We start from the raw sequence: 576,716 nt of genomic DNA, 5'->3' as shown, positions 1-576,716 counted from the left end.
GCCTGGCTAATTTTTGTATTTTTAGTAGAGTTGGCGTTTCACCATGTTGGCCAGGCTGGTCTCAAACTCCTGACCTCAGGTGATCCACCTGCCTCAGCCTCCCAAAGTGCTGGGATTACAGGCGTGAGCCACCGTGCCCAGCCCAATGCTTTCTAACTAAGCTCCTCTCTACCCTAAACACAAAAGACCCTAATAGTTAGGCAGGAATATCATCGCCCCTATTCAGCACAAAGAAGTTACAGAAAATGGATCTTTGTCCCTCTGCAGCCCTTAGGATTAAGGGTTCTCTTATAAAAGGAAGGTGGGAAATGTCAGAGGCGTTGAAACCAGAGCAACTCCATCTTGAAAAGGGGCTGGGTAAAATAAGGCTGAGACCTACTGGGTGGCATTCTCAGACAGTTAAGGCATTCTGATTCATAGGATGAGATAGGAGGTCAGCACAAAATACAGGTCATAATGACCTTGCTGATAAAACAAGTTACAGTAAAGAAGCCAGCTAAAACCCACCGAAACCAAGATGGTACCAAGAGTGACCTCTGGTCATCCTCACTGCTACACTCCCACCAGTGCCATGACAACTTACAAATGCCACGACAACGTCAGAAAGTTATTATATATGGTCTAAAAATGAGAGGCATGAATAATACACCCCTTGTTTAGCATATCAAAAAATAGCCATAAAAATGGGCAACCAGCAGCCCTTGGGGCTGCTGTCTATGGAGTAGCCATTCTTTCACTCCTTCACTTTCTTTTTTTTTTTTTTTTTTTTTTTTTTGAGACGGAGTCTCGCTCTCTCACCCAGGCTGGAGTTCAGTGGCGCGATCTCGGCTCGCTGCAAGCTCCGCCTCCCGGGTTCAGGCCATTCTCCTGCCTCAGCCTCTCCGAGTAGCTGGGACTACAGGCGCCCGCCACCACACCCGGCTAATTTTTTGTATTCTTAGTAGAGACAGGGTTTCACCGTGGTCTCGATCTCCTGACCTCATGATCCGCCCGCCTCGGCCTCCCAAAGTGCTGGGATTACAAGCGTGAGCCACCGCGCCCGGCCTCCTTTACTTTCTTAATAAATTGCTGTCACTTTAATTTACAGACTCACCCTGAGGTCTTTCTTGCACAAGACCCAAGAACCCTCTCTTGGAGTCAGGATCAGGACCCCTTTCCAGTAACAAAAGTAGATTAGAGATTATCAGAGGTTGGGGAGTTATTGCTTAATAATTAGAGTTTATTTTGGGCATGTTGAAGTTTCAGAAGTAAATAGTGGTGGTGGCTGCTCAACGTTGTGAATATCATTCATTAATACCACTAAGCTATAAACTTAAAGCCAAGATGGCAAATTTTATGTTATATGTACTTTACCACAATTTGTAAATGAATAATGAACTAGCCAAAATATATTGAAATGGGTGAATTGTATTGCATGTGAATTATATCTTGACATAGTTGTTAGGGACAAAAAGGGCATTCACAATTTCAACCTTGCTGAAAAGACACAATTCTGCAGTGCTAGTAAGAAGAGTTAGGACACGGGATAAGATTGACATGTAATTATTAGTAAGTGTATGCAAGCTTAAAATCCAAAAAATAATAAAGGAAATGCAAAGCCAGTAATTGAGGACAGAGCCACTAGTCTCCTAGTTTTCATGTTTTGCTATTCAATACTTGCTACGAGAAAGACTATTTGGCTAACTTCCTAGAACTTGTAACATTGTCAGTGCCCAGCTGCCTTAATATTCCAGGGAGCATTGCTGAGACTGTTTTGGCTTTTGCATGATGAGTAATTATAATGCTATAAGAGAGGCAAGCCTGAGTCCTGGGATTACCCCTTTACCTCTATTTAGGTTTATCTATTCCATTCCAGTAATAATTACTCACTACTATTTTAAAAAAGAAAACAGGCTTTTTGACATCAGCTGTTGCTATTCTATACATTATCTTCTTTCTGCAAGGGAAGGTATCCTTATCTCCACTCTGGATCTGAGCCTAAAATCTGGCCACCTTTTCTTGATTCATGCTGATAGTGAACCTGAGGAAGGGGGCTCTTTCAACACTAGCAAGTGGCAACAGCAAAATGGCAGCTCTGATGAAGACAGAGAATGGAGACCATTGGCAGTTAGTTTTAAGAAAGTGAGTTTCTAGATTCTCAGCTTCTGTCTATGCTTTTTCTTAAAAGAGATCTTCTATCATGCTAGCTCTCAGATGTTACCCAGTCCTACTCTTCCAGCTCCCCGTTTATATCCAAGCTCCTGCTACTGATATACCCCCACTATGGTGCATTGCTTATGGGAGGAGAAACCTCCAGGGCTCCAGGAAGGATACATTTCTAAATATCAGTGCTGGCCAATGAGGAAGTGGATGACTCTGATGATGGAGTAATGCATCTTTTGCAAGTTAGATGTTTCCCAATTCTTTGCTTTCAACAAAATTGACAGAGAGCTGAAAAAGCTGACATACCAAATTTCACCAAAAATCAACTTTTGATAATCAGTAACTATGTGGGTTTTGGCATATACTTCAGAAAGAGTTCAAATAATTGAATGAAATCACTATAATAAAACCCCTTCTATTCCATTCTACCTATTTATGCTACAAGGAGTCAAATAAAAACAAATCCATACTTAGATAAAGAAAGGCTTTTTTCAAAAAGACTTATGTAAGGGGGTGGCAGGGGAAAAGCTATTGTGAAAGATACTCCACCAGAGCAAACAAGGTTAGAAGGAACAGAGCACGGGGGAAATGGAATCAGAGCGTGGCACACGGGAGAATTGTTCTTTGCAGTCAGCCAGTTCTGGAAGGGTCATTAAGGAGATTGTTCCACATTCCAATGCTTGTTTAAACTCAACGGTAGGCCAAAGTTCAGGGGCCTCAGGGGAAAAGAGAAGCCTAACTAGAGTTTGGTCAAGTCAGATTAGCAGGTATTTTGTCCAGACTGGTCAGAGCAAACAGTTCATCTAATCATTTATGAGATAAAATAATGGGAATTTGGAGAGCCTGTTTTGTCTTTGTCTTAGGTAAACAAGGGAGTCATCATCCATTGGTCTTATCTAAATCATATAGGGAAGGGTGGATTTTTGCAGTAAGCCATTTCCAGGACCACAAAAGAGTGGAGGATTTTTAAACTATTGCTATTTTCCAAGAGTATGATGCTCAGGTAAAGTTCAACATTGCCAACGTTTTGTTTGTTTGTTTGTTTGTTTGTTTTTTGAGACGGAGTTTCGCTCTGTCGCCCAGGCTGGAGTGCAATGGTGCGATCTCAGCTCACAGCAACCTCCGCCTCCCAGGTTCAAGTGATTCTCCTGCCTCAGGCTCCCGAGTAGATAGGATTACAGGCGTCTGCCACCACGCCCAGCTAATTTTTTGTATTTTTAGTAGAGATGGAGTTTCACCATGTTGGCCAGGCTGCTCTCAAACTCCTGACCTCAGGTGATTCACCCGCCTCGACCTCCCAAAGTGCTAGGATTACAGGCGTGAGCCACCGCGCCTGGCCCCATTGCCAAAGGTTTACATGGATTTGATGCTGAACCCTGTGCATTTTATTAAAAAGTCATGAGCATCCATACGACATTCATTTCACTAAAATAAGTATTTCCAGTAATGTTTTACTTCCATATTGGAGTACCCACTAACTCAGCTATTAGTGTTAAGTTCAGGAATGACAGAAGTACTCATTAGATACAATTTGTTTCCATAATATAGATGCTCATTCCATGCAAACTGCTTCAATATGCAGAATCCACAATTACATTTTTGGCATCCTGATCATTTTATCTAAGGATCCAAGATCACCAGGATTTCTTAAGCAGTTGCTGTTATTTTTCAACAAAATTACTCAGCTTCTTTATACTGTAATGCTGGTCCTCTGTAATGCCTTGCATGCCCCTATTGGGATCTTGACTAGTTTGATTAAGGAGTGATCTCAGTGGGATGGCAGTGTGATTTAACTATGTTGTCCCTCCCTGTCCCTCACAGGTTCTAGGGCAGCTATGAAGATCAGATTTTGCTAGGCTTAGAGCTCTTGGCTTTTCCTTTCCCTTCTCTTTGTCAATGCTTTCATTTCCAACAAAGCCATAAGAAACGAACACGGGATAGTATTTCTAGCTTTTCCCTGCTCCGCTTGCTTCTCTTTGTTCAACCCATTTAACCAGTTCTTAGTGAATCAGATCAATGTTTTTTTAAATTTCACTGATAAGAGCAGTTCTTGGATGGAGCCATATCAAACAACATGACGGTTGAGCAATCTTTCGGCATCGAAATTATTTCTTCCCTGTTCATCTTCTTACAACATAAGGGTTTTTGCCTCTACGGGGTCAGAGGTCTTCGTATCAGTTGCCACTTTATTTTTAATTTATTTTTTCTTTTTCATCACTCCCAAAGCACCGGAATCAATCGCCACTTTTGATACAAATCTGGATTGACGGAAAGACTAACGAAACAACGCAGTTTCTTTTTTCTTTTTTTTTGAGATGGAGTTTCACTCTTGTTGCCCAGGCTGGAGCTCAATGGTGCAAACTCAGCTCACTGCAACCTCCACCTCCCAGGTTCAAGCAATTCTCCTGCCTCAGTCTCCCAAGTAGCTAGGATTACAGGTGCCCGCCACCATGCCTGGCTTGTATTTTTAGTAGAGACAGGGTTTTGCCATGTTGCCCAGGCTGGTCTCGATCTCCTGACCTCAGGTGATCCACCAACCTCAGCCTCCCAAAGTGCTGGGATTACAGGCATGAGCCACTGTGCCCAGACGAAGACAACACAGTTTCAATACCAGTTTACTTATCTTATTCAAAGGATTCGGGACAGGTAGCTCAGCATGCAAGCAAGCACTGCTTTGAGCAAAAGGCCTTGCAATATCCTAGGCACAGCTTCCAAGACTTGTCATTTCATGGGTCATGCTCAGTTACAAGGGATGAAGGTAAAGCGAGATGGACCACCTTGGCACTGGGAAGCTCTTCAACTATCTGCTCTTTGACTTTTATAACTTATTAGTCATATCGTTCTTCAGGGTGTGTATAACTTAATAAATAACTTCTTTTTTTTTTTGAGACAGAGTCTCACTCTGTTGCCCAGGCTAGAGTGCAATGGCCTGATCTTGGCTCACTGCAAGCTCCGCCTCCCGAGTTCAAGTGATTCTCCTGCCTCAGCCTCCTGAGTAGCTGGGATTACAGGCACATGCCATCATGCCCGGCTAATTTTTGTATTTTTAGTAGAGATGGGGTTTCACCATGTTGGTCAGGCTGGTCTCAAACTCCTGACCTCATGATCCGCCCGCCTTGGCCTCCCACAATGCTGGGATTACAGGCATGAGCCACTGCGCACAGCTGTTCCTGTGATTTTTTTTAACGAAAATTTATTAGTTTTTCCTTTGAGTGAAAAAACTGGCGATATTTGAATAATGGCTGAAGAATAGTATTGTATGAATGTTAATTTCCCGGTTATGATCACTGTACTGTGATTGTGTAAGATGTTAACACCAGGGAATGCTGTGTAAAAGATATACAGGAACTCTGTACTATTTTGGAAACACTGTAGTAAGTCTAAAATTATTTCAAAACAAAAAGTTTAAAGGACATGCCCCAGTTAGCTGCTGGTCCAAAGAACTGAGGAAACATGTTGAGCAGTCCTGAACCCAAGTAGAAGCCTGGAGCCACGCTCAGGCAACCTATAGCCTAAGGCAAGGTTGCTCCAGCCCATGGAAAGATCCATGGACTTGGTGTAAGTCTGAGACATAAGGAGGTGTGTTATGAAGCATTATTGTGGTAATCACTGACTGTTTTAGTCCATTCTCACACTGCTATAAAGAACTGCCTGAGACTTGGTAGTTTAAAGGAAAGGGGTTTAATCAACTCACAGTTCCGCAGGGCTGGGGAAGCCTCAGGAAACTTATCATCACAGTGGAAGGGGAAGCAAAACCTTCCTTCTTCACATGGCAGCAGTAAGGAGAAGTGCTGAGCAAAAGCGGGCAAAGCCCCTTATAAAGCCATCAGATCTCATGAGAACTCACTATCATGGGAACAGCACGGGGGAAACCGCCCCCATGATTCAATTACCTCCCACAGGGTCCCTCCCACGACATGCAGGGATTATGGGAACTACAATACAAGATGAAATTTGGGTGGGGACACAGCCAAACCATATCACTGATGAATATAATAGAGTTGAAATATCTTGTCTTTAATGTGTATGTGCACATATGTCTGTATGCCCATGTATTTTAATCCAGCACCTCTTTTTTTTTTTTTTTTGAGACGGAGTCTTTCTCTGTCCCCCAGGCTGGAGTGCGGTGGCGCGATCTCGGCTCACCGCAACCTCCACCTCCTGGGTTCATGCCATTCTCCTGCCTCAGCCTCCCGAGTAGCTGGGACCACAGGCACCCGCCAACACGCCCGGCTAATTTTTTTGTATTTTTTAGTAGAGACGGGGTTTCACCGTGTTAGCCAGGATGGTCTCGATCTCCTGACCTCGTGATCCACCCGCCTCGGCCTCCCAAAGTGCTGGGATTACAGGCTTGAGCCACCGCGCCCGGCCGCACCTCTTTATTCATGCATTAGAGTGACAGTCAGAGGTCCTCCATAATTGATGAGTTTTCCTTTGAGAATGAAATAAGAGAGATTTGATAACTCAATTAATTCATAAACACCACCTTAACTAAGTGATCAGAGTTAGTATCACCAGTAATGAGATATATCAACATAATGTAGACCCTTACATAATGAATGCACCAAGAAAGGGGCAACATACCTGCTGTGGAATTCTTGCCAAAAATGCATAACCTCAGTCTAATTATAAGAAAATATCAGACAAACCAAATTCAGCTACTCTCTGTAAAATAACTAATCAGCAGTCCTCAAAAGTGTTAAGGTCATGAAAGACAGACTGAGGAACTGTCACAGATTGGAATAGACTAAGAAGGCATGATGGCTTAGAGAAATGTAGGATCCTGGATTAGACCTTGGACCAAAGAAAGAACGTTAGTGGGAAAACTGGCAATATTTGAATAATGGCTGAAGAACAGTATTTAGCAATGTTAATTTCCCGGTTTTGATCATTGTACTAGGTTGCATAAAGTGTTAACACTAGAGGAAGCTGGGTAAAAGGTACTACAGGACCTCTACTATTTTGGAAACTCTGAGGTAAGTCTAAAATTATTTCAAAATGAAAAGTTTTAAAAAACATCAGGAATGAGACCATTTATCTTTAGAGTAATACATTTTAAGGAATCTTTAGGGTTTCCATTTAGGATAATATTTGCCAGACCTCATGAAATTAAATCAAAATCTCTGAGGTGGGAGTGAGGCATCAGTATTTTTTTAAAGCCCTTTAGGCGATCCCAATTGCAGCCAAGTTTAATAACAAGTAGTATAGACAATAACCATCAAATGAACACCAGTGTACCCACCACCTAGTTTAAGAAATACCCAGTTTTGTTTGTTTGCTGCGATGTCAAGGCAAGAAATATCTAGTTTTTTTTTTTTTTTTTTTTTTGAGATGGAGTCTCACTCTGTCGCCCAGGCTGGAGTGCAGTGGCGCGATCTCGGCTCACTGCAAGCTCTGCCTCCCGGGTTCACGCCATTCTCCTGCCTCAGCCTCTCTGAGTAGCTGGGACTACAGGCGCCCGCCACCACGCCCAGCTAATTTTTTTTGTATTTTTAGTAGAGACGGGGTTTCACCGTGGTCTCGATCTCCTGACCTCGTGATCCGCCCGCCTCAGCCTCCCAAAGTGCTGGGATTACAAGCGTGAGCCACCGCGCCCGGCCGAAATGTCTAGTTTTAAGAAATATGCAGTAGACTCTTCCCTGATCCTGCCTGCAAATTTCTCCAACCTGATTTTAGTTTTCCTCATTCTCTAATCAAGTTTAATTTAATTTAATCATAGTTTAATCAAATACGCATGTATCCTTAAAACATATAGTTTTAAACATACATTTTTATTTTTACATGTTTAACTTAATATGAATGAAACCACATTATAAATATATTTTTGGCAGCTAGCTTTTTTCTTACTCAACATTATGTCAGTGAAATGTATAGATTTTAATTCATGTAGCTGTAGTTTATTTTCATTGCTTTCAGTATTTTATTATATTGTTATATCAGGATTTATTTGTCCATTCTAATTGAGAACATAAGGGCTGTTTCTAGTTTTTTGTTATGATACATAATATAGCTTTGAACATTCTTGTTTGCCTCGCTGTGCCCACATGTAAGAGTTTCTCCTGAGCACATGCCCAGTAAATGGAATTTCTGAGTCATAGGGCACATCCATTTCAGGTTTTCTAGATAATGCCAAATTGCTTTCCAAAATCAATACACCAATTTGGAGTCCCATCAGCCGTGTGTAAGGTTGCTTATTGCTCCACATCCTTGCCATCTTTTGATTGTATCAAACTTAAGTCCTTTTTTTTTTTGTTTTGCAATATGGTGGGTATAAAATTATCTCATTATGGTTTGAATTTGCCTTTCCCTGTTAAGTAGTGAGACTGTGCTTCTGTTCGTGTTTCTGTGGGTTGTAGACTCACGAAATTTATGTATGTGCTTTTCTTCCATTTTTCTCACGGGTTGTTTGGTATTTCTTTTTTTTAATTTTTTTTTGAGACAGAATCTCGATGCACTGCCCAGGCTGGAGTGCAGGGGTGATCTCGGCTCACTGCAACCTCCACCTCCTGGGCTCAAATGATTCTCGTGCCTTAGACTCCTGAGTATCTGGGATTACAGGCACATACCACCACCACGCCTGGCTAATTTTTGTATTTTTTTAGTAGAGACAGGGTTTCACCATCTTGGCCAGGCTGGTCTCCCACCCTTGACCCCAAATGATCTGCCCACCTCAGCCTCCCAAAGTGCTGGGATTACAGGTGTGAGCCACTGTGCCCAGCTGAGTTGTTTGGTATTTCTTACTTACTTGTAGAAGTTAGTTATATTTTTCTCAGTTATAATTCTTTGTCAATTATGTGCCAAATATCTTCTCCCAGTCTGTAGCTTATATTTTCATTTTCATTGTGGTATCTTTTGAAGACCAGAAGTTCTTAATTTTAATATAATAGAATTTATCAATCTTTCCCTTTATATGATTTTCTTCTTTTTCCTGTTTTAAATGATGGACTATTAGAACTTGGAACTATATTATTTTAAATATTATGCAGTGGCTCATGCTTGTAATCCCAGCACTTTGGGAGGCCGAGGCGGGCGGATCACGAGGTCAGGAGATCGAGACCACGGTGAAACCCCGTCTCTATTAAAAATACAAAAAATTGGTCGGGCGCGGTGGCTCACGCCTGTAATCCCAGCACTTTGGGAGGCCGAGGCGGGCGGATCACGAGGTCAGGAGATCGAAACCATCCTGGCTGAGATGGTGAAACCCCGTCTCTACTAAAAATACAAAAAATTAGCCGGGCGAGGTGGCGGGCGCCTGCAGTCCCAGCTACGCGGGAGGCTGAGGCAGGAGAATGGCGTGAACCCCAGGGGGCGGAGCCTGCAGTGAGCCGAGATCCTGCCACTGCACTGCAGACTGGGCAACAGCGAGACTCTGTCTCAAAAAAAAAAAAAAAAAAAAAAAAAAAAATACAAAAAATTAGCTGGGTGTGGTGGCGGGCGCCTGTAGTCCTAGCTACTCGGAGAGGCTGAGGCAGGAGAATGGCGTGAACCCGGGAGGCAGAGCTTGCAGTGAGCCGAGATCGCACCACTGCACTCCAGCCTGGGTGACAGAGCAAGACTCTGTCTCAAAAAAAAAAAAAAAAAAAAAAAATATATATATATATACACACTACGATAAATACATAAGAATATGTAATACAAAAACGTGAAACAACTGGTATATATATTGGACAAGAAAAGATAAAATGATCCCTTTCAGCTGATTATAAGATTTATGCGGCTGGGCGCTGTGGTTCATGCCTGTAATCCCAGCACGTTGGGAGGCTGAGGCGGGCGGATCATGAGGTCAGGAGTTCCAGACCATCCTGGCTAACACGGTGAAACCCCATCTCTACTAAAAATACAAAAAATTAGCCGGGCTTGGTAGTGGGTGCCTGTAGTACCAGCAACTCAGGAGGCTGAGGCAGGAGAATGGCGTGAACCTGGGAGGCGGAGCTTGCAGTGAGCCGAGATCGTGCCACTGCACTCCAGCCTGGGAAAAAAAAAAAGATTAATGCCTGTAAATCCCAAGGACTCTGATTTGAAAGAAAAAAAAAAACAACTACTTGAATCAATAAAAGTAGTGATATGGTAGTTGTATTCAAGATAAAAATACAGACCAGATGCAGTGGCTCACGCCTATAATCCCAACACTTTTAGAGGCCAAGGTGGGAGGACTGCTTGAGTCCAGAAGTTCAAGACCTGCCTGGGAACCATACCGAGACCTGGTCTCTACAAAAAATAAAAAATTAGCTGGGTGTGGTGGTGCATGGCTGTAGTCCCAGCTACTCAGGAGGCTGAGGTGAGAGGATCCCTTGAGCCCAGAAGGTCAAGGATGCAGATTGTGCAGTATTGACCATTCCTTCTAGTGTCCCATTTCCTAGCCCTGTCTTAGATACTCCTATCTCTGGGAGAATTTTGCTTGAAGGTATGTCTGTTGAAGAGAACTCTTAATGCTAGGTCTTTTATTTCATTTCATTTTATTTTATTTTATTTATTTATTTATTTTTTGAGACGGAGTCTCGCTCTTTCCCCCAGGCCGGACTGCAGTGGCACTATCTCGGCTCACTGCAAGCTCCGCCTCCCAGCTTCACGCCACTCTCCTGCCTCAGCCTCCCGAGTAGCTGGGACTACAGGTGCCCGCCACTGCGCCCGGCTGATTATTTGTATTTTTAGTAGAGACGGGGTTTCACCGTGTTAGCCAGGATGGTCTCGATCTCCTGACCTTGTGATCTGCCTGCCTCGGCCTCCCAAAGTGCTGGGATTACAGACACGAGCCACCATGCCCGGCCTATTTTATTTTATTTATTTTTTTGAGACGGAGTCTCGCTCTGTCGCCCAGGCTGGAGGGCACAATCTCGGCTCACTGCAAGCTCTGCCTCCCGGGTTCACGCCATTCTCCTGCCTCAGCCTCCCAAGTAACTGGGACTACAGGCACCCACCACCATGCCTGGCTAATTTTTGTATTTTTGGTAGAGACGGGGTTTCACTGTGTTGGCCAGGAAGGTCTCGACTTCCTGACCTCGTGATCTGCCTGCCTCGGCCTCCCAAAGTGTTGGGATTACAGGCGTGAGCCACTGCGCCTGGCCATTTTTTTTTTTTTTTTTTTTTTTTTTTATGAGACAAAGTCTCATTGTGTTGCCCAGGCTGGAGTGCAGTGATGTGAACTCGGCTCACTGCAACCTCCTCCTCCTGGGATCAAGTGGTTCTGCCTCAGCCTCCTGAGTAGCTAGAATTATAGGCATGTGCTACCACACCCAGATAACTTTTTTATTTTTAGTAGAGACAGGGTTTCACCATGTTGGCCAGGCTGGTCTCAAACTTCTGACCTCAAGTAATCCTCCCGCCTTGGCCTCTCAAAGTGCTGAGATTACAGGTGTGAGCCACCAGGCCCAACCAATGCTAGGTCTTTGCAGTGGGTCTCATATCATTCCACATACACTGAGGTACACTTGTTGCCAGAGACCAAAAACTATTTTCTGAGCACCCTTTCACCCGCAGCGCCCACTTGGCTGGGTCTATTTCCAATCCTTTTAGTCTCTGGGGCTGATGGAATGATGATGGGAGGGTAGGGCAAGAGAAACAAGAAGAGCTAGCCAAGAAGATAGAAAATAATGATTTTCAAACTATGTCCCAGGGATAGTGATAATGTGGAGATGTGCTATGAACAACACTGCTCTATAATCTATTTCAAAAAGTTTTTGTTATTTGTTTATTTTTTTTGAGACAGGTTCTGTCAGGAAGGCTGGAGTGCAGTGGCACGATCTCAGCTCACTGCCACCTCCACTTCCGGGTTCCCTCGACCCTCCGGCCACAGTGAAGCAGTGTCATTTGCCTGGGAAAATACCTAAAGTTCATTGTCTCATACCAAGGAAATCAAAGACACGGACACACAAGAGATGAGTTTAAGAGCAGAGGCTTCATAGGTAAAAGAAAGAGAAAAGAGAATAGCTCCCTCTCCTGCAGAGAGAGGGGTGCCTGAGTGGGTCTTCCAGTCCCATGGTGAGGTGCACAGGTTTTTATAGACTGGCTTGAGGAGGCGGTGTCTGATTTACATAGGGCCCAAAGATTGGTTGGACCAGGTGTGACGTTTACACAGCTCACGAAGAAGCTGGCCACCCCACCTTAATCTTTTATTATGCAAATGGGTTTTCTACCTGGCCAGAGCCCTGTTGCCTGTTCCTTACTGGACATGTGGTTGATGAAGAAAGGGAAGATGGAGCTGCCATGTTGAACATGCCTAGCCCCCAGGTAGCCTTTTCCTATTGTCACAGCTGCCGGCATTCACCCGTGCAGGCTTCCAGCTTGCTTATCTATGTCTGCAGCTCAATTTTACAGGCTGACTTTTTCAAAAAGAAATGATTTGGGGACTGCTTTTCATTAAAAGGAAAACCTTACTGAGGACTTTCTTACCCTCACTATCTGCCTAAATCATTTCTTTTTAACTCCTATATCAATAGCCTCCCAAGTAGCTGGGACTATACATGTGCACCACGACACTCAGCTAATATTTGTATTTTTTTGTAGAGACAGGGCTTCACCATGCTGCACAGGCTGGTCTTGGAACTCCTGAGCTCAAAGTGGTCTGCCTGCCTCGGCCTTCGAAAGTGCTGGGATTACAGGCATGAGACACCATGCCTGGCCTTCGAAAAGTTAATCCAAAAAAATATATACATATATCCCAGAAGGAGAAGCAGAAGGGTCAGATAGGTGAGAACCAGTTCTTTGAATATCAGAAAAAGCAGGAAGAGATAATATGTCAAGTATGGAGTGATCAATACTCTCAAATGCCATAAGAGGATTTGTGAGCAATGAGAAAGCCATGGGATTTGTTAATTAGAATGTCATTGTGAGGCTCAACTGATGAATCTCAGTAGGGTGGTGAATGTAGAGGCTAGACTACGGGAGGTTATGGGGCAGGGAGGTTGAGAGAAGGAAAATCATATTTTATACTGCTCCTGAGACGTTTAATGAAGGAAACAAAGGAAACAAAAAAGCAACTTAAAGGGTAAGTCCCACAAATGAATTCTTCAAGTGAATTGAAGAGTAGCAAAACACGCCACTCCAAACACGCCACTTGGCATATTGAGTATTCTGAGATGAAGACAGTGAAAGGAAGGGAAATGGGAGATTTCCCTGATTCCCCTTGCAGGACGTGCAACAGAAGTGTAGCTCACCTGTTCAGTTGCCTCACTGCTCAATCCCCTTGTGAGACAGACAGCATGCAGACACGCAGGTGCAGAGGCTGGGGTGAGCGCTCTGGGGTCTGGCCCGGCCGTAGTGTCTAGGAGTGGATGCCTGCAGCCCCAGTGTTACAAAGCTTTCAGCTTGGCCGCGCGAAGACAGCTTGAATGTTAACCAGCTTAATGGACCCTTTGCCTTTTCACAAGGGCAGAGGGCCAACACGATAGCTTGCTGTATCCCAAGCTCTTGTTTGGCGTCCTGGAAAAATCGGGTCACACACGGACTCAAAGGATGAATGCGAGGTTTTATTGAGTGGTGGAGGTGGCTTTCAGAGGGATGGATGGAGAGCCAGCCAGTGGGTGGATGGAGTGGGAAGGTGATCTTCCCCTGGAGTCAGGCCGCCCAGCGGTGGAGTCCTCTCCTACCACCCTCGGCTGAACTCCTCTTGGCATCCAGACGTCTCTCCTCTTCTCTCTTTCCCTGCTGTGCTGTTCCACCGTCCGTCTGCTGCTCCCCTCCTCTACTCACCTGCTGCTCTGCTGTGGAGCTTGGGGTTTGCGGTTTATATGGTGGCAGGATACAGGGTGTGGAGGGCTAAAAGGCAACCTCTTTGTTTTGAAAACAGGAATGCCTGTCCTCATTTAGGGCCGCAGGTCTTCAGGCTTGAGGGTGGGGTCTTTGCTGGGGATCTACCCTCTTCTACCCAGTATTTCCCTGTCTCCTATCTGCATCAGAAGCAGATGCAGATACAAGAAAACTTCTCTGCCTGTCCTCTATATTTGCCTAAATGTAGGACATAATCTTTTGTTTGTTTGTTTTTGGACCCAGGGTCTCGCACTATCACCAGGCTGGAGTGCAGTGGTGTAAACATGGCTCCCTGCAGCCTCAACCTCCTGGGCTCAAGCAATCCTCCTGCCTCTGTCTCCCAAAGTGCTAGGATTACAGGCATGAGCCATCGTGCCAGCCAGGACGCAGTCTTGCTCTGTCGCCCAGGATGGAGTGCAGTGGCGTGATCTCGGCTCACTGCAAGCTCTGCCTCCTGGGTTCACACCATTCTCCTGCCTCAGCCTCCCAAGTAGCTGAGACTACAGGCGCCCGCCTCCACTCCCAGCTAATTTTGTTTTTGTATTTTTAGTAGAGACGGGGTTTCACTGTGTTAACCAGGATGCTCTCGATCTCCTGACCTTGTGATCCACCGACCTCGGCCTCCCAAAGTGCTGGAATTACAGGTGTGAGCCACCACGCCTGGTTCACCAGGACAAAAATTTTTAAAGGTGTCTGCCCTTCCCTTTCTACCAGGAAGGACCAAAGTTAATCACCGGAGACAACTGTAGATTCTTATCAGCCCAGAGATGACACCAGAAGAATCTACATTTCAAACTTCATTAACTAGCTCTTATCATCTATTAGTTCCCCCATTTAAACATATTTACTTTCCCACAATTTATCACCCTAGAAACTTAAAGTCGTTTTCCTTTGTATTATCATCTCTCTACAAATGTTCTTTCTTATGAAGCTAGAAAAAACCGAGGCATGGTTTAAACGTCAAATAATTTATCTGAGCCAAATGTGAGTGACTGCAGTCTACAAACACTTCTAGGTTACCTTGAGAAGTGCTCCAGAAATCAAAAAAGAGACTCGGGCTTTAAAAGAAAAAAGGATGAATCAGGAAAGGGGCGACTAGAAAAGTTGTTTTTAGCTAGGTCTGGGGCTTTGGGGAGGTGGGTTTCCCATTTGCGAAATGGAACTTTAAAAGTCCAAGGCACCTAACATTTCCAAGCTCCTCTAAATCTTCCAGGAAGCACAGGAGATGCAGGGCAGGTGGGAGCATTCTCATCCTGCAGATAAACAGGCCTGGGGCCAGCTGGGAGGTTGGAAAGGCAGGCACTAGAGTACCAGGTACTGGGTGAGTGAAAGCACAGTGTGACCTGGTAAGGGAAGGGGAGGCGAGAGCGAAGCGGTTGCTGTCTCTCCGGTTGCTCCTTCACTAACCACCTCAGCCCAGGGCCTGGAAAGAAAACTTAACGACTTCCACAGGCTGAGACTGGATGCTGGAAGTGGACAGTGGCTCACACACCTTCTCGAAGTCAAGTGGCTCCTCCCCTGCCCACCAGATGCCAAGAGGGCCTGTTAGGCCAAGACCTCCGGTGACAGCTACAAGAGAAGGAAGAAACTCCAAGGTTCAGCTTGCTTTATAAGTGACGTTGCAGGCTGGGCTGCGGTGGGGGCAGGATGAAGATTCAGGCTGTACCTTTCAAGGGAACAAGGGCTTGGGATCCGCACGGGCCTCCCACACTGTCAGATGTCAACTCCATCAGTACCGAAACACAATGGGAGATGAGGCAGGGCGGGGGTGAGAACGTGGGGAGAGGGTAGGGAGGCGGTGGGAAAAAGGGGAAGGAAGAGAGGTGAGGAAAGGCAAGGAGGAAAGGGAAGGGAAAAGAAAGTTGTTTTTCAACTATTATGATCAGTGTGATCGTATCTAAAGCAGTCTTGGAGTCAGGAGATAGGCTGTAATTGTTTAAAAGGTGGCCTGCGCCTGGGGACTTCCCAGCTCAGCAGGAAGCAGTCACAGATGTTTTGGCAGTTGTTTAGCCAGGAAGTTCTCTGCTTAAGACATGCACGGGGTGGCTGGGCGCCATGACTCACGCCTGTAATCCAATGTAAACATGGCACTTTGGGAGGCAGAGGCAGGGGGATTGCTTGAGCCCAGGAGTTCTAAACCAGCCTGGGCAACGTAGTAGGACTTTGTCTCTATAAATAAATAATTAATTAAAAAAATGTTTTTAAAAAGACAGGCCTGAGGTCCAAACTGAAATGGCCTCCCGACTCCATTTTACGTGCTTTGACTAACCCATCACTGTTTCCCTTCATCATTTTGTTAAGATGCTGGACAAGCCCCAGTTCTAGCCACCCTTTTTAGTTACTCATCACTGAATGCTCCCATGTGTATACAGGCGGCACATGTTAATAAAGGCTTTTTCAGCTGGACGCGGTGGCTCATGCCTGTAATCCCAGCACTTTGTGAGGCCAAGGCGGGCAGATCATGAGGCCAGGAGATTGAGACCATCCTGGCTAAAACGGTGAAACCCCGTCTCTACTAAAAATACAACAAAAATTAGCCGGGCGTGGTGGCGGGAGCCTGTAGTCCCAGCCACTCAGGAGGCTGAGGCAGGAGAATGGCGTGAACCTGGGGGGAGTGGAGCTTGCAGTGAGCCGAGATGGGGCCACTGCACTGCACTCCAGCCTGAGTGACAGAGCAAGACTCCATCTCAAAAAATAAATAAATAAATAAATAAATAAATAAATAAATAAATAAATAAAAATAAACTTTTTCTTGGCCGGGCACGGTGGCTCACGCCTGTAATCCCAACACTTTGGGAGGCCGAGGCAGGCGGATCACCTGAGGTTGGGAGTTCGAGACCAGCCTGACCAACATGGAGAAACCCCATCTCTACTAAAAATACAAAATTAGCCGGGCGTGGTGACGCATGCCTGTAATCCCAGCTACTCGGGAGGCTGAGGCAAGAGAATCATTTGAACCCGAGAGGCGGAGGTTGCGGTGAGCCGAGATCGCACCATTGCACTCCAGCCTGAACAACAAGAGCGAAACTCCGTCTCAAAAAATAATAATAATAATAAAAATAAATAAAATAAAATAAAAAACTTTTTATCTTGTTAATCTGTCTTTTGTCAATATAATTTACAGGGCCCAGCCTGTAAATCTAAGATGAGTAGAAGGAAAAATAATTTTTCCCCTCCTGGGCATAACACTCTTGGGCACGTGAGCCTTGGCTCCTTTACCACATATCTGGGCAGCCAGTGTGGTGGTGGTGAGTGGCAGTGGAGAGACTCCAGGAAGCAGCCATTTCCCTATTCTGGGTGCTTCCTGTTTCTGTCTAATGCTACACATAGTCCATGGTTTCAGTACATTGTATGTGTTTGATTGCCAATCCCTGTAATTACATCCTACCTAAAATATGCATTTTTGTTCCCGGAACAAAGCCGGGTCCGGCTGCATTTTCTTAAGGCCCAATAACGAGAAGCAGACAGACTAGGAAAGAAGGGAATTTATTGCTGTAACCAGATATAGGCAGAAGGCTGGAGATAATTCCACTAGGCCAACTCAAAGTGTTACAATTGTCTTAGTGTTTATATAGGTTGGGGTTATGTGCCTATGTGCAGTGTAGCATTCGCCTAAGTCTACTGGTAACTAATTTTGTTTCAACTAGAAGGTCAGAGGCAAAAATGCTTTCTAAGTCGGATTAAGCTGTGAGGGGTCCAGTACCTTCAAGGCCTGTCTACTGTGGTACCAGAGTGATTATTTCTATCTTACCTGCTTTACAGCTTGGTCTGGAGAGCTGCCTTAGACTCTCCAATGAATCTATTCAAACAGCTGCCTCTGTTACCTTGACTGTCTCAGATTTCGTTGACCTGAGACGGGTCCTGGCACTAGGAATCAAACACTGTCTCTATTATTTTGGTTTGCTCCAAGTTAGGGAGAAGCCCACGAGAGGCTCCTACTGACCATATGTTTCATTTCTAGCTTCACTGTCTGGGCGCCAATTTCCCTAGGTTTAACTATTTGCTCAATGTTAAGGCAGCTCTGGGGAAATTCGTCTGTGTAAGTGGGGTGCTATGCAGGCCTGTCTGTGTGACTGTCATGCAGGGCTGGCTGTGTGATCGTCAGGGAGAATCGGCCGGCCACATTCTCAATATCTTTCTCCTCTTCTGGAGAAAATAACCACTCAGTCTTTAGTGTCAGCTCACCCTTCAGGGTTTGACACCTGGAGCAACAGTCAAGGAAGCTGAAAAGAGGACCTTCCTTTCTAGGTGTTAACTTTAGCCAGTGTGGTAGGTGGTCCAGAAAGATGGCCACTGCTAATTCCTTTCCTCCCTGAATGTGCATACTGTTGCAGCCCTTAGAGGCGGAGTCGGTTTCCTTCCCTTGAATTCCGTCTGGTTTTGTGACTTCCCTTGACTAATAAATAGAATGAGGTGGAAGTTAAAGGGAATCACAACCCACCCTATGGTACAATGATTCTTTTAAGACATTCAAGTTGTAGATGCAGAAAGAAGCCTCTTCTGAGCTTCCCTTATCTGATTATAGGCAGGGCCTGTGGAGAATGAAGCTGCCATAAATCCCCTCTCTCGGGGAGCTTCCAGCCAGGAAGGAGCCTGACTGTTAGCACCTGGGTGAGAAATTGCATAAACAAACATTATCATAAACTGTAATACCTGTCTCACTGGTTTCCCTAAAAGCCCATTTGTACTTCCCACAGAAGCTCTAGCTTTCCCGCTCCTTCTCCCCATTCAATTGTTGTTGTAATATACCCTTACCCCTAGCTGTTCAGCAAGCTGCTTCTTTCTAATGCTGTCACATGTATGAATATAAAGCATGTTTTTTTTCCCTCTAGTTAATCTGTCTAATGTCAGGAAATTTGCAGGCTCGCTTCCTACCCCCACCACCTGAACTTAAGTTAGTAATGGAAAGGTTTTATTCCCAATATAGTTGTGTTTTATGTGCCTGTTCTAGGCTTAACTTTTCAGGGGCCTGGAAGCTTCCATTTTTGTTTCAGGAGGCTAGACGCTATGCTGTAAAGAAGCTCAGCCAAGACAACTAAAAAAGAAGAGACTACATGGAGAGAGAAAGGCCACATGGAGGACCACTGGGGCTCTACGCATGTGAGTGAAGCCTTTTTGGACTTTCGAGCCAGCCAACTAATAAGAAATTAAACCAACACTGTGGAGTGGCAAACAAAAGAAAATGCATTTTAATCTGGGTCTCAGAAATTGCAATTTGGGAGACACAGATCCAGCAAATAGGAAAATCATGTTCCATCTTGGTGAGATTAGGCAGAGGCTTAGACGGACTACTGTGAGTTTACACATCTGGAAGTTTTTAGCACAGTTCATAATGGATGATGGCTGGTTAACAATTTAGTACGTCTTTGATGATCAATCTAGTTCAGCATAGCTGTCTCTTGTCGGTAAAAAAAAAAAAAAAAAAAAAGCCAATCTCTGCAAAATATTTAAAGAGGTTTATTCTGAGCCCATATGAGTGACCATGGCCCACGGAACAGTCTAAAAGAGGTCCTGAGAAAGTGTGGTTGAATTACAGCTCGGTTGTATACATTGTAGGGAGACAGAAGTTATAGGCAAAGACAGATCAATACATCTAAGGTATACATTGGTTTGGCCAGGAAAGGAGGGACATCTCAAGGAAGGTCCATTACAGGTCATAGGTGGATTCAAAGATTTTCTGATTTGGGATTGGTCAAAAGAGTTAACGCTAAAGACTTAAAGTCAGGCCGGGTGCAGTGGCTCACGCCTGTAATCCCAGCACTTTGGGAGGCTGAGGCGGACAGATCACAAGGTCAGGAGATTGAGACCATCCTGGCTAACACGGTGAAACCCGTCTCTACTAACTAAAAATACAAAAAAAAAAAAAAAAAATTAGCCAGGTGTAGTGGTGGGCACCTGTAGTCCCAGCTACTCGGGAGGCTGAGGCAGGAGAATGGCATGAACCCAGGAGGCGGAGCTTGCAGTGAACCGAGATTGCACCACTGCACTCCAGCCTGGGTGACAGAGCAAGACTCCGTCTCAAAAAAAAAAAAGAAAAGAAAAAAGAAAAGACAAAGTCAGTAGAAAGAAATGCTTGGGTTGAGATAAGGGGGATGGGCTGTGGTTCTTGTTATATAGATGAAGCCTCCAGATAGCAGGTTTCAGAAAGAATAGATGGTAAACGTCTCTTTTGGAATTTAATAGGTGTCAGACTCTTAGTTAATCTCTGCTAGATCTGGGAAAAGCCTAGCTGCATTAATAAAGATCCTCTACAGATGTAAAATTTCTTCCTCAAAAGATAGCTTTTCAGGACCATTTCAAAATATGCCGAAGAAATATATTTTGGGGTAAAATATTTTAATATTTTTCAAGGTCTGTTATCTGTCATGTGATATTATACCAGTTGGAATTTGACATCTTATTACCAAAGAGTCTGTTTTGTCAGTCTTATGATCTCTATTTTAAAGTTAATGCTGGTCTGTTATACCTAAACTTTAAAAGGGAGAGAGTAGAATGAGGTACGTCCAACCCTTCCTTCCCATCATGGCCCGGAATTTAGTTTTTCAGCTTGCTCTGGGGTCCCCTCGGCCTAGACAGCCGTCTGTTCCATTGGTTGGGGGCTTAGGATATAATTTTTGGTTTACATTCTTCAGGTTGATGATCAGGCAAAGCATAAACAGTTCAAATCAAATGCAGCTGGTTTTACAGTTTGGCCCAGTTACAGTCAAATTTCATCTGGGGGTCCAGCTCTTCATGCCTTCTCAACTCAACTGTTCGATACCTCCAACATAACCATCTCCATTGTGGATTTTCTTGTCAGAAGCCCAGCCCATCGTCTCACTGAAGCTACCCTAGTGAGTGACCATGGCTGTCACCACATGAACTAAAGGAACCATCCAGCCAAGCCCTGTCTAGTGTCCAGACCTACAGAAACAGGAGCAGTTTGGAATGGTTTATTATCTAGCAATAGATAACTGAAGTAGCTACAAAGATAACTTTACCATGATTTCCAGGCAAAGTGCTCTCTCCTCAGAATTTGTAAGATTCTTCCAAAGAGCAGCTGTAGAGCTTGTAAGTATCCAATCCAAACAGATGGGAGAAAAGATAAAGCTCTTGACAAGTTGCTGTGGAAAATACCAGTTCATGTTATCTCTGCCTTCCCAGGAACTTGCAAATGAACCAGCCCTCAAATGTGGCTCTGGATATGACAAACCATCCCAGATGGACCCCTAAAGGTCACTGATAGCTTTGTATCTTTCGAAACCACATAAATCTTAGAATCTACAGTTTAGGTTTTTTTGTTTTTTTGTTTGTTTGTTTTAGACAGAGTTTTGCTCTTGTTGCCCAGGCTGGAGTACAATGGCGTGATCTCGGCTCACTGCAAGCTCTGCCTCCTGGGTTCAAGTGATTCTCCTGCCTCAACCTTCCAAGTAGCTGGGATTACAGGCACGTGCCACCAGTCCCAGCTAATTTTTTTGTATTTTTAGTAGAGACAGGGTTTCACCATGTTGGCCAGGCTGGTCTCAAACTCCTGACCTCAGATGATCCACCTGCCTTGGCCTCCCAAAGTGCTGGGATTACAGATGTGAGCCACTGCTCTTGGCCCAGTTTAGGGTTTATAGTGTGCCAAACCAAGAGATCCCTTCCAGTTCTGCTTATCTTAATGTAAAAGGACATTAAATATAAATAATATAAATTATATAATTAATGACAATTAAAATTATTTATAAGTTAATTTTTTTTTTTTTGAGACTGAGTTTCACTCTATCACCCAGGCTGGAGTGCAGTGGCGTGATCTCGGCTCACTGTAACCTCTGCCTCCTGGGTTCAAGCGATTCTCCTGCCTCAGCCTCCCGAGTAGCTGAGGTTACAGGCGAGCGCCACCATGCCCAACTAATTTTTGCATTTTTAGTAGAGGCTGGGTTTCACCATGTTGGCCAGGCTGGTCTTGAACCCCCGACCTTAGGTGATTCACCCACCTCGGCCTCCCAAAGTGCTGGGATTACAGGCGTGCGCCACTGCGCCCAGCCTGCTAATTGGTTTTTTAACTGAAGAAATAATCTATGAAGAATCAAACATAAAAAGGTATAAGACAAAAAGAAAAAGTCAAACGGTGTCAAAGAATGGTGTCCCAGACTCCGAAGTAGGAATCCTTGCAGAAATTTTCCATGTTTGTACAATAACCATCATAAACACTGAACATTTACTACATGTCAAGTACTCTCCTTAACACTTTATATGCATTAATTCAGCAGAAAGCAAACTTTTATGTAAAAGTTACATAGCAAATATTTTAGGCTTTGTGGAGCATTTGGTCTCCGTTGCAACTACTCAACACTTTGTTGTAGTATGAAAGCAGCTATGGGGAGTATGTAAACTAACGGATGCAGCTATCTTCCAATAAAACTTTATTTATAAAAACAAGCTACAGTGCCAGGCACAGTGGCTCACGCTAGTAATCCTAGCACTTTGGGAGGCCGAGGCAGGCAGATCACGAGGTCAGGAGATCAAGACCATCCTGGCCAACATGGTGAAATCCCGTCTCTACTAAAAATACAAAAATTAGCTGGGCATGGTGGCGTGTGCCTGAAGTCCCAGCTACTTGGGAGGCTGAGGCAGGAAAATCACGAATGGAGTGAGCTGAGATTGGGCCACTGCACTCCAGCCTGGTGACAGTGCGAGACTCCATCTCAAAAAAAACAAACAAGCAACAGCCAGATTTGGCCTGTGGCTATGAGTTTGCCAACTCCTGAATTATACTCATGTAATAGTCAAAAGAACCTTATGAGGATTATTATCATAACACCATTTCACAGAACCAGGGATAGATACAGAAACAGAGAACTCGAGTAAATTGCCCAACAAGTTATCAAGTAGTGAAACTGAGATGTAATCCCAGGCTGTCTATCTCCAGAGTGCTTTTTAGACACTATTTTTTAAAGCACGTATGTATGCATGTATGTCTTTAAACTTTTTATTTTATTTATTTATTTTTTGAGATAGGGTCTCACTCTGTTGCCCCAGCTAGAGTACAGTGGCATGAACACGGCACACTGCAACCTCGACCTCCCAGACTCAAGCGATCCTCCTCTCTCAGCCTCCCAAGTAGCTAAGACCACAAGCATGCACCACCATGCCTGGCTAATTTTTTAAATTTTGTAGAGCCAGGTCTTCCCATGTTGCCCAGGCTGGTCTTGAACTCCTGGTGAGAGGTGAAGCTAGCTGGACTTCCTGGGTTGAGTGGGGATTTGGAGAACTTTTCTGTCTAGCTAGAGGATTGTAAATGCACCAATCAGCGCTCTGTAAAATGGACCAATCAGCAGGACGTGGGCGGGGCCAAATAAGGGAATAAAAGCTGGCCACCCCCCAGCCAGCAGCGGCAACCCACTCAGGTCACCTTGCATGCTGTGGAAGCTTTTTTCTTTTGCTCTACAATAAATCTTGCTGCTGCTCACTGTTTGGGTCCGCACCACCTTTAAGAGCTGTAACTCCAAGAAGGTCCGCGGCTTCATTCTTGAAGTCAGCAAGACCACGAACTCACCAGAAGGAAGAAACTCTGGACATATCTGAAGGAACAAGCTCCTGACATACCATCTTTAAGAGCTGTAACACTCACCGCGAAGGTCCGCAGCTTCATTCTTGAAATCAGTGAGACCAAGAACCCACCAGAAGGAACCAATTCTGGACACACTGGCATCAAGTCATCTGCTCACCTTGGCCTCCCTAAGTGCTGGGATTATAGATGTGTGCCACTGTGCCTGGCTGTGTTGTTTTGTTTTGTTTGTTGTTGTTTTTTTCTTTGAGATGGAGTCTCGCTCTGTCACCCAGGCTGTAGTACAGTGGCGCAATCTCAGCCCCCTGCAACCTCTGCCTCCTGGGTTGAAGCGATTCTCCTGCCTCAGCCTCCCGAGTAGCTGGGACTACAGGCTCGTGCCACCACGCCTGGCTAATTTTTTGTATTTTTAGTAGAGACAGGGTTTCACCATGTTAGCCTGGATGGTCTCAGTCTCCTCACCTCCTTACCTCAAGATCTGCCCACCTCGGCCTCCCAAATTGCTGGGATTACAGGCACGAGCCACCACGCCCGGCCTATGTGTATTTTTTTTAAAAACGCATACTGTACATGCTGTTTGGCATCTTGCTTTTCTCACTTAACAGTATCTTGCCTATCTTTCCACATATATAAATCTACCTCGTTCCTTTAATTTGCTGTACAGTATTCCATTGTATGAATCACCAATCAATAAATATCTAGATTGTTTCTATGCATTTGCCCTTAAAAACAATGCTTCACTGAGTATCCTTGTGCTGAGGTATTTGCATGCAGATGCTCACATAGCTAAGAATGAAGGAAAAATTATTATAAATAAAATGGTTGGACTGGGTAAGATGGCTCACACCTGTAATCCCCACACTTTGGGAAGCTGAAACGGGAGGATCACTTGTGGCTAGAAGTTCAAGGCCAGCCTAGACAACAAAGTGAGACCTCATCTGTACAAAAAATAAATAAAATTAGATCAGGCGCAGTGGCTCACGCCTGTAATCCCAGCACTTTGGGAGGCCGAGGTGAGCGGATCACAAGGTCAGGAGATTGGATTGAGACCGTCCTGGCTAACACAGTGAAACTTTGTCTCTACTTAAAAAAATACAAAAAAATTAGCCGGGCATGGTGGCGGGCGCTTGTAGTCCCAGCTACTTGGGAGGCTGAGTTAGGAGTATGGTGTGAACCCGGGAGGCGGAGCTTGCAGTGAGCCGAGATCACGCCACTGCACTCCAGTCTGGGTGACAGATGTGAGAGCGAGACTCCGTCTCAAAAAAAAAAAAAAATACAAAATTAGCCGGGCATGGTGGCACAGACCTGTAATCCCAGCTACTCGGGAGGCTGAGGCAGGAGAATCATTTGAACCCAGTAGGCGGTGGTTGTGGTGAGCCAAGATGGCACCATTACACTCCAGCCTGGGCAACAAGAATGAAACTGTGTCCCCAACTCAAAAAAAAAAAGATCAGCAACAACATAAAACCACCAAGGGCTAGAAGGACAAATTGAGGAGCCAGTGTGACCAGAGACTAGAAGCTGGGTGGGAAGGACTGTCCTGCCTGGTGGGAGCTGCGTGTTAGGGGGACAGATGCAGGCGCTGCTGGTAAGACCCCCAGAGATGCAGAAAGGGGAAAGAAACATGCTGGTTGGCCGGGCGCGGTGGCTCACGCTTGTAATCCCAGCACTTTGGGAGGCCGAGGCGAGCGGATCACGAGGTCAGGAGATCGAGACCACGGTGAAACCCCGTCTCTACTAAAAATACAAAAAAATAAGCCGGGCGTGGTGGCGGGCGCCTGTAGCCCCAGCTACTCGGGAGGCTGAGGCAGGAGAATGGCGTGAACCCGGGAGGCGGATCTTGCAGTGAGCCGAGATTGCGCCACTGCACTCCAGCCTGGGGCGAGACTCTATCTCCAAAAAAAAAAAAGAAACATGCTGGCTCTCCCATTCAATTATTCACCCTTCAGTCTCCTGCCAGCACTTTTCATTGGCTGATTCTAAATGAAAGCCAGTTGGCAAAGGGGCTTAGGAACTGTAGTTTGCAGGGCTCAGCCTCTGTGGGACAGAGCAGAGCAGAAGGGTAGGGAATGGGTCGGAAAGCAAACAGGAAATGACTGATGTAAAGACTATTGTGTTTTACATCTTGAAATACTATGCAGCCATAAGAAAGAACGAGTTCATGTCCCTTGCAGGGACATGAATGAAGCTGGAAACCATCATTCTCAGCGAACTAACACAGGAACGGAAAACTAAACACCGCATATTCTCACTCCTAAGTGGGAGTTGAACAATGAGAACGCAAGGACACAGGGAGGGGAACCTCACACACTGGAGCCTGTCAGGGGGTGGGGGGCAAGGGGAAGGAGAGCATTAGGACAAATACCTAATGCATGGGGAGCTTAAAACCTAGACGATGGGTTGTTGTGTGCAGCAAACCACCATGGCACATGTGTACCTATGTAACAAACCTGCACGTTCAGCACATGTATCCCAGAACTTAAAGTATAAAAAAACAAAAAATGCCAGATTGCCCACCAATGCAGCTACAAAGATTTATAGCTCCAAGTATGTCTATTTTCCAGCAAATTCCCCAGCACCATGGAGATTTATACGTCTAAGTTAAAATGGTTTTCTGCTGTTTTAATTTGCATTTCCTTAATTAGGAATGCAGTTGAATATCTTCTCATTTGTTTATATGCCATATTTATTTTGTTTAGTATTTAATGCATGCTATTTAATATTTATTTTTCTTTTAACAGTAGTTTATATCTATTGCCAATTTTCTTTTTAAACAAATTTTTTTCCCAAATTCAAACGAGTGTCAGTAGAATGCCAATTTTACTATTAAGTTGTTGGACTTATTACTTGTAAGAAATATATGTGCCAATCTTAAGTGTTGCAAATATTTTTCCCCAGAATGCTCTTTTTTTTTAACATTTTAGTCACATGTTTTACTATGCTGTTTTTAATTTTTATGTAGCCAAACATAAATCTTTTTCTTCTTCTATATCCTCTGGATTAAAGATTTTGTCTTTTGCTTAAAAAGGAGTTTTCCTCAAGATTATACAAATATTGGAATGGAAGAATATTTTTAAATTTTCTTCCGTGTTTTCTCTGCTCTAGACAAAGACTAGCCCTTTGGGTCTCTTTATTCTCCCAGGTTAAAAGCTGTTTGGTTTGAGAATATTCTCTTGTACATCCTGCATTCTGTCCTCATTAATCTCCAAAGGAATTTCTTAATTAACGAAAGAAACCCTTTTCCTCTCATCTGAGATATATAATGTAGTTAACTTGGAAACTCTGACAAGCCTCCTCTTCTATCTCTGAGCATCTCCTCTGCCTTGTCAACTCTTGTAGGCTATCAATTAGTCTAAGTTTCTATTCTAGGATGTGAACTGTAATGAAGAAGGCCTTGAATTAAAAGGGAGTTGGAGACAATATTGAAATATGACTAGAGGCTCAGTTCTCCAATATATGCAAAAGTTTTCTTCTCTGCAGTAGAGATGGTGCCTACAATGATTTCACAATTCTAGCCGGTACTATGAGGTTCATAAAAACATGGTCCACAAATGCAGGAACCATGTGCGTTTTGTGTTTAACTGTTGTATTCCTGGCATTTCGTATGGTGCATGGTACAGCAATGATCCTCAAAAAATATTTACTGATTTGAAGATTCTTTAAGTCAGAATGATTTGTATCTTCTCTAACATATCTGGATCCTAAGGGGTGATGCCAACAAGAGTCCTGGAGAAAAGTGTTTCTGTTACAACATGGCATGGTTAGGTCTTGAAGTATATACATTTGCTTCTATTTGCTGTATACCTTCGTGCTGTGCTCTCTTAATTATCCCCCAAAAGCTCCTTTCCCGCCTTCCCCAGGCCACAATGTTGCAGAAAAAAAGTTCAAGAATTGCTAACTTGACTGTGACTTGAAATGATTAAAATGCATGCTTACAAACCAGTTTCTTAAACCAGTTTCTTAATTCACAAAGACTAGATAAAATTACAGCTGGGAATAGGGAGGATACAGAAGAACAGGCAGCTTGATTGCAGAGGAAAGTGAAAGGAAATAGAGACTTGAAGGAAGAAGAAAGGAGAAAAAGATCTTCCATCATGAAGGCTGAATGATAGGGGAATTTTTTCACACACCCCTATAAACAAACACACAAGTTGAGGACAATCCACATCCCACCTTTGTAGACATTTAAAGTCACCCTACCTTGATGAGGGGGAACTCAAGATGCCTTGGGTTGCAAATGGCCCAACTGTCTGATAGAACTGATATTTGTGGTTTCTTTTGAATAAAATAAAGAAACTGAAAGAAAACTTACCCTCCCAGTCTTTTTTTTTTTTTTTTTTTTTGAGACGGAGTCTCGCTCTGTCGCCCAGGCTGGAGTGCAGTGGCGCGATCTCGGCTCACTGCAAGCTCCGCCTCCCGGGTTCACGCCATTCTCCCGCCTCAGCCTCTCCGAGTAGCTGGGACTACAGGCGCTCGCCACCACGCCCGGCTAATTTTTTGTATTTTTAGTAGAGACGGGGTTTCACCGTGGTCTCAATCTCCTGACCTCGTGATCCGCCTGCCTCGGCCTCCCAAAGTGCTGGGATTACAAGCGTGAGCCACCGTGCCTGGCTGACCCTCCCAGTCTTAAAACTTGAGAAAGTTACATTTGTCTTAATCTGAGTTCCTTCCTCATGAAGCCAACCATCAGGCCTCCCAGATATTATCAAGGAACTGAAACTTTCCAGATCACTGCATCTGGACAATGAGGAGCCAGACCCCTCACCCATCATGATTGCCTAAGCAACCACTTGCTTCTTGTTGACCAACTCCTCCCCTTTACCCCTCCCTAATTCTTGTTTTCCCAAAAATGGTTACATTTCTGTTATACAAACCCTTAATTTTAATCAGTCAGGGAGATGGATTTGGGACTGATCTAGAACTCATCTCCCATCTCCTCAGCTGCAGCACCCAACTAAAGCCTTCTTCCCTGGCAATACCCATTGTCTCAGTGATCAAGCAGCAGTACCTAGACAGAACCCCTGGCATTTTGGTAACAGTGTGAATAAATGGATGTGCAAGGAAAACCTCTTCATCTTAAATAAAGGGCAGATGAACACTAAGCCTTAGGTTGGTGCCAATGAACACACGTTGGATTGTTTCCACTTTTCGACTATTATGAATAATGCTGTTATGAACATTGTATACAAGTAGAGGAGTCTAAAGGCCCAAGGAAACAAGAATGATGCATGAATCTGTTATGAACAGCCTGCCCTGCCACTCTGAAAGATACTCATCCCTGGAAGAGCCTGGAGGACGTCCTCTATACCCAGGCATTACAGATGCAATAGTAAGGAGACTTGAGCATTCTTTTTTTTTGTTTGTTTGAGATGGAGTCTTGCTCTGTCGCCCAGGCTGGAGGGCAGTGGCGTGATCTCGGCTCACTGCAAGCTCCACCTCCCAGGTTCACGCCTTTCTCCTGCCTCAGCCTCCTGAGTAGCTGGGACTACAGGCGACCACCACCTCACCCGGCTAATTTTTTGTATTTTTAGTAGAGACGGGGTTTCACCGTGTTAGCCAGGATGGTCTCGATCTCCTGACCTCATGATCCACCCGCCTCGGCCTCCCAAAGTGCTGGGATTACAGGCATGAGACACCGCGCCCGGCTGGAGACTTGAGCATTCTTATAAAACTCTGTTATAGCTGTTCTTTGCTGGCAGGAGATGGTGGCAAAGGATGTTGCCATGGAATTGAATTTCCTAATCTCAGCTGGAATAAAGGATCCAGGAGTGGTAGAGGCCAGTGGCAATCCTTAGCTTGCAGTGATGAGGTGTCTTAGTCAGTTTGGGTTTAGTCAGTCAGAATACCGTAGACAGGTAAAACAACAAACATTTATTGCTCAAGTTCTGGAGACCGGAAGTCCTGAGATTAGGGTGCCAGCATGCCTGGTTCACAGATGGCTGTCTTCTCACATGGCAAAGAGCGTGAGATCTCCTCTCTTTCTCTTCTCTAAGGACACTAATCCTATAGCAGGAGCTCCACCCTTATGAGCTCATCTATACCTAATTATTTCCCAAAGACCCCAATTCCTAATACCATCCCATTGGGGGTTAGGGTTTCAACTTACGGATTTTGGGGGAACACAAATTGCATAACACAAGGTGAGTACAATTACCAGAGTAACCCACAGGGATGAAGTGTGTATGATCAGAGGGTATGACCTCTTGGGATATGTAACATCTTGGAATCAGTCATAAGACTGTAGGAATTAAATACAAGGGCAGCCCAAAGTACTTCTTAACATATCCAGGCAATGATTCTAGGTCTAGTGGGCAGAAACCTAGTTTAAGTCACTGCAGTGGGAATTCACACACTTTTAGCCAGTTTCTCAAACTAAGCTAGTTCACAGACTTGGAGCCCCAAAGCACACTGCAATGTGGCCACAAGTGTGTTTTGTGGATCTTCAGTAAAACATTCCCCAGAGACAAGTAGGGCCATTTCCCAGTGTGACTATAAACTGGAGAAAGGTAAATATTTTTTTTTGTTGGGGAGGTTAATTGATTTTGGCTCTGAACTGATGCTAATCCATGGAGACACAAAATAAAGTAAGATGAAATGAAACAAACGCAACAACAACAACAACAAATCCAGCATAGTCCACCACTCAGAGTAGAAGTTTACAGAACCCAGGTGATGGATGGAACCTTGAGCAGAGTCAGTTTCCCAGTGTGTCCAATGGCATGATGGAGCCATTCAGTGGTTACTTCCCCAGTCTCAGAACGAATGGTGGGAAAAGGTATATTTAGCACCTGTTCTTTGATTGATGGAGTGAGGGAGGGCTATTACATTAAGAACACTCAAGTGAAAGCCTCTGAAAATCCTCAGATCACCAAAATAGTCTTCCCAAAGTAATTCTGCAATCTGGGGGAAATTCAGTGGCGGCAGTTGTGCAATGGTGAGTGTACGTAATGCCACTGAATGTTACACTTAAAAACGGTTAAAAAAGGCCGGGTGCGGTGGCTCACGCCTGTAATCCCAGCACTTTGGGAGGCTGAGGCGGGCAGATCACAAGGTCAGGAGATCGAGACCATCCTGGCTAACACAGTGAAACCCCATCTCTATTAAAAATACAAAAAATTAGCCGGGCGTGGTGGCGGGCACCTGTAGTCCCAGCTACTTGGGAGGCTGAGGCAGGAGAATGGTGTGAACTGGGGAGGCGGAGCTTGCAGAGAGCCGAGATTGCGCCACTGCACTCCAGCATGGGTGACAAAGCAAGACTCTCAAAAAAAAAAAAAAGTTAAAATGATACATTTTATGTAATATATACTTTGTCACAATAAAAAAGTAAATGATCATCAACAGCTCTATTGTTTTAACTTGTACATATCATGTTTCTTTCATTTTAAAGTAGAAACAGTAGATATTTAAAATCGAAAGATAATTTCAAACATTGCTCGTCATTGAATTCAAGAAGAAAACTTTGAAAAAGAAAAACCACACAAAATTTTAAAAATAATAAGGCCAGGCACGGTGGTTCACGCCTGTAATCCTAGCACTTTGGGAGGCCGAGGCAGGTGGATCACCTGAGGTCAAGAGTTCGAGACCAACCTGGCCAACACAGCGAAACCCGGTCTCTAGTAAAAATACGAAAATTAGCCAGGCATGGTGGTGCACACCTGTAATCTCAGCTACTCAGGAGGCTGAGGTGGGAAAATTGCTTGAAACCGGGAGGCGGAAGTTGCGGTGAGCAGAGATTGTGACACTGAACTCTAGCCTGGGTGACAGAGAAAGACTCCCCCTAGAAAAAAAAATAAATAAATAAATAAGTAAAATAAATAAATAATAAAGTGTACTCCATATGTATTCAATTTATTTTATTTTATTTTTGTTTGTATGAACATAAACATACAATACAAATTTAAAATATATAAGTAATTAATTGTGGAAAATGGGATCTATCATGAGGATAAAGCAAAGTTATGCAACAAGATGAAGCAACAAAAAGTGATTTTTGAGGAAGATTGCAAATTATCTTAAGTAATTTTGAAAGTTCACAATTTCCTGAGCTTTAAAAGCATTAACAGGAAGCATGAAGAACAAGGATGTGGTTAGGTGTCTACTGGTTTGTCAGAAAGACATGTAACACGAAAACCGCTGACACTAAGAGATAGGTAGCAGCTTTAATACTTTACCAGCCTTGTATTTCTTCACATTCTTATTTCAGAGATAGCTTGAAAATAGTCCAAAAGGAAGATAATTCCAAATTCCTGAGGATTTTCACCAAGTGTTGAGTGTATTATATAAAGTGGTAACAGAGGATTATGTGGGTGCATAACCCAGTGGCAACGAATTCCATTTTGGCTGTGAACTACTGAACAGATTCACTGAATGTGTTCATTTGCTGAACAAATCTTATTTCAGCAAATGACAAAATAAGATTTGTTCAGCACATCTCATGTAAGTGCTCACATAGCAGGGGCTCTGTGGTCAGACACTGGGCACTTCTCTTGGTGTTATCACCTTAAGCTGTGTGCCTTGGGGAAAGTTACTCAATTTCTCATTCCCTCCATTTCCTTGTGCACAAAATGGCAGAAAACAAAGGTGTTGTGATGATTAAATGAGACACTGTATACAATATTCTTAGTACAATGCCCAGCACATGGTGAGCCTTCATGAAATGCTATCTACTAATCCTACGTGCAATGCACTGTGGAGAGGGCTAAAAGTGACATGTGCGGCACGAGTTGCAGTTTAATCCAGTGCTCCACTTACTCTAAGATTCAGGTGTGTGTTGCACTAATTGGACTGTGGCCAGGTGTCAGAGGAAAATAAGAACCTCCCGAAAATGTCTTCCCTTATTCTAGAGGAAGACAGAGTTAAGAAGAAAAGCTTTAGCTCGAGCAAAGGGCATTAGAGTTAGAATGGAGGGAAAAAATATCTACTAAACAGAATATTCTACTGGCCACAGTCTCTGACCTTCTGGCAATTAAAATTTTAAAGTTAAAGATTACTTACAATTGGCTGGGTGTGGTGGCTTACGCCTGTAATCCCAGCACTTTGGGAGGCCAAGGTGGGCAGATCACAAGGTCTAGGGTTCAAGACCAGCCTGACCAACATGCAGAAACCCCGTCTCTACTAAAAATACAAAAAAAATTAGCCGGGGGTCGTGGCACGCACTTGTAATCCCAGCTACTCAGGAGGCTGAGGAAGGAGGAGAATTGCTTGAACCCGGGAGGCGGAAGTTGCAGTGAGCAGAGATCAAGCCACTGCACTCCAGCCTGGGCAACAGAGGGAGAAAAAAAAAAGAAAAACAACTCTAGGGGAATAGAAATACCTGATTTCTTGTCATTGAGACACTCACACTGTTAAAGGAATATTGCCTTTTTTTCTTTTTCTTTTTTTATTATATAAATAGAGATGCATCTCACTATGTTGCCCAGGCTGGTCTCAAATTCTGGGACTCAAGTGATCCTCCCACCTCAGCCTCACAAAGTGTTGGGATTACTGGCATGAGCCATTGTGCCTGACCCATTTTTGTTTTGTTTTGAGACAGAATCTTGCTTTGTCACCCAGGCTGGAGTGTAGTGGCGTGATCTCAGCTCACTGCAACCTCTGCCTCCTGGGTCCAAGCAATCCTCCTGCCTCAGCCTCCCAGGTAGCTGGGACTACAGATGCCTGCCACCACATCTGGTTAATTTTTTGTATTTTTGGTAGAGATGGCATTTCACCATATTGCCCAGGCTGGTCTTGAACTCCTGACCTCAGGTGATCCACCTGCCTCAGCCTCCCAAAGCGCTGGGATTACAGGCATGAGCCACCGTGCCTGGCCCTGTCTGGCCTTTTTGCTGCTTTTTATGGCTTATTGAAATAGCTTGTATTAGTCCTTTCTCATACTACTATAAGAACACATCTAAAACTGGGTAATTTATAAAGGAAAGAAGTTTAACTGACTCACAGTTCAGCATGGCTGAGGAGGCCTTAGGAAACTGACGGTCATGGTGGAAAGGGAAGCAAACATGTTCTTCTTCACAGGGCGGCAGGAAGGAAAATGAGAGTCAAGTGAAGCGGCAAGCTCCTTATAAACTATCAAATCTCGTGAGAACTTACTATCACAACAATAGCATGGGAGAAACTGCCACCATGATTCAATTACATCCCACCAGGTCCCTTACACGACAGGTGGGGACTATGGGAACTAAAATTCAAGATGAGAATTTGGGTGGGGACACAGCCAAACCCTATAATTCTGCCCCGGCCCCTCCCAAATCTCCTGTCTTCACATTTCTTTTTTCTTTCTTTTTTTTTTTTTTTGAGATGAGTCTCACCCTGTCACCAGGCTGGATTGCAGTGGCACAATCTTGGCTCACTGCAACCTCCACCTCCTGGGTTCAAGCCATTCTCCTGCCTCAGCCTCCCGAGTAACTGGGACTACAGGCACATGCCACCACACCCAGCTAATTATTGTATTTTTAGTAGAGACAGGGTTTCACCATGTTGGCCAGGCTGGTCTCGAACTCCTGATCTCAGGTGATATGCCCACCTCAGCCTCCCGAATGTTGGGATTACAAGCATGAGCCACACCGCATTGTTGCAGGAAGTCAGGGACCCCAAACGGAGGGACCGCCTGAAGCCATGGCAGAAGAACATGGATTGTGAAGATTTTATGGACATTTATTAGTTCCCCAAATGAATACTTTTGCAATTTCTTACACCTGTCTTTACTGCAATCTCTGAACATAAATTGTAAAGATTTCATGGACACTTATCACTTCCCCAATCAATACCCTTGTGATTTCCTATGCCTGTCTTTAATCTCTTAATCCTGTCAGTTGAGGAGGATGTATTACAGGACCCTATAATAATTGTGTTAACTACAAAAATTGTACAGCATGTGTTTGAGCAATATGAAATGTGGGCACCCTGAAAAAAGAACAGGATAACAGCAATTGTTCAGGGAATAAGACAGATAACCTTAAACTCTGACCGCCGGTGAGCCAGGCAGAACAGAGCCATATTTCTCTTCTTTCAAAAGCAAATGGGAGAAATATGGCTGAATTCTTTTTCTCAGCATGGAACGTCCCTGAGAAAGAGAATGCGCACCTAGGGGTAGGTCTCTGAACTGGCCCCCCCGGGGCATACCTGTCTCTTATGGCGAGATTGCAGAGGTGAAATAAACTCCAGTCTCCCATAGCATTCCCAGGCTTATTAGGAAGAGGAAATTCCCACCTAATAAATTTTGGTCCGACTGGTTGATCTCAAAGCCCTGTCTCCTAATAAGATGTTATCAATGACAGTGGTGCCCGAAACTTCATTAGCAATTTTAATTTCGCCTCCGTCCTGTGGTCCTGTGATCTCGCCCTACCTCCACTTGCCTTGCGATATTCTATCATCCTAAGTACTTGATGTCTGTCACCCACACCTATTCACACACTCCCTCCCCTTTTGAAAATCCCCAATAAAAACTTGCTGGTTTTTGTGGCTTGTGGGGCATCACGGATCCTACCAATGTGTGATGTGTCCCCCGGACGCCCAGCTTTAAAATTTCTCTCTTTTGTACTCTGTCCTTTTATTTCTCAAGCCAGCCGACACTTAGGAAAATAGAAAAGAACCTACGTGATTATTGGGGCAGGTCCCCCGATACCACACCTGGCTGATGATAAACCTTTGAAAGCTAAAAAGCAAAGAGATGATTGCAGACTAACTCAGAAGAACTGAGAAAGCTGAATTATGTGGCAAAAGTAGAGAAAAATTGAAAACAGTAGTGATTATATTGTAGAATCACAAACAGACCCGGATCTTCTACCTGCTTTCATGCTGCTGGATGACTGTTTCTCCCTAATTTCAGCAGAAGTTGGAGTCTGTGGACTGGGAAACATCAAGTACAGCTGAGGGCTTTGGTACCAAACAAAAATGGAGGTTTACACAATCACATGCTTGCTGATTGCTAAGCCCCCGCCTCCTGCCCCATAGCCTTCATCAATCATTTAGTGCCCAAACCATGTCAGCCAGATCTTTACCCTCTAGGAAGGGGATTGTCACACCTTTCTCTCAGGAATCAAAGCAGCCCAAGAGGAAAGAAGAGAAACTGATAAGATTACCCAACAAATAAATGGCCCTACAGTAAACTCAGAAATACAAGAGCTCTTCGTATACTCCAAACTTCGAATCAGCTTTAGTCCTTCACTCTTCATCGTAAGAAACCAAAAATTACCAGAACTTTAAAGTAAGCCTCTATCATGCAACACAAAGAGAACACAAGCAGAGAAAGCACCTTGGAGAAAGAGAATACTATGTGGATGAAAGAAAACTAACTCATGTTCAGTCAAAGCTTCTCATAAAAGACCAGGCACGGGCTGGGTGCAGTGGCTCACTCCTCTAATTCCAGCACTTTGGGAGGCCAAGGGAGGTGGATCACGAGGTCAAGAGATTGAGACCATCCTGGCTAACATGGTAAAACCCCATCTCTACTAAAAATACAAAAATTAGCTGGGCATGATGGCGGGCACCTGTAGTCCCAGCTACTCAGGAGGCTGAGGCAGGAGAATTGCTTGAATTCAGGACGTGGAGGTTGCAGTGAGCCGAGGTCGCGCCAGTGCACTCCAGCCTGGGTGACAGAGCGAGACTCCATCTCAAAAAAATAAATAAAAGACCAGGCCTGGTGGCTTAACCTGTAATCCCAGCACTTTGGGAGGCTGAGGCGGGCAGATCACTTGAGATCAGGAGTTTGAGATCAGCCTGGCCAACATAGTGAAACCCCGTCGGAATGAGATTCTGTCTCAAAAAAAGAGAAAGCGTCTCATAAAAGAGCAGCAAAGAAATCTGTTATGGTTAAAACATAGAACAAACAAATAACAAACAACAATAACTAAGGAAGCTTAGTTTATTAGAAATGTGCGAGGCAAGGGAGATAGTGAGCAAATGAAGTCAGTCAAATGGATGCCGATTAGCTTTAACATTTGAGTTTTATAAAGTTTCACTGGGGAGGGGTTAGCCAAAGGATGCTTTTAGGGCGGGGATAACAAAAGTGGGGGGAGGGGCAGGAAGGAAGGGTAGAGTTAGGGCAGGAAAGAATTGGTCAAAAGTTGCAAAGCTGAGTCACTGACTGTGTTGATAGGCTAGGCAAGGCTGGCTGTGAAAAAGTCTGTGGTTTTATGTTTCCTGAACACCTGGGTCCAAGCTGAGCTGTTGCTGACATAGTTTATCTGTCTTGCAAATTGTGGTTTCTGTGCTGTTTTTCAAGTTGTGGTTTCTGTAGTTTTCCATTTCTCAGTCTTGAGAAAGATAAGAAAAGATACTGCATTCTGCAAACAAGAACAAGATGTTATTTTGTAAAAAGAGGAACATTCAGAGAACAAAGAAGAAATTTTAGACGTTAAAGACATGGTAAGAAATGAACATTTTAATGAAGAATTGAAAGATAAAATTGAGGAAATTACACAGAAAGCATGGCAAAAAGACAAGGAGCTAGGAAATGAGAGAAAAAAGGTAAGAACATTTATGAAATCTATGAAGTTCAGCAGCCAAATAATAGAATTTCCAGGAAGAGTAAAACAGAGGGGAAGAAATCAACAATGAAATAGTTCAGGCCGGGCGTGGTGGCTCACGCCTGAAATCCTAGCACTTTGGGAGGCCAAGGTGGGCGGATTGCCTGAGCTCAGGAGTTCAAGACCAGCCTGGGCAACGCGGTGAAACCCCGTCTCTACTAAAATACAAAAAATTAGCTGGGTGTGGTGGCATGCACCTGTTGTCCCAGCTACTTGGGAGGCTGAGGCAGAAGAATCACTTGAACCCGGGAGGCGGAGGTTGCAGTGAGCTGAGATTGGGCCGCTGCACTCCAGCCTGGGCAACAGGGCGAGACTCCATCTCCAAAAAAAAAAAAATAGTTCAAGAAACACACTCAGAATAGAAGGATCAAATTGAAAGTGTCCATCATAATAGATGAAAATTGTTCTGCACTAAAGCATAAGATTGTGAAATGTAAAATATCTAGGACAAACAGGAGATTCTCAGGCTTCCAGAAGGGGTAGGAGGGTGGCACAAAAAGGTGGTGGGGAAGTCAGAATTGCTTTGGATTTCTCAGCAGCAACACAGGAATAAGAAAAGGAAGAAACTAAAAGAGGAAGGTATGGCTTTCTTTTCCTCCGGGACACAGAAGGTCGTCCTTCCTACCTACTGGCTGCCCTCGGGGGCAACCCCTTGCCCAGCACCAAGGACATCAAGAAGATCCTGTCCAATGTAAGCAATAAGGCCAATGGCAACCAGGGCAGCAAGATCATCAGTGAGCTGGATGGAAAAAACATTAAAGGCATCATTGCCCAGGGTACTGGCAAGTTGCCAGTGTGCTCTCCCACAGGGCTGTGGCCGTCTCTGCTGCCCCAGCTCTGTAGCTCCTGCTGCTGGCCCTGCCCCTACTACAAAGGAGAAGAAACATGAGAAGGAGGAGTCCCAAGAGTCAAATGATGACATGTGATTTGACTTCCTGCTCCCCTGCCAATTCCCCTGGAAAGAAAGAAAGAAGGGAGGGAGGGAGGGAAGGAGGGAGGGGAAGGGGAGTGGGGGAGGGGAGGGGAGGGAAAGGGAAGGGAAGGGAATAGAGGAAACAGGAGAGACGCAAAGTGGTGGTGAAGGAAAATCACAGGATCAAAAACAGCAAATGTAGAAAGCAACTGATCCAGACTGGGAGAGGCGTAACTCAAAAGACAGGCATGTTGGGGATTTGTTTTCCACCATTTAAAAAGATAAAGCCATTCTTAGCCCATGGGTCATACAAAAACAGGCTGCAGGTCAGTTTTCTGACCCCTGATCTAGTGAATAAAAAAGAAACAGGATGAACTGACACTAATTTCTGGAAAGAAGGAAGGAAGGAGGGAAGGAGGCAGAAAAGGAAAAAAAAGAAGAAAGGGGTCAGGCATGGTGTCTCACCCTTGTAATCCCAGCACTTTGAAAGGCCAAGGCGGGTTCATCACGTGAGGTCAGGAGTTTGAGACCAGCCTGGGTAACATGGTGAAACCCTGTCTCTACTAAAAATACAAAAATTAGCCGGGAGTGGTAGTGCACCCCTGTAGTCCCAACTACTCAGGAGGCTGAGGCAGGAGAAACACTTGAACCCAGGAGTCAGAGGTTGCAGTGAGCCTGGATGGTACCACTGCATTCCAGCCTGGGTGACAGCAAGACTCCGTCTCAAAAAAAAAAAAAAAAGAAGTAAGAGGTAAGGAAAGAACAAAGGAAGGAAGAAAAGGAAGGAAGGAAGCGAGAAGGAAAGAAAAAGAAAGAGAAAGAAAGGAAGAAAGAAAGAGGCTAGGTAGAAGGTGTGACCCTGGTATTGATAAAGAGATAGGGGAGTGGTCATACGTCATACTGTAAGGAAAATTCCTGGGTGAGCCCACAGAAACGACAGGTTAATCCAAATTATAAACTGAGGAATCTCATTGTGAAGCCTTTGCATAAATCCAGGATACCTAGTTATCCAAGAGTCTCCCTGGCCAGATTGCAAAAGCTTTCGCTGCTCTGGGTCTTCCTCATTGTAGTCCCTGTCATCAGGGTTTCCACAGCACTCAGCTCATTCTCCAAGCTTTGACTGCAGTATTCTTCAGGATACATCATCAATCATCTTCCCTCTGCCTTGACATGCTGCTTGGCACTGTGACCCTTGACACAATGTTAAGTGCCTTGACACATGCTGCTACTCCCCAAATAAGACTTACTTCAAGTAAATATACATTAGATATCTGCAGGAAAAATGAAGAAGAGTAAGACAGCAACCATTCCTTCCCTTCAAGAACAAGGATTTTTCTCCATATAACAAGAATGTGATTGCAAATTAGCTTCACAAAAGAGTAATTTGGCAGAGCTCTAATCTCCGCTGGCCTCTCCAAAAAACCACAAATAAAATAGCCTTTGATATAGACAATAAATTGTAAATATCAGTAGAAGCTTCCTTAGAAGCTATCTTGATGATAGACACTGACTTTTTTGTTTATTTTTATTTATGTTATTTCCATTGCATTATGTGACAAAATATTTCACATTAATCTAACCATCAGTCTGCTTTCTATCACTATATACAATATTTGCCTTTTCTAAAATTTTATAAATGTGGAATGATATAGTGTAATCTTTTGTGTCTGGCTCCTTGTATTTAGCATAATGCTTTTTTATTTTTTTTTTGAGACAATCCTGCTCTGTCACCTAGGCTGGAGTGCACTGGTGTGATCTTGGCTCACTGCAACCTCTGCCTCCTAGGTTCAAGTGGTTCTCATGCCTCTGCCTCCAGAGTAGCTGGGATTACAGGCGCCCACCACCACACCTGGCTAATTTTTGTATTTTCGGTAAAGACAGGCTTTCACCATGTTGGCCAGGCTGGTCACAAACTCCTGACCTCAAGTGATCCACCCCACTCGGCCTCCCAAAGTGCTGGGATTACAGGTGTGAGCCACCACACCCAACTCTTTTCAGCATAATGCTTTTGAGATTCATACATGTTGTGTGTGTATTGGTAGGTTTTTTGTTTGTTTGTTTCTATTTTGTTTTGGCTCACAAACAGAAAAATCTAAAGTAGCTCTTTTTGGTAAGTAGCTTTGCATTGTATGGATGTAAAACAGTTTATCCATTCACCAGTTGGTTGTTTCCAGCTGGGAGATACATACTACGAGAAAAACTCCAGTGAACAGTTGCATACACGTCTTTGTGTGGACATGTTTTCATTTCTTTTGGGGAAGTATATAACAGTTGGATTGCTGGGCCGTGTGGTAACTCTGTCTTTCACATAATCAGAAACCACCAAACTCTTTTCAAAGTATTTATACCACGATGGTTTGTGTCCCTCCAAAACTCATGTTGGAATTTAATTACCATGGTGACTCTACTAAGAGGTGGGACCAGGCTAGGCATGGTGGCTCACGTCTGTAATCCCAGAACTTTAGGAGGCCAACGCGAGAGGATTGCTTGAGGACAGGAGTTCAAGACCAGCCTGGTCAATGTAGTAAGACCCCATCTCTACAAAACATTTACAAATGTGGCCGGGCGCAGTGGCTCACGCTTGTAATCCCAGCACTTTGGGAGGCCGAGGCAGGCGGATCATGAGGTCAGGAGATCGAGACCATGGTGAAACCCCGTCTCTACTAAAAATACAAAAAATTAGCCGGGCGTGGTGGCGGGCGCCTGTAGTCCCAGCTACTCGGAGAGGCTGAGGCAGGAGAATGGCGTGAACCCGAGAGGCGGAGCTTGCAGTGAGCCGAGATTGCGCCACTGCACTCCAACCTGGGCGACAGAGCAAGACTCCGTCTCAAAAAAAAAAAAAAAAAATTAGACAGACATGGTGGCACACACCTGTGGTCCTAGCTACTCAGGAGGCTGAGGTGGGAGGATACCTTGAGCTCAGGAGGTCAAGGCTGCAGTGAGCCATGATCATGCCATTGCACTCCAGCCTGGGCAACAGAGCAAGATCTTGACTCTTAAAAAAAAAAAAAAGGAGGTGAGAATTTTAAGAGACAGCCCTCAAGCCTTCATGAATGGATTAATCTTTTCATGAATTAACAGATTAGTGGGGTTATAGTGGAAGGGAATAAGTTATCTCAAGAGTGGGTTTGTGATAAAAGCCAGCCTTTCACTCTTCTTGTCCTGTGATGCCTTCACATGTTATGACACAGCAAGAAGGCCCCTGCAGTTGTGACTCCTTGTCCTTGAATCCAAGCACTTGCCAGTTTCCAGAACTTTATGAATTACATTTCTGCTGGATGAGGTGGCTCACGCCGGTAATCCCAGCACTTTGGGAGACCAAGGCAGGTGGATCACTTGAGGTCAGGAGTTCAAGACCAGCCTAGCCAAATGGTGAAACCCTGTCTCTACTAAAAATACAAAATTTAGCTGCGCGTGGTGGTGCCTGTAATCCCACCTACTTGGGAGGCTGAAGCAGGAGAATCCCTTGAACCCGGGAGGTGGAGGTTACAGTGAACCGAGATTGCGCCGCTGCACTCCAGCCTGGGTGACAGAGTGAGACCCCTTCTTAAAAAAAAAAAAAAAAAAAAAAGAGCCAGTCGCAGTGGCTCACGCCTGTAATCCCAACACTTTGGGAGGCCGAGGCGGGAGGATCACGAGGTCAGGAGATCGAGACCATCCTGGCTAACATGGTGAAACCCTGTCTCTATTAAAAATACAAAAAATTAGCCCAGCAGGGTGGTGGGCGCCTGTTGTCCCAGCTACTTTGGAGGCTGAGGCAGGAGAATGGCGTGAACCCAGGAGGTGGAGCTTGCGGTGAGCTGAGATCCCACCACTGCACTCCAGCTTGGGCAACAGAGCAAGACTCTCTCAAAAAAAAAAAAAAAATAGAAATACACAGAGCCCTTCCTTCCTTCCTTCCTTCCTTCCTTTCTTTCTTTCTTTCCCTCTCTGGCGCAGGCTACAATCTACTCGGCTTGCTGCTGCCCGCACCGCCGACTGCCTGGGACTGCCGGCGCCCACCACCGCTGCCTGCCTTTTCTCCTTTGGATGCAGGCACGCGTTCGCCATCTTGGCCACGCTGGTCGCCAGCTCCTGACGCCGAGTGCTCTGCCCGCCTCAGCCTCCCAAGGTACTGGGACTACAGACGGAGTCTCGCTCACCCAGTGCTCGGTGTTGCCCGGGCTGGAGTGCGGTGGCGTGGTCTGGCCTCGCGGCAGCCTCTACCCCCCGGCCGCCTGCCTTCGCCTGCCAGGGTGCTGGGATTGCAGCCCCTGCCCGGCCGCCGCCCCATCTGGAAGGTGGGGAGCGCCTCTGCCCGGCCGCCCCGGCTGGGAGGTGAGGAGCACCTCTGCCTGGCCACCCCGTATGGGAAGTGAGGAGCGCCTCTGCCCGACCGCCCCGTCTGGGAAGTGAGGAGCGTCTCTGCCCGGCCACCCACCGTCTGGGAAGTGAGGAGCGCCTCTGCCCGGCCACCCACCGTCTGGGAAGTGAGGAGCGCCTCTGCCCGGCCACCCACCGTCTGGGAAGTGAGGAGCGCCTCTGCCCGGCCACCCACCGTCTGGGAAGTGAGGAGCGCCTCTGCCCGGCCACCCACCGTCTGGGAAGTGAGGAGCGCCTCTGCCCGGCCACCCACCGTCTGGGAAGTGAGGAGCGCCTCTGCCCGGCCGCCCCGTCTGGGAAGTGAGGAGCGCCTCTGCCCGGCCGCCCCGTCTGGGAAGTGAGCAGCGCCTCTGCCCGGCCACCCCGTCCGGGAAGAAGTGAGGAGCGCCTCTGCCCGGCCGCCCCGGCCGGGAAGAAGTGAGGAGCGCCTGCCCGGCCGCCCCGTCTGGGAAGTGAGGAGCGCCTCTGCCCGGCCGCCCCGTCCGGGAAGAAATGAGGAGCGCCTCTGCCCGGGCGCCCCGTCCGGGAAGAAGTGAGGAGCGCCTCTGCCCGGCCGCCCCGTCCGGGAAGAAGTGGGGAGCGCCTCTGCCCGGCCGCCCCGTCTGGGAAGTGGGGAGCGCCTCTGCCCGGCCGCCCAGTCCGGGAAGAAATGAGGAGCGCCTCTGCCCGGTCGCCCCATCCGGGAAGAAGTGAGGAGTGCCTCTGCCCGGCCGCCCCATCCGGGAAGAAGTGAGGAGTGCCTCTGCCCGGCCACCCACCGTCTGGGAAGTGAGGAGCGCCTCTGCCCGGCCACCCACCGTCTGGGAAGTGAGGAGCACCTCTGCCCGGCCACCCACCGTCTGGGAAGTGAGGAGCGCCTCTGCCCAGCCGCCCCGTCTGGGAAGTGAGGAGCGCCTCTGCCCAGCCACCCATCGTCTGGGAAGTGAGGAGCGCCTCTGCCCGGCCTCCCATCGTCTGGGAGGTGAGGAGCGCCTCTGCCCGGCCGCCCCGTCCGGGAGGAAGTGAGGAGCGCCTCTGCCCGGCCCCCCCGTCCGGGAAGAAGTGAGGAGCGCCTCTGCCCGGCTGCCCTGTCCGGGAAGAAGTGAGGAGTGCCTCTGCCCGGCCGCCCCGTCTGGGAAGTGAGGAGCGCCTCTGGCCGGCCGCCCCGTCCGGGAAGAAATGAGGAGCGCCTCTGCCCGGGCGCCCCATCTGGGAAGAAGTGAGGAGCGCCTCTGCCCGGCCGCCCCATCCGGGAAGAAGTGAGGAGCGCCTCTGCCCGGCCACCCATCGTCTGGGAAGTGAGGAGCGCCTCTGCCCGGCCACCCACCGTCTGGGAAGTGAGGAGCACCTCTGCCCGGCCGCCCCGTCCGGGAAGAAGTGAGGAGCGCCTCTGCCCGGCCGCCCCGTCCGGGAAGAAATGAGGAGCGCCTCTGCCCGGGCGCCCCATCCGGGAAGAAGTGAGGAGCGCCTCTGCCCGGCCGCCCCATCCGGGAAGAAGTGAGGAGCGCCTCTGCCCGGCCACCCATCGTCTGGGAAGTGAGGAGCGCCTCTGCCCGGCCACCCACCGTCTGGGAAGTGAGGAGCGCCTCTGCCCGGCCGCCCCGTCTGGGAGGTGAGGAGCGCCTCTGCCCGGCCACCCATCGTCTGGGAGGTGAGGAGCGCCTCTGCCCGGCCACCCATCGTCTGGGAGGTGAGGAGCGCCTCTGCCCGGCTACCCATCGTCTGGGAGGTGAGGAGCGCCTCTGCCCGGCCGCCCATCGTCTGGGAAGTGAGGAGCGCCTCTGCCCGGCCACCTATCGTCTGGGAAGAAGTGAGGAGCGTCTCTGCCTGGCCGCCCCGTCTGGGAAGTGAGGAGTCCCTCTGCCCGGCCGCCCCGTGTCTGGGTAGAAGTGAGGAGCTCCTCTGCCTGGCCGCTCCGTCTGGGAGGTCTACCATGGAGGCCAGAAGCAATGTGGGGGCTGGACGTGGTGGCTCACGCCTGTGGTCCCGGCACTCTGGGGGGCGAGGCGGGTTGATCACTTCGGGCTAGGAGTTCGAGACCAGTCTGGCCAACTTGGCGAAACATGAAGAATACAACAGACAAACCAACCAACCAACTCAATGACAACAAAACAGGTCTACCCTGGAGTCGTACTCTAATTTTTTCTATTTTCCTCCCTTTCTGATTCTTTATCCCACTCTCTTTTTCTTCCTCTTCCTTCTCCCTCTTCTTTGTCAAATAGAGGATTGAGTTATTATCACTGATCCATATAAAGTCCCTCTCTCATCTATTTTAACTCCCACCCCCCATTTCTATTCCCCGACTTCCCATGTGCAACCTTCCTAATATGTTTGATACGCATCTTTTTGTTTGTATGTATTTCTAGAAAATGTTTATTGTTTTTGTATGCAAAAAAAATTAATAAAAAAAAGAAATACACAGAGCCACTATGACAGCAGTAAGTGAGACAAGAATGTAAGACAGTTACACACCCTTATTACTTTATAATTCAATCATTAAAACATGGCGGTATATGATATTGTAATTCACAGTTACTGCACCCTTATTACTTTATAATTCAATCATTAAAACATGGCGGTATATGATATTGTAATTCACAGTTACTGCACCTTCTTACTTTATAATTCAATCATTAAAACATGGCGGTATATGATATTGTAATTCACAGTTACTGCACCCTTATTACTTTATAATTCAATCATTAAAACATGGCGGTATATGATATTGTAATTCACAGTTACTGCACCCTTATTACTTTATAATTCAATCATTAAAACATGGCGGTATATGATATTGTAATTCACAGTTACTGCACCCTTATTACTTTATAATTCAATCATTAAAACATGGCGGTATATGATATTGTAATTCACAGTTACTGCACCTTATTACTTTATAATTCAATCATTAAAACATGGCGGTATATGATATTGTAATTCACAGTTACTGTACCTTCTTACTTTATAATTCAATCATTAAAACATGGCGGTATATGATATTGTAATTCACAGTTACTGCACCTTCTTACTTTATAATTCAATCATTAAAACATGGCGGTATATGATATTGTAATTCACAGTTACTGCACCTTCTTACTTTATAATTCAATCATTAAAACATGGCGGTATATGATATTGTAATTCACAGTTACTGCACCTTCTTACTTTATAATTCAATCATTAAACATGGCGGTATATGATATTGTAATTCACAGTTACTGCACCCTTCTTACTTTATAATTCAATCATTAAAACATGGCGGTATATGATATTGTAATTCACAGTTACTGCACCTTCTTACTTTATAATTCAATCATTAAAACATGGCGGTATATGATATTGTAATTCACAGTTACTGCACCTTCTTACTTTATAATTCAATCATTAAAACATGGCGGTATATGATATTGTAATTCACAGTTACTGCACCTTCTTACTTTATAATTCAATCATTAAAACATGGCGGTATATGATATTGTAATTCACAGTTACTGCACCTTATTACTGTATAATTCAATCATTAAAACATGGCGGTATATGATATTGTAATTCAGTTACTGCACCTTCTTACTGTATAATTCAATCATTAAAACATGGCGGTATATGATATTGTAATTCAGTTACTGCACCTTCTTACTTTATAATTCAATCATTAAAACATGGCGGTATATGATATTGTAATTCACAGTTACTGCACCTTCTTACTTTATAATTCAATCATTAAAACATGGCGGTATATGATATTGTAATTCACAGTTACTGCACCTTCTTACTTTATAATTCAATCATTAAAACATGGCGGTATATGATATTGTAATTCACAGTTACTGCACCTTCTTACTTTATAATTCAATCATTAAAACATGGCGGTATATGATATTGTAATTCACAGTTACTGCACCTTCTTACTTTATAATTCAATCATTAAAACATGGCGGTATATGATATTGTAATTCACAGTTACTGCACCTTCTTACTTTATAATTCAATCATTAAAACATGGCGGTATATGATATTGTAATTCACAGTTACTGCACCTTCTTACTTTATAATTCAATCATTAAAACATGGCGGTATATGATATTGTAATTCACAGTTACTGCACCTTATTACTGTATAATTCAATCATTAAAACATGGCGGTATATGATATTGTAATTCACAGTTACTGCACCTTCTTACTGTATAATTCAATCATTAAAACATGGCGGTATATGATATTGTAATTCACAGTTACTGCACCTTCTTACTGTATAATTCAATCATTAAAACATGGCGGTATATGATATTGTAATTCACAGTTACTGCACCTTCTTACTTTATAATTCAATCATTAAAACATGGCGGTATATGATATTGTAATTCACAGTTACTGCACCTTCTTACTTTATAATTCAATCATTAAAACATGGCGGTATATGATATTGTAATTCACAGTTACTGCACCTTCTTACTTTATAATTCAATCATTAAAACATGGCGGTATATGATATTGTAATTCACAGTTACTGCACCTTCTTACTTTATAATTCAATCATTAAAACATGGCGGTATATGATATTGTAATTCACAGTTACTGCACCTTCTTACTTTATAATTCAATCATTAAAACATGGCGGTATATGATATTGTAATTCACAGTTACTGCACCTTCTTACTTTATAATTCAATCATTAAAACATGGCGGTATATGATATTGTAATTCACAGTTACTGCACCTTATTACTGTATAATTCAATCATTAAAACATGGCGGTATATGATATTGTAATTCAGTTACTGCACCTTCTTACTGTATAATTCAATCATTAAAACATGGCGGTATATGATATTGTAATTCAGTTACTGCACCTTCTTACTTTATAATTCAATCATTAAAACATGGCGGTATATGATATTGTAATTCACAGTTACTGCACCTTCTTACTTTATAATTCAATCATTAAAACATGGCGGTATATGATATTGTAATTCACAGTTACTGCACCTTCTTACTTTATAATTCAATCATTAAAACATGGCGGTATATGATATTGTAATTCACAGTTACTGCACCTTCTTACTTTATAATTCAATCATTAAAACATGGCGGTATATGATATTGTAATTCACAGTTACTGCACCTTCTTACTTTATAATTCAATCATTAAAACATGGCGGTATATGATATTGTAATTCACAGTTACTGCACCTTCTTACTTTATAATTCAATCATTAAAACATGGCGGTATATGATATTGTAATTCACAGTTACTGCACCTTCTTACTTTATAATTCAATCATTAAAACATGGCGGTATATGATATTGTAATTCACAGTTACTGCACCTTATTACTGTATAATTCAATCATTAAAACATGGCGGTATATGATATTGTAATTCACAGTTACTGCACCTTCTTACTGTATAATTCAATCATTAAAACATGGCGGTATATGATATTGTAATTCACAGTTACTGCACCTTCTTACTGTATAATTCAATCATTAAAACATGGCGGTATATGATATTGTAATTCACAGTTACTGCACCTTCTTACTTTATAATTCAATCATTAAAACATGGCGGTATATGATATTGTAATTCACAGTTACTGCACCTTCTTACTTTATAATTCAATCATTAAAACATGGCGGTATATGATATTGTAATTCACAGTTACTGCACCTTCTTACTTTATAATTCAATCATTAAAACATGGCGGTATATCATATTGTAATTCACAGTTACTGCACCTTCTTACTTTATAATTCAATCATTAAAACATGGCGGTATATGATATTGTAATTCACAGTTACTGCACCTTCTTACTTTATAATTCAATCATTAAAACATGGCGGTATATGATATTGTAATTCACAGTTACTGCACCTTCTTACTTTATAATTCAATCATTAAAACATGGCGGTATATGATATTGTAATTCACAGTTACTGCACCTTCTTACTTTATAATTCAATCATTAAAACATGGCGGTATATGATATTGTAATTCACAGTTACTGCACCTTCTTACTTTATAATTCAATCATTAAAACATGGCGGTATATGATATTGTAATTCACAGTTACTGCACCTTCTTACTTTATAATTCAATCATTAAAACATGGCGGTATATGATATTGTAATTCACAGTTACTGCACCTTCTTACTTTATAATTCAATCATTAAAACATGGCGGTATATGATATTGTAATTCACAGTTACTGCACCTTCTTACTTTATAATTCAATCATTAAAACATGGCGGTATATGATATTGTAATTCACAGTTACTGCACCTTATTACTTTATAATTCAATCATTAAAACATGGCGGTATATGATATTGTAATTCACAGTTACTGCACCCTTATTACTTTATAATTCAATCATTAAAACATGGCGGTATATGATACTGTAATTCACATCTGATAACTAGTGAGGTTGGGTTTTTTAAATGTTTATTAGACTTTTTCAAGTTCTTACCTGAATTGTCTCTTTTATTCTTCCCCCGCCCCCCCCCCCACAAATAGGACTTTTTCTTTGTCACTATTAGAAGTCTAAACTTTAAACAAGATTCTTGGACTGACAGCTCATAGCCATCAGCTCATTCAACTTTACCACCTGTTTTGTCCCCAGTGGTTTTTCCAGAACTACCTTCACCATGAAGTTCTGTGAGTTTTCCTAATTCAAACTTGGGCTTCTTCTGCATTTTTACTTTTCTAATGAAGACATCATGAAAAGCATAAATAGATTGGCAAGCCTTTTCTATGACTTTTCCAATGCTGTTTGGAATCAATTTACTGACTACTTCTTTCAAGTCATTTTGTCTGCACCTCTCAGGTCATGATTTCCATCATCTTCTTCCAGATCTGGTCGACCTGTTGGTGCTGAGCGTAAGAGGTCTTCCATATCTGATTGTTGCATTTTTTTTAGTAAAACCAACACAGAACAGACGAAGCAAGTAACCACGGGAAGTCTTGACATCGACATGAGCTTCAATCATGGTCTGCCATTTTTTGACCATGGAACACATTTTGTCATGGGTAAGATTCATGCCATGAAAGTTAGTTCAGCAGTTTTTGCCCTGAACATCTTCAGTAATCAGCTTGAATTTTCTAAATGTAACTTCCTCATTTGGCAAATCAGCAAGACTCACTTAAAACACACAACCCTTGAGACCATCTGATGCAATTTTGATTCCTTGGGTCCTGGTGACTAGCATCTTTCCAATATTTATTTATTTACATTTATTTATTTATTTTTTGAGATGGAGTCACTCTGTCGCCCAGGCTGGAGTGCAGTGGCATGATCTTGGCTCACTGCAACCTCTACCTCCTGAGTTCAAGCTATTCTCCTGCCTCAACCTCCCGAGTAGCTGGGACTATAGGCACCCACCACCACGCCCAGCTAATTTCTGTATTTTTAGTAGAGATGGGGTTTTACTGTATTGGCCAGGCTGGTCTCGAACTCCTTACCTCAGGTGATCTGCCTGCCTCGGCCTCCCAAAGTGCTGGGATTACAGGCATGAGCCACTGTGCCCAGCCCCAATATTTCCATTTTTTTTTCTTTTTTTCTTTTTTTTTTTTGAGACGGAGTCTTGCTCTGTTGCCCAGGCTGGAGTACAGTGGCGTAATTTCGGCTCACTGCAACCTCCGCCTCCCAGGTTCAAGCAGTTCTCCTGCCTCAGCCTCCTGAGTAGCTGGGATTACAGGCGTGCGCCACCAAGCCCAGTTAATTTTTGTATTTTCAGTAGAGACGGGATTTCACCATGTTGGTCAGGCTGGTCTCAAGCTCCCGACCTCATGATCTGCCCACCTTGGCCTCCCAAAGTGCTGGGATTATAGGCGTGAGCCACCGTGCCCGGCCCCCAGTGTTATATTGAACATAGTAGGTGCTTTTACATCACACCAATCTTTCTTAGGAAATGGATCAACCACTTTCTTCTTGGCTCCCTTTCTGCCACCTTTGGTACTTGTTCTTGCCAACCACTATGGTGCTGCTCAGACAGCCAAAAGGGCGCTTTCATTCTTTTTATCATCTCTCATTAGCATGGTTGTCAAAGAAAAATAAGAATAGAGGCCATTGATAAGATACACCCCAAGGCCAATCAGCCATAACCAAGTAACCAAACTTTAAGTCATCCCTATTCCCCCTAAAGGCTAGCTCTAATCATAAAACACAAAACATAAGCTTTACATTCTTATCAGCATGAATCAGTAAAATTAAATCAATCAGCTCGAGACAAATCAGCTTGAACTTACAGAAATATTCATGCATAACAGCCAATCCTGAAAAAGGTCAAAATATTCTTCCTTTATGCTCTATAAACTGCTGTAATTCCCATAAAATGGGCTTCTTACCACTTGGTTTGACATCTCCAGGATCTTGTTCTATACCTGACCTGACTTTATTTTTGACATAGCCAAATTTTGTTCAAAAGGCTTCTCCCTTCTTCTTTTTCTTTCTTTCCTCCATATGTACCTTCTTGTTCCCCCTCACTCCCCATCTCTCTCTGTCTCTTTCTCCTTATTTATTTATTTTTCTCTCTCTCTCATGGGAGAAGGGATAAAAATAAAACTATTGAGATAAAATATTTTTCAAGGCTTTAAGTTGGCATCATTTATTTCAATAAACTCTTACTAGCATTAATCTTTTTTTAAAAAAGAAAAAGGTATCTCAGTATTTCAATCTGCATTTCTATGATTACTTGAAAGATTGAACATTTCCTCATTTTTCAAGACATTTGCATTTCCTCCTTTGTGAACTATTGTCTCACGCCCTTTGCACATGTATCTAATGACATCTTTGCTTATTTTTATCTGCCTCTGTCAGAGGAGGCATCTACCTCTCAATGTCTGAAATTAAAAGGATAAATATTATGACTTACTTATTAAAGGAAAACTATATTCATCAGGCACAGTACCCTTAAGGAAAACAAACTGCTGATCTTACGAGGTTTGGGGGAAGCATTTGTCTAGGGATTGTTGACAGAGCAGGAGCATCACCATCTTGGACAAACACTGCCATTTTAAGTTCCCCTTGATTAAAAAACACCTAAATCCAGCCCCAAAAACATCAGCCTAATGGCTGATGTCAGTATGACCATAAACCACAAATGACACCTCCAACCAGAAACATTCCAACCCAAGATAAACCCCCCTCCCACCAGAAACATCCCAAACCCACAATAAAACTCTCCTCCACCCAGAAACATTCCAAACCTGTGATAAGCTCCCCACTCCCTAAACCCTTAAATACCCTTAGTCCATAAGAGAGAAGGCTCCTGACCTAAACTGGCCAGAAGCCCCCCTCAGGTTTACTCTCCAAACTAAACCTGTCTTTGACTGTTGAGCCGTTTTTCATGTTTCTTTCTTCTTTTTTCAACTCTTAACATTTGGTGCCAAAATCTTGGACGGGTGTTGGGGTAGAGGCTCTCTTGCAACCCAAGAAGCACTGGGCAATGGCAGCTCGTCCCAGGCTAACTCCTGGATCCTGAGCGTCTCTGGCCATCCGCTTTGTCTTTTCTCTCTCTTTACTTTTCAAGCAATTTGCGTGAGGAGGACAACTAATCTGAAGGGGACTGTGAGGCTTGCGCTGGGGCTGCTCCCCAGTGGGTTCTCAAAACCCTCAGGTTTCAGGGATCCACCTCCAACCACCTGCAATGGGTATTTCATTCTCTAACCCTTGTCCCCTCTTCCTCCCTCTTCCTTCCTCTTCTCTCTCTCTCTGTTCCTCACACGGCTCCAGTCTGGGAGGCCCTCTGCTGATTCCAACCAGAACATCCAACATCGGACACTAATCCAGCCAACTGATAAGATTTGCCTTCCCTGGCTTCCTCGCAGTATCCCGGAAAGTCAGGTCTGCCATTCCAGTGCATAGAGGACCAGTGGGACTAAGCTGGAAGAAATCTTGGGGATGCTCAGTCTCCTCAGCTTTACTCTTCTCTTTGTAAAGAGGATTCTGGGTCTCTGTCTTTTGTCTGGGGATGCCTAGAACAAAAACAGACACCCTTGGCTTCCTCTTACCAGTCCACATGATGCCAAACAATCTCACATTCCTACGCCCTCCCCACGGGGGTGTCTCCTTCACAACCTCGCCAAAATTGGCTTACAGGGGGACCTAAAGCCAAAACGTTTAGTTTTTTATTGCAACACAGCCTGACCCCAGAACAAATTAGATAATGAGAGCCGACAGCCCCAAAACAGCACTTTTGACTTTCAAATTCTCAGGGACCTTGACACCTTTATCACCAGGAATGGCAAATGGCAAGAGGTTCCCTACACTCAGGCTTTCTTCTACCTTAAATCCCAACCCTCCCTATGTCAAGCTTGCAACCCTCACAAAATCCTTCTTCTTTTTTTTTTTTGAGACGGAGTCTCACTCTCTTGCCCAGGCCAGAGTGCAGTGGCGTGTTCTCGGTTCACTGCAAACTCCGTCTCCCAGGTTCACGCCATTCTCCTGCCTCAGCCTCCCGAGTAGCTGGGACTACAGGTGCCGGCCACCACGCCTGGCTAATTTTTTTGTATTTTTAGTAGAGACACGGTTTCACAGTGTTAGCCAGGATGGTCTCGATCTCCTGACCTTGTGATCTGCCTGCCTTGGCCTCCCAAAGTGCTGGGATTACAGGTGTGAGCCACCGCGCCCAGCCGAAATCCTTCTTCTTGATGAAAACTCTCCCTGGCTCTCTCCTTTCTCTGAAACCCCTTCCTCCAAAACCCCTTTTGATCCTGCAGATGAACCCCCTCTGTACTCTCAACCTCCTGCATCTGTCCAAATGCAGGATCTGTCCAAACCCTCCACTCCTTTGGACCCTCCTGCCCCAAGCTTTAACCCCAAACTCCGCCCCTCCTCCTTCTCCACCCATTACCCATTCAAAAACTGCTCCAACCAGTCAAACCACATCGGCCATTCTCCCTCTCCAGGAAGTGGCTGGGGCTGAAGGCATTGCTCATGTTCATGTCCGTGTCTCCATGTCTGACTTGTCATAGATCGAACAGCACCTGGATCTTTCTCTGAAAATCCATCTCATTATTGCAGGGAATTCATGAACACAGCTCAATCCTTTAATTTAACTTGGCATGACATTTATATCATTCTAACCTCCACTCTCATTCCTGATGAGAAAAGCACATCCGGCGTTCAGCTGAAACACATGCAGATGAACTCCATCATCAAGCTCTTATACAAAATCCAGTGGCCAATGATGCAGTCCCCTGTAGAGACCCAGATTGGACTTACCAACATGGAGACAATGGCATCAGGTGAAGAGACCACATGATTACCTGTCTTCTCGTAGGCATGGACAAAAATGCCCATAAGGCAGTTAATGATGAAAAACTCAGAGAAATTACACAAGAGCGCCAGGAAAATCCTTCCCTTATCGTGCCTCACTGAAGCTATGCTAAAATATACCAATTTGGACCCAGAATCTAGAGAAGGTCAAACTTTTCTCCACCTCCAATTTGTTTCCCAATCTGCCCCAGCTATCCAGAAAAAATTACAAAAATTAGAGGAGGGTCCCCAGACACCCCAGCAGGACCTCCTAAATGTGGCCTTCTGTATTTTTAACAACAAAGATGAGGAACACAAATCGAAAAAGAAACATCTCCATTTAAAATACCAGATGCTCACCTCTGCTGTCCAAAAGTCAGTTACACCTAAAGCTCCCTAATAACCCAAAGGAAAACTCCCTCACCTGTTTCCAATGTGGCAACCCTGGACACTGGGCAAAGGCTCGTCCTAACCCCTGGCCTCCCACCAAACCGTGCCCAACTTGTGGTCTTTGGGGACACTGGAAGATGGACTGCCCCCAATGGGAACACCTTCCCTATTCAGGTGTGGCTCATAATGAAGTTCACCGACCATCACAGGAGGAAATCTCTTCACTGTTGGTGCTGACAGCTGATGACTGAGGGTGCCTGGGTTCCTTCACCTTCATGTCTAGTGAGCTTACAGAACCCAGGGTAATTAGGAAGGTATCTGGTAAGATTATTACCTTTCTTTTGGATACTCGGACAAGTCTCTCTGTATTAACTGAATATTAAGGCCCATTAGAATATTCATCCATTTCTGTTGTTGGCATGAAGGGCATACAAGAAACCCCATACAACACACCGCCTCTATACTACTCATTTCAGGGAGTCACCCTCACTCACTCTTTCTCGGTCATTCCTCATTGTCCCACTCCTTTATTAGGAAGGGACATCCTACACAAACTAGGAGGAATCATTCATTTATCAACCCTACACCAAAGCCACCCTTATTTATTATTATATCAAGAACAGAACCCCTCCTCAGACACTCCACATCAAACAGACTTAAATCCCAAATTCCTCAGCCATGTAAATTCCGTAGTATGGAACACCAACTCCCCCATTGCAGCTACCCATCATTCTGCAATTCAAATTTCACTGAAGGATCCTAAGCACTATATAGTGGTCCCACAATATCCCCTCAACTCTAAGGGATTATGGGGACTCAAGCCCATTGTCTCCCGAGTTTTGGCTGCCAGTATTTTAATCCCCACCCATTCTCCCCACAATACTCATATTCTCCCTTAAAAAAACAGATGGCTCCTACAGACTGGTTCCGGATTTGTGACAAATCAATTCCACTATTATTCCTGTTTGTCCTGTTGTCCCAAACTCCTACACCCTAGTGTCACGAATTCCTCCCAACACTAGCCATTTCCCTGTATTTGACCTCAAAGACACCTTTTTTACTATCCCTCTACATCCCTCCTCTCAAAACCTTTTTGGTTTCACTTGGACTCACCCTGACACAGGCTATTCCCAACAACTCACCTGGACTGTCCTCCTTCAGGGGTTTAGGGCAGCCCTCACTATTTTGGTCAAGTACTTCAATTGGACCTCTCCCAACTACCTCTACAACCTACCATTTTGCTTTAGTATGTTGACGATTTACTTCTTTGCAGCCTGTCTCTAGAACATTGTATTCAAAACACCCCCAGGATTTTTAATTTTTTGGCTGAATGTAGGCACCAGGTATCCAAAACGAAGGCCCAATTAACTTCTCCAAAAGTTTTATACCTAGGATTACTCATAACTACAAATACCCAAGAAATTCTGCTGACATGAAAGCAAGCCATTCAACAAATTCCATTTCCTAAAACAAAAAGGGACTTACTTCTTTCCACGGATTAGTGGGATATTTCTGATTATGGGCAACAAATTTTGCCATTATCACTAAATCTCTTTGTGAACACACAAAAGGAAATCCTTTTTTTTTTTTTTTTTTTTTAAGATGTAGTCTCGCTCTGTCACCCAGGATGGAGTGCAGTGGCACGATCTCGGCTCACTGCAAGTTCCACCTCCTGGGTTCATGCCATTCTCCTGCCTCAGCCTCCAGAGTAGCTGGGACTACAGGTGCCTGCCACCACGCCTGGCTAATTTTTTGTGTGTGCATTTTTAGTAGAGATGGGGTTTCACTGTGTTAGCCAGGATGGTCTCAATCTCCTGACCTCATGATCCACCCGCCTTAGCCTCCCAAAGTGCTGGGATTACAGGCATAAGCCACTGTGCCCGGCCCTACAAAAGGAAATCTTGATCAACTACTCACTCCCAACCCAGACCTTTATCATGTTTTCTCTCACCTAAAACGTGCCTTATTACAGGCCCTCGCTTTAGGCCTTCCAAATCCCTAAGACCTTTTCACCTATATTTACACAGTTCTCATAATCAGGCCCTTGGACTGTTAGCCTAACCCATGGGAGATTCCCTCCAACTAGTGGCATATTTTTTAAAACAACTAGACCCCATTTACAAAAGCTGACCCCTTTGCTTAAAAATTTTGGCCACAGCTTCTTTAATTATCCCTGAGGCACAAAAACTCACATTCTACAAACCCCTCTAGGTATTTTCTTCTCACAGTCTACAAGATATGCTCAGCCATAAGACGCTCACTTCCATCTCATCCTCTCACATGCAAGCCCTACATTCAACCCTCCTTCAACCTCTATTTCTCATTTTTTTTTTTTTTTTGAAATGGAGTCTTGCTCTGTCGCCCAGCCTGGAGTACAGTGGCGCGATCTCGGCTCACTGCAAGCTCCGCCTCCTGGGTTCACACCGTTCTCCTGCCTCAGCCTCTCCGAATAGCTGGGACTACAGGCGCCCACCACCATGCTTGGCTAATTTTTTGCATTTTTAGTAGAGACGGGGTTTCACCGTGTTAGCCAGGATGGTCTCCATCTCCTGACCTCGTGATCCGCCCACCTCAGCCTCCCAAAGTGCTGGGATTACAGGTGTGAGTCACTGCCCCTGGCCTCATTTCCCCACTTCTACATACCATCTGCCATTTCATTTGGGAATATGCTGACGAATACCTGACACGACCCATCACCGACTCCTTTAATCGCTTCCTACAGCCAGGAGACTGGGTTCTGGTAAAAGATCCCAGTCTTCCCCTCAATCCTCCCCTCACACTTAAACGGAATGGGTCTTACCCAATCATCTTTACTACACCCACTGAAGCAGGAAAAAAAAAAGTTTCTTGTACTAGGCTAACTCACTCTGAGGCTCAGCGATAGGCAGGGCTCTGGCAGGGCTTTGATAGCCCTATCTGCAGAACCAGGGCCCTCAAGGAATGGGCCCCAGAGCCTCTCCCTCCCATCTTGGAGCAGGGGTGAGAAAAACAAGTTTTTCTCCTCTTTCAGCTTCCCCTTCCCCCTTACCATTCTCATAATTATTTTGCAAAGTTTTGTAAGTTCCTGTTTTTCCTTCTGTATAAGGTCACAAGATATGTTTAAATTGCACAATCTGTCACTGTTTCACAAACTGCCTTTGTTCTGCTTCTGTAAGCCTGCTTGCCCGCCCTACAGATTTTGCACCATCAAACTGGCGAACCCTTTTCACATGCATGTATAGCCAACCCTCTTTTGGATGCATGTATAAAAGTCAAGCTCTGTCTTTGTTCGGGGCTCAGCCTTTGGATGTTAATCTGTGGGCCGGTACACACCCAGTAAATCCTCCTGTCCCACCCATTGGTCTCTCCTGTCCCTTGATTCCTGCAACACCACATGAGCAAAACCCCAGGGACTCCCCAACTGGTTTCATTATACCTCTCTCAAGAAAACAGACTTCTTGCTGGGCACGGTGGCTCACGCCTGTAATCCCAGCACTTTGGGAGGCCGAGGCAGGTGGATCACAAGGTCAGGAGATCGAGACCACGGTGAAACCTCGTCTCTACTAAAAATACAAAAAATTAGCCGGGCGTGGTGGCGGGCGCCTGTAGTCCCAGCTACTCGGAGAGGCTGAGGCAGGAGAATGGCGTGAACCCGGGAGGCGGAGCTTTCAGTGAGCCGAGATTGCGCCACTGCACTCCAGCCTGGGCGACAGAGTGAGACTCCGTCTCAAAAAAAAAAAAAAAAATTAGCTGGGCATGGTGGCACATGTCTGTAACCTCAGCTACTCAGGAGGCTGAGGCAGGAAAACTGCTTGAACTGGAACTGGGGAGGCAGAGGTTGCAGTGAGCTGAGATTGAGCCACTGCACTCCAGCCTGGGCTACAGAGTGAGACTCTGTCTCAAAAAAAAAAAAAGAAAAAAGAAAAGAAAAGAGAAAGAAAAAGAAAAACTAGCTGGGTGTGGTGGTGCATGCCTGTAGTCCCAGCTACTTCGGAGGTTGAGGTGAGAGGATCATCTGAGCCCAGGAGGCAGAGGTTGCAGTAAGCCAAGATTATGCCACTGCACTCCAGCCTGGGTAACAGAGCAAGACCCTGTCTCAAAAAAAAAAAAAAAAAAAGATATAAATGAACACCTGGATAAATGGAGAGACAGTCTCTGGATGAGAGGACTCAGCATAAAATTAAAAATTAAAAACAGGAAAATCTCTTTCAATTCATTTATGCATTCTGTGAAATTCAAAGGAATTCTTAACAGCATTTAGGCATACACACATATACTATAGATAGATAGATAGATAGATAGATGATAGATAGATATATAGATAGATGATAGATAGATAATAGATAGAGTGAAAAGAAATCCAAAATGGAGATGCTTATGTCAGAGGTCTCTAAAAAAGGAGCCAAGAGGGCATAAGGTGTTGGACCCCAGTCACGTACACACCCAGAAGGAATTTGACCTCTTTGAACTGAGCCAAATTTAAAACGTCTCTAAGAAGCAGCTGCATTTGATTTGAACTATTTACACCAGGTCTAATCACCAACCTCCTGAGGAGACAGCTGTGCTGAATTAAGCTGATTATTGCCTAGAGACATATAAGCTGTCAATCAACCATTGTCAATCATGGATTGTGCTAAAATTTTCAGCTTGTGTAAACTTGCAAGGAACCTTTATAAGCCCCGCCCAGTCTTGTCTGAATGGAACAGATTTGTGTCTCCTAAATTGCAAGTCATGAAAGACCCCAATTAAAATACCTTCTTTTTTTTTTTTTTTTTTTTTTTTTGAGACAGGGTCTCTTGCTCTGTCACCTAGGCTGGAGTACAGTGACACAATCTTGGCTCATTTTAACCTCCACCTCCCAGGCTCAAGTGATCCTCCCACCTCAGCCTCCCATGCTGGGACTACAAGCATGTGCCACCATGCCCAGCTAATTTTATTTTTTGTGGAAACATTGTCTTATTATGTTGCCCAGGCTGGTCTCTAACTCCTGGGTTCAAGTGATCCTCCCACCTAAGCCTCCCAAAGTATTGAAATTACAGGCATGAGCCATCATGCTGGGCCAAAATATCTCCTCTTTTGTTTGCTTATCCACAGCATTGGTTTTATTTCTTATTAGTTTATATTACATGGTGTCAGAAGTGGGATACAGAGCAGTTCCCTCTTGATCTCTGGTGCCACCATGGACCCAATCAAAGGTACCTGCAGGACCCTTTTGCAATCCATTGATCTTGACAGCCCTGGAATTTATTGGGTGAGTCCTCTTGTGTTCTAAACCTCCTGACGTGGCTCAGATTCAGGACTTTTTTCAGGTGTTTTCTGTTGCCAGCTTTAATTACAAGGATGGCTTCATTGTTTTGGGGAGTGTCTCAAATAAGAACCTATGAGGGAAAGAAAAAAATTATATTTTCTTCTCTACAATTTGGCAACTCAGTTGGGACAAATAGAGACACTCCACTCACTCCAAGACCTATGAGTGGAATCCTGGGAGAACTTGCAGAAGCCAGTAGAAATAGGTAGGATTTTTTACGAAAGTCAGCTTCTCCCAGACTTCTTTTTTTTTGAAACAGAGTTTCGCCCTGCTGCCCAGGCTGTAGTGCATGGCGTGATCTCGGCTCACTGCAACCTCTGCCTCCTGGGTTACAGTGATTCTCCTGCCTCAGCCTCCCGAGTAGCTGGGATTAGAGGTGCCTGCCACCACACCCAGCTAATTTTTGTATTTTTAGTAGAGACGGGGTTTCACCATGCCGGCCAGGCTGGTCTCAAGCTCCTGACCTCGTGATCCACCTGCCTCGGCCTCCCAAAGTACTGGGATTATAGGCGTGAGCCACTGCGTCCAACCAGCTTCTCCCAGACTTCTATCTGTGGTACCTGGTCAAGACAGGAAGGTAAAAAATTTCCCTGTTTCTTCTTTTCCAGGTTCAGATTGGCAGGAAAAAAAAATTACAAATAAAGAAAAAACAATTAGTTTTTTGAATTGTGACTCTTGTGAATCAGCTTCAGGTACTGTTGGTTATTGTTCTTTAGTTTCCAAAGATGGTCTTTATTTTCCCTTATCGCTCTCTTTTTGTAGGGCTTGTCATAAGGAGGAAAAATCGTAAGATTCTCCTTTCATCCTGCTTAATTTCTTGAGAAGCTTGGCTTTGTCACCAGCAAATTTATTCTCCAGTCTCTACCACCTCAGAGAGCATACATTGTTGGGCTTATGTCAGATGGCCAGCTGTGAGTCCAGCCAGGGATCTGAAATGTCTGTTTTTTCAAATGTGTCATCTCTCAGGGAAATTTGTCTTAATTGTCTCAACTTTCATTGCCTTGATAATAATGAGGGTCTTTACTTTCTTAGGCTATCTTTGGAAGAAACTTCAGATCTTGAGGGGAACTGCATACTTGTACCCTCTTCAGGCATAATTTATGCATCTGATTATACACCATAAAAAGGCTTACAGGTTTTGAGTCCCAGTTAGAGGTATACCTTTGGAAATTTATTTTGTTTTGTTTTGTTTGAGACAAACTGCAGAGATTGCAGTGGCACAATTACAGCTCACTGTAGTCTCGACATCCCAGGCTCAAGTGATTCTCCCACCTCAGCCTCCCAAGTAGCTGAGACTTATACAGGCATGTGCCACCATGCCTGGCTAATTTTTTAAAAAAAATTTTTGTAGAGATGGCGTTCTCACTGTATTCCCCATACCGGTCTCAGACTCCTGGACTCAAGTGATCCTCCAGCCTTGGCCTCCCAAAGTGCTAGGACTATAGGCATGAACCAATGCACCTGGCCAACCTTTGGAAATTTGGACTGTTACTGCTAAAACTTTTTTTTCTGGAGAGTTCTCCTTTAATAACCGCAGAAAATTCTTTAAATGTTCAAATTGCCTGCTCAACTTTGCTGCAGGATTTACTAGTCACTCCAGCATTTTCCAGGCCTTTCTCAGTCCTTTGGAGATGTAAACCTTACCATGTTTTTGAAATGTTAGCATTTAGGGAATTAGCTAAGCAGCATTCCAGCTGAGATTGGATTTGAAACAGAGCTAAAGTTCTCCGGACCAACCAAAAAATTCCTTTCCTCAGGGGATATCTTTAGCTCAGGAGAGAAACATTTATAAGAATTCGTTTGGTTAATTGTTTGGAATTTTTGGTGTGACTCTTGAGGTTTTGGGGTGCCCATTTGTAATTCTTTCCACCCCCATGGGCAGCTTTTGTTTTCCTCTTTTAGTGACTGTCTCTTCTCATCGTCTATCTGCAGGGCATTCACGGGAAGGTCTGCCTTTGTGCGGCTGAAAAGCTGAGGCCACAGAGAATATGGTGAACAAATGTGGGGTTGCACCCCAATTGTTGCTAGGGAAACTTTCTCTAAGCTGTCCTTGGGAGGGGTCTGGATCTTGTAAGGGCTGCTAACTTTTGCTCCCTCTTTGGGAAACTTGATTAAAGCCAAGTTTTAATGAAGGGCTTGGTTTAAAAGGGCTTCTTGGTTTGGGTCACCTGTGTGTTTATTTGTGTTGGTTTTCTCACTTGTTCAGGTATGCCTTTGATTTTAAACATCGGTTTATATTTTAAATATAAAATATTTATATATTTTATATTTAAATTTATGAAATTTATAAATTTATGAAAACTTTTTGTTCCTTTGTTTGTTCTGCCTTCTCTCCTGAGCTAAATGGAACCACATACTCAACAAGTTTATTAAAACATTTCAAAGACAACAGCTTTAAACAGTGATTATTCTAGTGCTGGGCATGGTGGCTCACGCCTGTAATCTCAGCACTTTGGGAGGCCGAGGCGAGCGGATCACTTGAGGCCTGGTGTTTGAGACTAGCCTGGCCAATATAGTGCAATCCTGTCTCTACTAAAAGCACAAAAATTACCCAGGCATGGTGGCACGCACCTGTAGTCCCAGCTATTCAGGAGGCTGAGACACAAGAATCACTTGAGCCCTGGGAGGCGGAAGTTGCAGTCATCCGAGATCGAGCCACTGCCCTCCAGCCTGGGTGACAGAGATGTCTTGGGAAAAACAAATAAATAAATAAAATCGTGATTATTCTAAACCTCTAATAGGCAAACATACCCCCACCCCTGCAAAAACAAAAAAACAACAAAAACAAAAAGCTTCTTCTTGGTGCAAATTTCAGAAATGAAACCAAGAAATAGGAATGTTTGCTATTTGTCCATCTAAAACCTGGTCAAAAGATTTTTTTTAAGAGCTCTACAGTCAAAATCGACTTTTGACTTTTTAGAGCATAAGAATCCCTTGAACTTGGGAGGCAGAGGTTGCCGTGAGCCGAGATCGTGCCACTGCACTCCAGCCTGGGTGACAGAGTGAAACTCTGTCTCAAATAACCAAACAAACAGAGCCAAAAGTATATAAGCTTAAACTCAAATTTAGTAATTAATGTCTTAGTATTATATCTTATTTGGAAATGACCTAGATATTCAATGACTATCCATAATTTAATTTAGCTTAGCAAAATTCTAAGGGTAACCATTTTTTATTACTATATGTTAGGTAAATATCATAAAAGTAAGAAACTTAAAGTTAAATACGTGCATGTTTTGCTGACAACTCAGGAGACCTAGTTGTTTCTATTAAACCAACAATATTAAACTAGCCTTGTCTACCAAAAGATTTACTAAAGTCACATAAACTTAAAAAATATTTCAGCTTATTTATTTATGAGCACTCATTTATTTTTAAGTTAATTTGGTACCATGTAGACAATACACAAACATATGTATAGACATATAAATACATGTAGATACAACATTTATCATACACATGTATGTGTCCATTCGGCTTTGTTTCTTTCTTTGGGACATGGTCTCGCTGTGTTGCCCAGGATGGCCTCAAACTCCTGAGCTCAAATGATCTTTCTGCCTCAGCCTCCTGAGTAGCTGGGATTATAGGCATGTGCCACTATGCCCAACTCACATGTATGTATCCAAAAGCCAAAAGGATCAAGGTTAAATATGAAAAAGAGTAAAGAGTAAGACCTGAGAGGAACCTGTCCACCCACAACTCTTGGGGCTCTACAAGGAAAACAGTGGTCCTCCCACCCCCAGAAAAGGAGTCTGTGGCCTTCAAGGGTCCTCAAGGAGATCCAGGACTGTTATAAGTCTTCATTACCAGCTGGGCTCAGTGGCTCATGCCTGTAATCCCAGCACTTTGGGAGGCGGAGGTGAGAGTATCGCTTGAGGCCAGGAGTTCGAGACCAGCCTAGGGAACACAGTGAGACCCTCTTTCTACAAACAATTAACAAAAATTCAATAATATTAAACAAAAATAATAAAACATAAAAAGAAGTCTTTGTTAGTTGCCCTCATGCGGTAGCAAAGGTGGCAAGAGGAAGGAGGAACATAAATGGAAGAACAAGTCTTAAAGGAGCCAGTTTGAGGTCTTGTTCCCAAAAGGCCAAAGAAATTTTACATTATCCTTGGCAAAATTAGTGTCAACAAGAAAAGAAGCAGAGAGGTGGAGCACCTATAGTTAGCTGGAGTTTAAGAAGAGAGGAATTCAGGCTGGGTGAGATGGCCCACACTCTGGCAGAACAAGGTAGGAGGATTGCTTGAGGCCAGGAATTCAAGACCAGCATGGGCAACGTAGTGAGACGAAGTCTCTATAAATACATAATTTTTTGATTAGCCAGCATGGCAGCATGTACTTATAATCCCAGCTATCTGGAGGCTGAGGCAGGAGGATCCCTTGAGCCCCAGAGTTCGAGGCTGTAGTGAACTATGATTGCACCACTGTACTCCAGCCTGGGTGATAGAGTGAGACCCTCTCTCTCAAAAAAAAAAAAAAAAAAATTGTATGTATTATATATGTATAAATACATAGCCTAAATATCAACTTTTACTTAAACTATACAGGAGGTATTTCATTGTCAAATAAGAAATAACATTTTACCTTCTTGAAGTTGTATTTGTATAAATGCATTTTTAATATGTGTTCCAAAATTGTATAAAATTTCTAAAAAGATCTGATATGTCTTGGTATGTGTTATCAGTCATAATTCTGATTATTGTGCTAAATTGTTGACACCACAGAAATAACCACACTTCCTTATCAGTTCCATCATTAACCATGACTGTTCTCTTTGGTCATCCACAGGCAATTGTTATTTTACCTTGATTGTTTTTTTTTTTTTTTTTTTTTTTTGAGGCTGAATCTCACTCTGTCGCCCAGGCTGGAGTGCAGTGGCATTTTTTTTTTTTGAGGCTGAATCTCACTCTGTCGCCCAGGCTGGAGTGCAGTGGCATGATCTCGGCTGACTGCAAGCTCCACCTCCCAGGTTCATGCCATTCTCCTGCCTCAGCCTCCCAAGTAGCTGGGATTACAGGTGCATGCCACCACGCCCGGCTAATTTTTTGTATTTTTAGTAGAGACTGGCTTCCACCATTTGGACCAGGCTGGTCTTAAACTCCTGACCTCGTGATCCACCCACCTTGGCCTCCCAAAGTGCTGGGACTACAGGCGTGAGCCACTGCGCCCGGCCTACCTTGATCTTGATTCTCCTCAAAAGGTGGTTTATAATCAGCTACAGTCTAAAATTTGCTTTTTTTTTTTTTTCTTTGGAGACAGGGTCTCACTCTGTCACCACCCAGGCTGGAATGCAGTGGTGTGATCATAGCTCACTGCAGCCATGACCTCCTGGGCTCAGGTGATCCTCCCACCTCAGCCTCCCAAGGAACTAGGACCACAGACTCATGCCACCATGGCTGGCTAATTTTTTTTTTATTTTTTTTGTAGAAATGAGGTCTCACTATGTTGTTCAGGCTGCTCTGGAACTCCTTGGCTCAAGTGATCTGCCCACCGTGACCTTGCAAAGTACTAAGATTACAGGCATAAAACACGACATGCAGCCCCAAATTTGCTGCTTCTTCAAGGAAATTCATGAAAAAAACCATAATAAGTATTCTTGAATATAGATTTTTTATAATTTTTGAGATCACACCATTGGACTAGGTAAAAACTTCCAGAACTCTAATGAGTAAACTGAAGTGTTCATGAAGATTCCTAATCTGACATCAAGAAAAACAAGAATTAATTACATGGGACCAACCCTGGAGTCATACTTTAATTTTCCTCCCTTTCTGATCCTTTATCCCACTTTCTTTTTCTTCCTCTTCCTGCTCCTTCTTCTTTGTCAAATAGAGGATTGAGTTATTATCATTGATCCATACAAAGTCCCTCTCTCATTTATTTTCTTTAATTCCCACCCCCCATTTCTATTCCCTGTCTTCCCATGTGCAACCTTCCTAATATGTTTGATATGCATCTTTTTGTTTTTATGTATTTTTAGAAAATGTTTGTTTTGTGTGCAAAAAAAAATTAATAAAAAAAATTACATGGGACTCAACTGATGAAGAATTGAAATTTTTTATGAGTTCTTTTTATCTGAAGCATTCCACATTCTTTATATTTTGTTTTTCAGAGTTAAGGAAAATTTTAGTCTTCTTTAAGCTATTTATAGCTTAGATCAATTGGGTAAAGTAGACTTTCGTGAGCGGAATTGAAACATGTGCATTTCTGTCTACCTGGTCCCTTCAGAATTTGGAAACCATTTGTGATTAATCTTCTTTTATGGCAATATAGTCATTTGCATAAGTTCAATAACAATTTGCTGTCTTTGTAGGAAGAGACATTAGACCCAGCAAAACTCCTTAGAATCCTTAGCATGTGAAGGATTAGATAATAGAAGAGCTTCAGATTATTTACTCACTGCTCAAGGAGGAGTCTGCTATATCCAACACCTCTTCTTCTGCCTGGGTAAATAAAAAATTCAAGGCTGGGTGCTGTGGCTCACACTTCTAATCCCAGCACTTTGGGAGGCCAAGGCAGGCAGGAGTTCAAGACCAGCCTGGGCAACATGGTGAAACTCCATCCCTAATAAAACTACAAAAATTAGCCAGGTGTGGTGGTGCACACCTGTAGTCCCACCTACTAGGGGGTGCTGAGGTTGAAGGATCACTTGAGCCTGGGATGTTGAGGCTGCAGTGAGCTGAGATCCCACCACTGCACTCCAGCCTGGTGACAACATGATAGCCTGTCTCAAAAAATAAAATAATAATAATAAAAAAATTCAGGTAGTACTGGAAACCTCCAAGATTCCAAGATTAGTCAGATCCTTAAAAGGTATACCTTCTGGTAGTCTTTTTAATTGGGTTAATCTTGAATTTTCTGATCTTTTTTGTTGGCTCCCTACAGTTATTGGAAATATTTTAAGATCTGGGTTCCAACTTATCCTGTTATTCTTGTTTGTGATCCTAGTCATGTTTATCCTCGTTAAACTATATTGTTGTTAAATGGCTTTGAAGTAGTCTTGTTGCCTGAGGTATTACCTGGAGCTCTTTGTCTCATGACCAAGAAGAATAAGGAATGAGGACACCAAGGGTGAGTTTAGAGCAAAAGTTTAATAAGTGAAAGAGGAAAGCTCTCCACTGCAGAGAGGGGACCTGAGAGGGTTGCCATTTCACAATTGAGTACAAAGGCTGTTATGAGGAACCCAAAGGAACCAGATGGGTCTGGGCATTTCATTTGCATAACTGAAATTGCGTAAGTTGCAAATTTCTGGTAGCTCCACCCCATACCCCTAGTGTGCTGGCTGTCTGGTGGTTGTCTTTAGAAAAGGCACCACTTAGAAAATGGCATGATGGCGTAAAGGACCAATTGGAGCCTTGGCTCACAACCAGCCTAGTGTTGGAGTGATGATTCATAGAGGTTTGGCTCACAGTCCAAAGTATGCCCAAAAAAGGAAAGGAATGTACTCACCACAGCCCACCATCTACATGCCCATAAAAGGAAAAGAAACTATTTCCTGGAGGCTGCTGCTTACACAAAGAACAAAGGTGCTTCTATGGTGAGCCTTGCTTCCTTATCTGTGCAGCTATGGGCATATCCTAGGCAAGCTGCCTGTGCTAGCTCCCTTATCTGTATCTGTAGCCTGAGTTTTCAGGTTGTTCCTTTGTTTGAAAGAATTCTACTGAGCACCTGCCCTAACTGCCTTCCTAGCTGGTTCTTTCTTTTCTCCTCTCTCAGCTTGATACCACACTGTTGCTGTCAATGAAACTAAAATTATGGTGGCTTAACACATGGAACTGACAGATTAGGCCTACAATCATGAATCCTACCCTATCCACATATGTGCACCACAATTGGGGCCCACATCCTCAACTCCTCCTTGTTGCTCAAATTTGGACTATTCCATTTGACACAGATCATCCACTATCATTACCATGACTCCCTCCTCCATGGTACATGACTTCCTGGGACAAATCTATTCCAGAACCAAAGGGCTTACTGAAATAATGGATCTTGGTGGTTTCTAAGGAAAGATTTAAATCAAAAGGGGGAAATCTGAAAAGAAATTCAAAATGGAGATGATTATGTCAGAGGTCTCTAAAAAGGAGCCAGGAGGGCATAAGGAGTTGGATCCCCATCACCCATATACTCAGATGAAATTTGACATGTTCAAATTGGACCAAATCACAAACATCCTAAAGAAGCAGCTGAATTTGATGTGAACGCTTTACACTGGGCCTGATCACAAATCTCCTGAGAAGACAGCTGTGCCAAATTAGGTTGTTCATCACCAAGAGACATCTAAGCTGTCAATCAGCCATTGTCAATCATACACTGTGCTAAAATTTTCCACTTGTATAAACTTGCCAGGAACCTTTATAAGCCCCTGCCCAGCCTTGTCTGGATGGAATATGATTTAGCTGCTTGCTCGATTTGTGTCTCTCAAATTGCAATTTATAGAAGATCTCAATTAAAATAACTTCTCTGATATGCTTGTTGGTTTTACTTATTAGCTGCCCATAGGTAAAAAATGGACATGCACAAAAATCGATTCTATATTTATCTAGGATGAATTATTCAATAAATAGTATTGTGACAACTGAGTAGCCAGCTGGAAAACGAGAGTTGAACTCCTACAGCTTACCTTCCATCACAGTTAATTCTAGGTGGCTCAAAGATGTAAACATTTTGCAAAGTTGTAAATCCATAATGAAAACCAGGAAAAGATGTACATCCTCTTCCCAAGCATGCCAAAGTCTTAAGCAGGCATTACATAAAATAGGAATTACAAATAGCAAATAAACAGTTAAAGCTGTTATCCCCCATAGTGAAGAGGAAAGCCACAAAGTTATCTGTGTTATCCACCAGAATGACTGAGTTTATTTTATTTATTTATTTAATTTTTATTTTATTTTATTTTTTTGAGACAGAGTCTCACTCTGTCGCCCAGGCTGGAGTGCAGCGGCGTGACCTCAGCTCACTGCAAGCTCTACCTCCCAGGTTCACGCCATTCTCCTGCCTCAGCCTCCTGAGTAGCTGGGACTACAAGCGCCTGCCACCACGCCTGGCTAATTTTTTGTGTTTTTAGTAGCTGGGATTACAAGTGCCCATTACCATGCCTGGCTAAGTTTTTTTTTTTTTTTGAGACAGAGTTTTGCTCGTGTTGCCTTGGCTGGAGTACAATGGCATGATCTCAGCTCACTGCAACCTCTGCAAAATACAAAAATTAGCTGGGTATGGTGGCATGCACCTGTAGTCCCAGCTACTCGGGAGGCTGACGCAGGAGAATCACTTGAACCTGGGAGGCAGAGGTTGCAATAAGCCAAGATCGCACCACTGCACTCCAGCCTGGCAACAGAGTGAGACTCCGTCTCAAAAAATATATATATATATTTTTTTTTCAAGAATGTCTATTTTACCTTTGCAAAAGCCAAAAGACAGAAACAACTCAGATATAGAATATCCATATAGTGATACCCAAGAAGCTGGAATATTAGTTGCCTCTGGAGAAGCAAACTGGATGGCTGAGATGCAGAATTGGGAGTGTGATTAATTTCTCCTTTTATTCTTTTGACCACGCCTAGATTCTACCAGTTAAAAATAATATAAATTATTAATAAAAACATGAAGAGTTGATTAACATACATCACATATTTTGAGTACAGGAGTAAATATGGGAGACATGCTATCCCAGATATCAAAATATAAAGCCATCAAAACATTGTTGGCCAGGCGTGGTGGCACATGCCTACAATACCAGCACTTTGGGAGGTTGGGGGAGGAGGTTGGCTTGAGCCCAGGATTGTGAGACCAGCCGGGGCAACATAGTGAGACTCTGTCTCAAAAAAAGAAGAAAAAATAACATTGTCATATTAAAGCAGTGACAAATTGGCCACTGAAAAAGAATAAGGTCCAGAAATAGACTCAAGTGCATGAATATACTATATAGCAACCTAAAGTTTCCTTTCAAATTGTGGGGAAAGATGAACTATTCAACAGGTGCTGTTTTGTTTGTTTTCAAGAAAAATAAAAGTCCTTACATCATATCAAATAATAAATACTTTTGGTGGCAGGGCAGGGGGAATTTAAAAATTTTAAGGCAAATAAAGGTATAAAGCTAACAGAAAAAAAATTTTAGAAAATGCTTTCATAACTTCCAAGTGAGAAGGTATGTGTGTATAAATATATACCTTAAATATGTGTACTCTATGTATATTTAAAGAAAATGTATACCAATTCTGTAAAGAGGTAAATGATTATTGCTTGATTTTTTTTTTTTTTTTTTTGAGATGGAGTCTCACTCTGTCACCCAGGCTATATAGTACAGTGGTGCGATCTCAGCTCACTGCAAACTCCGCCTCCCGGGTTCATGCCATTCTCCTGCCTCAACCTCCCGAGTAGCTGGGACTACAGGCGCCTGCCACCACGCCCAGCTAATTTTTTGCATTTTTAGTAGAGACAGGGTTTCACTGTGTTAGCCAGGATGGTCTTGATCTCCTGACCTCGTGATCCACCTGCCTTGGCCTCCCAAAGTGCTGGGATTACAGGCGTGAGCCACCACACCCAGCCAATTTCTTGATTTTTGATACCATGCCAGATCATTTTCCAAGTCCACTTGCCCGAATGTCACACTCGTAAGAAATGATCAGTATCCATATGGGATTGGTTCTAGGATCCACCCTCGGATACCAAAGTCCACGGATGCTTAAGTCTCTTATATAAAATGACACATTATTTGCATATGACCTACTCACATCCTCCTATACACTTTAAATCATTTCTAGATTACTTATAATACATAATACAATGTAAATGCTATGTAAATAGCTGTAATTCTGTATTGTTTAGGGATTAGTGACAAGAAAAAATAGTCTGTACATGTTCAGTACAGAAGCAATCTTTTTTTTTTTTTTTAAGAGACAGGGTCAGGCCTGTATACAGGTGGCGCATGTTAATAAACTGTTTCGGCCAGGCACAGTGGCTCATGCCTGTAAGCCCAGCACTTTGGGAGGCCGAGGTGGGCAGATCACGAGGTCAGGAGATGGAGACCATCCTGGCTAACACAGTGAAACCCCGTCTCTACTACAAATACAAAAAATTAGCCGGGCGTGGTGGCGGGCGCTTGTAGTCTCAGCTACTCTGGAGGCTGAGGCAGGAGAATGGCGTGAACCCGGGAGGCGGAGCTTGCGGTGAGCCGAGATCGCGCCACTGTACTCCAGCCCAGGCGACAATGCGAGACTCCGTCTCAAAAAAAAAAAAAGACAGGGTCTCAGTCTGTTGCCCAGGCTGAGTGCAGTGGCACAATCATAGCTCACTGCAGCCTCAAACTCCTGGGCTCAAGCAATCCTCCCACCTCAGCCTTCTGAGTAGCTGGAACTACAGGTCCACACCACTGTGCTGGGCCTCTTTTTTTGTTTTGTTTTGTTTTTGTTTTTCTTTGAGACAGAGTTTTGCTCTTGTTGCCCAGGCAGAAGTGCAGTGGCACGATCTCGGCTCACTGCAGCCTCTGCCTCCCAGGTTCAAGTGATTCTTCTGCCTCAGCCTCCCGAGTAGCTGGGACTACAGGCAAGTGCCACCACGCCCGACTAATTTTTGTATTTTCAGTAGGGACAGGGTTTCTCCATGTTGGTAAGACTGGTCTCGAACTCCCGACCTCAGGTGATCTGCCTGCCTCAGCCTCCCAAAGTGCTGGGATCACAGGCATGAGCCACCGTGCCTAGCCTGTTTTTTATTTTTTGAGACAGGGTCTTGCTCTGTCACCCAGGCTGGAGTGCAGTGGCATGATCCCGGCTCACTGCAGCCTTGACTGCTCAGGCTCAAGCAACCCTCCCGCCACAACCTCCCAAGTAGCTGTGTCCCACAGGCACACACCACAGTGCCTGGCTAATTTTTTTATTTTCTGTAGACATGGAGTCTCCCCATGTCACTCAGGCTGGTCTCAATCTCCTGGGCTCATATGATCCTCCCCCATCTTGTTCTCCCAAAGTTCTGGGATCACGGGCGTGAGCCACCGCCCCCAACTGCTTTTTTTAAAATATTTTGATCTGCAGTTGGTTGAATCCTCAAATGTAAAACCCACAAATATGGAGAGCCGATGAGAACCAACATCTGACGAAGGTACAGAAAAACTGCTGCACTACTGCTCTATAAGATTAGAAATTAATCTGTAAACAGTGATAAATTGTTAGGATGCTTTTGCCACCTGATACAGACATTAATTCCAAATGTTCCAGGTCTTTATTGCCCTGAGAAAATTAAGCAATCCTATAACTAATTTAGCAAATTTGTGTAAGGATTTTGCCTTTCAATATGATTGTATGTTGAAAGACAAAGGTCTGGAAAGATATGCACAAAATAAAATTAAACAGTGGTTATTTCTGGGGAGGAAAGTAGGAAATTGAATTTTTGCAACTTTTTGTACTTTTGTATTTTTCAGAAGTTCTTGTTTTTAAAATGTCAACGTAAAAGCACACACACAATAAATGTCTCCATGAACTCTTTGTTCACAACTAGAGAAATGGTTTAGTAAAATATATACTTCTTTTCCTTGGAAACATATTCAATCATTAAAATTATGTTTCTAAGGATTACATCATAACATGTAATTAAAGAAAGGGAAAACTATGCACAGAAAAGTTATAGGGGGAAAAACACCGATGCATTAATGATATTGATAATATTTTATTTTTTAAGTGTTCTTATTATTATCTAATGAGAATGTAACATTTTTGTAATAAGGAAAATGTTAGTAAAAACAAAACACAGCATGTTTCACCATGCCCTGACTCTTCTTTGAGGATATGTGATACAATAGATTGGCCTTTTGTGACTTTTACAAAAAGTTGTAGTTTTTGTTCCCTCCACACTTAAGAACTTTATTTCACATCATGAATATCTGACTTCTGGCTTTTTTTTTTTTTTTTTTTTTAACGTAAGCAAGCTAACATTTAAAACTGTGATTAAATAAAAGAGTATCTTTCAAGGTTTGGCTAAGAAGATCTAACATTTCCATGCTGTGCTGTTAATCAAAGGAACTTCTTCAGCTAGTTTTGTTTTGTTTTGTTTTGTTTTGAGACAGAGTTTTGCTCTTGTTGCCCAGGCTGGAGTGCAGTGGCAGGATCTCAGCTCACTGCAACCTCTGCCTCCTGGGTTCAGGCTATTCTCCTGCCTCAGCCTCCTGAGTAGCTGGGATTACAGGCGTGCACCACCACACTGGGCTAATTTCTGTATTTTTAGTAGAGACGGAGTTTCACCATGTTGGTCAGGCTGGTTCCTTTTTAACTGAAACACGTCAGAGAGGAAAAATTTTCCTCAACCCTCTTATGTTTCGTAACTGAGGGCCTGCAAATTAAACTAATAAAAGACATAGTAACAGGAGAAAAGGCACACCATTTTTATTAATATTTGCATGCAAAAGAGTTCTCAGGAAAGAAGTAGTTAGACTTGTGGTTTTATGTACCTTTTCAACAAAGGAAAGAGGGTTTGGGCTTCAAGGAACAAATTGTGGGGCACTGAGTAGAAAACATGGGGGAATTAATGGAACATAAGGGCTATTTTAGAAAGATCTGTTTATGCAAATTCATCTTGGTGTTAATTCCCATCTTTGGTAAAAATCACTCTTCTCTCCCTGGTACTGGGTGGGTGGGGAGGCACCTTCCTCAATGGGAAATTTATGCCCTGCTTTTGGGCTCTGTCACCCAGGCTGGAGTGCAGTGACATGATCACAGCTCACAGCAGCTTCGACCTCCAGGGTTCAAGCTATCCTCCTGCCTTAGCCTCCTGAGTAGCTGGGACCACAGGCTGGCACCACCACACTCAGATAATTAAAAAAAAAAAAAAATTTTAGTGGAGATGTTCCCGAACCGAACCGGCCCTGGCTGTATGTTCTCACAGCCCAATAATGGGATGCAGATGGACTAGGAAAGAAGGGAGTTTATTTCTGTAACTGGATACAGGGAGAAGATCAGAGATTATTCGCCAGACCGACTCAAGATATTACAGTTCTCCCCATGCTCATATATGTTTGGACTACATGCCTACATGCAGTGTCACATTTGCCTAAGTTTATCGGTAATTAATTTTGCTTCAACTAGAAGGTCAGAGGCCAAAAATGCCCTCCAAATCTACCTAATCCGTGAGGGTCCTAGCACCAGGGTGATTAAGAAATGTCTCCTAAATTGACTTAAGGAGGATCCTGGCACCAGAGTGATTCCTTCTATTTTATCTTACCTACGGTTTGGTCCTAAGAGTTGCTCCAGACCCTCCTCCTTAAAATAAATCTATTCAAGGACTGTCTGTGTTACCTTGACTCGCCCCAGATGTCAACCCGAGAAGATCCTGGTACAAGGAATGTAAGGCTGTCTCCATTATCTTGACGTGCTCCAGGTTTTGGGAGAAGCCTGTGCAAGGCACTTACTGAACATGTGTTTCATTTCTGGTTCTGACGTCCGGGCGTTGATTCTCCCTAGACTTAATTGTTAGCCCAATGTTAAGGCAGGCGCTGTGGGAGTTCTTCCATGTAACCGGAGTGCTATGGAGCCCTGTCTGTGTGACTGTCAGGGAGAATTGTCCTGCCACAGATATGAGGTCTCGCTATGTTGCCCAGGTTGGTCTCGAGCTCCTGGGCTCAAGTGATCCTCCTGCCTTGGCCTCCCAAAGTGCTCAGATTACAAACATGAGCCACCGCTCCCAGCCACCTGCATCTCCTGATTCTCAATTACCTTCAGCTCAAAATTTTCCTATGACAATGTGTCATATTTTGGGGTGGCATATTCAGATCCCCTTCAAACAAAGATGAATGAAGTCAAAACACCTATGGGGTAAAAATTCCTCATTCTGAAGGCACCAGGTAAAGATTATGCTCTTTGGAGAGACAAGATGAAAACTGCCATTGCAAAATTATAACTGAGAAAATTATGACAGTAAAAGAGATCTGAGCTAACCAACTCCATCTTGCTTCAAGCTGTCCAAGTTGACTCCTGGGTGTACGTAGAACTAACTCAGGGAGGAGCTCAATTTATAGTCTAACTTTCCCCAAACAAACTTCCTTCCTGCCTGGGGACTAGACTGCCTTTGTAGCACTAAAAAATTCGCCACAAGATCAGAAATTATGGTTTAGGAGTTGTGCAGCTGGAGGCTACAAGATTCTGACTGTCCTCAAATTTCTCCTGGGGATGACATCACTATTGTAAAACCTTAAGATTAGTGCTTGAGACATTTTGCAGACTGTACACTTGATGGATCAGCTGGCACTACCCAGGTTGATAAACTGGCTCATTTAATCTTGTGGCCCCCACCTAGGACCTGACTCAAGCAAAAGGACAGCTTTGACTCCCTGTGATTTCATCTCTGACCCAACCAACCAGCACTCCCAACCTACAGGCTTCCCTACCCACCAATTTATCTGTAAAAACTCTGATCACCATGAGGTCAGGAGTTCAAGACCAGCCTGGCCAATATGGTGAAACTCCATCTCTACTAAAAATACAAAAATCAGCCATGCATGGTGGAGCACACCTGTAGTCCCAGCTACTCGGGAGGCTGAGTCAGAAGAATTGCTTGAACCTGGGAGGCGGAGATTGCAGTGAGCCGAGATCGTGCCGCTGAACTTCAGCCTGAGCAACAAAGTGAGACTCCATCTCAAAAAAAAACCAAAAAACAAAAAACAAAACTCTGATCACCAAATACTCGAATGCTTGGGGAGACTGATTTGAGTAATAATAAAACTCTGATTTCCCACACAGCCAGGTCTTCATGAATAATTCTTTCTCAGGCTGGGTGCCGTGGCTCATGCCTGTAATCCCACCACTTTGGGAGGCCGACACAGGTGGATCGCTTGAGCGTAGGAGCCTGGGCAACACGGCGGAACCCCGCCGTGTATTTTGTACTAAAAATACAAAAATTAGTGGGGTGTGGTGCTGTGCACCTGTGGTCCCAGCTACTTGGGAGGCTTACATGAGAGGATCACTTGAAGCTGGGAGACAGAGGTTGGAATGAGTTGAGATCATGCCACTGCACTCCAGCCTGGGCAACAGTGAGACCCTGTCCATCTAGGCAGCGAGCAAGGTGAACCCATTGGGTGGTTATAAGATGGCACAGAGTTTATAAGTAGAAATTCTCTTGACCACACAGCTTTCCACAGTCTAGCAATGTGCCCTTGGGAAAATGTATTCATCTCTTTGAGCTCAATGTCTTCACCTGTACAACGGTGTTCTGGTGAAGATCAAGTGAGATAAGGCACACTTAGCAAAATGCCTGGCACATGGCACAAAATTTTGTATTCCTCTTCAGATGTTAATTTCATAAGTATATAGACTCCTACTATCAGTCAGAGTTTGACCAGAGAAACAGAAACACTATGAGTAACACAGTACGGTTTATGATAGAGATGATAGAGGATTTATCACAGGGATTAGGGTATAGACAGTTGTGGGAGCTGTTGGAGAAGTCTGCACAGGGCTGTCGCCTTGGGCTGTGGGTTGTGTAGGGTCTGAAGTCACCCAGGCTGGCCGTCAGGAAGGCTGGATGTAAAGTAGGGAAGAGCAAGACTTGGAATCCCTATGGGTAGACTAGAAATCACAAGGACAAGCAATGACACTGGGCGACCTGCAGGAGAAGCTGTTGCCCTCCGCCACAGAACCACCCAATCACCTGGCCCAGGACTAAGAAAAGTGGAAGGAGGAGATACGGTAGGAGCTTAAGGGGCTGTGGATACTATCGCGTAGGGAAAACTCTCCCTAACCGTGTTTTTTCTCTACTGTCACACCACAACAATCAACACAGAAGACTTCTGTGGCCATGTGTGCGTGTGGATTTTTTTCTTCCCACATACCAAGCTATGAAGAGCATGTGGGTGCCCTCTAATTCTGATGCGATCTACCCAGAGATAGTGTCAGATGCTACAGGTTGAGAGCTCAGTACCCAAGACTGCCCCCCCCCCGACACACCAGTCACAAGCCTGCGCCTCTGGAACTTCTGACTGGCTTCAAGTCGAGGTTCCCATGACCCCCTCTTTGGGTTCAGTTAATTTGCTGGAGTGGCTCACAGAACTCAGGGAAACACTTACTGATGTTTACCTGTTTATTATAGGGGATATTGCAAAGGATATAGATGAAGAGATGTGTAGGATGAGGTTTGGGGGAAGGGGCATGGAGCTTCCACACCCTCCCTAGGTGCACCACCCTCCAGGAACGTCCGCGTGTTTGCTATACGGAAGCTCCCTAAATCCAGTCCTCTTGGACTTTTTGTTCGCTTTGTTTTGTTTTGTTTTGTTTTGTTTTGTTTTGTTTTGTTGAGATGGAGTCTCACTCTGTTGCACAGGCTGGAGTGCAGTGGCATGATCTCGGCTTGCTGCAGCCTTCGTTTCCGGGGTTCAAGTGATTCTCCTGCCTCAGCCTCCCAAGTACCTGGGATTACAGGCACGCACCACGACATCTGGCTAATTTTTGTATCTGTAGTAGAGACAGGGTCTCACCATGTTGGCCAGGCTGGTCTCCAATTCCTGACCTCAAATTATCCACCTGCCTCGGCTTCCCAAAGTGCTGGGATTACAGGCATGAGCCGCTGCGCCCAGCTCCTCTTGGGTTTTTATGGAAGCTTCATGATGTCAGCATTTCTTCCCCCAGGGTGTACAAGGGTCTTAAGACCCACAATCAGGAAGGAGGGAAACATTAGTGTCCTGCCTTGGGACAGGTGAAAGGAGGGCAGGAGAAGCTCGGAGGGCAGGAGAAGCTCGGAGGGCAGGAGAAGCTCAGAGGCCCACCTCCGAGGTCTGACACATCCCACATTATAACAAGACTGTACCAAGGCAGGGACCATGGATGAAAACCAACATACATCATAATGCCACCCTGCCCCACCCCAGCAAGGCCAGCTAGGGAATCAGCAACAATAACGCCTCACTGCAATAACGCCTGCCACTATAGCCTTACTTTCAGCACAAAGAAAATGGCAGATGCTTCACTTGTGGCTTCTAAAACTTGTTCACGTTTCTTCTGTAGTCTACTGCAACCCAGAATCATTCAGGGAAGGAAGCTAGGACACTTAGTTTGAATTTAGCTAAGTCGACAGAATACAAAGCCATCACACTTTTGTATTACTTATAACCCTGGCTACTTTAGTCTGAAACTAAAATCTTGGAGGCAAAAAACACACAGCATAACATTCAGACTTTTTAAGTCTAGGACTTTTATTTTGAAATTCGGGTACTGCTTTTTTTTTTTTTTTTTTTTTTTTGAGGCAGAGTCTTGCTCTGTCGCCCAGTCTGGAGCGCAGTGGCACCATCTCTGCTCACTGCAAGCTCCGCCTCCCGGGTTCACGCCGTTCTCCTGCCTCAGCCTCCCAAGTAGCTGGGACCACAGGTGCCCGCCACCACGCCCGGCTAGTTTTTTGTATTTTTTTAGTAGAGACAGGGTTTCACCGTGTTAGCCAGGATGGTCTCGATCTCCTGACCTCGTGATCTGCCCACCCCGGCCTCCCAAAGTGCTGGGATTACAGGCGTGCACCACCGCACCCGGCCCGAAATTCCGGGACTTCTAACAGCAAAGCCAGTTACCATCTCATTTCTGTGAGATGAACTCATAGTGAAGGAGTGAAGAATGTGCCACTCCAAAATCTGCTGAATCAGTATACTGATTGTTTCAAGCTGAAGACACTTGAGAAACTGTAGTTGCAGAAAGGACGAGCTAGCCAGGCATGGCGGCACATGCCTGTACCACAGCCACTCGGAAGGTCGAGGTGGAAGGATCACTTGAGTGCAGGAGTTTGAGGTCGCAGTGAGCCGTGATCGTGCCACTGCACTCCAGCCTCGGCAAAAGAGTGAGACGCTGTCAAGAAGAAAGGAAAGAAAGGGCCAGGTGCGGTGGCTTATGCCTCTATTCCTAGCACTTTGGGAGGCCAAGGCGGGTGGATCATTTTTGAGGTCAGGAGTTCAAGACCAACCTGGGCAACACAGTGAAACCCCATCTCTACAAAAAATACAAAAATTAGCTGGGTGTGGCGGCATGCACTGTGGTCCCAGCTACTCGGGAGGCTGAGGTGGGAGGACTGCTTGAACCCGGGAGGCAGGGAGACAGAGGTTCCAGTGAGTCAAGACCATGCCATGCTGCTGCACTCCAGCCTGGGAGACACAGCAAGATCCTGAGTCAAAAAAAAAGAAAGAAAGTGAGAGAGAAAGAAAAAAAGAAAGAGGTAGCTGACCTGTCCTTTCCTACCTGTTATAATCCATAAAAATTCCTTTGAGGAGGATGCTTCTTTGTACCAGGGTGAGAAAACCACCCCTATCTCCAGAGACCGGGAACTGATGCTCCAACATGCCTGTATAAATAAACTTACTAAACTAACCCTTATCTTCCACTAGCTTTACACGTCTCCATAAATCTCTTAGTGACTGCCCTGGAATTTACTACTCCAGCCCATATCCCTTTGTCTTGTCATTTCTTCACAAATTTGTCATTCTTTATCTGAAAAGTAAAAAATCTTCCCACTTTTGTCATTTCTTTGAGTCTTCACTCTCTTGTGAGGGTCCCCATGTACATGCAAAAATTAATAAAACATGTATGCTCTTCTCTTTTTGATGTCTTGTGTCAATTTGATTTCTGGACCCTACTTAAGGAAGTCCTACTTAAGAACTAAGATGAGTAGAGGTGACTTTTAGGCTCTCCTACAATAGTTCAGAAAAATAACAAGTGTGGTGGTGGTGCCGGTAGTCCTAGCTACTTGGGATGCTGAGGTGAGGAATCACTTGAACCCGGGAGTTTGAAGTTGCAGGGGAGCTATGATTGCACCACTGCACTCCAGCCTGGGCAACAGAGCAAGACTCTGACTCTTAAATTTAAAAAAAAATTATTTTTGCTTCAAAACGTAATTTTGAATGAATTATATATCACACTAAGTAGAAATTTGTTCAAATAAAAACTATCAAACTCTTGTGCAGATTTGGCCTGAGGGATGGCTGGATCTGAGCAAATCTCAGTGGGTTGTGACAGTGTGTGCAGCTTGATAGTTTCCTTGTTTGATTCTCACATAGCGCCCACCCACAGACAGCGTTTTTTTTTTAAAGATGGAGTTGCGCTCTCGTCACCCTGCCGGGTTCAAGCGATTCTCCTGCCTCAGCCTCTGACTAGCTGGGATTATAGGCATGAGCCACCACACCCAGCCAATTTTTGTATTCTTAGTAGAGACGGGGTTTCACCATGTTGGCCAGGATGGTCTCGCTCTCCTAACCTCGTGATTCACCCACCTCAGCCTCCCAAAGTGCTGGGATTACAGGTGTGAGCCACTGCGCCCGGCCAACAGAGTAGTTTCTTGATGGCCAGGGGTGCTGTCTTTATTTGGAACTGGCTGGAAACCCTGTTGCTCATCATCTGAAGCTTGATGGTCTCTAGGCGAGAGAAAATGAATTTGGTTAAAAGATTTAATGAGAATTTCAGGGGTGGATACCTATGCTGTCAGGGATATTCGTTATAGGAATGAATTAAAACATTCTGTTGGCCGGGTGCAGTGGCTTATGCCTGTAATTCTAGCACTTTGGGAGGCCGAGGGGGGCGGATCATGAGGTCAGGAGATCGAGACCATCCTGGCTAACCCGGTGAAACCCTTTCTCTACTAAAAATACAAAAAATTAGCTGGGCTTGGTGGCGGGCGCCTGTAGTCCCAGCTACTCGGGAGGTTGAGGCAGGAGAATGGCGTGAACCCGGGAGGCAGAGCTTGCAGTGAGCCGAGATCGTACCATTGCACTCCAGCCTGGGTGACAGAGCAAGACTCCGTCTCAAAAACAAAACAAAACAAAACAAAACAAAACAAAACAAAAACAACATTTTGTTTAGGCCGGGAGCGGTGGCTCACGCCTGTAATCCCAACACTTTGGGAGGCCGAGGCAGGTGGATCACAAGGTCAAGAGATCAAGACCATCCTAGCCAACATGGTGAAACCCTGTCTCTACTAAAAATACAAAAATTAGCTGGGCATGGTGGTGCGTGCCTGTAGTCCCAGGTACTCAGAGGCTGAGGCAGGAGAATCACTTGAACCCAGGAGGTGGAGGTTGCAGTGAGTGGAGATCACGTCTCTGCGCCCCAGCCTGGTGACAGAGCAAGACTCCTTCTCAAAAAAAAAAAAAAAAATTTGTTTTAAATTGTTTAATTATTACAAAGGAAGTGATTCCAACTGTTTGAAAGATGGAAATTAATCTGCAAAAAATATAAAAACATGGCTACTGTTATCCAGACTACAGTAATGATGCAACAAAACACCAAGGAAAATTGGTAGGCTTCTTCTCTTTTGGCTGCCTTCTAAACAGGTACTTCAGGGCTTCCACCGGTTCACAGTGTAGTGGATGATGGGAAATTCAGGTTCCAGGTCTGGGGCTTCAGGTATCGCAGACTTGATCCTTGAAAGATGTATTGAACGATCTAATCCCAGTCCTTTGACCACAGAAGGTGTGGCCATTACCACTGAAAATGGTCCCTTCCATTTGGGTTGCAATTGTTGAGCAGGTGATCCCTCCTTGCATGTTTCAACAAGTGCCTTATCCTGGCTTGATTTTCGGTTACTGGTTAGTTCCCAGTATGGGGAGCCTTTGAGTTCCAATCTTTTGTAAAGCCTGCTGAAATTGACCTAGGTTAGCTAGGTATTTTACTAAACTGGCTGTTTCTGAATCAGTAATTAGATCATTCGTTAAGAATGGCCTTCCGTATAACATTTCGTATGAGCTTATATTAATTTCTGCTCTAGGGGTATTACAGGTCCTTAAGAGGACTATGGGCAGTAGGCTGACCAAAGTTTCTAATATTTCCTGACATAGCTTAGATAACACTCATTTTAGAGTTTGGTTAGCCCCTTCTACTTTCCTGGAGGATTGAGGCCTCCATGCTGAATGTAAATAGTATTTGATTCTATGATGGCTAATATTGAGTGTCAACTCGATTGAAGGATGCAAAGTATTGCTCCTTGGTGTTATCTGTGATGATGTTGCCAAAGGAGATTAACATTCCAGTCAATGAACTGGGAAAGGCAGACCCACCCTCCATCTGGGTAGGCAAAATCTAATCAGCTGCCAGTGCAGCCAGAATAAAAGCAGCCAGAAGAATGTGGAGGGATTAGACTGGCTTAGCCTCCCAGCCTACATCTTTCTACCATGCTGGATGCTTCCTGCCCTTGAACATCAGACTCCAAGTTCTTCAGCTTTGAGACTCATACTGGCTGCCTTGCTTCTCGACTTGCAGACGGCCTATTGTGAGACCTCACCCTGTGATTGTGTGAGTCAATACTCCTTAATAAACTCCCTTTTATATATACATCTATCCTATTAGTTCTGTTCCTCTAGAGAACCTTGACTAATACAGATTTTGAGAGCCTTAGCAACACTGTGAGCTATTTGGGAGATAAAGGTCAGGCCATTATCACTCTGGAGACTCTTAGGTAACCTAAACTTAGGGATTTTTTTTTTAAGAGAACCTTTAGGCCGGGCGAGGTGGCTCACACCTGTAATCCCAGCACTTCGGGAGGCCAAGGGGGGCAGATCACCTGAGGTAAGGAGTTTGAGACCAGCCTGACCAACATGGAGACACCCTGTCTCTACTAAAAAATATAAAATTAGCCAGGCATGGTGGCTCATGCCTGTAATCCCAACACTGTGGGAGGCCGAGGCAGGCAGGTCACCAGATGTCAGGAGATCGAGACCAATTTGACCAACATGGTGAAACCCCATCTCTACTAAAAAAGTACAAAAATTAGCTGGGTGTGGTGGCACACACCTATAATCCCAGCTACTCAGGAGGCTGAGGCAGGAGAATGGCTTGAACCCGGGAGGCGGAGACTGCAGTCAGCTAAGATCATGCCACTGTACTTCGGCCTGGTGACAAAGCGAGACTCCATCTAGAAAAAAAACCAAAAAACCTTTATCTTCTACAAGCTGGCATATGGGTGAAGTCTAATTGCCAGTCTTCCCCTGGGTAAGTTCCTCCCCTCTGGACTAGTTCTATTAGGGGAGGCATTTTGTGTCCCAGGTTATTAAGTGCACCCAGCGAGCAGACTTGACCGACCTGCTAAGTTAGGCCCAACGAAGAGCCTGTTAACCATGGCGAGGGTGGCATCTCTCCCCATATGGAAGGAGTCAAGCAGGGTTTTTACAATTCTCCACTGGGCTGTTTGAGGGAGATATGCTTTTGATCCCATATACCACCAGGATCCTTGCTTTTGTCCCCCCCTCCGTTATTAACTCTACAGTGTGTATTCAGGTTCTATTGGGGAATCGTAGAAAGGAAGTAGTGCTAGGATCTGTTGGGATTGCACCCTGAGGGCTTCAGCTTTTGCTTCTCTATCAGCCTTTCTGTTCCTTTGTGCCATAGGAGTTAAGTCCCTTTGATGTCCCCTACAATGGATTATAGCTACGGCCTTTGGCAGGTGTATTGTTGCTAATAACTGAATAATTTCAAGCCCATGCTTTATAGGGCAGTGTTTGCTGGTTGGTAGTAGTCCTCTTCCTTTCCAGATTGTAGCAAGAGCATGAACCACAAGGAATGCATATTTAGAATCTGTATCGATGTTAAGATTTTTCCTTTGTCCCAGCATTAATGCTCCAGTAAGAGCAATGATTTCAGCCTTTTGTGCAGATGTGCCAGGGGGCAGTGGCTGGGCTTCAGTGATGGTATTGTGATTTACTATTGCATATCCAGCTCTGCGCTCCCCATTTGACAAAAACCTACTGCCATCTATGAACCAGTCACCCTCAGAATCTGGAAGAGGCTGATCTCTTTTTTTTTAAGACGGAGTCTCACTCTGTTGCCAGGCTTGAGTGCAGTGGCGTGATCTTGGCTCACTGCAACCTCCGACTCCCTGGTTCAAGCGATTCTCCTGCCTCGGCCTCCCGAGTAGCTGGGATTACAGGCACCCACCACCATGCCCAGCTCACTTTTGTATTTTTAGTAGAGATGGGGTTTCACCATGTTGTCCAGGCTGGTCTCGAACTCCTGACCTCAGGTGATCCACTCACCTCTACCTCCCAAAGTGCTGGGATTACAGGTGTGAGCCACTGTGCCTGGCTGTGTCCCTTTATCTCTAAGACTGACTTTACCGGATTGGGGGTTAGAACTTCCAGCAGTTGGCCCAGGTTGATTTTAGTGGCTTCCTCCACTAACATAGCAGTGGCTGCTATTGCCCGCAGGCAACTTGGCCATCGCGAGGCCACTCCATTCAACTTCTTTGAAAAGTAGGCAGTTGTAGGCAGTTGGGCCTGGGCGTGGTGGCTCACACCTGTAATCCCAGCACTTTGGGAGACTGAAGCAGGCAGATCACAAGGTCAGGAGTTCAAGACCAGCCTGGCCAACATAGTGAAACTCTGTCTCTACTAAAAATACAAAAAAATTAGCCAGGCAAGGTGGTGGGCGCCTGTAATCCTAGCTACTCAGGAGGCTGAGGCAGGAGAATTGCTTGAACCTGGTAGGTGGAGGTTGCAGTGAGCTGAGATTGTGCCACTACACACCAGCCCCTGCAACAGTGCGAGACTCCGTCTCAAAAAAAGAAAAGAAAAGAAAAGAAAAGAAAAGAAAAGAAAAGAAAAGAAAAGAAAAGAAGTAGGTGGTTGGTCTGGGTTCTGATCCTAATTTCTGGGCTAGTACTCCCACAGCTATGGCCCTCTTCTCTGCTACATACAAGGAGAAGGGCTTAGTTAGGTCTGGGATGCCGAGAGCGAGAGCCTGGGTAAGGGCCTGTTTTAGCTTGGTAAAGGCTTCTCTCATTTCTGGGGCCCATTCCATTAGCTCATTTTCAGACCCCCTTGTTGCTTCACATAGAGGCTTTGCTATGAGCCCAAAATTTGGTACCCATATTCTGCAAAACCCAGCCATTCCCCAAAAAGAATGAAGCTGCTTCTTGGTGTTGGAGGCAGGGCTCAAACCACATATGGCTTGTGCTCATTCTGGGGATATTTGCTAGGCTCCAGGTGTTAAGACATATCCAAAATATTGGAACCATCGGAGGGTAATCTAAGCCATCTTTGAATCCCGTCTTCCAGGAAATTCAAAGTGTGTATAGTATTTTGGTCAGAAGCCACCCAGGTTGGATACACACAAGAAGGTCATCCGTATACTAGAGCATACTCCCATTCTCCAATTGCAGATCCCTCAGATCCCTCTCTAAGGCTCAGGCAAAGAAATGGGGACTATCCCGGAAGCCCTGAGGGAGCACCATCCAAGTGTATTATTTTTCTCTGGTACTAGGATTTTCCCATTCAAAAGCAAAAAGGTATTGGGACTCTGGGGGCAGAGGAATGGAGAAGAAAGCATCTTTTAGGTCTAGGACTGAAAACTATTTTGCATCCCCTGCCACCTGAGCCAAGAGGGTATATATGGATCCACCACCAATGGATGGCCAGGGATAACGGCCTCATTAATTATTCTGAGATCCCGTACTAGCCGGTATTCCCTCAAAGCCTTTAGAACAGGTAAGATGGGGATATTGCAGGGAGAATTTGAAGGGTTTTCGGAGCCCATCGGTAAGTAATATCTCAGCTCTGGATATCTCAACTATTTTAACCATGAAGCCTTTTCTTGCCTCCGGCTTAATTGGTTTCTTACTTTTGTTTTTGTTTTTGAGACGGAGTCTCACTCTGTTGCCCAAGCTGGAGTGCAGTGGCACAATCTCGGCCCACTGCAACCTTCACCTCCTGGGTTCAAGCGATTCTCATGCCTCAGCCTCCTGAGTAGCTGGGATTACAGGCATGTGCCACCATGCCCAGCTAATTTTTGTATTTTTAGTACAGACAGGGTTTCACCATGTTGGCCAAGCTGGTCTCAAACTCCTGACCTCAGGTGATCCACTTACCTCGGCCTCCCAAAGTGCTGGGATTACAGGCGTGATCCACTGCGCCCAGCCTGCTTGCTGTTTTATTTTGCTCCCTTTTTCCTTCCACCAGGTCACGATTGTTATAAACCATAAAGGTGGTATCAAGAAGCTGATTTTGATTAGTTTGTGGCCCCATCTGTAGTTTTTGGAGCTTATGTCTAATGGCTGGGGCAGACTGGCTAATGAAATGCTGTGCCATTCGTATTTTGCCTTTGGGAGAAGAAGGGTCCAGATTAGTGTATTTGTTAAAAGCTTCCTCCAGCCTGCCATGAAACATGGGTGAATTTTCCTCCTTTCCCTGTGTAACCTCCCTTACTTTATCATCATTTACTGCTTTAGTTTTTCCCTTTCTCATTCCTCCAAGGAGAGCCTAAAGACATTTAGCCCTGTTGTTAATTCCCATGGGTGCGTTATAGTCCCAGATAGGATCAGTAGTAGGGACTGTGTCTGGTCCTGGGTGATTGCCCTGAGGGTTTCGGGCAAATAAATTATCTGCTTCCCGGCGGGCAGCCTCAAGGACGCTTTCCTTTTCAAAGGGGGTGTAACAGATTGCTAGAATGAATTGAGCATCCCTCCATGAGAGACCAAAGGCTAAGGTCAAAGTCTGGAGCCCATCTATGAATTTCCTGGGATTCTCAGAATAGCTTCCTCACTTTCCCTTACATTATTGTATATTAGTTATAGAGAAGGGGACTTGCACTAGGACTGGCCCCTTGGCTCCTGCTACTTCCTAAGGGGTAGCAGGGCTGGAGGGAGAGTTGAATGTGCTGTTCCCCTCCGAGTGTGAGGAGGACTGAGTAGGGTCCCCAGTGTTTGGGTTTTAGCCTCAGGAACACTTGGCAAGGGGCTATATGGAGGCAGTTGCTGTTCACCCTGAGAGGCAGGTGGCCCTTGTAAAAGGGGGTCATCTATAATATCTAGTTCTGCCTTTGGACTTCCCTTCGGGGGAATTATTAGGTTCTGGTATAGGTCCATGAAGGCCTATACATATGGGATTTCTGACCATTTGCCCTGCCTTTTAAAAAATAGGTCTAATTGCAGGATGGTGTCATAATTAAGGTTACTATTGGCCACCCATTGTTCCAGGCTGGGCAGCTTATAATGGGGACAAAGAGTATTGCAGAAACAAAAATCATACGTTTTCTCTTTAGATTGTCAGGGTCAAATTGATTTCAATCCTAGAGGATGCAGCCAAGTGGGGAATCAGGTGGAATCAATGGAGAGTTGCCCACAGTGGTCTGGAAAAGAGAAGAGAACTTTGAAAAGTTGAGGGCTCATTAGGTAACTGAAATTTTAGCTGGGGCATCCCCCTGGAAAAATTCTGGCCTGATTGGGGTTCCCAGGGGGCATACCCCTTAAGGGCCCCATCTTAGCCTGTCAGATGGCACTAAACTCACATGGGTGCCAGCACCACTTTGGAATGGTTCCCTCCACCACTGATGGCCCACTATGAGCTTTCCCTCTTGTCCTCGGATGAAGGCCTTGACTTCTAGAATTAATTTGTAGTCAAACCTTTGGATTTTTTTTCCTATCCCACTTAAAACAATTCTTCAACTCTCTACATTTAGGCAAGATTAAATTGTATATAAATTCCCTTTTATGAATCCACCCCCATGACTCACACAGACCATCTACAACATGCCCAAGCCCTCTGACTTGTCCTTAGCCAGTCGAGTAGGGAAGGAAAGAATTCAGCATAAGGAAAGAAGGTTTAAGTCACCTGAAACATGTATGAGTTAGCCCTGGATAAGCTTCCACTGCCAGTTACATCACACACAGGGATCAGGGACTATAACCAGAAAAGACAGAAAAGAGTCCTTCCCCGTTCCAGGCAAGGCAGCCATCCCCATTCACTCCTTGGCCTTCAGGTAACACCAGAGACTGGCCCCAGCCAGTTGCCTTCAATTACCAACAGTCTACTAGAAAATGGCGACTGAAAGACCGAAAAAGTAAAGGACTTGGTCTCAAGCCAGTTGGTGGCAGTCAGGCGCTTCCACATGGAAACCTTTCAGTTTCACTGGAGAGTGGCCCTGGCCAGAAACATGCTGTTGCCTCCATGCTTAGGTGCTGTCCACCAAGGATCCCAAATTGGAAAGGAAGAGAGAAAGAGAAAGAGTAAAAAGAGAAAAATAAATCCCAAACTTTGGGCTTACCTCCTGGCTGGCTCACCAAAATATGTTACCAGTTGAGGGTAGTTGTCCCAGTTCTTGGCATTTTAAACAAAGAATTGGACAAACACATGAAGCGAGAAAGTGAAAGCAGGGATTTATTTTAAATGAAAGTACACTCCCCAGGGTTGGAGTGATCTCCAGCAAGTGGTTCAGAGTATCGGTTACAGAATTTTCTGGGGTTTAAATACCCTCGAGGTTTCCCGTTGGTTCTATGCAAATGAAGTAGTGGCCAAGAACCAGTCTGATTGGATGCATCCAATTAGTTTATTTGGGACAAAAACTCAGGTGTGTCAACTAGTTTTGATTATAGAAAGGGGGAGCCAGTATAGACAAATTCAGAATCCATTGTCTACAATATCATGAGTCCATGAAATTCTCTAAATTATGTTCCGGTAATTGGCCAGGTAAAATCATAAAGAGTGTCCTTTCTCTGAAGGAAAAGAGACTTCCCCTTTTGCATGATGATGTCGTGATCAAGATAATTCACTTTAGTCTGATAAAACTGGATTTATGGCCGGGCACAGTGGCTCACACCTGTAATCCCAGCACTTTGGGAGGTCAAGGCAGGTAGATCATGAGGTCAGGAGTTCAAGACCAGCCTGGCCAAGTTGGTGAAACCCCATCTCTACTAAAAATACGAAAATTAGCCAGCTGCAGTCACAGGCGACTGTAATCCCAGCTACTTGGGAGGCTGAGGCAGGAGAATCACTTGAGCTCAGGATGTGGAGGTTGCAGTGAGCCGAGATCACGCCACCGCACTCCAGCCTGGGCGACAGAGTGAGAATCCATCTCAAAAACAAAACAAAACAAAACAAAACTGGGTTTATCCTTTGAGAAGTTATGTCCCTAACTAATTCTTCAAGATTTGGCTGGGCACCGTGGCTCACACCTGTAATCCCTGCACTTTGGGTGGCCGAGGCAGGAGGACAGCTTGAGCCCAGGAGTTTGAGACCAGACTGGGCAACATGGCGTAATCCTGTCTCTTAAAAATATATATAAAAAATAAAAATTCTTCAAGATCTTCTATCTGGAGAGCATAAGAGAAGATCCATTAATTATATAAGAGTTTCATCATCTCTGAATTCTGTAAGGAGATGAACTCATGGATAGAGATTACAGTATCCATCCTATAAAATATTTTTTCTTTTTTTGAGATGGAGTCTTGCTCTGTCGCCCAGGTTGGAGTGCCGTGGCATGATCTTGGCTCACTGCAACCTCTGCCTCCCGGGTTCAAGCGATTCTTCTGCCTCAGCCTCCTGAGTAGCTGAGACTACAGGCATGTGCCACCACGCCCTGTTAATTTTTGTATTTTTAATAGAGATGGGGTTTCACCATATTGGCCAGGCTAGTCTTGAACTCCTGACCTTGTGATCCGCCTATTTTGGCCTCCCAAAGTGCTGGGATTACAGGCGTGAGCCACTGCACCAGGCCTCCATCCTATAAATTCTTAAAATAATCCTAAATTTTTCAATGAATTTTCCTCTTTACGTAGGAGGATTTAGAAGGTTCTTAACTAGATTATGCAAACCTGAACTTGACCAAGGTTTAAAACGATAAGCTTAGCTAAGTTGGTTATCATCATCACTTAAGTGTAAGGCATCACGAAGGGATATTGTCCAGTGAAAGGGGGGTGTTTAGGAAGGAGCAATGGAGGAAAGCAAAGAGGACCTAAGGAAGACACAGCAGGAAGGGAATGAGTAGAAGAAAGGTGTTACGGGAAGTCAGGGACCCCGAACGGAGGGACTTGCTGGAGCCGCGGCAGAGGAACATAAATTGTGAAGATTTCCTCTTAATATGGACATTTATCAGTTCTGCTCTTTTTTTTTTTGAGACGGAGTCTCACTCTGCCGCCCAGGCTGGAGTGCAGTGGCGCGATCTCGGCTCACTGCAAGCTCCGCCTCCCGGGTTCATGCCATTCTCCTGCCTCAGCCTCCCAAGTAGCTGGGACTACAGGCGCCCGCCACCACGCCCGGCTAATTTTTTTGTATTTTTGGTAGAGACAGGGTTTCACCGTGGTCTCGAGCTCCTGACCTCGTGATCCGCCCGCCCCGGCCTCCCAAAGTGCTGGGATTACAAGCGTGAGCCACCGCGCCCAGCCAGACATTTATCAGTTCTGAAACAATACTTTTATAATTTCTTATGCCTGTCTTTAATCTCTTAATCCTGTTATCTTCGTAAGCTGAGGATGTACGTCACCTCAAGACCACTGTGACAATTGTGTTAACTGTACAAATTGATTGTAAAACGTGTGTTTGAACAATACGAAATCAGTGCACTTTGAAAAAGAACAGAATAATAGCGATTTTTATGGAACAAGGGAAGACAACCATAAGGTCTGACTGCCTGCGGGGTCGGGCAAAAAGAGTCATATTTTTCTTCTTGCAGAGGGCCTACAAATGGACGTGCAAGTAGGAAACATATCGCTAAATTCTTTTCCTAACAAGGAATATTAATATTAATAACCTGGGAAAAGAATGCATCCCTGGGGGGAGGTCTATGAATGGCCACTCTGGGAATGTCTGTCTTGTGCAGTTGAGATAAGGACTGAGATAAGCCCTCGTCTCCTGCAGAACCCTTAGGCTTACTAGGGTTGGGAAAACTCAGCGCTAGTAAATTTGTGGTCAGACTGGTTCTTTGCTCTCAAACTCTGTTTTCTGTTGTTTAAGACTTTTTTTTTTTTTTTTTGAGACGGAGTCTCACTGTTGCCCAGGCTGGAGTGCAGTGGCGTGATCTCGGCTCACTGCAGGCTCCGCCCCCTGGGGTTCACGCCATTCTCCTGCCTCAGCCTCCCGCGTAGCTGGGATTACAAGCGCCCACCACCTCGCCCGGCTAATTTTTTGTATTTTTAGTAGAGACGGGGTTTCACCGTGTTAGCCAGGATGGTCTCGATCTCCTGACCTCGTGATCTGCCCACCTGTTTAAGATGTTTTATCGCTGTCAGCTTTCACCTCAGAGGAGGCCAAGGTGCAACTTTCTTTAGTCGTCCCAAATCCAGGTTCATCCAACACCAGCTGCCTCCACTATGCCGCCGAAGTTCAGCCCTAACGAGATCAAAATCATATATCTGAGGTGCACCGGAGGTGAAGTCAGTGCCACTTCTGCGCTGGCCCCCAAGATCGGCCCCCTGGTCTGTCTCCAAAAAAGGTTGGTGATGACATTGCCAAGGCAACAGGTGACTGGAAGGGCCTGAGGGTTACAGTGAAACTGACCATTCAGAACAGACAGGCCCAGATTGAGGTGGTGGCTTCTGCCTCTGCCCTGATCATCAAAGCCCTCAAGGAAGCACCAAGAGACAGAAAGAAACAGAAAAACATTAAACACAGTAGGAATATAACTTTTGATGAGATCGTCAACATTGCTTGACAGATGCAGCACTGATCCTTAGCCAGAGAACTCTCTGGAACCATTAAAGAGATACTGGGGACTGCCCAGTCTGTGGGCTGTAATGTCAATGGCCACCACTCTCATGACATCATAGATGACATCAACAGTGGTGCTGTGGAATGCCCAGCCAGTTAAGCACAAAGGAAAATATTTCAATAAAGGATCATTTGCCAACTAGAAAAAAAAAAAAAAATGTTTATCAAGACAATACGTGCACCGCTGAACATAGACCCTTATCAATGGTTCTACTTTTGCCCTTTGCCCTGTGATCTTTGTTGGACCCTAATCAGTGGTTCTGCTTTTGCCCTTTGCCCTGTTCCCTCAGAAGCATGTGATCTTTCTTACACTCTTATCAGCGGTTCTGCTTTTTGCTCTTTGAAGCATGTGATCTTTGTACCTACTCTCTGTTCTTACACCCTCTCCCCTTTTGAAACCCTTAATAAAAACTTGTTGGTCTGAGACTCAGGCGGGCATCACAGTCCTACCGATATGTGATGTCACCCCTGGCAGCCCAGCTATAAAATTCCTCTCTTTGTACTGTCTCTCTTTATTTCTCAGCCGGCTAACACTTATGGAAAATAGAAAGAACCTACACTGAAATATTGGAGGCAGGCTCCCCCAATAGAAAGGCAGGAAGAAGTTGAGGGCCAGGGGTCTAGGATGGAAGTTAATCCCGGGTTAGGCAAGAGACAGAGAAGAGATTTAAAGGTTGGCTTTTAGGTCCTCTACATTTTTATTGGCCTTTTCTAATAAGTCCTTAATAGAAGCTATTTTAGAATTTTCCTTTGAGAGGGCTCTTCCTGGTCATTTAAAAATGCTAACTATTGAATATCTGGGAACGTTTAACCATTGATTGTAAGGTGCCAAAAATGGATTATCTTATTCACATCCAAAGTTCACCAGAACAGACACTAAAGTTCTAGAATGTCCTTAGTAAGATTCTGCCACAGGATCCAATATTTAATTCTATTTACCCCACAACATTGAGCTCATATTCAAATAAAAAGAACAAAGAAGAAATAAATACACAGGCCCCAAAAATCTCTTGGAACTATGAGCCCAGGTCATCTGTGAGAACCTTGAGTAGTAAAAACAAATCATATTCAGAGGCTTATACCAAGGACAACAAAGATAACAAAGGCTTATGTGGAGCTGGGCATAGTGGTCCACACCTGTAATCCCAGCACTTTGGGAGGGCAGATCACCTGAGGCCAGGAGTTCAAGGCCAGCCTGACCAATATGGTGAGACCCTGTCTCTACTAAAAATGCAACAATTAGCCAGGTGTGGTTGCCCGGACCTGTAGTCCCAGCTACTCAGGAAGCTGAGGCAGGAGAATGGCTTGAACCTGGGAGGCAGAGGCTGTAGTGAGCTGAGACTGTGCCAGTGCACTCCAGCCGGGACAACAGAGTCAGACTCCATCTCAAAAAAAAAACAAAAAGGCTTAAGTGGGCGAGGCACAGTAGCTCACACCTGTAATCATGGCACTTTTAGAGGCTGAGGTGGGTGGATCACTTAAGCCCAGAAGTTCAAGACCAATCTGGGCAACATGGTAAAACCACATCTCTACAAAAAAATACAAAAATTAGCCAGGTGTGCTAGCACACACCTGTGGTCCCAGCTACCCTGGAGGATGAGGTGGGAGAATCTCTTGGGCCTGGGAGGTTGAGGCTGCAGTGAGCCATAATTTTACCACTGCACTCCAGCCTGGCAACAGAGTGAGAACTCATCTCAATAAAAAAGAAAAAAAAAAAAGGCTGAGGTGATGATTCAAAGTTGTGAGATGGTTGGAAGCAGGGCTCATTCCTCTGAGCAGTCCCTGTGACTTGTAAAGGAGAAATAAAAACATCTTAGGACCCCCTAAACTTGTTATGCAAAGGGAAAGTTAGGCCTAGAGACTGGGTCATGCAGCACTGCTATCCTTTTCCCAAATAGATAGCTATTACTTTACAACCTGGTGTCAAAGCATCACACATTACCCAGACCCTCACAGAAAGGTAGAAGGCCTGATACCATCTCCAGATGACGGCCCTCATAAATTTTTCCCAAGTAAACTCTTTGCTGGCCTCAAAACCTTTCAAGATGTACATCCTCCCATAAAACAACGACATGTCCATCGTAACTTTAGGTCTACCTAAAGTCTAGCTCCGAAAACTAAAGTTTGCTAGAGTCATACTGATAATGTCAATTACAAGCTTATTTTCCCAGGAGCAGAACAAATCATTCCTCCACCTACCCTGAGACGTTTGCATAATTGATTCTTCCTCTACTCCCTTTTTCTCTGAATTCTGTAAAATATAATCACCTTATCTGTATAAAATGTAGATTTACTGAGCTCTAATTAATTAATAGTCCCACAAAAGTGTAACTATTTGCCTCACCACCCTACCCCCTCCTTCCCACATGCCTTCTCCCCTTTAAAGAAATGTATAAATACTGTATTAGTCCATTTTCACACTGCTATAAAGAACTGCCTGAGACTGGGTACTTTACAAAGAGAAGAGATTTAATTGACTCACAGTTCCACATGGCTGGGGAAGCAAGCACCTTCTTCATAAGGTGGCAGGAAGAAGTGCTGAGCAAAGGGGGAAAAGTCCCTTATAAAACCATCAAATCTCAAGATAGCTCACTCAGTATCATGAGAACAGCATGGGGGAAACGACCCCCATAATCTAATTACCTCCATCTGGTCTCTCTCTTGACACATGGGGATTATAGGGATTATAATTGAAGATGAGATTTGGGTGGGGAAATGGAGCCTAACCACATCTTACACATTTGATTTTTTAAAATATTTGATAACTTTCATTTTGAATTAATTTCCTTTGTAATCTCATATATTTTATTTTATGCCTTCAAAAGATTATTCTGGCCAGGCATGGTGGCTCACGCCTGTAATCCCAGCACTTTAAGAGACTGAGACGGGTGGATCACTTGAGGTCAGGAGTTTCTGACCAGCCTGGCCAACATGGAGAAACCCTGTCTGTAATTAGCGGGGCATGGTGGCCCATGCCTATAATCCCAGCTACTCAGGGAGGCTGAGGCATGAGAATCGCTTGAACCTGGGAGGCAGGGGTTGTCGCTGAGATCGTGCCACTGCACTCCAGCCTGGGCGACAGAGCAAGACTGTCTAAAAAAAAAAAAAAAAAAAAAAAAAAGATTATTCTAAGAAGGTGTCCATGGGCTCTACCAAACTACCAAAGAGGTTTATGGTCAAAAAAACAGAGAAGAGTTCCTGCCCTCAGGAGTTATTTCTTTCTTTTTTTTTTGCATGGTTGAAATTAGGTTACTGCCATTTCTACATTCCAATCCAAGTAAATGTAAGAAGAGTTTCACGGTAAGCCATTCCCTTAGGCAGAAGTTGCATATAACATTCCTGCTTATATGTCATTGTGAGAACTGAAACTTGACAACATCTGGCTGCAAGAGAGACTTGGGGGAATATAATCTCGACTTACATTCCAAGTGACTACATACAAACTGACTTTGTACCCAGCGAACTATTACTAACAAGAAGGGGAAACAAACAAAAAAGAAGGGGAGGCCTGGCATGGTGGCTCATGCCTGTAATCCCAGAACTTTGGGAGGCTGAGGCAAGCAGATCACTTGAGGTCAGGAATTCTAGACCAGCCTGGACAACATGGTGAAACCCCATCTCTACTAAAAATACAAAAATTAGCCAGGTGTAGTGGTGCAGTCCTGTAATCCCTGCTACTTGGGAGGCTGAGACAGGACAATCACTTGAAGAAGGGAGGTGGAGGTTGTAGTGAGCCAAGATCATGCCACTGCATTCCAGCCTAGATGACAGAGTGAGGCTCCATCTGAAACAAAAAAAAAAAAGGAAGATGAAGGGGAAACAGATTATAGGGAGCAATCAAGAAAAGAAAAAGAACTAATGACCTCATTTACAACTTAAATTAGTAATAGGCATTTTTTTTTTTTTGCAAACCAACATAATTCTTACTATAGATATGTTAATGATGTCATTAAAACATTTTCTAAAACATATTTTATAAGTTTAAGAGTTAATAAGCCTTGGCCAGTTGCGGTGGCTCACACCTGTAATCCCAGCACTTTGGGAGGCCAACGCAGGTGGATCACAAGGTCAGCAGTTCAAGACAAGCCTGGCCAAGATGGTGAAACCCCATCTCTTCTAAAAAGACAAAAAATTCGCCGGGGCTGGTGGCGGGTGCCTGTAATCCCAGCTACTCGGGAGGCTGAGGCAGAGAATTGCTTAAACCTGGGAGGTGGAGGTTGCAGTGAGCCGAGATTTTGCCACTGCACTCCAGCCTGGGAGACAGAGCAAGAATCGGTCTCAAAAAAAAAAAAAAAAAAGACTTAACAAGCCTTAAGGCTAAGTACTACGCTCATGAAAGATTCAGACAGCATCTAAGAGAGCCTTTGTTTTTGAATGCTGGGAAACACAGGGAGAGGATCCCCTAACTTATGAAAGGGAGCATACATAGTATGGAGCAATCTAATCTATGAGGGGAATCTTTCCCAAGCCTGACCAGTTGACAAGGCTTTCTGGCACACTAGGTTGTAACTCTCTTAAAGAGAAGACAGTGTAAAGCTTGGCTCTTGAGTAAAGAAACTTTCAGGTCCATGAAATTGCATTCTCTCTTTGCAAGTTTCTTACTGGTGACCATTTAAGACTACTCTATTAATGAATATCACTTGTACTTTAAGACTGTGCAAAGATCAAACACTTTTGGAAAAATCAGACAACCTTTACTTACCTAGCAGAGAGAGGATAAAATTAGCACAAGAAGAGACAAGGATACATGGCAGAGAGATCAGCCACTTTATCCCAAATAGAGTTGTAGCTTCCCAGACATTAAATCCTATTGGACACTAAACCCTCCTTAGGCTGTATAGGAGTGGGGTCCCGGTAACAAAAGTCCCTCTGCTTGGGTTTATTTTTGCTTGCTGACCTGCATGGCTAGGTGCTAGAAAATCCCTTATCTGAGCCAAGTGTGTCCAGCTATGTTCCAGGAACTGCTCCTAGTGAGGTGTATGTACTAATTCATGTAACTATCTCAAAAATTCAATGAGGTAAGTATTATTGTTATCCCCATTTTTCAGATGAGCAAAAGAAGCAAAAAAATGCAGTGATTTTCCCACAAAGTTGTATCACTAGGGAACTGCAGAACCAAGATTCAAACCTCGGGGCATACTTAGGAGCACTGAACGGGTTTGAGCCAAAGAGCCACCAGAGGGCGGGAGCCGGGTCCTGAACCAACAATAGACGGAGACGTGCTAGACACGGTGAAGGTGCTGGGGTATAAGGGACCATTGCTGGAGGAGCAAGCCCTTATGAAGGCAGCAGAGTGGACTATATGTAGGAGCATATACCGTATAGGATTATATATATAGGCTTTTATACAGGGAGAAGGTGGTATACACTGTAAAGGAATAGATATATAAACTATATATATTCCTATACAGGATATGGTTAGGCTTTCAAATAAAATCATTATGCAAGTTGGAAGAAAGTATGACTTCTGCTGGAAAAGATGATCTAGAGAGCTTCCAGCTTGAGGTAAATGATTTTTTTAAAAGAAATGGTATGTCCATATTCTGTACTCATATCAGGACATACTAAAGATCATTTTAAAAAAGGAGGACTGGCTGGGTACAATGGCTCACACCTGTAATCCCAGCACTTTGGGAGACGAAGGTGGACGGATTGCTTGAGTCCAGGAGTTCAAGACCAGCCTGGGCAACATGGTGAACCCCATCTCTACAAAAAATACAAAAATTAGCTGGGTGTAGTGGTGCATGCCTGTTGTTCCAGCTACTTGGGGGCCTGAGGTGGAAGAATTGCTTAAGTCCAGGAGGTCAAGCCCACAGTAAGCCGAGATCACGCCACTGTAAATAAAAAAATATAAAAAGGACTGTTTGAAACTCCTACTATTTTTAAGTACAGAACTTGAAGCTTCACAGATATTACAGAACAAGAAACATTAAAATTCTCAATTAGATAAAAATAATGAAATTTATCAGGAAGATCAAGTTCTGTGTGCTAACCTTGGTGTACCCAAGTAAACAACTTCTGACATTCTGGTTATGCTAAACCAAGTGGAATCAAAGGTGAAAGACAGGCAGGGTGCAGTGGCTCATGCCTATAATCCCAGCACTTTGTGAGGCGGAGACGGGAGAGCTCTTGAGCCCAGGAGTTGGAGACCAATTTGGGCAACATAGCAAGATCCCATCTTATTTCAAATTTTTAAAAATCGTTAATTTTTTAATTAAAATTAAAGAAAACCACTCTGCTGAAAATTAATTTAAATTTGAAACAGGCAGAACTACCGGAAAGAGTCAATGATGCTCTTTCCTGTGAACATGAGGGCCTCCAGAGAATGTTATGAAACGATTAGATGCGGAGTATAGTCCGTTGGATGGTGTTATACAGCCAAGGTAAGAACAGATGACACAACAAGAATTTACCAGCCTAAGTGTTATGTTTTGTCACCCAAGACAGCGATTGTAATGGCGCATCTACTTGCTGCTTATGATGATCTATCCAAGATCATTAGGACAAGCAGTGGAGCCATTAATAAGGTGCTGATGGGAAGGGTGCCAGACAGGGGAGGCTGGCCAAATGAAATTGAACCACCACCCTCTGAAATGCCCCCTTGGCAAAAGAGACAAGAAGGCAGTGGCGGAAGGGGTGGTTGAGGTAGTGGTCGTGGAGGTAGAGGTGGTAGTAGAAGAGGCTGTGGGGGTGGAGGTGGAAGAGGTGGCTGGGTTGGAGGAGGATGGGAATGTGGTCGGGGAGAGGGAGGAGGGCAGTGAGGAGGAGGTGGGATGGAGGTGGTAAAGGAGGTTTCCAAGGCAGAGGAGATAGTGGGAGGGGAGATTATGGCGGAAAAGATTATGGAGATCCATATGGAGGAGGTGGTGATGGTGGTGGATATAGGAGATATTGAAGACTACAAAAATTAAAAACCAAAACCAACAAACCTCAAGCGCAAAGGAATAGTCTGCCCTCTTATATCACGAGCACTAAGTAACCACCTCTACCCTTTCTCATCCCTTACTCATTCAGACAAGATTTCCTTGTTTACTTCCTCCTATAAAAACCCTAAGTCTATTTCATTTTCTTTGAAAAGATTCCTCTGCATTAATGGATGTTGTCCTTACTGCAATAGCGTGAAAAAAAAAAAGCCTCCTTATGCAGCTTAGCAATTTTCCAGGCTTGATACCAGTGACTCCACCTTGGGCTATTGACTCCATGCTGAGCTGCTGCTAAACTTTGAGGCCCATGAAGAAAGTGTGAAAAATATTTCCTTCGCAAACAACTGTTATAAATAAAGTTTCGGTGTTGCAAAAGAAATAGCACTCGAATATAAATTTTCTTTTTAATTCTCAGCAAGGCAATGTACTTTTTTTTTTTTTTTTTTTTTGAGATGGAGTCTCGCTCTATCGCCCAGGCTGGAGTGCAGTGGCGCAATCTCGGCTCATTGCAAGCTCTGCCTCCTGGGTTCATGCCATTCTCCTGCCTCAGCCTCCCGAGTAGCTGGGACTACAGGCACCTGCCACCATGCCCAGCTACTTTTTTGTATTTTTTAGTGTTAGCCATGATGGTTTTCATCTCCTGACCTCATGATCCACCTGCCTCGGCCTCCCAAAGTGCTGGGATTACAGGCGTGAGCCACCGCGCCCGGCGGCAATGTACTTCTATAGACGGGTGTGCCATCACAGATGGAGCAATGGTGAGCGCACACCTGGGCAAGGGAGGGGAAGGGGTTCTTATTCCTGACCCACATGGCCCCTGCTGCTGTGTCATTCCCCTGTTGGCTGGGGTTAGACCGCACAGGCTAAACTAATTCTGATTGGCTAATTTAAAGAGAGTGATGGGGTGAGCAGTTTGGCAGGAAAAATGGTTAAGGCAGGGCAGGAAATCGGAATGAGTCAGGGTGGAGCAGGTAATCAGAATGAGTCAGGGTGGAGCAGGTAATTAATAGGAATAAGTCAGGGTGGAGCAGGTAATTAATAGGAATGAGTCAGGGTGGAGCAGTAATTAATAGGAATGAGTCAGGGTGGAGCAGGTAATTAATAGGAATGAGTCAGGGTGGAGCAGGTAATTAATAGGAATGAGTCAGGGTGGAGCAGTAATTAATAGGAATGGGTCAGGGTGGAGCAGGTGATTGAAATGAGTCAGGGTGGAGCAGGTGATCGGAATGAGTCAGGGTGGAGCAGGTAATTAATAGGAATGAGTTGGGCCGGGCGCGGTGGCTCACGCTTGTAATCCCAGCACTTTGGGAGGCCGAGGCGGGCGGATCACGAGGTCAGGAGATCGAGACCACGGTGAAACCCCGTCTCTACTAAAAATACAAAAAATTAGCTGGGCGTGGTGGCGGGCGCCTGTAGTCCCAGCTACTCGGAGAGGCTGAGGCAGGAGAATGGCGTGAACCTGGGTGGCGGAGCTTGCAGTGAGCCGAGACTGCGCCACTGCACTCCAGCCTGGGCGACAGAGCGAGACTCCGTCTCAAAAAAAAAAAAAAAAATAGGAATGAGTCAGGGTGGAGCAGGTAATTAATAGGAATGAGTCAGGGTGGAGCAGGTAATTAATAGGAATGAGTCAGGGTGGAGCAGGTAATTAATAGGAATGAGTCAGGGTGGAGCAGGTAATTAATAGGAATGAGTTAGGGTGGAGCAGTAATTAATAGGAATGAGTCAGGGTGGAGCAGGTGATTGGAATGAGTCAGGGTGGAGCAGGTGATCGAAAAAGGTTGCTTCACGAGGAACTTAAGTTTAAAAGTAGAAGGCAAATAATTGACCATACTGACATATTGATTCTTTGAAGAGAAATTTAGAACTCATATCTAACACAACGGTTTTCTCAACAACACACAACCCAAGAAAGCTGGTCTCAATATTATTATTATTATTTTTTTTCCAAGACAGGTTCTTACTCTGTCACCCAGGCTGGAGTTCAGTGGCTCAATCTTGGCTCACTGCAACTTCTGCCTCCCAAGCTCAAGTGATCCCTCCATCTCAGCCTCCCAAGTAGCTGGGACTACAGGCGCATGCCACCATTCCTGGCTAACTTTTTTTTTTGTATATTTTTTGTAGAGATGGGGTTCACCATGTTGGCCAGGCTAGTCTCGAACTCCTGGCCTCAAGTGATCCTCCTCAAAGTGCTGAGATTACAAGCATAAGCCACCATGACTGATCCCCAATCTTTTTTTGTTTGTTTTGTTTCATGAGACAAACTCTCTCTGTGGCCCACGCTGGAGTACAGTGGTGTAATCTCGGCTCACTGCAACCTCTGCTTCCTGGGTTTAAGCCATTCTCCCGCCTCAGCCTCCCGAGTAGCTGGGAATTACAGGTGCCCACCACCACGCCTGACTAATTTTTATATTTTTAGTAGAAACAAGGTTTCACCACGTTGGCCAGGTTGGTCTCAAACTCCTGATTTCAAGTGATTCACCCACCTCAGCCTCCCAAACTGTCAGCCCTCTGAGCCCAAGCTAAGCCATCATATCCCCTGTGACCTGCATGTATACATCCAGATGGCCTAAAGCAACTGAAGACCCACAAAAGAAGTGAAAATAGCCTTAACTGATGACATTCCACCATTGTGATTTGTTTCTACCCCTCCCTAACAGATCAATGTACTTTGTAATCTCCCCCACCCTTAAGAAGGTTCTTTGTAATCTCCCCCACCCTTGAGAAGGTTCTTTGTAATCTCCTCACCCTTGAGACTGTACTTTGTGAGATCCACCCTCTGCCCGCAAAACATTGCTCCGAGGAGCCTATAACAAATCCTATAAGAATTAAAGATAATCCCACCACCCTTTGCTGACTCTCTTTTCGGACTCAGCCCGCCTGCACCCAGGTGAAATAAACAGTCTTGTTGCTCGCGCAAAGCTCGTTTGGTGATCTCTTCACACGGACGCGCATGACACAAAGTGCTGGGATTACAGGCCTGAGCCACCACGCCTGGCCACCCCCAATCTTTAAGAATATTCTGGCCGGGCGCGGTGGCTCACTCCTGTAATCCCAGCACTTTGGGAGGCTAAGGCGGGCGGATCAAGAGGTCAGGAGATCGAGACCATCCTGGCTAACATGATGAAACTCCGTCTCTACTAAAATACAAAAAATTAGCCGGGCGTGGTAGGGGGCGCCTGTAGTCCCAGCTACTTGGGAGACTGAGGCAGGAGAATGGCATGAACCCGGGAGGCGGAGCTTGCAGTGAGCCGAGATCATGCCACTGCACACCAGCCTGGGCGACAAAGCATGACTCCGTCCCCCCCCCAAAAAAAAAATTCTGTATATAGTTTTTTTTGTTTTGTTTCTGAAAGACGCAAACGCACCCTTCTGGTAATGATTAAAGACTTCTTCATTTAATTCACCAATGAAATAATCTGACAATTTATGTAACAAATAAATTCCTATAAACATAAGCTCCCTTGCCCCTCTCCAGCGGCACAATCTCTGATTTGCTATCCTGGTTGCAACCTTCATTACTGAGTAAACGCTTATGTAAACCTTAATAATGAGATTCGGGCAAAATGATTAAATATTGGTTTATCTGAGTGCAAAATTTGAGGATGGCGACCTGGTAGGACACAAACTCCAAAAGATGGGTGTCAGTGCTTCGAAAGGGAGAAGTTTGAGGGTCGTTTATACAGGCAGGGTCTGGGAAGCTTAACAGGATGTCAACATTTTCCATAGACGGTTAACGCATAGCAATTTGATTGGTTCTAGGCAGCATTTCTTTTTGGGAAGGGTCTATTTAACATTCCACATTAAGGATGTAATAATAGTCAAGCGGTCATTTATCTTATTCAAGGCGTATTTTTTTTTTTTTTTTTTTTTTTTTTTTTTTTGAGACGGAGTCTCGCTCTGTCGCCCAGGCTGGAGTGCAGTGGCGCAATCTCGGCTCACTGCAAGCTCCGCCTCCCGGGTTCACGCCATTCTCCTGCCTCAGCCTCTCCGAGTAGCTGGGACTACAGGCGCCCGTCAAGGCGTATTTTATCTCAGATACCATCTGGTCTGAGCTGGGAACAAGAAAATAAGGGAGTTAATCTATAACAAAAGGTCGGCAATTAAGAGGTCGTGCTTCGTGATCTGGTCTCCAAAGTCAACTTTCCTCAGGGACTTTCAGAATCCCCAAATAGACTATCCACTTTCTTTCACACTTATTTGCCTCTAACCTGTTGATTTCTTTTTTTTTTTTTTTTCTGGTTTTTAAGGGTTAACAATCTCTTGGGTGCACTCTGACTTCCATGCGCTTTACAGAAAAAACTGGTCCTGAGGCCAGCAGCAGCAGCAGTGGGTCTCAGGAACCTGTTAGAAATGCACATTTTTCAGCCCCACCCCAAACCTACTGACTCAGCAGTTTTGCTGGTGGTTCTCCATCTCTCTTTAACATGCCCTCTGGGTGCCGCGGATGCACGTTGAAGGTGGAAGATCGCTGCAGGAGATTTCCGCGTCGGGCAGATGAAAGCGCTCTGCAAGCCCCGCTGCAATCTGCGGGCCGGGGCCGCGGCTTCTCGGGTGGCACTAGGACCGCGGCGGCGCCGCCCTCGCAGCCACCGCCTCGGGCGTGAGGCGGGGCCTAGTTGTTCCTGGATCCTGGGCTTGGCTCCTCGACCCGCCCCTGGAGGCGGACCCCACTTGACTTAAACTCTGGGGCCCGGGAGGCCGCCGGCTTTTTCTCTGCTTGCCGGGGTGGTCCTCTTCGCTGTGTCGGTGAGTGTGAGGCGAGCACCCCGAGGTTCCCTCCGCCTTCCGGGGTCCGGGCGGGGCGGGGGCCGGGAGCCAGAGGCGGTTGCGGCCCGGGCTGGCGCGCGGCGCCGAGCGCTTTTGTTCTGCCGCAAGGACGTGGTCGCGGGCGGCCCCAGAACCCGGGCCTCGGGCCCCGCCGGAGCTGGGCCGGGCCGCCGCGCTCGCTTGTGCCTGCCGCACCGGGGACCGGCGCTGGGCCTCCGCGGACGCCGAGCCTTCCCGGAGGGCGGGCCTCGCTGGCTGTTTTCCCTCATGGGCCGGCTCTGCGCGGTGGAGGTCGCGAGGGGCGAAGGCTGGGACGCATTTTGTTGAACTGCGAGGCGCGGCTGGTCAGGCGGCTGGGTATGAAGCTGCTCATGTCTTTAAGGCTTTCCCGTCGCTGGAGTGAAAAGATAAATCTTTTTTTTTTGCTATTTCCCGAGCGTTCTGCTCCCCGGCCGTCTTAAGCCGAAGCCTCCTGGAACAGAATGGCTGTACTGGCATCTGTCTCCAAGGGGTCCGCGAACGCTTCTGCGCCGGCGACGCTTTCTGCTCCTCAGCGATGGTTCCTTGAGGCGTTTTTCAATGCACAGACGCATACCCATCTTAGGTGTTCTCGAGGGGCACGGACTCCCTAAGCAGACGTCCTTAGGGTCCTGAGTTTAGCAACAAACTTTCGGGGAATCATCTCCGTGGAAACAATTTATTCGTAGTACATCGAGTGCATACTGTGTCTTAATATAAGGATGTGTGTAAGCTTGAGGCGCATTTTCATTTGGTGGCGGGCGGGTGCGTTTCAGTAGGCGGGCCGCGGAGCTTGTTTGGGGATTGTATTTTTCTGCTAAATGTGTTAGCTTTAGTCATGTTTCATTCACTGTTAATATGCATGCATGTTAAGGTTTTAGGTTTTTTCCCCCGTGCAGTCGGATTTTTTTTCTATTTAATATTAACCCAATAAAGAGAAGTGCAGAGATACAGTATTACTGTTTTGCAATGATACTACAATAGCGGACCTAGAGGAGCGCCCAGAAATTCTAACTTAAGTGAATGGTATTTTCAGGCCAGACCTAGTTTCTATTTCTGTTACTTAGGACACTTAATAAGAATTCAGTAAACTTAGCATGCTTTCAGTGCAGCCTTAAAAGAAAACAGTTTTGCACAGCAATGCCATATCTAGTAAACATATTAGCGTGTGCTCTTTTATTATAAAATGTTTCTTGCTGTCCCTAGGACCAAAGAAGTAAATACGGTGTGGAGGGGGATTGACGTGTTTGGAGGGAAATGGGAACATACACGATAATTAAAGAGTAAAGTTGTGCTTAACGGTAAGTATATCACCTCTAAGAAACCCGCCCTGATTTAACCAGGCAGTTACTCACACTCAACTATGGAGTAATTTACCTATTACCGAATAAAATTACTGGCTCAGTGAACCAACATTGGTTAAAAATTAAACTGCGGGACACAATGGATTTGACGACAAAGCTTGAGAAGAAATGTTTTTGGCATAGTACTGAAAAATCAGTTGTTAGTCTTAGCAAAATAAGGAAAGAGGTCTGTGGTAAGGTAATTGTGGTGGAAGTTACTTGGGCAGACGTCTGCTTTTGTCTGTGCTGTGTTTATTTGATTGTTTTTATTATATTTTATCACTGTTGGTGGCACATAGGGGAATGTGGCACAGAGCACCACTCTGGAAGGATGCTTCCTGTGCAGCCAAAGTGATCATGTCCAGGGCTTTCATCTGTAACCACAAAGTGTGTTAGGAAGTCTCACCTGATGGTTAAAACCATGGTCCCTGTAACCACACTGCTTTGGTTCAGATCTTGGCTGTAGCACTCAGTCAACCCTGGAAAATAAACCTCTGCCTGTTTTCTCATCTATAAAATGGGGACAAGCACTAATGTCATAGGATTGTTATGGTAGAGTTACATGAGTTTCATGCTTATCACAGTTAAACGGCTCCTGATGCATGGTAAGTGCCCAATAAATGTTAGCTATTGTCATGTTAGAGGAAATAGATTTTGTGGCCTGGGACATGTAATGCTGTCTTAGCAGAAATTCAGCTGGTTCATTTAAGCTTTAAATTTATGAGCTTTTTGTTGGTTAAATCCATCACCGTAGATCCTCTTAGATTCTCTTTTTTTGTAGGTCTTGTTTTGTTAGGAAGTACCCGTCACTACTGGTCCACATCTGGATTCACCTGCAGGCTTGTTTGAAATAAAAAATGCCTCCACTAAATTCCTAGGCAGGACAAACTTGCCCCAAAGCTTTGTTCTTCTACGTTATCTCTGATTGTACAGGAATCTCTCTTCCCTCCTAGATTATCAGTGTCTTCGATATAGTTGGAGCTCAAATGCTTAGGAAATTGATTTAATGTTGCTTAAAACGTATTTGTAGGCCAGGTGTGGTGGCTCACGCCTATAATGCCAGCACTTTTAAGAGGCTGGGGCAGGCAGATCACTCGAGACCAGCCCTGGCCTCAAGTTGGCCAACATGGCGAAATCCCTTCTCTACTAATAAGACAAAAATTAGTCAGGCATGGTGGCACATGCCTGTAATCCTAGCTACTCAAGTGGCTGAACCTGGGAGGCGGAGGTTGCAGTGACCTGAGGTCACCCCATTGCACTGCAGTCTGGGTAACAGAGCAAGACTCTGTCTTTTAAAAAAAAAAAAAAAAGGCATTTATGAAGGTGAATTTCAAGAATCTAATCAGGCCTCCCTCCCTCCCCCATTAGAGGCACACTCTATTATATAAAAGAGACAGGGAATGTATTCATTTTGAGGTAAGTCCAGGAGAAAAGTTGACTAACCCTGGCTATGGATACGCAAGTTAACATTCACTTTGGAAGAAGATTGTGAAGAATCTTGGACCTTGAGGAATTCTAAATGCTTTGTTGGGTGGCAACTATGCAATACTTATACTATTCCTAATACCTTAAGTGTACTTGTAAGTGAAGAACAAAGTTGGAGGCTGTTGAGGTAAATATCTTAAGTGAGATTGGAATTATACATTTTATGCTCCTGGTTTTCATGATCGCAAAGATTTAATGACAGTAACTTAGATTCTCTTGATGTATCAGATTACAAGGTTTCATTTGTAAATAAAGTGATTAAAATGACAAAGTGTATTACAAGAAATTGTATTGTCCAGTTAAGTTTTAAGAAACAGAAACCATAAGGAGATTATTATTTTTCTAGCCCCAAAGGAGAATTCATTAGATGACATACTTTTAAAGTTCATGGATCAGGGCCGGGCGTGGTGGCTAACGCCTGTAATCCCAGCACTTTGGGAGGCCAAGGTGGGCAGATCACCTGAGGTCAGGAGTTGGAGACCAGCCTGGCCAACATGGTGAAACTCCATCCCTACTAAAAATACAAAAAATTAGCCAGGCATGGTGGCACATGCCTGAAATCCCAGCTACCCGGGAGGCAGAGGTTGCAGTGAGCCAAGATCACGCCACTGTACCCTAGTTCGGGTGACAGAGTGAGACTCTGTCTCAGAAATAAAGTCCATGCGCTGGTTGCAGTGGCTCACGCCTGTAATCCCAGCACTTTGGGAGGCCAAGGAAGGTGGATCATGAGGTCAGGAAATCGAGACTACCCTGGCTAACCAAGTGAAACCCCAAAATTAGCCAGGTGTGGTGGCATTCGCCTGTAGTCCCAGCTAACGCAGGAGGCTGAGACAGAACTGCTCGAGCCCAGGAGGGGAGGTTGCAGTGAGCTGAGATCACACCACTGCACTCCAGCCTGGGCGACAGAGCGAGACTCTCAAAAAAGAAAAAGTTCATGGAGCGCAACCTTTGGGTTTTGATGGATCCAGGATCTAAATCCGAAAGAGAGTTTTAAAGATTTGGGACACTGTATGTTTGAGCTCTGCTGTCCTCTGCTTTGGTTCTCAGGCAGACCATCCCTCCATTGGGCAGCCCTGACATCTCCAGATGCAAGCAGCTTCAAGTTGTTCAGAGCATGCCTTTTGTAACTGTAGTTAGAGATAAAATTCATAAGCCATTTCTTCACCCATTTACACCCAGTGTACAGTTTCAGTGGTTTTTAGTATATTCAGAGTTGTGCACCCATCACCACTATCAATTTAAGAACATTTTATTACCCCCAAAATATCTCCATACTCAATAGTGGTAACTCTCCATTTTCTCCAACGCACCTTTCCCTAGGTAACCATTAATCTACTTCTGTAGGTTTGCGTATTTTGAACATTTCATATAATTGAAGTCATAATATTTTTCATCCAGCGTGTTTTCAAGGCTCATTTATGTTAACACATGTATGTTACTTCATTCGTTTTTATTACCAGATATGCCATTGTATGGATATGCCACTTTTGCTTATTCTTCCATCAGTTAAGACCTTTGACATGTTTTCACTCTTTGACTACTGTGAATAGTGCAGCTATGATCATTCTTAGTGTTTATGTAGACGTGTGTTTTTATTTCTTTTGGGTAAATACCTAGGAGTGGAATTCCTTGGTTATGATAACTGTTTAACATTTTGAGGAACTGCCAGGCCATTATCCAAAGTAGATTTACCACTTTATTTTTTATTTAACTTTTGTTTTATGTTTGGGGGTACGCATGTAGGTTTATTATATAGGTAAAGTTGTGTCATGGAGGTTTGTGGAACAGATTATTTCATCACCCAGGTATTAAGCCTAGTACCCAACTGGTTGTTTTTTTTTTTGAATCCTCTCTCTCCTCCCACCCTTTGCCCGCCTATAGGCCCCAGTGTGTTGATCCCCTCTGCGTGTCCATGTGTTCTCATCATTTAGCTCCCACTTATGTGTGAAAGCATGCAATATTTGGTTTCCTGTGTTAGTTTGCTAAGGATAATGTCCTCCAGCTCCAAGCTCCTACAAAGGACACAATCTCATTCTTTTTTTATGGCTGCATAGTATTCCCTAGTGTATGTGTACTGTTTTCTTTATGCAGTTTACCACTGATGGGCATTTAGGTTGATTCTGGGTCTTTGCTATTGTGAATAGACATGCACCATTTTATATAGCAATGTTTGAGAGTCCTAGTTGGTCTACATCCATAGACTTATAGCCATAGAAGTGAGCCTGAAGTGGTAGCTCACTGTGGTTGTGATTTGCATTTCCCTGATGATAGTGATGTTAAGCATCTTTTTATGTGCATATTGATTTCTTTGGAGAAGTATCTATTCAAAACTTTTGGCCTTAAATTTGTGTTGTCTTTGGATTGTCAAGTTGTACGTTTTTAAGATATCCTGGATTCTGATCGTTCCTTACTAGGGACCATAAATGTGAGGGTTTACTCCTGGGTTCTAGGTTCTGTTCCATTGATCAATGCCTGTCCTGCGTCAGTACTATATGGTCTTGTTTATTGTAGTTTTGTTGTTTTGTTTTTTTTTTGTTTTTTGTTTTTAAAACTGAATCTCACTGTGTTGCCCACGATGGAGTGTGGTGGTGTGATCTTGGCTCACTGTAACCTCCACTTCCGATTCTTCTGTCTCAGCCTCCAAAGTAGCTAGGATTACAGGCACTTGCCACCACACCACGCTAATTTTTGTATTTTTGGTAGAGGTGAGGTTTCACCATGTTGGCCAGGCTGGTCTCGAACTTCTGACCTCAAGTGATCAGCGTGCCTCTGCCTCCCAAAGTGCTGGAATTACAGGCGTGAGCCACTGTTCCCTGCCGGCTACTCCCTTTTCAACCCCTCCTTTTTCTGTGTCAAAGTTGCTGAGTGGCAGTCAGAAAATGAAAGTACCTCCGATTGGTCCCCTCCCACAACCAATCAGGCTAGTGGCTGGCCACTACTTCATTTACATAAAGTGAATCAATGGTGAACCTCGAGAGAGTATTTAAACCGCAGAAAATTCTGTAACTTGTCTGTCCTGAGCCACTGCTGCCCCGCTCCCACCCTGTGGAGTGTACTCTCCTTTAAAATAAGTCTCTGCTTTGGCTGCCTTGCTTGTGTGGTTTGTTCAATTCTTTGTTCAAGACACCAAGAACCTGGACAACTACCCTCAACTGCATGGTTTAGAGGAACTCCTCTGTTCCACTGAAGGCATTTTGTCTATCTCCTGTGGCAGAAAATTGACTTACCCATAATAGGAGCAACGAAGAAGTGATACTTCTGGCCAACATGGTGAAACGCCATCTCTACTAAAAATACAAAAATTAGCTGGGCATGGTGGCGTGTGCCTGAAATCCCAGCTAATGGGGAGGCTGAGGCAGGAGAATCGCTTAAACTCAGGAGGTGGAGGTTGCAGTGAGCCCAGATCACGCCACTGCACTCTAGCCTGGTGACAGAGCAAGACTTCGTCTCAAAAAAAAAAAAAAAAAAAAGAAGTGATACTTCAAATACGGCTTTTATTTCAACACAGTATTGTCTTAATATGGTTTGTACCCGCCTGCCACACACTGATGCGTCATGTGTGCTTGGGGGTGCATGTCGGCGCTTTTCAGATATTTAAGATCACCAGACCTCTAGTACACAGCGCGTCCAATCTTTTGGCTTCCCTAGGCCACTTTGGAAGAAGAATTGTCTTGGGCCGCACATAAAATACACTAACAATAGATAATGAGCTTTAAAAAAAAAATGCAAAAAAAATCTCATAATGTTTTAAGAATGTTTATGAATTTGTTTTGGGCCTCATTCAAAGCCGTCTTGGGCTGCATGCTGCCCATGGGCCGCGGATTGGACAAGCTTGATTCAGTAGCTGTTTCCTTGAGGTGGATATCCAGAGGGCTCCAAAATGAATTACTTGGCAGAATTCTGGTAGGGTAACTGGCTTCCGCTTCATGTGTTCTCTTGTTGTCTTTAATTCCCATTTTAGAGAATAATACAAATAGAAAACATGATCTAAATTTGTCTCTGGCATCTCTGCTCTGAAGGCACAACAGACTGGTGTCAATATTGTAGCCTGAATAATGATACTCTGTTGCATTGGTCTGAACTTCCTGCTGGCCAGTCAAGATGTACGTGATTGCCAGCACTTCATGCTGTACCTGTGTTAATGAGTCAGAAAAAGTAGAGCAATTTATTTCTCCCTTTTTTAGGGAGAAAGCCCTGTGGCTCTCACTGGTGAAGCTTGGTAGTTGGGATATATTTAGCTGGCTTGGCTCAGCATGGGGAACACTGTGGTATGTCCTCCACAATAGGTGTGATCATCCTGCTGGGAATCACAATTGCAGGCACTTTTTAATCCAGTGCTGCCTAAGACAAGGTACAATGGATTCGGATATCTGATTGGATGGCCTGTGGTTCTGAATAGAGTTTGTACCTGGATGCATGAAAGATGGGAAGGCAGACTTGTAGGTGAACAGCTTCACCATGGTGCCCTGATGACTTGCTTTTCTCATTAGACCATGGAGGCAAAGCTTAGGCTTAATCACAGGCTGACCCATATTCTGGCAGGACACCCTGCAGGTCCTCCAAGAATAAAGTGAGGGAAAAGCAGCCCAGTGAGAAACAGTCACAAAGCTGTTTCTCATCTGCCTCCTTGGTTTCAATTGAGCATAGGACTTCACCACCTTGGGGGGTATACTTGCTGGCTATAAAGTGGCCACAGTTTGGTGTTCTCATCTGGCTTGGTGTCATCCTGTGGGGCTAGGGATACTGATCTTGATTTTGCTGTTGGACTTAGTAATATATGAATCCATTTGGCCTTTTGCTGACCCCTTACAGAAGCGTAGAGAACTGTTCTGCCCCTTCTACCCACTGTGCTGCAAGAGGGAGGATTGCGAGTCTTTGTTAATTTGTTGTGACATTTAAATGAGATAAAGTATATAAAGCATTCGACATAGTTCTTTACAGATTTTCAAATGTTAGTTGTTTATAGTAGTACAGATGTACCTCAGCTTATGATGGAGTTACATTTCGATAACCCATATTAGTAGAAAATGTAAGTCAAAAGTGGGGTTTTATAGACATGATGGGATGGGAAAACACAACATCCAAAAAACTTAGCTAACACAGTACACCATTGATTGTTTTTTGTTTTTTTTTAACGTGCCATGGGAGGGGCAGCCCTGCACGCCCTCCCCCCACCCCACAACAGCAGCCTGCCTCCGCAGGGGGGATTTTTTGTTTTTTCGTTGATTGGTAATGCTCATGATCACGTGGCTGACTGGGTGCTATGGCTTGCTGCCACCACCCAGTGTGGAAGAATATCATACTGCCTATCACAGGCCCGGGAAAGGATCAAAATTCAAAGTACAATTTCTGCTGAATGCCTATATCACTTTTGCATCATTGTAAAGTCAAAATTATTAAGTCATACCATTGTATTGTGGTCCAGGACCATCTGGGCTTAGAAAAATAGATTCTAGAAAGCCTATTTAAGGACTGATAGGCTAATTTTTTCTGTGATTAAGGAGACAGAAAGCCAGAGCTAGTACAGGTTGAATAAATTGTGTTACATTTGGAATTCCTGAAAAGTGGCTTTTTACACTGAATTGTTAGTATTGGTGGTTTTGTTAACTTTCTAGAGGTATCTCTAATTTTTCTAATGCTTATTTTGCAAATCAGGTTTTCAATGAAAAATAGACTTTACTCAATTTAACCATATCAGTGGATACTCTTCAAATAAACTTTCCTTTGTGGAACATAAGAAGTGGAACTTATAAAGCCATAAGGGAAATTTTCAATTTAAAATACCAGAGCGAATTTACATATTTTAGGTATGAGAACAGTATTTTAATGTATATTATTTATTTCTTAAGTCCTATGTCTTTTAGGTACTGAAATGCTTACAGATGAAATCATGCTGTGTCTGTGGTTGGCATAGATAGAAAAGGAAACAGAAGTGGTCAGGTCTTTTTCCCATCTAAGTTTACATTAGGACTTCTCTTTAATGTGGTGTTCAGATAATGTTGGTTTATTCAGCAAATGCTGAAACCTGCTAGACGTTATCTAGATGCATGTGCCTTTTGGGTTGGCCTGAAAGACTTTTCTATGCCTGTTGTATTGGCTGTTCATAGTACTTTGATTCACTCTAATGATGTTCCACTTACCTTTAATAAATTGCCAACCCACTTTTCTTTCCCTTTTTTGAGACAGATCTTGCCGTGTCATCCAGGCTGGAGTACAGTGGCACTACCGTAGCCCACTGCACTCTCGACTTGCCGTGCTCAACGATCCTTCCACCTCAGCCTCCCAAGTAGCTGGGACTATAGGCATGCACCACCACACCTAGCTAATGTTTCGATTTTTATTTTTATTTTTTTGTAGAGACTGGGTCTTACTGTGTTGCCCATGCTGGTTTTGAACTGCTGGACTCTGCCTCAGCCTCTCAGCATGCTGAGATTATAGGTGTGAGCCACCACACCTGGCCAGTGGTAACCCCTGCGTATAAAACAATTCTTAGGCTGAGGTGGGTGGATAGCTTGAGCTCAGGAGTTCAAGACCAGCCTAGGCAACATGGCGAAACCTCATCTCTACAGAACATTAAAAAAAATTAGCCGCACGGTGGCATTCACCTGTAGTCCCAGCTGCTTGGGAAGCTATGGTGAGAGAATTGCTTGAGCCCAGGAGGTGGAGTTGCAGTGATTGTGCCACTACACTCTAGCCTGGGTGGCATAGTGAGACCCTGTCTCAAAAAAAAAAACCAAATTCTTGCTGTGGCTCAGTTTATACTTCCATATTCTATTTCTTGCTGTTTTATCTGACCTACAGCAGACCTGGCCACCATGCCATATTCACAATATTAGGTTCATTTTCTGGTTTGTTTGGTTTTCTTTTGTTTTTGAGACAGAGTCTTGCTCTGTCGCACAGTCTGGAGTGCAGTGGCATGATTCCCGCTCACCACAGCCTCAACCTCCTGGGTTCATCCAATGCCTCAGCCCCCCAAGTAGCTGAGAATACAGGTGTGTGCTACCACAATGCTGCCCAGGCTAGTCTCGAACTTCTGAGCTCAAGTGATCTGCCTGCCTTGGCCTCCCAAAGTTCTGGGATTACAGGTGTGAGCCACTGTGCCCAGCCTAGGTCTATTTTCTTATAGTTGTTTCTATTCATGTGTATGTGTGCTTGCGCATGTGTGTTTAACATGGATAGTAATATGGTTATTTCCTATAGGTATAATTTTAGATTATTTTTTGCTTTATAATTTTCTGTAGTAAGCCCAATTTACAAATAAAGGAAGCTGCTGGGTTGACAACTTTTCAATTATTTGCATTGTGTGGATATAGAATATTTGTAAAATTTCACAGATATTGTTCATCTTAGTGAGATCTTTAATATGAAAATCCACATCCATAATTATCTTTATGCTTTCTTGCAGCTGTTTACTTCTAATTATTTCCTGATTTACAAATTAATTTTTGCAATTCACAACTTCAAGAATACTTGGACTATTGGATTCAATCCATAGTAATCTGCAAAAGAAGAGAAGCAGAATTATACCTAGAAGTCTACTAATGGACAGTTAGTCACCCACCTACATGTTGAGGTACTCTGGGCCTTTTTCTTTCACCCTCACTGGAAGGGAATGTGGGTGGGAATTTAAGACATCTACTTCCTTGTTGATTTTCCACCTATTTGTTCTATTCATTATTGAAAGTAGGGAATTGAAGTCGTCCATTCTTATTGGTGAATTGTGGTTTTTGCTTCTTGTATTTTGATGCTCTCTTAGGTATTAATAACCTACAGATCACATTTGACAGTTTTAAATAAACAAGCTTCCAGATTAACTTGCTTTGGGGAGGTCTTGTGATACAAGGTGGTGACATCCTGTCCTTGAGTAAAGAATCTTACACATTCCTCAAATTGATACACTGATGAATACCTAACCTAACACTCAAAAGGGTGCTGCTATATTTGTAAATCAAGTTTTATTGATGTAAGTTTTTTTGCACATAGACATTTTAGCCTATATGTTGCAATCAGTAGCCAACGATTATAACCTCAATATTGTATCCTCCAACGAAAAACGACAGTTTGAGTATTAGGAGTCCCCCTCCCTTCTCCTAAAAAAGCCTTCCAACTTGTAGCAGACTCCAGAACACTTCGAACTCTGGTATGTCTTCCCAGACTGATCCTCACATTTGGCCTCCAGTAAACCTTTATCAGATTATTTCTACCTCAAGAACCTTCGTTTTAGACACAACAGTGCATATATGTTTGTAATTGTTACCTTGATGGGTTGATCCTTTTATCATTATAAAATGCATCTCTTTATCAGCATTTTTTGTCTTAGTCTGTTTTGTCTGATACTAGTATAGGCATTCCAGCTTTCTTTTTTTGAGACGGAGTTTCACTCTTGTTGCCCAGGCTGGAGTGCAGTGGCACAATCTCAGCTCACTGCAGCCTCCGCCTCCCGGGTTCAAGTGATTCTCCTGCCTCAGCCTCCCAAGTAGCAGGGATTACAGGCGTGTACCACTATACCCGGCTAATTTTTCGTATTTAGTGGAGACAGGGTTTCACCAGGTTGGTCAGGCTGGTTTCGAATTCCTGATCTCAGGTAATCCACCGACCTCGGCCTCCCAAAGTTCTGGGATTATAGGTGTGAGCCACTGTGCCTGGCCTGCCTTCCAGCTTTCTTGTAGCTATTTGTGTGATATTTTTTCATCATTTTACTTTCAGTCTGTGTTTTTGGATCTAAGGTATATCTCTTGGAAACAATAACATATAGTTGGATAGTTTTTAAAATCCAGACTGACGTTCTCTGTCTTTTGGATTGTGATACTATGAAATATATCTCTGGTCTTTATCCCTGTTTCCAGGCATACACTCCTAAAATTCATGCAGTCTCCAAAGTGATAAATGTCTTTTTTGTGTGCTAATGAGTTGACTTATGGCTGGCATCCCCTAGTTTCCGAGTGGAGGGCTGGTCCCCTGAAAGACCAAGGCCTGATTAAAGGGTTGGGACTTTTCAGCCCTACCCCTAATTCCTGGTACCAATGGTCTATCTCAGTCCATTTTCTGTTACTTATAGCAGAATATAGCAGAAACAGGGGCCTTTATGAAGAAAAGGAATTCATTTCTTACACCTTTGAAGGTGCGCCTAGTTCAGAGGGAGGGGGTGAGGTTAAGTTGATCACCAATAGCCAATGGTTTAATTAATCAGACCTGTGCAATAAAGCCTCCATAAAACCGGAAAGGATAGAGTTTGGAAGGCTTTTCAGATTGCTGAGCAGGTGGAGGTTCCTAGAGGGTGGTGCACCCAGGGAGGGCGTGGAAATGCTGTGCCCCTTCTCATGTGACCTTGCCTTCTACATCTCTTGATCTGAATCCTTGGTAATGTACTTTATAATAAACCGATAAGGTGTTTCCCTGAGTTCTGTGAGCTGCTCTAACACGTCAAACCAAAGGAGCGGGTCATGGGAATCCCAGTTTACAGCTGGTCGGTCAGAAGCACAGGTAAAATAACCTGGGGCTTGGTGTTGGCATCAGAAGTGGGGGCAGTCTCGGCCGGGCGCAGTGGCTCACGCCTGTAATCCCAGCACTTTGGGGAGGCTGAAGTGGGTGGATCACGAGGTCAGGAGATCGAGACCATCCTGGCTAACACGGTGAAACCCTGTCTCTACTAAAAATTCAAAAAATTAGCCAGGCGTGGTGGTGGGCACCTGTAGTTCCAGCTACTTGGGAGGCTGAGGCAGGAGAATGGCGTGAACCTGGGCGGCAGAGCTCACAGTGAGCCAAGATGGCGCCACGGCACTCCAGCCTGGGCAACAGAGTGAGACTCCGTCTCAAAAAAAAAAAAAAAAAAAGTGGGGGCAGTCTTGTGGGACTGAGCCCTAACCTGATGAGATCTGACGCTATCTTCATATAGATAGTCTTGGAATTAAAATGAATTAGAGGACACCTACCTGGTGTGTACACTGCAGAACTGATTGCTTGTTATGTGGGGTGAGACACCCACACATCTGGTGTCAGAAGTGTGAGAAAGTTTATTCCTATATTCTCAGAATTGTTTATATAAAAATGTTATTTTTTATATAATTAAATTTACCTCTAATGTTTTACTTTTTGTTTTTATGTCTCATGTCTTTTTATTCCTTTCTTATTCCTTAGTGGGGTTTTTTAAGAGATGAGATCACTCTCTGTTGCCCAGGCTGGAGTGCAGTGTACAGTCATAGCGCATTACAGCCTCAAACATCTGCACTCAAGCAGTCCTCCCATCTCTGCCTCCTGAGTATCTGGGACTGCATCCACACATGACCTTGTCTGGCTACACTTGGAGTTTCTTCTGCATCTGCCACTCTACTGCCACCCTAAGTCGTAATCCCTGTGTTGTTCAAGGGTCGATTGTATTTTCCTTTCACAGTCTATTTGTGTAGCTAGTAGGCAATCTTCCGAAAACTTCAACTTCAATTTAGGTCGTTCCGGAGTGCTTTTCGAGTTTTCAGTTTTCTTCTATGCCAGTAAAGGGGAGGGATGGAGAAACAAAAACCCCAAATTAACATAAAGATAGTTTCCCTTCCTTTTTTTTTTGAGACGGAGTCTCGCTCTGTTGCCCAGGTTGGAGTGCAGTGGCGCAATCTCGGCTCACTGCAAGCTCCGCCTCCCGGGTTCACGCCATTCTCCAGCCTCAGCCTCTCCAAGTAGCTGGGACTACAGGCGCCCGCCACCACGCCCGGCTAATTTTTTTGTATTTTTAGTAGAGATGGGGTTTCACCGTGGTCTCGATCTCCTGACCTCGTGATCCGCCCGCCTCGGCCTCCTAGAGTGCTGGGGTTATAAGCGTGAGCCACCGCGCCCGGCCAGTTTCCCTTCCTACCCATATACTCTGTATTAGTTTGCTAGGGCTGTGTTTGAGATAGGAAAACTGAAACTTCACACAACTGACCGCTTCACCTCTGGTCACCAAAATGTATTTGGATTTCTTCCCATCTGCAAACTGTTTTCCAGCTGACAACAACTGGGTATCCTACAATTCAGTTACATGTTGGCATCATCTACCTGGAGAAAGCATCAGATCCCACAGGTTGAGGACTCAGTCCCACGAGACTGCCCCTGACTTTGCCATTCCTGGGTCGCGACCTGTACTTTTGACCAACCTGTTATAAAGGGGATTGTCAAGACGCCCTCCGTGGATTTGATTAATTTGCTAGAGCTCACAGAACTCAGGGAAGCAGTTTACTTATTATAAAGGCTATTAGATGAAGAGCCAGGTGGAAGAGATGCTTGGGGGATGCATATGTGAATGCTTCCATGCCCTCTCCAGGTGCCCCGCCCTACGATCACCTCTGTGCTACCAGACACTCCTGTTACTCAGGAGATTACAAAGGTCTCAGGAGCTCTGTGTCAGGAACTGGGTTCAAAGACCACGTATTAGTGCAAAAGATTGTATACCCCAATCTACAAGAGTTTTAGGTGCCCCGTGTCCGGAATCATGGGCAGAGACCAAGTATGTATTTCTTGTCGTGGGCCACTATGACAGTAATGCCACAGACTGGGTGGAGAAATTTATTTTTCCCAGTTCTGGAGGCCAGAGGTCCAGGGTCAATATGTTTGATTTCTGTTCTCTTGAAGCTTCTCTCTCAGTGGCATGCAGGTGACTGTCTTCTTGCTGTGTCCTAACGTGGTCCTTCCTCTGTGGGCCAACATCGCTGGTGTCCCTCTTCATATGGGGGATGCTGGTCGGATTAGAGCCCCACTCTAATGACCTCACTTAACTAATTACCTCCTTAAAGGCCCTATCTCCAAATACACTGAGGCTCAGGGCTTTCATTTATGAATTTTGGGGAGGGTACAATTCAGTTCATGAGACTCCTCCAAGTTGACGTAAAAGCCAGGGGACAGTGAGGGGGACGGGCAGTTATTAATTCTCCTTAGAAGTGCTGCTTCTAAGGAGGGGGACGGGGCATCATTAATTCTCTTTAGAAGTGCTGCTTTTCTTCTGTCAGTGAACACTGTGACCCGTTGTGCTTCCGACCTTGTGGACTAGTCAAAGTAGTGAGGAACAGAGTCCTAACGCATGAGAGTGGTAACATGAGTGTCAGCATATGGTGGCTGCCTTTTTTTTTTTTTTTTTTTTTTAACAGATAGACTTTATTTTCTAGAGGAGTTTTAGGTTTAAAGAAAATTGAGGTCAGGCATGGTGGTTCACGCCTGTAATCCCAGCACTTTAGGAGGCCAAGGCAGGCGGATCACAAGGTCAGGAGTTCAAGACCAGCCTGGCCAACATGGTGAAACCCCGTCTCTACTAAAAATACAAAAATTAGCCTGGCATGGTGGCAGGACTCTGTAATCCCAGCTACTCAGGAGGCTGAGGCAGGAGAATCGCTTGAACCCAGGAGACAGAGGTTGCAGTGAGCCGAGATTGCACCACTGCACTCCAGCCTGGGTGACAGAGCGAGACTCCATCTCAAAAAAAAAAAAAAAAGAAAATCATAAGAGAATATATTTACTATTCATTAAGTGGAAATGTATCATCATAAAGGTCTTTATCCTCATCACATTTATCTTGACTAGGTGGAGGAGGAGGAAGAGAAGGGGTTGGTCTTGCTGTCTCCAGGGTAGCATAAACAAAAGAAAATCCACGTATAAGTGGACCCACGCACTTCAAAGCCACGTTCAAGGATCAACTGTAGTGTCTCTCATATAGTGTTTAAGTTTCATGCTTATTTTTTATTGAGTTGTCTACATTTTTCTTTTTATGTAATTCCCTATATAGGCTGGATATGAGCTCTTTGCTATGTGTTGCAAATGTAATCTTCTAGATAGTGACTTTACTTTTTCACTTCCTTAATGGTGTTTTTTGATAAACTGGTGATTAATTTTGATGCAGTCCATTTTATGGACCTTTTTTCTTATTGTTCATTGTGCCCTGTTATAGAAACCTTCCCCTATCCCGAGGGCGTAAAGATATTCTCATGTTTTTTTGAGATGGAGTTTCACTTTTGTTGCCCAGGCTTGAGTGCGGTGGCACGAAGTCGGCTCACTGCAACCTCAGCCTCACGAGTAGTTGGGGTTACAGGTGTGTGCCACCACATTCAGCTAATTTTTGCATTTTTAGTAGAGATGGGGGCTTCACCATGTTGGTCAGGTTGGTCTCAAACTTCTGACCTCAGGTGATCTGCCCGCCTTGGCCTCCCAAAGTGCTGGGATTTACAGGCGTGAGCCACCATGCCTGGCCTGTTTCTGGAATCTTTAAAATGATAATCTACCTGGGATTGATTTGTTTGTATATGTCTTGGTATGTAATTGGATAAGGCTTATTTTCATTCGTGGCATGTAGATAACCAGTTGACCTAGCTTCAGGTATTGAAAAGAACTTTTTCATAACTTTGTCATAAAACAAGTGTCTGTATATAAAAGTGTATGTATGTCTTCGTTATTCACACTTGTTTTGCATTTCCATGGAAAGTTTATAATCAAGCTTGTTACACCAAAAAATCCACTGGGATTTTTACTGGGGTTGTATTGACTCTTAATTATTTTTTCTTTCTAATTCTTTTTTTTTTTTTTTTTTTTTGACAAGATCTCATTCTGCTGCCCAGGCTGGAGTGCAAATGGTGCAATCTCAGCTCACTGCAACTTCCACCTCCCAGGCTCAAGTAATCCTCCCACCTCAGCCTTCCAAGTAGCTGGGACAACAGGTGGGCACACCTGGTTAATTTTTTTTTTTTTTTTTGGTAGAGACAGGGTTTCACCATGTTGTTCAGGCTGGTCTTGAACTCCTGACCTCAAGCAGTTGCCCACTCAGCCTCCCAAAGTGCTGGGATTACAGGCAAGAGCCACTGCACTTGACCTGAATTTTAAGATCATTGGCATCTTTAATGCTGTCTTCAAATATTTAAACATGGCATATCTTTACACTCAGCTGTTTGTTAGAGATGTGACACATCCTTCATTTTCTAAGTATTTTTTAAATGGTATTTTAAAAACTGCTGATAATATTCTTGCATATTGACCTTATTTTGGGGCATTGTAATAAACAGTAAAACAGGAAGATCTCTACCTAGTTTTGGATTTTCTGTGTAACATCTGATATTCAGTTTTGTGTTTTCCTCTCTGCTTACACTCCTGATACTTTTTACTTTATACCAGCTAGGATCTCCAGTAAAATGATGAATAGGAGTGATAGTGGCATCTTCTATGTTACTATTTAATTGTTTCAGCTACCATTTATCAAAAGATGGAAACATCTTTATAGTAGGTATTTGGTTTTTTTTTTCTTTTTCTTTTTTTTTTTTTTTGAGACAGGCTCTTGCTCTGTGGCCAGGCTGGAGTGAGTGTAGTGGCGCAATCACAGCTCACTGCAACGTCCACCTCCCGATTCTCCTGCCTCAGCCTCCCAAGTAACTGGGACTACAGGTGCCTGCCACCACACCCAGCTAATTTTTTTTTTTTGTATATTTAGTAGAGGCAGGGTTTCACTGTGTTGGCCAAGGTGGTCTCCGTCTCCTGACCTCGTGATTCCCCCGGCCTCAGCCTCCCAAAGTGCTGGGATTACAGGATTACAGGTGTGAGCCACTGCACCTGGGAGTATTTGATTTTGTCAGAAATTCTTACCTTAGATTTTTGAAATGATCTCATGTTTTTTTTTTTTTTGAAACGGAGTCTAGCTCTGTCACCCAGGCTGGAGTGCAGTGGCGCCATCTCGGCCGCTCTGCCTCCCGGGGTTCACACCATTCTCCTGTCTCAGCCTCCCGAGTAGCTGGGACTACAGGCGCCTGCCACCACACCCAGCTAATTTTTTGTATTTTTAGTAGAGACGGGGTTTCATTGTGTTAGCCGGGATGGTCTCGATCTCCTGACCTCATGATCCGCCATCCTCAGCCTCCCAAAGTGCTGGGATTACAGGTGTGAGGCACCGCACCCGGCCCCACAGTACTTCTGACACCAGATGTGTGGGAATTTTTTCCCAACTGACCAATTCTCTCGACATACCAACTGGGTGGCTTGTGATTCGATTCAATTCCGACACTGTCTACCTGACGTTACCATCAGAACCCACGAGTTAAAGGGCTCTGTCCTACAAGACTGCCCCCACTTGAAGCCAGTCACAAGTCCAGGCTTGTACTTCTGACCAACTGGCTATAAAGCAAACAAGGTATGCCTTCTCTGAGGTCACTAACTTCCCAGCACTTCAGTGTGTTCTGTTCACCAGCCCAGAAGCTCGGCTCATCCCATCTCAATGTTCAAGAGTTTTGTTTTTTTTTAAAAAAAAACAGTCTTACTCTGTCACCCAGGCTGGAGTGGAGGGGTGCCACCATGGCTCACTGCAGCCTCAACCCCCAGGCTCAGATGATCCTCCCCACACTGCCTTCTGTTTTCCGAGTAGGTGGCTGGGATTACGGGCATGCGCCACCATGACAAGCTAATTTTTTTTTTTTTTTTTTTTTTTAATTTTCAGCAGAGACAGGGTTTCACTATGTTTCCCAGGCTGGTCTTGAACTCCTGGGCTCAAGAGATCCTCCTGCCTCAGCCTCATGGACTGCTGGGATTACAGGCATGAGCCACCGCACCCAGCCAAGAGTTTTTATAGAGTCCAATCTCCAGCTCCCCCCACCACTTTATGGAGGTCAGTGGTTCGAACTAAAACTTCCAACCCTCTAATACTTGGTTTTCCTGGTGACCACCAGCTTTATCCTGACGGTATCTAGGGGCCCCCACTTTAAGTCACCTAAGTAGCATTGACTCAGGTATGTGCAAACAGTTCATTATGAATAACAAAAGTTATTTATGAATTAGTGTTTGCTTATGCCAGAAATTTTCTTTTCCTTTTTTTTTTTTTTTTTTTTTTTTTTTTGAAAGAGTCTTCACTCTGTCACCCAGACTAGAGTGCAGTGGTGTGATCTCGGCTTACTGTATTCTCCGCCTCCCAGGTTCAAGTGATTCTTGTGCATCAGCCTCCTGAGAGCTGGGATTACAGGTGTACACCATCACACCCAGCTATTTTTGGTATTTTTAGTAAAGATGGGGTTTGGCATGTTTGCCAGGCTGGTCTCAAACTCTTGGCCTCAGGTGATCCACCTGCCTCTGCCTCCCAAAGTGCTAGGATTACAGGCATGAGCCACCGCACCCGGTCTTACGTCAGAAATTTACTGAGTTCGTTAAGGTAACCTTGAATAGCCCTGGGGAGTTTAGACTTTGCGAATGAACAATGAGAATGTTTTTAACCGTATGTTTGTACTTTTTTTGTTTTTTTTTTTTTTTTTGAGACGGAGTCTCGCTCTTTCACCCAGGCTGGAGCGCAGTGGCGCGATCTCGGCTCACTGCAGGCTCCGCCCCCCAGGGTTCACGCCATTCTCCTGCCTCAGCCTCCCGCGTAGCTGGGACTACAGGCGCCTGCCACTTCGCCTGGCTAATTTTTTGTATTTTTAGTAGAGATGGGGTTTCACCGTGTTAGCCAGGATGGTCTCGATCTCCTGACCTCGTGATCCGCCCGCCTCGGCCTTCCAAAGTGCTGGGATTACAGGCGTGAGCCACCGCACCCGGCCTGAACTTTTTTTTTTTAATTCTCATTGTCATGTTAGCTTTTTAAAAAAAATGCAGTTAGCATGGATTACTTAGAAGAGAGTCTGTTAAAAATAACTAAAAACAGAAGGTGATTGGCATTTAAACGTAACAAAAAGCTAGTTGTCATTGTGTGGAATGAATTTCTGTTAAATACTTTAGAAATTTCATTGACACTTGCCTTATTTATTGTTGTATCCTCTATTGCTCCTATTCTTCCCAAATTAAAGATGAGGCTGCTCTGAAGATTCAGTAATTAGGATGGACAGTCAGCTACTAATTTTCTTAGATATTCTATTTAGGCAAAACAGCATTTTAATAAAATATCTTTATTTCTTACAGATTCCAGACATTCAGACAACTGACTTGTAACTGACTTATAACTGACTTGTAATACACTGCTACTATATCAAACCGACAATGAATTGGAATGAAAAACCAAAGAGTGCTACATTACCACCACTGTATCCTAAAAGCCAGCCACCCTTTTTGCATCAGTCTTTAATAAACCAAATTACCACAACATCTCAGAGTTCTTTCAGCTATCCTGGAAGTAACCAAGAAGCATGCATGTATCCCGGTAATTCAAATCCAATTTCACAGCCACTGCTGAATATCCAAAATTATCCTCAACAAATCTCTGTTTCTGATATACATAATGGGACAGTTGTGGCCTCACACACTTCAGTAGAAAGAATAACATATGCAAATGTTAATGGACCCAAACAACTAACTCACAATTTGCAAATGTCTTCAGGAGTTACACAAAATGTATGGTTGAATTCACCAGTGAGGAATCCTGTGCATTCTCATATAGGGGCAACTGTATCTCATCCAACTGATTTTGGAACTAATGTACCCCATATGCCGGCACTACAGAGTCAACTGGTAACATCAGATACCTATTCTATGCAAATGCAGATGATCCCTTCTAATTCTACACGACTTCCTGTAGCTTACCAAGGAAATCAGGGACTTAACCAGTCTTTTTCAGAGCAACAGGTTGATTGGACACAACAGTGTGTATCTAAGGGACTGACTTATCCAGATTACAGACCACCTCCAAAGCTATACCGTTACTCACCACAAAGCTTTTTACCAGATTCTACCATTCAAAAACAAAACTTCACACCACGTACATCATTACAAGTTAAAAATAGTCAGCTTCCAAATTATGTACTAACTTTACCGTCAAAGCAGACTGCAGCTGTACCATCACAGCAGTATGCCACGCAAACTGACAAAAGACCTCCTCCTTCTTACAACTGTAGATATGGAAGCCAGCCTTTGCAAAGTACTCAGCATGTTACTAAACACCTGTCTATGGAAGTTCCTCAGAGTCGAGAAATGCTGTCATCTGAAATAAGGACCAGCTTTCAACAGCAATGGCAAAACCCTAATGAAAATGTCAGCACAATTGGAAATTTCACTAACTTGAAAGTAAATAACAGCAGCAAACAGCCTTTTAGTGGTCCCATTAGATCTTCTGTGGATGGTGTTCAGACTCTTGCTCAAACTAATGAAGAGAAAATAATGGATTCTTGTAATCCAACTTCAAATCAAGTACTGGACACAAGTGTCACAAAAGAAAAGCTAATAAGGGATATTAAAACATTAGTAGAAATAAAACAGAAGTTTTCAGAACTTGCAAGGAAAATTAAAATCAATAAAGATCTTCTGATGGCAGCAGGTTGTATTAAAATGACTAATACTTCTTATAGTGAACCAGCTCAGAATTCTAAATTGTCTCTAAAACAAACTGCCAAAATCCAGTCTGGACCCCAGATAACTCCAGTAACGCCAGAGAATGCAGAGAGACAACCACCAACAGTAGTGGAATCTGCAGAAACAAATAAGACTCAGTGTATGTTGAATTCTGACATTCAGGAAGTCAATTGCAGGAGGTTTAACCAAGTTGATTCTGTTTTACCAAGTCCTGTCTATTCTGAAAAGCGGCCAATGCCAGACCCGTCTCATGATGTGAAAGTTCTCACTTCAAAGACATCAGCTGTTGAGATGACCCAGGCAGTTTTGAATACTCAGCTTTCATCAGAAAATGTTACCAAAGTTGAGCAAAATTCACCAGCAGTTTGTGAAACAATTTCTGTTCCCAAGTCCATGTCCACTGAGGAATATAAATCAAAAATTCAAAATGAAAATATGCTGCTTCTTGCTTTGCTTTCACAGGCACGTAAGACTCAGAAGACAGTATTAAAAGATGCTAATCAAACTATTCAGGATTCTAAACCAGACAGTTGTGAAATGAATCCAAATACCCAAATGACTGGTAACCAACTGAATTTGAAGAACACGGAAACTCCAAGTACTTCTAATGTAAGTGGCAAGGTTTTGGACAACTCCTTTTGCAGTGGACAGGAATCCTCAACAAAAGGAATGCCTGCTAAAAGTGACAGTAGCTGTTCCATGGAAGTGCTAGCAACCTGTCTTTCTCTGTGGAAAAAGCAACCTTTAGAAACTGCAAAAGAACAGGAGTGTGATAAACTCAGAACAAACACAACAGCAGTTGGAATTTCAAAGCCTGCTAACATCCACGTTAAGAGTCCTTGTTCAGTTGTGGGAAATTCAAATTCTCAGAATAAAATAAGTAATCCCTCACAGCAGACAGCTTTGTCGATGGTAATGCACAATTATGAGTCTTCAGGTATGAGTATAACAAAGGGAACAGAACTTCAGATTGCTGTAGTGTCACCGTTAGTTCTGTCAGAGGTCAAAACATTGTCTGTCAAAGGAATAACACCTGCAGCGTTACCTGAAATAGTGTATCCCGTTATTAAAGAAGGCAGTGTTTGTAGTTTACAAAATCAATTGCCAGAAAATGCAAAGGCAACTGCTGCTTTCAAAGTTGATGTTAATGGACCAGTAGCAAGTACAGCAGCATCAACCAAGATTTTTCCACTAACTCAGAAAGAAAAGCAGAATGAGTCAACTAATGGTAATTCAGAAGTCACACCTAATGTCAATCAAGGAAAGCATAACAAATCAGAGTCAGCTATCCATTCTATGAGTGATCAGCAAACCTTACAGGAATCAAGGAATAGTACTGTTGTGAGTAGTGATATATTACAGATTGGCAATATTTGTTCTCTGGTTGAAGGTGATACCTCTTACAATTCCCAAATAGCAAAGATATTCAGCTCTCTTCCTTTGAAAATGGTTGAGCCACAGAAACCTTCTCTACCCAATCAGCAAGGGGTTGGCAGCAGAGAACCAGAAAAACAATTAGATAATACCAGTGAAAATAAAGACTTTGGTTTTCCAAAAGATAAACCTGTACAGTGCACAGATGTTTCACATAAAATATGTGATCAGTCAAAGTCAGAGCCACCCTCAGAGTCCTCTTTGAACAATCTTGAAACAAACAGAGTTATTCTAGAGAAAAGTAGTGTGGAGCATGCCACTGAAAAAAGCACAGCTAACGATACATGCTCGTCAGCTGCTATTCAGGAGGACATTTACCCTCAGGAAATAGATGCATCCAGCAACTATACTCCCCAAGATCCTGCAAGAAATGAAGTCCACAGTGATAAGGCACCTGTCTTATACCTACATGACCAGCTGTCAGAACTTTTAAAAGAGTTTCCTTATGGCATTGAGGCTGTGAATACACGTGAAGGTTCTGTGGGCCAGCAAACTACATACCATACCTCAGAAGATCAAACTGCTGATAAAACCAGTTCTGACTCCAAAGACCCAGCAGATCAAATACAAATCACAATATTAAGCTCAGAGCAAATGAAAGAAATATTTCCTGAACAGGATGATCAACCCTATGTAGTAGACAAGTTGGCAGAACCTCAGAAAGAAGAGCCCATCACAGAAGTAGTTAGCCAGTGTGACCTGCAGACACCTGCAGGAGGAGAAAGTCGTGATTCTGTGATACCGGACTCTGAGAAAGACGATATCCACTGCTGTGCATTGGGCTGGCTCTCCATGGTTTACGAAGGAGTACCCCAGTGTCAGTGTAATTCCATCAAGAACTCAACTTCAGAGGAAGAGAAACAAAAAGAGCAGTGTTCTCCTTTGGAGACCAACAGTTGTAAACAAGGAGAGAGAACCTCTGATGGAGATGTCACTATTGTTCAGTTTAAGAGCCTTCTAAACAATCCAAAGACGACTCCAACTCCTCCAGATGGGAGAAGTCATTTTCCTGAATTACAAGACGACAACAGAAAAGATACATCCAAAACAAAACATAAAAGCTTACCAAGGACAGAACAAGAATTAACTGCTAGTCAGCTTTCATCCAAATGTGATAAACTAAATCCCTTGCAAAATCACAAAAGAAAAAAACTGAGGTTTCACGAGGTAACCTTTCACTCCAGTAATAAAATGACGGCATCTTACGAACAAGCTTCTCAGGAAACCCGACAGAAGAAACATATAACACACAACTCACGTCCACTAAAAGCAAAAACAGCTTTTTTGCCAAATAAAGATGGGTATAAGAAGCATAGTTCTTTGGGACAGTCATTATCACCAGAAAAGATAAAATTGAAACTCAAATCAGTTAGCTTCAAACAAAAACGAAAGTTAGACCAAGGGAACGGATTAGATATGGAAGTAAAGAAGAAGAAACATGATAAACAAGAACAGAAAGGAAGTGTGGGAGCTACATTCAAATTAGGTGACTCTTTGTCAAACCCAAATGAAAGAGACGTTGTTAAAGAAAAGATGGTATCAAATACTAAGTCTGTAGACACGAAAGCGAGTTCATCTAAATTTAGTAGAATTCTGACTCCTAAGGAGTATTTACAAAGGCAGAAGCATAAAGAAGCTCTGAGTAATAAAGCATCGAAGAAAATCTGTGTGAAAAATGTGCCGTGTGATTCTGAACACACGAGACCAAGTAAACTTGCCGCGCAGGTCGGAAGTTGTGGGAAATCAAATGAGAAGCACAGCAGCGGCGTGCAGGCCTCTAAAGAATCATTAAATGGCTTGACAAGCCATGGTAAAAACCTCAAAATCCACCATTCTCAGGAGTCTAAAACATACAACATTCTAAGGAATGTTAAAGAAAAAGTTGGTGGGAAGCAGCCTGACAAAATATGGATTGATAAGACTGAATTAGACAAGAAATTAACCAATATAAGCAACGAAGCTGAATTCAGCCAAATGCCTCCCCAAGTAAAGGATCAAAAGAAATTATATCTGAATAGAGTTGCGTTTAAATGCACTGAACGTGAAAGCATTTGTCTCACCAAATTAGAAAATTCACCCAGGAAGCTTCATAAAGATAAGAGACAGGAAAGTAAACATAAGACCTTTTTACCCGTGAAAGGTAACACAGAAAAATCAAACATGCTGGAGTTTAAATTATGTCCAGATATCTTACTAAAGAACACAAACTCTGTGGAAGAACGGAAGGATGTAAAGCCTCCTCCCAGGAAGGAGCAAGCCCCTGTGCAAGGTCCAGTATGATTTTCTTGGTGGTGTCTACAACATGATAAAGAGTCGTAGGTCAATATTTGGGCTAGCACCTCTCATGCTGTCTGGGCTGCTGGGAAAGACTTTAATGTGTCATGCCACTACCTAGTATTTGTTTTGCCTGGTAAACCAATGTTTCATTGGGCAATATTTGTTTTGTGTTTATTGCCGCCTTGTTGTAAATTGTAGAAAATTGGTAGTCATGACGAGCTATATAAACCTTGCCAGATAGAAATATTTCAGTTAGTACCAAGAAGGCTGTACTGTGAAAAACATTCCACATTCCTTATGGGAATGTCAGAAAAGTGTCAAGTGGCTGGTAATGTAGTCTTGGTTTTGTTAATTCTCCTTTGGACTTGTAATTTGAAAGCCCTGTGAACTTGAAATTTTGTTCTGAATGTTAGAGGATAAGTAATGATTAATACTGAAGTCTTTGTTCATATGGAAATGGGTCAACTAATTGTCCTCTTTGAAACGGTTGATGACTGTTATCACTATAGATAAAATGCTAACATCTAGCCTACTCATAAGATAGAAGAACCATGAAAGCAGTATTGTCCAGTGTTAATAATTTAAAATCTTTAAAGCCAAGCTGGCAGCTATGAATATTAGGTAGCTTAATGGTAGACTTCTCAATGTAGTGCAGGAAGGAAGGAGAAAATTGATAACTAGTTATTTGTGGTACCAAGGGAACATTTAGAAGTAGTGGATATTATATGTAAAGCATTGTGCTGAGAAACTCAGATTGGAAAACTAAAGGATTTGAATGGAAATTGAAGTCTTTGCTTTTCTGACTCTATTTGTTGGGGTTCATAAAACAGTAGCATAAACATGATACGTTTTCCTGGAAAAGAAGATAGGGATATATTCATTTTGTCAAAAATTGGTGATTTCGGTAGGTTCTTTCATTTGGATCCTTAGAATTTGAGGTGGGGATATAATCGGAACATTGGAAGTGGGTGGGGGCAATGTAATTTTCTATCTCGTGTCCTTTAATATCTGGAGATGTATTAACCTCTTCAGCTCATGTGAGGGGAACATAATTACATAGTAAACTCATTTTTTAATTGAGGTAAGCATTTCAAATAGGAGAAATCATTTTTCCAGTCCTTTTTTTAGAGTTGTGTTACATGTGGTTATATCTAGTGCCTTCCAAAATCTATTTTCAGCTTACATGATTTTCCTTTGTTATAGTACTAAAGGAGATGATTAGCAATATCTAGAGTTCTGAAAATGAATATTTAAATAGTTTCAGGAATAAAAAGTACAAAAGAAGACTGGTTAAAATGTGTTGCTACAAAGAAAAGGACACAGAAAGACAGCCAAGAGAAAGGTAAAGTCATCTTTTTAAATCTTGATTCACTTATCTCCCTATCTGGTATATGGAAATTGGATTATGGTTATGATATGATTGTAAAGTATGATTTTATCCATGTTCTTTTTTTTTTTTTTTTCAGTCATTCAGTATTTGTGTTTGAGTGGTAGGAGGACATTTTTGTGTTGTGCTGTGGAATGAAAAGCTGAGATTTATTTTCTTTTAATAGGAAAATAATTCTTATCACAATGAGCTAAGAGGTTTGCATATTTTACCTGTATAGGACTAGACAGCAAATACTTTAGGTTTTCTGGGTCATAAGGTGTCTGTCCTGACTACTCAGCTCTGACTGTGTTTCAGGGAAATGGCTGTAGATAATATGTAGATGAGTATCAGCTGTGTTCTGATTAACTATTTATTTATTTATTTTGAGACAGAATCTCACTCTGTCACCCAGGCTGGAGTGCAGTGGCATGATCTTGGCTCACTGCAACCTCTGCCTCCCAGGTTCAAGCGATTCTCTCCCTCAGCTTCCCAAGTAGCTGGGACTGCAGGTGCGTACCACCACGCCCAGCTAATTTTTGTATTTTTGGTAGAGGCAGGGTTTCACCATATTGGCTAGGCCGGTCTCAAACTCCTGACATCAGGTAATCCATCTGCCTCAGCCTCCCAGAGTGCCGGGATTACAGACATGAGACACCGCGCCTGGCCTCTAATTAAACTTCATCTACCAAAATAGGCAGCAGACTGGACTTAGTTTGCCAGACCCTGGATTCAATTATTTACATGTTAATTTGGTTAATCTTCAATACAATTTAGGCAAGGATATTTCCATTTTATAGATGAAAGGTTACATCATTTGACTTAAGTTTCATTGCTAGTGACTGAATTAGGGACTTGAATCTGGTCCCCTCTTTTTAAAGTCCATTAAGTGTGGTTGAGGTATAGTCAGCCCTCCGTATCTGCGTGTTCTGTATCTGGATTCAAACAACTGTGGATCAAAAATACTTGGGAAAAAAAATTAATACAACCATAAAAATAGAAACTTAAAAGACAATATAGTATAACAACTGTTTACATAGCATTTACATTGTATTAGGTATTAAAAGTAATCTAGAAATGATTTAAGGTATGTGTGGGGGGTATGCTTTAGGTTATATAAAAATACTATGCCATTTTACATAAGGAACTTAAGGATCTCCAGATTTTGGTATCTATTTGGGTGGATGCTGCAGAGGTGTCCTGGAATCAGTCCCTCTTCAATATCCAGGGATGACTGTATTTTAATAATGAGACCGGTCCTAGCTGTGTTATTTGCTGGGAAGGGATTTGGGCTGAGGACCAACTAGAAAAAGTAGAGCTTTGAGTATTTGATTTTTTTTTTTTTTTTTGGAGATGGCATCTTGCTCTGTCTCCCAGGCTGGAGTACAGTGGCACGATCTCAGCTTGCTGCAACCTCTGCATCCCAGGTTCAAGCATTTCTTCTGCCTCAGCCTCCTGAGTAGCTGGGACTACAAGTGCACTACCATGCCTGGCTAATTTTTGTATTTTTAGTAGAGACTGGGTTTCTCTCACTGTGTTGGCCAGGCTGGTCTCAAACTCCTGACCTCAGGATCCACCTGCCTCGGCCTCCCAAAATGCTGCGATTACAAGCATGAGTCACCGTGTCCACCTGAATATAGGATTTAATTAGTGGAGTGAAAGTACCTTGTTTTTAGGGTTTGGCTTTGAGAACTAAAAGCTAGAGCTCAAGAGTTTTGTCTTAGTTTTGGTTCATTAAATAGGCAAAGAGGGGGCCGGGCGCGGTGGTTCACACCTGTAATCCCAGCACTTTGGGAGGCCGAGGCAGGCGGATCCTGAGGTCAGGAGATGGAGACCATCCTGGCTAACACGGTGAAACGCTGTCTCTACTAAAAATACAAAAAATCAGCCGAGCATGGTGGCGGGCACCTGTATGTAGGCAAGAGAATGGCGTGAACCCAGGAGGCGGAGCTTGCAGCGAGCCGATATGTCGCCACTGCACTCCAGCCTGGGTGACAGAGCGAGACTCTGTCTCAAAAAAAAAAATAAGCAAAGAGGGGTTCAGAGCCTTAAAAAGGGAGAGCAGCAGAATCTCACCAAGAGAAACAATAAGAAGCACATTTTATAAAAGGAATTGACAATGGTTGTGAAGAGAGCTTCAAACAAATACATAGAAGCAGGCATGTAAAAATTGAGTAAAGGCTGGGCGAGGTGGCTCATGCCTGTAATACCAGCACTTTGGGAGGCCGAGGCAGGCAGATTGCCTGAGGTCAGAAGTTCAAGACCAGCCTGGCCAACATGAAACCCCGGCCCTACTAAAAATATAAAAATTAGCCAGGTGTGGTGGCACACGCCTGTAATACCAGCTATTCAGGAGGCTGAGACAGGAGAATCACTTGAACCCGTGAGGCGGAGGTTCCAGTGAGCTGAGATCGGACCACTGCACTCCAGCTTGGGCGACAGAGCGAAACTCCGTCTCAAAAAAAAAGTCAGTTAGCATTGAAACATGCATATGGGAAAAACTTGCATCAGTGAAGAAATGTACTCTTAATCAGAACAGGCCAAGTAACCTAAAGAGGAGGGAATGGAGAGCAGTGAGAGGCCTGACAGTGGGAAAACAATGCCTCTCGGGTTGGAAGGCAGAAAGCCAAAAATGCAAAAGATACAAATGGGCACGAAGATTGGGGTAAGAAAAAGGCTTCTTGGAAACAGGAGAGACATGATTATTATCTCAAAGAGAAAGCGAGAGGCATGTTTGGAATCTGAAGCTGAAAACACTCAAAAGACAGATACACAGATTGACCAGAGAGGCTCAGAGATAAGCATGAGTTGAATGACATGTGCAGACAGCACAGCAGGATGAGCAATGCACGGTGAATGTGAGGCTGAAGTACTCAGAATCGTGATGAAAGAAAAACACAAACCAGGTGCGCTAAGGCAAAGCTGGCTGAGACAATCCAGGAGACAAGTCATACAGCTTTGTCATAGCACGACAAGACGCAAATAGGTGAGACCTAAGGGAGAAGAAAAAAAATCTCAGGTGCTGCTACATGGGCATTTTTATTTACTTACTTTTATTTATTTATTTAATTTTTTTTTTAGACAGTGTCGCTGTGTTGCCCAGGCTGGAGTGCAGTGGTGCCATCTAGGCTCACTGCAACCTCTGGTTCCTGGGTTCGAGCGATTCTCCTGCCTCGGCCTCAGCCTCCTGAGTAGCGTGAACCACCACACCTGGCTGATTTTTGTCTTTTTAGTAGAGACAGTTTCACCATGTTGTCCAGGCTGATCTTGAACTCCGACCTCAGTGATCCACCCACCTCAGCCTGCCAAAGTGCTGGGATTACAGGCGTGAGCCACTGCGCCCGGCCCCATGGGCATTTGTAATGCCCATTAGGGGCGAGTGAAGCTGGCTCTGGAGAAGGGATCTCTGGGAAATAGTGAATTATATACCTTAGACAAAGAGGCTGGAGAACCGTGAACCAACTATGAAGTGAGAGAAAAATGCCACGAACTCCCAATCCGCTCTAAAGAAACATACATCTGCCCTGGTGTGGGGCCCATGTGCGTCATCCCAGCACTTGGGAGGTCAAGGCCAGAGGATGGCTTGAGCCCAGGAGTTTGAGACCAGCTTGGACAACATCAGGAGACCCCATCTTTACAGATAACTTTTTAAAAAATTAGCCGGGCATAGTGGTGCACACCTGTGGTCCCAGCTGCTTGGCAGACTGAGGAAGGAGGATCACCTGAGCCCAGGAGTTGAGGCTTCAATAAGCCCTGATGCAGCACTGCACGCCAGCCTGGGCAACAGAGCCAAGACCCTGTCTCAAAAAAAAAAAAACCCCACAGGAGAAACAGATGTCTAAATTCGGTAGCAAAGTTTGCAGCAAACTTGAAGTCCTAAGTTAGGGTAAAGAGATGAAGAGGAAATGACAAGAATTTCTTGGAAAGCAACTTAGAGACTCATTTTGGGCTTCAGTGTTACTAATTCTGAAAGAAAGTAAACAAGAAAGTGGAAGACTTTGCAGCAGATCTAAAGAACTAACAGGACAGAATACTCCACCCACTCAGGTAGAAAAAGACAAAACAGGACCCCATTATTCAGAAGGAAATAGCTGCAGCAGGAATGAAATGTACAGATAGTCCCCGACTTACAGTGGTTTGACTTAGGATTTCTTGACTATGATGGTATGAAAGTGATAACACATTCAGTAGAAAGTGTATTTTGCATACCCATACAGCAATTCTGGTTTTTTTGTTTGTTTGTTCGTTTGTTTTTTGAGACGGAGTCTCGCTCTGTCACCCAGGCTGGAGGGCAGTGGTGTGATCTCAGCTCACTGCAAGCCCCACCTCCTCCTGGGTTCACTGCATTCTCCTGCCTCAGCCTCCCGAGTAGCTGGGACTGCAGGTGTCTGCCACCATGCCCGGCTAATTTTTTGTATTTTTAGTAGAGACAGGGTTTCACCGTGTTGGCCAGGATGGTCTCCATCTCCTGACCTCGTGATCCTCCTGCCTCAGCCTCCCAAAGTGCTGGGATTACAGGCGTGAGCCACCGCGCCTGGCCGGCAATTCTGTTTTTCATTTTCACGATTCATTTGTTACTCATTTTCATTTCACTGTAGTATTAAATAAATCACGAGACATTGAACTTTATTTATTTATTTATTTATTTTTTTGCAAAATGGGCTTTGTGTTAGATTTTGCTGAACTACAGGCTAATGTAAGTGTTCTGAGCGTGTTTATGGTGGGCTAGGCTAGGCTATGATGTTTAGTAGGTTACATGTATTAAATATATTTTCAACTTGGTTTTTGTTTTTTGTTTTGTTTTGTTTTGTTTTTTGAGACAATCTCACTCTGTCACCCAGGCTGGAGTGCAGTTGTGCGATACTGGCTCACTGCAACCTCTGCCCAGCTAATTTTTGTATTTTTAGTAAAAACAGGGTTTCGCCATGTTGGCCACGCTGGTCTTGAACTGGCTTCATGTGATCTGCCTGCCTTGGCCTCCCAGAGTGCAGGGATTACAGGCGTGAACCACCATACCCAACCAGCCTCAATATATTTTCAATAGGTGATGGGTCATTATGAAAAAAGGACACTGAAGCTAATGTAACACTGAAATGGTCTAAAGAAACAGGAAACTATAGACATGTTTTAGAATATCTAATGCATGGCAAGACCAAAATATGAAACCTATCCTTTTCATGTACTGTTTGGGGACTGACTCATATTTGTACTCTTTGTATTGCTAATTTACATAGCTGTTTAAAAGGTCACATTCATACTAATGATATGCAGCGATACCTTTTATTGAGCCAAGAGTAAGGTAGAACAGCCCAGGGCAATGAGGATGGGGCAAGGAGGTAGGAGTAGAAAAAACAGCCCCCAAAAGAAAGGCAAGATGTCACGTGTATATAACTTGCAATTCTGTAAGTGAAGAGCTGTGGTTCTGAAACTTCTGCTTAACTCCTTGCCTTAATTTTGTATCCCTCCAATATATATTTTCCCTCTGAATTTTGATTATATATTGATCACAGCTAACATTGAGAAATAAAGTAAGTAAAATTTTTATTTCCCTTAGATAATGTTAATTCAAGACTCTCGAAGAGAAGCTTCAGTGCAGATGGATTTGAGATGCTACAAAACCCAGTAAAAGATTCAAAAGAAATGTTTCAAACCTACAAACAGATGTACCTGGAGAAGAGAAGCAGAAGCCTTGGTAGCAGTCCTGTAAAATAATTACAAGACGTGGTGTTGTAATTGCCACTGGGAAATTTCTTTCCTTTTCTGTTGAAAGTATTTCGCTGAAGCTAATGAGAAATGCCATGATAAAGATTTCTCAGAGCTTGGTTCCCACTTTCATTGTGTTTCATTGAAAGTGCTTAATTAAAATGGCTTGAGAACTTTGGGTAGCCATGTGTAAGAAATGGATGGTATTCACCGTGGAAACATAAGGTATTTGAATTTCTACTTTATTGAACCAGGTTTACCATTATTTTTAAAGGAGTGCTTATACAAATCAATTTGAAATTCTACCCATCTTGAGGGAGGACTGTTCCTCAGTTAAGGACTTGTTTATTTAAATGGGACTGTAAATATGTTTTGATTTCTAAGCTATATTAGCAAAATTTATTTTTCAGAAATGCCCACTGTGATGTGAATGTCAAAATATATTCTTAAGTGTTTTATAACTAATTGTAAACTTTTTTTCAGAAGTCTTATTTTATACTTGTGAAACTGAACACAATTTTGGGACAACGTTTAAACATTACTTTTCGTACTTGAAATAAACATTTATTTTTTAAAAAACTAATTTGAAACCTTCACAGCTCAGTTTCTTTTTGGTTTCCTACCTTTAAAAGGACACATTTTGGAAAGTGCTTTCAAAAGCTGAAATGCGAGGTGGCTCACACCTGTAATCACAGCACTTTGGGGAGGCCGAGGTGGGCGGATCACAAGGTCAGGAGATGGAGACCATCCCAGCTAACACGGTGAAACCCTGTCTCTACTTAAAAAAAATACAAAAAATTGGCCGGGCGCGGTGGCTCGTGCCTGTAATCCCAGCACTTTGGGAGGCCAAGGTGGGCGGATCACGAGGTCAGGAGATCAAGACCATCCTGGCTAACACAGTGAAACCCCATCTCTACTAAAAATACAAAAAATTAGCCGGGCGTAGTGGTGTGCGCCTGTAGTCCCAGCTACTCGGGAGGCTGAGGCAGGAGAATGGCATGAACCTGGGAGGCGGAGCTTGCACTGCGCCGAGATTGCGCCACTGTACTCCAGCCTGGGCGACAGAGCCAGACTCCGTCTCAAAAAAAAAAAAAAAAAAAAAAAAAAAAATACAAAAAATTACCAGGACAAGGGTGGCAGGCGCCTGTAGTCCCAGCTACTCGGGATGCTAAGGCAAGAGAATGGCGTGAACCCGGGAGGCAGAGCTTGCAGTGCGCCGAGATCGTGCCACTACACTCCAGCCTGGGCGACAGAGCCAGACTCCTTCTCAAAAAAAAAAAAAAAAAAAAAGCCGAAATGTCACAGCAGCTGTGACAGTAGGTGTTTTTAGATTGTGTTCACATGAGAACACAAAATAGGTTCGGGAAATTTCAAGAAACTGGAAGGCAAGATATAACTATTTCTTTTTTTTTTTTTTTTTTTTTTTTTTTGAGACGGAGTCTCGCTCTGTCGCCCAGGCTGGAGTGCAGTGGCGCGATCTCGGCTCACTGCAAGCTCCGCCTCCCGGGTTCACGCCATTCTCATGCCTCAGCCTCTCCGAGTAGCTGGGACTACAGGCGCCCGCCACCACGCCTGGCTAATTTTTTGTATTTTTAGTAGAGACGGGGTTTCACCGTGGTCTCGATCTCCTGACCTCGTGATCCGCCCGCCTCGGCCTCCCAAAGTGCTGGGATTACAAGCGTGAGCCACCGCGCCCGGCGATATAACTATTTCTAGTTTTACTTTATGACTACTAGAAGAGGGGTTGGAGTTTTTGTTTTGAGACAGGGTCTCACTCTGTCACAAAGGCTGGAGTACTGTGGTGTGATCAAGGTTCACTGCAATCACTGCTCCTGGGTTTAAATCTTCCCACCTCTGCCTCTTGAGTAGCTGTGACTACAGTGTGCTAACACACCTGGCTAATTTTAAAAAAAATTATTTAATTTGCTAATCATCTTTGTATTCTTCTAGTGTGCTGCCAAAGTGAGCACATAATTTTGTTTTTTTTGTTTTTGTTTGTTAATGTTTGGGGAGTTTTTGTGGTTTTTTTGTTTGTTCTTTGAGACGTAGTCTCGCCCTGTCACCCAGGCTGGAGTGCAATTGCGCAATCTGGGCTCACTGCAACCTCCGCCTCCCGGGTTCAAGCGATTCTCCTGCCTCAGCCTCCAAAGTAGCTGGGATTACAGGCGCCCGCCACCACGCCCAGCTAATTTTTGTAGTTTTAGTAGAGTTGGGGTTTCGCCATGTTGGTCAGGCTGATCTCGAAACTCCTGACCTCAGGTGATCCACCCGCCCCAGCTTCCCAAAGTGCTGGGATTACAAGCATGAGCTACTGCGCCCAGCCTGTTTGTTTTTTGTTGTTTTTTTTTTTGTTTTGAGACGGAGTCTCACTCTGTCGCCAAGGCTGGAGTGCAGTGATGCCATCTTGGCTCATTGCAACCTCCCGAGTTCAAGGATTCTCCTGCCTTAGCCTGCCGAGTAGCTAGGATCACAGATGCCCGCCACCACGCCCAGCTAATTTTTGTATTTTTAGTAGAGACGGGGTTTCACCATGTTGGTCGTCAGGATGGTCTTGAACTCCTGACCTCGTGATCTGCCTGCCTCAGCCTCCCAGAGTGCTGGGATTACGGACGTGAGCCATCTGGCCCAGCCCTGAGCATATAATTTAAAAATATATGGATTTTTGGAGACATGAAATTCTACCATGTTATCCAGACTGGTCTTGAACTCCTGGGCTCAAGTAATCCTTTGGCCTAGACCTCCCAAAGTCCTGGGATTACAGATGTGAGCTACCACGCCCAGAGCATGTTGGTTATTTTTATAATATCTTAATGCTATATATATATATATATATATATATGTAAAATTTTCATTTGAAAACTATGTACAAGGTAGACCAGTGGATTTTAATGAAACATTGCAATTTCTTGTGCTTTTAGCTTTCATATTACAACCAACCTTTAGGAAGCAACGACGGTCCTCCGTCATTTAATGACAGAGATATGTTCTGAGAAATACATCTCTAGGTGACTTTTTTTTTTTTTTTTTTAGATGGAGTCTCATTTTTTTGCCCAGGCTGGAGTGCAGTAGCACGATCTCCACTCACTACAACTTCCGCCTCCTGGGCTCAAGCTATTCTCCTGCCTCAGCCTCCCAAGTAGCTGCGATTAACAGGTCTGCTCCACCACGCCCAGCTAATTTTTGTATTTTAACTAAAGATAGTTTCACCATGTTGGCCAGGCTGGTCTCGAACTCCTGACCTCAGGTGATCCACCTATCTCGGCCTCCCAATGTGCTGGGATTACAGGTGTGGGCCACTGCGTCGGGCCATTAATTTTAATTTTTTTTATTCATTTCAAGACAGGGTTAGGAAACTGCTGATTTTGTATTTCTGGTAGAGACAGGGTTTTGCCGTGTTTCCCAAAATAGTCTCAAACTCATGGGCTGAAGCAATCCTCCCGCCTGGGCCTCCCACGATAGAGGGCTGGGATTACAGGTGTGAGCCACTGTGCCCAGCCGCCAAATGTCTAGCTTTTTAACTCGTAATAACATAGCTTAAAACACAAGCACACTGTAGAGCTGTACAAGTTTTTTTTGTTTTATTTTGTTTTTGTTTTTTGTTTTTTTTTTTGAGACAGAGCCTTGCTCTGTCGCCCAGGCTGGAGTGTACTGGCGTGATCCTTGGCTCACTGTAACCTCCACCTCCTTGGTTCAAGTGATTCTCCTGTCTCAGCCTCCTGAGTAGTTGGGGTTACAGGCACCTGCCACCACGCCCAGCTAATTTTTGTATTTTTAGTAGAGATGGGGTTTTACCATGTTGGCCAGGCTGGTCTCGAACTCCTGACCTCAGGTGGTCTGCCCGCCTCGGCCTCCCAGTGCTGGGATTACAGGTGTGAGCCACCACACCCAGCCTTTTCAAAATTTTCTTTATACTTTTTGTATAAGCTCTTTTTTATGAAAAAAATTTTTTTTTTTTTTTACTTTTTTTCAAATTGAAAACTAAAACGACTGGGCACAGTGGCTCACAAGGTCAGGAGATGACTGGACACAGTGCCTCATGCCTGTAATCCTAGCACTTTGGGAGGCCAGGGTAAGCAGATTGCTTGAGTCCAAGAGCTCAAGGCCAGTACAACGTGCTGAAACTCGTTCTCTACCAAAAGTACAAAAATTAGCCAGGTTTGGTGGTGTGCACCTGTAATGCCAGCTACTTGGGAGGCTGAGGTGGGAGGATTACTTCAGCCCTGTTCCCTCCCGCCCCCCAAAAAAACACAGAACCAGAAAAACATTAACCTTGGCTTGCATGTAGTCAGGGTCATCAGCATCACTCGTCTTCCACCTCTACATCTTGCCCCATTGGAAGGTCACCAAGGGCAGTAACACACATGGAGCTGTCATCTGTGATAACAATGCCTTCTGGAACACCTGAAGGACCTGGCTGAGCTGTTTTATAGTTTTTGTTTTGTTTTGTTTTGTTTTTTTTGAGACGGAGCCCCACTTTGTCGCACGGGCTGGAGTGTGGTGGCGCAATCTTGGCTCATCGCAACCTATGCCTCCCAGGTTCAGGCAATTCTCCTGCCTCAGCCTCCCGAGTAGCTGGGACAGCAGGTGTGAGCCACCGCACCCAAGCCTATTTTTTCATTTATTTAAATTTAAAAATATTTTTTAGTTTTTTAAAAAGTAGGAAGCTGGACACAGTGGCTCATGCCTGTAATCCCAACAGTTTGAGAGGCCGAGGCAGGCGAATCACGAGGTCAGGAAATTGAGACCATCCTGGCCAACATGGTGAAACCCCATCTCTACTAAAAGTACAAAAAAGTAGCTGGGCAAGGTGGCGGGCGCCTGTAGTCCCAGCTACTCGGGAGGCTGAGGCAGGAGGATGGCTTGAACTCAGCAGGCCAGGCAGAGGTTGCAGCGAGCTGAGATCACACCACTGCACTCCAGCCTGGCAACAGAGTGAGACTCCGTCTCAAAAAAAAAAAATAAGCAGGAATACATTAACATGCATAAAAAGCATAACATACTAAACACAAACCAGTAACAGTCATTTATCATTGCCAAGTATTATGTACTATATATATTTTTAAGTCAGATTTGTAAAAATGTAAAACTGCCAATCTTTTCTCGTTCTCCTGGTAAGTATTTTTCTTTTTTTTTTTTTTTGCCAGAGTCTCGCTGTCGCCCAGGCTGGAGTGCAGTGGCGCGATCTCAGCTCACTGCAGGCTCCGCCCCCCGGGGTTCACGCCATTCTCCTGCCTCAGCCTCCCAAGTAGCTGGGACTACAGGCGCCCGCCACCTTGCCCAGCTAAATTTTTGTATTTTTAGTAGAGATGGGGTTTCACTGTGTTAGCCAGGATGGTCTCGATCTCCTGACCTCGTGATCCGCTCAGCTCGGCCTCCCAAAATGCTGGGATTACAGGCGTCAGCCACCACGCCCGGCCAAGTATTTTTCATAAACATTTATTTGGCTGGGTGCAGTGGCTCATGCCTGTAATCCCAACACTTTAGGAGGCCGAGGTGGGCGGATCACCTAAGGTCAGAGGTTTGAGACTAGCCTGGCCAAAATGGTGAAGCCTTGTCCCTACTAAAAATATAAAAATTGGTGGGCTCGGTGGCTCATGCCTGTAATCCCAGCACTTTGGAAGGCCAAGGCTGGTGAATCGCGAGGTCAGGAGTTTGAGACCAGCCTGGCCAACATGGTGAAACCCCGTCTCTACTAAAAATACAAAAATTAGCTGGGCATAGTGGCTCGGGCCTGTAGTCCCAGCTACTCAGGAGGCGGAGGTTGCAGTGAGCCAAGATCAAGCCACTGCACTCCAGCCTGGGCAACAGAGTGAGACTGTCTCAAAAAAACAAAAATACAAAAGTTAACTGGGTGTGGTGGCCCATTCCTGTAGTCTCAGCTCCTCAGGAGTCTGAGGCAGAGGTTGTAGTGAGCCGAGACTGCATGGCACTCACTGCACTCCAGCCTGGGAAACAGCGAGACTCATTCTCAAAAAAACAAAATTATATAAATGTAATGGGTTCATCGTTTTAAAATGAAGTATCTTCAAAATTTGTTTCAAGTTCTCATGGAATCGATACTGATAAATATATCTTGCTATTCTTCAGTGTTTAAGGTTGTAAAAATAAGTACTTTTTTGGAGATAGGGTCTCTCTCACCCGGGCTGGGGTGCAGTGGTGTGATCTCGGCTCACTGCAACCCCTGCCTCCTGGGCTTGGACAGTCCTCCCACTCTAGCCACACAAGTAGCTGGGACCACAGGCCTGTGCCACAGGCCTGCTATTTTTTGAATTTTGGGAGTTTTTTTTGTAGATAATAGGGTTTCGCCATGTTGCCCAGGATGGTGAACTCCTAAGCTCAAGCAATCCGCCCACCTCAGCCTCTCAAAGTGTTGGGATTACAGGCATGAGCCGCTATGCCCAGTCCCAAAGTCAGTCTGTAACCTAATCTCTGAAATGACGTGTCAATTTTGCTACTTTCTATTTGCTAGAAGTGAGTCACAGAATTCCAGCCCATACTCAAGAGGGTTACCTAAGGGCATAAATATTAGGAAATGTGCTTTTTAAAAGTTTCCGGAGGCTGGGTGGCGTGACTCACGCCTGTAACCCGAGCACTTTGGGAGACTGAGGTGGGTAGATCACCTGAGGTCAGGAGTTGGAGACCAGCCTGGCCAACATGGCAAAACCTCGTGTCTACTGAAAATAAAAAAATTAGCCAGGCACGGTGGCTCAATCCCAGCACTTTGGGAGGCTGAGACAGGCGGATCATGAGGTCAGAAGATGGAGACCATCCTGGCTCATATGGTGAAACCCCGTCTCTACTAAAAAACTTAAAAAAAAAAAAAATTTAGCCAGGTGTGGTGGTGGGCGCCTGTAGCCCCAGCTACTCGGGAGGCTGAGGCAGGAGAATGGTACGAACCTGGGAGGCAGAGCTTGCAGTGAGCAGAGATCGCGCCACTGCCCTCCAGTCTGGGCGACAGAGCGAGACTCCATCTTAATAGCCAGGCACGGGGGTGCATGTCTGTAATCCTAGCTGCTTGGGAGGCTGAAGCAGGAGACTCACTTGAATCCGGGAAGCGGAGGCTGCGGTGAGCCGAGATCATGTCCCTGCACTCAATCCAACCTGGGCAATACAGCAAGACACGGTCTAAAAAATTAACAGGCCAGGCATGGTGGCTCATGCCTGTAATCCCAGCACTTTGGGAGGCTGAGGCGGGCAGATCACCTGAGGTCAGGAGTTCAAGACCAGCCTGGCCAACATGGTGAAACCCCGTCTCTATTAAAAATACAAAAATTAGCCAGGAGTGGTAGTGGGCGCCTGTAATCCCAGCTACCCAAGAGGCTGAGGCAGGAGAATTGCTTGAACCTGGGAGGTGGAAGTTGCTGTAAGCTGAGATCGCACCACTGCACTCCAGCCTGGTTGACAGAGTGAGACTCCATCTCAAAAAAAAAAAAAAAAAAAAAAAAAAACATATATATATAAAGAGAGAGAGAGGCAGGTGCAGTGGATCACACCTGTAATCCCAGCACTTTGGGAGGCTGAGGCGGGTGGATTGTCAAGAGTTCAGGAGTTCGAGACCAGCCTGGCCAACATGGAGAAACGGCATCTCTACTGAAAATACAAAAATTAGCTGGACTTGGTGGAATGAGCCTGTAATCCCAGCTAGTGGGGAGGCTGAGGCAGGAGAATCACTTGAACCTGGGAGGTGGAGGTTGCAGTGAGCCAAGCACCCCATTGCACTCCAGCCTAGAGTGAAACTCCGTTTCCAAAAAAAAAAAAAAAGATAAGTATAATTTAACCCAATATATTTAAAACATGTAATTTTTTTAAATTATTCATAAAATATTTTGAATTTTTTTATATTGAGGATGAGTTCTGGTATGTATTACACAGGTACATCCTAATTTAGATTAGCATTTCAAATGCTCAGTAACCATTCATCCATGGCTAGTAGCAATTAAATTGGACAGCACACGCCAGGCATGGTGGCTCATGCCTGTAATCCCAGCACTTTGGGAGGCCAAGGTGGGCAGATCACTTGTCAGGAGTTTGAGACCAGCCTGGCCAACATAGTGAAACCTGTCTCTACTAAAAATACAAATACTAAAGATAGAAAATTACTAAAGATAGAAAAATTAGCCAGGTGTGTGGCACATGCCTGTAATCCCAGCTAGTTGGAGGCTGAGGCAGGAGAATCACTTGAACCCAGGAGGTGGAGGTTGCGGTGAGCCAAAATCACGCCACTGCACTCCAGCCTGAGCAATAGAGCGAGACTCCATCTCAAAAAAAAAAAAAAAAAAGAAGGACAACACAGGCTAGCACATGAAAGTTGCTCGTTTTTTAATATTTTACTTTTTAAAAAAAAAAAAAACACCAAACTTTTGTTTTCAATTCACACGTAATTGTTCTTTTTTTTTTTCTTTCTTTTTTTTGAGACGGACTCCTGCTCTTGTCGCCCAGGCTGGAGTGCAGTGGTGCAATCTTGGCTCACTGCAACCTCTGCCTCCGGAGTTCAAGCTGTTGTTCTGTTTCAGCCTCCTAAGTAGCTGGGATTACAGGCACGAGCCACCACGCCCAGCTAATTTTTGTACTTTCAGTAGAGACGAGGTTTTGCCGTGTTGATGAGGTTGGTTTCAAACTTCTGACCTCAGATGATCCACCCACCTCAGCCTCCCACAGTGCTGGGATTACAGGCATGGCCACCACTCCCGGCCTTATTTTTGTTTTTTGAAACAGTCTTGTCCTGTTGCCCAGGCTGGAGTGCAGTGGCGCTCCAGGTGAGAAGTGATCCCACCTCAGCCTCCCAAGTAGCTGAGACTACAGGCACACATCACCACACCTGGCTAATTTTTAATTTTTCTTTTGTAGACAGATCTCACTGTGTTGCCCAGGCTGGTCTCAAACTCCTAACCGCAATCAGTCCTCCCTCCTTGGTCTCTCAAAGTGTTGGGATTACAGGTGTTGTTTTTAGTTTTTTCAGGAACCTCCATACTGTTGTCCATAATGGTTGTACTAATTTTCATTCCCGCCAACAGTGTATGTAAGAGTTCTCCTTTCTCTGTGTCCTTGTCAACATTTTTCTTTGTCTTTTTGATAATCGCCGTTCTGAGAGTTGCTAATTTTTTGAGCATTTGTCAAGTGCTATGCCAATTTATTGCTTGATCCTCGGTATATAGTTATTTAATACACACAAACCTGACATGCAGGTATCTTCATCCCCAATGTTAAAAAGAAAACTATTTGTTTTATTCACCATTGTCTACCCAATTCCTGTCTTGTTTTCTTAGTGAATATTTATTTTATAAGTAAATGAATGACTATTGAGGAATGAACATTTGGGCTTAAAAATGTTAAATAACTTGTCCAGGTGCGAGACAGAACCAGGATTCAAACCCACTCTGACCAACTCTGCGCTCTCATGCATTGCCTCCTCTATGGACAGATGGGCGAGCTGATAAGTTAATAAGTAGCACATTAATAAGGACTTTAAGCCCTACCAAAAACCTAATCCATCATTATTGCTATATGAAGCAGTTAGTATATAACTAAATAGCACAAAATGTACAAAAGTGATTGGGGATATTAGGGAAATAAGCATTAATAGACTGTTGTGATATTATGGTATCTGACCAAAAAAGAATTAATTGATATTGCAGCCAACCTGGTTATATCCTGCCACCAGGAACGGATGAGAATAATAGCTTTTGAGTTGCTTATCCTGCAATATCGTATAGCCCTTCTATGAGCAAATTTTGGGGTGTGATTAAAAGTGAGGTGGAGGCTGGGCGCAGTGGCTCACACCTGTAATCCCAGCACTTTGGGAGGCCAAGACAGGTGGATCACAAGGTCAGGAGATTGAGACCATCCTGGCTAACACGGTGAAACCCCGTCTCCACTAAAAATACAAAAAAATTAGCCAGGCGTGGTGGCAGGCGCCTGTAGTCCCAGCTACTCGGGAGGCTGAGGCAGGAGAATGGTGTGAACTCGGGAGGCAGAGCTAGCAGTGAGCTGAGATCGCACCACTGCACTCCAGCCTGGGCAAGAGAGTGAGACTCCGTCTCAAAAAAAAAAAAAAAGTGAAGTGGAAATCCGACCAGGTGCGGTGGTGGCTCACGCCTATAATCCCAACACTTTGTGAGGCCAAGGCGGGCAGATCACTTGAGGTCTGAAGTCTGGAGTTCGAGACCAGCCTGGCCAACATGGTGAACCCCGTTTCTACTAAAAATATAGTAGCTGGGCCTGGTGATGGGTGCCTGTCTACTCAGGAGGCTGGGGTTCATTCACATTAATAGCTCTACAAACCAGCATAGTGCAGGCCGGAAAAAGCTAACATTAAACAACTGGCAGAACATGCATGGGGAATGTCCTGTCTGGTTTGATGGGCCTTTAGGAACCTTGTGCCTTAGGTATTCAGGGGAATATCACTGGGCTATTCCTCCCACCCGGAGTTTGTATGGCAAAACTGTCGGATAGTTTTGTATCTGCACTGTCGTTAACACTGTGACTGCTGGGCACGTGACTACTGCAGAACTAAATTAGTTTTATTTTATTTTTTGTAGACAGAGTCTTGCTCTGTTGCCCAGGCTAGAGTGCAGTGGCGTGCTCTCAGCTGACTGCAACTTCCGCCTCCCAGATTCAAGCGATTCCCCTGCCTTGGCCTCCCAAGTAGCTGGGATTACAGGTGTACGCCACCACGCCCATCAACTTTTTGAATTTTTAGTAGAGACCGGGTTTCACCATGTTGGTCAGGCTGGGTGGTCTTGAACTCCTGGCCTCAAGTGATCCACCCACCTCGGCCTCCCAAAGTGCTAGGATTAGAGGCATGAGCCACCATGCCCAGCCTTAGTTTTAATTAGTTTAAACTTAAATAGCTACCTCTGGCTGTTTGGCTATGGGTACCTTATTGGCTAGCACAGTCTTATAGGATGGATGAATAATTTCCATAAATGTATATCTCTGGTTTAGGCGTGGTGGCTCACACCTGTAATCCCAGCACTTTGGGAGGCTGAGGCAGGCAGATCACTTGAGGTCAGGAGTTGGAGACCAGCCTGGCCAAATGGTGAAACCTCGTCTCTACTGAAAATACAAAATAATTAGCAAGGCGTAGTGGCATGTGCCTTTAATCCTAGCTACTAGGGAGGCTGAGGCGGAGAATGGCTTGAACTCAGGAGGCGGAGCTTGCAGTGAGCTGAGATCAATGCCATTGCACTCCAGCCTGGACGACAGAGTGAGACTCCATCTCAAAAAAATAAAAATGTGTATCTCTGTCGTTGGGATTCCTATAAGCTTGTGCCTAGACAGGATAGTTATTTTATCTTTAAGACCCTATTAAAGCCTGCCTGAGGTCTTATCTGCATTCCCCTGTGAGCTGACTCAGCAGCTGGTTGCCTTGTATTCTCCTGATTATGAATCTTTCAACCTCTAGGACATGGACGATTAACGTTTAGTATACTTGGCTGTAGCTACTTTAAGCTTAGATATCTGCCTTCGAATAGTCTAACTTTTTTTAAATAAAATATAAATGTCTAGTGATCCTTTTGTTGTTGTTGTTGTTTTTATTTTTTGGAGACACGGTCTTGCTCTGCCACCCAGACTCGAGTGCAATGGTCACAGCTCACTGCAGCCTTGACCTTCTGGGCTCAAGTGATCCTCCCACCTCAGCCTCCCGAGTAGCTGGGACTGCAGGCGTGCGCCACCATCCTTGGATAATTTTCTATTTTTTGGAGAAATGAGGTCTCCCTGTGTTGCCCAGTCTGGTCAGGCCCAAGCAGTCCTCCCATGTCAGCTTCCCAAAATGCTGGATTACAAGCATAAGCCACCATGCCTGGCCGTATCCTGCTTTCTGTTATAATAGAGTGGATTTTGTCATCTTGATGGCCCACACAACATTGGTCCATTTCTTTGATGATATTATGCTAATTGGACCTGACAAGCAGAAAATAATAAACAACCTACAAGACTTAATAAAACACATGCATGACGGGATGGGAAGGAAATCTTGAATAAAAATTCATGACTGATCACATCCGTGAAGTTTTTGGGGTCTGATTGTAGTCTTGTGTATATTGTACCATCTACCACAAAGAAAGAGGAATGTTTGATGAGCCTGTGTGAAGTTTGGAGGGAACATACACCATCCATGGACGTGCCACCCTAAGCAATTTATCAGGTAACTCACAGATCTAATTTCTTTCTTTTTTTTGAGATGGAGTCTCGCTCTCTCACCCAGGCTGGAGTGCAGTGGCCCGATCTCAGCTCACTGCAAGCTCCACCTCCCGGGTTCGCACCATTCTCCTGCCTTGGCCTCCCGAGTAGCTGGGACTACAGGCGCCCGCCGCCACCACGCCCAGCTAATTTTTTGTATTTTTTAGCAGAGACGGGGTTTCACCATGTTAGCCAGGATGGTCTCGATCTCCTGAGTTAGTGATCTGCCCACCTCGGCCTCCCAAAGTGCTGGGATTACAGGTATGAGCCACCGCGCCCGGCCCACACAGCTCTCATTTTATGTGAGGCCTCAAGCAAGCAAAGGCTCCACAGCAGGACCAGGCTGTGGTGCATGCTGCCCTGCCCCTTGGGCCTAATGGCCCAGCAGGCCCAATGGTACAGGGAATTTCTACTGCGTATGAAACCTCTTGCTTTTAGGAGAATCCTAGTAAACCCCCATGACCATGTCCTCTTTTCTGACAAGTACATTCCATTTGAACACAAATTGTAAAACCTGAACTGTTCATGAATTTGATGTTACCTGATTCCAAAAACCATAAAATTTGATTCATGCAGCAGCATTTCACTGTTAAATGAAAATAGTATATATGAGACTAGCCCAAGCAGTTCCTGAGGACACAATTAAAACATACAAGCGGCCGGGCGCGGTGGCTCACGCCTGTAATCCCAGCACTTTGGGAGGCTGAGGTGGGCAGATCACAAGGTCAGGAGATCAAGACCATCCTGCCTAACACGGTGAAACCCCGTCTCCACTAAAACTACAAAAAAATTAGCCGGGCGTGGTGGCGGGCACCTGTAGTCCCAGCTACTCGGGAGGCTGAGGCAGGAGAATGGCATGAACCTGGGAGGCGGAGCTTGCAGTGAGCCGAGATCGTGCCACTGCACTCCAGCCTGGGTGACGGAGCAAGACTCTGTCTCAAAAAAAAAAACATACAAGCAAGTAGCTTGCTTGGGTTCCATGACACCTCTTCCTTCTGCTTCTCTGGCTTTCCCTCAGTCCACACGTAAGGCTTCATGAGAGTTAACTGAAGACAAGAATGGAGGGTCCTGGTTTATGAATTGATCTGCACAGTATGCTGACTCCAGCCAGAGGTATTACATAGCCTCACTTAGAGATGACCCTAAGAGACAGTGATAAAGCCAACCGCATATCTTGCTACCAGAAGCACATGAGAGTAATTCTTTCAAGAGGCTTTAAAATCCCAGCTACTCAGGAGGGTGAAGTGGGAGGATCCCTTGAGCATAGGAGCTTGAGACCAGCCTGGACAACATAGTAGGACACTGCCTCCATAAAAAATTAAACAAATAAATAGCTTTTGAGTTATCTATACTGTGATATAATACACCACAGCCTTTACAAGAGCAAATTCTGGGGCATGATTAAATGAAAAGCAAAGATAGTACTTCATAGCATCTGCAAACTGGCATAGTGCAGACAGGCAAAAAGCAATGGTAAATAACTACTGGAACATACGTAGAAAATGCCATTTGGCATCTACTGCAGAGTAGGCTGTCAATCAGATGGGTAGGATAGCTAGTCCTATGGAGGTCAGCCCTTTTCCCCAGCCACCCTGGTACTTAATAGGCCCATTTATAAAGTGCCATGGCAACAGGAAAGGAGGTCTGCATGGACTTCTCACTGAGGCTTCTCTGCCCATGCACCAAGAGGCAAGGCCGTGCTGGGCCCCTGTTGATCACACCATTCTCCAGGGAACCAATGAGCCTCTTGGTGGTAGATTGATACATTGGACCCTTTCTATACAGAAGGAGAAGCAATTTGTGCCTTTGGGAATAGAAACATATTCCAAATATGAATTTGCCTGCCAGAAATGGCCCTGCTGGCACTAAGCAGAAGGCCTATTGCTGTGATATTCCATACAAATCACTAAGCAACCTGTCTACAGTGAAGGACACAATGAGAGAGAATTACACTGATACGATTTACTAGCACTGCCATAAGCCCCAACGACCCAGAAGCATCTGACTTGACAAAATGGCAGAATGCCTGCTAACAGCTTAGTTACTACATTAGCAAGAGAAAATTACCCTACGGGATTAGAAGGCTGTCTTACAGAATGAATATATGACTTAAGCCAGTAGCTAGTATTTGGTGACATCTCCTGCGTAGCCAAATACTACATGAACCAAAGAACCAAGGGGTGGAGGTTTGGAATGGCCCCTTTCCCTGTTTCCCTTTTTATTTTAATTGGTTTATCTATTTGAGAAGGAGTTGCTGTGTTACCCAGGCTGGAGTGCAGTGATTTGAGCACAGCTTGCTGCAACCTCAACCTCCCAGGCTTAAGTGACCCTCCCACCTCAGCCTCCCGAGTAGCTGGGACTACAAACATGTGCCACCACCCCCAGCTTATTTTTGTGGTTTTAGTAGTGAAGGAGTCTCACTGTGTTGCCCAGGCTGGTCTCCTACTCTTGGGTTCAAGTAATCCACCTGCCTTGGCCTCCCAAAGTGCTCGGATTACAGGTGTGTGCCACTGCACCCAGCCAACATTTTCCCTTTTTAAAGAAAAGAATTGAAATATAATTCAGACATACATATAAAGCATACAATTCAGTGATTTTTTTAGTATATTTATTTATTTTTATTTATTTATTTTTTTGAGACAGAGTCTCGCTCCGTCGCCCAGGCTGGAGTGCAGTGGCACGATTCGGCTCACTGCAAGCTCCGCCTCCCGGATTCACACCATTCTCCCGCCTCAGCCTCCCCAGTAACTGGGACTACAGACGCCCGCCACCACGCCCGGCTAATTTTTCTGTATTTTTAGTAGAGACAGGGTTTCACTGTGTTAGCCAGGATGGTCTCGATCTCCTGACCTCAGCTGATCCTCCCACCTTGGCCTCCCAAAGTGCTGGGATTACAGGCGTGAGCCACCGCGCCCGGCCTAGTATATTTATAAAGTTATACAACCATCAACACTGTCTAATTTCAGCAGATTTTCATATTCTCCAAAAGAAACTCCATATCCGTTAGCAGTTCACTCTCCATTCACACCACCCCACCCCTAGCACCTGACAACCACTAAGCTACTTTCTGTCTCTATCGATTTACATATTCTGGACATTTTATATTAATAAAATAATGTAATATGTGACCTTTTGCATCTGGCTCTTTTCATTTAGCATGATGTTTTCAAGGCTTATCTGTGTTGTAGCATGTATCAATATTCCATTCCTTTTGTCCGGGCATGGTGGCTAACGCCTGTAATCCCAGCACTTTGGGAGGCCGAGGTGGGAGGATCAGCTGAGGTCAGGAGTTCGAGACCAGCCTGGCCAGCATGGTGAAACCCTGTCTCTACTAAAAATACACAATTAGCCAGGCATGGTGGCACATGCATGTAATCCCAGCTGCTCAGGAGGCTGAGGCAGGAGAATCACTTGAACTCGGGAGGTAGAGGTTGCAGTGAGCCGAGATAGCGCCATTGCACTCCAGCCTGGCGACAGAGTGAGACTCCCTCTCAAAAAAAAGAAAAAAATACAATAACTTCTTCCTTTGCTATGCTGAGGTCCTCCTGATGGGCAAGTTTTAACACACATTTTTAGGAGGCTTAGCTGCAACTACATTTAATTAGAATGACTTGGAGAAGTCCCACTTTTCTGGCCTTCTCATACCAGATGAAATTCCAAAGGCCGGCCTGGGCGCAGTGGCTCACGCCTGTAATCCCAGCACTTTCGGAGGCCAAGGTGGTTGGATCACCTAAGGTCAGGAGCTCGAGACCAGCCTGGTCAACATGGTAAAACCCCATCTCTACTAAAAATACAAAAAATTAGCCGGGTGTGGTGGCACGTGCCTATAATCCCAGCTACTTGGGAGGCTGAGACAGGAGAATTACTTGAACCTGGGAGGCGGAGGTTGCAGTGAGCCAAGATCGCGCCATTGCACTCCAGCCTGGGCAACAAAGCAAGACTCCGTCTAAAAAACAAAACAAAAAAATTCCAAAAGCTCCTGTGGGCAGAAGGATTCTTCCCCAGCTGCTGACCTGCTGTCTTAACCACTGCCCTCCAGTTGCCGCATGCCTGTTGATGATAAGAGTGCCCTGGCACATGATCAGTAAGCACCTTCAGGAGGCTGGTGAGGCTTATCGGTCTCAGCCTGCTGCTGCCACGACCCCCTGGACTAGGCCTCAGGCAACCGGAATTTAAGCTTCTGCAACATCTAGAAGTGTAAGTTCTCTTCCTTCAGTTTCTTCACCTATAAAAAAAACGAGTTTCACTCTAAAATTTTTAAAGTTTGTTGTATCATCTAATTCCAAAGGGATTAGGCATTCAGAAGATGACGTGGAAAGTTCAAAAGAAATTAAAAATCATCCAAAATCCCATCCATCAGCAGTAACAGTGATTAATATCTGGCTGTATTTCAAATACCTTGTGTCTAGGGCCCCTTCCAGAGCTCTAAGTTTCTTCTTATGGATGCAGTGGACATTTGTGTAAGTTTACTTCACTTCAGTTACACTGGCCTTTTTTGCAGCCCTCAAATGTTCTCCCTCTTTTTTTTTTTTTTTTTGTGATGGAGTCTCACTCTGTCACCACGCTGGAGTGCAATGGCGTGATCTCAGCTCACTGCAACCTCTGCCTCCCGGGTTCAAGCCATTCTCCTGCCTCAGCCTCCTGAGTAGCTGGGACTACATGCGCCCGCCACCACGCCCGGCTAATTTTTTTTTGTATTTTTAGTAGAGGCGGGGTTTCACCGTGTTAGCCAGGATGGTCTCGATCTCCTGACCTTGTGATCCCCCGCCTCGTCCTCCCAAAGTGCTGGGATTAAGGCGTGAGCCACCACACCCGGCCGGAACTTTGCTTTTTTTTTTTTTTTTTTTTTCCAAGTGGCTACTTTTATTTATTTGACAAAAACAAGCCCCAGAGCTGCGAAGGGGCTGCCTTCTCTGTGGAGACAGTGCTTGATCCTGGAGAGCAGCCATGTTGAAAAAAAGATGTTTTGAGCCCTAAAATAATGAGAAAACAGGACAGAGAGAGGTGTTCTGAGCCAGTTCCAGGTTTTGCCAACTGTTGCAAGAACTCTAGAATCTTTATGGTAGTAAAATGCCAGAAAGAAAAGTCTGCATTGAAAGAACGTCTAACCACTTACTATAATCCAACCTTTTAGCAAGAATGCAAAATGGAGGCCGGGCGCGGTGGCTCACGCTTGTAATCCCAGCACTTTGGGAGGCCGAGGCGGGCGGATCACGAGGTCAGGAGATCGAGACCACGGTGAAACCCCGTCTCTACTAAAAATACAAAAAAAAATTAGCCGGGTGTGGTGGCGGGCGCCTGTAGTCCCAGCTACTCAGAGAGGCTGAGGCAGGAGAATGGCGTGAACCCAGGAGGCGGAGCTTGCAGTGAGCCGAGATTGCGCCACTGCACTCCAGCCTGGGTGACAGAGCGAGACTCCGTCTCAAAAAAAAAAAAAGAATGCAAAATGGAATACATGAAGAAGAGGGAAGAATCCAGAAAAACTGGAATTCCTACAAAGAAAAGGCTGTAGAAACGTCCCACAAGCAAGTAAGCAAACAGATGACACTCAGGACCTCTCATATTCACGGAAGTCATTTATAGTATAAATCCCCTTAAATAATGGACGCAGGAGGCCGGGCGGGGTGGCTCACTCCTGTAATCCCAGCACTTTGGGAGGCCAAGGCGGGGGGATCACAAGGTCAGGAGATCGAGACCATCCTGGCTAACACGGTGAAACCTCCGTCTCTACTAAAAATACAAAAAGAATTAGCCGGGCGTGGTGGCGGGCGCCTGTATTCCCAGGTACTCGGGAGGCTGAGGCAGGAGAATGGCGTGAACCCAGGAGGAGGAGCTTGCAGTGAGCCGAGATCGCGCCACTGCACTCCAGCCTGGGCGAGAGAGCGAGACTCCATCTAAAAAAAAAATAATAATGGACTCAGGATAAGAATGTGTGTTTCGTTTATTTTAATTATGGAAATACTAATTTTATCTGAAATAAATAACTCCTTATTTAAAAAAATGTATAAAGCATTGCCTTACGTGCTTTACAAATAGGAAATGATTTTTGTCCTCATAATAACCGTCTGAGGTAGGTACTATTATTATTCCTCTTTAACAGATGAAGAACTGTAGGCACAGAGAGGTAAACCCCATTGTCCAAGGTTACGCAGAGCTTGTACTTTTTTTTTTTTTTTTTGAGACAGAGTCTTGCTCTGTTGCCCAGGCTGGAGTGCAGTGGTGTGATCTCGGCTCACTGCAACCTCTGCCTCCCGGGTTCAAGCGATTCTTCTGCCTCAGCCTCCCGAGTACCTGGGATTACAGACATGCGCCACCATACCCGGCTAATTTTTGTATTTTTTTTAGTAGAGACGGGGTTTCACCATGTTAGCTAGGCTGGTCTCAAACTCCCGACCTCAGATGATCCGCCTGCCTCGGCTTCCCAAAATGCTGCAATTACAGGCGTGAACCACTGTGCCTGGCCCAGTGCTTGTACTTTTTTTTTTTTTTTTTTTTTTTTTTGAGACGGAGTCTCGCTCTGTCGCCCAGGCTGGAGTGCAGTGGCGCAATCTCGGCTCACTGCAAGCTCCGCCTCCCGGGTTCACGCCATTCTCCTGCCTCAGCCTCTCCGAGTAGCTGGGACTACAGGCGCCCGCCACCACGCCTGGCTAATTTTTTGTATTTGTAGTAGAGACGGGGTTTCACCGTGGTCTCGATCTCCTGACCTCGTGATCCGCCCGCCTCGGCCTCCCAAAGTGCTGGAATTACAAGCGTGAGCCACCGCGCCCGGCAAGTGCTTGTACTTTTGACCATATTCTACACTATACAGAATAGTGCCTGGCACATAGTAGGTACTTAATAAGTGCTAGTTGGATAAAAAAGTGTTTTGTGTGATCTTCCTTTGACCAAGTTCTAGCTAGTGTTTGATTTCAAGGCAGACATTGCATCTTTGAATTCTAGATATCAGTGACTAACACAAGGTTTGACCACTAGCTAGTAGGAAGGTCGGGATGTAATCACTGCTCTCTGAGTTGACTTGACTTTTTTTTTTTTTTTTTGAGAAGGAGTCTTTCTCCGTCACCCAGACTGGAGTGCAGTGGTGCCATCTCAGTTCACTGCAACCTTCACATCCTGGGTTTAAGTGATTCTTATGCCTCAGCCTCCCGAATAGCTGGGATTACAGACATGCACCACCATGCCCAGCTAATTTTTGTGTTTTTATTAGAGATGAGGTTTCGCCATGTTGTCCAGGCTGGTCTTGAACTCCTGGCCTCAAGTGATCCGCCCACCTCAGCCTCCCAAAGTGCTGGGATTACAGGCGTGAGCCGCCGCGCCTGGCCTGCTCTTTAACTTTAACTCCCAGTGTATTCCTTGAGTTCTGCTGAAGTCTGGAGCACAGACCATTGTGGAGGTGGCAACTTTCTAATGCATTAATTAGATTGAAAGATTTGAAAGAAAAAGTTTACATTTTTTTTCCTGGGATTACATCAAATTAAATAGCCTCTGCACAACAAAGGAAACAGTCAACAAAATGAAAAGGCAACCTGTGGAATAGGAGAAATATTTACAATCTGTATATCTGATAAAGGGTTAATATCTCAAATACTTTTTCTTTTTTTTCTTTATTTTTCTTTTATGTCCACTTCCAAGCTCAAATATCTCAAATATTATGTAAGAAACTCACATAGGTCAATGGCAGAAAACCAAATAACCCAACTGACAAATGGGCAAAGACCTGAATAGAACTTTTACCAAAGAAGATATACAAATGGCCAACGGGTGTATGAAAAGGTGCTCAACGTCATTAATTATCAGGGAAATGCAGATCAAAACTACAATGAGGTATCACCTCGTACCTGTTAGGATGGCTATTATAAAAAAGGCAGCGGCCAGGTGCGGTGGCTCAGGCCTGTGGTCTTAGCACTTTGGGAGGCCGAGGTGGGCGGATCACCGGAGGTCGGGAATTCAAGACCAGCCTGACCAACATGGAGAAACCCTGTCTCTATTAAAAATACAAAATTAGCCGGGTATGGTGGCACATGCCTGTAATCCCAGCTACTAGGGAGGCTGAGGCAGGAGAATCACTTGAACCTGGGAGGCGGAGGTTGTGGTGAGCCGAGATCGTGCCGTTGCACTCCAACCCGGGCAACAAGAGCGAAACTCCGTCTCAAAAAAAAAAAAAAAAGTAACTGTGTGATGTAAAGAACATATCAATTAGTTTGGTTGTGGTAATCATTTCACAATGTGTACCAAATTATGATGTTGTACAGCTTAAATATATATAATTGTTCTGCCGGGCGCGGTGGCTCACGCTTGTAATCCCAGCACTTTGGGAGGCCGAGAAGGGCGGATCACGAGGTCAGGAGATCGAGACCACGGTGAAACCCCGTCTCTACCAAAAATACAAAAAATTAGCCGGGCGTGGTGGCGGGCGCCTGTAGTCCCAGCTACTCGGAGAGGCTGAGGCAGGAGAATGGCGTGAACCCGGGAGGCGGAGCTTGCAGTGAGCCGAGATCGCGCCACTGCACTCCAGCCTGGGTGACAGAGCAAGACTCCGTCTCAAAAAAAAAAAAAAAAAAAAAAAAAATATATATATATATATAATTGTTCTCAATTATGCCTTAATACACCTGGGAAAAATTTTTCCTGAAGGTTTATGAATTTAAAATGAAAACACACAGGAGGCCGGGTGTGGTGGCTTACACCTATAATCCTAGCACTTTGGGAGGCCAAGGTGGGAGGATTGTTTGAGGCCCAGAGTTCAACCAACCTGTCAAATATTGGGAGACCCCATCTTTATTATTTATTTATTTATTTTTATTTTTTTTATGAGACAGAGTCTTGCTGTGTCGCCCAGGCTGAGTGGCACGATCTCAGCTCACTGCAACTTCTGCCTCCCAGGTTCAAGCGATTCTCCTGCCTCAGCCTCCTGAGTAGCTGGGACTACAGGTGCCCGCCTCCACGCCTGGCTAATTTTTTGTATTTTTAGTAGAGACAGGGTTTCACCGTGTTAGCCAGGATGGTCTCAATCTCATGACCTCGTGATCTGCCCGCCTCGGCCTCCCAAAAGTGCTAGGATTACGGGTGTAAGCCACCACACCCGGCCTCCTGTGTGTTTTCATTTTAAATTCATAAACCTTCAGGAAAAATTTTTCCCAGGTGTATTAAGGCATAATTGAGAACAATTATATATATTTAAGCTGTATAACATCATAATTTGGTACACGTTGTGAAATGATTACCACAACCAAACTACTTGATGTGTTCTTTACATCACACAGTTACTTTTTTTTTGTTTTTTTTGAGACGGAGTTTCACTCTTATTGCCCAGAATGGAGTGCAATGGCGTGATCTCGGCTCACTGCAATCCCTGCCTCCCGGGTTCATGCAATTCTCCTGCCTCAGCCTCCCAAGTAGTTCGGATTACAGGCACATGCCACCACGCCTGGCTAATTTTGTATTTTTATTAGAGACAGGGTTTCACAATGTTGGTCAGGATGGGCTCAAACTCCTGACTTCAGGTGATCCACCCATCTCGGCCTCCCAAAGTGTTGGGATTACAGGCATGAGCCACCACCCCCGGCCCTGTATTTTTTATAATTAATAAAATAAAATGAAACAAACAGGAGTATATGTTAGAACAGAATGCAAATCTGCACAAAAAATTTAAGATAAAACTGGAGCATATAAAGACATGTTTTAGCCAAGCATGGTGGCTCACACTTATAATCCCAGCACTTTGGGAGGCTGAGGTGGGAGGATTGCTTGAACCCAGGTGTTCCAGACTAGCCTGGGCAACATAGTGAGACGCCCCCCTACCCCCCATCTCTATTTTTTAAAAATAATTTTAAGGCCAGGGGCAGTGGCTCACGCCTGTAATCCCAGCACTTTGGGAGGCCGAGGCAGGCAGATCACGAGGTCAGGAGCTCCAGACTACCCTGGCCAACATGGTGAAACCCTGTCTCTACTAAAATACAAAAAATTAGCCAGGCGTAGTGGTGCGCGCCTGTAGTCCCAGCTACTCAGGAGGCTGAAGCAGGAGACTCGCTTGAACCCGGGAGGCGGAGACTGAGCCAAGATCGCGCCGCTGAACTCCAGCCTGGCAGCAGAGCGAGACTCAGTTTCAAAAAAAAAAAAAAAAAGAGATGTTTTGCCTGGAGTGCACCCTATAATGGTCAAGAGGGAAGCACATTCACTCTCTAAGAAGTAAGGCCCTAAGGAGAAGGCACTTCACTGTGAAAGCTGGAAGATGGGATCTTACAGCAGAGGAGCAGAAGGAAGAAAGAGCAAATAACCTGGGCCACAGAAAGCCAAGAGTTTTGGCTGTCGCAGTCCACGGTATTATCTTGTTCCTAGGATTAGCTTGCTCCTAGTTCCACAACATCAACAATGGAGATGAAAATGTAAACACCCAACCAAATATTTGCACCTTTTGGATGATTTCCCATTTCTAGAAAATGAAAAATACTTGGTTGTTTACACTCCCCATCCATTTATCTGTTCCCTTCCTTCCAATTTTTTGCTAAGACAGTGGGACACCCTGGCTGGAGAGCAATATTCAGTTTATAGCTTGATTTTGTTTACCCCTGAGGCCAAGGACAATTTTATCTATGTTTTTAAAGGCAGAAGATAGAAATAAAATCTAAATAACTTGTCCTTGAGCCTGACCTAAAGCTTAGGCAGAGGAACAGTATTCGGGGGTAAGGAGCCTGGAGAGGGTGGAGTAAGTTTATTCAAATTAATAAATGCTAAATCAGAATTATTTTAAAAATTTAGGCAGATGATTACTCACTCTCCCTGTCTTTGGAATGTTTTAGAGAGGTATTAATGAACAATCTTATTAGCACAGACCAGGACTATTCTTGATTTAATTGCATAAAATTGAAAAGAATTTAAAGATACTTTCTCATGTGATTTCATGCCTTTTCCTTACACTGATGTCCACGTGTTGTGAAACATATAATACAATTCTCGCAACAAGCCTGTATTATAATCCTATTTTAGATGAAGACACTGAGACCAAGAAGGGTTATATAATTTGCCCAGGCCAGGCGCGGTGGCTCATGCCTGTAATCCTAGCACTTTGGGAGGCTGAAAAGGGTGGATCACTTGAGGCCAGGGGTTTGAGACTAGCCTGGGCAACATGATGAAACTCTGTCTCTACTAAAAATACAAAATAAACAAATTAGCTGGGCATGATGGCCCGCACCTGTAACCCCAGTTACTCAGGAGGCTGAGGCAGGAGAATCACTTGAACCTGGGAGGTGGAGGTTGCAGTGAGCAGAGATCACATCACTGTACTCCAGCGTGGGCAACAGAGCAAGACTCTGGCCACCCCACCCCACCCCACCCCCAATAAAAAAAAAATCAAAAATCAAAAAAGAGATAAAAATAATACATAAAATAATTTGCCTGAAGACACATGGATGACAAGTGCCAGAGTCAGATTATAAACACAGGCAAGAAGATAACACTGCCTCACACTGCTGTTTAGTGTATTTTGAAGTTATGAGTAAGAAAGGATGTCTCATATGCTTCATTAACTTTTTTTTTTTTTTTTTTGAGACAGAGTCTCGCTCTGTCACCCAAGCTGGAATACAATGGTGCGATCTCGGCTCACTGCAACCTCCGCTTCCCGGGTTCAAGCGATTCCCCTGCCTCAGCTTCCCGAGTAGCTGGGACTACAGGCGCCTGCCACCATGGCCAGCTAATTTTTTGTATTTTTGGTAGAGATGGGGTTTCACCCTATTAGCCAGGATGGTCTTGATCTCCTGACCTCGTGATCTGCCTGCCTCATCCTCCCAAAGTGCTGGGATTACAGGCGTGAGCCACTGTGCCCGGCCTTCATTAACTTTTTACTCACTCTTCAGCAATCATACATTGATGAAGGAACTGAAAAGGGGGTAAGAAGGTTGTGTGAAAGGAAAATAAATCTTGGCGTCCCAAAATCACTAAGCTAAAAGGAAAAAAAAAAAAAGTCAAGCTGGGAACTGCTTAGGGCAAACCTGCCTCCCATTCTATTCAAAGTCATCCCTCTGTTCACAGAGATAAATGTGTATCTGATTGCCTCCTTTGGAGAGGCTAGTCAGAAACTCAAAAGAATGCGAACATCTGTCTCTTATCTACCTATGACCTGGAAGCCCCCTTCCCTCTTCCTGTTGTCCCAGTTTTCCTTCTAGTTGTCCCACCTTTCCAGATGGAACCAATGTTCATCTACATATGTTGATTGACGTCTCCTGTCTCCCTAAAATGTATAAAACCAGGTTGTGCTCTGACCACCTTGGGCATATGTCATCAAGACCTCCTGGCTGTGCACCTGTAATCCCAGCACTTTGGGAGGCCCAGATGGGCAGATCGCTTGAGGCTAGAAGTTCCAGAACGGCCTGGCCAACATGATGAAACCCTGTCTCTACTAAAAATACAAAAATTAGCCCAGCATGATGGCTCGCGTCTGTAATCCCAGCTACTCAGGAGGTTGAAGCAGGAGAATCGCTTGAACTCAGAAGGAGTTCAAGTGGAGCTTGCAGTGAGCTGAGATCACGCCACTGCACTCCACCCTGGGTGACAGAGTGAGACTCCTTCTCAAACCAAAACAAACCTTCTGAGGCTGTGTCATGGACACAGGACCTTAACTTCCTAAATTGACTGAGACCTGTCTCAGATTTGGGGGTTCCCAGTTCTAATTCCATATGCTTCCATTCTGAAGTCTCCCTAAAAAATGTTTCTTCTCGTTTGAAGATGGCTTTTGATTATTTTATTTTTCTCACTCGGAAGACAACTTACTCTTGATGTTAAAAACATCTTACTCGGCCAGACACGGTGGCTCACGCCTGTAATCCCAGCACGTTGAGAGGCTGAGGTGGGTGGATCACCTGAGGTCAGGAGTTCGAGACAAGCCTGGCCAACATAGTGAAATCCCATCTCTACTAAAAATACAACAATTAGCTGGGCATGGTGGCACGCGCCTGTAGACCCAGCTACGAGGCAGGCTGAGGCAGGAGAATTGCTTGAACCCGGGAGGCAGAGGTTGCGGTGAGCTGAGATTGCTCCATTTCACTCCAGCCTGGGCAACAAGAAAACTCAAAAAAAAAAAAAAAAACTTACTCATCTTGTAGGGGAGGGAAAGAACCCTTTTTCCTCTGCCCTTCTAGGGGTGGGGGCTGCAAATTAAGCTGAAAAAAAACCAGACTGACATGTAAATATGTGGAAACTCAGTGATAAACAATGCCATCAAAGGAGTGGTTAGAATTTGGGTTTAACAAAAGAACAAGAAATTTGTAAAGAAGTGAGGAGACAAAGGTGAAGGTTTCAGGCTTCCAGGGGTAGCAAACTGGGAAGAGACAAACGGAAGATCAGGGTTGTTTTAGTAAGGTTTCTTATGCAGATTCTTCTCAGTCTTCCGGACAGAGTCCAGAGTTTTCGCCAGTGATTATGAATCTAAGTCTGTTTTTAAGCAAATGAAAGAAAGAGTAGGGCTTGCCTGCCTGCTTGCCTGCCTTTCTTTCTTCCTTTTTTTCTGTCTCTTTCTTCCTTTCTTTCTTTCCTTCTTTTTTTCTTCCTTCCTTGCTTCCCTCCCCCCCTCCCTCCCTTTCTTCCCTCCTTCCTTCCTTTCTTCCCTCCTTCCTTCCTTTCTTCCCTCCTTCCTTCCTTTCTTCCCTCCTTCCTTCCTTCTTTCCTTCCTTCCTTCCTTCCCTCCCTCCCTCCTTCCTTCCTTCCTTCTCTCTTTCTCTCTTTTTTTTGCATCTGCTGTTCCTGAATCATCTTCAGCTCAAAACAGTCTTTATTTGGGGGTGGCATATTCTGATCCCCTACAATATAATTTAACAGAAACTGTATAATCAGAGAACTGTATAATCAGAACCATTTCTTCTGGACAGTATTATAAACTAACTGCAGAAAATAAAAACAGAAAAAAATTATTTCATTTTGTTATGAACATTCAGAATATAGTGTTCTAGCAGGGATTACATCCATGAGCAAATCAATAAATAATTTGGAGCTGTGATAAAAATGTCTCTCTTCCTCAAAAAAAAAAAAAAAAGGTTAAGAATTAAAAGGCAGGCCAGGGATGGGCCGCAGCTCATGCCTGTAATCTCAGCACTTTGGAAGGCCGAGGTGAGAGGATCACTTGAACCCAGGAGTTCGGGATCAGCCTGGGCAAAATTGTGAGACCCTGTCTCTTCTAAAAATATATATTGTAGGCCGGGCACGGTGGCTCATGCCTGTAATCCCAGCACTTTGGGAGGCTGAGGCGTGTGGATCACCTGAGGTAAGGAGTTCGAGACCAGCCTGACCAATGTGGAGAAACCCCGACTCTACTAAAAATACAAAAATTAGCCGGGCGTGGTGGCTTGCACCTTTAATTCCAGCTACTTAGGAGACTGAGGCGGGAGAATCGCTTGAACCTGGGAGGCAGAAGTTACAGTGAGCCAAGATCGTGGCATTGTACTCCAGCCTGGGCAACAGAGTGAGACTCCATCTCAAAAACAAAAACAAAAACAAGACACACACACACACACACACATACTAAATAAAAGAAAAAAGAATTGAAAGGCAATCTCCATCTCACATAGAGGACTGGGCCTTGATGTATAAAGAACATGAAGAACAATGCACATGTCCATCAGCTGGTGAGCAAATAAACAAAAGGTGGAAAATGTACGCTTTGGAATATTATTCAACAATGAAAAGAAATGAAGTACTTATACAACCTGGGCGAACCTTGAAAACATTAATTATGGGAAATGAAAAAAGCAGTCACAAAGTGTTACATATTGTCTGATTCCATTTATATGAAATGCCCAGAATAGGCAAATCTATAGACCCAGAAAGTAGATTTGTGGTTTCCTAGTGCTTAGGGCAGGGAGGGTTGGTGGAAGGATTGGGAGTGACAACCAAAGAGTACATGGTTTCTTTTGGAGATGATAAAAATAGTCTAAAATTGACTGTGATGATGGATGCACAATTCTATGAATACACTAAAAACCATGAATTGTATGCTTTAAATGGACGAATTGAATGATTGTGAATCCTATCTCAATAAAGCTGTTAAAAAAAGGTTTTATGGGCTGGGCGGGGTGGCTCACACCTGTAATCCCAGCACTTTTGAGAGGCCGAGGCGGGCGGATCACGAGGTCAGGAGATCGAGACCATCCTTGCTAACACGGTGAAACCCTGTCTCTATGAAATACAAAAAATTAGCCGGGCGTGGTGGCGGGCACCTGTAGTCCTAGCTACTCGGGAGGCTGAGGCAGGAGAATGGCGTGAACCCGGGACGCGGAGCTTGCAGTGAGCCAAGATTGCGCTACTGCACTCCAGCCTGGGCGACAGAGCAAGACTCCGTCTCAAAAAAAAAAAAAAAGTGTTATGGGCTGGGCTCGGTGGCTCACATCTGTAATCCCAGCACTTTTGGAGGCTGAGGTGGGAAGATTGCTTGAGCCCAGAAGTTTAAGACCAAACAAAACAACAACGACAACAACAACAACAAAACCAAAACCAAAGCCAGACCCAGTGGTGCCCAAGTGCCTGTAGTCTCAGTGACTTGGGAGGCTGAGGTGGGAAGATCACTTGAGCTCAGGAGATGGAAGCTGCAGTAAGCTGTGAGGGCACCACTGCACTTCAGCCTGGATGACACAGCGAGATCCTGTCTCCAAGAAAAAAAGTTTCGTATAATTTAGGTAATTGTTAGTAAGAGTGAAATGACACTTGTTGGTGTTAACTATCAAATCCGAAGGAAGATCAGAAAATTAAACTGTTGATCAAGTAAAGCTGAGTTTATTTAGATTCACTGCAGCAAGGGAGAATACCACCTTAACAGAATCTTAGTTTTGTCTCAGAAGAGGGAACTGTGTCTGCACACACACACACTTAAACGTAGGCTAAAAAACTGTGACTAGGCCGGGCATGATGGCTCACGTCTGTAATCCCAGCACTTTAGGAGGCTGAGGCAGGTGGATCATGAGGTCAGGAGTTCGAGACCATCCTGGCTAATATGGTGAAACCCCGTCTGCACTAAAAATATGAAAACTTAGCCGAGCGTGGTGGTGGGCATCTGTAGTCCCAGCTACTCGGGAGGCTGAGGCAGGAGAATCGCTTGAACCTGGGAGGCGGAGGCTTCAGTGAGCTGAGATTGTGCCACTGCACTCCAGCCTGGGCAACAGAGCGAGACTCTGTCTCAAAAAAAAAGGAAAAACTGTGACTAATTCTTGTATATACGACTGGGGCAAAGGAAGTTTCTCCCTTGCCTTTGGGGGGTTTGCTGAAAAATCACCTAACAATAAGGCAGATTAATGAGAGGAAAAGCATACAAATTTACTTGACCATGCATACGGAGAAAACCAGTGTGATTGTTCAATATCCCAATAGGACCCAAACAATTATTATTATTTTTAATTTTTTGAGACAGAGTCTCACTCTCTTGGCCAGGTTGGAGTACAGTGGCACAATCCCAGCTCACCACAACCTCCACCTCCCAGGTTTAAGCAATTCTCCTGCCTCAGCCTCCAGAGTAGCTGGGATTACAGGCACCCGACACCGCACCCAGCTAATTTTTATATTTTTAGTAGAGATAGGGTTTCACCATGTTGGCCAGGCTGGTCTCAAACGCCTGACCTCGAGTGATCTGCCCACCTGGGCCTCCCAAAGTGCTGGGATTACAGGCATTAGCCTCAGCACCTGGCCCCAAACACTTATACAACCTCTTTTCAGAGGGGTGGGGGAGATGGGGAATATAGGTAATTCAGTACAGGGGCATTAAGTGATGATTTAGGTGAATAAATGGATGGGGGAACACAGATTGACTTGCAAATAGTTTTCTTTGGAAGTTGAATGAACCTGAGAGACAGACATTATTTTGCAAAAGGTTGGGCCAGCTCTGGTTACATTCCTCATCTTCTTTCCTGCAATAGATAATGAGATAACAGGGAAGGGAAGAAAAAGCAATTGTTCTCTTGGGGGTTCTGGGCCTTTATGTAGATAGGGGAAAAATCTCTTCCAAGGCTTGATAATCTCTAAGAGTTTTTATTTTATTTATTTATTTATTTATTTATTTATTTATTTATTTATTTATTTTCAGACAGGGTCTCACTCTGTTTGTTGCCCAGGCTGGAGTGTAGTGGCTCCCTGGAGGCTCATTGCAGCCTCCACCTCCTGGATCAAAGGATCCTCCCTCGTCAGCTTCCCGAGCAGCTGGGATTACAGGTGCACATCACCATGCTCGGCTAATTTTTGTATTTTTTTGGAGAGACGGCATTTCATCAAGTTTCCCAGGATAGTCTTGAACTCCTGGGCTCAAGCAATCTGCCTGCCTTGGCCTCCCAAAGTGCTGGGATTACAGGCATGAGCCACCAGGCCCACATTATTTATTTATTTAATTATTTATTTTTATTTTTTGAGACAGAGTTTTGCTCTTCTCACCCAGGCTGGAGTGCAATGACAGGGTCTCTGCTCACTGCAAACTCCGCCTCCTGAGTTCAAGCGATTCTCCTGCCTCAGCTTCCCGAGTAGCTGGGATTACAGGTGCCCACCACCACACCCAGCTAATTTTTGTATTTTTAATAGAGACAGGGTTTCTCCATGTTGGCCAGGCTGGTGTTGAACTCCTGACCTTAGGTGATCTGCCTGCCTTGGCCTCCCAAAGTGCTGGAATTACAGGCATGAGCCACCGTGCCTGGCCACCAGGCTCAGTTTCTAAGAATTTTTTGTTTGTTTGTTTGTTTGTTTTGAGACAGGGTTTCACTTCTGTCACCCAGGCTGGAGTGCAGTGGCCCGATCTTGGCTCACTGCAACCTCTGCCTCTCAGGCTCAAGCGATTCTCCTACCTTAGCCTCCCAAGTAGCTGGGACTACAGGCGCACGCCACCGCACACAGCTAATTTTTGTATTTGTATTTTTATTTTATTTTATTCTATTCTAGTTCTATTTTATTTTATATTTTTCTGAGATGGAGTCTCGCTGTGTCACCCAGGCTGATCTCGGCTCACTGCAAGCTCTGCCTCCCAGGTTCATGCCATTCTCCTGCCTCAGCCTCCTGAGTAGCTGGGACAACAGGCGCCCACCACCACACTCGGCTATTTTTTTGTATTTTTAGTAGAGACGGGGTTTCACCATGTTAGCCAGGATGGTCTCCATCTCCTGACCTCGTAATCTGCCCGCCTCAGCCTCCCAAAGTACTGGGATTACAGGCGTGAGTCACTGTGCCCGGCCTTTTGTATTTTTAGTAGAGATGAGGTTTCACCATGTTGGCCAGACTGGTCTTGAACTCCTGACCTCAAGTGATCTTCCCACCTTGGCCTCCCAAAGTACTGGGATTACAGGCATGAGCCACACCATTCACAGAAGAGTGTTTAATTCAAAATACTCATTATACAAGGGAGCCATATTTTGGGGTGAAATTTCCTTTTCTCCTTCAATACAATAATGAAAAGAAGGAATACTGTTGTTACTTTTATGGTTTGGTCAATTTACATTTTCAGTGGGTTACTGTGTAATTCAATAAAATTATTAATCCTTAAAATACATTTGTTGGCTGGACGCTGTGGCTTATACCTGTAATCCCAGCACTCTGAGAGGCCGAGGCAGGTGGATCACCTGAGGTCGGGAGTTTGAGACCAGCCTGGCCAACATAAAGTGAAACCCCATCTCTACTAAAAGTACAAAATTAGCCGGGCTCAGTGACGTGGACCTATAGTCCCAGCTACTCGGGAGGCTGAGGCAGAAGAATCGCTTGAACCTCCTGAAAAGCGGAGGTTGCAGTGAGCCAGGATGATGCCACTGCAATTCAGCGAGGGCCAGAGCGAGACAACGTCTCAATAAAAAAAAAAAAAAAAAAAAGAGTCAACTGTATTAGGTATTATAAGTAATCCAGAGAGGATTTAAAGTATATAGAAGGATGTGCATAGGTTATATGCAAATACTACACCATTTTATATAAGGGATTTGCGCACTCACAGATTTTGGTATTCAACTAGGTGGTGGAACCAATCTCCCACAGATGCGTAGGGAACGACAATGTTCTGGTTTTCTTATAGTTCACACATCTATCTTCCCGTTTGTTCAACTCAAAAATTATTAGACTTCTTTTGTGTACCTACCTCTGTGTTAGGAGCAGGGCGTACAGCAGCAAATAAGATAATGTCCCTGGTTTTAGATAAGTTAAAATTTAGCAGGAAAAACAGGTATTATATTTTACAAATTAAATCTCATTATATTTTAAGCATATTTTAACAAGAAAAAATTCTCTGTGAATTCCATTGTAAGGTTTTACATATAAAACTCTCCTTCTTAAGCCTCTAAATTTTTTTTTTTTTTTTTTGAGACGGAGTCTTGCTGTGTCGCCCAGGCTGGAGTGCAGTGGCGCGATCTCAGCTCACTGCAACCTCCGTCCCTCCAGGTTTAAGCAATTTTCTGCCTCAGCCTCTGGAGTAGCTGGGATTACAGGTGTGTGCCACCAGGCCTGGCTAATTTTTTGTATTTTTAGTAGAGACAGGGTTTCACCATCTTGGCCAGGCTGGTCTTGAACTCCTGACCTCGTGATCCACCCACCTCGGCCTCCCAAAGTGCTGGGATTACAGGCGTGAGCCACCGCACCTGGCCTTAAGTCTCTAAATTTTTTAAAAATGCATTTAATACTAAGGTCTCAAAATAAACAGTTTTCTAGACATTTAAATAAAAAACCCGTTTAATTAATTATATCCTGGGGAAAAAAAGGGTTACTTGCTGAACAAAATGAAATTTACTTATAGGAAATAGCACTATAGGAAAGTAGACAGCATTTTTCAGGAGTTGTCCATGAATATATCTTTTTTCTTTGTAATTTAAAAAAATACAAAAAAGTACATAGAATAATAAAACACACCTGTTGGAGAAATGGAACTAAAAACAAAATCTCCAAACCAATAAGTCTTTCCATAAAGATAGTAGAAAAATAATTTTATTATTGAATAAGCATTAAATCAAAACGTGATATTCACCACAGGCAATCCACTAAGAGATTACAAAACAGAATGTAATCTGTTTTGTAAAAGTCTCCCTTTTATGTAGCTAAGCAGACACAACCCTTAACAGAGATGTTCTTGAGATAAGCCGCAAGTCCTAAGTACGCCAACCTGACAGCACTATTTCTAACAAATAATTCATTCTAAATTCACCTGGTAATTGAGGGTGATTGTCTGTGGTAATTGGTAAAGTTACCTGAAAGGGGTCCTGATTCGGACCCCAAGAAAGGGTTCTTAGCTCTCGAACAAGAAAGAATTCGGGATGAGTCCATAGGGTAAAGTGAAAGCAAGTTTATTAAGAAAGTAGGCCAGGCGTGGTGGCTTATGCCTCTAATCTCACTACTTTGGGAGGCCAAGGCCAGTGGATATGAGGTCAGGAGTTCGAGGCCAGCCTGACCAACATGGTGAAACCCCGTCTCTATTAAAATACAAAGATTGGCCCAGCCTGATGGTGCGTGCCTGTAATCCCAGCTAATCAGGAGGCTGAGGCAGGAGAATCGCTTGAACCGGAAAGGCAGAGGTTGCAGCGAGCCGAGATCGCACCATTGCACTCCAGCCATGGCAATAGGGTGAGACTCCGCCTCAAAACAAAACAAAACAAAAGAAAGTAAAGTAATAAAGAATGGCTACCCCATAGGCAGAGCAGTAGCATGGGCCACTCAGCCACTTAAACTTATTGTTACTTCTTGGTTATCTGGTAAACCAGAAGTGGATTATTCATGAGTTTTCTGGGAAAGGGGTGGGTAATTCCCAGAACTGAGGGTTCCTCCCCTTCCTGATGTTGCCATAGCATCTGTCAACTGTCATGGAGCCAGTGTGGCTGTCTTTTGGCATATGCTAATATATTATAATTAGTGTATAGTGAGCAATGAGGATGCCCTGAGGTCACTCTCATTGCCCTCTTGGTTTTGGTAGGTTTTAGCCGGCTTCTTCACTGCAACCTCTTTTATCAACAGCCTGTTCTATGATTTGTATCTTGTGCCGACCTCCTATCTCATCCTGTGATTAAGAATGCCTTAACCTCCTGGGAATGCATCCCAGTAGGTCTCAGCCTCATTTTACTTAGCTCCTATTCAAGATGGAGTCACTCTGGTTCAAACGCCTCTGACAGTGTTACGGAAAGGAAAAATAAACTTCTCCTATCTCTATGGGGTTTGTTTGTTGTTGTTTGTGTTTGGTTTTTTGTTTTGTTTTTGTTTTTGAGACAGGGTCTCACTCTCACTCAGGCTGGAGTACAGTGATGATTATAGCTCACTGCAGCCTTGACCTCCTGAGTTCAAGTAATCCTTTCATCTCAGCATCCCAAGTAGTTAGGACTACAGGGGCACATCACCATGCCCAGCTAATTTTGTATTTTTTATTTTTGTAGAGATGAGGTCTTGCTATGTTGCCCAGGCTAGTCTTGAACTCCTGAATGCAAGTGATCCTCCTGCTTTGGCCTCCCAAAATACTGGGATTATAGCTGTGAGTCATTGCGCCAGGCCAACTTCTCATATCTTTGTGAGAGGAGGTAGTTTGGCAATTTGGAGCAACGCTCCCACAAATGTTAGGCTCCTGCCTCCCACAGGAACTGGTGTTGTAGGAGTTATTAAGAAATTATTTTAGGCAGATAGAGAAGAAAAGCGGTCCTTGGAAAGTTTTCGGGTTTTTGTTTTGTTTTGTTTTGTTTTTTGTTTTGTTTTGTTTTGTTTTTTTTTTGAGACAGAATCTCGCTCTGTCGCCCAGGCTGGAGTGCAGTGGCGCGATCTCGGTTCATTGCAAGCTCTGCCTCCTGGGTTCACGCCATTCTCCTGCCTCAGCCTCCCCAGTAGCTGGGACTACAGGCGCCCGCCACCGCGCCCGGCTAATTTTTTGTATTTTTTAGTAGAGACGGGGTTTCACCGTGTTAGCCAGGGTGGTCTTGATCTCCTGACCTCCTGATCCGCCCGCTTGGGCCTCCCAAAGTGTTGGGATTACAGGCGTGAGCAACGGCACCCAGCCGGGAAGTTTTCTTTAAAGCATCTTGGGAAAAGTTTCTTGTATAGCCCCGGCTCTTAGAGCGGCTGGCAACCTTTGACATGTCAATACAAGCCACTAGAAACTAGGTCCACCCAAACATGGTGATTCTCCTGCCCTCTTGCCCTTTCCCCACCTGTTCCTGGCAACATGGCCGCCCCCACGTATCCCCACGTGTGTTAGAACATCGCGGTGCCCCGCTTTTGCATATTAAAAGGCTATGGTGGGAGGGCCAGCTTTTTCGCGGATATGTGAATGACATGCCTAGTCCAACCAATCCGCTGAGCCCTATGCAAATCAGACACCGCCTCCTCCAGCCTCTGCGTGTATATATCTAGCTGGTATCTGTGGCAGGTGGGGGTTCCCCTCTCTCAGCTTTGGAGCCCCCCCGCTCTGTCTCTTTACAGGGGCGCTTGTTCCTCCTCCCTTTCTTCTTGTCTCTTGCCCATTAAGCTCTCAAACTCTCCACTCCTTAAAACCACTCCATGTGTGTCTGTGTCGTTTTATCTAAACTGGCACGAGGACCAAGAACCCTGGTGTTCCTCCACTCATCGGGGCTGTATCACTGGTAGATAGGAGCACTATCATTTTTAATGCTTATATTTCAAAGAGATCTCAAGTCCTTGAGAAAGACATTCCTGGGTTCTACAAATTTACAAGAGGCTTTAGAAAGATTTATATACATCTGGGGCTGGGCGCATTGGCTCATGCCTGTAATCCCAGCACTTTGGGAGACCGAGGCGGTTGGATCACGACGTTAGGAGATCAAGACCATCTTGGCCAATGTGGTGAAACCCCTTCTCTACTAAAATACAAAAAATTAGCCGAGTGTGGTGGCGCGTGCCTGTAATCCCAGCTACGTGGGAGGCTGAGGCAAGGGAATCGCTTGAACCCAGGAGGCGGAGGTCGCAGTGAGCTGAGATAGCGCCACTGCACTCCAGCCTGGCAACAGAGAAAGACTCCATCTCAAAAAAAAAAAAAAGAAAGAAAAGAAAAGAAAAGACAGATTTATATACATCTCACGGGGGCAGAGAGAATTTACAATGACAAATCCTCTAAAGAAAATGGTTTAAGGGGAAGAATAGTCTTTTCTCTAATTTTTTCTTTTTGCTTTTGTTTGTTTAGAGACAGGATTTTGCTATTGTAAACCAAAAACTATCTGAGACAGGTCTTAATCAGCTTAGTTTATTTTGCCAAGGTTAAGGATGTGCCTGTGACACAGCTTCAGGAGGTCCTCACGACATGTGCCCAAGGTGGTCATAGTAAAACTTGCTTGTGTACATTTTAGGGAGACATGAGACATTAATCAACACGTGTAAGATGTGCATTGGTTTGTTCTGGTAAGGCGGGCCAACTTGAGGCAAAGGCTTCCAGGTCCCACATGGCTAAGAGACAAAAGGTTGCATTTCTTTTGAATCCTTGATCATCTTTCCACTGAATACACAATTTAGGCTGGCTCAGTGAATCTGCGTTTTTACATAAACAATAGGGCAGGGGAAACAATCAGATATGCATTTGTCTCAGGTGAGCCTCAGAGGGATGACTGAGTTCTGTCTGTCCCTTGGCCACAAGGAATTTCCCTCTGGGCAAATTGTGAGGGAGGTCTGCAGCTTTTTTTTGAGACGGACTCTTGCTCATTCACCAGGCTGGAGTGCAGTGGCGCCATCTCGGATCACTGCAACCTCTGCATCCCAGGTTCAATCGATTCTCCTGCCTCAGCCTCCTGAATAACTGGGATTACAGGCACGCACCACCACGCCCAGCTAATTTTTGTATTTTTAGTGGAGACAGGGTTTCACCATGTTGGCCAGGATGGTCTCGATCTCTTGACCTCGTGATCCACTTGCCTTGGCCTCCCAAAGTGCTGGAATTACAGGCTTGAGCCACCGTGCCCAGCGATATGTAGCTTTTTATTTTTTTAATTAATTAATTTATTTTTTTGAGATGGAGCCTTGCTCTGTTGCCCAGGCTGGAGTGCAGTGGTGCGATCTCAACACTTTGGGAGGGCGAGATGAGTATATCACTTGAGCTCAAGAGTTCAAGACCAGCCTGGGCAACATGTCTAAACCCCATCTCTACAAAAAAATATAAAAATTAGCTGGACATAGTGGTACCCGCCTGTAGTCCCAGCTACTCGGGAGGCTGAGGTGGGAGGATCAGTTGAGCCAGGGAGGCGGAGGTTGCAATGAGCTGAGATTGCATCACTGCACTCCAGCCTGTGTGACAGAGTGAGACCCTGTCTCAAAAAAAAAAAAAAAAAAAAACTTAAAATCTTTTTTTAAATTCTCTCGATTTCAATCTCGCTTACTTCTTTCAAAGCCACCACTGTCTGAACTTGGTGCCCTTCCTTCTGATTATAGTTTTCGTTGTTGTTACTGTGTTTTGTTTACTTTTACAATTTTGGAATATGAAAATATCTTTCTTTTGTAATGACAAACATGGAATACAAATAATATTACAACTTCTTTTTTTGCCCATCCTGGATTAAAAAGGAAATAATAGATGAAATGCCTTGCAAAAAATATTTTGGGGTCTAAAATGTGCTTTGCCCAGGATCTTGCCTTGTAATGATAAAGAAGCTTGACTCTCTCTTAGTGATCCAAACAAAGGAATGTGGTCAACTGTATGATCAAGGTTCAGTGACGTCCTGAGTCTCATGAAAATCTGTCCTCCCCAAGCCTCTGTGCTTCAGAAGCTGGAAAGTCGTTCTACCCTTGGGCACAAGGTACGTGTGCAGTAGCAATAAATAGCACCAGGAGGAATAGGAGCAACAAGTGTTACTGGTAGAGGGTCTTGACTACGAGTTGTCCAGGTCCTTGGCATTTTGAACAAAGAATTGAACAAAACACACGAAGTAGCAGAGGAATGAAATGCAGGAATGAAGCAATGAAAGCAGGAATTCATTAAAGCAAGAAAGCACTTCACAGGGTGGGAGTGGGCCCGAGCAAGCAGCTCAAGGGTGCAGTTACAAAGCTTTCTGGGCTTTAAGTACCTCATTTGAGGTTCTTATCTAGATGAAGGATTTGGTCTGTGGCAAATTAAAGACTGAGGTGAACTGGCGCCCTGTGCAGATAAGGGACGGTCCCTGCTTCGCCAGGGCCAATCCAAGGAACTCTCCTTTTCCGTCCCAGCACTTTGGGAGCCTGAGGCAGGTGATCACTTGAGCTCAGGAATTTGAGACCAGCCTGGCTAACATGGTGAAAACCTGTCTCTACTGATGCTTTTGCCATTATTCCATCTGCAACGAGCACCCTTTCTGCAGAAAGTAAAGTTTGCCTTGCTAAGAGAATTAAATTTATGTTTGAGTGCTATTTCTTTGTAGCACCGGGGAACAAGCATTCTATTTCTAAATAAACGTTTTTACATATAAGAAATGGTGGTCCATACAGGGATACATTTTCTTCTGGGGTGGTCTCTAGTCCTCTCTCATGAGGGGGTGCCCCACTGCCTCATCGTGGTGGCCTCAGGGGTAGTAAGGAATCGAGACCCATCTGGTGTGATGAATAGACCCAGACTCTCAGCAAGGCGGAAGAAACTGGCCAGCAATCTGGAGTAAATGATCCTCACATATGACGTGGACCAGGCGACCTCGCGCATGAGCCAAGAAAGCAAACAAACCAGAGAAGCCGCACACCAGCATGAGCCCGGAAACCACATCCTCATCAAAAGATAGAAAGAAGAAAAACTCGAGCCAGCTTAAGAAGGACCCTACCTTGTGCTGCTAACCACTGAGACTGCCGTTCGCACAGCAGAAAAGGATAGACACATCATACCCAAGTCAAAAAAGCGTCATCACCATCAAAGTCAAAGACCATTGTTCCAGGGTCAAGCCCTACCAAGTTAAAGCGAAGAAAACTTAATCTATCTATCTATCTATCTATCTATCTATCTATCTATCTATCTATCTATCATCTATCTATCTATCATCTATCTATCTATCATCTATCTATCATCTATCTATCTTTTCTTTTTCTTTTCTTTCCTTTAACTGCTCCCCATCTTATTAATGTAACTAAATCGAACTCACCTCAAATTATTACTTTTAATGCCTGTTTAGTTATCACTCCTCTCATACCAGATGACAAAACCAAAGTCTTTGTAGTAAAAGTAAAAAAATCTAAAGCAAACCACAGCAATTAAAACAAGATATCAAGATGTAAATGACTAGCTAAAATAGATTGAATATTCTGTCTGCACTCTAAATAAAAGCAATTGTTATGCTTGTCCACACAGTAAGCTAGACGTCCAAGTTATCCGCTTTCCACTCAGTCCTCTAATCGACAAGGCATGGGCTGCCTGGTAGCTCCTTTTCTTTTTTTTTCCTGTTTTTCTTTTTTTTTTTCTGAGACGGAGTCTTGCTCTGTCCCCCAGGCTGGAGTGCAGTGGCACGATCTCGGCTCACTACAAGCTCCGCCTCCCGGGTTCAAGCCATTCTCTTGCCTCAGCCTCCCAAGTAGCTGAGACTACAGGCGCGCACCACCACGCCCAGCTAATTTTTTTTTTTTTTTGGTATTTTTAGTAGAGACAGGGTTTCACCGTGTTAGCCAGGATGGTCTCGATCTCGATCTCCTGACCTCGTGATCCACCTGTCTCGGCCTCCCAAAGTGCTGGGATTATAGGCGTGAGCCACTGCGCCCGGCCGGTATCAAAATCCTGCAGTCTAACATAGTAAACTGTGCCAAACTCTCTCTACTATTTCTTAAAGTGCAGTACCCTGCGGGTTAGCCCCCCAAGGGCCATTCAGCCTCCATCTTCCAAGACCAATTTTACCTCGTGTCTCCAACGATAAAAGGAAAATTTAGCGTACCTTGAAGACTTAACAAGATGCAGCGAGGTCAGGCACTTCCAAAAGTGACATCAGTCAACCCTTATTCATCCCCAAGCGGATGCATAGTAATATTGTAAAAACCTTTACTAGACACTCTGCCAAATAATTAGAGCAGTACTTCTGCTCTAGTTCAATTAGCTAACCCTTTTACCCTGGCATTTCATCAATCAGAAAAAGAGAAATTATGACATAAGCAAATAAGAGAAGCCTCAAAAGAAGCAGCCCCTTATAGCTATTTTGATTCCCATGTCTATTCAGATGCAATTAGGGTTCCTCACAGAATACCAAATAAATTTAAAATCAGAGATCAAATAGCTGCAAAGTTTAAGTCAATGTCGTTTTAGTGAGTAACAATTAATAAAAATGTAGATTAAATAAACTACATTTATTACTACCAGCAGCAATTTATTAACTATTCCAAAGGTGCTGTTAAAGAAATAGCTGAACAATTAAAATCCGCTAGTCAAATAGCCTGAGAAAATAAGATAACTTTAAATATAATATTAACAAAGAAAGGTAGTGTTTATATTATAATCAAAACTCAGTGTTGCAACTTTATTCCAAACGATGCTGCTTCCAATGAGAGCATAACAAGAACCCTCCAAGGACTTACTGCCTTATTAAATAAGTTAGCAAAAAATTCCAGCATTAACGACTCTAATTTCAAATTAGCTTGAGAAATAGTTCAGCCAATAGAAAGAGACCGTGGCCTCAGTCCTGGCTTCTCTAGCAACTGTAATAAGTATACTTCTCCTCATTAGATGTTACGTTATGCTACACCATACATCTAAAAGCTAATCAAAACAACTAAGCCAAGACATATTTTTAAAAAACAGTTTGAAGAAGAAAACTATAAAAACAAGAAAAGGAAATCGTAGAAAGTAAAAAGTTCCTCTTCAAAGTTTCCCTTCTTGTGAAAGAATAAATCGTAAGTGTTAGAAATAGTAGTTTCTTTTAAAGACTAACTGTATGCTAGACATGCTCACAGGCACGTAATACATTCTATGTCCTTGTACTTTAACCAAGATATCTGTGCTAGATACGCTCACAGGCCTGTCCCAGCTTGTAGCCTATGCCCCTTCCTTATTTAAGAATGTTATTACTTTTCTAAGTCCTTTCATAAGCAATTTCCTCTTTTCCTTTGTCTTTCTATTGCCTTTGCCTATTTAGAAAAGTTTTAAACTGTTAGCCAATCGGGTTTTAGTTTAGATTGTGAGGTCTGGCTCTAGCCAATGGAGACAGGAAACAGTAGCAGGGACAAACTGCGTAAAGGATAAAAATGACTTCCCTCCATTGTTCAGGTGTGCTCTTGCCATTATTCCATCTGTGGTAAATACTTTACTTTCTGCAGAAAGTAAAGATTGCCTTGCTAAGAGAATTAAATTTATGTTCGAGTGCTATTTCTTTGTAGCACCAAGGAACAAAGCATTCTATTTCTAAATAAACATTTTTTACATATAACAAACAAAAACCTGTCTCTACTAAAAATACAAAAAAATTAGCAGGACGTGGTGGCACACACCTGTAATCCCAGCTACTCAGGAGGCTGAGGCAGGAGAATCATTTGAACCTGGGAGGCTGGAGGTTGCAGCAAGCCAAGATTGTGCCACTGCACTCCAGCCTGGGTGACAGAGTGAGACTTCGTCTAAAAAAAAAAAAAAAGATAAAAATGTGTTATTTGTAAATTAGCTGGGTGCAGTGGCGTGGGCCTGTAATCCCAGCTATTCATGGGGCTGAGGTGGGAGAATCTCTTGAGCCAAGGAGGCGGAGGTTGCAGTGAGCCCACATCATGCCACTGCACTCCAGCCTGGGTGATGGGAGTAAAACCCGGTCTTAAAAATAAGTAGGCCGGGCTCTGTGGCTCACACCTATAATCCCAGCACTTTGGGAGGCCGAGGTAGGTGGATCATTTGAGGTCAGGAGTTTGAGACCAGCCTGGACAACATGGTGAAACCCTGTGTCTACTAAAAAAAATACAAAATTAGCTGGGCATGGTGGTGAGCGCCTGTAATCCCAGCTACTTGGGAGGCTTAGGCAGGAGAATTGCTAGAGCCTGAGAGACAGAGGTCGTGGTGAGCTGAGATAGCACCACTGCCCTCCAGTCTGGGTGAGAGAGTGAGAGACCCTGTAGGAAAGAAAGGAAGGAGGGAAGGAGGGAAGGAAGGAAGGAGGGAGGGAAAGAAGAAAAGAAAGAAAGAGAGCGGGAGGGAGGAAGGGAGGAAGGAAGGAAGGAAGGGAAGGGAAAGGAAAGAAAGGAAGAAGGGAAAGGAAGAAAGGGAAAGAAAGGAAGGAAAAGGGAAGAGGAAAGAAAGAGAAAGAAAGAAGAAAGAGAGAGAAAGGAAGGAAGAAAGAGAAGAAAGGAAGGAAGGAAAGAAGGGAGAGAAAGAGGGAGGGAGGAAGGAAGAAAGGAAGAAAGGAAAGGAAGAAAGAGAAAGAGGGAAAGAAGGAAGGAAAAGAAAGGGAAGAAAGGAAGGAAAGAAAGGAAAGAAAGAGGCCCCGTGCGCAGCCTCACACCTATAATCCTAGCACTTTGGGAGGTCGAGGTGGGTGGATCACTTGAGGTCAGGAATTTGAGACCAGCCTGGCCAAGATGGTGAAACCCCATCTCTACTAAAAAAAAAAATGTAGCTGTGCATGGTGGCAGATGCCTGTAATTCCAGCTACTCAGGAGGCTGAGGCAGGAGAATCACTTGAACCCAGGAGGGAGAGGTTGCTGTGAGCCAAGATAACACCACCACACTGCAGCCCGGGCTACAGAGTGAAACTCTGTCTCAAAAATAAATAAATAATGGTATTTATTGCTGTTATTTTTGAAGTTAATTAAAGGTATTTTAAGCTGGGTGTGGTGGTTCACACCTATAATCCCAGCACTTTGGGAGGCCAAGGTGGGTAGATTTCTTGAGGCCAGGAGTTCAAGACCAGCCTGGGCAACATCGTGAGCCCTCATCTCTACTAAAGATAAAATAATCAGCCGGGTGTGGTGTCGTGAGCTTGTAGTCCTAACTGCTCAGGAGGCTGAGGTGGGAGGATCACTTGTGCCTAAGAAGTGGAAGTTGCAGTGAGTCGTAATCTCATCACTGCACTCCAGCCTGGGTGACAGAGCCAATAAATAGGCCAAGCAGGGTGGCTCACGCCTATAATCCCAGCACTTTAGGAGGCCAAGGCGAGCGGATCACCTGAGGTCAGGAGTTCGAGACCCGCCTGGGCAGCATGTTGAAACCCTGTCTCTACTAAAAAAAAAAAATGCAAAAATTAGATGGGTGTGGTGGCACATGTCTGTAATTCCAGCTACTTGGGAGGCTGAGGCAGGAGAATCACTTGAACCCGGGAGGCGGAGGCTGCAGTGAACTGAGATTGTGCCATTGCACTCCAGCCTGGGCAACAAGAGCAAAGCTCTGTCTCAAAAACAAACAAACAAACATTTGCTTTTTTGTTTTTAATATTACTGTTTTACTAATGGCAAAATACTCCCCCATTTACCACGAATGATAGATTTTCTGTCACGTTTTCCTCCATTCCATGTAAAGCCATTTGTCTCCTCCATCAAATTATTTTACTGCTAATTCTGCCTTTAATCATTTGCCTTGTAATCTTTTACCTCTAGTTTTGTATGAATTCAAAAGCCTTAAATAATTGCACGGAGTGATACAACTTATTTATTATTAGAAAATGCTTGTTAATGAACCACATGCAGTCATTTTTGAAATTGTAAATGGCATTAACAATTTTTCTTCTTTTCTTTTTTTTACTTCTTTTTAAAATAACTTGGGTACTCTCTTTTCCTTATTCTTGCCAAGCACACATATTGGTGAAAACCTATGCAGGAAGTGGCAATTTGGTCTCCTCTTCCTCCTGTAGTTGTTAGTTATTTGAATAAGGTGATTTGAGTTATTTCTAATTCTGGCTGTATTCTCTTGGGTTCCCACAGACATACACCCTGAGAAAGGATTTGAAAGCAAGTATTAATAATTCACTGGGAGGTGATTTCAGGAAACACTGGTGGAGGAATGGCGACGTGAGATAAGGATGGAAGGCAAAGGCAGTTAAGAAAAGGGTGAGATATCAATCCAGCTGCCACTGTGAGCAACTGTAGCTGCATCTTGCTGCAGAACCCTGGGAATCACTGTAGAGAGCATGACCCAGTTACCCACAGGATGAGTGAGGGAGCTGGTTCTGAACTGCTGGGGGAGTATTACAGTTCAGGCTGCCAGAGCAAACCTTGTCATGGAAATCAGCCAGGCATACACTACAGAGTCAGGAGTAGGGATGGAGGCACTGACGATGGCAGCCACAAACACAGTGCAAAATTTTCATCATCAACTCTATGTTTTATATGCTTTGAAAGATTTAGATAACTGGCATCAACTTATTTATTAGAGAAGAGTTGAAGAGTGAGACCATTTAGGAGGCTTGAGATAGTCCAGGTGGCAGCTTAGACTTGATTGCATGGAAAAAAGGCCACCTACAGGAGAACAAATAAAGGCTATCTATTCAGAGCTTGCTATATAGCAAGAGAGACAGCCATCATCATGTGCATTTGGTAAAAACTCAAAGTCAAGCAGAGGACTGCGAAAACTTCATAGTGGAAAAAGCAAAAAGTTTCAGGTCTACCCTGATTGGAGGCTGCCGACCTGGGGAAGCTGTAGGCAGCTTACTAGAAGTGGCGCATCCTATGGGATTGGTTAGGGGTGCATATTTGGCTTTCTCTTGTTGGTCCTAAATTGGAAGCTGGGACAGAAATGAGAGAAGCTGGCAGTTATTTGAGACAGGGTCTCACTCTGTTACCCTGGCTGGAGTTGCGGTGGCACGATCATGGTTCACTGCATCCTCAGCCTCCTGGGCTCAAGCAGTCCTCCCACCTCAACCTCCCAAGTTCCTGGGACCACAGGCATGTGCCACCAAGCCTGGCTACTTTTATTTTTAATTTTTTGTAGAGATGAGATCTCACTGTGTTGCCCAGGCTGGTCTCAAACTCCTGGGGTCAAGAAATCCTCCTGCCTCAGCCCCTAAAGTGCTGGGATTATAGTCATGAGCCCCGTGACAGGCAAAGCTGGCAGCTATCAGGGCATACTTGAAACCTTCTCTTTTTCCACTGTAAAAATTTCCCACTCCTCTGCCTGCCTTTGAGTCTTTGCCAAAACACAAGTGACTGTGACTGACGCTCTTGCTGTAGCAGGCTCTGGATAAATAGCCTTTGCTTGTTCTCATTCGGTTGGTCTTTGTTTATGTCCGCAGATCAAACCATTTTTACTTGCATCTTCTTGCACCTGTCATATACTTGCTTTGTGCCAGTCGTATGAAACTTCTCACTTTCCTTCAAATCAGCTTGCCACTCCCTAGAATGTGCGAGGTGCTCATGTTGCTCATGCTGTATGTGTCCTCTATCTAGAAAACCCTTTTACTGCTTCTCCGGCCGATGGAAAAAATCCTACTCGCTTTACTCCAAAGCCCAGCTCAAGTATCACCTCATCTGTGAAGCATTTCCTAACTCTTCCAGGGAGAATTAGTTGAGCCCTACTTCTGAGATCCTATTACACTTTACTCATGCTGGTAGCAGGACCCTGTTGCAGTCATAGCTTTCAGGCAGTGTCTGCATCACCTGAGGAAATGTCAACTCCTTTAGGGTAGGGGGCCTTCATATTGCTCTTGACTCTTAGAAGATGCTCGGTAAATGTTTGTGAAATGAAGTGGAATAAAATCCTTACTCTCAAAACTCATTTTTGCTATATTCTATACAACCAAAGGTAAATGGGAAGATTGGTGGAAGTTTTCCTTGGACCAGCAAACCTTTCCCTTGTCCCATTTTAAAAAAAACATAAAAAACATAAACCGAAGTGGGCAGATCATGAGGTCAGGAGATCGAGACCATCCTGGCTAACATGGTGAAACCCCATCTCTACTAAAAATACAAAAAAATTTAGCCGGGCGTGGTGGTGGGTGCCTGTAGTCCCAGCTACTCAGGAGGCTGAGGCAAGAGAATGGCATGAACCCGGGGGCAGAGCTTGCGGTGAGCAGAGATGCGCCACTGCACTCCAGCTGGGCGACAGAGCGAGACTGGGTCTCAAAAAAAAAAAAAAAAAAAAAAAAAAAAAAAAAAAAAGCGTAAAAAGGGTATTGTTAATAGTGTTATCGAAATTAGCTGGGATGGGTTTGGTAGACTTGCGCTTTCCACTTCTAGCTTCTATCATGGTCTCATTTAGTGGTGTGTGAGGCACTTGTGCTGTGAGCTCTCTCTCTGTCCCTCTCACTCTATTTTTTAGAGACAGGGTTTCACTATATTGCCAAGGCTAGCCTTGAGCTCCTGGGCTGAAGTGATCTTCCTGCCTTAGCCTCCCAAGTACCTGGGACTACAGGCATGCGGCACTGTGCCAGGTTCAGGTTCATTTCAAATGGAAAAGACAATCTTTCTTCCTCTTCCCAATCCTTGCCAGACTTCATTTAACTAATAGCTTCCTTTGCAAGGACTGCAGGCGGAGGTAGAGTGCTTGCTGTTACATGAAGTGTTCTCCAATGCTGGTGGCTTGGGACAATGAACTCATGCAGATCTCAGGCGATGGCAGGAGACGTACTGGATGCTCCTGATCAGTTGGTGCATCTGTATATGAAATACAGGAGGAAACAGGCCGGGCAGTCCTGCCCGCTGTACAGAGAAAGTGGTAGACACAGCAGGGGAATTTAAAATCACCTCTAACCATCTCAGTTCTTAAGTGGCATCTTTAGCTGGGCCTAGGAATTAAATTGACACAAGGCAGATTAACAGAAGAAAAGCACACAAGTTTTATTAATTTTTACCTGTACACAGGGACCCTCACAAGAGAGCGAACACCTGAGGAAACGGCCAAAGCAGAAAGCTTTTCTACTTTTTAGATAAAGAATGATAAATCTGTGAAGAAAGGACTGGACGAAGGGATCCAGGCTGGGGACAGTAAATCCTAGGGGAATCACTAGGAGATTTATAGGGGGTTGTAAACCTAGTGGAAGATAAAGATTTATTAAGTAAGTTTATCTGTACAAGTCCATCTCAGCGGCAGTTCCTAGTCCCTGGAGATAAGGGTTATTTTCTTGCCCTGGTACCGGAAAGGCCTCCTCCTCAAAGGAATTTTTATGGCTTGCTACATGTAGGAAGGGACAGGTCAGAGAGCCCTTTCTGCAATTACAGTCTCTCAAGTACTTTCAGCTTGAAATAATCAGTACATCACATCAGCCAATTTTGGGGTGACTCATCCTTAACTCCTGCAACACTTTCGCTTTAGTGGCTTTATCATCATATATTGTATAAATATATATGTATTGTATACATCTATAACCATTTATTTATTATGCTTACATTAATATTTTTCCCATAGACTCTCTCAGCAATAATAAGTTTTTTTTTGTTTTTTGTTTTGTTTTGTTTTTCCATTTCACCATCATATTTATTAATGGAACTCAGCATTACAACTGTTCATGAATACGTTTAACTCCCACAACTGTTAAGCTGATGCCACGATCTACTTGACAAATCCCAGTTACTCGGTCTCCTCTTTTATGCCGAGGCAGTTAACCTTCATGCTGTTGTGGTTATTCCACCACTAAAACACCGGTGAGTTAGAATTTAATTGGAGAGGGGGTTTTTTCCTCCTCATGTTTTTCAATATTGCTAGTGAAGCACTTTATCGGATACATTTTTGGGTTGCTACACTGATGATCTATTTTTAAAAACAGTCTCTTTAGTTATTAATTCAAACTTGCACTTCATATCAAAAATGTCACTGCCACATGGCTGATGGATAAATACTTCATTGCTTGGAGCAGAGCTAAATAAATAGTCACAGCTTTCCCTTGCCCTGTTTTATAACCCACTGTAACTATAACTATCTCTCCATATATATATATATATATATATATATATTTTTTTTTTTTTTTTGGGACGGAGTCTCCCTCTGTCGCCCAGGCTGGAGTGCAGTGGCGCAATCTCGGCTCACTGCAAGCTTCGCCTCCCGGGTTCACACCATTCTCCTGCCTCAGCCTCTCCGAGTAGCCGGGACTACAGGCGCCCGCCACCACGCCCGGCTAATTTTTTTTTGTATTTTTAGTAGAGACGGGGTTTCACCGTGGTCTCGATCTCCTGACCTCGTGATCTGCCCGCCTCGGCCTCCCAAAGTGCTGGGATTACAAGCGTGAGCCACCGCGCCCGGCCTCTCCATATATTTATTTCATTGCTGCGAAAATTGATGTTTGTTGATTCAAAGTATAGTTAGGGCTCATCTCTAGGGTCAACTGAAAAGGTCTTTGTGTTTGGAGAATCAAATTATTATTATTTTTTTTTTATATATGCTTTTATTTTTCCGTGATTACAAACACAACTGAATATCAAATGCACAAAGTAAGAATTATACGGGGAAAAAAAATCAGATGTGTTCATATATATATCACCTTTTCAAGGCTATTTCCATCCAGAATAACCTTGGTTTGCCAGGGCCAATAGAAAGAAGTCACAAAATCGCCTTTAGTCAAATTCGTGTGTTTGCTTTCTTCTATAATTCCAATACCTCCACCATCAATGGCTTGAGATAGCTGCCAAGGTGTTATATAATCAGTGCCAGTGTCTTCATTCATTCTACAACGAAGGCTGTCACTTCACCCTTGGAAGGTTGCACAGCAGCCAGGCAGAGGCGCTCCTCACTTCCCAGATGGGGCGGCCGGGCAGAGACGCTCCCCACATCCCAGACGGGGCGGCCGGGCAGAGGCTGTAATCTTAGCACTTTGGGAGGCCAAGGCAGGCGGCTGGGAGGTGGAGGTTGTAGCGAGCCGAGACCACGCCACTGCACTCCAGCCTGGGCAACAGAGGGAGAACGTCTCAAAAAAAAGGAGAGAGGAGAGTGGGGGGGGGGAGGGGAGGCAGAAAGAGAGAGGGAAAGAGAGAGGGAGAGAGAGCTTTTTTTTTGTTTTTGTTTTGAGAGGGAGTCTTGCTCTGTCACCCAAACTGGAGTGCAGCAGCATGATCTCAGCTCACTGCAACCTCTGTCTAGCGGGTTCAAGCGACTCTCCTACCTCAGCCTCCCAAGTAGCTGGGACTACAAGCGCCCGCCACCATGCCCAGATAATTTTTTGTATTTTTAGTAGTGACGGGGTTTCATCATGTTGGCCAGACTGGTCTAGAACTCCTGACCTCCGGTGATCCGCCTGCCTCGGCCTCCCAAAGTGCTGGGTTTACAGGCGTGAGCCAACCTGCCTGGCCGTAAGAATAAGTTTTTTTAAGTTGGGTTTTTTTTTTGCCTTTTTATACGGTTTTTATTTATTTATTTTGGTATTTTTTTTTCCTTTCTTTTTCTTTTCTTTTTTTTTTTTTTTTTTGAGACAGGGTCGTGCTCTGTTGCCCAGGCTGGAGTGCAGTGGTGCAATCACAGCTCACTGCAGCCTCTACATCCTGAGCTCAAGTGATCCTCCTACTTCAGCTTCCTGCATAGCTGGGACCACAGGTCGTCACAACCATGCCCAGCTAACTTTTATTTTTTGTAGAGACGAGGTCTTACTTTGTTGCCCAGGCTGGTCTCAAACTCCTGAGCTCAAGCGATCGTCCAGCCTCAGCCTCCCAAACTGCTGGGATTACAGGTGTGAGCCACTGTGCCCAGACACAAAAGTTCTTAAAGAAGGAAAAATTAGGCTGGGCACGGTAGCTCATGCTTGTAATCCCAGCACTTTGGGAGTCCGAGGCAGGCAGATCACAAGGTCAGGAGTTTGAGACCACCCTGGCCAATATGGTGAAACCCCAACTCTACTAAAACCAAAAAAAAAAAAAAAAAAATTAGCCAGGCACGGTGGTGCATGCCTGTAATCCCAGCTACTTGGGAGGCTGAGGCAGGAGAGTCACTTGAACCTAGGAGGTGGAGGTAGCAGTGAGCCAAGATCACACCACTGCACTCCAGCCTGGGCAACAGAGTGAGACTCTGTCTCAAAAAAATAATAAAAATAAAATAAAAATAAAATTAGCTGGGTGTGGTGGCCTGTGCCTGTAGTCCCAGCTACGCAGGGGGCTGAGGCAGAGAATTGCTTGAACCCGGGAGGCAGAGGTTGCAGCAGCTGAGATTGTGCCACTGCACTCTAGCCTGGGTGACAGAGCGAGACTCCATCTCAAAAAAAAAAAAAAAAAAAAAAGGGAGAAAAAGAAAAATCTGAACTTTGAGTTTCTCAAGGAAGCTAATGATGCATGTATAAATTGCACAAAATATTTATCAACATTTACCATCCCCAGTGAAGGCTGTAGTAATATCATTGACTACATGAAAAACAGAAGACCCAAATTTGCTGAAGAAGAATCAATGTCTACTTCAAATGTTAGTAATTCTTTTAAGCAGGTCGTGCCTGAAAATGACAAGGTAACATATGCAGATGCAGAGGTGAATTTCCTTGTCACTCTGTGAACTACACATCCCATTTAGAGCAAATGACAGCCTTTTTAAGTTAATTTTGCTCACTTTTTTTTTTTTTTTTTAGATGGAGTCTCGCGCTCTGTCGCACAGGCCAGAATGCAGTGGTGCAATCTTGGCTCGCTGCAACCTCCTCCTCCCAGGTTCGAGCAATTTTTCTGCCTCAGCCTCCCGAGTTACTGGGACTACAGGTGCCTGTCATCATGCCGGGCTAATTTTTGTATTTTTAGTAGAGACGGGGTTTCACCATCTTGGCCAGGCTGGTCTCAAACTCCTGACCTCAAGTGATCCACCTGCCGTGGCCTCCCAAAGCGCTGGGATTGCAGGCATGAGCCACCGCGCCTGGCCAAGAAAATTCTTAAGTTTCAAACCACTTGTGGTTTTGTTTTCTTTTTGGATGTTTTAGTTAACTATAGATAAAATATCCACAAGGTGTCCGTAAGCTACAGATATGAAAATGTCCTGCTCAGAACACCCCTGGGAGTCCCCATCCCCAAACTCCACTTACGCAACTGATTAGTGAAATCCAAGTAGACTCAGCATCTCTCCCAAGATACTTTGACTCCAGGTAAATTCAGGACGAATGGAGAGGAATGGCAGCTTCACTCACCATCACAAGGTGCTGCACTCCAGAGTAAGACTGAATGAAAACATTCCACACCTAAGTGCCACTCACACACTCTGTGTCCGGGGCGTGGAATAGCCAGGGGAACCTTGGTCTGAAAATACGAAGAGCTCGTTTTTTCCTCTTAATCTATCGCTAGTATAACAATACTGATTTGAGATCATTATTGCTATATTACCTCAAGCCAATCATTAATGTCAATGGCATTAACTTTTTCTCATTTGTAAAAATGATAAAACTTGGTTTAAGGTGTTCTCTGTAGTCCCTTGAAATTACTTTTGTTTGTTCATATCTATTTATAAAAACAAGCTGATGTAGCATTTTTTGTTTTGTTTTGTTTTTGAGATAAGATCTCGCTGTCACCTAGGCTGGAGTGCAGTGACACGATCTCAGCTCACTACAGCCTCGACCTCCTGGGCTCAAGCAATCCTCCCACCTCAGCTTCCTGAATCGCTGGGGCTATAGACGTATGCCATCATGCCCAGCTAATCTTCGTTTTTTTGTTTGTTTGTTTTTTGTTTTTTGAGATGGAGTCTCACTCTGTCGCCCAGGCTGGTGTGCAGTGGCGTGATCTCAGCTCACTGCAACCTCCACCTCCCGGGTTCACGCCCTTCTCCTGGCTCGGCCTCCCAAGTAGCTGGGACTGCAGGTGCCCGCCACCACCCCCAGCTAATTTTTTGTACTTTTAGTAGAGACGGGGTTTCACCGTGTTAGCCAGGATGGTCTCGATCTCCTGACCTCGTGATCCGCCCACCTCGGCCTCCCAAAGCGCTGGGATTACAGGCGTGAGCCACTGCACCTGGCCTAATTTTTCGTATTTTTTTGTAGAGATAGGGTTTCGCCATGTTGCCCAGGCTGGTCTCAAACCCTGAGCTCAAGCGATTGGCTTGTCCTCCCAAAGTGCTGATTACAGGCGTGAGCCACTGCACCTGGCCATGTTTTTTCTTTATGCATACTTACCCTCTTTATTTCTTACTGGCTTACCTAAAATATGTGAAGAGGCTGCTTGCCAGGAGGTGAGAGAAACTGGAGGAGAGTGGTCATGCAAAGAGTTTTGGATTTCTTTTTTTTTTTTGAGACGGAGTCTTGATCTGTCACTCAGGCTGGAATGCAGTGAGTGGTGCAATCTTGGCTCACTGCAACTTCTGCCTCCCAGGTTCAAGTGATTCTCCTGTCTCAGCCTCCCAAGTAGCTGGGATTACAGACATGCACCACCGCACCTGGCTAATTTTTGTATTTTTAGTAGAGACGGGGTTTAGCCATATTGACTAGGCTGGTCTCGAACTCCTGACTTTAAGTCATCTGATCGCCTTGGCATCTCAAAGTGCTGGGATTACAGGTGTGAGCCACTGCACCTGCCTGAGTTTTGGGTTTCAAATGCCAAACTTGGGACAGCTGAAGACTCCTCAGGTGATATGGACTACCAATAATACCAACTGTTAGGTAAATTGTGGGGATGGAACTAAGATCTCAAAGCCTGACCTGTAGCAGTGTAAGACATTTAACATCAACTGACTTCTTTCTTCCTTCCCTTCAGGTAACTATTAGGGATTTCCTAGGCCAGTTCTCAAAGAAACAGACCTTACGTTTTGACCCAGGACACAGACACACATACGTGACTGCATTAATACTTAGCCTTACACCATTGCACTGTTTTCTTTTCTTTCTTTCTTTCTTTTTTTTTTTTTTTTTTTTTTTGAGATGGAGTTTTGCTCTTGTTACCCAGGCTGGAGTGCAATGGCGCCATCTCGGCTCACTGCAACCTCCTCTTCCCGGGTTCAGGCAATTCTCCTGCTTCAGCCTTCTGAGTAGCTGGGATTACAGGCATGTGCCACCACACCCAGCTAATTTTGTATTTTTAGTAGAGACAGAGTTTCTCCATGCTGGTCTCAAACTCCCGACCTCAGGTGATCCGCCCACCTAAGCCTCCCAAAGTGCTGGGATTACAGACGTGAGCCCCCACGCCTGGCTGTTTTCTTTTCTTTTCTTTGTTTAGAGATAGGGTCTCACTCTGTCACCCAGGCTGGAGTGTAGTGGTAAAATCATAGCTCACGGCAACCTCGAACTCCTGAGCTCGAGAAACCCTCTCTCCTCAGCCTTCCAAGTAGCTAGGACCACAGGTGCACACCACCACACCAAGCTACTTTCACATACTTTTATAGAGACAGAGTCTCAGTATGTTGCCCAGGCCAGTTTCGACCCCCCCGGGCTCAAACAATTCTCCCACCTTGGCCCTCAAAATGTTGGGGTTTCAGGCATGAGCCACTGCACCCAGCCTTGTTATTTTCTGTTCTATTTTTTGTTTGCTTATCATTCTTGGCTTCCAACAGCAATTTTTACAAACTGTTTTGGGGTAGAGGGAGTATGGCTAACAGCTGTCTTTTCCTTAAATCTGCGCTGTGGATCTTAGAACCAGATGCCTGTTATTCACTCCCAGGCCTCCTAGGCAACCCGCCAGTGAGATGGTCCCGCTGTTAGTCTTTGAGTTGATGGCCAGTCAGCCCTGGGTCTTAGTGGGTGGGAATAGAAGTGGGGGATGCAGGGAGAAAGCTCATTAAACAAGGCCTTGCCCTAGGATTCAGAATGCAGTGTGTCTACATTGAATCAACTTGTCAGAGAGGTTGTTCTTTAAAAAGAAGTTTGGGTCTGTCATTTAAAAAAAATTAAACAATTTAGAAATGTAGTCCTCTCCTGCTTAACATCAGTGATCTATTACTGAAAATTGGTTGTTCTGCATGAAAATGCTAACCTTCAGCCTATTTCTTATTTTATTTTAAACAGAAAAATTATACTATGTCAACCCCAAACCCTCAATCAATTTCTTAAAAGGTTAACTAAAGCATGGTAAGGTACCTAAATATAATTCTTATAAAACAAAACATCTGGTCAGTTGTGAAATGTTTAAAACATTGCTTCTTGATCACCAAATAATTAATATGGTCAATAACAGATAGGGGCTTTTGTGCAGTAGAAGTTTCAAGACCGAGACAAGTTCATGTTTCCCTTTAGGCAGGCTTCCTCCTGAGGGAGGCCCCTGACCTCCCTCTTCTTAGAGCATTTGCTTTAGAAAACATGTAAATTTTCTCTCTGATACTTCGAGATGCCAGTGTTTTTTGTTTTTTTTTTGTCCTTTGACTTTTAGTCGATGTATAATCTTTAAAAAAGCTTTGTCAGTTTTACAACCCAGGAAAGTCTTTTTCCAAGACCTGGGAACTATTTCTTTGAAATGCAATCAGCAGGACATAGCATCCTTATCTCTGTTTCTGTGTGAGGGCAGCAGGAGCCTGACTCCAAACTGCCTTGCTCCAAGTTTCAGGATATTGTGCTGTGAGTTACAAAACTAATTCTTTTTTTTTTTTTTGAGATGGAGTCTCGCTCTGTCGCCCAGGCTGGAGTGCAGTGGTGCAGTCTCGGCTCACTGCGAGCTCTGCCTCCCGGGTTCACCCCATTCTCCTGCCTCAGCCTCTCGGAGTAGCTGGGACTACAGGCGCCCGCCACCACGCCCGGCTAATTTTTTGTATTTTTTGGTAGAGACGGGGTTTCACCGTAGTCTCGATCTCCTGACCTCGTGATCCGCCCGCCTCGGCCTCCCAAAGTGCTGGGATTACAAGCGTGAGCCACCGCGCCCGGCCACAAAACTAATTCTTGTCACAAAGGTAAGAGATGTTTATTTCTCCTTTTTGTTGATTTTTGAACAATTGGAATTTATTTCTCACAGTTCTGAAGCCTGCGTGTCTGACAGCAGGGTCCCAGGACAGTCAGGTTCCGGTGAGCACGCTCTTCCAGTGGCAGATGCCCACTTCGGGTGGTATCTCCCATGGAGGAGAGCAGAGGCTATAATTCCTCTGGAGAAAGCCAACTAGCAAATACACAATGGAATTTTATTTAGCCTTTCAAAAAAAGGAATTTCTGCCATTCGCGACAACAGAGATGAACCTGGAGAACTATGCTAAATGAAAAAAAGCCAGGCAGGGAAGGACACATACTGCAGGATCTCACGTATATGTGGAATCTAAAACAATCAAGCTCATTGAAGTAGAGAATAAAATGGTGGTTGCCAGGGGCTGGGAGCGAGGAAATGGGGAAATGGCGGTCAATGGGTACAATGTTTCAGTTAGACGGGAGGAATATTTTTTTGAGATCTATTGCACAGTATGAGAACTATAGTTAATAATAATGTACTGTATATTCCAAAATTGCTAAGTGAATACATTTCAAATGCTCTTCCTACCAAAACAATGATGAGTATTGGCTGGACATGGTGGCTCACACCTGTTATCCCAGAGTTTTGCGATGCCAAGGCAGGCAGATCACATGAGGCCAGGAGTGCAAGGCCAGCCTAGGCAACATAGTGAGACCCTGTCTCTGTAGGAAATAAAAAAATTAGCCAGACACGGTGGTGTGTGCCTGTAGTCTTAGCTACTCACGAGGCTGAGGTGGGAGGATGGCTTGAACCCAGGAGTTCGAAATTACAGTAAGCTATAATGGTGCCACTGTACTCCAGTCTGGGCAACAGAGTGAAAACTTGTCTCTCTAAAAAAAAAAAAGGAAAAAAAAAAAAGATGAGTATTGAGGTAATTGGTATGTTAATTAGCTTGATTTAATAATTTCACATTGTATACATATATTATAACCTCACTCTGTACCCCATAAAGACATCAAATTATAAAAAGCCAATGGCAAACACCAATGGCCTGTGACTTCCCTTATGTCCTTCAGTACTAATTCACCCAGTCCTTTGAAACCTAACCCTTCTGGGCCGGGCGCGGTGGCTCATGCCTGTAATCCCAGCACTTTGGGAGGCTGAGGCAGGCAGATCACGAGGTCAGGAGATCGAGGTCAACCTGGCTAACACAGTGAAACCCCGTCTCTACTAAAAATACAAAAAATTAGCTGGGCGTGGTGGTGGGCGCCTGTAGTCCCAGCTACTCTGGAGGCAGAGGCAGGAGAATCGCTTGAACCCGGGAGGCAGAGGTTGCACTGAGCCAAGATTATGCCACTGCACTCCAGCCTGGGTGACAGAGCAAGACTCCGCCTCCAAAAAACAAAAAAAAAACCCTATCCCTTCTGATGAGCAGTTTAGTTCAGCCTTAGTTCTGGCCTCCCCTCCTCCTGCAGTTTAACTTTGCCTAAAGTTTCAACGTTGTTCAGTGCAATTTTTGCTTTGACACCACCAGTGGTCCTGTGTTGCACCCCTTTTGTTTTGTTTTGTTCCATTTTTGTCTTTTGGTTTATTTGGTAGAGACGGGGTCTTGCTTTGTTGTCCAGGCTGGTCTTGAACTCCTGGCTTCAAGGGCTCCTCCTGCCTCAGCCTCCCATGGTGCTGGGATTATAGGCATGAGCCACAGCACCTGGCCTATTGCACCCCTTTTGTTGTTGTTGTTTGTTGTTTTTTGGTTTTGAGACAGTGCCTTGTTCTGTTGCCCAGGCGGAGCACAGTGGCATGATCGTGGCTCACTGCAGCCACTACCTCCTGGCTCAATCAATCCTCCAGCTTCAGCCTCCTGAGTAGCTGCGACTACAGGCGTGTACCACCATGCCTGGCTAGATTTTTGGATTTTTTGTAGAGACAGGGTTTCACCTTTTCCTAGGTTGGTCTTGAACTCTTGGGCTCAAGCCATCCAACTGCCTCAGCCTCCCAAAGTGCTGGGATTACAGGCGTGAACCACTGCCCCAAGCCTGTTTTGTTTTTTGTTTTTTGAGACAGGGTGTTACTCTGTCACCCAGGCTTGAGGGCAGTAGTGTGATCACGGCTCACTGCAGCTTTGACCTCCCAGGCTCCAGTGATCCTCCCACCTCAGCCTTCTGAGTCGCTGCACCACACACATGCTCCACCATACCCAGCTAATTTTTTTTTTTTTTTTTTTTTTGAGACAGAGTCTTGCCCTGTCACCCAGGCTGGAGTGCAGCCGCACAATCTCGGCTCACTGCAACCTCCGCCTCCCGGGCTCAAGCGATTCTCTTGCCTCAGCCTCCAGCGTAGCTGGGACTACAGGTGCAGGCCACCATGCCCTGATAATTATTTTTATTTTTATTTTTATTTCTAGTTTTTGAGACAGAGTCTCACTCTGTCACCCAGGCTGGAGTGTAGTGGCACGATCTTAGCTCACTGCAACCTCCCCCTCCTGGGTTCAAGAAATTCTCCTGTCTCAGCCTTCTGAGTAACTGGGAATACAGGTGCCCACCACCACGCCTGGATAATTTTTGTATTTTTAGTACAGATGGGGTTTCACCATGTTGGTCAGGCTGGTCTTGAACTCCTGACATCAGGTGATCCACCTGCCTCGGCCTCCCAAAATGCTAGGATTATAGGCATGAGCCACCACTCCTAGCCAGTTTTTTGTATTTTTAGTAAAGACAGAGTTTCACCACGTTGGCCAGGCTGGTTGTGAACTTCTGACCTCAGGTAATCCACCCACCTTGGCCTCCCAAAGTGCTGGGATTACAGACGTGAGCCACTGCACCCAGCCTTAATTTTTGTATTTTTTGTAGAGACAGGGTCTCACTATGTTGCTCAGGCTGATTTCAAACACCTGGGTTCAAGTGATCCTCTGGCCTCAGCCTCCCAAAATGCTGGGATTACAGGCATGAGCCACTGCGCCCAGCCCCTTTTGTTGATAGCTCCACAATTTTCCAAAACGTTCACAGGGACACTATATTAGTTTTCTAGAGCTGCCATAACAAAGCACCACAAACTGGGTGGGTTAAAAAAACAGAAATGTATTATCTCACAGTTCTGGAAGTCAGAAGTCCAAAATCAAGGTCTTGGCAGGGCCATGCTGTTTCTGAAGGCCCAGGGAAGAGTCTGTTCCGTGCCTTACTTTTAGCTTCTGATGTTGCCAATAAACACTTGTTGATACAGCACTTTAATCACTGTCTCCATTGCCTCATGGCATTCTTCCTGGGTCTGTCTCTGTGTCTCTTCTCTGCTTCTCATAAGGACAGCAGTCATATTGGATTGAGTCCATACTACTTAATATACTTTGAATATTTGTCCCCTCCAAATCTCAAATTGAAATGTGACCCCCAGTGTTGGAATTGGGGCCTAGTTGGAGATGTTGGGGTCACAGGGACAGATCCTTCATGAATGGCTTGATGCCCTCCCTACAGTAATGAATGGGTTCTTGCTCTATTAGTTAATGTGCAATCTGATTGTTAAAATCTCTCACCATGTAACACACTGGCTCGCCTTGCCTTCCATCACGATTGGAAGCTTCCTAAGGCTTCCGCAGAAGCAGACACTGGCACCTTGCTTCTGTTAGAAATAAGAGCTCAGAGTTGTAAAGAAAATGAGCACTCGAACACAAGATTTCTCAGCAAGGCAAATTTTCTTCTGCAGAAGGGTGCAGCTTGCGCCAGTCACAATTGCAAGAGCACACCGAGTGGGGTAGGAGAGGGGTTGTTATCTCTAATGAAGTTCCTAGCACTTCTGTGTCCTTTCCCCATTGACTGGGGTTGGACCTCACAATCTAAGCTTACTCGATTGGCTAAGGTTTAAAATTGAATAAGGTCTATTAGGCGGGAAGGAAGAGAGTCCATTACTAGGTGGGAAGGCATATCTGGACTTGTCTGGGTGCAGCAAAGGCAGGAAGGTTGTTTACAGAACAGGTAGCTAGGAGACAAGGAAGTACAAGGAAGTTGGTTTTAAGAAACAAAGGATAGGGAACGAAAGCTTTTTGAAGAGGAATTTATCATCTCTGACACTTCTTGTACAGTCTGCAGAACCGTGAGGCAATTAAACTTTTCTTTTGTAAATTACCCAGCCTCAGGTATTCCTTTATACAATGCAAAATGGACCAATACAGTACTCAAGTATGACCTCGTCCTAACTTAAATCTTAATTACATCTGCAAAGACTTTTTCCAAGTAAGGTCACACTCACAGGTACCAGGGGTTAGGACTTCAACACATCTTTTGGGGCAGATACAATGCAATCCTCAACAGACTCTGAAGAAATAGCAATAATACTTAGAATAAAAGGCCTTTCTTGCATTTCATTTTTTAAAAAAATATTGTATTATGTATAGGATGTAAAACTTTTGTGATTTTTCTATAGAATTGTTAGCTAGAAATGTTATATTGAGAGATACATATGTTCTATGAAGTTTGAGTTTGTTTTTTTTTTTTTTTTTTTTTTTTTGAGACGGAGTCTCGCTCTGTCGCCCAGGCTGGAGTGCAGTGGCGCAATCTCGGCTCACTGCAAGCTCCGCCTCCCGGGTTCGTGCCATTCTCCTGCCTCAGCCTCTCCGAGTAGCTGGGACTACAGGCGCCCGCCACCATGCCCGGCTAATTTTTTTGTATTTTTAGTGGAGACGGGGTTTCACCGTGGTCTCGATCTCCTGACCTCGTGATCCGCCCGCCTCGGCCTCCCAAAGTGCTGGGATTACAAGCGTGAGCCACCGCGCCCGGCCGAAGTTTGAGTTTTAAAAATGAAGAGAAGGCTGGGCATGGTGGCTCATGCCTGTAATCCTAGCATTTTAGGAAGCCAAGGCAGACAGTTTGCTTGAGCCCAGGAGTTCAAGACCAGCCTGGGCAACATAGCGAAATCCTATCTCTACAAAAAATAAACATTTAGCTGGGGCTGGGCATGGTGGCTCATGACTGTAATCCTAGCACTTTGGGAGGCCAATGCAGGCAGATCACCTGAGGTCAGGAGTTCAAGACCAACCTGGCCAACATGGCAAAACCCTGTCTCTACTAAAAATATAAAAATTAACTGTGTGTGGTGGTGTGCACCTGTAATCCCAGCTACTTGGGAGGCTGAGGTAGGAGAATCACTTGAGCCCGGGAGGCAGAGGCTGCAACGAGCCGAGATTGGGTCACTGCACTCCAGCCTGGGAGACAGAGCGAGACTCCATCTCAATAATAATAATAATAAAACTAGCTGGGTGTGGTGGCCCGTGCCTGTAGTCTCAGCTCCTCAGGAGACTGAGGTGGGAGGATCATTTGAGCTTGGGAGGTTGAGGCTGCAGTGAGCCATGATTGAGCCACTGCACTCTGCACTTCAGCCTGGGCAATATAGCAAGACTGTCTCAAAAAAAAAAAAAAAAAAAAAGAGATTTCTCTTTTAGGGGAGAAGGTTTACCTGGGAGGCATTGTGCAGGGTGAGCAGTAATCTGTCTGGAGGACACACTTGGGTTTGGTGAAGGTGACACTTCTTCAAAGAGAAAACTAGGGTTGTGTCAAAGACAAAATGCAGAGAAGTAAGCAGATTGATTAAAGAACACTTGAGAGGCAAAGATCAGAGGATCTCAGCAGGGTGCTTTTGCCCTAGACTTATATAGAGAGGAGTAAACAAGCTGAAGTGGGGTGATCTGCAGTTGGGGTTGTTTTGTATGCAGAACTGTCTGTCACTTAGCTGAACAGGAAATTTTATTCTCAGGGAAACAAATTGTTCTAATCTTAGCTAGTCAACTACAGCAAAGAGTGGGAAGTTGGAGGATTTGTGTTTGGCCTTGTTTCAGATGAACAAGGGAGCCAACCCCGAGAAACGTGGGGTCACAAGGGAGTGGACAGTGAGTTATACCTATGTCCTATGCAGAAGGATGGTTCTCTGAGCAAGTCTTCTCCAAGAACACAAAAGAATGGGGGATTTTGAAAAACAAAAGGTGGTGGAGGATGGGGGTTGCACGGGGTTCAGGTTGGGGGTGGGGGGGTACTGGGGGTGTGGGGTGCTTTATCATTGCTGCTTTCTTTTCTTTTTAAATAAATACATTTTCTTTCTGTCTTTTTTATTTTTTTATTTTTTTTTGAGATGGAGTCTCGCTCTGTTGCCCGGGCTGGCGTGCAGTGGCACAATCTCAGCTCACTGCAAGCTCCGCCTCCTGGGTTCACACCATTCTCCTGCCTCAGCCTCCCAAGCAGCTGGGACTACAGGTGCCTGCCACCATGCCCGGCTAAATTTTTTTGTATTTTTAGTAGAGACGGGGTTTCATCGTGTTAGCCAGGATGGTCTCGATCTCCTGACCTCGTGATCTGCCCACCTCGGCCTCCCAAAGTGCTGGGATTACAGGTGTGAGCCACCGTGCCCGGCCTCTTTCTGTCTTTATTTTATTTTACTTAAATTTTTTTGATTTTGTTTTTGTTTTGTTTTGAGACGGAGTTTTTTTTTGCTCTTGTTGCCAGGCTGGAGTGTAATGATGCGATCTCGGCTCACTGCAACCTTCGCCTCCCGGGTTCAGGCACTTCTCCTGCCTCAGCCTCCTGAGTAGCTGGGATTATAGGGCACGCGCCACCACACCCAACTAATTTTGTATTTTTTTAAGTACAGATGGGGTTTCTCCAGGTTGGTCAGGCTGGTCTCGAACTCCTGACCTCAGGCAATCTGCCTGCCTTGGCCTCCCAAAGTTTTGGGATTACAGGCATGAGCCACTGCACCCGGCCAAAAAAAATTTTTTTTTTTTTTTTTGAGACAAAGCCTCACTTTGTTGCCAAAGCTGCGATCTCGGCTTACTGCAACCTCCACCTCCCTGGTGCGATCTCAGCTTACTGCAACCTCCACCTCCCTGGTTCAAGCAATTCTCCTGCCTCAGCCTCCTGAGTAGCTGGGACTACAGGCACGTGCCACCAGGCTCGGCTAATTTTTGTTTGTTTTTAGTAGAGACGGGGTTTCACTATGTGGGCCAGGCTGGTCTTGAACTCCTGGCCTCAAGCGATCCACCTGCCTCGGCCTCCCAAAGTGCTGGGGTTACAGGCATGAGCCACAGCACCTGGCCAAAAGACTTTTTTTGAGACAGAGTCTTGCTCTGTTGCTCAGGCTGGAGTGTAGTGGTGCCATCTCAGCTCACTGCAACCTCTGCCCCCTGGGTTCAAGCAATTCTCCTGCCTCAGCCTCCCAAGTAGCTGGAATTACAGGCGCCAACCACCAAGCCAGGCTAATTTATTTTATTTTATTTTATTGTTTCAGTAGAGACAGGGTTTCACCGTGTTGGCCAGGCTGGTCTCAAACTCCTGACCTCGTGATCCACCTGCCTTGGCCTCCCAAAGTGTGGGGATTACAGGCGTGAGCCACCATGCCTGCCTGATTATCACTGCTTTCCAGAGGAGCAGGATCTCAGATAAAGGTCAACACTGCTCAGTGGTCAGGAGGAAGGGAAGAAAGACCTATGTGTCACTGAGCAGAGACTGTAATTCCTGCCTTCAGTTAGTCCCAGTTACTCTTAGAAGTGGTTTATTTATCTTTGCAAAATGGATCTCACAGTCATGGGGTGCCGCTGCCACCAGGTGGCAGGGCCCACTTAGTGACTGCCAAACTTCAGACTTGAAAGGGTATCCTTTTGTCAGACTCCAGTGGGCTGTGCAAGAAATCGGGGAAAGTGCAAGTGAAGCCTCTGGGATGCAGGAAGACCACGTCAGAGTCCCTAGTCCATTTTATTTTTATATAAAAAAGCAAGAATTTAAACTTTACTGACATTGATTTTACAGTGTGCACTGGATTCGTCACTGTGAATCTATGTCACCGTTATGTGTCACCTCCTCGGGGAAGAACAGAAGCGTCACGTTGTGGTGAGTTTCCTCCCTGAACCCCTTCAGAGTGCAGCATATTACAGGTTAGGAGTGCCTGGTTAAAGGCAGATGGAATGATCTAGTTTCAGCTAAACCTATCTTTACACAACAGATAAGTGGCTTTAAAAGACTCCTACAGAGAAACTGCTGGTTTTCAAGATAACTCTAATAGTGCATGTGCCGGCAAACAAGGAGCTGTTTGACAACACTGACATCTATTCCTACAGGCGTAGAAGCCCTTTGTCTACTATTTGACAAGAAAAGATAATAAAAATCTAACATAGTTTATTAGAAGTTGGTCAAAACATTCAAAATTACCAAGACTGCTTGAAATACGGATTTATATTATTGTTACTATGAGTCTCACCCTCATTGTTGTGTATGAAGAGGTTTCATGAAATATCTGTTCTGGTTATTACAGTCATGTAGCCACCAAGATTTGAAATAAACTAAACTTAGAACCAGTTCTTGGCCGGGCGCAGTGGGTCACGCCTGTAATCCCAGCAGTTTGGGAGGCCGAGGCAGGCGGATCACCTGAGGTCAGGAGTTCAAGACCAGCCTGGCCAACATGGTGAAACCCTGTCTCTACTAAAAATACAAAAATTAGCTGAGCCTGGTGGCGTGCGCCTGTAATACCAGCAATTTGGGAGGCAGAGGCCGGAGAATAGCTTCAACCTGGGAGGCAGGGGTTGCAGTGAGCCGAGGTCATGCCACTGAACTCCAGCCTGGGCAACAGAGTAAGACTGTTTCAAAGCAACAACAACAACAACAACGAAAACCAGTTATTTACATCAAGGGTCCCCAAACCCTGTTAGAAAAGGGGCCACACAGCAGGAGGTGAGTGGTGGGCGAGTGAGCATTACTGCCTGAGTTCCGCCTCCTGTCAGATCAGCGGTGGCATTAGATTCTCATAGGGGCATGCACCCTATTGTGAACTGTGCATGTGAAGGATCTTGGTTGCACACTCCTCATGAGAATCTAATGCCTGATGATCTGAGGTGAACAGTTTCATCCTGAAACTATCCCCACCCCACCACCAGTCCATGGAAAAGCCGTCTTCCACGAAACCGGTCCCTGGTGCCAAATAGGTTGGAGACCACTGCTTCATGTCACTATTTCATAGTGTTGAACCAGGCTTTCAAAATTAGGGAAATGCAGAACGTACAACCACTGGTCCTCTTCCCATGATAGTGGGAAAGACCTGGGTCTAGAGTCTATGTTTCTGTACTTATGAGACATGTTAAAGTATAGTTTTCAAGAAGGTAACAGTGTGGCTCTCTGGCAAATATGCAACGAAATGTGTCAAAGATTTTACTTAGCTCGCCAATTAATGAGGGAACCAGTAAAGATGCAGTGACCAATTCAAAGAGCATTTGAGAAACAACAATATTTCCAGAACAAGACGTGAGTGTGATGGTTAATTTTAGGTGTCAGTTTGACTGGATTAAGGAATACCTAGACACTTGGTAAAGCATTGTTTCTGGGTGTGTCTGTGAAGATGTTTCCAGAGGAGACTACCGTATGAATTTGAGTGGGCTAAGTGGGGAACATTCCCCTCAATGTGTGTGGGCACCGTCCAACTTGCTGGGGGCCCAGAGAGAACAAGAACAGAAAGGGAGAATGTGTCCATCTGTCTGCCAGAGCTGGGATGCACTGTTCCTCTTCTGTCCTTGGACCACAGTTCCAGGCTCCCGGGCCTTTGGATTGTAGGACTTACATCAGCCGCCCCTAGGGTTCTCAGGCATTTGGCCTCAGATTGAGAGTTATACCATCAGTTTCCCCGGTTCCGAGGCTTTCGCACTTGGGCTGAACCACACTGCTGGCATCCCAAGGTCTCCAGCTCGCAGATGGCCTGTGATGGAACTTCTCAGCCTCCATAATTGTGAGAGCCAATCCCCTAATAAATCCTTTTTCCTATATCTATATTTATATCTACATCATCTATCTGATCTATAGCTATCATGTCCCATTGATTCTGTCTCTCTGGAGAACCCTAAGATAGTGAATTAAATGTTAATGTCCAACAAGCCACAAATCGGGAGTTACAGTCATGCACTGAATAACAACATTTTGATTGATGGCAGACTATATATATGACAGCGGTTCTGTAAGCTTATAATGGAGCTAAAACATTCCTATTGCCTAGTGACACTGTGGCTATTCTAACGTCATAGCATACTGGATTACTGGTGTGTTTGTGGTGATGCTGGTGTAAATCAAACCTGCTGTGCTGCCAGTCATATGAAAGTACAGCATGCACAGTTACGTACAGTCCATAATACTTTATAATGATAATAAAAGACTATGTTACTGGTACTATGTACTTACTCTATTCTTTGTTATTTTAGAGTATACTCCTACTTATTAAAAAAAAAAAGTTAACTGCAAAACAGCCTCCAGCAGGTCCTTTAGGAGGTGTTCCAGAAGGCATTGTTATCATAGAAAATGACAGCTCCATGCATGTTACTGTCCCTGAACCTTCGAGTGGGACAAGACGGGGAGGTGGAAGACAGTGATATTGATGATCCCGACTATAAATAGGCCTAGACTAATGTGTATGTTTGCATCTTAGTTTCGAACAAAAAAAAGTTTAAAAAATAAAAAAAGCTTATAGATTAAGGATATAAAGAAAGGAAATGTTTTTGTATCACTGTACAATGTGTTTGTGGGTTTTTTTTTTTTGAGACAGAGTCTCGCTCTGTCACCCAAGCTGAGGTACAGTGGCATGATCTCGGCTCACTGCAACCTCCACCTCCTGGGTTCAAGCGATTCTCCTGCCTCAGCCTCCTGAGTAGCTGGGATTACATGTGTGTGCCACCACACCCTGCTAATTTTTGTATTTTTAGTAGAGATGGGGTTTCACCATGCTGGCCAGGCTGGTCTCGAACTCCTGAGCTTGTGATCCGCCCACCTCGCCCTCCCAAAGTGCTGGGATTACAGGTGTGAGCCACCGCGCCCGGCCAATGTGTTTGTGTTTTCAGCTAAGTGTTATTACAAACGAGTCAAAAGCTTTAAAAAATTTTAAAGTTTATAAAGTGAAAAAGCTACAGTAAGCTAAGATTTATTATTTAAGAAAATGTTTTCCAGTCTGGGCAACATAGTGAGACCCTGTGTCTACAAAAATTACAAAAAGTTAGCTGCGTGTGTTGGCTGATGTCAGTGGTCCCAGCTACTTGGGAGGCTGAGGCAAGAGGATTGCTTGAGCCCAGGAGGTCGAGGCTGCAGTGAGCCATGATCACACTACTGCACTCCAGCCCGGGAGACAGAGTGAGACCTCATATCAAAAAATTAAAAAAAGTTTAAAAATAAATGTCCCACCTGAGCAACATGGTGAAATCTCGTCTCTACAAAAAATTTAAAAACTAGCCGGGCATGGTGGCAGGTGCCTGTGGTCCCAGCTATTCGGGAGGCTGAGGTGGGAGGATCTCTTGAGCCCAGGGAGGTCGAGGCTGCAGTGAGCTGTGATCGCACCACTGCATTCCAGCCAGGTGAGAGAGCTAGGCCCTGTCTCAAAAATAAAATAAAATAAAATAATCCATCCATACATAAATAATAAATGCAGCATAGCCTAAGCGTCCAGTGGTTATAATCTACAGTAGTGCATCATAATGTTGTAGGCTTTCACATTCAATCACCAGTCAGTGACTCACCCAGACAACCTCCAGTGCTGCAAACTCCATTCATAGTAAGTGCCTGATAAACTACAGGGCACTTTTGGGCAGTTGACTTTAAAGTAAACAGGCTTCTAAATTAACTGCCTGGGGGAGGGCTTGTGATTCATGCAAACATCCTGTCCCAGAGTAAAGATTCCTATTGTAAGTTCCTCAAATTGTCAAGTACTGATGAACGCACAACCTCCTGACACTGAAGAGGACTCTGACTCACTTTTGAATCAAATGTCGATATTTTAGCCTTTATATTGCAGTCTGTAGCCAATGATTGTAACCTCTGTGTTGTACCCTCCAATGAAAAGGATGGTTGTGCTGTCAGGAGTCCTCCCTTCTTCTAAACTTTCCCATAAAAGCCTTCCAACTTGTAGCGGACTCCACGACACTCCCAACTTTGTTAGCGTGTCTTCCCAGGTCAACCATACACATACCCTAGGTGCATGGTAGGCTAGACCACCCAGATTTGTGTAAGTGTGGCAGGCCAGTTCTCCCTGACAATCACACAGACAGGCCTGCGTAGCACTCCAGTGACACAGACAGATTTCCCCAGAGCTGCCTTAACATTGAGCAAATAGTTAAACCTAGCAAAATCGGCGCCCAGACAGTGAAGCTAGAAATGAAACATATGGTCAGTAGGAGCCTCGCGTGGGCTTCCCCCTAACTTGGAGCAAACCAAAATAATAGAGACAGTCTTTCATTCCTAGTGCCAGGACCCGTCTCAGGTCAACGAAATCTGAGACAGTCAAGGTAACAGGCAGCTGTTTGAATCGATTCATTGGAGAGTCTAAGGCAGCTCTCCAGACCAAGCTGTAAAGCAGGTAAGATAGAAATAATCACTCTGGTACCACAGTAGACAGGCCTTGAAGGTACTGGGGCCCTTTTAATCAGACTTAGCAAGCATTAGTTTGCCTCTGACCTTCTAGTTGAAACAAAATTAGTTACCAGTAGACTTAGGTGAATGCTACACTGCATGTAGGCATATAATCCCAACCTATATAATCACGAAGACAATTGCAACACTTTGAGTTGGTCTTGTGGAATTACTCCAGCCTGCTCCCTGTATCTGGGTACAGCAATAAATTCCCTTCTTTCCTCATTTTTCTGCTTCTTGTTATCGGGCCTTGAGAAAACATAGCCGGACTTGGCTTGGTTCCGTGAACGTAAGTACACTCTATGATATTCACACCATTTGGCTTCCAATAAACCGTTTTTTTTTTTTTTTTTGGAGACAGAGTCTTGCTCTGTTCCCAGGCTGGAGTGCAGTGGCGCCATCTCAGCTCACAGCAACCTGCGCCTTCTGGGCTCAAGTGATTTCTCGTGCCTCAGCCTCCTGAGTAGCTGGGATTACAGGCATGCACCACCATGCCCAGCCAATTTTTTTTTTTTTTTTTTGAGATGGAGTCTTGCACCTGTCGCACAGGCTGGAGTGCAGTGGCACCATCTCGGCTCCTGGCAACCTCCACCTCCTGGGCTCAAGAGATTCTCCTTCCTTAGCCTTCCGAGTAGTTGGGATTATATGCTGCGCCATCATGCCCAGCTAATTTTTGTATTTTTAGTAGAGACAGTTTTCACCATCTTGCCCAGGCTGGTCTCGGACTCCTGACCTCATGATCTGCCTGCCTCGGCCTCCCAAAGTGCTGGGATTACAGGCATGAGCCACCGCGCCCAGCCAATTTTTATATTTTTAATAGAGACAGGTTTTGCCATTTGGCTAGGCTGGTCTTGAACTCCTGACCTCAAGTGATCTGCCCACCTCTGCCTCCCAAATTGCTGAGATTACAGTTGTGGGCCACTGTACCTGGCCCCAATAAACCTTTATCAAATTATTTGTGCCCCAACAGCCTTAATTTTGGTCAACATGTCCTATACAGGTGTACCATTTTTTATCTTTTATACCGTATTTTTACCGTACCTTCTTATGTTTAGATACACAATTACTTACCATTGTGTTACAATTGCCTACAGTATTTAGTATACTAACACACTGTACGGGTTTGTAGCCTAGGAGCAATTTGCTATTCTATATAGCCTAAGTATATAGTAGGCTGTATCATCTAGGTTTGTGTAAACACATTCTATAAGGTTTGCACAAGGACAAAATCACCTCACTCATTTCTCCCCGCTGTTAAGCAATGTGTGACCTGTATCTGTCCCACCAACAGAAGTTATCTGCATTTCTTCCTGACAAAAATCTTCAAGTTAACAAGTAATTTCACGAATTCTGGGACCCTTAATCAATAGTAAATAATGGGATAAACTTTATGTTACTATGATCCTCTGGCTGAATCCAGCCCACTTTTGTAAAACTTTTGTAAATAAAGTTTTCCTGGAGCCCAGCCTATTTCTTCCTTTGCTTATTGTCCATGACTGCTTTTGTGTCACAGTGGCAGTCCTGAGTACACACAGCAAGATCCTAAAGTCCACAGATTTAGACTTGAGTTCTCAACATGGAAATCCTAAAGATCACAGTAGAGACAGGGTTTCTACTTGACTTAGAGCCTGAGAAATTTACTATGTGAACCTTTACCTGTTGGGCAAAGCCTGAGGGTCATGACCAACTCAGCATTCCACTGGAGGCTATATGATAAAACAGCAAACTGTTTATCATGAATGCAGGATGTGGGGAAGCTCACATCTGTGCCTGCCACCAGAAGGTATGCTGAGGGCAATCACTCCCTGGCACCGTGCTCCTTGAGGTTATCTTTTTTTTTTTTTTTTTGAGACGGAGTCTTGCTCTGTCACCCAGGCTGGAGTGCAGTGGCGCAATCTCGGCTCACTGCAAGCTCCGCCTCCTGGGTTCACACCATTCTCCTGTCTCAGCCTCTCCGAGTAGCTGAGACTACAGGCGCCCACCATCATGCCCGGCTAATTTTTTGTATTTTTAGTAGAGATGGGGTTTCACCATGTTAGCCAGGATGGTCTCGATCTCCTGACCTTGTGATCCGCCCACCTCAGCCTCCCAAAGTGCTGGGATTACAGGCGTGAGCCACCGCACCCGGCCTCCTTGAGGTTATCTACTGGAATATCTGGAGCCTACTGTTCAAAGAAAGCAGTTATGCAGGCCTGCACTAAGTGAAACAGCTGACTGACAACCACCCCTTCCTCATTATTTCCTTTACTCAATAAATACAAAGGGCTATAGAAGCTCAGGGCCCTTGTTCACTAGAAGCAAGAAGCCCCCTGACGCCTCTTCCAAATATACTCTTTTGTCTTTGACTTTATTCCCGCATTCGTCCTCCTTTGTTCAGTCCACCAGGGTCCATGGCAAAGTGGAGCCTGAGGGTTGTGACCAACTTTTACAAATAAAGTTCGTTGGCCCTCACTCTAGACAACCCTATGATGACCTTTGCCACCGCATGAGAGTGAAATTGTCATGTGACCCAGAGCAGCTCCATCTTGAATAGGGGCTGGGTAAAATGAGGCTGAGGCCTACTGAGCTGCATTCCCAGATGGTTAAGGCATTCTGAGTCACAAGATGAGGTAGGAGGTTGGCACAAAATACAGGTCTTAAAGACCTTACTGATAAAACAGGCTTCAGTAAACATGCCAGCTAAAACCCAACAAAACCAAGATGGCAACAAGAGTGTCCTCTGATTGTCCTCACTGCTACACTCCCTCCAGCGCCATGACAGTTTACAAATGCCATGGCAACGTCAGGAAGTTACCCTATGTGGTCTAAAAAGGGGAAACATGAATAATCCACCCCTGGTTTAGCATATCATCAAGAAATAACTATAAAAATGGGCAACCAGCAGCCCTCGGGGCTGCTCGGTTCATGAAGTAGCCATTCTTTTATTCCTTTACTTTCCTAATAAACTTGCTGTCACCATTCTCTACTGACTTGCCCTGAATTCTTTCTTATGTGAGATCCAAGAACCCTCTCTTGGGATCTGGATCAGGACTCCTTTCCTGTAACAAAAGCGTGTGCTATTTAGCTTTTCGCCTTATTTCCAAGTTTTGGATACTTTTTCTGACCAACACTTGAGAACCTTTAATATATAGTTTTTCTGTTTCCATTGTCTTCAGTTAGGCCTTTTGGTTCCAATTCTCTAAGTTTTAATTCAACCAGTGTTTACTGAACACATACTATGTACCAGAAGCTACTGCAATGAATAGAACCTAGCCCTCACCTTCACATTTTGTGAGGAACTCAAATGTGTGACTGTGAAGGGTTCTTCTTTTAGAGGAGAATTCTTTTTTTTTTGAGACGGAGTCTCACTCTGTCGCCCAGGCTGGAGTGCAGTGGCACGATCTCGGCTCACTGCAAGCTCCATCTCCTGGGTTCACGCCATTCTCCTGCCTCAGCCTCCCGAGTAGCTGGGACTACAGGCGCCTGCTACTGTGATCCTCCCACCTTGGCCTCCCAAAGTGCCGGGGATTACAGGCGTGAGCCACCGCGCCCGGCCAAGAGGAGAACTCTAAGTCCAATCTAAGGAAGATATCCTAGGTATGTGAAGACTGAAGGCAGGGGAGAAAGAGAAATGAGACATGTTAATAGTTGCTAGAGGGAAACGTGAATTTGTTTTGGGGACTCTTTGGTTTTAAGAAAATCACTTTGGCCGGACACGGTGGCTCACACCTGTAATCCCAGCACTTTGAGAGGCTGAGGTGGGTGGATCATGAGGTCAGGAGTTCGAGACCAGCCTGACCAACATGGTGAAACCCTGTCTCTACTAAAAATACAAAAAAATTAGCCAAGCGTGGTGGCGTGTCCCCGTAATCCCAGCTACTCAGGGAGGCTGAGGCAGGAGAATCACTTGAACCCGGGAGGCAGAGGTTGCAGTGGGCCGAGATGGTGCCATTGCACTCCAGTCTGGGTGACAGAGGGAGACTCTTTCTCCAAAAAAAAAAAAAAAAAAAGAAAAGAAAAGAAACGAAAATCACTTCAATAGGTCTTTTGATTGTGAAAAAGTGAAGGCAAAGTCCTACTTTAAAAAGGAGACGTTTCAAGTGAGGACTCAGCTCTGATTTTTTTTTTTTTTTTTTTTGCCCAAATTCCTATTTAAGAGGTCTGGAGAGTCACGCCCTACAAACTATAAATTCTCATCAGATGGGTTTTATTTAACCTTATATATCGTGATTTACTTTCCAATCTGACTCAGGCATAACATTACGTGACAAAGAAGAAAATCAAAATATTTTATCCCAAAACATGTTTCTTTGCCATATTTTGAAATGGCCCTGCAAGCCATCCTTTGTGGGGGAAGCTTTGCATGTGTAAAGAATCTCTATTAACATAGCTAGATCTTTTCCTTCCAGGCCCTCTCAATCCTGAAGAGATTAACTAAGAGTCCAGCACCTTTTAAAGGTCTGAATAGGAAACATTTGCCATCTATTGTCTCTAAGGGCAGCCACTGTGAAACTTCAAAAGAACCTCCATCTCCGTAATCTTTTTTCTTAACCCGAACGTTTCCTTGCTGTTAATCCCAGGTCTTTTTAAATATTTATTTATTTATTTATTTATTTTTGAGACGGAGTCTCACTCTGTTGCTCAGGCTGGAGTGCACTGGCGTGATCTTGGCTCACTGCAACCTCCGCCCCCTCGAGTTTAAGTGATTCTCCTGCCTCAGCCTCCCGAGTAGTTGGTATTACAGGCGCCTGCCCCGTGCCTGGCTAATTTTTGTATTTTTAGTAGAGACAGGGTTTCACCATCTCGGCCAGGATGGTCTTGAACTCCTTTTTTTTTTTTTTTTTTTTTGAGACGGAGTCTCACTCTGTCGCCCAGGCTAGAGTGCAATGGCGCGATCTCGGCTCACTGCAAGCTCCGCCTCCCAAGTTCACGCCATTCTCCTGCCTCAGCCTCCCAAGCAGCTGGGACTACAGGCGCCCACCACCACGCCCAGCTAATTTTTTGTATTTTTAGTAGAGACGGGGTTTCACCATGTTAGCCAGGATGGTCTCGATCTCCTGACCTTGTGATCCGCCCACCTCGGCCTCCCAAAGTGCTGGGATTACAGGCTTGAGCCACCGCACCCGGCCTGGTCTTGAACTCCTGACCTTGTGATCCACCCGCCTTGGCCTCCCAAAGTGCTGGAATTACAGGCGTGAGCCACCGCGCCCGGCCAATCCCAGGTCTTTAGACAAACTCAACCAACTGTAAACCAGAAAATGTTTAAATTTACCTATAGCCTGGAAGCCCCCTACCCCCACCTTGCTTTGAATTGTCCCGCCTTTCTGGATGAAACCAATATATTTCTCAAATGTTATGTGACTGATGTCTCATGCCCTCCCTGAAATGTATAAACCCAAGCTGCACCCCAACCGCCTTGGGCACATGTTCTCAAGACCTCCTGAAGCTGTGTCACAGACCATGGTCACTCATATTTGGCTCAAAATAAATCTCTTAGAATATTTTACAGAGTTTGACTCTTTTCGTTGACACAAGCAATAGGAAGGTAAACTGTTCTGCTCAGGATCATAAAACCTTGTCTTTTTTTTTTTTTTTTGGAGACGAAGTCTTGCTCTGTCACCCAGGCTGGAGTGCAGTGGCGTGATCTCTGCTCACTGCAATCTCTGCCTCCTGGTTTCAAGTGATTCTCCTGCCTCAGCCTCCTGAGTAGCTGGGATTACAGGTGTGCACCACCACACCCAGCTAATTTTTATATTTTTAGTAGAGACAGGGTTTCACCATGTTGGCCAGGCTGGTCTCAAACTCCGGACCTCAGGCAATCTGCCCACCTCGGCCTCCCAAAGTGTTGGGATTACAGGTGTGAGCCACCACGCCTGGCCAAAACCTTGTCTTTTTATTGTGCCTCGTTTCAGTAATAAATATGTTGTAAGACACTTTTCACTATACAACTACTTATACAAAAATCAATAAAATGCTTCAGTCGAAGCACACAGGAGTGGTAAAAGAAAAATATATTAAAAATAATATATACAGTCGGCACACCATATGGATTAACTGTGGATGAAAAATATTTGAGAAAATAACAATAGAACAATAAAAATGATACAAATAAACAATACAGCATAACAATGATTTACACAGCATTTTCACTGTATTAGGTGTTAACAGTAATCTAGAGATGATTTAAAGCAGGGGTGTCCAATCTTTCGGCTTCCCTGGGCCTCATTGGAAGAAAAATAATTGTCTTGGGTCACACATAAAATATACTAACACTAACGATAGCTGATAAGCTAAATATACATATATATAGCAAAAAAATTCATAATGTTTTAAGACAGTTTACGAATTTTTGTTGGGCCGCATTCAAAGCTGTCTTGGGCTGTGGGTTGGACAAGCTTGATTTAAAGGACACAGGAAGATGTGTGTAAGTCATATACAAATACTATAGCATTTTATATAAGGGACTTGAGCATTTACAAATTTTTGGTATCCTTAGTGGCCCTGGGACCCCCTGTTCGATGCTGAGAGATAACAGTCACATTACTTGGGTATGATAACACCAGAAGGCATAATGAATAGTGAGATGCTTGGGCCTCTATGTTGAGGACAAAGCTCTGATTTTTTTTTTTTTTTTTGCCCAAATTCCTATCTAAGGAGTCTGGGGAGTCATGTCCTACAAATCATCAATTCTCATCAGATGGGTTTTATTTAATCCTGTATATTGAGACTTACTTTCCAATCTGACTCTGGCCATAGCAAGGAAGAAAATAAAAATATTTTACCCCAAAACATGTTTCTCTGCCATATCTTGAAATGGCCCTGCAAAGCCATCCCTTGTAGGAAAAATCCACGTTCCATAGAGAATCCCCTTTCCCCCTTTTTTTGCCTTCCTTCCTTTCCAGATCCAGGAGATTATCAGCTAAGAGCCAAACACCCTTTTAGGTCCAATAAGAAACATTTTGCAACCTGCTCTCCCTGAAGTCAGCTATCTGAGAGCTTCCTCCGCACAACAAAACTTGGTACCCACAATCCTTTATCTTAACCTGAACATTTCATTTCTATTGATCCCAGGTCTTCAGATAAACTCAATCGTCAACCAGAAAATGTTTAAATTTACCTGTGAAGCCTCCTGCTTTGAGTTGTCTTGCCTTTTGGAACCAAACCAATGTTACTTCTTAAATGTGTTTGATTGATGTCTCATGTCTCCCTAAAATGTATAAACCCAAGCTGTGCCCCAACCACCTTGGGCACATGTTCTCAGGACCTCCTGAAGGCTGTGTCACCGGCCATGGTCACTCATATTTGGCTCAGAATAAATCTCTTAAAATGTTTTACCGGCCAGGCACGGTGGTTCACGCCTGTAATCCCAGCACTTTGGGAGGCTGAGGCGGGTGGATCACGAGGTCAGGAGATCGAGACCATCCTGGCTAACATGGTGAAACCCTGTCTCTACTAAAAATACAAAAAATTAGCCGGGCGTGGTGGCGGGCGCCTGTAGTCCCAGCTACTCGGGAGGCTGAGTCAGGAGAATGGCGTGAACTCGGGAGGTGGAGTTTGCAGTGAGCCAAGATCGTGCTACTGCACTCCAGCCTGGGCGATAGAGTGAGACTCCTCTCAAAAAAAAAAAAAATGTTTTACAGAGTTTGACTCTTTTAGTCAACACTGTTAAATACTGAAAAAGGGATGGATATAGAAACAGTTATGGTGTATCACCGACTAAAATACCAAAATTAGGCTTTCCTTCAGAGACATCATTTTCCAAAATGGTGAGTAAATAAAATCCTGAGCCAAGAAAAGTACAGTATTTCCTAGATTTGCAAATCTACAGTGATTGAATTCCTGGAAAATTCAGTGTCTAGTAAAACTATGCAAAAATATTTTGTTAACATGTAAAAGTTAGGCCGGGTGCGGTGGCTCATGCCTGTAATCCCAGCACTTTGGGAGGCCGAGGCGGGTGGATCATGAGGTCAGGAGTTCAAGACCAGCCTGGCCAAGATGGTGAAACCCCGTCTCTACTAAAAATATAAAAATTAGCCAAACATGGTGGCGGGTGCCTGTAGTCCCAGCTCCTCGGGAAACTGAGGCAGAGAATTGCTTGAACCCGGGAGGCGGAGGTTGCAGTGAGCCGAGATCGCGCCATTACACTCCAGCCTGGGCGACAGAGCGAGACTCCGTCTCGGAAAAAAAAAAGAAAAGTAAAAGTTAGGTTTAAGCTCAGATAATTATAAACAGGTTTTTAACCTTCATAAATGAGTGGAGGGACACTAAAAGTTCATCTGGGCTGGGGAACAATTTTGCTTTTGGAGGCTGTTCTACACGTTGTTTAGTGTCGCTGGCCTCAGCCGTGCCCCTGCAAATCCCGCCAGCCCTCTAAATCATTGGTGCAGACGTCAAAAAATGTCCAAATTGCCCTCTAGAGGGTAGTACTAGCACTGTAGAGAGTCACCGAACCAAAAAGCTCTGCTGCGGCCTAAACCCGCCTTGCTTCTTGGGGCGGGATATGGCAGCATTATTCTGTGGTCTGGGCTGCCTGGGGGTGGGGAGAAGTGGTAGGAACAAAGACATTATTTTCCTCTCACCAGCCCCTTGGAAAAGGCTGGAATGCTGGAGATTTTACAAACACAATCGCTATGGTGACACCTGACACCTTTTTTGTGTATTTTAAGTCTTCTAATCAATTTGGGATAGAAAACTGGAGTCAAAAACTCTTCCCTACAAAAATAATGGAATATTTCTATCTATGTATCTATCTATCTGTCTATCATCTATCTATCTGTCATCTATCTATCTATCTATCTATATCAGTATGTGTGTGTATATATGTATATACACGGCTGTATATTTGATGTATTCCTACACAATTATGATGTCATTGTTGGTACTGTAGAAAAAGTGGGGGCAATCTAAATGTCCATGAACAGGAGAGTAGATTTTTTATTTATTATTTATTATTATTTTTGAGACAGAAAAATATGTCACCTAGGCTGGATTGCAGTTGCATGATCTCGGCTCGCTGCAACCTCTGCCTCCCAAGTTCAAGCAATTCTCTTGCCTCAGCCTCCCAAGTAGCTGGGATTACACACTGGGCTAATTTTTGCATTTTTTGTAGAGACAAGGTTTCACCATATTGCCTAGACTGGTCTCAAGCTCCTGGCCTCAAGTGATCTGCCTGCCTCGGCCTCCCAAAATGCTGAGATTACAGGAGTGAGCCACCGCGTCCGGTTACTTTTCAACTATATGTATACATATATTTATTTATTGTGATGGAGTCTTGCTCTTGTCTCCCAGGCTGGAGTGCAGTGGTGCCATCTTGGCTCACTGCAACATCCTCCTCCCAGGTTCAAGCGATTCTCTTGCCTCAGCCTCCTGTGTAGCTGTCACCACACCTGGCTAATTTTTGTATTTTTAGTAGAGACAGGATTTCACCATGTTGGCCAGGCTGGTCTTTTTTTTTTTTTTTTGAGACAGAGTCTCGCTGTCGCCCAGGCTGGAGTGCAGTGGCGCGATCTCGGCTCACTGCAAGCTCCACCTCTCAGGTTCACGCCATTCTCCTGCCTCAGCCTCCCCAGCAGCTAGGACTACAGGCGCCCGCCACCACGCCCGGCTGATTTTTTGTATTTTTAGTAGAGACAGGGTTTCACCGTGTGAGTCAGGATGGTCTCGATCTCCTGACCTCGTGATCCACCAGCCTCAGCCTCCCAAAGTGCTGGGATTACAGGCGTGAGCCACCCACGGCGCCCGGCTATTACAGCATTTTCTAGACTAGTTCAATCTGCAACGTCCTTGCACTGACCAGGGCTCCATTTCCTTTACCAGAGGGCTATGACGGAAATGATGTGGAGTTCACCTGGCTGAAAGGGAACAGCCCTGTGCCTGGGCCGGAAACCCTGTGGCTTGCTTAGTAGACCATACAATGGTATTTCACCCTGGACACCAGATTGCAGCAGTAGTCAGGTAACTCATGTGACAATTTTAAAAAAAATTTTTACTATTGTTTTCGTAGATATTCCTAGGCCAGTTCTAAGAGTTTGTTTCTTGGGAGATTAGTGCTGGAGGCCAGAAGTCTGAGATGAAGGTTGGTTTTTTCTGAGGCCTCTCTCCTTGGCTTGGAAACAGCTGTTTTCTTGTGTCTTCACATGGTCTTTTGCTCTGTACCTGTCCAAATTTCCTCTTCTTATAAGGACATCAGTTGTATAGGATTAGGGTTTTTCCCTCATTTTAACTTAGTTACCTCTTTTTTTTTTTTTTTTTTTTTGCGACAGAGTCTTGCTCTCTGTCGCCCAGGCTGGAGTGCAGTGGTGCGATCTCGGCTCACTGCAAGCTCCGCCTCCCGGGTTCACGCCATTCTCCTGCCTCAGCCTCTCCGAGTAGCTGGGACTACAGGCGTCCACCACCATGCCTGGCTAATTTTTTTTTTGTATTTTTAGTAGAGACGGGGTTTCACCGTGGTCTCGATCTCCTGACCTCGTGATCCGCCCGCCTCGGCCTCCCAAAGTGCTGGGATTACAAGCGTGAGCCACCGCACCCGGCCAACTTAGTTACCTCTTTAAAGGCCCTATCTCCAAACACAGTCACATTCTGAGGTACTGAGGGTCAGAGCTTCAGCACATGAATCTTGGGCAAGGATTGGTAACAATACAATTCAGCCCATAACACCAGATCTGACTCCTCTCACTAGCCTCCTCAAGGAGTGAGGGATTACTGTGTGTCCTTTTCAAATTCAAATTAAACAAGCTTTTGCCCTGTCAGCCAATTCTGGGAAGCCAAGTTTGGTTTGGGCAGCCAGTCAGGTTTTTTTTTTATTACTAAGTTGTAAGAGTTTTTTTTTATTTTTTTTTTTTTTTAAGATGGAGTCTTGCTCTGTCACCCAGGCTGGAGTGCAGTGGTGCAATCTTGGCTGTCTGCATCCTTTGCCTCCTAGGCTCAAGCCATTCTCCCACCTCGGCCTCCAGAGTAGCTGGGACGACAGGCACGTGCCACCATGCCCAGCTAATTTTTTTTGTATTTTTGGTAGAGATGGGGTTTCATCATGTTGGCCAGGCTGGTCTTGAACTCCTGAACTCAAGTGATCCACTTGCCTCAGCCTCCTAAAGTGCTGGGATTACAGGCGTAAGCCACTGCGCCTGGCCAGTTGTGAGAGTTTTGTATGTATTCTGACTACCAGTCCTCTGTCAGATATATGTATTATGATGATTTCTCCCAGCCTGTGGCTTGCCTTTTAATTTTCTTAATTTTGTCTTTCAAAGTGCAGAAGTTTTGCATTTTGATAAAAATGCAACTTACCAATTATTTCTTTTATGGTTTCTGCTTTTTTATGTCCTAAGATATCTTTAACTATGGCAAGGTTGTAAAGATTTTTTTCCCTATGTTGCATGGTTTTAGCAATTATCTTTAGGTCTATGATCCACGTGGAGTTAATTTTTGTGTGTGGTGTGAGGTATGGATTAAGTTTTATCTTTTTCCAATATAGATATGCAGAATTTAGGCTAGGTATGGTAGCTGACACCTGTAATCTCAGCACTTTGGGAGGCCACAGCAGTTAATTGCTTGACCTCAGGAGTTCGAGACTAACCTGGGCAACATGGTGAAACCCTGTCTCTACCAAAAATACAAAAAAATTATCTGGGTGTTGTAGTATGCATCTGTAGTCTCAGCTACTTGGGAGGCTGAGGTGGGAGGATCGTTTGAGCCCAGGAGGCAGAGGTTGTAGTGAGCCAAGATGGTGCCACTGCACTCCAGTCTGCGTGACAGAGCCAAACCCTGTCTCATTTAAAAAAAAAAAAAAAAAAGAGAGAGAAAAGAAAAGGAAAAAAAAGATATGCAGTTGTTCCTGCACCATTTGTTGAAAAGACTGGAATGTTGATTTTAATGATGCATGTTAATTCTCCACCACCTTGGGAAATGGTGTTGGCTGAAAGTTACATGTGCCCTGATAACATATGCTTTAACAGAGTACCTGCTGAATGGAATGAGAAAGTGGTGGTTTGCATGAGTAACTTTGCATTTCTAACTGTTTTTCAGTGCCTCCATTCATATTTGTAAGTGAGGTCATTGGGTTAGCAAGGCAAGCAATCAGTGGCAGGAAAGCATTTTCAGGCACATAGTAGGTAACTCAGGTAAAGAGTGAAGCCCTTCCAAATTATTTAAAAAATTACAAAAAACAAACAAAAGAGTGAAGTCCTGGACACAGCTGTTAGAAATCTAGACAGTTGGCTAGGCATAGTGGCTCACACCTGTAATCCTAGCACTTTGGGAGGCCGAGGCAGGTGGATCACTTGAGGTCAGGAGTTCGAGACCAGCCTGGCCAACATAGTGAAAGCCCCGTCTCTACTAAAAATGAAAAATTAGATGGGCACGGTGGCGGGTGCCTATAATCCCAGCTACTGGGGAGGCTGAGGCAGAAGAATCAGTTGAAGCCGAGAGACGTAGGTTGCCGTGAGCTCAGATTGCGCCACTGCACTCGAGCCTGGGCGACAAGAGCAAGACTTTGTATCAAAAAGAAAAAAAAAATGTAGACAGTTGCATGACAGTTCTAGTATTAATAACATTTATCATCAGTGCTCTTGTTCTTGATGTATACTGATCACCAGGTGATGTCCACTGTTTACCAGAGGAATATCAGACTCTGGAAACATAACTGATAAGAAGCAAAGGAGAGGGGGCGGGTGATTTGTGGAGGATGCTCCAGCTGCCTTTCCCTGTTCTAGAGTAAGGGTAGCTCTAGATGCAGCCCTTGCCCTACATGAAAGGGTGGGAACACTCCCTGAGAGGCAGGGGTGCTGGTTTCCTGAAGCTGTCATGGTCTCCGTGTTGGTGGTTATGCCTCTTTAGAGGTCTCCTGGAGGAGTGTCCTCATTGAAACTTTCCTTTTAGGCCATCAGGCCTTGGAGACAGGCATGGCATTTTACACATCTTTAATCCCTACATGAGACTCACATTTCTTCTTAGGTCAGGGGATGCTGAAGCCTTGGTAAGCTGTAGCCTTAGTCAATAGTTATTTTTTTCCCCCACAATTATTCAGGGGGAACCAATGAACTCCATGAGGGTGGGGATTACATCTGTCTACTGTTGTATCTCCAGCACTTAGAATGGTGGTTGGCACCTAAAGGATGCTCAAGTTGTTGAAGGAATTAATATTCCCTCTCTCAACAGCTGAGTGTCATAGCTTGGCTCTAGCCCTGCACAGTCAAGGAAAAATAAATCTGACTGGATTGGGACCTCCAGCATCTGGGAGGGATTTGGAGCTGGTCTGCTGAAATGAGCTTAGGGAAAAGTTCAAAAGTACTTTCCCTCTTCTTCCTTCCTCACTCCGCAATTTATGTGTCCAGTTTGATTGAATGGGATTCTTCTTAGGTGCCTACTAGGATGTGAGTCTCACCATTAACCTAGCCCATTTGGTGATGAACCAGATTTTCTGCATAGCTCCTTTTAGCCTTCTCTTTTCTTCCCAGTGGAGTGGCCTCAGTGCCCAGAAGCCACAGCTTTGTCCTGTGTCCTGGCTATCCCTGAATCCACAATGGTACCACAATTTTGACAGCAAGTTTCGCCAGTACCCATAAACTCCTGTGCTGAGGTTCCTCTCTATCAGAATGGATTCCTTAGCTTTGGACTTTTAAATTTTAAGATACTCTTTTCACTTTGGGCATTGCGTCTATTACCAGTATGTTTTCTTAGTCCCAGCTTGTCTGTTCTAGGCTTACTTCCGTCTCCCTGCTAGCTCACTGTTTAATTCCCAGCAGATCTGGAGGCTGGGGCTACATATGGTTTTGAGAAAGGCTCCTCTGCTTGGCACTTCACAAGGACTTCTAGTGATGAGTGGCAAAAAGCGTGACTCTGTTGCTTCAATTTACTCTTATCTGTTCACCTTTTTGGAGTGGGAGTCTGTCATGACTTTCCCTTTCTAAACCACAAAGCTAACATAATATTTCACTTTATTTATTTATTTTTAATTAAAAAAAAATTTTTTTTTTGAGACGGAGTCTCGCTTTGCTGCCCGTACTGGAGTGCAGTGGCACAATCTTGGCTCACTGCAGCTTCAACCTCCTAGGCTCAAGCCATCTGCCAACCTCATCCTCCCAAGTAGCTGGGACCACAGGCACACGCCACTACACCTGACTAATTTTTGTATTTGTTGTAGAGATGGGGTTTTCCCATGTTGCCCAGCCTGGTCTCGAACACCTGAGCTCAAGCAATCTGCTAGCCTTGGCCTCCCAAAGTGCTGAGATTACAGGCATGAGCCGCTGCACCTGGCCTAACATGGCATTTTAAAAAATCGTAGTGTTCCTGTGATCTTATTCCCTTGACTAATAATTTATTTAGACTGGATACATGATCCAGTCTGGCAAATGAGATGGAAGTGGAGCTGACTTGAGAGGGATTCCTTTCCCAAAAAACACACAAAAGCGCCAGAGAAAAAAGCTCTTTCCCCCTCCCCCTTTTCACCAGCTTGAACTGGGGGGCATTCCTGGAGCAGCAGGAGCGGCTCCTTCGAAACCTTGAGATGGCACACATGAGGACAAATGCCAATATGCCAAGCACAGCACAGTGGGAAGAAATCTGAATCCCTGATGGCATCATTTTGCAGTTGAACTGATGCCAGCAACAATCCACCTCTGAACTTATGTTGTGAGAAAAATTACCTATTATTTGTTTAAGCCTGAAGTTGTGTTTTCTTTTATTTGCAAAAGCATGCATTTCTTTTTTTTTTTTTTGAGACAGAGTCTCACTCTATCACCCAGGCTGGAGTGCAATGGCACGATCTCGGCTCACTGCAACCTCTGCCTCCTGGATTCAAGTGATTCACCTCCCTCAGCCTCCCAAGTAGAAAAGCATGCCTTTCTAACTTGTAGTTAATTTTCTTCTTTTAACACATCAGTCTTGTCTTATTTCTAGGCTTTATCTCATACGACATTTACTGTGTCCTCACATGCACATACTCCTGGCTCCAACCTCTCTCAGAATTTTATTTTTCCTTGTGTCCTAGCTTTCAGCTGTATACTTGTTCTAGCCCACCGCTGGATGTTCAGCTGCACTTTTCTCTAAAAGATTTGGTACTCCGCTCCAACAAAACATCGTATTTTTAAAATATAGGAAGTGATGATATATGGAGGACCTACTATGTGTCAGGCACCATACCACATGTGTTACAGACATTACCTCATTCAATCTTCACAATCAGCCCAGTGTAGTAGGTACCAGCCTCCTCCTCTAGCATCCTTTGATAGCAGAGGAAACATAAGCACGGTAACATTAGAGAGCTTGCATAAGGCCTCTCAGCCAGCAATTAGTAGAGCCAGTTTTCATGTCCGGGTCTATTGGATTCCCCAAAATGCTCTTGCAATTCAGGGAGCAGGCTTGTGTTTGTCAGGGTTCTCAATTCCAAGCAAAGTAATGCAATCTAGCTAATTTAAGCAGAGAGGGATTTGTCTTAGTCCATTCTGTGCTGCTATAACAGAATACCATAGACTGGGTCACTTACAAGGAGCAGAAATCTATTCTCTCACAGTTCTGGAGCCTAGGACATTCAAGATCAAGGTATCAATGGTTGAGTCTCTGGTTCCATGATTCTGCCTTGTCGCTGCATCCTCCAGAGAAGAGGAACGCTGAGTCCTCACGTGGCAGAAGTGCAGGAGAGAGAGAACACACTCCCGCAAGCCTGTTTTATGGCAAAGTTCATCCATTCACGGGGGCAGAGCCCTCAGGATTTAACCACCTGCGATTAGGCCCCACCTCCCAACACTGCTGCATTGGGGATTGAGTTTCAACATGAATTTTGGAGGGGACAAAAACATTCAAACCATGGCATTCCACCCCCCACCCCCCCCAAAATATCCTTCTCACATGCAAAATACATTCATTCCATGCCAGTAGCCCCAATGTCTTAACTTGTTTCATCATCTACTCAAAAGTCCAGAGTCTCATGTTACACAGATATGGTTGAGACTCAAGGCATGATTTAACCTGAGGCAAATTCCCCTCTAGCTCATACCTGTGAAATTAAACAAGTCACATGTTTCCAAAATACAATGGAGACAGGCATGGGATAGACACTCTTCTTCCAAAAGTGAGAAATAGGAAAGAAGAAAGGGATAACAAGTCCCAAGTAAAAGCCCAAAACCCAACGGGACCAACAGCATTAGATTTTAAGGCCTGAGAGCCATCTTCTTTGACTCCATGTCAGACCATCTGGACACAACGGGTGAGGGTTGGACTCTCAAAGCTCCTGGTGGCCCTACGCCCATGGCTTTGCTGGGTGCAGCTGTCATGGGTTGGAGTCTTGTGTCTGTGGCGCTCCCAGGCTAGTGTTGCATGCTAATGGCTCTACAGTTCTGATGTCCTAGGAGTGGCCCTGACCCACGGCTATACTAAGCATTGCCCTATTTGGGTATCTTTGCAGTGACGCCCAATCCCACAGTTCCACTGGGCGAGGGGATTTAGAAAACAGAGTTCCTAGTTTTCCAGTATCCAGAGTGTGGGATGGAAAGGGAGATTCCCGCTAAGGCCTCCTTGAGGAAGGCTCTTACTTTACAGAAGAGCTTCCCATTCAGTTGCTACTGTAAGGCAGAGAGTTTAGATTGCAATTCAGCAGCATCTCCAAAAAACTGGTAGTGCTAGAATGGCTTTGAGGTGGAATTTTGGAAATGAGGACCACGATGAATGAATGATGCCTTCTGTGAAATGAGAAGGGGGAAATGGTGACTCCTTGCCATGGTTAAGCTGTTGTCCTTAACATTTCTTTTAGGTAGCACAGTGTATAAGCTTACATGAAAATATTCATGGCCGGGTGCGGTGGCTCACACCTGTAATCCCAGCACTTTGGGAGGCCGAGGCAGGTGGATCACAAGGTCAGGAGTTCAAGACCAGTCTGGCCAACATAGTGAAACCCCTCTCTAGTAAAAATACAAAAATTAACAGGAAGTGGTGGCAGGCGCCTGTAATCCTAGTTACTTGGGAGGCTGAGGCAGGAGAATTGCTTGAATCCGGGAGGCAGAGGTTGCAGTGAGCCGAGATTGTGCCACTGGACTCCAGCCTGGGTGACAGAGTGAGACTCCGTCCCAAAAAAAAAAAAGAAATTCACAAACATTAAAAACATAAGATGGTGATCTATTTCAAGTACTTTATTATTAGTATTATTATTTTACCTATTCTAAGTTTACTTCTGGAGGAATATGGCCAAATGAAACTTTCCTTGTCTTTTTTTTTTTTTTTCCAGCGACAGGGTCTTTCTCTGTGGCCCAGGCTGGAGTACAGTGGTGTGATTACAGCTCACTGCAGCCTGGCCCTCCCAGGCTCAGGTGATCCTTTCATTTCAGCCTCCTGACTAGCTGGGGCTGTAGGCATACACCACCACGCTCGCTAATTGTTTATCTTTATTTTGTTGCAGAGACAGAGTCTCCCTTTGTTGCCCAGGCTTGTTGCAAACTCCTGGGTTCAAGCGATCTTCCGGCCTCAGCCTCCCGGTGTCAGGATTACTGGCATGAGCCATGGCACTTGGCCTCCTTCTCTTTCTACTTGAGTGTATGAAAAACACTCAACCTGTGGGACATCTCCTCTATGTTGCTGTGATCTTATAAGAGATGTTAAATAAAGGGATTTCTAACTGGTTATGAGAAGTCTTATTGAACTGAAAGGATGGGGAAATGCTTTCAAACAGTTACCAAATTCCGCACCTTAGTAATGGGCATATTTTAACACCTTAAGAAAAACCCCGTAAGTTTCTTAGTTGATTATTCTGTGCTAAACTGTTAGATTTTTTTTCCCTTAAGGTCAGTGTTCATTATTTTAGTACCACCAGCTAAGATGACAGTTTGTCCCATAGGCTGTCAAGGACATTGACAAGTAACAAGGATATTGCTTTTCTTGAAAGGTCCTGGAGAGCTTTTCACCCCCACTCACCAGGTACTGACAGCAGAGAATGTCAATCCACTGGCAGGGAGTCTCCGAGTGGCAGACAGAAGGTTTCCTGCTGTTGCCAGAAACCAAATACCAGAGTGAAGTCCTCTCTGAATTCCACACCCACCCTGTTCATTCATTTTCAGAGCCTGTTTTTCCTTTGACAACACTTCTCAGAGAGAACTATGACAAGTATACAAATGAACTGTCTATCTCTATTTCGCAGTACAGCAATGTCTCCTCTCTGAAATCTTCAAACATAGCAGATTCTAGTCCATTTTCTTGATGTATTCGTTAGTAGCTACACTGGAGGTTACTGAATCCAATTTTCATGAGTGAATGTCCCCAAAGATGACATGTGCCTCTCTTTGCAAAATTGCCTGGTTTTCATAAACTTGACTATGAAGTTACTTTAAACGGAATCATGCTTTTCTTGTTAACATCATCTTATAGGGATTTCATGCTCATAAAAAAAAAAAAGCATCTCAACAGGTAAGTTAAAACACTCACGAGGATGCAGAAAATTAAGAAAAACTTTAAAGGAAAAAGGGAACACCAGTAATAAAAATTTTAGCACATTTCAGCTAACACTGACACCAAATTCAGTGTTTGCTTTGGACTAAAATAATGTTATTTGTTTTTGTTTTTGTTTTTTTTTTGAGACGGAGTCTCGCTCTGTCGCCCAGGCTGGAGTGCAGTGGTGCAATCTCGGCTCACTGCAAGCTCCGCCTCCCGGGTTCACGCCATTCTCCTGCCTCAGCCTCCCGAGTAGCTGGGACTACAGGCGCCCGCCACCACGCCCAGCTAATTTTTTGTATTTTTAGTAGAGACGGGGTTTCACCGTGGTCTCGATCTCCTGACCTCGTGATCCACCCTCCTTGGCCTCCCAAAGTGCTGGGATTACAGGCGTGAGCCACCACACCCGGCCTAAAATAATGTTATTTGAATATCAGAGGCCTAGTTAGTAGGCAACCCTTTAAAAATCTTAGGTCTATTGCCTTTAGCTGTTTGCTGAAAAGGAGTTTTTTGTTTGTTTGTTTTGTTTTGGCTGTTTGTTCATCAATTTGGCTTATTTTGTTAAAGATTTCTGGCCGGGCGCGGTGGCTCATGTCTGTAACTCCAGCACTTTGGGAGGCCGAGGCAGGCGGATCATGAGGTCAGGAGATCAATACCATTCTGGCTAACACAGAGAAACCCCGTCTCTACTAAAAATACAAAAATTAGCCGGGTGTGGTGGCGGGCATCTGTAGTCCCAGCTGCTGGGGAGGCTGAGGCAGGAGAATGGCGTGAACCCGGGAGGCAGAGCTTGCAGTGAGCTGAGATTGCGCCACTGCACTCCAGCCTGGGCGACAGAGCGAGATTCTGTCTCAAAAAAAAAAAAAAAAAAAAGATTTCTGTCCATCCTATACACCCCACAACTTTCAGATATTTCAGAATACCTGATAGATAAAATGCTCAACCAGTATCTTTTCTGAGTTTTTTGCCATTGTTGGTAAGTCTGGGACTGAATCTTTTTTTTTTTTTTTGAGACGGAGTCTCGCTCTGTCGCCCAGGCTGGAGTGCAGTGGCGCGATCTTGGCTCACTGCAAGCTCTGCCTCCCGGGTTCACGCCATTCTCCTGCCTCAGCCTCTCCGAGTAGCTGGGACTACAGGCGCCCGCCACCACGCCTGGCTAACTTTTTTTGTATTTTTAGTAGAGACGGGGTTTCACCGTGGTCTCGATTTCCTGACCTCGTGATCCACCCGCCCCGGCCTCCCAAAGTGCTGGGATTACAAGCGTGAGCCACCGCGCCTGGCCCTTTTTTTTTTTTTAAATCTTTTTTGAGACAGGGTCTCATTCTGTCACCCAGGCTGGAGTGCAGTGGTGCCAACATGGCTCACTGTAGTCTTGACCTTCCATGCTCAGGCAATCCTCCTGTCTCAGCCTCCCAAATAGCTGGGACTACAGGCGCATCCCACCACACTGGCTATTTTTTTGTATCTTTTTCAGTAGAGATGAAGTTTTGCCATGTTGCCCAAGCTGGTCTTGAACTCCTGGGCTCAAGAGATCCACCTGCTTCAGCTTCCCAAAGTGGTATGATTACAGGCATGAGCCACTGCGCCTGGCCTCTACGCTTATGTTGAGAAGCCCCAATCTGAGCTCAGAGATGACCTCTGGTTAAAGTGAGGGACTTGGTTTATGTCTTTTTTTTTTTTGAGATGGAGTCTTGCTCTGTCACTCAGGCTGGAGTACAGTGGCTCAATCTCGGCTTATTGCAACCTCTGCTTCCCGGGTTCGAGAGATTCTCCTGCCTCAGCTTCCCCAAGTAGCTGGGATTACAGGTGCCCACCACCACACCCGGCTAATTTTTGTATTTTCAGTAGAGATGGGGTTTCACCATGTTGGCCAGGCTGGTCTCGAACTCCTGACCTCAAACGATCTGCCCATCTCAGCCTTCCAGTGCTGGGATTATAGGCATGAGCCACTGCACCTGGCCAGGGCTTGGTTTATATCTAACACTGTAGAAGAGGCCCCAGGAAGAGCAGAGAACTCTATAAAAGCCAAACTTGGGTTTGGATTCTGGCTCTTCTGGTTATATATCTTAACTTTATGAGCACCAATTTTGTCATCTCTAAAATAAGGATAATGCTTCAAAGTTGTGTAATGTGAAGTCGAAAAATATTGAGGCCGGGTGTGGTGGTGCACTCCTGTAGTCCCAGTGACTCAGGAGGCTGAGGAAGGAGGATTGATTGAGCCCAGGAGTTTGAGGCTGCAATGAGCTATGATTGCACTACTGCATTCTAGCCTGGGCCGACAGAGAGATACCCTGTCTCTAAAAAAGCAAAACTAAAAAAACCTACAAAAATATTTAATATGTACAGTTTCTAATATACACTAGATCTCTTTTCCAATTTCCTAAGAAACAATGCTCAGTACTTGTGGTGGTTGCCTAAAGTTGTAGAGGTGAAAACTTTGTTTTGATTTCCATTTAGGTCTCGTTTTTTTTTTTTTTCCAAATTTTTTTAAAATAGAGACAGAGTCTCACTTTGTTGCCCAGGCTGGTCTCAAACTCCTGGGCTCAAGTGATCCTCCCACCGTGGTCTCTCAAAGTGTTGGCAGTACAGGCATGAACCACTGTGCCTGGCTAACTCTTGTTTTTATAAACATTTTATGTCAAGATTTACACTTACAATGAATCTTATTATCCCACTGTATTTCTTTTCTTGTGGTGATCCCCAAAACAACAACAAAATCCTGCCCAGTCTCTACATATTTTTGACCAATTTATTTTATTTTTTTTGAGATGGAGTCTCGCTCTGTTGCCCAGGCTGGAGTGCAGTGGCGTGATCTCGGCTCACTGCAAGCTCTGCCTCCTGAGTTCATACCATTCTCCTGCCTCAGCCTCCTGGGGTTCACGCCATTCTCCTGCCTCAGCCTCCTGAGTAGCTGGGACTACAGGCGTCCGCCACCATGCCCGGCTAATTTTTTGTATTTTTAGTAGAGACGGGGTTTCACCGTGTTAGCCATGATGGTCTTGATCTCCTGACCTCGTGATCCACCTGCCTCGGCCTCCCAAAGTGCTGGGATTACAGGTGTGAGTCACCACGCCCAGCCATTTTTGACCAAATATTATAGGTTCTTTAAGATATACTACAAACACTAAGCAATTTGCTGTGTTTTTAAATGTTACTCTTTTTTTCTACATAAAATGTTGAAATTCATCAAAATTTGGCCGGATGTGGTGGCTCACACCTGTAATCCCAGCGCTTTGGGAGGCTGAGGTGGGCGGATCACGAGGTCAGAAGATCGAGACGATTCTGGCTAACATGGTGAAACCCCGTCTCTATTAAAAATACCAAAAAAATTAGCCGGGTGTGGTGGCAGCGTGCGCCTGTAATCCCTGCTACTCAGGAGGCTGAGGCAGGAGAATGGCCTGAACCCGGGAGGTGGAGCTTTCAGTGAGCCAAGATAGCGCCATTGCACTCCAGCCTGGGTGACAGAGCAAGACTCTGTCTCAAAAAAAAAAAAAGAAATTCATCAAAATTCTAACACTTAAAATGTTTCCATGACTATCATTATATCCCAACTTTGTTTTTGGTCTGGATAGAAGCCACAGTGATGACTCAGTTCATTCCATGAGCCTTGACTATTTTGCTAAAATAGACAACAGCTGAGCCATATTTATGTCCTAATCTAATGAACCAACAGTGCAAAAAATAACGCTTTAAATCTGCTTCCTTTTTTGAGAAAGAAATTCACTTAAAATACAATTTCCTTTTATATTCCTCCAAAGCCTGAGCTGTATGATTTTTTTTTTGTGTGTGCTTCCTAAAAAACTTCATCTCTAGAGGTAAATGCTGAGTTTTGAAAAAGTTTAGAGTTTTTGCTAAATAGACTGAAGACCTGCTTTCAAATCTAGAGTTTGATGATTGAAACAAAGTTCACCAGGCGTGGTGGCTCACACCTGTAATCCTAGCACTTTGGGAGGCTGAGAAAAGAGAATCATTTGAGCCGCCCAGGAATTCGAGACCAGCCTGGGGAACATAGTAATACCCTGTATCTACCAAAAAAATAAACAAAATTAGCCAGGTGTGATGGCACATGAGGTTGGAGGATCACTTGAGCCTAGGAGGTCAAGGCTGCAGTGAGCAATGATCATGCCACTGCACTCCAGCTTGGGCGATAGAGACCCTGTCTCAAAAACAAAACAAAACAAAAGACAAGGTTAACTTTTTCATCATCTGTAAAGTGGAGATGACTTCAATGTCACATTCCTGGGTTTATGTTTGCATAACTGAAGAGCTAAGAGCAGAAAGAAGGAGCTCTTCAAGTTTGGAAGGAACGGAGGATGAGAATTCCTTCTTAAGCTGGTGCAGAATACTGATCTGCTCCCAGATAATACCCTGGAGGTGGCAGTGTTTCAGTGGGGACAGTGGTGGTTAGCTGTACACTGTGCCCAGAGTGCTATGCTGTGGAACTGCAGGGAGGCCCCAGACCCACAGACACTTTCTGGACATCCTTTATCCTCTACCCAACAGGTGTAGCTGGTGGGGATGGGCTGAGTCGGGGAGGAGGCTTCTGAAGAGCAGCTAATTCTTGCCTTTTGCTTGATTGTGGTCTAAGGACATGGAAGGACAGTGATCTGATGATGGAACACCGCATAAGGTATTTGTTGATGCATTTTTTCTTAATACTAGGTGTTTTGAGATAATACCACTTGCTCTGTCTCTTAATATTCTCCGTGTAGATTGGACATGTTGCCTGTTGATGACAGCCATTGGGCCTCATTTCTTGACTGGGTGAAGCTAAATTATCAAAGGTCCCAAGCATGAAGATTTTGGCCTGTTTCTACTTCTCTGTCTTCCCAGTCCAATGAAGGTGGCCACTAGGGTTATGTGTCGGCTCTGTAGTACCAAGCTTGCCCTCACGCGAGCTGTTCTGAGGATAGGAATAGTAGACTGGAGGATAGGGAGTTAGCACCATCATTGGGTCTTTCATACAAAGCTTCATCTTTCAAACTACCATTTATTAGTAATAAAAGCAATATTTGAACCTCCATTTCCCATATTCCTTTGGATTATTTTTCTTTTTTTCTTTGCAGTTGCAAAATTTAATAGAGTGAAAACAGAGCTCCCACAAAATGGGAGGGGACCCAAAGGAGGTTGCCGCTCCCTGCTCGAATGTCTGGGTTTATATCCCAATCATTGTCCCTCCCCCTGTGCTCTCAGGCGATAAATGATTTGGCTATTTCCTTTGGATTATTTTTCAATGGGCCCTGAACCCAGGTGGGAAGAGAGGTACTATTTTTTTTTATTTTTTTTTTTGAGACGGAGTCTTGCTCTGTTGCCCAGGCTGGAGTGCAGTGGCACGATCTCGGCTCACTGCAAGCTCCGCCTCCCGGGCTTATGTGAGAGGCTCTATGTAGAGGCCCCTCTCAAAGACTTGATCAAGAGCCACCAGGTGGAATAGTCAACACTACCAAAATACCACAACTTTTACACAAAGGAGGAAGAGTGAAATGAATATTGAACATAATTGTTAACTGACATAACATCATTTGAACTTGCCTAAATGTTAGGGTTTTTTTATTATTATTATTTTGTTTTTTATTTTTATTTTTTTGAGATGGAGTCTCGCTCTGTCACCCAGGCTAGAGTGGAGTGGCGCGATCTCGGCTCACTGCAACCTCCGCCTCCTGGGTTCACGCCATTCTCCTGCCTCAGCCTCCCGAATAGCTGGGACTACGGGCACCCGTCACCATGCCCGGCTAATTTTTTATATTTTTAGTAGGGACGGGGTTTCACTGTGTTAGCCAGGATGGTCTCAATCTCCTGACCTCATAATCTGCCCACCTCGGCCTCCCAATGTGTTGGGATTACAGGCGTAGGCCACCATGCCCAGCGCCTATTTTTATTTTTTTTGAGACAAAGTCTCACTCTGTTGCCCAGGCTGGAGTGCAGTGGTGTGATCTTGGCGCACTGCAATCTCCGGCTCCCAGGTTCAAGCGATTCTCCTGCTTCAGCTTCCCGAGTAGCTGGGACTACAGGTGTGTGCCACCACACCCAGCTAATTTTTGTATTTTTAGTAGAGACAGGGTTTCACTATGTTGGCCAGGCTGGTCTCAAACTTCTGACCTCAGGTGATCTGCCTGCCTCGGCCTCCCAAAGTGCTGGGATTACAGGCATGAGCCACCGTGCCCGGTGAGGTTATTTTTTTGATCGATAATGCATATTGCCTTTAGTTAGAAGTGGGTCACAGTTAGCTACTCCCCACCCCTGACTACCCGGTTATAGTGAAAGCAAGGTTTAGACAAAATTAGGCCACCCGTATATATGTGTATAGAGCATGCACTTATCAGCAAGCAAGCACACAACAGTTCGTACAACCTGCTCATTTTTTTTTTTTTTGAGATGGAGTCTTTCTCTGTCACCCAAGCTGTAGTACAGTGGCGCGATCTCGGCTCACTGCAACCTCTGCCTCCCGGGTTCAAGTGATTCTCCTACCTCAGCCTCCTGAGTAGCTGGGACTAGAGGTGCATGCCACCATGCCCAGCTAATTTTTGTATTTTTAGTAGAGACGAGGTTTCACCATGTTGGTCAGGCTGATCTTGAACTCTTGGCTTCAGGTGATCCACCCTCCTCGGCCTCCTGAGTGCTGGAGTTACAGGTGTGAGCCATCGCGCCCAGCCTTTTTTTTTTTTTTCTTGAGACGGAGTTTGGCTCTGTTGCCAGGCTGGAGTGCAGTGGCACAATCTCAGCTCACTGTAACCTCTGCCTCCCGTGTTCAAGCGATTTTCCTGCCTCAGCCTCCCGAGTAGCTGGGACTACAGGTGCCTACCACCATACCAGGCTAATTTTTGTATTTTTAGTAGAGATGGGATTTCACCATATTGGCCAGGCTGGTCTTGAACTCCTGACCTTGTGATCTGCCTGACTTGGCCTCCCAAAGTGCTGTGATTACAGGTGTGAGCCACCGCGCCTGGCCTACCACTACCAATTTTAACACTGGAAACTCATTTCTAACATAATGATGCTAACTTAATTTTATTTTATTTTATTTTTTTGAGACAGGGCCTTGCTCTGTCGCCCCGGCTGGAGTGCAGTGGCATGATCACAGCTCATGCAGCCTCAGCCCTCTAGGCTCCAGCAATCTTCCCATCTCAGCTTCCTGAGTAGCTGGGACTACAGGCATGCACCACCATTTCTGGCTAATTTTTTAGTTTTTTGTAGAGACAGGGTCTCCCTGTGTTGCCAGGCTAGTCACGAACACCTGGGCTCAGTGATCCCTCTTCTCGGCCTCCAAAAGTGCTGGGATTACAGGTGTGAGCCACTGCTGCTGGCCCATGCTAACTTTAAAAGTCTCAGGTGCTCATTAAAGAGAAAGCACTTGTAGCTGCCCCAAGGCTGGGCTTTCTGATTAGCATGCTGGGCAGCTTCCTGACGGTAGAGGGGAGTCCCTCAGAAGGACATTTGACCCACTCACACCTGCATATTGCAAAACATACAGCTTCTGCAATGGTAAATGGCTGGCTCAACAGCTTTGCAGTCCCAGTTATAACGGCTCATCACCTTTTACATGCCCGTATACAGAGGAGAAACACAATAACAAGTTTCTTATTTCCGTTAAGTATTTGAACTCCAATGTGAAGAAGGTGTAACATTTATAAAACAACTACATATTTTTTATTCATGATTTGATCATCTATTTTGTTATTCTTTTTGCCTTCCCTTTCAATGTTTGAACGTGTTCCTTATTACAAGTTCAGTTGAATGATTTGGGATTGACCTATTTCCCCTCTCCTGCTCCCATCTTTTGTAATTTTTCCTAAGGCCAACTGGTGGCCATAGTTCAATTTCCCACTGTAGGCTAGGTTGACTCTTATCATTACTATGAGATGATCCACCTTATTACTATAAGGCGATCTGCCTGCCTCGGCCTCCCAAAGTGCTGGGATTACAGGCATGAGCCACTGAGCCCAGTCAGGTTATTTTTTTGATCCATAACGCATATTGCCTTTAGGTAGAAGTGGGTCACAGCTGGCTATAGTCAGTTACTATGACTGTCATTCCACAGGATCCTCCTAACTCAACTTATTCTGTGTCCTGTTTTTTCAAAAAAATCACAGAATTTTGCACAGGCTTTGAACATGTTAACCCATGTCTTCAAAAATGAATGAATCTACAAGAACCCAAGCCATGCACTGGCGAGCTCAATGAAGACATACGAAAATCATTCCCTTTGATCTCAAACATGTTCCATTAGAGATTGTTTGCACCTGGCCGGGCGCCATGGCTCACGCCTGTAATCCCAGCACTTTGGGAGGCCAACGTGGGCGGATCATCTGAGGTCAGGAGTTCGAGATCAGCCTGACCAACATGGTGAAACCCCATCTCTACTAAAAATACAAAATTAGCCAGGTGTGGTGGTGCATGCCTGTAATCCCAGCTACTCGGGAAGCTGAGGAAGGAGAAATGCTTGAATCCGGGAGGTGAAGGTTGTAGTGCACTGAGATCATGCCATTGCACTCCAGCCTGGACAAGAAGAGTGAGACTCCCCCTCAAAAAAAAAAAAAAGAGAGAGAGAGATTGTTTGCACCTACAGTGTTCATTTTCAGCCTCCATCCAGAAGAGCCAAGTATGATGTGGACCTAATATTATGAAGTAAATAGCTTTAAACATGGTTTGGTGGATTAATAATGGAGCCGTCACTTGGCATCCGTCATCCCAGGCTGTATATATATTTTGAAAGGTTGCTACGAGAGCATTCTCTTTAGGGCAAAAGGTCAAAGTAAGTGTAGCTTGACACAGACACCTTCCTGGTGACCCGAGTTCCTTCTGCCCACCTCCCTTGTTTTCCATGAGGAGTCCTTCTGAGCTCATACCCCTGGTCTTATGGAAGGAAGTGGCTTTGAGTGCACCTCTACCTGTCTATACTCAGCCAGAGCTGAAGGGTGGAACAGGTGTATCATGGAGAATATTTTCCAGGTAACAAGATGGGTAATAAATGCATCAGTCTTGCCTTAGTCACATGTGAGATGGAGCCAGACTCACTCACTTACCTCATCAGAATTCGGCCCATCACATTCATGTAAACAATTAAAACGGGCCAGGATTTCTTCAGTTTTGTCTTGGGGGTGAGTCATAGCATCTCTGGTCCTGAGGTGAAAAAGTGATTTTTAAAAATTAGTTGGTTATGTTGTGATCTGAGTTATCCCTCATCCCACCCTGTCCACATTGTTCAACCAGATTTCTTCCCCTGGGGCCCTGCGTGTTCAGCTTCACGATATCCTCTCATAGTCTGGAAAGCCTGTCCCTCATGTCCTTGCCATTTCATGTTTTGTGTAGCAATTGCTTCAGTTGTCCATTCCAATTTTTCAGTTGTACTAAATGCTTCAGGAGTGATGTTTAGAAACATGAAAAAAAAAATCACCAACTATGTTTTTTTCACGTGGCTTATTTGCATTGCATATGCCTTAAAATGCATTCACTAGCTTGTTGCTTTATAAGTTGGAGGTCCGTTTTGGAGGCAGTCCAGGGTTTCTAGTCTTTCTGTGCTTTTGCGCTCTTGGTGTGACTGAGGGCAGAGAAGGCTTAAACCAGAATCATTGTCAAAACCAATTAAGAAAAGCCTCCAAAGTCTCCCAATGCAATGGAAAAAGCCCGATGGAACTGACATGCCAGTTATGCCCCAGGCTACACCCTCACAGGATGTGGCCACTGACCAAAGGGAATTGTTCCCGTTGTGTCTTTATTGAGCTCACAGTGCATGGCTTGGCTCCTGCCGATCTGCTCATTCTGAGGACCTGGGCTGCCACCTTCAAAGTCTGTGGAGTTTATTGTTCTAGGCACCAGCACTCTCTCTTTGGGCTGTGACTGGTCGACAGCGATGTGACCAAACCATTCTCGAATCATGCTAGCAGGCCTTTATGTGAGCAGTGTGAGTAGGGCCTACCTGAAAGAGCTGATAGAGCTGCTGACGGCACTAAATGACACAATGTGTATATAGTTCTTAGCACAGAGCCTGGAACACCAGAGGTGTTCAGTAAGTGATCTGTGATTATCTTAGAACACACATCCCCACTTCACAACTTGGTTCCAGTATCACCTGTTCTGTGAAACCTCCCTGACAACACTCACTAGCAGAGGTAATGAAAAATCATCGGAGTTGCTCATACTTTTCACCTTACAAAGATCTTTCACCTCCATCATCTCACTTGATTTCTGTGACTGCCCTGTGAAGTTAGTATTATTATTATTCTCATGTGACAGATGGTGAAACCGAAGCCCAGTGGGGTTAAGTGACTTTACCATGGCCACATGGGACATGAATCTAAGTCTTGTGACTACTAGTCCACTGTTTTATCCATTATAGCATTTTGGTAGAGAACATGACTTATAATTCGTAGACACTCAGTGAGGATAGGAGGAAGTAGTAGAAAGTGGAGTGAGAGAGGAGCACCTGGCCTAGGAAAGACAGTTCACAGTTGACAAACGTCGTTTATCAGCTGTAAGGCCTCACGTAAGGTGTATAATTTCTCTGTGCCTTCATTTCCTCACCATGAAATGGGAATAATAATAATAACAATATTTTATTATTACCCTTAGTATCCTGGGGCCTGGGGGTGTTGTAAGGGGTAAATCTATCTATCTATCTATCCAAATCATGTTTTTGTGTTTTTATTTTTTGTTGTTGTTTTTTTTTTTGAGACAGGGTCTTGCTCTGTCATCCAGGCTGGAGTGCAGTCACACAATCTCAGCTCACTGCAGTCTCAACCTCCTGGGCTCAAATGATCCTCCCACCTCAGCCTCCCAAGTAGCTGGGATTACAGGTGCGTGCCACCATGTCTGGGTAACTTTTAAATTTTTCTACAGATGGAGTTTCTGCTATGTTGCTCAGGCTGGTCTTGAACTCCTGGGCTCAAATGATCCTCCTGCCTCAGCCTCCCAAAGTGCTGAGATTACAGGTGTAAGCCACCATGCCCCGCTGTTATTTTTGTTTTAAGTTAAAGAAAAGCACAATGGAATCAACCTTCAAGTTTGTTTACCAAATTAAAACCAAGAGTTTGTAACTGCGTTCTCCTCAGTTACCCAAAAACTCTAGCAGCACATTAAAGAAGTTGTATATAAGGCTTGTGTTGCTCTGGCTAGCACGTGATCATGGGCTGCCCACAGTATATTTTGGTACTCAGTATCCTCATGAAAATAGGCCGAGATACCCAGGGTCCTTATTAGGAGAAATCAGAATACTATTATGGCATGTGCTTTGCACTTATTAAATTTTTTTTAAAAAGAACAGGCTGGGTGCAGTGGCTCAAGCCTGTAACCCTAGCACTTTGGGAGGCCAAGGCAGGGGGATTGCTTGATCCCAGGAGTTTGAGACCAGCCTGGGCAACATAGTGAGACCTCGTCACTACAAAAAATAAAAAATTAGCTCGGCGTGCTGGCTCATACCTGTAGCCCCAGCTACTTGGGAGACTGAGGTGGGAAAATTGCTTGAGCCTGGGAGGTTGAGGCTGCAACGTGTTGTAATCGCACCACTGCACTCCAGCCTGGGTGACAGAGCAAGACTCTGACTCAAAAACAAATAAATAAAATAAAATAAAATGCAAATAAAAAGAACAGAAAAAGCAAAAATGTCAAAAAAGAGAATGAAGAAGTTGAGCTGGGTGTGCAAAACAGTGCCAAACCACCTAACTTCCCTCCACCAGCAATGAGAGAAAGCATTTTTAAACTGAAATGATTTTAGTAGCTATACCGATTGGTTTGACTTGGTTTAATAAAAATGATCTGTGCAAGCTGGTTCCGTGCCCATAGCATCAGCTGGGGTTCCATGGCAACAAAAATAATTACTCATCTACAAACAGTCTTTGCAACAGCTAAGGGTTTGATTAGCATCTTAAAATTACTTTGTGATTCAAGGAATTTTATTTCCTACTTAAAGAACAAAACAATGTTGATTTTTTTCTGGAATTGGTCATATTTTAAAAGGACAAGAGGAGACGGATTATGGGGATGTTCTTCTCTAAACTGTGTTTAGATTTTAGAACTGTGCATCCATTCTCAGCTAATCAGATGACAGCTCACTCTGTAGGACTCACATGCTGGCCTGATCATTTATGTGTTCTTGGTCACCCTTTTTCTGTTTCTGCCTGTGAATCTTACTCCTTTCAAGCCCCTGTACTCTGACTTCCTCTCAGCAGATGACTGGAGACAGAAAAAAAGAGTCCATCATCTTTTTTAAATAGATTAAAGGAAATACAAAGGCCTCAATGGAAAAATTGCAAAAGATGGAAAGAGAGAGAAGAAATAGAAATAATAAATAAATAAATGTAGTGGTTTAAGTCATTAGTTACCAATAAAATGTACGTTGGAAGGACAATAAGATGATACCCCTTTTTTACCTGTCAAATTGGCAAAGAGTCTTTTTTTTTTTTTTTTTCTCCATCTGTCGCCCAGGCTGGAGTGCAGTGGCGCAATCTCGGCTCACTGCAAGCTCCGCTTCCTGGGTTAACGCCATTCTCCCGCCTCAGCCTCCCGAGTAGCTGGGACTACGGGCGCCCACCACCTCGGCTGGCTAATTTTTTTGTATTTTTAGTAAAGACAGGGTTTCACCGTGTTAGCCAGGATGGTCTCGATCTCCTGACCTCGTGATCTGCCCGCCTCAGCCTTCCAAAGGGCTGGGATTACAGGCGTGAGCCACCGCGCCCGTCCCAAATTGGCAAAGAGTTTTGAAAGTAATAGCATTCAGCATTGATAAAGGCATAGGAAAGCTGGAGCTCTTTTCCATTCCAATTGATACATAAACTAGTTCACAGCCTTCAAAACATTCACACTCTTGGACCTAGTACTAACTCTACTTGGAGTGCATTCTATACAAGGTTAAACTCCAATAATAGGAGAATGATTACAATGACTTCTTTTTAATTATTTTAAAATTTCTTTTAGGCGCTTAACCACAAGCTAGCCACACATCTGAGGTCCTCACATGTATTTTGTCATTTAATCCTCATCAGAACTCTATGAAGCAAATACTGTATTTCCTTTTTATGGAGGAGGAAACTGAGGTACAGAAATAACGGAGGGACAGTGGCTCTAATGCCGGAGGCAGGCTCTGAACCAGTATGCTCAACTGCCTAGTTTCAGAAGAGGCTTAAGGCAGCAGGCGGAGCTGTATAAAATGCAAGATAATCTCAAGTATTCTGTAGGAGAGAGAAAAACAATGGCAAAGACAGACATAAAACAGAGCCAGGAATGAGGCCAAAAGTATATATCATTTGACCTATACACTTGCTAAGAGGACCACAAATTTGACTAGAAGCTTTCTAGCAGCCTGTGGATAAAAGGAAATCTGATCAGTCATACAATTTACAGTATCCATAAGATAAAAGCAGACCAATTACTCAGAAGAAGCCAACGATTCTAGGTAGTAAGACCAGACATAGATTCATTCTGCAGAACACAAAAGGTAACACTGTGTGAGCTAATGGATGATGAGCTCAACAGCATCCTTGTTTAGACATGATGACCACTGATATGGTTTGGCTGTGTCCCCACCCAAATCTCATATTGAATTGTAGTTTCCATAATCCCCACGTGTCATGGGAGGGACCCGGTGAGAAGTAACTGAATCATGGGGGCAGTTACCTCCATGCTGTTCTCTCGATAGTGAGTTCTCGTGAGATTTGATAGTTTTATAAGGGGCTTTCTCCTTTTGCTCTGCACTTATCCTTGCTGCCACCATGTGAAGAAGGACATATATTGTAAGTTTCCTGAGGCCTCCCCAGCCATGCTGAACTGTGAGTCAGTTAAACCCCTTTCCTTTATAAATTACCCAGTCTCAGGTATGTCTTTATTAGCAGCGTGAGCACAGACGAATACAATCACTTCCACTGGGTTGAGTCTTCTAGCTTTTCTCTTAGGGCTTATGGCCCAACATCAAAACATGGTAACAAGCAACCAGGATATGGCTCAGGCACCCAGGTCCCTACTGCTTGGGGGATTGTAGGGTACCTGAGAGTGAGTGGACTGACAGTCTTTGATAGATGCTATGAGAAATGAGAGACTGAGATTGTGCTTTTCAACAAATATGTAGAATTCATCTTTTCTATTTTGTAAGCCCCCCCCCTTTTTTTTTTGAGACAGGGTGTTGCTCTCAGGCTGGGGTGTGGTGGTGTTATCTTGGCTCACTGTAGCCTCAATCTTCCCAGGCCTAGGTGATCCTCCTACTTCAGCATCTTGGATAGCTGAGACTACAGGCATGTTCCATCACACCTGGCTAATTGTGTATTTTTTGTAGAGATGGGGTTTTGCCATGTTGCTTCAGCTGGTCTCAAACTCCTGGGCTCAAGCCATCTGCCTGCCTTGTCCTCCCAAAACACTGGGACTACAGGCGTGAGCCACTGTGCCCAGCCTATTTTGTCAGTCTTTTATGCATTAAAGACCATTATATTAGAGACAGGAATGGTGAAAAATATTGTAATATGAAATGATCAATTATACAGCTGTTAAACATGATGTTTAGGATGTCTTTTGGTAATATGAAAATGTTCTCAAACTATAGTATTAAATAAAGCAGGATACAAAACTATATGTGATATGTAATCTCAAGAATGTTTAAAATATATATGGAGCTGCAGTGAGCTGAGATGTGCCACTGCACTCCAGCCTGGGTGACAGCAAGACTGTCTCAAAAAAAAATTTATACATATATATACATATATATGGAGCAAGGTCTGAATCTTTAGTTTTTCTTGATATAGAAACTTATTTTTTTCTTTTGTTTACTGAATAGAAAGATGAAAGACAATTTCTGGATGGGTTGGAATATCTTAGAAAGAGGCATCAGTTGGGGCCGGGCGCAGTGGCTCACCCTTGTAATCCCAGCGCTTTGGGAGGCCGAGGCGGGCGGATCACGAGGTCAGGAGATCGAGACCACGGTGAAACCCCGTCTCTACTAAAAACACAAAAAATTAGCCGGGCGTGGTGGCGGGCGCCTGTAGTCCCAGCTACTCGGAGAGGCTGAGGCAGGAGAATGGCGTGAACCCGGGAGGCGGAGCTTGCAGTGAGCTGAGATTGTGCCACTGCACTCCAGCCTGGGCGACAGAGCGAGACTCTGTCTCAAAAAAAAAAAAAAAGAAAGAGGCATCAGTTTTCAGTTACTAATTGCTTGGGTTCTAGGTATGACCGACCATCAAACCAAGGGGAAAGAAGAAGAAAACAGTTTTGATTTGATTTGATTAGGAAGCAGGCATGTATATGATGAGGCATAAAGACCATGTGGGGGAAAAAACTGGGGAGAAACATAGCAATGTGAAGTATTTCCAGAGGGGCCTTTAGAAACCTTAAAGCTAATCTCTGAAGTTGTCCATGCGAGAGAGAGCCCAGAGCTAGGAGATTTCTGTCCCCAGGAGAGGTTTGGGAGCTGACTCCTCATTCCCTGTCAGACAGGCCTTCACCTGAATGGCAACCTGCCCATTACCACCACCCCAGGGTCTACCCCAATCTCTTCTCACAGAGATATGGAGAGGGCCTTGCTCCTTTCTGAACTTGCATTAAACTGACAATTGCCTCACCACAAGACTCTCTTGGGTTCCTCATTCATTACCTTGTTTAAGCATCCTCTGTAACCATGCCCTAGGACATCAGTATGACAAAATAGGGCTGGTAAGGGGAAGCTCTTTATATTTAAGGGGAAGAGGCTGAACTAACAAGCTTGAGATTATTTTAATAGCATGCACACACACACACACACACGTACACACAAAATACTGCAAGAACTACACCTTCTTCAAGAATCTCACCTTACCCTTTTCCCTACTGCTCCTTAAATATGGGTATTGCCTCAGATTCCTTCTCAGTCCTTCTTCCTTTTCATTCTAGATCCTCTCCTTGGGCTATTTCAACTTCCATACAAATTCTCATATGCATTAAATCTCAAATATCCATTATAAGTCTCCTTAAATTACAGTCTAAGGACATCCAGAACAGAGTTTCCATGTCTAGTTTCTCATCCACAAGCTTTTTATCTTTGTCTTTGTGTTTGTTTTTTATTCCGGAACTCCTTGACAAATATTATTCCATCATCAGAAGGAAGGTCCTGGGAAAAAGAAAGACATGAGCACTTGTGCTAGGTATTTTACAGGCATGTCTTCATTTAATCTTCATAACCTCTCTGTGAAGTAGGCATAATTGTTCCTTATTAGCAAATGAGGAAACCAAGACTTTGAGCAGGTAATTTATGTAAGATCAAATAGCTTGGAAGAGTAGGATGACTAAATTTTAAAGTCAGGTCTGTCTATTCTTCTAAGAAAAGGAGATTGATGCTTTCCTGTTAGGGAATCAACTTCTTATTCCCAGGCTGTGGAATACTCTGCTAACCAGGAAATAGCCAATTCTTCCTTCAGGACGTGTTATGAGATACATGAATTGTTTTCTAAGTCACAGTAGCTTTTTTTTGCTTTTTTTTTTTTTGAGATGGAGTCTTGCTCTGTCACCCAGGCTGGAGTACAGTGGCTCGATCTTGGCTCACTGCAACCTCCACCTCCTGGGTTCAAGCGATTCTCCTGCCTCAGCCTCCCAAGTAGCTGGGACTACAGGCACGCACTACCATGCCCAGCTAATTTTTGTATTTTTAGTAGAAACAGGGTTTCACCATGTTGGCCAGGCTGGTCTCAAACTCCTGACCTCAGGTGATCTGCACTCCTCAGCCTCCCAAAGCGCTGGGATTACAGGTGTGAACCACTGCGCCCGCCCTTTTTTTTTTTTTTTTTTTTGAGATGGAGTTTCGCTCTGTCACCCAGGCTAGAATCTAAGGCGTGAGCTCAGCTCACTGCAACCTCCGCCTCCCAGGTTCAAGCAATTCTCCTGCCTCAGCCTCCCGAGTAGCTGGGATTACAGATGTACACCACCAGGGCCAGCTACTTTTTGTATTTTTAGTAGAGACAGGGTTTCACCATGTTGGCCAGGCTGGTCTCAAACTGCTGACCTCAAGTGATCTGCCCATTTTGGCCTCCCAAAGTGCTGGGATTACAGGCGTGAGCCACTGTGCCCGGCCACAATAGCGTTTTTACCTAAGTTTTACTTTAGAATCCTGAGTAAAAGCTGTGACCTTCTAGTTTCATCTATTCTCTGACATTCCCTGAAACCTCAGCCTGTGTGGCAAGTTCTATTACAGGATTCACATTTCTCGATTTCAAAATTACTACACAGCAATGGGAAACAAGACATTGTGGTAACGCCATAAAGAGTGTGATGGTTTGAATGTTTGTGTCCCTTCCAGAATTCATGTTGGAAGTTATTCCCCAGTGCAGCAGTTTAAGAGGTGAGGCCTTTAGGGGATGATTCAGGCATGCGGGTTCTGCCCTCATGGATGGGATTAGTGCTTTATAAAAGGGACATGGGGAACTAGGCTGAGCCACTTTTTTTTTTTTTTTCACTTCTGCTCTTCCACCATGGAAGACACAGCAGGAAGGTACCACTTTGGAAGCAGAGAGCAGCCCTTGCCAGACACCAACTCTGCTGGCACCTTGATCTTGTACTTCCCAGCCTCTAGAACTAAGCGGAAATACATTTCGGCTCTTTATTAATGACCCAGTCTCATGCATTTTGTTATAGATGTCTGAATGGACTAAGACAGATGGACATGTAGACCAATAGAATAGATTTGAAAGTCTAGAAATAAACCCATATGTCTATGGTCAAGTGACTTTTGACCAGGGTATCAAAACCATTCAGTGGGGAAAGAATAGCCTTTCGACAAATGATGCTGGGACAACAGGATAGCCACCCACAAAGGATGACATTGAACCCCCACCTCACACAATTTAAAGAAATTAATTCAGAATGAACCAGAAACCTAAATGTAAGAGCTGAAACTAAAAAATTTAAAAAATAAAACAGGTCTAAATCTTCTCAACCTCAGAGTTGGCAATGATATGGCACTAAAAGCACAAACGAAAGAAAAAATAAATCGGACTTCATCAAAATTAAAAACTTTCATTTTTTAAAGGACCACTTTATTTATTTACTTATTTTTTTGAGACAGAATCTCACCCTGTCGCCCAGGCTGTAGTGCAGTGGTGCGATCTCCGCTCCAGGTTCAAGCGATTCTCCTGCCTCAGCCTCCCAAGTAGCTGGGATTACAGGCATGCATCATCACATCTGGCTAATTTTTGTATTTTTGTAGAGACAGGGTTTCATCATGTTGGCCAGGCTCATCTCCAACTCCTGGCCTCAAGTGATCCGCCCGCCTCAGCCTCCCAAAGTTCTGGGATTACAGGCATGAGCCACTGCGCCTGGCTAAAGGACCATTTAAAAATGTAAAAGGACAATCCCCTGGATGAGAGAAAATCGTTCCAAATCAAATATCTGATAAGGGGCTTGTATCTAGAATATACAAAGAACCCATACATTCAATAATAAAATGACAACTAACTCAAACAATAGACAAAGGATCTGGACAGGGATTTTGCCAACAAAGATGAACAAATGGCCAAGAAACACATAAAAAAGTGCTCAACATCATTAGCCATCATGGAACTGCAAATCAAAATTGCAACAAAATATGCTACTTTACATCTACTAAGGTGGCTGGACTCAAAAATTCAGATGATACCATGGTTGTCAAGGATACGGAGAAATCAGACCCCTTGTACACTGGTGTTAGGAATGTAAAATGGTTCAGCCACGTTGGAGAACAATCCAGAAGTCCTTCCAAACGTGAAACTGAGTTAACACATGACTTAGCAATTCCACTTCCAGGTATGCCCAAAAGAAATGAAAACATATGTCCACAACAAAAGTTGTACACGATGTTTATAACATATTATTCATAATAGCCAAAAGGTGGAAACAACCCAAGTGCCCATAAACTGATGAACGGATACAAAGGTGGTATATCTAACAATGCAATATTATTCAGCCATAAAAAGGTAAGCCGTGGCCAGGCACGGTGGCTCACACCTGTAATCCCAGCACTTTGGGAAGCCGAGGTGGGTGGATCACCTGAGGTCGGGAGTTCGGGGCCAGCCTGACCACCATGGAGAAACTCCGTCTCTACTAAAAATACAAAAAATTAGCCAGGCATTGGCAGGGTGCGGTGGCTCATGCCTGTAATCCCAGCACTTTGGGAGGCCAAGGCGGCCGGATCACGAGGTCAGGAGATCGAGACCATCCTGGCTAACATGGTGAAACCCCGTCTCTACTAAAAATACAAAAAAAGTTAGCCAGGCATGGTGGCGGGTGCACACCTGTAGTCCCAGCTACTTGGGAGGCTGAGGCGGGAGAATGGTGTGAACCTGGGAGGCGGAGCTTACAGTGAGCCGAGATCGCGCCACTGCACTCCAACCTGGGTGACAGAGTGAGACTCCGTCTCAAAAAAAAAAAAAAAAAAAAAAAAAATTAGCCGGGCCTGGTGGCGCATGCCTGTAATCCCAGCTATTCAGTAGGCTGAGGTAGGAGAATTGCTTGAACCTGGGACGGGGAGGTTGCGGTGAGCTGAGATCACGCCATTGCACTCCATGCAGCCTGGGCAACAATAGCGAAACTCCGTCTCAAAAAAAAAAAAAAAAAAGGAAAGTAGTATGATACATGCTACAACATAGATATATTTTGAAAACATTATGTTAAGAAAGAAGCCAGTCACAAAAGACTACATACTATGTGATTTTATTTATATGAAATATCAAGATTTGGGAAAGCTATAGGCACAGAAAATAGTTTAGGAGTTCCTTAGGACTGGGGTAACGGGGTGGAGGATGGGGATGGGATAGGAGGATGACAGCTAAAGGGTACAGGTGATTAAAGTGGACAAGGGCAGCCACTGAGAGAGCTGGTATCTAAGCAGCTTGGAGATGAAGTCCTGGCCCCAGAAGGCACTGGTGTGGAAGCCACACATCTCCCTTGAGGGTGCATCTGGAGGTCTCAGTATGTGAAGTGCTCTTGAAGGGAAGATTTCCCACCAGCCATTCACAGCAGAGCACCCCAGTACCTCACAGATCCACCCTCTCATTGTGTGTTATCCTTGCCATCATTTCTGGGGACAGGGAGTTGTCTGATAAGACTGTCTCCACATCTAAATTTTTTGAGATGGAGTATTGCTCTGCTGCCCAGGCTGGAGTGCAGTGGCACGATCTTGGCTCACTGCAACCACCGCCTCCCAGGTTCAAGCAATTCTCCTGCCTCAGCCCACCGAGTAGCTGGGACTACAGGTGTGCATCATCACACCTGGATAATTTTTGTATTTTTAGTAGAGACAGGGTTTCGCCATATTGGCCAGGCTCATCTCAAACTCTTGACCTCAGATGATCTGCATGCCTTGGCCTCCCAAAGTTCTGGGATTGCAGGCACGAGCCACAGCGCCCAGCACACATCTTAAATTTCTATTCATGCTGTAATCCACTATAACCTGGTATCTGCCTTCTCTGTTCCACACAAATGAATCTTATCAAGAGCACCCACCTCCATGTTGCCAAATCCAGTGACATTTTGTGTCCTTATAGTACTTGGCTGTGACCCCTTGTTGGCACTGACTTGGTCCTTATTCCCTCGCTCCTCATACACACTTCTCTTTTGTTACCTTTCAAATGTTTCTCTCCTGATTTTCCCCCCACCCAGTCCCTCTCAACTCTCTTTGCTGGCTTTTCCTCTCCAACTCAACCTTTAATAGGGATACTTCAGGGCTAGATCCTAGACCGCTTTCTCTTCTTTATTTACATCTTTCCCTAGATAATCCCATCTGTTTTCCATGGGTTTCAATGCCCTCTATCACTAATGATTTTCAAAGCAAAGTCATCACACCTCCTAAGAAGCCTCTTCTTAATTTTTGTCTTATATCAAATTATTGACTTAATATTTCTATTCAAATATCTCAAAAGTGGCAGGGCACGGTGGCTTCCGCCTGTAATCCCAGCACTTTGGGAGGCCAAGGCAGGCGGATCACCTGAGGTCAGGAGTTCAAGACCAGCCTGGCCATCATGGCAAAACCACATCTCTATTAAGAATACAAAAATTAGCCGGGTGTCATGGCACATGCCTGTAGTCCTAGCTACTTGGGAGGCTGAGGAAGGAGAATCGCTTGAACCCGGGAGGTGAAGGCTGTAGTGAGCCGAGATCACGCCACTGCCCTCCAGCCTGGGCAACAGAGGAAGACTCCATCTCAAAAAAACAAAACAAAATAAAAAACCCCACAAATGTTTCAAAAGTGTCTTAAGCCTAATATGTTCAAAATATAACTCTTGATTTCTTAAAATTTTTCCATCTAACTAAATGGCAGCCTGTCTTCCCAAGCCAGAAAATTAGAATTTATTTAGGATTCCTTTTTTCTCCCTATCCCACATTCAATCTTCAACAAGGTCTTAAGAATTCTACCCTCCCATTCTACTCCTTCCTCAATATAAATCCATGCACTTCTTTCCCAGCTGCTATCACTTCAGTCTAGGCCATGATTTTCTTTTTCCTGGACAACTGCAACAGCTTCCTAACTAGGGACCCTACTTCTATCTTTTGATATCTTCCAAATTTTTGTGTGTGCAGTAGAAAAATTTTAATTAAAAAAATTTTTTTTTTGTAGAGACGGGGTTTCACCATGTGGTCCCGGTTGGTCTTGAACTCCTGGAATCAAGCAATCAGCCTGCCTCGGCCTCCCAAAGTGCTCTGGGATTATAGGCGTGAGCCACTACGTCCAGCCGACGTTGTTAAAATACAAATAGAACTATTTCATTTCCTGACTAAAGAATCATCAAAGGCCTCCCCTGAGAATAAAACCCAAATTCTTCATTCTGACTTGCAAGGCAAGTATAATCCCCACCTATCTCTCTGATGTTGCCTGACTTCTTGATATAGTCTTAGACCATTTCCCTTGAGCTTATTAATCCTCAGGCTCTTTGATTTTTTTTTTTTTTTGATTTGTTTTTGAGACAGGGTCTTGCTGTGTCACCCAGGCTGGAGTGCAGTGGCACGATCATGGCTCACTGTAGCCTTGACCGCGAGGCCCATGGGATTGTCCCACCTCAGCCTCCCAAGTAGCTGGGACTACAGGTATGCACCACCATGCTCAATCGATTAAAATTTTATTTTTTTTTAGTAGAAATGGAGTCTTGGTATGTTGCCCAGGCTGGTCTCGAACTCCTGAGCTCACATAATCCTCCTACCTTGGCTTCTCAGAGTGCTAGGATTACAGGCATGAGCCACACATGTTCGAGACCAGCCCAGCCAGCACCCAGCAGCCTCTCTGATTTTTATTCTTTGCACTCAACAAGCTCTTTTCTGCCTTTGGCTTTTACACATGTAATATCCTTTTCCTGAAAAGCTTCTCCCCCACATTTTGTATATCCAACTCCTTTTAGTTCCTCATAGATAATAAAACGAATACCACTTCTTCAGAGAGATCTCCACTGATTATCGTTTTTTTCTTCTTTCTACTAAATTTTATCCTTGTTTTTCTTTTAAAACTTTTAAAAAGCACATATAAAATGCTTATTAGGTGTGTGATACTATTCTATTCACAACAATCTCATAATTAGATTATATTATTATCTCCTTTTTAGATATGAGGCAACTGAGAAACACACAGCTAGTAAGTGGCAAAGTTGGATATGACCAAAGTAGACTAGCTTGTGCTTTTTTTGTTGTTTTTTTTTCTTTTTTTTTCTTTTTTTTTTGAGACGGAGTCTCGCTCTGTCACCTGGGCTGGAGTGCAGTGGCCGATCTCCGCTCACTCTAACCTCCAACTCCTGAATTCAAGTGATTCTCCTGCCTCAGCCTCCCAGGTAGCTGGGATTACAGGTGCCCACCACCACACCCAGCTAATTTTTGTATTTTTAGTAGAGACGGGGTTTCACTATGTTGGCTGGGCTGGTCTCGAACTCCTGACCTCAGATGATCTGCCCACCTCAGCCTCCCAAAGTGCTGGGATTACAGGTGTGAGCCACCCTGCCCAGCCTTTTTTTTTTTCTTTTGGTAAGTCTTGCTTTGTCACCAGGCTAGAGCACAGTGGCACAATCAGTTCATTGCAGCCTTAATCTCTTGGGTTCAAGCCATCATCCTGCCTCAGCTTCCTAAGTATTGGGGACCACAGGCATGTACTACCATGCCCAGCTAGTATTTTTTAGTTTTTCTGTAGCCATGAAGTCTCGCTATGTTGCCCAGGTTGGTCTTGAATTCCTGGCCTCAAGTGACCCTCCTGCCTCAGCCTCCCAAAGTGCTAGGATTACCAGTATGAGCCACCACACCCAGCCTAGGAATGCTTTAAGAAATTTTTTTCCATATACCTGTCATTTATATATATGCAATACATACAGCATATACGAAAAAAGAGGGAAATGTAACTATGCAGTACTGGAACAGCATGGTGTATAGGAAAATAAATTTGGCTGGGCATGGTGGCTCACATCTCTAATCCCAGAACTTTGGGAGGCTGGGGTGGGAGGATCGCTTGATCCCAGGAGTTCGAGACCAGCCTGGGCAACATAGACAGACCCCGTCTCTACAAAAATTTAAAAATTAGCTGAGTGTGGTGGCATTCATCTGTAGTCCCAGCTACTCAGGAGGCTGAGGTGGGAGGATCGCTTGAGTCCAGGAGGTTGAGGTTGCAGGGAGTCATGATCACGCCACTCCACTCCAGCCTAAGTGATGGAGACCCTGTCTCAGAAGAGAAAGAAAAAAAACAAGAAAATAAGTTTATCTTCTTTATGTTAAATACCAACATTTAAGGATCAAAGTTCAACTAAGCAACATCTTAAAGTGTCAGAGTGTGCAAGACATGCCTGAAATCAGACAAAAGTGACAAGTGACAAAAGTGTATCAATCAGAAAAGTGGGGCAGGTTAGAGCATAGGGGCTGGACCACAATGGAAATTTAGCAAAAACAAAAGTCACAGAGGCAAACTGTGTTCTTAGTTTGATCCAAAGGAGAGGGAAATGCAGGCAATCTAGTCCAAGTCTTATGATCCCTTTGGAAGGCCTATGCTTACAGTTTGTGGAGTGAGGAAAGGCCAGAGGCTTCCTGGGAAGGCAGGTTAGCTACCTGCAATTGCAGGTTCCATCTCTTTTCTCTTTAGCAGTTCATCATCATTCATCAACGTGTGAGAGGTCAGATGCCATAGGAGCACACAGGAGGGGCTTCCCACCTGGAGTGCGAGATAAGGAAAGATAGGTCGGATGTTGTAGTCATTAGCATCCGCCTCTCCACAAGGCTGGAATTTATGGTGGCTGCACATTTGGAGTGTTTTCTCCTTTTATTTATTTATTTTTAGATCAGACAGTCACAAGAGAATATTCTTTTGTTTTATTTTTAGATCAGACAATCACATGAGAATATTCTGTTGTGATCGCTGGAGTTTAGAAGGAACTTTGTCTGGTTTGTGAAGCAATGGGAAACACATCCAGACAGCCTGTTAGTGGAAACTTTGGAAGGGCACTGTCATATGCTTTTCCTCCCACGCCATCAACAAGTGTCTTTTTTTTTTTTTTTTTTGAGATGGAGTCTCTGTTGCCCAGGCTGGAGTACAGTGGCGCCATCTGTACCCTCCACCTCCTGGGTTCAAGCAATTCTCCTGCCTCAGCCTACCAAGTAGCTGGGATCACAGGTGTGCACCACCATGCCTGGCTAATTTTTGTATTTTTAGTAGAGATGGGATTTCACCATGTGGGCCAGGCTAGTCTTGAACTCCTGACCTCAAATGATCCATCCACTTCGGCCTCTCAAAGTGCTGGGATTATAGGTGTGAGCCACTGCGCCCGGTCAACAATCGTCTTTTTTTTTTTTTTTTTTTTTACCAGGTACACAATGGTGGGAGAGTTCAGTCCTGCTTTCTAACTTAGAAAACGCATGTGTGTTGAACACCCGGTCACTGAGAAACACCTCTGGAATAGGTGCCATGCAGAAGGAGAGAGGGAAGGAACTGGAAAGACCCACTGATCTGTGGGTCTCACAGCCTCCCGTTACACAGAAATTGCTTCTTTTCTCTCCCGTTGCGTTCTTCTTCTTGATTCTCGACCCTTCTCCACTCCTTCATTTCTTCCACTCTTACTTTGCTTTCACCTCCTTTTGTAACCATTCATCATCACTCTTCATATAGATTAATGTGATTATTTTACAAGCATGTAATATTTAGTTGCTGGGTTTGTATGAGTAATGAGTGAACCTGAAGCCAACATACTGATCCCGTTGCTCCCGAGTTAAGATTCCAGAGTTGCCTGACTTTGGACAAATCACCCCATCTCCCTTTGCCTTTCACCCCCTGTAAACTGAGGATAATGGCTCCTACCTGAAAGCATTGCTAGGATTGGAGAGAACGCATGCTACATAGTTAGAAGAAGGCTTGGTATGGGTCTCAGGAACTCTTAGCTCTTGTTGTTTAAAAAATGCTTTTTGTAGGGCATCGTCGGTATCTTATACAGGGAATTCCAAGCAGTTTTCCTTTATTGAAGACACAGAGTAAGGTGCTTTGATGGAAACTATTGAGGCAAGATATACAGTACGTAGCTAGAGGCTTCCTGGGTGCATGTATTACGGAGATATTTTTTTTCTGAGTGGATAGCGTTCTTGTGATACGCTGGGCGAGGGCAAGCAATATGTAGCGGACTGTCCTGTGAGGATGGTAAGGTTATTTGGTGAGAGTGTCAGCTGGCCCAGGCCAGACTCGGGAGAGACAGGGAGAGAGGGGGACGGCGGAGGAGGGCGCCTTGGGGTGCGTCTTGAAGGCTTTGGGAAACCCAGCGGTCTTTTGGGGGCAGGTGGCCCAAAAAGCCTTCTGCGCGCCCAGGGGACGAGGAGGCTGCGCGGGCCGCGACCGCGATAGTTTTGTTTGCTTTTCTCGGGAGAAATCGTTCCCGGCAGTTTCCTGAGCTTGGGCCCTCGACGTAGCAGAAGAGCCCGGGCGCCCACGCTGCTCTCGGGGTCTTCTGCTGCCACCGGGACAAAGCCCTGGGAGGAGCTCCCGCCCCGCGAGCCGGACAGGGCCGAGGACCCCCCGCCGCTTCCCAGGCCCGGACCCGTCGCCCGCGCCTCCTCCTGGCGCGCCTCACGGTGCAGCGGGCGGTGGCCCCGCGCGCCCGGCGGGAGGCGCCTCGGGACGTTTCCGTCTGGTCCTTCCCTCCGCCCCCCGCGCTGACTCCATCCGCTCCCCGCCCCCTGCTCGGAGCCGCCGCCACGCGGGAAGGGAGGGAGCCGGCCCCGAGACTGCATCATTCCGCACCGGCTGCTGCAGGGCCAGAGGGAGCAGGTGGAACGGGCGAGCCGCGAGCCGGAGCGCGCCAGACCCAGGGCGAGACTGCAGTGACGCGGCCCGGGAGACATGGCGGCCGGGCGTCTCTGAATAAGCAGAATCCGGAGCCCCTCGCCGCCCCCGGCCGCCGCAGCCCGGGCCATGCCGCACGACTGCTGAGCGCACGCCCGGGCCGGCCCCGAGGACACATGCGGCGGCCTTTGCCGCCTCGCCCCTGACCCTCTGCCCTGCTCTCCGTGTTGCATTGCTCGTGGGTTTCTCGGGCGGTGTAGCTGCGGCTGCCACCAGAGCCGGCGGGGCGTCGCGCTGCTCATTCATCCGGCCGCACTTTCCTTTCCATTTCCACCCATCTCTTCCCATTAGCTTCTCCCTTTCCCCGCCAGCTTTGCATCCATCTCCCCCACCTCGTCACCCCCTCCTGCCTCCATCCACCGGGGCTATGGCCGCAGAAGAGGTATTGCAGACGGTGGACCATTATAAGACTGAGATAGAGCGGCTGACCAAGGAGCTCACGGAGACCACCCACGAGAAGATCCAGGCTGCCGAGTACGGGCTGGTGGTGCTGGAGGAGAAGCTGACCCTCAAACAGCAGTATGATGAGCTGGAGGCTGAGTACGACAGCCTCAAACAGGAGCTGGAGCAGCTCAAAGAGGTGAGTTGCCTGTCACCTCTCCCTTTCCTGGCCCTCACTCTCCCCACCCGTAAGGCCCACTCATCATGATCAAGAAGTCATAAAGGAGGTGATTGAAAGGACTGTTTCTTCTTCTAGGGCCTTTGTTGGTAAGAGGAGATTGAAAGAGTCCATTGTTTCCTCCCCCAAGAGAAAAATTGCCAAAGAAATGAATATATAAGCTGGAATTTGGGAGGCAATGGCTGTTTGGCCTGCGGGGGAGGGAGATTGGTAAGAGTCGTCAAGTCTCAGCACTCTAAGACGACATTCAAGTGGGTTGGAATGTATAAATCAAACTTCTCAAAACCGCTGTTATCTCAAACCCAGGTTTCAGCGACAATTTCATAGTCCACAAAAGTGATGAGGTTTGTGCCTGAGGACCCACAATTTCAGGATGTAGACTGTGTGGCACCTCAGCTTTCCTCTGGCTGTAACCACTCCTTGGTGAGAGAGGGAACTCCTCACCAATCCCGTTTGACAAAGGCTAGGCAGTCTTCATTCTGCTTGCTGTAGTCATTCTTGTCATTGGGCTGCAGGAGAAAAACAACTTTGCTGGGTGATCCCACTGCCTTGATTTCACCTCGGAGCGAGGCTGGGCCATGCCCAAGTCTTAGGAGGTCACTGTGACTAGAAAAAATTGAACTCACCTACAAATAGTCTGAAAGAGTGGTGTATATCAAATACGTGGGTAGTGTTGCGTTTCAAATGAGGCTCTTCTGGTTGAAATGATATATTTATAAAACCAGAATATCCCAAATGGGTGATGTGTAATGTCTCTTTAGTTTTTTGGTATTTGGCCTCTTTTAAAGCCTGTCCGATGTATGGGAGAAAACAATGAACGTGCTTTGATTTCCTATCAGGCACTCTTAAGAACATACATATTGTTTAAGTAACTCGGTCTTTTTTATCTGATTCTTGAGGCACTATGGGTAACAAGTAACCACTTATAAATTTAAATGTAATATACACTCCTTTTCTGTGTGTCAAGTCCTTATTTTTAGGTGCATATTGACATTTAAATGTTAATCATTGTTTGGCATATAATATCAAAAATCTATTTCTTATGAGTTTGGTTTTTCTTGGGAGGGGTCTTATTTTATGCTGTTACAGTTGAAAGATGTGATTTATGACATACTAAATCAACTTGCCTGACAATTTACTATGTAATATGGTAAGCATTTATACTTTTAGACATGTCTTATTTTTATTTGGATGCCTGTTTACCAAAAAATAAATGTACTACCTATGATTAAAAATCCCGACTAGGAATCTAATTTTTGTGTGTGTCAGGCTGTAAATTTCTAGTTCATATTTTACTTACCATGTACCTGTCTGTTCTTAACAGCAGCTGGACTTGTTTATATTTTCCAACTTAGATTAGGCTGACATGTTTAAATGCAGTGATGCTAAACCTTGTGAAGTGAGGAAGCAGGATGATGACTGTCATTCTCAGAGGTGTTTTGATATTGTCTATACCTATCAACACTGCTTTGCCAAGAAAGGGAAGTGCAAACCAGAAAGTGGTAAGCCATCACCTTCTTGATAAAGGAGATGGACTTAATTTAATGAAATGTACCTGTTACTGACTTTCCTGCTTGATTTAAACAATCCTTCTAGGGATATTTCTGTCATTGCACTTACCTTGCGTAGCAAACTTTAATGCAATTGTGTTCTGCCCTTGCTACACCATGAGGTTTGCATCCCAAGTCTTTAACACAAAAGCTAGCACGCGCTGGGCATGAAATATTTTATGAAAGAATCAGTTTGTACTAGAAGAAGGCACACTTTTATCAAGCGTTCACTAGTCAGTATTGATTAGTGTTAGAGAAATACTAAGAAAATTAGGATGTATAGGAAGTGACAGATGTTAATAAAACTACCTGTATTAGTTTCACCAGCAGTAATGAGAAAAATGTGAAAAAAATGTTTTGTAGGAATAATGTAACTGTGGTTTCTTAATACAGAATAATGCAAATACCAACTAAAGTTTTTTCTATCAATATTTTAATGTATATTTTGTTCTGTCTAGCAGGAGGTTAACAAAAATTTATCAGCATTATTTTTACTAAACGATTCTTGTTCATATATTTATTTTCAGTTGCATTTAGCATAAGTGAAATTCAAGATTCCTAAAAAGCTGGTTTATACAATTATATAAAAATGTATTTTAGGTAATAAAATAATTATTATAGTTGATTATTTGATAGTGAGGCCTATTATTTTTATTCTTTAAACACGGAATATACTTTAGTTGGAAATATAACTTAAATGAGTTAAATCGATTTCAAGTAATATTTCTTGTATGAAAAGTAAATCCACAATAATTGTGCGAACTGAGGTGTTCTAACAGTGATATAGAAGTCAGTTTTGAAAAATATATTTTGTGTTTTGACTTTTCAAAAGGAAGTTTTGCTCATTATCAGGTATATATAGTGAATGATGTTGCATTATATCTATAAAGCCAAGGATAAAATCAATCTCTGGCTTATTTCTAGGATCTTTGAACAAATATGACTTATTTAAAAATAATTGAACCAGTGTATGGGAATGTCAACAGAAAACTACTGTATTAAGTCCAAATTGGACATTAGTAATTTGCAGTGTAGCAACATGGCTCAGTCTCTGCAGGTCATTTTGTTTTCCAGAGTCGGTACCCACCAACGTTGCTAGCTTCCTTCCCAGGCTAGGTACTGCTGTGACAATAATGCAGGTCGGCAGTGTTGCCTAAAGATGTGCAAAATCAAGAAGATGAAATCATTAAATTTTTTTCCTAGTTATTTCTTCTCTCAACTCGATTGTTTTTTGACCTGGCCTGATGTTGTTTAGTGCTCTGCATGAGCTACTGTAATTCAGCTCACAAAAGAACACACTTGAAAGAAAAGCACTAACGATTTGAGAAAAGGATGACTTCTGACATCATCCGAATGTTCTCCTTCTCATGATTCTTTGGACAGCTGGACAGAGCAGTATGTCCACTAGAATACTTGAGTCTGGTTTTGTGATTTCCCAAGTAACACTTGCTCTTCAGTGACCTGAGTGAGGGTCATCCATGCCCAGTTATGTTCAGAGCCTGGCTGATTATATGTTTGGGATATACGTAAATCAGCACTATGCACCTGTCACCCAGGCCAGAATAGTGTTTGAAGAAGAGTCATAGCCCCAAAATAACCTGAAAACTAAAAATATACATATATAAAAATACCTGGGATCTTAAACTTGAGTTTTTTTTTTTTGAACTTAAAAATGGTTGAAATTTAAAATGTTGTAAAGTTGAAAAACAGCCCCTTTAGAAAGGAATGATTCAGCATTACTGGTGGCATTTTAGAAAGGAAATGTATCTGTGAGACAGCTTTAGAAAAGTTTTGCAGCTTGGATACCGTAAACTATGCACTAATGAGCTTCAACCCATCTTCTTGCTCATTTTGTCAACCCTCACACCAAGGATAGTTACCAGCTGCTGAAGAAGCACTTTCTGGACATTGGGCAGCTTTTCCTTTTGGAGCCAACTCTGTGCTTTTTCAGGGTTATAGTTAAATCATTCAACACAAAAATATGTACTTACACAGTTTTAGAGCTTATCACATTGGTGACCTGATGAATGCCACTTAAATTACCTAGATTCATCTTTAAGCAGAATTGTTTTCCCTTCAGATGCTTAGAAAGATTGTTAGTTTCTTTTATATCTTTAAGTTCTAAATCACGAAATCAGATGGCAAGAAAAACCCCAGATTTCTTTTCCAATCTATGAATAAACATAAAGAGAAAGTTAATACTTACTTGATCTACCTGAACTATGATTTTTAACTTCTCTCATTGTTTTTATTATTTTATTTTATTTTGAGATGGAGTCTCGCACTTTCACCCAGGCTGGAGTTCAGTGGTGCGATCTTGGCTCACTGCAAGCTCCGCCTCCTGGGTTCACGCCATTCTCCTGCCTCAGCCTCCCGAGTAGCTGAGACTACAGGCATCTGCCACCACACCCAGCTAATTTTTTGTATTTTTAGTAGAGACGGGCTTTCACCTTGTTAGCCAGGGTGGTCTCGATGTTTTTAAAGAAAAAATATTTACATTTATCATCAAATTAATCTTAAAATCTAAAATACATTAAGATATGCTTTTGGAAACTGTTTACAAACAATCTCAACAAACAAACATCATCACTTTCAATCACATCTCTTTTTTTCTGGACCCAGTTGCTCTAACTTGCAGTATCTCTTCTTTTTTTTTTTATTTTTTTTATTTTTTTGAGGTGGAGTTTCACTCTTGTTGCCCAGGCTGGAGTGCAATGGTGTGATCTCGGCTCACCACAACTTCTGCCTCTTAGGTTCAAGTGATTCTCCTGCTTCAGCCTCCCGAGGAGCTAGGATTACAGGCGTGCGCCACCACACCTGGCCAATTTCATATTTTTAGTAGAGACAGGGTTTCTCCATGTTGGTGAGGTTGGTCTTGAACTCCCGACCTCAGGTGATCCGCCTGCCTCAGCCTCCCAAAGTGCTGGGATTACAGGCATGAGCCCCCACGCCCGACCCCTTCTGTTTATTTCAAATCAAGATTTCGTCTCTGGCGAAGTTATTTCTCAGATATAACTTAGCAAGAATTTATCATCTTTTATCACATTCCCCATGTTTATGTGAACATGTATGACAGCGATGGTTTGAAGATTTCTTCAGAACTTTTTGCTTGCAAATATTTTGCCCTATCATCCCCTTAAATATACTTGTACCCATGGATATTGCTTTCCAAATTTGAAAATACGGTAATTAATTACTTGCATGTTGAAATATACATAAAGGACTTGCCCACACATAAGATTCCACCTGTAATTATGGCTTTGAGGAGAGGAGGGCATGAAGGGCTGCATAGTCTTAGTATTAAATAATTCATTATGCTGAAGGAGAATGCATGTAAAGTCAAGTGGCAGGAGATGCAATTGTGAAAGGGCCATGGCCACATTTTGTCTTGGGGATGTGGAACCATTGAAAATAAATGAAACAGTCACTGTGTTTAATCTTACCAGTCTTCAAAACAATTCAGAGGGCTTACTGCTCATTTTTACTGATAAGAAGATAATAAAAATAATAAAGCATTGACTTAGGTACATGGCTCCATTTAGAACTAGGTTCTTTACAAGCGTTGCCTCTAATTCATGCAGCAATCCTTACTCAAGGTAGGTGTTTCTTGCATTATACAGAAGACGAAACTGGGTCTTAGAGAGGTTTAGGTCTCTTCCCAGGGCCACAAAACTAAGTGATGAAACTTGGAAGAAGCCCACTTTTTTTTTCACTGCATCATACTACCTTAGAATGTGAAACATCTCTGCCAAGTCTACAAGTGCAGTATAGAAGGTTATGGTGATGGTCGTAGTGGGTGGATTGAGGCTCTGTGGTGGGACAGACAGTGGCAGTAGGGATCGTGGGGAGGGGGCACATCTGAGAGCTATTTGGGAGGTAGGGTGGAACAGGCATTAGATGTTACTATATGTGGAAAGTAAGGAAGACAGTGGAGTTGAGAATCTTCTCAGGCTGGATAGGAGGTGGTTCTATTTACAAAGGAAGGTATTATGGGGCAGAGCAGTTTTAGAGGGTGAAATTGATGCTCAAATTACATGAGTTTCAGTTGTTTTTGACACAGGGTCTCTCTCTGTTACCCATGCTGGAGTGCAGTGGTGCTGTCACAGCTCACTGCAACCTCAACCATCCTGGCTCAAGTGATCCTCCCACCTCAGCCTCCGGGGGAGCTGGGACTCCAGACCCATGCCACCATGCCTGGCTAATTTTTTTTTTTTTTTTTGAGACTGAGTCTCCCTCTGTTTCCCCAGCTGGAGTGCAGTGGCATGATCTCAGCTCACTGCAACCTTTGCCTCCTGGGTTCAAGCGATTCTCCCGCCTCAGCCTCCCAAGTAACTGGGACTACAGGAGCATACCACCACGCTTGGGTAATTTTTTTTTTTTTTTTCTTTGAGCTGGAATCTCACTCTATCACCCAGGCTGGAGTGCAGTGGCCTGATCTCAGCTCACTGCAACCTCCGCCTCCCAGGTTCAAGTGATTCTCCTGCCTCAGCCTCCTGAGTAGCTGGGACTACAGGTGCCTGCCACCATGCCTGAATAATTTTTTTTTTTTCCAAGACAGAATCTCGCTCTGTCGCCTAGGCTGGAGTGCAGTGGCGCAATCTCGGCTTACTGCAAACTCTGCCTCCCGCGTTGAAGTGATTCTCCTGCCTCAGCCACCTGTAGCTGTGATTACAGGCGTTCGCCACCATGCCTGGCTAGTTTTTGTATTTTTTTTAGTAGAGACGGGGTTTCACCACGTTGGCCAGAGTGGTCTCGATCTGACCTCGTGATCCACCCACCTCGGCCTCCGAAAGTGCTGGGATTATAGGCGTGAGCCCCCGCGCCCAGCCTAATTTTTGTACTTTTAGTAGAGAGAGGATTTCAAACATGTTGCCCAGTCTGGTCTCAAATTCCTGAGCCCGAGCGATCTGCCTGCCTCGCCCTCGTAAAGTGTGGGGATTACAGGTGTGAGCCATCGTGCCCAGCCACGTAAGTCCTTTTAATTCATGTTTTCTTTGCTGGGGAAGCATACATTGCGTGATAGATTCAGATACTGAACTTTCTTTTTTTTTCTTTTTTTGAGATGGGGTCTCATTTTGTCACCCAGGCTGGAGTGCAGTGGTGTGATCATGGCTTACTGCAGCCTTGACCTCCTGGGCTCAAGCAATCCTCATGCCTCAGCCCCCAAGTAGCTGGGACTACAGGTGCACACCGCCACGCCTGACTAATTTTTGTATTTTTTTTTGTAGACACTGGGTTTTGCCATGTGAGCCAGGTTGGTCTAGAACTCTTGAGCTAAAACAATCTGCCTGTTTTGGCCTCCCAAAGTGCTAGGATTACAGGCTAACTTTCAATTTAATTAAAAAAATTAATTTGTGCAATTGGTCGTTATTTTATAGAAGCCTAATTTCTAGAATATGGGATATAAACAATTTAATAATGTTTTCACCAGTTAGTTTGATTGCTTTCTAAATTAGGAAAAATGAAAACAAATAAACGATGGACAAAAAAGCTGACTGGGGACAGTGAGGTCTAAGAAGGCAGCCTAAGTGGAAAATTAGCCCTTACTCACCCTTTAGGGTTATGGGGGCTGGGAGCAACAGTCCTCACTGCTCACTGACTAATCTTTATTAATCTTATTTAATCTTTATTGAAGATGCATTAGCATTTTTAATTTAAGTGGGTTTTTTTCCTCTTTTCTTTTGGTGGGGGGTGTGGGCGGTGGGGGAGTCTCAATATGTTGACCAGGCTGGTCTTGAACTCCTGGCCTCAAGCGATTCTCCCTCCTCAGCCTCCCAAAGTGCTGGGATTACAGGCATGAGCCATTGCACCCAGCCTTTTCTATTTTTCATTTCAAGAGTTTACTTTTTAAGAATTACAATTGTGTAATTATGACAGTTTTTATTGCAGTACTCCAAGCTAGAGAAAAGCATATATAAGTTAATAGTTTTCCCTTCTTCTCCCACAGTTCTGTCTCTGTTGTTAACACTTTGCTGAGTATTCTCTGTACTTGTTTTTAAATGTCTTTAAACATATAGGCAGGGTTTTTGTGTGTGTGGTGTTTTTTTGTTTTTTTTTTTTTGCTGTTTTTCTTCCTTTGTTTTTATAAAAACAGGATCTTGCAGCCTGGTGTTTTAAATTTAGTAGTGTGTCCTTTCAAAAGGCAGGTATTTATGAGACAAAGCTGCATTTTTAAAGCACTGGTGAAGTGTGAAGGAAATGAGACCGATTAGGGAAGAAAACCAGAGAAGCTTAGAGTTTGGGTGACCCTGGGGATGTGGGAAGGTGGTGTAAATGGTACCCTGAGGGTAGCACGTATGGTACGTGAAAGGAACAGGTGTAGGTTTGTGTAAAAGAAACTGATGGAATTTGGATGCCCCATAGCAGACCCATGTAATGATACCAGGGGAAAAGATGGACAGTTTTGTGGGTAAATTAGCAGTGATTTTGATTCCTTGTCTTGTTGGCTGCTGATGGAGATATGTGTATCAGCATAATACCTGGCTGGTTTCCATGGCCAGCAAGAGCCAGTCCTGCAGTGTGACCACATCCTGTCCATTCTGGGTCTTGGTGGCAAGCCAGGATGATTCAGGCAGTTGGGCTTTATTATGTTATCCCTTCTTTGCCCTCTGCAAGCTGAGTTTTGAAATAGTTAGGATCTTATACAACATCTGAGATTCAGCATGCTGTGCAGGAGGTGGGGAGAAAAGGGTACAAAGGAGGAAAATGTTCAGTGAAGGTGTTATTACAGTGGAGGGGAATATGAAAGTGGAAATTGATACCTTTTTCTCTTGGGATTTAATTATGTCTATAAAATTAAGGTGTTGCAATACATAATCTCTAGGATTTTTTTTTTTTTTTTTTTTTACCAGCTCTAAATCTCTGAGATGGCTGTGTTTTAGAGCTACATGTTCTGCTTATTTACTGCCTGTCTTTTACATTTCAAATTCATTCAATATTTTTCCAAAGTACAGAATAGTTTTGCTTAGTTGCAGTAATTTTCACCTTGACTTCAGGGATTTTCCATCAACTGTATTACGTATTTTTTCCTTTGTTTTTCCACTGTGGTCACTCAGTTCTAGCCAAGATAATCCACCTTATTTTAGCACTTGTGCTATGTCTCTCTCTCTCTCTCTCTCTCTCTCTATATATATATATATATATGTGTATACATATATGTGTGTATATATACATATACACATATGTGTGTGTGTGTGTGTGTGTGTGTATATATATATATAATTTTGAGATGAAGTCTCACTCTGTCGCCCTGACTGAAGTGCAGTGGTGTGATTACGGCCCACTGCAGCCTTGACCTCACAGATTCAAGTGATCCTCCCACCTCAGCCTCCAGAGTAGCTGGGACCACGGGTGCACACCACCATGCTGGCTATTTTTTTTTAACCTGATTTTGTTTTTACTGGAGGCTCAGGTGGCCCAACTAAATTTTAGAAGTTATTATTTGCAGAGATGAGGTTTTGTTATGTTGCTCAGGCTGGTCTCGAACTTCTGGGCTCAAGTGATTCTCCCACTTCAGCCTCCCAAAGCGTTGGGATTGTAGGTGTGAACTACTGTGCCTGGCCTTCTACATTTTTTTTTAGCACTTCATAGTTCCCTTTTTCTTTGAACACTTGGTCCAAACTCACTTTTCTTCTTGATTCATATTTTCTGATCTCACCTATTATGTTATAGAACTGATATGTTAGGTTTGTTTTCGTTGATGCATTTGTACTTGGCTTCAGAGAGCAGAACAAGGCCCTGTGAGTCACTGGGAGCCAGATTTTGGATCAAAATAAATCACTTTCTGACAAGGATAGTTGTCTAGTAATGGAATGAGGCAGCCTTCTTAGGAAGTAATGAATTCCCTGTCACCAAAAGGGAGAAGCTAGTGAGCCACTTGCTGAGAATACTCTATGGGGAGTTGTCCTTAGGAAGGGGTATATCTAGAATGATCTCTAAGGTTCCTTCTTATTCGGATTTCTTTGATTTTATCATTCCAGGTGTTCCAAATAATTTGATAAGTTTATGTTTTTTCTACTTTTCCCACCACCAGAGCACAGCGTTTCCAACATGGTTAAATTGTTCTGCTTTAGTGTTTGGCATTTCACACTATTTGATGACTGTAAACATTTGGGATGTTTTCAGAATGTCTCAAAACTTTATTTTGATTTATGTTTTGCTTTATTTTCAGAAGGAAACTAATGGGTAATATAAAGCTTTAAGATGAGTGTATCTCTAAATTTGGAGAGCTTTCAGTGAAACTGTACATTTTGAAGCTACGTGGTTGCATTGAGGGAGGTCTGCAGCCTCCAGAATCTTCCTTTTCACGCACACATGGGCACATGTACATGTGCATGATTTTATATTTTGTCATTTACGCTTAGTCATATATATATATATATATATGACCGTATTTCGCTCTTGTTGTCCAGGCTGGAGTGCAATGGCACGATCTCAGCTCATCGCAACCTCCACCTCCCGGTTTCAAGCAATTCTCCTGCCCCAGGCTCCCGAGTAGCTGGGATTACAGGCATGCACCACCACGCCCAGCTAATTTTGTATTTTTAGTAGAGACAGGGTTTCTCCATGTTGGTCAAGCTGGTCGCGAACTCCTGACCTCAGGTGATCTGCTTGCCTCGGCCTCCCAAAGTGCTGGGATTACAGGCGTGAGCCATCGCACCGGTCCGCTTAGTCCAATATTTTATTTTATTTTATTTATTCATTTTTTTTGAGATGGAGTCTCACTCTGTTGCCCAGGCTGGAGTGCAGTGGTGCGAACTCGGCTCACTGCAAGCTCCGCTTCCCTGGGTTCACGCCATTCTCCTGTCTCAGCCTCCCAAGTAGCTGGGATTACAGGTGCCCGCCACCACGCCTGGCTAATTTTTGTATTTTTAGTGCAGATGGGGTTTCACTGTGTTAGCCAGGATGGTCTCGATCTCCTGACCTCGTGATCCACCCTCCTCGGCCTCCCAAAGTGCTGGGATTACAGGTGTGAGCTACCGCGCCTGGCCTAGTCCGATATTTTATAATCTGCATTGTCAGCTAGTCAGGCCCCAGAATCTGTGGGTTCAGCATCATTGGATTCTGCATCCTTGGATTGAAAATATTTGGAAAAAAATTGCATCTGTACTAAACGTATACAGGCTTTTTTTGGTCATTGTTCCCTGAATAATTCAGCATAACAGCTACTTACATAGCATTTACATCATATTAGGTATTATAAGTAATCTAGAGATGATTTAATGTATACTGGAGGATGTGTGTAGGTTACATGCAAATACTACACTATTTTATATCAGAGACTTGAGCATCTGTGGATTTTGGTATCTGCAGGGGGTCCTGGAACCCCCACACCCTCACCCAGACTGAGGGATGACTCTATTTACATTATATGCCACTCTGATATTTTCTTTTTGCTTTAGATTGCCCATTACCTCTTCATCTGTTTCATTTATTCATTCGAAAATTTGTATTGAGTGGCTACTGTGTCAGGCATGGTGCCACTTGCTGGAGATACAGCGTTGAACAAGACAGACCCGATGGAGCTGCCTGGGTGGAGCTTATGTTTCAGACTGGGAAGAGAGTCAATGAACATCCACACATATTTCAGTTGTGAGAGGTGCCATAAGGGAAGAGACAGCCTGGCTGGGGATAGCGTGATCAGGCAGTCTTCCCCAGGAGGTGAGACTTGAGCCCAGACCTGAATGATGACAAGGAGCCAGTCATGTGGAGACTGGGGAATGTGATTTTTAAGAAGAGGACAAGTGCCAAGATCTGCAAACTCTGTTATAGTTGTTAGGGGAAGTGATGGGTTACCATGCTCTGTAAAAATGACCATTCATATTTGAAATATGACCATTCTGTAACACAGTGTGTTGCCTACTGGATTTTCCTAATGAGGTATTGGGTCTCAACATTGGAAATGTCTGAGCAGAGCCTGGATATCTCCCTGAGGTCTTCTCTGAGAAGAGGTGGGTGGGAACCAGTGACTTTCAATACAGACTGTATGTTAGAATCACCTGGGTGATTTATAAAACTACTGCTGCCTGGACCCCACTCCGGGAGAGTTAAATGACTCGTTGGAAGTGGAGCCTGGCTTCAGCATGTGAATCCCACTTCCCTTAGAGATGCAGCCAGGGTAAAGAACCCCTCTTCTATATTTCCAACTTGAGGACTAGATGACCCCATGGGCGTAGAAGTGCTTAGTAAGAAAATCTGGTTCCAGGTGCAGTGGCTCATGCCTGTAATCCCAGCACTTAGGGAGACCAAGGCGGATATATCATATGAGGCCAGGAGTTTGAGACCAGCCTGACCAACATGGCGAAACCCCATCTCTATTAAAAATACAGAATTAGCTGGGCACGCTGGCATGCGCCTGTAGTCCCGGCTACTCGGGAGACTGAGGCATGAGAATCGCTTGAACTCAGGAGGTGGAGATTGCGGTGAGCTGAGATCGTACCACTTCACTCCAGCTTGGGTGACAGAACAAGACTCTGTCTCAAAACAAAACAAAACAAAAAACTGGGAAGTTATGAGCTAATACATAAACCTTCATTGTACAGACTTAAAATTTGTTGTTTCTATCTACTTTCTGAAAATGAAAATATAAATCATTCCCGAAAACAGAAAATATCAAAAACTTAACTGCATTAGACAGAGATATATGTTAAATTTGAGTGCATTTAATTTTTTATTCTTGAGTACTGTTTAAAATGTCTTTTAAAAGTTCTCTTATTGTGTCTATTTATTTTATTGTTTGCAGTTTTTGTGCCAACTTTACACATTTGTAAATAGAATATTTAAAAAGAATTTTTTTTGAGGGATTGATCTCTAACTTCTCGGTGACTTATAGTTGTTCTTTTGGTTGTACATCTTTACTGTTTTCCAACATTTTAAGGAGAAAAAGCACTGCTCTACAATGTAATATTTAACTGCTGTGTTTCTATCTTTAAATTTAGAATTGAAAATGAGAACCTGTTTACATTTATGGGAGCAATAGCAATAATGTGTACAATAACAGTAGCAATTTCCTTAAGAATGTTTTGTTGCAGTTTGGCGTGGGTCTGTAATAGAAGGTTCGGAATGATGGGTCTTTGTTTTTCTCTTGCATACTGCAGAGTAATGTGGAATCAAATACCACTATTGAAGAGCTCTTAGTCATCAGTTTTTGAAACTGAAAGAGGTTTATGTTGTAAGAAGGATGGGCCCTGTTGATAAGCCTCCCTGATTGCTACTTTCTAGATGGTTTTAGGAGATATTTTGAAGTTGACCTTGTGTGAGGTTACTGGATGGAAACAGCAAGAGTTTAATCTTGTACATGACTTCTTTTGTTGAGCTGGAGATACTATTATCTTGCAGATTATCTCTTTGGCACGCACCACAATTTTTTTTTGTCTTTTAAATCACAAACTGGCTTTCTTTCTGCTAAGGTTGGTGTGCTTAGATTCTTTAAGCTCCAAATCTCAAGAAAATATAGGAAGGAAAATCAACCATTAGAGAGCAAGAGAGAAAAAAAAAAGAAAAAATATAATGTGCTCCAAACCGATTATAAATAGCTTTTGAATTGTTGGCTCCATAGATTTTTTTTTTTTTTTTGAGACGGAGTCTCGCCCAGTTGCCCAGGCTGGAGTACAGTGGCGTGATCTCAGCTCACTGCAACCACTGCCTCCTGGGTTCAAGTGATTCTCCTGCCTCAGCCTCCCGAGTAGCTGGGGTTACAGGCGTGCGCCACCATGCCTGGCTAAGTTTTTGTATCTTTAGTAGAGACGGGGTTTCACCATGTTGGCCATGCTGGTCTCGAACCTCTGACCTCTTGATCCACCTGTCTCAGCCTCCTATAGTGCTGGGATTACAGGCGTGAGCCACAGCACCTGGCGTCCATAGATAATTTTTAAAAATTCATACCAGATCTTAATTAATGTTGGCATTAAAAACTAATGGTGGCTCATGCTTGTAATCCCAGCATTTTGGGAGGCCAAGGCGGGTGGATCACTTGAGGTCAGGAGTTCAAGACCAGCCTGGCCAACATGGTGAAACCCCCTCTCTACTAAAAATACAAAAATTAGCTGGATGTGATGGTGTGTGCCTGTAATCCCAGCTACTTGGGAGGCTGAGGCAGGAGAATCTCTTGAACCTGGGAGGCGGAGGTTGCAGTGAGCTGAGATCACTCCATTGCACTCCAGCCTGGGCGAGAGTCTTGTTCTGTCTCCAAAAAAAAAATAAAAATAGATAAAAATAAAAACGCTGAGGTGGGAGGATGGCTTGAGCCCAGGAGGCAGAGACTGCAGACAGCCAAGATCGCAACACTGCACTCCAGCCTGGGTGACAGAACAAGACTCCATCTCAAACAAACAAACAAACAAACAAACAAAAACTAACTACGGTTAATGATATAGTGATGTGAACAACAGAAGATCTCAGTTTGTCAATTGTTTTTTTTTTTTTGAGACAGGGTCTCACTCTCTTGCCCAGGCTGGAGTGCAATGGTGCAATCTCGGCTCACTGCAGCCTTGACTTGCCAGGCCCAAGTGATCCTCCTGCCTCAGCCTCCTGAGTGGCTGGGACTACAGGTGTGAGTCACCACGCCCAGCTAATTTTTTTGTATTTTTTAGTAGAGACGGGGTTTCACCGTGGTCTCGATCTCCTGACCTTGTGATCCGCCCGCCTTGGCCTCCCAAAGTGCTGGGATTATAAGCGTGAGCCACCGCGCCCGGCCACAAGTGCTATTTTTCATTGTGGCATAATAAGTAATATATTTTTGTGAATCACGTTGAAGTTCTTGGGACAATACAAGCAATTATTTGCTAAAATTTAGACCAGGGTCTCAAAACAACAATTACATTTTTAGATAATTGTCACAGTAAGTCTTTTCAGAAAAAAGCAACGAAGAAAGCTCTAGACCAATGAGATTTTGGTCATCATTAATCAATGCCAAGTGAAAAAATCTTAAGATGTATTTAAATTTGTGATGCCAGTGTGATTCAGAAATTTGAAAAATGAATTTCAAAATAATGCTGTGAGCAGATAGGTCATTGTGTAAACATAACTAATGGTTCATTCATTCATTCCTACAATAATGATTCAGTGTCAGATTTGGGCGTTGAGAATACAGCAGAGAACAAACACAACAGAAGGTCCATATTCATGGAGCCTACATTTTGTGGGGGAAGAGAGATGATAAACAAAATGAATGAGTAAAGTAGATAGCACATTAGATCGTCCAAAATGCTATGGGGGGAAAAAACCCTGGGAATAGGGAGATGGCGTGAAGTGGAAGAAGGTTATGATTTTCAATAGAGTGATCAGAGAAAGCCTCATTGAGAAGACACACTAAGGAGGTCATGTGGCTGGAGGGCACTGAGTTAGGGGGTGAATAGTAGGTGAGACCAGAGGGGACCACATGATGTAGCAGCTTCTAGATTATCAGGACTTTGGCTTTTGCTCTGAGTGAGATGGGAAACTTTTGGAGAGCTTTGAGCAAAAAAGTCACAATGTTCTGCACTTTTTCCCTCATTGAGATAACCTCTGCATACATTCAAGCATGACTAAGACCCCCTTGAGGGAAAAGAAGTTTTCATTAACTCAGTATCCCATGAGGTATTTGGCATTCTCTTCCTTCCCACCATAGCAGGTGTTTAATAGATGGTTATGGTATTGCACTGATTTAGACTGGGAAAAAAATAAAGATGAAGTTATTAAGACAGCCAGTTGTGGTCGGGCACAGTGGCTCACACCGGTAATCCCAGCAGTTTGGGAGGCTGAGGCGGGCGGATCACCTGAGGTCAGGAGTTCAAGACCAGCCTGGCCAACATGGTGAAACCCCATCTCTATTAAAAATACAAAAAATAAGCCAGGCGTGGTGGCAGGTGCCTGTAATCCCAGCTACCTGGGGGCTGAGCCAGGAGAATCGCTTGAACCTGGGAGACAGAGGTTGCAGTGAGCCGAGATTGCGCCACTGCACTCCATCCTGGGCGACAGAGCAAGACTCCATCTGAAAAGAAAAAAAAGACAGCCAGTTATTTGAAAAGAGGTTGGAGTAGACCACTTGTTTTAAAAATAACCATTTGTTTGCCTAGATTAAACCCATTTACTCAAAAGACACTGTGCTGACTTGCCTGGTTCCTTGTACCTGAATCTTTACCTAAGTGTCTTGTACTCTCTGTCCTTTATTCTCCATAATGCGAGCCGTCCAGTAGACCCTAGCCAAAGGAGACATAAAGACAGTCTCAACATTGTATTACTGGTTCTGTGCTACAGTTGTCATTCAGGTTCCTGAGAAAATGGAATGAATGTCTGTTATTCATTTATTTATTAAATCTTTAGAGAGCATCATCTATATGTCAGGTATTATGCAGGCTATACAAAAATTAGGAAGACGTGATCTTTATTTTTAAGTTACTTATTTGTTGTTGGAGGCAACAGAGATAAATGAATTGTGATATTTTACTGGAAAGAATATGGGTTTTTGAGTTAAGAACAGACTGTGTTTGAAATCCCTTTAGCAGCTATGTGACCTTAGGCCAATATTTGAAATGATGTGAACGTTGGTTTCCTCCTCAGTAAAATGGAGAACGATAATAACTGTAAGGGTAAAGAAAAATGCATGTGAAGGATGTAATACAGTACCTGACACATGACAAGCACTTGATAAATGATGGATGTGATGGTGACAATAATAGTAGTAATAATAAAATAATAATGTGTTGGCTGTGCTTGATAGGAGTGGAGGGTAGCAAACTCAACTTGAATCAGAGTAATCTCCCCGATCAGGCAACATTTGAGGGGGCTTTGAAGAATGAGTAGGGATTTTCCAGGGAGAGAAGAGGGGCAAAGTCATTCAGGAAGATGAAACAGCCTGTAGGGGAGGGAAGGCTGGAGAGAGTGCTTCTTGTCAGTGTCTGCGTTGTTGCAGTAGGGAGGTAGATGGAATGCGGTGAGAGGGGAGGTGAGCCTGGAGAGATGGTTTCGGGCCAGATGGGGAAAGCCGTGTGATGGGGCTTGTCAGTTTCTCCCGGCCAAGGCTTCAGCATAGCTGACTGTAACAAAGTCGGGAAGGCCTTGCTTTTGAGAGCCAGACCAGGAGTACCTCTGACTAACAAGGGGTCTGGGAGGATCTGCTGCTCCCATGCCCTCCTTCGTGTGTTTTAGAGTCTGTTTGAACCTTCTGGGCTCCTGTGAATTAGGGAGTGACAGCTCCTCAGTCTAACTCCTATTGTGACCAGGTTGCCTAATTGGCCCTTTGGTTTGGGCGCCCACTGTCCTTCCGCGTGGTTGGATAGATGCTGCTCCCAATGTCCCTGATCTCTTACAGACCCCTCTGATTCTTCACTCTTGGCTTTGAGAGCCCCTGATTACTGCAGTCTTGACTGAGCTTCTAATGGTTGATCAGACCCTTGAACGTTGAGCTCTTTCCATACTAGACTTGAATATTCTCCTGCCCATTTGATTTGTTAATTAGGATTCATTGGCTGTTTCTTTGCTCTTGTCTTTTCTCACTGTTCCTGCTGGTTCAAGTTTAACCTCCATTTTCTTTCTCCTCTGGGAAGTTGCCCTCGTGCCTCTTGAACAGGGTCAAGAGCACTTAGGCTCAAATTTACACTGTATGTCATGAGAAAAGCATTGAAAGTTTCAAAGCAGGAGAGTGACATAATTAGCTTTATGTTTTAAAACGGATTTTTGACTTTAGATTCTGGCAATACAGTGGTCCTGTGGTCTAAGACCTCTGACTAACATTCCTGCTGGCAACAATTAAAAATGCTGAGTGCAATAGAAAACTAGCCCTTAAATGGAATGAATGAGTCAACTACTTGGTAAGGATGCTCAGAGGCTGAAACTGAATTAAAGCAGGAACTCTTAAAAGTAAGCAGTGTGTTGGCTAGGCGCAGTGGCTCAGCTTGTAATCCCAACACTTTGGGAGACCGAGGCAGGTGGATCACTTGAGCTCAGGAGTTTGAGACCTGCCGGGGCAACATGGCAAGACCCTGTCTCTAAAAAAAAAAAAAAAATGCCAAAATTAGGCAGACATGGTGGCATACACCTGTAGTCCCAGCTGCTTGGGAGCCTGAGGTGGGAGAATCGCTTGAGCCCAGGAGTTGGAGTTTGCAGTTAGCTGAGATTGTGTCACAGCACTCTAGCCTGGGCAATAGAGCAAGACTCCATCTCAAAAAAAAAAAAAAAAGTAAGCAATGCATCAAATCTGACTTTTGCCTTGAATGCAATCAGTATTGGTTCAATACTGAGCATTAGTTTTCCGGCCACTTAGAGTAGAGGAAATAGGCGATAAAGCCTTGAATCTCCCCAGATTTCGGCTCCAGAGGACCCTACAACCATTGTGGGGGGAACTGGATGTGGTGGGAAAAATTGTATGCCTCTTCTCAGACTTCATACCCCACCAATGGGCTCTCACCACGGTTTGCAGACTGTTCACACCGAGTGTGTGTGTAGAAAGGATGACATCTTAAGACTAGAGTGAGAGTGAACGCAGGTTGGTCATGCCTGCAGCTCTCTTTGAAGACACTTGCTATCATGGCGGGCTAGAAATCACCATAGATAGTATTATTAAAAAAAAAAGGAGCCGGCCGAGCCTGGTGGCTCACACCTGTAATCTTAGCATTTTGGGAGGCCAAGGCAGGTGGATCACTTGAGGCCAGGAATTTGAGATCAGCCTGGCCAACATAGTGAAACCTTGTTTCTACTAAAAATACAAAAATTAGCTTGGCATGGTGATGCCAGCCTGTAATTCCAGCTACTTGGGAGGCTGAGGCAGGAGAAGCGCTTGAACCTGGGAGGTGAAGGTTGCAGTGAGCCGAGATCACACCACTGCACTCCAGCCTGGGCGACAGAGAGAGACTGTTTAAAAAAAAGAAGACCCTGCAGAAAATAAAATTGCAAAGATATAAATATACAAGGAACAGGCACCAGGCACCTTTGGCTCCACATCCTTGTCATCACTTCGTACCTTGTGGCTTTAGTTTGCATTTTTGTGGCTGCTTGTGGGGTCATGCCTCTTCAGTATTTATAAGCATTTATGACTATCCTGCACTGAAATGCATTTCATGTCTTTGCTCATTTACCATTGGATTGTTTATATTTTTCTCATTGATTTTTAAGAGTGTACACTTATACTCACATTCTGAATACTAAGTCTTTTTGGTTATTTAGATATGTTGGAAATATCTTTTCCTAGTCCATGGGTTGTCTTTTTACTCTTTCTGTGGTGTCCTTTGACGAAGAGAAGTTTATCATTTTAATTTAGTTGATTTATCACTTTTTTTGTGTTTCTAGGTTGTGTTTTTCTATTCTTAAGAAATCCTTTCCATGAAGTCATAAAAACATGCACCTATATTGTCTTCTGAATATCTTATGGTTTTACTTTTATATTTAAATCTTTAATTCTCCCTGGAATTGATTTTTGCATTTGGTGTGAGGTAGAAATCTAATTTAAATTTTTTCCCGTGATTCTACCCCACCCCCCAATAAAATTAGCCAATGATCTCAGTACCACAGGTTACTGAACAGTCGATCTTTCTTGCACTAATTTCAATGGCTGCTTTGTGATAAATCAAGTTTTTATATATGCATGGGTCTATTTTTCGACTATTCTGTTACATTGGTTTGTTGGTCTATTCTTGTGTGAATGCCACACTGTCTTATTCTTACCATTTTAATATAAGTTCTTGGTAGCTGATGGAATAATTCTTCTTGTTTTGTTCTTCCCCAGGAGTCACTGGCTTTGGAAACCTTCCTTGCTGTCATAGGCTCTTTGCTTTGGAAAGCTCTCAACATGTACAAGGAAGTGGCAAATGTGAACAAAGGCAGATCACACTGTTTATTTCCGTTTCCCCGATAAGCCTTAAGGGGGAGGATGTCGAGGGTCTGGTTGTGGTTGTCTTAGACTTTGTGCATGTTTTTATAAGCAAAGCAGACAAGCTCCAGCAAGGGAACTCATTTGTCTAATTAGATGTTGCTAGAAATCTTATCGGGGCTGTGATCTAATTTTTTTTTTTTTTTTTTGAGACAGACTCTTGCTCTGTCACCCAGGCTGAAGTGCAGTGGCGCGATCTCGGTTCACTGCAGCCTCTGCCTCCGAGGTTCCAGCGATTCTCCTGCCTCAGGAGATTCTCCTTGGTAGCTGGGATTACAGGTGCGCGCCGCCACGCCCGGCTAATTTTTGTATTTTTAGTAGAGACGGGGTTTCACCATGTTGGCCAGGCTGGTCTCAAACTCCTGACCTCAGGTGATCTGCCCGCCTCCACCTCCCAAAGTGTTGGGATTACAGGTGTGAGCCACCGCACCTGGCCTGATCTAATTCTTAAGAAGTCACTTTGGAAAAAAACATTATTTAAGGGCTTTTCATAAATTATTCAAAAAGGTACAAGTTCTAATCTAACAGTGCTATTTGTGATTTTTGAGCAAGCATATGCGTATTTCCACTTAAGCGTCTGAAATATCGCCTATAGCGTTGTACAAATTATTACCTTGGTTATTTTCCTCTTATCTCAGTCACTGGAAAAATAAATGCCTGTACTAATTCTCTATATACTTAAATGGTCTCTTTAGGTATAAATAACCTCATAATCACATAAAAGTTAAAGTTTTAATGGAAAAGGCTCAGATGAAATATTACCTAAGTAGGAATTAATTGCTTTTTATCACTTTACATTATTTCATTTTTAGTATTATGAAAAATATAATTGTTCCTTTTCTTTAAAAAAATCCAGCATAATTTGTGCTCATTTTTAAACCAATAATTTTTCCCATATGTTTATAGTTTATATTTTCAAGCCAAAATACTTGAGTTTTTTTCCTGTCATAATATTATCAATATGAGAAATGTATTGTTACTTTAGAATCTTTTAAAACTTCTTTTTATTCCTTTTTTTGTTTTTTAAGACAGGGTATTGTTTTGTTGCCCAGGCTGGAATGCAAGGGCACGATCTTGGCTTACTGTAGCCTCAACCTCCCAGGCTTAAGCAACCCTCCCACATCAGCCATACAAGTAGCAGGGACTACAGACATGCACCACCATGTCCAACTAATTTTTTTTTTTTTGAGATAGAATCTCACTCTGTTGCCCAGGCTGGAGTGCAGTGGCATGACCTTGGCTCACTGCAACCTCTGCCTGCCAGATTCAAGAGATTCTCCTGCCTCAGCCTCCCGAGTAGCTGGGATTATGCACCATTGTGCCTGGCTAATTTTTGTATTTTTACAGAGATGGGGTTTCACCATGTTGTCCAGGCTGGTCTCAAACTGCTGACCTCAGGTGATCCGCCCGCCTCAGCTCCCCAAAGTGCTGGGGTTAGAGGCCCAACTAATTTTTTAAAAATTTTTTGTAGGGTGGGCGTGGTGGCTCACGCCTGTAATCCCAGCACTTTGGGAGGCCAGGCAGACGGATCACCTGAGGTCAGGAGTTGGAGACCAGCCTGGCCTCCCAAAAAGCTAATTAATAAAAAAAATTAGCCAGGCATGGTGGCACGTGCCTATAGTCCCAGCTACTTGGGAGGCTGAGGCAGGACAATTGCTTGAACCCAGGAGGCGGAGGTTGCAGTGGGCTGAGATGGCGCGACTATACTCCAGCCTGGGCGACAGAGTGAGATTCCATCTCAAAAAAAAAAAAAATTCTGCAAACACAAGGTGTCACTATGTTTCCCAGGCTGGCCTCAAACTCTGGGCTCAACCGATCTTCCCACCTCAGCCTCCCACAGTCCTGGGGTTATAGGCATGAGCCACCGCACCTGGCCTAAAACTCTTTCTTCAACATTAAAAAATAAGACTTTCCCAGTCTCTTTCTTAACCCTGTACCCTCTTCTTTCTCATTTTCTTTTATCCCCTCCCTTCATTAACTTTACATTGCAATACCAAGGACTTAATGGTTTGTTGAAAAATGAATTCTACTCAGTAGAAAATTCCTGAGAATATTTATTAAATGTCACTGGGAGGAAATTTTCCTAAGCAAGATACAAAACTTAGAATCAAAAGGGAGGACTGACTTATTTGGTTTTGGAAATGAAAAAGAACAATTTAAGAAATAGTGCGATGTGGATGACTTACAAACAATTATTATTCCTAAAATATAGTTACGATGAGTTTATTGAAAACAACATAATACAATAGGAAAAAAGAACAAAGACCAACTAGACAAACAGAGAGGATTTGCAGGTAAATCGGTAAATGTGAAGAGATGTTCAATCTGAGTAGTCAGTGAATGTAATGTAAGTTTACTTTTTTCCCATTGATTTACAAAAATTTTAAATATGATAATATACAGTGACAAATTTTTTTTTTTTTTTTTTTTTGAGATAGAATCTTGCTCTGTCGCCCAGGCTGGAGTGCACTGGGCGATCTCGGCTCACTGCAAGCTCCGCCTCCGGGGTTCATACCATTCTACTGCCTCAGCCTCCCGAGTAGCTGGGACTACAGGTGCCCGCCACCACGCCCGGCTAATTTTTTGTGTTTTTAGTAGAGACGGGATTTCACTGTGGTCTCGATCTCCTGACCTCGTGATCTACCTGCCTTGGCCTCCCAAAGTGCTGGGATTACAGGCGTGAGCCACCGCGCCTGGCCCAAAATATTTATTTATTTATTTATTTTTATTTTTTTTGAGACGGAGTCTTGCTCTGTCGCCCAGGCTGGAGTGCAGTGGCGCGATCTCGGTTCACTGCAAGCTCCGCCTCCCGGGTTCACGCCATTCTCCTGCCTCAGCCTCTCCGAGTAGCTGGGACTACAGGCGCCTGCCACCACGCCCGGCTAATTTTTTTTTTGTATTTTTAGTAGAGACGGGGTTTCACCGTGGTCTCGATCTCCTGACCTCGTGATCCGCCCGCCTCGGCCTCCCAAAGTGCTGGGATTACAAGCGTGAGCCACCGCGCCCGGCCGAAAAATTTTTAAATAATGATAATGTACAGTGCCGGAAAGTGTGTGGAGGTAGAAGTGTGAATTGCTGTGAACTTTGAGAACGTGGATTGGCATTAAGATCTAAAATGCATACAATGCTTGGGCCCAACAGTCTCACAGAAGCCATAGGTGATTGTATGTCAGTTCCCAAATACCACTCGTTAGAGAGAAGCACTGTTTAACATCTAGTATCTCATTTAGACCCTGTTTGAGAACAGATCATATGTGTGTGGAATATAAAAGTAATCAAAGTATGCTCATTCTTTTTTATGCCCATTCTTTTTTTAACATATCTTTCCAGGCTTCTACATAGTTAAATAAATAATGCTCCTTGACATTTATGTATTTATTTATTTAGATGGAGTCTATTTCTGTCGCCCAGGTTGGAGTGCAGTGGCGTGATCTCAGCTCACTGCAACCTCTGCCTCTCGGGTTCAAGCAATTCTCCTGCCTTAGCCTCTCAAGCTGGGACTACAGGCATGCACCACCATTCCTGGCTAATTTTTGTATTTTTAGTAGAGACGGGGTTTCATCATGTTGGCCAGGCTGATCTCGAATTCCTGACCTCAGGTGATCTGCCCGCCTCGGCCTCCCAAAGTGCTGGGATTACAGGTGTGAGCCACCATGCCAGGCTGCTCCAAGACATTTAAATAAAATCATATTTTAAAATTGAGATGTAAGCCTATACATGCCCCTTATCACTTACCTCTAATTCACTTCTAGACCTGGTTTGAACTTTGGATTTAGTGTTTTCAAAGTGTGATTTTTTAAAAACAATTATTTTTCTGTTGCTGTATGTTTCAGCTCTTCTTGGTCTTGAAAAGATGTCTGAGCCTTTTTGACAAAAGGTGGTGCTCATTTTCTATTTCGGTGGCTCCAGTAAAGGGAGCCGCTCTCTCATCGGATGGTTACTGCCCCCAGAAGTGGTCCTACCATAGCTTTACTGGTCGGTTAGCCAGAATTTACACATTTACTGTGAGGCGTACAAAAATACTGTGTTCATAAAAAGTCCTCCTTCACACTTTGTGAAACAGTTGCGTGGTGATTTGGGATATTTTAAGTTTACCATCACCTCTCTGTCCTCTGCAAAAATAAAAATTGTGGAATGTAAAACAACTCTGTTGCACAAAAAGGGGAACTTGGTGTAGGAAAAAATAACTAGAAATGATAACTACGTGACACTGTACTCCCAAATTGAAGATTTAAAAAAATTCCTGATAGTAAATAAGAAAAATTATGTAGACATTTATCCATTGCATACCTGATGACTGAACACTTGTTATACCCCAGCCATTGTTAGGTGCCAGGGTACAAAGTTCCTGCCCTCAGTGGGTTGACACACTTGTGGGGGAGAAAAGCAACAAAAGCTTAAGCAAGTAAATACATAATTTTACAGGGTGATATGTGCTAAAAAGTAAATAAAGCAAGGTGGAGGAATAACAAGACTGGCGGGGGTGCTGGTTGGGATGGCTACTTGAGAAATGAGGGCCAGGCATGGTCTTTCAGAGGAGATGACGTTGGAGCTGAATCCCAAGTGGTCAGAAGGAGCAAGGTGGGAAAATATTTCAGTTCCTGGGTCAAAAGTAACAGTAAGTGTAAAGATCTTGAGATGGGGTCTGGGCACTGTGGCTCACACCTGTAATCCCAGCTCTTTGGGAGGCCGAGGTGGGCAGATCATGAGGTCAGGAGTTCGAGACCAGCTTGACCAATGTGGTGAAAACCTGTCTCTACTGAAAATACAAACATTAACTGGGCGTGGTAGCAGGCGATTGTAATCCCAGCTACTCAGGAGGCTGAGGCAGGAGAATTGCTTGAACCCAGGAGGCGGAGGTTGCAGTGAACCGAGATCGTGCCACTGTGCTGCAGCCTAGGCGACAGAGCAAGACTGTCTCAAAAAACAAAAAAAAAAGATCTTGAGATGGGAATGAAACTGGGTTTTTGTGAAAATGGCAAATGGCATTTTGGGTACTGCAGGCCTTTGCGGTGCGGCACTGTGCTGTGCACTGTGGGACTGTGTGGCTCAATGCAGGATGGTTAGCATCCCTAGGCACTGTCATTACAAAAACATAGTCGCACATTCTAGACACCCGCTGCCTGCCCCAACGCCAAGGGGGCAGTACTGCCTTCAACCAGGACTCCGAAAGACTCCAGTGTGGCAGTTGTTGGGGAGGGGGAATGTGAGAGGAGCAGTGGAGAGGGAGTCAGCAAGCAGGTTCTCTGAGCCCTGGCGAGAAGTCTGGATTTTATTTTTAAGCCGCCTGAGTGATGTGATTTCATACATGTTTTTAAAAGATCACTCTGGTTATTCCTTGCAGACAGTGGAAGACTGAGCCAAGTTAGGAGGCCATTGTAGTAGTTCAGGTAAGAGATGATGGTGGCTTGGCCTGAGTGAGAATCTACTTGAGGGTAAGAAGTGATCTAGTTCAGGGTATATGTTGAAAGATTTGCTAATTAATTAAATATGGGATGCAAAAGAAGGTGGAGAAATCAGGATGGCTCCTAGGTTTCTTATAAGGAGCTAGGAAGAATGTAAAGAAATCATATAATAAGGAGATATAAAATGAAGGAATAAAATAATATTTCACACTTAAATTCAGGAGACAAATATTGCTTATTTGAATTTGAAAATTCTTATGGATACCAATATTGATACTTTGTCTGAAAAATAATTTTAAGATGAGTCTCCTGGCCAGGCGCGGTGGCTCATGCCTGTAATCCCAGCACTTTGGGAGGCTGAGACAGGTGGATCACCTGAGATCAAGAGTTTGAGACCAGCCCGACCAACATGGTGAAACCCCATCTCTACTAAAAATGCAAAGATTAGCCGGGTATGGTGGTGCACACCTGTAATCCCAGCTACTCGGGAGGTTGAGGCACAAGAATCACTTGAACCTGGGAGGTAGAGGTTACAGTGAGCCAAGATCGTGCCACTGCAAGCCAGCCTGGGTGACAGAGCAAGACTCCATCTGGGAAAAAAAAAAAAAAAGATGAGTCTGCCAAAATGTTTCTCATTTGGAAGGGATTCATGACTTTGCCAGAAAAACAAGCAGCATTCTATAGTTATAATGCTCTATGATGTAATTTACTGGACCTAAGTTGGCTACCTTTCATGATGCATATTAAGTGTGGAGCCATATTTCTTAGTTTCTGTTATAAAGCTAAACTGTTAAGTCATTTTTATTCCTATAAAGTCAAACAAACTAGCCACGGATACTTTTTAACCTTCTGTGAAACCAACTTTATCCAGTTACTGAAATGGATGCCAGTACCTTTTTCTTTGAGATGGAGTCTTGCTCTGTCCCCCAGGCTGGAATGCAGTGGCGCAATCTCTGCTCACTGCAACCTCCGCCTCCCGGGTTCACGCCATTCTTCTGCCTCAGCCTCCTGAGTAGCTGGGACTACAGGCGCCCGCCACCACGCCCGGCTAATTTTTGTATTTTTAGTAGAGACAGGGTTTCACTGTGTTGACCAGGATGGTCTCGATCTCCTGACCTGGTGATCCGCCTGCCTCGGCCTCCCAATGTGCTGGGATTACAGGCGTGAGCCACTGTGCCCGGCCGGATGCCAGTACTTTTTAAACCAAAGTTAAAATAATTATTTATAGGAAGCAGTTGTGCACTGTAGATGAGGAACATGGAGACTGGGGCATAAATATATTCTTGAGCTAGAATTAAAGTAAAACATGTGACTGGTGTAAATAACAGCTCTCCCTGTGCCCTACCGTGGAACGTGGTAAGCCTTTGTTAACTCACTCGCACTGCTAGATCATACTATGGTCCCCGAGGGCCAGGGAGGCAAGTGTGCTAGTCCAAGTGAAAAGCTGATATGATCTTTGTATGAACAGAAACACTGTTTGTAATGTGATGATAATGTTGGCTTCTTGCTCCTGGAATATTGTATTCTAGGTAAAGTGGTCCAGAGACCAATGGGTGGCAGATACAGGGATACAGAGCTCAACTTAATATAAAAAAAGACCTTCTCTAATGACTAAGAGCAGAGTGAAAATGAGCAGGCCATCTGAGGAGAGAGAGAGTGGCCTGTTGGCTCATCTTGATGGTTAAGCAGAGCCAAAAAGCTACTTGGAAGGGATGTCAAGGAAGTGAGTCAGGTGTTTTCAGCACCGCGACCCTGTCATCGTGTGCCTCTCTCCTTAGTACCTCAGAATTAGAATAAAGTCTTGATAACAGTAGTGGCACCAGTCCTGTGGTTTGTTTTGCGACGACTGTGGTTGTTAAACTTTCTAAGTGAAACACCACAGGGAGCAATGCCGACAAGCCTGGCCACCTTTGGTCTACAGCAGATATTGCAAGCTGGTGGGTATCCTGTGGCCACAGTCAGGCCTGGTGATTGATAAACATTTTGATTTAGGGAGCTGCTTTTTTCAAGAAACAGAATCATATAAACTGGATTTCAGGCCAGTCTCAAAAAACTGGAAGATTTCACAGAGGCTTGGGCCCACATTTCTGTGTGGCATCAGAGGGCTAGAGCTGAATGAGTCCTCCTCTCCTCTCTTCTCTCCCCCTCCCATCCCCTCCCATCCCCTCCATTCCCCTCCCCTCCCCTTCCCCTCTCCCCTCCTTTTTTTTTTTTTTTTTTTTGAGATGGAGTCTCACTGTGTCACCCAGGCTGGAGTGCAGTGGTGTGGTCTCAGCTCATTGCAACTTCCATCTCCCAGGTTCAAGCCATTCTCCTGCCTCAGCCTCCTGAGTAGCTGGGATTACAAGTGCATGCCACCATGCCCGGCTAATTTTGTATTTTTAGTAGAGATGGGCTTTCACAATGTTGGCCAGGCTGGTCTTGAACTTGTGACCTCAGGTGATCTGCCGGCCTCGGCCTCCCAAAGTACTGGGATTACAGGCATGAGCCACCATGCCTGGCTTTTTTTTTTTTTTTTTTTTTTGAGACAGGGTCTTGCTCTGTCACCTAGGCTGGAGTGCAGTGAGACGAACACAGCTCACTGCAGCCTAGACCTCCTGGGTTTAAGTGATCCTTACATCTCAGCCTGCCGAGTACCTGGGACTACAGGTGTGCATCACCACACCTGACTAATTTTTAAATTTTTTGTAGAGACAACACTTCACTATATTGGCTGGCCTGGTCTCAAATTCCTGGCCTCAAGCGATCTTCTGCCTTGACCTCCCAAAGTGCTGGGATTACAGGCATGAACAGTGCACCTTCACCTTTCTTTTAGAAAGAGCGTGAATCTCTAATTCACCAGAGTCCCCACCATTCCATCTCATCCGAGTTATCTCACAGTCTCTGTTCTTCCCTCATTTACATCATGTGTCACTTACCTCTTGACATGTGAGTTTTGACTTTTGATCGAGATGTTGACACTCCCCTTCTAGGAAAGGAAAATAAAGGGGGAAGGAAGGTGGAGAGGGACAAAGGAGAGGCGTGAAGGAGGATGATAGTGCAGGACTTGCATTCTCAGTTCTGCCTCTTAAATCTTGGGGCCTATTTCTTCATCTAACAGTATAGGACTGATGTTTATTTTTGTATTAGATCATATATATAGGAGTACCTGGCATATAACTTTGTCCAAAGTACACATTCTTTAGCTGGTGCTCCTCTGTGTTCCCCTGTAAAGACTGAGGCAACTATAGTGTTCCACTGTTCTGTGATTATTGATTTTCAGGTCTGTTTTCTCCACCAGATTATGTGTGTCTTACTCAACTTTGTATCACCAAGCACCTACGTGGTATTTTTTCTTTTTTGAAGGTAGGGACCATGGCTTCCTCTTTCTTTACTGGACGCTGTATAGATGTCATGCAGGTCTGAACGTCACACTGTTAAATAATTACTTAACAACTGACCAGGACTAAGGCTCTGGTCTAGAGCTCCAAACCAGAAGCAAAAAGGAATGGTGTTGGGCCGGGGCGTTTTCCTCTAACATTACCCAAACCCAGTAAACGAGGATCGTAAGCCCCTTCATGGGCCAAATGCAGGGCTGGGGCCCTTCGCTAACCCTTTAGTGCCTCTGGCTGCATCACTGTCAGAGTAAGGTAACCAGTAAGGGGCTGCAGGGAACAGCCAGCCAGGTCCAGACATGGACAAACATAATTGGAAGGAAGACAGGAAATGGACAGGTCCTGTCCAGTGTAGATAAAATGACAGCAGCTAAGGCAGGTTGAGGGGCAGAGGAGGGGCTGGGGGATCGGTATCGTAGCAATGCAGGAGTCCTGTCCTGAGTGGCTGCTCAGGGTATTGACATGCCATTTTGATAATTACTGAATTAATGAGTGAATTTTGAGAGTAGGGGGAGAGAGAATAACTGGGCATCCCCTTCTGTAGATCCTCAGTCTTCTAGTCTCATCTCTCTAGAAGGATATTCACCCATACTCACCTGGTCCAGTTTGTGCCAGAGTTGAACATTCTTAAGAAATTAAGAAGGTGATTCTTTGCCAACCATATTCCAGTTCTTTATTTAGGAGCTATATTATCAGCTTTGCTTATGGCTCCAGAAGTGGCCATGAATACCTGGAGCTAAAACACTATTTTGGTTAGCATGACTCTAGTTTTCACTGAATAGTTAGTATTTTTAAGTTAGGGTTTTTTTTGTTGTTGTTTTTGTTTTTGTTTTGTTTGAGACAATGTCTCGCTCTGTTGCCCAGACTGGATTGCAGTGGTGTGATTTTGGCTCACTGCAGCCTACACTGCCTGGGTTCAAGAAATTCTTGTGCCCCAGCCACCTGAGTAGCTGGGATTTCACAGGCATGCACCACCACACCTGGCTGATTTTTGTATTTTTAGTAGAGACAGGGTTTCGCCGTGTTTGCCAGGCTGGTCCTGAACTCCTGGCCTCAAGTGATCAGCCCGCCTTGGCCTTTCAAAGTGCTGGGATTACAGGCATGAGCCACCGCACCTGGCCTAAAGTTAATTGTTTTTATAAGCAAATTATTTTGCTTTTGTGACCCAAAGCAGTACTCTCAGATACTTAGTGTAGCAATTTATTACTCAGATATATAACTTTTTACAAAGAGAATCATAGCAGAAAAGAGCAAGGTAACGTGTTGTAGGGCGTATGTTCTGAAGGAGCGCCTGACCTTATCTTCTGACATCATGTAAAGATTTTGGCATTTAGTGTCATCATGTGCAACCATTGTTACTTTTTGCTACTGTATCATAATAATACTTGGTCGTATCAGTTTGATGAAATGCCTCCTTTGTATGGTTCCCAGCAGCATGGCTGTAGAAAGTATTCTCAAATTTATCAGGAGACCCAAGTTTTAATTCAGATTCCCTTTGTAAAAAGGCCTCCAGTAATGGAGGCCAAATATAAAAACTTTTTTTTTTTTTTTTTTTGAGACAGAGTCTCCTTCTGTCTCCTAGGCTGGAGTGCAGTGGCGCAATCTCAGATCACTACAACCTCCGCCTCCCAGGTTCAAGCGATTCTTCTGCCTCAGCCTCCCAAGTAGCTGGGATTACAGGCACGCCTCACCATGCCTGGTTATTTTTTGTGTTTTTAGTAGAGACAGGGTTTTGCTATGTTGGCCAAGCTGGTCTCGGACTCCGGAGCTTAGGCAATCCGACTGCCTTTGGCCTCTCAGAGTGCTGAGATTACAGGCGTGAGCCACTGTGCCTGGCCAAATATATAAAGTTTAAAAATAGCTTGTTGTGTTCATTGCCTACCACATACTGGGTATTGTGCTAGATATTTAGTATGCCAGATAGCATATGCCTCATTAGCCTATGAAGTAGAGGCTTTTATTATTACTTCCACTGACATAGATGAGAAAATTGCAGCACAGATAAATTAATTTGTCTAGTGATGGAACCAAAATCTCAGTCAGGCGGTGTGACTTCAAAACTTGTATTGATAGAAGTTCTCCAAGTGCTTTAAATATATTAACTCATTCAGACTTACCAAGCTGTGCATTTTTAGTTTATAGAGTTGATATCAGTATTAAACAGGAATATGTATGTGTATGTATTTATACATGTATGCAGATGGTCCCTGACTTAACGATGGTTCATCTTAATGATTTTTTGACTTTATAATGGTATGAAAGTGCCACGCTTTCAATAGAAACCGTATTTTGGGTGCCCACCCATCTATTCTGTTCTTCACTTTCAGTACACCAGTCAACAAATTACATGAACTATTCAACACTTTATTTTAAATAGGCTTTGTGTTAGGTGATTTTGCCCAAATATAGGCTAATGTAAGTGTTTTGGGCATGTTTAAGGTAGGTGAGGCTAAGTAAGCTATATTTGATAGGTTAGGCATATTAAATGTATTTTTGCCTTATGATATTTTTCAAACTATGATGGGTTTATTAGGACATAATCTCATCATCAGTTGAGGAGCATCTGTATATGTATGTGTATAGATAGATATAATTAGATATCTATATATAATAGATTCTATGCTATGGAAATTGTAAGTTTGTTCTGAGTTGCTTTGGTGGCATTATTGTACATTCTTAGATAAGATTGAAGAATTTTGTGATTTTGATTAATTTATATCCTTCAAAGTGACCAGGAAGGTAGAGTTTGCATGCAGAAAATTTGCGTGTATATTAATTCCATAAATAATAAGTTTGTAGTTAAATTTCCATTTTGTTTAAACATTTTTACAAGATAGAGTTTGCTCAGTGCTGTTATTTAGCAGCTGTGTGTATGACTTCATAATCTGGGGGGCTGTCTGTTTTGTGTTCTAAGCCACGTGGCTGCTGTGGTGACTGCTTTAGAAACTTTCAATTACCTTTGCTGTGAAACAGGTTTCAGTGCATCATCCCTGTGTATGAGGCCAGGTTTCTCACGTGGACTCACTCTGTTTCTGTAAATTTGTCTCTGAGAATTTTCAAGGCAGTGCTTTCATGGCCTCTCCTCTAATTTTGTGTGTGTGTATGTTTGTGTATGTCTGTGTGTGATGATGAAAAGTCAAAAGCCCTAAAATTAGAGTTTAATCCATGTCCCTAAACTAGATAAGCTGCTTTAGACCTTTTCCTTATCCCTTACACGTCGCTCAGTAAATACTTGCTGATTGACTTTCAAATTCAGATTACTTTTACGCTAGCATACGGTGGGCACAAAGGGTTTTTTTGTTTGTTTGTTTTTTTGAGATGGAGTCTCGCTCTGTCGCCAGGCTGGAGCGCAGTGGTGCAATCTCGGCTCACTGCAACCTCCTCCTTCTGGGTTCGTGCCTCAGCCTCCCAAGTAGCTGGGACTGCAGACAAGCGCCACCACACCCAGCTAATTTTTGTATTTTTAGTAGAGACGGGGTTTCACCATGTTGGCCAGGCTGGTCTCAAACTCCTGACCTCGCGATCCGCCTGCCTCAGACTCCCAAAGCGCTGGGATTACAGGCGTGAGCCACGGCGCCTGGCCTGGGCACAGAGTTAAAAAAAATACTGGTAACAGAAAACCTGCTGGCGTGTTTCAGTTTTCAGAGTCTTCTATAAGGTCTTACACCAGCCGAGAAGCAGCAGAACCATCTGTCCGTGTACCGAGGACGGATCTCAGCAGCTCTCTGTTCAGTGGCTCCTGCGTTTGTAGTGGATTCCCTTGCTGTGCTGTAATTAAGTCAGCCGGCGGGAGTTCCTGTATTGAGGGGCCTCTCCCTGCTGGAGAAGTACCACTGCCTTTGTGTTACCTGCCATGTTATTGTGGAGTGGATAATTTTTTTTTCCTGCATGGGTCTTGATTTAACAGCAGGATCCTCTGGGCTTCTTCCAAGAAGCACCACATTTCCCTGAAAATAAATGGCAGATGAATTATTTCTTGAGATTATGAAAGTCTATTAGATGAAAGCTTGCCTTTTTCTCATGTTCAAAACAATGCTAAATGCTTATAATTATACTCCCAATGAATTACTTCTTTCACTGGCTTCCTTGGCAAAGGTGGATTTTTTTTTCCATGGCAGAGAAATTTTATAAAAAATGGAATATTTTAGAAATGCCTAAATGTCAAGAATACAACATCTTGTTTTTTTTTGTTGTTGTTGTTTTGTTTGTTTGTTTTTTGAGACGGAGTCTCGCTCTGTCGCCCAGGCTGGTGTGCAGTGGCGCGATCTCAGCTCAATGCCACCTCCACCTCCCGGATTCAAGCACTTCTCTGCCTCAGCCTCCCGAGTAGCCTCCCCTGAAGGAAGTGCCATAGTGTGGAAGGATCTTTTATTTTCTGCGCGCACCATATCGGATTCTGTGTTTACAGGAACTATGTCTGCAGACAAAAAGCAAAATGTTGGGTTTTAGTTTCTTCAGGTGAATAAAATGTTACTTGCATCTCCTCATTCTCACAGTGTTCGTATTACATACTTCGTGTGCGTAGTTTTGGCATTTAAGGAAGCAGAGCTAAAAAAAACAAAGGACAATAACTGCATCAACAGCATGTTATACACCAGAGGAAATGCGGCCACTCAGATTCTGTGATGGGAAACCCGGATTTTTTGGTTGTACTTGAAATCTTCCGTAGAACGTACATGTTTGCATGACCCAGAAAGGAAAACACATCGGAGGACTTTGCACTAGTTCCATTCTAATTCTGTAAAATTCTCACAAATTCAGGCATCCGTTAACCCTTCGAGGGCATACAAGTTCAGAGCCATGTTTTCTGTTTTGTGTCTTTCCCTTTGACGGAGCTGTTACCTTTTCTGAGCCCTTGGCTTGCTTTCTGTGAACATAAGGCGCTCCATCTGCCGCTTTAAAGTGAAGATTTATGATTCAAACAAGACAGCGTTTCGATGTTGCACTCCTGTCTTATTAGATATCAACTTAAAGTTAAGAAAATGGAATTATTCAAGACCTTGTTATCCAGTTTATAGCTTATTCAGAATTTATATTTCTGATTTATTTTTTTTGTTCTGATGACTGCCTGTGACTAATTTGTGTTTTTGTTATTAAGCTAAGATTGTATGACAAATCTGGCAAAAACAAAATTCTATATTTCTAATGCCCCATGAGAAATCTGATTTAGAGGCCCTTCCTTTGGACACACTTTTGTTTTTTTTTTGAGTGGAGTCTTGCTCTGTCGCCCAGGCTGGAGTGCAGTGGTGCAATCTCGGCTCCCTCCACCTCCTGGGTTCAAGCAATTCTCCTGCCTCAGCCTCCCGAGTAGCTCGGAGTACAGGCACCCGCCACTATGCCCAGCTAATTTTTCTATTTTTAGTAGAGGTGGGGTTTCACCATGTTGGCCAGGCTGGTCTCAAACCCCTAACCTCAAATGATCCATCTGCCTCAGCCTCCCGAAGTGCTGGGATTACAGGCGTGAGCCACTGCGCCTGGCCTGGACACCCATTTTGAATAGCACTTACCACAGATTCCCGAAGCCAGTGGTTTTCTAGCCTTTTTATTCCCCGTTCGTTGTAAGCTTCTTGAGTCTTGGTGATTGTTGTTTCATTTGTTTTTGTTTCTCCCCAGAGCCTAGCACATAGTAGGTGACGAACAAATGTTTATCGAATGTATGGGCTCAATCATAGTGTAATTTTTTCAGAAAGGTATAAATCTTATCAATGTTTTACATTTTGCTGAACGAAACAGGAGAGAGCAGATTCTTTTCAAATAGGGAGGAAAAATTAGGGAGAGAAAAGAAGGATTGACTGAAACTCTATTGAAATATGTCAACATAAAAGTCTATTGATAGCCTGGCGTGATGGCTCACGCCTGTAATCCCAGCACTTTAGGAGGCCAAGGTGGGCGGATCACTTGAGGTCAGGAGTTCGAGGCCAGCCTGGCCAACATGGTGAAACCCCTCTCTACTAAAAATACAAAAATTAGCTGGGCGTGGTGGCAGGTGCCTGTACTCCAAGCTACTCGGGAGGCTGAGGCAGGAGAATCGCTTGAACCTGGGAGGCAGAGGTTGCAGTGAGCTGAGATCGCGCCACTGCACTTCCAGCCTGGGCAAAAGAGCGAGACTGTCTAAAAATAAAAAAAACAAAAAAACCCTATCTATCTATCTGTCTGTCTGTCTGTCTGTCTGTCTATCTATCTATCATCTGTCTATCTAGATAAAAATAGCAGTCAACTAATTTTTCAAATTAAAAATGCTTTATTGTTATTATAGCATGATTGTTTTTCTATAAAAAAGGCATATTACAACAGCCTTCGCCTCACATCTGACTCAGCATTCTTATAAAGCGATCTCACACCGTATTTGAGGGCTTCATTAGTTTTCTAAGCCTTAAAAAAAATTTCATCATTAAGATTATTCTCTCATGAAGCACCCAAAATATAGACAGCCTTTCTTATTTTCTTTTCTTCAATTGTTGACAGTCTAATGCTGCCAGATCTTTATCTGTCAGGGACTTTTGATGTTGTTGGAGCCATCTCTTGTGGACTTTATGAAAACTCGCATGCAGCACAATTTAAAACTTCCTTGTGCATTCAATTTGCATTGCCTTTGCTGTGTTCACAGTGGCACTCCATGAGGCTTAACTGTGGAGACCCTGATGCTACAAGCTGTTAAATAGTTCTCTCTTCTTAACCTATTCCCCTATCCTGCTTTTCTTTTCTTCATAGCACTTATTACCTCCTGATTATATTTTTTGTTTGCCTTTTGTCTATCACCTGTCATTCTTTTACCAGACCATCTAGACTTATATATCTGTATAATCTTTCTGAAGAACATCCTGTGGGAAATATACCATATATACAGAAAAAGTGCACAAACATGAATATACAGTTTAACAAATAATATAAACCTGCTATGCATGCAGCCACCACCCAGATGAAGGAAATAGAGTATCATAAGCACTGCACAATCTCCATTTGTGCCCTTATCTATTGTAGCTTTCTCTGTCCCAGACAACCATTGTCCACAACTTGTCGTAATAATTTACTTAATTTTCTTTTATGGTTTTATCACACATAATTTAGTTTTTGTCTGCTTTTTGAACTTTACATGAATGGAATAATATTTCATATATTATTAAATGCTTTTTCTTTCATTTAACATTTGTGTGTGTGTGTGAGATTCTCCAGGTTGTTGTACACAGTGCTAGTTATTTCATTTTGTTATGGTATAGTATCCCATTGTGTGATTGTACCACAGTTTGTACATTTTTTAGTTGATGGGTTTTGACTTGCTTTCATTGTTTGGGCTATTATGAATAGTGCTGCTCTGCACCTGTTGTACGTACAGCCTGGTGAACATGTTTGCGAGTTTCTATGAGCGTGATCACTGTGGTGTGGAATTGCCAATCTTCAACCTGCCTATATTTTTCAAAGCGATCATACCAAGTTATTTACCTTCCAGCAGTGTATGAGAATTCTCTATTCTCGCCATCATTGGATATTGTCAGATTTTAACATTTGGCTGAACTGATGGGTGTATAATGGTATCCTATGGTACTTATAATTTGCATTTCCCTAGTTACTAATAAGGGTGAGCAATTTTTCATATTTTTATTTCGATTTCCTAATTTATGAAATGCCTGTTCAAGTCTTCAGCCATTTCAAATATTATTTGTCTTTTCAAAATGATCTATAGGAGTTCTTTGTATAATATATATTCTGGCCCCTAGTCCTTTATTCTTTGTATGTGTTGCAAATATCTTCATCTATGCAGTTTACTCTTTTTGTGGTGTCCTTTGATAAAATTCTCAATTTAATGTAGTGAATGTAATTGAATTTATTAATTTTTCTCTTTGTTATGTATTTTTGTGTCTTTAAGAAATTTTTCCCTATATAGGGAAGAAGGACAAAAATTGTCTTTCATAATTAGTTCTTTAACCCTTCATAACTTTAAGAGCATATAAATTATTGTGACCATCTTTGAATCTACAGTAGTTGAATTGCATATATAGAGGCTTGAGTTCTTAAATTATTCTTTCCAGGGTGAATGTTAGCATATCACAATAGGACAGTAGGGACAGTGGCTTTTTCGCTAGTGAAATCTGAGGTTTTTCCTTTTCTGTTCATGAAAAATGTTTCTGCTTAAATTGTAATGAGGCATAAATCCACACTGGGTACGAATGTCAAAGATTATGGTTTAAACCAGCAAAATATGCCTTCTTAGATATAAGAAACATTTTGTCAAATAGCCCCTGGCATCATCTGGGCTAAATGAAGAATCACCAGGACATGTGATACAGTGAAACTATTCCACTTACAGTAACAGCACTTAGTAATTGCTTTCATTAATCCAGGCAGGTTAATATTCTATCTACTTGCATAACAATGTCAAAAAATCTATTATCTACTGAAACCTTTTATATAGCAAGTTAAGCTCCTATTTCTTTCATAAAGATTGAGATTCAAATATTAATCCAAACTACTCAGAATCACTTTCTCTTCCTTATTTTTCTGATACCCCCACTGGAGAGTGACTGAGCAGTGCATTATCTGTCACCTCAGAGCTCAGAGTGCCCCTCTTTTCTATTCAAATACAAAGCCATTCATTTACTTTGATGGACAAATAGCCGTGGCATTAGTATGGGTGGGGGCAAGTGCTGTTGTCTCTTATCTAGGAAAGAGTTGGTTCTTTTCTGATGATTGAATAATATACTTAGGTATAGAAAGAGACCTGAGTGTCTTGAAAGCAACATTCTTTCATTTTTGTCAATGTTTTAATCAACACCCCTATGCATATATTATCTTTGCATATTTTAGCACTTTGTGTTAGACCTCTACATGTTGTGGTCTTCGCTTCTGATAAGGGACAGAATAAAGAGGAAGAAAGAAGTAAAAGAGCCATAATGTTAAGTACATCCATTCCATGCCCATAGCCATACATCACGGAAGTCACAAGGAAGGCTCTCTGACACAAGATAATGATGTGGATGTGACACAACATGGTAGAGGAAAAGGCCACAGACAGGTGCAGAGTAGGAAGGATGAAAGAATTCACTGTGGCTGTCAAAATCCTATGTTCATGTTCCCAAATCCTATTTCTTTTTTCTTTTGACTTGTGATGTATTGACTGTCAATTAGTTATCAGGTACTATGTTCAGCCCAGTTATTGCATAAGAGATCCTGAAACTCTTTAAGTAGCTCCTGGACTTGGAAGAGGAAAGGAAGGAGGAGACACTAAAATAATTATAATATGTTACTATTATACATGACAATATGCGGAATGCATTTGGAACATAGAGAGCCAGTAACTTTACACAGAGATAGCAGTTTTTGAGCTGAATTTTAGAGGACCAAGTTGATAGAATTTGATGATCAGGTGAGGGGTTAGGGAGAGGAAGTTTTTCAGTTTATTTTAAGGCTGGAGTGAGTATTTTTTCTATAAATGCAGGATTTTAAGGAAAAGGACAAAGTGCCAGAAGACAGCAGATTTCTATTTTCTGTATATTTGTACATCATGACAATACATTTATAGATACACTCATTCTTGTACATAAATAATTCATATAATGTTTGTCTTTATCAGTCTGAATTGTCAGCTTTGGTCATAGGGAATTGGAACCAAGTGTTTACTGAGCATCTACTGTATGTGAGGCACTGTATTAGGTGCTGGGCCTGCAGTGATGAGCAAAACAGGGATGGGTCCAGCTCTTATAGAACTTAGAGTTGAGTGGGAAAAACAGAATTAATCAAATTTCCATATTTATAATTAGAAATGACATATACATATGAACAAAGGCCCTCTCAGAACCCAATTATTCTTCCCTTTCACTCTTCTTCCTAATCATACTACCAGCGTAAGTTGACAGTTATTTATCAGGCATATTTAGCAGCCAGCCTTACAGTTTTCTCTTGCACATTGTTAACAATTACTGTCACACGGTCACTGTTGCATATTAGCCAATAGTGCCTCACATTCACTGTGGCTTCCAAAGCTTGGGCTTGGGGAAGCAGGTGGATGGTGATATCCTGAGCTCAGATAGAGATCACGGGAGAAGAGATTTGAGATGTTTTAAAAAAGTGTTTTGAGCAGATGAAGTTAAAGAGTTAAAGGGAACTGTGGTCAAGTGGAGGTGCTGGGTAGGCAGGTGCAAATACACTTCTGAATCTCAGGATGACTAATGAAAAGCAAGAAAACGAACAACAAGGAACTATTAATGTGTGTTATGCTGTGCTTATGCATTTTGTCTGGTTTCAAATCATTGTATTTAAGTAGTTCTTAAAGTCACAGGAGTGAATGAGATTAAGTAGAGGAAGAAGGAAAAGAGGTACAGATGGAGACCTGGGGAGTGCCAGGCCTCAGAGCAGGCAGAGGAAGGGCACGCAGTGACAGAGCCCACGAAGTGTGGCCAGAGAGCAGTGATAAGGAGGATTAGTGTGGCACATGGAAACCAGCATGGAAGCTTTCTTATTTCTTCTTCTCCTTCTGCTTCTCTTTCTCCCTTCCTCCCCTCCTCGCTTCCTCCTTCCCTCCCTCCCTTCCTCCCTTCCTTCCTCCCTCCCTCCCTCCCTCCCTTCCTCCCTTCCTCCTTTCCTCCCTCCCTCCCTCCCTTCCTCCCTTCCTCCTTTCCTCCCTTCCTTCCTCCTTTCCTACCTTCCTTCCTCCCTTCCTCCCTCCCTCCCTTCCTCCCTTCCTCCCTCCCTCCCTCCCTCCCTCCCTCCCTCCCTTCCTTCCTCCCTTCCTCCCTTCCTCCCTCCCTCCCTTCCTCCCTTCCTCCCTTCCTCCCTCCCTCCCTCCCTCCCTCCCTCCCTCCCTTCCTCCCTCCCTCCCTCCCTTCCTCCCTCCCTCCCTCCCTTCCTCCCTTCCTCCCTTCCTCCCTCCCTCCCTCCCTTCCTCCCTCCCTCCCTCCCTTCCTCCCTCCCTCCCTCCCTCCCTTCCTCCCTCCCTCCCTTCCTCCCTCCCTCCCTCCCTCCCTCCCTCCCTTCCTCCCTCCTCCCTCCCTCCCTCCCTCCCTCCCTCCCTCCCTCCCTTCCTCCCTCCCTCCCTCCCTCCCTTCCTCCCTCCCTTCCTCCCTTCCTCCCTCCCTCCCTCCCTCCCTTCCTCCCTTCCTCCCTCCCTCCCTTCCTCCCTTCCTCCCTCCCTTCCTCCCTCCCTCCCTTCCTCCCTTCCTCCCTCCCTTCCTCCCTTCCTCCCTCCCTCCCTCCCTCCCTTCCTCCCTTCCTCCCTCCCTCCCTTCCTCCCTTCCTCCCTCCCTTCCTCCCTCCCTCCCTTCCTCCCTTCCTCCCTCCCTTCCTCCCTCCCTCCCTCCCTCCCTCCCTTCCTCCCTTCCTCCCTCCCTCCCTCCCTTCCTCCCTTCCTCCCTCCCTTCCTCCCTTCCTCCCTCCCTCCCTCCCTCCCTTCCTCCCTCCCTCCCTCCCTCCCTTCCTCCCTCCCTCCCTTCCTCCCTCCCTCCCTTCCTCCCTTCCTCCCTTCCTCCCTTCCTTCCTCCCTTCCTTCCTCCCTCCCTCCCTCCCTCCCTTCCTCCCTTCCTCCTTTCCTCCCTCCCTCCCTCCCTTCCTCCCTCCCTCCTTTCCTCCCTTTCTTCCTCCTTTCCTCCCTTCCTTCCTCCTTTCCTCCCTTCCTCCCTTCCTCCCTTCCTCCCTTCCTTCCTCCCTCCCTCCTTCCCTTCCTCCCTTCCTCCCTCCCTCCCTCCCTCCCTTCCTCCCTCCCTCCCTTCCTCCCTTCCTCCCTTCCTTCCTCCCTCCCTCCCTCCCTCCCTTCCTCCCTTCCTCCTTTCCTCCCTCCCTCCCTCCCTTCCTCCCTTCCTCCCTTCCTCCTTTCCTCCCTCCCTCCCTCCCTTCCTCCCTTCCTCCCTTCCTTCCTCCTTTCCTCCCTTCCTCCCTCCCTCCCTCCCTCCCTCCCTCCCTCCCTCCCTTCCTCCCTTCCTCCCTTCCTCCCTCCCTCCCTCCCTTCCTCCCTCCTTCCCTCCCTTCCTCCCTTCCTCCCTTCCTCCCTCCCTTCCTCCCTTCCTCCCTCCCTTCCTCCCTTCCTCCCTTCCTCCCTCCCTCCCTCCCTCCCTTCCTCCCTCCCTCCCTTCCTCCCTTCCTCCCTTCCTCCCTTCCTCCCTCCCTCCTTTCCTCCCTCCCTCCCTCCCTCCCCTCCTCCCTCCCTCCCTCCCTCGCTTCCTTGCTTCCTCGCTTCCTCCCTCCCTCCCTCCCTTCCTCCCTTCCTCGCTTCCTCCCTCCCTCCCTCCCTCCTTTCCTCCCTTCCTCCCTCCCTTCCTCCCTCCCTCCCTCCCTCCTCCCTTCCTCCCTTCCCCCTTCCTCCATTCCTTCCTTCCTTCCTCCCTCCCTCCCTTCCTCCCTTCCTTCCTCCCTCCCTCCCTCCCTTCCTCCCTTCCTCACTCCCTCCCTTCCTTCCTTCCTCCCTTCCTTCCTCCCTTCCTTCCTCCCTTCCTTCCTCCCTTCCTTCCTTCCTTCCTCCCTTCCTTCCTTCCTTCCCCTCCTCCTCCTCCTTCTCCTTCCTCTTCTTCTTTCTCCTCCTCCTCTTCTTCTTTCTCTTCTTCTTCCTTCTCCCTCCTTCCTCCTTCTTCTTCCTTCTTTTTCTTTTTTGAGACAGTCTTACTCTCTCACCCAGGCTGGAATGTAGTGGTGTGATCAGAGCTCACTGCAGCCTCGACTTCCCCAGGCTCAGGTGATCCTCTCACCTCAGCCTCCCGAGGAGCTAAGACCACAGGTGTGAGCCACCATGCCCAGCTAATGTTTTAATTTTTGTAGAGATGGGACCTCCCTATGTTGCCCAGGCTAATCTTGAACTCGAGTGATCCTCCTGCCTCAGCTTCCCAAAGTGCTGCGATTACATATATGAGCCACTGTGCCCGGCTGTGGGAAGCTTTCAAGAACAAGAGAGACCAATGTTGCCAGACAGGCCAAGTAATATTAGGACCGGAAAGCAGCTAGATTGAGAGACTCACAGGAACAAGGACAGAGAATTCTGAATTCTAAAATCCACAACGCTCATTTCACTGAAAGGTCGTTCAGGTAGTGGGGGCGGATTTTTTTCCCTTAGCCGTCATTTTGGATATTTGATTAATTATCAGACCATTATATTTCCTTCTTCTTGTTAGTTACAATTTACTAAGAAGAATTTTTATGCTATTTAAAGTTAAATGATCTGTGATTATAAAATCATTCATTACTTACCTCAACTGCTCCCTTAATTTTTTAAAAACATCTTCAAGGCTCCTCTCTTCAGAGTTTTTATGTTGATAATTTTAAAAAATCTTTTTCAAGTTTTCTGGAAACATGAATAAGTACACAATAATTTAGTTAATGTGGGCAGTAAATACACAGTCGTGATAGTGAAATGTCTTCTATGAACTAGAAACTAAGAAATAAAATAGACACTTAAAGGTCAGAGTAGAGAAGGAAACTCAAAGAGACAGAATGGTTCCAGGGCAGCCTAACTGTACAGTACTCTTAAGAAAAGTATTCGTATCTATATCTCTAGTGCAGTAGGCCAGGTGCTGGCACACGCCTAAAATTGTAGCACTTTGGGAGGCTGAAGTGGGAGGATTGCTTGAGCCTAGGTGTTTGAGGCCAGCCCTAGAAATATAGGGAGACACCCCCATCTCTACAAAAAATAAGAAAAATTAGTCAGATGTGGTGTTGCACACCTGTGGTCCCAGCTGCTTGGGAGGCTGAGGTGGGAGGATCACTTGAGTCTGGGAGGTTGAGGCTGCAGTGAGCCGTGATGACACCATCGCACTCCAGCCTGGATGACAGAGCGAGACTCCGTCTCCAAAAAAAAAAAAAAAAAAAGAATCTGAGAAGCAGATACTGGCCATATTCACTGAGGTGCTAAGCACGGGTGGGCACCCTGCCTGGCTCTGTAGTGGTCATTTCTGACAGGCCTGTGTTGTGGAGACAGACACACCGTGTTTTCAGGGCCTGATGCAGTTACATTCGAATTAGGCAGATCTCATACTGATTCTGATTCCATGTTCCCCACAACAGGCGCCCGGTAAACTGGCTTTCTGGAGAGTCTGCCTTTGAGCAGAGAATGTGATTTTCCCACTGTCCTTCTCTGACCTCTCAGCAGTTATACAATTCTTATTGTAAAATAAAGGTCTATTCTGGTTTTGTGCATCAGTCTCCTGTGGGTTTAATTCACATGCAAGAGCGTCCTTGAGCCTGAATGAGCCTGGAATGGAATACAGTTTCCCAGCCCATGAATCATGACCTGAATCATGTCAAATTCACCAAGTTATGTTCCCTTTTAAGGTCACTTGGCAGACAGGCAGGTAGGAGCTTTCCTGGTGAACCCTCCCTGTATGACCATGCAGCTTTCCACTGGGAACTTTTACAGGTTGCTGCTATTTTTATAAAAAATCATAGAATATAATGTTGCCGGGGACAGTGGCTCATGTCTGTAATCCCAGCAGTTTAGGAGGCTGAGGTGGGAGAATCACTTGAGGTCAGGAGTTTGAGACCAGCCTGGGCAACATGGTGAAACCCTGTCTCTACTAAAAATACAAAAATTAGCTGGACGTGGTGGTGCACACCTGTAGTCCCAGCTCCTCAGGAGGCTGAGGCGCAAGAATCACTTGAACCCAGGAGGTAGAGGTTGCAGTGAGCCGAGATCACGTCACTGTACTCCACCCTGGGTGACGAAGTGAGGCTCTGTCTCCAAAAAAAAAAAGGGTTCTGTAATTGTAAAAATGTGACATAGGCATTCTCTAATGTGCAATGAATGGTCATTTTTAAGCATTTCATACATTGTTCCTGTACTGCACTGGGCCTCCTTGTGCTGAACTACATGGGGGCCATTTTCATACAATCTCATCCTCTGAATAAGGAACCATGATGCTTCTAAACACATACTAAATATAGATCTTGGGTAATGTTGGACCCACTGCTGGTCATCGATGAAAAGATTTTCCCTGTGATGGTGGAGGGGGTCCACTATGAATGATAGCATTAATTGTGCTGTATGTTCTTGCATCATTGGTACATAATAATTCATAAACTTCATAAGTTATTAATATACAAGTTACAGAATTTAATAATTTAACCCACCTTTGATATGTTTTCATATACATTATGGGGAAACCATATTTTTTTGAAGTCAAGAAATGTATATTGCTTCATGTTGCAAAATTTGTATGCTTTGTCATAGAAGCATTGCCAGAAAATGATCTGAAAGGTAGAACAATAAAGTTACGTTATAGATGCCTTAGGTGAACCAAGAGAAAAATTAGTGTCAGAGTTAAAAAGATGCAAGTCAGGAATTAAAGCAAAACATTGACCCTATCTGACTTAGGAGAATTCTGGTCATGTGATCCTAAGAAGAGAGAGTAACTGACAGTTCTGGAGACTGGGAAGTCCAAATCAAGGCATCAGCAGATTCAGTGTCTGGTGGGAGCTTGCTGTCTGCTTCACAGATGGTGCCTTCTTATGGCATCCTCACATGGTGAAGGGGAACAAACAGTCCCTCAAGGCTTTTTTGTAAGGGCACTAATCCCATTCATGAGGGCAGAGCCCCTACTTGTAATACTATTGTATTCGTTCGTTCTCACGCTGCTAATAAAGACATACCCCCCAAGACTGGGTAATTTATTTAATGGACTTGCAGTTCCAGGTGGCTGCGGAGGCCTCCCAGTCATGGCAGAAGGTGAAGGAATACCAAAGGCACGTCTTACATGGCAGCAGGCAAGAGGGTGTGTGCAGGAGAACTCCCCTTTATAAAACCATCAGATCTCATGAGGCTTACTCACTATCATGAGAATGGCATGGGAAAGACCTGTCCCCATGATTCAATCACCATCCACCGGGTCCCTCCTACAACACGTGGGAACTGTGGGAGCTACAGTTCAAGATGAGATTTGAGTGGGGACACAGCCAAACTATCATACTCTTAATACTATCACATTGGATTTTAGGTTCCAACATACAAATTTTGGGGGGACATGAACATCTGGACAGTAGCAATGCTGGTCCATTATTTTGGTCTGTATGAAGGTTTTATCTAGGCAGGGAAAAGCATATGTTTTCTCCTTGACCTTGAAAATTTAGCTTGGGCTTTCTTTGTACAAACATGAAGATCCTAGGAGAAGCCCAATCAATTTTAGAGAGACAAGTGGATGAAGATAGGGATTAAAAGAATTGGGCTTGGCTGAGCAGAGAGACTGATGATCTGAAAGGACACCTAGGTAAAATGTTTCTTTTTAGCTTTACAAATGCACTGCTTGTTAACATCTATGAATTCATGTACTTGCTTTTCCATGCTATAGATGGGTAATTTCCAGGGCTGCTGTGTGGCACAAGTTTGGGGAGGAGGGATGGAAATGGTACCCTTAAAGTTATGCAGTGCAGACCTGCACAACCTGACACAGGGGCCTTGGGTCAGTCCATGATAGTGGTGAGTGTATGATACTCTGATATCTTAAAAAAAAAAATACATAAGAATATGTAGGCTCTTGTTCAAAGATATTGCAGAGACAAGAACCCCTTCCATAGGTAAAGAAAGCACATGAGACTCATGGCAAATTCATTGACTCTTCTGTCCAAGCATTTTCTTGTCATTTTCATTATAGCCCTTCCTTGTAATCTTAACATTAATGGTACCATGCTTCTCAGCAATTTTGGTAAATCTTTGTATTTCAGCAAATACTTGAAAAAAATGTAGGATCCACTGGCTTGTATCTTCTGTGTAGGCATCAAAACAGATGGTGGTGGGGTTGTTGGGAAGATGGTAGCAGACAGGGTTGCTTAAAAATATGACTTCCTTGATATCCAAGAATACTGAGATTTATATGATTAGAAATTTCTATACAAAGCTGGAAACAGTGGAGCATGTTCCCACATAGAAGCACAGGTTCCCAGCTCCCCCAGAGGCCCTCATACAGAGCTGCAGCTGCCTGTGATGGAGCCTGCACACATTCTTCCAGTAGACAGTCACTTTCCTTCTTTCTTGGCAGTCTTGTGCCCTGACAGCCCTTCTTTTTTTTTTTTTTTTTTGAGACGGAGTCTTGCTCTGTCGCCCAGGCTGGAGTGCAGTGGCGCGATCTCGGCTCACTGCAAGCTCCGCCTCCCGGGTTCACGCCATTCTCCTGCCTCAGCCTCTCCGAGTAGCTGGGACTACAGGCGCCCGCCACCACGCCCGGCTAATTTTTTGTATTTTTTTTAGTAGAGACGGGGTTTCACCGTGGTCTCGATCTCCTGACCTTGTGATCCGCCCGCCTCGGCCTCCCAAAGTGCTGGGATTACAAGCGTGAGCCACCGCGCCCGGCCCCTGACAGCCCTTCTGATGGCTCTGGAGCCTCTGCTGCGTGCCTTCCTACTCACCAGGTGCAACTTGTTAATTACTTGTATGCAATATGACCATTGGATTATGGTACAGCTTTGGCTAAATCACTTACATTTTTCATTCGTATTAATTTGGAGACATGCACATGCCAACCCAAATACAATAAATGGCACAATATTTATTGCAAGCACTAAATAGATACATCGAAGGTTATGTTCTCAGGCATCCCTAGCTTATAAGTGTACATTATGTTGATTTCATATTGGGTGATGACCAAACACACTTGGTCAAATCCTCCCTCTGGGAGTTGGAGAGACATAGACGGAAAGGAACAGAAATGCCAGTTGTGACAACAGGGACAGCAGAAGGAAGAGGAGCAGGGACTGAGAGCCACTGAGTCAGAGTACACTGAGGCATACGAGCAATACCTGAGTGGAGTCTGTGGTTGGAGGGCATCCCTACCTCTGCCTGCACATCTGCTTCTTTCTTCCCTACCCCCAGTTTCCCTTTTTCTCCTTCCCTGTGGCCATAGTGGAAGATGGAGGCTTCACAGTTCCCGAGACTAGATGTCTTCAGTTCAAGCAGTCAGCAGAGACTTGTTTTTTTTTTTTGTTGTTGTTTTTTGTTTTTGTTTTTTGAGACAGAGTCTCGCTGTGTCTCCCAGGCTGGAGTGTAGTGGCGCAATCTCAGCTCACTGCAACCTCTGCCTCCTGGGTTCACGCGATTCTCCTGCCTCAGCCTCCTGAGTAGCGGGGACTACAGGCACCTGCTACCATGCCTGGCTAATTTTTGTATTTTTAGTAGAGATGGGGTTTCGCCATGTTGCCCAGGCTGGTCTTGAACTCCTGACCTCAGGTGATCCACCTGCCTCGGCCTCCCAAAGTGCTGGGATTACAGGCAGAGACTAGTTTTTTTAACTTTTTTTTTTTTTTAAACAGTCTTACTCTGTCACATAGGCTGGTGTGCAGTGGCATGATCATAGCTCACTTTAACCTTGAACTCCTGGGCTCAAGTGACCCTCTCGTCTTAGCCTCCCAAGTACCTAGGGCTACAGGTGCATGCCACCATGCTCAGCTAATTTTCTTGCCATGATGCTGAGGCTAGTCTTGAACTCCTGGCCTCAAGTGATCCTCCTGCCTCAGCTTCCCAAAGTGTTGGGATTACAGGCGTGAGCCAGTGCACCTGGCTGAGACCCGTATTTTCAAATTTCAATTCTAGCTGCCAGGGATAGAGAAATTGATTGGCCCACCAAGGACCAGGTGTTTGCTTCTGGTCCATTCTGCTATAACCAGGGAGACATTTGTATATATAAACTTGGCTGCTGAGGCCCAACCCTGAAAACATAGAGATTTGAGCAACATTAGAATAAATTCTTTTATTTATGGAATTATTTCTATAGGCATATGTCATAACCTTTTATTTTCTTTTTAAGAAATCAAGTCTACTTAATATAATAATAATACAGTCAAAGAAGTACACAGCCATATATGGCTGGATTTGATTTCTTATCTAATACCTGGATCTGAGAAAAGATTGTTCAGTTACATTCCAGAAGCTTCAGTAGCAAAACTGCTCTTTTTTCCCCCAACTTTTACTTTATATTCAGAGGGTACATGTGCAGGTTTTTTACTGAGGTGTATCGTGTCATGCTGAGGTTTTGGGTACGAATGATCCCATCACCCAGATACTGAGCATAGTACGCAGTAGTTTTTCAACCCTTGCTCTCCTCTCTCCCTCTCACCTCTAGGCATCCCTAGTGCCTAGTATTGCCATCGTTATGTCCATAAGTTCCTGATGTGTAGCTCCCATTTGTAAGTGAGAACATACGGTATTTGTTTCTCTTTTCCTGCATTTCTTTGCTTAGAATAATGGCCTCCAGCTGCATCTATGTTGCTGCAAAGGACATGATTTTGATTTTTTATGGCTGCATAGTATTCCATGGTGTTTATGTACCACATTTTCTTTATCCAAGCCACTGTCGATGGGAACCTAAATTGATTCTGTGTCTTTGCTATTGTGAATAGTGCTGCGATAAACATGTGAGTACCCTTGTCTTTGGTGTTAATAGAGTGGTTTGTTTTCTTATGGATATATACCTGAAACTATTCTTGTTAAGTGAGTCAGCAAGGCCCACCTGGCAGAAGAGGAAACCCAAGAACATTAAATCAGTTAAGGTGGAGGCCAAGGCGGGTGGATCACTGGAGCTCATGAATTCAAGACCAGCTTGGGCAACATGGCGAAAGTTCATCTCTACAAAAAATACAAAATTAGCCGGGCATGATGGTGTGCACCTGTAGTCACAGCTACTCAGGAGGCTGAGGTGGGAGGCTGGCTTGGGCCTGGGAGGCAGAGGTTGCAGTGAGCCAAGATTGTGCCTCTGCACTCCAGCCTGGGTGATAGAGCCAGACCTTGTATATATATGTGTGTATATATGATGTTTGTTAGCCCTCCAGTGCTTGAAATCAGGGGTTGAAATCAAGGCTAACCAATTCTGGTCTGGTCACCATCACTGAATACTTGGGGTAGCCATGTGAACATTGTTTATTATTGTATACTCCTGGGAGAGTCCCAGGGACGAGCTTTTATAAAGTTGCAGACGGGAAGGGGACTCTCACTTTGGAGGGAATTAAGCATGTCACCCAGTTGCCTAACAGGTTTTTGCTGTGCAGGCAATAAACAAAAGACTCGCCCAACTCTAAGATGTTTTTGATGGACTTCTCTAAGTTCGTTGTGATAAAGTCAATATTATTATTTTTCCAGTGCTCAATATTTTGGGCCTAACCCTTTTTTTATTACTTTATGTATATGTTCTGGACTCCGTAGTCTCTCTGGAGTGACCAGAAAATCTTGAAAAATAAAAGGTGAGGTCTATTGGAGAGCTGTTCCTGGATGATTCTGATACGTGCTCTTGGTTAAGAATCACTGCTCTGGTTTTCTTCGCAGTCCCTCTTACTCACCACTGTTAGATCAGTTCTTTAAACACCACTTAAACTCCCCCTTTTGTCAGCAGCCTCCTCTTGACAGTCAAGCTCCTTAGTCTGGCATGTAGCACTCACCATTACTTGGTGTGAGTCCTGAATTCTGAGCAGCCAGTGTCTCCTCATCTGTCACATTTGTACTCATTTTTATGACTTTGCAGGTCTTGCTGAAAATTCTTCCTTAACTTGCCTTAAGAACCACCTTTTCCACCAAGCATTCCCCATGAATGTAGCTCGTGGTGTTCCTTCCTTCCCAAATTCCTGTTCTCTTACCTCTACTGCTTATAACCCAATACTTGATTATACATTGTCTTGTATAAATGAAGTCTTTTCTATCAAAGTAGATGTTTATTTTCTTAGGAGGAGGAATGTCTTTGGTATCCTGTACAAAATCTAGCATAGCCTGGTACCCAAAGTCACCTTAATCATACACTAAATGGTATCTTTATTGATGGGTTGTCAATAAGCCTCCTGCTTTATCCTATGTCCAATTAAAATGATCCCTCGTCAGGTTTTCCTCTGATTCAAACATTTTACCCCACACTATTTCTGCAATTAGGCAGAAAAATAAGCATCTGTGAAGTCAACCTTTTTGCTTTTTTTACTCTGAAATGCTGCTTCTTTTTTTAGTAAGTTGCGGTTTTAAAAAAATCCAGTTATTTGAATGACATTTATTATTTTTTCAGTTAATAAACGTATTTTAAGTTTTTAAATCCATAGTGTAGATAAGGCCCTAGAAGCAAGTGTAGACTTCGTCCACAGCTGTACTCCATCGGCCACTGACAGTCTCATTGCATTATTTCAACGGCACAAGCAATCATTTACACTTGTTATTACCCAGGGGCATTTCAAACTGTTACTGAAATGCATCCATCCCTGGAGTAACCATCTGTGAATGGTAATGCCATAAGGTAGAGAGACTAAATCTAATTGATATGCAAAAAGGAGAATTTCAGCTGTCCAGCTATGGAGATTCAAATTCAACCTTTAGTAGGCTGAGGACTTCAGCTAAATTTTTAAAATCATGATATCTAGTTCAGGCACTCATCTTTTAGGTTTCTCATAGATTAAAGTACAGCCGTCTTCATGGAACTAAGAACATCTCAAAGTCAAAAATACACGTTTATTGTAAAACAAAACGCTACAGAGAAAGGAAACTTCTTGTAAAATACAAAGAGATCGCTTTTGTTGCTATATAATAACAAAGCAGCGTAGCTTTCCTTGGTTTTTACACTTGTTTCTGCCTCAAAATGCCTGAGAGAAAAAAAGGGAAAATAAGAAAATGCTTTCAGATTTCAGTTGCATTAAAACATAAAACAAATTGGGAGCAACATTTGTTAAGATATTAAGATATAGTCATTTACATTAAGCGGTTTTATAAAAGTGATTTATAATCTTTTAAAGTCTCCCCCTTTCTTATGACACGTAACCCTAAAAGAGTCATTTAAATTAGCTGTCAGGCAAGATATACCAGGCCTTTCCAGTGATCCCAGCCCACCTGAAAATATCTAGCAATTCTGCAGACCAGAACATACTTCTGGAAAGATGTTGCATGGTGATTTATAGGTCTGTGTGGACACATAACACCTTTACAATGGAGTGAGGTCTCGAAATAGCCCTGCCGTTGCTGCCCATTGAGAGATAGGTATTCTCCTGAGGTATTCCCCAACAGCTGGAAATGACGTAGCAGCTCTTGTCAGTCTGTGACAGAAGTCGATTATCAGACATTTGTAAAGAGACAACAGCAGAATCAGGCTTTTTTGCAATAAAATTGCACATTTAAATATGATTGCTCCTGCAGCGTTTCATATGCAGTGTCAAGGCACGCTGCAGTTCAGGCAGCAGGCAAGCAGCTCTGTTTGAATGGCGGGACAAACATACCTCTGTGTGTGAGGTGCCTGCACTTGTCTTGCTTTGTCAGGGAGGACACAATGCCACTTTCTCTGCTTCTCAGCATAGCGCAATTCCAGCTCCCGGGATGAATTAATAAAGAGATATAGCCGAGGGCAGTCTTAGTTGGGGGCTCAGGTTCCCAGCTGTCACATTACTGAAATCTCAGGATGTGCTTACAGTAATTGAAGGAAAGCACGTGAGTGTTCTGTTGACTCAGAGTGAGGCACTCTCTGGGAGATCACCGTGAACAGCATTTTGGGAGCAACCTAGATCATTGCCCCTAAAATTCTGACATTTGCTTTTTGGTCTTCTGGGCTCCAGGTACTTATTACTCTTTCCTGAAGAGCTGTTAACTGGCTGTCAAGTTTACATTTTGAAATAGTGCCATGATGGCATCCCTATGCTTGGTATTATTTACCCCACGGAGATGTGTGTATTGCAGAACACTCATGTTTAGATCAGCCAAGAGAACTGCTTGGAACAATCCTAGAAGCAGTCAAAGCTACATTTTATGTTCTTCATATATTATTTGAAAATTACTAGTGGTCAAGAAACATTCCAGCTGTTTGAATTCTCCTCTCCAAACAGGAAAATTCTGTAAAATTGTTTTTCATATATATATGTATAACACACAGACATTTTATAACACACACATACACATATAAGCATATACTAAATGAATTAGTAAATATACAACACTTTGAACTGTTGCCTGGGATATAATTACTGGCAAATATGTGCTCGTTATTATTTTTCTAAATCAAAGGTCTGGTTTTCATCGGCTTAAAAAATAATAAAATTGGATGTTAATGGTACAAGTTTTGAAAATATTTGATATTGATTCAGGAGATGAAACTGTCTAGAAATCACTCTTGTCTATTATAATTATTTTAAGTCCAGAGTCTTATTTTCAGAGATAAGTACTTGATCCCTACTTTTGTGTGTCAATTTGAATTTCATTTTTTAATGCATGTCTTTTAATACTACCCTTTATTATAGATGCAGACGTTAATGAAGAATCCAGTCCCATTTGTACAAATGCCAAGGAGTTTCCCGTCTATTGAAGGGGTGAAATGTTAGTAGGGCAAATGAAGGTGTATTGTTATGGTTACTTTTGGATACTTTGTATTCACAAATTTTCGGACACATTCCTAAAGATTGTGGGGGGGCTGGAGCAAGCAGGCAAACAGAGGCCACACACTCTATGTGTAAACAGTAAAAGTGATCAATCAAGGGTGCTCTCCAGCCTTTCTGCTTCTTCTGGAAGCTACCAAGATTCCTAGGTGCCCAAGGATACCTGTCGGGTGGTTGCAGGGGCCACCTGACCCCAGATCTCCTTGCCACCATTTCCTTCATCCTCTCAGCATGACAGCTGGTTTCCTACTTTTCCTCTTCTTCCCCCTTTTTTCTGTCTTCGGCCAAAGCTTAGTGAATTTTACCTTAGAGATTTTACTTTTAACCTATTCCCATATTTTAAATGTTTCCACGTATTCACTGCAGTGTGCAGGTTGGAGGTGGTAACACAGTTTCTTGGTTAAGGTGTGGTCTTTGCAATTTGACTGCCTGTTTAGGTCCTGGCTCCCCACTGCTAGCTGTGAGACCTTGGGCAAATTACTTAACTTGTCTGTGGCTCAGTTTCCAGATGTAAAATGAAATTTTTAAAAAAGCAACACCTTTAAGTTTTCTTAAGAATTAAATGAGGCTGGGCTCAGTGGCTCACACCTGTAATCCTAGCACTTTGGGAGGCTGACACAGGGTGATCATTTGAGCCTAGGAGGTTTTTTTTCTTTTTCTTTTCTTTTTTTTTTGGGGGGGGAGGGGTTAGAGTTTCACTCTTGTTGCCCAGGCTGGAGCGCAGTAGTGCAATCTTGGCTCACTGCAACCTCGGCCTCCCGGGTTCAAGCGATTCTCCTGCCTCAGCCTCCCGAGTAGCGGGGATTACAGGCGCCCCACCACCATGCCCGGATGATTTTTGTATTTTTTAAGTAGAGACGGGGTTTCGCTATGTTGGCCAGGCTGGTCTTGAACTTCTGATCTCAGGTGATCTGCCCACCTTGCCCTCCCAAAGTGCTGGGATTACAGGTGTGAGCCACCGTGCATGGCCCAAGCCCAGGAATTGAGATCAGCCTGGGCAATACAATGAGACCCTGCCTATATAAAAAAGAAAAATTAAAAATTTTAAAATAAAAAAAATTAAGTGAGTTAATATGTGGAAAGAATACCTCTGGTATATAGGAAACACTCAACAAATATTAGCTATTCTTTTTCTTTTCTTTTTTTTTTTTTTTTGAGATGGAGTCTCACCTTGTCGCCCAGGCTGGAGTGCCGTGGCGAGATCTCGGCTCACTGCAAGCTCCGCCTCCCGGGTTCACACCATTCTCCTGCCTCAGCCTCCTGAGTAGCTGGGACTACAGGTGCCTGCCACCACGCCTGGCTAATTTTTTTGTATTTTTAGTAGAGACGGGGTTTCACCGTGTTAGCCAGGATGGTCTCGATCTCCTGACCTCGTGATCCACACGCCTCGGCCTCCCAAAGTGCTGGGATTACAGGCGTGAGCCACCGCACCCAGCCTAGCTATTCTTTTTCTTGGAACTCTGAAGGTGGCAGACTTGGTCCCTGTTCCTGTGTGGAGAGAAGCCCATGTACTTTATTTGTGGACAGTCATCTGTGGTTCTCGTGAATGGCTTTGCTTCCTTCTTGTGTGGCTTTCACACTTATGCAGAGCTTTGTTAGAGCCTCTGCAGCATCCTGCAGTGTGAAGTTTACATTCCCACCTCTCCACCTCCATTGGTTTGTGAGCCCTTCAAAGGCAGAAATTGTGTTCTTTGGTTTTGTTTTCCTAGGGCCTTGCGCAGTGCTTGCCACTCTTGATTAAGCATGCTTAAGAAATGCTTGTTGAGTGAGTGCGTGAAAGGGGGGCCAATAACTTGTGTGGTTATTTGTATGCCATCAAACTTTTTTTTTTGAGATGGAGTCTCGCTCTGTCGCCCAGGCTGGAATGCAGTGGCACCATCTTGGCGCACTGCAACGTCCGCTTCCCAGGTTCAGGCAATACTCCTGCCTCAGCCTCCCGAGTAGCTGGAATTACAGTCGCGTACCACCGTGTCCAGCTAATTTTTGTATTTTTAGTAGAGACGGGGTTTCATCACGTTGGCTAGGCTGGTCTTGAACTTCTGACATCAGGTGATCCACCCACCTCGGCCTCCCAAAGTGCTGATTTACAGGCATGAGCCACCGTGCCTGGCTCATCAAACATGTTTGATTTATCAGTTTCCTAGCATATAAACTAGCTGCCAAGATGTGTATTTTTTTGAGAAGCCATGTGGAGAGAGTAAGGGACACAGAATCTGCTCTTCAGGCATGCTGACAGCAAAAAGTGACTAGTAGTAGGCCATGAGGGATGGAAGAGAGAAATACTGTAAAAAGCATAGTGGTCTGGGGCTATTTAAGGGAGACGCAATAACACACTGCACATCCCAGGACCCCTTTCAGGCATCACTATAATATCATGGTATAAGAACTGTGTCCTCTGAGTCCTGTTCAGCTTCAGCCACTACTATCCTTTTTCTATTAATGCAGCACCAACCACTTGGTCCCAAAGGAGCGTTCTGGCGAGAAATGTGCAGAGAGAATCAGTTCGCCAGCAGGTGCGATTCTGGAATTGTTTGGCTGCCAGAGACCTGGTATTTGGTGTGTCTGTCATTACTGGGTGTTTGTGTCCCCAAGCCAGAGTCATCATGTTGACCATCCTCCTGAACTGGGGCTCTGGTTGGATTCTCACCTGTTTACCTGGTGCCTTAACGTTCTTCTCTGCTTATCTTGCCATACCCTTCCTGGAGAGGAAAGAAAACAGTTTCTACCTGTAGTTTGGGTTCTCCTTCAAGAGAAATTACAAAATTGCCTGCCTTGGACCCAGAGTTTTCCTTGTTTAGGATGGTTTGGGCCTGACAACCTGAGGTTTGAATCCAGTCTCCACCATTTCCTAGTTAATATTCACTCTCAGCCAATATTTAACTCTCTAAGCCTCAAATTTCTCACCCACAAAATAGGGATAATAATATCCTGTTGTTGTGCCCTTAGATAACGCATATGGCATCTAACACATACTTAGCATGTGGTTTAGTCTGGCACATACTTAGTATTCAGCAAATGGTAGCTGCTACCCCTCCCACGGCCACGTCCCAGCTACTGGAATAGCACACTCCGGATATTGTTCACTTCTGGAACCAAGCCCACCTTTGCCAGGCAGCCTTGGCTAATCCCTTAGAGATGTCCCCACAGCAAGGGAATCTCTCCTAGCATGCCTTCCATGGCCTATTTTGACAAGATGTTTATAATTCTCCAGGTTGTTAAGAAAAGGTTTTATCTTTAAAATGTAAAGCCATCGTTAGCTAAGCTAGCTTAAAAATTCTATTGTATACTTGAGAAATATTTCCACAAATATGGCTAAAATCAATGTAACCACTCTGAGAGGCAATGTTTATTTATCTTGAAATGGAAGTGCCTCACTTTTTTTTTTTTAATGGAGCCTCAATACAGTCTGAAAACCAGGTGGAAAGTGTTTTTCAGTATCAAGTGTGGTAAATAAGAGCTAACTGACTCAAATTACTTTTATTCCTTACCATCTGACATGAAAATCTGAATCATCTTGAAATACAGTGGTGCCCCTTAAAATTGCTTTTCTGTCTTACATTCATTCATTCTTGCAGCAATTTAGGGTTTATTGTATACAAGGTAGTAAGGTGGGTAGAGATTCCTGTTTGTGACTGCTGAAACATTGTTTATTAAGTTTCAGGTATCATGCACACATATACAGATACACACATGTGTTTTGTTTTTTCCCCTCTTATTAAAAATTAACACATGAAGGTAGATAATATTTCAGTTGTACTTAAGCGCTATCTAACTTTGCTTTATGTGCAGCAAGACTATGATATAACCTTGTGAATATCTAACTTCATTAAAAACACATTTATACAGAATAGGTTAACTCTGTGGCTCTCTGAGCAGTATCTTAACCTTTAGTCTGGAAGCCTTAATGACACACTAATATCTAATATTGCCTATAACTTCTTCAGATCCGGAAAGAAAAGTGATACAAATGTCATTATGTCTTGAGACTCACCTAAATGCAATCTTTAACATGACTTACTGAGCCCCCAACATGGTAAAAGATCTTAGCCTGAAAACACTCCTTGTCGAATCATTGCCCATCATAGTGCTGAGTAGTAATCTCTCCAGGCTGAAAAATGGCATGCCGTGTAACAAATAAAAGGGAGCTGACACTAGAAAGAACATTAGTGAAATCAATATGATTCAACCAGAGACACAGACTCCATTAATGGAATGTCAGTATGACCAATTATTTCCACAGCACTGACATCATGATTGTATTTTTTTCTTCATCTTTAGGAGAGAACAGTTTTACTTACCGTAATTGTTGAATTATAGCCGTTGGCCGAGAAAGTCTTGGATGTTTTACATTGTCATCGTTACCAGTTTCAATTTGTCTTTATTTGTTATCTAAACTCCTTATCATAACTTACCATAGTTTGAAGGTTAAGATCAATAAACTGGACCAAACATTCAGTGAATTGTGAATTCTAGAAATTCCTGATGGTATCCACTGCCCAGGGAATAAGATGTAATGGAAGCAGGCAGAACTTGAAGAGCGATCAGAAATTGTAAATATAATCAGAATTGAATTCGTATAGTTATTTTGTTAATTTCTGCTTCCTCCACTAGATTGCAAGCTTCTTAAGTGCAGGGAAGTGTGTATTTTACTTGTCATTGCATTTGTCATTCTATGCCATGTCTATCACCTGGCATAGAAGGCACTGGATGAATATTTTTTGAATAATTTTCTAACTTTTCATGAATTTTCGTTCAATTTTCTCATATTGGGAAGCTGCCAGTTTTAGAGTTATACCAACATTGCCATAATAAAAAAAAAAAGCTGCCAAGATCAGGAAACTGCAGATACTTTCGCAGGTTCCAGAACCAGCAAAGGAATGCCCCTTACCATACCCTTCAGCACCCATGAAGTAAGGGAATGGACACTGCAACTTCTGGTAGCACCATCACAGAGAAGGGAAGTGCCTTCATGACCAGGCTTGATGGCAGCAACAGCCATCCCTCAGTCTCACATCCCCCTTGTAATCCCACAGGCATGTGTCTGATTGGTGGATTCTAAACCACCCTCAGAAATGTAGCTGCAAAGGAGTCTGAAATGTGCAGGTTTTAATATTCCAGCCTCTGCTGGAAAGAAGGCTCACAGAAAGAAGTTGGAATGGATGTTGAGTGCCAATCTACTGTATCTATTCTACTTCCTTAAAGCTTACATTCCATTAACAGTCTTTGGAAGAATGTAATATAGGCAAAGATTTTTCAGTGCCAAAAAATAACTGACATGGATAAGTGACATGGGGCAGTGATTAAGTATGGGCTTCAGAGTGATGCTGTCTGAAGTCATCCTCTTCCACCTCTATGGGAATCCATTTCCATATCTATAAAATGGGCATCATCTTTCGTCAAAATATGGCTCTGAGGAATAAATAAGAAAAACAGTATGATATGCCTAGCAGAGTGCCTGGCTAATGGTAATTCATCAATAGAGGTTAGCTATTATACTTCCAATCCTTATTCTTCAAATTTTTGTTTTCCTGGCAGGAAACGGAGATTCTTTAATTAAAAATTAAAATTTGAGGTTGAGTACGGTGGCTCATGCCTGTAAACCCAGCATTTTGGCAGGCTGAGGCAGGAGGATCGCTTGAATTCAGGAGTTTGAGACCAGCCTGGGCAACATAGCAAGACCTTGCTCTACTAAAAACAAACAAAGAAATTAGCCAGGCGTGGTGATATGTGCCTGTGGTCCCGGCTACTCAGGAGGCTGAGGCAGGAGGATTGCTTGAGTTCGGGAGGTGGAGGCTGCAGTGAGCTATGATTGTGCCATTGCACTCCAGACTGGGAGACAAAGTGAGACTCTGTCTTAAAAAAATAAAAAATAAAACATTTGAAATTTTATAATTTTAAATTATGGTTTTAACATATTTAGTTGAAAAGGACTCTTCCAAAGCCTCATGAATATCTCTTACACATGTGGAATGATAACGCAGGGGGTCTTGAGTTCTGAGGATTGTTCCAGTATTTCTACTTGCTTTTTATTAGCTCCACACCTAAACAACCCCAAATTGAGAATGATTTTCATTATAATAGATTTTCATATAACATTTTATTGTTTAATTCTTCCTGCCTTTTCATTAATTTATGCAGCATTTGAGGGTTTATTATGTACTAAGTACTGAGGTAGATAGGTACTTCTGTTTTATTTGAATGATATAAATTCTTACTTCTTTAATAATATTTTTATTATAAGACTAATACATGTTTATTGTGGAGAATTTGACAATAAACAAGTGTATAGAGAATAACATTAAATCACCTATAATCATACTCTACGGGGCTGTTGGTAACAAAGCGGCATTTTCGTCTACTGTTTTTCCTGCATGTCCTTACTTTTTAGGAAGACATTATATATTCAGTTTGGTATCCTGCTTGTTCACTCAAGCCTGTATTATGAGCATGTTTCTGTGCCATTAAATATTCTTGGAAAACATTTTAATGGCTTGATAGTCTTTTATTATATAAAATATAAAAATATAAAAATTGCTGTTTCCCGTTTTCCAGTATTGTAGTCATGTCTTTGGAACATAGATTCTGCTGCTCACCAAATATTCCATGTGGCCCTTTCTATTTCCTACCTTCCTGTTTTGTTGAGTTAGAATCATGAGACTGGTATGAGTCAGTGGCCCATGAACAGAATCCACTAGTACCACTCCCAGGCCAATGCTCAGAACCCAAGACCTCTGCATTATCGTTTCACATGTGTAAGAGATGTTCATGAAGCTTTGGGCTAGTCGTTTTCAACTAAATATGCTAAAGCCAAAATTAAAAACTATGAAATTTCAAATTTTATTTTTTTATTTTCTTTTTTTTAAGACAGAGTCTCACTTTGTCTTCCACGCTGGAGTGCAGCAGCACAATCATAGCTCACTGCAGCCTCCATCTCTTGTGGGTTTCCTTTCTTCCCTTCTTCTCTTAGTGAAACGAACTTGGAAGTGGCATATGGCAGATGTCACAGCTATAAGTTGGAGGAGGAACTGCCAATCTACTTTCAACTTTACCTGAGCGAGAAATAGACTGATGTTGAGTTAAATCATTGAGACTTATGGATTTGTCTATTATAGCAGCTTGTGTTAATTATCCTGATAATGTATAGAATGTATCTTGTTTACCAATGGTATTGATTTTTTTTTATGTATTTATTTATTTTTTTTTTTGAGACGGAGTCTCGCTCTGTCGCCCAGGCTGGAGTGCAGTGGCGCAATCTCGGCTCACTGCAAGCTCCGCCTCCCGGGTTCACACCATTCTCCTGCCTCAGCCTCCGGAGTAGCTGGGACTACGGGCACCCGCCACCGCGCCCGACTAATTTTTTGTATTTTTAGTGGAGACGGGGTTTCACCGTGTTAGCCAGGATGGTCTCGATCTCCTGACCTCGTGATCTGCCCACCTCGGCCTCCCAAAGTGCTGGGATTAAAGGCGTGAGCCACCGCCCCTGGCCCCTTTGATTTATTGTTATATTTTTTAAGGAGTCTTTGCAGTTTTAATGGCCATGCTATTATGCCCCAATTCTCATTAGTGCACTTAAAAATCAGTTCTTTTCACCCTGTAAACAGAAAATAAATCAGAATATATGGTTCGAAAGTGAAAGACTAAGGAAAGTTTACTACCATGCAATCCTATCTTTGTCTCTTTTCTCTTTTTTATTGGCGTCAAACTATTCAGTATTTTAGACTGCAAAATTTCCACTGCATGGAGGAAAGTAAATGGATTGGGATTATTTCCTGCAGGTAAATGAAACTTTATGGTATTTGTTATAGAGGCAATTAGGGTACTTGGAGAAAGCCAGATATAACCTGTCCCTCCGTATCTTTTCCTTAGTTGTGAGAGTCAAAGGGGCACATTACAGTCTGGATTCAGAAACCCCTTTCAACAGCACGTAGATAGTTAAAGAGAAAGATTGTTCTTCAAGGGCCTCTAAGGACAAAAGTGAATCCATTAACACTGTAGGAAGCAGTGTGACTACTGGAAGAAAGACATTCAGGAGGTAAAATGGATTTTAGAAGGTCACAGGAGCCAATTGTCAGTGTTTGTACTCTTCATCAAAATTATTTTTAATGAGCTCCCTGACAACTGCGCATCCTGACAGCACGGGTGAAGTGGCTCATCTGGGGTCATGCCCATGCCTGACACTGCCCTAATTAGCTGACACTGCTCTGCTTTGCTGAAGCACAGGGAGGTCTCTCGAGAAAGATCCAGAAGGGACCATGATAAATCGGGCAAAGTATTCCTTGAGAGCCTGAAGTTCACATGAGAGCTCAGAGGAACTACAATAAAGATGGATTAGGAAAATGGAATATTAGGAGGGGAAAGACTAGAGTTACTAGAAGAGATATTTGAAAAGAGATTCCAGGATTTACTGGACAGGTTTGTTTAAAAGTATTTGAGTTGGCCGGGCGCAGTGGCTCATGCCTGTAATCCCAGCACTTTGGGAGGCCGAGGTGGGCGGATCACAAGGTCAGGAGATCGAAACCACGGTGAAACCCTGTCTCTACTAAAAAATACAAAAAAATTAGCTGAGCGTGGTGGCGGGCGCCTGTAGTCCCAGCTACTCGGAGAGGCTGAGGCAGGAGAATGGCGTGAACCCAGGAGGCAGAGCTTGCAGTGAGCCGAGATCGAGCCACTGCACTCCAGCCTGGGTGACAGAGCGAGACTCCGTCTCAAAAACAAAACAAAACAAAAGAAAAATTAGCTGGGCGTGGTGGCATGTGTCTATAGTCCCAGCTACTCGGGAGGCTGAGGCAGGAGAACTGCTTGAACCAGGGAGTCGGAGGTTGCAGTGAGCTGAGATCGCGCCACTGTACTACAGCCTGGTGACAGAGCCAGACTCTCTCTTAAAAAAAAAAAAAAATTATTTGAGTTGATGCTCTGTCAAAACTTATTTATCAAGAGGATTTGGTTTGAGGCAACCAAACCTTGCCTCAAACTCGTGTCCAACTCAGCAGGTTTGAAGATGTGCAAGGATTCATCTGTTCAAAAGCAAAACACGATAAAACAATGCAGAACACCTCAAAACCATAGAGAAGTACCTGTGGAACTGTTCAGGAGTCCCAAAGGGGCTCATTCTAAGTGGAAAATTATTGTTACTCTTTATTGAGTTGTTTCTGTGAATTATGAAAAAGGCCTATCTCAGTGAGCAGACCATGTTGATCATACTGTGAAGCAGAGATTGTAGAGATTTTATTAAACTGCCATACTTCTCAGTCCAGAGCTGTTTTACTCCTTCTTCCCGGGACATTTGGCAATGTCTGGAGACATTTATTTATTTATTTATTTATTTATTTATTTATTTATTTATTTTTTTGGAGCCAGAGTCTCGTTCTGTCACCCAGGCTGGAGTGCAGTGGCGCAATCTCGGCTCACTGCAGCCTCCGCTTCCTGGGTTCAAGCGATTCTCCTGCCTTAGTCTCCCGAGTAGCTGGGATTACAGGTGCCTGCCACCATGCCTGGCTAATTTTTGTATTTTTAGTAAAGACGGGGTTTCACCACGTTGGTCAGGCTGGTCTCGAACTCCTGACCTCAGGTGATCCACCTGCCTCCGCCACCCAAAGTGCTGGGATTACAGGTGTGAGCCACTGCGCCAGGCTATCTGGAGACATCTTTGATTGTCACAACTGGGGGGATGCTTCTGGCATCTAGTGGGTAGAAGCCAGAGGTGCTGCTAACCATCTTACTGCACAGGACAGCCAACAGGAAAGAATCATCCAGCCTCAAATGTCAGTAGTGCCCAGGCTAAGAAAGCTTGAGTTAAAGCAAACCTGATAACCTGTATTTAAATGAATAAAAGGGATAAGACTAGGGGAGAATAAAGCTGTCCACATTTGTAAGCCTCTACCAAGCACAGTGCCTGATGTGGGATTATAGACAGGCGCCTGTCTCGCTGAGAGAGTCATAGCATCAGTAATCCTTGTGCCATATGTAGTCCCAGATTGGAATCCTTGACTGAAGGCAAGTTGTCAATCTCTCTAAGCCTCAGTTACAAAAAAGAAGACATAATAGTGGCTCTTGCCTTATAGGTTTTTGTGAAAATTGAATAAGAAAACATCAGTAAGGATGTGGCATGGTGCCTGACAATCTTTAGATGCCCAATAAGTGATAGCTAGTATCAACATAGAAATAAAATTGAAAAGATACACAATGTTTGCATTGGTTATCCTTGGGTAATGGGTTTTAACTTTGTTTCCTAGATTTAAAATTTTTCCACCATAACATGTATTGCCTTTATAATAAGAACATAATTAACTTGTTTTAAGTCGATTCAGGAAGCTTCTGATTCTATATTATAAATTCTAAATGTTCTCTTCTATTTTCCAGAGTCAAGTTTAGATTATCTAGATCATGAAATAATCAGATATTTTCAGCTATTACCTAACTCATGAGTGTGTGGAATGCTGTGGCTTTCTGTTATTAGAATGAAATGAAAATGAAAAATAAAATGCTTATCAATATTCTGAGAAAGCAAAAGCAATGATGCGTTTATAATAGACTGGTTGATAGGATTTGTTTTTGCTGAACTTATTCATACATATTTGTGTTTTCTTTAGACTTTAAAATTGTTTCTTTTTCTATGAGCACATAGCAATAACTGGGAAGTGGCTGAGAATCTTTTTTTTTTTTTAAATTTTTGAGACGGAGTATCTCTCCGTCACCCAGCATGGAGTGCAGTGGTGAGATCTCAGCTCACTGCAACCTGTGCCTCCTGGGTTCAAGTGATTCTCTTGCCTCCCAAGTAGTTGGGACTACAGGTGCACGCCACCATGCCTGGCTAATTGTTGTGTTTTTGGTTGAAATGGGGCTTCACCATGTTGGTCAGGCTGGTCTCAAACTCCTGACCTCAGGTGATCTCCCCACCTTGGCCTCCCAAAATGCTGAGATTACAGGCGTGACCTACCGCGCCTGGCCTATCATCCTTATTTGACAGGGATTTCCCTATTGCTGGGTGCTATGTGATTGAGGGAAACCCAGAAACAGCTTTGTGTTGTGGTTAACGGCACAGATTCTGGAGCCAGGCTTCCTTGTACCAAATCTCAGCCCTACCACTAACTAGCTTTTAGACTTTGGTGAAGCTTCTTAACTGCCTTGTGATTACTTTCCTCATCTTTGAAAAAGGAATAATGTCCTCAATAGGTAACATGAAGGTTAAAGGAGATGGCGTATGTGTGTGTGTATGTGTGTGTGTGTTTGTATACTTGTGTATCTCACCCCTAAACAAAGCCTGGCTCATAGTAGGCCCTATATAAGTGCTTGCTACTATTATTGAAAGTTGGATATATTTTTAAATTTCTATTTTTCAATCTTTTGCAAAGAAGGAGCACTACTCATAATAACCAAAACTAGAAGGGAATAACCTTGCAAAGAAGGAAAACACAACTTTGATAAAGGTAATTTTGGTAGACATTCTCTAACATGTGAACTGCTTGTGTAAACTGGGAAATACCAGAGTGCTCTAAATTAATTAGTTCTATATTTGTTCAATTACATTGGATTGTGTTCTGTGCTTTTATTTTGTTTTGTTTCTTGTTTTCTACTCACATGGTGAGACTTGGCTTGGGTGAGTCATTTCTTTGAAGAGCCTCAGTTCAAACTAAGGGGCAAAGGCAGATGAGGGTCCAGGGCAAGGTGTGGAAGCCAACTGCTCAGTGGTTTCAACCCGGGCTTCATGGGAAAAGGATGGGAGGGTGGGGTGGGGTGTCCTTGAGATTGAGGTGAGAACAGTTGCCTGAGAACAGGAACCAGAAAGTCCTAACAGTGGTCGATCACTGATAACATTTGTGCTGAAAACATTTCAGGCCCAAACTGCCTCAGCCATGCTGAGCAAGGCAGGAACTTGGGATGTGAACCACTCTCTTAATCGGGTCCACTGTGGATCCAAAATTGACCCCTGAGGGCCACGTGCGGTGGCTCACTCCTGTAATCCCAGCACTTTGGGAGGCCAAGGTGGGTGGATGATCTGACGTCAGGAGTTCGAGTCCATCCTGGCCAACATGGTGAAACCCTGATAATACAAAAAATTAGCCGGGTGTTTGTGGCAGGTGCCTGTAATGCCAGCTACTCGGGAGGCTGAGGCAGGAGAATCGCTTGTACCCGGCAGGCGGAGGTTGCATTGAGCCGAGATCACGCGATTGCACAAGAGCGAAACTTCATCTCAAACAAACAAACAAACAAACCCAAAATTGACCATTGAGAAAAACCCTTGCTTTGTGCCCATCTGTTTTGAGGAGATGGGACAGCCTTGCCCTGCGTGGATCCTGCTCGGGAGCTTTAGTTTCTGTAGTAGAAGGTGGGCTCCGTGATTAACTCTGCAGAGTTTCAGGATCTGGGTTCAGTGAGCACTCAGGCTCTGATGGGGAATTGTACCTGGAACGGTTAATTATCTCGTAAAAAGATCAATGGAAAAATTATTTTCAAGAAAAATAATAGATAAAATTTACCTACTCTGATACTTAGCACAATAAATATTTATTGAACTGTTGAATCTTTTCTAGGTATTTGAAGTTTTATTTTCAGGCTAGTGGCTTTTGAATTCTGCCACAGGAGAATTCAATTCTCCTTCTGAGGCCTTCTGAGGAGGGGAGAGAGTGAAAGGAGGGGAAGAAGCAGCTTGGCCTGGACCCATTTTTTCCATTAATTTTTTTTTTTTTCTTAGTAGAGACGAGCTCTCTACTATGTTGCCCAGGCTGGTCTCAGACTCCTGGGCTCAAGCGTTCCTCCTGCCTCTGCCTCTCAAAGTGCTGGGATTACAGGCATGAGCCACTGTGCCCAGCCTAGACCCATTTTATATGTATACTAGACTTTTCTAGAAGGTTCTCTTTGAAGAAAAGTTTTCTCTGCTAACCACACTTTGAAAAATTATTTCTGTAGGAAAATGATATATTATCCTTGGATCACCTAGGTCGCCAGACAGCTTTCATTAGAAAGTTCTACCCATGTGGCTTTAGCTTCCAAAGATACACTTCCTTTTTTTGAGACAGAGTCTCACTGTGTTGCCCAGGCTGGTCTTGAACTCCTGGGCTCAAGTGATCCTCCTGACTCGGCCTCAGCCTCCCAAAGTGCTGGGATTACAGGCATGAGCCACTGCGCCTGGCCCCCAAGATACACTTTCACCAAACTGTGTTTCAAAGTTATGCTTGTAAATTGTATTTAAAGTTCATATAAGAACAGGCTTAGCTGTGACACTGTAGAGGCGAGAATGTGGAATTGACATGGGTCCTTTTCACACTTGTTCCCCACACAGGGCCCACATGAAACCTGTCCCTGAGTTTAATCCTAAGAAAAACCTTGTTTCACTAGCAAATAATTCCCTTCTCTGAGAAGGCAAATTAATTATTTTATTTCCAACTTTCTCTTAGGCATCCTGAAATTCAGAGCTCAGTTTCATGCTCTGAAAAAGAAAAAATAACTGCTAGAGTCACAGAAATGGTATTGACTTTTTGGATTGGAATATTTGTTTTCTCTGTTCCTTACCTATTTCCTGCTATTTTTCTTACTTCCTTTCCATTTTATTTTGTATGTCTCTTTGTAAGCTGCCTTAAATGTTTTTTGGAATGAGGCAGGATATACATTCAATAAATAAAATATGTCTAAGCCTCTTATGAACAAAACCTTCTTGGGCCGGAGCCTAAACATCACTTATATAAAAAGACCTGATTCTCCACCTTCTCCAAGAATATTATTTAGTCATTTCTCTGCATTGTACTCAACTCTTTAAAGGTTATAGAATTGTAGTTAGCGTATTAGAAGGTTCGTGGATCTAGATTCTATGTCCTCAGCAGGTGAAGTCTTTTTTACACAATGCCACTGTACAGATTGTAGAGTTCTTGGGCTGGCATAATTTTGTGTGACCAAAATTTGGCAAAGGGTCTTATCAGTTTGAGGAGAGATTAGTGGCGCATTGAATTTCAGAGTTTGAAATGACATTAGAGATTATCTGGTCCAGTGATTCTCAACCAGGGAGACATTTGGTTATTTCCGGAGATATTTTTGGTCACAACTGAGGTGGGTGCTACTGGCTTCTAGGGATGGAGGTCAGGAATGCTGCCAAGAAGCCCACAGTGCACAGGACGGCACCCACACCAGCACGTCACTACTGCCGAGGATGAGAAGCCCTGATCTAGCCAATCCTGTCATTTTTCAGACTCCAAGGAGTTTAAGGGACCTGACCTTCAGATATAAGATTTAATATTTAATTGCCCAAATTCATTCTTAAAATATAGAGAAAAAATGATGAGAAATTTCCCTTTGAAACTGAGAACAAGACAAAGATGTCTATTATGATAGACCATTCTTAGAAGTTTACTGCTTCTCCTGGGGATGCCTCTCAATAGAGAAATTCTACATTCCCGCCTGTTGAAAGCAGACATGGCTACTTGACTTGTTTGGGTCTGTGAAGTGTGAACAGAGGCGACATACGTCACGTTCAGGCGGGAGACTTAGTAACACATGCCTGGTGTCCCATGCCCTTTTCCCTCTGCCAGTGTTCCAGGGAGTGGCAGGACTGCCAGCCTGGGTCTTGGAGTTGCAGCTGTGGGACCTGGAAATAAAGCTTTGCTGTTGTTTTACAAATGGAATCACATTGTAAATTAGGATCCTGGGGAGCGGGGCACTAGGTATTCTTATGCAGAGCTAGATGGTGATGCTTTCCTTCCCTTATCACTTCAAGTCTGCCGACACAGCCTTCAGGGCGTTCTTCTTCTGTGATTCCTCAGTTGGGGCACCTTGTCTGGAGTATACAGTAAGGCTATGCCACAGTCCTGCTATGACTGAGATGGCAAAATGGGTGCTTTTCTTTTTTGGTGGTTTGTGTATTTATGTTTTAAAAATTATAAACTAGGCTAGGCACAGTAGCTCACACCTATAATCTCAGCACTTTGGGAGGCCGAGGCAGATGGATCACTTGAGGTCAGGAGCTGGAGACCAGTCTGGCCAACATGGTGAAACCTGGTCTCTACTAAAAATATAAAAATTAGCTGGGCATGGTGGCGTGCACCTGTAGTCCCAGCTACTTGGGAGGCTGAGGCAGGAGAATTGCTTGAACCCAGGAGGTGGAGGTTGCCCTGAGCTAAGATCATGCCACTGCACTCCAGCCTGGGTAATGTAGCAAGACTTCGTCTCAAAAAAAAAAAATATATATATACACACACACACACACACACACATATATATACTAAAACTGCTGACATTGAGCATTATACAGTAAGACAGATTTTCCTTCCTTGTTTCTTTGCATCAGTTTTCTCTGCCTGTCCCTCCCTTCCTTTTATGTTTGCTTCTACTCAGGACTGGGCACGAATGCACACATTGCTGTCTGGTTTGTATCTATGTGGTAAGTCTAGAATGACCAAAAGAGGAGGGAATCAGTGCTAGTGAAGGATATAAGTTGTGGTTAACTGGAGTTCCCAAGTAGCTGGATCTTTTGTGACAGGGACTGGCTAGTTTGGTTTTATACCAGATACTAGTTATATAGAGATGAAAAGACAAGATTCCTTCACTCAAAGGAACCTTACCTTAGAGTCCTGCGGGGAAGTTGATTTGCAAGCAAGCTGCTTTGCCCCCTTACTCCAAACTCACGCTTGAATCTCTGATCTTAACACTTTGATGGTGAAGAAAAAGCCCTCCAGAGGAAAGGTAGTAAGAGATCCAGAATCTAGAGCCTTTCTCAAGGCTTCAGGTAGATCTGGTTGAATTCAGCTTGTTCTCTCTTGCCCCCTGTTCTCTATCGGCCATTCCCACAGCTTTAGGTGTTTTAAAGGAGTGGAAAGCTCCCAAGACTCAGGCCCTTATGTCACTCCTGACATGCACTTATAGGGGATTCCAGAGTGTTTAGTCCTCCAGGGTTTTTATGAATGGTCAGTGTTACTCTCAGAAGATGCTGACCTGGGTAGGTCAGGTCGTTCATCCATTCATTTGTGTGCTTACCATGTGCCAGGCACGGTTCCAGAACTGGGGATCCACTGCTAAATAAGACTGATAAGGTCTTTGCTCTTAAGGTGCTTCCATGCTAGACATTAATTATATTAATCTTGACTCCAGTTTATGCCCTAGGCCAAGCTATCCTCTATTCTCTTTCTTATCTTTAGGCATTTTTCAGTTGTTAAACCAGCATCACCAGGTTGACACCATAACCCAACTAATACCAACAATATAAAGTGCCTGAGTTCACCACCCCACTCAGCTCCCAGCTGACTGCCCCGGAGTCCCGCTGTGTTCAGGCAGAGGCAGAGTTTTTTTTGTTGTTTTTTTGGATACAGCATCTCACTCTGTCGCCAGGCTGGAGTGCAGTGGCACGATCGTGGATCACTGCAACCTCCACCTCCCGGGTTCAAGCAATTCTCCTGCCTCAGCCTCCTGAGTAGCTGGGACTAAGGCTCACCACCACCCCTGGCTAAATTTTTTTTTTTTTTTTTGTATTTTAATAAGAGACGGGGTTTCACCATGTTGCCCAGGCTGGTCTCAAACTCCTGAGCCCAGGCAATCCGCCCGCCTCAGCCTCCCAAAGTGCTGGGGTTACAGGCCTAAGCCACCGCGCCCGGCCCAGGCAGAGTTTTAATTGACCACCAACCATTGTGTGACTCCTGGAGACTTTGACCTGGATTCCTGAAAGGGATGCCTTGCTGACCTGATTGGATAACTCAGTATTCATTGCTGAGTAGCTGAGGTAAGCGTGATGTTCACTTATTTCTCAGCTATCTATGAGAGCTGTAGCTTACATTGTGATCATTCTGGTAAATGTTCTCTAAAAAAGAAAACGAAAAAATAACGGCTAGAGTCATGTTCACCTAGTTTTAACATCTTTAGAGTTTTGCTTCTTCTCAGTTCAGTAACTCAGAGACAGAAAAAAACACCCAAAGACGGCAATTCTTCACTCTAAACCCAATATTCTTCAACTTTCTAGAAATTATTAGCCACTTACTTGACTTTGATTTTCATCTCTGAAAAAGTATTCAGACTTATATATAGTTGCCAAATGTGTTCATCAAACACTTCTCTAAGAAATTTGTGTATTTTTGGAATTCAGTCAACATTTTTTGGATAAATGAATGTGAACGCTTTAGGAATTGCTTATTCCACAGATGACCTCTTACCAAGATTTCCAGAAACTATTTTCATATTGAAACAAAAACAAAACAACACACCACTCTTCTTCCCACAGCGCTCTGAGACAGCCTTTACATAATGACCTTGAACATATTGTAATCTTGTTTATGATAGAAATGAAAAGCCATCATCGCACTTCTGTTTTGGAGAGTTCACTGTTTTCCCTATGAATTCATAGGAGTTCTTTGTCTATTATAAATATTATCACTTTGTCTTGAAAATAGCTTTCCCTTCTGTACTCTTTCTCTGTGGGCTTTATGTATCTTTTGTCATAAAATGTATGATGTCTACAGAGTCAGATGTATCTATTTTTTCCTTTTTAGTGTCTTTATTTTTTGTTTAACACAAAAACATCTGCCAGTTGGTAAGTTATAGAAATATTCTTAAATTTCTTCTTAAGTTTTAATATTGTATTTTTCAATTAAAGTGTAATTCACTGAGCCAGGCGTGGTGACATATACCTGTAGTCCCAACCACCTGGGAGGCCGAGGTGGGAGGATTGCTTGACCCCAGGAGTTTGAGGCTGTAGTGTACAATGTTCACACTACTGCACTCCAGCCTGGGCCACAGAGCAAGACCCTGTCTCCAAAAAAAAAGAGAAAAAGGTTTAATCCATTGGATTACTCTTTATTTGTTTTCTTCCAGTTAAACATCCATTGTGTCAACATAATCAAACTATCTTGCCCTATGAAGTGAGTTGCTATCTCTTGTCTATATTCACATCTTTTCCCAGATTTTCTGTTCTGTTCCCACTGATGTATTTACAGGCCAGTATCATAATGTGTGAAAGCATTGTCTTCAGTGGAAATTTTAAAATAGTAATTACTCCTTTCATTTTTTTTTTTTCATCATTTTCTTGGTTATTTCCACATCTTTACTTTTCAATAAATGTATTTTTAAATCACTTAAATCATTCAGATCTGAAACCTCATTGGCAGTCTAATTGGAGTGAATCTTCTGATTCACAAGCCTGAAATGTATGTATTTTCATTTATTCAAACCTTCTTTTAGTATTTTAAATATGTGTTTTGTTGTCTTTTTCATGTAGGATCTATACCTTTTCTAAATGTTTTATAGTTTCTTGTAAATATAATTTTAAAATTCCCATTCTATCTGGTTATTGTTACTATGACACAAAGCTATTGATTTTTTCCTCCTTATTTTCTAGCATTTATTATTTGCAAGCATTTATTAGTTGACCTTTTGCGGTCTGTTTTCTCTTTTGAATGTGTAAGCACAAGGTAGATCATGTTTATCTTGTTTACTAGTTTATCCCCAGCATTCTGGCAGGACAAATGAATGAATGCATGAATGGATATCCAAAAAAGCGTTTGAGAGGAGATTCAACAATCTACACTACTTTCCCTTTTCTTCTTTTTGTCTTGTGTTTCTAACACATACTAAGCTTTTTTTTTTTTTTTTTTTTTTCCGAAATGGGGTTTTGCTCTGTCACCCAGGCTGGAGTGCAGTGTCATGATCTAGGCTGACTGCAACCTCTGCCTCCCGGGTTCAAACGATTTTCCTGCCTCAGCCTCCCAAGTAGCTGGGATTACAGGTGCACACCACCAAGCCCAGCTAATTTTTGTATTTTTAGTAGAGACGGGATTTCACCACGTTGGCCAGGCTGCTGTCCAACTGCTGGCCTCAGGTGATCCACCCGCCTCGGCCTCCCCAAAGTGCTGAGACGACAGGCATGAGCCACCAATCCCAGCCCATTCTAAGCTTTTAACATCCTTAGATTACTGTTCCAAATAAGTTAGGAAGGTCCCCCAATTTTTTCCTTAACTTTTTAAAAGCAACTTTATTGAAATATATTTTATATATCATAAAAATCACCTATTTCAAGATGATTTTAGTATTCAATAATTTTTAGTAGCTTTACTAAGTGATGCAACTGTAATGTAACGATAAATATTCAGGTTTAGAACATTTTCATCCTCCTAATAGGATCTCTCATGTCCATTTATAGTTAATCCCTGTTCGCACCTTTACCCCTATTCACAAGCAGTCGTTAATTTACTTCTTGTTTCAATGGATTTGCCTGTTCTGGACATCTCATATAAATGAGATGGTACCATATGTGAACTTTTGTGTCTGACTGCTTTCGCTTAGCATAATGTTTTCAAGGTTCATCTATGTTGTCGCCTGTGTCAGGATTCTCTTCCTCTGTTGCTGAATAATATTCCCTTGTATGCATGTACTACATTTTGTGTATCTCTTCATTAGTTTTTGGACCTGTAGGTTGTTTCTACTTTTTGGTTATTGTGAGTAATGCTCCAGTGAACTTCACATGTAAGTCTCTGTGTGGACATGTGTTTTCATTTCTTTTCAGTAGATACCTAGGAGTGGAATTGGTGGTTCATTTTATGGTTTTTGAGAAATTGTCAAACTATTTTCCAAAGTGGCCATACCATTTTATATTTCTAGCAGTAATGTATGAGGGTTCCTATTCCTCCTTTCTTAACATTTTTCTCCCAGTTTTTTGATGTATGATTGAGGTATCATTTACATTGAGGTATAACTTACATATGATAAAATGCTAAGATCTGAAGTGTACAGTTCAATTATTTTTGGACACATGTATACATGCATGTATACAACCACTGCGTCAATCAAGATATGAAACATTTCCATCACTCTAGAAAGTCCCTTGTTCCTTGCCCTCAGATTTTGATTTCTGTCATTCTATCATACTGTTTTGATTTCTATCATTGTAGATTAGTGTTTATTCCAGAATTTCATACAAATCAAATCGTACAGTATGTACTCTTTTGTGTTGTCTTCTTTCACTTATTGTAAGGGTTTTGAGTTTCATCAGTGTTATTATGTTTATCTCAGTTGTTTGTTCCTTTTTATTGCTGAGAGCACTCCATTGTATGAATGTCCCACATTTTTGTTTATCCAGTTACCTGTTGATGGACATTTGAGTCATTTTTCATTTATAGTTATTAGGAACAGAGGTACTATTAAACATTTATATACCAGTCTTTTTGTGGACATGATTTCATTTTTCTTGGGTGAATTCCCAAGAGTGTAATTGCTGGGTCATAGGGTAGTTATATGTTACTTACTGTTTTTTATCTAGTATTAAGTCACTTTACAAAATTCTTTAAGAATTACAGTTTTTTGGCTGGGCACGGTGGCTCACGCCTGTAATCCCAGCACTTTGGGAGGCTGAGGCGGGTGCATCCCTTGAGGCCAAGAGTTCAAGACCAGCCTGGCCAACATGGTGAAACCCCGTCTCTACTAGAAATACAAAAATTAGCCAGGCGTGGTGGTGTGCACCTGTAATCCGAGCTACTTGGGAGGCTGAGGCATGAGAATCTCTTGAACCTGGGAGATGGAGATTGCAGTGAGCCGAGATCACACCATGGCACTCCAGCCTGGGCAACAGAGCTAGACTCAGTTAAAAAAAAAAAGAATTACAGTTTCTAAAGTATCGTGTCTTTGATTTTCTAAATTATTATACAATTTGCTGATAGGTATAATTTTGAGTTAGATCTTTATCTGTTGATCTGGAGGAGTTTCTGGGACTTTTTTTTTTTTTTTAACGAAGCACACAAGTTGCCCAGAAATGTATATAGTATAATCCAAATTTTGTAAGACAAACAATAACATGTATGTATATGTTCGCAATTCTATAGGCAAAGGAAAAGATGTGAAAGATGTTCACTGGCGTGCTAACCATGGTTTCGTGGCTGGAGTGGTGGAGGTGGTTAAGGGGAGGTGTAGAGGGTTGAGTTTACAAGAAAAGGAAACAAGCATAAAGAAAACACATTATTAAAGCTAAAATGATTTAGTAGAGTATAAATATTTATATAAAATACTTATTGCAAAAACTTCTTAATGATAAAAATATTGGAACCAGCATAAAGATGAGCTTACCAAAGTTATTTGCAGCTGTTAAAAATAGTGATATACATGTGTTTAGAATGTATATTAAATTCAAATTCAGATTGCAAAGCAGTATGCATCGTATGGCCCTGACTATTTTGTGCTAATATGATTGTGATTATGGGCATTTTTGTTTACTTTTTAAAATCTTATGGGGGAAAAAAGCAGGAGAGTTATTTCTAGAAGTATGAATCACTGAAACACAGTAATATTCCTTAAATTATACTTTTCTTGGGATAGCTGTAATTGTATAAGATTTAGTCAAATCTTTAATTTGATGGTCGGCTGATTGAGGGTAGGGATCCCTCAAGATTCTATGTGTCACCGTCAGAGCTCAGAATAATTCTGACTCATTCATAACATGAAGAGATCACCATTGAACACAGTCCATAGGAAAGTAAGACACAGCATTAAAGAGCTCCAGGTATGAGTGTTAAAGAAGAGCAGGTCCTAGTCAGAGTATTCTCCACTTGACATCAACCAATTCTCCACTTGATTGGCCTGGAGAGTACTTTGACAGGGCCTGCTCTTCACTAACAGGCTCGGTGCCTACCTTTTGCAGCCGAACAGGCTCGGCCCCAGTTCTTGCTGGGACTTAAGCTACAGTTTCAGGGAAAAGGCAGAAAGCCAAGATAGGGCAGGAATGGGATGAAAGGGGACTGGCCTGTTGGCTAGGTCAGCAAATTTGTCTGTGATTTACAGCACTAAGCTCAGGATTTGACTTGGTTAGAATTTGATTGCCTTTCATTTGATTCAAGTTGGAGCCGCTGCTCCGGGCTATTCTATCTAGTGGATGGACCATAGAAGCAGGGATCTCATGACTTAGCAATATTAAAACCTCAGGCAGCTGGCTCGTTGGTCTGAGCAGCCTCTAAATTTGTACAAAAGCCCGGCGGCTGGCTGGGTTGGTAAAAATGGCAGCTGTCCTGCACGGTGATATTGGGAGTTACTCTGCACTGCTGCAGGCTGTCCTGGTGCACTGCAGGCTGGGCATCATTTCGTGGTGGAGGACGTCACTCAGTTTTGCGTGAGGTTCTTGCATCACATTTGTATTTAAGGAGTTCACACCTCATTTTAGGGAAAACATCTCTTCCTTGCTTAAAACAGCATTGCACTTTTAACAGAGCAGCCACCTTTTTCCACATACGATACGACAGGTTTTGGACATACGGAGTATTAATCAAAAAGAGCACTATATATTTCATAGTTCTTTAAAGACCGTTGACATGTAAATCAATGTGGAAGAAGATATCGTTTAAGAGGGGCTATGGCACATGGTGGAAGGAATGCTGCTTGGCATTTATCCGTGTGAAGTAATCTGCCTGTGCATCTCAAGAAACAGCAGGCCCCGCCGCAAGTGATGAAGCAATTCTGTGGAGAAACCTATTTACACCAGTTTCCGGATGCCATTCCACCAGAAATAATTCCAAGCATATACTTATATTTTAAGTAAATGATAAAATCAATTTCCAGATGAAGTGTATATTACAAAGGAGAAACTTGGTATTATTATGTATTAATCCCTATTAAGTAAAGTTGAACCTGACATCAAAATATTGATCCCTTCTTAAAATAGACAAAAACACTTGGAGTTAAATTGTTTTTCTTCCTATTTGTGCTAGCCGGTGCTTAAAGTCTAATGATGTGATAATTGAATAGTGAGGGAATCTAAATCTCTACTTTCTTGATTCCCAGTGTGCTAACTTTACTAAAATTCTGGGAATAAGCAAAATATTTTTCACAGCAATAATAAGGATTTTTAAAAATTATGTGATGATTGTGTATTAGACTGAAGTAATTAATACCTTTGTCACAGGGACCGGGTGCAATGGCTCATGCCTGTTATCTTAGCACTTTGGGAGGCCGAGACAGGCAGATCACTTGAGGTCAGGAGTTTGAGACCAACCTGGACAGCATGGTGAAGGCTCATCTTACTAAAAGTGCAAAAATTAGCTGGGCATGGTGGTAGGCACCTGTAATCCCAGCTCTTCAGGAGGCTGAGGCAGGAGAATTTCTTGAACCCAGGAGGCAAAGGTTGCAGTGAGCCGACATTGCGCCGCTGCACTCCAGCCTGGGCAACAAAGCAAGACACCCTCTCAAAAAAAAAAAAAAAAAAAAAAACTGGCATGAGACGAAAGAGGATTTAAGGGGGAGGATCTCCCCTCGCACTAGGTAAAGAAGCAAAGGCCTTGAATTTCTTTTTTAGACTTTCATTTTCTCCCTTTATGAAGTGGCAAAGCCAGTTAAGTATACATGTGGCCTTCTATGTCCCTGAGCTTCTGGGTCCAATCATCAGCTCTGCTACTCCTCTTAAAGAATCCAGAGGATTTCCTGCCTGGACCTTGAAGTCACCTCCCTGCTACGTATTTCCCAGCTCTGGTTTTCCACCTCCTCAGGATGAATGTCTTCTTGAATGTTCCCTGGAAGAGTCTCAGCTGCACTTAACCTTCCATCAAAAGGGGGACTCAGAGGCCTTAAAATAGGCATCAGATACACATTCTATTTAGGATTCTGGGATTAGGCCTATTTTTTGGTGTTTCCTGTGGTCAAATTTTTAATTTCTCAACTTTATCGGATTTCCAAAGATACCCTTCCTTGGCCGTCTTCATTGATTTCTTCAAAGGACTTCCTCGGCAAAGTTACCCTAGTCTTAACTGGAAGAGCATGGCTCCCTTAAAGAGCCTAAAATAAGCCTTTTCCTTTAGTAACTCCCAGCTCTGGTCTTGCCAAGTTCCATTTTTCTCCTAACTTCTCCTTTCCTAATCCTCACTCACTAATACAAAAATGTTCTCCTGCCTTCCAGAACATCACACTTTGTAAACATTTTGTTAATGATAAAAGCTAGCATTTCTTGAATACTGGTTTTGTAACATAGATTATCTCATTTAACCCTATGATGGTGTTATTCATTAAGGAGCATTTGCTTTCTTAGGTCTGCAACATCAGTCACCCCTCGCCCATCTGTATCCCAGCTTTTAACAGTTTGTTACTGCTCTTTCCTATCATATTCTCTGGTGGGCACCAATTTTTTTTTTTTTTAATTCTATTGTATCTTTAGAGGAGTTTTAGGGGAGAGTAAAAATAAATATATTTTTCAATCCATCTTTACCCAGAAATTGAAATATTACTTTTTATAGTGGAACCAGAAATTAAGAATGTTTTTGGCATTTGGAGACATGTATAAAAATACTAAAGAGGTGCTTATTAAAAAAATTCCACTTTTGGCCGGGCAGAGTGGCTCACACCTGTAACCCCAGCAGTTTGGGAGGCCAAGTGGGGTGGATCACTTGAGGTCAGGAGTTCGAGACCAGCCTGCCCAACATGGTGAAACCCTGTCTCTACTAAAAATACAAAAATTAGCTGGGAGTGGTGGCATGCGCCTGTAATCCTAGCCACTGGGGAGGCTGAGGCGGGAGAATCGCTTGAACCTGGGAGGCGGAGGTTGCAGTGAGCAGAGATCACCCCACTGCACTCCAGCCTGGGCAACAGAGTGAGACTCTGTCTCAAAAACAAAAAATTTAGGCCGGGCGCAGTGGCTCACGCTTGTAATCCCAGCACTTTGGGAGGCCGAGGCGGGTGGATCACGAGGTCAGGAGATCGAGACCATGGTGAAACCCCGTCTCTACTAAAAATACAAAAAATTAGCCGGGCGTGGTGGCGGGCGCCTGTAGTCCCAGCTACTCGGAGAGGCTGAGGCAGGAGAATGGCGTCAACCCGGGAGGCGGAGCTTGCAGTGAGCCGAGATCGCGCCACTGCACTCTAGCCTGGGTGACAGAGCGAGACTCCGTCTCAAAAAAAAAAAAAAAAAATTTTACTTTTTACTATAAATTTGTCATATTTAATGCCATGGTGTATTATAGTTCTGGCTACAAAATGAAAACAATTTATTTTTAAACTTGTTTTTTTTCTCTAATTAACATTTGAAATCATTAAAAGTTAGTATCAGGAGCCTCTCATTTTATGCATATAAATGCAATAAAACAGCTGGTTATCTTACGCTCTATATGAAGGGTAATATTTTAAGTGCATTTTCAAATTCAGCTAAGCTAGTTATTCTATCAGAAAATATCATTTTTTCCCTCACTGGCTTTTGAAACATAACTAGATTTTCTGAGCAACTGTTGCTTATAATTGGAATTTGCTTATTATAATTTTAACAGAGAAAAACACTGACCTATGTAATTTTAGTGCAATTAAATTTTTCTCCTTATGCCTATGTGTACCTCATCAATTCAGCAAAAGCAAAACCTGATCTAGAAGTCCCTGTGCAGCAGATTGCAGGGAAAGAATTAGTCAGCTGATTTGTCTAGGCCGTAAAACCGTGGTGTCTAGCAGAATTGTGATAGTGATTGCTCTAAGATGCATTCTGTTTACAAAGACGAATGTTGCAGCTGCTTTTAATTAGCCGTTAGAAATGAAAAACTGTCGGGGTATGCTTGTTAGATCTACCTGAATTTATTCCATTGCAAATAAAGCAGAATTTAAAGAATATCAATGTAAAACAGGAAACTGCTCATTGTAAACCAAGTTCAGAAAGGTAGTGGTAAATATCTGAATATATCCTTTTGGTTTTATGGGAAGCAGAAAAACCTGATTTCCTATGGCACAGACCATTGCATTCTGTATTGTATTGTTTTTTTCTTTCTTTCTTCCTTTCTTCCTTTCTCCCTTCCCTTTCCTTCCCTTCCCTTCCCTTCCCTTCCCTTCCCTTCCCTTCCCTTCCCTTCCCTTCCCTTCCCTTCCCTCTTCCCTTCCCTTCCTTTCCCTCTTCCCTTCCCTTCCTTTCCCTCTTCCCTTCTCTCTTCCCTTCTCTCTTCCCTTCCCTTCCCTTCCCTCCTCCCTTCCCTGTTCCCTTCCCTCTTCCCTTCCCTTCCCTCCCCTTCCCTTCCCTTTCTTCTTGCTCTGTTGCCCAAGCTGGAGTACAGTGGTGCAATCTCAGCTCACTGCAACCTCCACCTCCCAGGTCCAGGCAATTCTCCTGCCTCAGCCTCCCTAGTAGCTGGGATTACAAGTGGGCGACACCATGCCCAGGTAATTTTTGTATTTTTAGTAGAGATGGGCTTTCACCATGTTGGCCAGGCTGGTCTTGAACTCCTGACCTCAAGTGATCTGCCCACCTTGGTGTCCCAAAGTACTGGAGATATAGGCATGAGCCACCATGCCCTGCTGTTTTCTACATTTCTTTTATATGTAAGTTTCTGTCCTGAGCAGATGACTCACTTCCAGAGAAAAGGATCTTTGCATTCCCTGCTGTCTGGCATTGTGCATAATAAATATATACTGGCAAATACATAATGGTAGTATTTTTATTTATAAAAGTATGAGAAATTGCTTTGAGAAAATCAAAGGGTTAGAAATAAAAGAAAATTAAAAGCATTGTTACAATTTATCATGAAATTTGGTGAATATTACAGAGCTTTGTCCACTGGGTTAGAAAATTTGTGGTTTTTTTCTTTTTTTTTTTTTTTAGAGAGATAGTGTCTTGCTCTGTTGACAAGGCTGGAATGCAGTGGTGTGATCACAGATCATTGCAGCCTTGACCTTCTAGACTCGAGCAATCCTTCCACCTCAGCCTCCAGATTAGCTGAAACTATAGGTGTGCACCAGTGCACTCAGCTCATTGTTTTATTTTTTAAATGTTTTGTAGAGGCGGAGTCTTGCTTTGTTGCCCAGGCTGGTCTCAAACTCCTGGCCTCAAGTGATCCTCCCTTCTCGGCCTCCCAAATCCTGGGATTGCAGGCGTGAGCCACCACACCTGGTCTTAGGTTTCTTAATTTTATTTCTCTGTGTTTCTACAGGCTTTTAGGCCATTTTACTAATAGTTACTTTATTTTTTTTTTTGAGACGGAGTCTTGCTCTGTCGCCCAGGCTGGAGTGCAGTGGCACGATCTCAGCTCACTGCAAGCGACGTCTCCCAGGTTCGTGCCATTCTCCTGCCTCGGCCTCCCGAGCAGCTGGGACTACAGGCACCCGCCACCACGCCTGGCTAATTTTTTTGTATTTTTAGTAGAGACGGGGTTTCACCGTGTTAGCAAGGATGGTCTCGATCTCCTCACCTTGTGATCCGCCCGCCTCGGCCTCCCAAAGAGCTGGGATTACAGGCTACTTTTTTTTTTTTTTTTTTTTTTTTTTTAGTTTTTTTGAGACAGAGTCTTGCTCTGTCACCAGGCTGGAGTGCAGTGGCGCGATCTTGGCTGATTGCAACCACTGGTTCAAGCGATTCTCCTGCCTCAGCCTCCCTAGTAGCTGAGATTACAGGCACGCGCGCCACCACACCCAGCTAATTTTTGTATTTTTAGTAGAAACGGGGTTTTACCATGTTGGCCAGGCTGGTCTTGAACTCCTGACCATGTGATCTGCCCACCTCGGCCTCCCAAAGTGCTGACATTACAGGCGTGAGCCACTGTTCCCAGCCTACTAATAGCTTTTAAAAGGGAATATTGATTTTCATAGTTGTATGGCAGACACAGCTGACACCACTAACTAACTTAAGCATACTCTGAGAATGCCCTTGCATGGCAGATGCACCTGACGCAAAATTTAAGCATAACCTGAGGATGAACCTGTAGCCTAAGAAGAATGTGTATTCAGAGTTCCCAGCTAATAAATCCAGGAGGGCCGATTGGGAGAGTCATTCCTTATCTGTGAGTAACATCTGAACCCTCAGCCCATCCTGTGGAACACAGGCCATGTAGGGGATTGAGGCCCTTTGTTTTGGGTTAGATAGAGGTTGCTGGGGGGAGGGTGCTAAGCAAGAATGCTGTATAAACTGCATGCTTTTTACAACCAGTTGCCATTGTCTGGTCCAGCCCATCACCACTGGACCACCCTGTATGTAAATCTTCTCAATAAACCCTGTCGCATTTACTGGCTCCAAGCCTTTCAAACATGGCGCCATCCGTATTGTAGCCATTAGAGCCCGGCATGGCAGTGATCAGGACTGTTGAAGAAGGCTGCGAATTTAGGGTACTGTGAAGTGTTTAATATTTATCATGGTATCTAATTAGTGTCTCTCAAGGAAAAAACATATTTGTTGATTTGATTTCATGCCAACACTGATGTTTTTTGCTACTCTATGGCCTTGAACAGTCAGGCACTGACTGTAACCAAAAGGATGTATGGGAAATAATTGTTTTCTTTTTTGAGATGGAATCTTGCTCTGTCGCCAGGCTGGAGTGCAGTGGCGCGATCTTGGCTCACTGCAACCTCCACCTCCTGGGTTCAAGCGATTCTCCTGCCTCAGTCTCCCGAGTAGCTGGGATTACAGACGCATGCCACCACGCCTGGCTAATTTTTGTATTTTTATTAGAGATGGGGTTTCACCATGTTGGCCAGGCTGGTCTTGAACTCCTGACCTCGTGATCCACCCACCTTGGCCTCCCGAAGTGCTGGGAGTACAGGTGTGAGCCACCGCGCCTGGCCAAAATAATTGTTTTCTATCCTTAGTGAAGACCTAATGAGAATTTGCTTAGAATAACAGCAAAGGAACTTAAAGTCTTCAGAAAAGCAAAGTGAGGATGGTAGGAATCCTTTTGCCTGAAACTTTGGAAAAAGGTGGATGAATTACAACTAAGTCATCTTTTAGCTTTGCTTTCTTGATCTTCCTTCAAAGTTTATGATACCTAAATTCTCTTTAACTCATAAAATGTGTTTTATGGTTCAATAGAAAAGCTATAAGCACATGACAAAATTAGTTGTTAGTAGCTATATGCCTACAGAACCAATTTTGTGGTTTTCAATATGATATGTTCAATTCCAGAAGGTGTTTTATAAATCAGTTGGTAGGAACCTGTTTTATGTGTATGCTGTGCCCAGATGGATGTTTCTTCACCCTTTTATGTACCTGGGCCAATAGTACCAGAAACCAAGGGAGCATAACCACCCCACAAGAACTCCACCCCTGCCACAGCCTTCACTATTTGGTAGGGGAAGCAGAGACAATGCCATCTTCAAGCCACTGGTAGAGCCCCTTTCACATGACCTGGGAGGTAATTTCACAAGCAAAGAAGTCTAAAGGAAAAATCGTACCTAACTTAAATTATTGCTTTTATCATATTCTCTACCACTCACAGGAATGTTTTATTATTAATCACAAATCATAAGCAATTTATACTCTTGATTATTTCGAAAGAGCCACATCCACTGCTAAGGTTTTGAAACCTTATTAGTCAGCTTAGGCTAAGTTATGCTGTGGTAACAAACCCCAAAATTTCAAGGGCTTACAACAATAAAGGTTTGTCTTTCATGCTGTACATTCATTGCAGGCAACTAAGACACTATTCCATGTCACTGTCATTCTGAGATATGGGCTGAAGGAACATCCCCTCCCTGAGGCTTTGCTAGTGTTTCAGTAGACAGAAAAAGAACGCAATGGGAACACACACAATGGTTCTTAAAGCTTCAGCTTCAAAGCAGCACATGTCATGGCACTCACACTTTACAAAGCAAGTCAGACGGCTGCTCTGGGGACCTGCAGTTCTGCAGGAGAGGGGCTCCCAAATCAGACAGCCACTCCTAGCATCAATGACGCAGGGATCTATAGTCCTTTTATGCTGAGGGGTGGTGAATCCACCACAGTTAACAAAATCTCGAGACTTGCCATAAACAAATTCTCATCTGTTTGTGTGATGAGGTCCAGATGATGGCCCACTTCAGTAGCAAAGACAGTGCACTGTGCTCACCACGCCATTTCATCTTCTCCCTGGGGTGACAGGAAGATGGCCTTCTCAACCCCTTTGCATCTGTGTGGGGCCAGGGGACTAAACACCGCCAATTGATTATATGAGGAGGAATGATGTGTGGCACTTCCAGACCTAGCTCACAAACATGTGGCAAAATCCACTCTCCCCCAACTCCTTGAGCCTGTCTCTCCAAATCACTGCATAGAGGCAGTGTTTCCAGGAGAACCTCGCCTGGCCAGAAACATCTGCTTTGAACGTGGTTAGAACAAATGAAACTTTTTTGTATTAAAACACTTGAGATTCTGTGGCTCTTCGTTACTGTGTTACCTTACCCTGACCTTGCTTTGTGGTTTATTTAATGATGCACATTTACTAGAGTGATGTACATTCAATAGTGAGGTGGCCACATACAACATACCCCTAAAACATTGCTGAAAGTACACAGCCATTTCTACTGTAAAAATGTAAGTATACAAGTGAAGAACTGATTTTGAATTTTGTTTTAATTAATTTAAATTTAAGTGGTCACATGTGGCTAGTGGCCACCGTATTGGACCACAGAACCTTAAGCAGTAGGAAGCTTTTTGCTATGTGATGTATTATAAATCTTTCCACGATCTCAGCAATCTAAACATAAAACCAACATGTCTAAATTTCACACTTTCTAGATGATGAAGAGTCATAAAATGAACGGAAAGTCTTTATATGGTGTTTCAGGGGGACAGTTGTGACATTGGAGTGCTGGTCAAAGTTCTTTATTATTTTTTATTTGTTTTCAAATATGGAGTGCAGAAAGCCAAATGGTGGAATGGACATTTTTGCCAAAGTATAATTGTGGTCTTTAACGATGTAAAATAAAATACCATATTCATTTCTGAATTTTTTTCATCGTGAAGTGTGTGAGATGTGACTTGACAACTTTGCAAATGTCGTGCCTCTGCTTAAATCTTTGCATTATATTTATGGAAATGTTTGAGATCCTGGAAACCATTTAGAGGTGTTATAAAATACTTTTATTTCTTGAGGTCCAAAAGACTTCAAAATAGGAGCTGAGTGATATAATGGAAAGAACACTGGATGAGGAGCCAGAATATCTGGGTTATGTTGCCTGCTGTCTCACTAACTGGCTCAGTGAATTTGGGCAGGTTATTTGAACTCTCTGGGTCTCGGTTTCTTCTATGGTGAGTTTATGGGCTTAGATTAATCACCCACCTCTAAAATTCCAGATCTTTTCTTTTTTCTGACTTTAGGTCAGGTCTTTTCTTCTTAATCATTTGTTATTCACACAAGGAATGTGAAGTATTAAAACTGAGCCCACGCATGTTAATATAACTTAACTCTTTGTTCCAGGAAATGCATGCCCAGGAAGATAAGACAGTAAATTAATAAATAAATTCACTGTTTGCTTAGGAAAGCCTTGCAAATCAATTTGTCAGGACAAACAGTTTGCTCATCTGGGCAAACAGTTGTCTTATTAAAACAATATATTGCTCACCTGGGCAAACAGCTTAACAAGTTTGTGAAAGAATGTCACTATGCATTGTGGTTTTGAAAATGAATCTATGGGCTGGGCGCGGTGGCTCACGTCTGTAATCCCAGCACTGTGGGAGGCTGAGGCGGGCAGATCACAAGGTCAGGAGTTCGAGACCAGCCTGACCAACATGGTGAAACCCCATCTATACTAAAAATACAAAAATTATTTGGGCGTGGTGGCGCGCTCCTATAATCCCAGCTACTCAGGAGGCTGAGGCAAGAAAATCGCTTGAACCTGGGAGGCGGAGGTTGCAGTGAGCCAAGATGGTGCCACTGCACTCCAGCCTGGGCAACAGAGCGAGACTCCATAACAAAAAAAAAAAAAAGAAAATGAATCTATGGAAATAGTAGACACTGGGGACTCCAAAAGAAGGGCAAAGATGTAAGAACTATCTATTGGGTACTATGTTTATTATTTGGGTAAGGAATTCAGTAGAAACCCAAACCTCCGCATCACACAATATATCCATCTAACAAACCTGCACATGTACCCCTGAATCTAAATTTTGTTGTTGTTGTTGTTTGAGAGGAGTCTCGCTCTGTCACGCAGGCTGGAATCTACTATAAATGTATTTTTTTTTTTTTAGACGGAGTCTCTGTTGCCCAGGCTGGAGTGCAATGGCATGATCTCTGCTCACTGCAACCTCCACCTCCTGGGTTCAAGCGATTCTCCCACCTCAGCCTCCTGAATAGCTGGGATTACAGTAACCTGCCATCATGCCTGGCTAATTTTTGTATTTTTGTAGAGACGGGGTTTCACCATGTAGGCTGGGCTGGTCTTGAACTCCTGACCTCAGGTGATCCGCCCACCTCGGCCTCCAAAAGTGCTGGGATTACAGTCATGAGCCACTGCGCCCGGCCAACTGTAAATGCAATTTTATTTACTATTTAACTGGGAGTAAAATATCTTAGTATGTAAGTCTAGGTATTTTTCCAACTAGCACGAGACTCTAGATAGTTTATATATTGGTGAGATTAATTACAAGATTAGTGAGCACATCATAGACATTGAGTTAATTATGACAAGGTGAATGAACAAAACCAATTTTCTGTGTCAAACGTAGTTTACAACTTTATGTAAACATTTATCATATACATTGTAAGAAATTCAGTTTTCTGTAACAAAATACATAGTCTTAAGTTTACAGTTCAAAACCCATAGAGGTTCCCTGACAATACTTGCCAACATTTAAGAGCTACTTATTAGTTTGACGAGAGACAGAGTATGTGCACATTTAAACTTAAGGCAGGAATTTGTGTCTGTTGGCCTAAGTGTTCTTTGTTCACTGGGCTCTGAAGACCATCAAATAAAAGTACTTCTTAACTTAGTGTTTTTGGCACTGAGTCTTGAATTCTTTTTTTTTTTTTTGAGACAGAGTCTCACTCTGTTGCCCAGGATGCAATGGTGCAATCTCGACTCACTGCAACCTCCACCTCTGGGGCTCAAGTGATTCTCCTGCCTCAGCCTCCCGAGTAGCTGGGACTACAGGCGCCCGCCACCACGCCAGGCTAATTTTTGTATTTGTAGTAGAGACGGGGTTTCACCATGTTTCCCAGGTTGGTCTCCAACTCCTGACCTCAAGTTATCTGCTCACCTCTGCCTCAGATAAAGAGTGGCCAAATGGATTAAAAGAAAACCCAAGATGTAACAATATTCGTGTGTACAAGCAATTCACTTTAGACTTAAGGACGTACATAGGCAGAAAGTAAAGGGATGGAAGAAAATATTCCATGCAAATAGTGATCAAAAGAGAGCAGGAGTGGCTTTATTTATATCAGACTAAATAGACTTTCAGTCAAAATCTGTCACAGAAGACAAAGAAGATCACTATATAATGGTAAAGAGGTCAGTTCATCAAGAGGATATAACAATTATAAATATACGTGCACCCAACATTGAAGCATCTAAATACATAAAGCACATATTAACAGAGCTGAAGGGAAAAAATAGACAGCAATATAACCATAGCAGGATGCCTCAGTACCCCTTTCAACAGTGGGTAGATTATCCAGACAGAAAATCAATGAGGAAACAGTGGCCTGAATAACATTATAGACCAAGTGGCCCTAACAGACATACACAGAGCGTCTCATCCAATAGCAGCAGAATACACGTTCTTCTCAAGGACACCTGGAACATTCACAAGGGCTAGATTATATGTTGGGCCACAGAACAAGACTTAACAAATTTAAGAAGATTGGAATCATCTCCAGTACCTTTTCTGATCATAATAACATTAGAAATTAATAACAGGAATTATGAAAAATTGACATATGTAGACATTAAGCACACACTCCTGAACAACTACTTGGTTGAAGAAGAAATCAAAAGAGAGATGAGGAAGTATCTTGAGGCAAATGAAAATGAATCCACAACATACCAAACGTTACAGGATGCAGCAAAAGCAATTCTAAGAGGGAATTTTAGAGGGATAAAGGCCTACATTCAGAAGAAAGATCTAAAATAACCCAATTTCACACCCCAAGGAACTAGAAAAAGAAGAACAAACCAAGCCCAAAGTCAGCAGAAGGAAGGAGACAAAGATTGGAGCAAAAAGAGGCTAAGGAGACAGTAGAAAAGATCAACAAAACTGAGATTTGTTTTTTGAAGAGAAACAAAATTGACAAACCTTTATCTAGCTTTACCAAGAAAAAAAGAGAGAACTCGAATGAATGAAATTATAACTGAAAGAAGAGATACAGGCATACCTTGGTTTATTGCACTTTACTTTATTGTACTTTGCAGACACTGCATTTTTTACAAATTGAAGGTTTGTGGCAACCCTGCATGGAGCAAGTCTGTTGGCAACATGTTTCCAGCATGTGCTCACTCTGTGTCTCTGTGTCCCGTTTTGGTAATTCACACAATATTTCAAAGTTTTTCATTATTATGTATATAATATATATATAATATCTAATATTATATATAATATATAACATATATATTATATGTTATATATTATATGTTATACACAATATGTGTTATATATTGTATATTATATATTATGATATTATGATATCACAATGCTGATTGTGATCAGTGATCTTTGATGTTACAGTAGTAATTGCTTTGGGGCATCACAGACTGTCCCCATGTAAGAAGGTGAATTTAATCAATAGATATCATGTGGGCTCTGACTACTACAGTGTGGGCTATGCTACTGCTCTGACTGGCCTTTCCCTCTCATTGGGCCTTCCTATTCCCTGAGACACAACGGTATTGAGATTAAACCAATTAATAACCCTATAATGGCCTCTAATTGTTCAAGTGAAAGGAAGAGTTAAACATCTCTCACTTTAAATCAAAATGTAGAAATGGTTAAGCTTAGTGAAGAAGGCATATCGAAAGCCCAGATAGGCCTATGGTGTCAAACAGTCAAGTTGTGAAGGCCAAGAAACGTTCTTGAAGGAAATTAAAAGTGCTGTTCCAGTGAACACACAAAAGATAAAGCAGGCCGGGCGCGGTGGCTCACGCCTGTAATCCCAGCACTTTGGGAGGCCGAGGCGGGCAGATCACGAGGTCAGGAGATCGAGACCATCCTGGCTAACACGGTGAAACCCTGTTTCTACTAAAAATACCAAAAAAAAAAAAGTAGCCAGGCATGGTGGCACGCGCCTGTAGTCCCAGCTACTTGGGAGGCTGAGGCGGGAGAATTGCTTGAACCCAGGAGGCGGAGGTTGCAGTGAGCTAAGATTGTGCCGTTGCACTCCAGCCTGGGTGACAGAGTGAGACTCTGTTAAATAAATAAATAAACAAACAAATAAATAAATAAATAAAGCAAGACAGCCTATTACTGATATACAGAAAGCTTCAGTCTTCTGGATAGAAGATCAAACCAACCACAGCATTCTGTTAAGCCAAAGCTTAATCCAGAGCAAGGTCTTTCTTCAGTTCTATGAAGACTGAGAGAGGCAGTGCTATGGAAGCAGAGTTTGATACTAACAGAGACTGGTTCATGAGATTTAAGGAAAGAAGCCATTTCCATTACATAAAATTGCAAATAAGCAGCAAATGCTGATGTAGGGGCTGCAGCAAGTTATCCAGAAGATCTAGCTAAGATTATTGGTAAAGGTGGATGATTTTGAGGGGTTCAAGACTTCAGTGGAGGAAGGAACTGCAGATGTGGTGGAAACAGCAAGAGAGCTAGAATTAGAAGTGAAGCCTGAAGATGTGACTGAATTGCTGCAATCTGAGGATAAAATGTGAATGAATGAGTACTTGTTTCTTAGGGATGAACATCTTTCTTAAAGATGGAATCTACTCCTGGTGACGATGCTGTGGACATTGTTGAAGTGACAATAAAAGATGTAGAATATTTCACAAACTTAGTTGATAACCAGTGGTAGAATTTGAGAGGATTGACTCCAATTTTGAAAAAAGTTCTACTGTGGGTAAAATGCTGCCAGACAGTATTGCCTACTACAGAGAAATCTTTCCCGAAAGGAACAGTCGATCCATGCATTAAACTTGTCTTATTTTAAGAAATTGCCACAGCCACCCCAACCTTCAACAACCACCAACCTGATCAGTCAGCAGGCATCAGGAATGAGACAAGACCTCCTACCAGCAAAAAAGATAGTGACTCACTGAAGACTTAGATGATCATTATCATTTTTTAGCAATAAAGTATTTTTAAGGTATGTGCATTGTTCTTTTAGACATAATATACTAGACTACAATATAGTGTCAATATAGCTTTCATATGCACTGGGAAACCAAAAAATAGATATGACTTCTTTTATTGTGGTGTTTGCTCTGTTGTGGTGGTTCGGAACTAGGCCTGCAATGTCTCAGAGGTATACCTGTATTATAGCTAATACCAAATAAATAGCATCATAAGAGACTACTGTGAATAATTATATGCCTAGAAATGGGATAACCTGGAAGAAATGGATCAATTCCTAGAAACATACAACCTACAAAGATTGAATCATAAAAAACTAGAAAATATAAACGACCAAATAAGTAAGGAGATTAAATCAGTAATCAAAAACCTCCAGCAAAGAAAAACCCCAAACTAGATGGCTTCTTTGGTGAGTTCTACTATGCGTTTAAATAAGAATTAACACCAATCCTTCTCAAATTCTTCCAAGAAATTCGAGAGGAAGGAACACTTCCAAATTCATTTTATGAGGCCAGCAACACCCTCGTACCAAAGCCAGATAAGTACACTACAAGAAAATTCCAGATCAGTATCACTGATGAACATAGATGCAAAAGTTCTCAACAAAATACCGGTGAACCTAATTCAACAGCACACTAAAAACATCATACACCATAATCAATGAAATGTATCTCTGAGATGCAAGGATGGTTCAAATATATGCAGATTAGTAAATGTGATATACCACAACAGGATGAGGGATAAAAATCATATGATCATCTCAATAGTTGCAGAAAAGTATTTGACAAAATTCAACATCCTTTCATGATTAAAAACTATTAACAAATCAGATACGGAAAGAATATACCTCAACATAATAAAGGCCATATATGACAAACTCACAACTAACATCCTACTCAATGGTGAAAAGCTAAAAGCTTTTCCTTTAAAACCAAGAACAAGAGAAGGATGCCCACACTCACCAATTCTGTTATACATAGTACTAGAAGCCCTAGCTAGAGCAATTATGCAAGAAAAAGAAACAAAAGACATCCAAATTAGGGAGAAGCTAAATAGTCTCTGTTTGCAGATGTCATGATCTTATATATCAAAGAACCCTAAAGATTCCACAGTTAGAACTAATAAATGAATTCAGTAAAGTTGCAGGATACAAAATTAACATACAAGTATTAGTTGCATTTCTGTATACTGACGACTAACCAGAAATTAAGAAAACAATCCTATTTACAATAGCATCAAAAAGAATAAAATAGGCCAGGCACGGTGGCTCATGCCTGTAATCCCAACACTTTGGGAGGCCGAAGGGGGGTGGATCACATGAGGTTGGGATTTTGAGACCAGCCTGACCAACATGGAGAAACCCCATCTCTACTAAAAATACAAAAAATTAGCCGGGCATGGTGGCGCATGCCTGTAATCCCAGCTACTCGGGAGGCTGAGGTAGGAGAATTGCTTGAACCGGGAGGTGGAGGTTGCGGTGAGCTGAGATCATGCCATTGCACTCCCACCTGGGCAACAAGAGCAAAACTCCATCTCAAAAAATAAAATAAAATAAAATAAAATAAATAAAATAAAATAAAAAACTTAGGAACACCAAGGAGGTGAAAGATCTGTACATTGAAAACTGTAAAATATTAAAGAAATTGAAGGCTGGGTGGAAGGATTGCCTGATTCCAGGAGTTTGAGGCTGCAGTAAGTCATGATTGTGCCACTGCACTGCAGCCTGTGTGACAGAGTGAGACCAAAAAAAAAAAAAAAATTGAAGACAGAAATAAATGGAAAGGTATCCTCTCTGTTCAAAGAGTGGAATAATTAATACTGCTAAAATGTCCATACTACTGAAAGCAATATACAGATTCAATGCAACGCCTATCAAAATTTTAATGGCATTTTTCACAGATATCAGAAAAACAATCCTAATATTTGTATGGAATCGCAAAAGACCCCAAGTAACCAAAGCAATCTTGAGAAAGAAGGACAAAGCTGGAGGAACCACTTCCTGGTTTCAAACTACTTCCTGGTTTCAAACTACATTACAAAGCTCTAGTAATTAAAACAGTATGGAACTGGCCTAAAAACGGCCACTAGGGCCACTGGAACAGAATAGAAAGACTAGAAATAAACCCAAACATATATGGTCATCTAATCTTTGACAAGGGTGCCAAGAATACACAATGGGGAAAAGATCATCTCTTCAATAAATAGTGTTGGAAAAACTGGATATCTATATGCAAAAGATTGAAATTGGACCCTTGATTTACAGCATATACAACAATTAACTTCAAGTGAATTAAAGACTTAATCAAATGTGAGATCTGAAATCATAAAACTCTTGGAAGAAAACATCAGCGAAAAGCTCGACCTTGGTCTTGGCAATGATTTTTTTGGAAATGACAACAAAAGCACAGGCAACAAATGCAAAAATAATGAAATGGGACTATGTTAAACTAAAAAAACTTCTGTACAACAAAGGAAACAATCAACAAAATTAAAAGACAGCCTAAAGAATGGGACAAAATATTTGTAAGCCATATGTTTGATAAGGAGTTAATATCAAAATATATGAGGAATTCACATAAAGGATTTCACATAACTCATTAGCAAGAAAACATAAAGCCCAATTAAAAAATGGACAAAGGACTTGAATGGACATTTTTCCAAAGAAGACATACAAATGGCTGACAGACATGTGAAAAGTTGCCCAAGATTACTAATCATGAGAGAAATGCAAGTCAAAACCACCATGAGATATCACCTTGCACCTGTTATCATGGCTTTATCAAAATGACAAGAGATAATAAGTGTCGGTGAGGATGTGGAGAAAAGAGAATCTTTGTATATTGTTGGTGGAAATATCAATTGGTACAGGAATTATCAAAAAACAGTATGGAGGTTCTTCAAAAAGTTAAAAATAGAGCTACCATATGATCCAGCCATCCCACTTCTGGGATGAAATAAAATCTGTGTCTTGAAGAGACATCTGCACCCCATGTTCATAGCAGCACTATTCACAATAGCCAAGATGGGGGAACGACCTAAGTATCTGTCAGCCAATGAATGAATAAAGAAAACGTGGTGTGTATACACAATGGAATACTATTTAGCCATAAAGAAGGAAATCCTGCCATTTGCAAAAACAGGAATGAACCTGGAGGACATGATGGTAAGTAAAATAAGCCAAACACAGCAAGACAAATACTGTTTTGTCTTACTTGTATGTGGAATCTAAAAAGTTGAACTCTTAGTAGCAGAGTAGAATGGTGGTTGCCAGGGGCTGGGAGGTGAGGGATTAGGGGAGATATTAGTCAAAGTATACAGAATTTTAGTTTTAAGATGAATAAGTTCAGTGGATCTAATGTTCAACATGGTGAATATAGTTTACAATACTGTGTTTACTTGAAATTAGATAAGAAGATAGATTTTAAGTGTCATCACTGCAACCACACACAGATGATAACTCTGGGTGGTGATGGATATGTTAGTTAATTTGATTGTGGTAGTCAGTACACACTGTGTATGTATATCAAATCATCATGTTGTACCCCTTGAATATGTACAACTTTTCTTTGTTAAATAAGTACTTTAAAATTTTACAAAAGACATTTACAAGCCACACTTACTCATCTTGGGAAAAGCCATCAGTCATTCAAAGCAAAGCATCCTTTCCTTTTCAAGATTTTACTTTTTTGTTTTTTGAGACAGTCTCAGGCTAGAATGCAGTGGCATGATCTCAGCTCACTACAACCTCTGCCTCCCAGGTTCAAGAGATTCTTATGCCTCAGCCTCTGGAGTAGCTGGGATTACAGGCATGCTTCACCATGCCCAACTGACTTTTGTATTTTTGGTAGAGACGGGGTTTCACCATGTTGGCCAGGCTGGTCTCGAACTCCTGACCTCAGGTGATCTGCCCACCTTGGCCTCCCAAAGTGCTGGGATTACAGGCTTAAGCCACTGCGCCTGGCCTCAAGATTTTACTTATATTTTAAATGTCTACATCTTGAATTTCAATTCTTATTCTACCTAGAAGCTAAAAGCATTGGCAGGGTTATGAGTTGGGGTGGAAATATTTGGGCCTGTGGAAGATAAATTCATATTGTTTGAAGAAAATAATCTGCTTATGATTATCAATTTATTATAATCCGGCCCAAAGAAGGAAACCGAAAGTCTTAATATTTTCTTAGTGATAAAGTGGAGGAAGTAACTGACAAAGTAATTTTGGCTCTTTACCAGGGATGCTTCATACAAAGGAGGGAAAACAGTTTCCTTGACAACTAATTAATATGTATAGCTTAAGGCTATCACTGTATTCTACAAGAAATAGATTACATTTCTGAGGTCTGCACAACTGAAGATAACTTATTATAAACTAGCTAGGAGATTTTTATGATGATATGATACAGATCAGCAATAAGTAAGACAGAAAGGGGGCTTCCCCCAGCAAGAGTTAGGATTTATAGTCCCAGTATGCCCGAGTTTTGTATATTGTGAACTTTGCTAACCTTCACCTTTATCAACAAGCTGTGAGTGACTCTCCAGCACAAAGCTTTGAGTATCAAGCATGCATATATTAAAAAAAAAAACTGCCAGGCACCGTGGCTCATGCCTGTAATCCCAACATTTTGGGAGGCCAAGGTGGGCGGATCACCTGAAGTGGGGAGTTCGAGACCAGCCTGACCAACATGGAGAAACCTCGTCTCTAATAAAAATACAAAATTAGCTGGGTGTGGTGGCGCATGCCTGTAATCCCAGCTACTCGGGAGGCTGAGGCAGGAGAATCGCTTGAACCTGGGAGGCAGAGGTTGCGGTGGGCTGAGATCGTGCCATTGCACTCCAGCCTGGGCAACAAGAGCAAAACTCCGTCTGAAAAAAGAAAAAAAAAATTATACTGAATGATTTGGGGGAGAGCACCAAATACCCTTAAAGTTTTTACGGCACAGACTTCTTAGTAAATCTTATGAGGGGATGATTATGGGAATAATATGTATATATATATATGTATATATTCCAAAAATATTGGCAAAAATAATGAAGAACCTGAAAGTCCTCCGTGGTCAGAGTTAAGGTCAGGGTCAGGGATGAATGTTGCATTAGCTGGCGATAAAAAGCAGCCGTTGTACAGTTTGACAGGCCTGTGTGAATATCCTGCTTTGTAGCTGAGTGTTCTTGCTTGTTAATCTGCTTCCCCTACCCCCACTCTTTTTTTTTTTTTAATCTGGTGGTTGAGAGGCGCTTCCAAGCCTACCTATTTTATTTACCACTTCCTCGTTAGTTTTTTGGGCTTCTTAAAATGGTCCTCCGCTCTTATGGCTTCTGGCTGTTTGTACACAAGATCTGTCCACCTCTCTCCTCCTGCCATCAAGGGTGTTTCTAAACCTATCATCCTCAACCTGAAGCTCCTTCCACATCCTTCTTGCCAGTTCACTATCCACTATCAGTCATTTCCTGAGACTGACATCACAAAAGAGTCATTAGGTTTAAGCCCTGGTTTCAGCAATTACTGGACCTGTTGTGATTCTAGACAGGGTTCTTAACTTTTAATTTTCCATGACCTTTTTTCCCTTTGACATCCCAGTCCAAGCTGTCAACTTTTGCATTTACTGCTCATTTCTACCTTTAATATTCCATTTTCCCCTGTTAATAGTATATGCTGTGAAACCCAGGAGAAGTCAGCATTACTATGGTCTTGGGTAGAACTGAGAGAGATAAAGACATGAATTTGAGGCTATGGGGGGATGAGTTGCAGAGAGGCATAAATACGAGGCAGAAAATAAGTTACGAGTGAGAATACAACTTATTAATAGCTTTTGTAAATTTCTGGCAAAAAAATATTGAGGATAATTAGAGTTGAAAAATTATATAAGACATCACTTAGGATTAGGATTCAATCACCTTTTATAGAAAACTCAAATAAGAGTTGCTTAAGCATGAAAGAAGTTCAGAGGTAAGTAGCTCAGGGCTTGTACGGCAACTCCATGGTCACAGGTGAAAGGGGCCGGGCGGAGACCAAACTACACCAGTCGCGGTCAAGAGATCTTTATCGGAGGTATCGAGCGGCACCACGCAAGGAGAAGGAAGAGGAGAGAGAGAGGGCTGCTGGTGTGCTGGGTTTTATATCCCTTGGGCCTATGTGGATTGGGCTAGGGGTGGGCCCAAGGGAAGGCGGGAGATGCTTCTTTCTGATTGGCCCTCCTTTGGTGGGTTCAGACAGTGCCTGGTCAAGGAGGGGAGAAGAACCCGGAACCGGCCCCATCTTAAGGTACGGTGCCATTTTTAAGTTACCCCATGTTACCTAACAACAGGGGGCCCAGGTTCCTTCTCACATTGTTTTCTCCCATCCTTGGTGCTGGCTTATATGCCAAATGTCTCCTCATGACCACAAGATGCTCCTGGTGTTCCCAGACCAAACTGAGGGTTGGGCTGCTATTTCTCGTGGCCCAATAACAAGATGCAGATGAACTGGGGAGGAAGAGAGTTTTTATTTCTGCAACTGATTATAGGGGGACGGCCTGGAAATTATCACCAGACCAACTCAAAATTACAGTTTTCCAGAGCTTATATACCTTCTAAGCTATATGTCTACGTGTAAGTGTGCATTCATTTAAAGACATAAGTGATTAACTTCTTTTAATCTATAACTAAGGTCTGAGTCCTGAAGACCTTCCTCTGGAGCCTCTACTTAATCTAAGTGGGTCCAGGTGCTGGGGTGATTACCTTTATCATGTCTCCTGCTAAATCACAGAGGTTTGGGGAGTTCCTTCAGACCTCGAATAAACTTGTTTGTGGAGGTCTGGGGAGTTTCTTCAGACCCACAATAAAACTCGTTTAATACTAAATGGGTCCTGTTAAGAATTCCTTTGTTATTTTGTTATGCTTTAAGGCCCAGGAAAGGCCTAGGCAAAACTCTTGGTGGGCTTTTGTTACATTCCAGCCATTGTATAAGGGCAATGGCTTTTTTGGCTTTTAATATTTAACTTAACCCCTCAGTCGGTGCTGAAACAGTTGTTATGGAGGCCTGCGTTAGTGAGAGCTGGCCTGCCACACTGGTGCTCCAGCTGTTGTGTCCACGTTCCAAGATGGAAGAAAGTATAATGGCAAAAGTACCCATCTCTCAGCTGAATCAGTTTGCTTTAAAGGGCTTCCCTGGCTTCCATCCACTTAACTTCTGCTTACACTTCCTTGAACACCTCCAGAAACCAAGGAGGTTGGGAAAGCTTTAGGCTGAGGACGTTATCACTCCAAATAACACATTTTTAAGTCAGGAAGTGGTAAGAGTGGATATTGTGTAGGCAGCTCACAGTCCCTTCCACTGTAGCCGACCAGGACAGAGATAACTGGATGATGGTTTTGCTCTAGTTGAGCCTAAACAAGCTCGTGGCTCCCTCTCCTTAAACTTTTACATTTTATTTCTCTAAGTTCAGAGCAAAGGTTTCATATTATTTTATGAATGTTTCTTAACAAGCTCATCGTTTCTGGTGTCTTGCTGCAATTCTGCAGTAGATAGTATGGTATATTTGGTGGACAGATTCAGGGCCACCAGGCTTTGAATAGCAGCGGTGCTACTTAGAAGCTGAGAGGTTATGAACCTTGTATGCAACCACAGGGAATAATGTTCTTATATATAATGATTGTACTGAACCTTATATGCAACAGTGAATAATGTTCTTATATATAATGATTGTACTGAACCTTATATGCAACAGTGAATAATGTTCTTATATATAATGATTGTACTGAACCTTATATGCAACATAGGGAATAATGTTATTATATATAATGATTGTACTGAACCTTATATGCAACAGTGAATAATGTTCTTATATATAATGATTGTACTGAACCTTATATGCAACAGTGAATTATGTTATTATATATAATGATTGTACTGAACCTTATATGCAACAGTGAATAATGTTATTATATATAATGATTGTACTGAACCTTATATGCAACATAGGGAATAATGTTATTATATATAATGATTGTACTGAACCTTATATGCAACATAGGGAATAATGTTATTATAAATAATGATTTTCAGACTGAGGCAGTTTTCTAAAATTCAAGTGAAAGATCACATTACTTTCCATGAGGACCAGAAGGCACATTCAAAATATACGGTTGATTCACTTTGTTAACCAATAAGAATATAAGTGTCCAAATACAGAACAAAGGAAATAATATGTCCAAGAAACATTTTTCTTTGCTTAATACTAAAAGCCTCTTGATCTGTTTCCTGTATCCTAGTCACAACTGAATTTTAAGAAAGTCGAGGTCATGTTGGTAACTCCATATCAATACTGCAAGATCAGGAATTGTCCCTCATTACTTTCATCTTGGCTTTCAAAAGAGCCTACTGTAATTTTTCTTCTGAAATAATATGAAATAACTTTTTTCCTGAAAGAAAATCTCCTTTCTATGGTTCTTTCTTCTGAAACAAGGCTTTCCTTCTCTGAGCTTCCAGCTAGAATAATTTCCTCTGAGATACTCTTATCTAGGAGGATTGTAGTGTGGTCACAATGCCTCAGCTGATTTCAGTGAATTTTCTTGATTGGAATCAAATGAATGTCTTAACAAGTTGTCCTTTAAAAGGATAGACGTGCTTTTATACAAAACTGGCATTTAAATGAAACCACTAGACTTCTTCATACAATGTAATGAAGCCTTGGTATTCCAGTGATTTTGGCACCTTAATGCATAGGCACTCAATAAATACTGGAGGGAAGGAGGATGGTGGAAAGAAAGAAAGGGGGAGCAGGGAAAATTAGGGGGGAATTATTTTTTCTTCCTGGGGATAGGTTTCATTTTTAATTGGGAAATGTAATGTGAAATGTGAAATTACTTTCAAACTTGAGGACCCAGAATATAACTTATGATGATTTAAGTTTTCTTCCTTTTATTTACATTTTAATGATAAAGATACTCATTGGCCAAGACCCAGAAAAAAAGTTTAAATAAAAATTTACATTTTAATGATAAAGACATTCATTGGCCAAGACCCAGAAAAAATAGTTTACGTATATTTTATACATATTTGTTTAAAAAAAAACACAATCTATGGAAAATCTGGAGAATTTATTTCTGGTTATAATAGTCAGAAAATGTGTGCCTTTAAGTTTTACTTCTGAATAGACATATTCTGCTAAGCAAGCAATCTCCTCTTAGCTTGCTTGCTGAGCGCATATACTTTCTGTATGCTGATTCTTAAAGTCTCTGCATTTGGTTGGTGGCTTTAATAATGAGAGACTAGCTTTTAACACAGCCAGAAGAAGCTGATGTAAACCACCAGAAATAACACTGATCATATATAATACTTATGGAACAGTGGTTGCCCACCATTTTTGAACCCAAAATTTCCTGACATTTATCACTGTGCCAACAAAAAGAAAAACTAGGAACCTGGGGAGGACTTAGAGAGAGGAAGCATGGGCAGCTGCCAGCCTCGGCAGATGGCGTCTGTTTAGTTGAGCCAGGTTCACCAGGAAAGACGATCAGATCCTAGTTTGAGACCCAAAACCTGGTGAGTAAGAACAAGTGTTCAGGACTTCAAGGGGCCCAGTAGGCAATTGTGGGAAAAAAATCTGGAGGTCCTGAACTTGCCCAAATTATAGGGGTAGGTGAGAAAAGGTAATCCAAGGGGTAATATTTTTTTCTGCTTTTTGGTAGTATCTATATTTTCTTTAACAATTATATATATTACTTATAGGAAAAAAACTCTAGGTTTTATATATTCCTGACTACACTTCATCAATATGTATTTGCTTCTTTTATACAAAGTAACATTGTTTTCATTTATAGATTGCCATTAGGATACCTTAGTAATGATGTCCAGTTACGATTCAGATATTTCAAAGTTTATTGTTTATTTATTATTATTTTGGAGGCAGGGTCTTCCTGTGTTGCCCAGGCTTGGGTACAGTGGTGTGATCCTGGCTCACTGCAGCCTCAACCTTCAAGGCTCAAGCAGTCCTCCCATCTCAGCCTCCCAAGTAGCTGGAACTACAGGTGTGCACCACCATGCCTGGCTAATTTTTGCATTTTTTGTAGAGCCGGGGTCTCGCCATGTTGCCCAGGCTGGTTTTGAACTCCTGGGCTCAAGAGATCTGCCCCCCTCAGCCTCCCCAGATGCTGGGGTTACAGGTGTGAGCCACCACACCAGGCCCAAAGTTAAAATAACTTAATGAATAAGATTTGGATGATGTCAGGTACCCCTTTTTTCTCAGGGGAACTGGCTCCTACTTAGATATCTTATGACCATTAGTGGGACATTATAAGATAGCGTAGAAACAGAAACACTCATGTCATTGTGATTTATGGCTAAGTTGGCACTCGACGTCAGTGGGATGGGGGGGTAATACAGTAAATGGTGCACGGGAAATTGATTATTCATTCAGAAAATAATTGAAATGGATCTGTACTTCATTTCATACACAAAAATCAATTTCAGGGAGATTAAGGGACTTAAATTATAAAAGGCAAAACTTTGAAACTTTTGGAAATAGTATAGGAGAATAGCTTTACGACCTTGGAGGAGGGAAGGATTTACAAATAGTGTTAGCTATAAGGCAAAGGTTTGGTCACTGAGCCATCTTAAAATCAAGGAAATTACTTCATCAAAAGACATCGCTAAAAGAGTAGGAGAGAAAACCCACACACTGGGAGGAAATATGTGCCATACGTATGTGTGGCAGGCACACCTGAGGCCTACCCTGAGAATGACCCTGTGGTCTAAGAAGAATGTGTGTTTGGAGTTCCGAGCTGAGGAACCTGGGAGTGGCCAACCTGGAGATTGATTCCTTGTATGAGGAACATCTGAACCCCCGGCCCATTTTGGATTAAAGGAGGGTTGCCAGGTGAAGGTTGCAGGAGGGGAGCTAAGTAAAAATGCTATATAAGCTGCATATTTTTTAGAAATGGTAGTGGTTCGTCCATCCAGCCTGCCACCACTGGACCGCTGCGTACGTAAGTCCCCTCGAGAAGCCCCGTATCTCATTCGCCAGCTCTCGGCCTCTTCCTCGGCCTCTCGAACCTGGTGCTATCCCTATGCAACTCAATAGGGGTCTGGCACAATAACATGTAACTAACAAATAATTAGGAAACAGAAACTTGTCTTTTAGAATGTGGGACTTCTCTTCATCAAAAGCACTGTAAAATGAGTTAAGAAACAACCCATAAATACTCGAGGAAGATACTTGCCATACATGTAACTGATAAATTAATAAAGGAAAAAGGTACTGTGGAGAAAAATGAACAAAAGCCTTGAATAGAAACTACACAGAAGTGGAAATGTGAAGTTGGGCGTGGTGGCTCACACCTGTAATCCCAACATTTTGGGAGGCCTAGACAGGTGGATTGTGTGAGCCCAGGAGTTTGAGGCCAGCCTGGGCAACGTGGTAAAACCCCATCTCTACAAAAAATACATAAATTAGCTGGGTGTGGTGGCAGACATCTGTGGTCCCAGCTACTTGGGAGGCTGAGGTGGGAGGATTGCCTGAGCCTGGGAGGTGGAGGTTGCAATGAGCTGGGATCGTGCCACTGCACTCTAGCCTGGGCAACAGAGGAGACCCTGTCAAAAAAAAAAAAAAAAAAAAGTGAAAATGTGACTGGTCAATAAAAATGTGAAACTACTTAACTTCATTAGTAATCAGGGAAATGCAAATGAGAAGCACCAGGTGATACTGTTTCACACTCTCAGGGGCGGCCAAAATTTTTAAGTCTTAAAAAACAACCATAACGATGTAGAGTCACAAACAGGAATCCTTGGACACTGCTGGTGGCAGTTGAATTAGTACAGCCACTTTGGAGAACTCTGCAGTCTTGTCAGGAAGAGTTGAAGCTGTGTGTAATCTATAACACTGCCCACACCGCACAGCAATGCTTCTCAAGCCTGGCATAAAATATTAGCATCCCAAAATGAGCATGTCGGAAATACGTACACCTGGCCCTTACCCCAGCCCTGTGATTCTCAAATGGTATGCCAAGATGCCCTGGGGAAGCACAGCAAACTCACAGAAGACGATGGGATATCTTAAATGTTCAAGGGGAACACAGTGATACTTGGCATCTGTTGAACACAGTGTGAATTACTAGCTCAAGACAGTTCATTTCAGTCTCAATGTTACCCCACGCATCATCCCTTTCTATTGTGCGAAGCTGGAAGTGGTTGCTGTTAACAAAAAGCAGATATCATGAAAATCAATATGGAAGAGGAAATAAGGGCAGTAGAGCCCAATATGATTCCAAAGTTTAAGAAGTTGTATAGTGCCCAACGAGTGCACACATTCCATTAATAAGTAATTGAGGTTATTTAAGAATGAAATAAAACTTTTTTCTTTGGTATTTTCGTACAGATTTTTCAAACAGCTACTGCATTGTTAGGACAAAAAGACTTGTTAACTTTTTTGGACCTAACTACTTAAATGGAATTGTTAGGAATTTGTTCTAGGGGTGCCTAGAACCCTGAAAAAATTGAGCCACTTAGTAGTGTCCCTTGAACCAAGAATATTTGAGAATCTCTTTCCCAAATTAGTTAACTCAGAATGGAGATGGAATCTCTATGTCTTTGTTTTTAAAAAGCTCCCCAAGTGATTCTAATGGGTTCATAAGGTTGAGAGCCACTGCTTGAGAAACTCTTGCGCGTGTGACTTAGGATAATGCTACTCAAATTGTACCTGGGGGCCAGTGCTGGTTTGCAAATTATTTCCTACAGCTCTGCAGCAAGTTTATATGAATCATACTTTCAGTGAATAATGGTACAGTTTTTGTAATCTTTTGTCTTCTGATTAAATTTACTGAAATATAATTTTATGTCAAATTTTTATAATGGAAAAATTGAGGCTTGTATTTTGTGCTTTTTTCTCATATTTTTCTAATATTTATGACTTTACAGCTTTGTTGGTGTATAATTGATCAATTTGCACTCTTTAAATATGTGCAATATATTATATGTCAATTTTGACATATGTATATACTTGCGAAATCATCAACACAACCAAGATAATGAACATATCCATCACTGTCTGAAATACTTTCTCGTCCCTGTGTAATCTCTCCCATTTGGCCCTCCACATCCCTTCGTGATCCTCCACTCCTGTCCCCTCCCCAGTGTAACCACTCATCTGCCTATTGTCGCTATAGATTAGTTTGCATTATCTAGCATTTCATGTAAATGGAATTTTACTGAATGTACTCTCGCCTTTGTCTGGCTTCTTTTACTTAGCATAATGTTTTGCCATTCAGCCATGTTGTCGGATATGTCAGTAGTTTACTCCTTTTTATTGCCGATTAGTATTCCGTTGTATGGATATGCCACGACTTGTTTTTTTATTCACCAATTGATGGATATTTGAAATGTTTGCATTTTGGCTGCTATGAACGTTTGTGTGTAAATCTTTATGTGATCACATGCTTTCATTTGTCTTGGATAAATAAATACCTAGGAGTGGAATGGTTGGATCGCATGGTAGGAATATGCATATAGTAATTTATTTTTATTGTATTTCACAAATAAAAAGCATTAGCCCACATGGATTAGAAATAAAACTCTCCCAGGCCGGGAGCAGCGGCTCACGCCTGTAATCCCAGCACTTTGGGAGGCTAAGGCGGGCTGATCACCTGATGTCAGGAGTTCAAGGCCAGCCTGGCCAACAAGGTGAAACCCCATATCCACTAAAAATACAAAAATTAGCTGGGTGTGATGGTGCATGCCTGTAATCTCAGCTACTCAGGAGGCTGAGGTAGGAGAATCACTTGAACCTGGGAGGTGGAGGTTGCAGTGAGCCGAGATCACGCCACTGCACTCCAGCCTGGGAGACAGAGCAAGACTCCATCTCAAAAGAAAGAAAGAAAGAAAGAAAACTATTCCTTCAGCAAATGTATTTTGAAAAGTACTAGCCTAAGTTAAATGCCCAAGAGTGTTCACAGCTACATTGTTTATAAGCAAAAGACTGGAAACAATCCAATCATCTACTGTCAGGAGAAGGGATTATTAACATGAAGTATCTATCCAGTAGACTATAACAATGAAAGCTACATTAATGCAGCTGCAGTTTATCTACTACATTAGCGCAGCTGCAGCTACATTAATTAGAATGAATAAACGGAATTTAAAGTTGAGTTCCAAAAGCTAATTGCAAAAGAGTGCATGTGGAAGGATTCCATCATGTGAATTTTACAAACAGTATTTTACTACCATATTAAACAGCATTTTATTTACAGAAACATACATATATGGTAAACTACAAAGAAAATGGTGATACAAAATGCAGGATAGTGTTTACTTGGGGAGTGGCCAAAGGTACAATGAGAGAGATAGGACCAAGGAAGGACAGAGAGAAGGCTTTGAGGCTAATGGGTCTTGGTCCCTTTCTTAAACTATAGGAATTCATTTTAATGTTACATTTTGTGCTTATATTTTGTCATAATTTTTTTGTGTATATTCAATATGTAACCACAAAATACAAAAAAATCTCTTTGAACAGTTGACAAGGGAGTTTATTAAGCATATAGAGGTACCAATTACAAACCATCAGGGTTAGAAAAAAATCCAGGCTTTAAGTAAATATATATCTAAATAATAGGCTATTGAGTATTATCTTAGAAAAACCTGGGGTATTACACCAGGTTATCATAGAATATTTAGTTAAGAAGTATAGAAAATATGATATGCTATTTATTTGAATGATACTCGGTAGGCATGTAATGTGATGATTAAATCAGTTAAGAATATGTGATAGATTTCTTTTTTAAAAAAATCTCATTTAAAATGCATGTCTTTTGTTTTTATGATTATTGAAAAATTGTTTTCAGAATACAAAATGAGAATCAAAAATTGGTAATTAGATATTCTGTGTTTCCCAAATGGATGGAATTTATGATTGGGTGGAGTTAGGTTAAAAGCTAGAAAAACTGAAGAAGTTAAGAAAGAATTGAAAATTCCCATTAAGAGAAAAAAAAGGCTGCATCCTTTGCTAATATAAACCATAAGAGCCTATGCCTCGAGAAATTTCTCTGTGTTTGTCTTTGTACATTTTTAATGACTTAATAGGAAAAAAGATTCATCAGGACTCCTTTCCTAGCAGGAGGTTTGGTGTTTCACAAATGAGTAGGTTGCTGCTCTCATTATGAGGTGAACGGCCACCTGAGTCTTGGATAAGTCCAAGGAAAACCTTTACACCAGAGGAAGCAACAGCTTGCCAGTGTTCAATCTGAGACTTTCCAAGGTCAGAAGAGAAGAGGATTGGTATTGATATTTAATAAGCATTTACTGTGTCCAAGGCATTTTGGTACGAATTTTATATCTCTTATCTGATATCCTTGCCTTTTAGGACTAGGCTGTTCTTACCTTTAAGGTAGATGTTATCATTCTGATTTTACACGAGGTAACTGAAACATAGAACTTAAAAACCTTGCCAAAGATTTCAGAGGAGGCAGATTTAAACCCAGATGCATTTGCATTAAACCCCAATGGATTTGATTCCAAAGCACGTCGTCTTTCTGCTAATAATAGCCGACAGTCATCGAGTCCTTACTACATTTGTACCAAGGTCTGTTCCAACTGATACACAGATTCTCTCTTTTAAGCCTCGTGGCAGTATGAGAAAGAAGCTATTATTATCCCCATTTTACGGATGACAAAATGGAGTCACAGAATGTTATGTAATTTGCCCAATGTCACACAGTAAGTGGCAGAGTTGGTCCAGCTCAGGAGCCCCACACTCTTAACCTCTTTTGGCCTTTTGTGAGTACATCTGCCCTTTCAAGAATCAGGCTTTGAGTCTGTCAGGGAGGCCTCATGTCTCCTGTTAACCTTTGAGCCATATGCATCACGGAAAGTGATTTCTCCTGGTGGGGACTTCTGGGTTGCCTGGGGTCCTGTGAGCTCTGCTTTTCTAATTGAATCTACTCTCCAAGACTCTTTGCTGCTGGAATATGCAGCAGTAGTTTGAGAGACACTTCTCAGTCAGTTCTAACACGTTTAGCTAGGTTCTTCCTATTTTTTGTGCTTCATCAGATCATTTGGGCTCAGTGTTTTCTTTCTTTTTTTTTTTTTGAGACAGTATCTCACTTTGTTGCCCAGGCTGCAGTGCGGTGGTGCAATCTCAGCTCACTGCAACCTCTGCCTCCTGGGTGCAAGCGATTCTCCTGCGATTCTCTTGCCTTAGCCTTCAGAGTAGCTGGGATTACAAGCACCCGCCATCACACCCGGCTAATTTTTGTATTTTTAATAGAGATGGGGTTTCTCTGTTGGCCAGGTGGACCTTAGGTGATCCACCCGTCTCAGCCTCCCAAACTGCTGGGATTACAGACATGAGCCACCGCGCCCAGTCTGGGTTCAGTGTTTTTCAATGGAATAAGGATGAATCATTAGAAGAGCTTTCATACCTCTTAAACTGTCAAATTCCATGCCTTAATAAAGATTTTTATAAAGACTTCATTTAAAACAGTACTTAAGCATCATTTTAACCATTTGATGTGATTATAACTCATATGCTTTCTACTCCAAAAATATTTGAAGTAGAAGAAACCAATACAATGGGATAAACACAAAAAAATGCAGAACAATGTAGAGAAAACAGAGATAATTATACCAAAACCTTAAGGTATTTTCGTTATTGCTGTTGAGCATTTAATGCTGAATTTCCTGGCAGCTGAGGCAACAGAAAGGTAATTGGTCAGATAATTATTGTTATATGTTCAAATAAAGTAAACTAGTTCATTGGGGAGGATAGGGTACCATGTCAGGCCACTAGCCAACCCTTTTCTTCCTACAAGTTAAATTATGTCTGAATATCCTCTGGAGCACTCAGATCTTAAAATACTTTAGAAGAGACTGTAAAGAACTGCCAGCGATTGTCTTTAAAGAGGCATCATGGCAGTGCTGTAATTCTTGCTTAGCAACGCTCACATCTAAGCTTTCTTCTCTGGGGGAAAGGCCAGGTTCTAGGTCACTCCCTCACTTTGTTCCAGTCTCTGCCCAAAGGTCACCTCTTCCCTGACTGCCCTTTCTATATGAGGTTCCCACTGAACGCATCTGGGTTGCCGTCTATCCCTGTCCAACATCGTAGTCCCTAGCCATATGTGACAATTAAAATTAATTAAATGACATAAATAAAAAATTCAGCACTTTGGTCATACCAGCCACATTTCAAAAGCTCAGTAGCCACGTGTGGCTAATAGTTACCATATTGGACAACACAGATACATCATCGCAGAAAGTTCCATTGGGCACTGCTAGCCTATGCTCTTATCTTGCCTTCCATTTTCTTCTTAGAACTTTTTCAACACTATGCCATGCCATGCACCTATTGATTTGTTTATGTTCCACTATAATACATGATCTAGATCACAGAGTTTTTTGTTTTCCCAGAACATAGCTGAATCCTCAGTGCCTAAAGCAGTGCCTGACATAGTACGGTGCTTTGTAAATACTTGCTGAGTGAATGAACAACAAATGAATGAATGAATTTTAGTATTATTTTGCAGTTTCAAATCAAAAGTATTTTGTCTAATGTCCTTGGGTGACCTAGTACACGTTGTGCCACAGTTTTTAAGATGAAAGAATGAAAATTCTGTGACCAAAGAGAACATTTTAAAGATAAAGTGATATTAAATATACTAGTCAAACTTTTATTTCTTTTATCTTTTATATTATGAAGAATAATGGGTATGAAATTTCTGTTTATCAGTTAACATATCATCGTGAATATGAACACAAAACATCAGTTTTCTTTGCATTAAGAAGTCATGTAAGTAGAAGGAGAAAACAAAGTACTTATTACATAGCTAACTGGACTTACAGTCACATCTAATTTAAAGAAAATTTGCTCCATGCACTGGAATATACTAAAAGTGATATTGTGCAATTATAGCTACAGACATGACAAGAAATCATAATACATTCTAAAAGTATATAGAAAAATGTCAGTTTACTTCAACTTATTTTAAACAAAAATTACCCATGAAATGATTGCAGTACCTAAAAGAAATTTGCAATCTGAACAAAATATAACTAGAAGCACAACTACCCTACATCTCCTATAAATACAGATTGAAGCTAGTTTTGTGATTTCAGCCAACGATGCAGCTTCAGTAACCTTGAAAAACGTTGTTTCCTTTCTGTTGGGCCTGGCTTTTGTCAGGAGATAAGTCGGGAGGTGATGGAGGAAGGAGGTACCTGGTGGAGCCAGACAAGTCTGGTAAATCAACTTTAACAAGTAGCCAGATGATAGATGTCAGTCGGGTGTCATGCCCAGTTCTAGTTGCTGACAATTAGGAATTAGATTAAAATAGGAGTGTTTTCTCCTTCACCCTCCCTTTCTTAAAAGCAGCCATTTTCTGAGGTGTTAGTTCTTAGTTCTCAGTGGATTTGCAAATGCAGATAATGAGGCACCTCTAGCCTGGGCAGGATTGGTGTTATTTTGCTATTTCAAGTAAAAAACATGATGGTTAGTGTCCTTGGATAACCTCATACACTTCCATTGTTTTTCAAATCAGGTCCAGTGAAGGGTCAAGTTCTTCATAAATATCATGGCTAATTTTGGAAACCCATATGTTCAGTTAAGGTTTCTGAACTGGAATAAATATGAATGGAGGATTTATCAACATTTGGATGTTTGCAATTTCAATTCTTGATTCTTTTTTGAAAATCTATTCTGGGTCTATATCTGAAATGTTTATCTCATTTGGTGCTAGATCCAGAGTACAATTTTTGAAAACTTTAAATCAAGGGTAGAACAATAAATTCACTTGCTCTTAAGACTTTAGGGGTTGTTTTAGCTGCCAAGAGAGCATTGCCTGTGTGCTGCGAAAAACACAAGAGCCACAGAATGGCCAAAGTATTGCTTTTACTCAGGCAGAGTGAAGAAAAGGGCCCCGTGACAGACATTTCCAGTTTCCTGTACATAGAAATGGGGAAACAGTTGTGGGAAAAAAAAAAAAAAAAGCCAGCTGGGGTTCTTGACACACAGTTCATGCTAATTTTAAATTGTACTAATACTTGACTGTATAGTGAGGGGTCCTTCGCAGGATGATGATCTGTTGAAGACTCAGCAGGCCACTGTGGGGAGAGGGAGAGAGCCTGTGAGAACCTTCCCCTCCAGAGGCCTTTTAATGGATACTGAATTCAGAATTGACCTCACAGAATCGGATCATTACTGATGCAGGAGCAAAGTCAACATCATCTGCAAAGATAATTTCTCATCTATTCATGAGTACCTGTGCTTATCACCACATCTGGAAATCTGACTACTCAAATAAGAATTTCTGTCGAGAGACTGAACAAGCCAGGCACCAGGAATATTTTACTCTGTAGGTACAGATGGACATCGATACTGGAGTATTTCTGTCTCATTGATGCTTAGGGACCATCTTTTGATTTTGATCCATATCAAGATTCTAAGGTAGTTTAACTAAGACATGGGTTTTCAATGTTTTTTTGTTTTTGTTTTTGTTTTAATTTCTGTTTCTGTGAGTGTAACTTAGGGAGGAGTACCAGCTTGTTTTTTATAAGTTGTTTCTTACAATGATTAACACATACCTTTTCTGCCTTAAAGTTTATTACAAATGTGAAACTAAGTTTCACAGGTTAATTCCAGCCTAATCTTTTCATAGATGATAGCATAGTCCAGAAGCAATATGCTGTGACATTTTATTTTATTTTATTTTTGAGACAGAGTCTCCCTCTGTTGCCCAGGCTGGAGTGCAGTGGCACAATCTCAGCTCACTGCAACCTCCGTCTCTCAGGTTCAAGTGTTTCTTTTTTTTTTTTTTTTTTTTTTTTTGAGACAGAGTCTCGCTCTGTCGCCCAGGCTGGAGTGCAGTGGCTCAATCTCGGCTCACTGCAAGCTCTGCCTCCCGGGTTCACGCCATTCTCCTGCCTCAGCCTCTCCGAGTAGCTGGGACTACAGGCGCCCGCCACCACGCCCGGCTAATTTTTTGTATTTTTAGTAGAGACGGGGTTTCACCGTGGTCTCGATCTCCTGACCTCGTGATCCGCCCGCCTCGGCCTCCCAAAGTGCTGGGATTACAAGCGTGAGCCACCGCGCCCGGCCGGGTTCAAGTGTTTCTCCTGCCTCAGCCTCCTGTGTAGCTGGGTCCACAGGCACACACCACCATGCCTGGCTAATTTTTGTATTTTTAGTAGAGACAGGGTTTTGCCATGTTGGCCAGGCTGGTCTCGAACTCCTGACCTCAGATGATCTGTCTCCCACCTCTGTCTCCCAAAGAGCTGGGATTACAGACGTGAGCCACCGCGAACAGCCCCCAGTGTATTATATGAGAGGGTACATGATGTCAGTATGTCTCATTGCTGTTGATCTAAGTTTTGGTCACTTAGATAATGTGGTGTCTACCAGGTTTCTCCACTGCAAAGTTACTGTTTTTCCCATTAGAATTGATAAGTACTTTGGGGGGAGATGCTTTAAGACTCTGCAAACATCCTGTTTCTCATCATACTTTTGCCCATTAATTTTAGATTCTGTTGATGATTCTTACCTGTAACAATTATTAGTGTTTGCTAAATGATGATACATTTTATTTCCATCATTCCTTCTGTATTATTATAATTCTACTGTAAGGAAGAGCTGTTCTTTCTTCTGCCATTTATTCATTTATTATGTTAATGTGGATATATAATTAGTTACTATAATTTTTTTCTCGAAATATCTCAGATTTGGCCATTGGAAGCCCCTTCAGACAGGCTCCTGTCTCCTTTTGACATATCCCCATCATCTTTTAAATGCATTTTGTAACTCTGGCATCACAAGATTATTTTTTTGCTCCAGCCCTAGAATCAGTAACTTCTCCAAAGACCCTAGTTCTTTTTACTGGAGACTGGTATTTAGAAACAAAATCTGGGTGCTGGATATGCTCATTGCTACTGGTATATCATTGCTTCTAGGCCCTCTCAGCTTACAGTGCTAGGAAATAATGTGTCTGTATATAGACATATGTGAACACGTTTCTCTCTCCCTCTCTCTCCATATCCATATACCTATGAATATCTACCTATTAAAAACAATAAGTTTATCTACTTATTGATACTTCCACTTACAACTCAATACCACTAGTTTCCTTTTAGATCTCTTTTTCCGTGGCTTTTTCTCCAACAGTTAGAAACCTGGCATTCATTATCTACAATATATTTACTTATTTGCTCAACCCTAGTATATATGTAAAGAAGTTTCAGAACTGTGATTCCCATAATCTCTATGAGAAACAAGTTTACCAACAAGACTATATAGCCTCCGGGTACAGTCCTTTTTGTCTTTAGTCTTAAGGTATATAATAAAAGTACTGGTTTCCAAAATTAGGTTAGATATTTTCTTTCTTACCTCTTTCGTGGTGGCTGTTGTTTTTCGCTTGTAATACAGCTAGGTTCTTTCGTTACTGTTTGTGTTCCATTTTAGGTTCCCCCAACTCTGAGAGGTTGGTTTTAATTATTCTTTATTTGGGGGATGTGAAACATGACGATAGTTCTTAGAGTCAGAACTCTGTGAAAAGGGGCCGGGCACGGTGGCTCATGCCTGTAATCCCAGCACTTTGGAAGGCCGAGGCGGTTGGATCACTTGAGGTCAGGAGTTTGAGACCAGCCTGGCCAACATGGTGAAACCCCTTCTCTACTAAAAGGACAAAAATTAGCTGGGCGTGGTGGTGGGTGTCTGTAATCCCAGCTACATGGGAGGCTGAAGTAGGGGAACTGCTTGAACCCAGGAGGCGGAGGTTGCAGTGAGCCGAGATCGTACCACCGCATTCTATCCTGGGTGGCAAGCTAGACTCCGTCTCAAAAAGAAAAAAGAACTGTGTGAAAAGGCATTTCAGAAAAGTGTCATTCTACCTCATGTCTTCTGTCACATTTCAGTCTCCCATTTTTGCCACCCACCCTGTAAGTAACCAGTTTAGTTTCTACTTTTTCTCCTGTATTTCTTTTTGCACAAATAAACAGACACATATATGTTTTCTTATACAGAGATGATATTCAGTGTCTTTTTTTTGTGGTACTGGGCAATTTAAATGCTGTTTGGTAATTTTAATTCTTAAGGATACTGTTTATAATTGGTCTGTCCTTACTGCCAATGTATTAGAAAGTACATTAAATGATCGTTTTCTTTTTTGTAAAATATTTGTGGGATTTTTTTAAAAATGAAGGTGACATGAATTTTGATGGGCTTATTAACACTGAGCTATTTCTTGATAAGAGTTGTCTAAAAAAATGAGAACATATGCCAGGCGCAGTGGCTTATGCCTGTAATCCCAGCACTTTGGGAGGCCGAGGTGGGCGGATCACAAGGTCAGGAGATCGAGACCATCCCGGCTAACAGGGTGAAACCCCGTCTCTACTAAAAATACAAAAAAAATTAGCCGGGCGTGGCGGCGGGCGCCTGTAGTCCCAGCTACTCGGGAGGCTGAGGCAGGAGAATGGCATGAACCCGGGAGGCGGAGCTTGCAGTGAGCCGAGATTGCGCCACTGCACTCCAGCCTGGGCGACAGAGCGAGACTCCGTCTCAAAAAAAAAAAAAAAAAAAAAAGAACATAAAGCAAGTAACAATGTTTTTCAAGTTTTCTCTAATGCATTACATCTTTTTTCGCAAGATATTTTAAAATTTTATTTTTCCTTATTAAGTGAATTGAATTATTTCAAGCATCAGTGAGAACTGCTAGACTGTTATATTTCGGGGGTCTTGCAGAGTAGCTTTTCTTACACATATAAGCAGAAGAAAACATTTTCCCAAGTCTTAAAAGAGGGCTATGATGCATTTCATTGTGCACTCCTTTTCTTCCCACATACTCTGCAGGCATTTGGGCAGTCCTTCTCCATCCACCGGAAGGTTGCTGAAGATGGAGAGACTCGGGAGGAAACACTTCTGCAGGAGTCGGCATCGAAGGAGGCTTACTATCTGGGGAAGATCCTGGAGATGCAGAACGAGCTGAAGCAGAGCCGGGCTGTGGTCACTAATGTACAGGCAGAAAATGAGAGGCTCAGTGCGGTCGTGCAGGATCTGAAGGAGGTAAATAAACAAATTCCCTATGAGAGATATGTGAGAGGGAGAAATAAAGTTCTCTCCACAGCAGAGAGGAATAACACTTTTGCTTTAATCAGAGGAGCTGTATTGAGCGCGAAACTAATAATACTGAGCTAGCAACTTTTATTTTTTAGTGAAGTGATAGCTAGCTTGTTCTGAGATGAGCTTTTCTCTCTTTTATTGTTTCTTGAGAATTAAGTTTTGTATGTACTGCAGACTTGGGAATTGGCCTTACTGTTTCTGCAAAGGTATTTTAAAAATACAGTGACCTTAGCACTTCCTCCCTGCACCTGGTTTAATACAATGTGGAGAAGAACGGTTGGCTGTAATGCTCTGTATCAGCCCCAATTCCAGCTGACGGTGGTGTTGGCTCAGGACACCGCTCACAGGGAATGACAGCCTAGGCGAGTGTCCTAAGAAGTCTTTGAGTCTGGTGATGCAGATCCCCAAACGATTTTTCTGGTTATAGAGAAGGCAGCAAATTATGGCTGGTATGAATTAGGTCAGGGAGTCTCTCTTGCTGTGTGAGTGTTGAGCATCCACCAAACTCACTATTCCTTATTAGCTTTTGCAAGGCAGCATCACCTGCCGTATCATTTTCAAACTGGCAGAGTCATCCTTTAGTGGAGGGGTGATGTCGGAAACAGAGATAGCCAAAAGTAGCTTCATCCGTCAAACCCCTGTAAGAACATTTTTGGAAGCTATATTCAGTCATTCACTCCGTGTTTTGATATGAAAGCTATGGAAGAGACGCAGACGTCCTCTAACTCCTACACCAATGCAGTGATGATTGACAGGTCCAAAACCAAATGGGCTCACTAGTTGAGCATTTTAGTGGTAGAAATATGTAGGATGAAAATATTCTTCCATGTTGTAAAATATAAGAGAAGCAATCCACATTTGAAATAAGTGACATATTACAAATAAGGCTTCACTATTATAAGATATAAGTTGTCTAGAATTTATTGGAATTTTCTAGGTAATTTACATTCACACATGTCCATATTACAATGAACTAAATGAATACTGACAGCAAGGTTTCTGGTTTACTTATTTCATTATCTTTGGATATGCCCAAATATAGCAATATGACTTGTGAAGACAGAGAAAGGATCTAATCAAGTGGAAGTCAGTGTTGAGTACTAAGAAGAAGATGAGACAGTTTTCAGGATACCAGGACCTCCTCATTTCCCTGCAATGTGAACAACTGTTAAAAACACAGCTACTCTCTGGTTCCTTCTTTCTGAGACAGGGTGTCACTCTGTTGCCCAATCTGGGGTGCAGTGGCACAATCCAGCATCCACTGCAGAAGTGGACAGAGGGTCGTGTGGAGCCAAAGCCCACCATTCTGGATTAAGCAAGTCACCAAACATTTGCAGGGAGCAACCTCATTAGCCATGAGCAGCAGGGTCATGTGCCAGTTGGCAGAGAGGGTGTGGCATGGGCAACGTGAGGACCGTGTGCACACTCATGCAGGTGGTTTATGGAGAAGAATGTGACCAATGAGTCGAGTATTCTTGGTGGCCAGTTGGATGGATCCTCTGAAAGCTGCAATCCCCATTGTGTGTAGCAGCTGCAGCTGAGCCAAGAACAGCCAAGGTTGAGGATGGGGCAGGGAATCCACAGATGCTTTTCTGTGTGAGTCAACGTGGTGATGATTAATGGAGCATCCTCACTTACACAGCCACGCTTGAGGGCAGTTCCAATGAGTAGATTTATGATGCGTGGCAGAAGTTAATTAATTAAGCATGAAGTTACAAGTTAGGAATGAATGGAGGCAGCAAAAGAAAAAAAGATTTGGGGGGCCTTTCATTCAGATCAGTTCTCAAACTTGAAGGAGCATCTGAATCACCTGGAGAACTCATCAGACCATGAACATGGGGCCCCCTCCCAGAGATTCTGATTCAGTAGATCGAGGTAGGACCCAATAATCTGCATTTCTAACAAGTTCCCAGGTGATGTGGGGGCTGCTGCTCTGGAAACCACATATTAAGAACCACAAATTTCGATTTTTTGGCCTGCCCAAAGCTGAGGAAGGCTCACAACTGGGACATTGCTATAAGCACCATGATCTCCTGAATAAATCAATTGGTTGTGATTCTTCACTTTTTATGCATTTTACATAGTAGATTTGCAGTAAGAGAATAACTTGTTACATCCACGTTTAGGTCTTTTTGATCTAAAACAGCTTGAGGCACTTTAGCCTATGAATGTGTTTATTCAGATTTGTCAGGTAACTAAAAGAAAAAAAAAGTCTTGTGTTTCTTTGTCTTCTATGTGTGCCAACAATGTATTTGTTAATGTTCTTTCTGATGGGGTGAGAGCTGGTGCTATTACTATAACCCTGAGTTTTTGTTTTTAAATTTTAAGCATTTTATTTTGCTGTACCTAAGAGAATTATTATTAACATTTAGAGCTAACATAAAAGGAGAATAGGAATAAATTCTATTTTTTGGTGTATTGATCCACACTTTTAATGGTTGATATTAAGTTGAAATCTCAGATTTGATTTCCTTGTAGGCTCAGTTTTATTTTTGTACTATATGCATTAACTGATGCACAGTGATTGGAAGAGAGATCATGTAACTTAGAACAGTTATGACATGATGGACAGTGAGAAATACACAAGGATAACCAACCCAAAGCATAGTAAATGATCAGTTTGACAGATGCTGTGTGTCTAATAACTTAATTAACGGGATCGTTTTTCTTTACTGAAAGGACTCATTTCCTGTTTTCGTAGGATTGTTGGTCCTGGCAAAGATGTGTGTGTGCGCATATATGTTGGGTGCAGTGTGAAAGATTTACCCGTGCGTGTGTGTGTGTGATTTCAATGTCAAATTCTCTTCCATAAATAGTAGTTACAGGATAGTATGGTGGAAAATGGAAAAATTGCTGAATTAGGTATTAGAAAATCAATATTCTAGTCAGCTCTGCTGAAAGTTTTAGTATTAAATTCATGATATTTGTAAAAGTTATATTAAGATTATATTGATATAGAGTAAATACATAATAAACATAAGCAATTATCATTAATAATGTTCTGCATACTCCAAAAATATCATTGACAATATAACTCATTATGTAGATCTATATTCTTAGGGTAAAGAAACATGAGATAAATATCTCTTTGAATTTATCACCTCAAAAATTCTTTCCATTGTGTTATGAATCAGGCAGTAGAATTACTAAACATTTTTATTTCTGCCTTGACTGTTAAGAAGCTCCGGGGCTATGCTTAAGTATCAAAAACTAACCTAGATTTTTTCATCTAATTCTTACTTTTAAACGTTTTGATTAGCCTTATTGTATATATATTTTTAATGGTAAACTGTTTTAAATAATTTTATAGGCCGGGCATGGTGGCTCACGCCTGTAATCCCAGCACTTTGGGAGGCCGAGGCGGGTGGATCCTGAGGTCGTGAGTTCAAGATCAGCCTGGCCAAGATGGTGAAACCCCGTCTCTACTAAAAATATAAAAAACTTAGCCAGGTGTGTTGGTGGGCACCTGTCCCCAGCTACTCGGGAGGCTGAGGCAGAGGATTGCTTCAACTCGGGAGGCAGAGGTTGCAGTGAGCCGAGACTGCGCCACTGCACTCCAGCCTGGCGACAGAGGGCGACTCTGTCTCAAAAAATAATAATGATAATAATAATAATTCTATAAAATACAGGGAGTATAAAGAAAAACTGATCACCCAAGTCGGAGAACCAAATTAATAGTTAATCTTAACCTAATTAGGAGTTAATCCTACAGGGCCAATAATAGACAGAGTGAAGAAATCTCTGAGTTCTCTTGACCCAGCATTATTTATGGTAAGAGCATAAAGAAAGCAGATTGCTGTAGGATTTAAATAGATATTTAGTAAACAAGTTTGAATTTCATTTTTTCTATCTTCAACCTTTAGGTATAATATACTAGAAGATAGCCTAAACTTTGGGTAATATTTACTTTTATACTTATCTGTACTAAACTAAACTGAAATCCACATTAATGAAATCATAAAATAGGATAATGAAACTTAATACTGCCTAATTCTCCCAATTACTAGCTAATGTCTCAAATATAAGATATGTTAGAATTAACTGCAATATTTACAAAGTATACAAAGCAATTATGCAGTATTCCTAACCAGAATTGGTATATATGTGATAAAAAGATGTCACATAAGATAGGCCCCTTCAGGTGGAATGTAGAAGATTGGAGTTATCAAGTGAATTATCGACCTTAGTAGAGAGTAAGCCTATAATTTAAAGTGAAAATAACAACATTTACTGAGTGCCAGACACTGTTCTAAATACCTTATGTGCCTTAACTACTGAATCTTTCTAACAACCCTACTGAGGCAGTTCCTATTATATTATACCCCTATTTTACTGATGGGGCACATGGATCAAAGAGAGGTCGGATCACTTGTCCAGAGCACATGGGTACCAAGTGACAGGCCATGATCTGAACTCGGGAACACTGGCCCTGATGTGCTATTCTTTGCCATGTCACCGTAGCTCCCAAGAGCACAGGTTTCCCTCTTCCGAACCCTGCTTCAAGCTAATGAAATTTCTAGAAAAGTATATGAAGTTTTAATACGATAGCTGCTGTGGTCTGAATGTGCCCCTTTTAAATTCATGCACTGAAACTTAATCATCAATGTGATAATATTAAGAGGTCGGGCCCTTAGGAGGTGAATGAGATTAGCGACTTTATATAAGGGCTGGAGGGAGCTAGCTAGGCCTTTTGGCCCTTTTGTCCTTTCCAGTATATGAGGACAAGGCATTCATCCTCTCCGGAGGACACAGCAACAAGGTGCCATCTTGGGTGCAGAGAGCAGCCCTCACCAGACACTGAACCTGCCAGCACCTTAATCTTAGATCTTCAGCCTCCAGAACTGTGATCAATAAATTTGTGTGTTTTTAAAAATTCTTCTTCAACAAGGTTTCTTCTATAAGGTTATTTTGTCTATGTTGAAAATCTATTTTTTAGTTTACTTTACCTTTATCAATGATCTTCGCTAGATCTGCTGGATCACCTGGTGCCTCAGTTAAAGACATCAGCACTTGCTACTTCACCTTGCACTTTATGTTATGGAGATGGCTTCTTTCCTTCAACCTCATAAACTAACCTCTGCTAGTATCAAACTTTTCTTTTGCAGCATTCTCACCTCAGCCTTCATAGAATTGAAGAGAGGCATCTGGGTGTGGTGGCTCACGCCTGTAATCCCAGCACTTTGGGAGGCCAAGGCAGGCAGACCATCTGAGGTCAAGAGTTCGAGACCAGACTGGCCAACGTGGTGAAACCCCTTCTCTACTAAAAATACAAAAATTAGCTGGGCATGGTGGCGAATGCCTGTAGTGCCAGCTATTCGGGAGGCTGAGGCAGGAGAATCGCTTGAACCTGAGAGGCAGGGGTCGCAGTGAGCCGAGATCACGCCACCGCACTGGAGCCTCAGTAACAGAAAGAGACTTTGTCTCAAAAAAAAAAAAAAAAAGAATTAAAGAGAGCGCTTGCTGTGGCTTAGGCTTTGGCTGGTTTGATCTTCTATCCAGACCTTTCTGCATGTCAGAAATGAGGCTGTTTCGCTTTCTTATCATTCATGTGTCAATGGAGCAGCACTTTGAATTTTCTTCAGAAACTTTTCCTTTGCATTCACAATTTGGCTAACTCAGCTAACTCAACTTGGCTAATTTGGCATATGCTTAATCATTTCTTCCTTTCCTTGAAAGTACGATTCTTTCACTTGGACACTTAGAGGTCACTGTGGGGTTATTAATTGGCCTAATTTCAATATTGTCTTATGTCAGGGATGGGGAATGGCCGGTCAGTGGAGCAGTCAGAACACACACGTTTATGGGTTAAGTTTGCTGTCTTATATGGATGTGGTTCATGTCAATATAACAGATAAAATAATAATAAAAAGCTTGAAATATTGCAAGAATTACCAAAATGTGACACAGACACACAAAGTGAGCACATACTGTTGGAAAACTGGCACCAATAGATATGCTCAGTGCAGAGTTGTCAGAAACCTTCAATTCGTAAAAAAAAAAAAACAAAAAAAAAAAAACCAAAAACCAGAAAACAAAAACCCTGCAAAGCTCAATAAAACTAATCACAATAAAATAAGATATGCCTGTCTTTGATACATAGGAGGTTTGGTAATAGTGTGAAATTAGAAATCAGGAACTCTGGGCCGGGCATGGTGGCTCACGCCTATAATCCCAGCACTTTGGGAGGCCAAGGTGGGCGGATCATGAGGTCAAGAGATCGAGACCATCCTGGCCAACATGGTGAAACCCCGTCTCTCCTGAAAATACAAAAATTAGCCAGGCATGATAGCATGCACCTGTAGTCTCAGCTACTCGGGAGGCTGAGGCAGGAGAATTGCTTGAACCCAGGAGGCGGAGGTTGCAGTGAGCTGAGATGGCACCACTGCACTCCAGCCTGGCAACAAAGCGAGACTCTGTCTCAAAAACAAACAAACAAAAAACAGAAATCAGGAACTCTGAGTTCAGGTCCTAGCTCAGCCATTTTACCAGTTGTGTGATTAAACCTCTCATTTCCTGTATAAACATTATAGTACTAACCTCATGATTTTTATGTAGATAAAGTGAGATGTTTTCCATGAAAGTGTCTTATAAGAAATAGAGGACTTTGTAAATGGTATTTACTGTTTCAAAGTTTGGTTGTCAGACTTATTCACACAGGAAAACAGAAGCTCTATCGGAGCAGCATAGGAGGCCCCAGCACCATCCGACAGTAGCATGAAGTCATGGCTGACATCCTGACACCAAGAGAGGAAATGGAACACGCATTTATAAAGAGGAGAGCCATCTAGGTGTCTTCCTATCACTACAAACACCCTTTCATATCTGGCTAGTCCATGAAAAAATCCTTGCATTATTACCTAGTACAACATTGGATGTTCTTGCCGATGACCCGAATCATAAGGGAAAAATTGAATTATTTAATGTATCCAGTGAAAAGCAAAGTGTTTCTTACGGTCTCTGATGTTTCCTTCTGGGTAATTGGTCATTGGGAGCTGTGGTTACACATAGCTGAGTGAAGCTGACACTTCTCTGAAGGCATGGCTTGGTCCTAGCTGTCATGTTTTCTGTTTCCTGGCCTGTCCCTATCTCTCTCCTCCTCTCCATACTTGTTGGGAATGGACCTCATACCTCTCTGGAATAATGCAGTACACCAAACAGCGAAGAACTGTTGTTGTTTTTAACTGATAATAATATCATAGCTAACATTTATTGAGCTCACCATATGCCAGGTATGAAGCTTAGCACTTTACTACATTCATTATTGCATTTAATTCTCTCAACAAACTTGCAGCACATATGCGATTCCACAGGAGAGAGCTATATTTCTTTTGGTTGAAAAGTTCTTTCTAATGCTTGCTGAGCTACAGTAAACAAATATGTCTATTAATGCCATTGGGAATTTGAAAGCAAAGTCTTAACAAAATATAGACAATTCATTTTTGAATAATTGTAATTTGATTATCCTTTTGGGGGAAATCAGATTAACAAAATGGATTTGTTCGTAAGGATTAGTTTGCAATTCAGGCTCACAGAATTTGTGTGTGTGTGTGTATACAGTTGTATCAATTTTATTTTATTTTATTGAGGTGGAGTCTTGCTCTGTCACCCAGGCTGGAGTGCAGTGGTGCAATCTCGGCTCACTGCAACATCCACCTGCCAGATTCAAGTGATTGTCCTGCCTCAGCCTCCTGAGTAGCTAGGATTACAGGCGTGCACCACTACACTTGGCTAAATTTTGTATTTTTAGTAGAGACAGGGTTTCACTATGTTGGCCAGGCTGATCTCGAACTCCTGACCTCAAGTGATCCACTCACTAAAGTGCTGGGGTTACAAGTGTGAGTCACTGCGCCTGGCCACTTCCATGAATTTTAACTCGTAAATAGATTCATATAGCCACAGCCACTATCAGGAGGCAGACCAGTTTCACCACTTCAGAAATCTCCCTTGGTCAGTTCTACTCTTTGTAGTCAGAGCCACTCCCACCTCAGCCTCTGATAACCAATGATCTATTCTCTATTACTATAGTTTTGTTTTATTTTTTCTTTTCAGGAATGTAATATAAGTGGAATAAAACAGTATGTAACCTTTTGAGATTGGGTCCTTTCTTTCAGCAAAATGCCTTTGAGAGTCATGTAAGTTGTTACATGTGTCAATAGTTTGTTCCTTTTTATTGCTGAGTATTATTCTGCTGTATAGATATATTGTGGTTGCATTAATCAGTTCACCTACTGAAGAACATTTGAGTTATTTTCAGATTTTGGCGATTATGACTAGAGCTTCTATAAGCATTCATGTACACTTACGTTTTTGTGAAGTTTTCATTTTTCTAGAGTAAATACTTAGGAGACTGGGAATACTAGGTCATATGGTAAGTGTTTGGTTAAGTTTTCCAGAGCAGCTGTACCATTTTGCTTTCCCATTAGCAATGCGTAAAAGTTCCTGTTGCCCCTATTCTTTCCAGCCCTTGGTATTTGACAGTTCTTTTTTTTTTTTATTTTCTTTTTTAGACGGAGTTTTGCTCTTGTTGTCCAGGCTGGAGTGCAATGGCGTGATCTCAGCTCACTGCAACTTCCTCCTCCCGGGTTCAAGTGATTTTCCTGCCTTAGCCTCCCGAGTAGCTGGGATTACAGGCATGGGCCACCACACCCGCCTAATTTTTCTATTTTTAGTAGAGATGGGGTTTCACCGTTGTTGGCCAGGCTGGTCTCAAACTCCTGGCCTCAGGTGATCCACCCACCTCGGCCTCCCAAAATGCTGAGATTTCAGGCGTGAGCCACCACGCCCGGCCTTGACAGTATTTTTAAAATTTTAGCAACTCTAATAGGTGTGTAGTAATATCTCATTATGGTTTTAATTTGCATTTCACTATTGACTAAGAATATTGAACATCTTTTCATGTGCTTGTTTGCCTTCCATGTATTCTCTTTGGTATAGTGTCTTTTCAAGACTTTTGCCTGTTTTTAATTGGGTGTTTCTTTTCCTAGGTAAGTTTTTTTGTTTTGTTTTATTTATTTGCTTGCTTTGAGACGGAGTCTCGCTCTGTCACCCAGGCTGGAATGCAGTGGCATGATCTCGGCTCACTGCAGCCTCCACCTCCCGGGTTCAAGCGATTCTCCTGCCTCAGCCTCCTGAGTAGCTGGGACTACAGGCACATGCCACCATGCCTGGCTAGTTTTTGTATTTTTAGTAGAGACAGGGTTTCACCATGTTGGTCAGCTGGTCTCAAACTCCTGACCTCAGGTGATCCACCTGTCTCTGCCTCCCAAAGTGCTAGAATTACAGGCGTTAGCCACCACACCTGACCTATTTTTAAATTTTATATTAATATATTAACTGGATTTTTGTCGAATAGAGAATTCTCTTGAAATAACCATCTCCTCACTTCACACTCAGTCTGGGAAAAAATGAGAGCAAATTTCAGTGCATCCAGGGAGCGTATCACCACCCAGGCGTGAAGCTTAGAGGGAGAGTGCAGGCTGAGTGGCCAGCAGGCCATGGGCATCCCACAGGGCCAGGCCAGGCCCCAGGCCTCAGCGACCCTTCTCCCAGCCCACCTAGTGGCCCTCAAATTCATGATGGGACAGACATGCCTTCTCCTGTCCCAGTTGAGAAGCCCCTTCTGGACGGAAGGGAGAGGAGAAAAGCCACAGGAAAGAAATCCCAGAAACGCTAGCAGGCAAGTACAGGGGCTTCCTCCCCAGCTGCGGTGACCTTGCTCCTGACAACACCCAACCCCTGGAGGTCTTCGCCAGTGTGCCTGGGGCTGGAGCCTGGCTGGGAAGGGAATGTGGGCTCACGGTGTCTGGATGGTGGCCTCCCACAGCTTGGCACAGACCAGGGGAAGACACGTGAGGAGGGCCTGGGGAGGTCCTCGGGGAAGACACAGCTCAGGAGGTTGAGTGTGAAGTGGCTGCCAGACCAAGGGAGCTGGATGGACTGTGAAGGAGGAGGTGGCTGGAGGGCCCCTCCATGTAAAGCTACTAGAGCAAAAATAGAACAAGGGGGACACCCGTGCCCCAGAGGACAGCCCTAAAGATTGTAACAGGGAGCACAGCTGAGCAGCGCCCTGGATTCTGAGCTAGTGTGGGAAGCTGGGGGGCACCTCTCCAGAGGCCAGGGGCCTCTCTCTTCCTTCATCACCAGTTGCTGGTAACTTTACAGTCAGACTTGGAGGAGGAACAAAGCCCTCCGTCGCCTCCCCTAGCCTCCGATGCTGCCCCAAGGGGAGGGGTAGGAATGGGCAAAGAGGGTGGGAAACAGGGAGGTGGGAGGGGGTCTACTGGGTCTTCTTATTTTCAGAGGAGGAGACTGTAATACTGTAGTGGCAGAGGCTGGTTCCTAGGTATGTAGGTGTTGTGTGGTTTGCCTGGCACTGACAACTGCTTCTGCAGCTCTGGCTTTGGCTGCCAGAGCAGAGGGGCCAATGGGGCCACTGGCCAGAGGTTCCATGAGCCCAGATAGGGCAGTGGCAGGGATTGCAGGCATCCCATAGATCCATCCACCATGGGAGGTCCTGGATAGAACTCAGATGGGGACTGTGGGTTGGGGCAGCCAGGAGGGCAAAGGTACGTTCCATTGGCGACTGGCAGAGGAAAGACATAGGCTCTGTTGGGTATGTAAGAGTACCCATAGGCTCCGTTGGGGGCCTCGCCCCTGGAGGCTCGAAATGCCACCTGGAGCATTCATTGTCCAAACTGCTGTAAGGTTAACTTGTGTGAAGCCCAGCCCTCCCAGCCATCTCCCGCTTCACCCTTCACTGTTCTTTTGAAGTAGTTTGCAGCAAACAGGCTAGTTGATCTCACAGTCCTTCATCAGATGAAAAGGCATCACGAAGGCCTCATGGAGTTCTTCTTCTCGGACAGAAAGATGACCAGTAAGGGGTAAGGTAGACGAAGCCTTTCTTGGTCCCTTTGAAGGACTCTGGCACATTCTTCATGTCACTGAATGTAAGTTCCACATGGACGTAGGACATTAGGATGCTCTTGGTGTTCTTGATCACTCTGCCACCCTTTGAGTGATTCTTGTTGAGCACCATGGTCTCTTGGCAAGGGGTCCTAAGACTCTCGATGCAGGGCCTTGAGTTCGTTTTTGCGTAAAGGAGTTGGTTTAGATGGAGATTCTTCTTTTTGGCGTATAAATGTCCAATTGTGCGTTTGTTGAAAAGACTGCCCTTTCTCCATTGACCTGCCTTGCACTTTTGTCAAAATTTATTGGCCGCGTTTGTGTAGGTCGATTTCTGGAATCCGTATTCTGCTCTATTGATCTGTGTGTCTACCCTTCCACCAATACACACTGTCATGAAGTCAGACAGGTAACAGGAAGCCAGAGCGTGTAGGGCCTTGTAGACCGTTGAAAGGATTTAGGCTTTTATCTTCAGTGACATGAGAAGCTACAGGAAGGTGTTGGACAAAGGAGTAACCTGACTTTATTGAGGCAAGGGTAGGAATGTGAGGTTACTGCAGTCATCCAGATATGCACAAATGCTGGTTTGGACCAGGATGATGGGTAGAAGTGGTGAAAAGTAGTCATATTCTGAATAATTTTTGAGAGTGGCCCCAACGGGATTTTCTAATGGGTTGAATGTAGAGAATGAGAGATAGGTATGAGAAAAGAACTCTAGTCTGAGGGTTTAGCTTCACCAACGTGAAAAATGGAGTTATCAGTTGAGATGGGAAAACCTTCAAATGAAGCATATTTTAGGAAGGAAGGTCAGAAGTTCAGTTTTGAACATGTTAAGTTTTAAATTTCTATTAGAGGTCCACCTGTGGACGTTGAGTGAGTAGCGGGTGTTAAGGGCTAAGAGCTTGGGAGAGAGGTCTGGGAATGGAGGTATACATTTTGGATCCTGGCCGGGCGCCTGGGATCGTGCCTGTGATCCCAGCACTTTGGGAGGCTGAGACGAGCGGATTACTTGAGGCCAGGAGTTTGAGATGAGCCTGGCTAACATGACGAAACCCATCTGTACTAAAAATACAAAAAATTAGCCGGGCATGGTGGTGTGTGCCTATAATCCCAGCCACTCAGGAGGCTGAAGCAAGAGAATTGCTTGAACCCGGGAGGTGGAGGTTGCAGTGAGCCGAGATCACGCCACTGCACTCCAGCCTTGGCAACAGAGCAAGACTCCATCTCAAAACAAAAACAAAAACAAAAACAAAAAAGTTTTGGATCCATCAGTAGATAGAGGCTGCGTAAGGCCGTGGCGTTGGTGAAATCACCAAGGGCAGCTATATAGAGAGAAAAGGGCAAGCACTGAGCCCTGGGTCACTGCAGCAGTGAGAGGTGGGGGACAAAAAAAGAAACCGGTAAAGGAGACTAAAAAATAGTAGTGAGGTAGAAAGAAGGTAGACAATGCTTTCTGAGAGCCAAATAAGAAAATGATATCCAGGAAGTAAATGATCAACAGTGCGGATGCTGCTAACAGGTCAAACAAGACAAGGACATATATTGACCATTGGGTTTAGCAACAAGGGGTCATTGGTCACCTCAGCGAGAGAAGTTTCCATAGAGTGTTGGGAGAAAAAGGCTGAGGATAGTAGGTTTAAGAGAGAATAAAAGGAGAAGAATTGTAGGCAGAGAATAGAAGCGTTTTTCATGGAGTCTGTTTGCAAATAGGACCAAAGAAATGAGGAGGCAGCTAGGGGACGAGATGGGCTCACGTGCAAGTTGTTGGGTTTTGTTCCTTTTTAAGATGGAAGAAGTAACATTTGTGAATGCTAATGGCCATGACCCCATAAAGTGGGAAATTTTAATGATGTAAGAAGAAAAGAGAAGAAAGCCCAGAGCAATTGATTTCCTTGAGTAAAGGAGAAAGGGATGGAATCTAGTACAAAAATGGAGGGATTGCCCTTAGAAGGAGCTAGAAAATTTAATATATGGTAACGCTTGGAAAAGCAGAACACGTGGATGCTCACTTGCATGTGAGCCCATCTCGTCCCCTAGCTGCCTCCTCATTTCTTTGGTCCTGTTTGCAAACAGCCTCCATGAAAAACGCTTCTATTCTCTGCCTGCAATCCCTCTCCTTTTATTCTCTCACATGGGTAGATGTGAGTGAAGCAAGTCCTCTTCAGTCTGCTTCCATTTCCTCACTGCGGTGGAAGCAAAGTCAGCAGCTGAGAGGGAAGGTAGGGGAGGGGCTGAGATTTGAAGGGACAAAAATGGGCGATGATCACCCGGGAGAGTGAACCACAGGACTCATGGGAGTGAGTGCCTGCCACAGGAGAGAAGATCCCTTGAAAAGAGGAATTCAAGGGCTGGATGCAGTGGCTCCTGCCTGTGATCCTAGCACTTGACGAGGCTGAGATGGAAGGATCGCTTGAGCCCAGGAGGTCAGGACTGCAGTGAGCCAAGGTCACACCACTGCACTCCAGTCTAGGCAACAGAATGAGACCCTGTCTCAAATAAATAAATAAATAAGCAAATAAATAAATAGGAGTTCAAGAATTGAGATCATCTGTGTGGGTGTTGAGAATGCCAGGAATTAAGACCAGAAATTCTAGAGATGTTGGCAATGGCAATGAGAAATGAAGGGGAATGAGTTGGTGTTTGGTAGGTAACGGTAGCAGTGCTGGATAGTGGATGATAGAATCTGGTGACATGAGGTTTCAACCACAGAAGTTTTAGAGAGGAGAGGAGAATGCTCTGAAAGCAGCCATGTGGAGCAGAAGCAGCACCTGTCTCACCTCACCTTCCAGACATGTGGAGCAAAAGGGGCATCTGTCTCAGGCCCAGAGGCATGGGAGTGAAATAGCACTTCAGAGGGTTGCAGGGGAAACAGTGTCCCCAAGGGAGAGTCAGGTTTCTGTTAAAGGAAGGTGCATTATGCACATCTGTGAAATTACCATGATGACTGCTGTCATCTCATCTGCTCATAGAACCAGGCAATATTGATTGGTCATAAAATGCATGCATTATTTTAAGGAGCATGGACATTTAATTTCTCTTTTTATGGACTGGAAGTAATTTTTTCCGTGATTTGGAAAGTGATATTATTTGTCAATGAGAAATAATACAATAGCTTTTTAATATTTCACAAAATGATGTCAGTTGCTCTTTATTAAAAAATATCTTTAGCCTTTTTGAGGTTATTTTGGGGAGATAATAAGGACAGGCATCTCCATAATCCCAAATATTTGGGAGAAAACTTCAAAAATTAAAGCGTATTTAGGCTGAGCATGGTGACTCATGCCTGTAATCCCAGCACTTTGGGAGGCCAAGGTGAGCAGATCACTTAAACCCAAGAGTTTGAGACCATCCTGGGCAGCATGGCAAAACTCTGTCTCTACAAAAAATACAAAAATTAGCAGGGCATGGTGGCGTGTCCCTGTAGTCCCAGATACTCAGGAGGTTGAGGCTGCAGTGAGCTGTGATCATACCACGGCACTCCAGCCTGGGTGACAGAACAAGACCCTGCCCCCTACCCCCTCCTCCAAAAAAAGCATATTTAAATATTCCTGTAATCCAAATGTTGAACATAATTTGGACACAGCGTTAAAATGGTACCAATTCTTTTAATTCGTGACTGCTTTATTTCTGCATTAGACAATAAGAAGGGGCCGACATTTCTGGCCTGATATGACAGTGACATCAACCTCTTGTGTAGTAGCCTGTCATTAAGCCAGTGCCAAATGGAAAATTAAATGGGAAATGGCAGAGAGCATTGCCCAGGACATACTGTAGAAATGGCAACTCTGGCACTGACATAGGTTTAAAAAAATTATGTTTTAAAAGTAATCTTGCTTGGAGGCCAAGGCGGGCATATCACTTGAGGTCAACAATTCGAGGCCACCCTGGCCAATATGGTGAAACCCCATCTGTACTAAAAATATAAAAGTTAGGTAGGCATGGTGGCATGCACATGTAACCCCAGCTACTCTGGAGGCTGAGACAGGAGAATCACTTGAACCCAGGAGGAAGAGGTTGCAGTAAGCTGAGATTGTGCCATTGCACTCCAGCCTGGATGACAGAGCAAGACTCTGTCTTTAAAAAAAAAAAAAAAGTAGTCTTACACATTCCCTTTACTGTTTTTCAAGGTCATTATATTTTTATCTGTTATTGTTCACCATTTAAAAATAAGCAGTGGAAAGCAGCCTACTTTTTAAAATGTAGAACTCGTATGGTGTACTTAGCATATATATAAGGATTTCTGTCCTCTCTCTTGCCTCCCTCCCTCCCGTTCTTCCGCCTTCCTCCTCCTTCGTTCCTTCCCTCCCTCCCTCCCTCCCTCCCTCCCTCTCCTTTCCTATCTTCTGAATAGGGTCAGACACCAGTTCTCTACTTCTTGGACCATAAGAATAAAGATCTGTGCACAGTCCATTTTATACATACTGATTCTTGGACTAAAAATAGCTCGATTTGGTTTCAAACTTTTTCTCTCACCCTAAGTTCAGGTTTTGTTCCCTGTGCAGCCTGGTAGGCGGGGAAGTAATGCATAGTCAGCATTCCATCTGGGATGCTTACTGGACAATTTTAATCTTTTTTTTTACATCTTGACCTCTATTTCCAAAGAACATCCCAGTTGGCAGGTCTAGCCTGATTAAGATTCCGTTCAGGCATTTAATTCTCCTAAGGGAATTTACAGCTTAATCTAACAATCAAGGATACCAGAATCTACTCAGGACTTAATTTCTTGAAGGTTATAGGAAACATATAGTTGAGCAACCTAATGAATGAGCTTAGTGATATCATAATGAATTTTTATATATAGCTCAAATTACACTTTTTAATGCATATCCCACAAAAATATTTTTAAAAACAAATACTATAGACCGAACTGGATTAGCTGTATTAGTAGATCCAAATTTAACTTTTAATTTGAATTAAGTTAGAACACTATGCATCTCATAAGACAGGCTATACATTGATTACCTAGTTAGCCAGCTTCCATATCACCACTTGTTCAGGAACATTAAAAGTACTTATTTAGAAATAGTTTTCTGATATAGTTTTGGTTTCACTAAGACAGCTTTTTAGAGAGCAAAATTAGGCAGGACGTGGTGGCTCACGCCTGTAATCCCAGCACTTTGGGAGGCTGAGGCGGGCGGATCACCTGACGTCAGGAGTTCGAGGCCAGCCTGACCAACATGGAGAAACCCCACCTCTACTAAAAACACAAAATTAGCCGGGTGTGGTGGCTCATGCCTGTAAATCCAGCTACTTGGGAAGCTGAGGCAGGAAATCACTTGAACCCAGGAGGCGGAGGTTGCGGTGAGCCGAGATTGCGCCACTGCGCTCCAGCCTGGGCAACAAGAGTGAAACTCTGTCTCAAAAAAAAAAAAAAAAAAAAAAAAGGCAGAATTATAACTAAACAGCACATTTTTTTTTTTTTTTTTTTCTGGAGTCAGAGTCTCTCACTCTGTTGCCCAGGCTGGAGTGCAGTGGCACAATTTTGGCTCACCGCAACCTCCGCCTCCCGAGCGGAGGTTAGTCAAGCAATCCTCCTGCCGCAGCTTCCTGAGTAGCTGGGACTACAGTCATGTGCCATCACACCTGAACAATTTTTGTATTTTTTGTAGAGACAGGATCACCCCATGTTGCCCAGGCTGATCTCAAACTCTTGGGCTCAAGCAGTCTGCCTGCCTCAGCCTCCCAAAGTGCTGGGATTACAGGTGTGAGCCACTGTTGCCAGCCTAAACATCTCTTCCGAGGCTATCACAGTATATACTATTCTCACAGCCTACAGTAGATTACAGACATCTAGAATATAAAAATCTGTTTCCTGATAGGTTTGGCACACAATATTCCTACAGTTCTTTGAGAACATATATTTTAACAGAGTGACAATATTTACAGGCAGAATTACTCATGTGTCTTATTGTAGCTTACACGAGAGTGTGTCTGTCTAAGAATGGGATAGAGGTTGGTCTGTAAAAACAGGTGGCCCACAAGCTTTCTTGGATAGTTAACTCAGTAGTTAGAATGAAGGATGTAAAATAACCTATCAGGATAACACCTGCTCTCTTGCCCTCAACGATTAATGATAGTGAAACTAGGCCTGGAGAGGAATAAAAATCTTGTATCATCTTTGAATTAGTCTTTTGTTGGTTGTGCCTTCCAATGAAATGATGTTTCACAACCTTTTCTTCATTATCATCTCTGAAAAGATCCTTTATGGCTATTTTTTTTTTCCTAGTTGCCACAAAATTAAACACAGGCATACTGTGTCTTACTGTGCTTTGCTTTCTTGCTCTTGGCAGATATTGTGGCTTTTTTTACAAATTGAAGGTTTGTGGCACCCCTACATTGAGCAGGTCTACTGGGACCATTTTCTTTTCAACAGCGTATGATGCTCCTTTTATGTCTGTGTCACATTTTGATAATTCTTACAGTATTTCAAACTTTTTCTTTTCTTTTTTTTTTTTTTTAGAGTCTCGATCAGCCGCCCAGGCTGGAGTGCAGTGTTGCGATCTTGGCTCACTGCAACCTCCGCCTCCCAGGTTCAAGTGATTCTCCTGCCTCAGTCTCCCAAGTAGCTGGGACTATAGGTGCATGCCACCACACCCAGCTAATTTTTTTGTATTTTTAGTAGGGACAGGGTTTCACCATGTTGGCCAGACTGGTCTCGATCTCTTGACTTCGTGATCTGCCCTCCTCAGCCTCCCAAAGTGCTGGAATTACAGGCGTGAGCCACTGCACTTGGCCCAAACTTTCTCATTATTGTTATATCTGTTATGGTGATCTGTGATCACTGTCTTTGGTGTTACTATTGTAATTTGGGATGGCGTGAACTGCATCCATATAAGACTTAATTGAGGCCAGGTGCGGTGGTTCACACCTGTAATCCCAGCACTTTGGGAGGCTGAAGCAGGCAGATCATGAGGTCAGGAATTCGAGATCAGCCTGGTCAACACAGTGAAACCCTATCTCTACTAAAAATACAAAAAAAATTAGCCGGGTGTGGTGGTGCACACCTGTAGTCCCAGCTACTCGGGAGGCTGAGGCAGGAGAATCACTTGAACCCAGGAGGCGGAGGTTGCAGTGAGCCAAGATCATGCTACTGCACTCCAGCCTCAGCGATAGAGCAAGACTCCATCTCAAATAATAATAATAATAAAGACTTAATTGATACTTAATCCATAAATGTTGTAGGTGTTCTGAGTGCTCCGCCCGCTGGCTATTTCCCATCTTTCTCCTCCTCCTCAGACCTCCCTACTCCATGAGACACAACAATATTGAAATGAGGCCAACTAGTAACCCTCCGATGGCTTCTACATGTTCAAGGGAAAGGAAGAGTTGCACATCTCTCACTTTAAATCAAAACATAGAAATGATTATGCTTAGTGAGGAAGACATGTTGAAAGCCTAGATAGGTCAACAGCTAGGCCTGTTGTGCCAAACAGCCAAACTGTGAATGCAAAGCAAAAGTTCTTGAAGGAAATGAGGAGTGCTATTCCGTTGAACACACAAATGATAAGACAGTGAAACAGCCTCATTGCCGATATGCAGAAAATTTGAGTGATTCTAGATAGAAGATAAACCAGCCATAACATTCCTTTAAGCCAAAGCCTAATTCCTTTTTTCTTTTTTCTTCGGAGTCTCGCTCTGCTGCCCAGGCTGGAGTGCAGTGGCGCGATCTCGGCTCACTGCAAGCTCCGCCTCCTGGGTTCACGCCATTCTCCTGCCTCAGCCTCCCGAGCAGCTGGGACTACTGGCACCCACCACCACGCCCGGCTAATTTTTTGTATTTTTAGTAGAGACGGGGTTTCACCATGTTAGCCAGGATGGCCTCGATCTGATCTCCTGACCTCGTGATCCGCCCACCTCGGCCTCCCAAAGTGCTGGGATTACAGGCGTGAGCCACCGTGCCTGGCCACCAAAGCCTAATTCAGAGCAAGGCCCCGACTCCCTTCAATTCGCTGAAGGCTGAGAAAGGTGAGGAACCTGCAGAAGGAAAGCTTGAAGCCAACAGGTTCGTTCATGAGGTTTAAGCAAAGACACCACCTTCATAACATAAAAGGGCAAGTAAACAGCAAGTGCTGACAGAGAAGCTGCAGCAAGTTATCTAGAAGATCTAGCTGAGGTCCTTGGTGAAGTGGCTTCACCAAATAACAGATCTTCAAATGTAGATGAAACCACTTTGTATTGGAAGAAGATGCCTTCAGGCTAGGACTTTCGTAGCTGGAGAGGAGAAGTGAATGCTTCAGAGTTTCAAGGGACAGGCTTTTGTCCCTTGGGCTCTTGTCAGGGGCTAATACAGCTTATGACTTTGAGTTGAAGGCAATGCCCATTGAACATTCTAAAAATCCTAGGGCCCTTAAGATTGATACTAAATGCACTCTACCTGTACTCTGTTAATGAAACAACAAAGCCTGAATGACAGCACGTCTGTTTATAGAGTGGTTTATCAAACATTTAAAGCCTGCTGTTGAGACCTACCACTCAGAAAAAAAGGTTCCTTTCGAAATATTACTGCCCACCGACAGTGTACCTGGTACCCAAGAGCTCTGATGGTATAAGGAGATGACTGTTGTTTTCATACCTGCTAACACAACATCCACTGGGCAGCCAATGGATCCAGGAGTCATCTTGACTTTCAAGTCTTATTATATAAGAAATACATTTTATAAGGATATAGCTGCTGTAGATAGTGATTCCTCTGATGGATCTGGGCAAAGTCTGTTGAAAACCTTCTGGAAAGGATTCACCATTCTAGATACTGTTGGGAGGAGGTCAAATTATCAACATGAACAGGAGTTTCGAAGAAGTTTATTCCAAACCTCATGGTGACTTTGAGGGCTTTAAGACGTCAGTAGAGCAGGCTGGGCATGGTGGCCTATAATTCCAGCCCTTTGGAAGGCTGAGGCGGGTGGATCTCAAGCACAGAGTTCAAGACCAGCCTGGGCAACATAGCGAGACCCCATCTCCTAAAAAAGATTTTTTTTTTTTTTAAGACTTCAGTAGAGGAAGTACTTGTAAATATGGTGGAAATAGCAAGAGAACTAGCATTAAGAATGAAGCTTAAAGATGTGACTGAATTGCTGTCATCTCATGATAAAACTTGAATGGATGAGGAGTTGCTTCTTATGGATGAGCAAAGGGAATGATTTCTTGAGAGGGAATCCATTCTTGGAGAAGACACTGTGAACATTGTCGAAATGACACCATAGGATTTAGAATATCCCATAAACTTAGTTGATAAAGCAGGGGCAGGGTTTGAGAGGATCGACCGCAATTTTGAAAGAAGTTGTACTGGGAGTAAAATGCGATCAAACAGCATTGCATGCTTCGGAGAAATCTTTCTTCACTAAAGGAACAATCGGTGCGGCAAAGTTAATTTTCTTATTTTAAGAAATTGTCGGCTGGGTGTGGTGGCTCACGCCTGTAATCCCAGCACTTTGGGAGGCCAAGGTGGGCAGATCACCTAAGGTCAGGAGTTTGAGACCAGCCTGGCTAACATGCCGAAACCCCATTTCTACTAAAAATACAAAAAATTAGCCGGGCATGGTGGCGCGCCTGTAATCCCAGCTACTTGGGAGGCTGAGGCAGGAGAATTGATTGAACCTGGGAGGTGGAGGTTGCAGTGAGCCGAGATCGCGCCATTGCACTCCAGCTTGAGCAACAAGAGCAAAACTCTGTCTCAAAAAAAAAAAAAAAAACAAGGCTGGGTGCAGTGTCTCACGCCTGTAATCCCAGCACTTTGGGAGGCCGAGGCAGGCGGATCACAAGGTCAGCAGATCAAGACCATGCTGGCTAACATGGCGAAACCCTGTCTCTACTAAAAACACAAAAAAATTAGCTGAGCGTGGTGGCGGGCACCTGTAGTCCCAGCTACTCAGGAGGCTGAGGCAGGATAATGGCGTGAACCTGGGAGGCGGAGGTTGCAGTGAGTCGAGATTGCGCCACTGCACTCTAGCCTGGGTGACAGAGCGAGATTCCGTCTCAAAAAAAAAAAAAAGAAAAGAAAAGAAAGGAAATTGTTGGCCAGGCGCTGTGGCTTACGCCTGTAATCCCAGCACTTTGGGAGGCTGAGGCAGGCGGATCATCTGAGATCAGGAGTTTGAGACCAGCCTGACCAACATGGAGAAACCCCGTCTCTACTTAAAATACAAAATTAGCCGGGTGTGGTGGCTCATGCCTGTCATCCCAGCTACTCGAGAGGCTGAGGCAGGAGAATCACTTGAACCCAGGAGGCAGAGCTTGCAGTGAGCCGAGATCGCACCATTGCACTCCAGTCTGGGCGACAAGAGCGAAACTCCTTCTCAAAAAAAGAAAAAAAGAAATTGTCACAGCCACCCTGCAACCTTTAGCAGCCACCACACTTATCAGTCCCAGCAGCCACCACACTGAGACCTTCCACCAGCAAGAAGATTATGACTCAGTGACGGCTCAGATGATCGTTAGTGTTTTTTTCTTTTTTTTTCTTTTGAGATGGAGTCTCACTCTGTCGCCCAGGCTGGAGTGCAGTGGCGCGATCTCGGCTCACGATCGTTAGCATTTTTTAACACTCAAGTGTTTTTTGGTTTTGTTTTTTGAGTTGGAGTTTTGCTCTTGTTGCCCAGGCTGGAGTGCAACGGCATGATCTCAGCTCACTGCTACCTCTGCCTCCTGGGTTCAAGTGATTCTCCTGCCTCAGCCTCCCAAGTAGCTGGGATTACAGGCATGCACCACCATACCCGGCTAATTTTGTATTTTTAGTAGAGATGGGGTTTCACCATGTTGGTCAGGCTGGTCTCAAACTCCCAACCTCAAGTGATCTGCCCGCCTCGGCTTCCCAAAGTGCTGGGATTACAGGCATGAGTCACCATGCCTGGCCCACTCAAGCGTTTTTTAATTAAGGTATGCATTTTTTAGATATGGTATTGAACACTTAAGAGACTACAGTATAGTGTAAACATAACTTTTATATGCACTAGAAAATAAAAAATTCATGTGACTCACTTTATTGAGATATTTGCTTTATTGCAGTGGTCTGAAACCAAACCCGTAGTATCTCCAAGATATGCCTGTACTGAAGAGTAAGATTTTGTCAGTTAGAGTTTAATCTTGGAAAGACTACAAGCCACTCTAATAACCTAAGCATTTTTTGATTCCCCAAGGACCAATTTTCACCCCTTTGGGGGCCATATGAATTTTTTATGGCTACTATAACGAAGTATGAATTTTGTGGCTTAAAACAACACGAACCTATTCCCTTATAGTTCTAGAGGCCAGAAATGCAGTTCACTGGGGTAATGTCAAGGTGTAGGGCCATACCCCCTAGGAAGGCTCTAGGGAAGCGTGCATTTCCTCTTCACTGACTCACGGCTGCTTCCTCCATCTTTCAAAGCCAGCAGCCGTGTAGCATCTTGTTTCAATGTCACGTTGCCTTTTTCTTCTGTCAAGTCTCCCTCTGCCTGCCTCTCATGAGGACACTGTGATTACACTTAGGGTCTACCTTGCTAATCCCGGATAATCTCTCCATCTCAAAATCCTTAATTTAATCGCATCTGCAAAGCTTGTGTTACCACATATGGTAAGAGTCACAGGTTCCCAGGATTAGGAATTGGATATCTTTGGGGACCAATACTCAGCCACAGAGGTGATACCACTCCCCACCCATTAAAAATGCGTGTTCTACACAAGTAAGGAAGAAAGAAAATAAGAAAGAAGAGTAAAAGATAATAATGTAACTTGGCTACAAATCATACAAAATTCTTTATTATATCATTCTATTTGGGACACTTGCTGTTAGAACAAAGAGAGAAGATATTTAAAATTAATAGGATTCAGAAGAGTAGAGTAGATGATGTTCACCTCATCGCGATGTACTCACCCATTCATTTATTCTGCATTACCCTTCCTGCCTGGGGCCAGTCAGCAGAGGAGGGCAATGAGTCACTCCAAGGTCAGACAGTATTATTACCCTCTTATTGTGATGGGCAAATCCACCATTAAGCTTCAGATTGAGAGAAACACCATTGAGTTGGCAAATGCTTTCGATGCGTACGTGCAGAGAGTCATATGTATCTACAATTTTCCAGACAATGGCAAAGAGAAATGGAAAGTCTGTGCTGTATTTTAATTGGCTGCAAAATGTTTCCTTCAGAAATTACCATTCCATTAAGCACCTACTCTGTGCAAACGCTTTGCCAAACACTGCTGGGAATAGCTGCATGTATAAGGCCATGCCTGCCTTCATTAGACTGTTCAGGGGAATAAAATGAAGTTACAATTTATTCTAATACTAGAATGCAGTTCTCTCCCCATGGACTGCACCTTTCAGGATAGTGGCCTGAATCAGAGCAGAAAACACCTGCTGAATATCCTCCAAGTACACAGTCTGATGAGTGCCCTCTGGGAAACATGGAGGCAGATACTACTTGGCTCTCCAGCCTAAGGGAAGTCTTATTAATTAAAAACTTAAAGCCAGGTTCTTCTCTGTGTATGGTTATGCCTGTCCTAGATGGCCTTGAAATTGATCTGTTCTCCATTAGCCATCTGTGAGTTGTACTCCTATCTGAAATTGAGTAGAGGTCAGAGCTATGAAGGTTGAATTCAACAGGAATTTTTATGAAGTATAACTAGAGTTAGTGCTCTGCTCTAACTGCTTTTGGAGACAGACTCTCCCCAGTATATGCCATCAAATCACAGACCAAAAACAGTCTATTTTCCCTTATTCTTGGCCAGATAGGACCTGGGCACCTGCATTTTTTTTTAAACTAGATTTCCAGGAAATTGTATTGAAGCCTGATAGTATAGCATTTCATGTTGGATAAAGAAGATGCACCAGGCGGGACATGGTAAGACACACCTGTAATCCTAGCACTTCGGAAGGATGAGGCAGGTGGATCACTTGAGCTCAGGAGTTCAAGACCAGCCTGGGCAACATGGTAAGACCCTGTGAGCCCAGGGAGGTCAAGGCTGCAATGAGCCGTGATTCCACCACTGCACTCCAGCCTAGCCTACAGAGTGAGACACTGTCTCAAAAAAAATAAAAATAAAAATAAAAAAAAGGGCCATATGCAGTGGCTCATGTCTGTAATCCCAGCACTTTGGGAGGCCAAGGCAGGTGGATCGCTTGAGGTCAGGAGTTCGAGACCAGCCTGGCCAACATTGTGAAACCCGTCTCTACTAAAATACAAAAAAAATTAGCTGGGCATTGTGGCGGGCACCTGTAGTCCCAGCTACTAGGGAGGCCAAGGCAGGAGAATTGCCTGACCCCAGGAGGCAGACGTTACAGTGAGCTGAGTTCGTGCCACTGCACTTCAGCCTGGCCAACAGAGCGAGACCGTGTCTCAAAAAAAAAAAAAAAAAAGATTCACAAAAGAAAAATTGTATTAAGTACAATTTAATATAATTTCTTACAAGTTTATTACCTAAAACTTTGCAAATAATTGAAGTTAGAAGCTTTGGATTTTGTTTTTAGAGCTTAATCCTTTTCTATGAGTAGAAATCCTTTCCACTGGTTTATTTTCCTTTTGATTTTATTTTACTTTTGACACCCTGAAGGTTTAGTGTTCCTGTTTTTAAATCTACTGATTGTTTCTTATGAGATTCCTAAGAGTGCCCTTTAAGTATACACAGATTTTGCAAATGCATTCATTTTCTTATTTGCCAGGGTTTAACACTGGTTATGCACATGTTAGCTGAATAACCTTAGGCAAGTAAATTATCCTCTCTGGGCCTCAATCTTGTTAGCTATTAAGTGGGAATAATGACAATTCCTAACTCAAGGGTCTGTTGTGAGGATTAAATGAGTCCTTACATGTGACATACTTGAAATAGTACCTGGTGCAGAGTTAGGGCTGGGTGAGTGTTAGCTATTGTATTATTATTTCATTGCTGTTTGCATATTTTTTTTTAAATGTATTTAGGATTTTCTTTTTTTTTTTTTGAGACAGGCCGGAGTGCAGTGGTACGATCTTGGCTCACTGCAACCTCCACCTCCCAGGCTCAAGAGATCCTCCCATCTCAGCCTCCCGAGTAGCTAGGATTACAGGCATGCCCCACCGTGCCTGGCTAATTTTTTTTTGTTTGTTTGTATTTTTGGTAGAGACAGGGTTTCGCCATGTTGCCCAGGCTTGTCCCAAACTCCTGGGCTCAAGCGGTCTGCCTGCTTTGGCCTCCCAAAGTGCTAGGATTACAGGCATGAGCCACTGCATCTGGCCAGGGTTATTTCTTAGGGATAGCATTCCAGAAGTATAATTACTGGATCAAATGGTAGAAGACTTTTTAAATTTATATTTCATCAATTTTACACATTTATGTATTAGGTTTTAATGTTTTTACTACTTGTATGTGCCAAAAAATTATTGATTTTCCTAATCCTTTTCTATGAGTAGAAATTCTTTCCACTGGTTTGTTATTTTCCTTTTGATTTTATTTTACTTTTGACATCCTGAAGGTTTAGTGTTCCTGTTTTTAAATCTACTGATTGTTTCTTAGGAGATTCCTTAGAGTGCCCTTTAAGCAGAGAATATCTTTCCCTCTCCTTCCTCTTCCCTTCACTCTTCTCAAAACTATAAAAATATAATACTCATTTCTACCTGTTTTTGTGGCTTTTATACTTTCAATGTGTTCGTCTACATTAGATTTAGTTTGATGTGTGGAACAGCAAGAGAGTTTAAATTAAAAATCTTCCCCTAAATGGCTAAATGTCCCAATGCCATTTACAGTGTGGTACCCCTCCCGTAATAAGAATATTACATTCTTATCCATATTAATTATTTCCTATTCAAACTTACCAGTGGCATTTAAGAATCATTAGTTCAGTTGTTTATAGGTAAGAAGAATCATTCTTTATCTGCTATTTCAAAATTAAAATGATTGTCTTTCATAGATATTTTCTGAAATGAAATATGGAAAACAATTATTTTTACAATGAGACTTGGAAAAAAATCAATACTAAGTTTCTTTTGTGTACAAGATAGCCAATAATACCTATGCCTAAAACGTTCCAGTCTAGTTTTTTGTCTGCTAATAGGTGCTCAGTATGACAGAGCTTTTCTTAAGGACCGTTTGACCCTGTGTCTCTCTTTGCCCTTCCCCTTATGAAAATAAGCTGACCCCTACATCCAATCAAATCACCACAGCAAGGTTTTGATCATTTTTAATGGAATGTCAGCCTTGCCATCTGCTTGCCTGGTACCCAATACATATAATCTCTCTTCAGTCTGCAACACACAGTACTTGAGGCTGTATTTAAAGAGAGTTACCTCCAATTGCCTACTTGTTATTCTCTTCCTATCAAAAACCCAGCTGACAGGTACGCAAGGGGCATAGCCCAAATGACATGTAATCCATCAATCTCTCCATTTTTTCTTAAGTGTTAGCTTTCTCTTGACATAGTCTTTTTTTTTTTTTTTTTTGAGATGGAGTCTCACTCTGTCCCCAGGCTGGAGTGCAGTGGTGAGATCTCGGCTCACTACAACCTCCACCTCCTGGGTTCAAGTGATTCTCCTGCCTCAGCCTCCTGAGTAGCTGGGGCTACAGGCACGTGCCACCACGCCCGGCTAATTTTTGTATTTTTAGTAGAAATGGGGTTTCACCATGTTGGCCAGTATGGTCTCAATTTCTTAACCTTGTGATCTGCCCACCTTGGCCTCCCAAAGTGCTGGGATTACAGGCGTGAGCCACCGTGCCCTGCCAACATAGGCTATTTTTTAAAATGCAAGCTCTTCTGAGCCATATAATTGTGATGTTTTAAAATACGGACTCTGAAGACAAAGACCTGGGCTCAGAATCAGGCCCCACCACTTACTTTCAATGGAATCTTGTCTGAATCTTGTAATCTTTCCAAACCTCAGTTTTTTCATCTGTATAATAGGGATAAAAATAATAGTAAACAAATAAATGTATTTCTTTTGAATATCTAGTAGTATTTTAAAAATCAGATAACTAGAATTATATAACTCTATGTGCTTTATTTTTTACTCATTTGCTGGGAATCAAAGAGCTTAGTTTTGTTTTGTTTTGTTTTTTTTGAGACGGAGTCTCGCTCTGTCCCCCAGGCTGGAGTGCAGTGGCACGATCTCAGCTCACTGCAAGCTCCCCCTCCCGGGTTCACGCCATTCTCAAAGAGCTTAGTTTAAGCTCAATTCAAGTGACTGTTTGAGGCCTGGTCAGGATATCTGCTGTTATTTGGAACACAAGCTGTTTGCCCAGGACTAAGATCAATTGATTTTCCTAAAGCAAACAGTGCATTGAATGTAATCCAAATCATCAGCAGGAACAAAGGAGGCCATATAGCTTAGCAGTTAAGGCATGGGATCTGAAGTCAAACAGACTTGGATTTGAATCATGACCCTGAACAAGTTACGTGCCTCTCTCTGCCTAAGTTTCTTCATCTGTTAGATCAGCATAATATTGCAATATAGTGTTACTTTGAGAATTAAATGAGGTAATGCAAAGCTCTTAGAGTGGTTACTAGGATAAGTGTCCAATTAACCATAGTTTAAGAAAAAAGGATAAGCTGGGCACGGTGGCTCATGCCTGTAATCCCACACTTTGGGAGGCTGAGGTGGGCGGATTGTCTGAGGTCAGGAGTTCGAGAGCAGTCTGGCCAATATAGTGAAACCCCTTCTCTACTAAAAATACAAAAATTAGGCAGGTGTGGTGGCACACGCCTGTAATCCCAGCTACTCGGGAGGCTGAGATGGGAGAATCGCTTGAACCCAGGAGGCAGAGGTTGCAGTGAGCCGAGATCGTGCCACTGCACTACAGCCTGGGTGATAGAATGGGACTCTGTCTCAAAAAAAAAAAAAAAAAAAGAAAAGGAAAAAGAATGAAATCACAGCTTGGAGCGAGAAAAGCCAAAGGCATATTTAAAGATTTGAGTATTGGGTTAAAACAAGTTTTAACATCTGGAAAGAAAAAGCATCCATCAGCTTTTCTTATCAAGAAATATGAATTATAGCCAGGTCCACTGGTGTGTGCCTGAAGTCCCAGCTGCTTGGGAGGCTGAGGTGGGAGGATCACTTGTGACTGGGAGTTTGAGAACAGCCTGGGCAACATAGTGAGAACCCATCGGGGGAAAAAAAATTAATTAAAAAAAGAAAAACAAAAGAGGCCAGGCATGGTGGCTCATACTTGTAATCCCAGCATTTTGGGAGGTCAAGGTGGGAGGATCGCTTGAGGCCAGTGATTAAAGACCAGCCTGAACAACATAGTAGGACTCCATCTCTACAAAAATTTTAAAAATTAGCCAAGCATGGTGCCATGTGCCTATAGTCTCAACTACTTTGGAGGCTAAGGCAGGAGGAAGACTTGAGCCTGGGGGGTTGAGGCTGCAGTGAGCTGTGATGGTGTCAATGCACTCTAGCCTCTGCAGTACAGAGTGAGACCTTGTCTCAAAAAAAAAAAAAAAAAAATCTTTACAGTTATTAGATTATTTGTAGCTTTTCAGTGTTTATTGTTTTTACTTTCCTTGCCCCACTATTCTGCATTCATCAAATATTCATTGAGCACTGTCTTTTTGCCAGAGACTGCTGTAGGCACAAGAGATACAGCAAGAAACAAGACAAAACCCTTGCTCTCATGAAACTTACAGTCAAGTGTGTGAGATGGACATAAACATAATACTGTGCTGTCATGTTGTAAAATGGGACCCCTCATTGAGAAGCTGGGTTGGTGTGGGGGTGGGGAGTATGACATCAAGAGTTCTGTTTTGATCATGTTTAGTTCAAGATGCCTGTTATGGCCAGGCACCATGGCTCACACCTGTAATCTAGAACTTTGGGAGACTGAGTCGGGTGGATCCCTTGAGTCCAGGAGTTTGAGACCAGCCTGGGCAACACAGCAAAACTTTGTTTCTACAAAAAATACAAAAATTAGCCCGGTATGGTGGTGTGTGCCTGTAGTCCCAGCTACTAGGGAGGCTGAGGTGGGAGGATCACTTGAGTCATGGTAACAGACTCGCTCTGGGTTTCGCTCTGGATGACAGAGCGAGACCCTGTCTCAAAAAAAAAAAAAAAAAAAAAAAAAAAGATGCCTATTAGACCTCCCAGTGGTGAAGACAAGTAGGTAATTGGATACACAAGTCTGGGCTCAGGGTAGAGGCTGGGCTAGAGAAAGAAATTTGGGAGTCATCAGTGAATAGATGACATTTTAAGCCATGGGCCCGGAGGAGATAACCTAAGGAATGATGAGAAGACATCTGAAGATCCAGCCTCAGACACTCTAGTGTACAGAAGCAGGTAGAGAAAAGGAGAAACCATTAAAGAAGACCTCTGTTGGGCCGGGCATGGTGGCTCACACCTGTAATCCCAGCACTTTGGGAGGCCGAGGTGGGCAGATCACTCAAGGTCAGGAGTTCGAGACCAGCCTGGACAATATGGAGAAACCCTGTCTCTGCTAAAAATACAAAAATTAGCTGGGTGTGATGGTGCACACTCACTTCACTCTAGCCAGTAGTCCCAGCTACTCAGGAGGCTGAGGCAGGAAAATTGGTTGAACCATGAGGCAGAGGTTGCAGTGAGCTGAGATTGCACCACTGCACACCAGCCTGGGCGACAGAGCGAGACTGTCTTAAAAAAAAAAAAAAAAAAAAAAAAAACAAGAAAAAGGCTGAGTGTGGTGGCTCACGCCTGTAATCCCAGCACTTTGGGAGGCCAAGGCAGGTGGATGGATCACCTGAGGTCAGCAATTTAAGACCAGCCTGACCAACATGGCGAAACCCCGTCTCTACTAAAAATACAAAAATTAGCCGCGTGGTGGTGCGCACCTGTAATCCCAACTATTTGGGAGGCTGAGGCAGGAGAATTGCTTGAACCTGGGAGGTGGAGGTTTGCAGTGAGCCGAGATCGCACCACTGCACTCCAGCCTGAGTGACAGAGCGAGACTCCATCAAAAAAACAAACAACAACAACAACAAAAAAAACCCAAGAAGACCTCTGTCTCCTAGAGCAGTCACCTAGAATCCTAGAGAAAAATGTCTTTCCAAAAGGAAGAAATGCAGAACTGTGTGAGTAGAATGAAGCTAAGAATTAATTACTGGATTTGGCAAGATAGAGGTTGCTGATGACTTGGCAGGAGAGTTTCCCTGCGGTGATGGGAACCAAGGTCTGATGAGAGTAGGCTGAAGAGCAAATGTGGGGAAACAGAGATGGCAAGAATCAACAGTTCATATCAGGATTTTGCTGTGAAAGGCAGCAGAGGGACGGGGTACCATTATTTTCATTTTGTTTTGTTGTTGGTTTCTGCTGCGGTGGTAGTTTATGTTAAGGAGATGTATATTTTAAACTGATGATCCTTAAAGAAGGAGAAGTTGATGAAGGAGAGAGGTGGGAGGGATAATTGCAAAAATGAAGGCTTGAGCAGTGAGATCTGCTTCCTTATTATGCATATAGATGAAACATTAAAATGTAAAACAGACTCTTGTGCTGATTTTAAGAACTCTAAGTTAGAAGAGGGTGTGGAGAACTGGGAAGCTGGGGAGCCCAAGATGCAGGATTTTGGCTCTTTAGCTCAGCTAGGTTCAGGTTCTTGTCTCACAACCAGGAGGAATTAGGCACGTGGACACCGGAGGGTGAGTAGAGTAGGATTTATTAAGCAAAAGGAAAGCTCTCAGCAAGGAGGGGGGTCTGGAAAAGCAGGTTGTTGGCTGCCCCTTTCACAGTTGAATACTGTGCTTAAGGCACAAATTCCTGGCGACTCCACCCCATCCCCAGTGCGCATGTGGGCCCTTAGGGTGAGCACTCCATATTGATTTACTTCCCTTACTGCACATGTGTTAAGGAATGGAATTTTCCACTGCGGGCATGTTTAGGCAAGCCCCCTGTGCAAGTTCCCATATCTGCACAAAATATCTGGTGTAAACATTTGTGGGGCGGGTTGGAGGTTCTCCAGGGACCCTTCCCTTACTATCTGCCTAAAGCAAGCGGGCTAATTTCTTACACTGGTGATATTATACAGCACCAGTCTTTAGGGAAAGGAACCTCAGGTGGGTAGCATAGAGTTTAGCAATAGCTGGCAAGAAAAAAAAAAGATTTGAAGAAACAAACTCTGTGGTGCCCTAGGGAGCAGATGTGGGATGGAAAATGAGGCTGGGCCTTAACTCACAAGAAGCCCAAGGTATACAGGGATCTCTTTACAACAGAACATGTTCTTATATATGAGTTATTTGAAATAGCTTAATTATACCACTATACCGTCATTAATAATGGATAAATGGGCCAGGCGCGGTGGCTCACGCTTGTAATCCCAGCACTTTGGGAGGCCAAGGCGGGTGGATCATGAGGTCAGGAGATCGAGACCACGGTGAAACCCCGTCTCTACTAAAAATACAAAAAATTAGCCGGGCATGGTGGCGGGCGCCTGTAGTCCCAGCTACTCGGAGAGGCTGAGGCAGGAGAATGGCGTGAACTCGGGAGGTGGAGCTTGCAGTGAGCCGAGATTGCGCCACTGCACTCCAGCCTGGGCGACAGAGCGAGACTCCGTCTCAAAAAAAAAAAAAAATTGATGAATGTACTTCAAAGTAATTTATTAGTTCGTCTGTGAATATGTCTTTCCTTGTCTCTTTTCCCCCTCACCTAGAATGTAAACAAGAGAGAAGAGAACTCCTGATCTGATTTTCATGGAGGAAGGTGATACAGATCATTATGGCTGTAAGGGGAGGATTCCTGTGTTTCCCAGGTGTCCTGAAACCATTCACGTGGAGCCTAAGTTAAAATGCTCTGGGTTTGGGAGTGTCTTCCTGGAGACCACTAAGCACTTCAGGAGTCCTTCATATGGAGTTTTCTTTTCTCTCTCTCTTTTTTTTTAGTATTGTAAAATGTATTTGGTTAATCAGCAGCAGTATGCCAAAGTTGTTCCATTTTTATGTTTTGTTCATTCTTATGTGCAAGTGTCTTCCAATATGATTTGATAATGCCAACAATTTGCAAGTGATTTTATTGCAGCATGACTTTGGTTCCCAGGAATGCTGAAGCACAGGTCCTAGAACAGGCTTGAAAAGGAAATAAAAGGGATTTGATCATAAATGCTTCTGGGGTTGGCATACCAGACCATTTTGAGCTCAAATAGGAGACAAAAGAAAGGATGTTGGGAAAGCTGTATGGTGAAGAGGCTGAACTGTTGGAATGAAAAGACAAGAAGCATATTATTATGTTAATTCCAGCACCCCAGATCTGCAATGCTGAAAGGACTGCCAAAACTAAAGCTTGTCCTACACGATGTTAATCACAAAGAATTTCTGTTTAGACGTTGAGTTAAACTTTTCTCAACTGTATTCAGTACAGGATTAAGTGGTTGAGATGGGCCATTCTGCAGTTACACTGTTTCCGTTCCAATCTGGGTCTCCTCATGTATTAGTTGTGTGAACCTTGGGCAGGTAACTCCTTTGTGCCTCAGAGAAATGGAGATGACAATAATACCTACCTCAGTGGGGTTATTGTGAGGATAAAATGCGATTAATAGAAAATAATTAGAATGATGCCTGGGATACATACTGTTCATTAAACGTTGTATATTTTTATTGTTAGTGCACTGTGCTATATATAATAGGATGGCTATCTAGAAAACATCATGCAATTTGTAATGCACATTTATCATCCAGTTATTTGAAAGAGGTAGTGATGGGACAGTGGTGGCAGACACTGAATGCTCAGGGATGAAAAATGAGACAGGTTTTATCTTGTTTTGTTTTATTTTTGCCTCTCATTAGGTATCCACCTACTTTTCAAAATTGTGTTATTTTAATCTTTATTACATACAGACATATTCTCAGTAAATTTAGGCCACCATATGGAAGTGTAAGGATGAAGCCAGGCGCAGTGGCTCAGGCCTGTAATCCTAGCACTTTGGGAGGCTGAGGTGGGCGGATCATTTGAGCCTACGAGTTCAAGACCAGCCTAGACAACATGGATAAATCCTGTCTCAGGCCGGGCGCGGTGGCTCACGCTTGTAATCCCAGCACTTTGGGAGGCCGAGGCGGGCGGATCACGAGGTCAGGAGATCGAGACCACGGTGAAACCCCGTCTCTACTAAAAATACAAAAAATTAGCCGGGCGTGGTGGCGGGCGCCTGTAGTCCCAGCTACTCGGAGAGGCTGAGGCAGGAGAATGGCGTGAACCCGGGAGGCGGAGCTTGCAGTGAGCCGAGATCGCGCCACTGCACTCCAGCCTGGGCGACAGAGTGAGACTCCGTCTCAAAAAAAAAAAAAAAAAAAAAAAAAAAATCCTGTCTCTACAAAAAAATACAAAAATTAGCCAGATGTGGTGGCATGTGCCTGTAGTCCCAGCTACTTGGGAGGCTAAGGTGGGAGGATCACCTGAGCCCAAGGAGGTCGAGGCTGCGGTGAGCTGTGATCGCACCACTCGCTTCACTCTAGCCAGGGTGACAGAGTGAGACCCTGTATCAAAAAAAAGAAGAAGTATAAGGATGAAATCATAAGCTTAGGTCCTAGTTCTTTTGAGTGAGTTAGAACCTATACAAAATTTTTTCCTTTTGGAATTTTATTTTTCTAATGTTTACCTCATTATTTTCTGACTATAATAGAAAATTATCCTTAAAGTTTGCCATTACAAAGGGAATTGTACTTCTTTAAAATGCCAGTTAAAAATATCTTCTTCTTGTTCTTATATATATTTTTAAGTTATATATGCATATGTTAAAATATGTAAGTGAAATGGGAATGACATAAAAATGAAATCTTCCTCCTCACTACCTCAACCTCCAGTCCCACGCTATAGAAGTAAATACTTAAATTAGTTTGCTGTAACAAATTACCACAAACTTTGTGGCTTAAAGCAACACAAATCCATCTCATAGTTGTGTAGCTCAGCAGTCTGAAATGCATCTCATCGGGTGAAAGATCAAGGCATCAGCAGGACTGGTTTCTTCCTGGAGGCTGTAGGGAAGAATCCTTTTCCTTGCCCTTCTCATGTTCTAGACCCCACTATTAACACTCATATATTGTTTCAGAAATGTTTAATGCTCCTTGATTTTTATCACCTAACTGTATATTTTCTAGAACTCTCCATTCTTTTATATACAGCTACATACTGTTCTACTGTATGGATGCACCAGATGTTATGTGTCCAGCTCCCTGTGTTAATGGAGTCTTGGTTTATTTTCAGGTTTTTATTTTCATAAATTATATCATAAATAATATCTTTATACTTTCATATTAACACATTTTGGCAAACAGATCCATGGGATAAGTTGTTCTTGGTGTAGTTTCCAGGTAAAGCAGGATGTACATTTACACTTTTGATACTTCTTTTTAAATTGCCTTCTCAAAAGACATCTATTATCCTTCCCTCCAATGATGAGTAAGAGTTCATATTTCCACATGGTTTTGGGGCGCTCGGGAGTTTGTTTTTTTACAAAACTTTTAAAACTTTACCACTATATATATTATATATTATAATATATTATAATTTATAATATATTTATTATAAATATATCTATTTTATATATTATATAATATATACTATATATTTTATATATTGTATAATATATACTATATATTTTATATATTGTATAATATATACTATATATTTTATATATTATATAATATATAATATATTTTATATTATATAATATTTTATATATTATATAACATATAATATATATTATATATTATATAATATTTTATATATTATATATTATATAATATATAATATATATTTTATATATAGTATATATAATATAAAATATATATTTATATATAAAATATATAGTATATACTATATATAAAATTACTATATATTACTATATATTTTATATATATTATATATATAACTTCTGTTTTTACTTTGTTTCACTTTAGTTATAAATTTGCCATGTTTGGAGGTTTTAGATGGTCCTAGTGAACCAGTTTCCCTAGAAGCAACTTCCGTTCAGTCTGATTCACATCAAAGATGTGACTTAAACACCATCTGATGTTCAAGATGTTTATTTTAGCAGTGGTCTTACAAGTCAGATAGTGGGAGCAGGTGGATGGCATGGGCCAGATTCAGTCAGAGGTCAGATGACTGACTGCATGTTCAGGAGGGTCTCCGTCTGGAGACTATTCTCAGAGTTTGGGAGATTCTTCCCATTTCTTCTACCTGCATTTAGTTCAGTCAATTACCACTCATTTCTTTCATAAGAGGAAGTTAAGCTAGTCTTATAAGGGTAAGGTTTGTTAAAAGTTTATGAGATTTGCATCCGTGATGAGGTGGCCTTATGCCCTGGAAATCCCTGGGCCAGGTTGGAAATCCCCAGGCCAGGTGGCCTCACACTGCTAAGTGGCACATAGTGTCAGTCCTGTGAGAGCTTGTGCATGCCTTATAACTATCATTAATCTTGTAGTCATGATATGTCTCCTATAGGATGCTACACAATTGGTTTTAGCATTTTACTATGGTTTTGTTGTTGTTTGATTACTTTTGTTTTCTTTCGTTTTTTTTGTTTTTGTTTTTGAGACAGGGTGTTACTCTCTCATCCCGGCTGGAGTGCAGTGGCATGATCAAGGCTCATTGCAACCTCTGCCTCCCGGGTTCAAGTGGAAGGCAGAGGATTCTCCCACCTCAGCCTCCTGAGTAGCTGGGACTACAGGTGCACACCGCTGCACCCGGGTAATTTTTGCATTTTTTGTAGAGACTGGGTTTTGCCATGTTGCCCAGGCTGGTCTTGAACTCCTGGGCTGAAGCAATTGGTCCGCCTTGGCCTCCCAAAGTGTTGGGATTACAGGTGTGAGCCATCACGCCTAGCCAGCATCTTACTATGTTTATTAGCCATTTGGATTCCTTTTTCTTTGAATTGCTGCTTGTTAATATATTGGCCCTTTTTTCTGTTACATTATTAATAATGCCAGGAATTATGCTAGTTGCTATGCAAGATGCAGACTTGAGGAAAACCTGGTCCCAGCTTTCAAAATGCTTACTTTCCAAATCTGACTCATTGTTTGACTTTAATGCCCCACTGGACTTGTCTAACAGCATTTTCCACTTTCCCTTTCAAAAGGACTCAAAATATACAACTTTAATTTGATGATAAGAGCTCAAGAAAGACTGTGGATTTTTTTTATTTTTATAGTAAAATTGATCAGACTGTTTCCTCTTTTAAGAAGAACAAGAAAGCAGAGGTGAATATTAAGCTTCCAATTAATGTTTATTCATCACAAATAGAAAGTAAATAATGACAGAAGTAATTCCTTAGTCACTCTCTAGCACATTTCTGTTTTATTTTTAACATTTTTCACTATGTGAGATTTCCTAGATTTGTTTTATTTTCTGTTTCCCTCTAACTGCAATACAAGCTCCTTGTGGACAGGAACCACACCTGTCATATTCACTGCCATGTTTCACCTGTCATATTCACTGCCAAATCCCACCTGCCATAATCACTGCTGTATCCCATGTCATATTCACTGCCGAATCCCACTTGCCATAATCACTGCCATATCCCACCTGCCATATTCACTGCCGAATCCCACCTGCCATATTCACTGCCATATCCCACCTGTCATATTCACTGCCATATCCCACCTACCATATTCACTGCCGAATCCCACCTGCCATATTCACTGCCATATCCCACCTGCCATATTCACTGCCATATCCCACCTACCATATTCACTGCCGTACCCCACCTGCCATATTCACTGCCGTATCCCACCTGCCATATTCACTGCCGTATCCCACCTGCCATATTCACTGCTGTATCCCAAGCTTCCAGAGTAGGCTCTGGCATTCGTAGATGCTCAGTGAATATTTGCTGAATTAGCAAAATAGAAAATTTAAATCTCCTAACAGGTACCACGTTTTGACATCATCACTTGTAACATCTATTTAGAAATCCATAGGCAGCACAAGCACATAAATAAAAACCTGACCTTCCCCAAGATCTTTCCTCCTCTGTTCAGCAGGCTGTGTCAAGAGCAGCACATTGCGTGGTCACTGTCTCATTCAATTGGGACAGTCACATCATCTGCCCCTTGCTGAATCGAGCCTTTGAATTAGATGAAGGAAATTTGGGCCGAGTCTTCTGGAATTTAGTGACTACTTTATCTAATTTCCCTCTGGTGCAAGTAGAAATGAGCAATGAACCAATATATAACCTTGCTTAAAAAGCAATTTCCTTTACTATTCTCCTTGTTTAATTAGTCTGTTTTGTTCTCCCTGAGCTCGAGAGGCATTTTTTTCTCCCAAAGCAGAAGCATTAAGTAAGATGCATTCAGTGTTTTCATGACATTCATTCATTCTTCTTGGACCAGATCTTGGCCACTGTATTAGTCTGCTTGGGCTGCCATAACAAAATATCACAGACCAGGTGGCCCAAACAACAGAAATTGATTTCTCACAGTCCTGGAGTCTGAGAGGTCTAAGATCGGGGTCTCTGCTGATTTGGTTCCTGCTGAGGGCCCTCTTCCTGCTTGTGACAGCCACCTTCTTGCTGCATCCTCACGTGACTTTTCCTCTGTGCTTGCATGGAGAGAAAGAGACAACAAGACAGATTCGCTGATGTCTCTTCATATAAAGGCACTGATCCCATCATCCCCCAGCCTCATGGCCTCATCCAATCCCATTTACTTCCCAAAGGCCCTATCTCCAATTACCATCACATTGGGAAGTGGGGCTTCAACACAGGAGTTTGGGGGAACTCAAACATTCAGTTCGTAACAGCCACCGTGTGCCAGTCATCTGGACAGAGTTTGAAAAAGCCCTGTCCATGCCAAAATCTTACCTCTTAAGGTAGTAGAGGCATACTGCTAATGTGAACCTTGAAAAATGCTCATTTATTCTACAGATATTCCTTGTTTATGCCATATTACTCACTGGCTTAAAAATCTCCTAACGATGAGGCATGGAACTTGTGGAAACCACCCAAATTTTCAGCTGTGTTCTGCAAGGCTGTGATCAGGCACCTGCTTACCTCTCACACTGCTCCAGCCACACTGGCCTGCGTGCTGCTGCTTTCTCCCTTACGGCCTTTGCTCTGGCTGTTCGCTCTCTTTGTGGTGCTTTGCCCCAGATAGCTGGCTCATTCTCATCATTCAGGTCTCACCTAAGTGTCATCTTTCATAGGACATCCCTGACACCCAATCAGAATTACTCCCTTGGCCAGCTGGCCTGTGCCAGATGCTTTGCTGGATATGAAGACACAAAGATCAGTAGTGCAGCCAGGCATATTAAAATATTACCCTTAATAAATGTTGACTTGACATTAATAATAGAGCATATTAATGATATTATTAATTATAGTTATTTATTAATAGAGCATATATTGAACACTTACTATTTGCAAGGCACTATGCTAAGTCTTTGCCATTATTATTTTTTATTTTTTATTCTTTTAGAGATACGGTCTCACTCTGTGGCCCAGGCTGGAGTGCAGTGGTACAATCATAGCTCACCGCAACCTTGACCCCCTGGGCTCAAGCAATCCTCCTGTCTCAGCCTCCTGAGTAGGCAGGACTACAGCCATGCACTACCATGCCCAGCTAATTTTTTAATTTTTTGAGACGAGTTTTTGCTATGTTGCCCAGGCTGGTCTCGAACTTCTGGCTTCAAGCAGTCCTCCCGCCTTGACCTTCAAAAATGCTGGGATTACAGGTGTGAGCCACTACGCCCTGCCCTTTGCCATTATTTATCTAATTTAACCCTCACAGCTATCCTCTGATATACATATGATTATCATCCCCACTTTGGGTCAGATCATAGGACTGAACCTTAAGGAGGTCAATTCACCTGCCAAAGGCTACACACAGGAAACTGATAGAGCTGAGATTTACCCAGTTTTGTTGAGCTTCAGGTTTTAAAGCCAGAAAGATTTCTCTTTTACAAAATGATAAAGAAAAGTTTTTTTATTTTGAAAAATTGAACAAATAATAGAAGGAAAATTGTAAAAAGAGACAGTGATGACTAATGAAGATAAAGTTGTTTTGTAATCAGACCCTGGTTTGTATTCTGACCCAGCCACCAATTGGCTGTGTCACTGTGGATTCAACACTTCTCTTATCTTTTGTTTTTTATCTGTAAAAAGGAAGTTATTAGCATTACGTGAAATAAACACTGACGTGAACAGATTCTCATTCAATGTTAGTTTGATTTTATTGAATAATATTAACAAATTGCAGTATCTAATTGTGCAGTTCATCATCAGACACAAATAAGAATTTAATTCCTTTTTAATGTATAAAATCTTTTCTGGCTGGGTGTGGTGGCTCACACCTGTAATACCAGCGCTTTGAGAGGCCAAGGTGGGCGGGTCACAAGGTCAGGAGATCAACACCATCCTGGCTAACATGGTGAAACCCCGTCTCTGCTAAAAATTCAAAAATTATCTGGGCATGGTGGTGTGCGCCTGTAGTCCCAGCTACTCGGGAGGCTGAGGCAGAAGAATTGCCTGAACCAGGGAGGCGGAGGTTGCAGTGAGCAAAGATGGTGCCACTGCACTCCAGCCTGGTGACAGAGCGAGACTCTGTCTCAAAAAAAAAAAATCTTTTTTAAGCATCACTAGGATGAGAAATGCAAATTTTTCAGAAATTTCAAAAATGTTGAGAAAAGTTTGGACATTTTGTTAGGGAAGTAAAAGTATATACATGTAAAATTATATTTGTTCTGGAATATACGTTATTTGTACTGCTCACGGTAGATCTAGTGATTGTAAGAACTTATGTAGCATTTTATCAAGCCTCCATATCTCTTTGGAGACTTCAAAGACTTTAGAAAGGTGTGGATAATATCAAATGTTGGTCAAGATGGTAGTCAAGGAACTCTCAAACATTGAGAGTAGGCATGTAATTTGGTACAACCATCTTGAAAAACTGTTTGGCCTTATCTAGTAAAGCTAAAGATGTATAGATCCTAAGATCTAGCAGTTCTAGTTGTAGGTATCAACCCTGGAAAACCTTGCACTTTTGAGTCAGAAGATGTAGACAACAAAACTCACAGCAGCACTGTTTGTAACAGAGAAAACTAAAAACAACTCAAATTACCATCCACAGTAAATAGAATGAATTACAGTAAATATGGTTATGCAATGGAACCTTATGTTTGTGCAATTTATTCAAGTGGTTGCATGTGGCCACAGTTCATTTCATTCTCAATATATATAATATATAGATGATACATGTATGTGTGTATACATGTATTTCATTGTGTGAATATACTACATTTAATTTTTCCATTCTGTTGTCATTTGACATTTCAGTTGTTTCAGATAGTTGGCTATTATGAAAGAGCTACTATGAACATCCTTGTTCATGTATTTTGGAGCATGTATATGAGCATTTTTGTTTATTATACGCCTAGAGGTAGAATTGCAGCAGAGTATGCTTGTTCAGCTTTAGTAGAGACTGCCAAACAATTTTCCATAGTGGTTGTACCAGTATACAGGCCCAATATGTGAGGGTTTGCTTTTTCCACAGCTTCACCAATATTTGGTATTTTTTCATTTCAATACTTACTCTCATTTTCAGTTTCATTTCAAAACTTTCGTTTCAGTATTTTATTTCATTTTGATGCGTTTTCATTTTAGTCACTAGCGAGTGTATAGTGATATTGTACTATGGTTTTAACGTGTATTTTCCCTATGACTAATGAAATCGAAGACCTTTTAATATGTCTCTTGGTCATTTGATATGCTATTATTTTAAAGTAATAAATATAGGGTCCAGCCCTACAGGGCTTAGTGGATGTTCTCTCCGTGTGTGGAGACGAGAGATCTAAGAAATAAAGACACAACACAAAGAGATAAAGAGAAGACAGCTGGGCCTGGGGGACGACTACCACCAAGACGCAGAGACCAGTAGTGGCCCCGAATGGTTGGGCGTGCTGATATTTATCGTATACAAGACAACGGGGCAGGGTAAGGAGGGTGAGTCGTCCAAGTGATTGATAAGGTCAAGCAAGTCACGTGATCATAGGACAGGGGGCCCTTCCCTTATAGGTAGCTGAAGCAGAGAGGGAAGACAGCATACATCAGCATTTTCTTCTGTGCATTTATCAGAAAGATCAAAGACTTGAAGACTTTCACTATTTCTTCTACCACTATCTTCTAACAACTTCAAAGAGGAACCAGGAGTACAGGAGGAACATGAAAGTGGACAAGGAGCGTGACCACTGAAGCACAGCACCACAGGGAGGGGTTTAAGCCTCCGGATGACTGTGGGCAGGAATGGATAATATCCAACCTCCCACAAGAAGCTGGTGGAGCAGAATGTTCCTTGAGTCCTCCAAAGAAACGAAGACTCCCTTTCACAGTCTGCTAAGTAACGGGTGCTTTCCCAGGCACTGGCGTTACCACTTGACCAGGGAGCCCTCAAGCGGCCCTTATGTGGGTGTGACAGCGGGTTCACCTCTTGTCTGCTTGGTCACTTCTCACAATGTCCCTTCAGCACCTGACCCTATACCCGCTGTTATTCCTTGGTTATATTAGTAATACAACAAAGAGTAGTATTAAAAGTTAATGATTAATAATGTTTATACTAATGATTAATAATGTCCATGATCATCTCTATATCTAATTTGTATTATAACTATTCTTATTCTGTTTTCTTTATTATACTGAAACAGTTTGTGCCTTCAGTTTCTTGCCTCGGCACCTGGGTAATCCTCCACCCACAAATAAATAAAGGATTATTGGAAAAATTACTTAATAAGGTTGATTATGATCTATGTAAAGCAATATATCAGTGGACTGAGGCTTGGTTATCTTAACAGTGACACGTGACTTGAGGATCTCAGTAGCTTAAGGCAAGGTTTAACTCTTGTTCTTGCTGCATGTCTATTTCCAACAGTCAGTGGGTCTGCTCCACATCAGCATCATTCTGGCAGCTTCTTTGAAGGGACAGACTCAATATGGGGTATTGCTGGTCTCCAGGCAGAGAGAAAAGAGAGATGGTAACACAATGGGCCACACACAAGTTCTTAGAGCTTTGGCTCAGAAGTGGCACACACTTCACTTACACTCACATTTCATTGGCCAAAGGAGATCAGATGTCCAAGATTGATGTTAGTGAGTGGATTATATAATCTAAAGGCAAGGGCTTGTAGGAAGAGGCAGTCAATATTTGTGAACAAGAGAATGATCCGTAACATCTTTCTGAAGAGTAGGCTTATAAGAGTATTACTCTAGGATAGAGAAAACAAGCTGTGTGTCTGTGGGCTGTTTTCAACACATATATATGCACTACACTTTTTTTTTCTTTTTTGAGATAGAGTTTCACTCTTATTGCCCAGGCTGGAATGCAATGGCTTGATCTTGGCTCACTGCAACCTCTGCCTCCCATGTTCAAGTGATTCTCCTGCCTCAGCCTCCCAAGTAGCTGGGATTACAGGCATGCGCCACCACGCCCAGCTAATTTTTGTATTTTTAGTAGAGACAGGGTTTCTTCATGTTGGTCAGGCTGGTCTCGAACTCCCCACCTCAGGTGATCCACCCGCCTCAGCCTCCCAAAGTGTTGGGATTACAGGCGTGAGCCACCACACCCAGCCTCACTTTTTTTGTTTTGTTTCGTTGAACTGGTTGCCAACATTTAAAAATTATGACATTTAACAAAGATGCAGATTTCTGGCTTCTTTCGGAAATCCTAAGCTATAGCAAGAATCATTTGGAACTGAGTTGTAGCTGCCCTTCTGGTGGGATGTGCACTCTCTGGTTTTCCATGACTGTATCTGCCTGTCTTCTCTGCAGCAGTGCCTTTCAAACATTTTTTACGTAGCTCACAATAAACAATACATTTTACATTGCTACCCAGGACTCACATGCATGCATGTGTGTGTGTTTGCATTCATATATAGGTATAGATATGCATATACATATACATTCCAAAGCAAAATACATCAAGGAAACAATGCTTACCATTACTCATTGAAATTGTCTGTTCTATTATATCCTATTGTATTCTAGTACTTTTTTTTTTTTTTTTAATGCTGGAATCAACTCCCTAAATTGATTTCACAAACTACTTCTGGGTCACAGCCCATAGGTTGAAAACATGGTCGTCTATCATGTTACTTGTCTGTTTCTCCTCTAAATGCTATTGGTTAGTTTTCTAGCCTGGATTCCTGTCTAAGCCCTTTAGGGTTTCAGGACAATTCATTGTGTGGGTGAGCAGCATCTGCTTCCCTTTGCTTAAACCTGGGCAATTACTGGTTTTGCCCAAGGGTCTTAAAACTTAAACTGCTTGAATATCTGGCAGTTTCCCCGCTGACTTTTCCCTTGTCTGATTTCCTATTTCAATAAAAATAGCCTTGTAGGCAAATATGCCACTGATTGGGAAAATCCCAGTTTCCTGACTGGGCTGGGGAATCAAGGGCAAATGAAAGTGAGTCCTGTTGTACAGGAAGGAGAGTTCTCAGATGATGAGGATGGTCATGGGGCCTTTGTTACCAAAGGAGGCCCAAGCTCGTGATTTCACAGGATTGATTCCTCCAGCTCATTGATCATTTAACAAATACTTATGGATGACCCATGTGCCAGACCCTGTGCTAGGGAACTCATCCAAAACTTACAAAAAGTTCTCCTAGATGCACAGAGGATGAATAGTAATGACCTCTTTCTGTGTGTTACCCTTCCTCTTTCTTCTTTTCTTCCCTTGACCCAGAAATTCATCAGTTGTCCTAGGGCTGTTCCGGCTTGGTGCTTGTTGGTCACTTGGATGTGCCCTTCTGCTCAGGTCTTTATGGGCTCTCACTGGTGTTCACATGCATATAGAGTGGATGTCTGCATCACATTGTAGGGACGGTGTATGGGGATGTGAAGACAATAAGTGAAAGTCTGCCGCCCACTGAGACACAAGCAGCATTGCTATAAACTCCAGTGGAAAAGGTGACATTATAGGGAAGGAAAACCGTGTTGTCACGTTTTCATGGAATTCAGTGAAGCGCATTTTGAGGACCGGTGCCATTTTGATGCTGGAGGATTCCACCACCTTTGTGGTGTTGTTTCCTGGAAGAGAGTCTACTGCTGAAGTGGTGTTGGCACCAGGTGTGCTCAGCAAAATCAGGCAGCAAGGCATGGTGGAACCTGGCAGAAAGGGGCTCACTGGGGCCATGAGAGATGGTAGTGAGGCCTCCTTGTGCCAGTTAGGGGGCAGCAGAAACCCAAAAGTGGATTTTACCAGAAAGGGTTGAGGCAGGAGAGGAAGGAAATGGCGAATGCCTTGACAGGCCATGTTTGCGAGTCCAGGAGGACAGCTCACGGGAGCTCTCAGAAATAATTGTGGGGGTGTGGTGAGTGCATACTTGGATAGGGATGTTACAGTACCCGACAGGGGCAAGACCCAGTAATATATGGGTTGTTACTATTAAACATGACCCCATTTTAAGTCCTGGGTTTATATAACAAGGTTATTTATGCTTGTTATATGCTTTATGTGCATTACCTATAAATGTCCTTAAACTTTTATCACACTGCAAATGCAGCTCATTACCAGAATCCATGAGCACTGTCTTCAAACCCTCCCCATTGCCTTGACGTTGGCTTTTTCTTAATTCTATCTCTTTTTTTGGCCACTCTGGTCTTGATCTTGTGTCTACATCTGAGCCTGAAATTGGAGAGTCCTTGGCTACTCTGTAATCTGAGTCTTCTACTTCCTGCTTTCCCTATTCAGTCTCCCATTTCCTTCTCCAGCCCCATCCCTGGTACTAGCAAGTCCCTCCCTGATGTCTTCGCCATCCATTCCTTTCAGACACCTGCCACCCTTCACATTAGCAAAATGACAAAAAATAAGAATAAATAAGGTGAGTATAATAGATTGCATAGTGGCCCCAGAAGATACACCACAGAGCTCCACACATACTAACCCTTGGTCCCTCAGAATGTGACTTATTTGGAATAAGGGTCTTTGCCAATGTAATTAAGATAAGGATCTAGAGATGAGTCCATCTCCTGGGTTACAGTGAGCCTTAAAGCCAATGACAAGTATCCTTATAAGAGACAGCAAAGGAGAAGGTGGCCATGTGAAGACAGAGACAGAGATTGGAGTTCTGCTGCCATAAGACACGGAATGCCAGGGGCACCAGAGGCAGGAAGAGGCCAGGAAGGAGCCTCTCCTAGAGCCTTCTGAAGGTGCATGGCCCTGCCAGCACCTTAATTTCAAGTGTCTGGCCTCCAGAACTGTGAGAGAACAAACTCTGCTGTTTAAACCACCAAATTTAGGCCGTGAGTGGTGGCTCACGCCTGTAATGCCAGCACTTTGAAAGGCCAAGGCGGGCAGATTGCTTGAGCTCTGGAGTTTGAGACCAGCCTGGCCAACATGGTGAAATCTCATCTCTCTTAAAAAAAAAAAAAAAAAAAAAAAATTAGCCGGGTGTGGTGGCGCACACCTGTAGTCCCAGCTACTTGGGAGAGAGGATCACCTGAGCCTGGGTAGCCAAGGCTGTAGTGAGCTATGATCTGGCCACTGCACTCCAGCCTGGGCAACAGAGTGAGACCCGGCCTCAAAAACAAACAAAAAGCCACTAAGTTTGTGGTAATTTATAACAGCAGCCCTAAGAAACTGAGACAATGGGTGACCATACAGCACCAAAGGACTTCTATTTCATGATTGGTGAACATTTTAAAATAAGAAAAGGCCAGGCATAGTGGCTCATGCCTATAATCCCAGCACTTTGGGAGGCTGAGGTGGGTGGATCACGAGGTCAGGCGTTCAAGACCACTCTCGCCAAGATGGTGAAACCCTGTCTCTACTAAAAACACAAAAATTGGCCAGGCGTGGTGGTGGGCATCTGTAATCACAGCTACTCGGGAGGCTGAGGCAGAGAACTGGTTGAGCCTGGGAGGCGGAGGTTGCAGTGAGCCAAGATCATGCCACTGCACTCCAGCCTGGGTGACAGAGTGAAACTCCATCCCAAAAAGAAAAAAAAAAAAAGTATTCCAGAAAAGAATGTGAGAACATGTTTCAAGTATTAACAAATAAAAGAATGCATGCTAAATAATTACTTGCAACACATCATAGAGCCAGTGCTCACCTGGCAATAAAGTACTCCAAAAGTTAATTCATAAGCAAATTGAGACTCAGAATGCATGTTTTTCCTGCAGGAGTCATGTGACATATTATGGATGTTTTCAAATATCAATCCATAATAATCATTTTAAGTTAATCATATGCAGACTGTAGTTTTCTTGAAGCGAGGGATTGTTCTATACGTATTTAAGTCTTGCTGTCTAGCAGAGTGCTTCGCATGGGTAGAGCCTCCAATAAATGCTTCATGAGTAGTTCATTAAAAAATTCTTTAAAATTTTTTTTACCACAAGAAAACATCTGCAAGTGGAGTAGTTCATTTTTTAAAGCACCATACGCTGATATTTAATAGCAGCTGCTTTAGAGTCAGATTGCAAGGCTTCAAATCCTGGCTCTGCCACTTACAGAATGCAAATCATTAAGCAAATTTACATAATCTCTGTGTGCTTCAATTTATTTGTCTATAAAATTGTGATATTAATACCTATCTCACAATGCTGTTGTGAGGAGTAAATGAATTATTATGTAGTAAATACTTAGAACATTACTTGCATGTAAGGATTCAATAAATCTTAAATATTGTTATTAGCTCTTAAGTATATCTATCTCCTCAATTAAATTATAAACTCTGAGGAAGAGGCAACGTCCTATCCTTTTTAAAATCCCGGCATCTTCACAATTTCTTGCATGTTGTATGCACTCAGTAAGTATTTGTTGAACTACTAAAAGGAATGAATGAATGGCTATATGTTTACAATACCTTCTCCATAAAAAATACATATCGAATTGATAACATTCTAACATTTGTTACAGTAAAAAATGTTTTTAGAAATTAAATAGAATTTTTTTTTAAGACAGTGTCTTGCTGTGTCGCCCAGGCTGGAGTGCAGTGGCGTGATGTCAGCTCACTGCAACCTCTGCCTCCTGGGTTCAACCAATTCTCCTGCCTCAGCCTCCCGAGTAGCTGGGACTACAGGCATGGGCCACCACACCCGCCTAATTTTTCTATTTTTAGTAGAGATGGGGTTTCACCGTTGTTGGCCAGGCTGGCCTCAAACTCCTGATCTCAAATGATCCACCCACCTTGGCCTCCCAAAATGCTGGGATTACAGGTGTGAGCCACCACGCCCAGCCTAAATAGAATTTTTAAGATGTCAGAGCAAAAAGGAAATTATTACCAGTGTGAAATTCTTCACTATATTTTAGCCCCTAGGAGGCAGAGACCTCGTCCTGTTTCTTTGTAACTGCTGCATTTTGCGTGATGTTTTGCAAATAAGCATGTGCGGCCTTGTACACAGAAAGGACTTAAGCAAATCCTTATGCAGATTCCTGGAGTTATTTTTCTGTGCTGGTCGCTCCTTTCCAGAATTCTACCCTGCAACTTCCAGCTGCCTTAGCCTCCTGAACTCAGAGCCCCCTCTCCTTACCTCCACGAGGTCTCTGGGGTCTCTGGGTTTCCCCTTCTTGCACTTGGAGTTTATACATTGCCTCCAAGCAGAAGGCCCAGGTGTTTCTCATGCTCATCTCATCTGTTTCCCCTCTAACAGAGATTAGTCTTACGAGGCCCCGTGTTCAGTCTGAAAACAGTCGTTTCATGTACTTTGTTCAGTTTTCTAATTGCTCACAATAAAAAGCTAAGTCCTTTCTTACTTCATCATGGCTAGAAGCAGTTCCCATGCAAATGTCTTGGTTAAAGGAGAAAAATGTATGAGGTAACTATAAACTAAGACTTTCACATCAATTCAGTTGGTTCTTTTGTTAAGAATTACAGGGTTGGGCACAATGGCTCACACCTGTAATCCCAGAACTTTGGGAGGCTGAGGCGGGAGGATCCCTTGAGGCCAAGAGTTTAAGATCAGCCTGGGAAACATAGTGAGACCCCGTTTCTACAGAAAAAAAAAAAAAGTAAAAATTAGGAACAGTGTCGCATGCCTGTAGTCTCAGCTACTTGGGAAGCTGAGGCAGGATGATCAATCCCTTGAGCCCAAGAGTTCGAGGTTACAGTGAGCTATAATCGTGCCACTGCATTCAGCCTAGGTGACACAGTGCGATCCTGTCTCAAAAAAAAACAAAAGAAAAAAAGAAAGAAAATTACAGTATAATTCTTCTGTGTTGAAGAGCTTCTGCTGGACAAATTTTCAGTCTTGGTCAGTGGTTTAACTCAAGAACAGACTCTTCTATCTTCACTTCCAGCTTACGTAAATTAGAATGGAGAAGAGAATTCTAGAGTATAAAGAATGTACACTGTTCTCTGCCCCAATTACACATCTGTCTCACGGCTTGTTAGGCAGCATGATGGATAAGCATGTCATTCCTCTCCATTTATTTGTGCATCCATTTTTATATCCATAATCTGTAGAGACTTTCATTGCTTCTCACAAATTGGTTTAAACTTTTAATGGTGATATATACAGACTTCCTCATCTAAGCACAGACGTGATTTCTATTTAGGTCATTTCTGTGCAGTCACTTCCTCTTCCTGGGTCATAGCCCTGTAGTTCTATCATACATAGACTGTGTATTTTAATAGAAACATGCAGCAATGGTGGAAGGAGGGGAACGGGAGTCATTTCATCAGAAAGATGCATTGTATCTACTGGAGAATTTTCTTGTCTTAGAAACACTAGAAATTATATTTTTTGGAAATTTCAAATTTTACTAAAATGTGGTTATTGTCAATTATGTAATGGGGGTTTCCTTTTCAATATAGGGACTATCAGTAATAGTGCTGGAAATATAACAGGCGACATTCTAAAAATTCATTTCCTCTTTAATTAGGACCTAACTCTTGGAAACTCCTTCATGTGAGCTGCCACAAAATCATCTAAAAGCAAACTGCCACAAAATCATCTTAAACCGCATCATCGAAAAGTTATTTGGGGAAAATGCATGGTCTCAAATGGAAGATAATGACAGCTAAGATAGAATTTAGAATGAGTCCCAGCACTTTGGGAGGCCAAGGCGGGTGGATCACTTGAGGTCGGGAGTTTGAGACCAGCCTGGCCAACATGGTGAAACCCTGTCTCTACCAAAAATATAAAAAATTAGCCAGGCATGGTGGTGCATGCCTGTAATCCCAGCTACTCGGGAGGCTGAGGCAGGAGAATCACTTGAACCCAGGAGATGGAGGTTGCAGTGAGCCAAGATCGCATCACCACACTCTAGCTTGGGCAATAGAATGAGACTCTGTCTCAAAAAAAAAAAAAAAAATTTAGAATGAGCACAAAGTTAATGAATAATACCTCAGTTACATTCTAGTAAGAAACCATTCCTCCTTGTGGGAATTAGAGCACTGCCCCAGAACCCTGGCTCTGAGGTTTGACTTCTGTTATGTACTGACAGCCCCCAGTATGCTCATGGTTCTATGCTGCCAGCACAGGAGTGGCCGATGTCAGAGGCTGACATGTCATGCACATCATTCTGTCTATTTCATTGTTTAGTGTCTCTTCCTTGGTATATGCTCTCTGATAGGTGTTACCATGCAATAGAAAGATCACATGCCTGATACTACTATGTGTCCATCCATTTGCCTCTCTCCTAGACATCTTGTCCCTAGCCTTTCAAACTTTCTCCTTCTGGATCCCTGCATATGCACACAGTGTATATAATGAACTGTAATTAAATAAACTACATAATTTACTTATTGATTAGGTCTCTTTTAAACTATTTCTTGTGAGTTCAAGAAAGCAGAGATCTTTGTAGGTTTTTTGTTTTGTATTTTAATTACTACTGTATCCCTAGCACTTATAATAGTGTGTGACAGAGAACAAGTACTCAGTAAATAGTTGCTGGGTGAATCCATACTAAATATAAATCTTTGTCAATTAGTATATGTGTGAGAAATACCTATGCCAAGTTAGAGGCTGGTCTTTTCATTTACTTTATTGTAAATGATGTTCGAATGAACAGAAGTATGGAATTTTAATGTAGTTAAATTTATCGATCCTTATTAAGCTACTTTTTGTTTCTTATTTAAGAAATTATCTGCTGCAAAGTGATAAATATGTACTGGTATATTTTCTTCTAGCCCATCTTTCCCCCACTGATCTGCAATGACATTTTTGTTATTAATTAACTTTTATTATCAGTGAGTCTGTTTCTAGGCTCTCTATTTTGTTTCATTGTCTGGCTATCCTCTTTAAAATAATTTTTTTTAAAGACAGAGTCTAACTCTGTTGCCCAGGCTGGAGTGCAGTGGCACAATCGTGGCTCACTATACCCTCTGACTCCTGGGCTCAAGTGATCCACCCCAGCCTCCTGAGTCACTGGGACTACAGGCATAGGCCATCACTTCTGGCTAATTAAAAAAGCTTTTTTTTGAAGAAATGGTGTCTTACTATGTAGCCCAGACTGGCCTCAAACTCCTGGCCTTCCTCTCACTTCAGTCTCCCAAAGCGCTGGGATTACAGGTGTGACCCACTGCACCCAGCCTATCCTATTTATTTTTATTTACCACTGTTTATTTTTAATTGCTGGACAGTTTGACAAGTCCGGTTTGAGCTAGCTATGTATCACTTCCCATTTGCAAGGGTTGTTTGTCTTGTTCAAAGGACAGTGAGTACAACCAATGTCAACAGAAGTTGTTTTTCGTCCTTCAAAGAGAAGGGACGCGCCAGGATGGAAAGTGCCTGCATTCCTGCCCGTCAGGGTGCTATGGACGCTGAGCCCCAGATATGAACAGATGTGCAACTCCTCTTGGAGAAAACAAAATAAAAAATACGTCATTGGTCCATGTTCAACTGCCCATCATAAAAAAGAAATACATCATTGGATAAGCAACTTCATTCAAAAGTCAGTGCCACAGCAAGCAAGAAATTAGAAGCTTATTAAAATAAGATGGAATTTTGAGCTGGGCACGGTCGCTCATGCCTGTAATCCCAGCACTTTGGGAGGCCAAGGCAGGTGGATCATTTGAGGTCAGGAATTCAAGACCAGCTTAGCCAACATGGCAAAACCCCATCTCTACTAAAAATACAAAAATTAGCCAGGTGAGGTGGCGAGTGCCTGTAATCCCAGCTACTTGGGAGGCTGAGGCAGAAGAATCACTTGAACCCAGGAGGCGGAGGTTGCAGTGAGCCAAGATCGCGCCACTGCACTCCAGCCTGGGTGACAGAGTGAGACTCCGTCTCAATAAAAATAAATAAATAAAATAAAAATAAAATAAGGTAGAATTTTCACCCATTGACAAAAAATTAATAATTATTATTATATCTAATTTCTGGACATTGAATAGCTAATAAGCCAACCTACTTATGAGCATCTGTTTTCTGGATGAGCTTCAACTGTTGCAAGTGGATTTTTCTTCTTTGGACTACTGGTTGTCAAACTGTAGTGTGAATCAGAAGAGTTTAATACAGATTGCTGAAGTTTTTGATTTGTAGGTCTGGGATGGGACTTGAGAATTTGCTTGTTACCAAGTTCCCATGTGATATTGATACTGCTGGTTCTGGGACCACATTTTGAGAACCTTTGTTGTCAATAATGTGCCCACAGCTGCATTATTATTTTTTTATTTTCCCAAGAATTAATGTCATCAGATTTAAATAGTAGTATATATTAATACTGAATGACAAGTTAGAAAGACAGATTTGTTTAAAACATAATATTGGAAATAGGCACATGAATATTTTGAACTTAAAATAAATGTTGCAGTGATTTTTATTCAAGTAATATGAATATCGTCCTCCAAAACTTTGATGATAGAGTTTTGTTTCTTTAATGTGAATTACTTTCTTACATTGTGAAAACTTAGAGCATATTCTTCCTCAGGCCTTAGTACTGTATAGCAACTATTAAGTGAGTACTTTAACAGTAATTCTCCATATGCAAAAAGCATTTTTACTAGTCTGTACATACAACTTGCAAATTTGCTTTTATCCAAAAGGAAGAGAATTAGAGAAATGATTTTAGTAAGAAATGCTACAATCAAAAAGATAGGTAAATATTTAAGGAATCATTGTATTATTCCCAACAGTTTTACAGATGAAATTTTAAGTTCTCTGGGTTATAACTTGCTTTCTGATGCCATTATAAACCTGACGGCTGAGACACTGGTCGATCACCCATTAGGAATATACGCTAAAATTGTTGCTTTCAGTTTTTAAAATATGGCTTAATTTTATGTTTGCTTAAAATTGGTTTGTTTTGGCCTGGTCATATCTCGGGTCCCACTCATATGCTCATTCACAATTATCTTATCAGGCTGAGCATGGTGGCTCAGACGCTTGTAATCCCAGCACTTTGGGAGGCCGAGGCGGACGGATCACATGAGTTTGAGCCTAGCCTGGCCAACACAGCAAAACCCATCTCTACTAACAATAAAATAATTAGCCAGGCGTGGTGGCTCACACCTATAGTCCCAGCTACTCGGGAGGCCGAGGCAGGAGAACTGCTGAACCAAGGAGGCGGATGTTGCATTGAGCCAAGATGGCGCCACTGCTCTCCAGCCTGAGCGACAAAGCCAGACTCCCTCTAAAAAAAAAAAAAAAAAAAAAAAAAAAAATTATTATTATTTAGTTTTATATTCTCCATCTGTTAATGAGAGAGACTAAAGTAATGATGAAGAAAACATTTTAATATGGTATATGGATAGTAATAAAATAACATAATAATATGATGTATCTCCAAAATCTGAATCTAATGGTACTATATTTGTATTATAGCTGATTCTTTACAAAAAGCAGTCTTGGCTTACTGGAAAATTCGCATTTTAAAAGTCAATCAGTTTCATTTTTTCTGGAGAATATTAGCTTTACTGAAAGTATAAAAGTTTCATTGTTGTAGACACCAGGTCCTAATAAAAACAAGTAAAAGAAGAAAAAGTTTGTTACAGGTAGAACTGATTAAGTGAGGTACCACTGAAGAATTAAAGATATCTCACACATACTTTGATTAATTAAATGGTGAATAGTGAGTAAGAACTTGTTTTAATCTCATTATTCAGGTCACTAAAATGTTAAGCAGGTAAAACAAAAAGGCAATTATTACAAGTTTTTACATACAACTATGATAAGTTTTTTTTTTTTTTTTTTTTTTTTTTTTTTTTTTTTGAGACGGAGTCTTCCTCTGTCGCCCAGGCTGGAGTGCAGTGGCGCAATCTCGGCTCACTGCAAGCTCCACCTCCCGGGTTCATGCCATTCTCCTGCCTCAGCCTCTCCGAGTAGCTGGGACTACAGGCGCCTGCCACCACGCCCGGCTAATTTTTTTGTATTTTTAGTAGAGACGGTGTTTCACCGTGGTCTCGATCTCCTGACCTCGTGATCCGCCCGCCTCGGCCTCCCAAAGTGCTGGGATTACAGGCGTGAGCCACCGCGCCCGGCCCGATAAGATTTTTTAAAAAGTAAAACACCACCCATACACCCTGAGTTCATTTGGCTGGTATTGATTCTGAATATGTATTTTATAATATTTCATTGGCCTTGACCCGCAAACTAAACACAGACATTTTCTCAATTAGTCATTTTCAGGTTTATTGCCTAAGATGCTAATTGAAATTCAGGGCAGGGAAAAATACATCATTGGCCTTTGTATATCTTTGAAAGGCCTTCTGATGGGACCCTGCTCCGTATAAAGGCTTCTTTTCTCTGCAAACTGAAAGGGACCCTGTGTGTGAAGTGTGTTCAGTGGGGTCTTCAAGGAACAACAGAGAGAGCAGCCGCTGGCCAGCCGGAAGCCACCATGCGCTGTCCTCAACAGAGCAGCTCCAGGCTGTATGACCCCCGGGCAATTAGGCACCAAAAGAAGATGCTCACACTGTCCAAAATTCTTTCCCAGGGCTGGGGGAAGGGAGCCAGACTCGGAGCCCCTCTGTGGAACTCAGTCTCCAAGGAAAGAAAGCATGTTCTCATCCTACAAACACTCCATTTTCCCCCTGAATTAGTGTCCTTTCTTTGAACCAGATGAGACTTCGCTCAGAGCTGGAAGCTATGGCCCCTTAGTTCTGTTTCCACAGTGCTTCCAGCCCTCTCCCCAGTTTGGAGGCCTCCAAAATGAGGCGCTTATCTCTTTGATTTTGTGAAAGAAAATGCATAGTTCGTCTATTTGGGGCTTCTGAAAGTTGTTAGGCCTTGAGGAAGGTTGACGGGGAGACTGAGTGAGGAGTGACAGAGCATGACCTTAATTACTGAACTTTTGTTATAGATTAACTTCCTTCTTATTTTATTGTTCCTGGCTCAGACCAGATAGCACTTGAGATAAAAGACCCCTAGATTATTACATCCTTAATGTGGAATGTTAAATACTCCCTTCCCCAAAGGAATCACTGCCTAAAACTAGTCAGATTGCTGTAACTATGCACTAACCTTGTGTGGAAAATGCTGTCATCCTGTTAAGCTTCCCCAGACCTTGCCTGTATAAACAAGCCTCAAACCTCGCTGCTTCAGAGCACTAACTCCATCTTTTTGGAGTCCTCCTGGGTGACCCTCCTCAAACTTTGTGCCCAGTATTTTAATCCTATTGCCTGGATCTCGATTTAAAGTTGATAATTTTCAGATAACTCTTCATTTTCTCTTTGCATATTTTATTGTTTCCTTTCCATCTGTTTTTCTTCTACTTACTACCTAAAGCCAAGAGACAATGTCAAGGTGTCTTAGTGAAAGGAGCTCATACTTAGGGGTTCCTGGGTCAAAACCTACATCTCTCATTTCTTAGCTGTATGACCTACCCATTTCCTTAATCTCTCTGGGCCTCAGTTTGCCCATTATTGTAGTAAAATATGTACTACACGTTACTTTTATTTAACTACTTATGCCATATTTAATTCCCAACCACTAATATTACATATTGGTTATATATTGTTAAATCATAATGTTCTTTCACTATCTCTTTTATGACTGAGAAATTTCTTTCCAATGTATAAATCACATACATGTTGCTCCTGGACCAAAGCGAGGGTCAGGCTGCTATTTCTCCTGGCCCAATAATGAGATGCAGACAAACTGGGGAAGAAGAGAGTTTTTATTTTTGCATCTGGTTACAGGGAGAAGGCCTGGAAATTATCACCACACCAACTCAAAATTACAAAGTTTTCCAGAGCTTATAAACCTTCCAAGCTATATGTCTACATAAGTGTGCATTCATCTAAAGACATAAGTGATTAACTTCTTTTAATCTATAACTAAGGTCTGAGTCCTGAAGACCTTCCTCTGGAGCCTCAGTACATTTACTTAATCTAAGTGGGTCCAAGTGCTGGGGTGATTACCCTTATCGTGTCTCCTGCTAAATCACAGAGGTTTGGGGAGTTCCTTCAGACCTCCAGTAAACTTGTTTGTGGAGGCCTGGGGAATTTCTTCAGACTGACAATAAAAGTTGTTTATTCCACTCTGGCCAACGTGGTGAAACCCCATCTCTACTAAAAATACCAAAAAGTTAGCCGGGCGCGGTGGCGTGCACCTGTAATCTCAGCTACTAGTGAGACCTGGCTTGCCACAATGTGGTTAAGGAAACATATTAAAACATTTTTAAAAATCAAGATTTTTCATTTCAATGGTCTTGTAATTGATTGAAAAGTGTATTTTGAGTCACGTGGTGTTGTAGACTCTTGTGGAGGGTTTAGATCGGAAAATAAGTAAGACAGTGAAGCAGTTGTTATGTTCGTATAAAAGAAAGAAAAGAAAAACCCACAGGACTTTATTTGGTTGTAAAAGTCTATCTGCAAAGATATAGTTTATAGGAAAATTCAATTCCAAATGTTTCTCGTTGCTCTGGAGTGTGTGAAGAAGAGGCCTAAGAATATTCTTAGGAAGGCAAAAACTTTCAGATGCAGTTCATATGCTTGACACCTCTGTTTCACTTTTGGCTGACTTGTGTAGTCTGATTTTTGATCACTGACAGGCTCAGCATCATGAGTGTGCAAGACGTAAGGGAGGCAGGACCTTGTCCTTTCAGTGGTGTCTCCCTAGGTGGCCGCCAGAATTCATCATTATTGCACTCTACTCTCATAGCCTCGATTTCTGGTTTTGTTTGCTTTTACTGAAATTGGCGTAGTGACACAGTCAGATCGTTGAAAAGACAAGATTCCAAAGGGTATAAACTGGAGGTTACGGTACAGCAGGAGGAAGCAAGCGCCAGCAGACACAGAGGGGGCTGAGACTCCTGCGAGCAGCGCGTCTCCTCAGGCTCACTGGGTGTGCTCTGTGTTTGGGTGTGAACCACCAAGATGCATGCATGATATCTGTTTTCAGGGAAGCCAAGATACGAGTGTCCAGAAAAGCCTTTATACCCCCGTCACATTGCTAAAACTGGATGATTAAACCACGTACCAAGCCGTCTATAAATTTCAGTAATAATGACCAGCTAGTAGAGGGTGCCTCAAGGCAGTTTCAGACTTTAAATAACATACTGGAAATCACTAGCTAGTCCATTTCATCCTTATCATTGCTGCAGAACTTTCTCCTTAGTTCAGCTAAAACCGGGTTCTTGTCACAGAACCGGAAAAGATTAGGCTCAGGGACACAGAGAGGGGTGAGGGGCAGAATTTAGTGGGCGAAAAGGAAAAAGGAAAAAACTCTCAGCAAAGCAAGAGGGAGTCTTGCCAACAGGCCCTCCACCTCACAGATTGAACACCAGGCCACCACACAGGAACTGCAGAGGCCAGTCTCCTCCCCGCTGAACAAGCGTGAACTTCTCTTGGCTCCACCCGCTTCCCCCAGTGTGCAGGTGGGCATCATTCAGAGAGAATCAGCTGACAAAGGGCAGGCTTTATCCGGGACCAGTAGTCCAGTTCTTCAGCCTTCAGGCTGCTTTAGGCTTGAAGGCAGGGTTTCGTGGGGGATCTTGGTAAGGAGAGTTCTTTTCGACACTTAGATTGTAAGAGGTAGAAAAAAATTGATCACATTTAACATATAGTTACTTAAAAAACACATCTTCAAGTTTTCTAGACTTCTAATATAATTGTAGAAAATCGGAATGGCAGCCAGCTTAAGACAGATCAATACCTCGAAGTCTGTAACTTTAATAAGAACATCACAACTGAAATTCTATATTAGTTACCCTATTGTACTCACAGTCATGGAATACAGAACCGGAAAGATTCTGGAAACACATTTTGATAGTCAGGGTCACAGGTAGTGCTCTGTTTCAGTAACCAGATTTTCTACTTATGAAAGTTATTTAAAAGGCAATGAGTATTCAAAATGTGAGCAGCTATTGCTACCATTAGCTCCAGAATCGGTTCTGAAGAATTTGTAGGAAGTCATCTTGAAAATAATAAAGCAATATATTTTTCAGAAATAGTATCCACTAAACCATAATCTGAGGCCACTTACTGAGGTGTTTATATCTGTATTTATATTAATTTGTTATTTTACACAGAAAGCGAAACTATGACCTGAAGACAGAGATAACAATAATTTGATTAGCATTAGCCATCCCATTCCAACAATAAATCACTTCAATAAGGCATTTTTAGAAGTAGCAAAGCATAGTGGTTAAGAACATATGTTCTAGAACCAGACAGTCTGGGTTTGATTCCTGATGCCACTTATTTTATTCTAAAACTTTGGGCAAATTATTACATAACCTCCCATGCCTCAATTGGTCTAGCTGTAAAACGGAACTAATAATGGTGTCCACCTCACAGGATTGCTATGTAGGCTAAAAGGTTAAAAGGGTTTTATATTTCTAAAACAATGTGCTTGTAATAGTCTTGGCATATTGTAAACATTGTGTAAGTGCTTATTAAACAAGTAAATTCATGCTTATAATTGAAGATCGCCATATGAGAATCACATTCTAGTGATCTGTATGTTTATCATTAGATATATGATATATACACACACTCACATTTCAGTCCCCTGAGGGATTAACTTTTAATCCCTTGATTTGCAAATCAAGTTGTAAATTACAAGTATAAATAAAATACCTTTGTAGTGATTCATTCATTATAAAATTATGCTAACTATGTTGGTTTTCATGTAGGAATAAGCTGGCTCTATAAATAAAGTTTGAAAATAAGTAAGGTATAAAGGAACCCTGGAGGGATAGATAAGATACTAGGAACAGTGGTTTGGGAGTGAGGATGGGAAGTAGACTGATTGGAACAAGATGGGAGTGAGACTTTTTTTAGTCACCGTCTATATTTTTATAATTTCTGGGTCTGGAATCAGTATCTCCTCATCCTAACTTGTTCATATGATGAGTTAGAGTCCTATCTGCCTGCTGTTAGTTTTTTCAAAGAATCTTCAAATGGCTATTGATGCTAAAGGAAGTTCTGAAGGAGCGCTCTCCAATGCAGGTATTTCCTACAGAAGCTTTTAAGTGATTTTTTAAAACCTGCCTCTTTTTTTCAAACATTTCAGCTTTTATTTTAGATATGGGGGTACTTACGTAGAATTGTTACATGGGTATATTGGACCCAGTTAATGAGCATAGTAACCAACAGGTAAAAAAAACGACCTCTTAATCAAGAGGGTAGCTCATTACTATTTACAAAGTGCTTTCAAACATTCTTATTTTTTCTGACAACTCTGGAGCTCCCCCCCTACTTTTAGAAGAAAACTGACAATCCCAGAAATGTTTTGGTGTAAGTCAATATATGAACCCAGGTCTATGTCCAGAACTGTTTACCACTCACCTCTTTATAAAACAGTAACTGTGGCCAGGCACGGTGGCTCACTCCCGTAATCAATCCCAGCACTTTGGGAGGCCGAGGGAGGTGGATCACTTGAGGCCAGGAGTTCGAGACCAGCCTGGCCAACCTGGTGAAACCCCATGTCTACTAAAAATACAAAAATTAGTTGGGCATGGTGCTACGCACCTGTAATCCCAGCTACTCGGGAGGCTGAGACAGGAAAATTGCTTGAACTGGGGAGGTGGGGATTGCAGTGAGCTGAGATCACGCCACTGCACTCCAGCCTGGGCGACAAAGCAAGACTCCGCCTTAAAAAACAAAAACAAACAGTAACAGTTACTTCTCTGAAGCTATTCTTTTTTATCCTGTTACATAGATCGAAGACTTCATTTGGGTAAGTAACTATATTCACGATTATGTTAAGCTTGCTTTTTCGTTACCAGTAGTTGAGCTAACCTTTATTTTCTGGATGTTAAAGGTGTTTTACAGCAACAAAAACAAACAGCTACCTCAGTCCGTCCAGGTTCCCTGTTAAAGCTTCAAAGACTGGATCAGGACGATCTCTACTATACACACACACCTCAGGAATAAACACAAATGCTATTGCTAATAACTCTTGGTCCCCTGAGGGACTAACTTCTAGTCCCTTGATTTGCAAATCAAGTTGTAAATTATATTAATACCCCCCTTTCTGCACCTTTCCTTTCGGCTGATGCTCATCTAGCATTTTGCTATCTTGAATACCTTCTCCTTTCTCATCCCTATATTTTTTCATTCTTTATTTGAGTATAATTCCATTTTAACACATTACCTTAATGCATACCATTATCTCCATTTTTGCTCACTTCTTTCCCTTTCACAGCACCTCTTCTCAATAAAAGTCTATATATAGTGTGTTCCCATGGTGATGGGAACTAAAATTACTTATAATCAATGGTTTTTATATTGTTGCTGCTGCTTATCTCTTGGGTTAGGCCACTCTTAACAGCCAGGTCACAGTTAAGTCTGTGAAGGTGAGATGAAACGATATTTACCAGAGATTGAACTACTTCTGGGATATTTGTGAATCCAGCATTCACCATTATTGCACCACCTAGATTTCACATCTGTTTAGTGTGTTACCAATATTTCCTTTTTCCATAAAATGAATTCTTTTACTGCAGTAATTGTGGTATCAGGGCACCATGCATATTCATAGTTATAAGAAGATATTATCATAGAAGAAAATTGTCATGCCATCATTCATTATGGTGCTTTGCATCTTTAAATTTTAAACAGAGCAAGAGAAAGAACAGTCAAGCTAGTAAGCAAGAGATAACCAATCTACTTTGGGAAATGACCAGTGGTTTCTTGATTTCAGGGTAGATCATAGAAAAGAGAAAAGATTGTAGTATTTTATATCTGCAAAAGCTTATTCCAAAACAAATCAGTAAATCCAGGTTACAATACCCAGGTCAGAAAGTCACATTTTTATTGATAAAAAATAACTTGCAGCCCGAGTGAGGTGGCTCATGCCCGTAATCCCAGCACTTTGGGAGGCTGCGGCCGGCGGATCACGAGGTCAGGAGATCGAGGCCATCCTGTCTAACACAGTGAAACCCCGTCTCTACTAAAAATAAAAAAAAAAAAAAATTAGCCGGGCCTGGTGGCGGGCGCCTGTAGTCCCAGCTACTTAGGAGGCTGAGGCAGGAGAATGGCGTGAACCCGGGGGGCAGAGCTTGCAGTGAGCCGAGATTGTGCCACTGCACTCCAGCCTGGGCGACAGAGTGAGACCCTGTCTCAAAGAAATAAGTAAAATAAATAAATAAATAAATAAATAAATAAATAAATAAATTGCAGCCCATTGAATGAACTTTAAATGATCGTGCTACTTTGTGAAAGAGAATATCACATTACGAGATCTGCTGTGTGCTGGGCAGATGCCGGCACAATGCAGTACTTTGCTGATATAGTGTGGAATAGATTTTGTGCTGCCGCAAAGCTGTCTATAGACTTCAAAAAACAAAGGTTATATGAGTATTAACCAAACTGTTTAAAATCTTACGGTTTCAAAGGACCACATGTTCTATGACTCCATTTATATGAAATTTCCAAAATAGGCAAATCTATAAAGATAGAAAATCGATTAGTGGTTACCTGGGACTTGCGGGATAGAAGCATTACAGGGTCGGGGCGGCGACCTTCCCTAAAAGACACGGAATTTATTTTCTAGGTGACAGAAATGTTCTAAATTGATTGCGGTGATGGTCACAACCATGTGACAATATTAAAAATCATTCAATTCTATACTTTAAATGAGAGAATTGTAAATATATGAATTATATCTCGATAAAGTGATACCAAAAGAAAGATCTGCCCCAAAATGCTTTCCTGTAAAAATACATGTTCCACCCAATTAAAATGCAATGTCAATATGTATTCATCTATTTTATTGCTTAAAATAATGTGTTCTTTTACTATCCTTTTGCACAAAGAAGAAAAAGTAGAAATCAGAACGTAAGAAGACAAGTCATTTGTGATTTATTTTGCACCATTTATTTCAACTGTTTAAAATAAACGGGCCAATTTTATGCTGCTGTCAAGGTTTTGCTTATGATAAATGTTTGAAGTGAGACACTGAAATGTGAACTGGTTGTGAGACGGGCTCTCCTTGGCTTCTAATGGAGGCAGGTATCCCATGGGACAGATGCTTGTATTGCTTCAAATTCATTGTAGGAGAATTAACCCTTCGTGGTGCCACTTTCTTCAGAGCAAGGCTTGGATATGAATTAAAGTGAAAATTCCCAGGCTCAGTGGCTTACGCCTGTAATCCCAGCACTTTGGGAGGCTGAGGCAGGTGGATCACCGGGGTCAGGAGTTCGAGACCAGCCTGACTAACATGGTGAAACCCCAACTCTACTAAAAATACAAAATTAGCCAGGCATGGTGGCACATGCCTGTAATCCCAGCTACTTGGGAGGCTGAAGCAGGAGAATCACTTGAACCTGGGAGGCGGAGGTTGCAGTGAGCCAAGATCATGCCACTGCACGCCAGCCTGGGCAACAAGAGTGAAACTGCATCTCTAAATAAATAAATGTAAAGTGAAAATTATGCAGTATGGGTTTCACTGTAGTTTTACTACTCTTGTATAGAGGAGGAAAAATTTATCCTCTACCTTCTTACAATCTCTGGCTGGGCCTAAGAATTAAACTTATGTGATACAGATTAACAGAAGAAAAGCATACAAGTTTTACTATAATTTTACTTGTACATGAAAGTCCTCACAAGACAATGAAGACTCAAAGAAGTGACCAGAAGTAGTAAACTTATATATCTTTTAGACAAAGAAATGATAAATTTGTGAAGAAGTGATAAGACAAAGCAGTTTGGATTAGAGGCAGTAAATTGTGAGGAAGTCACTAAAAATATAGAGGGGGAAACTAATGGAAGATAAGGGATATTTTAGTAAGTTTGTACAGATCTATTTCAGAGTCAATTCCAAGTCTCTGGTGATAAAGATGTTCGTTTCTTCCTGGTACAGGGAGGGCACCTTTCTCCTGGAAATTTTAATGGCGTGTTTTTAAGTAGAAAGCGGGAGGTCAAAAGGTTTTCCTGCATCTGCTATTTCTCCATTGCTTTCAGCTCTAAATAATTAATATGCCAAAGTGGCTTTTGGGGTGGCATGTCCTGAAGTCCTTCACTTGTTTACTCACTCATTGCTCATCAGGCCTTGATCATCTTTGTCTCACCCCTTTTTACAGCCGTCCAGCCCTATGCTTTTTATTTTATGCCATTATTTAAATCTGATGTTCATTCAGTTCTCTACAGTTGGAAGGGGTCTAGTTGGGCTACCTTTGGATTGTTCAAAATGCCTTTTTAAAAGGACAAAGGTCTTGTGGTAAAATCAATTTAGCAAATGGTGCATACCATATCTTGCTCTCACAAAGTCTCAGTGCACACTAACATATTAAAGGTTCTGAGAAATCCAGAAGAAAAAAACAAGTATGTAACTTTATTTAACCTAGTATTTCCCAAACTTGTTTTTTAGTGACTCGTAGAAACACTCCGTAGAGCTATAGCCTCTGCAGAACACACTATGGGAGATGGTGCTCTGGAATCATAATTAGCTCCCCCTTTATTACCTTATTACTCTTTCCCAGCTATGACAGATCTTTTTACATTTCTTTTTTTCTTCCCGAACATGTTTGTTTTAAGCCACAATTCAAACTTGCTACATTTACTTTTTCCTGGTTATTGCCCAGTTGTTAAGTCTGGATTGCCCTGGGAAGATGCTGATTACATGGTGCTCTGAATACCTTGTGTTCTTCGCCAGCAGCTCTCCTAAAGATTTGTGATGCATACATTACTGCCCAACAGAGAATTGGGCTTGTCTCATTGCAATTTCAGAAGACAATCCTTCTGCGTCCATCAGCTTGTTATTGGCTGGCACCACAGAGATGTGTTTCTCTGGCCCTCATTAATTGTAACCAACCCTAAGAGAGTTAAGTTGTATCAGGCATGTATATACCGTACAGTGGGTAAGTTTGTCAGATACTTTCCTTAGTGCATAGTTTTTAAAGAGATAGAATAAAGTATAAATACACATGGGATGGATGTCACCAATAAGGGTTTTTAAACACTGGAGAATTTTATATGGGGCCTGCTTTGTAGATATCCTTTTTTTTTTTTTCAATCTATGAACTCAAATATATGAAATATATCTGTACCCTCCTTCTTTTGGCTGCCCAGCTAAGCTCATCCCAACAACGCTTGCCAGCTTTCTTCAGGTCACCACCAATCCAGTCCAGGCTGGAAGTGATGAGACTGAACTGTGGAATACGAGGAGTGTGTGTGGGCCGCTCTTCTGGATCCTGGGGATATAGTGGTAAACCGTTACTGACAACATGCTCTCATAGCTCTTAGATCTAGTGGGGGAAAGATAGCCAATAAACACACAAGGAAATCAAATCTTGATAAACACTTTTCAGATCAGTAAAATCAGATGATGTGAGTGTGACGAAGTGGCTGCTGTAGAAGGAATGGTCTTGGAAGGCTGCTTTTGGAGATGAGAGTTAGGTTGAGGATCTTAGTGAAAAGAATGTGAACAAGGAGAAAGAAATCCAGGCAGAGGAGACAGCTGCTGCAAAAACTCTAAAGCAAGACCCAGCTTCAGGTCTTCTTCTTTTTTTTGTTTTTTTTTTTTTTTGACACAGGGTCTCACTCTGTTGCCCAGGCTGGAGTGCAGTGACATGGTCTCGGCCCACTATAGCCTCCACCTCCTGGACTCCAGTGATCCGCCAACTTCAGCCTCCCGAGTAGCAGGGACTATAGGCACATGCCACCACGCCCAGCTAATTTTTTTTTTTTTTTTTTTGAGACGGAGTCTTGCTCTGTCGCCCAGGCTGGAGTGCGGTGGCGCGATCTCGGCTCACTGCAAGCTCCGCCTCCCACGTTCATGCCATTCTCCTGCCTCAGCCTCTCCGAGTAGCTGGGACTACAGGCACCCGCCACCACGCCCGGCTAATTTTTTGTATTTTTAGTAGAGACGGGGTTTCACTGTGGTCTCGATCTCCTGACCTCGTGATCTGCCCGCCTCGGCCTCCCAAAGTGCTGGGATTACAAGCGTGAGCCACCGCGCCCGGCCAACGCCCAGCTAAGTTTTGTATTTTTTGTAGAGTCAGGGTTTTGCCACGTTGCCCAGGCTGCACCTTGAAGTCTTTCAACAACCAACAGAAGGCCAGGGAGGGGAGCAAAGTGGATGAGGGATGAGTGGGAGAAAGATACCTCTTGAGCTCTTTGAAGGAGGTCAGGGCAAGTCGCGTAGGGTTTTGTTAATCCTGACATGGATTTGAGAATCATCAGCACACAAGGAAGTATCTAAAGCTGGAGGCCTGGATGAGGTTGCCTTTGGGAAGTGAGGAAACAGCAAAAGGAGGGGCTTGGTACAGACTTGGACGGCTCAACCTTTAGAGGTTGAGCAGAGAAGAGGGGACTGCAGAGAAGCACCCAGGCAGGTAAGAGTTCAGATGTCTGGGAAGCCACAGGAGAAAGTATTTCCAAAAGTGTCACGTGCTATTAAAGAAGCCCAGAAGGAGGAAGAAGATACAGAGGTGGCCGCTGATCCAATGATAACGTGCAAGTTGTTGATGACTTTGATGAGACCAGGCTCAGTGTTCTTTGGAAGGATTGAGGAGGAATGTGATTTAAGAATAGACGTTCATGGCCAGGCGCGGTGGCTCACGCCTGTAATCCCAGCACTTTGGGAGGCCGAGGCGGGCGGATCACAAGGTCAGGAGATGGAGACCATCCTGGCTAACACGGTGAAACCCCGTCTTTACCAAAAAATACAAAAAAATTAGCCAGGAGTGGTGGCGGGCGCCTGTAGTCCCAGCTACTCGGGAGGCTGAGGCAGGAGAATGGTGTGAACCCGGGAGGCGGAGCTTGCAGTGAGCTGAGATTGTGCCACTGCACTCCAGCCTGGGCAACAGAGAGAGACTCTGTCTCAAAAAAAAAAAAAAAAAAAAGAATAGGCGTTCATGACCATAGAAGTGGAAATATGAATATAAAGGTTAAAGTTTGTTTGTTTTAAGTTGGGACTTACTATCTTTACACTGCAGCAGAATGGAAGCAACTAATGAAAATGAAGGTGGGGATAGAAGCCATATCTCCTTGGGGTTTTTTCCCCCCTTAAGGAAATATGAGGCAAGGTTTTCAGGGAGGGAAGATGGACTGATTGTAGGAAGAGAGAGAAGTGAATAACTTGCTATACTGTGAACATGTAGTATGACCACTAGACAGTATTTACAGCCTATTAGGATTTGAGAGATTCAGGACTTTTTGTTTTTTGTTAAGTCCATCACTCATATCAGTGATTTTGACCAAATTTAGTTAATACCGAAGTCAGGATCTGAACCCGGGGACGTCTTGCTCAGAGTCTGGGCACTTTACCACTCCACTCCGTTCCACTCCACTCCACGAGTTACAGCTGAAACTAGTCCCCAGTCAGCACAGATCTGTTGTTTCTCCAGTTCTCCTCAGCTATGAGCAGGCATAGAGAAGACAGTTAGGTTTTATGACCAAAAGAGAGAGATGAGACAGAATTAAATGTGTTTGCAAGTCAGTAAGTATGCAATGATGGTGAAATCAAAGAAGTGAAGAACCAGTGTTGCAGATAATGAGCAAACTGGGGATCAAAGGATGGGAAACGTTGATGAGGTGGAAGAGTGAGTGGTTTGATTGGAAGAACTGCAGAGCCCGAGTTGGAAGAATCAGAGGTGCAGTTATTGGTGACAACATGACAAATGATATGGGTGTGAGTGGCTCATGTGGGTACAGGAGCAGATCACCTGTGTTGAGAAGGTTGAGGATTGAGAAGTCTGGGCCTGTCCCATGGATCTGACATCCAAGGGTCCCAGCCTTCTTGTTTTCTACAAAAGAGAAACTCAGAGCCTTGTGCCCCTGGAATTTTCAAATAAAGCATGTGCTTGTCCCAAGGTTGGAGAATAGTGGCCGTGCAGCCAACAATGTCACTTGGGCTAAAGTGGGTCGCCCCTTTCCTTCCCTCCGCAGTATTCTTCATGTCTTCTCTCATGTTGGGCATTGGAGCAGCTGCTTAATTTGTTCTCTTTGACCTTTCTTGCTAAAGTCCACCCTCGCAACTCTCAACAGAGTCACTTAGCAAAACATAGGTCTGATCGTGTGGCTGCTTTTCTTAAAAGTCTTTGATGGTCCCCCAGATTCCTTTGTTTAAAGTAGAATTTCCTGCGGAATCTGTCTCGAGTTACTTTGCTCCAGCCATGCTAAACTGCGCCGTTCCCTAAACCACAGCCTAATTAAGAACTTGAAAGACTCCAAGCACTGACGATATTTTGGTTCCTCCCACTACTTCAGAGGTTCGCGACACTAGACTAATTTAACATTTTATTCTACAAAATAGCGCCGAACTTAGGCATATGCAGAAAATAACTAGCTGTTTTCCAGATTTTTCTCAGTTTCTGTCTTCTCTTTTTCTTTTGATCACTGCTCCACGCTCTCTGGGGCTCTAAGGAAATGCTCAGTCTGACTGGAGAATTTTAGCATTCCTTCAACACAGATATTAGGCTACTTCTGTTTGAAGGTTTATCTCTGGCTGGAAAATCTGTCCTCCTCTATCTCCATTTAGTTAACCTTTAGTTTTCCTTCAAGGTTCTACCCAATGGTAACTTCCTTTATAAAGCGTTCCCTGGCTCACCCAGGGGTAATCAATTGCTTAGGTTTTTGCGTGTGAACTTCTGCTTGTGTTACCATAAATTATCTGTATGTCTAGCATCCTTGCTCATTTTACCGTGTTACATCATTAAATCCTCACAATTATCATGTAATCTTAAGTATTAGGATTCCTGTTTTGCAGATAGTAAACAGGGGTTTGTTACCGACCTAACCAAGCTATTATTAATATCTAATGTGACAATGGGTATAACTAATTTATAAAAGACTGAGAGCATTATAACTGGAAGGCAGTATTATTTTTAATATATGACTCTTTGTGTGGTGACAAGTGTTCATCTGTATTATTTCTTCTTGCCAATAGTGAAGGGAATTTATGATTCCTACATAAAGAAATCTTTTTAATGCTAACTAAACTGAACTGTAAGAATGCTGCTATACTCAGGTGCAATGCAAATAATGAGGTGAGTCTATCCCTGCCATCTCAGGCTAATCCCCTCTCCCCTGAGGAGCTGGGACTCAGCTCTCTGGAGGTGAAAAGCTAAAGCATTCTCCTGTTGTGCCATTTTCTCCCCTTTCTTTCATGCATTATTTTTCTTACTCTGGTTATTCTTGATGGGACTTTTTTAGCAGAGCTCAGCACCATCTTATCTCAGGAAGAAAAAAAAATTGTAGGAGATAAATGTATGATGAGTGGTGCAAAACACAACAGTTGCAATCTTTTAAATTTATTGTGGAATTAAAGAACATGCCCCTAGAATATAATTGCTGGCAATTCAAAAAGCAAGGATTTTTAGCAAAATAAATAAGACCGGTTTTCTTCCTCTGGGCCTTGTGTCTGTTTATCTCAGTGAGTCTTTCACCTGAACCAGTCTTGCAGCCCAAGTTCTTCCTTTTCCTTAATTAGCATCAGGAGTTTTCATTAGTTATTTTACACGTTGTTAGTGATCCTCATTAGCTTTGCTGTGGTCTTAACTTTTCTTGATATTTACTGTTTCACTGCATAAGATTCTATTGTTAATTTCCAGAGTATATAAGCCAGATTATTAGCCGTTATATTTTTTACAATGTATATATTCCCATTTCAGAATCTCTTGTATCTTAACATTTTTCTTTACAATTTTGTATAAATGACTGGCATCCAGTTCATTGGGCTTCCTGATATCTTTTTTATACATATTAAATAAGGAAAAATAAGTCAATATATGTATCATTCACTCAGTTGATAGATTTTTCAAGAAAGAAAAAAACTGAGATAATATGTTTCTACAAAAAAAGAATGTAATGAAATACTGTAATTTGACTTTATAGCCAAATTAGGGGAACACTACTATTTTTCATTCTACACTTATTCCGCACTGTGCTCCAAGTATCGCCCAAGGAACAGAAGGCAGAAACCAAGTAACTTGACAATATATCGGAGAAGAATTATAACAAGTCAAGTTATTTTGAAGATTTAGATGTATTTTATTTCAAAGTGCATTGTTCTCCCTTTGTGCCTCCTTCTCAAATAATACAACACAGGAAGCTGTCATCTATGTAATGATATTTTTTCGTGTGATTAACCACTTGTATACCTGTTTTATTATTCATTCCATGGTCATCAGGGCCCAAAATGTGCCAGGTATTAGGAACATAGGATAACAAGGCAGAAAAGGATCATTATATTCACATGTAAAAGGAAATGTAATAAATATAAAATGTATAAAAAGTAAGTAGCCAGTTTCAAATAATAATCAGTGTCATTCTGTCGACACTTATTTTCTAAGTACGTACTCTATGCTAAATACTAATCTATAAAGTAACTCTGATGGGTGAGTGGAGGGGGAGGGGGGCTATTTTATATTAGTTGCTCAGGGAAGGTTTCTCTGAGGAGATGACATCTGAAATGAGACTTAAATAACAAGTAAAAGCAGAAGAGTTTTTCAGCCGAGGTTCTGGGAGTCTGTGGATAGATTTCAGGAGGTCTATAAACTTGGATCGGAAAAATAATTACATCTTTATTTTCACTCAACTCAGACTGAAATTTAGCATTTTCTTCTATTTGAATGTAGACAACAAATCTCAGTAGTACTAGTAGCACTTGTTACTTTGTTACCAGTAGAAAGTATAGTTTTTTTAAATTATACCTGTTCTCACAGGTGTCTTGAAATGTTATCATTGCTTTGAAATTATGAGATTTCTTGGATGTGACACTAGATCTGATTCTAATTGTGTTAATAAAGAAGCACATGTATTACTGTATTGATTATGTATTACTGGGTAATCAATGACCCACAATTTGGGAGCTTTAAATAATAACCCATGATTCTGTTGGTCAGCAATTTGGGCTGTGCTCAGCTGGGTGGTTTTTTTTTTGTTTGTTTGTTTGTTTTTTTGCGATGGAGTGTCTCTCTGTCGCCCAGGCTGGAGTGCAGTGGCACAATCGCGGCTCACTGCAAGCTTCGCCTCCTGGATTCACGCCATTCTTCTGCCTCAGCCTCCCAAGTAGCTGGGGCTACAGGTGCCCACCACCACACCTAGTTACTTTTTTATATTTTTTAGTAGAAACGAGGTTTCACGGTGTTAGCTAGGATGATCTTGATCTCCTGACCTCGTGATCTGCCCGCCTCAGCCTCCCAAAGTGCTGGGATTACAGGCATGAGCCACCGTGCCTGGCCTCGGCTGGGTGGTCAGCCCCACTGGACCAAATAGTCCAAGATGGCCTTCCTCCCATGCCCAGCAGCTGGTGCTGACTGCAGGCTGGGCCACATGGCTCCAACAGGCTACCCTGGGGCTCTTCACATGGTCACAGTGTTACAAGACAGCAAGAGCATGAGCCACAAAGCCCCGTGAGGGTCAGGCTCAGAACTCCCCAGCACTTGCACTGTCTTCTGTAGGTCAAAACAAATCCAAAGGCCAGCTCAGTCAGTTTGAGAGGAAATTCCATGGGTTGTGACTTCAGGGAAGTGTGATTAATTGGGGCCATTAATATACTTATCTGTCACCTACCAAGTCCTAATTTTTTTTTTTTTTTTTTTTTTTTTTTCTGAGACAGAGTCTCACTCTGTAGCCCAGGCTGGAGTGTAGTGGCATGATCGTGGCTCACTGTAGGCTTGACCTTTGGGGCTCAAGCAATCCTCCCACTTCAGCCCCCCGACTAGCTGGGACTACAAGTGTGCACCACCATACCTGGTTAATTTTGGCATGTTCTTTTTTTGTACAAAATAATCTTCTGGATGGGGCTCACCATGTTGCCCAGGCTGGTCTCAATCTCCTGGACTCAAGTGATCCTCCCATCTCAGCCTCCCAAAGTGTGGGGGTTACAGGCATGAACCACTGTGCCTAGCCTATGTCATAATTTTAAAAATTATTATAATAAGTTGGCCAGGCTTGGTGACTCACACTTGTAATCCCAGCACTTTGGGAGGCCAACGCAGGTGGATCACTTGAGGTCAGAAGTTCAAGACCAGCCTGGCCAACACGACGAAATCCTGTCTCTAGTAAAAATACAAAAATTAGCCAGGTGTGGTAGCAGGCACCTGTAATCCCAGCTATTTGGGAGACTGAGGCACAAGAATCACTTGAACCTGGGAGGTGGAGGTTGCAGTGAGCCAAGATCATGCCGCTGTACTCCAGCCTGGGCTACAGCGCAAGACTCTCTCTCTCAAAAAAAAAAAAAAATTATAGTAATTTTAACATGTTCAGTGTTTTTTGTAATTTTGTCTTTTACACTTTTTAAAATATTATTCTGAGAAGAGGTACATAGGCTTCAGCACGTTGTCAAAGAGGGTCACAGCACAATATGAGATTAAGAGCCCTTGATCTAAAGGCAGGGAGTTCTGGAAAGAGGAGTAAAGAAGCCTCAAGGCAGAAGCAAGCTGGCATGTCCAATGGGATAGAGGAGCAGAAGGAAAGCTCCTGTGGCCAGAGCCAAAGATTGAGGGGCAGAGTGGTTGGAGGCAGAGGTAGGGCCAGATCCTGTGACTTCTTTGAAAGCTTTTGAAACTTGCAGAGGGACCTCCACTTCCCCACTGCACCACACCCACAGAGTGTGAAAAGTAGGTATTGTATGTAAATTGTATTTTATGATTTTTTTGGGTCATTGCTAACTTTTTTCAGTTATCTTGGCAGAAATAAGAAAATTCTTTTTTGCTATTCCGGATATCTATTGTGATGTCAGAGTCTGTTGTTTGTGTGTTTGTTTGTTTGAGACAGTCTTGCTCTGTTGCCAGGCTGGAGTGCAGTGGTGAGTGGTGCGATCTGGGCTCACTGCAACTTCTGCCTCCCAGGTTCAGGTGATTCTCCTGCCTCAGCCTCCCACGCCTTGGGACTACAGGCGCGTGCCACCATGCCCAACTAATTTTTGTATTCTTAGTACAGACAGCGTTTCACCATGTTGGCCAGGATGGTTTGATTTCTTGAACTTGTGATCCGCCCACCTCGGCCTCCCAAAGTGCTGGGATTACAGGCGTGAGCCACCGCACCCAGCCCCAGAGTCTATTGTTTATAAAGGATGATTGGGCAGTAGCTTTTCAGAGCTGGGAAAGCCACATTTCAACAGTATTATATACCAGTATTTACTATTTCATAAATTCAGGCATATTTGCTTAAAATAATCTCCTTTAGAGAGGCAAGAAAGAGAAGCCAATTTTTTTGTTTTTAGGAAATTCATAGAAGCCATTGGTAAGGTTCTTTTAAGTTGGCAAACTCTATTTTCAGAAGACTTCTATGTTGACACTTGTGACCTATAGTATAACAGAATTGCTTTAAGAGGTCAGCACTGATAAAAACAGAGGGAAGCTGAAAAGGGAGGATTAGGCTAATTGGTGGAGTAGGCATAGGTGAATTACTAAAGTGCTGATGGAATGACTCTGTAGGAGTTACCAGTTTATTATAATGAGAGCTAAAGTGAGAAACGCCAGACAGCCTAGAAGCATTCTGAATAACAAGGAGCTCCTCAACCCCTTATATATAAATGAGGTTACATATAGTAGGTTGAAAGCAGGTTTCCAAAACAACCAATTAGTTTGTATAGCTTCAGGATTGATTATTACATTCCATAGGATATTACATTAAATTGATGAAATCTGCACGTCTCCGGGGAACTCCTTACAAGCTAGCCAGTGAGCTTTTATGATGATAAGATACAGAATGGATAAAAATCTTCTGATGCCAAAAAAGCTTTGGCCCTGCCCAAGTTAGGATCTATATTCATATTATCACCAGGTAAAGAAAGTGTCTTGCAAACTTTCTTAGCTTTCATTCTTATCAGACTGCAGTTCATGACTGTGAGGTGTCAAAGACTCTCTCCTTAACCAAGCTTCAGTGATGCTCTGCTAATGTCTCTTTTGGACCAGGCTTCAACCTTGCTCCACCCCCAGCTTTGGCCCGCCCAGCCCAGCCTTAGCAAGAAATTCTGCTAAGTCATCTCCCAACCCTAGATATCTAATTACCCTTGATATCTGATCAAGTTCTTCATCCTCCACCTTTTTGATGTCTAAGTCCTTGGACTGCCTTTAGCAAGAGTCCTGTTAGGCCAGCTTAGCAAGAATTCCCCTGCCCTTGATGTGTCCTTAAAAGGACACAATTTCCCATCCTTTGACCTCCTCATGCTGTTCTTGGCTGTAAATCTTCACTTGCTCTTGCTGTTTCAGAGTTGACCCCCTTCTTTTTCCCCTCCAGTTGCAATGGTTTTGAATGAAGTCTTCCTTACCATTTGAACAAGTATCAGAATAATTTTTTTAACATCTGTCTTTACACCACAGTCAACAACCCCTTATCCTCCCCAAAACGCTAAGCTAATGCCACTACTTAGAGATTACAGGGTCTGCCTATTTTAGTAGCTGGAACTGCATCAGTGATTTTGGAGCTGAATTTTTCATTTTTTACATGAAAGAGTATGTGTTTATAATTTGTTGTTTTCACATATGCATAAACAGAACTAGAAAGAGCTGTACTCAGGAGTCAAGTTAGAAGAAAAAACATCACCATGTTCAAATAGACAACTGAACATGCCTCTGAAAACCAGAGGCAAAGGGAGCTATTTATGGTTAACATCTGTAGAATATGGGCCGGGTGTAGTGGCTCACGCTTAGAATCCCAGCACTTTGGGAGGCCAAAGCAGGAGGATTGATTGAGCCCAGGCATTCGAGACCAGCTTAGGCAACGTGGCGAGACCCCACCTCTACAAAAAATTTAAAAATTAGCTGTGCATGATGGTGTGCATCAGTAGGCCCAGCTACTCAGGAGGCTGAGGTGGGAGGATCACTTAAGCCTGGGAGGTCAAGGCTACATTGAGCAGTGATTAAGGCACCTAGGCAACAGAGCAAGACCCTGCTTCTACCAAAAAAAATATATTAAATTTGTAGAAGGCTGGGCACAGTGGCTCACACCTGTAATCCCAGCACTTTGGGGGCTGAGGCAGAAGGATTGCCTTCACGAGTTTGAGACCAGCCTGGGCAACATAGTGAAATACCATCTCTGCAAAAAATACAAAAATGAACCAGTTGTGCTGGTGTACCCCTATAGTGCCAGCTACTTAGGGAGGCTGAGGTGGGAGAATCACTTGAGCTTGGGAAGTCAAGGCTGCAGTGAGCCATGATCATGCCACTGCACTGTAGCATGGGTGACAGAGTGAGACCATGTCTTTAAAAAAAAAAAAAATCTGTAGACTGTGAAGCAAGATGAGAGACATTTGAAAGCATATGTAGGAAAACCAGGTATACTTCCAGAGCTGGCTGTTAGGAGAGAGACCTTTAAAATGTTTCTAGTGCTTGCAGATGTCACCCTACCCTCCTGCAAAGATAACAGTGCATTTGCTTCTGTCACTACAGATTAGTTTTGCACACGTATTCTTTTCTTAGGGCTGCCGTAACAAAGTCTGCGTGGCTTTAAAACAACAGAAATTTATCGTCTCACAGTTCTGGAGGCCAGAAGTCAGAAATCATGGTGTCGGCAGGGCCATGCTCCCTCTGGCAGCTCTAGGGAAGGACCTTTCCTTGCTCCTTCCTGTCTTCTGGTGTTTGCTGGCAATCCCTCATGTTCCTTGGCGTGTAGATGGGTCACTTCAGTCTTTGCCTCTGTGGTCATGTGGCCATCTTTTCCCTGTGTTTCTGCACATAGTCTTCCCACCCCACACACAGAGGTATGTGTCAGTTTCTGTGTGGCTGAATTTCCCCTTTTTTATAAAGACAGCAGCCCTATCGGATTGGGCCTCCTCTAATGACCTCATTTTAATTTTTACCTTTGTAAAGACCCTGGGAGTTAGGACTTCAACATGCTTTTTTTGGGAGACAATTGAACCTACATAGCATGTTTTTGAACTTTACATGCAGAATCATATTGTATGTAGTCTTTTGCATCTGGCTTATTTCATTCAATATATTAGTGAGATTCATCCGCTCTGCAATGGCAATTTCTATTCATTGTCAGTCCTACCTACCACTATATCAAGGCTCTGCAAATTATGGTGTGAATGCCAAATGCATCATGACTCATTTTTTTCCCATATGGATATCTAGGTATTACATAAGAAAATGTGGTTTTTGGTTTCTATGATACTTTTTCCCATATTTCTCTTTGTTTGAATAGGAAACAAATCTAATTAATCCTTAATTAAAAGAAAAGTTTTATATCCCATCTTTCCATGACTATGAATATGTTACATGTATAAATGTTTATATCTATCATGTGGTCATTATGCATTTTGAACTAAAACATAGCTTATACTTGCCATATAAGTTTATGGAAAAAGTTAAATATTTTACTTAATTGATTGATTTATATCCTGTAACTTTACACATAAGACCTGGTAATACAAGCTTGTTGTTAAAAAAAAGATTGAAATGATCCAGAAGGACATAAAATCAAATAGGCTCCTCTCCTTATCCCTGTGGCTTGCCCAGTCTAATCCTGTATGAATCACCACTATTAACAGTTTTCTGGATATTCTTACAAATATTTTTTCTGACATGGAAGTGTGCATGTATCTGTGTATGTGTGTGTTCCCTGTATTTCTAACATACCTGGGATCCTAATACGCATACTAATCTATAACTTGCTTTTTACATTTAATAATATATTGTGACTACATTTCCATTTTAGTACAATAAAGTTTCTCCTTATTCTTTTTTTCTGTTTTTGAGACGGAGTCTCGCTCTGTCATCCAGGCTGGAGTGAAGTAGCTTGATCTTGGCTCACTGCAACCTCCGCGTCCCACGTTCAAGTGACTCTCCTGCCTCAGCCTCCCGAGTAGCTAGGATTACAGGAGCCCACGACCACGCCTGGCTAATTTTTTTTTTGTATTTTTAGTGGAGACAGGGTTTCACCATGTTGGCCAGGTTGGTCTCGAACTCCTGACCTCAGGTGATCCACCTGCCTTGGCCTCCCAAAGTGCTGGGATTACAGGCGTGAGCCACAGCGCCCGGCCTTTCTCATTTCTTAAGATAATTTTATAATGTTCCATTCAATGGATGCATGATAATGTGTTCCCCAAATAACAAACATTTAGACTGTTTCCAATTTTTTGTGTACGTATACATGGATTTATTTCTCTTTTTTTTATTTACTTCTATGAAAACATGCTTAAGAATGATTTTTAGATGTTGAATTGCTGGGTAATATATATGTGCTTTAAGTTCTTGACAGATACCACTAAATTGACATTTGAAAAAAGGCAGTAACAATTTACACCCCATGAGGTGTTTTTATTATTATTTTTAACTACCAGGACTTTATACCTTGTAAAATCTACAATAAGAGAGTTATGTACTGACTGTTTACTCTGTTGTTTCAGAACAATGAGATGGTGGAGCTACAGAGAATACGGATGAAGGATGAAATCCGAGAATATAAGTTCCGGGAGGCACGGCTCCTTCAGGACTATACTGAATTGGAAGAGGAAAATATAACATTGCAGAAACTAGTGTCCACGTTGAAGCAGAACCAGGTAAGGTTTAAGACATTTTTTGAGTTATACTGAAGATGGACCTACATCTTCTGACCACTAGGGTTAAATCTCCTCTTTATTTCTCAGGAAGGAACTTGTCAGAATTTATTGTTACTCTTTAATCTTCTCTCTATAACGTTTATGTACTGAAATGTCCCAACCCTCCTATTGCAGCTAAAATATAGGAGGAAAAAATACACCTGTAAGTAGTATAGTGTACACTAAAATTTTATTGAATAAGAAAAATAATTTTAGTTTTTATTTTAGCTCTGCATTCATTTATTTCAGAAGTCAAATGTATCGTAACAAATTTAACGTGACAACTTCTTATTAAAAGCCTGAGTCTTAGCCAGGCGTGGTGGTGTGTACCTGTAATCCCAGCTACTTGGGAGGCTGAGGCAGGAGAATCACTTGAACCCGAGAGGTCGAGGTAGCAGTGAGCCCAGATTGTGCCACTGCACTCCAGCCTTGGTGACAGAGTGAGACTCCATCTTAAAAAAAAAAAAAAAAAAAAAAACAAGAAAAAAGCCTGGGTCTGTAAGTTTGTCTATGAGCTTGGGGTCTCCCTACAATCACTGGTCTCTCACTCCCTTAAAATTTTTTCTGTAAATTGCTTTCAAATCATACAGGGGAATGGATTATGAAGTATAAATCAAGAAGAGCAAAATTATAAGAAAAAGAGGCCAGGCGTGGTGGTTCACGCCCATAATCCCAGCACTTTGGGAGGCCAAGGCGGGTGGATCACCTGAGGTCAGGAGTTTGAGACCAGTCTGGCCAACATGATGAAACTCTGTCTCTACTAAAAATACAAAAATTAGTCAGGCGTGTTGGTGGGCGCCTGTAATCTCAGCTACTCAGGAGGCTAAGGCAGGAGAACTGCTTGAATCTGGGAGGTGGAGGTTGCAGTGAGCCAAGATTACACCACTGCACTCCAGCCTGGGTGACAGAGTGAGATTCCATCTCGAAAAAAAAAAAAAGAAAAAGAAAATGCCCGTTTTCTTTTTCAGCTGTAACCTGACTACGAATATTACATTCGTACATTTAAATGATGTTTTTGCTATAATGGGGCTTTGATAGCTTAATTTTCCTGATTGGTTTGAGTTGTGGACTTTCAGCGCTATTAATAATTATTGAATCTGTAATTTTAGAAGAATTTATTTATGAATACAGTTAAATCAAGTAGTTAATTAGGCAAAGGTGAATTGGATGTTCGAGTTCCTTTCAAGGTGCTTCCTCAGCGACACCTCTATTCTGGTCTAAACGCTGTTGCCACCTCTCAGTTCAGATCAACAGCCTATGTGCCAGGCGCTGTGCTAGGTTGCACAGACACAAGAATCCACAGGGCATGATTCTTGTCCTCTGTAAACTTAGAAGCCAGCCCAGATGTATGCTTTTACCTCACTCCCTTCCTGAGTTGGTATCTACATGATACACTGATTGATTGATAGATAGATATAATGTTTTGATAGATATAAGGGTTAAGAGGGAAAAGAAAAAAAATCCAGAAGAGAAAAATCCATGTAGTGGCACAACTAAAATTTGATTTCTTTTTTTTTTTTTTGCGACAGAGTCTTGCTCTGTTGCCCAGGCTGGAGTGCAGTGGCACGATCTCAGCTCACTGCAACCTCTACCTCCTGGTTCAAGCAATTCTCCTGCCTCAGCCTCCCGAGTAGCTGGGATTACAGGCATGAGCCACCACACCCAGCTAATTTTTGTATTTTCAGTAAAGACAGGGTTCTACCATTTTGGCCAAGCTGGTCTTGAACTCCTGAGCTCAAGCAATCCGCCCACCTCAGCCTCCTGAAGTGCTGGGATTACAAGCACAAGCCACAGCGTCTGGCCGAAATTTGATTTCTGATCATTGCCACTTCCCCCAGATTTGGAGTGCTGGGGGGAAGGCATGTAAGGGGACAGTTTCAGTCCATCAGAAAAGGGCTTCTGGAGTATCCCCATGTGTTTCTGCCTCATTCCTTCTGTAAGCACTGAATCCATATGTGTGCTGAGCCATGTGTTTCTGCCTCATTCCTTCTGTAAGCACTGAATCCATTTGTGTGCTGAGGGCTGGCCATTCCAGAGGCTCCCCAGGTCTTGATTTGGCTGGGATAAGTGAGCTCACAGTGGAGAAATGTAGACTTAGAAAAATACATTTGTAAAGATGCTTCTCAAATACTTTTTAAAACAAAAAAGGGTTTTTTTTTTTTTTTTTTTTTGAGACGGAGTATCGCTCTGTCACCAGGCTGGAGTGCAATGGCGTGATCTTGGCTCACTGCAACCTCTGCCTCCTGGGTTCAGGCGATTCTCCTGCCTCAGCCTCCCGAGTAGCTGGGACTACATGCATGCGCCACCACGCCTGGCTAATGTTTTATATTTTTAGTAGAGACGGGGTTTCAACGTGTTAGCCAGGATGGTCTCGATCCCCTGACCTCATGATCTTCCCGCCTCAGCCTCCCAAAGTGCTGAGATTACAGGTGTGAACCACTGCGCCTGACCTAAGAAGGGTATTTTTTTGTTGTCCTTTTTTTCCTTATTGATGAAAACACATAGAGGATTTGAAACAAATTTACTTGAAGTGCAACTATTTAAAGTGGCCCTTCCTTCCCAATTCCTGCACTCCTCATTGCTCTCTAGAGCATGGTGAGAGCACGACCAGCAGCCTCCCTGGAGAGCCTTCCCTGACCGCATGTGTAGACTGATGGACTCAGGAGGTTAATGAAGGCCAGCATTAGATATTCTTGAAAGACTGCCAGGGTATCCCTTGAGTATTCATTAACCCAGTTGCTGGTTCTGGGAGAATTTGTACTGTCATTCCTGTTGTGAGTTTCCCCATGTTCTTCTCCCAGTAATTGAAACATGGAATCCAATGGTTAACTCAGAAGTTTTTTAAAAAGGAGGGGGGGACTTACACATTTTTTATTTCCAACATGCCATATGCTAATTTTCCCAATTAAGTATCTAATTAATTCATTCAAAATCATTTTCTGCACAGAGCGCCATTCTGGTTTTTTCCCTGAAATTGGGGGAACTGAAAAGCCCCAAGTCTCTCCCAGCTAAGAAAATGCTGTTTGTTTCCAGTAGTAATTGATCTTTATTTATAGATGCGAGCATCTATCATAAACTCTCTCTAATCAATAAAGTTTTTTGGTTTTTTGGGGTTTTTTTGAGACAGGGTCTTGCTCTGTCACCCAGGCTGGAATGCAGTGGCTTAATCTCGGCTCACTGCAACCTCCGCCTCCTGGTCTTGTGACTCGGCCTCCTGAGTAGCTGGGCTTACAGGCGTGTGCCACCATGCCCAGCTAATTTTTGTATTTTTAGTTGAGACAGGGTTTTGCCATGTTGCCCTCCCCATGTTGCCCAGGCTGGTCTCAAGTGATCGCCCACCTCCGCCTCCCAAAGTGCTGGGATTACAGGCATGAGCCACCATGCCTGGCCCTAATTAATGAAGTATTAAGTACAATATTCTATGTACAAATGCCACAGAGTTTTTTAAAGAGATGACAATGAGTAGCATTCGGTCACAAAATTGGGCTGTGTTACTTTGTACCGAAGTTCCCCATACATTGTATAGTCCTTCAGCCTGGTTTGATGTTTCTCTAAACAGCAAAGCTACTACCATTTTAAAATGCTTAGTTCAAAGAATTTTCCCTTCTGAAGTATTATTTTTCTTTTAGTTATTTATTGATTATTTTCTAAGTACAGTGTAATTATTGTTTAAAAAGCACCTCTTACTTTCTATAAAGAGTCTTTTTTCATTTGTTTACATTCCATTTCCTTCCATTCACCTACGATAGAGCCTGATCCACAGTAGATATTAAATAAATACTTGTTGAATAAAAAAACTGGCCAGGCACGGTGGCTCATGCCTGTAATCTCAGCACTTTGGGAGGCTGAGGAGGATCACTTGAGTCCAAAAGTTCGAGACCAGCCTGGGCAACGTAGGGAGACCTCACCTCTACCAAAAACAAAAAAAATTAACCAAGTGTGATGATGCACACCTGTGGTCCCAGCTACTTGGGAGGCTGAGATGGAAGGATTGCTTGAGCCTGGGAGGTTGAGGCTGCAGTGAGCTGTGATCACACCTCTGTACTCCAGCCTGAGCGATAGAGAGAGACCCTGTCTCAAAAAAAAAAAAAAAAAAAGGGAAAAAAAAGCAACAATTAAATCACCCTTCTATTATGAAACATTTCCTCCAATGTCAGGTGATAATATATAAGAATATTGCCCTGGGCGGCCGGGCGCGGTGGCTCACGCTTGTAATCCCAGCACTTTGGGAGGTCGAGGCGGGCGGATCACGAGGTCAGGAGATCGGGACCATGGTGAAACCCCGTCTCTACTAAAAATACAAAAAATTAGCCAGGCGTGGTGGCGGGCGCCTGTAGTCCCAGCTACTTGGAGAGGCTGAGGCAGGAGAATGGCGTGAACCCGGGAGGCGGAGCTTGCAGTGAGCCGAGACTGCACCACTGCACTCCAGCCTGGGCGACAGATCCAGACTCCATCTCAGAAAAAAAAAAAAAAGTATATATATATATATATATATATATATATAATTAGCCAGGCATGGTGGCGGGTGCCTGTAGTCCCAGCTACTCAGGAGGCTGAGGCAGGAGAATGGCTTGAACCCGGGAGGCAGAGGTTGCAGTGAGCTGAGATCACGCCACTGCACTCCAGCCTGGGTAACAGAGTGAGACTCTCATCCATCTCAAAAAAAAAAAAAGAGGCCAGGCTTGGTGGCTCATGCCTGTAATCCCAGCACTTGGGGGGGGCCGAGGCGGGCAGATCACCTGAGGTCTGGAGTTCGAGACCAGCCTGACCAACATGGAGAAACCCCGTTTCTACTAAAAATACAAAATTAGCCGGGCGTGGTGGCACATGCCTGTCATCCCAGCTACTAGGGAGGCTGAGGCAGGAGAATCACTTGAACCTGGGAGGCAGAGGTTGTGGTGAGCCGAGGTCACGCCATTGCACTCCAGCCTGGGCAACAAGAGTGAAACTCCATCTCAAAAAAAAAAAAAAAAGAATATCATAAGGTAATATCATAAAAGACCTAGGAAATGTATTCAATTCAGTTTTATTTCATTTAACCAGCATTTCAGGGGTATCTCTCTATGCGATCATGTACTTTTTAGAGACAAAAGACACAGTCACTGGCTCAAAGAGCTTGTAGTCCCAATAGGGACGCCTAGCAATTTGTGTAAATGAATATTAAAGGCACATGTTAGGTTTGCAACACAGGGATAGATTAAGATCTTTAGAGTTCCTAAGCTCTGAAAGGATTATGATATCTAACCTTGACCCTCATGTAGTTTAAAAATAAAGTTATTAAACTATGAAGTTGCTATAGGGAATCCTAATAAAGCACTTATTTTTCCTACGGTGACTGCTTTGATGTTGCCTTTAAAATATCAAACACCAGTTTTTAAGCACCTTCTTGTTCTGTTTCTTGCTTCCTCTGCTTTGCTGGGGCTGTAATCATATGGTGCAGCCTTACAACAACGGCACAGAAAGGAGTGATGAGTTTGCCTCCGCGGGCACCAAAGACTTCACAGTTAGGAGGAGATCCTTAGGTGTTAAAAGAGGAATAAGAGTTTTCCAGATGACAGCCTTTTCCCAGGTGGAGAAACATGAAACAGCTGGGCGAATAGTAGGAGCTTGTACCGCATTTGAGTGAGTGGTGTGAGTGAAGCTGCCCAGACAGAAAGAGATCAGGGCCGGGCACCGTGGCTCGCTCCTGTAATCCCAACACTTTAGGAGGCCAAGTCACGAGGATCACTTGAGTTTGAGACCAGCCTGGGCAACATAGTGAGACCTCGTCTCTACAAAAAAATTTAAAAAATGAGGCGAGAGGATGACTTGAGTCCAGGAGGTTGAGGCTCCAGTGAGCCATGATGGTGCCACTGGACTCCTGCCCGGGTGACATAGCAAGAGATCGGGTCTTACGGGAAGTCCAGGCCATCAGTTTAATAAATACTACTGAATTTTAAACTCTGCAGTGCAAACTAAATTAATGTCTTCAAGTCAAGTCCAGAGTTAAGAAACTTTTTCTGTAAAGGGCCAGATAGTAAGTATTTTAGGTTTTGCAGGCCACATGATCTTTCTTGCAGCTACCCAGCCCTGCTCTGGTAGAAGCAGCCATAGACAATATGTAAACAAACAAATGGGAGTGTGTTCCAATAGAACTTTATACACAAAAATAGGTGGTGGGCTGGATTTGCTCCGGAGGACATACTACTACTTTTTTTTTTTTTTTTTTTTGAGACAGAGGCTCACTCTGTCGCCCAGGCTGGAGTGCAGTGGCGCGATCTCGGCTCACTGCAAGCTCCGCCTCCAGGGTTCATGCCATCCTCCTGCCTCAGCCTCCCAAGTAGCTGGGACTACAGGCGCCCGCCACCACGCCTGGCTAATTTTCTTGTATTTTTTAGTAGAGACGGGGTTTCACCGTGTTAGCCAGGATGATTTCGATCTCCTGACCTCATGATCTGCCTGCCTCGGCCTCCCAAAGTGCTGGGATTACAGGCGTGAGCCACAGCGCCCGGCCAGGACATACTATTGGTTGGACAACCTCTGGTCTAGGCCATCAGTTTAACAAAGATTGCAGCAAAACAGGTCTACAATGCAAACTAATGTCTGCAAATATAAGCTTATCACATAATCTGGGGCAGTCAGAGGGTTGGTTGAAATACTAGGAAAGGTTGGCAAGAGGTGTCCTATGTTGTCCAGGGAAAGAAAAGGAAAGGGTTGGGAGGAAGATGACTTTACAAATTTTTTTTTTTTTTTTGAGACGGAGTCTAGCTCTTTTGCCCAGGCTGGAGTGCAGTGGCGCAATCCTGGCTCACTGCAAGCTCTGCCTCCTGGGTTGACGCCATTCTCCCCCCTCAGCCTCCTGAGTAGCTGGGACTACAGGTGCCCACTACCATGCCCAGCTAAATTTTTTTGTATTTTTAGTAGAGACAGGGTTTCACCGTGTTAACCAGGATGGTCTTGATCTCCTGACCTCATGCTCTGCCCGCCCCAGCCTCCCAAAGTGCTGGGATTACAGGCGCGAGTCACTGCGCCCGGCCCAACTTTACAGTATTTAAGCAGGCCTGGAAGAAACCATGACACGAAGAAACACACTGTTGTCTGAAGCAATTTCCAAGTTGCCTTTCTTATAACGACACTGAGGGCAATCCTTGCGTCTCCTTTCATAAGGAGGTAAAGGCCCTTCTGATTTCCATACTCCTTCATCCCAAGTCACCTGCAAAGCAGTAAATCATGTTGAGCGTGCTTTTATGGATTCCTGTCTTCCTCCACACTTCATCCTCAGTTTCCCCCTGCTTCCTGGCTAACAGTTGAGATTCCTATAATCAGAGAATGAACCTTTCATTTCACTACCAGAGATAAAGTGAAAAGTCCATGTTTTTGCTTGAAGTAACAACCTAGTTGAAATGCAGTCAGTCAGCAAATATAAAGGAAAGGTGGCTGGATGCTTTAGTGTGGGAAAGGTTGTTTGCTAGGTGGAAAAGGTTGGAGAGAGTCAGTCACAGGGCAGGAGCAGCAAACTCAAATGAGCACAAGCAGCTTATAAATAGCATTAAGTATAAGATGTAAAGAAAAAGTGGAGGCCGAGTGCAGTGGCTCATGCCTATAACCCAGCACTGCGGGAGGCTGAGGTGGAAGGATCGCTTCAGTCCAGGAGTTTGAGACCAGCCTGGGCAACATGGCAAAACCTTGTCTCTACAAAATAAAAAAGAAAAGAAAAAAGCCAAGCGTGGAGGTATGCGCCTGCAATCCCAGCTACCCAGGAGGCTGAGGCAGGAGGATTGATTGAGCCTGGGAGATCGAGGCTGTAGTAAGCTGTGATCAAGCCACTGTACTCTAGCCTGGGCAACAGAGCAAGACCCTGTCACAAACAAACAAACAAACAAAAGGAAAAGTAGATGGAAAAGGAACAGCTAGTGCTCACTTACAGGTGATTTTTGTCCTCTGTGAAGGTGGGCCCGGTGTTGCCTGAATTTTTTATTTTTTTATTTTTATTTATTTATTTTGAGATGAAGTCTTGCTCTGTTGCCCAGGCTGGAGTGCAGTGGCGTGATCTCGGCTCACTGCAACCTCTGCTTCCTGGGTTCATGCCATTCTCCTGCCTCAGCCTTCCAAGTAGCTGGGACTACAGGCGCCTGCCACCATGCCCCACTAATTTTTTGTATTTTTAGTAGAGACGGGGTTTCACTGTGTTAGCTAGGATGGTCTTGATCTCCTGACCTCGTGATCCGCCCGCGTCAGCCTCCCAAAGTGCTGGGATTACAGGCGTGAGCCACTGCGCCCAGCCCAAACTTTTGATTTTTTTAAGAAAGAAGTCAGACGTTTTCAAATGTTTGTGAAATCATCAGTTTTCTAAATATTGGCAATCAATTCCAAAAGTTTTATAATGTGTTACAAGCCAAATAAAGCACATCCGTAGGCTCGATGGTCTATGGGCACCGCTTGTGATCTCTGCTCTAAAACAGCTGATGTCTGAATTGGTGGAGGGGACACCGGAGCACACACCAGCCTGGGTAGCCCGCTAGAGCACAGAATGCAAACTACAGGGACACATGCCTTTGAGCAGGTGGCTGATAGCCAGGAGCTGTCAAGTTATTCTGTGTCCCAGGCCAAGTGATAACTTCTTGGACTTTTGAAAAGTATATTTCATTTCCATGCCATCATGTTCGTAACATGCTGTTTATAGCGCCCACTTATCATTTTTCCCAAAGTGCAATTTTTCTCCCATGATGTACTCATAATCTTAAGTAATGTAGTTGATATGTAACCCAGAAACTCCTACTCGATTAGAAGACAGTTATTGGTAGTATGCCACTGAGAGATTTGTTGATTTTTTGTTATATTTATTCAAATGCATATTCACGGTAGAACAATTAGCACTTTCTAGTTTTCATTCTAAATAATGTATATTATAAATAATGCTTTCCAATATTGACTCTTTTGAGTAATTCTATCAGGGACACGTTGAAATTCCAATGACCTTTTTTTTTTTTTTTTTTTGCCTTAGAGGCATCTTTCATACATAATGTATTTCTTTTCTTTTTTTTTTTTTTTTCCTCAAGACAGGGCCTCACTCTGCCACCCAGACTGGAGTGCAGTGACACCATCAGGGCTCACCGCAGCCTTGACCTCCCTGAGCTCGAGTGATCCTCCCACCTCATCCTCCCGAATAGCTGGGAGTACAGGTGCATGCCCCCACACCTGGCTAATTTTCTTATTTTTTGTAGAGAGAGGGTTTCATTAGGTTGCCAAGGCTGGTCTCAATCTCCTGTGCTCAAGCAATTCACCTGCCTTGGCCTCCCAAAGTGCTGAGATTACAGGCCTGAGCCACTGTGCCCAGCCCTCATAATGCATTCACGCACCACAGTGTGGGGAGCACAATCTTTCACTGAAATAACACTATCCATATTCACATATACAACTAGCATTGTTAGAAACATCTGCCATGCATGTCTTTATGAGTTGCATTCTACTAGAGCACCACAGTGTTCCAGTGACCAGTGAGTGCTGGTTTACCATCAGCTTTCATTGTTCCCTTCTGACAGTGTATTTCTGAATTTTTTCCTGGGCCCAGTGCTGCCCAGAGTAAAGGCTACATTCTTCACTCCTCCTTGCAGCCAAATGGCATAAGACTAGTACCAGCCAATGGTATAAAACAAGTGATGTGGGTGACTTTTAATGTCCTTAAAGGGAGAGAGTGTGCCCCTTATTTCGTCCCACCGCTTAGAATGTGATCAAATGGCAAGCCACCTTAGATAGTATGGTCTAGACTTGAAGGCCGTACAACAACAGAGAAAGAGCCTGGCTCCTGGATGACCTCATGGGGCAGAGATTCCCTACTGGCCCTTAACTGTCTACCTCCATACTGTTACATAAGAGAAAAACTTCTGGCCGGGTGTGGTGGCTTATGCCTGTAATCCCAGCACTTTGGGAGGCTGAGGTGGGCAGATCACAAGGTCAGGAGATCAAGACCATCCTGGCTAACACAGTGAAACCCTGTCTCTACTAAAAATACAAAAAATTAGCCGGGTGTGGTGGCGGGCGCCTGTAGTCCCAGCTACTCAGGAGGCTGAAGCAGGAGAATGGCCCGGAGGCAGAGCTTGCAGTGAGCCGAGATCGCACCACTGCACTCCAGCCTGGGCAACAGAGCGAGACTCCATCTCACAAAAAAAAAAAAAAAAAAAAGAAAAACTTCCATCTTGACTAAGTCACTCTTGTTTAGGTGTCTGTTACATCAGCCAGCTTACATCCCAACTAAATCTCTACCCTAACTTTTGCGAGACAAACCATTGCATTGAGATTATGTAAAGGGAAGTTGGGGGAGAAAGAGAAATATATGATGATGATACTGGTCTATGTTCCCTATTCTTCAGTTTTTAAAATATTTTTTAAAATTCAAGTTCAAACTAATATATATGCTAAAATACATATGAAACTATGCACATAGTTTGTATTAGCATCTAATATCATGATGACTTTATTTTACTTTTTCTAGTTTATTTTTTCATTCCCTGTAGTTCTTTATTCAGCAAATGGCACATTGAACAGCAGAATTCTGTTTTAAACACCAAGAAGGAACACTGAAGCACTATGAGGAGCAATGAGGTGGATAAAAAAATACTTCCTTTCTCTAAGAAGATTACAGTGTACTTGTGGAGATAAAATGTTTCTTAAAAGGTGGCATGTGTTAAGTGCCATGGAAAAGATTGCAAGGAGGCATGTCGGCTCCGAGGAGACATCCCTGTCACCCGTGGGCCTTCATGACCAAGAGGTTGTTTGAGGAGGTTTATTTTGACTGCATTTCAAAAGAATATTACCTCAATAACAATACATGGCCAGGTGCAGTGGTTCACACATATAATCCACCACTTTGGGAGGCCAAGGCCTGAGGATTGCTTGAGCCCAGGAGTTCAAGAGCAGCCTGGGCAATACAGTGAGACCCGTCTCTACAAGAAATAAAAACAAAAAATAAAAAAACAGCCAGGTATGGTGGTACATGCCTGTGATCCTAGCTACCTGAGGAGCTGAAATGGGAAGATCACTTGAGCCCGGGAGGTTGAGGCTGCAGTGAGCCATGCTCATACCACTGCACCCCAGTCTGGGCAATAGAGCGAGACCCTGTCTCAAAACAAACAGACAAACCAACAAAAGCAATGTAGGTATTTTTTGTTACTGGATAGTTGACGTAACTGTTCTTTCGGATTCTGTCTATCCTTTAAGCACATAACAATGATCTTTGCATTTTCATCTTCCTCTCAAACATTACTGAGATTATGTTGCTATGATCGTTAACAAATTTATCTCTGGGTATAAAAATTTCCTCATTATTAATAAGGAAATAAAACAAAGTAATGGTGATGATACAATCTTTTCTCAGATTGCAAATATTCTCATAAATTATTAGAAAAAATATTCCCTATTTATTAGGCAAACAGTGCCCCCTTTTGACCACTGAATCCTATAAAAGAAATCCTAAGACAATAGACTCATCTCTGCTAAAAATTGAATTAGAGAGTTATATAGATTTATATTATTAGATCTAATTATATATAACATATTTATGTTATATCACTATAATACCTAATTATATATTTTATATATAGTATATAATTTCTAAAGAAACTATCCTATATAACTTTAAGGATATACTGTGTGCTTTTTATTATTTATTTTTTAGACTCATGTTGTATTTTGTTAAATGATTAGGTCCACTAGAGTGTTTAATGGCAGTTTTGTAAGATCCACATTTTAGTTTTATGAATCTTCTTTATCCTGTCTGATTCAGGTTGAATACGAAGGCTTAAAGCATGAGATTAAGCGATTTGAGGAGGAGACGGTACTGCTGAACAGCCAGCTGGAAGATGCCATCCGACTGAAAGAGATTGCTGAGCACCAACTGGAAGAAGCCCTCGAGACTTTAAAAAATGAAAGAGAGCAAAAGAACAACCTGCGGAAGGAGCTCTCCCAATATATCAGCCTCAACGATAACCACATCAGCATCTCAGTAGATGGACTCAAATTTGCCGAGGATGGGAGTGAACCAAACAATGATGACAAAATGAACGGTCATATCCATGGGCCTCTTGTGAAACTGAATGGAGACTATCGGACTCCCACCTTAAGGAAAGGAGAGTCTCTGAACCCTGTCTCTGACTTATTCAGTGAGCTGAACATCTCAGAAATACAGAAGTTGAAGCAGCAGCTTATGCAGGTAAGAACTTTGTTTAGGGCCGCTAGAGTGAATTTCTTATAGATTGCATGTAGCATGTTGTGGGACTTCTGATTCTTGCATTTCACTTCCAGATTTCTTTTCTTTTCTTTTTACTTTTCTTCTCTTTTCTTTTATATTCTGTTCTTTTCAAGACAGAGTCTTGCTCTGTCGCCCAGGCTGGAGTACAGTGGTGCAATTTTGGCTCACTGCAACCTCCGCCTCTCAGGTTCAAGCGATTCTCCTGCCTCAGCCTCCTGAGTAGCTGGGACTACAGGTGCCTGCCACCATGCCTGGCTAATTTTTTTGTATTTTTAGTAGAGACGGGGTTTCACCGTATTAGCCAAGATGGTCTTGATATCCTGACCTCGTGATCCACCCACCTCAGCCTCCCAAAATGCTGGGATTACAGGCGTGAGCCACCACGCCCAGCCCCAGATTTCTTTTCTAAATATCACTTCTTCAACTAGAAACTTTGAAAGTGCAATATTTTAGAAAGACACGACAGAAGGAGGGTTAAAGAGAAATGCAGTCTCTCATTTGCATCACTTCAAGAAATGAACTTCTGAGAGCCATAAATTGAGTTCCAATGAAGTCTGAGAAAAGACAGAAAAAAAAGTTCCTTGGGCCGGGCGCGGTGGCTCACACCTGTAATCCCAGCACTTTGAGAGGCTGAGGCGGGCGGATCACCTGAAGTCAGGAGTTCAAGACCAGCCTGGCCAACGTGGTGAAACCCCATCTCTACTAAAAATACAACAAATTAGCTGGACGTGGTGGCGGGTGCCTGTAATCCCACCTACTCAGGAGGCTGAGGCAGGAGAATCACTTGAACCCAGGAGGCGGAGACTGCAGTGAGCCGAGATCGCCACTGCACTCCAGCCTGGGCAACAAGAGTGAAACTTTCATCTCAAAAAAAAAGAAAAGAAAAAGAAAAAAGAAAAGACAGAACCTTAATGCATTTCCGATTAACAAAAGAATTCAAAAGCTTTATATACAAGTAAAATGATGGAAACCATGCAGTTTTCATCACAAGCAACTGTGTATATAGCTTCCAGATTTATGGTTACATTTCACAGGAATACTTGAAGCCTTAAAAGACGTAAAGGACTTCCTATGTACAAATTATCCAGGATACCATATGATTAAAAATACAGAACAGGTATAATCTAAGACCAAAGGATTCTTATTGCAATATGAGTTAAACCTGAAGTTTTTAGCATCTTCAAATCAAATGTCTTGTGAAGAGTCCCAGCCTTGAACCTTACTTCCTTGTGAAATCACTTTCTAGTTAGAGTCTTGCCTTCCTGCCACATGTAATGGAAATGTTGTTTAAGGAACAGCAGCATTACCATCACCTGGGGGCTTATTTATACAAATTGTGGAGCTCCATGTAGATCTACTGAACTAGAAATCTGGTAAAACAAGCTTGTTAAGTGATTAAATTCGAGGCTTAATCTTCAATCTCAATCTTATCCCTCCAAGGTTCTGCATGTATAGCTGATAATTAGAGGCTGTTAAGCCTCTGGCAGTCATCTGCCTCCACGGAAATGATGACTGGAAAAGTGAAATTAGCAGAAATAAGTAAGAGAACGGAGAGCCAATGATGTTGATTTGTTAACAGTTTATTTTCTATGTCTTTTTGCTCAGTTTACACTAATATGACTAAATTGATTGAAACAGAAAACGTATTTCCTTGCGAAAAAGTTTTACATGACAGATATATTCATAAGAATTTGTGCCCCCCAGATTGAATACCATTAAATAGAAGTTACATGAGTTTTTTTTTTTAACTCTCATGTTGGTGGCTTTGAGATAAAAAGTTAGTGGGTTCAGGCTTTTTGTTTCTTCCTTTTATTTTGGTGTCAGTGCAGAAGGTAATAGAAAAAGAGGCTTCTATGCATAAAACAGCACAACAGTTTTCCACCAGGTCATCTACTGGCTGGAAGCTCAGAGCTGTGCCCAGGTTTAATTCTAAATGTGATCTGAATTGGGTAATACAAAAGTCTAAAAAAGATGAAAAGTTCAATTAAAAGAATGGTGGAAAACAAGTAAGTTCTCAGCAGGAGACTGGCTCTCCTGAGTTCTCAATAGACTGTCGTTTTCGTTTGGGTGAGGCGGTTCCTCATTGCCAGAGAATGTTTTCTTCCTTGAGAAGGTTTAGCATCTCTGATCCCAACTCATGAGATGCTGGTTACAGTTCCTCAGTTGAAGTGATGACCAGAAACTCCCCATGTATTTCAAATGCTCTGAGAGTCACACTAGTTGACAGTCATTCTTAGAGGACAGCACTTTACTTTCCCATGGAATGGGATACATAATACCCTCCTCGTGAGAGTGTCATGAAGGTTTATGAGTTATATGCAGAGGGCTGAGAACGGGGACTAGCGCACAGTAAATGCTCAGTAATTATGAACTGTTATCATTATGTCATCTCCACTGGTCCTTTAATTTATTAGGCACTCACTTTATAATAATTTAGATAATTATTATTAACTATTATTTTTGGCTATTAGCTCAAGGATAATCATCCCAAAAGGGACTGATGTGGATACTGGTAGGAATATAGAAAAATAACAGTTAAGTCTCATGGTGCAAGAAGGTCTGAGAAAGGATATTCATTTAGCAAAATGTTAGGGTGAGAAAAACTTTGCTGGATAAACCCTCCCTCAGTCTATTAGAAAGCTGTGTCCCTTCAAATCTTTCTTCAACCCTTAACTGATGCTGACAGTTTGCAAAGGTGTAGAGGGGCGCAGGTAGGTCCTTACATCCCAAAGTTTGCTCCGGATTTAGTTGTGAAAACCAGGTTCAACACTGGTAGGGCTCTGCAGCTTCCAATCTCATACCAACAACACTAACCGTAAATTTTTTTTTAGATAGAATATCCATTTATCTTCTTGTAATCAGCATTTTTAAAAAGCATATCAGCTTTTCCTAAGAATATATTTTATTCAAATGAGTAAATTCATGAGAAGTATACCTTCTCACGAATTATTTCTTTGCAATACAGTTTTTTCCGTAGCCACACATCTTTTTGGGTTAAATTTATGTAAATAAACACATTTAAATAAACACATTACAAAAACATTACAGGATACATTGCCTAGAATTTATTGTAATTGGCTTTGATGTTAATAAGGATTAAAAATAATATGGCAATTCTGATCAATGAGAGTACTGTGCACCTGAAGCATATATGTGTCAGTACCATTGTTCTGGAAATTATGAAGAGGAACCAATCAAATGTACTTTAAGTATGGCTATCTGGAATGCTTGGGGCCAGGTGTGTTTTAAAAATTCAAGTTTCAGATTGTAGAAAGGTAATATGCAGCATATACCATATAGATTGTGATATCTCCACTGGGATCAGATGCAGCATCCAGTGATCAAATAATATTAACATTTCTGCAGTGAAATGTAAGCATTCACACTAAGAATAAGATGAGGACCATTAAAGGCCTTACACCAGTCAGGTGCAGTTTGGCTGCCCTGGGAGTTTAGGACTGTCTGAATATTGCCAAGTGAGTTTTATCATAACCAAGTGAGTTATGATAAAACTTGATTTCGAGCTTTTTGGATTTTGCAGTTGCAGGTGTTGTAGGAATAGCACTGTCCTGTTGGGCAGCTGTCAGTTTTGCACACCTCAACTTATGGTATCAACATACTTGGGACGTGACAGTTTGTATTTTCATTTTTTTAAATTATTATTATACTTTAAGTTGTAGGGTACAGGTGCACAACGTGCAGGTTTGTTACATATGTATACATGTGCCGTGTTGGTGTGCTGCACCCATTAACTCGTCATTTACATTAGGTATATCTCCTAATGCTGTCCCTGACAGTTTGTATTTTCATAGTTCTCTTATCTCTTAGGATTTCTCCTGGCCTGGATCCAAAACACTGCACGAGAGAGAAGGCCTTGTGCCTCTAAATCCAACAGCTGTGCGTAGCTAACAGCTCATGACAGTGTAAAGGGCACAGGCAAGGCTGAAACACCCTGAACCAGCTGATATGCAGCATTTCAGGTTTTCTTCCTTTTGATCAAGTACCCCTTTGATGGAGTAAGTTCAAGAGATCTCTAGTACAACATGGTGACTATAGTTAATGACAATGTATTGTATTGAAAATAAAAGAGCAGTTTTAAGTGTTCTCAGTGTTGTAGAACCCCTAAATGTAGATCCGCGTGTTGGATGGGCAGTAAGCCAAATACTGACACATCAGTGCTTAGCAGCAGAGAAAGGTGTATTCATTTTGGCCAAAAATGGCATTGTGGGAGAGGCAATCTATCAAATCATACCTGCCTTTGAACGTAACTGGGGGTTTTTGTGAGTAAGGCAGCTATGCAGGAGATGAAATCCCCCAATGATCAAAGTTGTTTGCGTCCTTTAGCTCAATCAGACTTCTGGATGCCATCAAGGAGGTCTGCATGACCTAAGAATCATTGTCCTTTGAAAGGAAAACAAGTTCATTAATCTTACTGGCTGCCAGGGTTAGGATGCAAAGTTAATCAATTATCAGTGACTACCGTCTACCGAATGACTACGTGCAGGCAGTCATGCATGGAGGAAGACAAGGACAAAGAGAAAGGAAAATAAGTAAAAAACAAACATTTAATGATTTTGATCATATAGGCTCGGTTGCATCACCACAAACATGATAAGTATGTCAGGTCATGCATGTCATAATTAGCTCAATTTCCACTTTGCCTACATATTTCAAAACATCATGCTGTACGTGATAAATATATACAATTTTTGTCAGTTAAATACATTAATTTGTTTTTAAAGAACTCCTTTGAAAACAGTATACCTAGTCCATACCCTTTCGGCCTTTTCTTCTCCTACAAGGCTCAATGTATGCCCATGAGTTATGTTTTCCCATCCATAGATATTTATTTAACCTGGTTCCAGGAAAAAAAAAAAATGCCTCTGTCGATGAAGCAAGTCAAACTCTGTAAAATATTTTAAGAGATTTATTCTGAGCCAAGTATGAGTGACCATGGCCTGGGACAAAGCCCTGAGGAGGTCCTGAGAACATATGCCCAAGGTGGTTGGAGTACAGCTTGGTTTTATATATTTTAGGGAGGCATGAGACATCAATTAAATACATTTAAGAAATACATTGGGCCGGGTGCGGTGGCTCACGCCTGTAATCCCAACACTTTGGGAGGCCAAGGTGGGTGGATCGTGAAGTCAAGAGATTGAGACCATCCTGGCCAACATGATGAAACCCCGTCTCTACTAAAAAAAATACAAAAATTAGCTGGGCATGGTGATGTGTGCCTATAGTCCCAGCTACTTGGGAGGCTGACGCAGGAGAATCGCTTGAACCCAGGAGGCGGAGGTTGCAGTGAGCCGAGATCGCGCCACTGCACTCCAGCCTGCGACAGATCAAGACTCCGTCTCAAAAAAAAGAAAAAAGAAGGAAATAACATTAGTTTGGTTCAGAAAGGTGGGACAGCTCAAAGCAGGGGCTTCCAGGCGATAGGTAAATTTAAACATTTTCTGGTTGACAATTGGTCGAGTTTATCTGAAGGCCTGGAATCAGTGGAAAGAAAATGTTCAGGTTAAGATAAAGGATTGTGGAGACCAAGTTTTATTGTGCAGAAGAAGCTCTCAGATAGCTGACTTCAGAGAGAGCAGGTTGTAAAATGTTTCTTATTGCACTTAGAAGGGTGCCTGGCTCTTAGCTGATTATCTCCTGGATCTGGAAAGGAAGGAAGGAAAACAAAGGGGGGAAAGGGGATTCTCTACAGAATGTGGATTTTTCCCACAAGAGACTTTGCAGGGCAATTTCAAGGTATGGCAAGGAAATATATTTTGGTTTTCTTCCTTTGCCAGTGTCAGATTGGAAAGTAAGTCTTGATATACAGGGTTAAATAAAACCCATCCGATGAGAACTTACGGTTTGTAGGGCATGACTCCCCAGACCCCTTAGGAATTTGGGCAAGATAAAAAAAAGTCAGAGCTTCGTCCTCACCTCTGCCTTAATTATCAGGAATGTTGAGTGAATTGTTTTGCTTCTCTGAGGCTCATTCAAAAGGGGAAAGTAATAAATTAGCCCCACCATTTGTCTCTGCCATGCCTTTGTTGGAACTACGGAAAAAAACAAAACAAAAATCAGATCTCCTTCTTCAAGCCGTCATACTGCCATCTGCTGGGAAATGGTAATAACAAGTATAAACATTTATAGCTACTGCAATTTAAATAGCACCTCCTGGAGTTGTTTGCATACGAGCTGCAGACTTCTGCATCGAAGCCCTGGTGATAATCCCGTGCCTCCTCTGTAGAATTGTGAGGACCAAATGGGACGGTAAATATGAAACTGTGTATAAGTCACAACATTTTATAAATTATTATTGTCCTGGAAACTGCCATCAAGTTTCGAGATGCCAAGAAGGTCCCCACTATCCCTTTGTATAAACAGTCAATACATAAATTATAAAAAGCATGGGAAAGGCAAGTGATGGTAAGCCTATATCTAAACTAGGGAGAGCTTTTTCCCAGAACAAATTAGAGTGAATATTTTACTGAACTGTATGCCTTCCTAGGTTATGGAATAAAATACAGGAATATTTTAAACTTAGCTAATCATGCTGTTTCACATAATACAGAAACATATACACAAAAAATACAGTAAGAAAACATTTTGATTAACTTCAGAGTCTCTATAAACTTGACAATGGTCCTCGATAGTGAATAGCTCAATGAGTGCCATCCTTTATTCATGAGAGAAGTTTTTCAGAGTATTATCGGATAAATTATTTTGGTTTTTTGGTGCCCTCAAGACCTCATTATTTCAAATAGGTTGTAATTGACATTTTCCAGTGACAGTCAAATACCTTAATAAGTTTTATTAGAATGAAAATAAGTAGATCCTGTCTGGAAATACTAACTGAATTACTTAATCTATTTAAAGGTGTCCTGTATGCTTGTGCTGAAATTTCTGTCTTTGATAAATAGCCTCTAACTTTACATCTGCATAGAGTCAAACTAAGCAGGCGAAAACTCTTTGGATTTTTTTTTTCGGTATTATGCTGGATACATAATTCCACATGTAGTATGAGAAAACAGTAATGTTTCTGTAAAATTAAAATTAATATATTTTGTTGCATCCTCATGGATGTGGAAAAAATAGATTCATATTATGTTTTGATCCACTCTATTAAAGACAATTTTAATTTTTTCTATAATGATTGAGGTTAAGTGGTGATGGTAATTTGTTATATGTCCCATAAGAGTTCAAAGCAATTTTTATATATTTGCTTAATTGGTTGCTGCTTATAACAACTGTATGGAGTAGAGAGTATTGTTATCTTCATATTATAGATAGGGAAACTGAGGCACGACTGGGTTATGTCATTAGTTCAAGGTCAAAAATCTAGTAAGTGGAGTTGCTACACAGAGAGTCGAACAAGTGAAATACTGTCTCTGCTTAAAGACTCACAGAATATTTATAGGATGACATTAATGAAAACAAGATTGGTCAGTTCTTGGGTTCTGAAACTTAAAATGACAAGTATAATTATTTCCTAGTACAAAGCTGACAACTTAAATGGTTAAACTATTACAGATTTTATAGTTAGAGATTACAAACTAGCTGGGCACAGTGGCTCATACCTGTAATCCCAGCACTTCGGGAGGCTGAGGCAGGAGGATAGCTTGAGGCCAGGGGTTTGAGACCGGCCTGGGCCACATGGCAAAACCCCATCTCTACCAAAAATACCAAAAAAAAATTAGCTGGGCACGGTGGTGCATGCCTATAGTCCCAGCTACTAGGGAGGCTGAGGTGGGAGCATTGCTTGAGCCTGGGAGGAGGTCAAGGCTGCAGTGAGCCGTGACCATGCCACTGCACTCCAGCCTAGGTGAAAGAGCATGACCCTATCTCAATAAATAAATAAAACAAAAATCAATGGAATCATACAATGTGTGGTCTTTTGTGACTGGCTTCTTTCACTTAGCATAACATTTTAAAGGTTCGTCCATGCTGTAATATATCAGCACTTCATTTTCATTTCTTTCTATTGTCAAATCATACTCCATGGTATGCAGATACCACATTTCATGTAACCGTTCATCAGTTGATGGACATTTTAGTTGTTCCTGTTTTTTTAGCTGTTATCAATAAAGCTGCTATGAACATTTGTGTGCAAGTTTTTGTGTGCACATATGTTTTAATTCCCAGGGGGAGTTGATACTAGAGGTGGAAATGCTGGGTCATATGGTAATTCTATGTTTTACTTTCTGAGGAACCGCTGGTTTTGAAAACAAACTAAGTGTACCATTTTATATCCCCACCAGCAGTGCATGAGGGTTCCGATTTCTCCACATTCTCACTAACACTTGTTATTATGTGCCTTTTCAATCATAGCCATCCTGGTGGATGTGAAGTGGTATTTCATTATCATCTTGACTTGTATTTCCTTGATGGCTATGATGTTGGGCATCTTTTCATGTACTTATTGGCCCTTTTATATCTTCTGTGAAAAAATGTCTATTCAGATTATTTTTTGACTGGATTGTCTTTTTATTTCTGAGTTGAAAGAGTTCTTCACTGATTTGGATACAAATCCCTTATCATAAAAGTGATTTATGATTTGCAAATATTTTCTCCCATTCTGTGGGTTGTCTTTTCACTTTCTTGATGGTGTCCTTTGATGTACAAAGGAGTTTTTTTTTTTTTTAAAGAGATGGGTCTCACTATGTTGCCCAGGCCGGAGTGCAGTGGCTATTCATAGGCACAATCCGTAGCACACTGCAGCCTCGAACTCCTGGACTCTCCTGGCCTCAAGCAATCCTCCCACCTTAGCCTTCTGAGTAGCTGGGACTACAGGCGCATGCCACTATGCCCAGCTAAAAAAACTTTTTAGTCTTGATGTGTCTAGTTTATTTTTTTTCTTTTGTTGTTTGTGCTTTTGGTGTCATACAAAACTGTTGTCTAATCTAAGGTCATGAACATTCATGGCTAGGTTTTCCTCTAAGAGTTTTATAGTTTATCGCTTACATTTAGGTCTTTGATCCATTTTGACTTAATCTTTGAATATGATGTGAGGAAGAGATCAACATTACTATTTTACATGTGGGCACCCACTTGTCCCAGCACCATTTGTTGAAAAGACTATTCTATTCTTTCTTTCCCCCATTGAATTATCTTTGCACCCTTGTCCAAAATCAATTGGTCATAGATGTATATATGGGCTTATTTCTAGACTTTCAATTCTATTCCATTAATTTATATGTCTGTTTTTATGCCAATACTATAGTATCTTGATTATAGTTTTTTTGTAGCAATTTTTGAAATAGGAAAGTTTGCTAGTCCTTTTTCAAGAAGTTTCTTCAGGACTGTTTTGGCTATTCTAGGTCCTTTGCATTTCCATATAAATTTTATGACCATCTTGTCAATTTCTGCAAAGAATCCAGCTGAAATTTTGTTGGAGTTTGCATTCAATATGTAAATCAATTTGGGTAGTATTGCCATCTTAACATTCAGTTTTTTGACCCAAAAACAGGGGCTGTTTATCCCTTTATTTAGGTCTTCTTTCATTTCTTTCAACAATGCTTTATAATTTTCAGAGTACAGATGGTCCTTGACTTGTGATGGTTCGTCCAGACTTTCTGATTTAACAATGGTGTTAAAGCAATACACATTTAGTAGAAACCATACTTTGAGTACCTATACAACTGTTCTGTTTTTCATTTTCAGTACAGTAGTCAATAAATTACATGAGATAGTCAACATTTTATTATACGATAGGCTTTGAGGGGGGCTGGGCGTGGTGGCTCATGCCTGTAATCCTAGCACTTTGGGAGGCTGCGACGGGTGGATCATCTGAGGTCGGGAGTTCGAGACCAGCCTGACCAACAAAGTGAAACCCCGTCTCTACTAAAAATACAAAAATTAGCCGGGTGTGGTAGTGTGCGCCTGTAATCCCAGCTACTTGGGAGGCTGAGACAGGAGAATTGCTTGAACCCAGGAGCCAGAGGTTGCAGTGATCTGAGATTGTGCCACTGCACTCCAGCCTGGGCAACAGAGTGAGACCCTGTCTCAAAAAAAAAAGGCTTTGAGTTAGATGATTTTTGCCCAACTGTAGGCTAACGTAAGTTTTCTGGACACTTTTAAGGTAGGCTAGACTAAGCTATTACTTAGACTTAGCTTATTACTATTACTAGACTTAGCTATTACTAAATATTTGGTAGGTTGTGTGTATTAAATGCATTTTAGACATGATATTTTCTTTTTTTTTTTTTCTTTTTTGCTTGAGATGGATTCTCACTGTGTTGCTCAGGCTGGAGTACAGTGGCACGATCTTGGCTCCCTGCAACCTCCACCTCCTGGGTTCAAGCGATTCTTGTGCCTCAGCTTCCTGAGTAGCTGGGAATACAGGCACATGCCACCATGCCCAGCTAATTTAAAAAATTTTTTTTTTTTTTTTAGTAGAGACGGAGTTTCACCATGTCGGTCTGGCTGGTCTCAAACTGACCTCAAGCAATCCACCCGCCTCAGTCTCCCAAAGTGCTGGAATTACAGGCATGAGCCAATGCGCCTGGCCATACTTAGGATATTTTCAATTTACAATGGGTTTATTGAGATGTAACCCCATCACAAGTTGAGGAGCGTCTGTATACATTTTACACTTCTTTTGCTAAATTTATTCCTGCCGGGTGCAGTGGCTCACACCTGTAATCCCAGCACTTTGGGAGGCCTAGGCAGGTGGATCACCTGAGGTCTGGAGTTCGAGACCAGCCTGACCAACATGGAGAAACCCCATCTCTACTAAAAATACAAAATTAACCAGGCGTGGTGGCACATGCCTGTAATCCCAGCTACTTGGGAGGCTGAGGCAGGAGAATCGCTTGATCCTGGGAGGCGGAGGTTGTGGTGAGCTGGGATTGTGCTATTGCACTCCAGCCTGGGCAACAAGAGTGAAACTCCATCTCAAAAAAAAAAAAAAAAAATTATTCTGAAGTATATTATTTTTTGATAGTGCTATAAAAGCAATTGTTTTATTAATTTTATTTTTCATTGTTCACTGCTAGTATATAGAAATACAACTGATGTTTGTATATTGATCTTGTATCCTGCAACCTTGCAATACTTGCTTATTAGTCCTAATAGTTGTTTTTTAGTGAATTCCTTAAGAATTTCTATTAATATATACAAGATCATGTCATCTGTAAATAAAGATCATTTTACTTTTTTCTTTCCAATCTCAATACCTTTTATTTGATTTTCTCACCTAAGTTCCCTGGCTAGAACTCCAGTACAATGATGAATAAAAATGGCAACAGCAGCCATCCTTGTTTTGCTCTGGGTGTTTCATAGATGCCCTTTATCCAGGTGAGAGAGTTTTCTTCTATGACTAGATGGTTGACTTTTTTTTTATTATCACAAATGGATATTAAATTTTGTCAAATGCTTTTTCTTCATATATTGAGATGATCATGTGGTTTTTGTCATGTATTCTCTTAGTACGGTATATTATATTTATTGACTCTTGAATGTTAAATCAACATTGTGTTTCTATGATTGCATTTGGTTATGTTACTGGATTCAGTTTGCTAGTATTTCGTTGAGGATTTTGTGTCTATATTCATAAGAGGTCTTGGTCTTTAGTTTTCTTTTCTTATAATATGTTTCTCTGGGATGGAGAGGCTGTTTGTTTTTTAGTTTTTTTTTTTCTTTTTTGAAACAGAGTCTTGGTCTGTTGCCCAGGCTGGAGTGCAGTGACGTGATCTCAGCTCACTGCAACCTCTGCCTACCAGGCTCAAGCACTTCTCCTGCCTCAGCCTTCCAAGTAGCTAGGATTACAGGTGCCCACCACCACATCAGGCTAATTTTTGTATTTTTAGTAGAGATGGGGTTTCGCCATGTTGACTATGCTGGTCTCCAACTCCTGACCTCAAGTGATCCGCCCGCCTTGGCCTCCCAAAGTCCTGTTTATCTAGTTTTGGTATCAGAGTAATACTGGTCTCATAAGAGTTGGGAAGGATCCCTCTCCCTCCATCTTTTTTAGCCTTCGTCCGGTTCACTGACTTTTGTGTATTAGTGTGCATGAGAGAATTTTCTTTTCACCACACACTCTAGACACTTTTCTTTTAACAACTGATGAATGCCCTCATATAGAGTTTCTTTGTTCTGTCTTGATCTTTTTTCATAGAATTCTCTTTTGTTGGGGCACAGACATGCATTATCAGAGTTGTTTCTCTTCAAGCAGAGAAGAACAAATTATTTAATAGTGCCGTTTGTGCATATTGACGCTATGTATACTGTTATAAGAATCACATGATCATTTAAGTGTCAAATTGAGAGTCAAAAGACTTGGCTGGGCAGGGTGGCTCTCACCTGTAATCCCAGCACTTGGGAAAGCCAAGTTGGCAGGATTGCATGAGGCCAGGAATTAAAGATCAGCCCGGGCCATGTAGAGCGACCTCATCTCTATTTATAAAAAGTCTTTGAGGCTGGGCACGGTGGCTCATACCTGTAATCCCAACACTTTGGGAGGCCGAGGTGGGCAGACCACATGAGGTCAGGAGTTCGAGACCAGCCTGGCCAACATGGTGAAACCCCGTCTGTACTAAAAATACAAAAATTAGCTGGGTGTATTGGCACGTGCCTGTAATCCCAGCTACTTGGGAGGCTGAGGCAGGAGAGTTGCTTGAACCGGGAGGCAGAGGTTGCAGTGATCCAAGATCATGCCACTGCACTCCAGCCTGGGCGACAGAGTGAGACTCCGTCTCAAAATAAATAAATAAATAAAAAATAAAAGGTAAACACTCAGTGAAGTAAAAAATAATTTCTATGGGCTATAGGAACAACAATAATAATAGTAAACATATGTTGTATACTTACACTAGACTAACCAGTTTACAAATACTGAAGTCAGGTTTTCTGGCAAAACAACCAGCTCTTCTGTGAAAAAATAAAATCTCCAGTTCCAGATAGAAAATGATTATAAGAGGAGAAATAAGACAACTATTCTCAGTCACTACAGAAGATTATAATAAACTCCTCAACTCTCTCTTGGATAAATTCTTTACAAATGGAAATTAAAATAGTAACACTTAAAATGTATAGTAATTTTAAGCTTTAAAGTGCTTTGCATTTTGTTCATTCAGAGCACTAAATCTAAAACAATTTAGGCCAGGCCCGGTGGCTCACGCCTATAATCCCAGCACTTTTGGAGGCCAAAGCGGGTAGATCACCTGAGGTCAAGAGTTCGAGACCAGCCTGACCAACATGGCGAAACTCTGTCTCTACTAAAAATACAAAAATTAGCCAGTCGTGGTGGCAGATGCCTGTAATCCCAGCTACTTGGGAGGCTGAGGCAGGAGAATCGCTTGAACCTAGGAGGCAGAGGATGCAGTGAGCCGAGATCGCGCCATCGCACTCCAGCCTGGGCGACAGAGTGAGACTCCATCTCAAAAAAAATAAATAAAATAAATAAATAAAAGTTTAAGCATCTGCTCTTTGAAATCCAAATACAATTTACGGTACTCTAAGCCTTAATAGCTGAGTGAAAATATAATGTTGGAGTTTTACAAAATTACCTGTATTTCAGTAAATTTTTTGTCAGGCCAAACTTAATTATCTGGGAGAAATATAGATAGATAGATAGATATGATATATTTATATGTGTATAATATATATTTACATATGTGTGTAATATATATGTAATTTGGATACAATTTCCTATTCAATTGATTTCAGCAGAAACGTATTAAATATAGAAAGTAGTACTGTATAGCAGCAGTCCCCAACTTTTTTTGGACCAGTGATCTGTTTCATGGAAGACAATTTTTCCACAGATAGGGTGTGGGTGGTTGGGGGCCATTAGATCTCATAAAGGAGCTTGCAACCTACATCCCTCACATGCACAGTTCACAATAGGGTTCACACTCCTATGACAATCTAATGCTGCCACTCATTTGACAGGCAGAGCTCAGGCGGTAGTGTTTGCTCGCCTGCCACTCACCTCCTGCTGTGTGTCCTGGTTCCTAATAGGCCACAGACCGGTACTGGTCAGAGGCCTGGGAGTTGGGGACTCCCGTTGTGTAGGGAGGAAACACATGCAAGAGACAGTGTTCTATTTGGTGTTTTCTGGAGATGCTATCATGAAGACACTGTAGACTTACCTTTTTAGGCTTAGAAAATGTTTATATTAAATCTCAACTGTCAGAGTCCAGATTGAAGACTGTTCTAAAGGCATGACCTTATTCATCATAACACTTTTGCTGCAAAAACAAGCTTCAGACACATTCAGTACACTGTGTTTTGATCTAATATTTATCTGATCCAGAGGCTTTTCCTTTTGAAGGGCGTTTTGGAAACAGCCTTATCTGTAATCATGTGTACTAATCGAATAATGCTTACACTTTCCAGTGCAAATTTGCTTAATTTTCAAGGGAAAAAAGGAAAACAAAAACACTTCTGACATAATCAGTTTTCACTGAGATTGTATAGAATAGAGATTTTCCATCTCCTTTATGAAAAATTCAAATGACATGGCTATTCATCAAATACCATATTACATAATTACCAGGTTTTTCACTGAAAACTCTTGCCCAGATAGTCTGGGTAAGCAAATTCATCATCACCTCTGGAGATACAGTCTAACTAATGAAATCCAGCTAAGATTTGTATTCAAATATTTCCTGACTCTAAAATGAAAGAGTTGCTTTTATAAAATTTTCAAAATTGTGAGAACAGATGCGTTTGCCATGTAAAAACATTTTGGTTGTGGGATTGTGGACCACAGCTAACCAATTGTTCACAATAGCCAACATTGTAGAACCTTCAGTGTTAAATTCACTAACTCACTTCATCATCAAAATTCCCTATGAGGTGTTACTGTGCTCCTTGCATAGGTTACCAAACTGAAGCTTTCTCAGAGTCACATAGCTAAGTAAATGTTGGTCCCGAGATTTGACTCCAGTGTTCTCTGATGCCACAGGCCTAGTTCTTTACCTGCAGTACTATCATTTGAGAATAATTTGGTTTCTGCAGCCATAATATGTAATTTGTGGGTTGCTTTCCTTTCATAGGTATGGACAAACGCTATGTCATAAAATCAGAGCTACAACTTAAAAGCCTCTACGTAACAACTTGAGATAACAAAACTGTATCTCAAGTTCTAATATATGTGATCATACTATACAGGCAGTCCTTGGTTTGCATAGTAGTCTGGGACAGTAAAAAATGGTTGTGCAAACTGAAACATGCAAAACAAACAATCATTAATGGGGAAATTTACAATTGTTTGGTGAGCTTTAAATATTTTTGTGAAACATTAAAAAGTCTCTTACTGTTGGTTATAAATATATATAGAAATGAAATATAGTAAAACTACTTAGTACTTCATAATTTAAAACATTAGGAACATTAAGAGTTAAACTTTTATTTCTTTGTAAACAGCTTATCAAGAGTATTTTGGTCTTGCTTTCTTCTATAAAGCTTAGGGCCGGGTGCGGTGTCTCACGCCTGTAATCCCAGCACTTTGGGAGGCTGAGGTGGGCGGATCACAAGGTCAGGAGTTCCAGACCAGCCTGGCCAACATGGTGAAACCCCGTTTCTACTAAAAATACAAAAATTAGCCGGGCATGGTGGCGCGTGCCTGTAGTCCCAGCTGCTTGGGAGGCTGAGGCAGGAGAATCACCTGAACCCGGCAGACGGAGGTTGCAGTGAGCATAGATCACACCACTGCACTTCAGCCTGGTGACAGAGCTAGACTCTGTCTCAAAAAAAAAAAAAAAAACTTAGGACACTGAGCAAGAATCTTTTCTATGCTTTGGCAAATTGTCATCCTCATTTGTAAGTTTGGACCATCTTCCAACATTTTATCCTCTGCACTTTAAACATCTGGAAATATCTTTGCGAGTACCTTTAATGTGCTGGAATCACTTCCTCTTCGACATTTTCATCCTTTTTGCAACTACTGTACTTTTCTTTTTCTTTTTCTTTTTCTTTTTTTTTTTTTTTTTTTTTGAGACAGAGTCTCACTCTGTCGCCCAGGCTGGAGTGCAGTGGCACAATCTCGGCTCATTGCAACCTCTGCCGCCCGGGTTCAGGCAATTCTGCCTCGGCCTCCCCAGTAGCTGGGATTACAGGTGCGTGCCACCATGCCCGGCTAATTTTTTTTTATATTTTTAGTAGAGACGGGGTTTCACCATGTTGGCCAAGCTGGTCTTGAACTACTGACCTCATGATCCACCCACCTCAGCCTCCCAAAGTGCTGGGATTACAGGTGTGAGCCACCGCACCCGGCCATACTGTATTTTTTCATTTAATAAATTGAAAATTTTGCCTCCACTAAATTTCTTTGGGTGCACATCTAAAGTCCCTCAAACAGCATTAGTGTCAACATTTCCATATTCAGTCATTTCTTCTATAACTCCATTTAGGTAGTTTTGGGGATTTTTTTAGAGGCAGGGTTTCACTATGTTGCCTCAGCTCCTGGGCCCAAGCAATACTTCTGCCTCAGCCCCTGGAATAGCTAGGACTACAGGCACACCCCACTTCACCTGGCTCCATTTATGTTTTTTTTTTTCAGATTTCATTTCCAACATTGTCACTCTTTGTTGCTGTCCTTTCTTTCTTGTTGTAATCCATTTTTGTAAAACATCACATGGATTTATCACTAGGAGACAAGACAAGGCAACTACATCCTTAGCTGTCTGTGAGTGAACTGAATAACAGATACATAGTAACCAATCACTGGCCGACTTTGAATGAAGTGGTGTCATTGGCCATTGGTCATGATGTTATGTAGTGATTTTATAGACTGAAGTGCTGGCATCAAAGATTGTGCGTTATGCATTGCTCACAATCAATATATTTGGTCATTGAAATTTGGACCATGGTTTGGGGAGTAGCTGGTGTTTTAACTAAAGCATAGTAACTGAAACTTATGCATATTAGAACCTTACCAAGAGAGGACTACTATGAAAATTAAATGAGGGGCATCAGGTTCCACAAAGGATCATAAAAATACTACTCTACTGTATTATACATTTACATATACACATGTGTATCCTAAAGTAATAAGCTAGTTTTAAAATATTAACCATACTTAATGATTAATATTTATTATATCTAATTATAATAATTTTATTGCCATCTAGGGATTTAGAAGAGTTCGGAGGGATTTAATGTATGATCCAGGAAGTTTGAAAGTTTGAATTGGGCCAGGCGCGGTGGCTCACGCCTGTAATCTTTGGGAGGCTGAGGTGGGCGGATCACGAGGTCAGGAGATCAAGACTATCCTGGCTAACACGGTGAAACCCCATCTCTACTAAAAATACAAAAAAATTAGCCGGGCGTGGTCGCGGACGCCTGTAGTCCCAGCTACTGGGGAGGCTGAGGTGGGAAAATGGCATGAACCTGGGAGGCAGAGCTTGCAGTGAGCCGAGATCCCACCACTGCACTCCAGCCTGGGAGACAGAGCGAAACTCCATCTCAAAAAAAAAAAAAAAAAAAAAGAAAGTTTGAATAGATACCTTCCTTTAGATATAAAGACATTCAGCATGAATTCATTGCTCTTAAAGCAGATCTCATGATGATTTATTTTTTAAAAAGAAGAAGAAAGAAAAGAAAACACAAGTGCAGAAGGATATGAACACCATGATACTTCTTATAGAACAATAATGTAAACAATATTATTTGGTTATTGAGAAACATTTACATTATGAATGTAAAAACTCATAATTCATAATATTTACCCATATGGAAGGAGAGAAAATGCTTTAAAATTTTTTCTTATTGCAATTTCTTATATACCTATGTTTAATGAGGCAGTATTTTATATGGACACCTGAGTGTTTTTCATCACACGGTAATACTTACATGTCACATTATTCAAATTAATTACTAATATTTAAAATTCCTGTTTTGGACTGAAGGAATTGAATTGACTTATAAGTTCTTCTTTTAGCCCTAAAATTCTGTATGTATCTTTGACTTTTATATTAGAAACCATCAAAGCTGGGCATGGTGGCTCCCGCCTATAATCCTAGCACTTTGGGAGGCGGAGGCAGGGGGCTGGCACGCGCCTAGGTATTCAACACCAGCCTGGACGACATAGCAAGACTCTGTCTCTGCACGCACACAAAATTAGCCAGGTGTGGTGGTGCATACCTGTAGTCCCAGCTACTCAGGACACTGAGGTCGAAGGATCACTTGAGCCTGAGAGGCAGAGGCTTCAGTAAGCCATGATTGTGCCACTGCACTCCAGTGTGAGTGACAGAGTGAGACCCTGTCTTTAAAAAAAGATAAAAACTATCAAATGTAGTGCATGTTTATTTTGGGAACTAAATGCTTATTTTTAAGAGGATGGTTAAAGTACTCAGCATTATTTAGGGAGTTAAAGCCTTAGGTTTTAAACCTGATTTGGGGTTGAACTCTGGGAAGGAAAATATGATTGATTCATAGGCACCCTGATACAGTCACTTATGATCTGAAAAGCAGATGTACTCTAAGGCACTCAAAGGAAAATAACACCAGTCCTATGCGTATTCTTACAGTCATGTTGTTTTCTGCAAGGTGTTAAAAATGAAAATAAGATTGTTCTAATAACATTGAAGTTTCATGAGTATATGTGTATGATACAAGCAAAATTGATGGGTAACTACTTGCAGCGTAATTCTTTTAGAATTATGTACTTTTAGATTGACTTACCAGAACTGCTGAAATAAAAAACACTCCAATTTAATTTGAAATAGTGGGAACATTGGCTCTGCTGCAGTGATTTTAGTGTATACATGCCCGACTGTGAATGGACTAAGTTCATCATTGGTGCTGCATTGAGGTCATTCAGAGACTTTCTTTTGCCATTGCAGGTAGAGCGGGAAAAGGCCATTCTTTTGGCCAACCTACAGGAGTCACAGACACAGCTGGAACACACCAAGGGGGCACTGACGGAGCAGCATGAGCGGGTGCACCGGCTCACAGAGCACGTCAATGCCATGAGGGGCCTGCAAAGCAGCAAGGAGCTCAAGGCTGAGCTGGACGGGGAAAAGGGCCGGGACTCGGGGGAGGAGGCCCATGACTACGAGGTGGACATCAATGGTTTAGAGATCCTGGAATGCAAATACAGGGTGGCAGTAACGGAGGTGATTGATCTGAAAGCTGAAATTAAGGCCTTAAAGGAGAAATATAATAAATCTGTAGAAAACTACACTGATGAGAAGGCCAAGTATGAGAGTAAGATCCAGATGTATGATGAGCAGGTGACAGGCCTTGAGAAGATCACGAAGGAGAGTGGTGAGAAGATGGCCCACATGGAGAAGGAGCTGCAAAAGATGACCAGCATAGCCAACGAAAATCACAACACCCTTAATACGGCCCAGGACGAGTTAGTGACATTCAGTGAGGAGCTAGCTCAGCTTTACCACCATGTGTGTCTGTGTAATAATGAAACTCCCAACAGGGTCATGCTGGATTACTATAGGCAGAGCAGAGTCACCCGCAGTGGCAGCCTGAAAGGGCCTGATGATCCCAGAGGACTTTTATCCCCACGATTGGCCAGGCGGGGTGTGTCATCCCCCGTAGAAACAAGGACCTCATCTGAACCAGTTGCAAAAGAAAGCACAGAGGCCAGCAAAGAACCAAGTCCCACTAAGACCCCCACAGTCTCTCCTGTTATTACTGCCCCACCGTCATCTCCAGTATTGGATACAAGTGACATCCGCAAAGAGCCAATGAATATCTACAACCTTAATGCCATAATCCGGGACCAAATCAAGCATCTGCAGAAAGCTGTGGACCGGTCCCTGCAACTGTCTCGTCAAAGAGCAGCGGCTCGGGAGCTAGCCCCGATGATTGATAAAGACAAGGAAGCCTTAATGGAGGAGATCCTCAAGCTGAAGTCCCTGCTGAGCACCAAACGGGAGCAGATCGCCACACTGAGGGCGGTGTTGAAAGCCAACAAGCAGGTAATCTCATTCTCCTGGTGAAAGCATGCCAGTCAAAGCTTCCTTAACTAATGTATTCCCTAATTTTATTGAGTATCGAGTATCGTCAAGATGAGAGTTCAGATGCTTGGTCAGTGGATAAATAAAACTGTCCCAGTGTCAGATCAGAATGTCATAATAATTATTATTTTTAAATGATGAAATATCTGTGCCCAGCTAGGTGGAGGCAGAGGTGAGGAAGTTAAAGCAGGAACACAGGAGAAGATCCAGATGCCTTTCTGCAGATGTAGAAAGGCAGCTCAGGCGGTGCTGGGCTGAAGCCTGGCAGTGAGTGGCTGTGGAAACAGGAGATGGAGGGTGGCAGAATAGGCTGGCAAGGCAGGTTACACCAACCAGAGAGATACAGCAAGAAAGACAAACACCCAGCAGGCAGCTGGGGCAAACAGAGGGAAATCTGGATGCATACGGTGAAGAAGGTCTGATGGCCAATAACTAGACCCCAGCTTTGGAGCTGGAGGTTCAGATTCAAGACTCAATTTCTAGGGGTATAGCAAAATTATTATTTTTTAATTATTTTATTATTTTTGTTTTGAGACAGAGTCTCCCTCTGTTGCCCAGGCTGGAGTGCAGTGGCGCCATCTCTGCACACTGCAACCTCCGCCTCCTGGGTTCAGGCAATTCTCATGCCTCAGCCTCCGAAGCAGCTGGGATTACAGGCAGGTGCCACCATGCCCGGCTAACTTTTTGTATTTTCAGTGGAGACAGAATTTCGCCATATTGTCTAGGCTGGTCTCGAACTCCTGACCTCAAGTGATCCGCCCACCTCGGCCCCCCAAAGTGCTGGGATTACAGGCATGAGCCACCGCACCCAGCCAAGTATAGCAACATGAAAAGGAGTGTTTTGTCCTTCATCCCAAACTTAGAGAAACAAGAGCGCTAAATAAATGAACAAGTCAGGGATGAAAGGCAAGACAACTGTGAGGAACTGAGTAACAGAAACGAAGCCAGACGAATCGTTACCAACAAATTAAATAGTTTGGGGCCACTTTAGCAAGCAAATAATAGAGAGAGAGTGTGAGAGAGTATGAGAATGAGCTCTACCTGTGCTAGTGACCGCGTATCGGAAATTTAGGTTCATCTGGGATGTTAACTCACCTGGGTCAGAGCTTAAGTAATAGGGAGCTTTTCCTAGCTATTGATCTTGTCCTTCTGGACAAGTAGTAATGTTACAACATGAACCTGTCTAATTCCCAGCCCTCCTTAATGACTGAAATTGTTTGCACCCTGAGTTTTACCTGGGTGGGAGTGCTGCGAAATATAGGCAGGAAAATTATTTTCACCTTTATTTAGTTTATCTGAAAAGATATTCTCGAAAGACACATATTTGAGAAAGGTGCTGAATAAATGTTGGTATTGACAAAGAGAAGCAACAAAGCACCAAATGCCCTCTTGCAAACGCAAGCAGTGCCGGTGAATAGTAGGTCAAGGGAGCTCTTGGTCTTTGGAGAATGAGGGTTAATTTCAGATTCAGAGTGTTTTCTCCATTTGCCATCATCTGGGGAAAACCACGCCCTTATTATATCATCTACAGTGCAGCTTTCAAGTCCTCACCTCTAGTTCCCATAAATCTATTTATATAATTGACATCTATACCATAAGCTATAATATTGTTTGCACTATTAACATGTTTTATATAAACCTAAGGGCAAAATATGACTTTATTTTGTATTGTCACTTTAGAGAAATAGAAAAGATTAGAGTGAATGAAACCATCATTCTCAGCAAACTATTGCAAGGACAAAAAACCAAACACCGCATGTTCTCACTCATAGGTGGGAATTGAACAGTGAGAACACTTGGACACAGGAAGGGGAACATCACACACCGGGGCCTGTTGTCGGGTGAGGGGAGGGGAGAGGGACAGCGTTAGGAGATACACCTAATGTAAATGACGAGTTAATGGGTGCAGCACACCAACATGGCACATGGATACATATGTAACAAACCTGTACGTTGTGCACATGTACCCTAGAACTTAAAGTATAATAAAATATATATATATATATATAAAATAAATAAAATAAAAAGAGAAAAGATTAGGGTGAATGAAGAAGTTGTGAGAGATCTGACTCCAATTTTAGGTCAGAATAAAGGAATTTATTATTATAACTCTGCTATAATTTAAAGACCCAATGATTCGGAGTGGTCATAAATAACCAATACCATATTAGATAAGGCTTACACAAGGACATGCTATCCTGGGGCATTCTTGGTCAAGCCATCTAGATAACTTCTCTGACTTCTTCCTAAAGGTTGAATATTAACAATTTAGGGCTGGGTGCAATGGCTCACGCCTGTAATCCCAGCACTTTGGGAGGCCAAGGCCAGTGGATCACTTGAGGTCAGGAGTTTGAGACCAGCCTGACCAACATGGAGAAACACCGTCTTTACTAAAAATACAAAATTAGCCAGGCGTGGTGGCGGGTACCTGTAATCCCAGCTACTTGGCAGGAGAATCGCTTGAACCCGGGGGGCGGAGGTTGTGGTGAGCCGAGATCGCATGACTGCGCTCCAGCCTGGGCAACAAGAGTGAAAATCTGTCTTAAAAAAAAAAAAAAAAAAAATCAAGATGCTTAACCGAAACAGAGGTATGGATGAGGACACTTGGCCAACCAACAGAGACTAATTTGTGAACAAGCATTCATTGATTACATATTTTCTGGGAGGCAGTAAGTAGGGATGCAAAAATAAATGACATAATCTAGTAGGAATTCCACAATTGCCTACAGCTGTTTACAAGACAGGACGTATCAAGCACTTTAGAGTGATGTAAACAGTACCACAGGAAATCAGAACAGAACAAAGCATTCCCAGCTGAAGTTTTATTTTCACAGTGCTTTGTGGTACAGGTTGCGTATCCCTTTTCCAAAACGTTTGGGATGAGAAATGTTTCAGATTTTGGATTTTGGACATTTGCATATATACATAATGAGTTATCTTGGGGATGGGATCCAAGTCCAAACATGAAATTTACTTACGTTTCATGTATTCCTATATACATAGCCTGAAGGTAATTTTATACAATATTTTTAATGATTCTGTGGCTGAAACAAAGTTTTGACTCTGACTCATTACATGAGGTCAGGTGTAGAATTTTGTGGCTCATGTCAGCACTCAAAAGGTTTCAGATTTTGAAGCATTTTGGATTTTGGATTAAGAATGCTCAACCTGTACCATTTGCATTACATTAGAGTTACAGTCTATATGGGCTCAGTAAATTAAATGAAAACACATTTCTAGCGATGCATTTGGTCTACACGTTCATGATGTTGGGCCTGTTGCTGTGATGCTTGTGTGCCGTAAATAGCTTCAAGTATTAACAGATGACATTCACTATATTTAGACATTGTGGAATGTTTGTTTTTAAAGTTAAGGTGAGAATTCTGGGGTACAGGGGAAAAAAGGAAATCTCCCTGTTTTAAAATAGGCATTCTACTATACAGCCATAAGAAAGAAAAGAATGAGATCATGTCATTTACAGGGACATGGCTGGAGTTGGAGACCATTATCCTTAGCAAACTAACACAGGAACAGAAAACCAGATACCGCATGTTCCCACTTATAAGTGGGAGCTAAATGATGAGAGCAAATAGACACATAGAGGGGAACAACACACACTGGTTCCTATTGGAGGCTGAAGGATGAGAGGAAGGAGAGGATCAGGAAAAATAACAAATGGATACTGGGCTTATACACCTGGGTGAAGAAATAATTGGTACAGCAAACTCCCCTGACACACATTTACCTATGTAACAAACCTGCACATCCTGCAGCTGTACCCCTGAACTTAAAAGTTAAAAATAAATAAATGAAATAGGCATTCTGTAGTCTCTATGAGTCTTCTCATTTACCGAAGGATTTTTTCATAGGCACAGTGCCTTCTGATGAAGTCAGTAAGTGCTTATGAAGCACCGTCCATCTAGCACTGTGCTAGATGCTGAAGATTCAAAGAAGACTAACATATGGTCCCTGCCTTCCAGAAGACTCAGCCTCCTGGGGATGTCAGGATAGAAACACAATTACAGTTCAACGTTACACATGCTGTAATCCAAGTTATGAGAACAATGCAGAGGAAGCAACTAAGGTGTCCTAGAAGAGCGGAAAAGACTGCACAGAAGCAATTATACCTTAGTTTGTTCTTAAAGGATAAGGCGTTGTTTTCCAGAGGAGGAGGAAGTAATTCCAGACAGAACAGTAGGTAGAGAGGCTTAGGGGTGACAAAATAGAATGATATATTCAGGGAATGCTCACAAAGGTCTATGTGGCTGGAAATAAGACTTTTTTTCAATTTAGAAAGTCAACTTTGGAATGTGTGGAGAAAGTGGTGAATGCAGACATCAGCAAATCCAATGAGTTTTGGATACTTAAAATTACTTAATTCAGGAAAAACTTTGCACAGTCTATGGACAAACAAATCTACAAACAAAACTGTGGCTTTGGGGTATTTGTCACAAACAATAAATGAGTTCGTATTTCTATTTCAGATCTAGCTCTTCTGTTATCCGCCACTTTATTCCCCTTAGATACTGACCATGGGATTCTGTGTGCTTACAAATTTGTTACATCTACATTTCACAACTTAAGCATACTTTTCTGTTTTAAATGAATACGTGTCTAAGCTTTTTAAACACTAAACAACTGCCATTTTTCCCCAGGTCAGTTTCTGCATTGTGGATAATTTTCTGAATCTGTAAGATTTCTGAAGATTCCTCCAAGTATTAACACTACAGAACATACAGAAGTATTTTATGAGTAAAGTCTCATTTTAATCTGAATTTAAATCCAATCAAAACTCATAAGAAACTACTTCGGAATCAAAACAGTAACAAAGTACCCTATCCCAACATTGATATAATTAAGAAATAATTTATTTCTATAGATCTTGGCACTTTGCATATGAAGATTTGAAGCTGCCCACTTCAAGCACAAAAAGAAATGTTAAAAACCAAGGTAGTCTTCCTGGGAAACCCCATTAGTAATGGATTTCTCTACTAGTATTGGGGTTTTTCATTAGTATGGGGTATCTGTATACACTTTGAAAAGTTATAGTTTCCAGTTTGTAAAAATCATGTGTTCCCAGTTTGGCTTCAACATGCCAACTGTGTGCTATGCATCAAACAGGCAATCCCTAATTATACACTGATTTTAGGCATTGATTCAGTCAGTGCGTTCTTCTACTCGTGTGTGTTCCAGGGTAGCTCTTGATTTGAAACGCTATTAATTCCAACAGCTTCAGATATGCCCAAATCCCAGATTCAAACAAATGTTTTAACTCATTCAGCATTTTATAACCCCTACTTTTATGGAGATTTTGAAGGAATTATATTTGACTATATTTCATTGTTTGGACAAATTGTATGCAAATTAGAAAGTAATTAGTTCTTTATCACTTCTTTTCCTTAAACATATGATAACATGGATTTATAGTTTATCATATACTCATATTATAAATTACAATGGTGTATGTCTTTTATTCTATGTTTTGGGCCCACAGAGCACAGGTGACAAAATTTGAATTCTAACGTATTCCAATTTGATTATTCCAATTGAAGCTGTGCTTCTTTACTAAATAATTGGTAAAAAATTTTTTTGTCTAAAGTTTCATTTTTGGCTCCCTCCTTGTCCTAAAATCCCATACTTTCAGCAATCTGCATTAAATATTTATTAAACTACCGTCATTCTCTTAGCTCCTGATACTCACTCTGGCTCGCAGCAGGCTTCTAGGGCAATTTAACCACATTGTGAATTCACAACACATTTTGACATTAAAGAAAAATTTCCCTGTGTCCAAAGTGCATACCTGTGTTTATATAAAACGTAACCAAATCAATTTCACTTTCCTTTTATAAAAGAACATAATAGGCACAGCATGAAGCAATCTGTGTGATGGATTTTCCTGATATGAAAATTGTAAGCGGTGTGATTTTCTGCTTTAGACAGCTGAGGTGGCGCTAGCTAATCTCAAGAACAAATATGAAAATGAAAAAGCAATGGTGACTGAAACCATGACGAAGCTTAGAAATGAACTGAAGGCTTTGAAAGAAGATGCTGCAACCTTCTCATCCCTGAGAGCAATGTTTGCAACAAGGTAACAGTATTTTCTTCCTACCACTGGGTGTGGTAGGTGGGGAAAAGGCTTTAAGAGTCACAGCTCTGCCTTTGTGCATGTTGAGTGTATCTGGTGAGTAGTCTAGGATGGCTAAGTGTGAAGAAAATCGGTGGAAGTCCTCTCTGACGCGTCTAAATTTTGCAAGCCTTCTGTGCTGTTTTCCAGAGCCCCCTACTGAACACGCTGGATCCAGAAATTCTATTACATAAAAATATTTTTTAAGTAAGCTAATATTAATAGATTGTTTCTAGAATTTATGCATCCCAAAGAGACTCTCCCTCCAAATAAAAAGCTTTCAGTAAGGAAAAAACCCCACTTCCTCGAATAGCTAAATATTATCACCTCTGAAATAGAGTTCTGTGAAGGAAGTAGGTGAAAGTATATAAAAGTGCCTTACCTTTAGTACTGTGCGAGAAGGTACTGTCATAATGAAGGTTAATAATCATCATATCGCCTAACTACTTACAATTTTTTTTTTTTTTTTTTTTTTTTTGAGGCAGAGTCTCACTCTGTCGCCTAGGCTAGAGGGCAGTGGTGCGATCTCAGCTCACTGCAACCTCCGCCTCCCAGGTTCTAGCGATTCTCCTGCCTCACCCTCCCGAGTAGCTGGGACTACAGGTGCCCACCACCACGCCCGGCTAATTTTTTGTACTTTTAGTAGAGACAGGGTTTCACCCTGTTAGCCAGGATGGTCTCAATCTCCTGACCTCGCGATCCGCCCACCTTAGCCTCTCAAAGTGCTGGGATCACAGGCGTGAGCCACCGCACCCGGCTGTATTTTGTGTTTAAACATGAAGTGATTGTTAAGAATGTATTTGATTTGAAGTTTTCAGAATCTTGAGATTTTCAATATACTGTTGAAATACATTTTTTGCTGTCACAATGCAGTGTCAAAAAAGACCTTTTTTTTTTTTTTTTTGAGATAGGGTCTCACTCTGTCACCCAGGCTGAAGTGCAGTGGTGCCCTCTCGGTTCACTGCAGCCTGGACTTCCTGGGCTCAAGCAGTCCTCCCACCTCATCTCAGCCTCCCGAGTGGCTGGGATTGCAGGCTTGCACCACCACACCCGCTAATTTTTGTGGTTTTTGTGGAGGCAGGGTCTCACTGTGTTGCCCAGGCTGGTCTCAAACTCCTGGGCTCAAGAGATCCTCCCACCTCGGCCTCCGAAAGCCCTGAGATACGGGTATGAGCCACCATGCCCGACCAAATCCTACCAATTATGTATCTTGTATGATGCAAACTTGGTGCAAAATTCACGAATAACTACTATGGCTTTACTTGCAGATTTAGTAAATAATTTACATGTAGCTGATACATGTAAAAGTGTTAAAAACAAAAAAAGATCTCCTGAGCTTTATAGGAGTCCCCCAGAAACCGTCCAGCTTTCTTTGTACGTTAGAAGGGTACAGGCTTAAGCTCAGACCTTCTGATTGAATCTCTTGGAGACGGCAGTGAGGAGGCTGAGTGCCGGAGAGCCCACAGGGGTGCAGAGGAACTGGAGGGAACTAGCTTCTGGGTCTCAGGGCATGGCAGTGTTTGGGGAATAGAATGTGTTTACCTGGCCGCTATGGTGGACAGGATAAAGAATAGGAATGGGGCACAATGTCCCTCTCTTTGATGAAAGAATCAGGATTACATTTGGAATCAAGAAGACATAAATTTCCTCTTTGAGAAGGAAATTTTTAAAAATGTCAAAAGACATTTCAAGTCTGAATCTGATTTATATAAGAATTATTATTCCCTGGCCGGGCACGGTGGCTCACACCTGTAATCCCAGCACTTTGGGAGGCCGAGGTGGGTGGATCACCTGAGGTCAGGAGTTCGAGACCAGCCTGGCCAACGTGGTGAAACCCCGTCTCTACTAAAAATACAAAAATTAGCCGGGCATGGTGGTACTCGCCTGTAATCCCAGCTACTCAGGAGGCTAAGGGAGGAGAATCACTTGAACATGGGAGATAGAGGTTGCAGTGAGCTGAGATCATGCCACTGCACTCCAGCCTGGGTGATAGAGCGAGACTCCGTCTCAAAAATAATAATAATTTTTTATAAAAAGGAATTGTTATCCCCAAATTGTCCGTTTTCACAGACTTGTTTTGGCGTGAACAATATTTGTTATTCATATTTTAGTGGGTAAATAAACTCAGAAAAAAGACAAAACTCAGAATGAGCTTTTTCCCCATGCCACCTCTACCTTCCAAATGTATATGTGCTCAGGTTTTGCCTTTGGTAAGGAAAAAAGATCACCGAGCTTATCTTCCTTCTTCGGCACAAGTATGACACCTGAATAAAGATGTTTTGGACAGCCTGCTGTATCTATATCAAACCCTGTGCAAATCTTGGTTTTTGCAGGGTTTTCTGTTTTTTGTTTTTTGACAACTCATTGCTCTGTCATCTGGTTGAGAAATCATTGGAAATGCTCAGTTTTCTAATTTAGGCAAATCAGTCAAATTGACGAGCAACAGCTGCAATCTATACTAAATTAAACTAAAACGTATAAATATAGATAAGGAAATGTTTTCTTTATAAGCATTATTATTTTGGATACTATAGGCATAGCCTATAATAAACTTGTTACATTCCTCCAAAGAATACAATGTTACACAGTAAAAAGAGCTACTGTAAGACACTTCAGGTACGGTGGACATTGCGTGAGACTTGACTGTTTGTTATTCTGCTGTTACACAGCAGCCCCACGATAACTCTGTCCCTGGGGTTTAAGACATTGCCTATTAAGACTGTCTCTATATGGGCTGGGTGCAGTGGCTGATACCTGTAATCCCAGCACTTTGGGAGACTGAGGCAAGAAGATCACTTGAGGCCAGGAGTTCGAGACCAGTCTTGGCAACATAGTGAGACCCTGTCTCTTTAAAAAATAATGACTGGGCGTGGTGGCTCACGCTGGTAATCCCAGCACTTTGGGAGGCCAAGGTAGGAGGATCACTTGAGGTCAGGAGTTTGAGACCAGCCTGGCCAACATGATGAAACCCCGTCTCTACTAAAAAAAAATACAGAAATTAGCTTGGCATGGTGGCACACTCCTGTAATTTCAGCTACTCGGGAGGCTGAGGCATGAGAATCGCTTGAATCTGGGAGGCAGAGGTTGCAGTGCGCCAAGATCACGCCCACTTCACTCCAGCCTGGGTGATACAGCAAGACTCGGTCTCAAAAAGCAAATAAACAAAACAACAACAAAATAATAATAAATTTAAAAAAAAAGTCCCATATATCTCATTGTATGGATGAATATACATTCCAATTTTCTGCTATTATAGGTTATTTACATTCTATTGCTAGACCTTTAAACCAGTCTTCTAAATTTCTAAATTTCAGTCAAATTTATTACTTTTCAACTTAAGTCCCAAATTCAATTTCACCAAGATTTTCCTCTGACCGCTTCGCTGTTTCGGTTCCAGATGTGATGAATATGTCACCCAGTTGGATGAGATGCAGAGACAGTTAGCAGCCGCAGAGGATGAGAAGAAGACTCTGAATACTTTGTTACGAATGGCTATCCAGCAAAAACTCGCCCTGACCCAGAGGCTGGAGGACTTAGAGTTTGACCATGAGCAGTCCCGACGCAGCAAAGGCAAACTCGGAAAGAGCAAGATCGGCAGCCCTAAAGTAAGTGGGGAGGCATCAGTCACCGTACCCACCATAGACACTTACCTCCTGCATAGTCAGGGCCCACAGACACCCAACATTCGGGTCAGCAGTGGCACTCAGAGGAAAAGGTATGCATGCAGCGATCTTCGCAGTACGGTGCAGTAGCCAGATTTTAGTTAACTGCAAAAATGAATGTGCTCTTGTTGTGGAGGTTGGAGGAGGGGAAGGAAAAGGAAAAATGGGAGCTGGCATAGAAATGGTCTTGCTAATGTGGGTCTTTCCAGATCGAAACCTTTTTGATAATTGTGTTTATGTAGTCCTTTCTAACCCCCTGCCCAATCCCTCCTCTTGATGAATCATAACATAATTTTCAAGTGTCTGTTAATATTTTTGCTACTCTTTGTATGTGTAAATATGCCTCTCCCTTACCTCCAACCTAAGAATTGGTAGAAAAAGGTGGATATTAAGAATGAAGCTGTGTTCTACCTGGGTTATAATTTTAAAAGTCATTGTACCTTTGGAAATGGTGCTGTTTATCAGCTTCTCTTTAATGGGGCAAGGGTATGAATATGTTGTCTTAGGCATACTTTTGTCCATATGACCAAAGCTGATGACGGACTGAAAGGGGATGTCGATATCTAGATAAAATGGGATGGAATACGCACAGTCCTTTTCTTGAAAGCAGGTTTTTGTGCTTTTTCATTTGGCATGGGAATATTGCTCAGAGAAACCACGTGTAAGGTTTTTAGGGGCTGGATTGTGACCTCTTTCCAGAGTCCTGGCTGTTGAGTTACTTACCCTGTATTTTCGGTTAATGGTAACATTTTTATTTTAGGAGCTTTCATTAAAGACTCAAGTAATGTATTTTCTATTTGCGGTTCAAGCTGACTAACTGTAATAAATCTCTTTTCCAGTATCCAGAACAGTTTCCAAATAGGGTTGTATCCTGATGTGGAAACTGAAAAAAAAAAAAAAAAAAGCAAAAATATTGATTTACATATTTAAACAATTAAATGCCAATATAAATAATGTTGTCACTGGTGAGGCGTTGAAAGGTAATTAAAGTAAACCTTTTTTGTTTCCTATATGTATTTTTCTTGGATCTCCTGCAAGACAATTTTCACCTTCCCTTTGTGATCAGAGCCGTCCCAGGACTTCAGGGGCTTCCTACCTACAGAATTTATTAAGAGTTCCCCCTGATCCCACCTCCACAGAATCATTTCTTCTGAAGGGCCCCCCTTCCATGAGTGAACTCATCCAAGGGCACCGGCTCAGCAAGGAAAAAAGGTTAACCGTGGCTCCACCAGGTAAACATTTTTTCCTTGGGTGCATGTGATGCAAATGATTAGTTGAATAGACTCTCCCCTTCCTTCCAGTCACTCAGGCCCACGCAACTGCAGAGTCTACCTTTGATGGTGTGTAAATTCCTACAAGTCAAGTAAAAACTTCCTTACACTTAGCTTCCCATTTCCTCCTTCACTCATATTCCTTAGAATGACAGACTTCCATTTAACAGCCAAAGATGGCAAATGAGAGTTGGAAGGAATGGGATAGGTAAAGGGAAACTAGCAGCAAGCACAGCGCACACACACTTGGATCCTATTTGCAGTTTGGTAGCTCATGGCGAGTCCATCTTGGTCAGATTTGGCCAGTTCTCTCTTATCATTTTTAAATGTAATTTCCATAAAGGGAGCCATATGTATAAGAAGGCTTTTGGGCTGATTTCCTTTTGTAGTGACTCAGAATGTCTCCTCAATCATTACATTGGGAATAAAAGTAAAACCCTCTAAGATTTTGCTCCTCAGGGACATTTAGGTCTTAGCATGATGTTCTTGGTTCTTGTAGATTGCAAGCCCCCATTGGTTAATGCTTACCAACATGCTCACACTTAGCTTCACTATTTTGCATTTTTCTTTCTTCCTTCCTTCCTTTCATTCTTTTTACTTGTTCTATGAAGAGGCCTAAATTGAAAATGTGACATATGGCAAATAGAGAAAATTATTCTTGCTTAAAAATCATCCTTTTAAGGAATCCCTGCATGTGAGTGTAGCGCAGAAGTGGCAAACAAGGAGCCCATAAACCAATGTAAGCTTAAAGGCAGCTGTTATTTGACTATTGCCAGAAAATAAAAACTAAAACTAATTTAAGTTAGTTATTGACAGTTAAAAATTCAAGAGATTTTATATGAGCATCAGCATTTCGGCCTCTTTTGGAAGATTCTGAATATCTGGCAGCCCTAGGTCTGTGTTCACGCCTGTCAACACCTGTTGGAGCTCTGTAGTGGCTGCTGCTGTTAGGGCAAGCTTTGCACTTTGCCACAGTCCCCACTCCTCCTTATTACTTATACCCAGCCTGCTATCCTCATTTCTATTCTCTCCTGGCCCCTCCTGTAGTCTTTGAGTTTGCCACCGTTGAAATAGAATTTATTTTTTCATTTTACCTTAATTCCTTTTTGCAAACCTCAGCCTTTGGATCTCTAACACTTTCCTTATCTGATTCATGGAATCAGCCTACTGATTGGGATTAAAAGATGTGGTGTAGAAACTGATAGTGCATTTCATGTTCTAAAGGTGTTTGAGGAAATTGGTAGTGATAATGAGTTGGAATGGTGTAATAGCCAAAATATACACCTAAGAAGAAAAACAGTAAAAACTGCTTGGTGTTTTTAATTTCATAACTGGTTTCCTATTGTTTTAGACCTCCTTGGAAGGTACCTTGAAGTATTCTGTGAATCACCAAAGTGGTAATGATTTATCAGGATACCTAACTCGGATAAAACCCACAAGTCTTCTTTTTAGTGTTCCAGATGGATTTAGTAGCACTATCTACTGGAACTTAGAAAAGAAATTGGTATGATTAATAAATAACTCCTATTGCTGTTTAATTAAAAAGATAACATCTCAATAAGGTTAAAAATGAATAATCAATGTTAACAATAACTGTTTTCATTTTTGTGTGACTGGTTTTTGTTTACATGAATATATATTTTATATTGTTATCATTACATTGTTTAAACCATGAACATTATATCACAAGCTTTTCCATGTTGTTATCTAGTCTCGTTTTTATTTGTTAAAGTTATTGTATCATAGATTTTGTTTCGGATGCTGTTACCACATTAATCACTACTTCTCTTCTTGTCCACTGAGGTAGTTTTTCATTATTTGTTATATTATAGAGCACTGCTGGGAATACCCTCATGCATTCAGCTTCTCATCTATTAAATTTTTCTCAAGAGTGAGATCGCTCAGTTAGAGGTTGAACATCTTTATGTTTTTTGCTCCATTCTGATGTTGCTATCAAGAAGGGTATATCAATGTACTAAAAGCCCATAAAACACTTTCCCTTTTTCCCACATTGGGAATCTTTCTGCTCCTTTATACACACTGTACACATCTTACAACTCTAAAGTCAGTTAGCATACATGAATGAGAGCACCATGTATTGTCTTAAACTCTTTAGTTTTGAATAACCAGAAAATACCATTGACCTTAGAAATGATTACTATTTATGAGATTCCAGGCCGGGTGCAGTGGTTCACACCTGTAATCCCAGCACTTTGGGAGGCCAAGGCAGGTGAATCGCTTGGGCTCAGGAGTTTTAGACCAGCCTTGGCAACATGGTGAAACCCTGCCTCTACAAAAATTAGCCAGGTGTGGTAGTGAGCACCTGTAGTCCCAGCTACTCAGGAGGCTAAGGTGGGATCCCTTGAGCCAGGGAGGCGGAAGTTTCAGTGAACCGAGATCACACCACTACACTCCATCCTGGGTGACACAGTGAGACACTGTCTCAAAAAAAAAAAAAAAAAAAAAAAGATTAGAGATATAAGGAATGTGGAATTCAGAATAATCACCAGACCAGAAAATCATGCTAATGACAGCTTAACATATTGATAACCTTTATAATTCTCACCATTTATGTAAAGTTAAAATAATAAAAGAGGAAAGGAAGTAAAGCTGTTATTATAGCCTTAGGAATTTTTAATTATGTATCGTGGAATCAACCAGATTAACGCTTAATAAATTACTATCAAATCAATCTTAGCAACATTTTCTAAAAGGTCCTAGTTAAATGAATTACTATAGAAAGTGACTGACCATCCACACCAAATAAATTGTAGCTTCTACAAATATCTGCATTATTACCCATATATGTTATTTTCCCTCAGCTGAACTATATAGGGTAAGACATATCAAACATTTTTATGATGCTTTTACTATATAAAATCTTTTCATTAAGCCAAGAAAGAGAAAATATGACATATAATACCAGTCTTATGTTCTATATAAGAAATAGCATAAGCCCCTGGGAAATAGTAGATTTTATGAGTATTTTTAAATTCATGAGTTTAACCATTATAAAATTTGCTAGCTAGTAACAATATCTATTAATCATTTTAAAAGGAAAATTCTCTATTAATCAGAATGTTTTTGATAAGCATTGTTTTCTTATATATGTATATTTGTTTTTGTTTGTTTTTGTTTTTTTTTCTTTTTTTTTTTTTGAGACGGAGTCTTCCTCTGTCACCCAGGCTGGAGGGCAGTGGCGCAACCTTGGCTCACTGCAAGCTCCGCCTCCCAGGTTCATGTCATTCTCCTGCCTCAGCCTCCCAAGTAGCTGGGACTACAGGCGCCCGTCACCACGCCCGGCTAATTTTTTGTATTTTTAGTAGAGATGGAGTTTCACAGTATTAGCCAGGATGGTCTCAATCTCCTGATCGTGATCCGCCCGTCTTGGCCTCCCAAAGTGCTGAGATTACAGGCGTGAGCCACAGCGCCCAGCCTAAAATATATTTATAGTACATCTTTTTCGATGATTTTTAATTATTCTAATAAGCAGATATGGGCTTTATTTTTCTATTGAGGACCGTTGAAGCAATTACCTCAACTAAAAATGAAATCAGTTTAATTCGTTTTTAATCCTTCAGTTGAAGAATTGAGAGAGGTATGTCTCGTTTAAAAATTTAAGACACAGAACATAAAATGTTATTTATTCTGTACAAGAGATACTTTCAAATAGATTTTATTTCTATGAGATGGTAAACAGAAAACCTCATCTCCTTAAATGCACAATTTCTCCATTCTGGAGAATCAACTATAGGGTGGGGCATTGATTTTCAACATTAGTAGAATATTTTATACTAATTGATTAATGCATTATACTGATCGATTTGCTGCATTAGTACAACCTTTTAAGGGAAAATTCTGGTGTTTCCCTCTGGCTGGCTCAGCTTCTGCAGCCTCAGCCCTTGCAGTTCCAGTGCTTCTGGCCATGGTGCTTGTTAACTTTCTTGTTCTTAACTTTATCCTTATCCTGGCACACAAATTCCAGTGTCCTTCCACATGCCCGTCTTAGTTTTCACAGTTTCAGTTACCAGCTGGTCTGAGAAGTGCCTATCAGCCTTGATGACCTTGACCCAAAAGGGACCCTGTTGTCATCAAGGAGTTTGTAATTAGGCAGCAGATTGTATGTCTTCACAAAATTGTTGCCTATTTTTTAGCCAGCATTTTATCTTGACTCCTTAACTACCTAGGCCTATATCCTTCTCCTCCTCCTCCTTCCCCTCTTCCTCTCCTCCTCATCATCTTACCATTTAATCAATAATTGCAATCAGCCTGTCAGAATATGTAAAAGGAATCCATATAATTCACAGGCAGGAGTTGTTATTTCTGTAGTAAAGACCTGACTGCAGCATTTACACATAATAAATAGGAAATGGCAAACCTGGGGAAGCAAGCTTGAACTCAATCTGGAAGTAATAGCCTAAGCAGCTTGCTCTTCACACTGTGTTTCCCATGTCACGCTTTTCCTCTTAGATATCTTGCTTCTCCCTCTCATTTCAATCTCCTCCCTCCTTCTGTTCCTCCCTCCTTCCATCCCTCCCTCCTCTCTTTCTCTGACACAATGACTCAGCTAGTTTAAGAGAATGGTATTATTTTGAAGTCTGAAAATGTTTCTGTGATATTTTGCATTTTACTGATTTTTAAAGCAACTTACAGAAGTGTATTAGCCTTAGATACATAATCACCCCTTGAGATATATAGTCAACAATACACACCGACATGTTCATAGTAAAAACTGCCTTTATGTTTCACTGCATTCAAACAAGTAGATATTTGTTTGATTCATGTATTGCAAAGCCTATGTTCTTAAGCATGTACCCAAATCACATTTATTTCATTAATCCATTTACTCATTCACCAGAATTTAATAAAATTTAGTGAATATCTGCTATGTGTCAGGCACTTTTCTTGGCTCTTGATATACAATGATATTCAAATAAAACTCATAGTCTGGTGGGGGAGGTAGGAGACAAATATGTACTGATGTTAATAGATATTCTTGAAATAAATAAAGGAATTAGGATGGTTAGGAACATCCTTCCAGAAGAAATGCAAGGCTGGCCATGAAAGGTGACTATATCGTAATAGGCAGAAGGTGGCAGCGCAGGTGTGGGTCATAAGAAGAACCTTATAGGAAAGTAGGTCAACTTGCCCCAGTGCCATGAGCTCAATACTACAACCTGGTGCAGGACTTGGAAGTAATAGAAAGCAAGGCTGCAAAGGTGGACAGGGACCTGAAGACAGAGGGCCAGGTTAGTGAGAGCAGACCTTACCACGGGCACAGCCTAGCAGTTTTAAGAACAGGATCAGATTTTCATTTGAGAAAATCACCCTGATGACAAGGTGGAGAATGGATTAGATGTGGGTAACATCTAACATAAAGAAGCAGGTACAGAGACTCATAAAATATGCAGATGAGAGGTAGTGGAGACCAGAATCAAAACTGTGAGGAATAGGAATGTTTAAATATGTCCCAAGTTACAATTCAGTTATATATTTCATCAGCCAGCATGTCCCGTGCACACACAACCTGCTCTTACCGCTTTCCATGTTCTGTATGTGGAAGGAGCTCAGTCAATCTTGTTTGAACTAATGACCTCAGTATTTTGTACTTTATAAATTATATTTTTTCCTATAGAGGCTTTTCTATTTATGTGTGTTCCACTTCCCCATATCACTATACTTTCTTTTTCCACAGGATTCAATTCTTGAACTGGTAGGAGTGAAGGGTAGTCTGTTGAAACCTGTAATCTCTTAGGCTTGTATTTTCTTTGAACATAGTTTCCACAGAATTCTTCCCTGCAGGGGAAGGCCTGGGCACTTCTTGATGTCAGAACATGTTGTCTTTAGTTTGGAATCTGCCAAAACAAAAGTTAAATCAAAAATGTTAATTCCTGCCACCCCAGCACTTCGGGAGGCCAAAGCAGGGGGATTGCTTGAGCCCAGGAGTCCGAGACTGGCCTGGGTAACATAGCGAGACCTCGTCTCTACATTAAAATTTAAAAATTAGCTGGATGTGCTGGCATGTATTCATAGTCCCAGCTGCTCAGGAGGCTAAGGCGGGAGGATTGCTTGAGTCTGGGAGGTCGAGGCTGCAGTGAGCCACTGCACTCAACTAGTGACAGAGTGAGACCCTGTCTCAGAAAAAAAAAAAAAAAGAATAAAAAATATATTATCACAAAATTGTCAACCACATGTAGAGAAATACATTTTTATACTTGCTGTGTATTTTTCAATGGTTCAAAAATTTTAAAGTACAAAGGGTATACAGTAGATGGTAGATTTCTGCCACAACTGGGCCCACCCAACCTTTTGTATTTTTCCAGAAACATTCTATACATATATAAGGAAACGCACATAAATATATACATATATAAAAACATATGCATTTTACATATGTGTTAATACCATTGGCACGACCACAGACGTTATGCATGCCGGTTTTTTTTTCACTTGATATATCTGGGTTCTTCTTTCCTATACATTCATCTTTTTGTTCCTTTTGAGTCAGAAGAAGTTATGAAGGGGAAGGAAGACATGCTTGAGCTCTTTAAGAAAGCTTGGAATTGTCTATGTGTACAGTAGAAATATTTCTTGCCAAATGATAAAATGACAGCTGCAAGAATGTTTCTGTTCAGAACTATTCAATAGAAATATGATATAAACCATATATGTAAATTTAAATTCTCTAGTAGTCTAGTAGTCGTGTTAGAAAAAGTAAAAAGAAGTCAGGCACCATGGCTCATGCCTATAATCCCAGCACTTTGGGAGGCCAAAATGGAGGATCACTTGAGCCCAGGAGTTCAAGACCAGCCTGGGCAACATGGCGAAACCATGTCTCTACAAAAAATAAAAAGATTATTCGGGCATAGTGGCTGTGCCTGTAGTCTCAGCTACTGAGGAGGCTGAGATGGGAGGGTTGCTTGAGCCCAGGAGATTGAGGCTGCAGTGAGCCATGATCGTGCAACTGCACTCCAGGCTGGGTGACAGAGCAAGACCCTGTTTCAAAAAATAAATAAAATAATAAGAAAAAAGTGAACTTAATTTTAGTAATAGATTTTAATTGACACGCTATATCCATAATGTGATCATTTCAACATGGAATTCATAGGTGACTAACACCTATAATTCCACTTTGGGAGGCTGAGGTGGGTGGATCCCTTGAGGCTAAGAGTTCGAGACGAGCCTGGGCATCATGGTGAAACCCTGTCTCTACAAAAACTACAAAAATTAGCCAGTCATGGTGGTGCACGCCTGTAGTTCCACCTACTCAGGAGGCCAAGGTGTGGGGATCGCTTGAGCCCAGGAAGCAGAGGTTGCAGTGAGCCAAGATTGTGCTAGTTCTTTCCAGCCTGGGTGACAGAGTGAGACCCTGTCAAAAAAAAAATACACACACACACACACACACACACGTTCTGTTTTTCTTATTCAGCCTTTGAAATTCAGTATTATGCACTTACAGCATATCTTGATTTGAACTAGCCACATTTCAAATGCTCAACAGCCTCATTTGGTTAAGGGCTACTGTATTGGACGGTGCAGTTCTAGAACTTCTTACCAATAGTTTTAACTAGATAGAATTTCCACACGGAAATCTAAATTTCAATAACTAACAACTGATTTTAAAATAAAATTTAAGATGGCATGAATTTCGTTTTTATTTCTTATCTTTTTTTTAAGACAGAATCTCGCTCTTGTTGCCCAGGCTGGAGTGCAATGGCACAATATTGCCTCACCACAACCTCCGCCTCCCAGGTTCAAGCAATTCTCCTGCCCCAGCCTCCCAACTAGCTAGGATTACAGGTGTGTGCCACCATGCCTGGCTAATTTTGTATTTTTAGTAGAGTCAGGGTTTCTCCATGTTGGTCAGGCTGGTCTTGAATTCCTGACCTCAGGTGATCCTCCTGCCTCAGCCTCCCAAAGTGCTGGGATTACAGGCATGAGCCACTGCGCCCGGCCCTCATTTTTCTTTTAAACTGAAATACCGGACCAAACGTGCTATTTTGCCGATTCTGCTTTGTCTCTGATTGGTGGCAATGCTTTTTAAAATAGATACATATTAAATGTTTGAGCCAGGCGTGGTGGCTCATGCCTGTAATCCCAGCACTTGGGGAGGCTGAGGCGGGCAGATCACAAGGTCAAGAGATCGAGACCATCCTGGCCAACATGGTGAAACCCCGTCTCTACTAAAAATACAAATATTAGCTGGGCATGGTGGCGTGTGCCTGTAATCCCAGCTACTTGGGAGGCTGAGGCAGGAGAATCGCTTGAACCCAGGAGATGGAGGTTGCAGTGAGCCGAGATCACGCCATTGCACTCTAGCCTGGGCAACAAGAGCGAAACTCTGTCTCAATTAAAAAAAAAAAAAGTTTGTACCTGTATACCCTTTTCATACATCTCTTATTTGTTACTAGATCTCCTTGTCAATATAAAAACTTAATTACTTAGGTATATCCTAACAAAACATATTCCTTAAACATTCTTAAAACAGTATAATGACTTTTTTTTTAATTACTGTAATGAAGTTGTGAAAGCCCATGTTTCTTATTTTAAGCAGAGAGCACCTTAAAAAAGTTTAAAATGCATCCTGCCAGTTTTAAATAGCAGAATTTATTGACACCATATATAGAGACTGAAAATACATCAAAGTCTTTCAAGGTTGATTATTTCGTGTGCCTTCCTTCTTCCCACAGTAAGAGAGAAGATAAAGATAATACTGAGTAAACCATTCCGTGCTACAAATTGGACCCATTCAACAAAAATGCAATACTTAGTAGAACACCTGATGACCATGGTCCTATTCGTGTTTTTATTTTGTTTTATTTTTTTATTTACTGGTCTCTCCTCTGTCAGGTATTCCTATCCAGAAATTACATTTCCTTAAAAGATTTCATATTCAAAACCTGAGCATTGTATGCGAAATAAGCTATGGTGAAAGGATGGAACTTTTTAATTACTGAAGAGATCAATATGAAAAACTCTGTAGCAAGAATGTGTATATTATATTAGATCATACTTTTCAATCCATATTGACTATTTTAGTATCATTATGTAATTTTAAAGTCTTTTAGATTTTGTTAAAATTTTATTAAATCCATGGAAATTGAAAGTTCCTTATTTTAATCCTTAGGAGAAAAACTACAATTTTTCTCTAATATATCCATAAAGTGAAAGAAGAAGTACTTATTTGATATTCTTAATTGTTACATATTTAAGAGCAAGAGTAATTAGTTCATACTTATGTTCACCTAAGTCCACCCATACATTGCTGAGGACAGCAGCCTCCAGAAGGTGGCTGTTTCCGGAGGAGTAACAGGGAGCAACAGGTGGGCTGAGATATACATGAGGCCCAGGACATTCCAGGCAATAACTGTCTGCCTCTCCTGACTCTGCCCAAACCCCAAATGATGCTTTCTAGCTCACTAAATATATATATATATATCAGCAGGCAGACACTCGAGCTGAAAGAGACATTTCTAGGGTTCGTTTCTAGATCACGGATCCTGCCTCAGGCTCACTGAAGTGACCAGCCTCCACCCAGTAATAACAAACTAGTCTAAATCCAGAATACAACAATTATACATTTTAATCTCACCACCTTCTACCTGTGTGTGCTGCCCACCCTCAAGACAGAGAATAGCCTGTATTCCACCAACCGGCAATCACTAGCCTACAACACCAAATCCACAGTTTCTTTGGTATCCTTTGTGCCAGGGAGTTGGGTGCTGAACAGTCTACCTGTAATATTACCTTGCCTTCATATCCCAAAGCTCTGCGAGCAAAGAAGAGTTCTAGTGGGCAGCTAGGGCCATTTGTTGTAGTCCAGAGGAAGAGAGCCATCAGTATCTTCTATGCTGTACTCATACCTATTTAATCCAATCTGCTGGCACCAGTCTATTATATTCTACTATTTGCCCCCACTGTAACTACATAACAACCACCTCTATTACAACAGTGATTATAAGGCATTATCTGAGATGGTATATCCAAACTGTACCTTGCAAAGGGACTTCTATCTGCAAAGAATACTAAGAAAACATATTATGAGAAAGTCCCAATAGGTACCCAGGGAAGCCAATCTCTAGGTTAACCAACTACTTCCCTGTCCATTTCTCCTCATAAATGTAAAAGGAGAGCCTCCAGTGAAGAAATCCTGGAAGGGCATCTCCCAGCTCTGAGACTCTCTGATGCTATGAATTCAAGTTATTCTGTCCATGACTGGGTCTGGAGGTCACTGTGTAAAATCTATGCTTCTAAATAAATGTTATGATATCTCAGCACCATATAGTATAGTCCCCAAGAAAAGGGAATGCTTTTTCCAAAAAAAAAAAGGGGGCAATTCCCATTATCTAATATATAAAACAAACTTTTCTGATGATTTAAAGTGACTGTGTTGTGAACTGAGTAGACAGGGCAGGAAGGAGTAGTGATGTCCCTGAGTTCCTGCTGAATTCTGACAACAGGCCAACACTTTGATTTCTCTGTCAAAATGGCGGGATTCGATATCTAAAAGTATACAGATACTGTTACATGGAATATGGAAGCCACTGGTTTAATTCTGGCATGTCCATCAACATGACAGCCACCTGAACTCCTTTGAGGCATTGTAAACGGTTAGGAAAACTGACCTTTCTACACACGAAATCTGGCTTCAGCAGCTCTCCTGCACTCTAAGGGAGTTGGGCAGGGGCAGCCTGAGCTCTGGCTGTGAGCATAGCTCAACTGATGTGTAGTTAGAATGTTCATGGAAGGCCCAGGCTTGCTACTTCCCACTCCTTTATTTTAAATGATGTAGTGAGCCAGGCGTGGTGGCTCACGCCTGTAATCCCAGCACTTTGGGAGGCCGAGGTGGGTGGATCACTTGAGCCCAGGAGTTTGAGACCAGCCTGGGCAACATGGTGAAACCCTGTCTCTACAAAAAATACAAAAATTAGCCAGGCATGATGGTGTGTGCCTGTAGTTTCAGGGGAGGCTGAGGTGGGAGAATTGCTTGAGCCCAGGAGGTGGGGGCTGCAGTGAGCTGTGATTGCACCACTGCACTCTAGCCTGGGTGACAGTGCCTAAATAAATAAATAAAAAGAAAGAAAGAAATGATAGTGAAAATACAGTTGCATAGCACTTATACCTAGACTACTTAAAGTGACCTAGTAATTAAACTTACATAGCTCATCCACCAGCAAAGATTCCTAGTGCACCACACTCATTACAGAGCAGGGAAGCATTGCTGCCACCCTCAGGGATTCCTCTTGCATAACTCTGTGTTCTGTCCTCCACACACCCATCTCTTTCGTCATCTATTGATCTTATTCAGTTTTCCTGGCAGTTTCCCCAGTGTATTTTACCTGAAAGGTACAAGAGGAAAAAGGAAAAGCACAGCTCAAAATGGTTGACTATTCCATTCTTTGTTTTCTTCAAAAAGTGTAAAGTCATAAAGATGCCATAGAATGAGTAAACTCATTGTCCTTTGTCACCTCTCAGCCAATAATAGTCATTGATATACTCTCCATAACACAAATTTAAAGTTTTTTGTGAACTGTACATGCAATAGCCAAGTTTATTTTAACTTTAGTCATTACTGGATCCCAGAGATTTTCTTTTTCTTTTTTGGCATATAGATTATTTATGTCACTTCAGTGTGCCCAGTCCACAGATGAGATCTTCTGAGGGACTGCTTCTGGAGCCGGCCCTCTTGTGTGATTGAATTAGTCAGTGATGGTTCTCAGGACTAGACTAGATTGTTATTCTTAAAATAATTACTTAAAAAAAAAAAACAACAACTTCTATAACCTGAAAATTTTGTGGCCAGGGGCGGTGGCTCACGCTTGTAATCCCAGCACTTTGGGAAGCCAAGGTGGGCGGATCGCTTGAGGTCAGAAGTTCGAGAGCAGCCTGACCAACATGGTGAAACCCTGTCTCTACTAAAAATACAAAAATTAGCTGGGCATGGTGGCGCACGCCTGTAATTTCAGCTACTCAGGAGGCTGAGGCAGGAGAATTCGCTTGAACCTGGGAGGTGGAGGCTGCAGTGAGCCAAGATGGCACCCACTGCACTTCAGCCTGGGCAACAGAGCAAGACTCTGTCTCAAAAAAAAAAAGTAAAGAAAAATTTGCATTTAAAACTTATATGAAAATACATACATTTATTTTGCAGAATAATGATCTAGAGCAGGACTGTCATTTTAACTAAAGTTATTTTTGGCCAGGCATGGTGGCTCATGCCTGTAATCCCAGCACTTTGGGAGTCCGAGGCAGGTGGATCACAAGGTCAGGAGTTCAAGACCAGCCTGGCCAATATGGTGAAACCCCGTCTCTACTAAAAATACAAAAATTAGCTGGGCATGGTGGTGCACTCCTGTAATCCCAGCTACTCAGGAGGCTGAGGCAGGAGAATTACTTGAACCAGGACGCGCGAGGCAGAGGTTGCAGTGAGCCAAGATCGTGCCACTGCACTCCAGCCTGGACTACGGAGCGAGACTCCGTCTCAAAAAAAAAAAAAAAGTTGTCCAGACGCAGTGGCTCACACCTGTAATTCCAGCATTTTGGGAGGCCGAGGCAGGTGGATCACAAGGTCAGGAGTTTGAGACCAGCCTGGCCAAGGCGGTGAAACCCCATCTCTACTAAAAATACAAAAATTAGCGGGGCACAGTGGTGGGTGCCTGTAATCCCAGCTACTTAGGAGGCTGAGGCAGGACAATCGCTTGAACCTAGGAGGTGGAGGTTGCAGTGAGCCGAGATTGCGTCACTGCATTCTAGCCTGGGTGACAGAGCAAGACTCTGTCTCAAAAAAAAAAAAAGTTATTCTTAGTGGATATAAAAATTGGTGTTTTTGGCTGGTCATGGTGGCTCATGTCTGTAATCCCAGCACTTTGGGAGGCTGAGGCGGGTGGATCACAAGGTCAAGAGATGGAGACCATTCTGGCCAACATGGTGACACATGCCTGTAATCCCAGCTACTCGGGAGGCTGAGGCAGGAGAATCACTTGAATCGAGGAAGCGGAGGTTGCAGTGAGCTGAGATTGTGCCACTGCACTCCAGCCTGGCGACAGAGTAAGACTCCGTCTCAAAAAAAAAAAAAAATTGCTGTTTTTTTGGTTTGTTTTGTGTTTTAGTTTAAGGAGACACAGTGCCTCATCTTAAGGTCTTTTTTGCTGCTCTGATGCTGGTCATCTAGTCCATTCTTTTGCTCTAAACTGAACCTTGCCTCCCAGTTCTTCATTGCACTTCAGATTGTCTTACTACAAAGAGAAAATTAGTCTGTGATCAGTTTGGATCACAAGAACTGAAATTGTACATTTAGAATAGAAGCCAGGGATGTGACGCACACCCGTGATCCCAGCTACTCAGGAGGCTGAGATGGGAGGATCACTTGAGCCGGGGAATTAGAGGCTGCAGTGAGCCGAGATCGTGCCACTGCACTCCAGCCTGGGTGACAGAACAAGACCCTGTGTCTAAAAAATAAAAAGAAGAAAAGAAAGAAATTTAAAGTAGGAAGGGCTACCGTTTGCTTCTGGCCAAGCTTCACCTCTAACCATAGGATCTTTGAAAAGACTAGTTCTGAGGTCCTTTACTCTGAGTAGGTATTTATGGAATAAGCCATTATGTATTGACATTAGAATCAGTTAAACATAAATTTTTTTCTCTTTTTATGCACTACTTGACATCAAAAGCAAAAAGAGGTAAGTTGGCTATAAACCTGTAGGTGAATCTTATCTTTCTTAATAGATTTTTTCCTGAGTAGCTCTGCTTCAATTAAATTTCTGTGAATCAAATACTTTTACATTAGGAAGGTTGTCATTGGAAATTCTTATTCTTTTCTTTGAAAATGAATAAGCATCTTCTGTAAACTTAGATTTTCAAGATATCTAGTATTTAAACATTTTGCTTTTCCTTTAACCAAGTTATACTTACAGTTTAATTTGCTTGTGAAGACAAGGCATTTTGAAACACTTGGTTTAGTTTTGAGGTAACTGAATTGTTTCTCCCACCAAAAATGTGGATTACATGTAATAAGAAGTATTTCCTATTTTCTTAAAAATGAAAAAAAAAGCCAAGAGACAACTGATATTGGTGAAAGTCTATAATTTTCAGATCCATTGATTTACAGAAGAAGATGCCCTGAACCTCTCAGAATATTTTCTAGTGTAATTTTTTTAATGATTAAAAGAAATGAAGAAAATAGTAAACAAGAAGATCAAACACATTTCATTGAGTGGTGTCTCATATGTTTTTCTTGTTTGGGATCTATTTTTATAATTGATCTTTTTAGTGGATTCTTGGTTGTAGTTTAACCTATTTCTCTTTTGTTTCCTTTTGATGATGTATCAATTCTGACATTTCAAAGGTACAGCTGGCCTTCATTAGATATATGCGGTTATTGACTTTGCTTAACAAGAACAGACTATCGTACCACCTTGAGTTAACTCTGTGCCAGCTGGCGTTGCTCTTGAGAAGGTCATTTCTAAACAAAAGATTATTTTTTGAAAGGTTTTTATTTGGTGTAAGAATCTGGCAGCAAAATGTACTTTTACCTCTTGGTGCCACTGTGTTTAATTACCCTCTCCCCATTTATCCTCCATGTCTTTCCTACCATAGGCTGTTGATAACACACATGCTCATGGTTTAACTGTAAGTTGTTCAGAAACAGAAAGCTGACTGTACTGCAGGGCACTTTTATATTTCTCTTTTGCAAGATTTGAAATAAAAATAGATTTTTGCATGAATATTGCTTTGTTTTATAAGCTAGTCATCTGATATTCGTCAGGACAGCAAATGGGAAGATGGGTGAAAGGTTTTGTCAAATCTATAACCACTGAAAAATCTAAAAATGCTCCCTCTCTACGTAGCAAGGCATGCTGTCATTCTACATTGTTGAAGACGACTTTCATGCTTGTCACTGAAGTGTGATGAACTATATGCAGTTGTCATTTATATGAAGGAGGAGCCAGATGCTTTTTAAGATTTGTCACCAGGTCTTATTTTTGCATGGTCTATATTGAAATTTTTTGATGTGTTTCAACAATTCCTTCTTTTTGTTCTCTGGAAATTTTTAACGAAGAATTATTGTTTCTATCAAGAGTATATGCTGGCCGGGCGCGGTGGCTCAAGCCTGTAATCCCAGCACTTTGGGAGGCCGAGGCGGGCGGATCACGAGGTCAGGAGATCGAGACCATCCTGGCTAACACGGTGAAACCCCGTCTCTACTAAAAAATACAAAAAATTAGCCAGACGTGTTGGCGGGCGCCTGTAGTCCCAGCTACTCGGGAGGCTGAGGCAGGAGAATGGCGTGAACCCGGGAGGCACAGCTTGTAGTGAGCCGAGATCGCGCCACTGCACTCCAGCCTGGGGGACAGAGCAAGACTCCGTCTCAAAAAAAAAAAAAAAAAAAAAAAATAGTATATGCTATAGTGGACTATGCTGTGTTAAAGACTGATGTAAATATGTCTGAAGTGTTTGGTGATATAAATTAGCAGATTTCACCTGAGAAGTCAGAAATTACACTATCGTCTGTGGGTACTTTTAGAATAACTAATGTTTTAACAGGGGATGTAATATGTTTGGTGAAAAGGGATGAGATAGCCAACTCTATGTGTTTGATTATAAAATGCTGACAGTGCTTCACAGCTCTCCATTTTTATTCATATCAGTGTACCATTAAATTCATCATTAGATTTTTGAAAATAGTTATTTTCCTAGCTACTGTTAATATTTATGCAAATGTTTCTATCTCATGCACTTCTTCTTTTATATATAATATTTCTTTCTCAGTTTTTCCTTATTATTTCTAAATTCTCTACATGTGCGTTTTTCAGTTTATTTGTTTAGGAATTCATAGGACTGTTTAAATGTTCAAGTTGTTATTACAACGAGAATGTATATTGATGCTTCTTTCCATTAACCTTTCTGTTAATTCACTAACATTATTAATCATTCTGTAGATTTAGTGAGGAATCATTTACTGTTTATGTTATTTAGCACATCTTAAATGATGGCAATTTAAAAATTATTTTCAAGATTTATAGATCAAAATCTTACAGTTACCAGAGAAGAATAATTGATCATCTGATAACACTAAATTAACCTTAAAATCTTTATCAGATAATATTTATCCATTCTTATTCCTTTTGTTAGAAAGATGTTGTTACAATGACAGGAATGTCTAAATTGTAAACTCTCCCTTCAAGTGAATTAATTAAACAATGACATTGATGATACTAATAAATAAATCCAAGGATTTTTTAAAGGGAGGTGGCCTGCACCACATAAATTCCCCAGCAAAGTGTTGTGGGGAATTGAAGAATTGGAAGGCAGAGTCCTGCCTGCTGTCAAGGAGCTGCATAGTGTGGCTAGGGAGAATAGATACACTGCAAGGGAAGCAGGGGTCTAGAGGTCTGTAAGAAATGCCAAAAGAAGCTGGGCGCAGTGGCTCATGCCTGTAATCCCAGCATTTTGGGAGGCTGAGGCAGGCGGATCGCTTGCCTCAGGAATACAAGACCAGCCTGGGCAACATGGTGAATCTCCGTCTCTACTAAAAATGCAAAAATTAGCCAGGTGTGGTAGCATGCACGTGTAATCCCAGCTACTCGGGTGGCTGAGGCGTAAGAATTACTTGAACCTGGGAGGTGAAGATTGCAGTGAGCCAAGATGGAGATCACGCCACTGCACTCCGGCCTGAGTGACAGAGCAAGACTCTGTCTCAAAAAAAAAAAAAAAAAAAAAGAAATACCGAAGGAGGTGAGAGAAGTGCTAAAGGAGTTTGCAGGAAGCAGACACCTCCTTCTGGGGTGGCCAGAAATAATGACTGAAATTTGACTTTGCACAGTCTGATAGAGCATTTCTGGTGAATATAATGATAGGAGGAACAGCTTGTTGAAATGCATTTCTCCTATGACCCATTTTGACCTTTCTTATTTCCTTGTTGTTAATAGCATTTACTTTGTTCCTTGAAGCTGAAAACCTTAAGGGCATTCAACTCCTCCCTCTCCTTTGTCCATCGTGTCTAATCGATGGTCTCAGGGCTGCAGGCGTTCACAAACATTCTCTCCCCTGATCTTCACGTGAATCCTGCAAGATTGGTATTTCATGTTCTCACTTAACAGATAGAAAAACTGAGGCTCAGAACAGTTAAGTCACTTCTTCAGTGTCCCTAGCTTCAGTGTCACTAGCTACTTCAGTGTCACTAGCTACTGGTTGTTGGAGCTGGAATCTAACAGAGACAGAGGTCTTTCTGATGGACTCTAAATTTCATGCTGAAATGGAGAAGAACTGAGGAGCACAGAGGAGAGAGAACAGAGAATAAAGAGGGCCGGGCACGGTGGCTCATGCCTGTAATAGCAGCGCTTTGGGAGGCTGAGGTGAGCAGATCGTTTGAGCACAGGAGTTCAAGAGCAGCCTTGGCAACATGGCAAAACCCTGTCTCCACAAAAAGTTAAAAAAAATAAGCTGGGTGTAGTGGCACTGGGGAGGCTGGGGTGGGAGGATCGCCTGAACCCGGGAGGCAGAGGTTGCAGTGAGCCGAGAGCACACTACTGCACTCCAGCCTGGGTGACAAGAGTGAGACTCCATCTCAAAAAAACGAAAGAAGAAAGCTGAGAGGCCATAGGAAATGGCTGCAGAAGCATCGTAGGCAAACGCAAGGAAATTATTGTGATGTACCCTCACTTAAGACTCCAGTGCATCTAAGTGTGTTAGTAACTGATTATGGAGAGCACCTTTGTGCTATTATCAGAATTCCTGGGTGTGGGAGACTTTTATAACTGTGCAGCTTTTCTATCTCCACGTCAGTGCACAGTATATGGACATTTATATTTTCCACTAACACAGCTCCTCACATTCCACTCCTGTCAGTGTAGTTTTCCCCAGTACCACTGTTTTGACCACTTTCACACTTCTATCTACAGTGCTTTTGCTAAGAAGGAATCTGCTAAATTCGAATGCAGATTCTTTTTTTTTTTTTTTTTTGACGGAGTTTCGCTCTTGTTGCCCAAGCTGGAGTGTGATGGCGCGATCTCGGCTCATTGCAACCTCCACCTCTCGGGTTCAAGCAATTCTCCTGCCTCAGCCTCCCGAGTAGCTGGGATTACAGCCACATGCCACCACGCCCGGCTAATTTTTGTATTTTTAGTGGAAATGGAGTTTCACCGTGTTGGCCAAACTCCTGACCTCAGGTGGTCCGCCCGCCTTGGCCTCCTAAAGTGCTGGGATTACAGGCATGAGCCACCATGCCCAGCCCCAGATTATCCTTCTTAATTTGTTCTTCCTGCCTTTTGTATATATCTTTTTCACTTTGAGTTTCCTTGAATTAAAACTTTTTAATTCAACTCTTGGATTGCTTAGTTTTGAATAATTTGAGAGAATTTGGGCTGTTCTTGGTTTATTTAGACTGAAAAAGTACTCTCGGCAGAGTAAGAAGGAGCACTAACTGCTTCTATTTTGGAGCAAGTATCAAAGGCTGTGTTAGTCTGCTGCGGCTTCCATCACAAATGACCGCAGACTGGATGCCTTAAACAACAGAAGTTTATTTTCTCACAGTTCTGGAGGCCCGAAGTTCAAAATCAAGGTGTCCGCAGGTCTGTTTTCTCCTGAGGTCTCCCTCCTTGGATTGCAGAAGGCCACCTTCTCACTGTCCTCGCATCTCTGTGCACTGCATCCCTGGTGTCTCTCTGTATGTATTAATCCTCTCTTCTTTACAAGGACACCAATCAGATTGGATTAGGGCCAACTCTAACAGTGTCACTTTAATTTAATCACCTCTTATAAAGGTCCTGTCTTCAAATACAGTTGCATTCTAAGGTTCTGAGAGTTAGGGCTTCAATATATGAAATTAGGGGAACACAATTCAGTCTATAACATCATGGGCCATTCCACTGAAAGGGCGTGGGTGGACAGTCAGAAACCTGGGCACAAGTTCTCACTCTGCCACTCTCTCGATGGGCCCTAAGAAAATCACTTAACCCTTCTGATCCTCAGTGTTCTAATCTGTAAAATGGGGATTATGACTACCAATATCTTAGTTGAGTTTTGTTTGTTTGTTTTTTTGTTTTTGAGACAGAGTCTCGCTCTGTCGCTCAGGCTGGAGTGCAGTGGTGTGATCTCGGCTCACTGCAACCTCCACCTCCTGGGTTCAAGCAGTTCTCGTAGCTCAGCTTCCCAAGTAGCTGGGACTACAGGCACGCACTACCATGCCCAGCTAATTTTTGTTATTTTAGTAGAGATGAGTTTTCACCACGTTGGCTAGGCTGGTCTTGAACTCCTGAACTGAAGCTATCTGCCAGCCTCAGTTTCCCAAAGTGCTAGGATTACAGGCATGAGCCACCGTGCCTGGCCTCACTTGAGTTTTCTAGGCACTAAAAAGCTTTTGTTCATTATAAAAGCCATACAGAGGCCAGGTGCGGTGGCTCACGCCTGTAATCCCAGCACTTTGGGAGGCTGAGGCGGGCGGATCACGAGGTCAGGAGTTCGAGACCAGCCTGGCCAATATAGTGAAACCCTGTCTCTACTAAAAATACAAAAATTAGCCGGGCATCATGGCTCACGCCTGTAATCCCAGCACTTTGGGAGGCTGAGGCGGGCGGATCACGAGGTCAGGAGTTCGAGACCAGCCTGGCCAATATAGTGAAACCCTGTCTCTACTAAAAATACAAAAATTAGCCGGGCATCATGGCTCACGCCTGTAATCCCAGCACTTTGGGAGGCTGAGGCAGGCGGATCATGAGGTCAAGAGATGGAGCCATCCTGGGCAACCTGGCAAAACCCTGTCTCTAAAAATACTAAAAATACAAAAGTTAAGTGGGCGTGGCGGGCGCCTGTAGTCCCAGCTACTCGGGAGGCTGAGGCAGGAGAATCACTTGAACCCAGGAGGCGGAGGTTGCAGTGAGCCGAGATTGCGCCACTGCACTCCAGCCTGGCGACAGAGTGAGACTCCATCTCAAAAAAAAAAGTAATACAGAAAGTGACCTTGCATAAACTTAGTTTCTCATTTCTAAACAAAAATAAAATGTATCTCATAGAGTTTTTACAACGATTCAAGAGCTTTTGCATGCAAATTGTCTGCAAATATATATATAGCACTTTTTATAAGCATTACATATTACCACTATTTCTCATCCTTCTTTCTTCTACATTTCTTCTGCCTGCTCTTCCTTTTTTGTCATTGCCTAAAATCCCTATTAATGAATAGTTTGGAAGAACATGGCCAGGTTTGCAGAAAGAAGAAAGAGAGATACACTTTTCCCTCCCATAAGGACTAAAAGAGGATGTCTCTGTGCTTTGATCATTAACCACGGAGTGTTAATTTTAGGACAATCTATAACTCTGTCAATTTCCTACTTAACAGGTTTCAAAATTAAGTGTTCTTGCTTTTCCGCTAACTGTTAATCATCTGTTCTTATTGAAAGGTCTTTAATGAATATTGACTGTTTACTCCAAGTTTATAATATTTTTGGTCTAAAGTGGTTGTCTTAGTCCATTTTCTGTTGCTTATAACAGAATACTTGAAACTGGATGATTTATAAAGAAAAGGAATTTGTCATTTGCAGTTATGAAGGCTGAGAAGTCCAAGGTCACGGTGAGAGCCTTCTTGCTGGTGGGGACTCTGCAGAGGCCCAAAGTGGTGCAGGGCATCACATGGCAAGGGGGCTGAACATGCTAAGTCAGGTCTGTCTTCCTCTTATAAAGCCACCAATTCCACTCCCATCATAACCCATGAATCCATTAACCCATGAATCCATTAATCCATGAATGGATTAATCCATTCATGAGAGCAGACCTTTATGATCCAATCACCTCTTAAAAAGTTCCACCTTTCAATACTGCCACATTGGAGATTAAGTGTCAACATGAAGTTTGGAGGGGATATTCAAACCATAGCAGTGGTATCTATTTAAATCTATTTACTTTCAAATAGATAATAGCAGCAAATGTTCTATGATAGCAATTGTTCAAAGAAATTCATTAAACCTTTTTTATAAACAGTCTTGGAAAGAATACACCAAGTTAGCAAAGATAATAACTAAGAGTCTCATCAAGAGGCGTGTGTGTTCCTTATATCATCAACTTCCATTTCTCCTGCCTATTTTTAAGGATATGAGTATGTGGGCCGGGCGCAATGCCTTACGCCTGTAATCCCAGCCCTTTGGGAGGCCGAGGCGGGCGGATCACGAGGTCAGGGGATCAAGACCATCCTGGCTAACACGGTGAAAACCCCGTCTCTACTAAAAATACAAAAAATTAGCCGGGCGTGGTGGTGGGCGCCTATAGTCCCAGCTAGTTGGGAGGCTGATGCAGGAGAATGACGTGAACCCGGGAGGGGCAGCTTGCAGTGAGCCGAGATCACACCACTGCACTCCAGCCTGGGCGACAGAACGAGCCTCCATCTAAAAAAAAAAAAAAAGAATATGAGTATATGAGTTGCCCATTTTCAAAACAGGAAAGGAAAAGAAGAAAGCACACGTCCCTTTTTTTCTCACTTGTTGAAGGAAAGAGACTGAAAAATCATGAACTTATGAAAGACAGAGGAAGAGGTGCCTAAGGAGAAAGAGAGTATTTAAGTAAGAGGATTAATACCTATATATGTCAGAAGAAGAAATGTAGAAATACAGTTTTTACACAGTGGAAAAGAAAAGTTTCTCTAAACTGTAGACCAACAAACTTGAGCCTCATCCTCGGCAAATTTCTGGAAATGGATGAGTTACAAATGCTCTCTATAGAATAGAGATTGTTAAAAGCCAGTGTGAGTTCATCAAGAATGACTTGAACTGGACTATCCACATTCTGTATCTCATAAGAGCAGGGAAATGGTAAAATAATGTGTCTGAACTTGGGCAAGCAACTAACCAGGCATTTTTTTTTTTAATATTCTTGAGACAAATAGAGAAATCAATTCTAGAGGACAATATAATTGTGTAGACTCATAACTAATTGAATGATATGTGCAAAAGGTCCAAATTCATTGACTTATATTTATGAAATATGGTCTTCACTTAGCCTGACCTTATTATTAATTGCTAATCTTACATAAAGCTATCGAGGTCATGATTCTCACATTTTCTGATTTAAGAGAGAAATAAATGCTAAATGACAGAATAGGATCCAAAATATTCATCAGATAGGAAGAGGTGAAATATTTCACATGTATTTTAAACATAAAGTTTAAATGGATATGAAATATTGTGCTGAAATTCCAAGCACTGTAAGATGGAGGAAGAATGACTTAATGGCACTCTCTGTAAACAAAGCCAGCTCGATAGAAATAGCAGTGTGATGTGGCTGCCCAAAAATGCCACGAGGTTTCTGCCGTTTTAATAGGACTGGGATGTCTCAGATGAGACAAGACAGTGCCACTGTACTCTTCACTGGGCATATCTTACCACACATGATTTCCTTTCTTATCACCTCATTTTTAGAAGGATGTGCACAAACCGGAACAAGGTCACAGAGCAAGGAGAAGATTGAGGGAAATTGACATCACGTCTTAAAAGGAAGAAATGGGGTTGGGCCTGATGGCTCACACCTATAATTCCAGCACTTTCAGAGGCCGAGGCGGGTAGACCATTTGAGGCCAGGAGTTCGAGACCAGCCTAGCCACGGTGAAACCCCATCTCTACTAAACATACAAAAATTAGCCAGGCGTGGCAGCGCATGCCTGTAATCCCAGCTACTCTGGAGGCTGAAACACAAGAGTCACTCGAACCTCGGAAGTGGAGTTTGCAATGAGCCAAGATCACGTCACTTCACCCCAGCCTGGGCAACAGAGCGAGACTCCATCTCAAAAAAAAAAAAAAAAACAAAAAAAACAAAAGAAAGAAAGATAAGAAAAAAATGGAAGAACTTGGATACTTGGCCTGAGGAGAACTCAGAGGACAGAGATAGTTTTCATGGGAACATGTGAAGCATCGGAGCATCCGGAGGTTGTTTATGGTCATGAGGGAAAGAGACGTGGTGTGGAAAATACGATCTCATGAAAAAGTAGGATGCATTAGTTCTCAAGTCAGGAAGACGAGGAGGTGGAGTCAAGCGATGCTACAGGAGACTGTTTGCCACCAAGAGTTGCTGCTGTGCCTGCCCTAGAGCACTTGGGCCCCAAAGAAGCCACCTCTGCAGCCTCACTACTCATCCTGGCTGGGTTTGGTCGCCACAGATGGGCTTTCACCAGTGCCCACTGCTGCCATCTGGGCCAGGTGTGGAGCCAAAACAGAAGTGTTCCCTGTCTCCTACGTGAACTGCTCCTTCCCATCCCAAACAGCCACCAGTGGGCCCCTGGACTCCCTAAGGCATTGACTTTTAGAAAATTGGGTAGTTTGGCTGGGCGCAGTGGCTCACGCCTGTAATCCCAGCACTTTGGGAGGCCGAGGCGGGCAGATCACCTGAGGTCAGGAGTTCAAGACCAGCCTGGCCAACATGGCGATACCCTATCTCTACTAAAATTATAAAAATTAGCCAGGCATGGTGGTGCATGCCTGTAATCCCAGCTACTCGGGAGGCTGAGGCAGGAGAATCGCTTGAACCCATGAGGCGGAGGTTGCAGTGAGCTGAGATCATACCATTGCACTCCAGCCTGGGCGACAAGAGCAAAAGTCTGTCTCAAAGAAAAGAAAAGAAAATTGGTTAGTTTTCTAAATTGCATTGAAAATTTTATAAATAATAGAAGCCCGAGAGAAAGCCACACAGCAAAACTTTCTCTCTCTGCCAATGAAATGTATTATTTTCAGCCACCTCTTTTTAAAAACAGAATATTATCTTCATTCCTGTACCCTTCATTTTGCTTTGTGTTTTTGGGAGTGTTGGTTGACTTAAAATCAGTATCTCAAATCTCTGGGAAAGTTCCTTCTGTTTCTTTGACTCTACGATCCTGATATTTTCTAGAGGTAGCTGGTGTCAATTTGAGAAGCATCCAGAGGAGTGAATAGAAAAGAGGCCCTAGCATTAAAAAGGCTAAATTTAAATCCTTGTTCTGCCACTTGCTCACTGTGTGACCTTGGGCAAGTTAATACACATGGTGATCTCGGATTAATCAGTGGAGGCTTGTGGAGCACCTACTGTGATGGCAACCTCTGTGTTCCTTTCTAGCGGGAGAGATTTTAAAAAGAAGTTACAGAAAAAAAATATGCGAGACTATGATATTCTCCCATATTATCAAAAACACTTATTTTCTTCAATGTAGGAATAGTGCGAGCCTGTCAACCCAGCTATTTTAGAGGCTGAAGTGGGAGCATCACATGAGCCCAGGAGTTCAAGACCAGGCTTTAAGAGACCCTGTCTCTTAAAACAGATAACAAATGTAAAGTTTATAGGAAAGATTACATCATGTTGATTCAGCAAATATTTTCCTCTCTTATTTCTCCCTTTCTTTTCTATCTTCCCTTCTACTTGAGGCCCTTGTTTATGGAGGAATGTCATACAAGGGTACTCTTCTTGTGCATATCGAGACAGACCTATAGATGCTTTGAGCTATAATATTCCATATTCATCCCTGCCCTGGAGGCATTAGTAATCTCTTGAGCCAGGCACAGTGTACACACTTGTAGTCCTGTCTACTCAGGAGACTGAGGCAGGAGGATTGCTTGAACTCACTGCATTACAGCCTGGGCGACATAGCAAGGCCTTGCCTCTAAAAAAAATACATCAATAATCTCCTGTGTATGCTATGACATTTCCCAAGCCTGTGGCCTTATCGTATAAACGTACAGCATTTTCTAATTCCATTCTGATCATTTCAAATAAACACTTTAATTTTATGATGAAGTCTTACTACTGTTACTAAAGACCATAAAAAGTGTGTAGTTACAAAGAAGTTATTTGACTAACTCATTATGTTAGATGTCAGCCTAGATATCACGACCTCCAGGAAGCATTCCCTAACCCCTTAGATTCAGTTATGTTTGGTTAGTTAGATTTAGTTATGTTTGGTTAGTTAGATTCAGTTTAATTTAATTTAATTAACTTCCACTGTGAGGTCCTGTAACACCCTACACTTTGCCTATCATAGGAGGCAATACAGTGATACTTCTGCAAGTTCAGCTCAGCCCTTAGACCATATAATCCTGGATTCAAATTGCACCTCTACCTCCTAGTGGAGTTTGTCAAGTTACTTAACCTAAGTTCCCCTTTCCTTATACGTGAAGTGAGATTAATAAAACAGGGTTATAGAAGAGCGTGTATATTAAGTGCCTATACAGTGCCTGAGATATCGTAAGCAATAAATAAGTACTAGATGCTGTCATCATCAACATCACCATCACCACCATCATCACCATCATAACACTTCAGTGTAGTTGCTTATTAAATATGCTTATCTTCCTTGATAAAGCAGAGACCACATTTTCTCTGTTCACCTTTTCCCCCCTGCTGCCTAACACAGTTTCTGACACAAAATAGAAGTTTAGTAACTTGACTGTTGAATGGTTTAGACAAACCCTGGTGGCCAAACAACAGCAATGGCTTTGTGGGTTCTACAATGCCTGCTCCTTCATGCACGTAGTTGTCATCTTTTATGCCCCCCAAAGCAACGAGATTTGGCCTAGGTTCCTTCAAGAGTGAGCCTAGCAGAATAGATCCTAGACGGAGCAGGGGAGATCACTCAGAGCCTGCAGCATCTCAGAGCTACAAGGGACTTCCTCAGCCTCCCAACCTACCTCCTTCATTTTACAAAGTACGTGCTAAGACACATCTGTGGCTCAGCCAGGCTACAGTTGACACAGCTGGAGGGCTGTAGACCTGAGAAGAGGGATTTAGAAGACAATTGAGTCAGAGCAATGTAGCTGCATTTTAGTTTAATTTTTTCAGTCTATCGCCATTTTATCTATGAAATTTGTTTTTTATTCTTTAAGGATAACACGTAGCTAAGTGCTTATAAATAACAAATGCAAAATAATAATCATTAGCTTGGCTAGGAGCAGTGCTCACACCTACAATCCCCACATCTTGGGAGGCCGAGGCAGGAAGACTGCTTAAGGCCAGGAGTTCAAGACCAGCCTAGGTGAAATAGCTAGACCCTCTCTCTACAAAAATTTAAAAAAGTAGCAGGGTGTGGTGCTGTGTGCCTGTAGTCCCAGCTACTCAAGAGGCTGAGGCAGGAGAATCACTTGAGGCCAGGCATTGGATGCTGAAGTGAGCTATGATAGCCACCTAGGCAACAGCATGACATCCTGTCTCAAAAACTAAATAAATAGGCCGAGTGCAGTGGCTCACACCTGTAATCCCTGCACTCTGGGAGGCCAAGGTGGGTGGATCACCCGAAGTCAGGAGTTAGAGACCAGCCTGGTTAACACGGTGAAACCCCGTCTCTACTAAAAATACAAACAATTGGCTGGGCGTGGTGGCGCACACTTGTAATCCCAGCTACTGGGGAGGCTGAGGCAGGAGAATCGCATGAACCCAGGAGGCAGAGATTGCAGTGAGCCAAGATTGTGCCATTGCACTCCAGCCTGGGCAACAAGAGCAAAACTCTTGTCTCAAAAATAAAATAAAATAAAAAATAAATATTAGCCAGTGATGATGTTACTTCTAATGAAGGAAAAAGTGACATTCACTACAAATAAGAAGAATGTCTACCACCTCTCTAGCATTTCATTAAGGGAGTACACTGTGGTTCTGATCACCTGCTGTCTGAATTTTATCATAAATTATATTTTGAATGAATAATCTGTGACTGTATTGGCAAAAAAAGTCAAATATATGAGATATTTTTAAAAGATGTAAACCATTTTAATACTCTAGTTACTCTAATTCTAAGGATCGCTATTCCACAGAGGCCACTACTCTGCTTTAGAAGATTTTCATTATACCTCCCTGGCAACGTAAGACGTAAGGAATCCAGAGTGGTTTTTACATCCATTGCATTTACCCAAATACACCATCAGAGGGCAGCACACACCTGGTTAACCACACCTGGTGGCCTTATCAAAATAGTTGTCAAATGTCTAAGACATTCCTAAATTACCACTCAGATAGGCAGGAAAGCTGTTGGAAAAGACAAAAGGAGCAAAGATTTTAAAAAGACAAAAGAATGCATTCCTTAAGACTCTGAGTTTCTACAAAAGGGAATCTGGAGCTTATCAATGCTGCAAAATGGGAAAACAGAGTTAAAAAAGGAATTTCCTCAATCTGAGAAAACAGATTTGTTATATTTGAAAGATTTTTACTGAGTATGATCATCTGAACACCAGCTACTAAACAAAAATCAGATCTCCTTGTTCCTATTAAGATGCGCTAATTAATAAGATGGCAACAAAGACCACCATATAAAAGGGTTCCTTCAGTAATGTTTTCTTGAGTGAACAAAAATCAAGCCTGCCTTATATTGTATTCTACTTTGCATCACAAACAGTTTTAGTGTATTTCTGGAAAAGCATCAGCAGTTTTTTCGAATTTTAAATTCTGGAGTTATGTAACTATATAGGCAGGCTTTTTTATAACAGAATATATTGGCTTTAAAACAGGTGATACTTAAATAGAAGACTTTAAATGTAAATATCAGTAAAGCCTCGTTAAGGCTGTAAATCTAGAATTTGTGATAATGTGGATTAAATATTATTTACATAATGTATAAAGAGGCCGGGTGCAGTGGCTCATGCCTGTAATCCCAGCACTTTGGGAGGCCGAGGCAGGTGGATACCCGAGGTCAGGAGTTCGAGCCCAGCCTGACCAACATGGTGAAACCCTGTCTCTACTAAAAATACAAAATTAGCCAGGTGTGGTGGTGCATGCCTGTAATCCCTGCTCCTCGGGAAGCTGAGGCAGTAGAATCGCCTGAACCCAGGAGGCGGAGGTTGCAGTGAGCTGAGATTGCACCATTGCACTCCAGCCTGGGCAACAAGAGCAAAACTCTGTCTCAAATAAACAAACAAACAAACACATATAAGGAAAGGGATTTGCTAAGCAAATACATAGTCTAAGCAGTTGGCAAGAGGAAATGCTTCAATTATTTAAGAATAATTTTTAATTCCAATTTTAACTTGTTTGCAAAAATCTTTTTGGAGAAATATGATGTATATGCATTTCTAACCAGCTTCTTGCATGATTCTAATATAGTCACCTAGTACCAGTAAACAGACTGCTCTTTGATTTTTTTTTAGAACACCAGGCACTACTTTCTTGGAGTAGATGATTAACCCAGCTAAAGCTTGATTTTTACTAGCTAGCACTTTGTTAACCTAGTGTGTTCTATTGTGTGACTTTAAAATGGTAAAAACAATTATAAAGTCAAGTTCTCATTCAGGTTAGCTTTCTAGTCCAAGTCACTAACAATTTACTATGTAACAGACATTCTAAGATTTCTGCCAACAATTCTAGTTTCAATATATAAAATCAATTTTCAGAAAACTGTAAAGATTATTTCCTTGTTTAATTAAGATTCTACTAACCATAGAAAAGATTATATTGCACACTTTTCTCAAGTTACCTATGGGACTGACAATATGTCCATGTGTCCTGATAGTAAAGTCAGTTATCTGAATACGTTCCATTTTGGAATAAGAGATCTAAGTGCTAAGCAAGTAACCACCACTACATTCAAGTTTAGAATTGGCAGATCTTTCATTATATTAACAGACCCTTTATTTTTAGATATAACAAAATACCAAAGATAAATGGCCACATATATCCTAATGTACTTGAGAAATCTCGCTACTAATGCTTTGTCACTAATTTTTTCATACTGTATTTAAGAAAGAAAAAAAAGCCTGTCTTTTCTATTTGGCATCATTCAAGAAGAAAAAAAAAAAATCTGCGTCAGGATATTTCTGTGTGAATGCGCATTCCTCACTAAATCTCTCAGGCAGCTGCTTTAGTCAGTGTTACTAACACCTTGCTCTGTCATCTCTTTGTATACATGTCTAATTTATCAGTTTCTTGTAGATTGTCAGCAGCCTGCTGCCTCCGTACCGCCACAGTGCTCACAACTAGCCGGAAGGCAAGACTGCCCGACTGTCAGGTAAATTCAGACGTCCTTTCCCTTCCACCCAGCTGCATGTCAGATTCATAGACCCCAGCTCCCCTTTCCGACACCTGAACTGCCTAGGCATCACTGTATTTTGCTATGTTTTATTTCAAGTGTGGGCTACATAGACACACACTGGACACCTGCAGTCCCTGCGTTCCCAGTGGGAACACAAGAGAGCTGGGTTTATTTTGCTGGCTGCCAGCTGGTAGACTACAGGCTGCCATCAGCCCCTTTGTCTGTGTAAATACTTGGATTAGTCGACTGTTTCATTCCTTTCCAAAAAATAAAAGCTGGAATTGTTATGATGTTTGTCCCACTTTTCATTTTCTTTTGTCTTTTGTCTTTAAAATATATTTATTTTCCTGCGGAATCTGAGGGACACCAATATACTAATTGACCTGATTTGATTCCTATACTTTATATATATTAAAACATCACTATATACTCCATGAATATGTACAATTATTATTTGTCAATTTAAAAAAATAAAATCCCCGCTACTCAGGAGGCTGAGGTAGGAGAGTCAGTGGCTTGAGCCTGGGAGTTCAAGGCTGCAGCGAGCTATGATCACACCACTGAGCACCTGGCTGGTAAGTAAGAACCTGTTGCTAAAAAACAAAACAAAAACCACAGTAAAATAAAACGTAAAATGTTTAAATAGGCCAGGCATGATGGCTCACACCTGTCATCCCAGCACTGTGGAAGGCCGAGGCAGAGGGATTACCTGAGGTCAGGGGTTTGAGACCAGCCTGGCCAACATGGTGAAACCCCGTCTCTACTAAAAATACAAAAATTAGCTGGGTGTGGTGGCACATGCCTGTAATCCCAGCTACTGAGGAGGCTGAGGCAGGAGAATCACTTGAACCCGGGAGGTGGAGGTTGCAGTGAGCTGAGCTGGTGCCACTGCACTCCAGCCTAGATGACAGAGATTCCATCTAAAAGAAAATTAAAAAATTAAAAAATATATATCTCAGGCCAACAAACAGGAAGAATATAAAGAATTAGATATAAAGGCTGGGTGCAGTGGCTCATGCCGGTAATCTCAGCACTTTGGGAGGCTGAGGCAGGAGGATCACTTGAGTCCATGAATTTGTGGTTACAGTGAGTAAAATCACATCACTGCACTCCAGCCTGGGTAACAGAGCAAGACCCTGTCTCTAGATAGATAGATAGATAGATAGATGATAGATAGATACATAGATACATAGATAGATAGAGATAGATAGATACATACATACATAGATAGATATAGATAGAGATAGAGATAGATACATACATACATAGATAGATATAGATACATAGATAGATATAGATAGATACATAGATAGATAGAGATAGGTAGATAGAGATAGATACATAGATAGATAGATAGATGATAGATAGATAGATAGATAGATATAGATAGATACATAGAGATAGATAGAGATAGATAGATGATAGATAGATACATAGATAAGATAGATAGAGATGCATAGATAGATAGAGATAGATAGATACATAGATAGATGATAGATAGATACATAGATAAGATAATAGATAGATAGAGATACATAGATAGATAGAGATAGATAGATGACAGATAGATAGATACATACATAGATAGATAGAGATAGATAGAGATAGAGATAGATACATACATACATAGATAGATATAGATACATAGATAGATAGAGATAGATACATAGATAGATAGAGATAGGTAGATAGATATAGATACATAGATAGAGATAGATAGAGATAGAGATAGATAGATGATAGATAGATAGATAGATACATAGATAAGACAGATAGAGATACATAGATAGAGATAGATAGATAGATGACAGATAGATAGATAGATACATACATACATAGATAGAGATAGATAGAGATAGAGATAGATACATACATACATAGATAGATATAGATACATAGATAGATAGAGATAGATAGATACATAGATAGAGATAGGTAGATAGAGATAGATACATAGATAGATATAGATACATAGATAGAGATAGATAGAGATAGAGATAGATAGATGATAGATAGATAGATACATAGATAAGATAGATAGAGATACATAGATAGAAATAGATAGATAGATGACAGATAGATGATAGACAGACAGACAGATAGAACAGCTGTATAAAAGTGTTTCTGTGTTTCTGTTCTCTCTCCACTCAGTAGCCTTGGTAAAACTGAATTTGAAAAGTGGAGAAAAACATTGTAGTCAGCATTCAAAAGATAATATTGTATGTGACAGTGACCTTTATGTGAGATTACTTGAAAAATTGTAAAAACAGGTTTGCACAGTCCCTGAACACTGAACCGGAGAGTTTGCTGACAATTCCGATTCCAAAGGAAATCTTTCCAAATCAGCCATGAATTGCCCTCCATCCTGGTGAACTTCTACACAGCATCTCAGCGTTCCATCAGGGCCTCACCTCCATCCTGGAATGCTTCATCTCCAGCCACCTGGCCTCTGATGGTGCCAGACCTTAGTAGTCTCATTGTGGTTTTCATCATCTGCCCAGTGTTCTCTCCTTATCACAGCTGTTGCCCTTCTACCAGGGGAAGGCTTCTTTGGAGCAGGGGCAGGCCCAGACACTTTCCATGTGTGTCTGAGGAGTGCATGTGAGTAGCAGGCTACATGTGGTCAGGGGTCAGAGCCGGGGGAGCTGGAGTGCCACAAGTGTGGAAACACAGTGGCAGCTGAAGCCCAAGTGTCACATGCTCTCAGAGCCGGTTGTGCAGCCAGCTGTATCAGTGGAACATTGAGTTAGCACAGAAAGGTACATTATTGGCCAGGTGTGGTGGCTCACGCCTGTAATCTGAGCAGTTTGGGAGGCTGAGGCAGGAGGATGGCTTGAACCCAGAACTTCAAGACCAGTCTGGGGAACACAGGGAGATCCCCACCCCCCACCTCTACCAATTTTTTTTTTTTTTTTAATTAGCCAGGTGTAATGGCACATGCCTGTAGTCCCAGCTATTTGGGAAGCTGAGGTGGGAGGATCCCTTGAGCTTGGGAGGCCAAGACTGCAGCAAGCTGTGATTGCATCACTGCACTCCAGCCTGGGTAACAGAGTGAGACCCTGTCTCAAAAATCAAACAAATAAATAAAAAGAAAAATACATTATAAAATAGGTTGCTAGCCAGCCGTTTCCAATTGGTGTGTGTTAGTCAATTGTTCCCACCACCTTCAGCAACAGGGCTTTAAGAAAGGTTTTTCGCTAACACACTAATGCCATTTTACAACAGCACTAATTTCAATTAGAAATAATAATGATAGGTCAGACGTGGTGGCACAGGCCTGTAATCCCGGCGCTTTGGGAGGCCGAGGCCGGTGGATCACGAGGTCAAGAGATCGAGACCATCTTGGCCAACATGGTGAAACCCCGTCTCTACTAAAAATACAAAAATTAGCTGGGCGTGGTGATGTGCGCCTGTAATGTCAGCTCCTCGGGAGGCTGAGGCAGGAGAATCACTTGAACCCGGGAGGCGGAGGTTGCAGTGAGCCGAGATCACGCCACTGCATTCCAGCCTGGCGACAGAGCGAGACTCCATCTCAAAAAAGAAAAAAAAAAGAAATAATATAATTATAGATTTATCTCAATTATATAAGTAACAATGTAAATATTCAAACTCGTCTCAGTGGGATTCTGAATGTGTAGCAGTCAAGAACAGGGGCTCTTCACGTACAGTCCGTTCTCCGCCAAGCACCCTCAGCCCTTACCCCAAGGCCTGGGTCAGTGCTGGGCACATGACAGCTGTGCACTAAATATTGATTATACCTGAGTGAGTGAACGAGCTCTGGAATCAGATTGCTTGGGTTGAAATCCCACTTCTAATATCCACTGGTTGTTTAACTTTGGAAAATTTCTTTTGCTGGCTAAGATTCCATTTCTTCACTTGTAAAGTTCAGATGACAGTAGCTACTGATGGAATTCAGCGAGGCACGCTCCTGACTTGGAGTGTCTGCTCAGTATCTGTTATCAATACTTTTTTGGTGTCTTACCATTCCCCAAGACAAAGATCTGCAATCTCTTAACCTCTCTAATTTGCTGAAGAAAGCGTGGAATGGGCTGCTGTTTCGTTTGCTTGTTTCAGAGATTGGTCTGGCTATGTTGCCCAAACTGGACTTGAACCCTGGGTTCAAGCAACCTTCCTGCCTCAGAAGACTACTGCTTGAAGCGCTTCCATTAAGTAGGAAACGGAAAGGCTGGCAGGAGATTTTTTTAACTTTTTTTTTTTCCACCTTGCCTGTTTTTTGAAAACCAGTTTGACTAAACAATTCTGTAGTCTAGTTCCATCTGTTCTGAGATTAATGAATTTAGGTTGCTTACTACTGCCACAGGGATGATTTACTTTAAAGAAAAGCAATTTAATGAATTACAAATATTTCCAGCTTCTCGAATGTTTCCAGTTTCTACCCACATGAATACAGCCTGGTCTAGAGCCCAATTCTACTACTGTTACCCATCGTGGTCTACATAAAGAAATGATTAAATGCATATAGATCTGAAAAGACTCTCCTTTTCAAAATTGCTGGGATGATGACTGACTCTTTTCCCACCCATACACACTGCCAAATGGGTCAATGTCAATACCTTCATTGCCCTTTTACTCCTTGGCAGAAAAGTTAACACATAGCCAACATTCGAATTCTTAGTATAAACCAGACGAGGGTTCACTTCTTTACACATATTAAACATTACAACCTTCCATAAGGGGTAAGCACAGTTATTACACCCATTTTTGTTGTTGTTTTTATTTGTTTGGTTTAGTTTTTTGGCGTTTTTTGTTTGTTTGTTTTTGTTTGAGACAGAGTCTCCCTCTGTTGCCCAGGCTGGAGTGCAGTGGCACGATCTTGGCTCACTGGAACCTCCACCTCCTAGGTTCAAGCGATTCTCCTGCCTCAGCCACCCGAGTAGCTGGGATTACAGGTGTGTGCCACCACACCCAGCTAATTTTTGTATTTTTAGTAGAGACAGGCTTTCACCATGTTGGCCAGGCTGCTCTTGAACTCCTGACCTCCAGTGATCTGCCTGCCTCAGCCTCCCAAAGTGCTGGGATTACAAGCATGAGCCACCGCACCTGGTCTTACACCCATTTTTATGTGACGAAATCGAGGTTTGGGAAAGTAAAATGACTTGTTCAAGGTTACATATCCTGAACACAACTGAGCCTAGTGATCCTACCTACCACCAGAGGTGGCTGCACTGCAGGGGAGAAATCTATTTCAGTTACGCTGTGAGGAGCAAAGTGAAAGTATGCAAATCACCCACCATAATTCCTTTTCCCTCAAATTGAAAAGGGATGTTTGTCTAATGAGAAATAGAAGATGTGCTAAGAATGTTGAGTTATTTCACATCAGGTGTTCTGTTTCTCATTTTGAAAAATGATTTTGAGTGCTGGGCGCGGTGGCTCATGCCTGTAATCCCCGCACTTTGGGAGGCCAAGATGGGCAGATCACCTGAGGTCAGGAGTTTGAGACCAGCCTGGCCAATATGGTGAAACCGTGTCTCTACTAAAAATACAGAAATTAGCCAGGCATGGTGGCAGGCACCTGTAATCCCAGCTCCTCAGCAGGCTGAGGCAGGAGAATCACTTGGAACAGGGAGGCGGAGGTACCAGTGAACCAAGATCACGCCACTGCACTCCAGCTTGGGCAACAGAGTGAGACTCCATCTTAAAAAAAAAAATTATTTTGTACTTCCCTCGGTTTATACATATATTAAACAGCTTTTAAGGTGAATGATTTTTTAATAAAAGAGCATTTTCTCACCTTTAACAATGTAGAACTTTTCAGCCAGGCATGGTGACTCACCTTTGTAGTCTCAGCACTTCGGAAGGCTGAGGTGGGAAGATTGCTTGAGCCCAGGATTTCTAGACCAGCCTAGGCAACTTGGTGAAACCCTGTCCTTAAAAAAACAAATACAAAAATTAGGCATGGTGGCCTGCATCTGTGGTCCCAGCTACTCAGGAGGCTGCGGCGGGAGGATCGTTTCAGCCTAGGAGTTCAAGGCAGCAGTGAGCCGAGATTGTGCCACTGTGCTCCAGCCTGGGTGGCAGAAGAGGACCCTGTTTCCAAAAACAGAAAAAAAGTAGAACTTTTCCATGTATACTTTTTACAGGCTAATTCCATTGCAGAGCTAAATTATCAAAATTATTAATAGATAATAGGTATTATAATATGAAGGAAAGGAATGCCCAAGGTATGTAGCCTTGGATATAATATTGAAATATATAGAGTCGTTTGGTATTTAGCACTTCCTTTCTATCAAGTAGTTTTCTACTTGGGAAAAAAAAAGAAACTTCCCGAAGATGTATCCAATTTTATATCTTAGTAACAGTTTCCTAAACTTGTTATTTACAACAGGATCTACCTATGTAAAGTAAAATCAATGGTAAATGTTGAATAACAAATAGACTCTTGAAAATATTTAGCAATCACAACTGAAACTGAATTCATTCTATGCCTTAAATGATTATAATTTATCAAATATTTATATCCAAGAAATAGTATCTTAACCTGTAAGCCAAGAATGTGTGTCTTACAGGTTAATTTACACATAATATACACCACGTGATTGCAGCATTTATGCAAATTAAAAATATTAATACTATAGATAATAATTCACTTTATGTAAGAAATCTATCTAAAGGAATGAAAAAAATTTAAATCATCACGAATGATGTAATGTCAAGGTGTTAGGCAAAGTGAGTTGTAACCCCTATTTAAGCTATTGCTACACACTTCAGCTAGTCAACCAGAAATATTTGTCTTCCTTTATCAAAAAGCATATTGGGGCCAGGTGCAGTGGCTCACGCTTATAATCCCAACACTTTGGGAGGCCGAGGCGGGCGGATCACAAGGTCAGAAGTTTGAGACTGTCATGGCTAACACAGTGAAACCCCGTCTCTACTAAAAAAAAAAAAAAATACAAAAAATTAGCCGGGTGTTGTGGCATGTGCCTGTAGTCCCAGCTACTCGGGAGGCTGAAGCAGGAGAATCGCTTGAACCCGGAAGGTGGAGGTGGCAGTGAGCCAAGATCGCGCCAGTGCACTCCAGGCTGGGCGACAGTTTGAGACTGTCTCAAAAAAAAAAAAAAAGTATTGGATTACACAAGGTCTTCAAAAACATATCTTTCTTGGGTGGACACAGTGGCTCATGCCTGTAATCCTAGCACTTTGGGAAGCAGAGGCAGGCTGATCACTTGAGGTCAGGAGTTCGAGACCAGCCTGGGCAACATGGTGAAACTCTGTCTCTACTAAAAATACAAAAATTAGCCAGGTGTGGTGGTGCAGGCCTGTAATCCCAGCTACCCAGGAGGCAGAGGTTGCAGTGAGCTGAGATTATGCCACTGCACTCCAGCCTGGGCAACAAAGTGAGATTCTGCTCAAAAAAAAAAAAAAAAAGAAAAAAGAAAAAAAAAAACGTATCTTTCTTGTGTAGTGTGATGATTCTTCTGCATTACTTGCCATAAATCACATTGCATAATATGTTTAGTTCCCTAAAAAGAAATTAGTTCTGGTGCTGACTTCCACAGCACGTATAGTAAAATTGGAGTTTCTTTTTACTATATGTGCTGTGGAAGTCAGCAGTCTAAGTCATGCATATTTGCAGAAAGAAACTGTTAGTTGATGGGAAAGTCTGACCTGTAACCTGCTGCTTACCAGGCCGTCAAACTCTGTTTGGAGGGTCAAGTATGAATCTTTCCATACATTATTTTCTGTTTTCTTTTTTAAATGTTTTCTTTTCTTTCTTTTTTTTTTTTTTTTTTTGAGACGGAGTTTTGCTCTTGTTACCCAGGCTAGAGTGCAATGGCGTGATCTCACTCACTGCAACATCCGCCTCCCGGGTTCAAGTGATTCTCCTGCCTCAGCCTCCCGAGTAGCTGGGATTACAGGCATGTGCCACCACGCCCGGCTAATTTTTTTTTTTTTTTTTTTTTTTGTATTTTTAGTAGAGACAGGGTTTCTCCACGTTGGACAGGATGGTCTTGAACTCCCAACCTCAGGTGATTCGCCTGCCTCGGCCTCCCAAAGTGCTAGGATTACAGGCGTGAGCCACTATGCCTGGCCTAAGATTTTCTTAATTTATTTTCCCTTTTTTTTTTTGAGATGGAGTCTCGCTCTGTCGCCCAGGCTGGAGTGCAGTGGCGCGATCTCGGCTCACTGCAAGCTTCGCCTCCCCGGTTCACACCATTCTCCTGCCTCAGCCTCCGGAGTAGCTGGGACTACAGGCGCCCCCCACCACGCCTGGCTAATTTTTTTTTGTATTTTTAGTAGAGACGGGGTTTCACCATGCTAGCCAGGATGGTCTCTATCTCCTGAGCTCGTGATCCGCCTGCCTTGGCCTCCCAAAGTGCTGGGATTACAGGTGTGAGCCACCGCGCCCGGCTGCTAGTCAAATTTTTAAAGGCCCAAACCCGAATGTGTTTTGTCATTTTACCCTAGGAAACTCAATGATTTTGCTTCTTTATTCTTCAAGATTATTCATCCAGACCCTGATAGGCCTGAGCGCAGGTTCATTTAAAGTAGAGGCTATCACAGGCGGTCGTTTGGAAAGCTACATTATATACTTAACAAATGGGAAATGTTAGGCTGGGCTCGGTGGCTCATGCCTGTAATCCCAACACTTGGGGAGGCCGAGGCAGGTGGATCACCTGAGGTCAGGAGTTCAAGACCAGCCTGGCCAACATGGCAAAACCCCATCGCTACTAAAAATACAAAAATTGGCAGGGCATGGTAGTGCACGCATGTAATCCCAGCTGCTCGGGAGGCTTAGGCAGGAGAATCGCTTGAACTCGGGAGGTGTTGGCTGCAGTGAGCTGAGATGGAGCCACTGCACTCCAGCCTGGGCAAAACAACCAGACTCCATCTAAAAAAAAAAAAAAAAAAAAAAGGGTGAAATATAAAACTCTTCCTTAAACCTCCAAGCCCAAGCAGGTAGGGGGAATTCTTAGAGCAAATTAGACTTCCACAGGCAAATTCTTTATCCTAGTGAATCTGGATCTACCAGATAACTATAGAATCCTCTAAACTCCAAAGCCTTGGCCAACCTGTCAGTACAATCAGCATCACTGGGAGCTCATTAAAAATGTAGAATCTCAGATCCCACCCCACACCTAATGAATCCGAATCTACCCTTTATACTGAGCTCCCCAGGTAATTTGAATGCATATTAAAGTTTGCAAAGAACTGATCTCATGCAATCTTACAGCTAACGCAGAGACCTAGGAGAACAAGACCGTGCGAAAATTGAGAAGAACTTCTGTAAAATGCTGGGGGCAAGAAAATAGGGAAAACAAGAAAAGAAAAGAGTGGCTTTGAGGGAAGAGTTCATATGTCATTTCCTTAATACATTTCATTTTTCTTTTTTATGCCTTGTTTTGAAAAGCTACCATTGTCTTGGCATGCTTTAGATGGAAACCATTTACTGTGCAGATTTCTGTTCATGTCCTCAAAATATCAAAACGATCTCGCCTAACCCCTACCACCGTGCCTGGCCCTTTGAAACGTGTTTCTTGCTGACGTGCTCGTTTCTCCTTTCCAGTCCTGACACAGCTCTCCCCGAGGAGCAGCCACATTCCAGCTCCCAGTGCGCCCCTCTCCACTGTCTCTCCAAGCCTCCTGAGCCCTAGTCTTCACCTGCTGTGGACGAACATCTGGGGTGGAAGTTTCGTAGCCACACACAGGATACTGCCCAAGATCCAGCGGGTGTTTTCTTCTCGGTTGTTAGATGTTCCATTGGATTAATGTCCATCGTTTTGGAAGACAAGAGAAAGTTGAGAAGAACACGAAGCACAGACCCTGATGTGATAAAACATTTTGTGGTTTCTCTGAGTCACAGATAAACTTCTGCCATCAAATGGCTACAGTTCATTTAAATTTAAAAAAAAGAAAAAAGAAACAGGAAACGTGTCTCAGATGGCTGGCTTTACCTCAATAGCGTAAGAGAGACCTAAGACCTATGTGAAATACGTATATTGTAGTGTCATCTTTCCTCACACTCCAAATTCAGCTAGGAAGTTGATTCCGATATTTTTGTCATTGATATTTATTTTGTACTTTATTTGCTACGTGATTTATGTCTATACAAATAATTTCTCTGAGGTGAATTTAATTCATTTATTTTCAAATAAGCATAATTTGCTCAATTAAGTATGAGTTTGAATTTAGTTTGAAATCTGGAATTGGCCAGAGTGTTGTCAGTTTTCTTGCACAAAATGATAAAAGAGGTGCATCAGAATGTTAACAATAACTGTATTTTGCTGCTACACTGGTATTGTTTATGCACTTATTTTCTAATCAGTAGCTCATTAACTGCTGGGTTTTGTTTTTGTATTTTTAACTAGAGTTCTTCACTGGACATTACTAAGTAAATCTAAGAAAGAGACTAAGTTATGATTTATTGACTTATTCAAGTTTTGATGGCATCTTTAATTTTATTTTTTCATTGCAGTTGAGTAGATGTACTGGTGCTGCTCCTTTGTATGTGTGTATGTGTGTGACAATGTTAAAGAAGGCTCAATAACTTGAAGGGAAAAAAATGGTGTGTTTATTTAATGACCAGAATTTTTTTTACTTCTCCCAAAATCAGGGTCCTACTGCAGTCTTTCCTGATAAAACGTATCAAGTACAAATGGGAAAATATATACATACATAGATGTAAGATAGCCTTTAATTAATTAATTTACCCAGAGAGTGTTCAAAGTTTGATTAAAATTGTATGTTTTGTTGTCGTTAGGTTTTTTCATAACGAATCTTCCTTGCCAAAAAAACAATAGATAATAAACCTTAGCTCATTGTCTACTTTTGACAAACACTCAGGTGCCTACAAACATTCTATTATCTTGAGATAATACATGTTCCTGGTTAATTTACAGATTCTGCTGGGTAACTTTTATGACTTACGGCAGTGGATTTTCATAGCAAAATTTATTTTGCACATAATCTGACAAACAAGGAAAACAGCTAACTGAGCCGAAAGGTCTAACACTCTTGGGCTCCTTAACCATCAAGTGCTGCCCACACAATTGCTCCTAGCCCTGATTCCTTGTCTTTGTCAGGTAGCCTTAACTTATTTAAAACCATAAGGGTTTGACCTTTTCATGTAAAGACATCTGTAACTTCTCTTCAAAACAAAAACGACCCTCACTGTTAACACAAAGGACAGTTACCAGTGTAGGGTACTGAGAAAGGACATCCAGGAGCCACTCAGCTTTTTGAGCGGACATGGGTGCCACAGAAATGGAGTGGTCCATCAGAGGCCAAATGGTAAGTCGTAAAGCACATTGCAGGAGCTTTCGTTAGTCATACGCCTATTAAGTAGTGGTCGCTATTACCAAAGCAACCAGGACGTTTTGTGTTCTTTATATGAGTGCTGTTTTCCACAGTGTCATTTATTATGCAACGTGGAGTAAAGAGTTGAAATCTTCACCAACATAGGGATTCAGGTTAAAGTACAGAAACAGGAACAAAACGATTTGACATGAAGGTCCCAACCATAGCAGCCTAACTTCCGCTCTATTCTACTGCATGGCCTTGCTGTTCCTAAACATTGTCTTCATTTCCTTGACGTTGTATCTGCCTAGTACCAGTCAGTATTAGTGAGACTGTGGATTTGATCAGAGTTCAGTGAAAGAAAGCTTACCCTCACTTTGTGTTTTTTATTTTTTCCCCTTTCTCAAGCACCACGTGTTTGGACCTGAGAAGTGGCATAGCTGCTAAGTTGACTTTTAATAAAAACTGTTTGTGCCTGAGGGAAATATATGCCTTTTTACAAAGTACCTCAGAACATGTTCCTGTATCGCCTCATCGGTTTTGTTTGGTGGGACTGGGAGTTCAGCAGGAAGTTCTGTCTGTGTGTGATGATGGGGCGGTACTGCCAGTGGGCAATGTTGTATTTGCATTCTTTATCCGTAACTCTGAATCTAGGACTCCATGAAAAGCCGGGTCATACACAAAACATTTATTTCTTCCAAGACAAAGTGTATTATTACTTCTATTATAAACTAGTTTCATTTCAGTTCTTTATCTTCACAGAGTGGGAAAGGCTTGTTCTGAAATACTAATTCTACGAAAATAATACTTTTAGCGAATCTTTGCCAAGAAATTATAGAAACTTGGAAATAAATTTCTCATTTTCAGCACAAAATTAAGTGATAGTCCGTAAGCAGTGAGAGAGAATACCATGTATTTACACTGTGGCATCATTTAGTATAGTTTAAACTGAGCCATATCTATATTTATTTATAGGCATTTAAAATGAATCAATATGTGTAGTGTTGATAAAAGTCAGTATCTGTAAAGATAACATCAGGAATCCAAAAGGAAATTGAAAAGTGGAAGAACTAGTGAGAACCAAAAAGAATGAACCCCAGTAAGACTAGTTGAAGACATACTTGGAGAGGAAAAATAAACAGCAGAAATACACTAAAAAATATTGGCTAATTATTGCAAACACAGCAAAGATCAATGCTAACTAGTAAAAGTAGTTAGCACAGTAAACAGGTAGTTTTTTAAAAGTAAGCACAATTACAATATTGAATAGTACAGAGAAATGCTTTTCTCCTGAGGATTTTTCTTAATCAAAAAATCAGAAGCAATAAATTGTCTTTGGCCTGAGTGCTGAGTGGCATAAATAAAGGAGCTTGGCTCAATCTTTCTGGTCCACACATAATCCATTAGATCCCATTCATATATCCAATTCTGGATTCTAATAAAAGGAATTTGGAGAACTTTGAGAAAAAGGAGAATTGCTAAATAAGAAAAGACCTATTTAGAAATTATACTTTAGTCTAACGAAGAGGAGGTACAATAGTGGTCTTCAAGAAAAGAATATTTAACAAATGATAGATATCAGCTATAGATATTGTTACTAAGTCTAGAATAAAAAAGGCTTCAGTGTGAAGGATGTATAGTAACTCTAGGAAAGAGATTTTTAACACTGGGAAATTAAGGTGGAAATTGATAATCGTAAGGAATATTTGTTTTGTAAAAATTGAATATCTTTGGTGGTCTAGTAAGTATTAAGTGGCAAGATAGGAGAATGCATTTCAGTTCTGGGAGCTCATAATCCTGTGATTCTTTTATTTTAAGTTCTAAAATACATTAAAGTTTTACTGGCTAATCATAAAATATTTTATATTTGAAGATAGGATGGCAATCTTTATTTTTCCAAGATATTTGTTGGAAAAAAAATGATTGTTGGTATTATTTTTTCTTCCAGCTATATTCCATGGTATCTTTAAAATTGTTCAGAGTATAGTACTTTTACTAAAAAACTTCAATTGTCAGAGTCTAAAAAAACAATGTCCTCAGGAATACTTCAGAAATAGAAGGTATGCAATGCCTTAGTGGGGGCAAACACATTTCAGATTTTGTCCTTATTTAAAAGGATCTTCAGTCTACAACATTTGCTTTCTCGTGCTTTGGAAAATATCCTTGTGCAGATAAGTTCTTCTGTTTGAAACAGGCATGAAACATTGGTCACATAACCTAAGAATGTGGAGATTTCTTGATATTCTGTATTAATTAAAGTTCTCTACATGTCTCAAATGGAGATCACAAAACATGAAAAGGAAGAAATGAAATATCTTTTCTTCTGGGATGAGTGTCAATTTTAATGTATAATTGTCATAATCAATCAGCCAAAAGTTACAATCTGTCCTTCAGAGACATCGGGGGAAGGTGACGAATTTCCAGTAAGGAACTGTGGTGGGTTCAAACTCATGCTGCCACAAATACGTTGATATGGTAGGTAGGCAGTAGGGCTAAATTTGAAAGAAACTTACAGGATAAAGTTCACAATTTTAAAAAGGTTGCCCTCTAGTTTTTTTGTTTGTTTATAAACTAGAGTGATTTTTAAGTAACCCTTATATTTAAGGCTGCAAAAAATGTACAAGAATATGTTTTCAAGTAAAGGGAACATAATTCTTCAAAAAGCTGTTGAACTGGAGTTATTACAGGTTATGACAGATAGCATGATCAGTGCTGATACTGACAAGTACTTTTTTACCTTAAAATCAGCTTCTATGGAACTACAAGATCAATCCAGCTCCTGAGTGACCTTTTCCATTGTCTGTAATAATGCCCTCGGATGAGTTGTGTCTAAAATTAAGTTTATCCTTATTTATATGCCAACTTAACTGCCATAGCCCCTAATGTATTGCATTTGTAACCTGATCCTATTATGTTTACACCTGAAAGATTTCATCTAGACATGTCTTTCATCCTTATTATTCAAAGGGTAATTGAAAGAGATATTTAGTGTTAAGACATGTTCCCCAATTGAGAATTTTCCAGAATATTCTACTTAAGAAGAAGAAGAGCAATTAACTGCCTTTAGTTAAGGGCAAGAGTGCATAGAAATATCCAATGTAAAATGTTTGCATGAATTATTTCACATCATGTAAGCTTTCCCATATTCATAAGATGAACACTATAGAAGTCTCATTTCTCTGTGATCTTCTGTCCATTAGGAATGTAAGGAGATTGTTCTCTATATCTAGTCTCCTTTCCATATTCAACTGCATGGCTCTAATCCTCAGTGTATTTTTATCCCTTACTTCTCGAGTTATCTAGAATTTGCCCTATTTAAACTGAAGCCTGGATAAACTCCTGAGCCAGATTATTCCTGTGATTGGAGTTTAATCGCTGTAGAACACTCGTTGAGAACACATCTTTTACTTTTTTTCTTTCAGAATTATTCTTCGATCATTGTTCTCTAATGAAAACACCGAGAAGTAAATCTGGTGCTTCTTAGTGTAAATATGTTTTTCTTTTTAAAAAGTCATTTTAAAACAAAGATGAGAGAACGACAAAGTAAGGGGAAATATCATTTTATTTAAAAATAATTATTCAATGATAGATAATGGAGATATAGAATGAATCATTGGGTTCACAGATATGATTTGTGCAGCCAATCTTAGAGGAAATACATCATTTTAACATTATTCCCACAAAATGTTTAAGCTCAATGGTTTGACTATGAGAGTCAAACAATTACTATTTGAAAATCTCTTATGACATTTTTGTAATCTACTCAGTGTTTTTATTTGCATGATTATGCTTATGTGATGAACCATCCATGATTCTGATACTGTATTTCTTTCCAGTGTTAACATGTGTATTGTGTGGCCAACTCTGATTTGTACACCGTGTTATTGTTGTAATGATTCAGCTGTTCCTACATTTAATTGCAGTTTTATTATTAGGCCTTTTGGGGTTTAAATGATGTGAAGTGTTTCCACCTACTGATAAATACCATATGAAAACATGACTAAAAGACTGATTTAAGAAACTTTTTTGTTATTTTTAAAAATATGAATTTCAAAAGAAATGTTCTCAAAGACATGCATTTATTTTAAGTTCAAAAAATTCTTATGAATTTATTATTGCTTGTACTTGAACATTTGTTCATTGTAGACAATCCTAAGTGAAGAATGTCTCGTGGGAGAATCCACATGACACGTGCTTGTATTTGTGTAATCTGATCATGGATCATGTACTCACTCAATGGTTGGACAAGGCACTCCAGTGCTCAGAAAATAACCAGAAGCCAATATACCGATTCTTATATCTTGGTTTATGTTACCAACCGAATATGGTGTAATGCATAACTTTTTCCAGTAAATAAACTGGTTATTTTTTGTTCATTTCATTAATGCTGCCTTTTTATCAATTTGAGCAGTTTTTCTGTATGTCGTTTTGATGTATACTTACAAAAAGGAAAAGAGTATATGAATTCAGATGCGATCTATCTGTTTATTCAAAGTGAGAACTTATTTGAACTAAAAACTAAATGCTTTGCTTTAACAACAATTCTATATTTTCCTGGTAAGTAACGTGCATCAACTCTGCTCATTTCCTCCAGTTGTCACCTCTTCTACTTGTAATCTTTTCTAGAAAGCTATTTTGGCAGGAGGATATACTTGACTGAATTCGATTAGAAATGTACCAACATGAAGAAAATGCTTATTCTAAAACAGGAAACGTTGTTTTGATGAAAGAAGAATGAAGTTTCTATGCGTTATTTTGGGAGACAATTCCTCTTTGTTCTTTTTGGAACAGCAGAGTCCCAAAACTTTGAGGGAGGTTAATTTTCTAGCTCCTCCTACAAATACATATTTTAGTAAATCAGCTGCTTTGGGAACCATCCACTTTGATTCGATTTTATTTAAAGGGTGGAGGAGGGGGAGAGCCAGATCGAATATGGTATTCTAGTGAGTTAAAACATCTAACGCAATCCTCATTATAGCTAATCAAATTCGTGCAACACGGGCAGCCAACATCCTGGCAAAAGTTGTCTGCTCACCTGTTGCATAAATACAACACTAGAAATAATAATGTAAACTTTTCTACAGATCTCTCCTTTTTCTCTTCCAAAACCTATTGTTTTTCTTGGAGGTTGGATCTGTAAGTCTATCTGTTACTTGACTTTCTCTTACATGATAAAGCTGATAGTCTGTCACATTCAAAAGCGAAAACAGCTGGACGCATCAAGTGGACAGCCTATATTGTGAAGATATTGGGAGGATTCCTGCAACCCACAAGGGATGAGACAGAGATCACAATCGATGGGAACTTGTGGAAGGCCTTCTTCTTCCTTCTTCCTTTCTCCTCCTCTTCTTCTTCTTCTTCTTCTTCTTCTTCTTCTTCTTCTTCTTCTTCTTCTTCTTCTTCTTCTTTTTCTTCTTCTTTCTTCTTCTTCTTCCTTCTTCTTCTTCCCCTTCCCCTTCCCCTTCCTCCTCCTCCACTACTACTACTTCTTCTTCTTCTTCTTCTTCTTCTTCTTCTTCTTCTTCTTCTTCTTCTTCTTCTTCTTCTTCTTCTTCTTTCTTCTTTCTTCTTCTCTTTCTTCTCCTTCTTCTTCTCCTTCTTCTCCTTCCTCTTCTCCTTCCTCTTCTCCTTCCTCTTCTCCTTCTTCTTCTTCTTCTTCTTCCTCTTCCTCTTCTTCTTCTTCTTCTTTCCTCTTCTTCTTCTTCTTCTTTTTTTTTTTTTAAAGAGGGAGTCTTGCTCTGTCTCCCAGGCTGGAGTGCAGTGGCACGATCTTGGTTCACTGCAACCTCTGACTCCCTGATTCAAGCTATTCTCGTGCCTCAGCCTCCTGAGTAGCTGGGATTACAGGCACGTACCACCATGCCCAGCTAATTTTGGTATTTTTAGTAGAGACGGGGTTTCACCATGTTGGCCAGGATGGTCTTGATCGCCTGACCTCATGATCCCCCCACCTCGGCCTCCCAAAGTGCTGGGATTACAGGCGTGAGCCACCGCACCCAGACGGATTTTCTTTTTTTTTTCTTTTGAAACATGGCCTCACTCTGCCACCCAGGCAGGAGTGCAGTGGCATGATCTTGGCTCACTGCAGCCTCGACCCCCTGGGCTCAAATGATTCTGCCACCTCGGCCTCCCAAGTAGTTGGGATCACAGGCACGTACCACCATGCCTGGCTAATTGTTTAATTTTTCTGTACAGGTGAGGTCCCACTATGTTGCCTAGGCTGGTCTCCAGCTCCTGGGCTCAAGTAATTCCCTCATCTCAGACTCTGAAACTGTTGTGATTACAGACATAAGCCACCTTGCCCAGCCAGGAAAGGGTTTTGTTAGTTTTTGGTTGTACACATGCTGACCAGCACATTGTAGGAACTCAGTCAATTTTGAATTAGAGTAGTTGTTCCTGAGAAGTGAGTTTCTTGGCTTCTTGACATCTAGCTTTCTCATAAGACATCCAGAATTGAATTTACAGAACCTAATGTCACTTACTTATATAGTAACAGCAGGCACTACATATCAACTAATTGGGGGAAATTACCTTTAAATTAAGTGAATGCTTATTCCTGTCATTCTTTCTTAGTGAATCTAAAAACTAGATATCTTAACACTGTAATAGGAGGCTAAGTATGTACGATGAAATAATCTAAGGGTTCTTCTTTTTTTGTGTGTGTGTGACAAGATCTTGCTCTGTTGCCCAGGCTGGAATGCACTGGCGAGATTACAGTTCACTGCAGCCCTGACCTCATAGGCTCAAGTGATCCTCCCACTGCAGCCTCCCAAGTAGCTAGGACCACAGCTGCACACCATCATGCCTGGCTACTTTTTTATTTTTTGTAAAGATGAGGTCTCCCTATGCTGCCCAGTCTGGTCTCAAAGCCCTAGACTCAAGCAATCCTCCTGCCACAGCCTCCCAAAGTGCTGGGATTACAGGCATGAGCTACCATGCCCAACTGAGTTTCTTAAACAATTTATGAATCAGGTACACTTAATGCTTTAGAAGACCCTCAGAACAATTAATCCACAAAATAACTGTCAAGGAAGATAAATCTCTGGGAAAAATATTTCAAGTGTCAAAAGTAAACAGTTTATAATATAATTTGAATGTAGGAAGAAACATAAAGATAAATCATAACTATAGTGGCTTCTTGTTAAATAGTAAAGAAATTTTACAGCAAGAATACCTTGTTTCCTTGTTTTCTTTCTTTTTTTTTTTTTTTTTTTTGAGACAGAGTCTCGCTCTGTCGCCCAGCCTGGAGTGCAGTAGTGCGATCTCAGTTCACTGCAAGCTCTGCCTCGCGGATTCATGCCATTCTCCTGCCTCAGCCTCCCGAGTAGCTGGGACTACAGGAGCCCGCCACCACGCCCAGATAATTTTTTTGTATTTTTAGTAGAGATGGGGTTCCACCATGTTAACCAGCATGGTCTCAATCTCCTGACCTCGTGATCCACCCACCTCGGCCTCCCAAAGTGCTGGGATTACAGGCGTGAGCTACTGCGCCTGGCCCCTCTTTTTTTTTTTTTTTTTTTTTTTTTAACGATTTATTTATTTAGTTTTTAGTTTTCAGTTTCCCTCTTGTTGCTCAGGCTGGAGTGCAATGGGGCGATCTCTGCTCACTGCCACCTCCACATTCCAGGTTCAAGCGATTCTCCTACCTCAGCCTCTGGTGTAGCTGGGACTACAGGCGCCCACCACCATGCCCAGCTAATTTTTGTATTTTTAGTAGAGACGGGGTTTCACCATGTTGGCCAGCCTGGTCCCGAACTCCTGATGTGAGGTGATCCACCTGCCTTGGCCTCCCAAAGTGCTTGGAACACAGGTGTAAGCCACCGCCCCTGGCCCCTCATTTTCCTTATTATCTATATCAGTAGAGGATAAAAGAAAGATAATTCAGTAAGTTAGCTTCTGTTACTACTGAAGTCAGGTGAAAGACTATAAGTAGTAGGATAGATGTATGTTTCATATCCCAAGATGGGCTTGTCTATGTAATTTGCTAGTCCCAGTGCAAAATGAAAATGCAGGACTTGGGGCCGGGCACGGTGGCTCACGCTTGTAATCCCAGCACTTTGGGAGGCCGAGGAGGGCGGATCACAAGGTCAGGAGATCGAGACCACGATGAAACCCCGTCTCTACTGAAAATACAAAAAATTAGCCGGGCGTGGTGGCGGGCGCCTGTAGTCCCAGCTACTCGGGAGGCTGAGGCAGGAGAATGGTGTGAACCCAGGAGGCGGAGCTTGCAGTGAGCCGAGATTGCGCCACTGCACTCCAGCCTGGGCGACAGAGCGAGACTCCGTCTCAAAAAAAAAAAAAAAAAAGAAAATGCAGGACTCCTTGATCAAAAAATAGGAAGAATTTCAAGACAGTGATAGCAATGCATTAGGCCAAACATGAGGTCCTTCTAAGCACAGGGCCTTGTTTGACTGCAGGGATCCACAGGCCATGAAGCCAGCCTTTGCCCCGGAATATGCTGAAATAATGATTCAGGATCTCAACACTGAATGTAGCTATTCAGAAACTGGGTTTTGGTGACCAGGCGCTGTGGCTCACGGTGGATCACGAGGTCAGGAGTTTGAGACCAGCCTGACCAACATGGTGAAACGCCGTCTCTACTAAAAATGTAAAAATTAGCCAGACTTGGTGGTGCGCGCCTGTAATCCCAGCTACTCAGGAGGTTGAGGCAAGAGAATAGCTTGAAACTGGGAAGCAGAGGTTGCAGTGAGCTGAGATTGCGCCACTGTGCTCCAGCCTGGGTGACAGAGTGAGACACTGTCTCAAAAATTTAAAAAAAATACTTATAAAAAAAAGAAACTGGGCTTTGTTTTTAACAAAATATATTTCTAAGTTTCTGTGCTTGGAAGGAAAAATATTAATGTGTTTATGTCCTGGGGAAAAATATTTAATGCTAATATATCAAAGAGTTCTAAAGTTGAATCTTGCAATACTTCCATATCCCAATGTAGCCATAACATGTCAACTCAAAATTTCTAAACTCTGACATGTGTATCAGGTCATACTAAGATTATAAAAATCTTTAAATCTTCAAAAAAGCAACAGTAGACATTTTAATTAGTGTATATTAAAGTAAAACTAATTTAAGAACCCTACTGATACTTTTATAGTTTGATGTCTGTTGAAGTTGTAAAATATTAATAATGTCAGTCAAATGTCACAGGAAGATTTGCCTAACCTAAAAGAGCTATTAGTCCAAGATTAATACGTGATTCATGTCAAACTTTATTCCAAATAAATCAAAAAAGAAACTATTTACCTCATTGAAATCCATTGATTTTGAATATATGAGTGCTCACGTGTAGTAAACCACCCTATATGTAAAAAGAGGAGAATATAAAAATATATATTAAGTTTTTCTTGTTTTGGATAAAGTAACAGTGGAAACCAATAGAAATGGTTATCTGTAAAAGAGCAAAGAGTATGATAAAAAGGTGGAAGCCAGACTCTTCCAGTGCACCAATGCCTTTCTTACATAATGTTTTCAGCCATGTAAATAAATGATTTATCCAAAGAAAAAAAATTAAGATAATGTGGGCTCTCAAAAATTTCACAATGAAGCCATAAATAAAAGCACAAAATTGGCCGGGTGGGGTGGCTCACACCTGTAATCCCAGCACTTTGGGAGGCCGAGGTGGGCAGATCACAAGGTCAGGAGATGGAGACCATCCTGGCTAACACGGTGAAACCCCTTCTCTACTAAAAATAAATACAAAAAAAATTAGCCGGGCGTGGTGGCGGGTGCCTGTAGTCCCAGCTACTCCGGAGGCTGCGGCAGGAGAATGGCGTGAACCCAGGAGGTGGAGCTTGCAGTGAGCCGAAATCATGCCACTGCACTCCAGCCTGAGCGACAGAGCGAGACTCCAACTCAAAAAAAAAAAAAAAAAAAAAAAAAAAAATGCACAAAATCTAGATGAGTATTTGTTCCATAGCAGACTATGTCAGCAGAACTATTTTTAAAAACATAAAATTTTGTTCAAATTCTAACCCTGGCACTCACTAGCTCTGTCACTTTAGAAAGGTTCTTACCCTCTCCAAACTTAAGTGGTCTTGTTTTTCAAATGAGGATTAAAAAACGCCGGCCGGGCGCGGTGGCTCACGCTTGTAATCCCAGCACTTTGGGAGGCCAAGGCGGGCGGATCACGAGGTCAGGAGATCGAGACCATCCTGGCTAACACGGTGAAACCCTGTCTCTACTGAAAATACAAAAAAATTAGCCGGGCGTGGTGGCGGGCGCCTGTAGTCCCAGGTACCCAGGAGGCTGAGGCAGGAGAATGGCGTGAACCTGGGAGGCGGAGGTTGCAGTGAGCCGAGATGGCGCCACTGCACTCCAGCCTGGGCGACAGAGTGAGACTCTGTCTTTAAAAAAAAAAAAAAAAAAAAAGCCTACTTGGGCTGGGTACAGTGGCTCATGCCTGTAATCCCAGCACTTTGGGATGCCAAATCGGGCGGATCACCTGACATCAGGGGAAAAAAAGCCGGCTGGGTGGATCACTTGAGGTCAGGAGTTTGAGAGCAGCCTGGCCAACATGGTGAAACCCTGGCTCTAAATCAGCCAGGTGTGGTGGCCATGGCTGTAATCCCAGCCACTTGGGAGGCTGAGAGAGGGAGAACTGCTTGAACCTGGGAGGTGGAGCTTGCAGTGAGCCAAGATAGTGCCACTGCACTCCAATCTGGGCAACAGAGCAAGATCCAAAAAAAAAAAAAAAAAAAAAAGCCTACTTGGCAAGGTTATTGCAAAGATTAAATGAAATAACATGTATAACATCTTTCAAACAGTGTTTAGTCTTTAGTAGCTATTATTATGAGTTTCGCTCTTGTTGCCCAGGCTGCAGTGTAACGGGAGATCTCGGCTCACAGCAACCTCCACCTCTCGGTTTCAAGCAATTCTCCTGCCTCAGCCTCCCAGGTAGCTGGGATTACAGGCATGCACGACCACACCTAGCCAATTTTTTGTATTTTTAGTAAAGACGGGGTTTCACCATGTTAGCCAGGCTAGTCTCTAACTCCTGACCTCAAGTGATCCACCCACCTCTGCCTCCCAAAGTGCTGGGATTACAGGTGTGAGCCACTGCGCCCAGCCGACACTACTGTTTTTTTGTGTGTCTTTCCATCCATGGTACATATATGATAGGAACTTCCAAAAACTGTGAACCTTCGTTTTGTTCCCTATTGCATCTTGAACCACTAGAGTAGAATCTGGCACAAAATAAGTTCTCAATAGTTGGTGAATTGCCCGGCGCAGTGGCTCACGTCTGTAATCCCAGCACCTTGGGAAGCCGAGGCGTGCGGATCACGAGGTCAGGATATCGACACCATCCTGGCTAACACGGTGAAACCCCGTCTCTACTAAAAATACAAAAAATTAGACACGCGTAGTAGCGGGGGCCTGTAGACCCAGCTACTCGGGAGGCTGAGGCAGGAGAATGGCGTGAACCCGGGAGGCGGAGCTTGCAGTGAGCCGAGATCGCACCACTGCACTGCAGCACTCTAGCCTGGGCGACAGAGCGAGACTCCGTCTAAAAAAAAAAAAAAGTTGCTGAATTAACGCATGTATAAGTGAATGAATGAATTCCACACGTCAATATATATGACTCCAATTATCTAGGTAGTGTTATTAAAAATATTAGTGGCTGGGTGCAGCCGCTCACAACTGTAATCCCAGCACTTTGGGAGCCCGAGATGGGCAGATCACCTGAGGTCCGAAAAAAAAAAAACAACAGCTGGACATGGTGGCATGCACCTGTAATCCCAGCTACTCAGGGAGGCTGGGGCAACTGAATCACTTGAACCCGGGGCGAGGGCTGCAGTGAGCTGGGATCGCACCACTGCACTCCAGCCTTGGCAACAGAGGGAGACTGTGTCTCAAACAAAAAAGAGTTGCATAATAATTACATAACTATCATAGTATTGTGTCCGAAATTGTTGGGTTCTTGGACTTGAAATTGCGGACCCTCACAGTGAGTATTACAGTTCTAAAAGACTGTGGGTCCAGAGTTTTTTCTTTCATATGTTCAGACGCGTCCAGAGTTTATTCTTTCTGGTGGGTTTGTAGTCTGGCTGGCTTCAGGAGTGAAGCTACAGACCCTCCCGCTTTTACAGCTCAAACGCAGCAGCAGACCCAAAAACTGAGCAGCAGTGAAATATATTGCAAAGAGCAAAAGAACAAGTCTTCTGCATCTGCGAAGGAGACAGAACAGATTGCTGCTGCTAGCTCAAGTGGGCTGCTTTTATTCCCTTATCTGGCCCCACTCACATCCTGCTGATTGGTCCACTTTACAGAGAGCTGATTGGTCCGTTTTACAGAGAGCTGATTGGTCCGTTTTACAGAGAGCTGATTGGTCCGTTTTACAGAGAGCTGATTGGTCCGTTTTGACAGAGTGCTGATTGGTGCATTTACAAACCTTTAGCTAGACACAGAGTGCCCATTGGTGCATTTACAATCCTGTAGCTAGACAGAAAAGTTCTCCAAGTCGCCCCCCAACCCAGAAGCCCAGTCGGCTTCACTTCTCGATGGTACTTGCGGCTGCGGGGCTTTGCGGCACATAACCCGGGCACTTCGGCAGCCCAGAGGGAACTCGTCCCCCGATGAAGCCCAGCAAGCGCCAGGCGGCCGCGCCGAGTGCAGCGCTTGCCCAGCCCGCGCTCACCTGGAACCCGCGCCGGCCCGCGAGCGCCGCGCGCAGCCCTGGCTCTTGCCAGCGCCTCTCTCTTCACGCTTCCGCGAGAGCGGAGGGAGCCGGCTCAGGCCAGCCCCGGAGAGGGGAGAGGGGCCCTCACAGCGCAGCGGCGGGCTGAAGCGGACGCGGACGCGGAGGCGGAGGAGGCGCTGAGAGCGAGGAAGGGCTGCTACCACGTTGTCACCTCTCAGTGAGTTAGATCATGAAACTGTAAGGTAAAAATAAAAAGAACAGGAGGAAAAAGATTGTGTCAGATTGGGGTAGGGAGAAAGTAAAACAGATTATTAAATGAGGTGATCAGGTCCGGCCTCATCACAAAGATGAAATAAGAAAAAAAATCTTTTCACATCATGGTTGCTTCAGTTTTAAGAAATATTAAATAATCTATATTCAGTTTTTTTTCAATTTTTGTAGGACTAATTGTCCATCTAAAAATATCAGACCAGGTGCGGTGGCTCACGTTTATAATCCCAGCACTGTGGGATGCCAAGGCGGGAGGATCAATTTGAAGCCAGGAGTTTGAGACCACCATAGGCAATATAACGAGTCCTCATCTCTATTAAAAAATTAGCCAAGCATGGTGGTACATGCTGGTAGTCCCAGCTACTACAGAATCTGAGGTGTGAGGACTGCTTGACCCCAGGAGTTTAATGCCACAGTGAGCTTTGATCACGCCACTGTACCCCAGCCTGGGTGACAGAGGGAGACTATCTCAAAAAAATAAAAATAAATATCAAACAACAATTAACATTAATAGCATTTTCAAAAACTATTATTTTAAAATTGTGTAATAGGCATAACCATTACAAAATATGCATATATATATATTTTTTTTAAGAGACAGGGTCGGCTGGGCGTGGTGGCTCATGCCTGTAATCCCAGCACTTTGGGAGGCTGAGGCGGGTGGATCAGGAGAGCAAGACCGTCCTGGCCAACACGGTGAAACCCAGTGGCTACTAAAAATACAAAAATAGCTGGGCGTGGTGGCGTGCCCCTGTAGTCCCAGCTACTCGGGAGGCTGAGGCAGGAGAATCGTTTGAACCAGGGACATGGAGGTTGCATTGAGCGGGGATCATGCCACTGCACTCCAACCTGGGCAACAGAGCAAGACTTCTCCCTCTCAAAAAAAAAAAAAGAGAGACGGGGTCTTGCTGTGTTGCCCAAGCTGGACTTGAACGCCTGGGCTCAAGGAATCCTCCTGCCTCAGCCTCCCAAGTAGCTAAGACTGAAGGTGTGCACCGTCGTGCCCAGCTGATATGCATATATTTTATTTCATGACAGTGTCTCTTTAAAATCCCAATATTTATTTTACAAGTACAGATCACGCCTTCTTGAAGCTTTGGGACTTGTCCACTTAGGTTTCTCCTTTTTTTTTTTTTGAGGAGGAGTCTCGCTCTTTCACCCAGGCTGGAGTGCAGTGGCGCCATCTCGGCTCACTGCAGACTCCGCACCCCGGGGTTCACGCCATTCTCCTGCCTCAGCCTCCCGCGTAGCTGGGTCTACAGGCGCCCGCGACCTCGCCCGGCTAATTTTTTGTATTTTAGTAGAGACGGGGTTTCACCATGTTAGCCAGGATGGTCTCGATCTCCTGACCTCATGATCCGCCCGCCTCGGCCTCCCAAAGTGCTGGGATTACAGGCATGAGCCACCGCGCCCAGCCTAGGTTTCTCCTTTAAATATTTGTATCAAATAACTCAACTGCCTTATTGATAACTGTAACTCCTTTTTTTTTTTTTTTTTTTGGAGATAGAGTCTCGCTCTGTCGCTCAGGCTGGAGTGCAATGGTGCGATCTCAGCTCACTGCAACCCCCGCTTCTTGGGTTCAAGCCGTTGTCCTGCCTCAGCCTCCCTAGTAGCCGAGATTACAGGCATGCACAACGATGCCCGGCTAATTTTTTGTGTTTTCAGTAGAGACAGGGTTTCTCCATGTTGGTCAGGCTGGTCTCAAACTCACGACCTCAGGTGATCCGCCTGCCTTGGCCTCCCACAGTGCTGAGATTACAGGCATGAGCCACTGCGCCCGGCCCTTTTTTTTTTTTTTTCCTTTTTTTGAGACAGAGTCTCATTCTGTCGCCCAGGCTGCTTGCAGTGCAGTGGTGTGATCTGGCTCACTGCAACCTCCACCTCCCTGGTTCAAGCAATTACCCTGCCTCAGCCTCCCAAGTAGCTTGGATTACAGGCACACGCCATCACTTCCGGCTAATTTTTTGTGTTTTTAGTAGAGACGGAGTTTCACCATGTTGGCCAGACTGGTCTCGAACTCCTGACTTCAGGCAATCCACCCACCTTGGCCTCCTAAAGTGTTGGGATTACAGGCATTAGCCACCTCACCCAACCAACTGTCAATTCTAATGACCTTGTAATTGACAGTATAAATGATCCTTGAGATAAGTCATAATGTTATTTTTCAACATATAGTCAGAAAAACTAGGCTATTTTTTCTTCTAGTCCTTAATTCTAACTCTCTTCTCCTTGAATGACCCTTTCATCCAGATTTTCTATAAAATTAAGGGCAACTTTTAAATATTTTCTCATAAACTTCCTAATACAAAAGTAAGAACTATTATTACATTGATGGTTGGGTGCCGTGGCTCATGCCTGTGATCCTAGCACTTTCGGAGGCCGAGGCAGGAGGATTGCTTGAGGCCAAAAGTTCAAGACCAACCAGGCCAACACAGCAAAAACTTTTCTCTAAAAAATAAAAATAAAAAAGTATTATTTCCCCAGGCACAGTGGCTCATGTCTGTAATCCTGGCACTTTGGGAGGCCGAGGTGGGCGGATCACCTGAGGTCAGGAGTTCGAGACCAGCCTGGCCAACATGGTGAAACCCTGTCTCCACTAAAAATACAAAAAATTAGCTGGGTGTGGTGGTGGGTGCCTGTAGTCCCAGCTACTCGGGAAGCTGAGGCAGGAGAACGGCATGAACCCAGGAGGCGGAGCTTGCAGTGAGTTGAGATTGCACCACTGCACTCTCAAAACAAAACAAAAAAAAAACAAAAATAAAAACAAAACAAAATCAAAGATGAGAATAAAACCTAATTGGTAAAATCTTACCTATTAAAAGTCTATTCAATTATTTCTTGTGAAGAGTTCTTTTTTCTTTTTGCATCAGTGGAATCTAAAAAATTTCTTTATGATCAACTGAGCAAAATTATACCAATTATCAAACATAAAACACTGGAATATGAGCTGAAGTAATGGCATTCTCCTGGCACTTGCAACCCTATACTGAAATAAACCCATGCTTCTAAAGCAGTTCCATTAATTTAGGATGTAAAATTCAATATAATATAGTTAAAATATGTTCTAGAATGCATCTGATAAAGTTTGAAAACAGACTTAGCCTGTGACAGTGTGTATTTTCAGATGGAAAAACTATGCCTAAGGTGTTGGAGAAATTATTCAAGAACTTAAAAATCCCCTAGATCAGCAAATATCCAGGGTGATAATTGGCTAAGTGATAATCACACCAATTAGGCTGCAGTGGCAGTGTCAGATTTTTAGTTCAAGATCCTATTAACAGCTGAGCCTACTCATTATACTTGTCACTGGCAGAGGTTGTCGGTGTCCTTGGACAGGATTTGCATCTCTGCCTCACAGACGGGAAGTTTGGGAGACATCTGCTCAGTTGAGGATAAAAACTTTAATTTCACCTGGAATAAATTAGCTTATTTTTCTTCAGATTGGCCACAGATACAGGTCTGCCAATCCCATTCGTTTATTTATTTCTCAAATGTTTGCTTCTGTTTTTCTAGTAATAAAGCAATACATATTTATTGTAGCCAGTTTGAAAGATATGGAAAAGTAGAAAGGAAGCAATACAATTCACCCATAATCTCTCTCAATGAAAACTGCTCTTAACATTTTGGTGACTTTACTTGAATCATACGCAATATACAATTTTAAATCCTGTTTTTCACCTTTTAACATTTATGGTGAATATTTTTGTAGGTTATTAAAGGTTTGCAAATACAATATTTTTAAGGTTGACATAATATTCTATAGGATGAATAAATTATACTTTTTTATTATTATACTTTAGGTTTTAGGGTACATGTGCACAATGTGCAGGTTTGTTACATATGTATCCATGTGCCATGTTGTTTTGCTGCACCCATTAACTCGTCATTTAGCATTAAGTATATCTCCTAATGCTGTCCCTCCCCCCTCCCCCCACCCCACAACAGTCCCTGGAGTGTGATGTTCCCCTTCCTGTGTCCATGAGTTCTCATTATTCAGTTCCCACCTATGAGTGAGAACATGCGGTGTTTGGTTTTTTGTCCTTGCGATAGTTTACTGAGAATGATGGTTTCCAGCTGCATCCATGTCCCTACAAAGGATATGAACTCATCATTTTTTATGGCTGCATAGTATTCCACGGTGTATATGTGCCACATTTTCTTAATCCAGTCTATCGTTGTTGGACATTTGGGTTGGTCCCAACTCTTTGCTATTGTGAATAGTGCCACAATAAACATACGTGTGCATGTGTCTTTATAGCAGCATGATTTATAGTCCTTTGGGTATATACCCAGTAATGGGATGGCTGGGTCAAATGGTATTTCTAGTTCTAGATCCCTGAGGAATCGCCACACTGACTTCCACAATGGTTGAACTAGTTTACAGTCCCACCAACAGTGTAAAAGTGTTCCTATTTCTCCACATCCTCTCCAGCACCTGTTGTTTCCTCACTTTTTAATGATGGCCATTGTAACTGGTGTGAGATGGTTTCTCACTGTGGTTTTGATTTGCATTTCTCTGATGGCCAGTGATGATGAGCATTTTTCCATACGTTTTTTGGCTGCATAAATGTCTTCTTTTGAGAAGTGTCTGTTCATGTCCTTTGCCCACTTTTTGATGGGGTTGTTTGTTTTTTTCTTGTAAATTTGTTTGAGTTCATTGTAGATTCTGGATATTAGCCCTTTGTCAGATGAGGAGGTTTCAAACATTTTCTCCCATTGTGTAAGTTGCCTGTTCACTCTGATGGTAGTTTCTTTTGCTGTGCAGAAGCTCTTTAGTTTAATTAGATCCCATTTGTCAATTTTGTCTTTTGATGCCATTGCTTTTGGTGTTTTAGACATGAAGTCCTTGCCCACGCCTATGTCCTGAATGGTATTGCCTAGGTTTTCTTGTAGGATTTTAATGGTTTTAGGTCTAACATTTAAGTCTTTAATCCATCTTGAATTAATTTTTGTATAAGGTGTAAGGAAGGGATCCAGTTTCAGCTTTCTACATATGGCTATCCAGTTTTCCCAGCACTATTTATTAAATAGGGAATCCTTTCCCCATTTCTTGTTTTTGTCAGGTTTGTCAAAGATCAGATAGTTGTAGATATGCGGCATTATTTCTGAGGGCTCTGTTCTGTTCCATTGATCTATGTCTCTGTTGTGATACCAGTACCATGCTGTTTTGGTTACTGTAGCCTTGTAGTATAGTTTGAAGTCAGGTAGCGTGATGCCTCCAGCTTTGTTCTTTTGGGTTAGGATTGACTTGGCGATGCGGGCTCTTTTTTGGTTCCATATGAACTTTAAAGTAGTTTTTTCCAATTCTGTGAAAAAAGTCATTGGTAGCTTGATGGGGATGGCATTGAATCTATAAATTACCTTGGGCAGTATGGTCATTTTCACGATATTGATTCTTCCAACCCATGAGCATGGAATGTTCTTCCATTTGTTTGTATCCTCTTTTATTTCATTGAGCAGTGGTTTGTAGTTCTCCTTGAAGAGGTCCTTCATATCCCTTGTAAGTTGGATTCCTAGGTGTTTTATTCTCTTTGAAGCAATTGTGAATGGGAGTTCACTCATGATTTGGCTCTCTGTCTAAAAAGCAAAATACTTTCCTATATTGGCTATTTAAGTTGCTTCAAGATTTTTACTGTTGTAGATAATGATGAGCCACTTCCTCCCTCTCACCCAGGACAAAAAAAGAAAAAATATATATAAATAGTGATGCCATTAAAATCTTTCTTTCTTTCTTTTTTTACCCTGTAGAGAGGAGGATTCATGTTTTTGCCCGGGATGGTCTCGAACTCCTGGACTCAATTACATGACTGTAATTGGGATTACAGTCATGAGCCACCGTGCCCAGCCTTTTTTTGTTGTTTGTTTTGTTTTTGTTTTTTAGGCTAGTTATGGAAAGCAGTGGGAGTGGAGAAGAAACAAATCTGTAACTGGTTGTGATCAGCCTGTTGTAAACATCACTGCATTCAGACCAGCCTCATGAATAAAGTTTTTGATTTGCAATTTGGAGACTCAAAAATGAGACTGTTTTCTCTCAACAAATTGAAAACTATTACCATGAAAATGTTTATACCTTGCTTTTTAAAAGATATTTTTGGTTGCCAATATTCGCTCTAAAATGTTTATCATATATCTATTTGTGTCTACTTTGAAAACAAACTATTTGAAATACTGCATAAATAATATCACTGACTTCAGGTTTATCTCTTTTATCAGTTTGTCTCTTTTTCGTGGAATATTTCAGAGTATTCTGTCCTTTTTTTTTTTTTTTTTTTTTTTTTCAATTTTTTAATTTGAGACAAGGTCTCACTTTTTTGCCCAGGCTGGAGTGCAGTGGCACAATCATGGCTCTCTGCATTCTCAACTTCTGGGGCCCAACTGTTTTTCCTACCTCAGCCTCCCAAGTAGCTGGGACTACAAGTGCATGCCATCATGCCCGGCTACTAAAAAAAAAAAAAAAATTGGCCTGGCACAGTGGCTCACGCCTGTAATCCCAGCACTTTGGGAGGCGGAGGCGGGTGGATCACGAGGTCAGGAGTTTTAGACCAGCCTGACCAACATGGTGAAACCCCGCCTCTACTAAAAATACAAAAATTAGCCAGGCATGGTGGCACACGCCTGTAATCCCAGCCACTCGGGAGGCTGAGGCAGGAGAATTGCTTGAACCTGGGAGGCAGAGGTTGCAGTGAGCCAAGATCACGCCTTGCATGATCTTTTTTTTTTTTTTTTTTTGTAGAGACAGGATTTCACTATGTTGTCCAGGCTGGTCTCAAACTCCTGGGCTCAAGCGATCCTAGTGCCTCAGCTGCCCAAAGTGCTGGGATTACAGGCATGAGCCACTGTGCCCAGCCTCTGCTGAATTCTAATCATGCAGAGCTGTGTGGGCTACTGCAAATGCCTAGTAGGTGTGTGAGCCTTGTATAAAACAATAGTGTCATTAGAGAAAGATGTAAATTTAGAATTATAGATTGGCACAGTAGTCTTACAGCCTCAGCGTGTCACCTTTTGTTGATCTTATCATGGTATGTACAAAAGTATAATATGGCCAGGCGTGATGGCTCACGCCTGTAATCCCAGCACTTTGGGAGGCCGAGGCGGGCGGGTCACCTGAGGTCAGCAGTTCGAGATCAGCCTGGCCAACATGGTGAAACCCCATCTCTACCAAAAATACAAAAATTAGCTGGGTGTGGTGGCAGGTTCCTGTAATCCAGCTACTTAGGAGGCTGTGGCAGGAGAATCCCTTGAATCCGGGAGGAGGAGGTTGCAGTGAGCCGAGATCGCACCATTGCACTCCAGCCTGGGCAACAAAAGCAAAACTCTGTCTCAAAAAAAAAAAAAAAAAAGGTTGCTCTAAGCCAATGTGCTACTATAGTATTGTTGATTTCAACACCATCTTTTTCTTGAGGCAAATAAACTAAGTTAGAAATTTGCATTTATAGTTAATTTATGTATATGGAGGCAGAACTTTCTGCTTTAATTTCTATTTGAAACTACTTGTTTAAATTACTTTTGATACTATATGGCACAGTAGGTAACAGTGCCGCTCTCAGAAAGAGAATAAATCCTAAGAGAGCAAAAGCTCGTTTTAATAAAGGTCTGAATGGCTGCATAAAACATTAGAGGGCTAGTTCCTTCTCTTTGGGAGTCCGTTTATTTGGGTAGCAGCCAGGGAGACTGAAACAGTTGAACTGCCCTTCACAAAGGTTGAGAAAGATCGAATTACCGTTACACTTCAGGGGGCTGGAGATGGTACCTGGGTGAATGACCATGTGAAGATAAGGTGTGAGTATATTTCTCCCAATTAAGAGTTATTTATAGTTTTGAGACATTTGAGCTTTTTCTTTTCTTTCTTTCCTTTCTCTCTTTCTCTATCTCTCTCTGTCTCTGTCTCGCTTTCTTTTTTGACGGACTCTGCTCTGTCACCCAGGCTGGAGTGCAGTGGCACGCTCTGGGCTCACTGCAACCTCTGCCTCCCAGGTTCAAGCGATTCTCCTGCCTCAGCCTCCTGAGTAGCTGGGACTACAGGCTTGTGTCAACATGCCCAGCTAATTTTTTGTATTTTTTGGTAGAGACGGGGTTTCACCGTGTTAGCCAGGATGGTCTCAATTTCCTGACCTCGTGGTCCGCCCGCCTCGGCCTCCCAAAGTGCTGGGATTACAGGTATGAGCCACTGCGCGCGGCCCAAAATTTTTGTTATGTCGAGTTTAACCTTCTTAACATTATGTGTAAGAGATATTTGGAATCAAAAATCAAATCTTTCAAGGATGTTACATTTTTAAATGTTTTTAGAGTCTGGTAATACTATCTTCTACTTTTTCAAGCAGTTACTACATTAATAATTGGTATTTCACTGAATTACTTCTATCAGAGGGTATGCCAGACGGAGTTTCCCAGGAAGTAGTATGTTAGTGTGAAATAGAAAACTTACTGCCTGGACCTTAATCAAGAAGGGACTCTGTACAGCAGTAGAATTATATTACTATCCCCCTCTTCAACCAACAGCACAATAGAAAACATTGACTATGATATAGAGTCTGCAAAAAAGATAACAAGCACTTAGATACATTTTGAGACAGAAATTTATTATGACATTGTAAAAAGAGAAGGGAAAAATAAAACAAAAGAAGTACTTCCATAGCGCTGGGCAACATGTATGCAGTAATTTGCAGTACACTCTGAAACAAACCTTCACAAAAATCAATCAATAAAGCATATATCAAAATTGCCTTTGTATTTTCAAATGCAATGACAAATGACTTTCTCGAGACAAATCAAATTCCTGCAAGATGTGACTGATTTCAGCACAGACAGTATGGAACAAGAAGCTCATGTCAACATATAAGAGAATCAACAGAACCTGGATTGAAAAGTGTATGGAAAGAAGAGAGTACTGGGAATGTATAGAATATAGTCCTTTAACTACTCTACTGGCCTTAGGGTTCCTGCCAGTTATTTAGTCAGAAGGAGGCATACATTTATGTATGAATATACTCCAAGGTAAACGCATAATATTGCTTTACAGAATGCTTTTTCACATCCAGTGCCTATGTATTAGCTATTATTTGCCTCGCATTGATCTACACAGTGGGAAAAGACAGCAACAGATAAGGAAAAGTCCCTGCTTACAAGGAACTTTTCGTGGAGAAAACAGACAATAAATCCATAGAAAAGATAAATATATACAGCAGTTTAAAGGAGTGAAATGCTATGAAAAAAAGAAAAACATGTTACAGCTTTTATAAGAATATATTAGACATTTATGTAAAAACTTATTTGAAATGACAGAGGGAACCCTTGGAAGATCGAGGGGAGGAGTGTCCCAGGTAGAGGGAATAATAAAGGGAAAGGCTTTGGCATATTTGAGAAACAACAAGAAGATAGTGAAATGAGAGTGTAATGAGAGTCTATAATGAATGTCGCCAGGTGGTAGGAGATGAAGTGGTAAAAGTAGGTGGTGTTAAGATTATATGGGTCTGATATACCATGGTAAGGAATTTAAAACATTTAAAAATCTCTCTCTCACTTTTTTGAGATGGGATCTCATTATGTTGCCTAGGCTGGTTTCGAACTCCTGGGCTCAAGCAGTCTTCCCACTTCAGCCTCCAAAGCAGCTTGGATTACAGGCATGCACCACCATACCAGGCTTTAAAATTTTCTATCCTGTAGATTAATAGATTACTTATTTTTGTTTTTGTCAAATTCTGAGTTCAATATAATCTAGGAACTATATCTCTGTATAATTGAATTAAATGAGCCCTGTCTAATCTATTACAGTTATGATTCTGGTCCCCAGAGTGGACAAAATCAGATATGCAACACCTTTAAGGGAATTCTGCCTTAATTTGGCTTATTACTACTTATATGTATTTATATGTAACACAGTAATCTACCATAATCCACCAAATGACAATGTTTATTAAACTAAAAAATATTATGTAGGAAAGCAAAATGCAATTATTTCAAGTACCAATATATTGATTGAAGCACAGAGAAAAATGGTAAGAAGTCCATAAATCAATTTGATGAAAAATATGAGAACAAAAAATTAGAAACATGTAAATGCTCCACAGAAATAATTGGAGAGATGACTGAAATGCCTGAAGTAATGCTGAATAGAGGTTAGATTATTGTAATTTAGTTATTAAAGAGAAAGGGAACTCCTACAGGCTGGAGAACTTGGAACCTCTCAGATTACATACCTTGTTATTATTATTATTGCCTTAAAATGTAAGAGGATGGAGAGGAAGATAGGACAAAGGAATGTATTAGGATTTATTTTGTTGTATGTGGTAAAATCCAGGTCAAATTAGTTTTTCATAAAATGCTAATTTGACTCATAAATAAAATCTGCAACGGTGTATCTGGCTTTAGCTACAGTTGCGTTCAAGAGTTAAAGTGACACCATCAAGCACACTCTGTATCTCAGCTCTGCTTTCGTTCTCATGCTGTCCTCACGTATTGGCAATGGTTGGCAGTAGGAATTCGGAGTTAACATTCTACCAGTTTAGACACCATTTCAAAAAAGAGTGTGTCTTTCTGACAAAGGCAGCATTCCTGGGATGGAGTCTGATTAGCATGGCTTGGGTCACATCCTACACTATACCGATCACTATGACTAGAGGAATTAGACATCCTTTTTTTTTTTTTTTTTTTGCAAGACGTCTTCCATGCTTATCTTTATTTTCAGAGGATTGGGTCAGCCCCACAATGTACAACATAGACTGAGAGTTGGGGACCTTGGTTCATCAAAAGAAAAATATACATCTTTCTATTAATATATATTATGCAGATCTATCAATTGGGTGGCAATATTGTGCAGGGATGCTGCACAACAAAAACTATATATCCACTTCCAAGTGACTGAGAAAGGAGACAAGGAAGAGAAAAGAAAGGAAGAGAAAGAAAATATATGGAGGAGAGGAGAGGAGCAGAATAGAGAGAGGGGACAGAAAATCAGAGGAGTGGAGAGAGACACACACATGGCAGGAGAGAGAAGAGACAGAGAGAGACAGAGAGATTCATTTTAATGAACAGCATCAATATTTTTATATGGCCAGTTTGCAGACTTGCTTACAGCTACAAACCCAGTAGACAAGGCGCTATTAAGAAGGTTACATGAGCATGAAAATTCTACGTTGAAAAGAATGGGAATCTAATAGTTGATTTTGCAAACACACAAGCTCTCGTGACAGTAGGTTTTGCAGTATCTAAATACAAAAGACAAGCTCTCTTGCTCCACTGAGGATATCGCATGCCTAAGCCTTTTCACATTTTCAATAAATGCAGACGTCTGCTCAGGACTTTCTTTACAGCCTCTTTGACCTCTTTATTCCTGAGGCTATAGATGATGGGATTTAACATTGGGGTTATCACTCCATAAGACAGCCCAATAATCTCATCAGATGTATTAGTGTTCCTTGACTTGGGTTTCATGTACATAAAAAGGGCTGAACCATAGAATAATATGACCACAATCAAGTGCGCTGAACAGGTAGAGAAGGCTTTCTTTCTTCCCTCAGCAGAATTAACTCTCAGGATGGAAGAGAGAATAAACACATAGGAGATGAAAATTAACAGTAGAGGAATCACCAATAAAACAATATTTGTCACTGTCATGATAAGCACATTGATGGTGCTATCTGAACAAACAAGTGTTAGAAGGGCCAAGATTTCACAGGTAATATGATCAATGACATTATTCCCACAGAAAGGCAATATCATTGTCAGAACTGTTTGCAATAGGGAGGTCCGACAGCCTATGATCCAGGACCATGCAGCCATTTGTGCATACAGCACTCTGTCCATGATGATGGAGTACCTCAGTGGGTTGCAGATGGCCACATAGTGGTCATAGGCCATCATAGCCAGGAGGACACTCAGTGGAGCCCAAGCCAAGTGACACAACCATCTGCAGAGCACAGCCAATGAAGGAGATGGATTTTCTCTCAGACATCAATCTAATAAGCATTGGAGGAATGGATGATGATGTGTAACAGACGTCTAAGAATGAGAGGTTTCCAAGAAAAATACATGGGGGTATGAAGGCGAGAATCCAGGATGCTGATGATAATGAGGAGGTATTTCCCAGGAGGATTATCATGTACATGATGAGGCACAGCACTAACAGGAAAAGCTTAGAGCTCTGGATATTGGGAAAGCCCCCCAGAAAGAATTCAGTCACCTTAGAGTAATTGCTCGTCTCCATGTGTTCTAGGTCACCTGCCTGCTGGATATAGAAAAGGACATGATTCAGGTAAATTGAAATGTTTGATACATCAAAATCTGCAAATCTGTACATCTACAGATTTTCAATACAAATTTGCTTCCAATATTGTGTTTGATTCTTAGAATACTCCTAGTAAGCAAAACAGTATGGATGTTGTACTAGTTTTATTGATGATGAAAAGTGAGACATTGAGAAACCCAATACATCTTAGGACTACACAGCAGCACAGTGAAAGCTACCAATACTGCCAGAATTCTTCTGGGAAGTGTCAAAGTTTAGGCACATGCTGCTTTCAAATGTAGAAAGAGATTTTGAACTTAAAGCTGTTCTTTTGATGAAGATGGCCCCTATTTAAAAGATTTTATAGACTGCCAGTGACATATCATTTTACCTGGATGTAGCTTTGGTAAGTTGCTTATTTTTCTGAGTTGCAGATAGTTCATAGTAAGCTTGGAAAAAGCAATAATTATTTATTATAGTTACAATTAGATAAAATATTAAGTGCCTAGAACCTAATGGTTCCAACATGGCATGTGTGTGTGTGTGTGTGTATGCATATATGTAATATAATTATATTTGCCTTATACAAGATATAATATTAAATGTATTTTTATACACATGCATTTTATGAATTATAGTATAATATTTAGATCTACCAATCTCAAAACGGAAAAGTAGATTTAGCTTTTTAAAGGTAAAAGGCTTAAAGTTTGAAACCACACTTGACAGACTGTGAACATTTTTGTTCCCAGTGGGACATTTCACTGCGCTTCTTTCAAAAACCTGTTAGGAGTCTGAGAATCATTGGAGGACTGTTCTAGAAGCTTCCAGAGATTAAGGAGTCTAGGTCCCAGCACGTACAGCTTTTTTCCAGGCCCTGGGATTCTCTCTTCTTAAGTGTAGTATTACTCCCGTTTTACAAAGTAGGAAACAGACAAAGAAAAGTTTAAGTAACTTTTCAAGGTCATACAGATAGTAAATACTAAAGGCAGAATTCAATATCTAGCCATCTGGCTATAGAATCAGGCCTTTTACCCACTATACACTACTCTCTCTCATTGGTTACTACACAGATTCCACGCAAGAGAAGACTTACAAAAATGTATCTTCTGTTGGGGTACAGCGAGACAGCAAACATCATTTATTTGTGATTCTGATCATATGTGATGTGATGGAGAACTCTGAAGGCTGGACCACTTACTTTTTCCTGTAGCTTTTGATTGTGGTCTGCTCAGTTTTCTTTTCTTTTCTCTCTCTCTCTTTTTTTTTTTTTTTTTTTTTGAGACGGAGTCTTGCTCTGTTGCTTGGGCTGGAGTGCAATGGCACGATCTCAGCTCACTGCAACCTCCACCTCCCAGGTTCAAGCGATTCTCCTGCCTCAGCCTTCTGAGTAGCTGAGATTACGGCATGCCCCACCACACCTGGCTAATTTTTGTATTTTTAGTAGAGATGGGGTTCATATCATATTGGCCAGGCTGGCGTCGAACTCCTGGCCTCAAGTGAACCTCCCACCTTGGCCTCCCAAACTGCTAGGATTACAGGCATGAGCCACCCTGCCTGGCCTGCTGAGTTTTCTATGTGTAGAAGGCGATTTCACAACTATGAAAAAAAGCATGATCAAGAATAATGATACAAAAGTCCTTTTCATCACCTTTGCCTTTTTCTTTTCTATCTTTCTTTTTTTTTTCTTTTGAGACAGAGTCTCACTCTTGTCGCCCAGGTTGGAGTGCAGTGGTGTAATCTCGGCTCACTACAACCTCCACCTCCCAGGTGCAAGTGTTTCTCCTGCTTCAGCCTCCCGAGTAGTTGGGATTACAGGTGCACACCATCAGGCCCAGCTAATTTTTGTATTTTTAGTAGAGAAGGGATTTCACCATGTTGGCCAGGCTGGTCTTGAACCCCTGACCTCAAGTGATCCACCCACCTCAGCCTCCCAAAGTGCTGGGATTACAGGTGTGAGCCACCACACCCAGCCCACCTTTGCCTTTATCAGTAACATATCTAAAATACCACAGCCCCTGCCCTCACTCTGCAAATCTAAGTGCAGCTTAGAGTCTTTTGAGAAACCACTACCATTTATAACATTAGTGCCACATCTTTGAAAACTCAATGTGCTCCATTTGTTTGATACTCATTACACTGATATGTCCAAGTATTGTGTTAAGATGTCTTATATAAAGGGCTGTGTCTCATACATTGTTACACTATTGCCATAAGAACTATATCTACGCTGGGCTCTCCTTGTGGAATGAGAATATTTCTTACTGATCTTATTCTGACCCTACAACCACGCTTTTGCTTTGGCGTTTTCATATCCAGAGACTTTGAAGACAGGATGAATGCTTACTCTTTGGGTGGGCATCAATGGCAAGCCCTCCTAGCTCCCTGTTGCATAATGATGAAAAATGTAGTATTATGGGGACACTAGAAGAAACTCAGCACGATCTTTGCAGAGCATTTGGGGCATCAGTACTGGCTCCAGGGAGATGAAGGGAAAAAGTCTCTCCATTCCCTTTCCATATCCTTTGTCTTCCCCTTAGAGAGGAAGACCATGATGTGGGAGGAGATTTAAAAAAATTAGATGACACCAGTGTGTTGGTATATTGGAAAATATTCCCTTTGTCCTGCACCTCTTTTTCCTGTCTCTATATTGGCATATGGATTTGTTCCCACAAAGTGGGCAGTTAAGGTAGCTGTTTTAATTGGATAGAGCATAGCTGTTTTGAAGTAGAGGAAATAGAGGAAAGTGGAAGGAAAGAAGACGTGGAGAAGAAACAAATTTGTACTAGCATAGAAAGAGCACGAAACTTACCACTTGTATCTTGGGCAATGGTGTTATGCTAAACCCCTATTAATCTCAATAGGGGCAGCACCAAGAGACCGAGAGTCAGCACATGAGACATGGGGTTTATTAGGGAATTACATACAGAGGAGAGAGTCCAGGGGTGGTGGGCTGGACAGAAAAACCACAACTGCCTGTAAAATCATGCAGTTTTATATGGCATTTTCACTTAATCCTCTCCTTAACAACCTCCACCTGGCAACCTTCATCCAACCGAAAGCTTAGGGACCTAATTCCCTGCACAGCCCATGTTTGGGATAGGCTGTTTATCACAGAGAAAGAACGAATCTCTGGGTTGGCCACTCCTAGATTCCCTAGATCAGAACACACATTCAGGTGCCTCTGCCATTACAGTGCCATTCTAAGGGTATGCTTTATGCGTTTACCCTATAGGTGGGGATGTCGAGGATACAAAGGTGAAGGAAGAAGAACGGCTGTCTTTCTTTCTATTCAGAAAAGATCCCAGGTGAAAAAGTCCATGTTTCAGAATTTATTTTAAATTTTAATTTACTCTTTTCAGCTTATACTTAAGTGTTAGTGAAATATTTCAGGATTTAGATCAAAACAAGAGAAAGGGAAACAGTAACTTCACCAAAGACACTGAATCAACCCATTACACAAGCCTATCCTAACCTATTAGGTATCTTTCTCCAGTTTATACCATGTCTCCTCCCATGACTGTGTTAAGGAGGAATTATTAGGAGGACTTTGTTTCCCCATGATCGCCATCAGTCTCCCCACAAAAGACATCGTAATAGAGAAATACAACTTAAAGGAAAATATGTGCTTGCTCTGCAGCTTCAAGGAAAGTCCTCTAGTTCATCCTCTAAGCACATTGTCACCTCTGGTTCTCTCTAACTCTGGAGCCACTACTGATGTCCCGAATGCTCTGCACTGACCATGGTGAGTTTCATTCAGTCTCCCCATAATACTGCATTTCCTTTCTTTTCTTTTCTTTCTTTCTTTTCTCTTTCTTTCTTTTTCTTCCTTCCTTCCTTCCTTCCTTCCCTTTCTTTCTTTCCTTTCTTTCTTTTGTTCTTTTTTTTTTTTTTGAGACAGAGTCTCACTCTGTCACCCAGGCTGGAGTGCAATGGTGTGATCTTGGCCCACTGCAGCCTCTGCCTCCTGGGTTCAAGTGATTCTCCTGCCTCAGCCTCCCGAGTAGCTGAGATTATAGCCGCCTGCCACCACACCCAGCTAATTGTTGTATTTTTAGTAGAGTTGGGGTTTTACCATGTTGGTCAGGCTGGTCTCGAACTCCTGACCTCAGGTGATCCACCCCCCTCGGTCTTCCAAAGTGCTGAGATTACAGGTGTTGAGCCACTGCTCCCGGCCTGCATTTTCATCATTATGCATTTGTGTGTGGTGTCTTCTTAAAGTGGAAGGACGGTTCTTATCTATTACCTTTTCTAGGAAAGCTTTCTCACCTACTCTTGTGAGGAGGGTGCCCTTTTTATATACTGTCATAAAACTGTGCTTATCTGTCTTACAGAGTTCTACATTTATTCAACAGAAACTATGCCATGTATACTGTGGTAGGTAATAGAGAGCCTATTGTGAGATCTTGACTCTCAAAATCAAGACTGGATTTTGCACTAGATGCAGAATGCTTACAATAGTTATTTTATACTTTCAAGAAAAAATTTCTGTGCTGTATAATATGTTTCAATGTGAAAAAGTTATAGAACATTGTGTAGAAACATTTTATCAAGCAAAAATAGCCTTATTTTCCCAAACTTTCAAAGATAGATGAAAACTATAGATAATCTTATTTATGAATGTATATATAAAATCATAATTAAAGTACATCCAAACTGTATACACTAAAGTGATACAATTTATTTCATGGATTAATAAAATTCCAAATTAATATTTCAAAATCTATCAACATACTAAACAAATAAGCAAAAAACCCAACACATGGTCTTCTAACAAGATACCAAAGTGCATTCGGTAAAATACAACATTCATTCTTGGTCAGACCTCTGAGTAATCTAGATATAGGAAGATCAAGAATTAAGATGATAAAAGAGATTATTACTCTCAAATCATTGGGCAGCATAATTCAAAATGGTGAAACTGTAGCAGTGTTTTTTCTTGAAGTGCAAAGATAGCGTTAGCACTATTATTAACAATTTCTCACTAGAATGATCCAACCAAATGGAATAGCATATCCATGGGTTGGATCCATATGTCCTATTATGTTTCAAGTTTAGTCATGATTTAAAAGGTTGCTGTGCTTTTTCTTTTTCTTTTTTTTTTTTTTTTTACCTCCAGGTTGCTGGAATTCTGGTTTGTGGGGTTGATAGGTTATAATAGACACATAAGAATACATCCTCTCATATGTTAAACAACCATGAAAGTTGTAATCTTGGGGAATAGTAAATGAAAAGGAAAATCCCCATGATATAATGTTGTGTTAAAAAGAATGTCTTGGCGGGGCGTGGTGGCTCATGCCTGTAATCCCAGCACTTCGGGAGGTTGAGGCGGGCGGATCACGAGGTCAGGAGTTCAATACCAGCCTGTCCAATACGATGAACCCCCATCTCTACTAAAAATACAAAAATTAGCCAGGCGTAGTGGCATGTGCCTGTAGTCCCAGCTACTTGGGAGGGTGAAGTAGAAGAATTGCTTGTCCTCGGAAGGTGGAGGTTGCAGTGAGCCAAGATCACGCCACCACACTAAAGCCTGAGTGACAGAGTGAGGCTCCGCCTCAAAAAAAACAAAAAAAGACTGTCTCGTAACCATATAAATGATCACAGTTTCGTATATATGTGACTGAAAGAAGTTACACTGAAATCTTAACCAGTGTTTTTTTTTTCTGGAATGTGGTACTTGGAGGGATTATTAGTGTTCTTCATTTCGCCTCAGTTTCTAAAGAATGTATATTTTCTGATTATAAAAATACATAATATTTTAAATTTTCCTTTGAAGGAAACAGTGGTGAGAGTTTGAAGAATTTTTGGTCCAATTTTCACTAATACCCAAGAACGAGTGAGAACAGTTATTGGAAAGAAAATTGGAGAAAGGCTTTCCATTAGATTTATGACATAAACTGACTTAATGCCATTGAATGTTCTGACATCAAGAGATCAACTTCACAAATATATTCACTCTGAGAAGAGACACTAACACAGTCCCAGTTCTTAGATGAGGATTCTAGAGCTCACCACTTAGAATGTGGCTAAGGTGGGCAGTGTAGGTAGGACGGTAAGATGCCCAACTGTATCACACAGTAAAAAGAGAAGGCAGAGGAGATGCCCATGGTGGGAACGGGTAGGGGAGTAATAGCAATGACTATCACCTCAGTTTCATTTCTGCCAAAAATGGGTAAAGTTCCAGTGCCCCTGGCTCTGTTTCTTTGTACATCTCTTTCCAAAGCGTCGGTCCAGTCTTTAGACTGATGCTCAGCACTGGATATCACCTATCGATGAAAAGCAAACTCTGCTTGAGAAATATGATTCTGAAGTGCTCACCCTTCTCCCCATGTTTACCAATAAGAAAGAGTCTTATTTTGCCTGTAAAGCATATGTACCCACCCAGATTCCCTCATTTTAACCAAAGAAACTCTCAAAACAGACTGTGCCCTCAGAAGGAAATTCAATTCACTAAGTATTGTATCCTATCTCCTGCTCCAGCTAGATTATCCTGCTGTTTATATAATAACTTATTCTTCACAATCGCCAACATCCCTGGTACTAGAGCTCCAGTGCTTGTCCGAATAAATGAGCCCTTGTGAGCCCCAGAGGAGCTAACAGTAAGCAGCAGTGCTCTAGTTAGAACAAGGCCTCTTCTCTCCCTCTCACATAGGTTAGATAATTATCCTGGGTTTTTTCATCCACATTTCTGTTTGGTAACCAAAAATATGTGTTTGTTGCTGGACGTTTCAGTGAGCCGTGGGCTCTGCTGGCATTGATTGACCCCGCTGTCTTCATGCCCTCGCTGTCTTTAGGGCTATGTCCCAGTGCAGTGCCCTTGAGTCTCCGTAAGCCTACTGTGCCCCAGTCCATGTACTCCATAGTTGCCTTTGGCTACCAATAAGGAGAAGTACTGTGTCTTAGCTGGAGGACGTATACCTCATCCATTTACCTCTTTCTTTCTGAAAATACTTCTTCCCAGCTTTGCCCTAATGTTCCCATTTCAAACATCTGTATAGGGTCTTCATCTTCTCCACTTACAATAGATAGCATGACTTATTGGGATTTCAGTTTCTTTCAAAACATTCTCCCTCTTTTTCATCAGTGTTTTGCTAACTTCTTGTGTCCACATACTGAAGTCACTGTAGCTGCTTCTCCTCAGTCAGTTGACTTCTGAGCTCGCTCTTTGAGCTATAGCCATACTCTAGAACACAATCACAACTCTTAGTAGTGGCATGGGAGAGACAAACAATAAATCTTTCAGCCATAATTTTATATCCAATAGTAAATTAATGTGTCACATAAGTACTTTCCTTCCTTTGAGCCCCAATATTTCCAGCGGACCTGCCAGTGGCTCTGGTAGCCAATTTAAATCCTCCTTGGCTTTCTTCTGAGAGACTGTAATCCCAGAAGTGATTTAAAGTTGAATCTTTAAATAATGTGGAAGATAGTGACTTTTAGATACATTAGGGCTAATATCTCAAAGATCTGATTATACCTAACTTATTATTATTTTTGAGACGGAGTCTCCCACTGTCGCCCAGGCTGGAGTGCAGTGGCGCAATCTGTACTCACTGCAACTTCCACCTCTTGGGTTCAAGCTATTCTCCTGCCTCAGCCTCCTGAGTAGCTGGGATTACAGGTGCCCACCACCATGCCAGGCTAATTTTTTGTGTTTTTAGTAGAGACAGGGTTTCACTATGTTGGCCAGCTGGTCTTGAACTCTTGACCTCATGATCTGCCCACCTCGGCCTCCCAAAGTGCTGGGATTACAGGCGTGAGCCACCGCACCCGGCCATACCTAACTTATTAAGCAGTAATCTTTCTTTTTTGAACTGCTACTTCCCTGATTATACAAATAATACATACTCAGAATAGAAAATTTGAGAAATTCCAAAAAATCCAAAGGAGGAAAGAAAATCACTCATAATTACAGATGTAAATATTAATATATTTCTATGCATATACCGTGTTTACATGCTTGAGAGTACACTGTATTTCTTGATTTATTACCTGATTTTTATTATGCATACTACATGGTATATCTTTTTCCATGTTAATTTTTCAGACACTTTTATCAAATTCATATTTTAAAATGGAAAACAGCAAAAAAAAACCCCTACATATAACAAGTGGAAACGAAATACTTTTGTGCTGGATTCTCAGCAACCTTTCACTTTTCTTTAGGTTTTTGAGGTTAATAACAATATTGGAGGACTAGGCTCACAGATTCTTTTCACTTTCTCTACCCTAAGTGTTAAGGCCCATTTCCATTGTCAGAAGTTCTTATAATGCACTTTTAAACAATGAAAAATGAGTGTGATGTACATTTTTTCTTAGTGAGGCAAAGCACACACAGGGTGTAATAACCAAAGCTGTGAACTCACAGCATCAAAGGACAACGCAGTGCTGCCATGGTTTCCCAAGAGACTTCTCCAACTCCACTCATCCTCTATCAACGCCAGCCATGGGTGGGGTCAGGAGTCGTCGCTTGGGCAGCCCTGGACCCACCGGGTCTGGATCACTGCTTGCATGATGGTTCTCTTCAGCAGCTCCTGAATGTTCCGGATGAGTTCGGCTTCCTGAGGGAGGAGATGCCCTGAGCACCAGAGCCCGTCCCTGGAGAGGATCCCAGCAGGCCCAGCTGCCGCAGACCTTGATCAACACCTGAGCAGCCAGAAGGAGCTGAATGCCGGGCCTGAGCTCTGACTGCAAGTCCTGCCCTCTCACGGGGTTTATCTTGGGCTTTTGGGCATTCTCCTTGGTGGGCTGTAAGTGGGGTGTTGTTTTCCTCCAGGGCCTTCTATGGGCTGCTGGGAAGGTCCCTCAGCGGCAGTTCCCACGCCCCAGGCTTTAGGAGTCATCACTGCTGCTCACTCAGTGCACCCAGGAACGTTGGCCGGCCCCTGGACAGCCCCTGAGGACCCAAACTCTGGGGGCCCAGATGCCCGCCCAGGCTGCCCCTCAGGGCTCTGTGCTGGGAAAGGCCATCCTTACACCATGAACAGAGGGAGGAGCCCGTGTTTCTTCTCACTGCCTGTGGCCAGTTTAATTTTCTGTGTGTGGGAACAAACCTTTTCCCTGTGATCGGGGTCTTTTCCTCGACCACCGGCTACCTCCTTGTGTGCCAGGGCCCGAGTCCTGTGCCCTCTGTCCCCGGGTTTGCCTCTTCCTGCACTGTCAGTGTCTCCATCACTCGGCAGGTGCCCTTGGTGTGGGCAGAAGGTTTGCGGGAGCTGCGGGAGTTCTTGAGGCACTGAGAGGGCGCAGGGGGAAGGGCCTGCAGAAGGGGAAGGGAGGGAGGAGGGAAGGCATGAGGGGAGGGAGGGACTCAAGGGTTCTTGCCTGAGCTTGGGGGTATGGCAGGAGACCAGCTGCCCCCACCCCACATCTTTCATGAATGTCTACAGGCCTGTAGTAGTTTTCAGGGAGGCCCCAGGCTCTGAGAGGTTAGAGAATTTTCCAGAGCCGGCATCAGGGCCAGGACTGAGTTACCGTCTCACCCTATGGGGCTGCCCCACAGACAAGCTGGGCTGGATTGGGAAGTTACAGGGGACATGGAGGAGAGGGACCTGCGGGTGCAGATCTTTGTGGCCCCGGCTCTGTATAGGATGAATGGGAGCGGTGGCTCCCAGCCCACCCCACCCTACCTGTCCATACCGGCAGTGCTGGCCCAGGCCTGGGTTTTCACCTCAGGAGCAACTGTCCCAGCCAGGGATGGTCTCTGGGGAGGTGCCTTGTGGCTCAGCCCAGGGTCAGGATGACTGTGCCAGGACTCAAAGGGACTGGTGGAGGAGAGGAGGAGAAACAGCTGCTTGGAAGTCAGGGGCCCTCTGGGACAAAGCTGCCTCCTGTCTGTCACTAAGGGGCCAGATTTCGGGACTCGGGTCTCACGTGCAGAGGGCTGGGCTCCCGCGTGCTTGCAGCAGCCACGTGGCTTGTCCACATGAACTGCCGGGGCCCCTCCTCTCTGCGCCCACAAGTCCCGGCCACCCAAGGCTGCTGGCACCTTCAGCAGCTCCGTCTCCACATGGTCGCGCACGAGGTTGGGGTGCTGGCGGCGCTCACGGCACTGCAGGTTGTCAGTGGCGATGGAGAAGGGCACCTCCGTGGCGTCCAGGGCGCGCTCCAGCCGTTGCTTCTGGGCCAGCAGCAGGTCGGTCTCCGCAGCCAGCGCCTCCACCTCGCGCTGCAGCTCCGACTTCCAGCCGTGCGTGTCCTGCAGTCGCTCGCCCACCTTGCGCGTGGAGTCTTGCTGCGTGCGCTGCGCCAGCGCCTGGGTCTCCGCGGTCAGCTGCTGGCTCTTGTGCCGCTGCCGTTCCCACTGGTCGCGGTCGGCGAAGGCCTGGTGGTAGCGAGCACGGCAGTTCTGGAACCACTGCTCCAGTGGGTACCTGGCGGTGTGGAAGCCGGCGGTGGCCAGGCCGGAGACGTGTAGGCGCCCGTGTTGCGGGCCACGTCGTACTCTTTGCAGGGCGGCTCGCAGGGCGGCACCGTCTGCAGGGCCGGCTCTTTGGTTAGGAGCACATCCTTCTGCGCCCTGGTGCCCGCCGCCCACCAGGGCCAGGGGAGTGAGGGCTGTGTGTGGTCAGCCCAGTGCGGTCAGCGGGGCAGCTCCAGCGGCTCAGTCCCAGAGCAGGACGCGGCTCCCAGGCGCCTGGGTGACACGAAACCAACAGCTTCCTGTTGCTAAGAAACGGGATCAGGCCGGGCGCGGTGGCTCACGCTTGTAATCCCAGCACTTTGGGAGGCCGAGGCGGGCGGATCACGAGGTCAGGAGATCGAAACTATCCTGGCTAACACAGTGAAACCCCGTCTCTACTAAAAATACAAAAAATTAGATGGGCGTGGTGGTGGGCGCCTGTAGTCCCAGCTACTTGGGAGGCTGAGGCAGGAGAATGGTGTGAACCCGGGAGGCGGAGCTTGCAGTGAGCCGAGATTGCGCCACTGCACTCCAGCCTGGGCGACAGAGCAAGACTCCATCTCAAAAAAAAAAAAAAAAAAAAAAACGGGATCCCTTCTGCAGTGGCTGGGGGAAGGGCATTCAGGGCGGCGGGTAGAACTGTCCTCTTAAAGGGCCAGGCAGCCCCAGCCCCGCCATCCCCGTACCCGCCTCGGGGCAATCAGCAGTGGCCAAGGGTTCCTGTCACTTAGAGGATCCTGAGGCCAGCCCGTCTCCCGCCTCTGTGTCCTGCCCTTAGGGTTCAGGGTGTGGGTGGGGACCTCGGCCAAGGACATCCTCTTGCAGCAGCAGCAGCAGCTTGGCCACGGCGGCCCCGCAGGCCCTGGAGCGCTACCCCCTGACGGCCGCGGCCAAGCGGCCCCCGCGCCTCGGCTCTGACTTCGGCTGCAGCCGCCCGGCCGCGAGCCTGGCCCAACCGCCGACGCCGCAGCCGACGCCCGTTAACGGCATCTTGGTGCCCAACGGCTTCTCCAAGCTAGAGGAGCCGCCCGAGCTGAATCGCCAGAGCCCCGAACCCGCGGCGCGGCCAAGCCGCTGCCCACTGCGCTGCCGCCTCCTTAGCAGTGGTGAGATCTTGGCTCACTCCAATCTCCATTTCCTGGTCTCAGGTGACCCTCACACCTCAGCCATCCAAGTAGTTGGGACTATAGACCTGTGTCACCATGCTCGGCTGATTTTTGTGGTTTTTGTAGAGGTGGGGTTTTGCCTTGTTGCCCAGACTGCTCTTTAACTGTTGGGCTCAAGTGTTCTGCCTGCTTCAGCCTCTCAAAGTGCTGGGGTTACAGGCATGAGACATTCAGCCTTAATAGCTGTTTAAGCTGAATAAATAGACAAATGAATTTTTATATAATGGAATGTTATACCTCATATAGCTAACTATTAAATATTTAAAATATTGCTTACATTTGTATTATTTTTTAATATTTAAGGATGTGTAAGTTTTGATGGGTTATGTTAAGAAATTATGCCATAAATAAAAAGGAAATTAGAAATATGTCATCAGTAGCAAAGAGGATTGCAATGCATTTTCTAGTATCATTCAACTGGAATCTTAACATTGTGATTTTAGATTAACATTTCGTATGCTTTTTATTAGCCCCAACTCATGTTCTAGTAAATATACCTTTTCAAGCCATACATTACTCTTTCTTTTTTTTTTTTTGAGACGGAGTCTCGCTCTGTCACCCAGGCTGGAGCGCAGTGGCGCGACCTCGGCTCACTGCAAGCTCCGCCTCCCGGGTTCACGCCATTCTCCTGCCTCAGCCTCTCCGAGTAGCTGGGACTACAGGCGCCGCCACCACGCCCGGCTAATTTTTTTGTATTTTTAGTAGAGACGGGGTTTCACCGTGGTCTCGATCTCCTGACCTCGTGATCCGCCCGCCTCGGCCTCCCAAAGTGCTGGGATTACAAGCGTGAGCCACCGCGCCCGGCCATACATTACTCTTTCGAATTCTGGTGACCAATTCTTTTTCTAGGTGGAAAGCTGAAACTTACAGGTTTCTGTCTCTGTGGTAATAATGTTCTTTCAGGTAGTGGTAGATGACCATATTTAAGTAATGGAATGTCTTATAGTAATAAACTCTATCACAGAAGTACTTACAAAAAAACTAATTGTAGCATAAATATTAATTAGTGTTATTAGGGAGATGAAAGACCAAAATGCTCTGTTATAGATCTATTTCCCCGTGTACTTTATCGTACTTCATGTTGTTTCTTTTCTTTCTTGGCTTAAGCTCATATTTCATTGACCATTTAGGCTTTTTTTTTTTTTTTTGTATCTTCCTTAGTTCTCACATTTTAAATTGAAATTTTTGTGGAGTCAGGGCCTTGCTCTGTTGCCCAGGCTGGAGTGTAGTGCCATGATCTTGGCTCACTACAGTCTCCACCTCTAAGGCTCAAGTGATCCTCCCACATCAGCCTCCCGAGCAGCTGGGATAAAGGCACACACCATCATGCCTGACTCCTTTTTGTATCTTTGTGTAGAGATGTGTTCTCATTATGTTGCCCAGGCTGGTCTCAAATTCCTGAACTCAAGCAATCCACCCACCTTGGCCTGGCAAAGGCCTGGGATTACAGGTGTGAGCCACCATGCCTGGGCAACATTGAGGTTTATTTAAAGAAATTGATTAGGGCTGTGTGTGTGGTGGTGCACACTGGTTATCTCAACACTTTGGGAGGCAGAAGTGGGAGTTTTACTTGAGCCTAGGAGTTTGAGACCAGCCTGGGCAATATAGTGAGGCCTTGTCTCTACAAAAATAACAATAAAAACATTAGCCTAGCATGATGGTATGCAACTGTAGTTCCAGCTGTTTGGGAAGTTGAGGTGGGAAGATTGCTTGAGGTCAGGAGGTTGAGACTGCAGTGAGCCATAATCATGCCACTACATTCTAGCCCTGGGTTGACAGAGTGAGACCCAGTTTCATAAAAAGAGATTGATAAGAAACTCTGGATGCAACTCATTATAATTTTTAAAATGGAAACTAATTCTTGATATTACCTTAGCAGCGTGTCCCTGAGAAAGTGTCAGAGCCTTTACCTGGACCTTCCCATGAAAAAGGAAACAGAATAGTCCATGGAAAAGGAGAAGGTGAGAACCACGTTTTATTTAAAAAGTCATTTGATTTTTTTTTTAAATATGAGCACCCATATAGTCTAATAGCTAAAGAAAATGTCCTGTTAACTGTATAATAAGTAAAGGAGAAGTAAAACGGTGATAAGTTGTGTCTCTAACCAAGGGTCAGCAGTTGATTCTATTGGGAGTACCGCTAAAGGAACTGAGTTATGTGTCCCATTTTAAAACACTCTAAGACCTGAGGCAAGTCAGGAGAGAGGGAAGAGGAAATGAATAAAAGAGAAAGAAAGAATGAGGAGGACAGAGAGCACATGGAATACATTTAAAAAATATGCGGGTGTGTGTAATGGAGGATAGTAAAGTCAAATTGTTCTGTAGAAGAAGGAAGAACAGGGTATTAGAAATAGGAAGGAAAATAAAGTGAGCTTCCAGTACCAAAATGTGTGAGACACTTAGAGTAACATTTTCCTGCTCTTGCTGTCATCCTCACTACTGGGGAGGCATTAAGGATTGAGGTACTTTACCACACAGACCTGTGTTTTATCTACCATAGAGGAACATCACCAAAAGTGGTCGGCCATGTATGGCTATCATTTAGTTTTATGGAAAATGTTGTAACCTCATGGAATAGTATCATATAGGTCAAATTAACATGATTGAAAAGAATAGTGTTGGGTGATTTATGGAGAAGAAATTAATTAGAGAAGGTATTGCCTAACTAAAAGTTCATTAGAAACATTATGGCTTATAATACAGTATTAAATTCAGAGAAATAATAGGGAAGAAGTTGGGGCTAGGCCAAAGAGGGCAATTAGGGTAAACCAATATGGAAGCACATCAGTGTAGAACAGGGCATTCCAATTGTCATGAATTATTTGAGAAGCTTCTGGAAAATGCACATTCTGATCGATTCTGCATTTCTCATGAGTACTCAGGTGATGTTGGTACTGGTCCTTGGAAATAGCTCTGAATAGCAAGGAAATAGCCTTCCCTTAGAGAAATCTGGAAAAAGAACCATTGGACAACAATTTAAAAAATAACAGAATCAAGGGAAAGCATTAATTTCCTTTTATTTCTGAGCATGATTCTAGCCACGGGAAGGAGAATGAGATGAAAACAGAGAGATTACAGGTATACACTACTGCTGAATACAGATGAAAAAAGTGGCCACAATTATCCATAAAAAGCAGTTAGGAAGGGAAGCATCAGGACAGCAGATCTAAAGATTACTTTTTCAAAGGAAGAGGGACTGTGAAAGGACAAGGAGGGGGGAAAGAAAGAAATTTGCTGGGGGTCTTGGGAGTTAAAGCCAAGTAAACTTGAGACAACTCACTTCCAGTTGCTTCAGCATATGCCCAGTCTCACAAAAGAGGTTATTGCTGTGGAGGGTACTGGAGGCAGGAGGGAGTGCTAGAATTGGGGTAAACCACAGCAGCTCATTTTACTTCATAATTGTCAGGCCTCAGAGAAGGAAGTTTCATTGACATGAGTGAATTAGATGTGATTAAGTTGTATATAGATGCTTTGGCTAGTTTTTTTTGAGACAGCCAGTTCTTTGATATGATAGCTGTTTTATAAAAGTCCTTTACAGTGTAAGATGATATACTGAACTTAGCTAATTTTAGAAGCAATCATATTATCAAATTCATTCTGTAAATATGAAAATTGTCATTTTCGATGAATATTGCACTAATTCTGCAATATAAAAGTGTATTCGTATCCAGCAAGTCTGTGGTGATTCAGTGTTTTCTTTTTTGATAAGTATTTTGATATTGGAAGCTGATTTTACATGGTTTATTTCATGTGTTTTATGGACCGCCTTGCACGAGCGGATCAAAGAGATCTAATTCAAGGCCAAACGAGGGGATGGGGAAATGCAGGTGCTGCAGTAGCCCATGTGGTCATGGGAAAAATGAGTATTTTGATTCGCTGTCATTTCATAAGTGTGTATCCTAGCTGATCAATTTAGAACACTTTCTTTTTTTTTTTCTCTCTACTGCTTTATTTTATTTTTATTTTTATTTTTATTTTTTTTATTATACTTTAGGGTTTTAGGGTACATGTGCACAATGTGCAGGTTTGTTACATATGTATCCATGTGCCATGTTGATTTCCTGCACCCATTAACTCGTCATTTAGCATTAGGTGTATCTCCTAATGCTGTCCCTCCCCCCTCCCCCCACCCCACAACAGTCCCCGGAGCGTGATGTTCCCCTTCCTGTGTCCATGAGTTCTCATTGTTCAATTCCCACCTATGAGTGAGAACATGCGGTGTTTGGTTTTTTGTCCTTGCGATAGTTTACTGAGAATGATGTTTTCCAGTTTCATCCATGTCCCTACAAAGGACACGAACTCATCATTTTTTATGGCTGCATAGTATTCCATGGTGTATATGTGCCACATTTTCTTAATCCAGTCTATCGTTGTTGGACATTTGGGTTGGTTCCAACTCTTTGCTATTGTGAATAGTGCCACAATAAACATACGTGTGCATGTGTCTTTATAGCAGCATGATTTATAGTCCTTTGGGTATATACCCAGTAATGGGATGGCTGGGTCAAATGGTATTTCTAGTTCGAGATCCCTGAGGAATCGCCACACTGACTTCCACAATGGTTGAACTAGTTTACAGTCCCACCAACAGTGTACAAGTGTTCCTATTTCTCCACATCCTCTCCAGCACCTGTTGTTTCCTGATTTTTTAATGATGGCCATTCTAACTGGTGTGAGATGGTATCTCACTGTGGTTTTGATTTGCATTTCTCTGATGGCCAGTGATGAGGAGCATTTCTTCATGTGTTTTTTGGCTGCATAAATGTCTTCTTTTGAGAAGTGTCTGTTCATGTCCTCTGCCCACTTTTTGATGGGGTTGTTTGTTTTTTTCTTGTAAATTTGTTTGAGTTCATTGTAGATTCTGGATATTAGCCCTTTGTCAGATGAGTAGGTTGCAAAAATTTTCTCCCATTGTGTAGGTTGCCTGTTCACTCTGATGATAGTTTCTTTTGCTGTGCAGAAGCTCTTTAGAACACTTTCTTTGATGAGAGGTGAATCGCACATTCACCTGAACTGTCATCCCAACTGTGTATTTCCTCAGTGACAGGACAAGGGGAATTTGTTTGTGGCGTGCTGGCAGCAATGCCTCTGATGTGTTGAGTTCAAATACTCTGTACATTCACCATCAGCTTTGACAGTGACTCCCTCAGGTTTGATTTGCTCCTCCGTTTAATGGTCCCTTTTCTCCTCATGAGTCCATGTGTTCACAGTGATGTCCATGCTTTTCTGTTTTAGGTACAGGCATTTAAAACATAACCTCACTATTAAAATGTAAACTGTGTGTTTTAGGAATCCTGTGCTCCTATTTTCCTCATTATATTTCTGTCATGTTGCTGTCCTAGGCAATGAGAAGAAGAAGCCAAGAAGGACCCTCAAAACCTTAAGGAATTATTTTTATAACCAGGCACGAGAACTCAGCTCGATGGTAACACTGCGTGAATGTTTGGTTGGCCCAGTCGTACTCACATATAACTGATGACATAGCCCCTTTGCTTTGTAGGGCCTCCTGCAAAACATCCTTCCTTGAAGGTAATTAATTATGTATATTTTTTGAATCGCTAACTCCATATTGTATAAAGTATATATGATTTATGAATCATTTTCTTTTAAAACCCATTCAACCTAGCACTGAGATGGAAGATCCTGCTGTGAAAGGAGCAGTACAAAGAAGGACTGTACACACATTGAGAGCAGGTACGTTTTCAATACAAATGGAATGCTGGAAATAAGTACATTCAATGATTGGAAGTATTCGTGTTATTCTTACCCCTAATTCTATTTGTTCAAAGTTGAATGGAAGGCATTGACATAAATGTGATTGTTGGTATCCATATTTGAATAAAAATAAGTTTAGAAGCATAAAAAAGATTTTAAAAATGTAAGCTTTAATTCAGATGTTTCTGTTTTAATGTTTTGAATAGCATACAGTTTTCAATATAAAATTTTTATTCTTGTCAGGGATTCAAAGCAGTGAATTTTGAGACTCGAAGATATTTCCAGTGAGTTATGTGCTAGTTGGAGTTCTGATCTTTACCTAGAGGAAAGCTTTACTTATTAATGTGTCAGTTTCTGTTTTAACTTTAGAGGCTTGCTGCTAGTGTTATTACACTGATGATCTGAAGCCAGTCAGATGTTCTAATGAGCAGACTGTGTATGTGTATTTATAGGTGTGTGTATGTGTGTGTTTGTTGCATCTTTGATTATTAAAAATGAGGAAAGTACTCATTTATAACTGGTAGACACAATCTTTTAAAATGGTGATTTTGAGACTTTTTGATGTTAAGGTTTTTAAAACACGATTGCAGAGAGGCTACTGACATCATAAATTGGTTATTTTTCATTTCAATGCCCTTTTGAAATCTTTAGCTATATTGTGATGCTCAGAAATAATATGCAGATTTTTTTATTTGAGTCCTAAAATGGTATGCGAGTGGTTATACACTTCATATACCTTTCTGCCACTTTCTTTGGTGTACGTTGTATTATATTTTCCAGATGTATCCACATTGATATGATTATCTCTGGTTTAATTCATTTTACACTTTTCATTGTATTCCCTTAGACCACTTTACCACATTTAGTTAGACTCTCTTGTTGCTGATAAATGATGAATGAAAAAAAGAAAAATAAAAATGTCAGATTAAAAGGGCTTTTGTTTAATCAGTTTGTGTCTATTAATATTTACTATATGAGAATTTAAAGCTAAAAAGTTCAGAATACAAGCATGCACCAGCATATTTTATAAATGCCCTTAGATCTACAACCCATGAGCCTTTAGCCTATGAAGTTAGGAGAATTCATTTCTCTGAAGAAGTTTGCTGTGCTGTTCTCAGAAAAGAAAAGTGAAAAGAGCAAATGACATTGTCTTATTTGACCTCTTGGACATCCTTGAATGAAACTGAAACTCTGGGGATACTCAGATCAAAATTCAGAACTAATGTTTTGAACAGTATATACGGTTTGTGAATGTCCAGTGATCATGAGCCTTTGTTGGTGAAATGAACTTTCAAGTTTCACTTTTGTGTTTTTTGCTCTTTTCCTTGACTTGTCTTAAAAGCTTAAATTCAACGGTTTTATTTATACAGAAACCAAGAATATAACTTGTTAAATATGTTTCTTTCCTGTCTCACGGCATTGTGTATGCTTCAGATCTAGTGTGAACATAGACTTATTTTTATATAGGAACAATTAGGTTTTTTGTTTGTTTGTGTTTTTGAGACAGTCTTGCTCCGTCACCCAGGCTGGAGTGCAGTGGCTCAGTCTTGGCTCATTACAACCTCTGCCTCTCGAGTTCAAGCAATTCTCCTGCCTCAGCTCCTTGAGTAGCTGATACTACATGCATGTGCTACCACACCCTGCTAATTTTTCTGTTTTTAGTAGAGATGGGGTTTCACCATGTTGGCTAGGTTTCTCTCCTACTCCTGACCTCAGGCGATCTGCCCACCTCAGCTTTCCAATGTGCTGGGATTACAGGCGGGAGCCACTATGCCAGCTACAAATAAGATTTTTAAGGCTATTATATTTTATACAAATCCTTGGTCTATATTTAAGGCTTCACATATGAATTCTGAAGGTATTCATGCATTGAGGGAAGATCATCTCAGTTTAATGAAAGCAGTTTTTAATTTAACGTATATTCATTAAAAATTTTTTTGAAGTTTTTGTCTCTAGTACACAGAAACACACAATAATGTCATGGGTATTTAACCCTAATGTGTTTATGCACAAAGTTAGTTATTCAAATATTTTCTTATCTCTGAAGAATCTTAATTATTAATAAAATTTCTCATGGAAAACAAAATATATAATAGACATCATTAAGTGATTCAAAGTAAATTGTAGTAAATAACAAAAGCTTAGAACAAAGTGAGAGATTCTAGTTAAGCAAACTTGTCTGAGTTAGTAGCAATTACAGGACTTGTAAAATACATTAGACCGTGAAGGAGTGCTGTGTTCCTGGGGTAGAGGACAACATGATACTGCTTCGTTGAAGAAGGAATTTTCATACCTTATTACAATTTGTATTACTATTTACATTCTAATAAATAAAAACTTTATTTTCAGGTATTTTAGATTATATTTCTACTACTTGAACGATCAATAGTAAGACTTTTCAAAAATTTGGGAAGTTTTGAGTTGATGATAAATATCTATCACCATCAGTGATCAAAAATCAGACAGCAACTACAGACTTGGGACACACAAACTTTATAGTTAAAGAAAGGAGTAATCTTGGGGCTGTGTTTCTATCAGGCAAGTATACTCTACCTGTGTGAATCACAGCTATTAGAGTAGAAAGAGAGCAAAGAAGGGAAAGAAGCATAGGAAATTTATTCTAGATTACCTCCGTTGGCTTCATGCTACCATAGTTCTGACTTTTAGAAAGCCATTTTGTGGTCAAATGTACTTTGTGTTTACTCCCTTTATGCAGCCTACAACCAAACAGAATGCTTCTTAGCAAGGCATTTGTATTCTTCCTTTAAGGAAAGCAACATATAAATAACAAGGAGAATGAGGAGAAAGAGTAATTTCATTGAGGTTAGTATTTAACATCAATTTGAGTGTGGGTACCATGATTATATTTAGAATTTTGGGGCTGGATGGGAAAACCAGGTAGATGTCTACAGATTTCCTACTCAAACACAATGTGGCTTTGTTTTATTTTTACATCTCTAATTCCACAATTATTAGGTACAACTGTATGCAGTGTCACTAAAAATACCTTCCAAAACCGAATATTAAATAATGTCTTTGGCTTTCTGTATTATAGTGTTGACTTTCCCAATGTTAATGGGAATCATTGAGCATTTGCCTTGGGGGGTCTCCTCAGCTGTACTCACACATTCCATCACCTTGTCTTAATGGATAATCATGCACTAGGAGTACGGATTTTCAGCAGAGCTGTATCATTTAAACATAACACATGAGCATCAAATTTAATTCTGCTAGAACACGCAGTCTATTGATTAATTGCAGCTACTATGGGGTCTACTTTACATACAAGTTAAATTCAGTGCCCTTAATCAGTTATATGATCAGGTGAACAGTAATAAATTATGCAATATTTTTTCACCCCTATAGTTTTAATTTCTTTTTCCCCTTATGTCTAGAATTAACATTTTGTTTTGCAAAACATGATGATAATCTTCTAGAGTGGTGATAACAAGCTATAAATCCAAAGTTTCTTACATATGCAAATGACTTGTTTGCTTCTATTTTCTCATGAGCTTGGTAGATCCAGGAAGCAGAACTTTTAAAACAAAATCCCCAAATGTGGCCAGGAGCAGTGGCTCACGCCTGTAATCCCAGCACTTTGGGAGGCCGAGGCGGGTGGATAACCTGAGGTTGGGAGTTTGAGGCCATCCTGACCAACATGGAGTAACCCATCTCTACTAAAAATACAAAAGTAACTGGGCATGGTGGTACATGCCTGTAATCCCAGTTACTCAGGAGGCTGAGGCAAGACAATAGCTTGAATCCGAGAGGCAGAGGTTCTGGTGAGCTGAGATCGCACCATTGCACTTCAGCCTAGGCAGCAAGAGTGATATTCCATCTCAAAAAACAACAACAACAACAACAAACCCAAATGCATTTTCTTGGCACAGTAAAGCTGAAACAGAAAAAGTATAAAGTAAATGCAAGTAACTGAAACAGTTTATGTATATTATTTTACTTCTCATTTTATAACTTTTGTAAAGTAATGAGCAGAATGTATTTCTCCAGGGACCCAGATATATACATTTATTCATTCAATACAAATTCATTCTTATAATGGCCACTGATACTTATATTCTAAATATTTCTAAAAACATCTTCTCAGGCCTGCAGCATCTTTGCAACATTGCCTTATATTTTATCTTTGTTCATTTATTTATATGCCTCAGAATTTTATGCTTCTCACAGTATTTAAGAGTTAATTATCTCTAATACAAATAGGTCTGTGAAGCACTCCTGAATACCTAATGTCCAAGCATCTTAAAGGTTTATATAAGGCATTCAGAAACTGACTTCTGAGTTGGGCACGGTGGCTAACGTCTGTAATCCCAACACTTTGGGAGGCTGAGGCGGCTGAATCATTTGAGGTCAGGAGTTCAAGACCAGCCTGGCCAACATGGTGAAACCCCATATCTACTAAAAATACAAAAATTAGCAGGTGGTACTGGCATGCACCTGTAATCTCAGCTATTCGGGAGGCTGAGGCAGGAGAATTGCTTGAACCTGGGAGGCCGGGTTGCGGTGAGCCGAGATCATGCCACTGCACTCTAGTCTGGGAGACAGAGAAAGACCTTGTCTCAAACAAAGAAAAGAAAAAGAAACTGACTTCTGTCCAAATCTCCATCTCTAGCCCTTTCACCATCTGCCTTTTTCTCTGGAATTACTGAGCTGCTGGTAATGCCCCCCTCACCATTCCTCTTGTAGAGAAATACATATGCTCTTGGAGGCTTCTCTCCCTCTCTTATTGCTGCCTGGCGTGTGCTTACCCTTTCCTGCCCTCTGCCTCCCTTAATCTGGCTAACCTTACCCTCTAAGTCTCAGCTCATGCATGATCTTTAGGAAAGCCATCCCTGACAGCTTTTATTTTCCTTCTTTATACTTCAGTGCTTAACACTTAGCAGGAACTCAATAACTAATTATTTAGCTAAGTTAAGACTGTTTATACAAAGATGATTGAAAAGATTTTCTTCTACAGTCTAGCAGCAAAGGGGATCGACATGTAAAGACTCGTGTGGTTCAGGTGGTAAAGTGATACTAGAAAAATTGACAAAGTACTAAGGGAGCCCTAAGAAGCAGACACCTGCGTATGTGGAGAAAGATAGCTAGAATCAAGGAAGACTTCACACAGCATTCTGAGCCTTTTTTTTTTTTTTTTCTTTTCCTGTTGTTGGAGACAAGTTTTTACTCTGTCACCCAGGGTGGAGTGCAATGGCATGATCAAGACTCACTGCAACCCCAAACTCCTGGGCTCAAGGGATCTTCTCACCTAAACTTCTTGAGTAGCTGGGACTACAGGCACGTATCACCATGCCTGTCTAATTTTTTGTAGAGTCAAGGTTTAGCTATGGTTCCCAGGCTGGTCTTAAACTCTTGGCCTCGAGCAGTTCTCGCATTTTGGCCTTCCAAAGTGCTGGGATTACAGATGTGAGCTATTATGCCCAGCCTACATTCTGAGTCTTAAAAGATGAAAATAAATTTTTCAGAATAGCAGAACGCTTGCGATGTGAAAAACGGGGTGCACACTAATTAAGGTATAAACAACAATAATTTTGCAAATTATTAGTAACTGCCAACTCAATTGGTGTGTTGTTAAAAAGATACTGTTATGAAGTATAGTAAAGCGTTACATTGTATATTTTGACTGTATTTTAAAATTTTGTTTTTTTTCCAACAGTTTTGTTTATTTATGTTGGGTAGAACAATTTATGGGTGACTCTGAGATTGTGTATGGCTTGAACCTGGTGATATCTAGTGTCTCCCCAAGTAGTTTGTTGAAGTTTTGGATATTTAGAAGTATTTCTTAAATAAGTAAATATTTCAGCAAACATTCAGCTTCATTTAAACTCTCAAAATATAAAATACAAAGAAATGTTATTCTCTATTTTTATAAAGATTATAGTATTTATCTAACTGTTCTTAGTTCATTTGAACTAAACCTATGAATTTGTCAACAGAATAAGCCTTACGAGTGGCTTCAGAGGAAGAGCAAGAAAGGCTTGAAAGAAGTGAAAAGAAGCAACCACAGGTATATAAAAATTTAAGTTTCTTGTTTAATATTGGGTTTTTTTTTGCTTTAGTAACAAAGTGTAGTCCAAATGACATGAACTTTTAGACTATACCTTTAGAATCCAATAGATCATAATATTTAATATTTAAAACATTTTAACCAGTTATGAAACTTAAGATATTCGTACCATCTGTAGTAATTCATAGCTGTCTTTATACTTGGAATTGAGGCAAGGAATTTCCAGAATTATCTTGCTCTTTTACTTTTATAACCTTACTCATAATACAGAAAGTAACATGAAATATTGAGTCATATTACTAAGGAATAGAAATTATGAACAATTTAACAACGATGGACACTGAGTTAAACTAATGTTAAAGGAGTCATCATTGCCAGTGGTTCAAATGTTGCAGTTTTATGTTGCTGGTCACCAGTCTGAGTTGAAAGATCTATTCTGTTTTGTGGTCACCAGTTGACCTCTGTGTCTGTGTTCAGGGAGTGAATGGGGTCATAAAAGTCAACCCAGTTGCCTATTAAGAGAATCCTACCTTGCAGAATGGGACCGTTGGTGTCAGGGTACAAACAATAAATTTATTTCAACATAAATAAATAGTAAATATTACTAAAATTTAAAAAATCCATCCACTATCACTAGTGGGAGTTAAAATATGTTAGAAGTGGAGATAAGCAGAAAATCTATCTAAGTACATAATACTATCATAGTACATCATTTGAATTAGAATTTAAAATTTTGCTTCTCTTTCTGATTGGTGTTCAGTTTGGCTCTTAATAATTTAGCGTTTGCCTAGTCTGTAGTTAATCTTCAGAAATACAAATGCACTGTAGCATGGCAAATTACTTTTCGCTTTTTAGTTACAATCCCATAATTTAAGAGTAGCAACACATAGATTGTTTCACAGTTAAATTTTCATTATTTTCTAACATTTCTTTGTTTACACTTGATTAAAGCTGATTTTAAAACATGCAGAAAAGACATCTGAGAAACCAAACGTGCAAATTAGATTTCCACTTTTGCACCTGTGGGGGGAAAGTCTCAAGAACCAGAGCTGGGTAAGAATTGTGATAAAGGGAATATATCTGTATATTCAGGCCTTCCTTTAAAATTCATTACAAAGAAGTTCAAGCTGAATATTGGTGAAAGTTTTGAAAACTCCAAAATTACTGCTTGCCCTGAGGAAGAGCTCCTACATAGTAACTCTAAAGAGGGACGAACTTAAAGGGAGTGCCCTCTAATCTGATGAGTCATGTCCCTGATTGTGAGGAGGAAGATGCATCAGGAGGGTCTAACTCTGTGGCATTCCAGGCAGCGCCTGAACAGAGGAAGCCCATGTCAAATGTCTTTTCATTCTGTTCACACTCCAGGTCCCTGAAATACACTTACCAGTCATCTTCTAAGCTTCATTTAAATGAAAATAAATCAGACTATAAAAGTGAAAACAAACCAGACACATAGCTTGTTTCTAACACAGATGAAGAAAATTTTTGTAATGATAAAGAAACCGAAAAATTAAAGAACCCAGCAATTATGATTGAAATGAAAGAGATTAAGAGTTTGACACGCAAATGGCAAAAAATATAAACCCAAATACCACTAATTGGAACTTAGACATTAGGCATTGGCCTCAGCCTAGAGATCCTGGAAGTGTTTTTGATTTGTGGTTTACCCACCCCAAAGAAATGGAGCATATGATTCAGATAGAAAGCCACAGTAAATCTGCTGTTACAGATACTTCTAAAATCAGAAAACCAATACAGTGCTTGTTCCAGAAGCCACTATATGACAATCCCAGTGGTGATAACTACCAAAGCATGAATCTTGAATTATAAAATGTGAGTTATTCTCTATCACATAGTGAGAGGGCATAACAAGTATAGCTAGAAGACTTACAGCAAGATATTCCAAGGTTTAAGAATGAGGTAGGCATGTTACAAGTAGAGTTCCTGGCTTTGGAGAAAGAGACAGTTCAACTTCAAAAAGACAGAGGTTCACTCGCTGCTTCTCTTTTTTCTCTTTATCAATTATTTGATTCAGTCTAATTTTCTATTCAAGAAAATCTCATGTGTACAGTTACAGTGGGGTTTTCTAAATGTGTAATTATGTGTCAAAGTAGATGAGTTCTGCTATCTAAATAACAGTTCTGGAGAATGTTCTCATAATGTTTGTTCATTAATCAACCTAAGTCTCACTCTCAGTCTTCCAAGTGGCATATGGGCTGGGATATACCATGTGACCTTCTGAACCAGATCAACTTAAAGAAATCGCTAAAGAAACAAGCTCTAGATTCTAGATTCTTTTTTCTGTATTCATTTAGAGATGAATTACATTTATTTAATGCAGAATGAGAATACAATGGGTGGGAAGCAATGACTGAGAAGAGCCACAAAAACACATCTAACCTTGAGAGTTGCAATGAATATTCGCAGCCAGAGGAGTCTGTTTAATGTGTTTTCATGCATGCAAGTTTATCTGCTTAGCTCAAACTGTTTGAACTTACAGTCCCATCATGGTTATTTCAAATATTTTTGAAAACAAATACGTACTTCTATGTATTTTAAAAAATTACCACTCTCCAATATTTCTGTTGAATCAGACCTTTATATTATGTTGTTTAATAAAGTATGGTAAGTTTCGACATGTATGATTTTTTATCATATAAGAAGCGTAACTTCTCAGCCAAAAATTTAGCATTTGACTCTTTAGTAGAAAGTTGAGTTCTGTACATTGTGTTCTAAAGATAGACAAAAATCTAGAGATTTACTTCTTTCAAAGTAAAGCAGATGAGGCCTTTTTCCACCCTCTGAGGCATTAAATGGCTTTGCTTAAGTTAGACTTTTAATATATGTGACTACTTTGATAAATTTATCTGGTAATTTATGTAATTCAGCAATATGGAATTGTATCATGTTATTTGGTGCCGTGAAATGCTAGGGAATGCCACCTTAGGAGCTTTGGATGAAACATTTAATATGTCTTGGTTGGTTTGACTCCCATTATCAGTGGATAGTGGGGCTAAAGTAGATAACTGTACCATATGTTTTCCACCTATAAACTTTTGTGGTAATTGATTGTGAAATCTGAGAAGCATCTCATTTTCCAGAATTCTACACTAGAAACTCAGCAGTTTCACTCTGCTTCTTGTGTTGTGGCAAACTTTTGTTCCCATAGTTCAGGGAGCACCTTTACTTTTTTGATATCCCAGGATTCAAAGAAAAAAAGAAGAGACATAAAAAGCAGTGGGAAAAAGAACAGCTTAGTGCAGAAAAGGGAAAGCTTCTTTTCTGTTCCTGAAGCCCTGCAAGGTCACATCCTCTTATCTGGCTATTTCATGTAAAATCCAGGTGGTCAAGACAGAAGACATATGTTATGCCTGTGTCTTTTTATTTCTGTTTCTGCCAGTCAGATAGCATAAACATTTATATCAGATAGCAAAGAGTGGATGGGAATAAAAGCACGAAATAGAGAAGAGCCCTTTTTGAAATTTTGGAAAATTCTTCTATTCACTCAAACAGAAATGAGCAGACTTTACAAAAATTTCCATGATGAGATGATAAGAATATTTTTTTTTTTTTTTTTTTGAGACGGAGTCTCGCCCTTTCACCCAGGCTGGAGTGCAGTGGTGCGATCTCGGCTCACTGCAGGCTCCGCCGCCCGGGGGTTCACGCCATTCTCCTGCCTCAGCCTCCTGCATAGCTGGGACTACAGGCGCCCGCCACCTCATCCGGCTAATTTTTTTTGTATTTTTAGTAGAGATGGGGTTTCACCGTGTTAGCCAGGATGGTCTCGATCTCCTGACCTCGTGATCCGCCCGCCTCGGCCTCCCAAAGTGCTGGGATTACAGGCGTGAGCCACCACGCCCGGCCAAGAATATCTTATAATTATAATAATTAGGTATAATGATAAAATTAAATTAAGCACAAAATATTTTTATCATTAAAATGGTGACAGTTAACCTGAATCAAGTGAAAAAATCAAGGAAAAAGTTTTTATTGAATAAAATTATTATTAATATTACTTTTATTAAAGGTCAAAGAAGGAAAAATACAAACAAAAGTGAAAAAATACAACTATCAGAAAATATATGTGATAGCACATCTGCTGCTGCTGCTGACAGATTAACCCAACAAAGAAAGATTGGGAAAATATATCCTCAGCAATTTCCCAAGAAGCTGAAAGAAGAGCATGATAGGTAAGCCTATAGCAGTGTTTTTTGTTTGTTTGTTTTTGAGATAGAGTTTCTCTCTTGTTGCCCAAGCTGGAGTGGAATGGTATGATCTTGGCTCACTGCAACCTCTGCCTCCCGGGTTGAAGTGATTCTCCTGCCTCAGCCTCTGTAGTAGCTGGGAATACAGGCATGTGGCACCATGCCCGGCTAATTTTTTGTATTTTTAGTAGACATGGGGTTTCACCATGTTAGCCAGGCTGGTCTCGAACTCCTGACCTCAGGTGTTCTGTCCACCTCAGCCTCCCAAAGTTCCGGGTTTGCAGGAGTGAGCCACCGTGCCTGGCTACCTAGAGCAGTATTTAACAGCAGATACTTGTCGTTGTGCTATAAACTAATTCAGAATTGGACTAATATTCCTTATGATTAACAAGTTTTATACTTTTATCAGGGATATGTAGCCCTGTCTGGTAATTAGAAAAATGCAAATTAACATAAAATAAGATATATTTTTTAAAGTCATGCTGATGTTTATAAAGTAATTATTAGTGTTGGCAAATGTGAGGAAAAAGGCATTCTCACACACTGTTGGTATATGAAATTGGTAAATTATTTCTGAAGGGTAACTTAGTGCTGTGTGTCAAAATTTCAAATAACCTGACATCCCTTTAACTCACCAACTTCACTTCTGGGACTAGATTTCACGGGAAAATATAACTTGTGTAAACACACATATACTTATTAAGGGCATTAATTATATATTACACATATTGAAAAATAGGCCAATAACTATATAAAATATATGTCATAACAAGGTGAATTGAAAGTCTTAAGAAAGAAATGTAAAAAGTGTGGAGATGTTAGACTCTTTAACCTAGTTTTGGGTTACAGTCATCTGCAGATATAGTTTGTGTGAGAGACATCTGAAGGTGCCATCTTACACTGTCAATCATTTGAAGAGATACTTGCAATATTTCATGAAGATTGAAATTTATTTCTGGTGAACTTATACACTTGTCAATAAATAGTAACTTTAAAAAATTAGTTAATCGTAAATGACCTTTTTAAATTAGGGAGTAATTATGACTGTGTGATTCGAAAAGGTAATTTTGAACTTGTAACTTTACTGAATAATCTCCAGTATCCTTTTTTATAATATATACTAGAGTGACTAGGAACAGAAATTTTAGCAGAATATTCTTTCCTCACTACTTTTCAAGTATATGCATTCTTTTGAAGATGTTGAAGTGAGAAATTAAATATCTGAAAACTACAAGGGAAAAATAATATAGAACTTAGAAATTTATTAGGATAAACAACATATGCAGAGGTAGATCACAAGATGAACTTTTTATTTTTTAACAAAATGAATTTTAAGATAAATGTCTTTATCTGCAGGTGCACCTTAAAACAAGAAAATGAAGAAAAAACAAATGTTAATATGCTGTACAAAAAAATACAGAAGAATTAGAAAGGAAAGAGAAACAATATAAGAAAGAAGTTGAAGCAAAACAACTTGAGCCGACTGTTCAATCACTAGAGATGAAACCGAAGACTGCAAGAAATACTCCAAATCAGGTACATCAATCTTTGGTAAAAATTCTGTATTTTAAACTTTATTTTAAACTCCATATTTTAAACTTTATGTTACTTATAATATCCACTTTATTTAATCTATATTATTTAGGTCTAAAACAAACCAGAAATGTTATCTCATTTTTAAAAATGAATGACACTTACAGGTACAATTATTAATATTTATTATAAATCTTGGCATCCACATAGAAAATTTTGTTCCCAGTAAAATTGTTCCTTTTACTTTCCCCTATTTCATATTGATTACTGTACCTAATATCACAAAGAAGAAACAAATTATTGCAATCACAAATAATCTCATGATATTCTAAGAAGAGCTCTATAAATTTTATCTTATTTACTATTGGTGTTTTGAAATAAATTTTTCTTTCGTATTGATATATTCGCACCACAGAAGTAACTGTGATCTGTTGGAGAACTAGAAGCAGAGTCAGAAGTCCTGGGGAAAATCCTGTAGCTTGCTTCTATTTTTAACCTTTCTTTCTCAAAATTGTGGTAACTAGATGAGTTCATCAATGAATGTATATAGGAGTGACTAGTATAATGTCTAGATTTATGATTTAGTAAATGTAATTCTTATAACTGACAATAAAAGTGTTAAAAGAGTCAAACTGCAATAGAATATTATCAGTGAAACAGAACTGTAATAACTTTGGGAAATTTTATCTGTCCAAATACGTGTGAACTAAGGTTCTTACTATAGGGTGGTGTATGGGTTAGATATCAAAGTGTAAATGCAATTTTTTTGTATATTTTAATTTAGTCAAATTTGTTAATGCTTTAATTTATGCTTTTGGGTTTGTTGTAATTCAGGGAAAGGCTTTTCCAATTCTGATATTCTTAAAAATTCTCTGGTGTGTGTGTCTGTGTGTTTACTTTTATAAATTCATTGACTTTAAATACATTTCTGAACTTTTTGGAATTTATGCTCTATAAGGTTCAAAGTTTTGCTTCAACTTTTTCTCCAGTTGGACATCTACTTACAGTAACCTTTTTAGTATATGGATGTGCAGGTTATTCATTAACTTCAGAGGTAATCATGATATGTTATTTTATTGAGTGCTAGCTAAAACTTTCTTTTGTTTTATTTAGGATTTCCAGAATCATGAAGAAATGAAAGATCTGATGGATGAAAATTGCATTTTGAAGACAGATGTTGCTATACTCAGACAGGAAATATGCACAATGAAAAATGACAACCTGGAAAAAGAAAATGAATATCTTAAGGACATTAAAATTGTTAAAGAAATAAATTCTGACCTTGAAAAGAGTATGAAACTCAATGAGGAAATGACAACAAAAACAGCATATTCCAGTATCAACAAGAGCTTAATGATCTCAAAGGTGAGAATGCAAGGCTCCAAACTGTTGAAGGAAAAAGAAAGCACGGAAAGACTGGAAGCTGACATTGAATCTTATCAGTCTAGACTGGCTGCTGCTATAAGTAAACACAATCAAAGTGTGAAAACAGAAAGAAACCTAAAACTTGCTTTAGAGAGAACACAAGATGTTTGTGAACAAGTAAAAATCAGTTCTGATATTTCCAAAGTAAAAGATGAGAAGGAGTGTCTTACTGAACAACTTTCTAAAACGCAAATTAAATTCAATACCTTAAAAGATAAGTTCCGTAAGACAAGAGATACTCTCAGAAAAAAGTCATTGGCTTTAGAAACTGTACAAAATGACCTAAGCCAAACACAGCAGCAAATAAAGGAAATGAAAGAGACGTATCAAAATGCAGAAGCTAAAGTGAGTAAATCCACTGGAAAGTGGAACTGTGTAGAAGAGAGGATATGTCGGCTCCAACGTGAAAATCTGTGGCTTGAACAGCAACTAGATGATGTTCATCAGAAAGAGGATCATGAAGAGACAGTAATTAATATCCAAAGAGGCTTTATTGAGAGTGGAAAGAAAGACCTCCTGCTAGAAGAGAAAAATAAGAAGCGAATGAATGAATATAACCATTTAAAAGAAAGTCTCTTTCAATATGAGAAAGAAAACAGAAAGAGTAGTAAGTATCAAGGAAGATAAATATTTTCAAACTTCTAGAAAGAAAATTTAAACATTTGGTTCTGGATACATGTTGTACCTAGTTGAATATAAAAATCAATAGATAAAAAGTGTGTTTACTATAGTGTATAATTCCATTTACATGAAACATCCAGAAAGGATAAATGTATAGGAACAAAAAGTAGATTAATGTTTGCCAAGGGCTGGGTCTGGTAGCTGCTAGTGACTGCTAATGGGCATGAGGGATCTTGCAGGGATGGAAATGCTTGTAAAGTTGGACTGTGGAGATGGCTGCACCACTCAGTAAATTTACTAAAAATCTTTTAACTTCATGTTAAAACAGATACATTCTATAGAATGTAAATTGTATTTCAACAAAGCTTTTTAGTAAAAAAAAGGAAAAATGTGTTTACTATATCAGCTTAGAAACATACTTTGTTTCCAGGAAATAAAATGTAGAGCTGAGAGATGATTTACTTTGAGAAAAGACATTGTGTCACCTATGAAATTTTATTAGGCGCAGAGTCATATTTTAAGGTAGATGGTCCTGTACTGCTGAAATAAAGATTTTAATGTCTTTATGTTGCCACATGTTAAGACCACGATGAAGGTATAAATGGAAAAGCTTACACCTGAAATGAGTATTTTGAAATTAAATTTTAATTAAGTGATTTGCTTCGACACTTAATTCTAGATTTCCCAGATGAACTGAAGTGTATTGCTGTGTCTTGTAATATCTTGCTTTAAGTAGCTTTTTATGTATTTTGGTTGGTATAGTTTTATTATTATTCATATTATAACTTAAATCTGAAAATATGTCAGTCTCAAATTACATATTTTTATGACCACGTAATGTTTTAAAGGCACCTACTTGTTATAAAATTATAATTTAGGGCAAATGTGGTAAATTTCAGCAAAGCCATATTTGATTTAGTCTTCCCACTGGTATTCATAATTTACTTTGAATATTTTTATTAATAATTAGCTCATAATTTTTATTTCAAGGCTCAATGACTGTCATTTGAATATAACTTGGTCCAGTACAAAGATACTGTAGCTGCCTGTGATTTATGAGTTAGGCATTAGATCCCCATTTTCAGACTAAAGAGGGGTGGCAGGCTTCATGTACAGTGGGAATGGAGTAATTACAGGAGGGAGTTGTAGGAGCTTGAAGTCAGAGAGGGAGGTAGAGGCCTGTTTACCTAGGGCCTCAAAGGCCATTGGAATTTTACTTTTATTCTGAGACAGTAATCTGTTGGAAGGATTTGAACAGGTGATTGAATGTGTTAGGAACTTTGAGGTTGAGTTGAGCTTCTAAGATGATTGAATGGTGGGATGAATCTGTTGTGTCAAGTAACAGAATACCAATTTGGCAGGAGGATAACACATTCTGCCTCCCTCACTGAATTCAGTAATAAAAGTGTGTACATGTGATGAAAAGACGGTGAGTTGATGTGTGTGGTGACAATTTTCAAAGTAGGCATGTTAGAGTTAAATATTATTAACATTATTTAATAATGAGGCAACTTATAAAATCAGTAACAAAAATATTTTCTCAGGTGGTGGTGAGACAACTTCAACAAGAAGTGGCTGTTTCCCTTAAAAAATTAACTATGTTAGAGTCTCCACTGGAAGGTACATCATGTTGTCACATTAATTTGGATGAGACACAGGCCTCAAAGAAGAAATTATTTCAAGTGGAAAGTCAAGTATGTATGGAATTTAACATGTCGACCGTTATTCTGTAGCTGGTTGAATTATATAACATGTTTTAGGATACTAATTTTGGCAGAAGCTTGATTTTGTATTTTCATTATAATTAATTATTTCCATTTTACTATCTTTATAATGTACTTTTTTTTTATATTGTGACTTTTGTTCTACCATTTTGAAAAACGATTGCATACCTTTTCTCTTACAATATGTACCCTTGGAAAAGTTGATAATTATATATCATTCCTCAGAGAAAATTGACTTTTTTCCTGGTAAACATATTTTCAAGTAATTTTTGTATTGCTATGATGAGGCAGGGCAGATTAAATCAGAGGAGAATGTTTAATGGAATGTTCCAGAAAATTGTTTTATTTCTTCACTTTTGTGAATGGACACAGAATCTGTGTCTATTTATTTCACAAATTCTAGGTTAACTTGTACAGAAAGGCCATTATATTGTTCTTTGAAATGTACGTTTTATGTTAATTTACAAACTATTTGAAAAGTTAGGCATTTTCTTTATTTACCTTTTATTTAAAATATACTATAAAAGTGTAGAAATAGTTAGATCTGATATAGTATGTACATCAAAAATTGAGAGCTGAGAAAATTATCTCGATCCTGCCATTGGATTTTAAAAAGTTTCACTGAGATATAATTCATGTATCAGACAGTTCAACCATTTAAAATGTGCAACTCAGTATCTGTTAGTATATTCACAGCATTTTCATCACCCTCAAAAGCGACCCCACGTCTCCTAGGCGTGACTGCAACCTTCTTCCATGTCCCTCCACCTACCCCTGTTGTAGGCAACCACCATGTACTTTTGTCTCCATAGGTTTGCGTCTTCTGCATATTTCGTATACGTAGAGTTATGCAATATGTAGTCCTTTATGACTGGCTTTTTCACTTAGCTGAATGTTTTCAGAATTCATGCATGTTTTAGCACACATTGGCAGTTTACTTCTTATAGTTAAATGATATTCTATTCCATGGCTATACTGGTTTTCCATTCATTCATCAGTTGATGGACCTTTAGGTTAGTTTCCACTTTTTAGCTATTATGAAAAATGCTGCTGCGAACATTCACTTACAGGTTATTATGTGGACACGTGTTTTTATTTCCCTGCCTTTGGACTTTATCCTCAGAGTTAATTGGGCAGATTTCAGCACTTGTCTTGCTCATGCTATCCTTTCTGCCTTCTCAGTTTCTGTTCATCTAGCCTCACTCATTCAGACCTGGCAGACAATTTTTTTGTTTTCATGAAGCTTTCTCTGACTGTTTTGACTCTCATTGACCTTATGTGTTAGCAATTGTTGTCTAGTCTGTGCAGAAAAACTTAGTCCTTAATTTTACAAGGCTTTTATTTTTTTACAGAAGATAATTTTGTCTCATAAATTTGCTTAACGGGGGAATAATATATAATATGTATGCCACCTATCCTTGCATACATTGAAAATATTTTAGCTTAGAAGTTTTTAGCATACAATTAAATACTTTATACCATACCAATTATTTCTTCTTTGAGACCTTGACACAGTAAGGTTTATATTCTAAATGTATTTTTAGCAATTAAATACCAAATCTAAACCAATTAGTCTAATAGAGGAGAATCGTTCAATCCAAGTTTATGTTTTTCTCACTATGAAAAAGAATCTAAATTGGCCTTTTTTCACTATGCAGCCAGAATTGTGTTTCTGGACTGCTACTAGTTTGTCTGCTGAGCAGTTCTGGCTGCAGCTTGTCTGATGCACCATAGTACAGCCCCTCAATCTGAGTGTTCAGCAGAGTGCTTGTGAAGGCAGCAACACAGCAACAGTTGCTCAGAGGGAACTGATTCAGGAGCCTCCATTTAGCAATAGAGTCCAGGATTTTCAGCTCAGTGTCTTTAGCCTGTCTCTGCTGGTCATGTCAGTTATGTGCTGTTCAGTCCAGGAGGTGCTATTTCATTGTAGTACATACATAGTCATTGCCGATTGAGTCATGCAGAGAGAAAAGTAAGTTATAAATTATATGCCCCCCATTTGCTGCAACTCTCAGTGGTGAGAAGAATGATTCAGTGTAGCTGTAGGAGACTACTTCCATTGGCATGCCACCTACCTAACATACAGAATTTTGTTAAGATATACAATAAAATTATTATGCTAATAGCAAATATTTTATGTAGCTATGTTCCACGTACTAAGTGCTTCATGTTAGTCCCCAGTTAAACACCTGGTTGGGGGAGGTGGCTCATGCCAGTAACGCTAGCATTTTGGAAGGCTATGGCAGGAGGATGGCTTGAGCCCAGGAGTTTGAGATCAGCCAGAGCAATATAGTGAGACCCTGTCTTAAAAAAAAAAAAAAATTAAATACTTAGCTGAGGCATGGTGGTGCATGACTGTAGTCCCAGCTACATTGGGAGGCTGTGGTAGGAGGGTCGCTTGAGCTTGGAATATTGAGGCTGCAGTGAGTGGTTATCAAGCCATTGCATTCCAGTCTGGGTAACAGAGGGAGACTCTGTCTCATAAATAAAACATTTTGTATAGATTCCCACAGAAGTGAGTTAGACATCAGGCATAGAATTATTAGCCACTTTTATGTCTGCCTTGGGAGTAAAACATATAATAAGGGATGGCATTAAACCATCTCAATCAGTAGCCTCCAACTTCTCAGGGAGGTTCTTATTTCATGAATTTCTAAGCAAGAGACTACCTGGATTAAGACATTTGGTGGACACCATTTTGAGATGAAGAATCTCGATTGGGAAGAAGGGACATCTCTACTTGACTGGAGCTTCCCAATGATATAGTTGAGTGTCCCCTGAAAGAAACTGTAGAACAAGATGTTCATCATGCCGTATCTCTATGGAAGAGGAAACTCTTTAAAAGAGAACAAAGGGAAACAATTGATAATCTGATTCTCATGGGAAAGTTTTCATTATAAAAGAAAAAAAGGGTTGGGCACCGTGACTCACGTCTGTAATCCCAACATTTTGGTAGGCTGAGGTGGGTGGATTACCTGAGGTCAGGAGTTCAAAAACAGCCTGGCCAACATGGTGAAACCCTGTCTCTACTGAAAATACAAAAATTAGCCAGGCGTGGTGTTGTGCACTTGTAGTTCCAGCTACTTGGGAGGCCAAGGCAGGAGAATCACTTGAACCCAGGAGGTGGAAGTTGCAGTAAGCCAAGATGGCGCCACTGCACTGCAGCCTGAATGACACAGTGTGACTCCATCTCAAAAGAAAAAAGAAAAAAAGGGACAAAGTATACTGGTCCAAAAAAGAAAGAAAAAAAGGACAAGGTATACTGGTCAATATCGTAATGGTGACTGTCCCCCTTTGAGATTAGAAAATAACAGTATACTCAAAGTAACATCAATAAGGACCAACATAAAATAGACAAGATTCACTATCTACAAAAGTAATCTGCACCAAGTAGCAATGTCTGAGCGTGTGGTTGAGAATATTGTCTATAATATGTGTACTAGAAGGAAGAGGCCTCAAAGAAAAAGGTCAGAGCTGGAAATGTAGATTAGGGAATCTAGGTCAAAGTTTTGAGATTTTAGGAGTCCTGAGAGAATGTAAAAAGTGGAATAGCAGCCGGGCATGGTGGCTCACACCTGTAATCCCAGTACTTTGGGAGGCCAAGGCAGGCAGATCATGAGGTCAGGAGTTCAAGATCAGTCTGGCCAACATAGTGAAACCCTGTCTCTACTAAAAATAAGAAACATTAGCTGGGCATGGTAGTACAAGCCTGTAATCCTAGCTACTTGGGAGGGTGAGGCAGGAGAATTGCTTGAACCCGGAAGGCAGAGGTTGCGGTGAGCTGAGATCATGCCACTGCACTCCAGCCTGGGTGACAGTGGGGGACTCCATCTCAAAAACAAACAAACAAAAAACAGAAAGGAATAGGGCTGAAGAACAGAGGTTGCTGCATTTAGAAATGAAGTGCGGTCAGAGGAGCAGAGGGAACAATTGGTCACTGCTCGTAGTTGCTGCTGAGTAAAGCAGGATAAAGTCCTTCATGACCCTTGGACTTTTTTATTGGAATTATTAAA

General features: G+C 42.6%; 2 protein-coding genes and 7 pseudogenes across 37 annotated transcripts; 5 read left to right on the top strand and 4 right to left on the bottom strand.

Moving 5' to 3' along the window:
• Nucleotides 1–41,003: 41,003 nt before the first annotated feature.
• Nucleotides 41,004–53,134, bottom strand: LOC129481621 (small ribosomal subunit protein eS1-like; annotated as a pseudogene).
• Nucleotides 53,135–90,138: 37,004 nt separating this feature from the next.
• Nucleotides 90,139–90,692, top strand: LOC129483153 (large ribosomal subunit protein uL11-like; annotated as a pseudogene).
• A 4,999-nt stretch (nucleotides 90,693–95,691) lies between these two features.
• Nucleotides 95,692–97,954, top strand: LOC129481622 (protein FAM98B-like; annotated as a pseudogene).
• Nucleotides 97,955–102,094: 4,140 nt separating this feature from the next.
• Nucleotides 102,095–134,689, top strand: RESF1 (retroelement silencing factor 1). Of its 8 annotated transcripts, none has more exons than XM_055280117.2 (7): nucleotides 102,095–102,204; nucleotides 103,450–103,544; nucleotides 112,477–112,644; nucleotides 118,621–118,738; nucleotides 121,944–127,029; nucleotides 128,296–128,379; nucleotides 133,958–134,689. In XM_055280117.2, the coding sequence occupies exons 5-7, from the start codon at nucleotides 122,022–122,024 to the stop codon at nucleotides 134,113–134,115; spliced, it is 5,250 nt and encodes a 1,749-aa protein (XP_055136092.2). In that variant the 5' UTR covers nucleotides 102,095–102,204; nucleotides 103,450–103,544; nucleotides 112,477–112,644; nucleotides 118,621–118,738; nucleotides 121,944–122,021; the 3' UTR covers nucleotides 134,116–134,689. The 8 variants fall into 8 exon arrangements, with proteins under 8 accessions (XP_055136092.2, XP_063495270.1, XP_055136091.2 ...); XM_063639199.1 differs by having other exon boundaries at nucleotides 102,130–102,204; nucleotides 118,621–120,195; XM_063639200.1 differs by lacking the exon at nucleotides 112,477–112,644.
• A 109,942-nt stretch (nucleotides 134,690–244,631) lies between these two features.
• On the top strand, nucleotides 244,632–519,123 carry BICD1 (BICD cargo adaptor 1). 29 transcript variants are annotated; one of them, XM_055280125.2, is made up of 11 exons: nucleotides 244,639–245,389; nucleotides 355,536–355,748; nucleotides 431,145–431,297; nucleotides 443,098–443,523; nucleotides 462,348–463,442; nucleotides 469,418–469,569; nucleotides 473,003–473,320; nucleotides 474,306–474,499; nucleotides 488,203–488,211; nucleotides 503,387–503,462; nucleotides 513,013–519,123. In XM_055280125.2, the coding sequence occupies exons 1-11, from the start codon at nucleotides 245,177–245,179 to the stop codon at nucleotides 513,098–513,100; spliced, it is 2,937 nt and encodes a 978-aa protein (XP_055136100.1). In that variant the 5' UTR covers nucleotides 244,639–245,176; the 3' UTR covers nucleotides 513,101–519,123. The 29 variants fall into 29 exon arrangements, with proteins under 29 accessions (XP_055136115.1, XP_055136122.1, XP_055136100.1 ...); XM_055280130.2 differs by lacking the exon at nucleotides 488,203–488,211 and having other exon boundaries at nucleotides 473,003–473,210; nucleotides 474,334–474,499; XM_055280126.2 differs by lacking the exon at nucleotides 488,203–488,211.
• On the bottom strand, nucleotides 365,927–366,840 carry LOC129481954 (WW domain-binding protein 2-like; annotated as a pseudogene).
• A 19,804-nt stretch (nucleotides 519,124–538,927) lies between the features above and the next one.
• LOC129483152 (olfactory receptor 13D1-like) lies at nucleotides 538,928–539,960 on the bottom strand (annotated as a pseudogene).
• Nucleotides 539,961–548,332: 8,372 nt separating this feature from the next.
• Nucleotides 548,333–551,280, bottom strand: LOC129481623 (tektin-4-like; annotated as a pseudogene).
• Nucleotides 551,281–551,327: 47 nt separating this feature from the next.
• Nucleotides 551,328–571,016, top strand: LOC129481624 (putative ankyrin repeat domain-containing protein 20A2; annotated as a pseudogene).
• The last annotated feature ends 5,700 nt before the right edge of the window (nucleotides 571,017–576,716 follow it).

The sequence above is a fragment of the Symphalangus syndactylus genome, chromosome 5 (assembly GCF_028878055.3).
Source record: "Symphalangus syndactylus isolate Jambi chromosome 5, NHGRI_mSymSyn1-v2.1_pri, whole genome shotgun sequence".
In the NCBI taxonomy this organism is placed as follows: domain Eukaryota; kingdom Metazoa; phylum Chordata; class Mammalia; order Primates; family Hylobatidae; genus Symphalangus; species Symphalangus syndactylus.
The sequence above is the reverse complement of the archived record's forward strand: the minus strand, read 5'-3'. Positions and strand labels throughout refer to the sequence as shown.

Excerpts from the sequence above, each read along its gene's own strand:
- RESF1 (XM_055280119.2), top strand. The coding sequence starts at position 122,022 with ATGAATTGGAATGAAAAACCAAAGAGTGCTACATTACCACCACTGTAT. Across the intron at positions 127,030-128,295 it reads GGAGCAAGCCCCTGTGCAAG|TTTCAGGAATAAAAAGTACA; the intron begins GTCCAGTATGAT and ends ATATTTAAATAG. Across the intron at positions 128,380-133,957 it reads GAAAGACAGCCAAGAGAAAG|ATAATGTTAATTCAAGACTC; the intron begins GTAAAGTCATCT and ends TATTTCCCTTAG.
- BICD1 (XM_055280122.2), top strand. The coding sequence starts at position 245,177 with ATGGCCGCAGAAGAGGTATTGCAGACGGTGGACCATTATAAGACTGAG. Across the intron at positions 355,749-431,144 it reads TCGTGCAGGATCTGAAGGAG|AACAATGAGATGGTGGAGCT; the intron begins GTAAATAAACAA and ends CTGTTGTTTCAG. Across the intron at positions 474,500-503,386 it reads GTTAACCGTGGCTCCACCAG|ATTGTCAGCAGCCTGCTGCC; the intron begins GTAAACATTTTT and ends AGTTTCTTGTAG.